The 569743-nt window shown below is 44.1% G+C and overlaps 22 protein-coding genes and 1 long non-coding RNA gene across 53 annotated transcripts; 12 read left to right on the plus strand and 11 right to left on the minus strand.

The window, feature by feature from the left end:
- Positions 1-10470: 10470 nt before the first annotated feature.
- TEAD4 (TEA domain transcription factor 4) lies at positions 10471-66824 on the minus strand. 16 transcript variants are annotated; one of them, XM_075110134.1, is made up of 16 exons: positions 66634-66749; positions 66263-66341; positions 58576-58671; positions 58048-58102; positions 57472-57679; positions 52318-52572; positions 33954-34018; positions 32972-33034; positions 29015-29149; positions 28141-28184; positions 27061-27116; positions 26179-26309; positions 25043-25216; positions 15059-15199; positions 13431-13583; positions 10471-10707 (listed from the first exon to the last, which is right to left on the minus strand). In XM_075110134.1, the coding sequence occupies exons 6-16, from the start codon at positions 52322-52324 to the stop codon at positions 10594-10596; spliced, it is 1083 nt and encodes a 360-aa protein (XP_074966235.1). In that variant the 5' UTR covers positions 52325-52572; positions 57472-57679; positions 58048-58102; positions 58576-58671; positions 66263-66341; positions 66634-66749; the 3' UTR covers positions 10471-10593. The 16 variants fall into 16 exon arrangements, with proteins under 16 accessions (XP_074966235.1, XP_074966198.1, XP_074966254.1 ...); XM_075110097.1 differs by lacking the exon at positions 57472-57679 and adding an exon at positions 12010-12180 and having other exon boundaries at positions 66634-66728; XM_075110153.1 differs by lacking the exon at positions 58576-58671 and having other exon boundaries at positions 66634-66731.
- A 3743-nt stretch (positions 66825-70567) lies between these two features.
- TULP3 (TUB like protein 3) lies at positions 70568-105270 on the minus strand. Of its 2 annotated transcripts, none has more exons than XM_075110208.1 (11): positions 104747-105270; positions 90875-90926; positions 85466-85628; positions 83322-83495; positions 81340-81470; positions 79238-79435; positions 78639-78751; positions 78124-78238; positions 76138-76236; positions 73794-73965; positions 70568-73212 (listed from the first exon to the last, which is right to left on the minus strand). In XM_075110208.1, exons 1-11 carry the CDS (start codon positions 105268-105270, stop codon positions 73079-73081), a joined length of 1875 nt encoding a protein of 624 aa, XP_074966309.1. In that variant the 3' UTR covers positions 70568-73078. The 2 variants fall into 2 exon arrangements, with proteins under 2 accessions (XP_074966309.1, XP_074966317.1); XM_075110216.1 differs by lacking the exon at positions 104747-105270 and adding an exon at positions 104388-104636.
- A 24-nt stretch (positions 105271-105294) lies between these two features.
- Positions 105295-108170, minus strand: RHNO1 (RAD9-HUS1-RAD1 interacting nuclear orphan 1). Its single transcript, XM_075110230.1, has 3 exons — positions 107901-108170; positions 106622-106890; positions 105295-105963 (listed from the first exon to the last, which is right to left on the minus strand). The coding sequence occupies exons 2-3, from the start codon at positions 106787-106789 to the stop codon at positions 105295-105297; spliced, it is 837 nt and encodes a 278-aa protein (XP_074966331.1). The 5' UTR covers positions 106790-106890; positions 107901-108170.
- A 111-nt stretch (positions 108171-108281) lies between these two features.
- Positions 108282-118287, plus strand: FOXM1 (forkhead box M1). Of its 2 annotated transcripts, none has more exons than XM_075110186.1 (9): positions 108282-108369; positions 109859-110455; positions 111562-111710; positions 111923-112144; positions 112565-112693; positions 113281-113325; positions 114274-114352; positions 114796-114977; positions 116066-118287. In XM_075110186.1, the coding sequence occupies exons 2-9, from the start codon at positions 109906-109908 to the stop codon at positions 117125-117127; spliced, it is 2418 nt and encodes an 805-aa protein (XP_074966287.1). In that variant the 5' UTR covers positions 108282-108369; positions 109859-109905; the 3' UTR covers positions 117128-118287. The 2 variants fall into 2 exon arrangements, with proteins under 2 accessions (XP_074966287.1, XP_074966296.1); XM_075110195.1 differs by lacking the exon at positions 108282-108369 and adding an exon at positions 108617-108697.
- A 10495-nt stretch (positions 118288-128782) lies between these two features.
- NRIP2 (nuclear receptor interacting protein 2) lies at positions 128783-146764 on the plus strand. The gene is made up of 6 exons (XM_075110325.1): positions 128783-129310; positions 134236-134406; positions 140215-140297; positions 140760-140887; positions 143758-143810; positions 144624-146764. The coding sequence occupies exons 1-6, from the start codon at positions 129080-129082 to the stop codon at positions 144714-144716; spliced, it is 759 nt and encodes a 252-aa protein (XP_074966426.1). The 5' UTR covers positions 128783-129079; the 3' UTR covers positions 144717-146764.
- A 3665-nt stretch (positions 146765-150429) lies between these two features.
- ITFG2 (integrin alpha FG-GAP repeat containing 2) lies at positions 150430-165830 on the minus strand. Of its 2 annotated transcripts, none has more exons than XR_012663215.1 (12): positions 165643-165830; positions 164097-164192; positions 163606-163647; positions 162574-162751; positions 162131-162270; positions 161554-161702; positions 160418-160512; positions 157861-157914; positions 156069-156160; positions 155235-155547; positions 154657-154830; positions 150430-154499 (listed from the first exon to the last, which is right to left on the minus strand). XR_012663215.1 is itself a non-coding variant. In XM_075110290.1 (12 exons), exons 1-12 carry the CDS (start codon positions 165736-165738, stop codon positions 154351-154353), a joined length of 1383 nt encoding a protein of 460 aa, XP_074966391.1. In that variant the 5' UTR covers positions 165739-165830; the 3' UTR covers positions 150430-154350. The 2 variants fall into 2 exon arrangements, 1 of the variants encoding a protein (XP_074966391.1); XM_075110290.1 differs by having other exon boundaries at positions 155430-155547.
- Positions 165831-168436: 2606 nt separating this feature from the next.
- Positions 168437-188490, minus strand: FKBP4 (FKBP prolyl isomerase 4). Of its 5 annotated transcripts, none has more exons than XM_075110252.1 (11): positions 188129-188380; positions 183055-183199; positions 181630-181772; positions 177061-177181; positions 176369-176525; positions 175046-175136; positions 174619-174702; positions 173701-173886; positions 172977-173216; positions 172099-172137; positions 168437-169103 (listed from the first exon to the last, which is right to left on the minus strand). In XM_075110252.1, exons 1-11 carry the CDS (start codon positions 188210-188212, stop codon positions 169005-169007), a joined length of 1389 nt encoding a protein of 462 aa, XP_074966353.1. In that variant the 5' UTR covers positions 188213-188380; the 3' UTR covers positions 168437-169004. The 5 variants fall into 5 exon arrangements, with proteins under 5 accessions (XP_074966353.1, XP_074966363.1, XP_074966371.1 ...); XM_075110270.1 differs by having other exon boundaries at positions 168956-169103; positions 172099-172132; XM_075110242.1 differs by lacking the exon at positions 168437-169103 and adding an exon at positions 171610-171735.
- Positions 188491-195894: 7404 nt separating this feature from the next.
- Positions 195895-210632, plus strand: LOC142054411 (TRPM8 channel-associated factor 2-like). Its single transcript, XM_075086990.1, is given in 9 exon segments — positions 195895-196135; positions 198985-199242; positions 199244-199420; positions 201370-201459; positions 201865-201874; positions 202960-203199; positions 208988-209235; positions 210281-210350; positions 210353-210632. Coding segments are annotated over 9 exon segments (1425 nt in total). The 5' UTR covers positions 195895-195979; the 3' UTR covers positions 210529-210632.
- A 501-nt stretch (positions 210633-211133) lies between these two features.
- On the plus strand, positions 211134-221106 carry LOC142064834 (C-type lectin domain family 4 member E-like). 2 transcript variants are annotated; one of them, XM_075110315.1, is made up of 6 exons: positions 211134-211904; positions 212431-212523; positions 218590-218682; positions 219302-219453; positions 219676-219797; positions 220503-221106. In XM_075110315.1, the coding sequence occupies exons 1-6, from the start codon at positions 211868-211870 to the stop codon at positions 220642-220644; spliced, it is 639 nt and encodes a 212-aa protein (XP_074966416.1). In that variant the 5' UTR covers positions 211134-211867; the 3' UTR covers positions 220645-221106. The 2 variants fall into 2 exon arrangements, with proteins under 2 accessions (XP_074966416.1, XP_074966405.1); XM_075110304.1 differs by lacking the exon at positions 211134-211904 and having other exon boundaries at positions 212226-212523.
- Positions 221107-226512: 5406 nt separating this feature from the next.
- On the plus strand, positions 226513-231659 carry LOC142052165 (C-type lectin domain family 4 member E-like). The gene is given in 7 exon segments (XM_075081968.1): positions 226513-226549; positions 227474-227569; positions 228588-228639; positions 228641-228678; positions 230708-230859; positions 231076-231206; positions 231500-231659. Coding segments are annotated over 7 exon segments (666 nt in total).
- Positions 231660-251939: 20280 nt separating this feature from the next.
- Positions 251940-270357, minus strand: LOC142064884 (C-type lectin domain family 4 member E-like). 2 transcript variants are annotated; one of them, XM_075110405.1, is made up of 6 exons: positions 269056-270357; positions 257227-257343; positions 254356-254448; positions 253585-253736; positions 253249-253370; positions 251940-252543 (listed from the first exon to the last, which is right to left on the minus strand). In XM_075110405.1, the coding sequence occupies exons 1-6, from the start codon at positions 269093-269095 to the stop codon at positions 252402-252404; spliced, it is 666 nt and encodes a 221-aa protein (XP_074966506.1). In that variant the 5' UTR covers positions 269096-270357; the 3' UTR covers positions 251940-252401. The 2 variants fall into 2 exon arrangements, with proteins under 2 accessions (XP_074966506.1, XP_074966497.1); XM_075110396.1 differs by lacking the exon at positions 269056-270357 and adding an exon at positions 260544-267216.
- A 242-nt stretch (positions 270358-270599) lies between these two features.
- NECAP1 (NECAP endocytosis associated 1) lies at positions 270600-277227 on the minus strand. Its single transcript, XM_075110385.1, has 8 exons — positions 277094-277227; positions 275746-275846; positions 275491-275595; positions 275033-275114; positions 274519-274627; positions 274253-274439; positions 273073-273166; positions 270600-272952 (listed from the first exon to the last, which is right to left on the minus strand). The coding sequence occupies exons 1-8, from the start codon at positions 277189-277191 to the stop codon at positions 272904-272906; spliced, it is 825 nt and encodes a 274-aa protein (XP_074966486.1). The 5' UTR covers positions 277192-277227; the 3' UTR covers positions 270600-272903.
- A 300-nt stretch (positions 277228-277527) lies between these two features.
- On the plus strand, positions 277528-287514 carry C3AR1 (complement C3a receptor 1). Of its 5 annotated transcripts, none has more exons than XM_075110357.1 (3): positions 277528-280247; positions 283944-284136; positions 286079-287514. In XM_075110357.1, the coding sequence occupies exons 2-3, from the start codon at positions 283965-283967 to the stop codon at positions 287083-287085; spliced, it is 1179 nt and encodes a 392-aa protein (XP_074966458.1). In that variant the 5' UTR covers positions 277528-280247; positions 283944-283964; the 3' UTR covers positions 287086-287514. The 5 variants fall into 5 exon arrangements, with proteins under 5 accessions (XP_074966458.1, XP_074966447.1, XP_074966467.1 ...); XM_075110346.1 differs by having other exon boundaries at positions 277528-278552; positions 279878-284136; XM_075110366.1 differs by having other exon boundaries at positions 277528-278552; positions 280201-284136.
- Positions 287515-288509: 995 nt separating this feature from the next.
- Positions 288510-315798, minus strand: FOXJ2 (forkhead box J2). Of its 2 annotated transcripts, none has more exons than XM_075110427.1 (11): positions 314754-315798; positions 299812-300164; positions 299232-299306; positions 297082-297150; positions 296578-296718; positions 295941-296136; positions 293702-294028; positions 293200-293301; positions 292546-292746; positions 291657-291755; positions 288510-291089 (listed from the first exon to the last, which is right to left on the minus strand). In XM_075110427.1, exons 2-11 carry the CDS (start codon positions 300142-300144, stop codon positions 291001-291003), a joined length of 1632 nt encoding a protein of 543 aa, XP_074966528.1. In that variant the 5' UTR covers positions 300145-300164; positions 314754-315798; the 3' UTR covers positions 288510-291000. The 2 variants fall into 2 exon arrangements, with proteins under 2 accessions (XP_074966528.1, XP_074966519.1); XM_075110418.1 differs by having other exon boundaries at positions 295941-296139.
- A 36310-nt stretch (positions 315799-352108) lies between these two features.
- Positions 352109-363402, plus strand: LOC142064906 (solute carrier family 2, facilitated glucose transporter member 3). The gene is made up of 10 exons (XM_075110438.1): positions 352109-352267; positions 355296-355391; positions 356766-356926; positions 357221-357461; positions 357630-357792; positions 358489-358676; positions 359050-359154; positions 359588-359689; positions 359943-360146; positions 360660-363402. The coding sequence occupies exons 1-10, from the start codon at positions 352253-352255 to the stop codon at positions 360867-360869; spliced, it is 1485 nt and encodes a 494-aa protein (XP_074966539.1). The 5' UTR covers positions 352109-352252; the 3' UTR covers positions 360870-363402.
- A 22213-nt stretch (positions 363403-385615) lies between these two features.
- LOC142052166 (homeobox protein NANOG-like) lies at positions 385616-391479 on the plus strand. The gene is made up of 4 exons (XM_075081969.1): positions 385616-385796; positions 388999-389273; positions 390623-390712; positions 391117-391479. The coding sequence occupies exons 1-4, from the start codon at positions 385616-385618 to the stop codon at positions 391477-391479; spliced, it is 909 nt and encodes a 302-aa protein (XP_074938070.1).
- A 7179-nt stretch (positions 391480-398658) lies between these two features.
- On the minus strand, positions 398659-401216 carry LOC142054469 (homeobox protein NANOG-like). Its single transcript, XM_075087112.1, has 4 exons — positions 401057-401216; positions 400419-400687; positions 399578-399667; positions 398659-399075 (listed from the first exon to the last, which is right to left on the minus strand). The coding sequence occupies exons 1-4, from the start codon at positions 401214-401216 to the stop codon at positions 398659-398661; spliced, it is 936 nt and encodes a 311-aa protein (XP_074943213.1).
- Positions 401217-417579: 16363 nt separating this feature from the next.
- Positions 417580-428071, plus strand: LOC142054518 (C->U-editing enzyme APOBEC-1-like). Its single transcript, XM_075087237.1, is given in 6 exon segments — positions 417580-417585; positions 420797-420943; positions 420945-421003; positions 424531-424931; positions 425465-425580; positions 426571-428071. Coding segments are annotated over 6 exon segments (744 nt in total). The 3' UTR covers positions 426586-428071.
- A 7486-nt stretch (positions 428072-435557) lies between these two features.
- On the plus strand, positions 435558-442677 carry LOC142064910 (C->U-editing enzyme APOBEC-1-like). The gene is made up of 5 exons (XM_075110453.1): positions 435558-435686; positions 436798-436825; positions 437253-437641; positions 438873-438991; positions 441400-442677. The coding sequence occupies exons 1-5, from the start codon at positions 435665-435667 to the stop codon at positions 441433-441435; spliced, it is 594 nt and encodes a 197-aa protein (XP_074966554.1). The 5' UTR covers positions 435558-435664; the 3' UTR covers positions 441436-442677.
- Positions 442678-447534: 4857 nt separating this feature from the next.
- Positions 447535-454931, minus strand: AICDA (activation induced cytidine deaminase). The gene is made up of 5 exons (XM_075110467.1): positions 454918-454931; positions 450641-450788; positions 449883-450153; positions 449582-449697; positions 447535-449276 (listed from the first exon to the last, which is right to left on the minus strand). The coding sequence occupies exons 1-5, from the start codon at positions 454929-454931 to the stop codon at positions 449223-449225; spliced, it is 603 nt and encodes a 200-aa protein (XP_074966568.1). The 3' UTR covers positions 447535-449222.
- A 10168-nt stretch (positions 454932-465099) lies between these two features.
- MFAP5 (microfibril associated protein 5) lies at positions 465100-476811 on the minus strand. The gene is made up of 9 exons (XM_075110481.1): positions 476528-476811; positions 476065-476127; positions 473405-473452; positions 472214-472249; positions 470532-470567; positions 469698-469733; positions 468884-468971; positions 468397-468470; positions 465100-467812 (listed from the first exon to the last, which is right to left on the minus strand). The coding sequence occupies exons 2-9, from the start codon at positions 476123-476125 to the stop codon at positions 467691-467693; spliced, it is 501 nt and encodes a 166-aa protein (XP_074966582.1). The 5' UTR covers positions 476126-476127; positions 476528-476811; the 3' UTR covers positions 465100-467690.
- A 9389-nt stretch (positions 476812-486200) lies between these two features.
- Positions 486201-539253, plus strand: RIMKLB (ribosomal modification protein rimK like family member B). Of its 2 annotated transcripts, none has more exons than XM_075110503.1 (7): positions 486201-486344; positions 493149-493654; positions 499897-500117; positions 531079-531309; positions 533234-533320; positions 536183-536386; positions 537783-539253. In XM_075110503.1, exons 3-7 carry the CDS (start codon positions 499943-499945, stop codon positions 538244-538246), a joined length of 1161 nt encoding a protein of 386 aa, XP_074966604.1. In that variant the 5' UTR covers positions 486201-486344; positions 493149-493654; positions 499897-499942; the 3' UTR covers positions 538247-539253. The 2 variants fall into 2 exon arrangements, with proteins under 2 accessions (XP_074966604.1, XP_074966595.1); XM_075110494.1 differs by lacking the exon at positions 486201-486344 and adding an exon at positions 491896-492062.
- A 5522-nt stretch (positions 539254-544775) lies between these two features.
- On the plus strand, positions 544776-550893 carry LOC142064931 (uncharacterized). Its single transcript, XR_012663241.1, has 3 exons — positions 544776-549780; positions 550347-550415; positions 550689-550893. It is a non-coding gene; the product is annotated as an uncharacterized LOC142064931 (long non-coding RNA).
- Positions 550894-569743: the final 18850 nt, after the last annotated feature.

Below are 569743 nucleotides of genomic sequence, written 5' to 3' on the forward strand. Positions count from 1 at the left end.
CCAGGGGCATCCTGCGCCTGCACCCTCCCGGGAGATGGGGTGCTGCGCCGAGCCTGGGGGCACCTACCGCCTCGCCCTCTCAGCTGCCTCCCCCGCTCCGAGGGGCCTGAGGTTGAACGTCTCCTCTGGGTTCATGTGGGCAGGGGCGGTAGCCACGCTAAGCTGTGAGCCAGCAGGCTGGGATGAATGTAACCCACCGGCGCCTAGACTGCTGCTGCAAATGGCAAACCCATGGCTAAGCTGCTCATTGGTCCCAAGCCCACGACTGACAATATATTGCTGTGGCTTCTAGCACAGAGGGTAATCTTGTCTGAGTGCTCATCTGAGCTCTCTGCTCTGGTAGCAGGAGACTGCAGTCCGCATGGCACGTTACCTGTGATGCTATGTGAGAGAAGGCCATGAGGGACATCCTATGAGATCCTGCAAAAAGTCCCCACCTGCCTTCCCCTGGGTGTCAGTGGAAGTGCCACAAAAGGTTGATGGAGCCAACTTCAAACACTCTCCAATGGAGAATTTTAACACAGCTGGGGAAGGTTCTGGTACAGACCACTAAGTGAAGTGTTGTGTGAGGGGGAAGTGGCCTAGAATTGGGGCAGAGATACCTACAGAAATAGACCTGTGCAGTTATGGACAGGGGCCCGCTGAGGGGAACTGTATTTTACAGTGTGTGAAGAGCAACTCAAGGCGCTTCTGTAAATACTTGTGCAGAAGGAAGGTCTTTTTCACATTCCTAGCTCCCCTGTGTAGTCTAACTTCTTTCTCTGGTGCTGCTGTTGCCACACTTCTCAGTTGGAGGGCACATTCACAACAAATATATTCTCTCACACCTTCCATTCTGTCCTATGTGGATTTTTATATACTGCTCAGTTCAACAGACTCTTAAGCATTCTGGTGGCAGTGCTGCTAACAACACAGCTGTCACCTGCCGCATGTTTGTTCCTCTCCCCCAGAAGAAAAGCATATGCAGCAGCATTCTGTTCTTCATTTATTTATGTACAAAGGTTCACAGATGTTGCTGTGTGTTTACCTTAAAGCAAGTAATGAAGGAAATCTGTCTTGCAATGCAGCAGAAGATAAAGAGATCTGTGGAGAGAATTTCATTTTAGTTCTTTGGTTCTAGGCTCTGGAAAAGGTCTGTCTCCTGGATGCTGTAGCTCTAATGCAGTATCTCCCATTGTACCTGAGGACTAAAGGATCTTCATTCCAGAATTTTTGTCAAACTTTACATAACTCAGGCTCAAACTTTGGAGATAACCTCTACCCTAAAGATGAGCAGTGCAGGAAGCCAGTAGACAATGAGGACAAGTTTGACAGTTTTGGTGGTGATGTTATTGTTGCTTGTTTGTTTGTTTTAACAGAGAGAGCTTAATGTTGTGTTCTTTACCTGTTGGCGTAAGCACAAGCAGCTTTATACCCAGGTATATGGGATTTCTGTAGTTCAAGTCAAAGCGAAAGATGAGTAGGTAAAACCAACTCATTGTTTGAAGTCTACCTTGGAAAGAAGGTAAAAAAAATGCTTGGAAAGAAGATTAAAAATATATGGGATCTTTGTATGGACTTGACGATCACTTAGGGAAGAACTTGAGGATCACTCTGAAACCAGGGTCTGGAGTGGCTGATACTTTCTACCAAGAAGACTTCACTAGGCTGCAGATCTCTTCTCAATACGCTAGTAAGCTTAGGAAATTAATCTGATCAGACTTTTGTTTCAGCTTCAACTAACCATCTTCTGCATGTGACCAAGTCTAACATGGGGGCCCTCTGATGTTGTCCATACAATGAGGAACAGAAGGAGTTGCTCCTCATCAGCAGTATAGTTGCATCTACGGCACTTGACAGCAAACCTAAAGGCTACATGCAGCTTTTAAAAACAGCTTTGAGTAGCTGTGTTTGAGGCATCTGGAAATGGATACACAGCTTTCCATAGTATGATTCACTGTGTATAGCCCCTCTGCTGTAGCAGACAGAATGCTTTGAGTCCCAGCCACCAATTTCAGATGAAGTAACAGCATGGCAACAGTACTGAGTACTGTGAGTAAATTAGGGAGGTTGAAAATGAGAGTCGGTACTTCTGTTTTCAGCAGAAAGAGATCATCCATCTAGACTCTATAGCTTTGCTATAGCCAGATTCTTCCCACCAGTATTGCTACATTGCCCATTTGAAGGAGGTGACAGGGATGATTTTCTTTTTGATGCACTGCTTGTTTTCCTCGGAATGAGCACCAGTACTTTGTGGCTCATTTAAGAGGCCAAAAATGGTGTAGATCACAGACCTGGTGTGACTAGTTGCTGAATCAGCATGTTAAATTACCCAAATGCAGGGAAAATATGACTACCAGTGCAGTGCAGTAGATATGGATCTGGCATCCAAGAGGAGGATTGTCAAAAAAAGTAGACCTTTGCAAGGTTTGGGACACACCATGATGAGAGGGGAAGCTGGTCTTGGGGCTTTGAATACACTAGTACACCTTAGGTGCCCTGACTAGATTTACCTGGGGTTTCCATCTGAGCACCCACTGCTCATTAGCCCAAGAGCTCAGGTCTGGGCACTCCAGTCATTGTCTGAAATATGTTGTAGGTCTCTCTGTGTCTAGTCCTGGACTGACTCCAGACCTGACTAACACATGGCCTTTGTCTGACGCTGACTGGACTGTCAGTGGAACCTTTTGCAATACTTGCTCTGCTCACCTGCTTAGATGCTATGGGACTATACTCCAGTCTGTGAGGTTACTGACAGAGCTGTGGTCAACCTAAGCTTCTGGCTAGCCTTCCCTTGTAGAGTGGTCCTGCGCTTGCTGTTCCACTACAAGCATGCCAGTAGTCTGCTGCCCTTGGTACTTTGTTTTGATGTAGGCTGTGCTTATAGGATTGATGAAGCAGCATGACTCCCTGGCAGCTTCTTGGAGGCTCAGCATGTGTTCTCTCTGCTTCTGCTACCCTTTAGAGCAAGTCTGAGGGTGTTCTTACCTGTCTGAATCAGTTCATATTCTTTGCTGTCACCACTCAAGTTCAACTCCTTCATCTGGTCCAAGATGCCAAAGACCCAAAGAAAAATGAGCTGGATAATGGGGAAAAAAGTCACTGGGAAACCATTGCACCAAAGGCTAAAGCTCATATGTAATACTCAAGGAAATAATAATCCTTGGGCCATTATAATGGGTCTAGATATTGAAACAGAAAGAGATTTAAATTCAGTCCCTACGTCTGCCTCTAGGCCTACCTACATGTTTTCTTTGTTGGCACGTCAGCTTAAGAAGTTCCCACCCCCCCATCAGAGATAAATAAATGAATTCAAATGAACTTGTCTTACCTGAAGTGTTTCTTTTGTCTTTGAAGTGAAGATGAAGGGAGGGCTCCCATCTTATCTAGTTCTGTGTTGCTCAGACCTGTCTCTGTTGTGTCTTATCTCAGAAGACTATCTTTAAGTGGAGTCATTTCAGTAATTGTCTTTGACATGATTCCACAAGCAGCTGTAGCTGCACAGTTGAGGGCTGATAAACTGAAGCACGTGGGTTAGAAAAGAAAGGAGCCACAGTGGAATGGAAACTTTTGAGCTGTTTTCTTCTAAATAAAGCATGGATATTTAGATCCCTGTTTTGTCACTTTATCTTCTAATGCCTCTGTTTTGTCTGTAACATGATCAGGGGAATCAGCTTTTGATTTTACAGCAAGTTCTAATAGGCTACGGTTAATATTTATAGTATTTCCACCCCAACAGAAATTACACAGTAAGACACTGATATCCTCATTTATTGTTGGTTGTTTAGAGTTCAATTTAGCCTTTCCTTTTGAAACTAGGCTAGGTCTTTTTTTTAAATGTATGCTGCTTTTTGTGTTTGATTTCCTTTATTTTCAAGAAAATTGCAGCTGGCTTTTAGTTCTGATGTACTGTCTGGTTTCTTCTGGTGAAATTCCAGGAAAGGAAGCCTGAGGACAGAGATCTACAGTCCTTTCAGTCTTTGAAGGATTTTTGCATGGATCTCACCAAGTCTGCAAGGGTCCAGATCAAAATTTCCAGTACTGCTTTTGACTAACAGCTTTATTAAATCTTCCTCATTTGATAGCTTCCACAAAAGTGAACTCTCCCAGACACATGAATTTTCTGTTGGTTTCTCCACTGACTTTGAAAGGCAAGTAGATGTCTTTTGCTGACCCTGGTTATTGACACCAAGGAGCTGTGAACTCCAAAAGCAAAAGTGCCAGGGAAGAGGCTTTCATTGCTACTAAGTGAAAAAGACACGAGTGTCCCTAAATCAACTGCCCTAAGATTTCATCTTTTCTTCAGCCTGTTGGCTTTATTCATTGCTTTGATAACATCTTAAAACTGTGCTGATGTGGTTTTATTCATGATCAGCTGATGGACTAAGTAGACTTCTAGGGCTTGTCTGCTTTAGGGACTACTCCATGGGGTCTGCCGTACCAGTGTCAGCCTGCAGTGGATGCATGCAAGGCACCAGGCTCATGTTTGCAGAACTGTACTAATATAAATCACAAGCAATTTTCCACCACTGGGGACTAAATGCTGCTCTTTCTCTGTACAGGCTTCCGTTTCAAAACGTATTTGTTGTCTGTTGGCCAAAGAGACTTTTCCCAGGAGTTAGTCTTTTTCTTATTAGGGAGGCTTTATTTGAGCTGTTGTCTGCGCCATACATGGTTCAGAGATCAGGAAGGAAATTGCATAGGGCTGAAATAGGCAGGTGCATGCATTAGTACTGTTCATACCTACGTATCTGACTGTGGGGGCTGGCTGGTTTGCAGAGTAGTTAATTCACTCCTGGGTGGTTTGATCACGTTGCTGTAGCTAGCAATGACACCCGATGGGCATGAGCAGGACTGCACTTGCATGAATTTTTCATGTGTAGCACAGACCAGCAGGCATTTTGAGATGTTCTGTTTTCTAGGAGTTTAAAGTACTTGGCTTGTCTTTCTCCAAGCTCAACTGATTCTTGTTACCAGCCATACACATCTTATGGAAAGCTGTTGGCATCTGTGTTCTGTGCTGCTGTTTGGAAGTTAGTTCTTGAAGGCTTTTTTTGTTTTTGTTTTTGTTTTTTGTGTCTTTTTTTTTTGTCTTGGAGAGAATAACCACAGCAGGAACTTTGTGCGCAGGAAGAAGGTGTAAATTTTCCTTCGTAGGTGCAAAAAGTGCTTCCATCCTTTACTAGCCACTTCTGGATCCTGCACAGAGAAGGTTAACAGCACTAGCCCTGCACAGTCCTTAAAAGCAGCCTCTGAGAGTAGAGGGTCTGCAAGATTGCGGAGGGGGAATACTTCATTATATATAAAAAATAAATGGACCCCTTTTCCCATAACAAGACCCAACCATCTTTTCCAGCTGTGACTTAATGGCATCATTTTTGCTATCCTCCTTACCCACATTCTTTCCATCCCATGTTTCAAAGCACAGGTTATGACCTAGATGCAGGCCATAAGCAGTAAATGCAGTATGCATGGCAGAGGCAGTGTCATGTCAGCTGCTCCACAGTACTGTCTGGTGAAGACTCATCCCCCTGAGGGACCTCCTACGTGCAAATAGAAACCTGCACTTGCACAGTTACAACAGATTGACTGGCATGCAATAGCTTAATGAGAAAGTAAGTCAATTAGTCCCCCATCCACATCAAATCAATTGTCCAGACCCGCTGGGACTGCAGCACTGCAGGGCTATGTGTTGTAAGGTTAGTCCTGGTGCAGCATGTGTTTACCTGAGCACAAAAATTGGAGGGCCCCACTGACCGGAAGCTAGCCAGCATTATTCCACTCTACAAGAAGGGCGTGAGGGAAGACTCAGAAAACTACAGACCTGTTAGCCTAACCTCAGAACCTGAACCAATTATGGATAAGATCATACTGGGTACTACTGAAAGGAATTTAAATAACAATGCAATCATCAGGCACAGTCAACATGGTTTTGTAAGGGAAAGGCCTTTCTAAATAATTTGATATCTTTCTGTGGAAAGGTCACCCGCCCAGTGGCTGAAGGGAAGGTGGTGGATGTAGTTTTTCTCGACTGTAGTAAGGCTTTTGGTACTGTGAGATGAGCAGGTTCGTGGTACGCTGGGTGAAAAACTGGCTGAAGGGCAGAGCTCAAAGGGTTGTATTGAAGGGGGCTACATCTGGCTGGCAACCTGTCACCAGCAGTGCTCCTCAGGGCTCAGTTCTAGGGACAGTTCTGTTCACTATATTTATCAACAATCTGGATGCAGGAGTTGAATGCATCGTCAGCAAGTTTGCTGTCAATACTAAACTGGGAGGTGCTGTTGACTCTCTGGAGGGTCAAGAGGCCTTGCGGAGGGATCTGGAGAGACTGAAGCACTGGGCAATCATCAATGCCATGAAATTTAACAAGAACAAATGCCAGGTTCTGCACCGGGGATGGAGTAACATGAGACACAAATATAGACTGGGAGAGGAGTGGCTGGAGAGCAGCCCTCCAGAAAGGGACATGGGGGTGCTGGCCGACAGCAGGCTCAACATGAGTCAGCAGCGTGCCCTGGCAGCCAACAGGGCAAACTGCATCCTGGGGTGCATCAAACACAGCATAACCAGCCAGTCACAAGAGGTGATCATCCCAGTGTATTTAGTGTTGGTGCGGCCTCACCTTGAGTACTGGTACTGTGTGCAGTTCTGGGCCCCGCAATTTAAGAAGGGCATTAAGGTACTTGAATGCATCCAGAGCAGGGCAGCAAAGCTGGTGGGAAGGGCTGGAAGGCATGTCCTATGAGGAGAGGCCAAAGACTCTGGGCTTGTCTAGTTTGGAGTAAAGGAGGCTGAGGGGCAACCTCATTGCTCTCCACAGCTTCCTGAGGCGATGGAGGTGGAGAGGGGAGGGGCTGATCTCTTCTCCATGGTATCCAGTGATAGCATGCGTGGGAACAGCTCAAAGCTGCACCAGGGGAGGTTCAGACCTGATGTTAGGAAGCATGTCTTTACCAAGAGGGTGGTCAGACACTGGAACAGGCTTCCTAGAGAGGTGGTCAATGCCCCGTGACTGTCAGTGTTTAAGAAGCATTTTGACAATGCCCTTAACAACCTGCTTTAACTTCTGGTGATCCCTGAAGTGGTCAGGAAGTTGGACTAGATGATTGTTGTAGGTCCCTTCCAACTGGAACTATTCTATTCTATTCTACTCTATTCTGTTATATTATATTATTTTCTGTTATATTCTATTCTTTTCTGTTCTAAAATGTACCTGTATACAAAGTACATTCAGTAGGGCTTTGCAAGTAGCCTATATTCTGGTTTTCTGTTTGAAATCTGTTGAAATGGAAAGCCTCAGGACTTCTCACATGCTGGGTGAAATAAAATACCCTTTGTAGGGCCTGGCATCACCTCTTCCACGTAGAGTAAAAACTTCATCCTCCAGTGTATGTCTCCATTTCATTACTGGGTAGAACCATGAGACTTTCATCTGACTCTCATATCCACCTCTGTCACTGAAGTTTTATATTTATGCATCTGTCCTTTGACAACTAGTTCCAATGTTCTGTCCATTTTGGATCATATTCTATGTACCTCTCAGGCACTTATTATCTTTCTGATAATTTACTTTCATTTCTTATTTTTGTCTTACTCTTTTAAGGACATTACAAATTATATTTTGAATCTTAGTCTTTATTCTCCCAGTTCAAGCCTAATGTTTCAGTGGTGTTCAAGTCAATTGAGTTCTCTATACATACTCAGTTTGCAAAAATCTCCTTTAGTGCTATCTGCGGATTAATTTACCCTGCTGCTTTCTCCTACCTCCAGACCACTAATGATGTTAAAAGGGAATGGTTCTATACTAATCTTTTTCAGTACACTCCTTCCCCTCTGTTAACACAGTAATCTGTCATCTTTGATAACATTCTTTTTAGTCATTTGCTTTGCATTCAGCTGCTGACAGCCAGACCAATGTGAACTCATGCTTCAGACAAAAAATTTTAGCGTGTCCCATATCAAAATTTTACCATGCTAAACTTGTCTAAATCACTTGATTTATAAGTTAAGATTTAATAGTTCATTCTTTACTGTTTCTGGAATATTAATTCCTTGAAAGGAATCAATTCTCCCAGTGGCAACACAGAATCAGAAAAGATTGTATTGAATCTGAAGGTCATAAACTAAGTATTACAAACCTAGAGGCAGCATTGTAGGCTTAAATAAGTTTTACACAGGCTTTGGAAAACAATTCAGAGAAAGAAACTCCATACTATCAGCCAGCAATGAGCCAGAGGAATACTAAAGATTTAAGTCATTAAGGAAAACACTGCATTTTCTCTACAGTTATGAGTTAGCAAAGGACAATTGCTTTCAATACCAGCTTCAAAATAAAACCATGATTCCAAGGCATCAGCAGATTCTTCCTCAGAACTACTGCATAGAGTGGTTGAAGCTACCATTGTCTAGCTAACTACAGTGTTTACCAGAACTTGTTTAAAGCTGGAAAAGAGAAAGCAGATAGTGAAACACACAAGGAAGCTTGTGCACACAATCAAGAAGATGAGCTAGTTAAAACTTAGATTGTTGAAACAAGCATCTAAAGCAGGAGATTGCCTAAAGGATCTTGTGGGGAAAAGCTCAGGAGCCTGAGAACCCCATGGAAGTGAAAGAGCTGAGAGTTGATGTGAGAGATGCTGGTTCTTTCTCTGAGCATAATGAAGAGTTTGGAGGAGCCAATTGAGTACAACAGCAGATTATGTTTTTAAAAGAATGTGTTCCAGTAAGGGAATCTTCCCTCCTTTCCTCCCTCCCCGGCACCCACCCCTCCACCCCCAATCTAATATACTAAGTAGAATTGATGCTGATGGTGCACTGGAAGGTGGCCGGCTGAGCATTTTTCATGAATTTCAGTGAAAGGATGGGGAGTATTCAATGACACTTGTGAAAAAAAACAGTGAAGACTTAGACCTTCAGGTACTTGGAGGATTAAGCTGAGTCCATAAAACATGGGAAGAACATTCTCTAGGAGGAGAAGATATAAACTTTGAAGGGAGTTGAGATTTAAATGTGCAAGAAACAAAATCATCAATCTGTGACTAGACTCCTGGAGTACCTTGTAAATGAGTACAACTTACAACTTCAAATACAGAAACAAAACACTTTAAAGGACAAGAAGATGGTTCGGAAGCTGGAGGAGCTATGTAAGTCTGCAGGCCTCTACATGTGCTGTGGGAAGAATTGTACAGTATCTTCATGGAATCCACAGAGCCCCTTAACCAGCAGACTGAAAGCTGTAGAAGTACCAACTAGCTCATGAGTTCTCGAAAGAAGTACAATTTCATCTGTGTGTGGCTGAAGCCCTTACCTTCTTGCATTCTAATAAACCCTTGAGCTCTGACAGTATCTCAGATCCCTCAAATACCCATAAGTACTTTTCTCTATGCCAAAAATACAAGGACAGAAATATCTGAAATAAGTGTGAGAGTTGATTCCTAAGGTGTTGTGATGCATTGTGGAAAGAGGATATGTAACACCATATATCCAAATCTGTGCCACAGGACTGTGCCTGGCCACCCAATAAATTGCCTGCTCAGTGGCTGCTGAGAGCATCATGCAACCCACCTCTCCCCTCAGAGCAGCATGAATGGCTGGATCTTCCCCCATATCCACAGCATTGTGGGGACCAAGATTGTTGCCTCTCAGTGACTCTTGAGTAAGCAACCTCAGTTTACAAGTAAAGCAGAGACACTGTTTGATTGCTTTAGAAACATGGAAAGCTAACCTCTTTTCACTATTCTCTCTCATCCTTTTCCTGCCATTTGCTGGCCAAATGCCATTTTTTGCAATACTTGTGTGCCTCACTGTCTGCAACTAACATGTGGAACAATTTGATCTTGCGAACAGTATTCTGCTGGCATGCAAGAAAAGAGCAGAGTCTAGCTCCCTGAGCAGTGCTAACTGCTGACATCCAATTTTCTAAGCATAACTTCATTTAAAAGGCAAAAGAAAGTTTGGTCTTTCGCTATCATGCACAGAAGAGAGGGAAACAGTATCTAGCCTCCAACAGGAGGAGGGTTGAAGGAGCCTGTGACTGCACACCTGCTAAGGTGGACATCTAGACAGACAGATATGTAGGTTATATGTGCAATCCCCATACACGTGTATGTGCCCACACATGTCTACCTTACATCTATATAATTGTATGGTAAGCATATCTGTGCATGTGTTGGCCTACAAATGAATGCATGAGTGCACTCACTCAGACCAGATGTAGCATGAATATTTTCAAGCTGTTCCTAAGTGGTCAAACTTACGGCAGCTGCTGCCATTGCCCTACCTGTATGCCCAAGTGCATACCACTCCTTTTAAGTGTATGTTCACACCCTGTGTGTGCTCTGTGGGAAATACATTCCACAGGGTGCTGTTTGTGGTAAAACCCTTAAGCAGTTATTTGCCTGTTTCCTTGACTCCAACTGTTTTCCTCAGTTGTGCAAACCTGGAGATACAAACTTGTTTGACCCTGTCAATCACAAAACAGCTCAGAGGTGCTTTTCTGAAAATACACAATATCTGCAGTTTATTTTTCAGTTTGGTATGAGGGAGCAGGGGTTGTTCAAACACGGGCTTTTTTCTTAGACATGCATCCCATGGACGACTCAGGGCAGAGAGTCTCTAGTCCTTCACCAGCCGGTAGATGTGATGCTGGGCGCCATGGTCACTAGTTGACACCTCAAAAACATATGCTATGCACAGCAAGGTCTCCTGTGTGTCCCTGTTTGTCACAACCTAGACAGAAAAGGAGAAGAAGCTGAGATGGCAACTGCTGTTTCTCTGCTTACATATTCCAACACATTTAACATAAAGCAAAAATTTAGTAATAGGCAAAGAACAGAGAAGAACAGCAATGATACACAGCTCGGCCACCACAACCCCCAATCTTTGTGCCCACACACCCAAGCAAAGGACTTTTGCAGCATCAGGACTACAGTGCAGTGAAGAGACAGGGAGGTGACCAGAGTTCACTGTGGAGAACAGAAAGCTGTGACCAGGCAGTGACCACATAAGTGGAAGCAGGTCCACTAGGTCCTCCAGTCCCCACCCCCTGGTGTTGCAGATTTCAGCAGAGAGCGAGCGTTTCACAGAAAAATCTCTTCTTCCTCTGTTGGGTAGAGAGAGGCCACCTCCTGTGGCACATCCATTCCTGCTCATGTATGTGTTGATATATCACAGCCATGAACAGTTCTTTCCCTCCATCTACTCCTGCTTGTCAGTGGTAGATACAGACCACGAGGATTATAGAGTATAACTCATTTCACAAGAGACTTATAGGTTTGACTCCATTACTCCTCCCATTCCATACACTGGAGGTGTCAGGAGAAGGATGGCTGCTACACTAAAGCATTCTTTCAGAAGCTCCTTTTTTCCATTTATTTTTCTATGGTCCCTCAGGAACCTTAGCTTCTCTGCCATGCGACTCATTGTCAGCAGCATGGTGATGGAACAGCGTTGTCCTAGTTTCAAAAGCACGCACTGCCTACACTACATGGCAGGGGCAAGCAAAATGTTGTACCCAGAGCTCCTAGATCAGCTTCCCTTTCTCTGACACTACACAGCTTTGCACATTATTGTCATCTGAGTTTGTGCCATAGCTAAAGCTTCAGGCAGTTCTCTCCAGCTGGAGGAGGTACATATTTATCAGCAGTAGCACCAACTCAACTGCAGAAATAAAACATACCAGCTGGAGGCTTGACCTGTACCAAAGCCCAACCATTCTTGTGAAAATAGAAAGAAAATAGCTGTTTTCAGAAATGCTTATTAACTTTACCAGCCCGATTTTGGTCTACTCTGTTTTCTTTTCTTACTTTACAATTAGGTCTGCAGCTGAACTAACCCTTCTCTTTCCTTCTGCAGGCTGTGGTGAGTTATAGACATCCAGGTGTTGTAAAGCACCAGTCTTGTCTGAAAAATGAGCTCTGAAATGTTGGAGGGCTAGATCCAGACTAAAGTGCAAAGCAAGATAAATCATGCCTGTGAGATTAGAGGTATCTAAGCTCATGAAAGGGTCTAGAAAAATATAATTAGACTTGCCTCAGAATTTGGTAGGACTGAGGACTGGCAGCATGTTTTGCATTAAGCATGACCATTTTTCAGCTCCACAGTGGGGAGTGGGGGGTAGAAAATGTTCAGCCTGCTGCTCAGGGAGCAAGACTGCAATGCAATGCATAAAAGGCTGTGCCAGCACCCATATGACATGTCTCTCTGTGACAGGAGGTAAGAGAAGGACATGAGATTACTCAAAACATAAAGCCCCAGAGGAACTGTAACTATATGATAACTTTGTTCATAAAACTTATAGCAAGAGCTGGCCTGACTGAGGAATGAAACCTGCAGAAAGCAGTTACAGCTTACAGTAAAGATTACAGCACAGCACACAGGCCTTCCATCTCTCTGTCCCTGCCCCCTTCATTGTTTTCCTCATCTACAAAAACTCTTAACATTTATACTCTTCTTCCAGATGCTAAAGATCTTAGTACAAACATGAAAGAGTAAAGCCTTCTAAAGCCCTGTGAAGTATGATATTAACTTTGTGTAAGGTTAACGTAGTGTGAGGACATTAAAGCCTTGTTTTATAGCTGAGGTACCTGAGCCACAGCAGTGAAACGAGTTGCCTGGAGTCCCACAAGATCTCCAGAGGATGAAATGAAGACCACTTTATATCCATTCTTTCATATAGCCTCTAGCATCTCTTCTACTTACCCAACCTCAGGTTCTCTGCGTGAAGATCTGTGATGCATCTTGTAGAGGCGAGCACAGAACTCAGTCCATTAGGGAAATCCACCTTTTAGGCTGTCTTTGCCCTCTTGCCCAATTTAGGCTGCATCTGAGCCTGGAAAGGCTTCTGGTATAACATAGACACTAATGCAAATCTAGTTGCTGTAGCCTTGTAGTACTGCCCTACCTACAGGTTGCAGTGATTCATGAAGATGTCACAGAGCTTCCCCCAACATGCCCCTTCCTTTACATGCCTCCATATTCTTTCCAGGTTCAGGATGGTCCTGAAAAAAAAACTTTTTTTTTCCCTACCAGGTCAGTGAAGAATTCTTCCCATGCCAGAGTTATAGAGTCACTTAACAGTGCTCTTGGGATTTTTTTACCTTGCAAAAAGGGCCAGGGCACAGAAAGGACCTCAATGTTCATCCAATAGTGGAATGAGCATTTCCTTCACTGACTTTTGTGTCCTTTTCCTTCCCTTATCTCTCTGCCTCATAAGTACTCCCTTTATCCTTCCTTTTTTTCCTCTCTTACTGAAGCCTCTCAAATTCTTCTGCTGCTTCTCTGCATAAGTTACTATCTCTAGAGCTCCATAAATGGTCTTGAGGTACAATACATGTGAGAGATACTAAGTTCAATTAGCTGCTGAGCTGTAAAAGGAAATCTGCTTTGACTCACAACAGTGAATTCCTGCATGGGGCTTTCCAAGTTCCAACAAAAACAGTTGAAAGTCCCACCTGTAAGATAGTAAAGTTCTCCAGCACACTGTTCATCATATACTTCTCAGGAAGGTGCTTGAGTTTATGAATGAAGTTTATCATGTATTCGCAGAGAGGGGAACGGTGAATGCGATAGGAATAGTGTCCATTTTCATAGCGTGCATACTCTGTCTGCAATGTAAAACACAAAAAGGGCATATGGAGCTAATGTTGTAATGTTAGTAGCATTAATCACATAAAGGAACTCAGGACAGAAAAATTACAATGGCATTTTCAAGTAATTTTACGAACAGTAATGAGCTAATTAATCACTCCTCTACAGTACTTCGCTCCAAAGTCAGTCTCCTTGAGCCCTCTAATTTCTTCGGATTGATTTCTTTTTCATTAGAACAGTGGGTTCCTATTTACGAGCAGCAGACTGCCAAGGAGCTGTGAATGGTAACTAAGAGGAGCAGACCAGTTGTCAGTTATGCTATGGTCTGCATCTCTACTGGAAAAATATTAGGTGTGGATAAACTGAAAAATTTAAAAACTGCTGCTTTAGCAAGACCAGGAAGCTCCTAGTAATGATGGTAATCATACACTCAGGATGCTTCACAGCTGGAAAGGACTAAAGCCTTCTGGTACCTGTGAGAGACAACGTAGTATCTCTGCTCCCCCTTAGGAGAGGGTGCGGCCAATGTTACACAGAGGGGGGCTTTTTTGTTCACATTTTGGCTCCTGTATATTTCATCTTCCTTTGAACAGAAGCTGAGGTTGGATTCTATCATGTCACAGCAGACTCTTAAATGCCCATTACTTCTTTTCACTCCAAGAGCTTGGTCTCCTTTTCTATGCACCATGATACCTTTCTTTGGCCTATCTATCCCATTATGCAAATACATAACCAGACTTCAGGCACATCTATCATATGGCTGGAGACAGGTCTTGGGGAAGCATGTAGCTTGAACTGACTGCTGGCACAAGAACACCTGGTATTCTGCACACAGCCACTCCTACTGCATCTAAAGGCTCCCCGAGGAAAAGCAGCAGGAAGCACGTCAGAGCAGCAACCTTAGCAGCTAAATGTGGCATCAGAAAGAATTTTTTTCGTGCCAGATATATGCATAATTATGCAGCTCCACTGTTGCTCAAGGTGTAAGTGTACAAACACTAAGATAAGCCTCATAAAATCAAAAGATTATAGTATGTAAATTATTACAGTCAATTAGTGGCTATAGTCTATATCTATAAATGATCTGTTTAAAAACATGGATGAGAGTGAGGTGTTGCCTATTTGCTTTCACCTTTCTGAACTACAAACCAAGGGTCCAGGTTTCCTAGCTTTTCTTTGCTCCCCCAAGAAACCCAGAGAATCATCAGAGCTGAGAGTCTTACATATTTGCATGTCTTCAGAAACTGAGGTTTAAGGAAAAAAAAAATAGCAGACGGTACACCAGACCTTCAATGAAGTCCTGAGGCAAGGCCATGTTGCAGGCTGCAGCAATCTTATACCTGTATGTCTCAGAAATCATAATCTATGGCATTCATCTCCCTGACAACAAGCATGGGATATATTGTGCCTTGAGACATTCGCAGGATGCAAATACTTGAAATTAGAAAACAGCAGCCAGGGATAACCTTGCACCTGGGTGTCTGGTCCTTACCTCCACTTTCTCAACCACCTGCTTTCCAAAGGAACACACTTTGGTGGAACAGGTAATGACCATGTTTTCTGGGCTCTCATACTGGCTGGAAACACCATAGAAAGATCTGGATTCATCTTCAATATTGGTGTTCAAATCAGCCTGCCAAAAAACAAAGCAAAACAAACACATGGTTATCAATAGATGGTTGTAGTGTTTTTTCACCATTACCTAAAGGGATTTTGTGTAGCCAAGATTGTAAGGTCCAAAGCTCCATAAGCAGATCAATGTGCATCAAGCAAGCAGGGGAAATCTGAGGAGCGTGCACTAAAATCCAGTTCCTGCTTCAGAAAATGGTGGTGGGAATTTGCACACATTGGGGAAATCTGGTGGAATATCCTCTTAACATTAAAAATACATGACACAGCCCCTTGCCTTAGCTGATAGATATTTACCACAACTGAACTGTGCCAGGACAGCATGGAGGTACTCACAGAGCATGTGGAAAGCAGACAGGAGGGCACTGTGGAGACAGAGCAATGCAACAGACAGGCTAGACTGGGCTGCCTCATAAGAAGGAAAAATAAGGGATACAGCAACTGTAATAAAGCTTTTCCACCCTGGATGTGCAGGTAAGGGGAAGAGACAGAGCAGAAAGGAGGAGTGTGAGTACACACACACTCGCGGCTCAGGTGCTACGATATGAAGAACGTAAGTAGACAGAATGCAACATAAGGAATGTAGGTTGCAGACGAATCCAGCCCAGTTCCACCCGAACATAAACCCATCTTCATTAGCAGCCAGTTTTCAAATGTGGGTGCCTAAGGTTGGCCAGCTGAAGCCTCATGTTGGGACCTAACTCCTAAGAATCCTGGCTGTGTGAAGCTTCCACCAGGGGTCATTCAAACCACACTTATGAAAAAAAAGAGGTGGTCCCCTTAAGGTCTAAAAAGAGAAAGGGTGTGTGGGAAAGCCCAGCTCTACTTCCTCCCTTTCAAAACTGAAAGGGTAGAGCTTCTCTGTACTCCACAAGCCCAGGTGCTAGCTTACAGCAGCAGAAAAGCAATGACCAGTTCCCATAGGCTACTTCAGACTATTCTATTCTTCCTGCTGATCTGAGGGAAACAAGAAACTGAAGAAAGTGTATTCCTGCTACAGAGGATACAGTGTGAATAGGACTGCATTAGATGCCATTCTAGCACTGCTTTTTTAGCCAATGTCAGTGAAGATTTATTTGAGATCTAGAGTAGGGCTTAGGACAAGCAATGCTAGCCTTGGAATCGGACTGCCTCAATGATGAATGCCCCTTTTCTTTGCCATACAAAATACCCATCTCTTCTCTGCCACGAGATAATACTTATTTCTTATTTACTTATTTCTCTTAAGTAGCAATTTCATAAGAGGTTTAAGTCAATCTAGAAAGTGTCAGTTCAGCCTTCTCCCCATCTGTAGCCACACAAGCTTGCTGCTGCCTTTGTGCCACCATTAGCAATTGTACAACTCTATGGTTAGCCAGCTGAGAGAGCTGATCCCAGCCAAAACAAATTTTGTTGTGGTTTTGGTGGGTTACTTTTCAGTCAGACAATAAAGCTCACTTGGATCCCCACAGAGCTGAAAGAGGTAAGAAGACACACAAAGTTGAGGGCACAAAGACTTTTTCCTGGTTTGATAGCAACACATTACCAGGTTGGCTTGAGCCTCTTGGGAAACTGCACCTCAGAGTTGTAGTTTGATAATACCAGGCTGGTCCTAATGCCGAGAGAGAGCAGTCTCATTGTCCCAAAGCAGTTTGTGACTCCCCATTCTTCCTGTACTGACACAAATGCTTCTGTAGCCCTATTACAAGGCTCACTGAGAATTGCTCAGCTGGTTCTCAGTGGGATCAGTTCCCTGACCTGATTCAGAAACACTTTTATGTGTTCAGACAAAGAACATGTTGTGAGGATGGGCAGCCATAGGGAAAGCAGAAGGCAGGGCTGCTTGTTCTAGTGAATGCTGGGTTTGAGTAACTACAGCAGTAACTAGCAACCTGCTAGAAGCCATGCTTTGTTTTCATTCCTTTTGAGTTAAATGTTTTGCCCCTAGACAGTTGGGCCAGGCCATCTTTGTACCACAACACTCACCAGCAGCTCCCATCACACAGAGTTACTGTCACAGAAAAATTCATCATTTTGCCAGTAGTGATGCCAAAAGCACTAGCAGGAAAAGCAGCCATGTAATAATGTGCAGTATTTCCATTCAATCCAATTCCCATGGCTGTTAACTTGCCAATTCAGGTGTGCGAAGGAGGAGGTGGTAAAGGAAATAAAAACAAAATCTCCCCATTTGTTTCAGAAAATCCAGTTCCATTTTCCACTTAGCACAACACTGGGGCACTGCTGCCACTGTTGCCATTGAGCACACATATTTCTACCTAGAGGAAAACTACCATCTGCGTTAGATAAATAATGCCACAGAAGATCCAAGCAAACAAACCAATACAATCCAATTACTATGATTTTTTTTTTTTTTTAAGTACAAACTCAGAAGCTAGTGAAAGACAAATTTAAGGTAGATTTTTCATGAAGTACAGTGGGCAATACATCTCATGGGGTATCTCCTAGGCTAGCAGTTGTAGCGTTCAGATAATTCTAGTGGGACAAAGATTCGGTCCAGGCAAGATGACACAATGCCTCAATGTTAGCATCAACACTAGCAGCATTAGGGATGGACATACAGCTTTTACTCTGCTCACTCTGCTCTTAATGGAGAGCATAACAGCACAGTATTTAAATACATGATCACAAATCACTCATCAAAATGACTGTGTTGTTTCCCACAGATTCTACAAAAACCTTTAACAGTTGTACCATCTTCACCATCGATTTTGGATGAAAGAAGGTCCATTTGTCAGAATGGCTTGCCACCTTCTCTCTGACTTCCCCTTTTAAGGAGAATCCCTCCTTCTAAAGTAGTGACAGATTTTCAACCCTCATGAATACGCTTGGCCCTACATGCATAATACATTCATACCAGTTTACACTAGCTGTGCACTTACCCCTTTATGTTTTCCTAAATTTGTGATCTCCTGCATACTATATATTCAAGAGCATCCTCTGATTTATCAGGAGATAATTGTACAAAGCTGGCAATTATTTTATTCTCATGTTTGCTTCTCCTGAGAAAGTAGCTTCACAAACCTATTTATCCCAGCTCAATAGGTTCCTGACTTCTCTTAACAACTTATTGTTTTTTGTCCCCATAGTTTTCTGCCTGGTCACTGAGCTGATAAAAGATTTGGGCACATGTGTTAAAATATATCAGTAAAACAGTTTGACTTTAAAGTTTTTTAAAAATCATCTTACATCATCCACATTTGCACCACTGAGGTAGTGAAAACTTTTGCACAAAACTTGGAAACAACAGCTAGAAGAAGATTGGAAGTGTTTACATTGTCATTACCGCCTAAATTACTGTAATTGCAGTGTTATGCTCCCATGGTTTGTCTACACTGAAGTAGTGTATGTGGGCAAATCCAGGCTAGCTTTAACCTGGTAGCACACATATTAATAGGGATAAGGACCACACTTAATCATAATTCAGGTTGCCAAGTGAATTATTATGGTCATGCTGAAGTCCTTGCTATTAATTTTTCCCCACTACAGTTGGTTTTTTTTGCACCACAGATGTACATGTATTGGAGAGTAGCAATGCTACTTTATCCTGGTTTAGGTTTTTACTAAGTTACTGTAATACTCATTTACATGTCAATGCAAGTAACTGTATTGTTTATTTGTCCCATACTCTATCTGTCTGAATAAAAATGAATTCCTTCCCTTCTCCAAAGAGGAGCTAGGCTAGGAGTCCTTCACAATAATGTTCAGCTATTTCCCTTGGGGCTGATAAACAATGTAAGGACCCAATTCCGCTTTTCCAAAGAAATTGTCCCACTGAATCAAGAACAAAGGGTCAAGACCACAGAAGTTTAGTCGGACCACTACTAGATAAACAGAGAGGAGGCCCTCACTGCAGACCTAGAGAAACACTTTCAGGGTCTCATTAGTAAAGTTAAGGATACATTCCCCTTAACTCTTCATGGCAAATTAAAAAATAAGTGCAGTCAATATCAGGCAAAGCAGAAAGGTACTAGTAGTTCCACTTCATGAGAAAAGCTTCATTAGCCCTAAGAAGCCACTCTAGGTGCCTCCACAATTTGGCAAGTCTCCCATCAAAAGACCAGACCGCAGAATTTCAGAACTAGTTAATGATGATGAATTAGATGTTAAACTATTTGGCAGTGGGCAAAATTATGGTAATACTGTTGGAATTAAGCAGTCATTGCCATTCACTAACATTATGCACACTCAGGTTACTCAAAGCCCTCTTGCAGTGAAGCAAGGGGGTCATGTTGGAACTCCCTGATGTTTACACTGCACCTTTTATTCTAAAGCAGATCCCATATTATGGGCTAGCACTGTCAGAGATGTCTTAGGGTCGTCAGTCAACAAGGGCTGTGTGCCCACCTCCTTTTGTCACCATAAACATGGAATTTCAGCAACTCCAGGGAATGACAGCAGCAGCTAGCTGAGGGCTCCAGTTCACATTTGCAGAATAGAGCCGCAGCACCTCAGACAGATACTCTGTACTTAGTAAGTACTACTCACTCACTTACAGCTGCTGGTTCCCACTCTTTTGTGGAAGTTACTGCCCCCATACCAGAGATTATTTAGCACATACATATCTGCCTTTGAATTATTTGCAACTTGGTTTATTCATGTAAACTGAAAATGGCAATGATGTACATGAATACGAGACCAAAGAACCACTCAGGAGTGGCACTCCAACCTGTTAGCTTTCCCTTCTATGGAGATGATTACCTCCTGAAGAGAGATAAGGCAGAAAATTGAGGAAAAACACTGTTATCTGCCATAGCCAAATTAACTTCTAAACATCAACTGAACACTGAGGTAAGTCACTAACGGATGCAGTTAAAATTCCTAGGATTGCACCAGGACTAAATCATACTGCACATCATGGGATCTCTAATGGCCAAGAGAGCTACTGCTTTTAACTTAACATATAAAAATGCTATGGCTGCCATGCCTAGATTCCTGTGAGTTCCTATGAGAAGGATTTTCTTCAGGGAAGGGCATAATAACCCTTAACAAGCTAGTATTACTTTTGCTTTTTTAAATCATATTAGTGGTCCAAGTCTCTTAACAGATCTGCTGAAAACAGCCATGATGAGCTTAAGTGTTTCATTAAACTTCTGCAGCCCCAAGGAAGAAACACTTTCAGTAAAGTTGGCATTGTACACTGTCCTAATGATATATTAAGCCAAGATTTTTGTCTTATCTTTGGTGGGAGTGAGTTTCACAACTGATTACCAAGAAAGGCCTCATTCCCACTAGGGTAAGGCTGTGAATCAAAATTTCTCTGAAACTCTTTACAGAGGGAAAGGTGACCTTTAAGAATCAGTCTTCACTTTATCTGAGACTTTGAAAAGCAATGATTGGACAAGAATCCAAATGGCATTACATGGCACGAGAAACCATAGCTTGCTGATATCTTGCACACAGGTCCATGTGGTCAGTGGAAAGGCATATGCTGAACAATTCTTTAAGAACAGTCCAAAATTCGTGCCACTGCAGCTTCAGCCTCCAAGAAGGGGGAAAGAGGAGAGTTTCTGAGCTAGCCAAAGATAGAAGGCATTGCCAACAGTATGGGTAGCTGTGTATGGGTAGCTAGCCATCCGGGATTGTGTTATTTTGACACCCAGCAGACAGATTCCCTCAGCAATTCAGTCTTTCAATCTGCTTTTTGCTGCCAACAATCTCTATACTGTTGAACACTGTGGGAAATAACTTTGGTGAAAGAAGTGTGATTGACAGAGTCCCCTTACATAAGATAACAACTGCTAGGAGGTGGTGCTGGTGACTGCAGGTGAAATTAATGGGCTGTCAGATCCATTCTCAGAAAAAACTATGCAAAGATCAAAAATCTCTGTTGCTACTGCTGTATTGTTTGCTGCCTCAGAAGTGCCAAGGACAGAATGGACATGGAGACTAAATAACCATCTCCTTGCTCTCCAGGCAGTTTCTGCTAGGTCAGGGTTGAAGGCATACAGTGGGCAGGGCAGGGTGCCGAGGGGAATTTGCACTGCTGCTGTTTTGACTGGATTTGCTTAGTACAGAAGAGAAGCCAAGTGCAGGACAGCAGTCTCCAGCCCACCCCTTCAGCCCCTTCCACAAAAGTATAATTCATTTACTGGAAGGAAAACAGTGATTTGACCAGTACAGCTTGCCTGTCACTGAGGGGAAGAAATTACTACATATATTCGTCATTGGCAGGAAAGGTCTCCTAAGCAATTCCCCCGATCCACCCCTCTGCAGATGGCTGCTCTGGGCAAAGTACTGCCTGTCCTGAATTCCTGGTTTGTCATTTTCTTTCTATCTTCCACCCAGAGTCTCACAACTTCTGAAAGCCTTAAGATGCAAGTGCACCATTCTACTAATGTGCAAAGCCCTGAAGAAGCCTCTTCCCGAAACTATTAATAACGATGCATATAGGAGGAGTTCATGGGGAGAACCAAGTAACAGGTGGTAGAGATAATATTACACTGGAAAAGAGCAGAGCTGCCACTGACCATGTGTTGGGAGGCTAACATCTCACATTCATTGTCGTGTGTTAGAATGCACTTGGAGCACAGAGAAATGTCACACAGATGTCATACACAGCTTGCCAATCCAAATCCAAGAGTTAGTTCATTGTATCAAAATCCCAATGCCAAAATCAAGGAAGAATTGTGAACACTGCTTATGTTACAAACTCATCAACTTTTAACTCTTTGTGACTGTATCAATAATTTAAAGCACCACTGAACAAACACGAACATATCTTTCTCAGTCCCACTAGATCCTAAGTGATACTGACAGCTATCAGTGATGTCAAGAAACCCCAACCTTGGTGTTTAGAGTTAGGCTTCTGGTGCAAAACAGATCATCTGGTATGTTCAATGCTTAGTGCAGTAGTGGCAGGTTCCTGCCTCAGGTTCTTCAAGCCTAAAACTACATATATACAAAACCAACCAATTCAATGCCTTGATTTTGTAAGTCTTTGTCACCTGCAACCACCACTTCAATTCAGAACCTTTGACAAACCAAATCATATCTCCACATCTCAAAGCACCCCTTCAAGTATTTAACTTTACTCACCAAGTTTAGGGCTATTGGTAATTTGCTTTTGGATAATACTTTTATCCTAAAATGATGCTATAAATTCAACAGTGTAGTAATTGCTTTATCCAACACATCTTTGGACGTCAACAGTATATTTGTATAGCTGGACAATAGTATATTTGTCCAGGGTGATCAGGCAGCAAAATGAAAAAGCACCCTAGCACATACTGTTACCAAGGTATACAAATGCAGAGGGGTATAAAAATCTCAGCTGAAATCTAGTTTTCATCTGTTAAACTGTTTTTTTTAAATCACATTGCCTTATCTGTGAAAAGTGTTTATAGGTGGGGGGATTGCACTAAACACATCTATTGCAATACACCAAACTCAGGAAGTCCCATGACATGTACAGCACAGTGCATTACAGGCATGGCTCACATGCTTTCTTTAAGTGTCAGACTGCATTACCGCAATATTGCAGGTATGTTGAATATAAAGTTTTGCAACAAAAAGGTTTGGAGTTTTCTTTAAAGAAGTCCAAGTTTTCTGGAGAAAAAAAAAAGTTTTTTTTAAACTACTTTAGTTGTATTGCCTTAGAGACCCTAGCTGAAATCTTACAACAGGATTAATGTAAGTATCCCTGTGAAACACAGACCAAATCATAAGTGCCCCAATCATTTCTCATCCAGAATATGGCACCAGGACTTGTGTTTTCACCCCCTACTACTGTCCACACTGAGCAACAAATACAAGACTGAATGATTTACTTCTCAAAAGCCTTAGCAGCTTCCATTCAATCAACGACTTTACAAGTAAACTTAGCTTATTTGTAAGTGACAGCCTGTAGTGCTTCCACCAGTAAAACCTGATGTTAACTCCAAATGGGATTCAACAATGCAAGGGTACCCAAAAAAGAATTAGAAAGTCAACATATTAAATCAAGCTCAGAAATATCACTGTCATTGTAAGCATACAGATGCAGAGCCCCAGGGCATTATGTACACATTGGACTAAAGGTGTTTCAAATCCAATGTTGCATCTGTACGCAAGCCAAATTTCAGTGAGTTTATACCATCTGAACACCAGACACCTCACTTGGGCCCAGAAAAAGTCCAACTTAATGACACACCACCATGTAGATCCTTCAAAAGCCTAACTCAGGTTGGTCTGATGTGATGCACAGGCCACATTTATCCTTCTGATATTAAAAACCAGGCAAACACAATCCCCAACCAAACCCCACAAGCACAAAGGCACACTAACGGTTTTGATAAATAAAATCATAGTTGCACTATATCACAATTTCATTATGATTTCTCTCCTCTTAACTCAAGGAATTCAAAGTGTTTATTCTCTCTACATAATGTCTCCCTTCTAAGCTCTTCCTTTTGGTTACTGAAACTTCCAAAATACCACACAGGAGCCAGTGCTCTTCAGCTTGACATGAAGACTTTCCTGGGATCCCTATCCCGCAGCAGGAGGCAGCTGTTGCAGCTCCTGCTTTTCCAAAAAAACATTTCTTAGAAGCTATCTCCTCTTATTCTTTTCCCTTTCTTTTGTCACATCAGACTTGTTTCCTTTTCCAGACAGTTCTTAGTGGGCCAATCACTACCCAAATTTTGCCAAAGGATACCTTTCTCAGCAAGGTGCTGCTGTCTCTCCCAAGTATTTATCTTTCACCCAGAATAACACTAGTCTTTTACTTTTGGTTTCAACCTTCCCAAACAGGCTTTGTTGTACTCTGACAGAGGCTAATTCCATGAGGGACCCAGCTCAGTAGCACAGTCTGCAGGTAGTAAAGTAATTATGTGTCTCCAAGAATGACCAATAACTAACGCTCTAAGCACCAGACACTTGAACAGCAGACTCCCAGCCAACATTCTCCAGCTTAGTTATGGAAAGGCTAGGCTTGGGACAGCTGGGAAGTTGCATTTCAAGGCATGTAAGTTAACTGTTTCTTCTGAAAGCACCAGTTAAGAGGCTTTCTAGTGCCAGTTTTTATGAAGAGTATGAGAAATGAAAGCTCATTTCTCACCATCTCACTCCTGACCTGGGGTTGAATTCTAAGTGGTAAACTCAAGGTGAAAGGCTCCAAATCCCATTACACATTCCCTCAGCCATCTAGTGTGCAACTGCCCCAAGCTGCTTTTATTTTTAATCTTGTAATACCTATGATAATATTGATCAGCAAAACTATTTTGTTTGTACCCTGAAGAACAATGGCACCGTTTGTGCAAATTTCAGCTAACTCACAAAAATCCAAATTGAGTGAGTAGGCTTTTGCCAGGCTGATTTCTGCCAACTTACCAGAAGTCATTTCAGTTACATATTATCAGTATAAGCCAATTTCATTATATGTCTCTCTTATCTTTTGTCTGTCCGTGTGCCTGCAGTAAATATGCATCTGTAAATTATTAGTACTTGGATAACATAAAATACAAGCTAATGAGATAGGAGAAGAGATGGGAAAATATTGCCTCTGACTGAGAAGTTACTCAACACAGAAGTGAACACATAAGACTACGCAGAGAATAATTTCCTCTGAATTCTTCTCTTATACCTAAATAAGTTTTAAAGGGCCCAAGTCACCATTAGCAAATAAAATCTCCAGTCACTAGTCAAGAACAGCTCTCCAGATGACATTATGAAAGGTACATCTTGCTCCAGGCCTGAATGAGGGCCTTGTGCAGTCAAGGAAAGATCTCCAGTGACAGTTGTGACTGTATTAAGTTGCCTGCACAAGGAAAATTTGTCAGGAAGCAGCAGTCTTCTAACAGCTAGCGAAGCATCGCTTTTAAAGTGAGAACTTCATAGCAAATGGGTACCCTACAAAGGGTCCTTCCCTTACCCAGAATTTGACAAGGAAGAAGGCATTAGCTGGACCCCTTTCAAAGAGTTCCTTCAGGCCCCCTTTTTTCTCAGGGAACTTGTCATAGATCTGCCGGATATCCACTGCCTCGAGGTAGGGGTCATTGTAGCTGGGGCTTGACTGCCCAATGTGCACAAACAGGTGTTTGTTATACTGCAAGAAGAGGAAAAACATGGAATTAGGAAATTGTCCAGTATATACTGAACATTCATGATTCTTCACAGAGGACTGCTGGAAGTCCCTGAAGATTTGATAGCACTTTTTAAAAGAGGAAAACTATTAGCAGAAATATCTCTGCTAATAGCAGCTCATGCTGTTATTTATCTCCTACCAATACATCCATGCTCTTGCTTCTCCTGAAACATTATTGTTGGTTTTTTAACTGCATTCACTCCTCCACCATTGCTTCATGTTGCTGCAATATAGACTGAAATAACCTGAGATACAGAGTTTTACCTGTCACAGGTCACTCAAACATCAGTGTTCCTGTCCTGTGAAGAGCTGCATGAAATCCCACAGCAAAGTACTAGCCAAATACTGTCATCTTTCTGAATTTTCCTATCTCAGAGGAAATGCTACTGGCTTATCACCAATGTATGTCTCAAGATGCAGTATCACAAGGTTTAGTGAGACAAGCAAATCTTATTACTTCTGTTTTATAGATGACACCATGGAAATACATTGATGTAAATTCACCCCAGTTGCCTCCAAATTTAAGTTCCCAGCACACTAGAGAGATATGTGGCTTCATATGATCTTACTATCACCTGATTCTGGGTCTATCCTCCGAGGCTGAACAGGACAGCTAGAATAGCTCAGCAGGGGCTGTACCACTGTCTTATGACCTCAGTGGCTTGAGCCCTGATAAGTGAACATCTATGACCCTAGAAAGGGGGGCCAGAAGCACATGGCACAGAGCTGGCTATATCGCTATAGGCAATTCTGTCCTCTAAGAGAAGGATATCTTGTGCTTCCCAGAGATGGCTTTCTATTCTCAGTAGAGCAATAAAGCAAATATTTCCATACACACAGAGTAGTGTAAGATATCCATGATGAACGGGAGCTACCTGAAGATTGAAAGTTAATGAGGGGTGGAAGTCAGGTGTGTATCTTACTGTGTCTTGGTCTTGTTGTTGTTCCAAGAACGCAGAGAATTCTAACATCCAAAGTTTGGAGCTAGCAACCCTTCGTCCTTGCCAAGCTGGTGCTGATGGGGAAGATGAGAGGCCAGTAGGAGACTCAAACCCTATGCACACAGGATTTATATAACAAAATTTAGAAAGAGAAAAGTTGGTAATAGCTTTCCAGTAAAGTACCTGTTGTCAAAGCTGACTAATTACTTTTTCTTATGACTTCAGTAATCATGCAAAAACACCATTCACAAGGTCTTCACTCTACCTGTGCTCTAAATGGCTTGTCAGTTACGCTCTGCTAAGACAGCACTGTCAGGGTTGGTAATGATGCAAAAGACAATCTACCTGTTTTTAACACCAGAGAAAACATGTTCAGCAACTTTAAGAGGACCTAGATTGAGCCCTAAATGAGCAGTGAAATGAAATGCTTTAGTGTCAGAATGAAGCATCACCATTAACATGACCATTAACCTCTCAAAATGGGGAAACGGAGACGGAAAATACATTTGTTCTTCCACTTAATGAGAAATTGGAAAGACAATCATGTTATGATGGAAAACAGTGTTCCAGTACATGCAGCATGGTAGAAGACCAATAGAGATACATAAACTTTTATTTTCTACTGAGCCAGAAGGAAAAGAAACCCCAAAACAACCAACCTAAAACAGGAAAAAATGTGGGTTTTTTAAATAAAACAAAATTTAAAAGCTTCAAATCTCTCAGTAAAAGGATGGGAACTCTGGATAAGAGGAAATTATATAAAAATTAATTTAAAAATATTTCAATAAGTACTTTTTTTAAGTGTTGGCTATTTTTGAAGTTGGAATATAATTTCAAAACAAGGAACTACATTTCCTTACCTACCTGCTAATGGCAGCGGAGGCTGTACAGCGTAAGGTTGTTGAGAAAAAGGTTTCACGCTATGGAAGTACACAGAGATGGTTAACAAAAAAAACAAACCAAAACAAACCGAAAAGACTCTTGACCAACTCTTTGTGCAGGTTAGAACAAGTATTTCTCCTGAGGGAGAAAGTGGCATAAGTGTCTTTAGGAAATTGTCTTTCCTTGTGGGCAAGAGAGGGTCATGGAGAAAGACTCAAAAAACACTAAGGGGCCAGGACTGGACCGAATACAATTTCCCTGCAGGTGTTCAGCAGGATCCACCTAACACTTGTTATTCAAAGATCCTTATCAGCTTGTTAATACACTGGTGCCTAGAAACAAACACAGATAGATTTAAATTTATGCAAGTGGATATACATCTATATATTTAGGCCCAGGTTCACAGATGTTCAACATCAACTGAACCTTTCGAGACTGCTCAGCTCCATTTTAACAACACTGTAAGAAAAATTGGGATCTGGAAACATCATCTGACATTGGGGTGGCAGATGTTTCAAACTTCTAAAAGAACTTCTCACATTTATGCTTCCTTGTTCACTTTCAAGCTTAAAGGTATAAAATCTACTGAGTGTTGTCTGTCTGTGCTGTTCTGTGTGGGCAGCCATATGTATATGTGTGTATGTAGAAGCATATTTGTGCGTGCACCTACCAGGAATACATGCTCAGCCTCACTACTGGTTGAACTTGGGAGCATGGAGCTGCAGCAGCCTTCCCTCTATCGGGCTGCTATGTTTAGCAGCTCCCTAAAATAACCCATATTAAGCTGCTTGAGTCATGGGACACATTAAAGGGGTGTAATTCCATGTTGAAGGTACCATATGAAAACGTAGGGTTTTATCTATTTAAGATTCTCTCATGACTCTCAGTTTGTCTTCAGCCAAGGGACATAAGTCTCAGATCCATTATCAGATCTGTCCGAGTGCTAAGACTACATTACATTAGAGTTTTATAAATCTTGTAATAGCTAATGGTGTGCCTCAGGCAGCACAGAGGAAGCAGCAGAAGCACCTGCTTTGGATGCTCACATGAAGGAATACTCACTCTTTCGAAGATCCAGCTTGACCTTGCAAAGCTCCTTGCCAAAACTGCAAGAGAACAACATATAGGCAAAAGTCACCACTCTTAGGACAGAGATGAAAAGCAAGGCTTGCTCCTTTCTGAGGAAAGAAACTGCAAGCTTTCAGACTTTTGAAGTTGTGCCTGAGCTATCTCTCTTCTTTCTACCTTCCTGGTTTCATCCTTGTGGAGGTTCTGACTGGTCTTCATTTTCTTTCTACACACTACTACCAGTGACATGCAAGCACCTGCCCAGTAGAGGTTTTTAATGGTAAATACTATGTATGCATCCTGTGCCTCTGTCTCCAAAGCTTTAATGATACTTACTCTCTTGGAGGGACCATTTTCCCCAGGAGAGCTGCACAGGAGTATTTTGGCAGAAATCAATGCTCAGCAAAAGCTCACTAGGCCCAATTCAAAGGTTAGGGGATGCTGACAGGTTTCTTCTATTAAGGATTTTATATAAGGGCCAACAATTTGTGATCTAAGCACTCAGGATGAGCTTGGGGATAATAAGCTTGAGAAAGGGTCAGGATGGCACAAACGGTTTTCATCCAACAAGATTATGGACTAAGTTATACAGATACCTAAAACTATTTCAGGCAGCTAAAAACCCAAAGGATCTGATGTTCTCTCACTTGTGTCATTTTATAAAAAGCATATAGTGAAACTCTGCTCTGTTGTGAGCAAAGAATCAGACCCAAACTGTTGAAGTCATATGACAGATTTGCTCTACAAAGACAATGCCTTTTGGCCCATTCTTTCTGATGTTATCAGGATTTTCCCAAGCAGGTCCCAACACCCTTTCAAATACTCAAGTGTCTTCAGCCCAACTCCTTCAAGACACTGATTCACTCACCCCAGAAACTGCAGGGTAGGCTGGTCGTGGGAGACCAGGCAAGGCCATTTTACTATGGAAGGCAGTTGCAGAGATAATCTGGGCAGATGACATTGTAGCCATACTCTGCATGGCTTTATCTTTAGCTGCCTGGTCCTATGAGCAAAAGTGAAAAGAAGAAAAACAATTATTATAAGGATAAACACGTTGCCTGGTCTAAAGCTGCATAACCAGGATTCTCATCAGCTTCTTTGTAGGGAGCAAGTGTCTCTCAAAACACGGGCAGCAGACTCACCAATAACTGTCCTAAGAACTCTTCAAAGTGTATAAGTCTTTCACCTATTACTATAGCTTCAGTAGTGATTAATCATCCTTTCTGAAATATTGGGATCACTGGTTTAGACACTACTAAGCATTTATCCTTTCTGTCTGAAGGCTTTCAGCCATACAGCTGAAATGTTTTGTTATGGAAAGTACAATCCTAATTGACTCGTGTTTTAATCATTGGTAAGAATATTCAATAGGAAAGACTTTTTGCTTATCAAAAACACCCTCTAAAAACAAGCTCACAAAAGGAGTTTGTCATCATCGCTGCAAAAAGTCTACCTCAATTTGGGACTGCATTAGCCTCGGATAGAGGTGATCCTTTTATTCCCATCCTTGGGGAAACAGGAAATCTTAGTAACCTCCCAGGGCATATACACAAGGGCGTTCCTTTTCGTGTTTTAACAGGGCTGTGGAACAGCATGTATTTTTACATGCAATGGCAGTGCAACAACTAGGAGGTCTGATGTATGTTTAAAATAAATAGCATTCTTCACTTCTTCCAAGGAATAAACAGACAAAGAGAAGCACTTCCCCACATTCTGCCTTTCCTCCTACATGCCCTACAATTAATCTTCATCCTTCAAACACTCCACATTTAGCTGTGACATTACAAGGGCAATGCCACAGATGAATTCATGGCTTGGAGAGACTGCTGAAAGAGGCAAGCTCTTTCTGTCCTCTTCAGGCATTCTCACTTACCACTTTCATTCATTGAACAGCAGTAAGTTCTTACCCTTGGGTCTCCATTCTCTCTAACCCCTCCACTTTCTTTAAGGTTTTCTAAAGTTCAGACCCAAGGGATTCTGATGTATCTAACACAAAAACATTTGGAGGAGGCATAACAAAAGCTCAAGAATAAATGATAAGGTTTAAGTGAAATGATCAGTAGGAATGGACAATACTTACATATCTTCTTTTTTAGTGTCTGTGACTCCTGTTAGTACCATTCAAGTGAATGGAAGGGGAACATTTTAATGGCTGAGAAAGTTCCTAAGATTCTCCAAAGCTATGGGAAAGTTTTTCAGAATCCAGTTTAAATAATACATTTGAGAATACTTTAAGGAATACCTACAACTTTTTTCAAGGGCAAGGATTCTTTTCTGGTTTTTCATGACATACATAAGGACCATTTCCCAGTTTGCACTGCAGAAAACGATATTTTTTTTTCCTCCTGTTACTTTCTCACTTGAAAAATCATATTTGCCTACCTAAGCTTACATGAGTTTATGGGGAGGAAGCATTTACTTGTGGAAGTATCAATGTAAAGAAATAAAAAAAAAAAAAGAGAGAACAATTAAGAAGGGAAGATTTTATCTGTTAACCCCTGTTGTGTTTTTCTGTTTGATTTAAATGTCTGACAGACTGCTGAAAAAAGCAAGTTTTTGTAAAAGATACCTCCTTGCTCTTTCAGCTAGCAGTAGTCTATTCATTTCTATTGTGTTTCCAGTACAAAAATGCAGCAACAAAAACTTTTACCAAACATTCGCAATGTTTGTATTTTATTATTCTCAAAACACATAATACCACCACAATTTCTCTCTTTTTCCTTAGTACAGGTGATACCTATTAGCCACCCAGGACATGGAAAAGTACTGAGTTCTGGGAACGAATTTTTCTCTAAGCTTTTCCCTACTTTCCCACCTCTATCTGTTATAGGCACAGTGCACACTTAGAGAAAACACTCCAATTTGTGTGGAGATGGTAGTGTTATTGTAATTGCCCTGAGAAGTCAGCATGTAGCTGCTCTGATCTCCAGGATATAAATATGAAAACATGTACTTGCTATAGAAAATGAACAGTGATAAAAGAACACACAGCTATCAGCAGGAACTTGGAAGAAGGGCAGCAGCTTTTGTGATTTCACTTCCTTGCTCTATGAAAATGACTAGTAAAAGAAAAGAAGTAAATGAGTTGAATCAGTACTACAGACTTGCCTCTGCAGGCAGAAAGGAACAGTCTGGTACTGGGGAATGGTTCACTGCAGGCAGCAGGGCAGAGCTCACAGCATGGCCTGGGGTGGTGTAAAAGGAGAACAACCAATGGTTCCACGGAGCTCCCTGAGACACCTTCGTTCCCTGAGAAGGAAAACAGCCAGCTCCTGTGTGCTAAGTGGAAACAAGCTCGGCTGACTGGCTTTTCAATCATGCCAAATCCCAGAGCTGTGACATGCAAGGAACAGAATCAAGGTTATAGATATAAGCAGCAGTAAATCTTTTAACACCCCAGGCAGTTGTTGTTTCCGTCTGGCTCTAACTTGCTTCTCATGCAGGCCTCCACCTGAATTGACCACTTAACAGCACCACAGGTTTCAAGCTTAGGCAGCCCTACCTAGAAGTACTGAATTAGATACTTGTAATTTGTGGCTCCTTCTCTTTATCAGAGCAGCTGGAAACACAACAGGCTAATAACAGACACAACACTGATGTCTAAAATGGACCTGGGTATGGGATGTGGGGGGTGCAGTCATGACTTAGAGGTGATCACTGCTTGCAATAGAGATGCATGCACTTCAGCACTGGTCAAGACTTGAGTGCCAACAGTTCACTCAGACAGTCCACTCCTCCTGTTGCCCAGCAAGGACTTGCCCAGACAGCCAAGAGGAAGCACTAACAGCTGTCTACTCAACAGTCAGGCCTGGACTGGGCTGTCAAGATCCTCATCATCAACTGAGGTTGGAAGATCAGGGAAGGAAACACACTTCTCTCCACATCACTTATTGCCATACCAAATCATGAAGATCAGCATGCACCTTCTCTGGCTGTCTCAGTGACACATAACAAGGACTGGACCTCACATGCTGCTCAGCAAGCCCTTTCTGGATGGCTCACATTCTAACAGGGGACACCCTTGTGTGCAATTGTCAACCATAAACTTGACCTTCTTGACATTTCTGGCAATTCAGTCTGAGCACATAAACCATCTCCCTGCTTCAAATCTGAGCAGAAACAAATGTCAAGAGGTATCATCAGTTCATTAGCGTGATCTCAGAGCTCCTCCTATAGAAAGGAAAACACAGATTTGCTCAAGCAAGTAGTCAACCATTTTCTTTCTCATTAGCCCAGGCCTCTACAAATTAGGTCTGAATTAATCAAGGTGCAAAGTCTATCCAGCTGGCACCATTTTACCTGAGAAGATACCAGCTAGCTTTATTGCTTTTTCTCAGTGGTTATGTCAACCCAGAACACTTTCTCACAGACAACTCCACATCACTACCACTAATTGAGGTGGAACTAGCACTGCAGTAACTGTAAGGCTACCCCTTCCCAGTGCCACCACAACACCAGAGACTTATTACTTGTCAGCATTTGTAACCATAAACCCTCTTCTTCAGGTAAACATTCTTTGCATATTCCCAAGTCTAAGGGTCTTTCAGACTTGGATGAGAGCAGCATAAACCAAAGGTAAAAGTCAGTCACATAAAAACTGAAGTTATTGTTTCTTTATTCTTTAAATAGAATTGCTCCAGACGTCACAGAGCTACAACAATACAAGTGTTTGCACAACACTTCCTGGGAAGTACCTTTTCCTCCCCTGCTTACTACAGTTCAGTGGCTAATCTCACCCTTTTCTGAGGCTATTCAAAGAGGGAATGGATGAGGGAATGGCTGACTCAGGGGGCTTGCACAATATGTTCAAGGATACCCATCATACCTTGAGCTTAGCTTGGATCTCTCTAGCTTTCCGCCTTGCCAGGACCTGGATGTGACTAGATACCTGCATTGAAAGACAAAATCCATCATTCCAGAGGGGTACTTGGTAGCTACTTGCAGAAGTAAACATGCTTTAGATACCTTGTGTAATAAGGAATTGTTTAGGGTTAGGGAGAGGGAGGTTGATGTCGCGATGAGGTGCTTTTCTGAACATAACTTAAGTGTAATGAAATGAGGTGGGGGACCAAGAAAGATGGGCCATTTAAGGCCTTTTCCAATTCAAATAGCTTTATGAAGCTAGAGACCTCCTCTAAAACTGAAGAACCACCCTTAAATCTAGGGATCGAGAGTTCTGATCTCATTGCTCCCCATCTTGCTTGGCCTCCTTTTGGGAGAAGGGAAACCCATGTTCCATATCCCTGACCACTACATAATGACTCTCAGAACTTCCCTATCTCTAATGTGGGCTGAAACACATCATAGAATTATTTCGTTTGGAAGGAGCTTCTGGATGTCATCCAGCACCCCGCTACTCAAAGCATGTCTAGATGTCTCAGTGCTTTGTCCAGCACAGCCTTCACAGTCATTCCCAAATTACAAAAAATCCTTCTTCATCCTGTGTATTTTCAAAATCACAATTGCTGTCCATCTGCCTGGGCTGAACAAAGATTCTTCATATAGAGGACCACTGATGTTCACTGAAAAGTTAATTAGTAGGGCAAATAAATAAAATCACACAGTTTAATAGTAAAAAAAATTGTGTGTCACGATGTGTTTGGGAGGCATGAGCATTACAGTCCTACTGTAAAATGGCTGAGCTGACTTTTCCCACCATTCTTGTTAACCAGCTCAGCACAACCACCTTTTTCCAGCAAAGCCAGAAACTAATAGCATGTGAACAGCAAGGGATTTGTTCTCATAAGCCCTCATCATGTCTAGTGGTCCAAAAAAGCTAAAGTTTACAGGGAAAACTTTGCACTTACCTGTTTCCTTGTGCGTGTTTTCCCTGTTCTCAGCTTAATATAGCGGGCAATCAGCTCATTTCGGCCTGGAACAGAGAAATAATGCAAATACAAGTTTAGAAAGTTGTGACCCCAGGGAAAAGATGCACAATGGAATTATATATCTATAGAGATCAGCAGTATAGTGATACTCTGTCATGCTATTTTCACTTTTAGAAAGGTAAGTTCACTAATTCATTAGTTCACACGGTAGAGGCTGAGTTTTAGGAGCAGAACGTTGGGTGCAAATTCTGTTTCCCAGTTTGCATCTGTATAGCTTAGCTTAAAACTACCAACAAAAAGGAGAATCTCATGCTTTGCTTAATAATTACATCACCACAGTGTATAAAAATCTATGAACATGAATCAAGATCGCCAGTACAAACAAAGAAGAAAAAGGAAAGCCACTCGCCCTAAAACATTGAGAAAGGAAGATCCAGGGAACAGGCCAGTCAACCTCACCTGTCCCTAGAAGGTGATGGAGCATGTAATCCTGCAAACCATTTCCAGATATGTATTCAAAGGTGACTGGAAGTAGTCCATGTGGATTTACAAATGGGAAATCATACTTAACCAACCTGATAGTTTCTACTATCTTGGTAGATATGTACAGAGCTGTATATATTGTGACTCTGGTAAGGCTTTTGATGCTGCCTCCCATAATATCCTCACAGGCAACCTGAAAAATCATGGGTTAGATAAGCAGACAAGGAGGTGGATTGAAAACTGGCTGAATGGATGGGCCCAGAGCGCTTTAATCAGTGGCAAAAAGTCCATTTAGAGGCAAGTCTGTAGTGGTGAACTGGGGCAAATACTGTTCAACCTCTTCATTAATAACCTGGACGTAGCACAACCTCAGCAAGTTCACAGATGATACAAAACTGAAGAGGCTGATACATCAGGTGGCTATGCTGCCGTTCAGAAAGGCCTTGACTGGAGAAATGGGCCAACAGGAATCTTATGAAGTTCAACAAAGGAAAACGTGAAGTCCCGCACCTGGGGAAAAATAACCCAAAGCACCAGTATATGCAAGGGGCTAACCATCTGGGAAGCAGCTTTGCAGAAAAGGACTTGTGGATCCTAGTTGACAAGGAACTGACAATGAGCCAGCAATACACCCTCATGGCAAAAGGCGGCCAACAGCATCCCATGCTGCATTAGAAGGATTGTTGCCAACGGGTTAAGGGAGGTGATCTTTCATCTCTACTGTGCACTGCTGAGACATCATCTGGAGTATTGCATCTAGTTCTGGGCTCCTTGGCATGAGAATGATGTGGATATACTGGAGTGAGTCCAGCAAAAGGTCCACAAAAACGATTAAGGGACTGGAGAATCTCTTTCATATGGGGAGAGGCTAAGACAGCTGGGACTGTTCAGCCTGCAGAAGGCTTGGGGGGAGTTTTATAAATGCACTTAAGTACCTGATGGGAGGCAATGAAGAAGAAGGAGCCAGCCTCCTCTCAATAGTGCCCAATGAGAGGACAAGAAACAACGGGCACAAACTAAAACATATGAAAATCCATCTGAAAACAAGAAGGAAAAAGAAAAACAAAACAAATAAACAAAAACAAACAAGCAAACAAAAAATAACCTACAAAACTCTTTTACTGTAAGGCTGGTCAAACACTGGCACAGGCTGCACAGAGTCTCCATCCTTGGAGATACTCAAAACCTGACTGGACACAATCCTGGGCAACCTGCTGTAGCTGACCCTGCTTGAGCAGTAGGGCTGGACTAGAAAATCTGAAGAGATCCCTTCCAACCTAAACAAGCGTGTGATTCTGTGACTCCAAGTACAAGAAAGTAAACAACAGTGGGGAAGTACCTGGAAATAGTTACACAGAATTTATCAGTGTGACATGATACAATGAATTAAAAGTGCTTTCTGGCTCTTGCAGGGATCCCAGAAGAGGAACATTCTTCAGAGGAGATACAGAGGGGGAAGCTTAGCTTTGTGAGAGGTTTGGGGAGCTCCCATAAACAGGAAGGTGGGGCACTGGCTGGAAGAGGTGAAGCAATCCTTGTCCGATTATGGAAAAAGCATACCTTGCAGGCTGAAGACAGTTGGGTTTTACACCTTGATTTTAAGAGATGACACAGTGAGATTAGGCCCTTCAGGGCCAAGAGAAATGAAGACAAGTAGCTTTATGTTCAATGTGAGAGGAGAGGCCATTGCATAGACGCAAAGAAAAGATGCTCATGGTGACAAATGAGGAAGATGGTATTAACAGCAATATGAATGCAATAGTTAACGAAACATGAAGCTACAGGGTCACTGGTACAGGATTTGAAATTGCTTGGAATGAGAGGAGGAAACCACAGAAGTCTCAGGTCCAGGATTTAAAAGTCAGGAGGAGAAGCAGAAAAGGCTGAGCTACTGACAACTTCAGCAGTTAACAGGAGAAGCAAGCTTAGACCCGATTCACAGGTAGCACCACAGAACTGTTTGAGAGTGGATACCAAGACTGTGCCAAGAGGCAGACTATGCAGGTCCCATACATTGGCTCTTATGCACCAAGTCTAAGCAAACACACAGATTTTATTCTTTTCCTGGAGATGGAAGCATAAAGAGCAGAAACAGAAAAACAGCAACTATACGTCTGAACTCTAGACTGCTTCAAGGCAGAAAACATGAGAAAAAGAGCAGGCTCTGCAAAATAATATGTTTGCGGTGACCATACTAGTAGCGATACAGTACCTCAATAAAAAGTTAGGAGTGGGAAGTGCAAGGCTGTGAGACATCTTATAGGGCTGCAAGTGTTTGAGGAATGAAGCAGGAATAAACTGGGAAGCAAAGCCACAGCTCTTGTGAAGTTTACTTATAACAAAATTATAAAAACCCCCAGTATTTTCATGGAAAGTTTATGGGCTGAATGAAGAAATTGTACATTAAGAAAGTCATCACAGACATCAAAAAAGCAAGCAGTGCAAATAGATGCAATATTTATTCCAGTAGTTTAATATTCAATGAAAAAGTTGTCACTTGCTTTTATTTTAACCCCTTAACTCAACCCTGAAAAAAAATGCAAGGAAGGACTCTATACAAGAGAATGACCACCCAACCCTTTAGGGAAGGGCTGGAAAAGCTCCTAATTCCATCTGTTTCTGAAACAGATGAATGTAAATGTCCATGACTGCATTTAGGCCATGTTCATGAAACATAACCAAAGCACGCATAGGGATAGGAAACCATTTTACATTTACAGATCTTGATCTTTTCCTATTGGTGTCATTACAGAAGCTCTCCTTATTCCCCTGGGAGAAGAATCAGGTCTGTAGCTGAGAAAAAACAGCTCCAGCTCCTCTGTACACAAATTGGGAACTACTTCTGTGCCAGAAACACAACACCCAGCATGTAACCACTGACTTATTCAGTTCCCACAGTGACATGCCCGAGAGTTTGATGGGAGTAGATGTTGTTATGCTACTTTCCACCTGACTGCTTTTCCAACCAATGTAACCATTTTTACAAAGCCAAGGCCAATTACTACCAACACAAACCCACTCCACCATTTCCTAGTGTCAAGAATAGTACTTATGGCTTTTCAAAGTCTCCATCTGTTGGACATGGATCCAAGATGAAAGGTAGGAAACAGAAGTGATTCTTCTCACATAGATGCCAGCATACATGAAATTCCAGGACAGTTTGACACACATCAGAAGTGGGAAATGTGCAAAACAAAACAAGGTGCTCAAACCTCCTTATCTATAAAGAAACAAGAAGGAAAATCTATATTCACCAAGAGGAGCCTTTGAAGGGCAAGGGGAACGAGTTCATGGAACTAGCCTTGAGAAGAAGTGGATGTGGAGAATTTCAGGCAAAAGTTTTAAAGGGTAGATATTGGGCAATTTGAACACAAGGAAACTCTCTAGACACTGGCTCAAATATGGGCCATCCTTGCAAAACTAATTTCAATGCATTCTCAACCAGATATAATAAAAGTTATAGAGCAAATTTAGCTTTGTTGTGTTTCCATGAAAGTCAAGAAATTATACAGACTGAGCAGCCTGACAGCAGTAGAGGGCTGCAGGGATAATAAGTGAACAGCCCCATGCCAGTCACAGTTGATTCCAGCCATGTCCAAAATGGATGAAAACAACAATCCATCAAAACCTCAACCAGTCAGAGGAACACAAGTTACCTCTGCTCAAACATATTTTGGAAAGGGCAGTAGCCACTTTCCAAAGGGCAGGAGACACATGAGGAGACACAAAAAAGGTACCTCAAAAAGGAGACGTGAGAATGCAAAGAAAGAGAAATGCAAGGCATGTAAAAAGACACATTTGGAGAAAAGGAAGGAGACAAAGAGACACATGATAGGGGACATTGTTGGGGACATGGCTGGAAAAGTACTCTTGGAAAGAGGTGCTCCATGACAGAAGGAGTACACTTTGAGGCAACTGCAGCCCATGGAAAACCCATGCCACAGCAGGGACAACCCTGGAAGGGCTGCAGCCTATTGAGAACCCATGTAGGAGCAGAGGAGCAGCAAGAAGGAAGGAGCACCAGAGGAAAAAGCTAAAAAACAAGGCTGGCAGAAAGAAACCTTTATACAGTGACCCCAACCTCCTGCACCACCCAGCATCTCAAAGGAATTAGGAGTGATTGAGTGTTACAGACACTAAAACAAGGGAAGCTGAGACTAGGAAGCAGGGAGGAGAGACAATAAAGTGTAGTCAAGCCTGGGAAAGTGGGAGGTGTTTCCTTAAGTGTGTGTTTAACTTTGACAACACCAGAAAAAACTGCAAAGCTCCCTCAGGCCATGTACTTCACTGGAAAAAAAACTAGAGGGAGGGGAAACTGTTGTACAAATTGCACATATTAGAAGCTGATATAGGAATTTTCTAGAGAGAGCATTCAAGTGTGGATCCTCAAAATTTCCAGTTTTAGAATTCACTTCCCACTTGCCACCACCTCTCATACAGCCTTTCTCTTCCAGAAGTGTGCCCCCACAGAGCCAGGGAAAAAACACAAAGGTGGAAGGGTATGTTAAGCTAATAAAGGTACTGGTAGCAAAAACTCTACAAAGACATTAGCATCACCAGGATTACTAAACATAGAGCTATGCAAATTGCCCAGCCCAGTAAACTCTGCAGGAAGGAGGTCTTAAATTGCCATTAATCAAATCTGCAAGAGAAGCAAGTCCTAAATATCTTTTGTTTTTCTTATCAGAAGTTAGATGTAACCAGGTATTATGCTGCTGGAAGCATGTAGGTCCACAGCCTCTGGAAAGCACTTCCTTTGTTTCACAACCCTGGCTGCAGGGTCAGCAAAGACCAGTGCTCCTCACTTGGCTGGAACAGGCAGAGCTGTCATAAACTGTCAGATGGTTCATTTTTTAGAGCCATGTAAAGTGTCCATCAGTAATCTGATCACATGTTATGTTCTTAGAATAACTCCTGCTGAGGCCTGCCATGGTCACCAGAACCTGCCAACAGTTGTGCCTCCTCTGTCGAAACTGCGCATTAGGTTTCATGAAGCTCTAGCCAACATACCAACTGCAGCACAGCACCCAAAATCTCTTTATCCTCCCTGCGGCCTTCCCCTGGGAAGCACGGCATGAAAAAAAAGGAGTAAAGAGATACTCTCTTATGTTCTTTACCTCTCACTCCTAACAGAAAAGTTTCTGAGGGCATCAATTTAGTTCCCACTCTCTCTTACACTAAATTACAAAATTTTGCATTCAGTAGTTATCCAGGAAGGTGTTGCTAAGAGAACTGAATAAAGAGACTTTTTGATTCTCCATTCTACCCCTGTGATCCTTTCAATACATGAAGAAATAAGTGTCTGCCTCTAAGGAAGGGGGTGGGGGGGGCAGAGATCAAGGAAATTCCCACAGCCATAGAAAGCATTTCCCAGTCCTACTTCAAATCTTCATGCTGACTTTCTGCTAGCAATGGTATATTACTGCTTGTACAAGAGGCAGATAAAGCATCTCTTTAAGCCTTATACTTCCTTCTACACCTGTTGCCAAAGGAAGTAGAATAACCAAAAGCCTCTATTCTGTGATGAGTGAGAGCAAACAATAATTTCTGCAAAAATCCTTCCAATGGGAAACTGCATTAAAGTATCTGCTTCTTGGTATCAATATATTTTCTCTATCCAAAGCAAACCTATGCACCTACTTGTGAAGTGCGGCAAAGATAAGAACTGTAGAAGCAACTATCCAGCTGTATGCAGTGAAAGGTTAATCAAAGCAAAGTCAAGGAAGACATCTCAACTATCATTTCAATCTCTTTGTATCATTTAATGATAGCTTCTGGCTGTCTCCTGAACTTGCTAAGCTTTCAGTTAACTGTTGAATACAATCAACATAAACATCATGAACTGTGTGCATCAGACAGCATGACAAATAAATCTAGACACAAGAGGCAATTTAAGGACACCTCAGTCACCCACCAAGTGTCAATGTTTCTCTATGCATACAAAGCAAAACTAACTGCTGAGGAAGTCTTACCAGAATGACACTTAAGGCAAAAGCAGTGGGTGTTATGTTCACAGGTGCATGTAAAATACGGTACTAACTGCCACTGAGGTCTGCCCCAATCCACAGCCTCTTGCACAGCCTTACTTTCCATCTCTCATTCCACTGCTTCTTCCTCCTAGCTATACTGAATGCCTTCCTGGGGATCACCTTTTCCAGAACCAGGGCTGTATGTGTCAAAACCACATTTTTGTCTTTCTGATGGCTAATCCCATCTTCTCATCAAGATGCACAGAGACTTAACTCTTACTGACATAATCCTTAACATTAGTTTTAATGCTATCTTTATTAGACTTTCCCTTCATCACAAACCATCATTTCTTACCAAAGCCTTGGTGAGAAGATTCTGCTAGCTTCCCCGTTTCCCAGCCTAGCTTTTTCAAGGCAAGCAAAAATGCAGTACATGACATTCTCTGGCCTGGGTTTCCTTCACCCCTTCCTACCTTCCTGGAATTTTGGCAATCATTAATGCTGCATCTTTCTTATTACTTAGCATGCTTGCCTTCAACTTTAAAAGCTTTTTCAGGAAACTTGTTTATGAAGTTTTAGACTTTGGCCTCTATCTCTCATATAGGTCCTTCTCCCCCTCTTTCTCAGCTTTGTCTTGGTATACAACTTATATAATACAGTGATGGTGTTAAGCATCCAAACTTTATCAAAGGCTCAATCCTTCCCTCCATCTCTACTTCAGCTCCTACTTTTACTATTAATTCTACTACCAGAGCTAAGGCTATCCCCAAAGTCATTAAAAATTCCACAATAACCATCTCCCTATTCATCCCTATCTTTCCACCTCTCCTTGGGAACCTCCATCCCCACTCCCCCACCATTAATCTCTAAACTCTGTTGTTTGCTCCTCGCTGGTCTGCAGTCTTTGTTGGTACCTATAAACTAAACATACTGAGCAAGTAATGCAACATAGCATCTTGTTTGTCCCATTTATCTGGACTGCAACTGTGACAAATCCCTGGGGAAAGTAGCCCCAACAGCAGTAGACAGTCTCAAGTGCAGCATGTTTATTTTTAGTTAGGAGCAGTAGACAACTCTTTAAATGATATATTAATAATGACAAAGTTCAGTCTGTTCAACATCCTTTCAAGGCTTTTTTAACAACCTGTATTTTCATTCCTAACTTCTACACTGACTCCAGAGAGCTGTATTCAGGAGGCAATAAAAGAACTTAATACACCACTATGACCATCATACTGGGATCACTTCCCATGAAAGAGAACAGAGAAAACCATACTGTGTTTTACTGCCCTGGCCTATCCTATGAAGGCATCTCTCCCCCAGCCAGTGCAGAACTTCAGTGGTTAATAGCCAGGTTCAAGTTCCTATAGCAGAGTTACACATATCAGACAATTTCATATTCAGCTATGAGAAGAAAGTTTCCTCACTCTCATCATTTATTCCATGCTTCAATTTGCTCAGTATTAACCTTCCAGAAGATTCCCTGAGCTTATGCAGTCCCTACAATAAGGGGATTTTGAAATGAAGACTTAAAGAAAGCTGGGACAGTATTTCTGAAAAACATCAAAACAGTCAGATCCCTGAAAACATGATACTGAAGTGATTAGTACCACCACACTGTCAGCTCTTCCCCGACATACCTGTTTTAATCATTTGACTGTGCAAGTGCTGAGCTCCTTCCCCTTCTGAAATACAAAGAGGTTGAAGCTTTATTTGCTGGCCAGAATGTGCCAGTCAGGCATCTCACATGGGGAAATTGCAGTCAGGTGATCAATCTGTCCGAGGTCATAAAACTCAGTCATCTCATTTACTAACTGGTCTAAACACTGAAACCCTGTCTTGCATAAAAGGCCTTTTGCTGAGAAGGTTAGTGTTTACTGCTCTCCTTTTCCCCTGTATAACCTAAATTCACACCTAGAAGCACAAGAAACACTATCCCCGTCTAGAAACTGCTGTTTCTTGATGGCCAGTTTAAGATGCTTCATGCAAGGTACATGATTAAGGGATAATAATTACAGGTGCTGCAGGTTTGGGGAAGCTTCTTATTGGTTCCAAACAAGGAGTGGAGATAAATGAAAAGTCAGTCACCACGGGTGTAGTTACAGCAACCAATTCTTCAACAACAAAACAACCTGAAGAGGTTCTCCTCTCCTCCATTGGTCATTCCTCCTCCTCCAATATTCCATCAATTCCTGTGTGCAGCTGTACTTAATTAAATTGCTGGAAGAAGGGGACAGGGTGGGGTAGGGCAGAAGGACTGACCATGCACAACTCGACAGTGTACAGCAGCCTAGGCAAGGGATTGCTGCATGCAATCAGCCTAATGGGAAGCTCCAGGCTACGCAGCTCTTTGACACCCCTCAGCCTTTAATACACTTTTTCAGTGCATAAATTGAGTGTCCTCATGAGCTGTGTTTTCCCACATTATCGCCTCAGACCATAGAAATGTACAATAATCCATCCAGTTAAGTATTCCTCCATATATACTTTAAGGGCTGCAACAGGAACGGAGCTGGGGCTTGTTCTCGTGCTTCCCAGAGTAAGACTGATGAGAATCTCATAGAATTGTTTAGGTTCAGTTTGGCTGGGAAATCCCACAATCACACCAAAGCAGCTGCATGTAGTAATATGAGTCCTTCATATGCCAGAGAGCATATCAGGTAACACCCAAACCAGCCAATAACAATCCTACATGGAAAGGCATGCCAAAATAACAGCTTTCAGTCTCTTAGGACACCTGAGAATGACAACATTATAAAGGCACAAACTTTACTCAGTAAGGCCCAGGTTCAGAAAAACATAACCATTGAGGGTAGCACTGAAACTAATGTTTAACTATAACAACATCCTCCAGTTCCCATGAGTCCAAGTTCTGCATTACAGACACAGACATCTGCTAAATTCTTCCTTAGGTCAATAAACATCTTATCTGCTTGTTTCAATAACTTCCAATAGCTACAGGGTATCTGAAAGCAACTCTCAATAGCTCTTCACTGATATTGCCTCAAAGGACAGCAAAAACTTCAGCACCTCTCCCCCTCATTTTGCAGTCAGCTGCCTCTGCTGGCACCAACAGCACACCCATTCTTGCAGATTTCTGCCCAAGTGCTAGTCTTGTGCACATGCCCAGATGACAGGCTGACCAAGTACTCAAAGCTTCAGCTATCACAGAAATCAGAGCTAAAAGAAGTCTGAGATCCATGCAGCCACTTACTGTGTGACCGGCACAGAACCACGCAGTTCTCAAGGCATTTGGCCTGGTCTAGCTTAGTCCTGTGTGGATTTGTGACTGCTTTGCCTGACATGTAAGACTACACCAGGACACAGTCCCAGCCAACTGACTGAAAATTATGCAGCAGCTTCAAGGAGAGCAAAAGAACTCAGAGACTGTTCTTGCATTATATGAATAAATTAATACTGATTTTGTAAGTGGTATGGCTGCTACTTCAGCCATCTTCAGTTTTTGCCATCATAAGTTAGAGTGCAGCCGTTGTTCATGATTACTTTAAATCATCAAGTTACAGCTTCAGCTTAAATGAGTGACTGTCTAGTGCTGAAAAATTGTTTGCCTTTTCCCCCTAACTCCCTCTCACCAGATCATTCAATGGGTCAGTTCAACTCTCTAATCTGGCAGAAACCTGTCCAGCTCATTTTGCCAGAGTAGTTTGCTATCAGTTTAGCAAGCTAAAATGGATCAGCAAGCAGTCTGCTGGAAACTAAAGTTAGCCTGAAGAGTGAAAACATAAAACCGGAGAGCAAGGAAACGGGAGTGGCAATTACCTCTTTTTTTCTGCATTGAATTGTTAGGTCCTCTCACTGTTTCTGAAGGAAATATGCTCTTGGTCTCAACACAGAACAGTTTTACACCATCACAGCACTAGCAAAAATAGTTGTTAAAGGTGTCATATTCTGTAACAGGTGAAAAGAGAATGTGGACAGAAAAGCCTAGCAGAAACACAGGCTTTATGACTGGGTAGCTACTCAGGAACTGGTCTGGATAATAGCTGAATTCTGCCAAGCTCATAAAATTTCCTTACAGTGGCTTGTGATATTCTTCCCCCGCTTTCTGCTCCTAACACTGGAGCAATTCTGTTCTACATTCTTTAAACACCTGTTCCCTGACTGAGTTTACAGTGTAAGTCTGATAGATAGCTGGGCAACTACGATTCAGGCGGTGACAGGAAAACAGGAACAAGAGGATAGCAAAAAAAAAAAAATAGCTGCAGGGATACCTAAAAATGCGTATGGATCCAGAAGGAAATTTGCGACTACCTAGGTGCTTCAACTATCTACTAGATGAAAGCTGCTGTATCTAGAATTGTCAAATCACTTTTCTCCAATCTTAGCCATAAAGGATCAAACTAGACGTGAACAGCTTAAGTAGAACTGGCTTTGCCTCTAGGCACAGGAACAGATGAGATGACCTTTGAAGGTCCCTGCCAGCACCATTTTCTATGATTCTACAACTGAAAATGATGATGCAGTGTTCATATGCAGGAATGCTCCTAATCCCCAATCAAGGCTGAAGGCAACATTGTGCTAAATACCACACATGCACGTGTGTTTCCCTGTAATACTGTCACGCTTAGAAATAGGCCTATGTCTACAGCATTTCCAGTCAACAACTTGGGTCATTCCTATTGGGTTACCTCCTCAAGCACTGCTTACACTCCTAGCGCTCCAGTCCAGAGACTCCAATCTAAGCTCCTGAAAAGGGGTTTGCAATTACTGTACAAATCACACTCAAGAGGAAAGAAGAGTGATTGTAAAGACATTTTACATGAAAAAGTTTCAATGAAAACAGTGTAATTTCAAGACACTGCTTCAAAAAGCTAGAAACAGAGCAAGACCATGCCTGTATATGCACATGCAGTGAGCCTCAATCTGAAGGAGCACCCAGAAGATGGGTCACAAGTTCAAGGTGACAGCAATGAGGAACAGCTGCTGGCTGTGCACCCTTCAGCAGCAGGTGTACCCAGGCCCCAGAGGTTTAAGTCAGCTCTGCCAGTGACCAACACACTTACAAGACCATCTGTTTGGGCACAAACTGCACACAGCCTTCCCAGTTTTGCTGCCCAGATCTTCAGCATACACAGACAATACAGGGCTTGTTATGGATTAACTAATGAGCAACTGTTTAAACCAATAGACAGTCCTAGTTCTTATGTGCTCATTATCTGGATCCTACATGAATGAGAATACTGCCTCTTCTTTTAGCTGTAATATTGCCTTTTTGTGATCAAGCAGCTTTCCTTCACCCCTTAAGGCACTAGAACCCAGAAAGGTTATATTGTCTTGTACTGGTTTTGCTTAACAGATGTATAGGGATACTTTAATAAAGTTAAGTTATATTTCATCATGCCCTCCAGCAAGAAGGCATGCCTTTTAAAGATACTTTAAAAGGGAATTCATGTGACAGCTTTTGCTTACTTGCACTGTAGAAAAGAAAGCTCCTTTTTTCCTATGTCAGGTCTCCATGCAATCTCCATATCACTTATCAGCTCCCTCTATGTATGTGCAGCCCCTTGCTTGAGAAATGCTATCACCCTTCTCTACCCAATGTCTGACTAATCAACAGAATTAAGACAAATTCTAAGAAAGCACTCCTTGTATTTATCTTGAAGTTTGCTCTTCCTGTTTCAGACCTGAGAAAAGGTCTCTGTGTCCATCAGTCTAATAAACTTATTCATGTCATAAAAAACACATATAGTATAAATCATAATACTAACAATTTTGAAAAAACCTGCAGATATTCACAGTGTAAAGCAATATTCGGTCACCATCTAATACACACTGTTCTCCATTTCATGTGGAAAATCATAGTATGTCTAATCTAGAATCCACCTCTCATTCATAGACACGCACACACAGCATTCCTTGGGACTAGTTTTCAAATACATTCCTTATAGTTTTGTCTGATACAATTTTAAAAGTCCCCAACAGCATTTCCATTATAACTCCTAACAGAAGAGCGGTCTCTCAGCACTGAGGACCTTGCTGTCATGAAGCTTCTGCTGATATCCATCCTATATTCCTTCTTTCTCTCCCATTAATCCTAGTCATGCTCACATGTTCCATATAAAATTCCTCTCCCTCCTAAATGTTAACACCCTTCAAATATTTTTAGCCTGTTATTATGTGTCCCCCCACCCTCCACCTTTCAGTCATTGCTTAGCCAAGCTATGTATATTTAGCTACTTTAATCTTTCCTCCTAAATCAGTCCCTTCAACTCCTAGAACTCAATGTTAAGTCTGGTATGCTTATTGCTCTTCTCGGAAGTCACTCCATGTTTTTGAGATCTTTCTGGTAATGTGTTTGCAAAAACTTGTCCAGAAGACAGTTTTATGTGTGATTGTTTTAAGGAAAAAATAAACTCAAGCCAGTGGACATGGAAAATGAAAATTAACAATGTCTGATTTTTTTTTCCCAGGTTTTGAATTCAATCTGAATTTTTAAATGTAAATGAACATTTTGTATATTTAAGAGCAGATTAGCAATTAGAAATATTTGGATCCAATTGTGAAAGTATACGGTGTTTTTAAAAATGTAAAAAAACCTAAGGCTTTTTTATTAAACTTCAGAGAACAACTGGAAATGTATAAAAGTTATCCAGAAGCACAGCAGAAGCAAACCAATGACTTGCAACAAGAGAAAAGGCTGACAAATGAAATTGGAAGACTCTCAGGTACAAGGCAGATCAGTCAATATAGCTATAAAGCTTAAAGCTGGCTTAACTAAACTAGAAATCAAACTGGCTGTGTTACTTAAAATGCAAAAAAAAAAAAAATCAGAACAAGTGCTTTGCTAACAATATACCACTACAGATCAACTCTATACTGGAGAACTCGTACATATTTGAAATTTAGAAATTAAAAAGTCAGAGGAAGAGCCAAGAGGGTAATGTAATGAAGTTACTTGAACATGATGAAAGCTCTGTGGCTGCAGACATATACAGTGAGAAAAACATCCTACATAATACCCTTGGTTTTGAGACTGACAGATAAAAATGGGACTACAGAGCTGCTAAAAATCAAAAGGGGCCAGAAAAAGTATGTGCCCTTTGTTGAAACAACAGAATAAAACCCCGCAAAAACTAGTCACAATAATTTTGATAGCAGTTTTGTTGTGTATTACATGTTAACTTATTTTCTGTTCAATACTAAGTATGTTAAGAAAAGATGCCACAGCCAGTACTATTGACAGAAAGACCATTTCCTGGTTGGTTGGCATTTCAAAAGTGGTAAATTTCTCAATATTCAGGAAATGCTTGGAACTCATGGAAAAATATTTCTTTTTATGTTTGCACAGAGAAAACACCAGTTAAACTGACATACAGTTTAACATGAAGAACCCTAAACTCAGCTTACAAAGGAGATGGAAGGAAAAACTTGACAAACTCCAAAAGTTTAACCTGTTGCAAAGGTCTCCAGAAATCTGGCTTCATTTAGTCAACAACAAAGAACTAAAACTACACAGAAGCGAAGCTGACTCAGTGAAACAAAACTTTGTTATTGAGCAACTCCAAAAACATCACACCTACCACCAGGAAAAGAAGGAGCGAGAAGTCTGCATCCTGACCAACTGTCCACAAATCTAAGTTTTGTCTGTCTTCTGGTGTTTAAAATGGAAGATTCAATTTTGTTACCAAAACTGTGGGATAAAGGGCTGGTCTATGGTTCACTAGGTCACAATAATGGAAAGAACAGGAACTACAGAAGTACATCTCTGAGAAATATCACAGCTGAAATACAAATTTTGCAATTACCTGGGCCAGTCAGTTCAATGTCAACTGTGCACATTCTCAGCATGTTCCAATTGTTTTGGCTGAAACATCATCAGGTGAGATGCTAAACTAGATATAAAAGAAAGCATCTGAAGACTGTTAAGGAGAAGTAATATTTATGAACCAGGAACAGGTAGTGTATGTCTTGTGCTTCTTTGGGTTTATTCATTTGCTTTTCAATTTTACTTTTAGTGACTTTTTGAGGTCAGGGAAAACATTAACTGATAACATATCCCTTTGAGATGAAGCCAATATCCTGCAAATTTACCTAGTCACTTCAGAACAGGGGTGGGAGGGACCACCTGTGACATGGTAGTTTTCAGCATCAGACTGACCTTTTATGCCAGCTTAATTCACGCACAATCTCAAGTCTTTGCAGTTCATTGCCTGCTCCAGGTTTTAACTAGTCAACATGGTTAACTATCCTTCTATCATTCAGCCTCGGAGCTTTGGACATCTTCAAGTATTTCCTATCAGCCATACCAGGGCTTTGACTCACAAACAGATGGCACCAGCCTGAGAGATAGATGACTGCCCCCAGCTGTCTGCCCCCCCTTGCTCAGCACAGAAATGGCAGAGCTGTTTGTAAACCAGCTGCTAAACTACTGTCTCCTACAGAACAGTAATCTAACAGATGCCAATCCTAGCTCCTCTTCCAAAAAAGTGTTCCAAACCAGATGTTTGTGCAGTGGAAGGGAACATGGGACAGCTAAGGCAGTAGCTCAGTTCTTCCAAGCTCTTACTTCCTCACTTGTAAATCAAGGTCCCAGCAGTGTTTTGTCAAAATAAATATCACTTTGCTAGTTACTATAGTGTTGGGAGACCTGCTCTATTTAGCATCTCCATGCAAATCACACAAAGGTACTAAGCTTTTCCCCCTCCCTTTGTCTAGAAAGCGACTCTAACACAGAATACTGTAATTGCTTATTAAGTACAAATGCTACAGATATTATTTCTCCCATGGAAAAATGTAGTTGGAAAATGTAAGAGCCAGATTTGTAATACGGTGCCCCCATAGTATTCTAGCAGGCAACACTTAGAAAAATTATCCTGCAAGACCTTAGTGGTGCCAGAAGACAACAGATCAGTGAGTTAATGGCGCCTTGGACTTGCTGCTTCTAATCTCAACACAATGATTAGGAAAAAAGATAGCATCCCTTATCAGACAAGACAGCTTTTTGTGCCTTAAGCAGGTGGTAAGCAGAGGCTGCAGGAGGGCTTGTACCCAGAGCAGTGCTGTGGTATGAGCTTATTCAGGATGCTGCCTCCACTAATAGAATATGTCTAGGAGGGAAAAAGATAATGAAAGAAAAGAAGGCAGCAAAGACATCAAGACACAGATTGTCAATGTGCAGAGAAGTTTGGCTGACTTCCAGGTGAAGTAGGAATCATGTCCACTCAGCAATCAGTAGAGTGTCATCTAAAGAGCTGTAAGCAGCAAGCCAACTCGGAAAAGGCTAGGGAACATAAGCAGGAGGCCTGTGTATAGGCTGAAACATACCTGTCTGTGCAATTTTATATGTATTCAAACAAAACAGTGCAAGTTCTTCACATCGGCTTGGTGCACTTCGACTTGTTCAATATGTTTGCTGGTAAAAGCTACTAACTTAAACTGATAACAGGTTGCCTCACAACAGATGAGAAGTATGTAAATTGCACATAGAAGAGATCCTGGGACCTGGAACATTATGCCCAAAAGAGTAGTACCACGAGCCACCTCTCAGTGGGAAACAGTGAAATGGTTCCCCTTTTGTCAGGGGAAGGGACATATACAGTTCTCTGTAACACCTCAACCCTTAGTTCAATGAGTTCTGTGCAAGTCGGTCATGGGACAGCCAAACAACTGTCCCTTGGAGGCAGGGCAAGCTCCACATACAGCTTGTCCTGTTGCATGAGCTGGCTCATAAGTGGTGAAGATGAAATCAGGGACTATATTTATTCTCCCTGCCTGGTCATATCTTTCTGTAGATCCCAGGCTGGGCCCTGCTTCCTTGGCATGGATCCTGGAGACTAGTAAGCAAAAGAGGACATAAATCAGTGTCTCAGGTTCTGTCAGGAGCACATTGAACCAACCATCCATGCTGGGAACAGGTGCACCGAAGGCAAACAGGGACGCTTTGGAGTAGTGGGAGAAGCCTTGCAGAAAAGCTGTTCGTTCATTCCTTCTCCCAGAGCCTAGCCTAAACTTTTCACCCTGCAAGCAGGTTATTTCCCTTCTGCAGCTCACCAGTGTAGTTAACCAGAGACTTTTCACTAAACATCAAGTCCATGCTAGGTCATGCCCCAGCTAACTCTCAGTGGTTTCTGTAGTAATTTTTACTTCATTTTACTTTTGCTCTCACTTTACTGGTCCTTTTCATTCTCTACTCTGACACATCCACTCCAAAGCTGGAGTATTTTGGGGACTATGCAGAATGATTACTAAATTAAGACAATCTTAAAACATAAATGTAATTTTTCCACCAGTAATTTTAGAAGTCACCTGTCATGAGAACTAGTGCAGACTTACAACAGCAAGAAGCATGTCACTAATCCACGCTTAATAACCATGAGGTGGATTTTCAATTAAGATTTTAGTTTGAATAATATTTCAAGCAAGCATTGCTTCTGGAAGAAGCAGTCCTACCCTCACCTCAGCCATGGCTGCTCATTCCCACTCTCATCATCCCTACTGTAAGTACCAGCACCAGCAGATGTGCAGTGCAACAAATCAGGGGGCATATCCAAATTAAAGTTCACTTTTTTCCCCTTTCTGGCTGTGTTAGTTTTAAGCTGAATCTGTTCCCTGGTTGGTTCCATAGCACAAACACAAAAATGTTTGCGCCAGCATAGAGCAGGAATTGATGTCTACATCAGACTACTGACAACTGCTGAGCCTCAGGGTGATCAGCCTTACTCCACTTATATTGCTCTGTACAGATACAATGATGTATGAATCCAGTAAAACCATCCATTGTAGATATGGCTGGGTAAAGAAGACCCCACCCATGCCCCATAGTGAGAGCAATCCATTCCCTAGCTTAGGGAACAATGGCCCAATGGGTGGACAGAAACCTGCAGAATGACTTGTGAAGTGCTCCATATGAAGCTTCAGGGCATGGTGTTCCAATGATGGGGCCTGCAAAGACACACAGATTCCAATTACTTGATCCTCCACAGATTCAAATATTTTTCCTTTAGGAAAAAAAGCAAGCACTGACTGGGTAGGAAGAGGTCTGCCTTCCATAAGATCCTTCCTAGTGCTTTGAGAAACAGTTTTAATACCTTGGGACTTTTAACCAAATATTGTGCATTCTTGGGTTTTGCTTTGCTTTTTAGTCATGGAAGTACGAGGTGGCTTCTTCCAATGCTGAGCTACAGAAACCAGCCCAGACCAGCTTTTTTGTGGACAAAATCAAGAGATAAATCTTGACGGTGGAATAGCTAAAAAATCTAATTCAAAATCATGTCTGTCGCCTAAACGTTGACTTCTGCTGCAGCTGCAAGTCAACGCTTCTCTGCATTCAGGGCTGGGTATCTAGCTAGCTAGCTGAGAACCACCCACTGGTGAAAGACATGTAAGGGCTATAAGAAGGCAAACTACAATGAAAGGGAGCAGCCAGAGAGGTCTGTTTTCTGCCCTTCTTAAGAAGTCAAAAGTGTAGCTACTTAACAAACTGTAGGTGTTTGCACACCACCAGCAGAGCCATTTGGGGGTTCAGGGGCTGAACTTCTGCCCTTTAGCATGAGAGACACAAACCTTTACCTGTTAGGATAACAAGAATGTTGGAGACAGCAGCAAGAGATACCAAAACAGGTAGACTTAGTCACACCACAAAGCCAGTTATATGATATCTGTTCAAAGATTAGTTCAGTAGCATGCCCAGCTCTGGGATCTACCTTATTGATACTGCCCTGAAAAAGACATCTATAATTCTTTCTGATCTCTTTGCACGGAATGTTAAAATCTTGACTGATTTTCCTAAATACAACTTCAAGTGACCAACTGCATCAACTTGGGATTGCCTGAGAGCAGACTTCATTCAAAACATCATTTGGTACAAGGCAAGTGGCCTGCATGGGGCAGGCTGCCTGGAGTGTTGTGATGTGCCCTTTTTTCCTCCTTACCGTACATCTTGCCTTCGTCTGACAAGATAATCTTCCGCCGTCCACATGGTGGGTAGATGGCTAGCGCTTCCTGGAAGCTCTGCTCAATGTCCGGACTCCACACACCCTCAGCGTCATTGTCAATGGGTTTGTCCAAGGCCTCGCTGCCCCCTGAGTCGTTGCTCCCCTCAGGGGAGGTGGGAGAACTCCACTCGTTGGAGGTAATGGTGCCAGCTAGAAACTCCAAGGTGCCACACGGAGAAGCAGACTCAGAACCTGTGATGACAAACACATCCCATCTGTCAGTTAGAAATCCTTCTCTCTAGGAAAATGAGGAGATATTAAAGAAAAAAAAAAAGAATTTTAAAAACCTCAGTGAGAAGGTTTTTTACTTCAAGTTTACCTTAAATGTTAACTCAACCGCATGCTTGATTTCTATTAATGTTGAGATTAAAACCTTTTCTACAAATCCTTCTGATACAACAGCCTGCTCCCGTATCTCATTAACTCTCTAACACTTTCCAATTCCTCCTCAGACACTATGTCTTCTTGCCTGTGTCTTTGTCGCCTAATTTCCTTCTCCCTCTGCTGTCATTATCTGTGTAACTGTTATTTAACTTTCTGAAGCACACATACAGGGACTTAGTCTGTGGGAAAGACTACAAAATAAAGCAGTGATGAATTATCTAGTCATCACTGAGCACTGGCGTTGAAATTTTCTTAGATACTGTTTCACTGGATCGGAGTTAGTAGTCGGTGTCATTTTTAATACTGACATTTCTTCTTCTGAAGTATCAGCTGCACTTCTAAAAAGCAATTCCCAGAGCCAGACAGTTTAATTCAATGTCTCCCAAATCTCAGGACTATATTCTGGCAGGAGCAGAAGGCACCATGAGTAAAAGGGTAAAGGCACTATGTTGCAGGTCAAGGATACTAGGTGCTTAGCCCGTTTCTACTGCTCATATTCAAACTGACCTTGGGCAAATTCCTTCAGTTCTCTGTGTCTCTGCCGCCTCATCCTTTACTAGTCTTAGGCTATTAGATTTGTCACTCGACAGGAACAGAAACTGGTTTCTCACTGACCCTAAGGCGGCAGCGGCTAGCTCTTGAAAACTACAATAAATTATAGTCTACTTATAAATGCCTACAGTGGAGGCTGAAGTCATTGAGCAGAGCTGCTAAAACACTCATTCAGAAAGAAAATTCAGACCATACAGCCACTTCCAATCAACCATATATAAGACAAATGGCTTCTAGAGACACAGATCATACCCCTGCCTTAATCCCGAAACTGTTCATTTACCTTTTTAATAGTTGTTATGTGAGCTACAAAGAATGTTTACACACCACCATTTGAGAACCCAGTCAAAATGAGAGTTCAAAACTTCCGTACGTATCACCACATTGAGCTGGGTAGCAAGAAAGTCAGAACCTGTACTGAACAAGAGAGTAAGGAGAGACCTCTGACATGCCAAGTCAGACCAGCTCAGAAATATCACAGTGGTAACAAAGGAGAACAGAGGAGAAATTTGAGCACGGTCTATGTCAAAAACTAGCTAGAACAAAATTTGTACAGTTATGCCATGCCCTAGTTGGTAAAGCAGGTCCATTCACTCAACTTCAGAAGTTCAAAAATTCAGGGCTCATGGCTCCAGAAACTTGGAGTTTCTAAAGTTTCTGAAGTTCTAAAAAGAGTTGACAACAGTGGCTCTCAGAAGGTTTCGCTGCTCCTTAATGGCTTTAGACAGCAGTAGATATGTATCTTACATCTCTATAACCCACCAAAAACTCAGGAAACAAAGGACATAATACTGGGTATTTAAATAATTTCTAGGCAAAGTATACTTCTTAAATGACAGTGCAGCATTTTAACAAGTGGTTCACATGGACATTTAGGAAACCCAGTATACAACTTATTTCCTCTGAGAATGTTTGGAACACTTGAACCACTGGAATGGCCTGCCACTGTCCATCCATCCATTTCAGCAATTTCCTACATTAGATTATTTGAATTCTCTTGACCCATACTATATGCTTTCAGAGCACTAATGAACATGGTAAAGGGGACAGAAAGGGGAACTCACACTTGGCCTTTACCACTGCAACATACATCCCAAACACATTGAATGGCACCAAAGCAGGCAATGTGACTTTAAGAAATCCTGAAATGAACAGTAACAGTTGCTTCCCTCACCAAGTATCTAACACCAATACATGCCTTTCACTGGCAGATGCTCAATAAAAAAATTACATGGGTATTCAAGAGATTGTCCTGCTGGGATATCAGTGTAGAGGAGTAAGCTTTCCACAGGGGGACTCTGACAAAGAAACAGAAACTGTCTGTTCCAGCTGTTCTTCTTTGGATATTTCCCCAACCACCCCTAGCCCCTGCAGGCTGTCAAGACCCTCCATACTTAATGCACAATAAAATCTCCACAACCACAAAGCACAGACTGGTTTTAACTTAGGCTGACAGACTGAGAAGCAGAGGGGTTCTAAAAGAAGCCTAAGGTGTGACAACAAGTGTATTCATAGTACCACCTCCATTTAGAGCTGCAAGTCTCATAACAGTCAGCAGGCTCCACACTGAGTGAAATCAAACTCTAACTGCTCAACTCTGTGACTCCCAAAACCACGGTCACTGGAAGTAACACCTTTGCTCTAAAGCCCAATCCCTTAGCAATGCATACAAGTAGACAAAGTCATCTCCTAGAGAATATATGGCCATCATAACCATTAAAAGCACCTACTTTGCATCCAGTTTTCATCTCCCTAATATTCATGCAGACATGGATGAATAACTAGCAGATGATTTCAGCATGGCACACTCATGTTGGAAACTAAGCAACTATATTTGAAGCTTAACTTCCCCCTTCCCCCACCCCCATCCAAACCCTAGGAGTTGTTGCCTGATCGTTTCATGTTTTACAAGGCTTCATATCTGTGCCAAGTGCCTTTGGTGACAAAGGAAACTCTGGGTCTTTTCAGATCCAAGCCTCAGAATAAGTGGAGGAGAAAACATGCTGTATTAGCTCAGTGTCAACTCCCAAGACTCTCTTCTCCAAACACGAAAGAAAAGTTGCACCAGCTTCTGCAGATGTCACTTGCGTATTCAGTAAAGCCCATAAAGCAAGCGACAGAATGTGAGCGTTATCTCACATGGGTATAAATCAAGGGAAATGTGGAACATAAGAGCAATGAGAGAATAAATTATACAAATCTTGAAATGACTAGACACCTTTTTTTTTTTTAATGCTTCTTACTTTTTGTGCCTTGACCAGCAATGTTAGTCCTATCCCAAGCTACAGCTAGGTCAGCAGGCACTGAAATGTGCTGTCATGGCTAATCCCAACTTTTTTACACCTTGGGGCCTGATTATGCTTTCCCCTTCTTCACATTAAAGCTATTCCCGATGGATGGTGAGAAAAGTGGAATTGTACTGACTATAAAATCAAGGTCATTTAGCTGCCTCCAGCTGAAACCTCAATAAGCACCCAGTCACTAACACAAATTGGCCTTCTTTTTGAAAACTTCCAAAGAAATTCCATAGACTGAAATGGCTATGAAAATCCTTATAAGTCTATGTCTCTAGCTTAAAGGGCCTGCAAAGTTTTCTTAAATAATGTTGCTTAAATAGTAAGCTACATGTGCAATCCCAGGCAATACTCTGTGCTCAGAGGCAACACCAATACAGGGGGGAGTCCTGGTCAGGTGCTATCTGTCTGTGGGTCTCTTTGGCCGAACACTTCAGGCCTTCCATTTCGGGCACTGTTAATCTAAACTCTGAACTCACGGATTGCCAAAGTTGCCATTTTTTAAACCAAGCAAAACAAACTGTAGAGAAGCTGGGGGCTAAACTCTATGGTAAATGGCTTTATTAGTATGGCAAGTTGAAAAACGGCCAGTGGAATCACTTCCCATTGAAAGAGCAATCTGGTCAAAAATAGAGCATTTTTCAGAAGCATGCTAATGTTGAGTGTGTTATTTATAAGAAAGGTTTGAATAATATTAATTAGTAACTACTTTAACAAAATACAAATGTTCCAGCATCTAGCTTTCAGTTTGCTTCTGTTTTCCTGTATTTAATCAATAGTAACTACATACATAAAGCTTGGTAACTTTAATGGAAATTTGTATTACTGAGTGTTTTAGTGTCACTAAATATTTTAGTACTTGCAAACTATCTTTTTTTAAAAAAAAAGTTCAAAGCTGTCTTCTGATGTGTAGGGAATTTGATTCTGAAATCACTAAACAGACATCCCAGTTCCCAGACATGCTCAGACAATCCTCCCACCCCAGTCTGAATCCCCTCACCAATCACAGTTCTTAGGATCAGTAATTGGAGGACATAGTCCCATTCTTGCAACAATTAGTTTTGCCAGAGGTCCTAGGCTTGGTTGTTCTCTTCAGATTCTCTCAGTCTGAGCTTACACTCCTCTTCTTGGCCCTCATATTTCTGGTATTGTACCTTACAGTTGTTCCTATTCTGATCCCACTCTTATTTTACTGAGAGACAATTAACTACTTTTCTTTGTGGGGTCTTCTAATGGATTCTCTCCCAGGACCAAAGCCACAAGCCCATCACAGCACCTCCACCTCTTCACCACAGTATCTCTACTTCCTTATGTTTCCCTCTGTCCAAACATTGTTTCTTATTCACTCTTGGTCCCTGTTCTTCTTTCTGCCATGGCCCATCTCTTAATGAGTCACTCACAAAGGCAGGCTTTTGGGTCAGAGGAAAGCAAAACCATGGAGAAAGCACAAAAATCTTTCAGCTCCAGCAGCTTTGGTTTAATTGTTCTGGTGCTGGTAATTTCAACACTAACTCTCTTTCCTTTCACACATGGTGTCTCACTGAGATTCAGAGATCCTGCAGGGCTAGACAGCTGCCAAGAGCCCTTCAGTGAGGTCTCATTGACAGAGAGCACATCTTTAACAGACTCTGTAGTCTGACACATCTGCTTTCTAATATCAGTCCCACAGTCATTACTGTTGGTAACAGCTCCCTCTTAAGTGTTTGTGGCAGCTGCTCAACACAAAATCATACTTTCCTGAGGATCTGAAAAATTGCTGCCAGCTGTCTCCAGTTGTTCAGTTTTCTTAGAGCTGCTCTGTCCAAAAGACTCGCCCCACTCCATGACCACCCCCAATCGGTATCAATCACAACACACTAACCAGAGATGTCCCTATTCACTCACTCCTTCCGGGCAGGAACACTTGCCAGCACAGCTGTGCAGAGTCTGACAGTGCAGTTTCACTCCTGCTTCTGAGCAAGTCACTTCATTTTACCAAGGACGTCCCTTCATCCTTGGTCTCATTTAATGGAACTGCAAGCTGTGGGGGCAGGGACTGCTTCCCATTACAGGTATTCCTTGATGTCATTCTAATGCAAATAAAAACAAAAAATTCTGGTATTCACTGCCTTGCTAACATGAGCCAAATACTGCTACTATAGAAGATCTGAAACACAACATTTTCATATCTGATCAGCAGTCAGAGAATTTCAAAAAAGAATTAGTTCAGCCAGAACAGAAGATGTTCTGCTGCTCAAACAATAACTTTGGAGTAGATTGTAACAGTAAGAAAACCTGGAAACAGCAACAACCAGTCAGTTACTTCCATCCAGAACACACTGACAAATGAGCTTACAAAATGCAGTCATAGAAGGAGATTGGGTTTAGGAAAGCAACAGTTTGGTATACTACAACATCTATTGTGCAAGGTACTATGGAAGATAGCATTCAAACTTACCAGAGGAAGAAGGCTAGGAAATTCTACGGGAGACTACAATAATAGTTCAGTCCCTCTGAAAGAGAAGAATGAGTGCAATCAGTAGATGAGTAGCTCCAAGGGGGTGCAACTCAGGGACTGCAGGAAAAAAAACATGTACTAGAGCACAAAAAGGTGGGAAAGCAGCTATCCAACAGTAACTAAGGTCTATTAAACCTTGCAGGCAAAATAGGACAGAAACCATGAATAAGTTTACAGGGTCTCTACAGTGTAAAATAAAGATGCAACTGTAGCAAGACCAACTAGCACTGAACTATATCTAGGAAGGTAACAGCACCTTTGCAGCACCAGCTAGCTAACAGTGGCTCAGGCTCCTCTGGAGCTGCACTCCAGTCATTAAATCAGCCTGGAGCCAGGGCCACTCAGTTTCAGCGGAAGATCCAGCAACAGTGCAGATGGATGGGTATGGGTCACTGAGCCTTTTGAGGGGGCTCTGCTCAAGCACTCCATTAACAGTTTAGCCAAGTGATGAGACTGGCTAAATCTCACCTTTTGCCCTGGGCATCCTGCATTCCCTGAGAAATGATGGCTATTCCATGTGAACGTCCGTATCCACCCAGGACACCAGAGTAACGCTACCTAATCCTGTGAATAAAATCAGTTAAGGTAAGTGTTACTTGCTGCAGGTGAAGCAGAAGCTCTTAGCAGGCAGCAGTGCCAGTCAAGGAAGAAAAGAGAACTGAGATTTCCCTCTATGTACTGTGCAAGGTAATATAATTATTACATCTATAGGCTGCATTGTGGGATTTTTGTCTTTGCCTCACCACTCAGTAAGACTGATTTACAAAGGAACAAGCACTACGAGCCTCAGATCATATCCAACATAAGCTTGGGCTCTGCTGAATGCTTATCACACTGCTTAGCACAAAATCAACCTTGGTTTGCTTGCTACACTGAAACTGCCTGCAGCAGTTGCTTGTCAAAGGGCACCTGACTTCCTGAGCAAAGAAAAACAACACTCAAATTATTGCAGTAGCTGAGCTCTGGCTGAAACAGAGGATGTAGTGTCCAGCACAGTGATATAAATCAAAACAAGGAGAGAGAAGAGCTTCTACCAGTGCAGACCTGGATAATGTAGTCAAACAGGATGTGATGAGATAAGGCTGTGTGTGGCCTTGCACACCATCCAATCAGTTACACCAGTGATAAAGGAAATAGAACAGAGAGCCTTGCTGCCCTAAGGAGGGGAGGAAAAAAAAATACACAACCCAACAACAGCAAAACCAGTGGAAGCTCATGCTGCTTTCACTAGTCTACGGGTGGCCAGCTTGGGGATTGATCCTGAGCCACAGGCACAGCTCCCACGTACAGGCTACATCACAAGGCCACCAGCCTTGGACTGACAAAATGACTACTGCATGACTTACACCTCAGCTGGGAGAGAAAAATGAGCCAGCAAGGGCAGAAGAGATTGACACTGCCAGGTTGCCCTGGGATTAAGCCACACACTGGGCTGGCCCCAGCCCTCAAAAGAACAGTGCAATTCCTGGGAAGTCACCGTTATCGCCCATGCGGGAACTGTTCCAGAGCTCCCATTCTCCCTGACTTTCCAAGACATGGGGCATGTGTTTCACAGCTTTCCAAACAGAGGAATGTTGTGGCAGGGTGAGAATGGTTGGCCACCCTCGTGCTAGCAGCAGTGGTCACCAACAGTCATTCTCCCGACAAGCATGGAGCTGATTAGAAAGCAATGAACCAGGAGGAAGTCCAACAATCATGTCCCTTTTCTATTAAAGAATCACCAGTAGTGCTAACACGTTTAAATCACAACTGTCCCTTCAAATATAGACGAGTGTAGACATTCACCAATAAAAATTGCTTAGCTTTTACCAAACCAAGCTAGAGACAGAAATAAATCATGCTAACATTTTCCCAAAGAGTATTATTTACTTAATTATTAAACGATAAGGAACCTTATAGCAGCCTAAAAAAGCTTTGCTCCTAAACCCACTCAAAGTCTGTTGTCCTGAAAATCTCACCATCAGACTCAAAAGCCCCCATTTTACCTATGGAAAAACTATAGCACAAAGACCTAACTGAACCACCCAATGACAAAATCAGACTGGGGGCAAAATCCAGACAAGAATTTCAAGACAAGAAAAGGAGAAATTTAAAAGTGATTTGCAATTGCAAGTGGTATAACTTCACAGGGGCTCATGTGTAACACTGGAATGGGGCACCTTTTGAGTCATTCCTGACAAGTCACATGAAATTGAGACACTCATAATGCCCACTTTATAATACCCAAACGGAATTCTTATTTCCTAATCTTGCCTCCCATTCATGACATCTCTCAACCTCTTGTCTACAACTTAAGGGTAGATGTCCCCAAAAAACCCTCACAACTGTGACGTACTTAGCTTCCCATGACACTAATGGCAGGATTTCACGTGAACTTAGACAGGAGACAGATGTTTGCAAATTTCAGCCAAAGCAGAGAAAACATTTACCTCCAAAACTACAGCCAGTCTCCAAGAAGGGAAATAGCTGAACCTAGGCTAAGAGACTTAGAACAGAATAGACAGGCACACTGACCACACAACCCATGAACACAGATTTCCACATCTTCAGTGCTTGCAGGTGGTCTGTGTTGTGGGAATGGCCTGTCTGGCCAGGGCTAAGCCCTTTACTGAAGCCTCAAGACAAAAGCAAACCACAAAACAGCAGAACAGGTATATAAAATGGGACCTCAATTCAGTCAACCAACTAAGCATGTGCCTTGATTTTAGTAGTAGACAGGAGCTTAAAGGTGTTTGATACTTTTGATAAATTAATGCCTAAGTAAAGAACAACCATGAAACATCTGCATCATATGAATGAACCCTACTCATGGATACCAACCAAGCTGCACTCTCTTGGGGTATTCAGAAATGACCCCAACTGAGTTTTGGAGTACATGATCCACCTGGAACATGCAGCAGGAACTACTTACAGCTAAGATGATCACTTCTTGAGGGCTGACACTGGGGAAAGTCCAGAAGATTTGTTTTTCCATAAAAGAGTGTGAAATTTCCTAGCAGACAAACAGCCACTAGCCATTTTAGCTGGATTCCAGTTCTTCTACCAGTTTGATACAAGAGACAGTAGAGCTGTCTTCAACTCAGCATAGTGTAATTTTGAGCTCAGAACTCTCCCCTCTCAATTGTGGCATAAACACATTGCCATTTCCAAACTGCTGAACATATAGCGATTTCACAGAAAGCAAATGAAAATCATGAGAACCTGTAAGTACAACCCCAACCCTCAAACGGGAATCATTAAGAAAAAATAAAATTAAAAATAAGAAGAGAAAAAAGAAATGACAAAAACTGAAAAAACACAGGTTAAACATGCTCCCAGATATCACAGGAAAGCACGAACCTTCTGATTTATCTCTTTGCCCTTCCAGACCCTTCTCGCCAGGAAGGTCAACAGGTTATATACCTTCTGCTGGATTAATCTACAGGAGAACAAGGGCAGCTAGCCAAGCAAAACTAGATTCTTAAAGGGACACAGACAACCGCAGACTTTACTCCAGTTTTTCAAACATGTTCTTACAAATAAAACCTGTGACAAAAAACAGTGGAAAAAGATGGTCCTTCTCTATTTTTCAGTTAGCTTACTGGGTGGAGAGAAGCAGCAATTTACATAGTTTCTCCTGCACAGTTACTTTCTTACATTCACATAGATCCTTCACAAACAAACAGAGGCAGGGAAATAAACAACATTTTATTTATTTATTTTTAGAAAGATACATCAAAGAGCAGTGAGCATCCTTGGAGAAAATATCCTTATGCAAACTTCTTGTACACCTCTCTCTTTTTTTTCCCTAAGCTGACAAGATTTTCAAACCAAGAGAACCTCTCTAAATCTTGCTAGTCTGGTATCAGTGCGCTTTATTTCAAGGATGTGCTATGGAGAAGTATGATCAGGTAAGATGAACTTAAGACATGTCAGCAAATCCTCCCTTTCCATTTCAGTATAAGCGCTACGCTCAGTGCTCTCTTGACTTTTCCTCCTTCAGTTAAAGCAGACATGGTTACAAGAGATTAGACTTTGCCTGGACATCTGTCATTAATGGTTACCATACTGTTTGAAGGGAGGCGCTTTGAGGACTATACGAATTTATTTTCTCTTTAGCAACAGCAAAGCAGATGCTTCAAAGGCTTGTATGCAGGCTCTGAAAGTCACTGGCACTCAAGTCTCAGAAGTACAAAGTAAAACACCTAGCCTTTGGCAATCATATTCTAACAAAGGTAAGAACAAGGTAATTATAAACCTACAACGGAACAGAAAAACAGAGCCAGTGACTCAGCCAGTGGCACCGGGAACTGGAAAACCTGCCCCTCCCTAGCAGGAAAACTTTTAATTCATATGGTGTTAAAAACAAAGGGGGGTGACTGCATCATCTCCAGAACAAGGAGGACCCAAGGGGCAGGCACAACAACAACAACAAAAAAACAACAACAAAACCCACCCAAACAACCCAAAGGAAAAAAAAAAAAGACATCAAAACACCACCTCCAAACCCCAAAGAACTCCTTCTAATCATTTAGTCTCAGATCTTGTAATGAGCTCCATGCATGCAAATTCCTGACTTTTTACAAGGCCCTACAGAGGAACTTGTTGGGCATTTATTTAGCATGGTGGTGGGCATAATGCAGAAGTTGGAGAGAGAGAGGAGCATTCGCTACTGTAAATGTTGATAGATGTGATTGCTCTTTGAAGGAGGATAGAATTGCCATGAAGTTTGGGAATGATAAGAATGCAGTCCATGATGTAATAGCATCATGCCTTAGAATAGCATTTGTTACTCTCCAAGGAAATCATAGCTGAAAAACTACTTCAAATTGGCTTTGGATAGTAGTGCTCATCTTAGAACATTAACTAATGGCTTCAAAACTAAGTGTAAGCACATATACCCATGGAACCAGGAGGTAAAGGGGCCATCTACTGGGTTGCTGCAGGGATCTTTGCCAGTCCAGATTTCTTTGACATTTGGCAGTTAGAGATCTAAGGAGATCTGCAGGCGATACAGAATGAAGATTACAAACACCAGTGGATAGAAGCAACTCAAAAGGATTCAGAGACAGCTCAAAAACAAATAAGAGAAGCAAGGTGGGCAAATAAGACTACCTGGAAAAAGTAATGCAATGAAACTGAAGAAACAACAGGGAAAAACAACAGAGATAAATGAAGGAAGAAGCCCTGCCAGAAGCAGGAGCTAAAGACATAGAAGAGTGAGAATGCTGAACAAAGAGTTGCCTGCAAAGCAAATGCTTCTATAAAATGACCAATGTAACTTTTGTATGTCTGTGCTCAGATATCACTTCAGGCATCCGAGAGAGATAAATCACCTCCAACACGTGGAATATCATATCACATTCTGCAAAAGGAACACAGGTAAATTGAAGAACGCGAAGAGCACAGTATAAACAACAATCATTAGGCCTAGAATAGTAGACATTGAAAACTATTAAAAGTTTTGTCTCAGTAGCTTGTAAGAACTTAGAAGGTGCAAACGCGGGGGCTGGGGGGGCGTGGGGGTGTGCGGGCGGGGGCGAATAAGCAATCATTTCACAGAAATACACACCATGGCAAAAACTGTTGCAGTAGAATAAGAAAACTTTTCTGATGATAAAATGCATTGGGCAATGGAAAAGTTGCCCAAGAAAATTACGGGAAGATCCATTCCATAGCATTTATGGGGAAGGAAGAAAAAAACCAAAACAAACCAAAAAACCCACCAAACCATCAAATGAACAAAGGACAAATCTGAGCTATAGGGAACATATATATCTCTTTAAAAAAAGGTACCACCAAATTTTTACTTTCTTAATATACTTGTGGCCAGATAAGACAGAAGATCATTTCACTATCACAAGAGTCACTGTAGATATGGCCCAATGAACTAAAGGTGGGAAAGATGGCAATGTTGCTGAGAAAATATCCCCATTCTTCCCCCACTGCCCACGCTCTAATCATTTAAGCCCCTTCTCCAGGCACACCAGCGTTTATGTGATCACACAATTAACTCAACTGGAGATGTGGCTGAAAACTAACTTTCTAAGAGAGTGTTACTTTTCATCTGGATCAGCCCCCTGACCCAGGTAAATAAACAGCAGTGCCAATACCCACGCCAGCTACAAAGGAAAGATGTGTGACAAGTGCAGAAACGGACAGTTTGAGGCTGTGCAGACAGGTTCTGTCTACAGCAGTGCCAGCCTCAAGTCTTTGTGGGCCCACCCCTTGAGTTACCTTGTGATGGAACCAAGAGCTGAAAGATAAAACCAGAAAAAGACACATAATGCTAAGGAGAGCTGTGAATTAGTATAACGTTGCTCCAGAGATGCAAGCAGCATCCATTAAAAATTGTACTTTTCAGCAACCTTCTCAAAACTCTACTTACTGTATTTGAGTTCTGCGAAGCATATAACTCAGTAAGAAAATGAACATCAGCTGTGATTTTATTTTAAACTGCAAGCAAGATTAAGTGCCATGGAGCCCTTTTTCTCTTCAGAGCTTGGCAGTACTATTTTCCCACCATTTTCCCACAGATGTTCCATAATACACTAACATTGAAACACTTATCACAATAATAGAATACTTCAAAGCCATTGGTAAAATTAATTTTAAAAATCCAAAATATGTAGAAGGAACCAAGACAGTGGAGAAATTCCTAACACTCATTCTCATGCACACTAGGTGCTCCCAAGATCACCTCCAAGAGGATGCAAACAATGAGCTGATACACCAGTTCAGAGATGATAGACTTCGTAGCGTGTTCGAGTTTGAGGGAGCCACCCAGACCTGGTTTTCGGTAAACCCCATGATTACACCCACAGTCTGCCTGCCCTTCGCTCTGCCAACCCAAGTTCCAGAGAAAACCAGAATCCCAGCATCAAACAGCCCTAATAAAGAATCCCCTCTGTATTTGTTACAGCACAATCCAGGCTCTCCTCTGTTGTAAGAAAAAGCTATCAAGACCAAAAGGCTGCACAGGTTAATAGCGCAGCAGCTTCAATGCAGCCCTAGCACTTCTTACATACCCAGGCTGCTTTCCCCCTTGTTCTGTTCCTCTCTCTACTCCCCGTTACTCTATCCCCTGTCCTACTGCCCATTTACTTCTGTAGAAGAACAATAAAGCCTCTTACATCTACACAGACAGACACACAGGTGAACAAATGCTCTGCTCACTTTGCACACAGACAGTGCAATCAGGTCTAGGGGAAGCCGATCTGTTCTGAGTAACAGGAAACAAGAAAAAAAAACCCAACCCCCCAGTCTTCTTCCCTCCCACCAGGCCCCCTACATTTGAAAAATACTTTATGTTGTTTATTTGTAGAGGATTCACAGAACTCAACTCTTAAGGTCAGTAAGTAACACAAGTGTAACTTCAGGTTCAGCAACAACAAACAAAAAATTAGTAGATTAGTTGTGGTTGGGTTTGGTTTTTTTTTTTACTTATATATGACCATTCACCATAAAGTACTTCACAGAAGTCCTTAAAATACGTTGAGTTACCCTCCTTCCCTCTTCTACAGAAAAAGGCCCACCTTTAGCATCCCATGCAAGGAATTGTTTAAACGGACATATCTACATAAGATAAAAGGTTACTTGGGGAAGCTTTTTGTTTGGGGTTTTTTGTGTGTGTGTGTTTCTTTCTTTCTTTTAATTTAAATCCCTTCCAGAGGCATGCCACTAAACGTCACCTCTAACTTCAGAATAACTGATCTGGGAAAACTGTATTCCCTCATCTTTTGCTAAATGCCCTGTTTTTAGGGCAAAACAACCTACATGCCTTCCCACGGACGGGTCTGCTTATGATTTTTTGTTTTGTTTTCCCCCAAAACATCTTCCATAATTTACATTAAAATTTATTACAGAAAGTACTGCTCCTCCCCTCCACCCTCCCCAAGAACATCTCTACGAACGGTACCGAAACCTATTTTTTCCACTAGAAGTGCCAGCAGTTTTCAGGCGACCGAGGTCTGGAAGTCCCAGCGCTGGCAGCCCCTTCCCGACGGGGGAAGCCGCCGGAGCCTCCATGGAGGATGTTCCCATCGCTTCCTTTGTACGCCTGTGCCTCCTCTGTCGCACATGACCGGCCCCAAACCCTCCCTTTCGCCCCCACTCCTGCAGGCACCCGCGCCCCTTAACCCCGCGGGGAAGCGATCATGAAATAGCGTGTCCCGACCTGAGCAAGGCAAGAGCGGCTGTTGCTCCGTAGAGACAGCACGGGCCGGCTTCAAATCCTCCTTCTGCTCCAGGACTTTCTGCCAAAAGACCAGATGAGGGCTGTTACTGCGCGCCGGCCCCTCACCCCCGCCCGATCCCCACCCCCGAGCCCGCAGGCGTGGGAGCAGGCTTTGGACGGGCGGAGCGGGAGGCTCGGCTCCTCGCCCCGCACCGCCGCCGTCACGGCGGAGAGAAAGAGAAAAGTTGCCGGGGAGCCACGGCTGCCCTCGGGGCTCCCCCTTCACGGGTCCCGCCGCGGCGGGGCCGGCGCGAACAAAGCCGGGCTGGGGCCGCGAGCGGAGCGGGGAGCGGCACAAAGCCGAGACTCACCTGAGGAGCGCCGAGCGGCCGGCGGGACGCCGAGCCCGGGCGGCGGCGGGTAGGGGAGGGAGGGGAGGGGGTGGCGGCGGCGGCCGCGGCCGGGCAGGAGTTTGGGAGGAAAAGGGAGGGTTTTTATTTCCCCTGGAGTTTGAAAGGAGGAAGTGAGGAATGCGAGGAATGAGAGTTGGTATGAAATGAACGCGGTCGAGGGAGGGGACTGCCGGCTAACGCAGGGACTGGGAGGGGACTGGCCGGGGGAGCGTGGGGGGGCTGGAGAAGGACCGGGGCGGAGTTGGGAACAAAACCCAGCGGGGCCGGCGCTGCCCGGCTGGGGCCGTGTGTGGCCAGGGCGGAGGGAGCGCGGGCAATGGCCGGAAGAGGGGGCTGGCGGGGCGGGGGAAGGCCGCCCGCACCGGGGGGAGCGGAGGAAGGAAACTCCTCGCCGGGAGGGGGGAGCGGGCGGCAGCGGGAGCGCGAGGAATCGGCGGCAAGGGGGAAGTTGGAGCCCGCGGCCGGGACGGGCTGGCCGCAGCCGGGGGAAGAGCCGCCGCTCGCCGGGTGCTCTCCCGGGACGGGACTCCGGTGCTGCCGGGGTTCGGCAGCGGCCCCGCAGGCGCCGGGCGAGGGGGCGCCGCGCCCGGGAATTCCGTCCCGGGAAGCCGCCCCCGGCGCAGCTCCTCGGGGCAGCACCTCTCCGGAGGCACCTCGGGATGTGAACTCCACCCCGCACAGCTGAGCCGCTGCGAAACAAACCCACCCCGGCACCGCAGAAGTGGCTGTAACAGTTTAATTGTCCCGGGAGCACCCTATAAACCGCTCGCCTAACAATGAAGCGATGAACTCCGTGGCTTTTCTCAGTCTCGCCGCTATTCTCCTACCCGTTCATACAGGAATGCCAACGCGCTGCGCTAGAAAATGCTGATACAAGGCTGAGAGCTGCGCTAGCGCTGGAAAGCCACATCTCCAAAACAAAAGCAGTAGTAAAACAGCGAGTTTAGTAAGTGTAACTACATCCTATTAGCAGCTCTGGGCAGTGTAGATACCTCTGCAAAGTAAACTTCCATGTCTCCAGCAGGCGACTTTATCACAGGTGTCTGGTGTGCATGTAACTACCTGTGGCAGAGTTAATACACAGCTCTGTTTAAAACTTCAGTATATTGAAGAAATGGATTAAGAAAAAAAAAATCTCAAGTTTTGGTAAGAACCCAACGCTTAAAAAGTTCGCAACTCTTTCAAGTTGCAGATAAGAGACTGAAAACAGGACCTAAATATGCCCTGAGGCCTCAGAAACCAGATGGCAAACCCCATCAACTTCATAAACTTAGTCTTGTAATTTGGTATGCCAACTCCACTTTTTTTAAATTTTTTTTTTTTTAGTTTGGCAGTGCCGAAGAGAACCAATGTTAGTAATCTTTTTTATAGACTTAATTACTTTTCTGTAAGTAATTCTGTAAGGCAATGCAGCAATAATTTTATTTTATGAATACTTCAGAAAAAAGTTTTCTGATACAACTGTAGGAATCAAGAGCACATACAAGATAAATAAGATGAAGTTACAAAACTCAATGCAATTATTTAGTGGTTTTTGTTTGTTGTATAAAGCCCTGTGAAGATCTCATTTAGCCACTGTTTCTCCTAAGCCATATTTAAAAACATGTTAGCTAATGAAAACAAATATATGTTAAAGGCAGCTCGCTTCTCATCACATCTGTTCACTGTGAATTCTAGGCCAGGTCTCATGATTATGTGACTAACGTATTGTTTTGCTCCCATTTCCCTGCAGAATAACATAGCTCAAAGAGAAGGAATTGAAACCTATTCCTTCCTGTGAATCATCACACAAATTGTTTGCAGGACTCCAGTCAATTACAGATGGAAACCCACTCAAGAGAACTGAGGGGTTTTGGTGGTGGTTTTGTCTTTTTTTTTTTTTTCCTTTACTAGTAGTAGTATGGAAGCAAAGTATTCTGCTTAGAAAAGAAAGCAGAGGGAGTTGGGCAAGCTGATTAGACTTAATTCCCCAACCCTATCCATACTCTATTGAATGACTTTGATATACCGCTTTATTTTAAAAGTATTTTTTCACAGAAAAATAGTATTACTTTCCCTTTAATAAAGGGCTCAATTCAATTAAGCATTCAAAAACAATCCTTTATTTTCTTCACAATTTTAAGCTGTTCTGTTGTAGACAGTACAATGGTTCGCCTTGTTTGGAAATGTTAATTTAAGCAAAGTAAATGGTCACAAATTCCATCCTCTAGAATACATTCACCTATTTATGTATTTGCTAAATTAAATGTTAAATGACCAGAGCAGGTTACAGCTATAATGTGTTACCTTAATGTGTTTTGTCAAGGTTAGTTTGCTTCTGGATTTTTCTCTCATTTTGGGGCCAAAGAAGTAACCTCCAGCTTCCAGCAGGTAAAGAACAATTCCATGTAGAACATGTTAAGGGACGGAATGAGAAGACAAAAACTCTATAGACTACATTTCAAGAGACACAAGAGTGGGTACAGGGTCTCTGCCTTCCTTCACGGCAGGGCTTTCACAGCTGTAGCAGGCTGTTTTCCCTGTTAGTAAGGAAGCCAATACACCAGCGTTGCTTTTCTACTATCCTTCATAACCATATGCTGGGCCAAATCTCTTGGCCCCAGGATACTCTAAGCATCTTTCTTCGTTCTGGGTTTCAGCAGCAGTAGTTCCAAACTGCAGTCATTTACAACAGTTTGACACTGTGGCAGAGAAGATGAGATTCCTGACCATCAAAGAAGGAATCTGTCCATATCTCAGTTTCACAAGACTTCGCACGAACTCTTAGCTCTTGACCTGTAAATCACAGGCAAGGCTTTGCTTGTCTTCTGTACCAGGAACAGGAAACCTAATTCAGTGTCAGCTGAGAGATTTACAGAGCTGTTAATACCAGCAAGTAGAGGAGCACACCAAGTAAAGTATAATTATTTTGCCAATAGTAACAAAAACCCCTGTCCTACTGCTACCAAATCCAGCAGCAAAACTTCAATGAGAGTGGGACTGACCCCTAAAAGAGCAAGAAATTATTCACTGTCTTTTATATTTGTGAGCTAAGGAACTTATAGCAGCCTAGGAGCTGTTTTAGTCTGCTAGGCCTGCCTTTAGGATTCATATTTAATGGTTTAATATGCTTCCTTTGTTTTAAGATCTCTTTGGGATTTCAAGAATGTTACATTTACATGTACACAACCAATATTGCTGTACTAAAGAACAAATGCCCAGTAGTATTTCCTGCTCAGTTTCCTCTCCTAGTTAAACCTAATTTGGCTCAGATGGACATGGGGGGGGGGGGGAAGGGAACAAAAGGTACCTGAAAGGTACCTGAAGAACAGGGCCTACATATTGAGAGCTGCATCAGTTTCTGATTATCAGAACCACTGTATCTCCTCTTACTGAGGTTCATATATCTCCCAATGGAAACAGAAAAAGATAACCACTTCAACTTGGTGTTCCTCCTAGCCTTGTTTTATTTCAGTTCTTGATTCAGAAATGTATGGTATTGTACTTCAGCAGTAGAAGGGGTTCGGAAGGAGGGTAGGAAAATGCATCAAGAACCACCTCAAAAGCCCTAACTGGGTGCTGGGAGAAACATTACAAACACAGAGCAGAAAAGTGACTTAAAGAGAATCAAATGGAAACCAAGAATTATATAGGAAGACCTGCTGATGGAGGGGTGGGTGAGGAATAAGTATTAGAGAGACTAACCTTACATTTATTCCCAGACTTCTAAAAGTGTATGAAAAAAACACTGCAAAGGAAGAGAACTGGGAATTAAAAAGGAAAGGGGGGAGTAAGAAGAGAGATGAGATACAAGGAGACAGGAAGATACTGACGTAGTACATAGTGCAGGAGGAACAAAGAAAACCCACAAGTGACAGCAAAATCCTACAAAAAACTCATTTAGAATTAAGGATTTTTTCAATATATAAATTAGTTTATTTTCATTTAGATATAAAAAGTTATAAATACAATTAATGTAAAACAGTATCTGATAAAAAAAGCACTGAATCAGTTCATTTGTCTGCACATTTTGACTGAGACCCAGAGGCCCTGACCCTGCTAGGATCATTTGATGTCAACAAATAGCTTGAAGAGGCATTGCTGACAAGCCACCTAACTGAGAGGGTGAGTAAGGGTGTGCTACTGTGGCCTTCTGAGCACAGAGAAAATAATCTTGAATTGGAAATTAGCATTCTACCTTCAGGTCACCCCAGACTAACACACAGCAGTTTCTTTCACACAGTCCTAGTCTGAAAAATAATCAGAGAGGTAACAAGCTGACTTAGTTTTTCTGGATGGGTAGAGGGAATGCAGGAGCCATTAGCCAAGAACTCAGAAGAGCCCAACTGGAACACACTGCCAGGTCTTGTCCCCACCCTGATGAGCAGGAAGCACACAAAGGCAGAAAAGAGATCCATGGTTCAAGTTCTCTTTGCCAAAATCATCTCAAGACAACAGCTCATCATCTAATGCAAAATGGGTATTGAGAGATATGCAAACTGGAGTTCTTACCATCAATTCATAATTTACAGTTAAATACAGAGTTTACACATGATTACCATAATTTCTTTTCCTGGCAATATCAGAAAATGTCTTCCAAAAGTTTCATTATTTTGAAAGAGCAAGAGATATATACAACTGCAAAGATTCCAGAGACCAAAAGCAATAAATCTGGCTTTTTGGAGCTTGAAACAGTTAGTCTGCTGACAATGACAATATCCAAAACTGGAAAACACCTATTCTTGTCTCAATAGAGGGGTAGAGTTTTTCAGGATCGTCACGAATATGCATAACGACCATGAAACAGGCAAGATAGTAACTGTTCTATGCTTTAGTACACAGTGGCTACGAGGCTTACACGTCACGGTGTGCAGCGATTCACTCTGATGAATAAAGGCCATAGGAACCAAGCAGCATTCTGTGCTGTGACCTACAGTCTCCATATTGTACATCCAGCATTAAAAATGGAACACTGGAATGACACATTGCAAAGCCCCGTGATACATTTATTAATGTTATTAAACTTACTGATGCCTTTGAAAACACCTGTAATCTCCTTTTGAGGTAACTCCTTCTTATAGTCAGGTTAAAATTATTTATATAAAATGTACTTTAATATGTCATGACTTGAGATAGTGTCATGTTAAGAAAAATTAAATTGGTCACTAACTTATTCCTAAAAATATAGCACATTTTACAAACAATGGAGAAATTTAAAAATATTTCTGATTGTAGGGGAATAGACAGGGATCGGCGACCGGAAGATCACGGGCTGTGATGGAAAGATAGACTCCTCCCCATAGGAGTGGCAGGAACAGGAAGCACAAGAGCTATATAAGCGTGTGATGCAGTTAAATAAACGGACATTTTGTATCCATCATATTGATGTCTGTGCATCACTGTCCCCAGGGTGGGTAGAGCCCTGTGTCCCGGAGATATGCGGCCCAAGATAAGTTCTCCCATAGAAGCGTACAGCAACATCTGATCAGCTTACAGTCTAGATTCAATCAATTAGAACACTGCTTTTCAGGAATAGTACTGTATATTGTTACAATACTACCTTCTGCCAAATTCAGTCATATTTATCATCTATTCAGTGTCATTTTTCACATGGTTAAGAATAACAGAAACAGCAACTCATATATCATCACCAACTAAAAAGGGAGCTTTTGAGATTCGATTGTTCTTTATTTGGTAAAAAGACTGTCAAGGGATATGGAGCAATTAGAATAAGGAAAGGGAACTGGACTACCAGCCTTAACAGAGAATCATCCCACAGAGTAAAATTGTTTTATTAGAGCCAATGTCTCATTCCAGCTATGTATTTGTTGAACATTACCTATGGTTGCATAGAGCCATAACTGGAATCCTTCTGTGTCTGTTGTAACAGACAGCAAAATGCTACACAGGGCAAAAGAGAACTTTCCTCCTTTTTTTCTGAATTCATCTGATCAGGAACTCAAGAGCTCATGATCAGATCAGTAGCATCATCTCCAGGGGCGCTGTGGAAGTTCCAAGGCATATGAACACTAAACCATTATTCTTCTAATCCCAGGTGCAAGGGGTTCCAATTAGTGGACTAAATTCCTTAGCCCACTCTCATGCAGCATCCATTACAAGGATTCTGAAAGCAGAATCAACACTGATGACATCACCCATCCCATATTTCTTGTTCCCATCACCCATATTTCTTGTTCTTCCACAGTGCATACAGAGACTGCTCAGTCTTGGGATGGTCTCCTAAGATGGTCTACTGTCAACTGTCATAATGCTCTGAGGCCTGGTATTTGCTTTCTAATAAGCCTGCAGAAGTCTGTCCTCCAGTTCCCTTCCATCCCCAATATGCTTTTCATTACTCGACCTGGAACTCTTAAAACAAGATGCAGGGATGGGAGCGAGTTCCATGTTTCAAGCCTGTTGTCTCTCATTCACAGGCCAATTTACTATCAAAGCTGGAGAGTCCAATAGCAAAGGCCTGAAGAGCACAGAGAGGATAATTATAGTCCAAAGTGAACACATCTTCTGCTACACGACCAAACTGCATTACAATGTAGTCAGCTGGGGAGAAAAAGAAAGATTCAGAGACAAACAATGAAAAAAAAACCCAACCAAACAACAAAACACCCAAAAACCAAAACAAACAAAACAACACACCACCAAACAAAAAAAACCCCAAACAAAATAAAAAAAAAATCCACAAACAAAAAAACACATGTCTGGCAGTCCCAAATATATGTGGTTAGTGTATCCATTCTGTCTCACCAGAGTTGTTTTGAAATCTGTTCTCTAGAGTAACTGTGTTATTCTAGAGATTACCTTTCTTCTCAGAACCAAATCTCAAACCACTCTTTTGCTGGGCTGAAGGTGCCATGTTAATCCTTTTTTTTCCTTTCAGGAAGCTTGCTTTTGCCCCTTCTTTTGCTGCAGCTATATACAGCAGTCTCTGCACCCACCCCAGAAAAAGGGAGGCCTTATATAATTGTGTCTTGACAGCTCAGAAGTCCCCAGTAATCCTGAGCTGAGTTCACCCACCCAGTCTCCCTTCTCCAGGAAGGGTGTCCTATGCTTCCCAAACCTCATTAAATAAATTGGGTTCTCCCTGTTTGAATAAGCCCACACAGTCTCCATCAGATTCTTACGGTCATTGTCATGGACAATCTGGAAGTTCTTCACTGAGGCCTGAGTGACTCTCCCATGGAAGTTCAAAACATAGGATTGAGTATCATCATTCCAGACTGGAGCCTTGTTGTGCAACTCAATGAGGTTCTCTAAATTTTTGTTTTGCCATTTTGACAGCAGGCTCTCATGTTCCTGTTCAGAAGAAAGAAATATATTTATCAGATTTGGAATTGCTCTGCTTTTGAGTACTGCCTCTCTTGTGTGTGCACTCTGTCACTTGAAGGTCATTCCCTGTTTAATGAAACACAATGACAGCACTTAAACTCAGTTCTACTGAAAATCCTGCAAGTACCAGGAAGATACTTTCATGGATTCACAGTCCAAGCATTCCTTTCCGCTAAATAAGCTATCACCATATTCCTACCCAAACAAGAAAGAATGAGAGAGAAGAAAGTGTGTGTACAGAAAAGGAAGCAATTCACAGGCCACAGATGAGTGCCATCCTGCTGGCCCGAATACTCTCCAAGTCTCACAAGCTTTCTTGGATCCTGTTGGATCTAGCTTCCATTTCTAAAAGTCTAAGCTTTGAAATAAACAAACAAATCTACAATTAACTGCAGAGTGCCAGGCCCTGGAGCGCTTCAGTAGAAAGTCCAAAGGCTGCCGCAGGCTGTATGTGTGCCTTAAGTAGGTTAAATGTCATCTTATTGGGTCCAGTAAGTGATGGACAATATGAAAAAGATAAATAAAACCAAAAAGATACAAAATGAGGTAAACCCAGCACATTAAATTTAACAAACAGAATTAGTTACAAGGAGCTGCAAATAGTAGTGAGTGAAACACAGCTTATGATTTAATTTTAGAAGTTCTGCAACAAATAAAATCCAAACCAAAATAGTGTATGCTAAAGAAAAATAATCCAAAGAAAACTAATCCAAACTGAAGTTATTTAATGGGAAAAAATGATCAGAAAGCACCTTGTTGTGGAGGTCTGACTGATACAGCTATAGTAACAGTTTTAGTATTGTATACAGATACAATAGTGGATTTTTGAGGATAACCTAAATAAAATTTACTGTTCAATTTAAAGTAGTTACTTTCTATCTTTATTTTTATCTTTATCTACTTTATATAGATGCAGAAAGAACGTCGAGAATTGGCACCAACAAAGAGCATTTAGATGCAATGTTTCCTCCTTTAAAGTTGGAGCAGTATTGCTAAATCAGAGGCATTGCACTACAGAGAAAGAAGACAAAAACCCTACACTGAAAGCTTTGCCAACTTTTCAGAACAGCTTTGTGTTTCAGTCTTGTCCACTGTCAGTACGCTTGCCTGCTAGCAAAACAGTTGAGAAAATAGGGGAGAAAAATAAAGGCAAGGCCATGGAATCATCACTGTGCTGACGGGGAGATGGCAACACCAATTGAATGATGATAGACAAATGACCACCTCCAGATATAATTGTCCTGTCCATTCACAAAATTAAACCTCTTTTCCAGGCTCTTGTGACTCTGAATTTCCATTCTTGAAGATCTTTTTTCTCTGACCTCAACAAATACGCTCTTGTCCTACTCTTATCTACTCACAACATGGCTGCAAATACCATTTTCTACCTTAAAACAGACAATGTCTTTTAGATGGCATCTGTCCTTTCTGTCTTTTGATCTTCTATCACACTGAACAATAAAACCCACATTAAGGCAACCAAATGATTTTCATCATACACCTTAACATACCTTCAGATACAGTTCTGTAAGCTTTTAGCTATAACATCCCCCATATGTATAAGAAATCCTTGCTAAAAACCACCACAAAACTCCATCCTTCTCCTCATGCCACTTCCTTCTTAAAGAATCCTCCTTTTCTGTGATTCCTACAAAAAGACTGACAGCATTCTGATCAAAAGTAGTTACTCTCTTGCTGCTACACCAGAATACCACCTCATCTGTTTATCATCTATCTGTTGTAATTCCTACACTGGCTAAGAATGTAAGGTCCTGAAAGAAGCAAGTTTGTTCTGTGTTCATCCAGCTCTCAGCGTAGCAGGGTCCCACCCATGAGGAGGGGTTATAGGTGCAACAGCAACAATATACACAAGCCATTGCAATAGCCAAGTAAATAATATTTAGGCTGACCAAAGGACAAGTAAGGATACAAACACTATTCAGAAGGCTAAAAATTAGGTAAAAGGCAAGAACAAATCAATCAACACCTTTAGGCTAAACTCTATTTACTCTCCACCAGACTTGCAAAAGCCCTGGGTATTAACAACCTTGCTCTAAAACCCCTGATTGCCAGTAACATCCAGACCTCTACATGAAAGTTTTAACCTCTTCCTCCAATCTGAAACATGACCAAACTCACGTTTCGTGGACGGATTGGAATTCGCTTATGATTCATATTCATTCCTGGAATGATCACGGACATTTTTCTGGGACCCTTGAATCCTAACACATTGGTTTCCTGAAAGACAAAGAAAGACATTATTTTCAGTAAATGAGATTCTCCATCTTGAAGAAGGAACAACAGCAAAACTTAATTTGAATCCACATTTATATTGTTTTTTGGAGATTTGTTAGCTACAACTGTAGTAGCAGTTATCTATTTACAACTGTGTTTAATCACTGAGAACAGTGTTCACTCACATTTTGAGAACTGTGTTAAGAGACATACAGAGTATTACCTAATTTAGAACGCATCTGTTATTCTAATGAACATTTATAATGAAATCAGACAAGTGCAATTTGTGCAATTTCCAAGCATAAGTTTTTACATCTGATGCAAAAACGCGTTAAAATCTTGCTAGTGAACAAGCCTTAAGCATGATAAAAGCAAACATCTTTGACCTGAGTCTATGTTATCACCATTTAGGCTAAAATGTTTCTGAAGAATGAATAACATTCTTTTTTAGCAGCTGTTATTTATGTTTAAGAGCATACCTACAATTTTCTCTTAAATCATGCTCTTTTATAAATGATTAAGAACAGACCCAGAAGACAAAGTATTCAGCATCTATCCAAGCTTCAATCTTAAGACACACAGATTCTTCCAGAGTACTGCATGAGACTGCTCCAAGTGGACTGAGTATAAAAAGCAAAGGAATAAAGTCTTGGCATTCTAAACTATCCATTTAATAATATCAGCCAAAATCCAAGGGTCCATTTAAAGTGTTCTGTAACAATGTCAGTGATAACCTTTACAATTCCCAAAGACCAATTAAAAAGCCAGAATCTTTTAGAAGTACTGAACTGATTGATAGAAGTGATACAGCTTCTCCAAACATGCTAGTACATTTTGCAGACACAGAAAAAAAGGTCTTTGGGTTTGCAACCTCTATTATTTCACTTCAGAAATCTAGGGCACATATGAGAATGAGGGCACTGATTTTATTAATATATGAACTTTATTAACTTCTTGCAGATAAAAGTTCAGAAGTCTGAAAAGCTGACTTTGTATTATCTGCTGTACTCATTTTAACACCTTGCTGTGTACAGTTAGGTGGGGAACTGAAGAATACTGTATACAAAGAAAATATCCAGTGATAATTCTGTAAACTGGCTAGTACTGGAATTATCGCATCAATTTTTTTCCCCAAGTGCCATTAAGATCAACAGCAAAAAATCAAGATCATGCTCCAGTAGGCTAATGCGCCTTTAAATTTCTGCTGCTATACCTACGATAAAAGTAAAAATCCTTCCACTTAACTGGCCATCATTTTGTCAAGAACCTCAAATTTTACTCAAACTTTAGGACTGGAATATGAAACAATGCGATGTGAGAATGCTTACATAGTTCTAGAGTGTCCACAAGGACCTCCTCACTCTGAAGCCTAACCAAGGTGATTCACAAGACCAAAGAAAACATCCCTAGGACAGACCTAGTGAATCACGATTTCCCCTGGAACCATATCCTTACCAACAACAAGCTGCTACTGAAATAATACCACCTCCTTCCTATCCACCAAAATGCCTTTGGTTCTGCAAAATATAACTCTGCTTCACAGGGTACTCCCAGCTCCTTCTTTGTGTTTACCAGACACCAGGCTGGGCAAGAGGCAGTTCATGCTGTGGCTGGCTCCATGTAAAGGATACGCTGACTGGCCAGGTAAGGTGGTCATTAGGATGTTAGTTTGAGTCTCTCTCCCTCCCCTAGCATTAATTTTTTTTTTCATTAAACTTTTAAGAATTTATCTTTGAGGCCTCTGCCCTTTGTTGTATCTGGTTGAAATTGGTCAGTTGGTTCCAAAGTTAAGCGGGGGAGGCTGCCAGGCAGCATGATTTTGTAGGCCCTGTTTCCCTGGCAACCAGGCGACAAAAAAGAAAGGGGCAAAAGGAGAGAGGCGCTACTTACATAACAAATAGCTGCAAGCTCCTGTCTCATATGAGCCTTTTCCACTAGACCTTGTGCCTTGACTGGGCTAACTCCATGGTCATAGACTGTAAATTTTGTTCCCATGAGGTTTGACCTAATACCAGATTATGGAAAGACAGAGAAAGAGACACACATCAGTGGAAAGTTTTGTCATCTTCTGAAGGTATCTGTACAGCACAGTGCAAACACACATCTCTTGCCATCTGAATCTTCCTATTGCCAGCTCGGTAAGGAGCTTCTGTGAAGTGCCCGTAGTGAACTGAGCCTGTAATCTATCCTGGAAAAGCATCAAGCCAGATTTCCTTCTCTGAATTGCCACAAGGAATATTAATGGTGAGAAAAGGTTGCCAACCCAGGTGAATACAGATTACATTAAGCAGGACAATGTGAGTTCATTCTCTCTGAACTGATACCAGATTGTTATTCATAACCCCAACTCAGCTAAAATGAAAATCCAATCTCTCCTGTCTGCAGTTTTCATCTGTGGTTCTCACCTGAGTTTTCCAATGAAACTTTCCCCTTCCCGGGATAAATCAGTTGGGTCAACTGATATGAGGTAATTGGATGTCTTGCTCTTTTTTCGTTTTCTCCCTGCAAGAAGGAATGTCTGGAAATACAAAATCTTGATCAAGACGAGCTTTGTAAGAATGCAGAGACATTGCTATACAAACTGTTATCTCCCCATTTCCCACATCCATTCGCCTTTTTTTCTGTGTGATTATTACTGTTTCCACAATTTTGATCTCTTCCAGAAGTGCACCCCCTGAAATCCTATTCCTCCGTTCAGCTCACTCAGCAGCTGATTAATGTAACTGTCCTTTCTAGTCTTCCCTCCTTTTCTTCTGGAGCAGCTCAGTCTCCCTGGTCCTCTTTTTCCTTGACATTTTTACAGTTTTTTAATTTCTTCTTTCATGGTATTATGGCTTTGAAATCTGCCAATTCCCTCCATAGTACCTTGGTCAAGTATAAGCTGTCCTCATCTGCATGCTGGCTCTCCTCAGCTTCTGGTTTCTTACCAGAAGCTCTCCCTTACACCAAAAATATTCTGTGGTAGGAGTACACTAGCCAAGATACTTTGTGCTGTTTCCAATACCTTTCTGTTGTCATCCCTTTCCAGATGCATGTAGTAAGTAGGGAAGAGGCCCCGGTCCATTCCCTTCTTATCTCTAGTGATTCGACACTTGACTGTAATACCACGGGGTGCAGGGCGTAATGCAAAATCCTCCAAGTTCTCTACTTCTCCCAGCTGTGATTCTGCCTGAGGGGATGGACTACAGGAAGCACCTGTTTCCTGTGGGAAGAAACATCATATTAGCAAATTAATATCAGATCAGAGGCTCTGGTATTACCCCAAGAAAAGAAAGGTCTGTTGAAACAGGAGATCTTGTGTCTCAAGAATATATGTAGGAAGGGGAAATTAAATGAGAGACCACCTGTGTTCCTCTGAAGAAAGTGGCTGAAGACCTTTACTCTGAGGAAAGACTAGCCCTCCAATGGGAGGGGAGAAAAAGTACACATTACCCAGAGATAAGTGAATTGCTAGGAAGGGGAAAATAGGATGAGACACTAAATATTCTAAGCAAAGAGCCTCTCTGCTTTTAGAACTTCAAACATTCTGTGGGAAATCAGGCACCATGATAAGCTGAACTGATGGATGCTGCAGTAAGACAGGCTGGGACTTTTGTGACTGAAATGAGGACTGAGATTATGTTGGTTCAGAACAGTAGCAGAAACAGAGTAAGCTGATGGTAGAACCATGTCAACTAAATGCTGGAAGAACATTAGAACAATGTTTTTCAGTCAGGATGCAAGCTATGGTCACCAAAGGAACTGGAATTCTAATGAATATCTGGTATAGGTCATTAAAGTAATTTTTTCTTAGAGGTAGCTGAATCCTTGTGGATTGCAGAATCCTTGTGGATTGCAGAATCCTTGTGGATTGCAGAATCCTTGTGGATTGCAGAATCCTTGTGGATTGCAGAATCCAGGAGTTTCCTCCCTTACTGCCCTTGGAGATGATGTTGCTGGTTTATCCCTATTCCCAGGTACAGCAGCACAAAGTCTGAGTGAATACACACAAAGACACACATACACAGACTTGAAATTCACTAGTGGCCCCCCCCTCCTGCACCCCCCACCCTGTATCTCCAGCAGATGGCACCCCTAGCCCAGTCTCCCAAGTAGCTAACACCCAGACCTCTTGTACTACTCACTCACTAGTGTAGCACAAGATCCACACAGTCACCTCACAAGTATACTCAATATGGGTTTTTGAATTACTATTCATGGTAATAGAATAGCATAGACTTTTAAGGCTGTCCAGCATCCGCACCCAAACGTTATGCTCTTTATCTGGTCACTAGCTCAGATCCTGGGTCTTCCTGATGCTGGTGTCTTCCAACTCACTGGCCAGTCCAGCATATAGCTTGTTAGCATATGTATGTGTGTGTGTGTATGTATGTATGTGTGTATCACACACACAAACACACGAGAACACATTCACATAGGAAATAGTTAGAAATGGAGTTTTAGGAGATGGTAGGACATGCTGCAGTAATCAGGCACAAGGCTTGGCCAGACAAACATATCATTTTGCAGCTGTTTACATGCATCTGGTGCCTTGTACCCCCTTTAGTCCCCTATTTTCCCATGCTTATTACTCCCTGATCCACCTTGACCCTTTTCTTTTCCCTCTTGAGTCCCTTCACCTAAACACCCCACAAAAAGTTTTGTCCGATCCCAGAATTCTCTGTTCCATTCCAAAATTCTGTTCCCCCTTGCATCCCACAATAAATGGTATAAACCTTCAGGCAGTGATCCCTCTTAAGTTTGCATGGCATTTCAGAGATTCTCTGAGTCATCTTGGTGGATTTTACACCAGAGACAATGGTCTAATCTGTCTCCTTTCAGGATCATAGGAGTAGCTGATTCACTGTGTTTCCATCTTCACTGATTAGACTACTTGGGTTCCTCCGCCCACCATTGTTCCTTTGATCTTTACCAGGTCTTTGTGTTTAACTCAATGGCCCTTCTGTCAGATAACTTGACAATAATGACCTTCCTCTACCTTCAGGGATTAACATGCTAGCTAACTGTAGCTGCAACTACTGTATTTTTAACCCAGTGCTCAACGGGTTAATACTAAAATCAAGCATGTGCCCAGCCTGTATCAGAAATGGATTTCAAGACACTTACTGCAAAAGATTTCTCGCTGGTTGCAGAACTAGGCCTCTCAGATTCAGGATATGGTGAGTGAGATGCTGGTCTCTTACTAGCTTCTTCCTCTTCTGTGTCCTCCTCATCAAAATTCAAACTGCCTGAAATTCCTGTCAGAATAGAGGATCAAGCAGGTAACCTCTGAAAGGTGTCATGAGTCATGGCATCACTAATTCACATGACTCTTGCATAGCTGTTCTGCTCTTGCTTTTTTAATTAATTTCTGTTGTTTCAGATTCTGTTGCTGATTTTCTTCATGCACTATATTGCTTCCTGAGCCTTGTAATTCAAATCCCTAGTGATATTTTGCAGCTGTCACTGTGCAGATGATTAAGCAGCTGTCAGGCTTTTATTAATACATATTTTTTGTGATATTACATGATGTAACATATTACTTAGCTTATGCTGCCATTGAATTAATTTTGCCTATTTTCACGCAAAAAAGCCCTCCATATCTTAAGAGCCAAAAAAGGAAATCCAGATCAATATGTTGACACCTATCCTGTAACCTGGACTCTGTATAGTTACATCCTTTACCATTTCCCCTTACACTGAAATCGGATATGATAATTTTTCAGTAGGATCCCCTCCCATTCTTACATCAGTAGCAGTAACTCAGGTCTCAAATACTACTAATGATTTGATTTTTTTTAAAACGGAAGCATAGACAGAGTAGTTCCAGGACTTATTTATTTAATCTTAACCTAAGCATAGTATGTACAGATGACTGTGGGTATATAATTAAAATAACTCTGGATAAAGACATTTATAAAGAGCTTCTGTACACATCACTGTGTGGTGTTTCCTTCCACTTGGAACTGCATCATTTTGTTCTGTGAGTCAGTTCTTTAATTTGGCTGTAGAATGGAAAAGCTCATAAACCACTGTAGACAATGAACACACAGCCTACTAAACTGATTTATTTTTTGAGAGCCAATATTATAACTGTGCTCCAACATGGCACTGAATAGAAGGGATTTTTTGGACTTCTGGAAGTTCTTTGTCTCAGATGAAACAGAAAAATGTAGTCTTAACAACCTGTCAGTAAACTTGCCAAAGCACATTTGGAAAGAGGAAAGGCGTTAACCCTAGTACTCCAGCCAATTTCAAAATTCACTGTTTATATTCTACCTCCACTAATTTCCCTTGAAGTTTCTGGATATTCTCCCCTGTTTCCTTTCCTAACTCTTGTGTAATGTTGCTATCCATAGGTAAGCAGCTGTTGCATCTGACTGGAAATCTGAATAGAAATATTTCTACAAATGCTAGTACCTTAATACACAAAGTATACTGGAAACATTCTGCAAGACAGGCTTGGCAAAATAAAAACAATCTGTGTACCATATTAAACACTAGCCATTATTTTGCTGCAAAATGCTTAGGCTGCATGCAACAAAAAGGTTTCCTGTGGTACTGGCAGCAACATAAGATACTTGGCAGACAGATGGACACTCCACTGGGAACCTATTCAATGGTGTATAACTACTGAATATAAAACTCAAACTGATGATGGTGACAGCCTCCAACTTTGTAAGATCACCTTTCCCGTTAGCCTCCTAAACAGTTAAAGTACAGCATCTACTGGCTATAGAGGGTTCTGCTGTTGTGAAAATATTCCAGGCATCATACCCAGATATAATATATCTGGAATAAAAATACCCTGAACTTTAGCAAAATGTATAGCATTTTGTCACCAACTTCCTTGTAAAGGCCAGAAATTATACTGCACATTGATAAACCTTTAAAACACAACTGGTATGTTCCAATTAACATTAGAAGAAGGAACTGCAGTTCTGCATTTCTACCTGCTGTAGAATCTACTAGCTCTGCATTTAAAAGTGATATCCTACAGACATTTCTTTCATGATTCCTCATATTCTTCAGTTTTTTTAATGCTACTGAAAAAAATTATAAGAACTAGAAGAGCCCAAAAAAGACCTTTGCCCATTATCAACTCTTACCTCGTTTCTGTAAGATTTCTTGCAGACCTGGTTTGCCTGCTATGTCTGTCAAAGCCTCTCCATTTTCCTGATCTGCATTGTCTTCTGTTTTGGAAGATCCAGCAGAGAGAGTTTGGAGCTTGGTCCCCAAATCTTGCACTTCTGATTTCAGGAAAGCAGCTGGTCCATCAATGCCTGCAGGCCAAAACGAAACAGAATGCTAAAATTGACTTTTTACCACTAAAGATGCATCCCAGGATGGTGGTCCTTTTCATCTTCCCTTGCTCAAGCATCCCTTTAAGGTAGTGACCAATACTTTTTCAACTTTTGTCAGAAGACTTGGGAGGAGTCAGGCCTGACTCTGGCAGAGACCGCCTATTACTTTAAACTTTACTATTATATTATATCACTTTAAATTCCTTTAAATCAGGTATCAGTTTCTGCATTTATATATAGTGGCTGTATCTACTTCTTTTGTAAGGGCTTAAGCAATTAATTAAAAAAAAAAATAGTCATGTGCACTGATATCCTTCAATGTATTTATGGGCAACTACTCTATTTTCTTTTCCTTTAGGTTTCTTGTTTGTGCCTGTTCCAGTAAGTGAGCACTCTACAGTGAACATCACAAATCAATTTGATAAAAATATCTACAGCCACAGGCAGAAAAACCTGTAAATGGATGCCCTCTATCTTTTTGGCAGAAATGAAATTTCCATGTTTAAACATGCAATGCAGCTGTGCACTGTGCTTCATAATTGGTGGAGATGTCTCGATGTCAGGGTCTGGCATAATACTTAATACACATTTTTGTAGCACACAATATGTAAGTGTAGTTCCAGCTTTGGATTTCTTGCTTTCCCACTGTTTTCCTTCTTAAAACTTCACTGCTTTATCTAGTCATCAGATCTCTGAACATGTTTACTGCTGTGATCACTTTTTAACAGGATTTGTTTGTACTGAGGAAGCTTCAGAACTAAGGAAGCTAGTGAGGGAGCAGTTAGTTTTAACTTTTCTTTCTTGTAGTTTCAGTACTACTAAAGCTTCCTAACTTAGAAGTTATATCAATCTTTTCTTTCACTCTCTTTTTGACTTCAAAGTGTCTTTTAACAGATGCTTTCTCCCACCTAATTTTAAACACATAAATGCTACCATCCACATCACCACTCTCCTCCCCATCCTATGATTCTGAAAGACATCTGGACAACAAGAAAAACATTCAAAAGATAGGGGATAACATAGCTCCAAATGTGATCTTCAAACCAGGTAACACTGGTGTGTTTGGGTGTTTTAAATTCTACTCTACACATTAATTCCCTATTAATATAATGGTGGTGGTATAACATCCTGCAATAGCCTCAGGAAGTTTCGTGTTACTTTCTTGATAGGCTGATGGGATCTTGGCTCTCAAACTACTTCTTGACACTTCCACTGGAATGTAGGGGTTTCATAGCTCCTCTTTTTTCTTCCCTGTGACATGGAAGTCTTAAGGCTCTCACTATTGTATTTCTTTTTACTCTTAACAGAATGGTAACTATTTTACTGTAATGTTTTGAGTTATTGCCTTTGGCTCTGATATCACTTTGTGCTTGTGACTCTCTGGACCACTATAGCTTGTTTGTCATATTTCATTTGTCTCGAAGTTCACAGAAAATGAACAAATGAGGTAAAAACCAGCAAGAACCTAATTCACTATTCATAGGACTTTTGTTTTGCTCTTGTCTACTTTATCATTCAGTCACGCACAACCTGGAGATGGAGTATACCATACCACGAAGAAAAGTACAGGCAGTCACTACTGGCTTCTTTCCTATTCTTCACCCTACAGCTTCAGAAGAACCTATTTCTTTGGATTTGTTTCTCCCTACCATTATATAAGTTCCTAACCCATTTCTAGAGTTCTTAGCCTAACACAAGGGAGAGATTCCTCAAAGGCACATGAAGATTCTCAGCTGTCACAAAATTCAAGGTAAGATTTTTGTTTATTTTTACAGTTCAGTATTGCTCAACCATACTGTACTACAATGCTAGTTCTGTACATAGGAAGGTATCTAATCAATCTTGTTTATCACTTGACCACTGTCACAGCAATGTAGGTGTCCATCTGTGACAAAATGCATGCACGGGCATTTTGGGGAACATTTGTTGCAATCAGGTTGATTACTTACCATGTAACATAACATCACTGTGGAAAGGGGCAGGAGTTCCTACTAAAGGAGTCTGCTCCTCACACACTTTGGGCTTTGACCTACGCAGCTTTGCCTCAGGATTTGGTTGTACCATCAAGGGATCAAGACGTTTTTTCCTCTGCTTCTTCTCTAGAAGAGCTCTCTGAAATAAAGAAAAAGCATGAAATAAAGATGAGTAACCACATCCAGGGAGGCAGAAACCAAGCCTCAGCCATTGGCAATGACATGTCACTGACCAGGATCTCCAATGAACCTGAAATACTCTTGTAATCTCTTACAAAAATCCTAGACACAGATATCACTGTGTTTTTGGAGTGAGACATGGCCTTTGATTCTCCATCAGTGGTTGATGGGTGATGTGAACACCTGCTTATTTTCTGATCTATCCTGACACCATCAGCAGATAATTTTAACTCTGTTCATCCAGTCCAAATTGCAACAATCCTTAATATAAATAGACAAATTCAGCAGTTGTTTATAATCCAATATGAAACATTTCACAAAGTAAATGTTATAATATACAGCATGTTCATGCAATTTTATTACTCCATGCATCCTACGTACTTAAGCTGATAGAGTAGACAAAACAGCTCACAAGGACCCTCCGCTCCTTCCACTGCATTCTGTCGTTTAGGAGAACAACTCCCTGCACATGCAGGGAATGTCTATTTTTTTCCTCCCTGTTTTGTACAATTCAGCTAACTTTGTATTAAGAGAACTACCTCCAAGACTATCTGAAAATGCCAGAGTAAAGATGAGAGCCCTTGCCTTATGCATTATATGGCAACTAAGTCTTTTACTGTATTAGCATAACATTTCTAAAAATCCTTAGTCAGGGCCCCCTCTGCCACTGCAGTTATAAATGCTATCACAGTGCAGCAAAACCAAATAAGGACTTGCAAAGGAAAAGGCTTTTGTCTCAAAAGCTATCATCTTATAGGGAGAATTGAAAACAAATAGTTCCCAGAAACCAACGTTGAGAGATAAGACTTAAATGGGGGCGAGCGGGGGGGGGGGGGGGGGGGCGGGGAAGGGGAAGGGGAAGAAAGGGAAATTACAGTCATTAAGATAGGACTGATCCAGTGAAAGGAAAATTCTTCTACCTTGCAAGCTTTTTCCATGTAATTCAGGATTGCAAGAAGAGAACGGTAAATTCAAATGTTAAAAAATAAAACATTACTTTTCCAAGATGCATACATATTTGACGTTTATGATTTCCTACTACGTGAGAACAGAACTTCTAAGCTTAAATCAAGGCAAATAGGGACGTTACACCATTTTAAAGACAGTCACACTTAATCCTTAGAAGTTAAGGTGATGTATTAAGAAGAAATAATCATATTCTAATATTTTGTAACACACCACTATGCAAACAATGTGCCAGCCCCTTGCTGTAAATGCAGTTTATCCATGCCTGCTTCTTAGGTACCTGAACAACCCCTGAAAGCTGTTCTTGATGACAGAAACTCTTTCTCCATCAAACCCTTTTCAGTCTCCAAGGATCCATCAGATGAACAGTACCAACAATTCAATCAACTTGAGACATAGATGCTTTTGGAACCCTTTCCCCTCCTGCTATGCTTTTTCTCTCTCTTGTTGGTTCTTTCCTCTCCTATTAGGCTTTTTATCTTAAGTGAGGTTAGTTTCTGAAGCAACCTCGCCCTGAAGAATTCCAACACAACTCAGCCCTTGGTCCTTTATTATTCCTGCTTTTCAAACACTTCTCTAAAAGAAAAATCAACAAACAACAACAAAAGCCACCCACAAACCACAAAAAGAATAGAAAAAAACACCAAACCACAACCAACACACACCAAAAAAACCCCCAAAGCAAAACAAAAAAAAAACACCAAAAAAACCAAACCAAAATAACCTCCGTTATTTAAACTCATAATTACACTTTGAAGACTGGACTGCAATACAGGTAGTGTTTGTTACTGCAGAATTATTTGCAAGGATTGTCCTGCAGGGCAAAAATTACAGAAAACTCCAAAGAGATTATCACATTGGTCTACAGGAAGAAAACAAAAATAAGCAGTAGAAGTAAAGTTCTTAGAAAATGCTAATTACAGATAACATTTATTTCCTGGAAAGGTAAGTCAGACCTTCCAGAATAATTGACATTGATTTGTGTTGTTTGTTTTTTAAATTAATGCTGAGGAAAAAGAAAAAAAATTCATAATAGTTTATAAGTCTCTAATAATTTAAATAAAAGGAGAGAGGGAAAACAAGAATCAAAAGATTATACTCAGGATAAGGATTTGATAAAAATTGTTGCCCAGGCTTCTCTACCTGATAAATATACAGACAAGAAAAAAATAAAACAGACACAACCTAAAGGCAGTAAGAAAGTACATAGCTACTGCTAGAATGGGAAATTGAATTTGGGAACAACATAGGATATAACAACTTTCACAGCTACTTAACTGATTATGCTATTAGATGAGCTTTTTTAAACATTTCACTGCTCACCCTCTACAAATTTGTTTTTTCTCACTATAATACATTTGGTTTCATCAAAGAGTTTCTAGGACTCACCAGTCCAACCGCATCTTATTGGCTTATATTGAAACATATACTTTCCTGCTGGTAGACCTTCTTCTAGCAAGAACTTCAGGATAATCAAAGTTACAACACTTGATAGAAATTTGTTTTAAAAAGGCTTCTCTCTCTACTACTTTGCTTATTGAGAGAAAAAAAAAAAATCTACAAGCCTACTACAGGACAGATAGTAGCAGTTCATTTTCTCTACATAAGGTGGCAGAGCAGTCTTACCTTCAGTACTATTATTCTCAGACTTATTCCACTAAGTAGATAAAAGGAAATTATATTTTGTTTCACTTTGTTTACTAACTAGCCTTTTCTTCCAGCTCTGTGTTACAGTAAAAATTCACATAATATTACAACAAAAAATTTACATAGTTCATGAACAGGACACCAGAACACATAACCCCTTAAATAAATAACAGGTACAGATTATCACAATGTGTTCAGTATTTTGTGAACTCCATGTATTTAATACTTTCAGAAGCATTTTCTTTGCACCACAGAAAAGCATAACATCAGAACACAGGATGATTAAGATCAAACCACCAACTCTGGTTCTAATGAGTTTCCAACAAGGTTAAAAGTCAGATGTGTCAGATTAATATATCATAGCAGACTAATGAGAGAACTAGTTTAGTATCCTTTCTACAACTGTGATGAACTGGAAGATGGTGTACAGGAGGGTTCCAACCACTCCACCCCTGAAGGTACAGTACCATACCACTTATTGTTTGGCATGGTCCTACCTTAGTAGGCTTTGAAACATCTTCTCCACTCTTCTATCTCCTAAGTTCATGCTGAGGCAGCAGTGACAATGCTAATGATGATGGCATTAATGAAACTTCACGTCAAGAGTCAGTACCATACCAGATGCATTCGGAAATATGCCTTCAGCTTCATGTTCTCCACCCACAGGGAGATGGCAGCATTGCACTTTTAGCTGCAGGTGCCTCAAAAGACAAAGAAACACCTACTGCTGGGGAAGTAAGCACTGCCTGAGCAGCCACACCCTCTCTCCTCAAGGAAATAGCAGTAATCTAGGTAAAAGTCTTCTGGCATGCAAAGCTGGCCCACAGACGGTACTTGATGTCATGCACTAGTAAAAATAATACTTTACTGCAATGACAGGGCTTCCAAACCCACCATAAAGATTGGATGACAGGCATATGGCTTTGTTGCGGCAAATGCTTATTCCACATTCTCTGTATGGCCAAAGGTGCTAAACATTTGCATTTTTTATCCCAATTCCTAGAAATGTTTAGGACAAATTAATCAAATGGGGCATCAGCTACAACCAGCAATGAGTCCATCATGTCTGACAGTGATCTCTTATTAATCTCTACTTCTTCAGAAGGCATGGTACTATTCATGTAAAAGTTAAAAGTAGACTTTAAAAGTTAATACTAAAAAACTTAAGTATACAATCCTAAATTAGAGACTGTTAGCATTTGTCAACAAACCTTATTTGCAAGGAGGGGTGGTGGTGTTAAATCATATTTCAGTGACATTTCCTAGCTGTTGATTTTGCAGATGATTGCAATCTCAACCAAATCCAAGAAAGCCTGAAACAAAACTGCAGAACAGTATGAATTCTTTAAACTCACCTCTTCATGATTCAACTGACAGCTGCTTTGAGGGAATTCCACCCAGCCCAGCAGCTTGGATTTGGTGGAATCGCAATGCATCCCCACGATAAGGTCTGCAACTAGGCATATGTTAACCACAGTGCCTAGCACTACAAGCCAGTGATTACTACCAACTTATGACCCAAGACAACATTCCTAAAACAGACACTAAGGTTCATTACCAAGCAGTCAGACCATCCTTAGTTTTGGAACTTCTTACTCAGTGACATTTGACACTAAATGCTCTTCTACTGATTACTTGAACTAATGCTTTAATGTTTTTTGTTTTGGTTTTGTTTTGATTTTAAAAGCAAGTGTTACTGGATACCCTACAGGTAAAAGGATTATCCCAGCTTCCATAAATATGACCAAAGATAAATTTTATTCCTTGACTCTAAAGTGTTTTAGATAAGCGCCTATATACACACAGATAAAGTTTGTAATAAATCCACTGAAGTCAAAGCTAAGCAAACTCAGACTAGAAATAATGAACAAGTTCTGGTAAATAGGGTTATTATCCACTGCAACAGTTCCCTCAGCTGAAAGAAAGAGCTTTTCTAAAAAACATTCCTTAATTTGAACACAGATGCAAGACAGTGATTTGTGGTCCATGTGAAAAGGCCAGCTAGAGAATCATAACAATCTCACATCCTCTCATCTATTGATATGCATTTAAAATTTCACAGAGGAATAATATTAAGGATGGATACTTTATTGCTTTTAAGAATATGCTGATGTAAGCATCCAGCAAACAGCACTTTAAAAACTGAGACCCATAACCTAATATTTGACAAATATTTGGCTGTAAATGTTTACTTTGTAGGAAGCAAAAAAAAGTCAAGAGATGCTGGAAATCTTTCTCAATTAAAGCGTTAAGGACATCTTTCTATAGCTTGGGGAAACTTTTCCTTTGATACTTAAAATGCAGTCTTCCTCTCTTTTGATTCATTCCTGCATTGTGGTGACTCAATCCCAACAAAATGAGAAGACATATGAAAAATATATATATAGAAGACATCAAGCCTACAAGCCATAGCAAGGTTGACTTAAACTAACAAAAGCCATGAAAATATTTAAAGAAAAAATGTTAGCAATGAGTTGTTCTTTGTATTCTTTACACCAAGCATTTTTAGCACTTCACCCCCATTTCTCCAGTCTCTAGATGGCTGTTTGTTTTTCTATACTTATTTTTACTAGATTCGGCAATACCATTTACCTGATTCTCTAGTTTCAGCTGTCGTAGTTTCATGCTTTCATCCTCAAAGATGCTGGGAAAGGGAAAGAAAAATTAATTATTGCTAGTAAATAGTTTGCATTATAAGAGCACAGGATATTCACAGACTACAACTTCACTGTCAAGACTTTAAAGCTACTATAAGACATAACTTCTATCCCATGAGAAGACCAAGTTACAAGGCATTAAGGAATAAATCATACTTCATATTCTGTCATAAATAGGACCAAACTGTAGTTAATCACCTTAATAAACTGTTCTGAAAGCATTTTGTAAGCAAAAAATGTTTCATTACTGATGGATGGATTATGAGCCACTATGGGCTATGGGGTATGATACAATTTATGTCTGAAGGCTTAACACCGTTCAAACCAATTGAACAAAGTCCCTGCTCCTTCATAAAATACCCAATTCCAAATTAACTCCGAATTTTAGGTTTTGTCTTGGAGTCAAACCTACACCATTTTATCCACCTGCCAGACTTCCCAGAACTACTGTTAATACCTGAGAGAATCTGTATTTGCAATACCTGGTATTAATTCCTAGAGATGAAAAAATAATTATTTCACTATTTAAGTTCTTTATAGGTAACTTTCATAAGAACTCTAGTTTTTCACTCTAAGTTGTGTTCCATACAGACTTCTCATTTTCTTGTGTACAATAATGAATTATTACATAAAGTGCAATTTAGAGCAGTTAACTCTACAAAGGGGAAAGGTTAATTGACAAGTCAGCACATATTCTGCCTACCACAGTTGTGCACTTTCTTCCCACACAGCTTTGACAAAGACCTCTCTGGAAGTAAGAGAGCATCAGGAAGAAGATACTTAATAGGGAGAATGGACAAACATTATATTTTTTATTGGTGGCATGCAGAAAAAGCAGGGCTAGCCAAAATTTCAATTTGAACAGGAAGTTCTTCGTCTGGTCTAGGTATGCAGAAATGTCCGATGATGTGAAGTCAAGCTGGCAGACAGTGTTGAATACAACCCTAACAAGGAAAACTGGAAAGATGGAGAGAGACAGGGACAGAGGTGGGGTGAGGCTTCCGCAAAACACATGCCATGGAAATTGGATCACAGCACATAGAGCTAATAAGGGGAGAAAGGGCTCAGTCAAATCCACATCTGACTCTACTTCCAGGCAAGCAGACAACAGATCAGAGGTCCTTACAGACTATCCTATCCAACACAGGCCCTGTTCTGGAAGACTGAAAAATGCAGAAAAAAAGTTTTGTATACACATGTCATATGTAACAGTTTATATACTCTAAAATTGATGTTTACTGCCCAACTAATGGGATTTTAAAGCAAGTTGCCCCTGCCATTGGGTTTTACTTGGCAGTTTTCCTTATTTCTATAAATTTTTTCTAATGTTTTTCAAGTGTTGTCACATAACACAAGGTCTAGGACCTCGAAAACACCTTGCTTCTAAAAACTGATGTTACCCCTCACATAAACCAGTAACACATAGCACCTTGGATTCAAAGGGAATGGAGGACCTGGAAAAATTAATGTCTGTCTTGAAGAGGGATGGAGAGCTGTTTTGTGTCCCCACAGCAACAGTTACAGTAATACGCTTGTCTCCACCTGAAAACACCCACAATTTCAGAAAGAAACATGCAGAGTCATATCTACTGAGCGCAGCTAGACAAGTTAGTTGCCACATGAAACTTCAACAATAAAGTTAAAATGTCACACGCCTTTTATTTACAGTATAGGTGATGGAAAAGGTCATCTTTGGCAAAGTCCAAAAAAGTTAAAATATTCATGAACAAAAAAAAAAAGGGGGGTGAGGGGGAGAGAGTTCCTTTTCTTTTCATACGCCTTCTGACTTAAGAAATACATAACATTTGTAACTGCAGTCAAGAGTTAGTTATGAAGCAATCTATGTAGCTCTGATAAATATTAGATTTACGGACACATTCTTATATAAATAAAAAGAAATACAAAGGTGTCCTGTGTAGATACAAGCTACTGTCTATGGTTTTATTGCTTTTCCTAATAGAAAAATGCACCCCCAACAATAAGAGTCTCTTCTTCAGAAAATAAAGAAAAATGGTACCACTTTTGGAAATAAGTTTCCAGGTTTTCATTTTTACCTGGAAGATGGCAAAATGCTGAAACATCAGGACATGTGTGTCTTACGGAAATCCTCAATGAAAATTATTTACTTTGATTTTTAAACTGTTTTCAACCCACAATGGAATAAACTTGTGTAACATCAAAGACAGGTCTGGAGACTGTTGGAACAGGACCATAACACAGGCTAAACGAGACCTCAACTCCAACCACTTAATGGAGACTCAAACATTGTTGAAACATGTAAGGATTCTAACAGGACACAGAGCTTGATAAAGCAAAAGAAAACAAGAGTGTTCTCTTTTACAATTTACTGTTAAACACAGACAAAGATCACCTTGTAGCAGCCACAAAATGAAAGCAGCCATCAATCCTTCCCGTTATAAAGTGCAAGGATTCATCAAGGAGCAAAATAAAAAGCCAATTAAAGCCAAGAGCACTGCGGTTCTAAAAAAAAAAAAACCAACCCGCTATTATTTACTCCACTTGCAACCTTCCTTCCAGCATTTGGTCATCATGAATGTGTAACATAATAAGCAGACAAAAAAGAGCTTCCCACACATACACACACTTCAGACTTTTTTCTACCCACCACAGTGGGTTGGTGTTGTTACAGAGCTTAAGGAAAAGGCTATGCCAGAGTCACTCCTACAGCTCACCACTAAGGAATGCAAGAAGCATGCTGGTACAGCTACGGGCTTCAAACATGAATCTTCCTTCAGATGGACTGACTACACAGAGCAGTATATCTAAGTGCTCTTCGGACATGCCCACGCAAAATCACTATGCTCTTCGTTATGCTTTGCTGTTTGAAGGGTTTACATGCAATAAGAAGAATTAAATACCCATTAGGAACAGGAAAAATAAGCGGCATTTCCATAGCTATAACAACACAGTTCAAAACAGGAATAAAAAAAAAACAACCATCAAACCAGTCACCCATTTACTTCTGACAAATAAGAACTGAAAATATTCAAGTAGCCTGACATGATCTTCCTCTGCCCAACTGCTGCAGAAGAGCAGACTACACAAGACCCTGCCTCACCAACTCCTCTGCTACATTTACCAGAATCTGCTAGCTCTTCTACTAAAGCTGCATGATGGGTAACAGACACATCCCACAGAGAAAGGATAAATGACCCATAATGTAACATAGAAGTGAAGACTAATGATTATCCAGGGTACAGAATAAAAATGAGTGTAGGAAATTAACTATTTAATGAAAACACTCAACTGAGAAGATACAAAAGCATGTCTGAATGTGGGAGAAGACAGCAAGATGTAAAGGGGTTTACAGATCCATTCCTCCTCACAGATCCCTTTCCAGATTCAACATAGTCCAACATGAAGCAAAATATTTTATTTTTAATTGATACCACATCAAATTCCTGCTGAAATCAGAACTAGCTTTGTTTTCACATCATAAGCAGAAATTAAAGTGTTGCAATAGGAATATGAATGACAAATTTGTTAGAGATGTGTTTATTTGGTCTTTTCCTAAGCATTTTCAGAATATTAAACTAACCACAATGAAGAGATAACTCACAAGTTATTTAACAGACGTTCATATATGCAATTAGGGCTTCATTTTTATATAGTTTATTTTCATTTCTGTAAAAAAGGCACACTACATCTATGGACAGTTCTTTCAGAATGGATGTATTATTTTTCAATAACACACTGCAATTTTGGAATTACAAACTATGTTGTAAAGCATTACATACGGCTAGACAGTTAACACTTGTTTTCACTGCAACTTTTCTGTGTTGCTGAATACATCATACTTTAAAAAACCAAAATAATTATGTTCTAAGCACTTGGCAATAATTACCATCAAATCAGCCAAATGCAAACCCACAGTATAATGCAACTCTGAGAATAATTAAATACCTGATATTAAAGTATGAGAACATACAAAATAGGGCAAGAAAGCAATCCAGCAGTCTGAAAATGGTCTTCCCATTCTGTCCAAGGTTCACACAAGAGAAAGGACTCTCAAGAGCTGAAGAGGGTTCAGCAGAAAGCTGAACAAATTGAGCAAGGACTGGAAAATGTAGCTCTTAGGAAGATTTGAATGCATCCTACAGTTCATGTAAGAGAAAATTAATCAGTACATTCCACTGTGTTCCATACATTTGAGACCACAAATGACTACTGATGAGAGAGGAGAAGACAACAAAAGCCAGTCATACATAACTGAAGCTAAACAGATTCGGACTGCAAATAAAACTTTTATTTAACACTGTGACTAATTAACCACTGGGATACATCATGGAGCTGTGGATTTTCAACAGAAAACAACAGGTTTTAATCAAAGTTTAATATCATTATGCTTAAAACTGCTGTCATGGAGTAAGGCTACAGCCTACCTCAGATTTCATGTGTGGTTATCCCAGATGGGAGAGCTAAGCATTCTTCTTTCAAGTTATATCAAGGGACCAATTAAGTCCCCTTTACATACTGACTGTCGAAGCTGTAAAGAGGCAGATAAAAGGTTGACTTTATTACAGACTAGTTTTGCAAGGAATTGACTGGTTGCAGCTGTGAGTGAAAGGCAACAAGCAGAGGAAGCAAGAAAAGCCACAGCAAGAGCAGCCTGTAGAGAGAAAATGTTCTACATGATCCAGAATTCACTAGAAAGACACATATGAAATACGTTAAACAAAGGAAAAAAAGCTCATGACATTTTTTCCTGCATTCAACAAAATACGTATATTCCTCATACGTCCACTAAAGAAATATTCAGTTTTTCCTCCTAGCAAACAATGTAGCAAGGCCTTCCAGATTTAGAAGTTTCCCAGATAGCTAAAGCTATTCTGCAATTCAAGCAGTTATAGGTTTGATAAAATAATGAGTAAGGTTCTCTGGCCTGTTTTAAGCAGAAGGTCAGACTAGCAGACAGCAACAGACTCCACGCCAACCTTAAAAGAAAATCTGACCCAAAAGAAGGAAAGATAGCTTGTTTTGCTTTTTAACTGTTCTAAGCTTCTTTAGGGCATATATTAGCACTCTATATGCACTGAATTCTTGGTGAGAGAAATTCAGAAAGTATCAACTGTTTGTGCACAGCTCTAGGGGAGATACTAAAAATTGAGATACTCTGTAGTTTGGCAGAGAGATTCAGGGAGACTGTCCAGCAAAAACTTTTAGCTCATTTTAAAGTAGACTAGATTTTGAGTTTCCTGCATCTTGTTACTAACAAGCTTGATATTTTATATCGGTCTGACATATAAAGCCTTCTTTTAACAAACACAATCTTTCATTATTGATGGGAATATGAACCTATATTTTAAGGATCTTGTTTGTTAATTTTTTAACTGTTTCCATGGCTTTATTTCCTTTAAAGGAACTCCAAGGCACAATAAACGAACACCATTCTCCTCCACAAATGTCCCAAACTTCCCAATATCTTATGTTCCATTTCTCACTCTACAGAGGGCTGCTTCCAATCAGGAGCATAACAAAGATCACGTAACTCCTTTTTCCTTTGCAGGACAGTTTATTAATGCTGTAGCAGCAATTATGGCTCTGAGCAATACTCCCAGAATTTAAGAATCGGGGAATGAGAAGAATGCAGCTTGTGGCACATATCTTTGTCCACTAGATCTAATTTTTGCCTGTAGAAGTGCAAGTAAACACAACTTCAGTAAGAAATGCAAGGTCAGCTGGTATGAAAGGGTTTTCACTCTTAACTCTCCAAAGAACTTCCCTGGGAATTATTCTCCTCATCTGAACCACAGCTGTGAAGGAAAACAGAAGCTGTAGAAAAGAGATCATTTGAAGAAGGATTCTTATCTTTTAAAAGATATATTCCAAACAAAAATTGCAATACTGCCTCTGGAAACTCATTGAGGTACAAAACTTATCTGTAATGCACCTTCCAATCCACAAAAGGGAGGAGTCCCATCTGCTTTCCTTGCAACTGACACAACTGTAATTGTTCATTTCTGGGAAAATGTGTAACATAGCAACCAAAGGAGTGAGGATTATGAAATTTTTCTGCCTTCCCCAAGGCAGAAGAGTGGGTTTTTTGCCAAATGGGATATTCTTTCCTTCATAATCAAATTAACTACCAGTAAGTCTTCCAAGGTAAACTGGATCTGCTGCAAAACAGCTGTAAAATGCCACACCCATTTCTAAGAGACACAATTCTTAGGTTGAATCAACATTTCAGTTTTAAGTTATTTTCAAGCAGTTGATATTTCAACAGGAGCAAGTTTCAGCCTCTGGCTTTTTTCCAAAAGAATCCTTTCTCCAGTGAAATCAGTTTTAACTTTGATTTCCTCCCGCCCACAAAGAAACACACACAGATTTCTAATGCCAATAGCCGTATTGTTTTGAGAAAGATTTAACAAAGTTTGCTTGGTAAGCTTTTCACCTACAGAACATATTATGGGAACAATGACATGGCAACAGCGAACATTAATTTTGGAAGCAATTCTGAATGAGTAGATATATTATTGTGAATAAAGACTGTCTTGTATACGTTTTAATACACAAATTAAGTCTGTATCATGTGGGACATATCTCAGAATATTTGAAAAGAAGTAGAAAATTAACTAATAAGACTAATAATGGCAACTGCCAGACCAGGGTGTTGTGGGGGAACAGGAAGACAAGCATCTAGATCTGTATGTCCTACCCCACTTGAATCCTCCAGGCGCTGCATGTTCCTGCCAATAACTTGCAGCAACTACCTGAACAATTTACAACTTATTAAAGAAGATCTGAAGATCTTAGAGAAACCCAAAGGCAAGTTAGTCCTTTACAACTTTTGCTTCTACCTACCTCTGAGTATAAAAATGGAACTTCACTGTGGAATTATCAGGTACTTTTCTTTAAAGTCACATGGACTGGAAGAGTGCCAAAACCACCTAAACTGAAACACACACACCCCCCAAAAAAAAATCCCGAAAAGGCTGGCACCCTGAAGAAAAAAAAAAAGAAAAAAAAAAAAGGATATGTTTTGCCTTTATGGTGGCAAAACAGCTGCCCCAACAACTCCAAGCAATAGGAATACCGTGCTGAAGAAAGGGATTCAAGAAAAAACAATCTGAGATGCACAAGTACTGCAGAAAAATCTTTTGTTATAGAACACAAACAGGTTAATAATTATTTTTGTTGGCTAAAAGCAAGAAGGCAGGGAGTTTAATCCAAACCTATCCTTGCAGCACCATGTTCTCCATACTTGCATAACGCAATAATGCCATTAAATGCACAATGCCCTAATAGTAAGTGAAGTGTACCTGAAAGTAACAGGCTGTTCAGGTTGAAACAGCTCAGCCAGAACACACTACACTCGGCCTAAAGGAGTTCCTTTGAAAATGCATCATTCTGGGGCGACTGTTCACACACCAAATGTAACTCAGTAAATAATGGTGCATTCTAGTACTGACTGACTGCAGCTAAGTTAATGCAGAAAAGTTTATTTAACAGTGCAGGAGACACAAACTTGTCTTTTCTTTACAGTACTTGTTCCAGTGATTTTGTAAGGTAAAATGAAACAGTGTAGGCAAGGTGAAACAACCACTCAGAAGAATCACCCGTATCTTCAGTTTCAAAATGGTATTAATGGAAGCACAAAACCCTAGTATGAAATTAGTACCTCACAAATGCAATGGGATATGCTCTGCACTATTACATACCTACATAAACACACCTTGAAATAGGAAGAACTAACGTGGCAGGAGATTGTCAGGCAAAATAGATAGGAGCCTGCTAGTAAGGTACCAGAACTTTGAGAAATGAAGGGCCTATGGGAGAAAAGTTGAGTTATGGTGAAACAAAGAATAAAGCACATGCTGTCTGATGAGATTCCTTTTCCAGAAATGGATTGTTAATGTCTTGGTGGACAAGCTGACCATGAGGTAGCAATGCACCCTCAAGGCCAACAGTGGTTGACAGAATCTTGGGCTGCATTAGGAAAAGCACTGGCAGCAGGTCGAGAGAAGTGACCCTACCTCTCTGCTCAGCACTGGTGAAGCCACACATGAAGTGCCGTGTCCAATTCTGGGCTCCTCAGCACAAGAAAGATATGGACATACTGAAGCAAGTCCATCAAAGAGCCATAAAGATGATTAAGGGACTGGAGTATCTTTCACATGAGGTGAGGCTGAGACAACTGTGATGGTTCAGCCTGGAGAAGAGAAGGCTCAGAGGGCATCTTATCAATGTGTATAAATACCTGATGGGAGGGTGTAAAGGAGATGAAGTCAGCAGTGCCTCCTTACAGGGCAAGAGGCAGCGGGCACAAACTAAACTACATTAAATTCTATACAAATGCAAGAAAAAACTTTTCTTGAGAGAGTGGTCAAACACTGGAACAGGTAGCCCAGGGAGTTTGTGGAGTCTCCGTCTTTGGAGATATTAAAAACCTGTCTGGACATCATCCTGTGCAACCTATTCCAGCTGACCCTGCTTGAGCAGTAGGGTTGGACCAGATGATCTCAAGAAGCCTCTTCCAACCTCCATGATTCTATGATTCTGTCTGTTTGGGTTCTGGAGATCACAAGACAAATGGAGATAGTTTAGACCTGAGTCTGAGAGGACAAACCAGATGACAATAAAGAATACAGGCTGTTACAAGAAAATGCAACAGGAACACAAGCATCATGAAAAGGTTAAATTATGAGCTCAGAACTATTCTGACTACCCTACTGCTTCGTGTTTCATAGGCCATTCAAAAACTGACTCACCAAGTACCAAAGATTACCTCCTCCTACTTGGAATAAGAGAACAGAGCAATGAAAATAAAGCAGCACTCTCTGGACAGAAGTTCTAGTTCTAGCTAGTTCCAGGTAGCTTCTATCGGGACTATAAAGAGTGCAAACAGAAGCCTGTGTCATTCTCTGCTATACTATACTGGGAGAACAGAAAGTAGATTCTTTTTTTCCTTAGCCAGAAAAGTCTCAAGTAATTAATTACAGCACACCTAAACTGAAAGGAGTATCTTTTTCCTGGAAGGAAGGCCAAGAGAAGCCAGAAATCCACACAGGCCATTAACCATTAAAGTCATCATGGATGCATGGTGACACAGAAGATGACAACCATAAGAATATGCACATAAACTTATCATTAAGTGTGTAGCCAAACAGGGTTTTTTAAACTGGGTTTTTGTTACAATATTTGTAAGAGAAGGGAGGCAAGGAATCTGCTGTCAGGCACTTTGAGAGTTCACAGCTGGTGACTCCCAGGGATCCTGACATGAACAGGGAAGATAAACTGACAACATAGCTTGAGTAAGGAGTCGTCAGCTCTTAACCACCAACACAACTGCAGAATGCATGCTATGCTTCCAAAATCATGTTTATTCTGGTGAATTTAATGAAACTTGGGTTTCTGCTAAGGAAAAGGAAGACACATTTATTCCTTAAGTAGAACGCCAGCTTTCTATTTAACGTCCTCTCAACTACATCCTCCAAATCTCCAGCCATTTCATTTCTAGAAATTGCTCTACCCAAGGAAGGATCAAAGCAAGATGTACAGGGGCTTAGAATTCTGACTTCTATGATCCTCTGTTTGCAAATTAAACCTTGCCCAACGCTTTTGTTCATGTCTACCACGTTACAACATGAAACCAGTGAAATGTAAAGCAGTTACTATTCTCTCGTAGAAACACAGTCAGCAGTTAAATAGCACACAGTATGCTTAACCCAGACAACATAACAAAACCCTAAAGTTCCTTCAAAATAAGTCACAAATTGCACTTGTTTTACAGTCTTTCAAACTAAAAATGGGGAAGGAACATAAAGGAAGTTTTCTGAACTGACACCCTAGAACTGACTGTGGACTTTTAGTCCCAGGCCAGTTTTCTATTTCTAAAAGATTGAAAGGGGAAACCATTAAGGAGATAGAAACAGCAAAATTTAATTTCCATCCCAAGCTAAGTGACTCAGCAAGATACTGTTGCTAAATTTAGATTCTTGTTCTTTTTTTGTTGCCTCAGATCTCACATACAAATGCTAAATGGGAAAGGAGCACAGAAGTGACCACAGAATTCTGTAACAATAACACAGGCAGTTAGGAGTTCTAACATCCCACTGAATATGTTTTAAACAACGCTAGGAATAAGGGTAAATGTTCTTGCAGTAGTCTAAGGCAACAGCTCTAGGCATATCAGCAAACCCACTTAGAATTCACCCCACGACCCAATTACAACACAATCAACAGTTTTATTTTGGAGACCACCACAAAACAAAGAGTCTGGAGCTATCCTAGTGCAAGTTTGGTTGCAGAAAAGTTTCCACACATACAAAGTCATAATTACGTTGAAATCAGGGCACTTGTCCCTCGTACAGGTGCCACACCAACAGTGGTTAAAAAAGGAAAACAAAGTAAAAACCAAACAGAAGAGAAAAATAATGGTTGTCTCTATGAAGATGGGTCATCAGTAACCTAAATTCTAAATTTTAAGAGATGGGGGGAGAACTTACTAGAAACTGAAGAGACAATTCAAACAAGGTTCAGCTTTAAGACAACTGCAACTGTTAGAACAACGAAAGAGTTACCAAGCGCATTTCAAGTCGTATTTAGAAATTTGAGTGACAAGTGTAACACTTGCTACTTTTTCTCTCTTACCACTGCTGTCTACATCATAGGAAGTGAAGTGATTCCTTCTTCACTCACACCAATGGCAGCAGCATCAAACTGCAGTTGCAAAAGGTTTTCTTTTTTTTCAAAACTGCACTCCTAGGAGTACATCTCAACCACATTTAAAAAATATTTACAGATTTATCTTATTTCAGACACGTTTCTTGGTTATATTCAGACTTGAAACAGATGAAGCAAGCAAGATATTGAGCCAATTCTCTTTTATCTAAGGATAAGATTTGCACAATTATAAACCCTGGAATTTACAAAACAGTGCTTGTTAATTTCAAGGTCACATGTGGCCAAATAAAAATTCCCAAGGACTAACAGAGATGCTGATAGGCTTTTAAAAGGAAGCATGGCTAAAAACATTAGCAAAGTATTTTGCCTTTTTTCCCCCCAAATTATAATTAAGGTGCATCTATACAAAACAGTCGAGCCCAGCAGCCACCAAGATTCCTGACCACCTCAACTACACCAAGGTTTTTCAAGTATGGAAATGGCTTTTGGCTGGAAATTACTTTTAAACCTTTTTCAGTCCATGGGCTCATAATCTTTTGAAAATTGAGCTTATTGACAATAGGCCCTTATTCTTCATTAACTTTTAAAGACACTGAGGAAGTATGCCAGCATTCCTGAGCTCACAAACTGAAAACTACTAACTCATGCATGTCTAGTCACCCAAGAAGCATTAAAATTATGGGAGGGACTGCTAAAGTTGATACTCCTTTTTGTAGTCTCTGTAAACTCATTCAAGATTTTTGCACCTTGGACATGATGTTTTTTATACACGGCATCTGCAGGTCAGAAACTGAAGCAAATTTGGAAGGCAGCACGTGCAAAGCTTTAAGTATTCCTGTATACTGTATAATTATTCTTCAAAAAGGTGAAGTTCATTGGTCCACAAGATTCTAAAATACATACTACCATAAGAACCAAATTCCCTTCTCAATAATTTAAACACTTAAAATGATTTAGAATTACTTTTATCCAAATGTTTCTACTGTGTTCAACATTATTAATTACATGTCAAGCCTCAAAATGGGACTTTCCCCAATGGAGAGAGAAGGTATAGCACTTATCAAAACCATTAAATACACTATCAACCTTATCATTTTCTAAAGCATTAAGACAGTTGTGCCCCATCAACCTGAAAGTCAACCAGACTTTAAATGAACTTGAGCAAATTAAGTTGCAGCCACCTCAAATGGAAGTGCTGGTGGACAAGAGATAGATTAACACAATACCATAGTTTCAAGGGACAGCCTGTTTCAGAGATAGACTAAAGAAAAAGTCTCAGCTTCCTATCCATCATCAAATATCCCACAGCACATTTACAAAACTATATGCATTTATTTTTGACCTGTTTCCTTCACCTCTGTCCACCAGAAATAAAATACTTTTTATATCTTAATGTGTGCCTTACATATTGCACAATAGTAACGGTATTCCACCTCAAGGGGAAAAAAAAATAAAAGTTACCAACTGGTTCTCAGGCACAGCTTTTTTTTAACTTTACAGAGCCTTTCTTCTACAAGATGGTAGGTAGTACCTTCACTGCTATGAACCGCCAATTATTATGTATCACATTTACTTTTTCTATACAAAGCAGTGTTTGGACAACTGACAATTATTTTACCAAACAAGAGTTCTAATCATTAAAATAGTGATTTATGAATAATTTTACTACTATTTTCTCAGGAAAAGAAGATCCTTCTTAAGAACACACTCTTTTGTTTTCCTGCAATTTATTATAGTGCTGCTGAACATTCTAAGTTCAGAGCCAGACCCCTAAAAATAAGAGGCCTTAAGGGTCTATTTAAAAACTACATACTTTCATTCAGGTCCATGTATGCTAGTTTTCTTACGTGAATCACAAAGACTAGGAAAGTTAAGGAAATGGATTGTTTGTTTAATAAACTAGGGGCAGGAGGGAAGCAGCCATTACACGAACTGCCATTATTCTTAGACTAATTTTGTGAGGCACCTATGAAAGCATGTGAAACAAGTTTTTAGCAGAGAGAAATTATACTAGTACAATTGTTATCAGAAAAGCTGCGTCATTTCCCGCATCTTAAACTCTGTCAAACTTAAATGTGTAATATCTATGCAAGGAAATTTATGTGCATCTGGTCATCAGTTTTTCAAAAATTGTTTCCAGAATTGGTATACAAACCTCAGCCTTTAAAGTCTACATAAAGAAGTCATCTTCTAATGTTTCACAGCATATGCGGTAAACCCAAGCAATTATAGGAGCCCTTCTAACCCTGTTGCCTCTTTTCACCCTTAACTAAAATTACCAAGTTTATGTCATAAATAAACAGTTTCTCTTCTACACTGTGTTCATTATAATTCAACTACTAGAAGTTTAGGTTTCCCTCTTTATTTGCTTTTCATTTCCCCATCCAAACATCAGAGCCATAGAAGATTTTTTTTCCTGGGCTTTTACAAGTATACTAATTCTGTCTAAACCCATTTTCACTGCCGGCCTGTATCCTCACATTTAATTTCAACCAATTTTGGTTTTGAGCTATTAATGTGCCAAAGGCATAATCTCTTTCCAAAATCTCGTTTCCGAAGTTTGCAGTTATTTTTCCTATCACGTCAGTTAAGTGCCTTTCAGTTATCCCTCTTTCCCTTGCGACGGCATATGGAGTATATTACCACATACCCCAGGAGCTTCACTAGCAACAGAGGAGTAACGCTGCAGAAATGCTTCACAGCAGCACCTAGAAACGATCAGAGAGGACCGAGACCCCCCAAAACCAGTTTAATCTACAAACGTTTAGATGACACGTAACACATAACACTGAAGAGTTACGCACGTGAGGTACAGCCGGACTTAACACAGCAGTTGCAAGCGGCTGTACCCGGGGAGCGACCCAGCGCCCTGCCGACCAGCGCGGCGTGGCATGGCGCCCTGCGTGCGCGGCCGGCGGCAGCTCCAGCGACGGCGTATGGCCGCGCGCGGCTCTGCCCACCCCGGCCCCGGGTGTCCCTTCTGAGGCGATGCGAGGAATAGCTGCGCGCCGCGCCGCCCCGGGTCGTTTTACTCCCGGAGACACGGCCTCCCCGAAACCGCACCCACCCGCCCGCCAGGAGGGGGAACCGGACCGGGAGAACCCGACCGGGAGACGCTGCCCCGGGCTGCCCTCACCGAGGTGCAGGCCCGGGCCCCTCTCACCTGCCGCCGGCGGGGCCGCCCCGGCCTCGGCCCCGCGCACTCTCCATCCCCGCCGTTGCTATGGGGCTCCGGCCGCCGCGTCCGGCCCCCGCCCCGCTGCTACCCTTGGCAACGGAACTCGGTACTGAAGTGAGGCGCCATTGGCCGAAGGCGCAGCATGCGGCCCGCCCATTGGCCACGGCGTCCCTCAGCGGGGAGGGATGGGCGCTGCGCATGCGCAGGACGAGGACCGTTCCCGCCGGGTCAGAGCCCCGTCCCAGCCCCAACCCGGGCGCGGCGCTCGGCCTCCCGTGGGCGGCGGGGGCCGGGCCCTGCTGCTCCTGCCCGCGGCCTCCTCTCGGGTTACAGCAACAGACCCGGCAAGGAGCCATGTGGATTAGAAAGCTCTTCTTAAAGCCACCCACCCCCGGCCCCACACGAACATCCCCTGCTCCCTGGCGGCCTTTCCCGGGAGGGTCAGCCAGCCGCGGCCCCGCTGGCTGGTCCTTGGAAGTAATATCGTATGTTTGGATGTGTCTGCACATGACAGAATAACTGCTCCTGCCAAGTTAGACGTTGGCCCGTCTCCTTGAGAGCTCGGGGTGTACCTTCACCAGTACATCAGCAGCACTCAGCTTCCCTTGCTCCCGCAGGTATTTCATTAGATGAGGCCGCCGCCTCCAAGTCACCTTCACACCATACTCATGCTCGGGAGTATCTGTAACCAGCACTGCTGCTGACTCCCCTGTCCCACAGGGATCATTACCGAATGCCAGCTCTTTTTCTGGGTACCAGGCATGGCTACTTGCTTGTGGCAGAGTGCTGCTGCATCTCTGGTTCCTTACGGAAGGCACCTGTGGAGTCTCTATATCTGGTGGATTAAAGAATTCTGGCTCTACAGGCTGGGGATCAGGAAACAAAGGTATTTCTCTACAGTCCTCTCGACTGTTCACCTGGATCTCAGCTTCTGCTGCTGTCCCTTTCTTGGGCTGGCTGTGAGAGTGCTGTGTGTTCTTCCCTGAGCGAGTCAGACAATCTGAGGGCTGGACGGGATGATATCCTTCTGGATTCTCAAAAGTTAAAGGAGGAAATTTGCAGGCTATAGCTCTTTGACAAGATCCTCCTGCATGAAGCAAACTTTGGGTGGTATCCTGATTCTTGGGTTTGTGAGGATCACGATGCTTCTTCTGGCACACTTTCAACACCGCTGACTTAGTTGTTTCAAATTGTGGGCACACCTGAAGGGAAAGTCATAATAAGAAAAAACAACAATTTTCTCCAGACAAAGGAATGCCAATCTGATTCTACTCCCCATCTACCCCATCTTTTTTCACTGTGTTTGTTAACCGGGTAATTTGGTCTGCAGCAAAACATATCTGTCACTAACCAAGCTGCAAAACAGGAGATGCTTCTGAACTTCAATATTATGCGCTGCCACTCTTTGATCTCTGAAATCTTTGATCCTGAAATGAAAGCCTATGTCCTCTGAATTTAGCAGTCTCAGATTTAAACAAAACAGCTAGTACTTCAACATGTAACATTTAGAGTTCAACAGTTATTTCAAGCAGCAAGCCAAAAAAAAAAGTTCCCCTAATGTTTATTATGTGCAGGGTTTTCAGTTGCCATAGAAAACAGTTTTCCTCGTGAGAATTAGTTTTTCAAAGGTAAACTATCAGTACACACTGCACACAGTTTTATGCCTTCAAATAACCAAGACCTTAGCAGTTGTAGTTAGAATGTGAAGCAACTCAAAAGCACTTATTTATGCTGTAGGCAGGTACAATGAATTCAGGCCTGAGGTACTAATTTTCAGTATCCAGGGCAGCTTTCTGTTAAGACATACAGGAGAAGCTTGAAAACGGTTGGGATGCAGGGGGAAGGATAATCTATACCAACCCAGGCAACAGAGGTGGTGTGATCTAGAGGTTTTGTGGGAACACGTCTTGGATTCTCAGCCGAAGGTAGCAGAGTTTCACGGCAATGGACGGGTCCCTCTCGCGGCCTCTCAAGGAATACCAGCTCTGCCTTCCTGGCCTTGTGGGAACGTTTCTTCTTCGGAGGCATCAAAAGATATGGTAAAACGACTTAGGAACCTCATGATGCTTGCTAGAGCCAGCTGGAGAAAGAGGAAAGCACCCCAAGGAGATGCTAAAGTGCTCTCAAATCTGTAGAAGGCAAATGAATAGACTTGAAGACAAACTTGTTTGGAAACCTCAGACCTAGTTTTTAACAAAAGTAAAACATTCATGCAACAGTACAGTGTACACATGTCTTTGCAGATGTTTTCCCACCAGTAGTTTTTGAAGCTTCACTTGAATTTCAGGTAGATTTAAAAATGCACAGCAGAACAGATAAACACTCCAAAGCTTCACAAAAGCCGATAGCCAAAAAAATTGGGGAGACAGACACAAACAAAATGAGTGTCCCAGCTGCAAAAGGAGTTCTGAGCCAGCCTTTAGGCAAGGCTCAACATTACTGGAAAATCAGTTTCTTATGAAAGTATGTATTTTAAATACACAAGACAGGCAAACTCATATAGGCATTTTTCTTCATAAAAATATTTTAGAAGTAATTTGAAGACATCCATCTATGATAAGGCCTGACTAAAATACTGAAACATAGAACAAACAATATTTAGAATAGGCTTGGTCAGTGAAATTTTAAGGAAATTCAAATTGCTGGGAGGGAAGAAAAAAAAAATTGGAATGGGAGTAGTTAACCTACTGAAACAGCTATATCAAGTCAGTTATTAAAAAAAGTAAAGAAATAATGTATTCACATGAGCTCAATATCTAGTCTAGTCACAGGTAAGGAATGGTTTGGGAATTTTAAGTCAGAAAAATTTTTCTTTTTTCAACTTAATCCATAAAACTGGTTTGTAATGCTGAAATATGTCATAGGGCCGAGATAACCAGAAGTCTTTCCACTTCTAGTTGCTAACTACCTATACTTTAATTTCAGGAATTTTTATGTTTTTAAATACAGAACACCCTTGACACTTCCCTCCCATAGATACCTTGCGTGATTTTGGTTTTTTACCTAATGAGTAATTTTTAATCGGAATGACGTTTAATTTAATTTTCCATTCAAAACCAGACAAGCATAGACAAGGAATTTTGAAGAGAACGCATTCTCTTTACCAAACGCGTGAGTTTGCGACAGCCGGACCGCTTACCAAACGCGCCGCCTCCTCGGAGAGTCCTGCGAGGCCCCCTAGCGAAGTGCAGCCGCAACAACCGCTAAACGGTGCAACTCTGTGGCTCTTCACGAGTGAGCACCCGAGGCCAGCGCCCGGCACCCACCCAGCGGCTGGTGCCAGGGCGCACGTCAGGGCTCCAGCCCAGGTGGCGCGGCTGGGGAAGACCCCTAGGGCTGAGCAAACACCCCGAAGGGACGGGGACCGGAACCAGGCAACCCCAGCCCTCCACGGCCTCCCGGCGCATCCGTATCCCCCGCCGCTGCAGCCGATTGGCTCGATCCGATCCGCCCCGCCCCTGCCGCATCTCATTGGCCCAGGCCGGCACGTGATGCCAACGAGTCGCCAGGCGCCAAATTCAAACCGGGAAACGATCTCTGCCGTGAGTGGTGGCGTAGTGCGGAAGCGTCCGTACCACAGTCTCTCTCCGTGCCCGGCCGGGGAGCTGGTGAGTCGCACCCGCCCTCCCCCCCGTGGTAGTCTCCCGTTCCCCGGTGTCTCTCGGCAGGGGCCGGCAACCCCGCCAGAGCTGAGCGTAGGGTGGCTGTGGGGGTGAAAAGTCTAGGCCCGGGCTGGGGCGGAGGGGCCCTGGGCTGGCCGGCGAGCGCGGCGGGGCTGCGGTTGGAGCGGGTGAGGAAGGAGCCCTTGGGTGCTTCCCACATTGCTACCCCGGGGGCCGTGCGTGTACAGGGTTGTTCTTGGGCCCGTATTGAAGACAGAAGCTTGAGGCCTTCTGAGGAAGTGGCGCTCTCTTGTAGGAACGCAGCCTTCTGGAGGTCTGCTTTTTTTTTTTTTTTTTTGTCGTTGCCTTACGAGGAGCTCCCTTTAAGGGAGCGCAGCAGGTCGTGAAGGGCCACGCATGTGCCTGGGTGCTGCAACCCGCGTGTAATGCTGAACGTTTCTATTGGTGGCATCTACTGGGGCCCTGCATGTAGGGCATCAACCCAGTTTTTTATCTGCTGGGCTCTTTCTGGTTTGTATCTATGCAGGTGATTCTCGCTGAGGTTTTTCTTATTCACTAGCCGGCCTGGTCAAATCTACCAATGCAAAAGGCCTTTTTTTAAATTATTTGTTTCTATTCTGCCTGCCATCCCTAATGATAAACAATGTGTACAACTTATGTGTTCTTGTTCTGGTAGTTTACTGCAAGAAACAGACTCCACCTAGTTCTTGAACGGCATGGTGTTTATAAGAGGTGTTCTTAGAAGGGGCACACTACATCTTACCCTGAAAGCAGTATATCTGCATTTTATCTTCTCTGCTTAATAATCTAAATTGTCTGTTGTTCAAGATTTTGACATTTAAATTGTGTGCTGCCCAATGATGAATTTATCTGGTTCTTGACAAGTCTACAGAAGTAATGACTAAAGCATTTATGTTAAATTTATTTTAAAATACCTAACTTCTGCTGCATTTATTTTGTGCCTTTGTAGTGTTCAGGACAATCTCTGCTTCCCAGATCTTAAACCATCTATAAAACTCTCTTTTCTCTCAGGCCATGTGATCTGCTGTGATACAGCAATGAGATGTAAGAATCAGGACCGCTATTTCTATGTTTTAACTTCCCTCCCTTCCAGCTTGCTGGTCAAGTCACTTTACAGCTAAGTCTTAGTCTCCCTTTCTGTAAAGCACATGTACATACTTTCCTTATTATTATGTACTGCGTGGCTCCCAACTTGAGATGAAAGTGATCTACTCTGCAAGTATCTCTCCTGTCCTGCTTATACAAGGTGTGGATAAAGGAAGTACAGTACTGTTTTCCAATAGCCTCATCAACCTTATTAAATGCTTTCAATTTTTTTATTTTCCTTCCTTGTTTCTAGCTTTGTAGCAATTGCTGAGAATATGTGCTCTGTAGGAGGGCTGTGGTAATATGCTGCACCTTTCCTAGCTGTTCCTGCCCTGAACACTGTCATGTTGTATCTTCTGTTTTGCAGGATTTGTTCTTGTCCCTTTCAATGGAGAGTGACTGTACAGATCAATAATGAGGACCAGCCCTCACAGGCCCTTAATTCTCAAAAGACGGAAACTCACCCTCTCTCAGAAGGATGCAACCAGTACTTCAGCAAGAGATGAGAACAGTGGTCAGGATGAAAAGGCTCCTAAGCAGGAGCACAGCCAGGAGGACCATCACAACAGCCAACCCAGAGACAAAATGGACTGTGGCCTGCAGAAATTCCCAGCAGGAATAAAGATAATTGACCATCCCACCATGCCCAACACACAAGTGGTGGCCATCCCTACAAATGCTGATATCCAGAGCATCATAGAGGCATTGACAGCAAAAGGAAAAGAATGTGGCAACAACGGGCCCAACAAGTTCATTCTCATTAGCAGTGGGGGCACATCCCGTTCATCAGTTCCAGCACCATTGCAGCATCTCCCATCAGAGAAGAAACCCAGTGCAACAACAAAGGCTGCAGACGATCAAGAAAGAGACAAGAATGTTACACAGACACCTAGTCCTGCAGGAGTGACAATGGTCTGGCATTCAGGAACTGATTCTGTGGTTGGGCAGGAACAGGAGAGCCATGGTATGTAATCATTACCTTTTTTTTTGTCCTGACAGATAGATAAAGATATGTGAAGTGGGCCAATGAGCGTAGTGCTTGGATCTCAGTATGCAGTATTGAAAACTATTTGGTTAATTACAAAATAGCTATAGATTTGGTTCTAATAACTTACAAAGCTATGCATATGTAATGAAATCTGAAGGATCTTAGTGGATGTATTTTTGGTGGAAAAGATAGCACATAAAGGTGTATAGCAAAGCAGAATTTTAGTACTGGGGAGAAAAGGGCTGGCTTGAGTAAATCAAGTCTAGAAGAACAAAAGGCTAAGGTTCATTTTGCAAACGGGTTTTGGCTGAATTCAAGATTAACATAGAGTACCCTAGTCAATGACAAAACATACAGGCTTAGAGCTTTGGAAAAGATGGTTCCTGTCTTTTAATAACTAAGTGGCAAGGCTGTTTTCCTCCTTGGCTGTCTCTTGAAGCTGCTGAATAAATGTTAGAAGTGAGATGGATTTTACTTTGACACACTGCTCACATCAAATTAGTATCTGCAACTTAAAATAGCTATGTAGCTTCTAGGCTGCAGTGAATCTTATCCTACAGTATAGTACTGTCTGACAGGATCAGACAGTTGCAGTAGCTGCATGGCTACAACAAACCTCACCAGAAATAACAAAACTATGTTCGTTTTCATTGTTGCAGTTAAAAACCTGGAGATGTCTGAGCTTCTGACTTTGGTCTTGTGCTAGGTCTTTCAGCTGAAGTTTGTCACCACCTTCCTTGGTGTCTGTTTACTAGTTTCATCCTTTAGCTAAAAATACTTGAATTCTTGAATTACTGGATCAACACTGTCCTGTTTTGGTTGAGAGCAATAGTCAGGTTTGAATGTCTGTTTTTAAGACTGCAGCTTTTTTAAGAAATTGGGCGGATTCACATGAAATCAGGAATTCAAGGTTGAATTCCTTCTGCAATAAATGTTAGTGTTGCAATACCATCTTGACCCTATCCTGAGACAGGGATACCTCTTTTAGAAGTGTGACTAGTGCTTTCCTTTTGGCAATTGAGAAGAAGGGGGAAGAGGGTTACTTGTGAGTAAGCAGAGCTATGGGCTTGTTATCCCAACAGGCAGCGGCGAGACAATGAGCTCTGTGTTGGACAGTAGTCTCACTAACATCCAGTGGCTGGGGAAGATGAGATCTGATGGGCTAAGTCCCTGCTCTGTGAAGCAAGACACGGAGAAAGAGAACCAGATGCCTCTGCGGGAAAGAATCAAGGTAAGTAGGAGAAGACAACAGAGCATGCACTAAAACTTTTAATAGGGAAGTAATCCATGTGGATCAGAAGATTTGCAAGAAGTAGGCATCACCATCTCCAAAAGTCTCGCTTTTACTGATTTGAATAGCAGAACCTGGAAGACCATGGGGTGTTCCATGGCCCTTCTTGTCAACTTTGTGACCATTCATGTATCATTCCTTCTGTCTCTCAGACTGAAGAAGACTCTGCTGCTGCTGCTATTCCTGCCACCGTTGCTGCCACGTCCTCCTCATGGCAGGATTCTGTATCAGAACGACCTCCTTACTCCTACATGGCCATGATCCAGTTTGCCATCAACAGCACTGAGAAGAAGCGTATGACTCTGAAGGACATCTATACCTGGATTGAGGATCACTTCCCATATTTCAAACACGTGGCTAAGCCAGGTTGGAAGGTAACAAGCAGGCCCTCGAGTTGCTGTAGGCCACAGGGTGATATTATCATAAGCCTTCTGGATGAAAATGAAAAGTTGCTCCCCAGCCTGCAGAGCAAGATGGAAATTAATTTAAACACCCTACCACAAATACTCCCTTATTCCAGATGTTCCCTGTTCTATTTCTTGTTTCCCATTTCTCATTCCGCTTTGGCAATATGATGGGATGTTTGATCACTGGGAGTAAGAATAGGGATCTCAAGACTAAACAGGATAAGAGATTGATGATAGGGTTGGCTGGGTGTGCAGTGAATATGAAAGTCCATGTTGTCTACGCTTTGGAATGTAATGCCTCTGCGGCAGTCATGTCTCAGGTAGGCTCTGCTGTGCTGATAACAAAACTATTGCTTTTCAACCTCCCCCTCACACCTTTTTTCCCAGAACTCTATCCGGCACAACCTGTCCCTTCATGATATGTTTGTCCGTGAGACATCTGCTAATGGTAAAATCTCGTTCTGGACTATACACCCTGATGCAAACCGTTGCCTAACATTGGACCAGGTATTCAAGGTGAGTGCATCATGCAAAGAAAATAGGACAGGATATCCAGTTTCTAAACGCCACACTAGCCAGTTGCACCTCCTTTTAACAGTGAAGTTAAGCACTTTGACATCAGCCTTTCTATAGAAGCTTTATTTGGTCACTTCTCCTGACAGACAAGCTCTGTATTTGAAAGAAAATGTGCTGCGGCTGTGCATATGAACTGGAGCTTCTGTGGAATATGTTTATTCTTCAGGTGGTGTGCCAACCAAATGTAATCGAGAGCTTGTTCAACCTCTTTCCATGGGCCTGATTCAAATTCCTAGAGAAGTTTTCCACTGAGGTGAACCAGGAGTTCCTATAGTGTTTGATTAGACAGTCATAGGATGGAATTGCCCTATCCCGGCTAGGTATTTTAAGAAGTACCATGTTGTGAGAGAAGCAGAGCTTGTGAGTCTGGTATAGGTATGTTTAGACTCTTCTGTGTTTTCTGCAGTGGGTGGGCAGATGGACTGTTGTTTGCTTGTATTATACAAGATTCAAATGTCCCATTTGTTCCCCCTTTGGTTGATAACTTCATATTATCTTTTTCCCTCTCAATGCCTTGCTGCAACCAGCCGCTGGACTTGGGGTCACCAACATCGCCTGAGCACTCTGAATCAGTAAGACTTACCCTCTGGCTTGGGGCTTGGGCTACTGTTCTCCTCTTGCCAGTCACTGAAGGAAAGGACAAGAGGCTCAGGGAGGGGGACTGGGTTACTGCTGCACCTAGTCATACAGCTCCATCCACACCCTGTTTGGGGAAAGGAGTCGAGCCAAAGATTAGTTGCCTTCAGATGATGTGCTCTCTTTACAGCTGGTAGAGCTGTACAGCTTTGAGCAACTAGAAGCCTACTTCTGAAGCAGGCTGCAACAGGCTTCAGAGAACAAGCCCAGACAGAGATTTCTGGTAAAATCTTCATCTCCATGGCAGCACTACCAATCTGTTCTGGTGCTCAGATCCAGAGAGAATAGGCTCTCTCTATGCTCTTTTTTCATTTTGGAGCCCAGCTGCATTGTGACTCTCAAGTATGAACCTGTTTGCTGTCTCTCTTGTATTCAGTCGTTTTAACAATGACAGATTTGCAAGCAGCCAGTCAAACATGCTTTTGTCACAGTTACAGCCCTGGTCGTCTTTCCATCTGTTTAGACTTCTGATTCCTCTGTTGTATCTGCTATTCCACTTAAGCATCTATCTGGTCCATGGTTTGTATAGAGATCCAATAGACAATAAAGCTATCCTATTCACCTTTCCTCAGGCACTGAGGACACTGAAACCAGGTCACTTCTGCAGTGTAGTCCACAGCTGGAGGAGCTTTGTCATGCCATCTCTTTTTCTATACAGCTTTTGATTGGTAGCTGGCTTTGAGATGGCATGGCTGCAAAACAGCAAGTGGCACAGAGACAGAGCCGGCATGAGTGCTGGGTGCTAACAGCAGCTCTCTGTATTAGTGCAGCACAGGCTTCTGGATTCGCAGTTCTGAATGAGGCAGCAGAATACAGACAGATTCTTCTCTTTAAATCTCTTTCTTTTCTCTTTCTCCTTTTTTTTAATTTCACAATGACTGCAGCAGCAAAAGCGACATCTTCCTGACCCCCAGAAGAACATGGGAAGCAACAGCAGCAGCAAAACTGAACCCCAGAATGCACGTGAGTGTCTGCTTCAGCCTAGGCCAAAGAGAATCAGTCCCATAAATCTGCAGCACTCCCCCAAATTCCCTTAGGAATAAAAGCGGAAATTGTTATCCAGGTTTGCCAGCTTTTATCCTTCCTACTCTCAGGTTTGCAGCTGAAGGCAGTATTGCTGTGTCTAAGAGAGGATGTGATGAGGGGTTTGGGTACTCAAATGGAGTGAGAGCAGAACTTGCTCCAACTTGAGGGCTAGGATCTGTACGAAGGACTATTTTCTTGTTCATCAGGCTGTCTGGCTTGGGATTTGTATCCTCAAAATTAGAGGAGAAGGCAGGTAAACCTCTCTCTAGTCAGATGTTTATTTTGGGGTATTTAGAGGACTTCTTGTTAGATGCCTGTGTTTCAAGAGGTAGTAGAAGGGAGGGCAAGAGGCTAGCAAGTCCATTCTTTTTCCCTTCCAGGCCGAAAGATGAAGCCTTTGCTTCCTCGCATCAACTCCTACCTGGTTCCGATCCAGTTTCCTTTGAGTCAGCCTCTTGTCTTGCAACCTTCTATGAAGGTTCCTTTATCTATGGCACAGGGAGCATCTCTCAACAGCTCAGAGACTTTCCGGGGCAATAAGCGTGTGCGCATTGCTCCAAAGGTTGGTTTCTTTTTTCTTGTTTTCTGAGGGTGGTTTTTTTTTTTTTGTCTGGCTCTTTTGGGAGGGGGGGTGGTGGTGTTTTGTGTGTGATGTGGGAGTTGTTTGTTTTTGTCTTTTTTCTTTTCTATAGTTCTTGCCTCCTGTGGGCCCTGTTCTTCATATGGTTCCTTTCTGCATCTTTACTAGGTGCTCTGAAACTCTAAGCTCATATTAAGGAACTGGCCAATGACAGTCCTTGCTGTCCTTTTCTGTCTCTAGGGTGACTTACCTGCTAGTTGACTTGCTATAAGCTTGTTACTGTAATTCACTAGTGGAGGGGACTCTACGGATTGGTCGAGACAATTGTTCTCTACTGCTTGGTTGTGAAGAAATAAGAATGGGAGAAATGGCTTTGTTCTGCCCCTCAAACATTCAGATTTTTAATATCTCTGAAGAGACATGTAACATAGGGAACTTCTTCTGAAAGAGCATTTATTTGCCTGTAGTCTCTTCCCAGATGTTTTCAGTACCTGCTGTTTGCAAATTCTGTGGAGTTCCCAGTTATTCTGGGATCAAGAAAAACAGCTCTTAAACAGATCTTACTCTTGGCATCTCACTGTGCTCCTGGATGCTTACACATTGCGAAGCTTTAACTTCTTCCACCCTGTCTAACCATAATCCTATTTTCCTTCATGTGCCTGCTGCTTTATGTTCTCTTCTGCTATGATTTATCTTTCTCTGTGCTCATTTTGTTATTTCACATGTAGGTAGTATAAGGAGGGATTAAAGGGTTGTACTTTTCCAGCAATACTCAGCACTGTTTCTGCCTGTACTCCTAGAAGTTCCTCTCAGCAGAAGCGCTCTGAAGGGCATGACTTCCAGTCACTTAGCTAAAATCCTTCCCATGTGATCTGTAGGCTTCTTTGATCACTGTATGAAGTAGATACAATCTCTATGCTGTTATAGTTACTGCTTTCTGAAGATCCTCCTTTTAACTGTTTTGCTCTCCTTAAGTGCCATTCTTTCTTTTCTTCCTTCCACTATCATTTAGATTTTGGGTGGGTTAGATCCTTGCTTACGGATGGTGTATCACTTGTGTTTCTTTGTAGATGTCACCTTCTACAGAAGAGTCATCCTCTTTACCCATGGCTGTTGTCAAGGAGGAGAGTCAATGTGATGAAGGTTTATTTTCCCCAATCCATTCCCTAAAGGACAGCAGCTCCCAGCCTGGTGAGGAATCCGCTTCTTTCCCTGAGAGTGTCTGTATAAAGGAGGAAGAAGGGTCTCAGCTGGATGACTGGCTGTCCCCATTTGCCTCAACCCTAATGGTAAAGGAAGAGCCAGGCTTGTTCCTCCCAGTCTCATCCACAAAGGAGAAGAAACAATTCACCATGCTGAAGTCACCGTCTAAGGGTGTTTCTGACACTTTAGTCATAAAGAGGCGGGAAAGGCGGGAAGTGGGCAGATCCAGAAGGAAACAACGCCTAGCATTGCCTTGCTCAGAAGAGCCTGTCCTTGTTTTGCCAGAAAGCAATGGCTTTGATCCTTTCCGGTTAGGGGCAGACACCCCCTTCCTACAGGAAAGCCAGCCTCTTGAGAATGTATCGCAGCTCAGCTGCTTGCAGGGGGAAGAGGGGCCCTTCAAAACACCAGTCAAGGAGATGTTCAGCAAATTGCCAGTTTCTTCCACTCCCAGCAAAGTCCCAGCAACTACTACCCCCCCACTAGGGGGCCTTGACCCCTGGAAGTCTGCATCCTTAGCCAAGGAAAGTCACGAGCTGGACTTCAGTCCAGTGAGAACCCCTCAGTTGCCATTCACACCCCTCCAGGACAACCAGGACTTGCTGGGTTTTAACAGCACACCCCTTAAAAATCCCCTCTTTGAGTCCCCTCGGGAACTGCTAAATACAGAATCCAGTGACATGGTGCATGTCCCCCTCACAAGCTCTCCAACTTTTATTCATGAGTCTACTAAGCAATCATCTGTTGAACTGCCAGCCTCTGGCTTTACTGAAAACCGGTCACTCATGGAGGGCCTGATCCTGGACACCATGAATGACAGTCTGAGCAAAATTCTTCTAGATATCAGCTTTCCTGGTCTTGAGGATGAAAACTTAGGAGCAGACATTAGTTGGTCTCAGCTTGAGACTAACAGACCTGAACTGAAGTAAACAGGCCTGAATTTGGCGTGTTCTGATATTATAGAAAGCACTCTACTCTTCTGAGATCTGTCCACGTAGTCCAGGAAGACTATCTACTTTTGACTAGTTCCCATGTCCATGGGAACAGAGGGCATTATTGACTCCTGCTAAGCTGGGAGACAGGCCCATTGGCTGCTATGAGCTCCCTTTATAAGCTGCAATAGACTATTTATATGGAACAAGATAGAACCTCTCTAACCTTGTGCTAGAGGTAGAGTCCCTGGAGAGAGGTTACAAAGAGAACATCTAGGTAGGCCCTGAATGGCATTTGCTACTCAAGGTATCAGAGGAAATGTACATAACTGAGGAGTGCATCCAATAGGAAGGAGATGGAACCTCCTCCTAGTTCTGTCCTTACTTCCCTTTACTTTGTTCTCTTATTACTTAGTATCTTCTGTGTAGTTTTAATGGCTGTAAATACTGTACATTCCTTAAACTAGACCTTAATTATAATATTAATTTTATTCTTGTAGGGTTATGGGAATATTTGGGCTGGTAAAGGGTTTGACTTAGAGTGTTGTCCATATGTTCCACATTGTCTGTATTCTACTCTAGATGAGCGCCCAAAATACTCCCACCACCACCCCCTTCCCCACCTTATTTGACTTCAGAAAAATTGGTCTAGGCTGTTCTGAAGGTTGCTGGGGAAAAGATCTGAAAAATCACCTATATGTGACTCAAATCAAACTGAAACAGGTTGTTATCTGGATTGCAGCATAAAAATCTTGGTTTGGCTTCCTTTTCCCAGGCTGTAATAGAGAAGAGCTTGGATTAAGCTGTATATGCTCTACAGGTTCTAGAGTCCTATTACTATGTATGTAAAGGACTAGGTAGAGTCACTGTTGCGGTAAGATGGACTTCTGTTGAATGGTTAAAGCTGCCCTCATTACAAGCATCAGCTGAAAATGTAAAAAGGAACCTATAAAGCAAATGCTGGTATTTCCACTGAAAAGTCACCTCTGGAAACACAAGGTATGTTTTGCTTGGTGCAATAGGACAACTCATCCCAATTCTTTAGAACGCATGTCAAAAGAAGATATTGCCATGGAAAAGACCTGATCCTTCTGCTTACAGACAAATGATGACTTGTGTATCTACACATTCAATAAAGCTTCTGTGGGTACACGGCAGATTGTCTTTACTCTTTTCACTCTTAGCAGCATGCTCAGGCTGGGCCACAGCACGAAAAAAATTATTCTTTTTTTTTTTTCACTTGTCTAATGTGTGTGCTTTCTGTGATCATTAGGACATTTTCAGTATTCCTTAGGCCATGTTGACTGTACAACATTGGATTTGGTTGCTCAACCCCTTGCTTCATATAATATACTTTTTTTTCTGCTGCTTATCAGTAAATCCTGACTTTGCAAGTCAGAAACATACTAACAGACTAAAATATCAGAACACCACCAGCAGACTAGTTTCTGTATTGTAAAACCAAAACAAGTCTCACTCAAAAAAAATTATCTGTATTTCTGTCTTCCCCTATAAATACAAAATGAGATTTAGATGTGTGTGGTTTTCAGAATTGCAGTTCTCTTGTGTGCTTGTTAGAGCTTTTTGCCCTCAGAAGATGTTTTGAGCCCTTTGTGTTGATGATTATTTCAGTTTTTCTGGGAAAGAATATTGGACTCCCTGATCTGCATTTCTGTCTGCCTAGCACATATAACTGCGCAGCTTGAGGCCACGAGTGAAAAATGTTTTATTGTGAATTTGAGACTAGTAGATTTTTGTCAGTGCTTAGAAGTTGAAGTTCCATCACTTCTGATTGAGTCTCAGGGTTTGCTTGCCTCTAAACAGGAAATGAGAAGACTTCAGAAAGCTGTTGGGTGCCAGTAGCCTTTCAAGTGTATTTTGTTTAGGATTGATTTGCCAATATTGCCTGTGAAGGCAGGAAGTCTTGATTCTTCTCCTGCAAATGTTTCTAGTAATGAGTTCATGTCCTCCAGCCTAGGTTGAAATTGTCATTCTCTGCTCAGGAAATCAGAATGGACTGCTGTGAAAACTGATCAAAGCTGCACAGCACATCTGGCTTCAGGGAGGAGAGGTGAGGGGAAAGCCTTAACCCTAGATCTAGGCCTAGGGGTAAGAAGAGATGCAGACAGAAGGTAAAACTGTGGTCATGAGGCTGCAGAGGAGGCCCACTTTGTGGCTTGTGGCACTTTCTGCTAGTATATGTTACACAGCTGTCAACGCTCTACTTGGGTTTGTCAAGACATCCTACCTCCCTTTCACCTCACTTCTTGCTCCTGCGAGGATGTGTACACACACAACTGACATCCAAGAGCCAACTAACTAAGGATCATGCCTCAAGTAAATTATTAAATGCTCTTGTCCTTGGGATGGTGAGATGGCATCAATTCCAGGTGGGTGACCCCTTGTCCCTGTCAGCCGAGGTGCTTTGATGGCCGCCTCACATATTTTGAACATAGTAATGCCAAAAACTAGTTTCCCCACCTGCTAAGTATTCCAATGGGAACCCCACTAGAGGGCAGTTATCTAAAAAAAGTGGGGGAATAACAGATAAAAATCCCATTAAGCAGTCCCATCTACTATTCCCACAGCAGATTTCCCGGTGTTTTACCCAACCTAATTCAAAGCCCCACTCAGTGAGGACTTCATCAGAACCCTCAGGAAGATTACTTTATTTCCCTCCATCTGTAAGTGTTTGCCTGATATTTTGCCTGTATCCTTTCCCTAATTTCATCCTGTTACATTCACCACTGTAGAGTTGTACAAAAAGCTATAAAGCCATCGCACCAGTGTCTGAGTGACTGCAGCCAGCTTGTTGAAAGTTATAAGTCTTGGCTGCTTCTGTTATTTCCCAGCAGGTATTTACATGTCATGATTTATGGGAATGAGTTGTTGCAGCATGTAAACTACTATGAAGAGAAGTTGTTCTAGTGTGGAAGCACGGATATTTGCATCTTTAGCAGTAAGAAGTTTCACATCTCTTGTCACAAAGTGAAAAGGACGCTTGCTCTTAATATCCCAGGCCTAGCCCACAGCAGATCTGCAAGATTAAATGATCAAGTGTTAGAAGGCAGATAAGTGTGGCATGAGGCAGAGAAGGGGGAAGCTGCCCTTCTAATCACTCAGGAAAGCAGCTGTTTGGAGGATGTCAGGTTAAATTGGCAGAGTTTGCTGGAGGTCATTGCTTAGGTATCCTATATTTTAGCAGGTGAACTGTTGAAGGGTGCCATTGCTCAGGAGTGAAGTGACAGACAAGATACCTGGAACTCAAGCACTTTGTACTTCCGGGCAAGTGTTAGAGGCACCTGCAGTGAGGTCATGGTGGGACCTGTGGAAGTGGGGCTGCAGTGTAGGAGTATTATGTTTCAAAAACACTTGTCATGAACCAACACCGTGATGGAGCTGCTGGGCAGAAGTAAAACTTTGTGTGAGAAACAAAACCGAAGGCATTATTTTGGACTATGGGGAGCCAATTATTGAACTTGAGGTACATGGACACAGCAAGGAGTTGATTGAGCAGGACAGAAATTCTTCTGCAGTCAGGTGGATGTATAGTAGAGAACTTCTTGAGCACAAGCCCATCATCTTTTCCATTATGCAAAAGCATACACTCAGTGATCAGAGCTGAGCACCGATATGGCTGTCAGCCTTTGTTCTGCAGAAATTAGTTGAGTCAAATAAAGACACAGAAGTACACCTGTCTGAGAACAGAACACTCTGAACTTTGGACAGATACAGCCTCCAAGGAACAAGAACCAGCCTGCAATCACCCTGTGTTCAGCTTAGCCCAGTGGAACCTGCACTGAAGGACTGCTGGGCCTGGTCTTGCCCCAGTCCTCATCCCCATTATCAGGAGACTTACTTTGAGGAATAACAGTTGCCTTCTGTCAGGAGATGGTAAAAAAATACTAGGAGGCCATATCAGACACAGACCAGGAGACAATAGGGCACTGCAGTAAGGCACAGCAACAACACCCTGTATAGGAGTAGATCATACACTGAAGTTTAGGGAGTTTGGGACACTGTATACAGGAGACTCAGACAGGTGGAAGCATATAGGTAATTGCATCATGGGATAGAAAGTATCATCCCATCCCCCCCCAGCTCTTGGCACAGACAGAACAGGTAACACTGTAGCATCATCCAAGAATCAGAGTATTGATAACCTCTTCCAGAAAAGACATCCTCCTGTTATGCCTCTGCTTTAAAACAGCACAGCTCTTGGGCACCACTACAACAGCAGCAGCATTTATATAAGAAAAAGCAGTGCTTTTTGCCAGGTTCTCCCTCTGCAACTCTTTTCACTGAGTAACTACATTTTGAAATGAGAGGTTCTCTGGAAATTGTACAGGACCCACTTCCAGCTCTACCACATACCTCCATCCTTACTGCTAATCTGGTGTGATCACTTGAAGCTGTAGTCTGGCTTGGGAATAAGAGGGGATATATCAAGTCATACCTGCTCAGCAAGTGACAGCAATGAAGCAGTTTGACAGTGTTGTCAAAAAGAGTGTCTCTCAAAAGAGATCTATAGTTGTAACCAAGTGAAATGCTTGGCTTCCACACAACAGTATTAGCAGGAGGGGAAAAGAAGTATTTTTGTAAGGAAGAATGGGGAACATGGTTAAGGTTTTGTGAATAAAATTGTACTTCAGGCTTTTGGGACAGGGCAGTGTCAAGTCACAGGAAACAGGAGGTCTGTGTAGCATAGGGAGTTGTAACTGGGCAAAGAATTGAAGAAGTATTATGTTTGAGAGCAGAGCAATGAAGTAGGCTCAGATCAGAGGTGTATACAGAGGGAGAAGAGAGGTCAGAAGGCAGGTATCACCTGTCCCTCTGCAGGCTCAGTATTTGGATTATAGTGTAGAGATGTGATCTTGTAAGATGGTGGATGTCTCTGCTCATCCTCCTTTGATAAGAGCAGAACTATACTTCTTGTCTTCTCATGAACTTGTTGTAGCTCAAGAGCAGGTAGGCACAGTTCTTCACACATTTTGTGTAGCACTCCCCAGGTCTTCTCTGAATAATGTGCAAGAGCATCCCAAGACTGTCCTTGAGTTCTGGTAACAGAGCAGGCTGTTTAACATTTTCTAGCTAATGAAGGAAAACATTAAGATATAATTTTCAAAGGATCTGGGACACACAAATCTACAGGGAGCCAGTGCGTGCTGCAGATGTTCTGCTCTGAAAATTCTGCTCTATGCCTGTCAAGAAGTGCAACAGATGCAAGGGGGAAGGTAATTTCTCTTCACCGGTTCTCCATTTTGTCATCTAAAAAGGACTGGATGTCCCTTGACATGAGGTGAGTAAAGATGATTGCCACCTTTTTGTTATTACAACTTGGCTGTTGGAGAAGAACTTGAGCCCTTCCCCATATGGAAGAAAGAGACCCTGTTTTACAACCCAGCAGTCTTCTTGTGAGGGTCACAGGTCTTCATTTCTACCAGAGGCCAGTCTAGATCTAAACAAAGGTGAAAATTTCTTTTTTTAGTAAAATACCTGACTTCCTCTTCAAAATGCGTTATGGATTCAGAGAGCATAATGACAAGCTTGAAAAATGTGAGCTTGTTCCTGAACAGAAATAGCCTCCCTCCCCCCTCCTTTTTTCAGCAGCAGTGAGCTACAACTGGATAAAAAAGATATTCAGGGTATAACAAAGCATTAGCTGCCTGAGATTATGAAGAAAGTGTCCCGCTTCACTAGTCAGACTGGTTTCTTGCTTTGATACAAGCAGAGTTTCAGAACTTATTTCTGTTGGAAATAGTTTTCCAGGAGAGGAGAGGAGGTGTCTCTACATTTCCCTCCACAACCCCAAGTGTTTGCATGCAGACCAGGATGATTCCCAGCTTCCAAACCCCTACCCCACCTGCTAGACGATTTTGGTGAACATAAGCTTGCCCTTTGTAGACCTTCATCCACTCCCTCTCAGCCCCTCCCCCCCCGCCCCATTTTCTACACATCTTAATCACTCTCTGTTTCTGCTTCAAAGGCCGCTTGGGACCCTAGTAATTTCTTTATGAATTCAAATCACAGGGTAGCCTTAAAATTTTGGAGAATTAACAGTGTTTGACATATTTAGCATCCAATGATAAGAGGGGGAGAAAGGTCAGGAATGCAGCAGAACTGACACCATAAAGCGCATGGCTTACAACTTGTGGGTTCCCTGAAGATGCTTTCAGGATCAGTATGCCTTTCCAAGTATTTGCAAATAATGATATCAATGCCACAGATGGTCTGGTCTCAGGAGCTCCATCCTGTAGCTAATAGTGCTTGACAGGCTGCACTCTGCTGTGCATACCCATGGGACTTCCATACTACAATGATAAGAGCCATTTTGCCATTTCCCATAGACGATTCTCAGTTTCACTTAGTTTGCTGTTTTTATTAAACTCTTGATTGCTGGAGTCAGGAGATCATGAGATAATCTCAGTTTCATTCAAATCATGCCAAGACCTAGCCATCAAGAATGCAAAGAACAGCTGGGTGATACAATGTATGAATGCATCCTAGAGGCTAAGAAACCAAAGGAACCCAGTACGTCTCATCTCCTCAGACTCTATCAGTCTCAGATAGAGTTATTCTTGTTCTCCTGGGGAGGGAAGGGGCAGGGAACACAGGAAATTCAGTTGAGTTCAGTTACTTCTATAAATGACAGCACAAGAATTTTGCTTAGGTTAAAAAAACTATTTTATAGCAAACCTTCTGCTGAAAAGACCTAGGGCCTCCCTGCTGTGGAGGGAGTTTGTCTGGGTGTCCTTCCTGGCTTTGAGGTATCCCTTTTTACGAGCTGAACCAAAATTTTCCAATTTTCGGCTGTTATATACATTCTTTAAAAAAAATCTATTTCACAGCCTTAGCAGAGACATAGTTGGCAACTAAAACCTGAGAGAAGATTTGTTCAGTACATACAGAGTGTGGTCTAGCACAGACTTGCTGGAGTATATGGAGATTTCTTTGTGAACTTGTTCTTCACAACTGCCAGCAGCTGAGCATGGGAACATGAGCTCTCTTGTATCCTAGGGACTTCTACTGGGCTTCAGGGAGCGAATGACAGGAAGGAGGACCTTGATGAGAAGAAGGTGACTCGAAGAGCCACATGGAGACAGGGTTCAGAAGGCATAGAATCACAGAATCATAGAATCATTTAGGTTGGAAAAGACCTTTAAGATAATTTGGGTCCAACTGTAAAACTAATACTGCCAATTCCACCACTAAACCATGTCCCTAAGCACCATGTCTACAGGTCTTTTAAATACCTCTAGGGCTGGTGACTCAACCACTTCCCTGGGCAGCCTGCTCCAATGCTTGATAACCCTTTCAGTGATGAATTTTTTCCTAATATCTAATTTAAAGCTCCCCTCATGAAACTTGAGGCCATTTAAGAGAATAAAGAACAGGATAAGGTTGGGTAAGGACCATCATAGTCACAGATTCAACAGTCCTCAGGTTTAAGCCTGGGCCAAAATGATCAGGTACCATAGAAAAGCATGACAGATGTGAAACACTGTTTTCAGGGCCTGAGCTTATTTTACAAGGGCTGAGCCCAGTACCTTACAAGAGGACAAAGTAATAGTTTCCAAATCATTGAAAGAGAAAAAACAAAAGCTGAAGAGAATTCTCTAAGATGGGAACAAGTATTAGAAGTTGCAAAAGTAGTAGAATATACTAAAGAGGAATGATTATGTTAGGTAAAGCTTCCCAGAAGTGAGATACAAGGAAAATCTGTGGTGGAAAAACCTTAGCTTGTGAATTTAAAGTCAAAAAAGTAAAAGCCTTCAACAGAGCAGCTCCTCAAACAGCTGGGATGCTCCCTAATGCTCCTGGCAGAGAGAGGTAAAATCTCTATTTTGTCTCATGTTCTTTAATCTGGGAGTTACTTCTTTCAGCAAAGGAGTCTACTCTTCCCCTTCACTAATTCAGGCACTGTTCATTAATTTATTCAACAAAGGACTAGCTGGCTGGAATATTGACCCTCTCCTGTTTCTTGGCTGGGCAAACTGGCTACTGGAAAATGCTGCTTTTCAGTGCTTTTCACTTCTCAGAAGTATGGGCACTAGTTCTGAATTCTTTGGCATTTCTCAGACACAGAGGGGGTCTACACCAGGGACCAGCAGCCACCAACACAAATCCAATGCTGTGGCTTTCTGATTAGAAGTTGGAATATTTTGCCCCAGAGCTCTCACTGGTTTGTAACTGCTTGAGCTAGAGGGTCAAGCTGCTAGCAGAAGCAGGGAGAAGGACTTTTTATCTTTTGTGGGGGTGGAGTAGTTCGTCCATTATCTGAACAGCACTGTTACACATCCTGTAAGAATTTCTATATGAAGGGTGGAGAATAGTGAGGTATAATGGGTTATGAATATTGTACGTGACTGGAGCAAAGAAGTAAAATAATTTTTCAGTGTGTATGGGATTGTGTGTGAACATTTTTATCTAAATCATTTTTATTTTTCTAACACAGGTTGTGGTGAGTCATACACTATTTTCTGGGACCTACCAAAGATGACTGGGAAAGTCATAGCTACTGGGAATAAACTTAAACTTGCTGCACTGTGGTCTGGCTCTCCATTAGAAAACCTTTAAGAGCGTCCACTCTGCAAAAATCTGAAAGCACCTAACATACTTTATAAATTGACTCTGTTTAAGAAGAACAGGATATAAAACATAATAGCTGAATAGAAAAAAAACAGTGACCTAGAACCCAGTGTGCCTCTGAAGGGGGAAGATAATATCTTAGCTGACTCCACCTCCATCAAAATGCCAGGGTTTTTTGACAGATCTGGAAACTAACACATCACAGGATATAAAGATTTAAGTGACCTGCTCTTTGGAGTGGAAGGGATGAAGGAGGGGAGAAAGCTTTAAATAAGATTTGAAGAATTCTCCCCTTTGAGGCAGTAGAATAGAAATATTTTGTGAGTTAGAGGCCAGGATTAACTGGTCAGACCCTAAAGCAGGACTACTCAAGCAATCGCTCCAGCACAACTGCAAGGCAAACCAATTTTGATTGGGCTTTGCCAAAGTGCGGAGCAAGAGCAACTGATTAAGGGTGGCTAGCTGCAATGAGAAACTGGGACTGGGAACTATGAGCACTCTCTCCTTTTCATGCCCATACGCACATCCTATGTGGGAGATGACCTCATCAGAAACTGTGTAACTCTGCCCATAGCTTTCAAGGCAGGGACTGTAGGGAATCTGGTCCCAAGATGTTCTGTTCTACTTTGTGGTTTTAAGGTCTGTTCTGAGGCTTTAAGAAAATTGGCCCTGCCATTGCTGCCAGCAGAAACAGAGCTGCCTGGTTAAGACTAGCCTGCTGATGTAATCACAGTCTGCAGGAGGGGAAACGGCCTGGTGTGAGAGTACAGGTGCATGATTCAGTACTGGTTTATGGGGCTGGTTAAAGGACTTGATAACAAGACTCAGAGGATGCTCAGTGAAGCCACAAAAGGTCAAAAGTGAGTGTAAATCAGGAATCATGGCAACATAGAGGCAAGAAAACAAGACCATGGGAACACAGCTTCCCTGGGAATATCCATTATTTAAATGACCTTCTTAATTCAGCTTGCAGAGAGACAAGGACAGTTGAAAACAGCTCTGCTGGGCTCTTGATGGGGCTCTGCCTGCATTATGATGTTGGAGTTTGGCATCTACTCCCATTCCTGCCAAACTGGTTCTGCAAGTTGGCACCGTGGGAAGCATGATACTTTCTGTAAAGCAGTTAGCATACTGGGAACAAAAAGGTTAACCTCTTCAAATTTTAGAATGACTCTAAAAATGACCAGCCTCCTTTCTAATATTTAATGACCAAAGATCCCAAGAGAAACGCTAATACTATGATGATTAGCTGGGAGTAAAAGGTAAACAATGTGGATTTCTTTGCAGAGACCATTTTTTTTGTAGTTTCTGTGACCACACTAAGGTCTTACAGTGGCTGACTGGACTCATCTTTGTACATGTGTCACCAAAATCAGGAATAAACCTTGTAACACCAATGTAGTGTTAAAAGGCAGGCATTCTTTATTCACAGCATTGGCTGCACGGGGGATCGCTCCACCTAACGTGCATACTGCAGATTACATCAACAAAAATTTATATCATCTGGTTACATACCTATGCATCAAATTTCCAGGAATTAATTATCATATTTACATAGTCATTATGCATGCATCCTTAAAAGCTGAGGGGCATCTCTAGTGGTCCCTGGTGGTCTCTGGTGGTCATATCAAGTGTCCTTTGATTGACCCCTTCTTACGTGCATGTGCACTGCTAATGTACCTTGTTTCTTTCTCCATAGCACCTAAGTAGAATGTAAAGTATGTAAGGTAGGACACCCTTCACCAAGGTTTCTAAAACACACCACCAACCTGTTGCTTTGATTACATTAATACACTCCTCAACCTATTATTAAAATAGATAGGATACATAGGTAGTAGCTTAGCAATTATGTTAGCATTTTAACTGTCCCATCACCTTGGTTTCAAAGACTAAGATACAGATCAAAGAATGCATAACAAAACCACTACTATCTTGGTTACACATGAACCACGGGATTTACTTCCTAACATTGCAAACTCAGTGTTGTATTTTTATATACAATCTAGAACATAGAAGTAATCAGTATCAGTAATGTTGGAATGTTACAGTCTAATAAGCTGGAAGAAAAGAAAGGGAGCAACAGAAAGCCTCCTTTTGCTGTAACTTTCATAGTCTGATGCTGCTATTCCTTCTGTGTTGTACATGAAAGCTGTTTCACCCCCAGCTGACATTCATGGAAAGGTAATGTTGTCCTCAGCTGAGTAAAACTCAGTTTCCTGCTTTGTACATGATGTCAGAACTGGTGCTTACTGGGGCAGTGCATTCACCAGTGACAAGGGATCAAAATAAAGCAGCTTCAGTTCAAGTAGAAAATTAGTTTTGAGCAGGACAATTTGGAAGCAGAAAGTTGAAAAAGTGAGCTCTGCCACATCCTTTCTCCCCTGAGAGGAGGGATGTCTGCCCTCATCCAGACATCCCACACTACAGCAATGTCAGCATATTTATAGTGTAAACAGGGAGTCAAGTATACTAGTATTGACCAGCCAGTGATTTTAGGCTTCTGCAACTTTGGCTCTAGATGGAGAGGGGGGAAAATGAGGGCAGAGTCAGGCCCAATGCATTTGCTCTGGCCGGAAGCAGAAACCAGACCTTCAGCATTTTGTTCAAGCTACACAGTAAAATCTTTCAGTGCAGCCTATTCCAAATGCATGACACTCTGCAGAAATGAGACTGGGCATGCCTGCCAGGAGCCTTGAGGCAGATGCTGTCTCCCATATACCAAGGCACTGCATCATCTCCTAGACTGAACCGTGTTGTTGCCAGTATTTACAGATTCACTGAGATGCGTCAAAGCCCCCCCAGCACAGACACGGAGCTGCACAGCCTGCCACTGAGATATTTACTGTCTCTTCAGCATATCAGGAGGATCAGGCAGTGTACACACACACAGTCACATACACATGCGCGTGCGCGCACAGCCTGAGGGAGTCCAGCCCCCAACAGCGGGGCCATCCTTCTGCTACTGGATTTTTCCAGCCAGAGCATCTTGCCGGCTCTGCTGTAATTTATGGAAATTGTTTTCTGACGTGGGGCTTTTTCTGTCACTACAGGGACCCACCAACTGGAGGAGGCAGAGCTGCAGTCAGGGCAGGAGAAGGGAGGGAGAGGAAGAGGTGGGGAGCAGAGGAACACTGGGGGAGTAGAGATGACAGAAGGAGAAAAAGGCACAGTGACACTTCAGACATGGGTGAGTTATAACTAAGACAGCAGGAAGAAAGGCAGAGAAAGGGAGAGAAGGAGAGCTGAGGGGAAGGGAAAGGAGCTCAGAGACTGTCACCCTCAAGAGGGCAAACACCAGGAGACAAGTGCAGGGAACAGCCCAGCATACCAAGAAGGACTTGTTCTGTCTGAATCTTCACCATGAGCACGAGAAAGAGCTGCCCCCTGCCCCTGGGGCAAGGAGACCAGGAGGAAAAGCGGAGTGAGGGTACTCCTGACCTGGAGCCACAGGAGCGTGAGGTGGAGCTGAGGAACAAAGCTATTATGCAACAGAAGAGGCGCCTTAAACAAGCAACCCAGTTTGTGCACAAGGACTCTGCTGACCTGCTGCCTCTGGATGGCTTGACAAGGCTTGGCACCTCCAAGGATCTGGTGAGTCTGGTGGGACCCTATCTGGGAGGAGTCCTCCTAATAGCCTTCATATCAGTTGGGAACTTCTGCCAGGCTTTGTGAAAGGGTCATGGGTTCAGCAAAGACAAAACTTTCCTTCAGCATCATCTACAAGCAGGTCAGGGTGTGGGGAAAGAATGAGTTGCCCATTTTTTGCATCCATCTTCCCATGCATCCCCATAGGGACCAAATTCCTCGCAGAGGCAGGCAGACATGGGCTGGAAGAACTCCCCAGGATCCAACTTTCCAATCACTCGGTACGTAAATATGTTCATCTGACATGTATATTTCCATGTGGGATGTCTCTGAAAGCCCCCATGTATCCCTGCATCATCCAGCTCAAAAGCAGACTTATTCCTCGATTCAGCAGGGTGGGACGCAAGCACAGTTCATGAAATTCCAAGAGGCTTACATTTGACCTTGCCACCTTTTTGCATTATTCTCTTTCCCCCCACTGTTTGGATTTCCGGAGGGGCAAGCACAGGGCAGGACCGCTAGCCATGCACGCAGGCAGCTGCAGTGGCCAGCACCTGTGGATAAACACCTTTTGTGAGGAGGCATGGGAGTGAGGCCTGTGGGCGTCTCTTTGTGGAGATGGAGCAGGAAGCATCAGGGAGGGCATCTGCTCCAGGAGCCTGGGCAGCCTGTGGTCTGGAGGGACTTCGCCAAGGCAGGGAGCAGTTTCCCATGGGATTTCTTGCTGGTTTAACTGCATGCATCTTCCCCTTGCTCTGGCACTTCTGCTGCCTAACTTTTCCTCTTTGCTGTGGAGTTTAACTGCTAAAGGATGTGGAGGTATAAACCATTTTTCCAAAAGAAGGGCTGGGTCTGGCCAGTGATATGGACACAACCATTTATTCCAGCTGTGCCAGTGGGTGTCATAAAAGATCATGCCCCTCCCTGCAGTCTGTGCTTCCCTCTGTATCCTCAGACCATCACAGCACCACCACAGATTCCTGTGCATGTATATCTCCTCCAGTTGTTTCCTGGCTCCCTTGGCGGGCCCGATAGCTGCTGGCAGTGAGGTGCTGCTGCATACAGGGGCACACATGTGTGGGACAAGCAGGGTCCCAGGCACAGAGTCTGAACAGAAGCTATTCCCCTTGCAGAAACCTTTGGGTGCAGCCACGTTCCTGAGCTGGCAGACCCTCCCTGCAGCTGCTGAGAGTCCCTGTCTCAGCAGAGTCAAGGGTAGCTCCTCAGAGTCACCCTGAGCTGTCACCTCATGCTCTGCCACCCCTTTGCAGCCACACTCAGAGCTTTCACTTGAGCATCTCTCTGGTTCTGAACAGTTGCTGTCTAAGTACAAGAAGGGAGTCACATAAGCGTTGTGTAGTGAGGAACAGGGCCTCTCCTCCCCACAGGGAAGGAGGTCTGGCCACATCGGAGCCTAGAGGGCCTCATCCAGGCTGTCAGCACTGGCTCTTCATGCCCTGCAGTGCTGCAGCTGAAACATCTCAGGAAGGGATAGCGAGATATACCCCTGGGCTCTTCCTTGTACAGCTTTTGGCAGGGAATAGGAAGGAACCACCTTTAAGTCTTTTAGTGCATGTTTGCTGAGCTCATCCATGAAGGCAGAGAGCAACACGTCTATCTTCTTTGCTTTGGAATTGACTCCTGTCACCCCGTGCCCCCAAAACGACAACTGTGGTGCCAGCCAGAAGCCTCTGTGAGAACCCTGCAGAGTACGGGTGTCAGTCTTGGCCTCCAGAGGCTGGCATCCTGAAGCCCCAAATACTTGCTCTAATGAGACAGGCTTTGTCTGAATCACTTGCCACAAGGAGCTCCCCTGGTCAAATTATCTATTCCAGACAGACTTCCTCGCATGCAGAGGGCACTCATTCATGTTTGGTCCATTAGAAAATGACTGAAACATTTTTACCATGGAGCTAGGGAGCAGTGAATAAAGCATAACATCTCATCTGCCATGGAAATTTTGCTCTGGTATTAGAAGGCACAAAATAAAATGCAGCACCTGTGCCAAGTTCACACACATAGTGCCATACCTGGGGTCAATGCAGTAGCTGTGGAACCTGCGTTTCTGGTTTACCTTGGAGTAAGAAAAGAACGAGGCCTTATATTTCCAAGAGCAATTCGGCAGTCTCTGGAACTTGATGGGCCACTGTGATATCACTGTGATGTTTTGGGGGCTGTAAATTTGAGTCCAAAATATGCTTTCAGGCACTCCTGCAGCCCCACGCAAAACTCCATTTATGTTTCACAAATTGATCTGGCTTCCTCCTGGAGGGCAGGAATGCAGGGCTGAAAACAAAGCAGCAGCAGGAAATGCTAGAGAGGTTGATCTTGGAGAGAATGCAAAACACCCCAGTGTAAGTGCTATTGGACTCTGGGAAGAAAGTTTTATTAATTCTCCAAAACATGTCTCTACTGACAGTGCCAGAGACTTCAGCTGTGGCAGCTGCACATGTCCTAAAATTAGAGCAAGGCCCCATGTAGTTTAAAAAAACCTACATCCTTTCTTATACGGTCAAAGTCGGGCTGTTTTTGCCACCCTTTTCTGTGTAATCTGGGTGTGCATTCAGCTTATGCAATACATCCAGCAATGTCTGGGATTTGATGCCCCCATCATGTCTCCAACAATAAGTAATTATACATTTCAGTTGAGGCCTCACATTTCCAGCTTTATAACACCTATGAGCGTGAGACTTTTTTTTTTAATGGCAAAAAAAGGTAGCTGTATGAGCTAAAATATTCTAAAAGTACCGAGAAGGTCTGAAGATCTGGCTTCTCCCCTCCCCAAAATCAAGATCCTCTGTTCATACCAGTCCACTAATCATGTCAAGGCCTTGAGATCTCCTATTGGAGAGCCTGAACCTTACAAATTGTACTAGGAACCCTCTCTGACTCTTCTAAGAGTCCTGAGAGGGCCTCCCTTCCTGCTGCTGGCCACAGCTACCTTAGGTCCTCCCTCACCATTCCCTTCATCTCATTGTGTCTTAGCGACCCAAGAGAGACAAGAGTCTCCACTTCTCCATTTCTCTGGTGAGACAGAAGACAGGGAGGGCCCCAGGAGTCTGCTCTTGAATCAGATGCCTCCACGGTCCCAAAGCTCAGCTAATCCCCATCAGTGCTTGGCCCCTTCCCAGCCTGAATGACAGGAAGAACACAGAGATGGCCACTGCAAAGGGCCTGTCCGTTCTGTGGGAAAGGTTGCAGGAAGAGGAAAAGGTCCTTTGCATGCCAGATTGTGAGAGGAGACAGGAGAGAGGATGGGAATTTGGAGACCTGCTGTTGCTGTTGGTTTTCTGCCCTTTTCCCATGCCCCAGATATTAACTGGCAGCCAAACTGGCACTGTGCTCAGAGTATTTAGGGAGTGAGGTACAACGGCCAGCTGTGCTGTGGGTCTGCACAGTAGGCTGGGAAAAGACCAGGAACAGAGGGATATTTTTACCTCATTTTTTCAACTACTGCAATGTCTCTCATACAGCATATGAATGATCTGCCGCTTGAGTGACGGGGAAACAGAGGCATGAGGGACTTAGCACCTCGCAAAGAGCAATGCTGAGTGCAACAAAAGAGCCCGTAACAGCTCTCCTACTCCAACCATTGGGCAAAACTGACAAGTCAGTGTGCTTTGAGTTGCAATTTACACACTTCCCTGGCCTCAGCACTCTGACCAAGCATAAAGCTAGTCTGAAGCACACACACACTCATTGGCAGGTCTGGTCTAATTCAGATGTTTGGCCTGCACATTGGTAAGATCCTACATCAAACTGCTGCACCATCTGAAAGCTGATTTTAAAAAATTTTTCTTTAGACATGTAAAAGCAACAGTTTATGCTGTAGTACATTAGCCCCTTTAGATTCATTGCCTTTACTCACTTAGGCAGTTACTGAGAATGGTATTGTCAGCTCTGAGCAGCTGCTTTCCTGGAGAAGGGCCATGGGGCCAAGTACATGGAGAAAGGACAAAGCTACCTCTGACAGGCCTACTTCACTGCACTGATGCTGCTTGTTGTTGATTCCATAGCTGTGCAGGGACTGGAGGCACTAGATCAACGCTGGGCAAAAACTAGAGCATCAAGGTGATGACAAAGGGAACTTTCTTTCAAAAGCAACACCTTCCTGTGTATGAGTGCAATATTGGGACAAGAAGGTTTTCAGTATTTTTCTTCCCTTTTGGTGCACCTCTCCTTCCACCCAGAAGAAAGGAGATAGGAATGAGGTAGGAATATGAGATACAAGAGATTGAGTAAGATACGTGAGAGAGGAATAAAGTTTCTTCAGCTGTTGATATGGCTGATGGCACTCCCTTCTAGCTGTGAATAACGTAGGGCTTCTTAGATGCTCCCCAGACTAGGAAGGGCGCCAAAATTGCATCACTTCTGATGGAAGGGAACAGAGACAGACTCCAAAGAACTTTAGAAGCTAGTTTTAGTTTCCTATGCAGGGGAAGCTTCTTGCTTCACTACAAATAATTGCCTAAAATTTCTGAGTCCTACCTTCTTACCCATATGTATATCACACATATGCAGCATCTCCTGTCCCCTCCCACATTAGAAGATGTGGGTGTGCCTGGTTGTATGTCAGCACACACTCACCAGGTAGCATACTGCAGTACCTGAACAGGTATGAGACTGCCAACTGCATGTTTAGCTGAAAGAACAGAAAGATATGTTTGGGGAGACCATGCATTGGGCATGTTCTTCTCCAACAATTGCATCCCAGAGACCTACCTGTCACAGACAGCCCAACACTTTAACACCACCTTAGGGGCTACAGAAAAAATCTGGGGATTTAAAGAAAGCTTTTTGGGATAAACTTATCTTTCATCAAGATGATCAGTTGGGTCAAGCATTTGCAATCTGCTTCCCTGGGCTAGCAAATGTCCTTGTCCTTACCTCCATACTTAGCTGGGATTTCTCTTTCTTTGTGATGGAGACAGCAGCCACATAGTGTGGTCCAGCGGCGCCTCTTGGAAGGCAATCTGAACAAGCTGCGGGGCGAGACCAGGGTTCAGTCTGCATGGGTTCAATCTCCGCTGGCAAAAGACCAGGATGAAAATATGGAAGAGTACAGGAGAAAAGAGACTTCACCCCTGCTAATACAGTGCCAGGTAAGGCAACAACACAGTGCTGCTGATTTCACAGCAATGGCAAATACTCAATGAGTTCCAGCTGCCCCACTCCCAGGGGCCATGCTAAGTTATTAATTGCAAAGCCAGCTGCAGCTAGAGAGAGCAGATTTGCCACATGGCCTCTCCTAGAGTTTGGATTCAGTTCTTCCAACAGACAGAGGAAAGCCTTTCTGCCAGATGCATTCCAGTTGTCCATATTTGAATATAAATTACCTTAATCACATCTCCTTCCTTTGGAGGCTAGTTTTCCCCTAATATGAGTTATTTCATAACTGCATACAGAAGCAAGAAGTGTCTCCTTATCACTTCAAGAGAGGTGCCCCTAGCTAATTTACACTTACTGGATCCAGTCTGGTCTGATTCTCTCAGGTGTCAAAAGACATCCTAAGAAAGTGGCTAACTGCTCTGAATTAGCACTGTTGCATTTCTTGATGCAAGCAGTATTTTTAGCTCCCTTTTCTTCTTATATCCTCCTATACAGCAGAACACACTCCTCCCTGGCACCTGTAGGTGAGAAAGCACATCCAAAAGCTGTGCCCCATGAAAGAGGGCTGCATGGTTAGAGCTGTTCAGAAACAGGCAGATATGAGACTCACCAAGATATAGACCTGGTATACAAAATCCATTTCTAAAGCTGTGTTTATTTCAGTTATCTGTCCTAAAGAACATCTCACATGTTAGAGTGTAAAGTCTATGCTTCCAGGAAAAACACAAACATCTCTGAAAATTCATTTGGCACAACTAATTATCATATGAACAGAGCCTGGTAGCAAGTTTCTGAAATATTCAGGTTGGGTGGCTCAGGACCGTGCAAAGCCACTGCCTGGTTTGTTTTCCAGCCTTTACTGTTGCAGTTAAGCATAGCTTACCCTGGGTTTTAGGCTCTGATGCAGCTAAGTTAACATAAGCATACTTGGGAAAACAGACTAGTAGGATGAATGGCTTTCAGTGTAATTTCTCCAAAAAGTTGGAGTCTTTTTTTTAGCAAATGAAGGTGTTTCTTTTTCTTTAATCACCACTCTGTATTGTTCTGTAAGAGGAAACTCAATGATAAAGGCTGTTTTTTTGCCAGGCATGTGCATCAGACAAGGACAGGCATAGGTAGGTAGGTATATCACAGGGGCAGTAGCTAACTCAGCACCAGAGTCCACTACTCATTCCCCTTTTGTGTTTCTAATGGACTGTACCCCAGCTGTCACACACATTACATTTTCCTTCATGGAGGAAGGTTAATGAACACCACAGTCAAGGAAATAGATCTAATGTTGCACTTAACTCTACCTGAACTCAGCATCTTCTGCACAGGCATTGCTCCCTTTTTCTGCCCTTCTTAAGACCAAGTCACTATTTGTCACAATTAATCTTCTTTCATTGATGAAAGGAAAGCTCTCCTCTCCTTCATTTTAGTCTTGCTGCTTTTCATGTTCACATCCGTGAACTTCAAAAAGCCTCACCTGTAAGTAACAGATCTATGGCAGGAGCTAGCACTCAGGCTGCCAGTTCATTTTAAACAGAGAGGTGAGCTGGTACCTTTTGGAGAAACTCTTGACTATGGTGTAGTTTTTATTAGAAATGGAACATGACCCCAGTGAATTCTCTTCTCTCTGACAGCAGCTCCTGAGAAAAGATCATCTACTAGCATAAAGCTTCCATTTACACTCAGGCGAGTGTGCTGAAAATTTCAAAGTGGTAAAAAATGCATCACCTGACTAGTAACTGAACTTGACTAGGAAATAAAGCTGAATAGATGTAGACCCCAGTGACACAGAAATTCAGGCAATAAGTGTTTTCACCGAAACAGGTTATAGTTGCCCTGTGCCTAAGGCCTTTTTAAGATTCAGAGATCATAGACCGTAATAGTTGTACTGCAGAGCCACTCACCCTCCTGTTTACTCTAGATAAAGACTAATGATGACTGGTAATAACAGACTGAAAATTCTGAGGCAGAGATGAGAGTGGGTAATGTGATGAAAAGTCCTATTAGTCCAAGAAGGATTGCAGTGCTGATCAGCTGCCTGTGTACTTTTTACCTAACCTACATTTTATTTGTGGTATGCTGGACAAACAGTGGTATAACTGGAAGGTGGGTAGCTATTATGAGGCTGCTGGAGATGGTAACTGTGCAGGGCTGTTTTACCACTGAATGAGATGAAATGTTGTTTTCTACAGATAATCACTGTCCTACTACCCTAGCAAATTTCTAACTTGCAACTTTCCCAGCCTGCTCTGAAACAAAACTCAAGAATCTGCCTAGCCATACAGCTTAGGTTTATTATCACAACAATGTTAACAGCTCATGCATCTCAGGTCTGCCTGCTCCCAAGGTGATTCCTTAACAATTGCTATCCATACTCCATGTCTTCTGTTTCTGAAGAGCTGATACGACTCCTTTTCTGTAGCTGGGCAATGAACAGTTGGCCTCTGTGTAACCAACCACAGGGATGGTTAGCTCTCTCCCAGTAGAATCCATGTCTATTAATGAGGAAGAGCTGATTCAGCTGGACAGTTGTAGGCAGGTTGTAGTCTGGGCAGATGATGGGTAACATACCTGACCTGACACTTATGGCTAATATACCCGCTTAGGTAGTGAGGAGGCACAGGAAAGCCTTTTCTATGAAGCATAGTACAGAGGATGAGGAAGGAGATGCTTAGCATGTGTCTGCACTTTGTGTTTTATCTTGCCTCTTGCTTTGTGGCCTTGCTTAGTCTGGCCACAGTCCCTCCAGGCAGGGCTGATGTGTCAATGAGGATCAGACAGCACAGATATTACAGAGCTCTAAAAGCAGAAGGGGAGGCATTTTGTCATAGAATGATTGGGTTGGAACTGATCTTAACAATCATCTAGTTCCAATCCCCCTGCCATGGGCAGGGACAAGGGACTGTCCTCTGGGTCCTGTGAATTTCCAGGCTGTTTTTTCTCTGGACTTTGTAATACCAACTTTTGCCACAATGAGCTGTTGTCATGAGGTAAGGTAGGATGCTTCCAGGCAGGCACTACTCCTAGTCCTAAATGTTTATACTTGACACGCCAGGCAGCCCGGAGCCATGACAGCAATATTTATTCTTTTATTCTAAAAGTAAATTCTAAATTTACTTCTGCTTGAAGAAGCACAAGTATTGCCAAAGTCAGGAACTTGTAGAGTGCTTTGCACCTCTTCCCCTTCTGGGAGGTTCTAGCACACTCCCCTACTTGCTTAAAGCAGATTTGTGCCAAGAGGCAGGAGGCATGCATGAATGAAGGGCAAGAGAACGGGTGTGCATTCTGGGAACAGGCAGAAGCTCAGGTGGATCTCCTACCAGCTCTGTCATGTGTGATCTGTATTACCATAGGACGGCAGTTCAAGCTGCTCCACAGTGAAATGGAACTGCTTATTTGTGAAGGAGCTGGGGGAACATTCCTGTACGAATGTGCAAAGAACTGCAGAGGGAGCTTCTGGCAGCTGGTTTCTCTGTGTTCTGACTCTGTTTCATTTATCATCCAGCTGGTAACAGGTTGGTTAAGTTTTGTGTTCTCCTAACCCGTGACTTTGTACTTCTGTGGCAATTTCCATACCATGTGCCAAAGACCAGCCTTGGATTGAATGTAGATGCCAGTGTGGCTGAGACTGTAAGAAGCACATGATATAATAGGAAAGGCACAGTGCTGGCAGCCAGAAGTTTGTGAAAGCTGTCTTGGCTTTGGCTTTCCTAAAGTATTTAGCATTATATGCCTCACTTGGCTGTTGTAAGAGGCCACAAGTGTTTGCAGTCACATGGGACTGTTGATTAACTGGACATAATTCTTTATGAATAAGACATGCTTTTTTACATTATAGAAAAAAAAGTATAATAACCAAATCAGGAGCTGTTGAAAAGATGCATCTGTGCATATTTTCTGTGTAGCTACTGCTTGAGCACTGCTCTCCTTGTTCCTAAATAAGGCCACACGTGGTAAATGCTCATCCTTCTAAAACTACCAATGTTATTTAAATGTACATCATATATACATATATGTCTTACATAATTCTTGGTGAACTCTGTAAAACAAAATAAGTTGAGATCTCAAGCTCCAGTGGTCTTGCACTTCTTGAGAATTTCTCGACTAAATGGCCATTCTGGGAATATGGTGTATCTAAATGTTCAGAATGATGAAATTCTCTACATTGATGTACTGCAGGTGCAGTTTAGACCAGAGGAAGAGCTTCAAAGCAAAACAGACTTGACGTTTCCAGCATGTACTCTCTGAGGTTGCCTTGAGTGCAATTAGTACTCAAGATACTCTTGGTGTTGTGTGTGTTTGCAGCATTCCAGTATTTCTCACTGGAGGTTTTTTATCCTTTCTCTTCATAATAACTCACAAATAGCACATTTTTTAAAACAATATATTGGAAATACTGGATGTAGCTCTCTGCGATGATTAACCCATGTAATAATCATAAACAGATTTAGTTAAGAAATCAGGAAATTGAGATACTTTCCTTGACCCTTCTGGTGCTGCCCTGGTAGTCATGCTGATCTGCTTAAGGTGTTCAAAGCATTTAAGCTCATCAGGAATGAGCATAAGGGTAGAGGAGCTGTGGGAGGTCTGTTGCTGCTTCTGAGTGTCTCATGGCGCTGAGTGCCATAATGGATGGAAGAGAAAGAATCACAGGAAAAATACAAATGATAACAGGAGGAAAATGAGCCTTCAAAGAGGGAGACTTTGTGGTTGGTTTTTTTTGGGGTGTTGCTGCAAGCCAGAGCCTTGAAGAACTAGACCATCAAGAATGGGTATGGTTAGGCACTATAGGTAGGTGCAAGCCATATTTTGCAGATGGCAGTTACTCCATCTTTTCCAGTTCCTTTACTGTCCTGCTCCTCCTTTCTTTTTTGTCTGCACATAAACTCTTATTGATGTCCTGGACAACCCTACTTTTTGAAGCCTCTACCATATATGTTCGGCACCTCTGGCCTGCCATTAAGGACCTCTGTGCAGAAGGGACAGAAAACAGATGGCAACTACATCTCCTGTTCCCTTTCAAGTGCAGAGGGAGGAAGAAATGAAGTGGGCAAGGCACTGGGGATTGTTCCAGTAAGATCATACAGAGGTGACTCTGGTGCAGGGCACCCAGTCTCTCCCTTTGCTAGGTGACACCAGCTGTGACTATTGTATTTGTAGTATTCATGTCATATTTCTTTAAAGAGCTGTCTAGGAACTTAATGTAAGCCCCACACAAAACAGACACCTCTTGATTAGGTTGTTTCTTGGATTCAAGAGTCACTTGGATGTGTCTGTTATCTTGGGAACTGTCTTAAATTCAAGCTCTTCTCAGGGACGCTTGTCCTGGGTGCCTCCTGCTTCTTCCACAGACACCTCCCTCTCAGAGCTGTTCAACTGAGAACAGACGTCTACCTCTGGAACACTGTTCCCTGTGGCACCAGAAGAAATGGAGAGAGGAAACCTACAAAAGCTGTAGCACATGCTTATATTCCTTTAGAAGCTTTTGTCATGTCAATTATTGCTCTGCTAATAAAGTCCATGTGTCTTTTGACTGCAATGCTGCTAAGTTAAAGTAGCTAATAACAGATAAGTGTCTGGGCAATCAAATACAAATTAAAGAAGACAAATTCAAAAAGTTTTTGGCAGAGGTTTGCAGAGCACTGGGGACACCATCATTGTCTTGGATGAGTCTCCTGCCTTCTGACTACTGCCTAAAAGCACATCTTTGGCTGTGTTGCTAAGGGAGGTCTAAGGGATTGTCACACTGTTGGAGGAGTGGGTGTGCCAACTGTGAGCCCACAGTAATTATCTGTTGTTGTTTTTTCTAGTGCCAAGGTCAGGTATTGAAAGCAACCGTTAACACTGGGTGTCTACAAAATCTCATCTCCAAGAGCTGTTTAAACCAGCTGGGGTAAGTCTTTGCACAGTAGAAAAGGAGGGGTGGCTAAAAGAAAACCTATGACAAGAATGTAGGCACTTTTTATTCCCAGTCCCAGTGATAATTACTAGCAGCTTTGCATGTGCACATGGCTGTTTAGGAGAAGATGCAGAGGGTGGGCTACAGGGCAAGGCATAAGGAGAGCTGGCAAAGTTGTGTGCAGACCCCAGACTAGGAGGCAGAGCTATGTCATTCTCTCTGTGTGTACTGCAGGGCAAAGCCTCAGCTTTGGTTAGCCTTAGTGGTGAGGAGCCCAAATGGACAGTGTTTTACAGTTTTGCTTGTGGAATCTGCCTCCAAGCATGCCATATGAAAGAGATTCCTTCTCTTGTGGGCCTGTTCCCAATGAGACCAAGAAGTACTGCCGTCAGTGAAAAGTCCTGTTTTTCCTCCTCTTCCTCCACTCGAGGCAATAACACCTCTTGTGTCCCACAGGCTGGAAGAAGTGTCTGCCATGGACTGTGGAGATCTCTCTCTTCCCATCCCCAGCGTTGTTGGCCGAGTAGAACATATGGAGTTGCAATTTGGCCAGGAGACAGTGCTGTGTTCAGCGCTGGTTGTAGGTGAGAGTGCTGGCCCCTCCTCCCCCCCAGTTTTCCTGTGTCCCTCTTTCCCTGCCAAGGGCATTTAAAAGGATCTCTGGGAAAAACATAATGCGGTGGGAGGTTGGTGACATGGTCACCTCCATTGCTGGCCAAGATCATTATGTGCAGTGAATACCCTTAATGTAACCAAAGGCAAAGGGCATAGGAAGACTACAGAAAAGACAGAAGATACTGAAAGTGGGGAGAAGTGAGGTGCTTTTTGGTCTTAACACAGGATGTGGAAAATTCTAATTTCCTTCTAAAATGGACCTTTCTTAAAATTATCCAGACTGCTTGGTTAGTCCTCTAGTGCCCTATATTCTTCTATTGAATGGGCACTTGTGTCTTTGGCTGGATGAAAGTAATCAGAGAAACTGACAGAGGGTACAGCTCATTCCCCAGAGTGTTTCTCTGTGTACTCATCTGCCTCTGCTGCAGGGAGCACCCTGGAAGGATCTGGTAGCCCCAGAGTAATGAGTCTCCCTTGGTGTCCTGAGGCAGGACCCTTTAAAGAAAGGAGCCATAGGAGACAAGGCCAAGTCAGCAGGCACTGGAGTACACCCAGAAAACAGCAGAAAGGCTGCATGTTCTGCATTCACATCAAACTATGCATATGCTGAAAACAAATTAGTTGTATTTTTTCCCCTGTTCTTTCTCTCTATTAGTCTTCCAGCTTTACCCTCTTGCCTTTATCTGTCTCCTCATCTTTGATGATTACTATTCATCTTCCAAGGCCTCTCCTGCTCCCTCTTTTCATGTCCATTTCCCCACTTTCCTAGTCATCTAGAAAGAGCTTCCTCCTCTTCCACAGCCCAGTTCAATCTTCTTCCCTGGTTTCCCCTCTACTTGTTCTTGCCCTGCATGGGGAGACTGTATTAGTACCAGCACAGGAGAATTTAGCCCAGTTGCACCTATCTGTTTTGCTGGGATATAGAAATGGCTGCCTGGAAGGAGCAGAACTGCTACATCTGTGCCTTACATCTCCCTGTGCGCACAGTGCTTTTGCTTATGTGGTTATAGATAAATTATAAAATACAGCCACTGGTTATAGGGTAAGCAGGCATCCAGGAGACTTGGGAAGTGTTAATGATGTTACTGGTGGCTGCTGAACCCTGCAGGGTCCAGGACCTGGGTATTCCTCCTTCCCTGCCACTGCAGTTGAAATGGATGACTCTAAGACCCAGAAGGTCGCTCTTGCCCATTCCATTGCATGTTCTTAATGGCAGGTTCAGACAGTAGCAAGGCTGAACATATATTCCAGAGGCACACAAAGAGAGGACACAGACAAGCCAGCCACACAGATTACCACACAGAACAGTGCCTTTACCAGCAGTCACATAAACACCAGCACAGATAGCCCAGTCCTGGTCCTCATCTCTGGCTGGCCAGGACTGAAGTTCATTAGCAGGAGATTACACATCCTCAGTCTCTAGATTCACAAGCACATTCATATTCACAGAGTCTTCAGACAACAGCACAGCTTCTAGGTCTGCCTTATATCCATGCCTGGACTCTGGGCCCCTTACCCAGCCACTGACCCAGACCTCAAGTCTTTCCAGATGCAGGCTTTCTTCTACTAACTGGCTAGACCAGATTGAAGTTGGCTAGCTATGTATACAAAACCACAAGCATACAGGATTAAATTCACTGGGGAAATATAAACATACCTAAATCTTTCTAGTTAGTGGTATATAGACCTCTTACAACATATGCCCTGTACTCTTCAGTTACTGACTGATAAACCTAAGGCCCCTGCTGACCCTGGTCAGAGCTGGCACCCAGAGCTCTCTTGCATGCTGATGTCGCCAGTTGCTGGCACCTAAACCTACAAGCTCTGTGACCCATAGTCATTCTCCAGTTACCGGAACTTAGACCTTGCAGTCCCTCCAGTTTTTGGCACCCAGCTGTGTGAGCCCAATGGCCTGTGCTCCCTTCCCCAGTTACAGGCAACCAGACTCCTCTTGCACACTGGTCTCTCTACTTGCTGGCACCTGTGAGCTATGTCCCCTTCTCCAGTTGCTCACACAGACCTATGAGCCCTATGGCCTGTGGTCCTTTCAGTTACTGGCACCTCTCTTGCATGCCAGTCCCTCTGGTTGCTGACATCTAGAGCTATTTGCCCTGTAACCCATGGCATCTTCTACACTTGCTGAGAATTAAGGCTTGCAGCAGTCACATGTAGGATAAAGAGGTTACACAAAAAAAAAATTATTTAACAAAATTATTTAATAAGAAGATCGGGTAGATTGTGGCCATCAGGTGCAGGGTTCAGTCAGACAAGTGAACTGACCAACAGCCTGCTTACATGTGACTGGCCCCCTTATCCCCCCCTCCACTCCGTTATTCCATGCTTGTTCTTCCTTGATCCACCCTGCTCCTTGCCTTCTCCTGCCTTTGGCCCTTCCCCTACACAGCCCATAGTAAATTTTACATGATTCAACAAAGCCCTTCTGATATCTCATAGTAAGCTTCAAACAATCCCACAAACCCCCTCAAATGTCTCATAATAGTCCTGAAAATCATGGTGTCCTTCTCTTATCAGCTACAAAGTTCATTTTGACCTTCTTCAGGGCTGTGCCTAAATAGCTCCTTCAGTGGCTCATTAGCCAGTGGCAGAAGGGTGCTGGTCTTTGTTATTGACACTGTTACTATCTGCTTGTTAATGCTTGTGTGTTTAATTCATCACTTTCCTTGTTATTTGTTATTTACTTTATACTGAATAGACCATAACCATATAACTTTATGAACCAGATGCTCTCATATTCCACATCCTCTTACAGGAGACGCACTTTCTTTAGAAGGTCAGTATATATAGTCTTGAGCCTGATCGGTCTCTTCTCTCTTCTCAGATGATGAAATGCTGGATTTTTGCATTGGTCTTCAGACTCTGTTGTCTCTCAAGGTAAGGAAAAACTTCTTGCTTACTGTAGGGCTCCCCTCAACAAGATCTCCAAGATTTGGTTGCTGGAAGCATCAGAAATACTTACAGCCATGTCTTCCAGGGTGCCGCTTGTAATGCTTGTTGCACAGCTGCCTGGCTGTATGCAGTATGCTCTGAGTCACTGATTCCTCTCAAGTCCTTCTTAAAGGTTTTAAGAAAGGAATCACCTAATAGGATACTATCACGTCTCCCATTCTTTGTATTCTTGCCCATACAAGTTGCAAAGAGGAAAAGGAAACTGAAAAGGAGACTACAAAAGGCAAGGCACATGGTTATATCTGTTGCCTTTTGAAGGCAGCTGTGAACAAGATGTGCCCTTGCTTTGAGTCAAATGAAGCTGTGTGACATTCAGTGCCCAACACTAGCCAGACATGGGTGGAACAATTCCTCTCCTTTTGTCAGCTCAGCTCAGGGTTAGTGCTGTGCTGAGCCTGGCTCCTAGGTGGCTCAGAATATGGCTGCAGCAAGCTTGCTCTTGCCTGTCAAATATTTGTGGCTCAAAAAGCATTGGGCTGAATGGCCGACTGATGTGCGGACATGACTTGGAGTCACACGAAGAAGGGAGGAGAATGGCCCTATGAAGGGTTTGGGGAGGAATCCATTGAAGGGAATAGGAGCAAGGAGGCAGCATGGGGAGACAGGGAGGGGAACTGTAAGGTCTTTACAAACCCAAAGTGGGGTTGTTTGATTGTTATATGTGTCTTCCCCAGCCATAGACATAATGAGATTTGCTATCTAAAATGTTCACCAAGTAACTGGCTCTCCCTTTTTTAGTGTTGCATCGACTTGGAGGAAGGAGTCTTGAGATTTAAAGCACTGAGTCAAGAGCTGCCTTTTCTACATGCCTCTGAAGAGCCTGGCCAGTGACTGGCTGCATTCCCCAACTCTGGGGCTGAGGAGACTTGTTGCCATGAGAGAGAGATGAGGGTGAGGCTCACATGCCCCTAACCTTGCTGAGTTCTAGGCTGAGGCATTCACTGGGGAGTGAGATAAAGGCAAATGGGTGCTGGAAGCTGTTGTTGCTGGGAGTGCCTCACCTTGAGAGCTATCCCTCCTTTCAGTGGACCCTCTTGCTTGTCCCCCTGTGCCGAATGGGCATTTTGTTCTTGTTTTTCTGTCTGAGTCACTCCAATTTCTGCTTCTGTACTAAATTCACTCTATCCTTTTAATGACTTATTTTTACGATACTCTCTGTTCATGAGACAAGACAGTCTCTCTGACAATCTCCAGTTGTTCTGTGGACAGGAAGACAGCACTTTCTCCAAAAGCCTCCAAAGATTGCCATGAATGTTTCCCTTCTCTGCCTCAATGTAAACTGACTCCACTCCCTTTCCTTTGTGGGACAGGCTCTGTGGTGAGTCACTTCACCTATACTCTGGGAAGTTGGATTTTGTCACTTTTTGATGGCTCAGAGAAGAAAAGTATTTTCTTGGAAAAACCTTGCAGCAAGAACACTTCTAGACTTCTTAATTCTAATAAACATTTGCAGAAATGCTGAGCGTAGATGCTTAGAGTATAGCGGACACTCACAGGGGCTTGGGCTTTGCCACTGCATCCTTGTCCACTAAACTATATTATATGAATGGCAATGCTTATCATCTCTTGGCATTATACGCAGTAACCAGACTTGCACACCCTGTTCTTCTGACCAGGCCTCTCCTCTCTGCACTCCAGCTGCTAGAGCTACCTTCCTATCACCTCTGCTGCATCATGAGAGATCCTGCCACTCAGTTTAAATGCTGTAATGAATTACAGCACCCAGAGTCTTCTGCTCTGCCAGCTGCTTTCTTTCAACTTGAAATCTAGTGATTGGACACAGATACATCATCAGCCTCAAATCCCAGCATCTCACAGCCCAACTTTGCTACTCTGCATGAAACAAGAACTAGACTTCCTTCCAGTATCAGCTCAGGTCAGAGAACTGTGAAGTCATCTGGGATGTCCAGGGTGATGATTAAGGCACTTAATTGTTGGGGGTTTAAATTTTTTTTTTTTTATTATTATTTTTTAACAGAGCATAGCTGTATGATAAATACATAGTCTATTCTTTACTAGCTCTGGGAAAGATGCACCAGATCAGGGCTTGTTCCATGCCTCATGACTATTGATTCACTATCCAAACTCTGCACAAAGTCCCTTTGTCCACCCTTGGAATGTCATGACATACCCATTTTGCCTATCTTCCTGGATTAAACACCACTGGTTCTCTTCCTTTTTTTATCAAACCACTCATTGTTTCTGTTGTTCTTCTCAAAGAACTTGTGTATGCATTTTTTGCTTTTTTCTGTCAGTTCTTTCCTAAACCAGAGGCTGTATTCTGTGGTTTAACACATGCTAAGGACAGCAGAGTGTACAACCTGGCTGATGCGATTTGTGATGCACTTACCAGTGTTAGTTGGTGTGACTGCCATTTGCTCCTCCTATAGTCTCACCAGGCTAGAGACTTTTATTGTTAGTCATATCCAGCAGTTTCTGATCTGTTCCTTGGCTTCTTTGCCGTTCTTCTTCTTGTGCATCTGATTATTTCTGGCTACATGAACTGCTTTCCATGAATCTCCTGAATGCCACCAACAGTCCTCTCATTTAAGTCAGGACCCATGTCTACTTGATGACCCTGTCTTCCAAAGTACCAGTAATTCCTCCTGGATTTGTATCACTTGCATATCTGACTGGGTTCTCAAACCCAGGGGTCTTTAATGACAGTTCAGATTTATACTAAAGCTGGGTGCACTCTGCTGAAAAAACCTTGTTTGCAACAGATGAAACACCTGTTCCTATGTGCAGCAACTTGTTTAGCTTCCAAATGTCGTTGCCCTCTAAAAATGGCATGTGGAACATCAGCAAATAATATGCTAAACCTGACAGATACCATGGCTATTACCTCTCTTATTATTCATCCACTTTTATAACCTATTAAAAAAACAAACAAAACCCTAAACTCAAACCTTCAACATTAAAGCTAACTCTAGCCATAAGCCAAACCCTAAACCCTAACCCTAGATGTGACCATAAAACTAACTCCTTAAAGTAACCCTAACCCAAAATCCTAAACTTAACCCAAAAAAATCCCTAACCCTAGCCCCCAACCCTAAGCTCTAACCCCTAACACAAACTCTATCCTTAAACCTAACCCTGACCCTAACCCCTAGTCCTAACCCCTAGCCCCTAACCCTGAAAGTTAACATAATCACCTAATTTTAACCCCCTAACCCCCAAACTCTAACCTTGTAGGCATAACCCTAAGCTCAAATACTAAACCTAAGGATAACTCTAAATCCTAACCCTAAACCCAAGCACTAACCTTAACCATAACCCTAACCCCATACCTAAAATAAACATCTAACCCTGCCCCTAAGCCTAACCTGTAAACACTAACCCTAACACCTAGCCCTAAACGCTAACCCTAAACACTGACCCTGATGCTAAATTTTAACCCCTAACCATAACCGTTAGGCCTAACACTAACCCCCTTAATCTTAACCTTAAACCTACTCCCCTAGCCCTAACCCCAAACCCCCTAATCATAACCCTATCTCAAACCCTTAAACCTAAACCTATCCCCTAACCCCTAATCATATCCCTCACCCCTAACCCTTGATGTAACCCCTAAACATAAGCCCTAACCCCAACCCTAAACCCAAACATAAAAACTAACAAACCTACCGTAACACTAAACATTAATGTTAATCCTACACCCTAGCACTGGCCATAACCACAAATCCTAACCCCTGGCCTAACCGAACTCCATAAATCTAACCACCTAACTCTAAGCCACTTATTCTAACCCACTAAACCTAATTCCAAAAGTGAACCCTAATCCTAAACCTAATGCTAAATCTAATTCCTAATACTAAACCCTAACATTAACCCCTAAACTGAACATTAACCCTACCCCTAACTATAACCCTATCCCCTAAGCCAAAAGCCTAACCCTAAACCTAAGCTGCTAAATCTAAGACCCTAACCCTAACCACAAAAGTAACCCTAGTCCTAAAACTAATTCCTAACCCTGACATTATCCCTAACCCCTAATCCTAACCCTATCTCTAAATCCTTACCCCAACAGCCCTAACCCTAAACCTTACGCTATCCCATACCCAACCCTCTCTCTTACCCCTAACCCTAACATTCCAGAGCCTGTGTCGGCCTTTTTAGGTGCCACAAGGGGCCCCAGGGCTTTTGCTGGCCTTTGCTGCCTTCCAGAGAGTCCGACAGCTTTTGCCAGGCTTTGCTGGTGCCTACAAGTGGCTCCCAAGGGAAAGTGAGGGCTACTAACAGCTTTCAGTCCTGGCCATTTCTGTGTGGGACCCCTAGGTGGTGGGTGTGCATTTTGGAGCTGAGCTCTGGTGAGGGTGTAGGTGAGGGTTACATGGTAGAGCAAGCGCAGAGCCCCAGCATTGGTGGGGCTGTAAAGAGTCTGCCAAGGGAGGAGGAGGACCACCAACAGCTTTCAGTCCTGGCCACTTCTGTGTGACAGCCATGCCTGGAGGATGTCCATTTTAGAGCTGGACTCTGGCTACGGTGAGGGTGTAGGTGAGTAGGCAGTCTTCCCAAACTCAGACTGAAGCCAACAGGATTCTTTCCAATGATTTAAAGGGTGCTGGATGGGATCCTACAGAAAATTGGCACAACTTTGAACTGACATTTCTATTTTGACTAGTGCCTGCCATTTACAGCCCTGCAGATAATTGTGCACTAGCTGCTGTTAGAACGCACCAGGTGCTGTTCTTACATGTCAGTCTTAGAATAACTCTGCTTTTGCCCAACTTCAGAACATCCTCCAGTCCTGAAGCCTTTCTGTGATTCACATGCCTCATTTCTCAAATCACCAATAGTTCAGGTTCCTGTGCAAATTAATATGCTACAGAAGGTGAAAATCACAGCTCAATCTGTCCTTCTCTGCATAATGAATCTTTCTTTGCATGCTCCTTACATTCCCCCAAGCAAATAATTCATTCTTCCACACTGGTAAGTGACAAATTGGCTTCTTCCAAAAGGAATTCTTGCCTTCTTAGATAATCCTTTTAACACTCCCCTGTACCCTGGCTGCTAATACTCTCACATTGTGCCACTATCTTGACAGCCTTTCCTCTTTGTTCATGTAGACTGTGCCGCTTGTCAGCCACAGAGAGGATGTTTCCAGGCAAGCGCTAAATTACTGTGTGAGAGCTCTTCTTTTCAGCTGTGAAATTAGCTCCAGAGCAGAAGACACAATTTTCACCTTCCTCCTGTCCATGTCAGTTGAACATGTAGGTCCACACAGCAAAGGTCTCTTCCACCCAGACACCAAGAAAGCTGTTGCCAGCAGTTATCCTGGAATGTCCCCATCAAGCTTTGCTGCAGGCAGAGCTTATAGGAGAAAACATTTGCAGACTAAATGAGAACTGCAGGTCATAACACCATGGTTGACAACTCACTTCAACTCATTCCCTAAATCACAGTCATACATACAGTGTTAGTACCTGGTTTCCCCTTCATCAAACCCAACTCCCGGTGGACTTCCATCTCCCAAAGTTCCCTGGCATTAAATGACATGCTGTTACTGACCCTAACACATGTATTCTGAATTCTTGCCCAAACTGGTGTTTTCTCCAAAAACCAGCACTTTTGTGTCATTACATGGGAATCCCAGCTTTCATTGTGAAAGACAGAAATATTAGCTTTAAAAGATGTGATTACAAAACAGGACTTGCAACATCTCAAAGAAGCAAACTTAACCCTATCTACTAACACGGTAATTTTCAAGTCTTCCTATGTTAGGGACCCCAGTAAGTAATTTTTAAAAGGGTTGGCAAAGCTGAAGACTGTCTCAATTGTAGTTTCTTTTGGAAAAGCCTATTACACAGATATGCTTCCCTACCTGCAATTCCAGTCTTGTCTATTGCTTTTGGGGGACACTAGAAAGGAAGGAGTTATCGAAAGGTCTTTTCCAATGGATATCAAAAAATGCTAATGCTTTCACATGGAAAGTAGAAATTTGGTGAAAACTTCCACATCAGAGCATGGCAAAGGCACATCCTGTATGTGTCCAACACTCGTGATGAGGCCCATCCCTTCAATACAGACAACGGAATGTCGTTATTTTAGGGATAATATCTCTGAACTGCATTGGTAGTAGCTCCTACTAGGGCTACTTTCCAGTAGAGCAGACATAGCAGTTGTGAAACAGTCTGCAGGGAAGTGTCTATCACAGCAAGTCCCTGGAAGAGAGAAGCAAGTGCTACATGGTAGGTGTAAGATACATATGGCTGAACCTGCCCGCTGATGGGGAGATGGACTTCTGAGGCCCCTTCTAAGGCCTGCGTGCAAGAGGTAAACCTGAGAACATGCACTCTGCCAAAGCCATAACCAGGAGCTTGGAGTCACTTGGTTTTGAATGCAATAGGAGTTCCGGCCATCCATATTCCCAGAGGCCTGCTCCTTCTTTCACTACTAGCTGGTGAGTTATGGAACTGAAGACTGCTGAGCCACCTACATGTTTTCAGTCAGTCCTCTTTTCAAGAGACTCCACTGGCAAATGCCAGGATATACCTGAAGAGTTATACAAAAATAAGTGCAATCAGCAAAGAGATCATAAAAATGAGAGCAAGGACAGCCAGCGGGTTTATTATGTCTCAGGAAAATAGAATAACCCCTTCCCTTTATTTTCTTGCTAGTAAATTGTCACAACCAAAGCCATGAATCATTTACCTGCAAATGCCCTCAGTGTCTGTAAATGCTGTTAGACTCCTCACGTTCTATGCGCTGGCACTGGGACATACAACTGTCTTACAAATCCCGCCCCATCAAAAAACTTCCTGGCACCAGTGGATATGCCAATCTGCTACTGAGTAGGATGCAGCAAACAACATTTTCTGCTGTGTGGGAAGAAACAACTTCTAATTCCAACTCTGTGACTTGTGTTGGCTGGCAAGGACAAACAGGCAATGAGTTACAATGAAAGTACAACTCCTCTATCAGTCCAGAGACAGCCTACATGGCTCCTTCTCTAAGCAGATGTATACTTCACAAAAAATTGCCAGTGGCAGTAGCCTGAAGCATTTACTGTAGCCAGTCTACTAACTGTCACTTTGGAGTTTAGGGCATGAAAAAAAGTCATCCTTTGACCAAGGAACAGCATAGAAGTTCCAATTAATTCTTCTGCAGACATTTTCCTTTATGCACCAGGGGTACAGGAGCAAAATGCATCTGCAAGTTATTATATGCTGAAAGCAACATAAAACTGTCAGGGAAAACCTCAAACATTAATATTTTTCCTCTCAAATGGTTTTAAGAGCTGAAGAGTTTTGGGGAACAGATGATCTGTAGCAGTTGTATCTTCTCACTTCTGCTTTCCACAATGCAGCATGCCTGGGCTTACACAGCAATGTTATCCTCAGGCTAATAAGAGAAGAGAGCTAGGTTGCACAGGTTGACCTGTCTAACGTTTGCATGGGTTTTGCCCCATTTTCTTTTAATGATGGTTCTTATGAAAATGTCATATCTCCCCCATTAACCCTTTCCTGTTTCTTCTCAACAATTAGCAGGCCAACAGTGGATCAGTTTGACCTTTCTTCCTTGGCAATTATTTGACCTGTACAGCAAAGGTGGTTGCCATAAAAGTTTCAGTCATACAACCATTTGTATCCCTCTTGCGCTTGTGTTGCTAATAAAGGTTTATATTTGGCATGGACAGACAGCATTGAGTTGTTTACACTCCTAACAGAGAACAATCCTGTTTTCCTGTTACACCTTAAGAAGGAAATACACTATAACAACACTGCAATAGCCTGTAAGACCCAGCTACCAGATTAGGTCAGCCTGGCCCAACTCTCAGGCAAATAAAATGCTTCAGGCAATTGCAGCAGGAGCCTCTGTAGTTCCAGCAGTGGATTGAGAGAGTATTTCTGTGGAGAACACCTGCCCCAAAGCCAAACAACGTTGCGTAGGGCCATAAGTCATGGTAGGGCTCCATTTGTTTTTGTCGAAGTACACACAGAAGAGCAAGCACATCATTCGTGCAGCAGTATGCATGCAAGGTTGTGCGAGCCATGACTGAAAATTCAGGTATTACTATTTTCTGTTGCTCATAACCATCCTGTTTCTGTCCCCCAGTGGGGTAGAGAGAATCCACAGAATTGGGAGGGGGCAAGGGGGAGCAGGACAAGAAGTAGAGGAAGAACAACATATGCCAAGACACAGGCCTGTTCAGGGACATTCGTACAATGTCATTTCTGTTGTATGCTTCTGGAAACTGCTCTGTAGAGTCCCGCTCCACTGTGGTCCCTCTTTGTGTCAGTTCCACTCACTTTGAAGTGGAAAATTAAAATCAGGTAGCAACAGGGCTAGGCAGAAAGTACCCCAGAATACACTGAAACCACACTGTTCACCCCACCTGTAGGGACATTTGCTTCTCCCTAACTCAGCTGGGGCCCAAGATGAAGAGGTTAGAGTAGCAACTGCTACTACTTCACCTGAAGAGAGAAAAGGGAGAATCCTTACTTGTTCTGGTGATCAGAAAGAGCAACTTCAGGTTTTGGGAAACAGAAACCTTTAAGGAGCAAGAACCAATATACTGTGATCTAGTTAAGAGCCCCAACAAGATTAATCCTCATTAGGAAAGGACTATGAGACTGATTCCTTGGGCTGTCATCACACTGACTACTCTGCCAGCAGTGGTGACTGCCCACTGGGATGTGTGGCTGTACATCTCAGTACCATGAGAGCTGACAATTTCTTGAGGTTACAGGCCAGAGCTGACAAGCTTCAAGACAACTCTTTGCTTTAGCCCATCAGTAGATGGTCCCTACACTATCAGCTCTCCATAGCTGGCAAACTCAAGCCCTGCTGGTCTGAACACCACTGTTACTAAAGCACTATTATGACGTGAGAGCTCCTGCCTGAAGGGTCCAGTTGTACACAAGCACTTAGTATGACAGGGGAACATTTTAAAATGCTTCTCAGTGAGGTCATTAAAATGGAGAGAAACTTCCACTGTAGTTACAGAGTCAAGAAGACACAGCAGTCTGAGAAGCAAGCTAGCTAGTACAGAGCAGGTCATATACTTTCACTGCTCCATGCTTCAACTTTCACAGCTATCAAACAGAGGAAAGAACCTGTCCTCTATAAAGCTTATATAAATCTACAGATAGAAATTACAAAGAAACTAGGGCTTATTATGTAAGAGATCCTGCTCTTCTGCCACATAGCGCTACTTCAATAACAGTCCCTTCGACCCAAGGGCAAGACACTCCTTTCCTCTACACAAAGTTCCTTTTCCCAGTCAGGGCTGCCCTTAGATGTTCTGGAGAGTATAGAACAGCATGTTTTCAACAGCCTGCAGGATCTTTAAATGTCACCACTTGCTAAAGACAGATCACTGAATTATATTTGCTCTGACTCAGGCTGCCAGAAGGGTGAAGGGACAGCTCCATCCATTATGCACGTCCAATAAAACACCACAAGTGAAGGATCATAGATGCAAAACAGCAGGTGAGCCTGCTGCCCCTATCCTAATAAGCCGAGTTAGGCAAGGGGCAAGCTGAGACAGGGAAAAGCAGAACACTGCAGCATGTGGAAAGGCTCCTGCCTCAGCCTTCGCATATGAGCAGTCTGGGTGAGCAATGGCCTTTTCCAGACTCCGCATACCAGCAAATGGAACATCACCTCCAGTCCACCTTTTTCAGTTTTGCAGGACTCAAAATAGCATGACACTCTCCATAACAAGAGGGAAGCATGGCATTTCCACTGCTTATTATGGAATGGCCAAGCTCTCACAGCACCACAGATCCATGGTTAAGACAGATTCCTCTTATTGCCCCATTCACAGCTGCTTTGCTAAGCCGCAGCCATCTCTGGGATCACCCTGCCCAAGGAGACAAACAGTGCATCTTGCTGGAGCCGTTACCTCTCAACACCTTATCAGTTTAAGTTGTGGTTCTTCTCACACATGTCTCCAGCTCGTCAGAACAGAAGGTGGTTTGTGAGAAACTGCTTGGTAGAGGAGCAACAGCAGAGCAAAAGCAAATAATGCTTGGGTATACTTTAAAAAACACAGCTAAATGGGAAAGAAGGCCCTTGACTGCTCCCTAACTCAGTTCCTCCATCTGCAGCTCCTGCACTGTGATCCTGGTAAGTAATCATTAGAGCAGTTGTAAGAATAGGCCAAAACAGAGACTGAGTTCAGCTGTTCTCTTCATCTATGTCCTCAGTGCTCCTTCAAGTCACTTATGAAGCACTTTAGCTAGCAGAGAACATGGAAACTGGCAATAGAAGGTCAATGAGCAGGACCCTAGACTCTTGCTGTTCTGGTAGCTTCCTCAGCTAAAAGCAAATCAATCCACCACCTTCAACTCAAGCCTACAGCCAAGCACATCCCTCCACAGAACACAGCCTGTACCCAGCCCTTCTTTCCCTTTTCTGTCTGGAAACTTTGACAGAGATGGAAGAACAGTCTCATCTTCATTCGATGCCTGATTCCAGTCAGAGAAGAGATTAAAGATATCAGCCTCCATTTGACTTGTTAACAGGGATCCTGGATGACACTGTAGTGGGCAGAGTTGTCTGTTCCAGCAGGGTCCTGACACTGCGAGGGGCTACTCTGCTGCTGTTTCTCAGGAAAATAAAGTGTTTTGTGAATCAGATCTTTGACAGCAGAAACGTCACCTCGTTCTACAGAAAAGAGAGACAGACAGTTGTTAGGGATTCTCAACAGACAGTATAAAAGCCCCTCTTCCTCAAGAAGTACCTGGAACTCTAGTTCCCAGCACACAACGTGCCAGCAGCCCTTACTCTCTTTTCCTGTACATCCTTCACCCTTTGCACTCACCCACACCCAGCTGCTGCAGGAGACTTCCAAACTCTGGGTCACAATCCAGGATTTTCAATAGGTTGGTGGACTCCATTCTCTCCAGTTGAACATCCCAGTAGACGTAGATCTTCTGATTGAAGCTGACATAAACCAGGCAGGGACTGTTCCTTCCTCCTTTGCATGCATAGAGGCCTGCAGAAAGCAAAAAAGTGTGGAGATCTGAATACTTCCAAAAGGACAGAGAAAGCAAATAGGTATCTTCTCATGATGAGATACCAAAGATGTTAGCAGAAAGCAGTGAGCACCTGGGGTGAAAGGCACAGGTACTTGGGTATGTGAAGTCCCTTTGAGACAATCCCAGAAAGTGTCTCTAAACTGTTATTAATGCATGGAGCTTGGGGATTTGCAAGCTGCTTCTTGCAGGTCAGAGAGGGGACTGAGCAAAGCCAGGGCTCAGGCTGGTTCTGTGAGGCTCATTATTTCCAATTGAGAACAGCTTAGAAGTCTGCAAATTAAAAAAGCAGTGGGGAAGACAAGAGACCACTGTAGCAGCTCCCAAAAAGAACAGGAAAAAAAACCCAAAATTACAGACAAACCTCAGCAGCACCTCTTCTAACCCCTACTTTTCCCAGATGCCACCAGAGGAAAGACTAGCTGGGCCTTCTGCAGTATTCACATGGAGAAACAATTCCCCAGTGAAGATGGACACAGGATTCCAGGTATCCTAGATGGGAGTAGTAGCTTTGAGGGAGAAATGCTGTGAGGGTTGTCTTTGCAGTCAGGCTTCCCACCTGCACAGAATGCACTGACGTTTTCATCTGCTTGAAATCTGGCAACAGTCCGGTTGTGGTCAATGATGTAAGTCTGACCATCCCATGCACAGGCAATCACCTCCTCGCGCCCATTGCCCTGCAGGAACCGTAAGATCATATATTAGCATGGATATCAACTATTCCCAAAGGCAGTCAAGAATCTTTCCTGCCTGTTCAGAGACAGAACACTAACATCTGAATAAGATGTCACTTTTGGATATCCTGTCCAGACATTTTGCATTTTTCCAGTCTTTTTGCACTTGGAGACCACTTCTCTATCATAATCCTTACATATCACAAGAGCTTGTAGACAATCAGGGTAATAGCAGTGTGCAACACAATTCAACTTTGCAATAACACAAAAGAGCAGCTGGGAGATGAAAAAGTTCATAGCAGGATGCTGGGCTTACTAGGGTAAACAGCTCAACCTCTTGCAAGTGAACAGACTGACATGAGTGCAGAATGCGCTGGTACAGTCAGCATTCTGTGTGCCATCCTGTGATAATCCAAGCCTTTTCCAGCTGAGTCATACTCCCTCCGCCCTTCCTAAATTCATATACATAAAGCCATGTTGAGTTTTTGTCTTCATCCCTCCCAGCCCTATTCACAGACACTCACAGTAACATCCAGCTTTTCCAGAGCAAAGAGCTGGTGATCAACCTGCACAGACCAGAGCAGTTTGTCTGCTCCCTCCATGAGTTTCAATGTCCCTGAAGGGGAAAAAAAAAAAAAAAAAAAGAAAAAGAAAAAGAAAAAGAAAAGAGATTGTCTTGAAAATTCTTGAAAATTTTAAAAGGGCACAAGATGTTTGCCAACACTGGGCCCTGCACACTCCTACACTTAGGGTCTGCAGGCAGAGGGCTGGGCCGATGGTGCAGGCTGTGGTTGATAACATAACAGTCTCAGTTCTGGGAAGGACAGTAGTCCATTATCTAGCAATTAGTGACTGGAAACAGAGAAGAAAAATGGCAGCAGCCCTGCTAATTGTGTTGTGCTCTAAGACAAGAGGAAAACTGCCCAAAACAGGCTCCCAAAGTACAGTACATCGACAGATCTCACATGAGACAGTGAATAAACTAGAAGCTGCTCACCATGTCCCACAGATCATGTGATCTCAAGACAGCATGTTGACAGGTATCAGCTGAGAGCTGGCTGGCTAATAGCATGGACATGGCCTCTTGACTGCTAAAACCATACTGGACACTTACCTCACACACCATTTTTCTATCATCCAGAGATACTGTGATAGTACTGCGGGGAGGGGATGGCTGTGAGAGAGTAGAACATAAACATGAATCTATCCTCACAGTGCCCTCCAGCCTCTGTAAGGCTCATGAGTGAACCATAGTGAGGCAGAAAGTCTTGCCAGATGCTTCAGAGTTCAGGCCCAAAGAATAATCAGAAATTCCCTAACAGGACATCATTGGGCAGGCGGACATCTGGCCCAAAAAGGCCAGGCTGCCTCTCTGGTAAGAGAGATCATCTCCACACTATTGGTTTTTGGACAGAAACCTGGAATTCAGCTTATTACATTGTCCTGTTGAAGCCTGTCCTATCACTTCTCAGCCAGGGGCACAGCAGGAGAAGACGGCTGGAGGCCTGTGTGAGGTCAGCTCTTCTCTACCAATATTCAAGTTCCAGCACCCATTTCCTTTACTGCTTTTGGAAACAATCCAAGTCCCTCCAAGTACAAGGACACATCTCTGTTGTGATTTAGACGTTCCTGCCTACATGAATGGCACTGTTGAACTGGCATCTCAAACAGCTCTTTGACCACTGGGTAAACAGGCAACTTAGGAGTCAGCAGATGAAAAGGTCTAGTCTCACTCTCCATCTCAAGCTTTCAATGTGCCTTTGGGCCAATGACCTAGCATCCTCATTTTCCCAGCTGCTCGCTGCAGCATGGCTTTAATACTTTTACCTCCATAGGCCATAGGACCATTTAAGTAATTAACGTTTGTAAAATGATTTGTAATCCACAGATGGATAGACTGTACCGGGGGTAGAGAAAGGCAGATATTAGTAACAGATAGAAAACACAACAGGTTTCCTGGGAGAGCAAGCCTGGGCAATACCAGACCCAATTCAGTAAGGAACAGAAAGACAGGCTCAGCTTTAATGTTTCATCACATCCTCAGATACAGGCATGTTATCAAACACCTGGTTTATGGGGGATTTGCTCACAGTGACAACTCTTACCTTGGCTCCTATCTTAGCTTTCATGCCTTCATATTTTATGCATCAGCAGAAGGTGTCTTTGAGTCAAATTCTCTTGCCTGATCCAGGAAGCATTTCTGAAGCCCAGCTCCCCCCTTCTTGCAAAACCAAAAACACAGAGCCCCTGGTTCCCTGCTTTGACAGAACTCGGCCATCCCACAGGCCTTTCTTCCAGGACAGCAGTAGGACTTACCATCCAGAGTACAGAGGGCAAAGAGACCTGAGCCACTATTCTCACTGGAACAGCCTGTAAACGCAGAATAGAATTACAGGAGTTGACGCCATTTTATGAGCATTGTCCCCTCCCTCTCCTAAAACAAAAAGATCCCAAATAAGCTGATCCATCATGCCTCCTTTTTTTGCCCAGCAGATTATCGGCAGATTCTTGTAACCAAATGTACATACTTCATGCTGGCTTTTATTTGTAGGGTACTGGCATCTCATAACCCAAGAACTTTGGTTTGCACTGACATAGGCATGTCTGGCTCTGCTGGCTGCACCTACAAGTCTGTCTGTACCACATACGCACTTGCAGGCCCATGGCAGTTCCAATTTTAGTGGACTACATCACATCCTCTCCAGGCTCCAGAAATGGCAGGACCATCACAAGGGACAAAGTGAAGAATAGCTGAAGCCAAAGAAGAGTATAACAACTGTACCCTCACTGTTTCTTTCAAGGACAGGTATATGGCCTTCAGCTGTTCTGAGAAGGTGGAGGGTAAAAAAAAAAATAGACATCCCACCAGAACAACAAAGCCTCAGTCACATCAGCACCTCCATGGCAGCTCCTGAATGAGTCTGTGGATATTGTGCTGCCAACTCTATTGTTTTCGCTACAGCAAAACTGCACAGAAGCAGTGATCCTCTCCCAGCAAAACACTGGTCAGATGCTAGAAAGCCCTTGCTTTATTAGCAGATTAGACATATGCCTTCATGCTCATCTACACACTCAGCCCTGGCTTTCTTGGGCTATGTTCACAGAGCTGTGAACTTCCTGCAAGCAGCATCCTCTCCAAAGCATGTATATCACAGTTGTGTGCAGGACAGCACTGACAAATGTGACTAGTTAAATCTGAAGAGGAGAATCCCCTGACCACTGGGCTGCTTCAGCCCTTCAGTACACTCTCTACCTAGCTACCAGTCAGAAGACATATGCAAGGTCAAGTTTTGGAAGTGATATCACACTTGGCAGGGGAAGACTGGAGCTGTATTCAACTATAGCTGCATTTAGTCCTTTCAACAACAACATAGGAGACCTGTAGTCTCCTGTGGTCTGCAGGAATCCAGGAAACCTCATAGTCAGGGACAAGCCAGCAGAGCCAAAAGCAAACAGGAGTTTTCCCCAGAATAACTTAATGCTGCAAACTTACCTCCACTGCCCATAGACAGCTCCAAGCTACAACATCCTGCACGCTCCCAGGACACTGACTACCCTATTTCCACAGATCATCTTAAAGCAAACAGTCAGCTGTTTGAGTGCTCTGTTGTCCCTAGCTGACGTTTATCCAGACAGGCTGTGATCCAAAAGATCTGATGTGTCTCTCTTACAAACTGGTCAGCATAGTACTCTTCAGCTGTTTCAATTTTGATGGTCCAGCATCAGTGGGCTTTTCACAACCATCTCTTCATCCCTTATTCTGCGTGCCTTCATTTTTCACAGGCACCTCTCATTAGATGCAAGGCTTTGTATGCAGTGAAACAATTGATTTCATGCTCTGTTGGCCATGTACCATCTCAGATGCTACTATGAGTAGCACCCGAGATGCTGAAAACATGACAAGCTTAGGAACTGGGGAGGAAGGGTACTCTGGGGAAGAGGTGGGGTTTCAGCAGATTTCTCATCCAGCTCTAATTACACTGGACAGCCTAAATCACTCTCAGACAGCAATGCAGGGGGTAATACTGGGACAGAGTAAATGCAGCTGGATTCCAGCCAGCTGCAGACAGAATGATTTGCATTGAGAATTTTCTGCCTTCTTGTATTATGCCCACATGCTCCAAGACGGAGTGAAAGCTGCTTATTCTCCATAGGTACCAAAACAGGGTTCAGCAGCTGCACCAGGCACGGGTCAGAGCACAAAGCAGTTGCACAAGGGAAGCAGCGGCAGTGTGTTAGACAAGTCTGGACACAACAGCAGTGTGTCACGGCTGAGAGGAGCCAGCAGCTGTGGACAGTTTAGATACAACAGCTGAACAGAATACACTGGAAGGAGGCAGAGGACAATGATATAAATGAAATATGGAAGCAGCTCTGGAGGGCTTGGGACTACATAGGTGAAGAAAGAGCAGGATATGCTCAGCTGCCAGGTACTGGGAATCAGATGCTGAAAGCACAAAAGCAAGAATAAAGATGAGGCTGTGAAAAGTTAGAGATGCATCTAGGGACTAAGAAGAGGGCATAAGCCGCAGCCATGCAAAAGCAAAGATCAAGGACATCAGCAGGAGCATGGCATGGCAGCAATTCAGGATGAGTAAATGCAGGCCAGTGGAAGCTGCAGAGAAACTGATGTGCTAGGTGAAGAGTAAGAGCTAAACAGGGAAGGACAAATGCGATAAAAAGTTCAAATGCAAACAACAGCTGTCTTTCTTTGGAAGCTGGCTAACAGAAGCAGAGTTCCCTCTGTTCTTGAAGCTGCCTCCCACTGTTATTTTTCAACCACAGAAAATCTGATTTCATGCTGGACTGATGTATTGAAAAAAAACTTGGGGTCAACTGTTGGGCCAGAGACCCCAAGGTCCTAATCTCTCACCTCGGCCAATGCTACCAATAAGATGAGTGGAAACATTCTTGTTGTGAATCCGTCCAGATGTCTGGTGTAGAACAACATCTCGAACAGGCGCCTCGCTAGGAAAAAAGAGAGACAGACATCAGGGAAAGGTTAGGGAACCGTGTCTGGGACTGTGCCAGAACAATCTCAAGAGTGGTGTACACCAAAGCTCTACAAATCCAGAGACTGATAGAGTTTGTGCATAGGTTAGTCTTTAATGGTAAAGATCAAGGAAAAGAATGCATGCCACCCCAGGTATGGAACTCACTAATGTTTGAAAAACAAACCCATAATGATCTGATGCATCAGAAAACTGGAGATTGACAAAAAAAAAAAAATAATCAGTAAAACATGTATTCCAATCACAGAAAGAATTTTTATCATTACTGTCACATAAGCCTGGTTGCTTATCACTGAGGACGTGTCTGCCCGGTGTTGAACAGGTTGTTCTGGGCCTGGCTTCTGGCTAGCATGGTACCATTCCACTAAGGTCTCCAAGATATGATGGAGACTTCCCTAGCTCCCCTCCTGCTGCAGTTTTCTAGGTCTCCCTTAAAGTCTTACAGATCACAGAAGCACCTGAATTCCCCACATGGGTCTCTCCAGCACCAAGGACAATAACCTCATCCCAATTTCTCTGGTTGTGATTTACAGCACTGGCTATCAGGGGTCTCATTAGGAAAACCTCCATTTACCTCACCTGGAAGAAATGAGTGAACAAACCCAAAGTGTGACCCTGGGCTTCAGACCAACTGGGCTTGGCCCAGCCTTTCAGTTGCTACCCTTCCCACCATTAGACAGGTCACCAGATTGCCTGCCATTCTTTCTCTGGAGATCCAGGTCACTCATTTCCCTGCCTTAGCCCCCAGTACTGCCCCCCCCCAGTGAGCTGGTTTTGCCACTCTCCCTGCCCAATCTGAGGAGAAGAGAGTGGGATACAAGGAAAGCAGTAGTATTCATCTTTGTGATGGGCTTAAGTCATGAGCTCCCAGCAGCACAGCAAGTCACTGAAGTAAAGACTAATGACAGCACCCCCACCTCAGACACGTGGAATGGTGGTACCCCCTTGTGACAGGCATCTACAGCAGAATCTCATCTATCCCATGCATTAGGTTCACCTGCTTGGGACAGAACTGTCTCTTCCCTCTGTTGCGGCCTGCTGTTCAGAGTCCCAGGTGCACAGCAGAATGGCATAACCGCAGCCTGGCTGAGACACCATCATTTCCGGTGAGCCATCAGGGCCTGGGTTCACAGAGAGGCTGTCCACCTATACTGGCAGAGGAAAAGTATAGTTGAACTGAGTTTTAAATGCCTTAGAAGGGTTCACTGTGCTCCTTGCACCTAAACTTGAATGTGGCAGGTCTTCTGATAGAGCTGAGTAGGAGCTGAACAAATTCAGCTAGAAGCAAAATGTCCAAGTTATACTAAAAGGTTGCTTCCCTACCAAAAGCCACTTAAGAACATACTAGTATTTTCCATTAACGCTCTCTAGTTGGGTGTGAGCAACTGACTGTTTCCCTGACCAACCCACCAGCTGCTCTGCATGTATAGGACAACCACTGGGCAAATCTCCTTTCAAGCCATCAACAAGACAATTGCTTTGTTCATATGACTGATTTTGTGCTTATTCCCTTGGGAGAGCCACCTCTTGAAGACTGTATGACAAGTTCTGGCCTGAACATCACATTTCCTTACCTGACCTTCTAGAAGCCATTTCTTCAATAGGAGCAGCTGCCCAGAGACATGGTCTGAATTGTCCGACAAGTCCTCCCAGCGGAAGGCACGTACCACCCTGTCAGTGTAACCCACCACCAACTCACACTTCCCATCTCCATCTGCAGGGAATACAAGGAGGTAGATCGGCTATCTCAGGCTTTCATAGCCTTAGGAGCCCCAGCATTCAGAAACCACTGTGCTGGTTTCTGTCAGGTAACATCCCTGAGGATCCCAATCCTGTAATGAGAACTTGCACTTCAGGAAAATTCCTGAAGTTCTTGCTTCTCTCCTCTGTGACTTGGTTGTGGTTTGTTAGAGCATCTGTTTCAGTAAGATCGTAATTTCCTTCTGAGTCCCACACACTTCTCTCTCCCCCGCCCCACCCCATACCCACAAACTCCCTCACCAGCTTCCCAGCTCACCAATGTCACTGATCAGCATGACCTTGGTGTTGGCAGGAATGTGCTGCTTGAACACCGGCTTCTGCTCTTCTGCTGCTGCCAACTCATGGTGGCCTGAAGCATCTGGGTGTTTGGAAGTTGGAGAAGTCAGATCAAAAAGATGAAACCAGCCTTCTGCACTCACCGCCACCACAAGATTCTAAGAGGGAAAAGAAAAACCTTTTTATTTTTCCTCTTTTAGAGACTGGAGAAGCTGTCCCACAGCAGGGCAAGGGAAGATACAAGGGTAGATCCATCAAGATCAGTGACTGCTACAGAGAGAAGGGTTTTGGCCAGCATACAAACTACTCAGGTACAGCAAGGTCCAAGCTTCTTGTTCATCCTCATCAGACTAGGATATCATGCTGATGTGTGCATGAAATCCCCAATGTGCGACTTTCTCAATGTTCACTTTAGCTCTGCTCCCCACTTAAGCTATGGAGCACACATAGCTATGGTATTTTGGGCAGGGCGCCTAAACTGTGACTTTTAGACTCAGTGGTCCTGGTCTAACCACCAGAAATAGCAACCTAGCAAAAGGAGTCATATTAGAACCAGTGGAATTTGCTTGGGAGACTAGACTATTTTGTGGTTCAGTCTTGTTTAGATGACCTTACATGCACACAGCCAAGTGGCAGAAGTGCCGTGGCCCACAGCAGAGACCAGCACAGAGCAGGGCAAAAGCCTCTGAAGAAAAGGAGCAACCCTCAAACCACCAAAGCCTTGTGGTGCTCACACAGGTAGACATGCAAATCAGTAGTGCTTTCTGAAGACAGGATGGATTGCCTTGCTCACTAAAACCTGCATATGGCTCAGACAGATACAGGTTATATGTAAAGAGAAGAACAGTTTTAAAACAGGAGTGCTAAAACTCTGTGAGCAAGGGCAGATCCTAGAGAGGAAGCACCTGCAACCTGTCCTCCTCCCACAGTGAGGATATGACATGACCCTAATCTCCTAAGCACCTTCCACATACCCTACAGACACAGCTGGGAACCATTTGGCTGCTCTCACCTTTCCTTTATTGCACACATCTCCCACACCAACACATGTGAGCTGCAAGAGAAAAGAAGGCCACACATGAGTGAAGGCAACCCAGAACAGCACTTTGGGATAAGCCTCTGCCCTACCCCCTCCTCTCTCATAAACCGTCCCTTGAACTCTAAACAGCCTTTTCAAGGACAAAAAGAGGAGAGTCAGGGACAGAAACATATCCACCACACAACTGCCCAGAGACCTGGGCAAAATCCACAGTGCACAGGACCAGGGTCAAGGTGGGACAGAAGCCCAGTTCCTGTGTTTGTTCAGTTCTTTGCTCATCACTTCTCATCCACAGGACTAACTGTGGGCAAAAGCTGGGTCTTGCATAACTACATGAAAGGCATCAGAACCAATTCTGGATGCCACTCCCCTCCCACCTACTTTTTCCTAGGTAGTGGTCAAGGACAGCTGGCTGCACATACACCAAAAGGCCCAAGCACTTAAAAATTTTGTCAAGAACTGACCATTCCTTGGCAAGATCGCACAACCCAGGGTTTGCTATCATCATTCTTGTAAACATAGAGTTTCCCGTTGGTGTCTCCCACCACTAGCTCGTTCAGCTGTACAAGAGAATTTGGTTAGTAAGAAGAAATTCACAATTACAGTAGCAGCATTCCCACCCAGCAATAATTACAGAAAACATATCTAAAAATCACTCTGTTGGAAGAAGCAGCAAAGCAAAACAAGAATCAGAGACAGACCTGAATAAACAGAAGGTCTTGGGGGAAAAAAACCACCCTAATTCTACTCTCATGGATAGAAGAGCTGGAGAGCGGCTCCTTAGATCAACATCTTTGCTTTTCTAGCCATTGTTTCAGAGTTGCATCACTGACTGTTTTAACATTCTGTCTGCTAATCATCATCATCACCCCACCTTCCACCCTTCAATCTCGATTGACTTGATCTTTCTTGAACCAGCTGAAGATGATGATAGCAACAAGGAAAATGTAGTCATCCAGAAGGAGGCTGCAAGAATGCTTACAACAGTTTTACACTGGATGTTCAATCTCACTGAGGAAAGGGTAAAGGTCTTTCAGAAAGGTCTTTAAAGAACACTGGTAAAAATCACCAACCACCAGAGCTGACGAGCCTACTGCTATCCCATCTTCTGCATCATGCCTCTGTGTATTTAAATTGTGTGCATTTTGTAACTCCCTGCACACTTTACCCCACATAACACAAGTCCTTATGGGAAAATTTGTTTCATCATCTACTGCATTGCTGTAATAAAATTTGGCTGTTAAGAAGAAAGGACAGTTTACATATATCTGGTTGAGCTAACCTTTTCCTAGTTACAGACAAATCATTCCCATCAGAAATAACCATTTGTGGGGCTGACTGCAACATTCCTGATGTACATCCATCCATCATACAGGTCTAGACAACTTGGCTCTACTCTGTCTGTGATCCACTGTGCCCCAGCAAAGCATTTCCCCACATCTCTACAAAGCCACCACCACGCCAGGAGAGCATCTGCCTTTGGGACCAACAGATAACCTCTCTGCTAGCTATACATCATCCAGGGCCCGTGCCAAGGGTGCCCAGCCATGTCTAACTGTGGTGGAATCACTAAAAACCTTCAGTTTGCAAGGGACCGTCCTCTGGGGATTATCTGACCCAACTCCCGTGTCCCTAACATTGCTCAGGCACCCGTCAAGCTCCGAGTCCCCCCAGGGACAGCAGGCCCACCAGCTCCTCCAGGCACCTGCTCTGGTGCCACACCAACCCATCGGTGCTTCCCGCCGCCCCGGGTTAGCTTCCTCCGCTACAGCCTGCGACTGTGGCCCCGACCCGCCGCTGCAAGGGGGCGGTGGCTGCGGGCAGCGCCAGGCGCTCCCCAGGCCGGTCAAGCCCAGCTCCCTCACCCCGTCCCGGCTCGCCACCCAAACCGGACCCAGTACCCTGCCTGCCCCGGTCCCGCCTCAGCCCCGCGGCGGGGCCGGGCCTGTCCCAGGGCCGCTACTGCCACACCGCCCCGCCCGCCCACAGCGGCCACCCCCGCCTGCGGACCGCGTCGTTGTCGGCGTCCCCGAGGCAGATGGCGTGCGGGAAGAGGCTGCCGCCGAAGTCGAGCGCCACGCACTGCACGTAGCTGACGGACCGCATCCCGCCGCCACCACCAGGCGCAGAGGCGGAGCTCCCGCCACCGGCCACCGAGCCAGCCGCCAGGCTGAAGCGGCTGGGGGCAACGGCGGCTCCGCGGGTACAAACGGAGGCGGGGCGCGCAGGCGCCCAGCGAGGGACTGGGCCACGTGACGGCGGGGCGGGGATCCCGACAGGCAGCTCGGCAGCGCTGCACTCCCGCTGGGACCCATCAGCGCGGCCGTTCCTCGCCGCCCCGCCTCGCCGCGGCCCCGGTTTCCCCCAGCGGAGGCGGGCAGCTGCGAAGGCCAGGGCGAGGGGCCGGGCCGGCTCCACCCCACGCCCCGCAGCGCGCCTTTTGCCTTGGCGCCCCGGGCAGCCGGGCCTGCGGCCGCTGTGCCGCCTGCCCGGCGGAGCGAGAGCCCGCCCGCTCGCCCCGTTACCCGGTCCAGGCGCCCTGTCCGCCGCTCGCCAGGCGGGCACAGCCGTGGCCTGCCAGGCCTAGGGCCCTGCGGCCGCCAGCCTCGCTGCCGTTTCACATGATCCAACTCGTCCCAACAGCAAAACCACTTCCCTACCGCGCTGTGTGGTTTCTGGCCAGACCCGAGGGTACGGTCCTGCACCGAACAGCACCAAGCAGTTCCCTCATGCTTCCAGGGCATGTTGGGCAAGGATCGGTTGTTCCCACTTTCACAGATGAGAGCAAACTGTGAGGCACCTGTTACTCCAGGAATACTGTGCTATCACAAGAATACTGCACAGGATGAAGGATTTGTAGATTGAGACCCACAGATGTGTGTGGCTTACAAAGTCAGTATTGTAATTGTTTATTTTAAGCATTTATTTTTTTGTAAAAACATAACAATTAGTTCATATTTGAAGTTTACATGCATGACCTCACTTATAAACGCTAGCATGCCATCTTCTGCTGGCAGCTAGACCCATTCTTAAAGACAGCACAGAACCTGATTTCAGGTGCCCAAATAGAGCATGTTTACTGTCCTTAGTTGATTTACAGTCTTAAACATTTCAGTCTGTTATGTACTAACAAGGGCAAAATAGTACTCAAGATTGCTCACGCTTAACCTATCCACTGTTGACTCTAGGAATTTTTTTAGATGCTCTATCATCTCAATTTTTGCTTTCAAAAACATGCTCAAGAACTGCCATCCCTGTGGAAGATCCTTGAAAACTCTCATTCAAGAATTAATCATTAGGACTTGGCCCTATGCTTACTTTCACAGCAACAACAGTTTCAGCCACAGGGGCTCAGATTTCCAGTTAACTGCCAACAAAACAAGGTATTCCCTTGCTAGAGAAAAAGACTTGCTTGACATTCCTGCTCCCCTTAATGTTCTTCTGTGCTTGGAAATCCCCTCTTGTAGCTTCAGTTGACATTGTTCACACCTTGTAAGCTCTGTAACATGCCCCTTAGAGTTAGCAGTGCCTTGGTACAAGGTGAAAGTTTTCACGTATGCAGGGACGATATTAAGAGTTAGAACTCGAGAAAAGCACCTGCATTCCCTAGCAACGCTAAGATTTTTGCAAATCAAATCAGCATTTCCTTAAGTGTGAGGACCTACCTACTTTATCCTGCCTCTTCTACTATCCCACCCCCACCTCACTGAAGTTTAGAGCATCGCTACACCACGCAGACAGCAAGCAGTGCATTTCACAGCTCGCCTAGGCGAGCTCTAACCCCACAGCAGGTGGTGAACAACAACTCTTGGGCCTGGAGGCTGGACAGCATGCCACTGGTGACCATTCAGTTACATGGCTGCCAGGCCTAAGGTGGTGCTGCTGCAGGGGCTGGTACTGGCAACCTCCCAGTCCCCAAGAACCCCATGAATAAATGCTTATACAGTACTTTTACCTTAGCAAGGGAAACCAGGAATTCAACCTAAGATGTCAGACGTCATTCATGTTAAAACAGGGATACTCTCTGCAATATACTAACAATTTCATCCCATGCCATGGAAAGACAAAACATTTTTCTCACTGCAGAAAATCAATTTTTGTATTTAAAAGGAACATATCTATCTTCCTCCTGCAGAGCAGGCAAAAATAGTGTCCCTGCTGCTAGAGGGTCTCAGAACAGGACAGAGTAGATGCTGAGTTTAACACTATATTAACAGGATAAACTACCTGCACACAAAAGAACCACCCCAACAAAAAGCCCACACAAAATCCAAAAGCACACCTGCCCCCAAACAAGACACAAAACATACTGCAGAAAGAAGCAGAGTATCAAGCAATAGCTTTCTTGTGAGATGGGGATAAGCAGGCATTAGAATCACTCAGAATTTTGCAGTTCATTAGGAATCAGAAGTATTTTGATGTGTTAAACCATCAAAACTTATTTTCTCTTCAAAGCTGGTCACTTTCAGGTATAAATAAATGGTTCTTTTTTCTGGTCCGGTTTTAAAACATGGAGGGTGGAGGGGAAGGTAGCAATACAAACCGAAAATAAGCTCTATGCATAGGTTACAGGCTTGCTTTGTACAGTTTTCAGCAACGTATTTTTTCATTTTGCAAATAAATGGGTAAATACTGTATCAATTATCGTGGGAATTTTCTATGGCAATGAACAAACAACACAAAAATAATCAGACACTGTAGCTGCTGTACAGCTATGTGGATGAGAAAATGCTGAATGACCAAAGGACAGTAAAATTCTCTTAATTCTGTGCAAATTCCAATAAAAAACCACAAAAAGTTCTGGTTTTTTGAGTTTAATTGGAGCTTTATTATTTAAGCTGTGACTTCACAGTCTTCACCTTCAGCAATTTGCAAAGAGGAGGCATACAAGAAAGGTTACAACACTTAATGGAAGGGACTCCCTGCTGAACGGGGGGGAAGGGTGCAATGCCAAGGCAGAAGAACTGGGAGCGCCAATTTGTTCTCAAGTCTCATGTGAGGACTCACGGAAAAGGCTGATTACTTGAAAGAAATCAAGGAAGTAAGTTAAGGAAGCAGACCCTGGCATTAAAGTGAGCTGGAACCAGAAAGAGACAAACACCAATGGCAAAATGCAAATAAACCAAGCAGAGTAAATCCAGACAGAACCCAAACAGTAACAGAGGCAGAATGAATAAATAAAGTCCCTAGGATTAAACCAGATTTATCCTGCCACTCAGCTTCTTCAACAGACATATAAAGCTGTAATTGACTGTGGCATGGTGGCTTCAGCCTCTGCTCCCCTGAAGCCACTGTCCAACCAGGTAGAAAAATAAAGGTCTAATTCACTGGAAATTCTTTCATTTACAAAACTAATGGAATAGGGTTTGTTTTTATGCTTCTGTGTCAACTTCCGATTTATCTTCAACTCCATTCTGCTCATCTTTCATTTCTTCATCTTCAGTGTGGCTGGTTTGAAAAGCAGCAGCTGACTAAGTAGAGAAACAAAAAATATATTCCTTTGTTACACAACACTGCTAGCATTTGCAAGCAATACCACAAACCCACAAATGTTTGATTCTTATCACTGGGATACCTGTCTCCCTGCAAGACTGAATTAATATATTAGGACCTTCAGCCAAGAGAAATAAAAAAATTTCTTTGCATTTCTTACAAATCTAAGAAACCAGGAGCAGTTTAGAGGAGGCTGAGAAATAATACTGGTGTTAGATGGTTATGATTCATAATGTGATGAGTGCACACTTGCCACATAACACTTTAAGAGTTCTCCCACAAACTGAAAGTAATGTAGGATGCTTCTGCACAGAACTGCTTTCATCCTGCTTCAGTTTCCATGTGATTCAATTTCAGCAATTCCCATATCATGCCCCCACTTCCAACTTGTACGAGGCACACTTGGACTCAAGATACAAAGAGATATCTTTGTTGGACAAGTTTCATACAGAATGGCTTCAACTCAACAAGAGTCACTCGGATGTCCTCTGTAAGAGCTTAGCCAGAAGAAAATCTGACAAGGTGGCTGCTCTAAAAGCCCCCTTCCTTGCTGTACCCTCCAGTCCACCTAAAAAGGCGTGGAAGGCAGAGCGCCATGTGGTAAAGATCAGAGGTCAGTTTTTACAACAGGACATAACCAGCACATCCTGACCTTGCAACCATTTTCAAACACAGTAATGGGAGGTAGAAATGTATCGTCCTGCTCATCTCGAAAGATAGTGCAATGAAATTGCTATTCCACCTCTCAGCCTAGCACCCTGAACCATCCATTTTATTGTGAGGTTAGATGAGAGCCAGACAAGAACAAGCAAAACCGTATGTATGCACTGCTGGGGGAGGGGAAAGAGGGGCAGAATCCTTAAACTGAAATGGTACATCAACTTAGCTGCAACAAGAAACTACAGCCAAAGAACATCCAGGCATCAAAGGCCAACCTTTCATCCTTAGGAGCGTTCTGTGAAGTACACCAGAGAAAAGGCTCCTCTCCAGAGAAAATCTGTTAGCTAGGAATCCTGGGCTTCAGATAAGGTGATAAGCATTCTGACCTTTAAAAATTCACACTTTACACATGTGAACTGTTCAAATTCATTAAAAGAACTACTGATGCAGGAGATAGGCAGATGTCAGGAATTTCAGAACTATAGTCCAAGCTCCCTTCTCAGCAATCAGAAGACATTTGGTAAACAAAATCTCTTCTCCAGACTCCTGAACAACTTCTACCACCACTAACAGAGACACTGTTGGAGTTAGAGTAAAGCAACATGTTATATCAGTTAACAGGAAAACATCTCTTCTTGCAAGAAAAAATCCCAAAAACTCACATGGGGAGTAAGCATCTTTTGTTTACAGTTCCATGTTCCATCAATCCCTTTTCATACAAATCCATTTTGAAGTAGGCCAGATGGCTCCGAGAAAAAAAACGAGTGTAAACACATGCACATTCCCAAGATCATCGAACTATGGAGAAGAATGAACCAGGCCAACAACATCCTGGCTTGTATAAGAAATAGCGTGGCCAGCAGGACTAGGGGAGCGATCGCCCCTTTGTATTTGGCACTGGTCAGACCACACCTCAAATACTATGTTTAGTTTAAGGCCCCTTGCTACAAGAAAGACATTGAGGTGCTGGAGCCTGTCCAAAGAGCAACAAAGCTGGTGATGGGTCTAGAGGACAAGTCCTGTGAAGAACAGCTGCAAGAGATAGGATGAGAGGAAACAGCCTTAAGTTGCACCAGGGGAGGTTTAGATGGGATATCAGAAAAAATTTCTTCACCAAAAGGGTTGTCAAGCATGGGAACAGGCTGCCCAGGGAAGCGGGTGAATCACCACCCCTGCAGGTATTTAAAAGACATGGAGACATGGCACTTAGGGACCATGGTTAGTGGTGGACTTGGCAGTGTTAGGTTAATGGTTGGACTCGATGATCTTAAGGGTCTTTTCCAACCTAAATGATTCTATGACTCTATAAACTGATTCTGTCTGAAGTAGATGGAAAAACTGAAACTAAGCTGTCTTTGTAGTATCCCGAACAGTCTGCAAAGACTGTGAGTCTGTCTTTTGCCAAGAATACAACTCTACCATCTGTCTTAGGGCTGAGGTATACATTCTGAAAAGCACAAAGGCAGCCCTTTCATACTTTTAGTGATATAGCTTGTTTCAGCAATCCACTCTTCCTCTCTGAACAGCAGATCTTGCTGTATCTCACGCCTAAGAGAGGAAGCCAGATCCCCAGCAGCTGTGCTAGCTGAAAGGAACCTGCACACCAGTGCCTGACAGGTGGCAATTAAAACCTGCCCTTTCAAAAATGAAGATGCTCAACAGTGAAGTAAGTCTAGTTTAGATGCTGTATCTTTATCTTCCTCAGATTTTTTCATTAAAGCCTACCGAAACTTAAGGTTTCATGGCTATACATGACAACATCTAAAAGGACAGAATACTTTCTTACAGGTTCCAATAAGCAAGGACTGTTGAATCAGGCCACTTTATCCAGATACATAACTACATGGATAATGACACTTTCCTTGCAGAATCAGTGGGGGACGTCTGCATTTGTGTTTGTTTTCTATCCTCCATGAAAAGCAGGACCAAATCCACAGAACTACTGCTACTCTTTGAAGAGGAAAAAAAAAACATATCAAAAAACCACCCCACAACAAAAAAAAACCACAAACTCAACAGCTTGCCCACCCAACCATCCAGTTAGGTGTTACTGTATCGTCACTGTATGACTAATTTAGCAGAGTAAGAGGTGAAGAACAGGATACATCTCCTATTGCCTCTGGGAGATAAACTCATTTCAGGTATATCTCATTTTGGAAGATTGAGGGAGGGGAAGACAGGTTTGTGAAGTGTTTCATGTAGGAAATTGTCAGCTGACAGCCTGAGATGCCTGAATTGTCAGGATACACTCATCTGAGGACAACAGGCCCCTGGACAGATTCACTGACAGTTAACTGTAGGAAACTGACATACCAATCTGACAAATTTTTGCTTCAGTTCTCCACACCTATTCTGGGAAGGTGACACAAAGATTTGTGAAAGTAATCTCACAAGATGTAAGCTTCTGCACTGAGAAAATTTGAGTCTGACAGAAATCCCAGATTTGTCTTGGAGGTTCATCTAGTCCTTCTGGACCATCAGATTTAAGGAAAACAAACACAATATTTTCTTAGGATATGTGATTCTCACCAGTAACTTTGAATCTATTTTGCTAGCTGATACAACCTTGTAATAACCTGTATTCAAATATTGCCATTGCTAACTGAAGTAGCATTTACTAAAATTCTAGTGAAAGCTTAGTAGGAAAGCCATCCATAGAGTAGAATAATCTTCTGACAGTCTGAATTCTGACACTTCATTATCAATCTGTGACGTTTGAGATGAAGAACATCAACATCTTAATGTCTCCATGAGAACAAAGATGGTGCTCAGCATCATCTGTATGACAGACATAAGGACTTGGTAGACTGGCCACCCTGGCACCAGAACAGACTGTTCTTTAGAAGATCAGTTCAAGGATAAGAGGCACTTTTTTTTCAGTTCTTGAATGTTACCATGTTTGCATCTCATCACTTCATTTGCTTTCTGATTAACCCTGGTCAGTTGCAAAATCAGATGAAATAAGTAAAAGCATTGTGTGCAATGCTTGGCACTGCTAGTTTTCTTGTTCAAACAAGATGGCCTAATCATTTTGGCTGTTGGCTATTTCCAGTCTTTGCCCCCAGAGGAAGCTACTTGAGTGTTCTCTCACTATATTTCTCCATACTAAGAAGTAAGCTGAATATGTAAAACACTATTCCTTGTCTAACCCATGACACCACCTCTGAGTCTTCTGGAATAGTGTTACTTACCTTTAAGTCTCTGTCTGCAAGCCTTTGGAACATGTTGGCGTACATCTTCTTCTCTTTCTCATGCTGCTCCCGTATTTTTTGCTGACAAGTTACCAGTTGCACTTTGGCGGCTTTGTTACTTGGATAAAGTTGTATCACTTTCTGGAAATCTCCCCGGGCCAATTCAAAGTCATTGACTGCCAAGTGCGCTTCTCCACGCCTGAAGAGGCCTTTTTCATTGTTGCTGTCCAATTCGAGTGCCTGCATTAAAAATCCAAAGCAAAAATCACATTACTTTTTTTTTTTAAATAATATGCAGTTGGAACGCCAGAGACTGTGAGAAACTGTACCTTCCAATGTAATTTATGAGTCTTGTCAGGGCTTACTAATAAGTTGAGTTGAATACAGTAGAAGTAAGTACAAAGAGGACCGAATATAGTAGGCTATTTTACAGAGAACAGGCCAGTCTAAGATTTAGTTCTGGCTCTCCCTTCAAGCTCTCTGAAGGACCTTTGCCAACATGACTACTTTCTCAGAGTTTCTCATTTCTAAATACTTAAATATTCTCAATGTAGCAGGAAGTTAGTAAATGATATTCAAAGGACAATTATTACAAAAATAACCTGCTCTGCTAGCTGATAAGAAAGGCCAAACACCACATGGCCTGGTATCCCTCAAACTCTTAAAGCAAGAGAAAAACTGTCAGACTGCTTGTGCAGCTTAAGAATAAACAAACCTTTACTACCTTGTTGCAGTTCTCCAAAGCCTGGGAGTATTCCTTCAGCTTGAGATGGCACATAGCTAGATTTAGGTGGGCAGCAAGCCTCAAGCTTTTGGCTTTTGTATCCTCCTCATCAGAGAGTCCTGGTTCATGCTCCAGCCATGACACAATCTTTTTATACTGTAATGCTGCCTGTTTGTATTTCCCCTCCTGTAAACAAAGCAGTTCAATTATCACACAGCTCATCACACAGTAACTTTTATATCTCTCTCTCCCCTTCATCTTACCATGAGCAGATGATCTGAAAAGTAGTTCAGACAAATCAGAAAGTAACTTCTACCATCAAAAATATACTGCTTCTGCAAGCTACTCCTGCATAGGAACAGAAAATCTTCAGGAATACCTACTAGCTCCCCCACTAATGCTAGGGGTATAGGCCAGCATTGATACCTCACTCTCAACTCCCACCTTATCTTCAACTTCTGATACAAAAGAAGGAAGATGGAGCATTTTTTCAAAACAGCACAACTATTGCTGTGTCATGAAAATAGTGGGAAAGTCTGCCTTTAGGTAGCCAAATTGTTTGAAACAGTTTCTCCATACATCTCTACCAAAATGAATGTTGTTCATTCACAGCGTTATCCCACAGTAGGAACTTAAGATACTGTAGTCTTGCTACTATTCAATGTATGCCCCAAAGTTATCTGTAGGTACAAGCAAACTGCTTTGACACAGAAAACTAACTCCCTAAGGAGTTAGTTCTTTGGAATTCCAACTCTGAGGCTCTCTCTTTTTTAAGATACTGTCCCCTCCCATCTTCCCTGTAAAAAGTCACAGAGAATACCATGAACACTGCTCTGAAATGACAGAATCTGTAATCATCATTATCAGTTTATGACACGGACTAAGAAATGCTACTATTACTTGGGGACTGTAATTTACCTTGAAGTATTGAGTGCCTCTCTCCTTCACAATGTAGCTTTGCTCCAGCTTCTCATCTATGTTCATTTCCCAAGACTCTCTAGCCTACCCAAATAGAAACAGTTCAAGTCAATTACACAGCTTCTGGGAAAACCAAGTAGCTATGCTGCTTCCCACTAACAATATGGTAGAAATAGGTTTGCCAAAGCAGAGTTTTGCACTGCTACTGGAAATCGGGCTAGAGCAGGGGGGACACTGACAGCAACAGACAGGGATACAGTAAGAACAAGGACAATTTCAGCCAAGAGCTCCCAGTGTGCCACCACTGACAACAGTGGCTCCCCTATTTCAGATCAACATTCCAGGATTCCATCATCCTTGTTTAAGCTGCACTCACACTTCTTCCCCCACCTCCCAATCTCTTTGGGACTTCACCTCTTGTTCCTACCTTTTCAAAGCTTTTAAGTTTCACTTCATACTGCAGCTCTGCATCTGGAGGGATCTGAAATTTCTCCTTCCCAGCACTTCCAAAACCATAGCTGTAAGATGGGGGTGAGGAGCGGATGGAGACAAAAAAAAAAAAAAAAAAACCAAAAGAGTTCAAAAACCACCCAGACAGCCATATTCTCTACATAGGAAGCTGGAGGCAACACACTCATGCAAATCTAGGATCCTTATACAGCATTATTACAAAACAAAGGCTTTAGGAGTTCTGGATACTATTCTAAGGTTAGCAAGCACAAGGTAGAAGAAAGCTGGAGAAACCTGGGGTTAATTTCATTGATCTCTAGGTTACAGATTCTTTTTTTTTTCAGCTTATGTGAAAGAAAATCAATTTATCTCTCCATCAAGGGAAAAAATACTTTCAAGTTATACATATCTTGCTTTATATTCACAGTCTGAAACTGGATATTTCCTTCAGAGCACCTGTATTTTAGTACTATTCTTAGAAAAGCAAAGACAACAATAAATACAGAGATTAAGTGAACAGCTGTACACTTCATATACTGCCAATCAGCTGATTAACAGTACATGAAAGGCTCTGTGCTACAACTCCAGGAAGAAGCTGAACATTAGCAGGAAACCCCTCAAGATCAGATTGCCTTGCTTCTCTTCTCCCCCATCAGGTTCAGTTACAGTTTAAAAAATTTAAAATAACAACTGAAATTAAAGTTTGATGGAAACAATTGATGCAAACTCCACTTGTTTCAGGTGTGCTCTCACTGCAGAGAGAAAATCCCGCTTATATCCAAGACTGTTTAAGGTTACAATGTTGGTCAGTCACATGCCTCAGGTTAGCTGTTCTCATCCCAGAGAATTCCCATAATGCTCCAAGGTTTGGATATAACTCTGCCTTGTATCTCAGAGGAATCCTGAAGGCCTTTTTCCAAAAGGTTTTCAGAATACCAGTGAATGTCTTCTGCTGACAAAGGATTTCTGATACTCTTTAGTAATTACGTCACCTAAGGACTAGCTATCTGATCACAGTGGGCTCCTCAGAAGGCTCATCAGCTCCTTCCCTGTTCTGAGGCTGTTCTTCAGGGTATCTTCATATGCACAGTCAGTACTGTTTCCTTTGGAGTGCTACTACTTCACAACCTAGTGGCAAAGCAGTCTTAGCTTCATACTTCTCATACATCTATCTTTTGGGGCTGATCAAGTTTTTACTACAGCACTGAAAAAAGCTGAAAGGCATTATAACAAAACACTTAGTTCTTGCCAGATGCTTAGTGTAAGCCCTTCAAGTATCAAAAGATCAGAAACAGCATACTTGGGTTTGAGATAGAACACAGATTCCTCCAATTTCTCCATTCTTTGAATTCCTTTCTCCAGACCGTGAGGAAGATCATAGCTGTCACCTTCTCCGATCTCGAACTGCAGCTCCCGCCTGTCAAAAACACGATCTCCATATCGGCCTTCAAACTGGACTGGTAACAAAAAACAGAACAATCCGGAGAAAAATCAGAAGATATCCATGTATAGTAAGGGGCAGGTAGTACAGGTAATATAGGGACTGCCAAAGCCGCCTTCTAAACAGTCTTTTCTCTTTTAACAGCTACCTATGCTTGATGGCTGCTGGCAGCAAATACAACTTCTGCTGCTAAACTTAATAAACCCTTTTTTTCATTCATTTATGTGGGTTTTTTTTTCACTCCAACAAGTGCCAGAACTACTTCCCCTCTTGTTCCTCAGCAAATGGAAATACTTCTTATTAGACTCATCTACCTTTTGTGATGAGATAAGCACTTACCAGATTCACTATCTCCAGAGAACACAGCTGCTGGAAAATGTAAACCTCACTGGACATAAGAGAATGAAAGCTTGTTCTAGGTTGTTAAGTTACTTAGTAAAGGGAAGAGAAGCCACATATTCCTCTCTCTCACTGCAAGGTGTTGTAGACTGGGAAAAAGGTTCTGTGCTCTCACGTGGCAAACGCATTTACTATTTGTATAACATACTTACTCTCTACAAGTGCACCCTCATTGGGCTTGGAGTAGCCTTCCCCTTTTTTACGGATTCTTCGGATGATGCCACCATCTTCATCATCAGTGAGATCCTCTCCCTTGAACTCAAAAAGTTCTATCTGTGGAGGGAAAAATGCCTTGCATTTATTCTCATCCCATTAATTTCATAACTCACAAGATTTATTCTCCAGAGACCTTTGGAACTATAGCTGTTCAGGAAGCCACTGTCTTAGTTAATGTCCTGTAAGGTAATAGATAGCCAAAGCTATGAAGATGTTGTATTCAGTAGACACTGGATGGAAACCTACTGAAGAGTTTCAGATTATATTCAGGCCTTTATGTCTTTTTTCTCCAACAATCTTGGTCTCCCAATACTACAAATTAGATCCTTTAATTGAAGGGACTGTGAACCTAGCTTCTGGATAAAGCTTCCATGAGCCACAATTCTTAGGGACTACTAATACAAAAAACATTCTATGGGTTTCTTTAATAGTATTTTTGCTAATGACTGCAGGCAGAAGTATGGATAGTACTTTTTGGGCTTGAGCGGGGTTTTTTTGTTTTATTTTTAATATGAGGGAAAATACACATAAAGCCAGGAAGAATTTGCTCTTAGCTGCCACTTCACAGTGCTACCACACTGAGCAGCAGCTGTCACACCCTCTTCCTCTACAGTCAAGTGGAATCACCAGTAGGGTCACTGCATCCAAGGGCTGGGGAGGTTTCCAAGTAATGCAAGGACAAAAGAAGCAGGAAAATGACAGATGCAATCCTCATCCTTAAGACCTGATTATACCCTTAATACCACTTATGGTCAAATTCAGATCAACTTGAAAGTGCTTGGAATGGAGCCCAAACTGATTCCAAATACCTGTACTGCAATATTAAAACAAATTCAAGAATGTCTTTTCAGACTTCAGTTGCTACCCGCATGTTTGTTCATCCTCCTACCCTTGTGCCACAGGACAACGGTTTCAAAACCTCTGTGTCGTTCTCCCTTGCATGCCTGAACAGAGACAGTCCTCTCTTTACTCATGTTTTCCCCTCTAGTCTTGCCTTATCACTGTGTATTGTGGGATCATTTCAGGGAAAAAAGTATTTCCAGAAGAATGATAAAACAACAACACCTTTAATCTAAACTTCTTGCTGCAACAAATTGTTTAGAATTTTTAAGAGCTGGTGTTAATGTAGGAGATAACTATTCAGCTTGATTCTTCATATAACCTCCCAAGTCTAATGCAAATCATAGTCTGAAGTGGGAGTACAATGACAAGATGGGAAAACAGTCTAGTCACAAGCGAAATTTGTTGCTGCTGCTATAAAATTAAGAAAAAAAAAATCTTTTGCTATACTATTGTTTTACTCAAACATAGGAAAAACAGCAAGCCATTATAATCAGCATTGTTTAGACTAAGTAACTCATTAAAAAAAAGTTCAGTGCTAATGCTGTGGACGTTCATAACACTGGACTTAAGATACTCGGAACGCAAAAGGAATTGAATGTTCACCAGCACAAAGAGTACTTCCACTTTCTATTTTGATGGATACCTAATAACAAGTAATATTCTGGTCCTTCTCTTCAGTCTGTCTCAAACAAGCTAAGTCACTCCAGAACATACCACTGATGACCATACAGGTTTCCCCTCCTCTTTTTGTTTTTACCTGAACAACAGTATTCGATGGAAGAATCTTTTTATATTTCTCAGCAAAAGCAATCATGAGGAAGAAAAGAAAAACAAACAAAACCCCCAAAACACCCCAGACCAAACCATAAGACATCTATTATTTCAGGTCATAACCAAACGCTGACATGGTGATGACACAGCTACAAAAATCTTTTAATGTAAATTTTAGAGGGTCCTTTTTAAGGCAACTCATACAAAATTTTGGTATGGTGATGGCACTTGCAAAGGAACCATGCTGACATTGTTTTAAATAATAAAAAGGAAAGACGGGTGCAAGACTAAAGAAAGCGGAAAGAGTTTTTCAGTGCCTGAGAGTCGTACTAGTCAGAAATCACTCCTACTTAACTAAAATTTAGGAGAACTTTCTGAATCCAAGTTTTATGCCGCCCCCCCGAATTCAGGACATACCTGGCACTGCTTATTTGTTGTGGCCAGTCATCCGCAGACCATTTTGTTAGGGGAGCACAAAACCATCATGGGCAGCTTCAGTGCTTTTCTGTCTTTCTCCCTTTTCTCCTCTAACATTACTGCTCAGGCATGCATTAGGGGATATAAAGGGTCATGAATGAAACACTACTTCTACCTAAACAGTACCTAGAAGATGGAGAGGTCAGACTGGCATCATTTAGAAAAACCTAGTGGGAAGTGAAGCATCTGGATAACTGTATCAGACAGACTCAGCAGTACTCTGATGAAACAAACCCCATCTTGCAGTTAGTGTTTTCATTTATCAAAAGGTTAGGTATTATCCCTTGTTGCAGGACAACGAGGTAGCATCCTGCGTACTAGTGCTAACCCCTTAGGAATCCTTTATTATGCTGCTAAGGTAGGTCTTGAGCTTTGAGACACTGCACGTGGAGAGTAAAAAGCAGAGAAGCTGAGCATCTTCAATAATTGCTACACTGAAGTTCTGTTTGTTTTTCCTTTCTCTCAATCAAAATGAAGTGAGCAGAAAAAGGTGGAGGGGTGGTGGTGGGGACCCAACCAAAAAAAAAAAAAACCCAAAACACTAGAGTTTGCATTTGAGTCGTCAGGTCAGAACATAGTAAATACATGTTAGTGTTTTTACCTCCCCCTTCAATCCTACCCTATATTACACATAGCCAACACTTGTGGTTGTGCAAAGCACACAGCATTTCAGCATGTGTAGTTTGATCCAATATAGGTAAGTCATAAATATCTTCAGATTTATACATTAAAAATGTTGTTTAAGAACAGCTTTGCAAGATATTCTTTTTGAACAGTCAACTGCAGAAATAATGGCATTACTTTTTATGTACTGGAAAGGAGTAAGTTCTCATCCTTTAGTGGCCTGGGATACAACCTGCTGGCAGCATCTTTTGAATCCTTTCACGCAAGATACATCTTTAAGGCTATTTACTCACAATTTCATGGAAAAAAGAAACGCAAATACACTATTCAAATGTAATACAAATACAATATCCAAGTACGTCTAATTTATCTTTCTTAACAGATGTTCATTGTTTCCATTAAAATCTAAATAGGTTTTCATCCCTACTCCATGAACTGTTTCTACCTTTCTCAGATATTAGATAAAACATTCAATCTTAGAGCAATCATCAGAGCTTAAAAACTTTCCTTATGCCCCCAACACAGGGAGTCCATTCCATTGACTAAGTATTTTAGAACAAAGTAATTTTTAAAATCACACTTATAAAGAGTCCATCTGCCTTTTCTCTGGTGCAAATAATTTTTAAAAATCTTTCTTGGAAAATTAAAATGTTTCAACAGTAAAAATAGATCCTCCTAAAACGCTGTTTAGACTGTTTGACAGAGCATGCTCCAGGAACATTTTAGTATCATCCTCTATGGAAAAATCAAACACGAGTGTCTGCATTCTGAGCAACCACTCCCACTACTGAAATAAATCAGAAAAGACAGCTGCTATTTCCGCCCCCTTTTGGGAAGGGTGTTTGGGAGGGGCACAGAAGATGCCTTAAAGATCACTAGGAAGCAAATTCTGTCCTCTGCTGGTGAGGTTAAGAAATGTCCATGCTAACTGGCTCCATGCTCACCAAGACATGCAGTTCACCTCCATGTCCATGTGAATTGTAAAACTAGCGTTACCCAGACACCAAACTCAAGACTGCTGAATCTGTGACAGGGACTAAGTGCATACAAATTACTTTGTGATGGTAAGATTTACCAGTGTAGCCTGGATCCACAGACAGACGTTGGTAATCAAAAACCTGAATCCAAACTGGTTTTATGGTGCTTCAAGGCTTGTTAAAATGCTTGGCACTACAGAAAACCGAGGTCATAGTTGCAGGGCTGTTCCAAAACACTTTATAGTCTAGCAGTTTATATGGGGTAATTATTTCTTTTCTCCCCTGAATAGCTCATAAAAGATTGTGTTAGCATTGCACAGACAACAGTAAAAAAGTATGAAAAATATATTACTGAGGACATTAATTGCTCCTTCTGTTGCTGAAAACTTCAAAACATTTAACCTAAGTATCATTACTTGGAGTCTTATGAAGCAGAAAGGGGATTAAAGATTTCATTTTTGCACCTACTTCAGAGTCCACCACTGAGATAGTCCTCCCTCCCCTGCAGTGCCCCCTGCAACCTGCACTTTCCTACAGTGAATCATTCCATATCTGTAAAATTAAAACTATTAACACTGGAAAAAATCTAAATATTTTTAAAACTCCAAAATACGGGAACCTGAGCCACCGCAGATCAGTGGCAGCCAGACTAGAACTATATGCTTTGCCCACACCACCCTAATTGACCAGATTTTAATCTTTAGAAAACCTAACATTCCTGTTTTGACAGGGTATTACGTCACATATTTTCTACAGTGAAATATGTTTGTTTCCTTTTCAAACGTACAGTTTTAGTGACCATCTCTCACTTACCTCAAAAATCAGTGTAGTGTTTGGAGGTATCTTCGGGGGGCTCCCAGCTGAGCCATAGGCATATTCTGGTTTACATGTAATCCGACAGATTTCACCAACCTTCATAGTTGCCACAGCAATGTCCCATGCTTTAATCACCTCACCTATGCAAGTCAAATTTCAGTCACAATTTCTAGGCATACATGAAAGACATGATCAGCCGTGAAACTGAGCATCACCACTTTTAATATACAAAACCTAAGATGTAGCAGAAAATACTTAAAGACTTGTGCTTGCTCCAGTTTAAGTACATCAGTTTTAACGCTAATCAAATTATAAAGTTATCTGGAGACCAAAATTTGGCTAAATGTCTTCATTCTAGGTGTAGTGATTCTTTTCCTCCCCTTACTTCCTTGCCTACACGAATACAAGTAATCCGAACACAGACACAGGCTGAAGTGCTTGGCACAATCTCAAATGCGAGGAAATAACAATAAGCTCTTCAAAGAGGAAGGTCTTGGGGTGAGAGATTGCCTGCTCAGTTTTTGAAAACAATCCAAAACAACAGCCTTTTCTCTCTGCACTCCAAAGTTGGCAAAGAGCAGCATGAGTGGTAACTAAAAGTTACATGCACTTGTAACAGAAAGGGGGAGGAAAGCAGGAGAAGTGGTATTCCTTTTAAAGCCCAAAGTAAACAGAAGCTGGAACCTCAAGTAACAAAATCCTATTTCTTACTCAAGCTCTCCTACTTGCTGCTCCTTTCAACTCAATCAGGCAGCCTTTCTATTAGTCTTGTATTAATAGGTACACTTCATATCATCTCAAATTTCAGTACACTGTAGAATTCATCTCCCAAATAAAGTGACAGGTAAGGAACTGCAAAGGAGAAACTCAGACTGAGTAATAAGATTTGCTGGAACAAGGATATTAGAATTTTTGCATTCAAGAAACGTAGGCTTTTGACAAAGCAGTGCACCTCTGCACTAAGATTCACATTTGGGTTAATTTGGGAACTTAGGGAAAAAGGGAGTACGTTTCATCATGCTGCAGCTGACAGCTGCCCCTGTGCACCCTGTCCCAGTATCTGGCCACAATTAAGTACTCCTGATTCTGAGCCTTCTGCCAAAAAAACCCCAAAAAATCAACAAAATGTACATTCTGCCTATTTACCTACTCTTTATCATTATGCACCAGGGCAAATTTGCTCCCCTGGAGTGCTTTGTCTGAGGCCCAAGAATTCTTCAGCAGGCCTCATCAAGGGGCTTCACAGTCTTCTCATTCAGAAAAATCTCAAAGCTATACTGATTAGAATATTCTAAGAGAATAAACCTTAAGATCTGAAAACAAGTTTAAATAGCAACTTTAACCTGCAAAGGAGCCACACATGCAAGGAAATCCCATCTCAGTTATCACCAAAACTGATCAATACCAGACACAAGGTATTACCTTTCCCCAAGTCAAATGAAAACTTGTCTCTCCTGTCCAGACTGGAGTCAAATTTTGTGCCATCAAGAAGCCATCCTGTGTAATGGACGGTCACTTTATCACCTAGCATCGGAGACTCTGTCCCACTGCCTTCTCTCTTGACAACCTGAGAAAAACAGTTAACAACATCAAAACAATGAAAACAAAGTCTGCCTATTGGACATTAATTCCATTTACTTAAATGCATGCGTTATCATCTTCAGTAACTAAAAGATTTGCAGGTTTACTACCATTACCTGGAAATGGATTGACTATTCTGCCTACAGATTAGCAGTGTTGCAAATGCAGGAACCTCAAGATGGCTCTGCCACGATATGAGAACTTAATTGGCAACAGTTGGCACCAGCTTACAGATCTCGGCATCTACAGTTAAATGTCACTTACCTTTCCTCGAAGATTTTAAATGTTCTTGAAATCTAGTCAGGTAAAGCATCAAGCAAGGTTTTGGGGTGGGGTTTTTTGTTTGTTTGTTTTGCTTTATACAAATACTTCCCTCACCACCACTCTATCATTACCTGAGTCTGGTGTTCTAGGCAAAGCATTTTAACAAGAAAATGAGCTGGTTCTTTCCACACAACATCTATTCTAACATGTAATCTAAAATTAGTTGAGTTAAACCAGACAGTTCAACAAAGGTTAACAGAATCAATGCAGGTTAGTTCTAGCAGCCAATGCAGTAACACTTAGAAATTATTTTACAGGATTAACTTTGTCGCCCCGCAACTCTGACACAGATTGCCAACGCCCCAATTTCACATACAGCTGCAAGTATTTGATTTTCTTTTCAAGAGGTCCCCAGCCTAGATAGCAAAACCAGTATCAACTAAATCTACACTGTACAAACAGCAAAATCAGCCAATTTCTTTGGTGTTCATTTGAAATGTATATAAAAATAGGGAATAATACTGACATATCTCATAGGGTTAAGGATATGAAGCCTTGCCTGCAACAGGATTCCTAAAGTTAAAATTTGAGTTTTTCCCAATACTGATTGAAGCCATCTAGCTCTGAGCCAAAGCTCTGCATTACTTTAGCTGCGTAAAAGGTAACCAGTGGAGGACCCTATTCGCTTGCTTCTGCGGAGCCGTGGAAAAGATATTGCTCATACAATACAAACATTTGTTCCAGGGCAGTTATAAAGAAGTATGGATTGGTGTTGCCCCTTTAAAGAAAAGCTATAAAAATGTCATGCTTCAATACCAATCATGTTTTTCACCAAAGGAAGCAGACCGTTGGAAGCTTCCTTTCCAAATTCCAACTTCTTGCAAAAAAAACAGTCAATCTCCTACTTTGCCTCCCAACATCCCTGCAACCGACTACAAAACTGAAATGCCAGCACCCTCCACCCAAACCTGAGCTAATGTGGACAGCTTCTGTCAGACTCTTCACAAGCTGAAAGCAGCTCAATAGAGAGAGGGAAAGGCAGGCAGAGAGAGAGAGAGAGAGAGCGAGAGGGAAAGGCAGGCAGAGAGAGAGAGAGAGAGAGCGAGAGGGAAAGGCAGGCAGAGAGAGAGAGAGAGAGAGAGGGAAAGGCAGGCAGAGAGAGAGAGAGAGAGAGAGAGGGAAAGGCAGGCAGAGAGAGAGAGAGAGAGAGAGAGAGGGAAAGGCAGGCAGAGAGAGAGAGAGAGAGAGAGAGGGAAAGGCAGGCAGAGAGAGAGAGAGAGAGAGAGAGAGGGAAAGGCAGGCAGAGAGAGAGAGAGAGAGAGAGAGAGGGAAAGGCAGGCAGAGAGAGAGAGAGAGAGAGGGAAAGGCAGGCAGAGAGAGAGAGAGAGAGAGAGAGGGAAAGGCAGGCAGAGAGAGAGAGAGAGAGAGAGGGAAAGGCAGGCAGAGAGAGAGAGAGAGAGAGAGAGAGGGAAAGGCAGGCAGAGAGAGAGAGACAGAGAGAGAGAGGGAAAGGCAGGCAGAGAGAGAGAGAGAGAGAGAGGGAAAGGCAGGCAGAGAGAGAGAGAGAGAGAGGGAAAGGCAGGCAGAGAGAGAGAGAGAGAGAGAGAGGGGGAAAGGCAGGCAGAGAGAGAGAGAGAGAGAGGGGGAAAGGCAGGCAGAGAGAGAGAGAGAAGAGAGAGGGAAAGGCAGGCAGAGAGAGAGAGAGAGAGAGAGAGGGAAAGGCAGGCAGAGAGAGAGAGAGAGAGAGAGAGGGAAAGGCAGGCAGAGAGAGAGAGAGAGAGAGGGAAAGGCAGGCAGAGAGAGAGAGAGAGAGAGAGAGGGAAAGGCAGGCAGAGAGAGAGAGAGAGAGAGGGAAAGGCAGGCAGAGAGAGAGAGAGAGAGAGAGAGGGAAAGGCAGGCAGAGAGAGAGAGAGAGAGAGAGAGAGGGAAAGGCAGGCAGAGAGAGAGAGAGAGAGAGAGAGAGGGAAAGGCAGGCAGAGAGAGAGAGAGAGAGAGAGAGGGAAAGGCAGGCAGAGAGAGAGAGAGAGAGAGAGAGGGAAAGGCAGGCAGAGAGAGAGAGAGAGAGAGAGAGGGAAAGGCAGGCAGAGAGAGAGAGAGAGAGAGAGAGGGAAAGGCAGGCAGAGAGAGAGAGAGAGAGAGAGAGGGAAAGGCAGGCAGAGAGAGAGAGAGAGAGAGGGAAAGGCAGGCAGAGAGAGAGAGAGAGAGAGAGAGAGAGAGGGAGAGAGAGGGAAAGGCAGGCAGAGAGAGAGAGAGAGGGAGAGGGAAAGGCAGGCAGAGAGAGAAAATACTACCTGTTCAGTTTCCTAGGGAGAGAATGCTCAGTTGAAAAGCAATGCCTGACCTCTCATGGCACACCATCCCCTTATCATGCACCACCTCAGTGGTACAGCAATTATTAGCCTCACAGAATTAATCTATTGATCCCCAAGGGAGGCAAGAATTCAAGCAACCACCCTCAAGAGAAAAGGGAAGAGACATGTGAAAATCCTGTGTATCTTGTAACCAACCTAAGCTACATTGTGCTTAGAGATAACATTTTTTATGTATGTATACACACACACATATATATCTTAAAGTGGATCCAGACTAGGAATTTTAAAGCAGCCAATCTGCAGTCACTTTGAAATAATAGCTGCATTTAGTAGAAATTTTTAAGATTTTCGAAATGCCACAGTCTTGTAGTATCACACCAAGTTATCCAACAAGAAAATAATTTCTCATTTTCAGTATCTATACAATATTATTCCTTTGCATTTATTTAATTTTCAAAAGACTCACATTTCACTTTTTTCATATACTCAATACGGCAACCCTATTTCCCACAAGATTTACATTTCCCTTTCAGATGAAGAAACCCAATTTTTCTGTTCATTCTGTGATTGCAAATATTTTTATTTCTAAACCTAAATATTCAGACTAGAAATAGCACAAGAACATTCAGCTATACCAGGTGAAAACCTCTAGATAATATTCTGATACAAAGCTAATAAACAGATCAAAGAAACCTCTCCTACAACCAGTGCAATGATACTAGTACAAAATTGGTGTAGATTTGTTAAGAGTTAGACCCTTGATTTCAACGGGTGTATTCTGCACTCTGGCAATTGTTAGAAAAATAAAATCCATGCAGGCAGTACTTCATGACCTCTACAATCTTTTGCCTTATCAATTCACAATCACACCTGTTTTGAGGTTTTACAACCTCAGTTCTTTTGCCAGTTTTTTCTCCTCCCTTCCTTTAAAAAAAAAAAAATAATCTGCTCCTTCCCCATCATCAAAAGGGGGGTACTGCATGGACTAGGCAGACACCCACTGCCTTTTACCATGCTCAGGGATCTGCGATGTAGAAGACCCACAGGCAGCTTCCTGGGCAGCCATGCAGCTGAGAATTCTAACTTGGTACTGTGCTATGTGCAAAAAATACAAACTCTCACCAAAGCATGTTAGCCGGAAACATGCGGAAGTGGTGTATAGAAGCCAACCACACATCTTCTACCTAGTCCCTGATACCCTTCCTGAACTGGAGACAGCGCCTCTATAACAAACACAAGAATTAAAGCCAGAATTTTGTCTCTGCTGTGGTGCTGCTGTTCTTCTGAAACCTGGAGTTCTGAAATTTCACTGCGATTAAAAAAAGCTTCCAGCGATTGTTCAAATTTTTAAGAGACTAAAGAAGTTTCTAGAGATATGGAAATAGGAAATTTCTGACAGAGGAAGTTAGTGCAACTCCCTCTCACGATATCAATTCTGCTACCCTTGTCAACTGACTTCCCAGTACAAAGGAAAGGAGCCAACTTACCAGTTTTCTCCACACAGGGCACAAACTGAGACCGCAGCCAGCCCTACCAGCAACCTCACCTATAGCTTGTTAATAGCTAGTTTAGCTACTGAAGACGAACCAACGGGCAGCTTTTCCGGCTCCCGCCGCCGGGGAGCATTTACATCAGGCCCACGTGTACTGTGCACCATCTCGGGTTTAGAGACTGCTTGCAAGGAAACGAGACGGAGCACCTCATTTTCAGCCTTAAACAGAAGCAGACAGCGCAGCACTGCTCTACACCAGATATGAACGTATACGAAACGCACGTGATCTGCCCAGGCACCATCTTTAATTCCAAGCCCCGAAACACGTGCTGGGGGCGGGGGCGGACCCGGACCCCCCCCAAAACGAGCGGTGCAGGCAGAGCCGCACCCTGCGAGCCGGGCTGAGAGCGCGGCCCAGCCCTGCGAGCCCCGGGGGGAAGCTCGACCGCAGCGCGATGCGCCGCTCCCCTTCGCAGCTCCCCGTGGCCCCAGCCGGGGTGTGGGAGCAGGGAGCTGCTGTTCGACCCGCGCTGCCGCCGCCGCGTGGGAGGCCCCGCGGGCAGGCAGCGCGTGCGCGGCAGAGACGGCCTCAAGCCCTCCCCGCGCGCCACCACTAACGTTTACTCGGGAAGGGAGCGCGAGACTGCCGGGCGGCGGACAGCCCGGTAACGGCCCCATCCCCTCCCCCGCAGGGCAGGCGGGCGGGGACAGGGCGCTGAGGGAGCGCCCGCCAGCGAGCGAACGAGAGGGACCGGGGCCCCCAGCGCTGGCGCGCGGAGCCCTCCCCACCGGCATCCGAGTCAACGCGAGGGGGTGGGATGGGGATCGCTCGCCCGCCGCCGGGTACCTTAAGAACGCCCTCATCCCGCTTGGGGGTGATGTCCACCCCCTCCGAGGGAGCCCCGTCCCCTTTCATCTCCTCCGCCGTCATCCTGCCTGCCGCTGCCACCGCTGTGCAGGAAAGGGCCACCTCGCGGGGCCGGGGCCGGCCTCCCGCCGGGCTGGCAGTAGTGCCTCGCTGCGCCTCCGGCTCCGAGCAGTGGAGGCGGGCGCCGCGCGCCTCCTTCTCCACTGCCTTCGCCGCAGTGCCGGCCCCCGGCCGTCTGGGAGGAGGGAGGGGAGGGAGGGGAGAGGGAGGGACCGAGAAGTTTCTAGAGAGGCAGCCGGTCTGCCGCAAAGCGCCCGGCCGTGCCAGGGACCAGGGTGAAAGTGCGCGTCGGCCCTGGGAGTGGAGAGGCTGTTGCCAGCAGGGGCGGGAGGCAGCCGCCTGGCGGCGTTACGTGAGCGGGGGGGCGAGGAGGAGGACGAAGAGGAAGGAGCAGAGTTTAGTCTCGAAAGGAGGGAGGGCGGGCGCGGTTTTGCAGCGCGGGGCCCACGTCGCGCAGGTGGTGCAGGCGCACCCGACCTGGTGGCGAAGAGGGGCCGCTGCCCCCTGCCCTGGTATTCCGGGGAGAAGGGTAAAAGTAACCCTCCTGTTATCTCAGTATTGGCAGTCTTGGAGGCACGTGGGCTTGTTTTCTTCTTATCACCCACTGTGCGGTTGTGGACGACTACAGGAGTGGTTGTAGGAAGCGAGCACGGAAGCATCGTAGCGCACAGTGTGACAAGCTCGAGCATCCCTTTGCTTGCTGGGTTCAGGATCCCGTTAGAAACCATGTGCTTGGTTCGTTATCCTGGACTGGGAGAGGTGAAGACATGCTTAGGGTACAGTGCAAGCTCTGTAGCTTGCCTGTCTGACTTACTCTAATGAGAGTAAGTGGCACTGTTTTGTGCCTTGACATGCTGCAGGAATATTTGAGTATGCATCAGTAAAATGAGATGCCCCCTCTGAATATGAAGTGTAGATTTAGGAGACCAGGTTCTGGGCTTACTCAGTGTATGTACAAGCCTCATGGGCTGTATGCTACTTTTGGCCGAATCAATTGCAATTTCCCACGATGTAAAATCAGGACTTTATCAATCACTTCGGGTATAAATAACTAAAGCAAAGGCTTTAAACGCCTTCAACCTTCCACCGCAAGCCACTAACGGGCTCCCCGCCTCGGTCCGCGCAGCTTTATGCAGCTTCCTCCCGGCCCTTCTTGAACTTTCCTCTCCCCGCTCTCCTCCCGCTTTCCCGACGGGCCCTGGGCACTGGGTGGGCGGGCTGCTGTTGCCGCGGCCCTGCCTTCCTGCCTGCCGCAATTGCTCCTCCGCCCCGTGGGCTCCAAAAAAAGAGCTGGGGCCGCGCAGCCGCGGTCAGGCGGTGTATGGCCTCTGAGCGGGGGCGGGGAGGGTAGTGGGGGTGTGCGTTGTACGCCGGCTGCTTCTGCGTCTTCAGCCTCATGTTTAGTTCTTCGGTAACAAAACTAGTCACTGAAGGTAAAAGGAAAAAGGCTCATAGGCTGCTGTTCAGTGTTTGCAGAGTTGCTTTTCCAAACCGCGTTGCCATTCCAGGGCTTGGGCCCGTGCAGTGCTGAGTTCTTCAGTTCAGAAGGGGTCCCTGGGAAGGCTGCAGGAGGTTTGGCAGCAGTGTGTCAGATTGCTCTGTGAGCATGGATGTTGCATCTGTCCTGACTGCGTGCAACCTGGAGTTGTTCTGTGCCAGGATAAAGTTGCAGCTGTGCACAGTGACTGCAGCAGCCTTAGGATGGCTCCACCAATGTCAAAGGAAAGCAAAAGAGCCTAGATAAAGAACGTGTAGTTACTTCAGCAGGTGGGTGTAAACTGCAAAATCTACAGGTTTCTTCTGAAAAAAGCATGCATTTCAACCCCAAGCAATCATACGCTTTAATGCACTTTCAAACTGAATAAGTGGGGGCAGGCAGAGAGAGAAAGAAGCAATTGTAGTTTCTGGGTGCATTTTGTCTAGAAGCTTCTAGCTGCTCTCAATCTGCAATTTAACATGGATGAGTAATTTGGTTGCAGATTAAATCTGTAGGAGGTACAAAGCTGGTTCTGTGCATACATGTGGACCCTGATGCACTGAGGAACACGGAAGCATCTAAGCTGGTTCTGGTCTAGCAGATCTTGTTAGGAAAGGCACAGAAAACACACGGGAGATACTTCATCATCTGTGCCCTGGCTAATGAGTCTGTATGGTAATGAATTTTTATTCTCCAGTCAGCACTAAGAAGTTCTCTTCGCTCCCAATTCATTGGGTCTGACCTCTCATTTTACCTAGATTTTCTAGCAATAAACCAACTATATGTTGGTTTAAAATAAGTTTTTGCTCGTCATCTGCCTTACGTTTGGCAGTGAAGTTTTTGTTTGGGGCTGGTACTTTTTCAGCTGTATGCTGTATACCTCATAATCCAGCATTTTAAAATTGCAGTATGTAGAAATAGTGCCAAATTAGCCACAACTGCCAAACATTGCTAGAATGAAGTTTAGAAAAGTGATAAATATTAAAAAGGAAAGGGGATCGTTTAGTGGGGATCTCTTATAGGTATTATGTATCATGTTTCCAGACGTTCCCCTGTTTTCAGCATAGCAGTGCAAACTCTTACATAAGTAATTTAAACCCAGTACTGCAAGCTGTGTTCCTTAGTAACTTTTCAAAGACTGCTTAGATATTAAGGGCTTCTTGTAGGGTGCAACAGACAGAACTTGAAAGCGGGCTGTATGTGGAGGGCATTATGGAAAAGGGAGCAGAGATAATAGAAAAAAGGCAGTATTTTAGGTGATGTTGATGCTATAGTGCTTTCACTAGGGTATGCATGTGTGGAAGACAGGTCAGAAGAAATCTCCTGTGTTTTTAAGCCTCTTTTAAGGCATGTTTATAGTCCTGAATTATTGGAAAGGAGCCTTAAAATCATGTCAGGCTGGTTTTCAGAAGATACACAGTAGAGACAATTTTGAAACTAACAACAGTAACTAAATATGGTGGGGAGAATACAAAGGAAAGATTTCAGAACTTGATGGGTACACTTAGGTGAGGTGAAAATGAAAATTTTGCCAATAGCTTTCAGGCAGAGTGAAAGGCAAGTGAGATGATTGCCTAAAATAGCAGAGAATAGCCTGGGCAGTAAAATGTCCTGAAAAACAACTAATTGCAGCAAGAGTCTGGAACAGCCTCCCACGACATGAAGTCTGTCTAAAACTGGTCTGCAACATGCTAGATTTATGAATTGGTTTATATAAAGGCTTGCTAGAGATAACTAGGTTTGGACATAAACGTTAAAGATGATGTAGGGCAACACCGCTCAGCTGTAGCTTTATTGACAGGTTGTGCACAGGGAAGGGACTCAGGGAGGCTTAGCCCATTAACAAGGAAGGACCTTTGGGGTGCTGTCAAAGGGTCAACTTCCCAGGTATGTGATGGCTCAAGTCACTGCACTGTGTAAGTTGACCCAAGCCCCACCATGACAGGCTGTTGCCTGGAGGTTCACTTCCCGAGTTGTGTGGATCAAGCTGGCACTGCAGATTTGCATAAATGGGGATAAAAGTGAGGAATGCAGGTCTGTACAAGCTCAAAGATGACAATATGAGATAACAGCAAATAGAAAAACCAGAAAGGGAACAACCCTGGATATTCATTTGTGATTTGAACACAAACTTAGTCTAAGCTCATCATGAGCAGTGGATTCACGCTTGATTGGCTTGAAAGGGCCAAGCATGGGGCATAAGAAAGAAGTAAAGACAGAAGCCACACACTCTGACTCAGCACCAGTTGGCAGGTGGACTGATAGCCCAGCCATCAGCAGGGTCGCCCCCGATGCTGACTGCCAGGGAAGACACGATTTGACCCAGTGCAGATCAAGTGCGGTGAGGACGTTCCTGGGGAAACTAATACCAGAGGGATAGCTCATAGGACATGGGTGATAGTGATAATTCATGTACCCATGTTATTTGAAATTAGGCTTTAAAACATCGATTGATTGTAAATATCTGTCTAGGTGCAGTAATGAAGAACTAAGTAAACGTGTTACTTTTTTTTACTTGGCATACTTTTCTTCTGCGTGATTGCTTGGTTAGTCTCAGAATCCAAAAGAAATCCCAGATGCTCCTCTGTTGGTTTGTCACACTTACACTGAGTTGGAATAGAACATGATTTAAGAGATCAGGGATAGCTTGTAATACTTCCGCTTGTTGCATTTTAAAATATAATGGTGCATGATAAGGAGGATGCAATGTTCAGTTTATGTGAATTGCACTTTTTTTTGTTGCAATAAGTGGTGCTACCCTTGAAGTCCACAGTAGGGCACAAACCTTCATTGGTCTGACCCTACACTGTGTAACGTGTCGTTGATAGGCCATTAAGGATGCCTCACACCAAAGTTACACCCTGCCTGTTCTTCATTTGCAGCTTCAGTGAGCTGTCCCAGTGTCCCTGCTTTCCCTTGCTTCCTGGCAGTATATAGCAAAACAAGTCCTGTGCTGTCCTTTCAGTTTAGAAGAGATAAAGTTGTTGGTTTTCCTATCCTTTACCACATCACTGCAGACTATATATAGTAGATTGGCATGGCCCACATGCAAAGAGCGTTAGACCTCTTCTGTCCTCCCTTTCAAATGAAAACGGTAGTGTGCTACGCTCACGGTGTTGTTTAAAACCTAGCAACACTTAAAGGTAAATGATCTGAGCGGTTTTAGAGCAGGCATGCAAGTGAGACTCAACCCCTCCAACACGGGATTGGAAAAGGGCTGTCTGCAGATCCCAGTGATTTCTGAGCTGCTCTGCTCCTTGTCCACCAACAGGTGTCACTTTTCTAAAACTAGAAGCCATAGGACTTGCGTTTAGGCAAGTTCTCTTTATTTTTTCCTCTTTATTTTTTTATTTTAAAATTATGGTTATGATTTCTTCTGTGCTTCTGCACATGACTTTTTATTATTTGGTAATTTATTTTCTGTGATATGTGCTGTCCTTTTTAGGTCACAGATGCAGATTTTTAAGAAGACTAAACAGCACTTGTTAGTATAGGCATCCCTTCTGATTCAGTGTATCGCTGTTTTTACTGATCATAGCCCATCAGCCTGCTTTCAGTTCATAGGAAGTTAGTAAAATTCATTTTAATTAAGATATTAATTAGCTTTCCAAAAGCAAAGTTATTTTAAAATACCCAGACAGATGTCATCAGCTGCTTTCATTTTGTTCTTCCCTTGCTTTACCTTTAAAAGCAATTAAGATTGCTGGACAGATGTATGTTTAGACATTCAGGTTTTCTATTTCCTTGCATCTTGTTATCCAGTGAGCATCTCTAATGCATGCATGCTAACACCACCAGAAAGGATGGGCAATTCTTGGTTTTTTTTCCTTAAAACACAGCAGCATTTTACTACACTTGGAAATTGTAGTGTTTTGTAATCTGTTATAATAACTGCTGTAAAGTGCCGTATAAAAATAACACCAATAACAGTAATTACAGATGGCAATTGCCAGGTTGATTCTGCTGTACTTTTACTAAAATTTTTTTTTCTTAGTTTTTATTGGTGTTCAGTCTGTTTTCTAATAATTCTTAATACTGTAATGTGGAAGGACCAGGAGGGAAGACAAGGAATTGAGAGGCTTTGACTCGTTTGAGACACTGTCACGGAGAATTTGCACTACCATGTTAATAAGGGAGGCACTAGGAGTCAAGATCTTCCCATTCTCTGTGTGACCGTATCCAGTAGTTGCTTCCTCCTAATTGACAGGACAGACATACAGCTCAGTCTCCTGCGGCTTCCTGCAATTCTTGTTAGACATGGGCATTCTCTATCCCTGCTGTGTCTTCTCTTCTCTCTCTAGAAAGATGAGTTTCCCTGTAGTTGTGTTTGCTTCGAGTCTAATGAGTACACTTCCTTCTCTCCACACTGAAATGGTTAATGCAATGGAAATGGAGAAATTGTGACTACATAGAAATTGAGAATTCTGTTATATGGTGATAATTGCATTCAGTTAAGAGAGAGTTAAAATCCTTCCCAAGACAGCCACACCTTGTTCTGGTCAAGAGCCGGGGAGCACCTGTCCTTTCACAGGTCTGGGGTCTAGGATGTTAGCTTTCGAATCCTGTGATAAGAAGAAGGGTGGGGCCTGAAATAAGGGTTGTTTTTTACTGAATTTACTTAAAACCTAGTCCTGTAGGGAGGTCCTCAGGTAGAATATGGGTTGCTGAAACTATCCACCTGATTTTCTTCTCCCCTACACCATGGTCAGTGTATCAGTGTAGGTACATTAGTATCAAATGCACAGAGCCACAAAAAAAAACTTAAGTATTTTCCCAAGCTGTGTTACTACTTTGTTGCGTGATTCCTGGTACGTAGACCTCATATTTGCCTTTAAATATAGGACTTGTTCAAACCCAGGGAAATAAAGCCAGAATTCAGACTAAAGCAGCAAACGAGCACTAAATTACTGGGCAATGTAGTTTTCATCCTATGTTAATCAGCAACTTTGACTTGTAAATAATATGTAAAACAACAGTGGAGTCTCACTCGAGTTTGGGTGAAAAACAGGAGCTTCTGGGCATGTCCAGAGGAAAAGCAATGTCATTCTTGATCAGGTTGCTGTTTCTGAGCACTCTGGGACTTGTGACAAAGCCAAATCAAGAATGCTGCTTCTCCAGGATTTCTTCATTTTCCTGTATTTGCATGCCAAGGATTTGCTTTCAGGGTAGCCAAATATGAAATGCATGTGAAGACTAGAGAATGCTGCTCCAATGTTGGCACAGGATGCTGCCAGGGAAAAGGCCAGGCCTGCCCTGGAGCAGCTCCTTCCATAGGTGTTGTGCTCCAAATCAGCCTTGTGAATCCTGAATGTCAGGAACTGGGTGGGACTGGGTCATACACTCTACCTCAAAACCTTCCTATTTGCACAGTCACAGCAGCCCCAGCTCAGCAGAAGAGAATTTTGCTGAAGAGCTAAGCCAAACTTTCAAACTGAGGGAGCCTAAATAGAGCATGCATCACCTGTAGACCACAAAGGGCTTGGCAGTCAAGGTCAGTACTACTCTCTGTACTTCATAGGTGGGAAAACAGGTGAAACAAAGCTACAGAAATGGGAAATTATTTTCCTGAGATCACACAGCAGTGTGGATCAGGGAAGTAGGGCATGAATCTCCTGGGCTCAGATCTGCTCTCATAGGTACTGTGTGACTTAAACTGACAGTTATTCCAGGGGAGCTGGTTGTCTCCCATCACTTCTGCTGTTTGTCCCCCTACCACACCTTTTAATACTAAGCAAGGGCTTATAGATCCTAAACAGAGGTAGAAAAGTACAATTTTGGAATACCATCTTGCAGCAGTTGTGTGTAGGCCTGTACATATCCAATTAGGAACTAAAACATGAACCACATGTTTGAATTGTGATGTGTGTTGTGTTGATAAGGTCTTTTCATTTTCTGGCTATTTCCATGTAAACCACCTCTACCAGGCAAGTTCCTAGTAGACTTTCTGGACCCTCTGGCACTCTCCCTCTCCAAATAAATTGTTAATGGGAAAGTGAATACCTTTATTTCCCTGTTTTCCTCCACGATGCCTAGCAGAATTTGTTGAAACAGTCACTTTCTTTTCTGCCATCATCTTGATCTACTTGTCACTTCTGTTTAAATGGTAAATAGTGTGATAACAAGGCCAAGCAAGCAAATAAAAAAGAAAAATCCCAAATCCCTGAAAAAGTTGTGTCCACAAAACTGCTTCCAGTAAATTATTCCTGTTTGTTTGGAGTTCCAACTAGACCACAAAGAAATGACCCCACAGGGTTGTTACAGCTGTTTTGTATTGCTAAGCCATGATGTAATGAATGTTGGTCTTCTCTCCACCAGATAGGAGTGACCTGAAGATGAAACCTGCTGCCGCCTGTGAGCTGTTAGTGGACCGTGTTGGATCATGGGACTTCACTGGCAGTTTTGTTCCTTGTGAGCTCCTACTTTTTGGAGATGATGTCTGCCCTGTGCTTGTGAGTTCTAAGAAGCAGGTTCTGATTTCCATTTCACAACATGGGAAGGGCCAGATAGTGGTTGTTTCCCATGAAGGAATCTTGTAGGACTCCAAGTTTTCCTGGTTCCTCAGAAATGCTGTGGAGTGACTTAAGCCTTCCCCTGAGGCCCTGGTTGGGGTCTGTCCTCATTTGGATTCCTTCTCCCAGCTGCTGCTCAGGGCTGACACCAAAGTACTCTAGGGATGCCTATGACAGCATGCAGGCCCAAGACCTGGTTAGCTTTATAAAGCGGGGTGGAGGGCTGCTCACTGGTGACTGCCTGGCACTGGGCTAGTTGACATCGCAAGGAGAAGGTCCTGTCTGAAATCCCTGGGAACCAGGTGACCAGCATGGCTGGCATGACCTTCACAGGAAATGCTGTGGAGACATGCATCCTTAAAGTTGCCAGGAAAATTCCCAAGATCCTGTTAATGGTCCTGTGAGTATCTGAATTGCTCTCTATTTAAACAGCTGATCAGGTTATGCAGGTGAGTTGTTTATAGAAGATCCTTGAGGTGAGAGATACGAGGGTGATGGCGAATGCTGGTTCTTTAATAGCCAGGGTGGGATGCAACTGTTGTCTTCCAGTTTAAGGGGGACCTTTGTGCTCTTTGCAGTTGGAAAGAACAGTGTCTTTGTTTCCAGGGCAGCTGACCCAGGCCTGGGGAATTCATTCATGGGGAAGGACATGAGGGGAGCCATCTTTTAGAGCAGTCTGTCTGACCAAGTGTGCCTGAGTGCACACACAGTGGCATGGGGACAGGAGGAAGAACTCCTCTCCCCACGTGTGTACATTCAGCACAACTTTTCCACAGTTCAAAACCAGGTTGGAGGTGGAGCACCAGGCCAGCTCTTTTGATCAGGTTCTGGCTGGCAGCTGCTAAACCTGTTTAGCCTGTTACTTGCAGAAATTCACCTTCTGCAAGTGAAACCCTGGGGCTGGTGCAGAGCTCTGAGAGGTGGGCTGGATGCCACCTTTCTTCTCAGCTTCTGACACAGGCTGCAGGCAGGAAATCTCCTTGCTCTCAATTTGTTTGGGATTCCAGCCTGGCCCCTTTGGTCCTGGAGCAGCAGGTGTAAAACTCAGGGCTCTTGTGACTCGCATCACACAGCCGACTAGGCAGTGGAGCCCTGGCCATTGATCTGCCATCTTTCTCCACCTCCAATGGGGGAGCCAGGCTGTGCCTCCCCCCCTTTCTGCCGAGTTACACAAGGCACAGCGGGTTCTCTGAGGAGCATGAGCGCTGCTGTGCTTTCTCTGTGTGGCATCTTCATTTCACTGCAGTGGAAGCTGCAACAATTACAATAAAATTCCCTGCAAGTCTTTCCTTCACAGCTTTTTCCTTGTGGATATATAATACTAAATTTCTAATATATTCAAACAAATAATTGGATCTGATACTTTCTGGATGCTCAATTTGTTTCTCAGTAAAGGTAGTAGAAAGCTCTGCTGTTGAATTTGGCAACGTGCTTAGGACACAGCTAATAAATGAAGTTACTTGAAGTTTGCTGATTGATTCTTGTTCCCACCTGCAGTGCAGGGGCATGCTGCCACTGCCTCATGCATAGTGCAGGGAAGAGGTAGAGGGGTGGAGAATTCAGCAGAGAAAAATTACATAGCAATTAACAAGACTGTAAATGGTAACTAAGGGTGAATTACACCTTGTTTAGGGTGCTTATGTGGTGGTTTTCACGGGATCCAGAGCCACAGAGAAATTTAGATACCTAATTTCTGTGCAACACAGCAGCTTTATGCATCTGGGCCTTCCTGCTGGCCTTTGCTTAACCCATAGAAAATCAGACTGCAGTCTAAGGCAGGTGCTGTGCCATATGCCTGGGCACATACACTTTGTGACAAAGGGTCTTGGTAACGTCATAACCAAAGGAGAGCTGCAGACTGAATTCGTCTCCTATGGGCGTGCAGAAAGGCAGCATCATTTATTCTTATTGACTTGGCTGCAATAGCCACATAACAACAGATTCTTTCCAGGTATTGTGGGAAAACCTGTTTGGCAGAACCAGGAGAAAGTGTAAACAAAGCGAATGAGGGTAATTCAACATGTCTTTCTCCACAGTGACATATAGGAGTTATATGGAAATAGCAGAGATAAGAGGGCCTTGCACAGTATAATGTCTTTATATTGTGGGCACCAGCTAGTGACAATGTGAGGACTATGTGTTAGGGCCCTGATTCAACTTCTAGTCACTCATTATTTGTCTAGCTGTGTGTCTGCCTGTCCATCTAGCCCATCTGGCATAGCTATCCTTTCTTCAGTTCTCGGCAGTGGCAGAGGCTGGGAGAAGGCACACAAATCTTTTCAGCTTGCCTAGTTGATAATGACTAGGGTGGGGTAAATGGAGAAAGTTTCTGTTATAGGAGATGTGCCAATTCCCACATCATTAGCGGTTTAAAGCTGCAGTTTAAAGAATATGAAAAGTCTTCTGATTTTTGAGTTTCTGCAATGTATTCAGATTTTCAAGCTGCTCTGTAAGCCAGAGGTCTAGAAACTTCCTTTTGACCTCTTTCTCTCCTGTTTTTAGATGACTCCTGAGATCCCTCTAGATTTGCTTGGCTGCAAAAACTGAGGCTGTAAAAGGAGAAAATTGAGGTATTGATGGTTTTATTTTTTTTTAAACTAAAGAGCTAGCGTTATGATATACTAGGATGAGGGAGGAAGAGGCAGGGATGGACAAGGTGGCCTTTTGTGCAAAGCATTCTGGGACAGGGGCTAACCTGGGCCTCTCTTGGTTTTGCAGGCACCAGGCCAACCTTGACCTTGATGCTGAGTTTCTCCAGTATGGTATGTCAGAGCTGGATTTGGTGACAGGGGGCATACTCTCCATCTTGCTGGTGCACAGTGTACCCTTCCCACTATGCCTGGAAGCACTACTACTTCCACAAGGCAGTCCTTCTTTTCAACAGGCATGTAGATAAGCATGAGGAGCTCAAGGCCCCCTTGAAGGACTGGCTGCAAAGGCTAGCACAAAATGGCGTTGCCTTTCTGCACATCCCAGCCCATGACTGCCCTGCATATGCCTTGCTCCACTGCATTGTGACCAAAGTGCTTCAGAGAAGTGGGATCCCACATGTCAGTCAGCAGGCACTGCCCTGTCAAGAGCAACTGCAAAGAGGCAGTCCTTCTCTGCATGGTGACTGAGCTGTCCCTTACCATGACAGACAGTGCAGCCCTAGCACAGAAATCTGCTGCTGGGGTCTGTGCCCTCTGTGTCACTGTGGAAATCGATGGTACAAACCCAGATGAGGTGTGTATCTCCCTTCTTCTTGAGGCATCCTGATGCTCGGATCAGTGGGGTGCCTGTCCTCAGTGTGCATGTGTCTGTGTATGTCTGAACATGGACACAGATGTGCAATTTCATGGTGGGCTTGTGAGGAGGCTGACCTCAGTGTAGTGGCAGATAGGCTCCTTTTGTGGCCAGCCCTGCTTGCAGCGCTCTGAAACACCCCATGAAAGTCCTGCTTCTTTGCTGTTGGTGCACAGGTACTTGGAGGAGAAGAGCCACCAAACAGAGGCACATCAGGGTACTTGCACAGCACATTGGTTTTGGCAGGAAAGCTTTGTTGAGAAACCCTGGGCTCTACACTGCAGGTTGTTGCCATGGTTGTGCTGATACAGCTGTCTATGGGGCCATCCTATGAAGAGGTAGGAGTTAGAAACAAAATTTTTTATCTAGATAATTTCACCCTGAGGTATAACAGTCTCACAACTTTTTGTGTCGGCCCAGTTGATGGAGTGAAGGTCTTGTTTTGGGGGTGAAAATAAGAGGCTGGAAGCATGGTAGGAACTTCTTGAGCTGACGTCGCCACTGAAGCCAAGGTATTTGGTAATTATACCCTGAATAACTTGTCTAAGGTTAGGCCTTGTATCTGTACAACCTTGCTGAGATTCCTGCTCACAGCTGATATGTTTAAACTCTAGGTTAAATTCCACTGGAAAGGTATTATCCCCTGATAATAAACAGATTAATCTTGACTTTTTTGCATTGGAATATGATTGAGAGGAGTTGTTTCCAAACTATTGTAATGAGATGAAGGAGGCTGTTCTGGAGTGGTGATGTCTGCAGAGGATACGTGGAGAGAAAAGTTGTGGAATAACTGCTTACTGGTTTTAACACTAATGAGTCAGGGCAAAAGGGGAAAATTGTTAGGGTTGGCTGAACTGAACATGTTGGATTGAACATAGTATTTTGTTTGACCAGAAATATTCAGAATTTGTGTCACTTCACATAAACAAAAAAGAAAGAAATGCTAGCAAACCCTGAACACCATTTCAAAACTGCCTTTGGTGCACATTCAGCAAAACAGATGAATTGGCAAAACATTGTGATATGGTCTAATTTGCATTCTTCCTTGGATTAGGTTTTGTTTGACAAAACTGGTCCTGCTTTCTTGGAGGACAGGAAAGGTAAGTTGGGTGCTTGACGACAGTTCAGCTCTTCTTAGGACTTTTGCTGTTTGTGTTGAAATATGCTTGAGTAAACTTTGTCAGAACTATGGAGTGATCAGTTTTGCTGGATCAGTACAGTAGAGACAGATCAGTTTTGCACTGTGTACAGAGATCTAGACAGAGGACCGTTGCATTTCCATGGGAAGACTGTCTAGAAACATGCTGAATTATAGTGGTACGGTGGGGTACCCATCTTACAGTTACACCTAGCATAGGACAGTCCTTTTAGGCTTTCTCGTAGCTTCAATCAGATAGAAATTGTAATTCTTGTAGGCCCCTGCTTGTGCTGGACCAGTCAGTAAGAAAAAAATGAGATGTTTCTGTCAGTCTGTTATTTAGAAAATGTTTTATGACCATTACAACTTCAACCGTGTTTAATACCGCCACAGTATGCACCTCCTATGAGGGCTCTAGGGTAAGAGGATCTGAGTGGAGGAGGTGTTGGCATTTTGGTTTTTGAATTTTTTCTTTTTTTTTTAAAGATACTGGTAAACACTTCTAAGCTTGGCATTTCCAGAAGTTCAAATTTGGGTGGGCTTGCTTCTAATGGTGCAATGATTGCTACCTTATTGCTTTAAAACTATATTTCTGACAAGTTGGTTAAAACATGAAACAGTTCTGTGAATGTAGAGCAGGGGAAAAGAAAAGGATGGAAGAGTCTTCTATTGCAGCTTGAAATCTCCAGAATCCATAATGTCAGGCTGAAAAAGTGCTTGACTGTTCTGTGTTCTCTTACCTTTAGGTAAGGCAGCCTGGAGGCATATGGGACTCTACCTTCCTGAAGGGCACACAGCAGTTATAACATTCCCTTGCCTGATAGTCGGTGCTGGTCTGAAGGTAAGCTGTCTCTAGTTTGGCTTCTGTTTACACAGATATATTTGCCAGGTGAACGCTCAAAAATAGCACGGAGAAGGGTTTTCTTCTTACTGGTTTTGCTGCCTTTTTAGTCCTTTCCTACTGCTGCCACCCTGTGGCACTTTCAATGGATTATCATAATTTTTCACCTTGTTTCCCACGCTCTTCTGTTGCATTCCTCTTATTTCTGTGTGCTGGAGGGATAACTGAGTATGGCTGCCGCTTGAAGGCAGCTGTATCTGCTTTGCTATTGTGCAAAGAGAACTGATCAAGGTGATTTTCAGGCCCAAGGTAAGTATTTGGGCCCTTCTAAGTGCCAAACTTAGTTCTGTCTCTCAAGATCTCTCATAAGGTACTTTCAGAGTGCTGTCACTCTTACTCATGTAGATGTATCCAGGTGAGATATTAACTAGTTATTCGGGATCCTGTTCTCTGCAAAGTATGAAACAGATAAATGTTTACCTGGTTGGATATTTTTTTCAGTGAGCTCCCTGCAGCTGAAATGCAAAGTAATTTAGCTGTTTCTGTCTGATCCTGCAGCCACATGCTGTCTCTTTCACTGTATGAGGACCAAGGCAGAGGCACAATAAAAGAAGCCAGCAGTGATCACATCTTGCCATATATGTTATGGGATGTGACTTTGATGCTGGTAAAGGGTGAAGTCACTGCAGTACCCTGAACTGGTAGTGAAGGATGTAGTTGACCCAGTAGTAATGTTCCTACCCTTCTGTTTGCCAGGTGCAGATTGGGTGTCACATGGATGACCTCTTGCATGCTACAGAGCTCCTCTAGGATTCTGGGTAAGTCAGTCGCTCTGTGCCTGCTACATGGCAGTAGATAGGTGAGGGAGCTGCGACAAAATGGGCAGGATTTGTCCAAACCGACATTTCTTGGAGGCTGGAGTTGTCATTTCCAATGGAAACCACTGTGTTGGAAGGAGACAGGCTGACTCCTGCCACGACAAAGCTTGCCTTGCACTTTGCCTGCTTTGTTGTGCCCCCGTATGGCCATCTCCAGTCCCTACAGTAAATCTTTCTGCTGAATGTCGGGTGTTTCTGTCAATTTCTCTTCCTGTATGCAATTTCTTCTTGCTTTTCTGTAAAAGTAAACAAAACCAGGGTTGTTATATGAAACAGCAAATCTCTGCTGGAGAAGAAGAATTGAGATCATCAAGAGACACTGGAGAAACCTGGTGGTGCTTGTTCTCAGATGGAATACAAGGATCTGTTCTTGCTATGGTACTACTCTGGTATATGCCAGTCCTCTTCTGTTTGTCTCCCATCCATAAAAGAGCCTGAGGAGACCTCCCAAGTACAGGATGAGGATTAACTAGTTAACAGCCACCATCCCCAGTCATGCAAGTACCACATACTGTTTTCCAAGAGAATTTCCTGACTGTGGTCTCTTTCTCCAGCTTGACCTCTGGGAGCATGTTCAAAAGTCAGAGCTGTGCTTAACCGTTTTTCTGTGTTGTTGATGTAGGGGAGACCTGTGAAAGCCAGTGGAATACCTGTATCCAGCACTATCCTGCTCCCTGGGCAGAACTGGCTGTTGAGAATCGCATCTAGATGGTGCCATCTGACAGCATCCGCTACATGGAGAACCCACAACCGCTGCTGACCCTGTGCAATGAGATCATGGTGGCCATAAGCAAATTGGCAGCCATACCAATAAAATTCCCAAGGTTGGAGAGGATTGTAACAAATGTCCAGATCTCATTTGGTAGGTACATTGCCATATGGCCTTCTCAAGGGCTAAGAGACAAGTGGCCTCTAGCAACAATGTCAGTTCCTTCAAGGTTATTTTGCTAAAACCAGACTGGGAACTTATGTAAGGTGTTAAATGACTGTGACCCTTGCATAATTGTGAGTGACTGTCACAATGGAAACATAGCAGGGCAGGGCTTAAAAAACCACACTGACCCTTTCAGATGCCTCCCTGCTCTCCAAACTGGTGGTGTCTCACTCAGCTCTTCTGCTGCTTGGGTTTGTTAAGAGGCAGAGCTTCTGACTGCAGTGGCTTTGACTCACATGTAGTTATTCATTCTCCCTCCTGAATGCACTGTAGAGTCAGTACAGCTGGGATACAGTGACCTGATTTCTATTTTTTTCCCTGCCTCAGCTACAGGACTAGTCTCACTCATTCAGTGACAATTGTTAAACCTGTGTGTGCCTACCTGCTGGAAATGGGCTCCACAAAGGCAAAACTTAGCTTGAAAAGGTGTGTCCCTGAGATGATGGCAATGGAGAAGTGGAACCAGTTAAGCCCAGGAAGAAGGGAGGGGTGAGGGAAGGTGTTTTTCAAATTTGGTTTTATTCCTCATTATTCTACTCTGATTGATTGGTAATAAATTAAATTAACTTCCCGAACTGTAGACTGTTCTGCCCATGGTGGTAATTGGTGAGTGATATCTCTCTGTCCTTATCTTGACCTACTCCTTACATTTTCTCTCACCGGTCCAGCTGAGGAGGGGAGTGATAGAGCGGCTTTGGTGGGCACCTGGTGTCCAGCGAGGGTGAATCCACCACAGCTATCTGTTTATAGCAGCACAGCTGTGGTTGCTGAGATGGGAGGTAAGGGTGCTAAAAGTGGGGCAAACCAACTTTCAATTTTCTTCAAAACCAGTGAAATCCCTCCTATCAAACAGAGCTGTAGAAAGATAATTCTAGTTTTCTTTGGCAACTGATCCAGCATTTCCATTTTCTTCTTCATGGGGCTTAAGTCTGCCCTTTAATTCTTTCATGCTGCTTTCACCTGATTGATGTCTGTGCTGAGGTGAAGAACAATGTTCCATATGGTAGCATACCATTGCCTTTTCCTGCTGAGACAAGAGTGTCTTGTTGACTATGGTAGTTACAGAACACACAGAGTTTGGAGAGGAGCTACCTGAGCCTGTCCAAGTTGCACTGCCCTTTGGTAACTTGTTCCCTGCCAGGTGCAGATTGGCTGTCACAATGATGACCTCAGCTGTGCTGCAGAGCTGCAGAGGCCTCCCTTGGTAAAGAAGTTCAAAGTTGAATGAACCACCATGGAAGTCTCTAGTCTGTGGGGTGGCCTTATGTATATGCCAAAGGAGAGTACACTAGGCCAAATATCAGTCACAATTAAAGAGGCTGTGCAGGCCCCATTTTTCAGGTTTGGTAAGTGGTTCCAAAAACCTAACTATAGGCAGGTGAGTAAAGCAGTATTTCTTTATTGCTGGCTTGCTTATGTTTTCCTGGGGTTTTGTGGTCATGTATGGAGGAGACCTCAGAGTAAGTAATGACCCAGGAAAGGGTTTGCATAAGGCTTTGCATTTCTCAGTGCAGGAAGTATATTGATAGGACTTTAATTTAGGAATTAACCTCTGCCCGTGTTCCCAGTATGAGCACGCCTGGGCCACCTTTAAAGTGGCTTGGTATTGAAAAGTGAATATTGTCAACCCCTTGCAGTTACAGTGGACCTGGAGTCACCAAAGATGACTAGACCCCTCGCCAGACTCTCAGGATCTGTCCACTGGTTCAGTAAAACCCAATTATATCTAGATTAACTTAATGTTTCTGAGGCTATGCAGAGGGTTTTAGCTATGATGATTCTCCTCTCTTTTCACACTTAAAACTTCTTTTTAAATTGGCTACCTTTATTCACCTGAATGCTGAATTAGGGGAAACTGACATCTGTGCCTTGCAGTCAACAATCCATCAGTACCCAGCCCTCTGGGCTGAGCTGACCACAGAGAACATCATTGTGAGGGTACCAGCTGCTGATGTATGCCCCATAGACAACGCAGAGTCTGCTTTCCATCTGGAACAAGATGATGAATGCAATAGCCAGACTGGCAGCCATCCCAGCAACTTTTCCAAGGCCAGAGAGGATGGTGGCAGATGTCCAGATACCTCCTGGCAAGTATCATAACTTGAACATTTTGTCTTTATCTGTGATGGATATTTCTAAGGGAAATGCACAAGGCAATAACATTAACACAAGGTTGTGCAGATTCTCAAATCAGGAGGTTAATCCCGCCAGATTCAAGGAGACTCCCTGTGAGAATAAGAATCTTCTGTGACTGTCAAGAGCTGGTACACAAAGTAATGCATTCTGCTGCTAAATCTGAGGCTATCCCAGAGTAAAACATTGCGGAGGGAGAAAGGCTGGCCACAAAATTATGTGTATACTGTGTCATGTTACTGTTAGTACTGTGGGAGTGAGTTTATGCTAGTTGTGACAGAAAGAAGAGACAAAGCTAGGTGATTTAGGCAGGACAGCTGAGATCTTGAAACTTAAATTAAGGCATGTAACAGGCAGGCAACCTACTATGTAATATGACCCTGATGTTAGCCAGCATAGGATCACTTGTATCAGTGGGGAAGTGAGAGTAGTGGTAGGGGGAAAAGTTTGTTGTAAGCAGCATTTTGCTATCTGTCATTTAACAAACGTGCTGCTTAAAGACAACTCACTAGGCCAGTGGAATCAAACAGGCTGGAGCAGGCTGATTTGTTATTACGGGTGGTAAGGAGGCTTCTAAAGGCAAGTTTGCCAAGTCTCACCATTAGTTGCAATTAATCATTGTTCAAGTATTGCACTTTTCTCAACAGGATTGGCAGGTTCTTTCAGCTCTACCTGATTGCAACACTAAAGGTGTTTTCTACCACTTGAATAGATAAGTTATCAGCTGCCCAGGCCACCATGCTGTCAATAATCCACAGCTCTAGCAGCTTGACTCACGTGGTGTAGCTGCTGTCAGTCATGTAGGACTAATTTGAGAGAGGCTGGCTTGAGCGTAAACAACTTGCATCTCGGTTATTAATAAACAAATTAATTATAATCACTAGTGAAATAGAACCAGAATAAATAAGTGCTATGTTTCCATGCTGCATGTGCTCATCCAAGCATATCCTCACTTAAGAAAGATTTTATCAGAGTAATCATTACATCTGTCCACATGTGGCTGTGAATTTAACAATGAAGTTGTAATCTGTCAGTGATCCTGCAACAATTGTGTTTAGATTACATACCAGTTGCTACATAGCAGTTTTGTAACGCTAATCCTCAAGCTCAACAAGGAGCATGGGAGTATAATATTTTTCTCATTTGTTCTTACCATTAGTGACAGCCATATTTGAAAATTCAGACTTGGGACACAAAGGTAACATAATTGTCCTAAATAGTTTTGTACAGGTGTAAAGGATGAGCAAGCAGCTCATTTGGCAGTGCATGTCAGAGGGCAGAGTTCATCCCTTTCCCTGCTCTGTTTTAGCTGTATTGACTCTGTAAGCCTAGTAAGCAAACCATAGCATGTGTATGATCCAGGGCAATCAATAGGTTTTTTGTTAACAAAAGTGGCTGTTCAGCAGTAATTTTTACTGATACACAGGAAGAACTGATTTCCAAATGCCAGGGTTTACAATGCTTGTATGTCTACAGATACAGGTGAACTTTAAGCCACTTGCTCTCCCTTCTCTTAAGCTGTAGAGAAACAGAAGTGTTAAAAAACAATATGACCCTTAACACATGCAGACTTGATTCACAGCTGCTATGAATCAGGTCTTTCAAATGAGTTTGCACTGACTGAGGAGCTGCCTCGAGAATCACTTTAGATAGCTGCCATTCTCTGAGTGAAGCTGCACTCAGAAACAAAGGCTTCTGGATTTCTGATTTATGTGGCTCCTTCTCTTAATGTGTTCCAGCCCTTTGCAGAGATACTCACCATGTGATAGACACTATATCCACCAGAGGCCACACTGGTAGAACCCAACATACAAAAGTCTTCCAGGTTCTATCACGCTTGCTGAAGTAAGTGGAGAGTAGCACCATGTCAGAGACGTGAATGGCTCTGTGTCCTCCCTGCACTATTCTGGAGCTGTAAGAAACCAGTGAAGGATCCATTGAGCCAATTGAATTGATATGGAAGGAAAAGAACTAAAGAGGGTAAATTCCTATGAAAAGCTACAGAAATGTGATTTTTAAATTTTTTTTTTAAAGCTGATTTTGGTAGTCAGCAATACTGAGAAAACTTATGGGAGATATTAAGCAGTATGTTAAGTCTGTTTGTCTTTTCTGAAAAAAGGTTTTTACAAACAGCATGAGAAACAGCAAAACTGGAACCAAAGTGATGACGATTATAGTGAAGTAGTAACTGTGGCCATCAGCAGCAAGTTCTATCCAAAGCTGAAGTGAACTATGGAATATTTTTCAATACTAAAAAGCTGCCTTACTAAAAACACTGACAAGAATCTGCCTTCACGAAAAAGAAAAATATCCCAGTTCACATTTTGCTTTCTGGTGCATTAGACATTGTCAGGGTACAGTGGAGGCCAGCTACTCCCCGAGGGACAGGGAGTCAAGAGCCAACTGCAGTAACAGAGCCAGCAGGACAGGTGCCTCTGCCAGCTGGGGACCATCGCACAACACCTGAGTGAGGCAAGCAGGGCAGACCTGGCACAACAGACAGGGTCAGCTGAGAGTCCAGTTTGCTAGACAAGTCCTCAGGGATGAGGCAGGTCTGAGATGAAGTAAGGAAATCAACCCACAGGTCAGGGTCAGGTCCAGTGATGGCAACCAGGGTCAGACATAGTCCAGGGATTACCAGGCAGGCCCATTGTGATGAGGCACATCTGAGGGTCTGGGTCAGCAGGGTCGTTGGCCAGACACAAGCATGGCTGTGACAGAGTTGAAGACAAGTACACCTACAATATAGCTCAGGCAGGGACTCATGGCCCAGGTATGAGCTGAAATGCAGCCCCTGGGGCCACCAACAGGAGGTGTGGGTAGAATCCTCAGGTGGGGCTGCTCAGGGCCATTGAAGCCTTTTGGTGCACTCAGAGTCCTGACACAAAATTTTGCAATGAAACATTTTAGTCCCCTGCCTTCAAGATGAAAATCTGCTTCTTCTTTGGGAGCACTTCAGGAAAAATAATCCACTTTTCTACTTTATTTGTGTCTGCTATTTATCATGAGGTTTTTCCCCCATGTATTTCCCCCAGAGCCAGAACTTACATTGCAGAGTTTCCGGGAAGAGCTGGGGAGGGTGCTCATCAACACTTTCATCAACATAAACCATACAGTTATTTGGCTATACAGGGATACAAACTGTCCTGGCAATAGCATCTTCCTTGCCAGATCTGAAAATAAGACAAGACCAGTGTCAACAGAAAATTTTTCTATAGACAGAATTAGATTTCTACACCTCCTCTCCACTCCTGTAGCTGGGAGTACAGTCATCTACAATGTCTGTAGCTCTGGCAAAAGTCATTTTGCCTTTTTTGCTCTTACCATTAGATAGTGCTAAGGAGTGGAAATGGAGCAGAAGAGCATACAATATGCACATTAAGCTTTTGCTGGTGGTTGATACATTTGATAGTCCAGCACAGGGGTGGAAGCACGTCATGAGCAACACCTTCTCATGACAAAGAACTCAAAAGAATGAGTTAATGTAAAGAGAATTAATTGTATTTTCCTCACTGTGGTGTCCTATTCCACGAGCTTTCCCAGACAGATTGCCAACATTGTTTGTGATTTATCTTCCCTGCAGGTTGGATGCATGCTGGCTACACAGTCAATCATCATTTGGGCTCAGTGACAGAAACAGTAGATGTGCAATCCCTCCAAGCCAGTGAGCCTTGGGGTGCCACTCATGACCTTGGCCACAATCAGCAGCAATCTGAATGGGAGTTTCCCCCTCTCACCACTGAAGCCACCTGCAGTCGCTGGTCTGATTATGTGAGTGAGACTGTGTTGGGCATCCCAAGAGATGAGGCCCACAATTCCACTTGTACTAGAATTTAGAAGAGGATTTGAGATTACATTGAAAATGGATCACAGCTGAAGGACTAGGAAGTATTTACTGCCCTGGAGACATGACTGCAGTAATCTGCAGGCCAGTTAAGCTTGCAACAGATTTAGAAGCTGGTCATTTTAATCCAGGGCTGCTTCTTTCCTTTTCCTCGCTTTCTACAACCACTTGATTCTCACCCTGGATTGTCTCTCTCTGACTATTAGTCTCCAACAGTGTCTTTGTTCATAGGATTTCACAAACCAACATGAGTCAGTCTTGATCTGACTCTGAGTAGCACACTTCAGCAGGAGATCCAGGGCTGCAGGGAAAAGTTTTTGAAGCAGTCCTCAAAAAATGTACTTGTTTTGAAGTCATTTGTCATCTCAGCACAGTGTAAAGGTCATTGGTCTGTGGAATGTTCCAGTTTGGGATGTGATGGTAAACCACAGCCTTTGGGCATTACCAAAGATTACTTCTGATCATTGATAATTGTTTCTTTTTTTTTTTAATTTAAGCCAGCCTTTCAGTTTTGTTGGTACAACATTTCACTCAGTAGTACCCAGGATTAGTTGATGGTCCAAACACAAAGTACAGAGTCACCAAGGGAGCGTGTATTTTGTGCCAAGAGATGCAGATGTATTGTAAGTATGCATACTTATAAACATGCAGAGGTAGATTGACACTTGTATCAGTCTTGTTTTGAGCAATTGTAACAACTGTGGAAAAAAAAAACCAGTAGCAATCAAGCCTTTAAGTGCAGCCATGCCCTTCAGGATGAAAAGAACTTATATAAATACTTGATTTTTGGTTTTGTGTGAATATTAGAAATATAGGCATTTTGAATAGTCTAACGGTGTTAAAGGGCTATGCTGATTCTTCAGTAGGCATTTAGAATTTGTCAGGTAGCTACACTTTTAAAAAAGAAAGAAAAATACCCTGTGAAGAGATCAGTAACTGAATTTAGTAAAACATTTTTAAAGAATGCAGGAAGACTAATTCTAAACTTCCATACATAAATTTTGTACTCTTGCCTTTTCTTACGATTGATAGCTGCAAGAGGCCTTTGGAAAGGAAGCCTTAATTGAAATCTTTTCTGAATTCCAAAATATGTCTGAGCTCCCTATGATAATTACTCAAAATTGAATCTGTAGGCAGAAACCTCTTCTCATGTGACGAAGAAGAATTTGACTCCTTTCTTTAAGGCCTGGGCATGGCCAATCAAGGAGATCCTTTCCCAGCAGCTAGCTGTTTCTTTCTCTGGTTGGTTAGATGATCCAGTGAAGCAATATATCTCCTAAGCAGGTTTTTTCTCATGGAAATGAAAATGTGGTTGTGATAAAGCCAGTGCTCTGCAATAGTTTTAAATGGTGTCTGAATGGTATGGTATTATAATGAATCTGAGAAGCAGCTCTACATTGTAGATGTGATAGAAGAGTTCATTCTTGGCTCCCTCCCAAGTCTGCCTTTAGTGTGTTAGGGTCCCTAATGACCAGAGACCCCACTTCACAGGAGCTCCTCTCCTCCTTGCTGTGAGGAGTCACCAGTCACTCTCTGCAGATGTCCAGTGGTAACTCTTTCCCTGCCAAGGTTGGATGGAGAATTCTTTCCTGCTAGGCAGGTAGAGGAGTACTACCCCTTTTTTCCACAGCCTAGGTGAAGTTTCCTCTTGAAAAGTTTTCCTTTTGGAAATTAAAATTAGTTCCAATGTATTGTTATCTCCAGGCACAATAAGACTGCTGGGCAAAGCTGAAATCTAGTTTCAGAACCACGCAAGAAATGGTGTAATATCTGCCCCTCTTTCCTGCTAGGGGACTGAAGATGGAAGACAGCCACTCCCTCCAAAATCAAGGGGCAGAAAAGCTAGACACAGTAATTGGCACAGCAGCTTTGCACTGAGCAACTCTGCTCAGTGGTGTCTGAAGACATTTTATTATATTACTGAGAAAAAATGGATTATATTTTTGAACAAGTGGATGAGTGGCAGGAAAATTCCAGTTCTGTAATATGTCAGCCAGATACCTTTCTGTTTCTTTCTGTTTTTCTTTTCAGGCCTTCCTGGTGGGAAGAGGTGGGCAGAGGTGATACTGCTGCACAGCTGGCTCTCACCACTAGCTCTTGTATTAATGAAAAAAGTGCCTGTGGCCCAGAAATCACTGGTTTGCACAAATGGTTACTGGAGCTCCAAAAGTCAAGAATGGGGCTGTTCCTTTATTAGCCATTCCTTTTCCAGGAAGCAAACCAACAGAGGCAAGGTTAAGACTGCAGATGGTAAAACTAGCTGGATGTGCACAAGCAGTGTATGACAGGGCTGATGCAGAGTTCTGCTGTCCAAGCTCTCTCTTTCTGTGAGAATGCTGCTGCATGAAGTTCAGGGCTTTCAGTGCTTGCTTTACAATGACCATCTCCTGAGAAATGGCACAAAATGTGAAGTGATTATGTGTGTCCCTACACTAGAGGGTGCTTGTTCTTTTTGTTATCTAAGCCTCTGTCACCACATAGCATCAGAAGTCATTGAACTTCCATACTAAGGGACAACCAGCTCTGTGTAGTTGTCTCTGAAATATGAGAGCTGTGTACTGGCAACACCCTGTGTTCCTGGGACTCTGCAGAGAGAAAAGCAACTGTTGATCAAAGACGATGACTCCTGGAGGGAGCCCCAGTCAAGGGACTGCAGGTGATGGTGGGGATTGCCTCTATTGTGTCTAGGCAGGGTGGCAACAAGGATGGATGAGGCTCTGTGAACTGGTGGTGGGAGACTGGACAGGTGCCCACTCTCTTCAGCTTCTAAGCAATGGGAAGGTGAGCAGTGTCTAAGCCCCACATACCACCTAATTGGAACCAGTGCCGGTGCTTATCATGAGTGCAAGGGACCCTCCCTCTGCAACCAGTGTGGACTGTGACTGTCATGGGAAAGAAAAGCATGGGAGAGGGGAGCAATAGCTAGAGAGGGGAGAGAAGGGAGCTGGGGTTGAGGGTTGGGCAAGTGCTCAGGGGAAAGGGAGAAGGAGAGGAGCTCCAGCAAAGCAAAGACACTATGGCTTGCTGTCCCCTTCAGTGCCCGCATATTACAAAAGGGTCTGTTCTCTCTGGACACTGCATTGCAGGAGGCGAGCTTCCAGTGAGGGCTGCTGAGTTTCCTGGTCAATCCTGTCCTTGTCTTGGGGCAGTGTGTGACTCCTGCTCTTGCCTTTATTTTTCAGCCCCAGCAGAGAAGAGGTGTCCACTGCTTAGCTCTTGGGTCCTGCTCACTTTTGCCGTTGTCCTCAAAGCAAGCCTCATATCCATCTGCCTTGGTGGGTTCTTGATTTTATTTATTTTGCCTGGAGGTGGAAGGGACTGGGGGGAGAGGGGAGAAGTAGGAGAAGGAAATGTGATTAGAGAAGCTTCAGTTGCCCTTTTGGAAACTGTCTTGACCATGTAACAGTTGATTCGACTATTTCTTGCTTAAACAGTTCACAGCTGTACAGACACTCCTGGTTAGTGTGGTGGCCAGTGTGCCTCTCAGCTGCAGAGATCCTCACAGTCTGATGATGTTTCTGTGTGATAGTTGCTGGGCTGAGGAACTTAAGGAGCAGTAATACACCCTTGTGCATGAGGGTGTAAGCTGGTCCTTATTAGGATGGGAAGAATTCCTACCCCACATCATCCCTTGTGTGAGATGGGAAGAAGCCTTCTTAACCTAATGTGAGCTATGGCCTTCCAGGGGGCCCCTGACCCTAGTCTCTAGGTGAGGAAGAATCTTTGCTGCACAACTGCTCCATTACTCCTTTGTGTGGCCTGAGGAGTTGGAGTGCCTACTGACTCTGTCTCATGCCAGCTGACTTGGCACTGGTCATGGGAACAGCATGGTCCCTGGAGCTCCCTGGACTGTCCTTCCCAGGACTGGTCCAAGCCACCCTTGCCCTGACTTGCATAAGCTGTTAAGAGCCACATTGTTGCCTTTTCACATGTAGGTAGTTATGCTTGGGATGTGAGCTGACTGGCTGCTTGCAGTCTTTCCACGAGACTCCTGCTTGGGATTTTTCTCAGTGACTGACACTTGTAAGCAGAAAGCTAAGCTGTCATTTATGAAAGAATATGTTTCCTGTCCTCATCATGGGAGAAAGACTGAGAATAAAACTCCAAATCAAAATGGTCCCCTAATCATTAGTGCAAACCTGTGATTTCTGGGCTACACAGACTTTGCAATTTTGCTTTACTCCATTTTCAATGCAGAGCATTCCTTCCAGTAAAAATATCACTGATGCTTTACTGGTTGCTGAATGCACAAGACATCCCAGATGTGAGTCCTATCCTGAGCTGCTACATGGCAATATTTTAAAGTTGCATCCTACCAGCAGGCCCCAGAGCATTAGTTAGTACCATTCACCCTGGCTTCGTTTCGTAGTGCCTCATTACTCCCCCTTGCTGTACTGTGCTGCTTAATCTCCACATGCTCAAAATCCTGTGCATTGACATCATGGATAACCCTAGAACAGCCATAACCTGTCAGGACTTAACTAGCAGGCAGAAAGGAGCAGTTACAATGCAGGCAACTTGCAATTTAGGTGTCTGATTCCCCCTGCTTCCACAGTCCTTGCCCTTACTTGTGGTCTGTGACCTTTCTCCACCCAGCTGGCGAGCAGCTTGGCAGAAAAGAACCTGGGATCCTAGTGGCCAGCAAATTGAACATGAGCCAACAATGTGCCCTTGCTGCAAAGGTGGCTAATGGTATCCAGGGCTGCATTAGAGGAGTGTTTCCAGCAGGTCAAGAGAACTGATTCTTCCCCTCTGATCAGCACTGGTGAAGCCGCACCTGGAGTGCTGGTCCAGTGGTGGGCTCCTCAGTATAAGGGTGACATGGACATAGAATTGTAGAACGTCCTGAGTTGAAAAGGACCTGCAAGGATCATCAAGTCCAACTCCTGTCCCTGCATAGAACAACCTCAAAATTCACACCATGTGTCTGAGGGTGTTGTCCCAATGCTTCTTGAATGTGGTCAGGCTTGGTGCATGACTACCTCCCTGGGGAGCCTGTTCCCATGCTCCACCACCCTCTGGGTGAAGAATCTTTTCCTAATATCCAACCTAAACCTCCCCTGGCACATCTTCCTGCCATTCCCTCAGGTCCTATCATAGAGACAGTCTGATAAAGGGCCATGAACATGATGAAGGCACTGGAACATCTCTTCTATGAGGAGAGGCTGAGAGAGCTGGGACTGTTTAGCCTAGAGAAGGCTCAGGGGGATCTTATCAATGTGTGTAAATAACTGAAGGGACAGTGCAAAGAAGATGGAGCTAGGTTCCTCTCAGAGGTGCCCAGTGACCAGGACCAGAGGCAATGGGCACAAACTGAAACACAAGAGGGTCCCCCTGAACATCAGGAAACACCTTTTTACTGTGAGGGTGACTGAGCTCTTGTACAGGTTGCCCAGAGAGGTGGTCCCATCTCTATCCTTGGAAATGCTCAAAAGCCATCTGGACGTGATCCTGGGAAACTGGCCGTAGGTAGCCCTGCTTGAGCAAGGGGTTGGACAAGATGACCTCCAGAGATCCCTTCCAACCTAAACCACCATTTCTTGGGTTTCAGTAAGGCTTTTGATACTGTCTCTCACAGTATCCTCCTGGACAAAATGTCCAGCACACAGCTGGATAAACACATAATGCAGTGGGTGAGCAATTGGCTGATGGGTCAGGCTCAAAGGGTTATAGTAAATCAGGTTACATTGGGCTGGCGGCCAGTCACTAGTGGGGTTCCACAGGGATCCATCCTGGAGCCAGTACTCTTTAATCTTTTTGTAAGTGACTTGGATGCAGGACTGGAAGGAATACTAATTAAGTTTGCTGATGATACTAAATTGGGAGGAGCTGTTGACACTTTCGAGGCCAGAGAGGCCCTGCAGAGAGATCTGGAGAGCTGGGCAATCACCCACTGTATGAAGTTTAACAAGGGCAAGTGCTGGATTTTGCACCTGGGGCACGGCAACCCTGGTTGTACATACAGACTGGGAAACGAGAGGCTGGAGAGCAGCTCTGCAGAGAGGGACCTGGGGGTTCTGGTCAATGGCAAGTTGAACATGAGCCAACAGTGTGCCCTGGCAGCCAAGAGGACCGACCATGTCCTGGGGTGCATCAAGCACTGCATTGCAGCCGGTTGAGGGAGGTGATTGTCCTGCTTTACTCTGCACTGGTGCGGTCTCACGTTGAGTGCTGGGTGCAGTTTTGGGTGCCACAGTATGCTAAGGATATAAAGCTACTAGAGAGTGTCCAGAGGAGGGCCACGAAGTTGGTGAAGGGTTTAGAGGAGAAACTGTGCGAGGAGCAGCTAAAGTCACTTGTTTTGTTCAGCCTAGAGAAGAGGAGACTGAGGGGAGACTTCATCGCAGTCTACAGCTTCTTCACAAGGGGAGGAGGAGGGACAGGTGCTGATCTCTTCTCTCTGGTGACCAATTATAGGACCTGAGGGAGTGGTAGGAAGAGCATAGAATCATTAAAGTTGGAAAAGACCTCTAGGATCATCAAGTCCAACCATAAGCCCAAGACTTCCTCTTCCTTTCAGTATTGTTCTTCACTGCCACTGAAGGGATTGAGGAAAACACTACCTGTGCTCCCTATCCTTCAACCAGTTGCCCCAGTGCCCTGAAGTCCCTTTTAATTGCTCTTGGGCTTCTCTTCACGACCTCATCACTGCCCACCTGCACAACTAGTAGTGGGAAGTAATCAGAGGGCCATACCAGACCAGGGAGTTTCCTAGTAACATCTCTGACTGGAGCCCCAGGGAGGCAGCAGACTTTCCTGTGGAATGGGTCTGGTCGATATTGGGCCCTCTGTCCTCCTCAGAAGGGAATCACCTACAACAACTCCCCTCCTTTTCTTCTGATGCACCAGGGGAGGTTTAGGTTGGATATTAGGAAAAGATTTTCACCCAGAGGGTGGTGGAGCACTGGAACAGACTCCCCAGGGAGGCAGTCACGGTGCCAAGCCTGACGATATTCAAGAAGCACTGGGACAACACTCTCAGAGATATGATGTGAATTTGGGGTTGTCCTGTACATGGACATGAGTTAGACTTGATGATCCTTGTGGGTCCCTTCAAACTCAGGACATTCTATGATTCTATGATCTCTCTAATGCTTCCTCTCCCTTTGCAGCTGTCCCCCTCCATCACAGCTCCGAGCGTCTGCCTGGGAGATGGGAATGAGCAAAAATGCGAGTCTGGTGTTGGGAGAAAGGGCCCTTCAAGGTCTGGTTAAAGGTCAAGCAGATGGACAGGGCTGGGTGGGACTCCTGAGGAGAGGAGAGGAAGACTGGAACCTTTATGCAGTGACTAAGAAGACAGAGGTGGAGTCATGGACTCCTGTCAGGGTGGCGTAGGTATGAACATCTTGGGAAGAGGAGCACAGGGTGTTAGCAATAAGGTATGAAAGAAGAGTTTTTCAGGTTGCTGGTGAGGAAACAGTCCTCATGGCTGGGGCCAAATGGACTACCACAGGCTTGTTCTGGGTGAACGGTTGAGACTACTTCAGGAGAACAATTTAGGGTTTGTTTAATGATGGACATCAAGATGATGACTAGAACAGGTCACCATCCCCTGAAAGAGTGCATGGGAGTTACTGAGCATGATCTCCAGTAACATCTAACTTTTCTGTCTTTGCTGGGTCAGAAGCCAAACTGTATGGGATCACTGCCCTGCACAGTAAACTGGGAAGAACAGTTCAGCATTGTTGCCAGAGAACAGGGATCCTTGCAGTCACTATATCTCTCATTATTAGCGTTCATCTCTGTAGTCTCTCCCTGCACAGAGCGAGGCAGATGTGCTGCATGAAGGGTTGGAGATTCTTTCAAAAAAGCTGCTATTGTCTGTTGGACAATGAGGTGTCCTGGGCTGAGGGTAGCAATGCACAGTTGAATCACAATACAAATGTGATTCTCGTTGCCAGTCTCTGCAACATGGTCAACATCAAGACACTGGGTGTCCCCATTCACCAAGAAGGACTATATGGGCTAAAGCCAGCTCATTGTTTTCTTCAGACATGGTCTTGTTGGTCATTCAGTTTTCTATATGCTTTTGAACTGAGGCACGAATACCCTTGCCCCATGCTGGTCTGGCTATCTTAGGAAGACACTGCCTTCTTTTTGCTCTTTAGAGGGATGAACGGTTACACAGCTGGTGAATTCACTCACCTGATAGCACTGGTTGGTTCACTCGCCTGAACTAGAACAAAGGCCACCATCTGGTCCCCTTTGTGTTGAGACGAGGCCACCTTTCTTTGCACAGGTGTGGTCAGCCACGCATCGCCCTTGTCCATCTCCTCTGAGCCTGCTCCTGTTATAGGAATTCATTCATCAGTCACAGAGGCCGCTATGATTACTGCGCCCTCCTCACTAGTAACAGTATTTCCGTGTGAAACGGTTGATAAAAATAGACATCTGTAGCACACCCTGATCAGCTTGCAATCAAGATCCCCAGAGTCTTTGAGTTAGTGATAACTCTGCAGTCCTTCAGGTTGTGGATGTGGCCTGCTGACACCTGTCACCAACACTGTATTGTTCCCCATAAACTGGTTAGGAGTTTACCTTGCAGCCTGGTTTCAGCAGCTCTAGCTGTATGTGATTACCTTCACCTGGAGTGTCTTGGCTGCTGCCGAGGTAGACCCTTCTTATGTGTTACTCATCCAAGTTACTGTTGATGTCTATCTTAGGAAGAGAGGAACCGTGTCACCAAAGTGCTCCTTTTTATTCACTGATTGTAAAGAGATTTAGACGGGCAGCTTGGCTGTAGGTATCTACATAGTAAATGCCTGTGGCTGGGTGGAATCCATCCCACCCTGCCCGGCATGTCCTCGGTGTGAGGTCCTTCCAGTGGTACTTCTGCTCTCTGACATGGAAGATTGTCTCTTCCTGCCTGGGAAGGCAGCCATGGCACTTGTTTGGGCCAGTTTTCTCAGGGCCTTGGACCAGGGATCCACCAACCCCACACCTTCAGCTGCACAGCCCCCAAGGGGGCCTGATGTCAGCTGCTAGGTGCTGGGACAGGGTCTGTTGGCAAACCACAGGCCAGAAATGGCCACCAGGCACTGCTTGGGTGGGTCTTGGGCTTCTCTAGGTTTGTTGGCCAGGTCACCCTGGCTAGATCTTGTCAGTCATTGGGCAAAGGAGTCCTTGCGGGCAGCTGTGAGATGGTGGGAGCAGAAATGCCTGTTCCCTTTGCTGAGAGGGTGGCAGTTGCCACTTGTGAAATGGAAAGAGACGGCCTGAGGAGAGGTGATGCTGAGACAGTGCTTGGTGGGGAAATGGGGAAAAGAGAGAGAAGCCCAGAGATGGTGTGTGAGGAGCTGGGAGGAAGGGGTAATCCTGCTGCCTCTCCTCTCCCTTTCCAGTCGCATCCTTCTCCCATAGCAGCGACCAGCCCACAGCCCTGCAGCAGAAATTCATGGAGTGGTGGTGCGTCTCTGCAGTGCCACAAGGGAAAGGTCAGTAGTGCTGGCAGGGGTGCAGGAGGTCTTTGGGATGGGGACAATGAATGCTGGGGTCTGCTATGACAGCAAGCAGGAGCGGGAGCAGACTCCGGAGAGGCAGACTGCAGGGGAGAGAGGTGGGGATGAAAAGGGTTTCCTGCTAACAGCTATGGGGGAGGAGAGGGCCATGCCAGTGATGTCCTGAAGGGCAGGGTGGCTGTGAACACTGACAAAACAAAAAGGACAGCAATAGAGCTGCACAGGGAAGGTTAACAATGGAGCAACAATAAAAGTGCCGCTCTAGTCAAGGGAAAGAAGCCAGATTCCTTGTTCCCTGGGGCTAAAGCCCTGAAGGAGACTGTACAAGGAGAAGTCAAACCAGATCAGCAAAATAACTTTGTCAAGACCTGAGATCATGTTACAAGGATTACCCTGGGTTTGTGTGCACAAAGCTCACTGGTCAGACCCCAAAGCAATTGGAGGAACTATCTGTAGTATCCTTATTTTTTCAAGCCCTTTCTGTCAGGAAAAGTGACCTCAGGAGAACACGAGCATTGTTCCTGGAGAACTGGGACCCTTGCAGTCACCATCTCTCTTGTTATTAGCATTCACCCCTGTGATCTCTCCTGCACAGGGCAAGGCTGGACGTGCTGCCCGAAGGGCTGGAAACAATTTCAAGAAATGTGTTACTACCTTGCGGATGATGAGATGTCTTGTGCTGAGAGTGTGCAGAACTGCACTGGGATGGGCTCCCACCTGGTGGTGATCAACAGCGAAGCAGAGCAGGTGTGTGCAGGGCTGAGAGGGGACACAGCAGCTAGAGACACAGTGCCAGGCCCCGGAGGGGACTCAGCGCTCCCTTGCTCCTGCAGGGGAGGTGGGATGTCGTTTCTGCATCCCTTCAGCACTGGCTCCCCTCTGCCACCAGCCCCACCCCACAGGGACTCCTGCCGCCTGCCTCTGCTCAGTCCGGCACCTCATGGACATTGTACTCTCCCTGATTTCCAGGTTTTCCTCACTAACGAGCTACGACAATATCCACTAGCACGGAATTACTACATCGGTCTGAATGCACAGGTGGTAGGCCAGTGGCAGTGGGTGGACCAGACTCCATATAATGCGGCGGCAGCGTGAGTACCCCTGGATGGAGAGTGTTCGGTGCAGCTCCTGGTAGTGCGAGAGAGTAGGAGAGATGTGAGGGTGTCTGTTGGTGCATGAGAGGGAGGTGGGACACGTCCCTGTGAGAGGACAATGATGGAGCAGGAGAGGGCTGTGTAGGACACCAGGTTCACACAGCCCCATCCATGCTGGTTAGTGGTTGTTAGTTAACTACCTGTGATGTGGCCATCAATGCTGCAGGCACAGAAGAAGCTGCATCTGGCCAGCAGGAAGAACCCTGGCTGGGTAGGATGACCAGCCTTGCCTGACCTCCATACTGCCCCCACCATGCACATGTGCACGTATATGCATGGGCATGGCCAGTGCTGTGATGCTGTGGGAGAGACAGGGCACCAGGGCTGTCCTTGCTGCGTCTGCTTCTGGAGGACAAACTTGCACTGGAGGCAGGCACATGCCTCTGCTGGGTGTGAAATGCATGGGGTGAGTGGTGGTGAGCAACTGCCCCCACCAGGACTGACTGGCTGGAGGAAGAAGGTAGGTTTCCCCATGAGACTGGTGCCAGTGGGATAGCAGAGCGGGAGGTAGGGTACTGCTTCTGTCCGTGAATCAACACCTGGAAGTTTTCTCTCTCCTTGCCAAGCATTGCATCGTCCTGTGGCCTTTTCCAGCTTTGGTCTATGGGGTACGCTGGGAGTAACAGTCTGTCTCTATCTCAGGTTCTGGCGGAGTGGGGAACCAAGTAATGTGGCTGCTGAGAAGTGCGCTGCAATCCATACGAGTTCAGTAACGCGTAACTGGAACGATGTCCGATGTGAGGAGCATTATCGCATTTGTGAAGCTGCAGCAGTAACTGTGTGACAGAGCAACCTTCATCCTGAGTAAAACTGGGGGATGAGCTGGGAACAGCTCAGGACTGTGTTGGGAGGGATGGTGGGCCCTGGATCCTGGACCTTTACTCTGCTTGGTGGGACAATGTGAGTGGAAGTGGTATTACCCTGTGTAGAGCACTCCCAGTGCACATTATCAGCTCATGGAACACATGAAGACACAGCATCATGAAAGCAGGTCTTGGGCTCTTGTGTCCTCTTCCCTCTGAGTGGGTCTGGCAGCCGGTGGCTGAAAAGAGGTTGAGTTCTCCAGAAAGAAGACACAGGAATGGAAGACAGATGTTCAGAGCTGCTATTTCCTTTCTCTGCTTGAGCAGAGGCTTCTGCTTTTTCTTGGGGCACTCAGAGAATATCTTATTCTTGCATTGGTTTTGCTGAACAGATACTGATTGCCTGTATAAGAAAAAATACGGTATTAGACCAATGAAAAAGGCTCTGTGCTCTATGTGTGTGTGTTTCTCTCCCTCTCTAAGCTGCAGGTGTTTTGTATAAGCAGGATCAAAACATGTTGCTGTGCCAGGATAGCAGCTTACGCAGCTACTGCAGCAGAAGTTGCATCCACCCAGCGAGAGTAAACCCCTCAGAGACAACCTGGCTACGCAGTCCATTGCACAGAGCTAAAGCTCTGAAGGGGACTGGGCACAAGAAAGCAGCTCTAGGGATATTACAAGTATTTGTTTCCGTTGCTGAAAGTCTTGCCCAGAAGAGTAACAGGAACTTGTGTCAGGAGTCTGACCTGCACACGGCTGACAAAGTATGTTGAGAATTTTTTCTCTCCCTCCCAAAGAGAGGAGAGAATTTGTACTGTAGACAAGGTGACCAGGAGATTTGGCTTCCTCAGCCAATTAATGGGATTAGTTGTTTAAATGGCAGTGTGTGGTGGCAGGAGCTGTTGAATCCAGCCCAGCAGAGCCAAGGCTTCTGCAGCTCCATATCCCCGACTCCAGCCGGTAGTGAGACTGAACGTGTATGTACAATATGTACACCTGCAAATACATATAGGAGGAAAAGAATATGTACATAATAGCAGCCACACAGGTCACCATAGACAGAAAGCACTGATGCAAATACAAATACGCATTTCAGTCCAGTGGAAGGCAGAAGTACACCAGTGCTGGCACAATCTTCTACATGAATGAGAGCCATTGTCTTCAAATTTCTGAAGCTGCAGCATCAACTGTCTGATGGAGGTAACATCCTGAGTAAAACTGAGAGACCAGCTGAGTGACCTGGCAAGAAGACAGAGTATTTTTTTGAATAGGTGTGAATGCTGGAGCCTGCATCTTCCCTCTGCAGGGTGGGAATATGTGAGTGGAAGTGATATGGCCAGGCAGTTGGTGAGCACCAATGTTCTCTTATCCAGGCTAAGCAGTTCTAATTCTCTTAGCCTCTCATATGAAGGATCCTCCAAAAGATGCTCCATTTGCCTTTTCACAGCATAGGAAACTTTCCTCAATTACTGCAGGCTGGCAGAGATACTGGCTTTGCCATGAGATTGGCCGCCTCCTGTAGCTTATTTGGACACATGGTTAGTGGCATGGTCAGCTGCCTGGGTAACAACCTACAGAGAACAATACAGCATTGTCCTCATTACTTTGGTGACTCTCCAGACAACAGACCATAATCCCTCTCTGTCCTCTTGGTAGCTTTCACTCTGTAGCCTGCTATCATTACTAAGTGCAAGGTTGGATGCACCGCATGATAGGCTGGAGATGCTTTAAAAAAATGCTGCTACTACATGTTGATTGAGCAGATGTCCTGGAATGAAAGCAAGGACACCAGCATAGGGTTGGGGTCCCACAGTGACCAATACAGAAGGAAGTGAGGTAACTGGGAGTCTTTGCATCAGAGTCTTCCAAACAGATCCTCAAATCAGCCAGTGTCTGCCCTCCTGAAGTTTTTGGTTGTGATCCCAGGTTTTGCTCTGCTCCCTCCTCACAGGTTCCTGAACACCAACATCTCATAGTCACCACAGCCAAGCCTGCCCCCAACCTTTACATCCCAAAGCAGTTCTTCCTCATTTGTAAGTGTGAGATCCAGCAAAGCATATCTCCTCATCAGGCCCTCCATAACCTGTGTCGGGAAGTTATCATCAAGGCATTCCAGAAACCTCCTGGATTGCTTGTACTTTGCTGCTGGAAACAAAGCTTGTAAACTGCTACACAAACTGCTAAGCCTGCTCGCTGCCTCTGTAGGTTGCACTCTCATACATACTGCTGAGGCTCAGGACTGTGGAGCTGATCTTCAGTCCTTGAAAGTGCAAAGCAGACAGGCACATTGGAAAGAACTTCCTGTGGGATTAAGTCTCTTTTCCTGTATTGTCCCAGGTAGCACTTCCTCTGTATTTTCTGCCTTTCACTGTCAGTTATCCCTTCTAGACTTCTTGCCTTTATTTGACTGTTGCATATAAGTCTTTCCTTTCAAATCATTCTGAATTGAAGAAAACTGGAAACCTGGACTCCCCAGGGGATTCAAGTTGATGGAGAAACTGCCATTAACCTCTGAGAATAAGTTAACTAGATTCAGCAAGTTAATTTCTGAATGTGAGCACACTTGCTGTCCTTTGTTGGTGTTTGGAACTCTCTCTTCTATTCTCCATCCTGCTGCAGGTAGCTAGTTGCTTCTAAATCCAGGCACCTTCAGTACTCCCAATGTGTGGTTCCCTGTGTTTCCACCTCTTAAACAGAAGCTGCAACTGATTTATTGTATGGTATAATTTTGCAGAAAAGCTGATGAAGTTTTATATTCCAGCTCCTGGCTTTCAGCTTCTCAGATCCTGAGTATCTCTGAGGGAAGTTGCATTCTATGTCTTCTCCTGCAACGTTGAGTCCTGCAAGACACCCTGTAACTGCAATATTTTCCTTAGTTCATGTCCCATTTATCTTTTCTGTATCCGTGCCGTGCTTGTTGACTCTTGTCTGTACTGCAACGGTCTGTGAAAATAGATTCAATGTTCTCCAGTGCCTGCTCTAGGAGTGCACTTGTTATAACCATGTACCACTGTCTTTAGCGGTTCAGGGGAGGAGTCCCTGGCAAGTCTGCATTGCCAGGTGCCACCCTGTTGTCTCAGCACACTGATCTGACACATATTTGTGTCACGTGTACATTTGTGAAATGAAATAACCAAGGGTCACTTATGAAGCTCTTAATGACTGGAACAGGTAGAAAACAGCTGAAAATCTTTACTTACAGAACTGTGGAAAGACATACAGGGAGACTGAGGTCACTGATACATGATCTTCCTAAGCATGATGCTAGTGTTTATGGAGCAGGAAAAAAAAAGTTCCTGCCATTTTGGAAATATAAGATATTTGCAATTTTTCCAGAGCCTTCCACTCAGGAGGTAACATCTCCCATCAATGGTCCCAGCTGCCTGGCACCAGGACTACTAGGGAGTTTCTGTGCAGGTCAGTGCAGAGTTTGGTTACCATTACCACTTTGAGACTCTTTATCCAGGAATGGGACAGAGCTGTTAGTCACCTGAGTGTTGTGAGGTCAGCTGTTGATTTGCTGGGAACAGTGTCCTGGTTTGTGATGCTGAAAAGTCGTTTGCTGTCTCTCTGCTTTGGACCATGTTCAGACACCAAAGTGCTTTCCTATGAAGGTGCTTGCACAGACCTTCATCTTCGTCAAATGACCTGGACAGCAACAAATCATAAAACAGGAACACAAACAAACAGCTGTGTGAATTGAATACCTGAAACTATCTGAGAGGGCATTTCCCCCAAACCTTCTATTGTTAAAGCACATCACCAGCAACTGACTTAACAGTACCAGGGAATTAATGAAAGGCTTTCGAGACAGAGAAGAATCAGTCTGAAAAAAAAGTTTAGATAAGCAAGAACATTTTTAACAGAGAGAAGAGAGAGAAGTGGGAAGGAAGTGGCAGTTGAAATTTGGTTTGACAGTTGCCCTGCAACTTTGCAACCTCTGTTGGTAACAGAGCATCCTCCCTGTTGGATGCCATGGGTAGCCTCCATTCCTGGCAGAAAGGAGTGCAACATGTACAGACCCACAACTTCAGTGTCCATATGTGACCACGTGCTTTCTCACTGGTTTGTGGGTTAACAGACTGTAAGAAGTGTCATGGATACTCATGACCCCTACATCTTCAGCAGGAAGTGTGTGACAATAAGGGAACACCCGCTCCAAGAAAAGGGGATGTGTTCTTGCAGCCTGCACTTCCTGTGGCAGGGAGTGGGAGGTTGCACAAGTAATCATGTGAACATGTGTGTATGTAGGGGTTAGAGCTTTTGGGAATTAGTTACGTAAGGAGGTTTAGAAATTTTTAAGTGTTTATTAGTATTTTGTGTCTGGTATTGTGTTTTATCTGTTGGACTGATGATACGGAGCCTGAATATACAGGTCATGGTTTGTCAGTTAGTTACATGTCATGAATAAATTTGTAACTGCTTAGATCCATCCTGATTAGATTTAAACCCTATGAACTGAGTATATTTTCCTTCTGACAGGTTTGCACCCTCTGCATTCTCCATACTGATCAGCTGAAGTCAGCTTCCCACCTATATGTGCAAAAGCAAGTATACTTTAAAGCAATAACAAATACAATGCATTCTCATTTTTGGGCATCTGTGGTTCAGTTCAGTTCTGTTCTCCTGCATGATGGAACCTTTTAAAATGTCACTTGAGAATCTCTCACTGCACTGTCAGTCTGGTAGCTAGTGCCTCCTAGTAGCTCATACCTTCTACCACAATACCAGCAAGCATATGTATGGACCATCTTTCCAATGCAACAGAGCTGTTGGATGATTCGACCCTGCCTGCAGCCTGTTGTGCACAAAAAAACATACTTAGAGGATATTTTCTACACACAATTTAGGCTTGTCCTCATCTGTAACCAGTTTTGTGCCCTGGTCTTTTGAGACTTCAGCCAATAAGCTTGTGCTGTTGCATTTAGTTATCCTATTCTTTCTTCAGTGCATCCATGCATGTCTCTTCACAGGTAGAAACTAGCTGATACACAGCAAAGGCTGTGTACACACTCCAGTCCATTCAAAATACAATGAGATCCAGTAGGGATTCTTTATGCTTAGGGATATCCTTAGGGACACTTTATCCTGCAGGGTTTTGAATCAAGTTGCCTTGTGCAGTACTAGAACAACCACGTATGGCTGTACCTTTCATAGTTGTGACCAAGTAAAACTTCACGATCTGTAATGCACAGGGATTCTGGCACTGTCTAGTGATCCCTTCTGAGCTCCAGCTCCAGGTCATATGCAATCCCTCCACTCATAAGCAATTAGTTAAAAACTGTTGGCAAGTTCTTTGTTGTGCTCTGGGTTACTGGGCTCTGTCTTCACATGGGGACTTGCCCAGACTGACTCACAATTATGATTTCCTGCCATTTTTTGACTTTGTTTTGCAGGACATTTTGAGTGGGTTTAGCCCTTTGCTAACAAATACCAACAGCCTAGGCATTTTCACACACATACTCACTCACCAGGGAAGAACAAACACCAAAGAGGTAAGGCCAGTAGTATGTCCTGTGAAACTGCTTGAATATGTGCAAAAGGAGGTTGCCTGAGCTGGGATGATACTACTTTTCATCTGTTTTCATTTGTCTCTGTGAGTTTCTGTGTTGCAACAAGCATCTTGTGAAATGTCCTGGCAGAGAAATTATGAAAATTCCCCCATCTCCATGTGCTGTGGGGAATACCCAGGATATGGCTTTTTCTGCACACTGAATTAGAGACTGTGAAGGCTCCTCACTGGTGTGGGAGCTGCCCCAGTGCAGTCTTCTGTGCAGGAGGAAGTCTATATTCGTGGCCAGTATTGGTAATGTGGACTCTTGGTGAAGAGTGATACTGGGATAAAGATAATGAATCACCGAGGAAGAGTCAGTGCTGGAACTGCAGGTAACTACAAAGCCTTCCTTTCTGTCCTCCTGTAGAAGAAGGAAAAGGTCAGGGAAAACACAGGGCTGGAATAGATAGTGGGCATGGTATAGTGACTTGCTTCATAATAGGAGAAGGGGCTTAGGACAAGAGCAAAGAAACAGCTGAGGGAACTGGGGAGTGCCTGGGCTGGGAGAATGACCTTTTTCCCAGAGACAAGGGGAATGAAAGTCCAGGCAGACTATGGTCTGCCATCCCCTTCCGTGTTTTTTCTGTAAATTATGGGACCGAAGAGTGCTATCCTACTATTGTTATCCAGGTAAAACTATCTGCATCAAGCTAAGTACAAGTTACTTCTCCCATCTCTGGTGTCTCTAAGGAGAGCCAAGAGAGGGCTCTCCCAAGAGCTTCAAAGTGCCCGTTCCCCCTGTGGAAACAATCTGTTCTTTTTGTCTGCCTCTGCAAACACTGAGCTGGACAGTCACTCCTTTGAGTGACTATACACTACTGCATAAAAGGTCTTGAGGGATAGAGCCAAAATAAAGGTAGCTGAAAGAAAGAAGGTGAAAGAGAGGTGAGGAGGAGGGACATATGGAAAGAGCATTCAGTGAAAGACAGGAGTAATGGAGGGCCACAAGGATGATGTGTTGAGGAGAAAGGAGGTGTCACAGGACAAAGAAAGGAGGAGTGTAGTTTGGGAAAAGTACAGGCAGGGCTTGTGATTAAAAGTGAAATAAAAGAGCAGCTTCAGGGCAGGCCCCATGTTGCCCTACTCTGTGGGTCTGAGCCACTGCTAATGACAGCAGGACCTGGTTACAGCACATGTGGGGCTCCCCAGTCCTTGGAACAAGGGTACCAGCATGTTGTTGTGGTACAGAGCCACCTGCGTTATGCTGCCACTGACTCTGGGCTGGGGGATTCCCACTCTTGCCTTTTGTTTTTCAGCCCCAGCAGACAAGAGAAGCTGCTCCTGGCTGAACCCCTGGTTCTTCCTTGTTTCTGTCCTTGCTGTCAAAATTGCCTTTGTAACTGTCTGCCTTGGTGGGTTCCAGAATCTCGTAATTCCCCTGGGACAAAGGGAGCAGTTGACTGCCTTTTTCAGCTGGAAAAAAAATACCCTAGTCTCTGTGCCAGCTGACAAATGCCCTTTGCCAGAACAGCCTGTTCTGCTGCCCCTCTCCCTCCTCTGCCCTCTTAGGGAGTAGGGTCCCTTCCACAGCTAAGGTTCATTCCCTGGCAGGGCCTTCGTACTGCTCTTCTCACTTTCCCACCTGCCTGAATAAAGCCAGTCCTGGATGAAGCTAGTCAGTTTCTCCCCTCCCGCCAAGAGCTGAGAAGTCTCTTTAGTGTCAGAGGGCATCTGAGTAGGTTCCCCGAAGGCTGACTCTTGGATATTGGTTCCCCTGACCTGGCCTCTCAAAACTCCCTGTGACAATTTTGCAGCCAAGGAGCCAGTGTGATCTCTTTGGAAATACTGGTACCAGGCTGCCCATACTTTAGCAGGGTGGGGGTGGATCCACCAAAATGCTCCAGCCGCATACCACACACACTACCTGGGCCAACCAAAAGGGAAATCCTTTGCTTGTACTGTCCTGGAATATCATATTGCTCTGGGATGACTCTTCTGTGCCTCTTCTTAACAACCTTGGGTGAGGCCTTGACACTCAACAGTCCTACCCGTTCTTGATAAGGGTTAAATTGGTGCTCTAAAGCTGCAACACCCAGTAAGATTAAGAGGGAATGTATATTAATATCCCACCTTTATTAAGCTTATCCCATGACTTCTTTGACCCTTTCCTGACCCCATCCTTGAAGGATGTCTAAGCTGGGAAAATGAGTCTCTCAGCCAGCAGAGGTAAGAGAAGCTCATCTGATTAATGCCTGTTCAAAGGAGGGAGTGACCGGTAGTGGGAGAAACAGCCTGCTGTTTCTCATCTGCTTGTTTGATACAGATTTTGGAGCTTGTTAACGTAACAGAGTCTCTGTGGGGGCTCTAAGCTAGATGGAGGAGGAGGAAAGGATGACAGTGGTGCTTTCTTTCTCTTTTCTCTCTTCCCAGTTGTTTTCCTTCAAGGAAGCTATGGCCAGTACAAGACACTGCTCCAGAATGCTAGAGTGGCGCTGCATCCCCACCATAGCTGCAGGCAAAAGTGAGTGATGCTAAGAGCCTCAGAAGCAACACCAAGAACCTCACCAAAATTTACTCTGGTGGCAGTCAGCCCTTGAGATCAGGAATGTGGTTGTCATCCAGAGCTGGATTCTTTTAAGGAAGGAAGCTGGAAAGTAGAGGAGAGAGAATGTTGTATTGCACAATTTTACTTAGGATGCTATGAAAACATGTTCTGGGCCAGTGGAAGAGGGTGGGTTGTTCCCGACCTACCTTTGACTACCCTTCCTACTTTTCCCCTCTCACTAGCCCTCACACACCCCTTGACTGCTAGTCCAGTTCACTAATCTAGCTGAAAGTGCTTCATGCTTTTGTAAAGGGCTGGTTCAGTCCAGCTCTACTCCCTGTGCTGGCTCACTGCCTGTCCACACAAGCATCACGGTCAATGCAAGGGACAGGGTAGGAGGATGTTGTTATGCAGTTTAGAGTAGCTGGAGAGCTGGGCTGCAATCACACATTAAGTGATGCCAATGGCAAGTGCTAGAATTCCTGCAGTGCAAATTCCCAAACTCAGTTCAGAAATCTGTTCTCTCTTTTGCACTGCATTCAGAAACAGATTGCAGTTTGCACAGAGGCTAACACATACACCTGAGCTAGCTGTTCAGACTCCCTTTACAGTCCACGTTAAAAAGGTGTTGGCAGGTATAAAATAGGCATGGTCCACCTATTCTTATGGTGAACCCATAAAGCCAGACAAGCTGTGTTCTACACATGCTCAATTTGCTGTTCCCTGTAAAAAACCCCTGCCTTGCTCCACAAGGCACAAGCACGTTCACTCAACAGCAGACAGACCCTCCCAACGAACACTCTTAAGAATTCAGAAGAAATTGTCCAGCACTGCTTATTCATGTGGAAAAACTTTAGCTTTCATTGTGGAATTAGGAATAGATGGAAAAGTTTTGCAGAGTACATGATGGCTACAGGCCATCCTCCAGCAGTTCAGTGAAAGGTCAGGGTGGGCAACACAGAGACAGAGATCTTCAAGTTCCTTAGAGTGCTTGAACTTGATTTTGCATATTTTCTGATGCTCTCTGGTGCCATGGTCTCTCTTTCTACAAAGGTACATAATGGTACACCTTGAGTGGGTCTCAATATATAAGAGCAGAGGTAGGTTAATAAAAGTTTTGCTAGCTGTTCCACTCACTGGACTCTACTCCATCCATTTGGTGCCAAGAATGGGATGTGAGATTCTGGGCTGTGCAGACAGCTCTTGAAGGGCACAGGGTTATCTGTGCTTCCTTGCTGTGGGTGAGCTGGAGCATTGGCTTGACCAGGGCATTGTCACCGCATGCAACCTGCTGAATAGCTCCTGACTGGGAAATGCAAGAATAGAGTCCATGTGAGGTCTGAGATCCAGAGCAAGCACCTAAGGTAGCACATACAAAGGTGTATTTGTTTGTTGACTTTATTGGATGAACTTTTTGGCCTGATATATTCTATACAGAGATATATTCAGAGTAAAATATATACAGCTCATAGATATAGATATATAGCCTCAAAGCATGTAGTCTCATGTTTTAAGATAATATATCTGTGGTCTTTTAATCTGTCATGTGATTTCTGGCTATAAAACAGATCTCTAGGAAAACATGGCTAGCATAAGGAACTGCCTGTGGTGGCAGCAAGGCTGTCAGAGCAGTTTACTGTACATGTCTGTCAGTCCGCATGAGCTGAGAGCTAAACACTTGGACAACACCTCTCTGATGGAATTGTTCCCAGGGGAGCATAAGCCAACTAATTCCCATCTCACTTTCTCAGGAAGGGTAAGGCAGAAGCTGTATCTCTCACTAAAGAGGTGACAGAGTGACAGATAGAACAGATAGAGAAATGGAAAGGCACTTTAGGCAGGGGTCTTTTGGCAGGAACCTGTCACAACCTGGAAGAGAGCGTTTACCTCTGTGCAGGTTAAAAGTGTGGTTCAAATACCTCCCCTAACACTGGGACCCAACACTGAGCTCACTAAGATGAAGGACAGCACATCTTGTTCAAAAGCAGGATTTTTTACCCCACAGAGGAGAGCGGGACGTGCTGCCCAAAGGACTGGAAACAATTTCAAGAAAAGTGCTATTACCTGTCAGATGATAAAATATCCTGGGCTGAGAGTGTGCAGAACTGCACTGGGATGGGCTCCCACCTGGTGGTGATCAACAGCGAAGCAGAGCAGGTGTGTGCAGGGCTGAGAGGGGACACAGCAGCTAGAGACACAGTGCCAGGCCCCGGAGGGGACTCAGCGCTCCCTTGCTCCTGCAGGGGAGGTGGGATGTCGTTTCTGCATCCCTTCAGCACTGGCTCCCCTCTGCCACCAGCCCCACCCCACAGGGGCTCCTGCCGCCTCCCTCTGCTCAGTCCAGCCACCTCATGGACATTGTGCTTTTTCCAGGAATTCCTATTCAACTTGGCAAAAGGCGTATTTACTAATGCCTATGAAACAAAATACTACATAGGCTTAACTGCTTACGAAAATGGGCAATGGCAGTGGGTGGATTGGACTCCATATAGGAAGGCAGACACGTGAGTATCCCAGGGGAGTGAGGAAGATCCTGCAGTTCACATCCCTCAGCCCAAGTGACACTGTGTAAGGCAGGTGTGATTAGGGACGAGGGGTCTTTGTCCCTAACTGCACTATAAGTCAGAAAACTTGACTCGTTTTCTAGTAAAAAGGTGTTACTAGTCTTTGCTTTGCCAGAGCTCCTGATCTCCATTACAGTAATCTTCCCCTTTCTCTTCCACAACTGTTTGAGGTGACTTCACTCCTGCTGTCATGCATCCCTGTGCATTCCCAATAGAGGAACTTTCTTTTACAGGTTCTGGAAACCTGGGGAACCCCATTTACTCTTTGCAGAAAAATGTGCTGCAATTCACATCAAGGGAAACACAGATTCCAGCACTTATAGTAACTGGAATAATATCATTTGCTTCACAAGTTGCTATCGAATTTGTGAACTGGCAGTCAGATTTGTCTGAGGAAGGAAACTCCACTTTGGATGAAGGACCTGAAGGAGTATCCTTGAGAAACAGCAGCTCATGAAAGAGCTGATGAAAAGCTCGTCTGAATCCACACAAATGTTTTATCTTTCAGTGTAGGATGAGGAAGCCTGCCACAGAATTGCAGCTCTAAAGGACCTCAATTCCCAGCCTGTGCCCCTGCATCTCTTTCCAAGCTAAAGATCAATGCTGGATGAAGTCGCTCAGGCTGATATCAAGGACCTACTGTGCCCCTTTTCAGTATCCTACTTCATAGATGGGTGCCCTGATCCTCCAGTACTTTCCTTGACTCCAGGACCAGTTGATATCTTAATGATGAGGAAAAGGCCCTCTGTCTGTTTCATGAAAGGATACTGGTCCAACAAATCACTGGAGCAGAATTTGAAAGAGCATTCAGTGGAGTGTGCTTGGCCCACCTCTGAAGGGAACAATTATTTATGGATTATCTTCAATGTTAGTTTCTTCCTTCAGCATATTTTGTGTTGATAAGATAAAAAAAATATCAATACATTAATTCTGCTTTTTGCATGAGGCTGTCTTCTGAGCAACAAGTCCCAGGCCCTTGCCAACCCAGCCTCTCTGCGGTGGATTTAACTTTTCAGTGTTTTTAGCACCTAGGGTGAGAATATTACTGTGAGTGTGCTGGACTAGCCAGAAACAGGAACAACCAAACATATGAGAAAGGCTGTGAACCCTTTTGGAGAATCATGTGTGAGGGAAGCAACAGAGCAGACTGTGTAGTGGTCAATGCCACAACTCTTTGCCCAGGATGCAGCAGAAAGGAGATGGATTTTGGAGATTCTGCTGAGACACGTGGCAGGATTAAGCGTGGCAATGAAGGGAAAAGCAAGCCATCAAATACCACATGAAGGATAAAAGCCAGAGTCTCCCCAGGAGGGATTTCTAATGTGAGAAGAGGGTAGAAGATCCCTACCAGAGGCATCACTGCAAATCAGACACATAATCTTGAGCAAGTGCTCTGCTTCCCCCAGGTTCCCCAAACCTCTGTGTGTATATTCCTCCCTTTTCATCAATGAAATCCATACACCCTGAAGAGCTGGGAGTTTCTGGTTTAGGGCTAAAAATACACCCTGAAAAATCAGTTCTGGGTGGGTTTTTTTTATTCATCAAAAAATATGAGCACAATTTTGTGTCATTTCCACTTGAAGCAATGTATTTCCCAGGTTACTATTTTAGCCATTGGACCAAAACCTTGACTGTTGCAAGGTCTTGGTCTCCTGTTTTTTACAGTTGCTGGGATCTTTTTACAGCAGAGAAAACTTTGTCATCCTGTCCAATAAGATAACAAACAAAAACAGTGCAATGGATGACTTCTTTTGATTTCCTAGAACTCAGTTCTGGAAACCACAGCAGCAGGGTTTTGAGGAAGAAAATGGGGCAGATAAGACACAGAGAGTGATCAATGTTTTACAGGTTTTAGAGGCAGCTGCAGTTCTGGCTGCTGAGAGGAGGTATGGGACAGAGCAAAACTCTCACCAGAAGACTGGTTTGCAAGAAAATGTAACTTGCTAGAAACAGTGTCCATGCCCCAAATTCAGAACACAAAGTTTTTCTTGAGGTGTCTTGACGAAAGAGGGATCTTGAGAGATGATACTGGGTTTGCCTGCAGAAGGCTGAAGGGAAGTTCCTGATCCCGGCTCCCTGCAAGCATGCACACACATATACATGCATCCCCAAGTACAAACTCATTCTTTTACATTAGTTTTACAATACAGTAAATGAAGGTAGACAGAAGAATTGGTCCCTGTCCCTGCTTTGTGCAGCCATTGTTGAAGTGCAAGTGGTAAAACTCTGAGCAAGAGTTTCAGTCATGTCTGAGTGAAGCCAATGCCCTTGACTAGTCCCCCCCAATAGCAGCACTCATGGTTTAGGTGGCAATGGACTCCATATACAGTAGGTGTTTGCACAGGTGTAGAATAATACAAAAGCCTTCCTCTTAATGTATTCCTCTTTAATACAGATTTATCTGAAAGAGGTACTTTTCTCCAACATATGAGAAACAGGCATTATGACTCAAGTCTGTCTTGGTTCAGGAGGCAACAGATGTCATAGCAAGAGGCAGACTTAAAGATATACAGTCAGGTATAGCACTTTTAAAAAGCTTCAGAAAGACAATCCCTGCATGTTGAACTAGGAAGTTGGGCAGAAAGGACAAAAATTTTATCAGATTAGCATACTTCATGATGCATCTGTAGTCCTTGTTTTCAGGTGGGCATCCTGGCCACATCACACCTGCCTGTCAGAAAAAGACCTGGATGCTCACCACTCCTTGGCACATTACCTTTGGAAAGGAGCTCAGGTCTGAGGGTAGGGAAGGAGCCACTGTGACATTTCATGTCTAAGAATATATACACTGAAGACATGGTCTGACTGCAGCAAAAAAATTATGTTCTGGTTCAAACCTGAGCTAGCTTCTGGTTTTCCTCAAGAAACCATGTGATACCCAGCCTTTGAGATGCTGTCATCAGCTGGAAAGAATATCAGAAGAGCTGTATTGGAAGGACTGCCTGGGAATACACTTCATTCTCTCGCATATTGTATCTTTCTGCAGAGGAGAGCACAGTCAGTTCTTCCCACTCCTTCAATCCTACTCTGCAAGTCACTTTGAAATTTCCCAGTGGCAACCTTGTTGTCAGGCAGGTGGTGGTCTGCCCTGCTGGTTTTGTCCCACAGTTCAGATAGCAGCCTAGGTAGAAAGGGTTGTTTTTTTCCCTTCTGCTGCAGGCAAGCACTATGTCCATCAGCAAGAGATGGAAAGAAAATGCCACGCATCACTGAGGAGAGAGAGAGGGGGAAGCAAGACATTTTCAGAAAACGTGATAAAAATGTGTATCCTGTATGAGCTGGTGCAGAAGAAGACATTGATTGTGCCCATGGACAGCTTTAGGCAGGAGAAGGCAAGACCAGTGCAGGTACTGTCATCTGGCTTGTAGGATCACGTGGAAGAAGAGTGGTGGTGCAGGGTCTCTTGCACTAACAGTGTATTAACCCACTTTAAAAATTCCCTGTTGCCTTGGAGAGCACTTGCATATGCTGGCTTACCTTTCTTCTCCCTGTTCTGTCAGCTGATTCTTCTTTATAGGATACACCTGACTGTCTTTAATAAATTATGATCCTTCCCAAGCCAAGTGAAGAAATAAAGTGCAATGTATGTGTTTTTCATGACAGCCACTGTTTTTTTTTTTGAGGACTTTTCTACAAATTTTTCTTCCATGGGCCTCTGATATTTTTTATACAAAGCAGGGATTTTCCTCCCTACTCTTTCTCCTCTTTCTCACTTTTTCTCTCTTTTATCTTACCCCATTTTTTCCATGCTCCCTTACAACATTTATTCCTCTACTTTTTTATGTTTCTTTGTACTCCTGCTGTCTCTCATACTGTTTCCCCTTTTATTTCTTTTTTTTCTTTTAATTTGGTTTCCTTTTACCTTTTCTTGCTAGACCATGGATGAGGATCATACAATGTTGTTTTGAGAACTAAAAGAGAAAAATGTCATTTAAAGGAGTTCTGACAGAGGAAACACATCTGTTCTGGCTTTTAAAAGTTTATAAGAAAAGAGGAAAGCGGAGATTATTGAATATGTGGAAATTACTATTCCTAGATAAACTGATAATGAAAAGTAACACTCAACCAAAAACTTTATTCTACAGTGATTTGCTTTAATGGTACATAGGATTTAACCATTTTTCCCTTGCTCCAAACTACTCCTATAGCTCTCAGAGGCCTGGGTAGGCGCCCACAGAATCATTTAATAGATATACCCTTAGCAGATGTCAGAAGACAGTTCCTGCTGCAAAGACCTTGTGGTCTAAATGCAAAAAAAAGAAAGTAAAGGAGATGAAAAATAATGGACAACTGAACTGAAACTGCTATTTCTGAGCTGTAAATTAGTGAGTGTCATAAGGGAACCACTCTCTTGCGAAAGGGCTTGTGTTAGGTAAGATGAGCTTCTTACTCAACTGGAGTTCAGTACACCAGGAATAATGATTTGTACCATGTTGCAGTATGCTACAGAAAGTAATCACCACTCTGATAACTCACCCTCCTGAGCCACTGACACCTTCTGAGCAAGTCACAGATCAGGGAATAGGATGTCCCCACAATGGTGGGCAGCAGTGCCCAGCAGAGGGTCTGTCTGTTTTGACCCCCTTTGCGTTAGTCTGTTTTTCCTGTGCAAAAGAGGTCTTACGGTGCATCCCTGAACAGAGCACCCCTGCTGTGTCCCTTTCTTGGTAGCTTGAATTGAGTAGTGAGTTGATTTGGAACCTCCTGTTGGCTGTAAAAATCCTCCTTGTACAATAGGTGTGTGAGCTCACTTGTGGCAGGCTGGCCACATTTGCTGTGTAACTTCTTAATGCCAAATTGTTGTCCGGCTAAAGTCAGGATTGGATGAGCTAATATGGATATTATCATGGCAGCGGCCTGGCCACACTACTTCAGAATTGCTGGGGATTTCTGCTGCATGGTATGTCTGCATACATCTTGAAAGGTCCATTATCTGGTACAAAGTAGAAGGACTAGGCTAGTAATAGCTTTAAGTCCCAATGTTTGCATTGCAACCAAACACGACAGCAGAGGAGAGAAACAATGAGCATACTGCTAATGCACTTGCACCTTCTTGCAGGGGCATTGTTGTAACTCTGTTGTGATATTGGTTTAGGAATTTTCCATTTCCACCCTGGCATCTCATTCCCACCTTTGTTCTGCAGTTAGCTGCCCATTCCTTATACTGATACAAGTGTCTACTGTGCTGTATTGTGTTTTGGATTAAAACCCAAAAAATCTGGGTCTAAGACCACTGCTCTTTCCTCTTTCTTTCTTTTTTTTTTTTATGGAGAAGAAAAATAATTCTCATTCTTCTCACAAATCACTTTCATGAAACACTGAAATCAGTACCACCACCACACAATGAACCGTGCTGAGAGAGGAAGCAATCAGCTGGTGAGAATGGTGGGAAGACATTTCCTCTCTTAAGCGCTCTCTGCACAGGCAGGAAATTATCCTGTAGCGTTGCCACTGATTTGCTGAAAGGAGCACAGACAGGGCTAAAAATGCCTGGCCCAGGTTTTACAGAATAAAAGAAACTGGAAGAAAGGCACTGGTGAGATGCTGAGCCCAACATAAACAGGTCAATCAACAGGTGAAGGGTTAACACTTTCATAGCTGCAAACATGTTTGTTTCCAGTTTCTGCCACTTCAAATGAAGTGTGGCCAGCTGGTCGAGGGAGGTGATTCTGCCCTTCTACTCCGCTCTGGTGGGTTCCAACCTTAAGTACTGAGTCCAGCTCTAGAGCCCCCAACATGGAAAGGACAAGGAACTGTTGGAGCGGGTCCAGAGGAGGGACACAAAAATGATCCGAGGGCTGGAGCACTTCTCCTACAAGGACAGGCTGAGAGAGTTGGGGTTGTTCAGCCTGGAGAAGAGAAGGCTGAGGGGAGACCTTATTGTGGCCTTTCAGTACTTAAAGGGGGACTACAGGAAGGATGGAGACAACCTCTTTAGCAAGGCCTGTTGTGACAGGACAAGGGGTAATGGCTTTAAACTAAAGTAGGGTAGATTTAGACTGGATATAAGGAAAAAAATTTTTACAATGAGGGTGGTGAAACACTGGCACAGGTTGCCTAGAGAGTTTGTGGAGGCCCAATCCCTAGAGACATTCAAGGTCAGGTTGGAGGGGGCTCTGAGCAACCTGACTGAGTTTAAGATGTCCCTGCTCACTGCAGGGGGGTTGGACTAGTTGACCTCAAAATGTCCCTTCCAGCCAAAAGCATTCTATGATTCTGTGATTTGACCTTCCTCTTTAGATTGCAAGCTTGAGACATATTTGGTCCGAGAGAGTATATTCAAGAGACTATTGATTAACCAACACACTACTAAGAAATGAATAAATCAATTAAATGACCAATAAAGTAATTAACTCCTTTCATCAATTTACAGGTCTATGATTTCTCACAGCTACTTCCAATTATGCAGCTACAGTTTATCCCTCAAACACAAGCAGTACTGGGTTGCACTTCTGCTGCCCTTTCCTCTATCATCCCACATCACTTAGTTTTAGGATGGAGTCCTATCCCACCTTACTCCACCCTCCCACATCTAGTCTTTCAGATACAGACCTGATGGAGCGGTCAGTGGGTTGTCAAAGGGGGATCCCTCCAATGTTCTCCTGGATTTGGGTCCCAGGATCAGGTTCACTCAGGTGTGAAGGATCTAGAGAGGAAAAGAGACAGGAATAAGTTAAGATCTGCCCTAGAGGTTAAGGAAAAAATGTTTCAAGCTCTTGGTTTTGCAAACCAAGTTGGATTCTGAGCTCAGCTGCCAAAGGCCATTGTGTGGTATCCAGCAAGGACCAGCCAAAAACCAGTACCAGACACAGCAGCAGTATCAGACTACTGTGGAAGGAGTATGTGAATTAAGCACTCTTTCATCTAGAAGAGGATCTCTTGGTCATGCAGCCAAGTGATATGCAGTCATATATCTCAAAGCAGCCATGAAGGTCTGATCTGAGTGGACTTTGGCCAAGGAATCCTGAGGATTGGCAAGTTTAAGTGCCAAAGCAATGCAGTTGCTTTGGAAGACAGTTGCTGTGTATGGTGCTTTCTTATCTATAGTTTCTGTAGTGTAAGAGTGCAGTATGAAACTGACCTGCCATTTAGTACCTTTGATGAATCATAGAGTACTTTAGGTAGGATTGCACACCTGAAGGTTGTTAGTCCTACCTACTGCTAGCAGCAGGGCTATCTTCAAGGCTACATAAAGTTGCTTACATCCTTTTCATGTTGAGTTTGGACAGTCTCAAGGATGGAGATCCCACATGTTCCTCTGGCCACATGTTCCAGTGCCACACCACTCTCAGGGAAGAATTTGGGTTTCTTACCTGATCCAGCTTTGTCTTGCACCAATACATGAAACTGCTGCTCTTCACCATACTGATGTGGTGGAATGCAAGGGAAGTGTGGGTTAGTAAGCTTATGAAGAAATACTATGCACAGCCTGTACCTTCTCAGCTCACTTTAGATTGAGCCATCAATACATATTTCCAGAGTGTCCCAATCTGCTTACCATTTTATAAAAAAGGAAATTAAAAAAAAATCTCTTCCTCTCTCCTCCCCAAGCAGATGTAGAAGAAATCCTCTGCAGATGACCAATTACAGTTCAAGGGTTATTTTCATCCACCTCAGAAAATCAGTTATTTCAGCCTTTTGCAGTGCCAGTTGCTCAGTGGCTCCAAACTGGAACCACTAGACAAAGCCATTTCCAGCTGTGGGCAATTATAAGGCCCAATGACCTGAGATAAAACTAAATTTAATTTCCAGCCTAAAATGAAATGGTAGGATCCTTCCAGCTCTTCCAACAAGGTCTGGGAGCCTCTGGTGGAAGAGAGATATATTTCTTGGCTGGAAGAGAAAAAGGAGTGGGGGCACTGTCACAGCTATGTGAGGGGCCCAGAGCTAGAACAGCAGGTAGTCTGGAAGGCAGAGGTTTCTTGGATCACAACAAGCAGGAAGGCAGCTGTTTGCAAGGTCCTTTGGCCAAAGGGCTGGCCTGCCTTCCTCCTAAGCAGGAGTCTGCTGCCTCAGAGCCCTGCCTGGAGCATGGCAGCCAGGGCTGCCCTCTCAAAGCTGCAGGATGCCTGTGATTTTGTGCAGCTTGCTGAGAGATGGGGAGGAGATGACAGGGCCTGAGTGGGATATACCTGACAGGTGCCATGCAGGGGGCTGCCAGGAGACAGGAAGAATATGAAGGTTGCTGGGAGAGGGCTTGTATGATCAGCAGCTATGGTTGGGGAGAGATGGGGAAGGGAGGCAGGGGTGGAAGCAGCTGACCAGGATGTGCAGGGTGGAAAGGACCCCCTTTGTGAAGGAAACACATCCTCCTCCTGCCAAGAGGAGAGGGACAAGGACTTCTTTTTGTTCCCTTCACCCCTGCTCAGCTATCAGGGAAAGTACCAATCAGCCCTGGGCCATAAGCCTGTCCCACGGGACAGTGGCCAGTCATGGCAGGCTGCTGGTGCAGCTCAGGTGGTCTCTGGGACTGCTGGACATTTGTGCTGCACAGGGAACAGCTGCAAGCTTGTGTCACAGAAGCTGTAATGCAGAGAGCTTCACCCACAGCCCTGAGGAGACAGCTTTTCAAAGCTGCAGCAGCAAAATGCTGATTACCCCAAAGAAGTCTCACCTGCTCAGCAGAAACTTTGTTCTCCTGCTCAGAAAGTTGCACCTATGCCACACAGAAATATGCACAGCAATCACGAGTTTTCATGGTCAGGTCCTACATGACTACACCTGTAGCAGACACATTTTCCTTGGAGGCTTTCTACCCCAGTGGGTGCAGTACCCGTGGATCAGCTGCTCACTGGGCTAGGCTGGCTGAGAGACACTGTGAGGCCTTTGCATCTGACAAACCGAGACAGAATTGAGCTGGCTTAGAGGAAGGCAGGCTGGACAAAATTCCTGAGTAGAGCCTATGAGGCAGGCTTTTGCTTCCTTGTTGACCTTTTTCAGATTCATTATAAGATAGTAGAAACTACTGCTGTCCCCAGCTGGAAACATGTACATTGCCACTGGGGCCAAAGCAATTAACAGAAGTTTCACCCTTCTTTGCCTAAAAGCTGAATCTTTGCTTTCACAGAGGTTTGCAGACAAGAGGAGCTACTCCCTTATTCCTATTTCAAGAAACCTGTTGGATTCACAGCATTTACACAGAAGATGCAAAGTTTAGCAGTATGGGTCTCATTTGCCCTGGATTATCTCTCAAGAAAAATCTGTGTCCAAGCAATTTCCAGAACATGTTTCAATACTCATAAGAAGTCTCTACACAGTAGGTTGGCCACCATCCACTGCCACATCTTAAATGTTTGAAATTTGCTTAAAGAATAATGCTTGTTTCTTGACTTCAAGGTACTGAACCAAGCCACCTCAGCCTCTCTTCTTTTGGCATAATAAGAGCCAGGATTCAGGGTTTCCCTAGGTCCTCTCTCATCAGATTCCCTCAATAGAGCCAGGGTGATTCCTCTTGCTGTAGCCCCACACCCAGGAGATGAAACAAAGCCTTCACAGATGTTTTTCCAGAGTGTCACAAATGTGACAGGCTCTCAAGGAAAAGCAGGCAATTCCTGTTTCCATTCTGGTATATTATTCCTTTCACAAACACAAGAAATCTTTCCTGTCTGTGTGATTAAGTACCTCTAGGTACCAGCCTCTGCAAGAGGGAAATGTCCTTATGTCAGAAGGGAACTATTAAACTTCTCTTTCCCCTACCTACCAGTCATGTCATTGCCAATTTCCAAGCCATTGGGTAGCTCCAGCCCATACAGCATAGGAATCAGTATAGATTGTCTTAGCTCTAGCTTCAAAAGGTCTTGTAACAGCTAGTAACTCAGGTCATTGTGTGGAACCTTTTATTTCCTTGGTTAACTCTGCTTTCCTGATTGCTGAAATGGCTGCAGCTTTACTAAACCAAACATGCTCTTAGTCACATGGTTTAATTTAGGTAGTCCTGTGAGAAGCAGGGAGTTGGGACTCAATGATACTTAAGGGTCCCTTCCAACTTGAGATACTCTATGATATTGCAAGACTGTAGCTGTAGCTGGAGGGGTGGGAAGAGTCTCAGAATCACACAGGAAAGTTTGTCCTGAGAGGAGTGGATACTTTCTCCCAACACAGTCTTTGCTGTGGCAGTAGAAAGACTTCATTCCAAGTAAAGATCATGATCTCTTTCACACATGCATCAGCATCCAGCTGCACACATGCCCAACATCATCTTCAGCCCTGCTTTTCTCTGGTGTGCTTTGACAAATGGTTTCCATCGTAGAGCATACACACATTGCAATGTGGCATGCCCAGTGGCTTTAGTCTTCTGCCTTCTCCACACCCAGACCAATGCAGAAGTTTATTTCTTTGCTGCCTGTGGCAAGTACTTAGAGCCAAACAGAAAAGGAAATCTTGCTGAAACATAAAATTAATTCTTCAGTAGAGGCAGGGCTTGAGCAGACAAGAGTCTCTGTGGGTTTACCGTGGAACTGAGGGCGGAAGCAGCCCAGAGAGGGTCCAACTCAGGAGCAAGGTGGGAGGTGCAGGATCCCCCCAGAACTGCTGAGCTCTGTAGTTACCTTCTCAGCACCTGTACAGATCTGGTTGGAGCCCATCCCATCGCAGTTCTTGTTCCCATTGCTGGGACATTATATCAGACAATATGTAGGAGCAGCTGACTTGAAGACCTCTCCAGCCTATTAGACAGCAGATCCTGCCTCACCCTGTGTGTGGAGGACAAGCAGAGAGCAAACACTAATGATTTCCATGGGATAACCCATAGTCCCTGGGAACCACACAGGATCATTTCCTCCCTATGTCTAAGGACTTGCTATCCTGTGTTTAGGCCTTTGCCAAGACTGCTACAAAATACGGGTTATGAGAAGGTGTCCCTAACAGAGCTTCTAAACGAAGCTCTAGCTACATTAACAAGCTGATTATAGTGGATCTAACCACTCTTGCAGAAATCTGTCCCTGGAAAAAAACAGTAGTATCTCAGCATAATCAGACTTACACCTGTCACTATTTCTCCACTCCCTGACTTGAAATGCAGTCTGTTGCTTTTCTTTGTCCCTATGTCCTACCTCATAGTCGACTGTCCCACTGTTTTTAAGAACAAAAATTTTGAGTGGGGACGTGTGGGAGCAAGTTAGCTGCCTGACTAACATAGGAGGTGTTAAGAAGAGGCAATCTACATTGCTCCTGGTGAGAAACTTTTGCCACAGTCCTCCATTCTGAAGTACTGCAGCAAAGCCTTCTGCTCTTTGCAGGTTTGGTGTCCACCCAGAAGATATGGAAGAGAACAATGAAAGGAAAAACAAAAGGAAAGAAAACCCTTTTTTATTAACTTCTGTAGTTAATCCAATGTCCTCTGGCTATGTTACTTGCAAAAGTGCCATGCATCACTTCCCTCAGGAGGACCCTTGCATGGTTCATCTTCCCTTCTTTTCGTGCTGGCTGTTGGGAAGCCATTCTACTACATGACACTGTTCACCCTGTCAAAGAGGGATGGAAAACTGAGGGTAGTATGGGGCAGGTTGAGATGAGTATGCTGTGGGACAGATTAATGTTATCCTTTCCCCCTGCCTGAAGAATGGCTGATGTGGAGACCATATAGTGTGGCTGCACCCACAGCCAAAACATTATGAGTCATTTCTGAAATTGTGATACTGTTTTGCAGATCTGAAAAGCAAGAAGTTTCCAAAGCACTGTGGGTTTTAGTCCTGGAGTGTTGAGGTTTCCAGCCATCTCTCCACAGCTACTGAGTCCACCAAAGAGTTACTAAAGCAAATGAAAGCACTGGATGAAAAACTGTCCAAGTAACAAACGCTATCACACTGTTAATGGGAGCGTATCTCCCCTGCTCTGGGGAGTTCCAGACAATGGAGTTATTGATTACTTGGTTCCACAAGAGAACAAGCATCTGTGCTTCCTGCACAAACATTCAAGTACCATGCAACTAAACAAACATAACTCCATGAGGGAGGCTCTGCCTATGCAAAACAGTGCCTGTACTACAGTTGCAACCCATTTTGTCTGAATGCCTACTCATGTCTGTGAACTAGACTAGCAGTTCTGGCAGGAGGAAGGCAGAGGAAGACCTTATATATTGCTTCAACAAGGCAGCCTGTGCGGTTCTAGCTCTCCTGCAGCTGATACTTAGCAAGGCAACCGCAGAGCTGCCATTACCATTTATTTTTCTTCTGGCACAGCCATATGGGCAGGAGACTATCCCATATTTCTGCTAGGCATGTGCATTGAGTGGTGGTACAACACTGCTGGCTCCATGCAGGTGCAACAGTGCTGGTGTCTTGTAGGGCACAGGGGAGCTAGAACTTTATGCATCCTGGTGATGTCCCAGGACAGCTGCATTATTAGTGCCCATCTACCAAAGTAATACAGAGCTGAGGTGCTAAACTGCTGCTGTGGTTCCCTTTTGGATCTCCTCGACAAACTCAAGGTAAGTGAGAAGTTTTCTTGAAAGTGGTCTTTGGATCAGAAGGGATTGGATCATCTCTCCATTGGGGCCACCTCTGCCTCAGTGGACAATTCTCTGCTCAGGGAACAGAGGCCCTCCCTCACCTGCCAACCTGATACATCATCTAGGCAGGTTTGTAGGTTTGTTGTTTGCCAGGGGCTTGCATTTGTGACGTTGTGGAAAAACATGACGCTTGTCCAGACCTCAGACTATTAGTCCCTCCTGTTCTTCCGTGTGGGCAACCATTGATACTGCGGCGGAGACCTGGAGCATATCTAGCAGGACTACATGGCTTGGGGAGCAAGGGTCAAGGGCATAAGAAGCCAAGCGAAGTTGTCCTTGATCCTGCCAGTGACAGGGAAGGACCTGAGGAGGAGTGGATGGATTCTGTAGGCCAACAACTGCTTGTGCAGCTGGTGTTAGTGTTTTTCACCAAGAACCGCTGTTTTATTATGATCCCAGAAAGAAAGGCACTCAGACTCTGTAAAGTACCAGTTAAAATGCTATTTACCAGAGATATCACTGTAAAGAAAGACTGGATAGTACAGATAATCTTATGGCCCTTGAGATGCTGGGAACCCTGCATTGTGCAGCACTGAATGGGCCTCCAGTCAGGTCACAGGATGCCAAGTAGATCCCATCTTTGCAAGGGTTACCCTGTTTTGTTGCTCTGAGCTCTTACAGTATTTTATTACAGGGAAAACAATTCTATTCATCATTTCTTCTGTCCAACAGAGGCTGTTCACATGGGTATTTCTTGCAGCAGCCTTAGATAAAGGCAAGTACACGCAGTTGGTGTAATTGCTTGTACCGAGTGGGAGCTGCCTGCAGGCTCATGTTACAATCATCAGCTGAGTTTATCCTGTGGGCAAGAGATATGGGAAGCACAACACAGCCTGAAGGCCACACTGTACACACATCACAGAGAAGCACAGCATAGACCTGCACCTACTCAGGTTAACTGTTACATGGATCACTAACTCTAGCCTAGTCAGGATCACTACAGTCGGCAACAGGGTTTAGGTTCCTATGACCATGGGACACTCTTCGAGGATCAACAGCTGCTTGGAAGAGATACTTGGAAGAGATGGCACCCACCTAAGTGGAGCAAAAACATCTTTGCCAACAGGCTAACCAAGCTGATGGGAAGAGAATGGTGATCACTGGGCCAAGAGGGTGATGATCAGTGACGCAAAGTCTAGTTGGAGGCCAGTTAACTAGCAATGAACGCCAGGGTTGTAAACTAGATCCAAACCTGTTTAACAACTTCCTTAATGACCTGGATGTTGGGGCAGAGTGTACCCTCAGCAAATTTGCTGATGACAAAAAATTGGGAAGAGTGACTCCTCCCTCCTCCAGAGGAACATGCTGCCATCCAGAGGGAACTTGATAGGCTGGAGAAATGGGCTGCCAGGAACCTCATGAAGTTCAACAAGGGGAAACGCAAAGCCCTGTGCCTGGGGAGGAATAACTACATGCAATAGTACATGCTGGGGGCCACCCAGATGGCTTGGTAGAAAAGGACATTGGGTCCTAGTGGACACCAAACTGAACATAAGCCAACAATGTGTTCTTGCAGTAAAGGTGGCTAATGACATCCTGGGCTGCATTAGGAGAAATGTTGCCAGCAGGTCAGGGGAGGTGATCCTTCCCCTCTGCTCAGCACTGGTGAGGCCACACCTTGAGTTTTGTGTCCAGTGATGGACTCCCGAGTACAAGAGAGACATGGACATAGTGGAGAGTGTCCAACAAAGGGCCACAAAGACGATGAAGGGACTGGAGCATCTCTGCTGTGAGGATAGTCTGAGACAGCTGGGACTGTTCATCCTGGAGAAGAGAAGGCTTGAGGGGGATTTTATCAATGTATATAAATACCTGAAGGGAGGGTGCAAGAAAGACAGAGTAAAGCTCCTTTAAATGGCACTCAGTGACAAGACTAGAGGCAATAGGCACAAAAAGAAACACAGCGAGTTCCTTCTGAACACCAGGAAACACCTTTTTATTGTGAGGGTGACCAAGCAGTGGCACAGGTTGTCCAGAGAGTTTGTGCCGTCTCCATCCTTAGAGAAATATAAAAATGAACTGGACATGATCTGGGAAACTGGCTGTAGGTGGCCCTGCTTGAACAGGGGGTCAGACCAGCTGACCTTCAGAGATTCCTTCCAACCTCAACCATTCTGTGATTCTGTGATTCTGTGATTCTGTGATCCTGTGAAGAGCTATAAAACAGGAATTACAGAGGAAGGAGAGGATGACCAGCAATCATGTTAAATCAGGAAGTGGTTCTTCCAGGAAAGGTTCCGGTTTGATATGAACAGAAATAATGAACATATTCATAGTCAACCAAACAAGGCTGAAGTGGCATCCCCACAAGGACATGCACATAAATACAGAAGTGCCCATAAGACACATTAATGGAGAAAACTTTCATACCCTTTCTGGGGAATCAGCATGCTGGGGTGCCTCTCTGATGTGTCAGTACGCCAAGGCATGCAGCACAGGGAACAAACAGGAGAAATTAGAAGTCTGTGTGCAGTTACAAGGTTACAGTCTCGTTGGGGTCACAGAGACATGGAGGGATAGCTCACACAACTGAAATACTGAAATGGGCAGCTACTGGCTCTTTGGGAAGGACAAGCTGGGAAAGCAAGGAGACCAAAGAACACCTTTATGGGAAGAACATCAGAGATGCATGGAGCTCTGCTTGGCAAGAGCAGATGAGCCAGCTGAGAGCTTACAGGTCAGAATCTGGGGGCAGACCACCATGAATGATTGTGTAGTGGGTGTCTGCTAGACTGCCTGATCAGGAAGAAGTAGATGAGACCTTCTACAGGCAACTGGCAGAAGCATCATGTTTGCAGGCCCTGGTCCTTGTGGGAGAGTTGAACCACAATATTTGCAGAAGGGACAGCATGGCAGGTACAAGCAATCCAGGAGATTTCTGGAGTGCCTTGATGATAACTTCCTGATACAGGTCATTGAGGAGTCGACAAAGAAAGGTGCTCTGCTGGACCTCTAAAGCAAAACTGGTCAGGATGTGATGGCTGGGCTCAGGATCCTGTGAGGAGGGAGCATGGTGAAAAGCAGGATCACAAGAAGAGACTTCAGGAGAACAGACTTTTTGTTGTTCAGGGATCTGCTTGGAAGGATCCTGGATGCTTGGAAGAATCCAAAGAGTTTGGGTACGGCCATGGAGAGAACAGGGGTCCAAGGAAGCTCATTGATATCCAGGGATCATCTCCTCCAAGTTCAAGAGCAGTCCATCCCAATGAACAAGAAAAGGTTATCAAGCAAAGGGAGTAGGAGGTCTGCATGGATGAAACAGAGCTCAAGTATGAAAAGGGAGCATACAAGAGGTGGAAGCAGGGCAGGGGACCCAGGAAGAATATAGAGACACAGTCCAGGTGTGAAGGGGTGGGGTTAGGAAAGCCAAAGCCTACCATCTGGAGTTGAATATGGCAAGGAATGTGAAGGGCAACAAGAGAGGTATGTGTTTATCAGCAGCAAAAGGAAAACTAGGGGAAATGTGGGCCTGCTGCTGACTGGGGTAGGGGACTTGGTAACAAGGGATACAGAAAAAGCAGAGGTCCTTAATCTTTTCTTCACTGCAGTCTTTACTGTTAAGATCAGCCTTCAGGAATTGCAGGCCCCTCATATAAGAGGGAAAATCTGGAGCAATACAGATTTAGGCTTCATGGGGTAGGATTGGTTTAGAGAACATATAAACAAACTGGTCTATGGAGCTTTGCAGGATGCACCCACAAGTGCTGAGGGACCAGACAGATGTCATTGTGAAGCCACCTTCAATTATCTTTGAGATGTCTTGGCCATCAGGAGACATTCCTGAAGCCTGGAAGAAAGAAAATTATGTTCCTGTCTTCAAGAAGGGCAAAAAAGAATATCTGGAGAGCAACACGCCAGTCAGGCTCATCTCAACCCCTGGAAAGGTGGTGGAGCAACTAACCCTTGAAACCATTTCCAGACACATGAAGGACAAGAAGGTGATTAGGTGTAGTCTGCATGGATTTACAAGAGGAGATCATGTCTGACCAACCTGATAGCCTTATACAATGAGATTACTTGTTCTGTGGACGAGGAGAGCAGTGCATGTTGTTTATCTTGACTTTAGCAAGGCTTTTAACAGTCTCCCATAATATCCTCAAAGACCAGCAGATGAAGCGTGGGCATGAAGTGGAGAGTGAGGTGGATTGAAAGTGGCTGAATTGCTGGGCTGAAAGGATTGTGATTAGTGGCACAAAGTCCAGCGGGAGGCCAGTCACTAGTGGTGTCACCCAGGGGGTGGACACTGCATCCAGTACTGTTTAACATTTCCATTAATGACCTGGATGATGGGTCAGAGTGTATCCTTAGCAAGTCTGCAGATGATACAGAACTGGGAGAAGTGACTGACACACCAGGTGGTCGTGCTGCCATTCAGATGGTGCTTGACAGACTGGAGAAATGAGCAGAGAGGAATCTCATGAAGTTCCACAAAGGGAAATGCAAAGTCCTACACTTTGTGAGGAATAACCCCATGTACCAGTACACACTGGGGTCTAACTGGCTGGAAAACAGATTTGGGGCAAAGGACTTGGAGTTCCTGGTTGACAACCAGGTGTCCCCACAAGGAAGGCCAACAGCATCCTGGACTACATTAGGAAAAGTGTTGCCAGTAGGTCAAGGGGAAGAATCTTCCTCTATTCAGTACTGGTGAGGCCACATCTGGAATGCTGGGTCCAAGTCTGGGTTCCCCAGTACAAGACATGGACTTACTGGAGCAAGTCCAGTGAAAGGCCATGAAGATGCTCAAGGTACTGCAGCATTTCAAATATGAGCACAGCCTGAGAGAGTTGGCAGTGTTTAGCATGGAAAAGGAAAGGCTCAGGTGGATTTTACCAATGCGTATAAACATATGATTGGGGGATGTAAAGAAGATGAAGCCAACCTCTTTCCACTGGTGCCCAGTGACCCAGAAAGAGGCAATGGGCACAATTCCATAAACTTCTTCCACCAAGTTAGGAATGCAGAGAAAGAGCAGACAATTTTCTTTCCCTTCTTTCCCTTCATCTCCCTTCTGCCGCCTGTAGAATTCATTTTATTAATGAAATGCAACTACAAACATCTGGTCAATGAGGTGAGAGAACATAACAATTTAGATGCGATGTGTATTGTGGCAGATGTAGTTTCTGGCCAACCAGTACTAGACCTCGCCTTTCAGGTGAGTTTCAATGTCAGAGAATGAATTAGTGAGGCAGCATGTGGGCCTTCTCTTCTGCACCTTGCTTATGTACTCCAGTATATCATTGCATACAATCCCTTCCATAAGGATTCATGAAACAGTCACCACCACTGTTTTCTAGGTACCTACTCAGATTCAATCATTGGCTTTACCTAGAAAGAATCAGTATGACCAAGGTGACCCCAGTAAGTCTGCTGCAGAAATAGCAGCAATGCAGAATATATCCCATAAGCAAGGGAACATAGAAAACTCAGGAGGTTAATGTTTGTGCCTGTACTGTGAGGCTAAAGAGATATCTAGCTGTATAAATACCATGGCTACTTCTCACATAAATTTTGGTGGAGGTAGCGGGGTGCACAGGAGAGAGTTAACACTGTCTTTGTAATATGCCATGGGACAGACAGAGGACAAGCACTCAAAAATGTAAACTCTACCTCCAAGTCTTTTGAGCATAAAAGATTTGTAAAAAAATTAATTTTTTCAGCAATGTGTATTTAATCTCTAGCAGCTAGCTAGTAATCTAAAAGAAGAGCAAAATCCCACTGAAGAACACAGGTTACTTGGAGTTACTGGACATCTTCCTCTGAACCTCCACAGGAGAACTGCAGAGCATTTGGAATGTTTGAAGAGAATAGAAGTAGTCGTGCTCTGTATTAGGGACCCCATTTCCTGTTCTATAGTTATGAATCACACCAGCCAGGAGGCAGACCCTAACTTTGCAGAGATCCATGCTGAAAGGAGGTTGTAACAAGGTTGGAATCAATCTCCTCTCCTACATTTCAAGCAATAGGGCAAGAGGAAATGGCCTCAAGTTGCACCAGGGGAGGTTTAGATTGGATATTAGGAAAAAAATCTTCACTGAAAGGGTTATCAAGCACTAGAACAGGCTGCCCAGGGAAGTGGGTGAGTCACCACCCCTGGAGGTATTTAAAAGATGTGGAGACATGGCACTTAGGGACATGGTTTAGTGGTGGACTTGGCAGTGTTAGATTAATGGTTGGACTTGATGATCTTAAAGGTCTTTTCCAACCTAAAGAATTCTATGATTCTATGAGTTCGAGGCAAAGGAAGAAAAATGGTGAAAAGAAGTCTGTTAAGTAGGACCTGTGAAAAAAGATGAGGCTTGGCACTGGGAAAAAGCAGTTGGAAAAGGGGAGGAGAGAAGCATCTTAGCCACAAAGAGGCTGTGAAGAACACAGTGGTCATGTTCCCACCAAAGGACACTGGAGGACATTAACTGAAGTGGCAGCAGAGAAGGATTTTCTTCTACATGAGATACACCATTGTCCTGGAAAGCTGGAGAGGACCAGATCGCCAGGAATGGAGGCAATTTCCAGCACTGCAATTCTCCAGTTCCCTGATACCACCACAAGTCTCTGCTGACCACGACTTTCTGACAGCTGTCTGTGACACTGCTTCATGTTGTCTTGTGTTACAGTATCCTCTGGAATTAAGTCAAATCTCTACAAGTGTCAATACTACACTGGTGGAAATACCCCTATCAACCAGTGTGGGTGGCTAGTTTCCAGAAAAGGACTCCTGAATCTTCCCATCTGTCAGATTACATGTTGAAGAGCATCAGGCAGTTATGAACACCAGGAACCTCACTACTGAAAAAGGATCAGAGACTCCAGGTGTCCAAGCTCCCAGACAGACATAGGGGTCTGGGAGGCAGCTACTGGAAAGACCAGAAGTCTTGATTAGCTACCAGAGACACCTTTTTCTCTTTGTGTCTGGCATGAAACAGAGTATAGGGAAGACTGGGGGATTTAGGGGCCAGCTATGTATAGACTGAATGAGTAAGCCTCGCTACTGGAGGGGTCCATATTGCATATGTGTAAACATATATTTTTTCTGCTACCAGGCCTTCATCCTGCTAGCAGCCAGAGAGGGGAACAGGATCAGGGTGCTCGTATTGTTTTGTCTTTGCATCAGTGCTTTCTGCCTGTGGTGACCTGTGTGGCTACTTATATGTACCTATTCTTTTTCTTCTATATGTACCTACATATGTACATATTGTACATATAAGCTCAGTCTCACTACTGGCTGGAGTTGGGGATATGGAGCTGCAGCAGCCTTGCTTCTGATGGGCTATGGGATTCAGCAGTTCCTGCCACCACACACTGCCGTTCCACTACTCCCATTAATTGGCTTAGGAAGCCAAATATTCTGGTCACCTTGTCTCCAGTACAAATTGTCCCTTCTGTGTGGGACACAGAGAGAGGATTTGCTTTCATAGGTAGCACAGAGCTGTGCAGCCAGGAGATGTGCACCAGTGCTGTGTGGGGAGCTGGCACTGTTTGGTCAGAAAGGCTTAAAGCAGATGATGTTTCCTGATGCAAACAAAAGTGGGAGCACAGGGACAGGAAGTGGGAATGGGTGGAGAAAAGCTGGGATCCATTGTGGCATATGGTCTGCAGCAGTACACAAAGGCACATTAGGCAATGCACTTCTGGATGGGACCTCATGTGCAGCAGCAGCCCTGCCTATTCTGCAGCATCATCTGGCATGGGTAGGTATGCCCTTAAAGGGACCGCTTAGGTTTCCACCTCCCAGAAAGGCTGCTGTGTCAGGTGAGCCTAAAATCATCTCTGAGTTGGGAAGAGTTCTTCCTAGAGGTGACACGGAAGACCCCAGTCATTTTGCCAGTGGGGACAGCTCCTCATACTTCATCAGCCGTGTGCAGGTCAGACTCCTGACACAAGTTCCTGTTACTCTTCTGGGCAAGACTTTCAGCAACGGAAACAAATACTTGTAATATCCCTAGAGCTGCTTTCTTGTGCCCAGTCCCCTTCAGAGCTTTAGCTCTGTGCAATGGACTGCGTAGCCAGGTTGTCTCTGAGGGGTTTACTCTCGCTGGGTGGATGCAACTTCTGCTGCAGTAGCTGCGTAAGCTGCTATCCTGGCACAGCAACATGTTTTGATCCTGCTTATACAAAACACCTGCAGCTTAGAGAGGGAGAGAAACACACACACATAGAGCACAGAGCCTTTTTCATTGGTCTAATACCGTATTTTTTCTTATACAGGCAATCAGTATCTGTTCAGCAAAACCAATGCAAGAATAAGATATTCTCTGAGTGCCCCAAGAAAAAGCAGAAGCCTCTGCTCAAGCAGAGAAAGGAAATAGCAGCTCTGAACATCTGTCTTCCATTCCTGTGTCTTCTTTCTGGAGAACTCAACCTCTTTTCAGCCACCGGCTGCCAGACCCACTCAGAGGGAAGAGGACACAAGAGCCCAAGACCTGCTTTCATGATGCTGTGTCTTCATGTGTTCCATGAGCTGATAATGTGCACTGGGAGTGCTCTACACAGGGTAATACCACTTCCACTCACATTGTCCCACCAAGCAGAGTAAAGGTCCAGGATCCAGGGCCCACCATCCCTCCCAACACAGTCCTGAGCTGTTCCCAGCTCATCCCCCAGTTTTACTCAGGATGAAGGTTGCTCTGTCACACAGTTACTGCTGCAGCTTCACAAATGCGATAATGCTCCTCACATCGGACATCGTTCCAGTTACGCGTTACTGAACTCGTATGGATTGCAGCGCACTTCTCAGCAGCCACATTACTTGGTTCCCCACTCCGCCAGAACCTGAGATAGAGACAGACTGTTACTCCCAGCGTACCCCATAGACCAAAGCTGGAAAAGGCCACAGGACGATGCAATGCTTGGCAAGGAGAGAGAAAACTTCCAGGTGTTGATTCACGGACAGAAGCAGTACCCTACCTCCCGCTCTGCTATCCCACTGGCACCAGTCTCATGGGGAAACCTACCTTCTTCCTCCAGCCAGTCAGTCCTGGTGGGGGCAGTTGCTCACCACCACTCACCCCATGCATTTCACACCCAGCAGAGGCATGTGCCTGCCTCCAGTGCAAGTTTGTCCTCCAGAAGCAGACGCAGCAAGGACAGCCCTGGTGCCCTGTCTCTCCCACAGCATCACAGCACTGGCCATGCCCATGCATATACGTGCACATGTGCATGGTGGGGGCAGTATGGAGGTCAGGCAAGGCTGGTCATCCTACCCAGCCAGGGTTCTTCCTGCTGGCCAGATGCAGCTTCTTCTGTGCCTGCAGCATTGATGGCCACATCACAGGTAGTTAACTAACAACCACTAACCAGCATGGATGGGGCTGTGTGAACCTGGTGTCCTACACAGCCCTCTCCTGCTCCATCATTGTCCTCTCACAGGGACGTGTCCCACCTCCCTCTCATGCACCAACAGACACCCTCACATCTCTCCTACTCTCTCGCACTACCAGGAGCTGCACCGAACACTCTCCATCCAGGGGTACTCACGCTGCCGCCGCATTATATGGAGTCTGGTCCACCCACTGCCACTGGCCTACCACCTGTGCATTCAGACCGATGTAGTAATTCCGTGCTAGTGGATATTGTCGTAGCTCGTTAGTGAGGAAAACCTGGAAATCAGGGAGAGTACAATGTCCATGAGGTGCCGGACTGAGCAGAGGCAGGCGGCAGGAGTCCCTGTGGGGTGGGGCTGGTGGCAGAGGGGAGCCAGTGCTGAAGGGATGCAGAAACGACATCCCACCTCCCCTGCAGGAGCAAGGGAGCGCTGAGTCCCCTCCGGGGCCTGGCACTGTCTGCTGTGTCCCCTCTCAGCCCTGCACACACCTGCTCTGCTTCGCTGTTGATCACCACCAGGTGGGAGCCCATCCCAGTGCAGTTCTGCACACTCTCAGCACAAGACATCTCATCATCCGCAAGGTAGTAACACATTTCTTGAAATTGTTTCCAGCCCTTCGGGCAGCACGTCCAGCCTTGCCCTGTGCAGGAGAGATCACAGGGGTGAATGCTAATAACAAGAGAGATGGTGACTGCAAGGGTCCCAGTTCTCCAGGAACAATGCTCGTGTTCTCCTGAGGTCACTTTTCCTGACAGAAAGGGCTTGAAAAAATAAGGATACTACAGATAGTTCCTCCAATTGCTTTGGGGTCTGACCAGTGAGCTTTGTGCACACAAACCCAGGGTAATCCTTGTAACATGATCTCAGGTCTTGACAAAGTTATTTTGCTGATCTGGTTTGACTTCTCCTTGTACAGTCTCCTTCAGGGCTTTAGCCCCAGGGAACAAGGAATCTGGCTTCTTTCCCTTGACTAGAGCGGCACTTTTATTGTTGCTCCATTGTTAACCTTCCCTGTGCAGCTCTATTGCTGTCCCTTTTGTTTTGTCAGTGTTCACAGCCACCCTGCCCTTCAGGACATCACTGGCATGGCCCTCTCCTCCCCCATAGCTGTTAGCAGGAAACCCTTTTCATCCCCACCTCTCTCCCCTGCAGTCTGCCTCTCCGGAGTCTGCTCCCGCTCCTGCTTGCTGTCATAGCAGACCCCAGCATTCATTGTCCCCATCCCAAAGACCTCCTGCACCCCTGCCAGCACTACTGACCTTTCCCTTGTGGCACTGCAGAGACGCACCACCACTCCATGAATTTCTGCTGCAGGGCTGTGGGCTGGTCGCTGCTATGGGAGAAGGATGCGACTGGAAAGGGAGAGGAGAGGCAGCAGGATTACCCCTTCCTCCCAGCTCCTCACACACCATCTCTGGGCTTCTCTCTCTTTTCCCCATTTCCCCACCAAGCACTGTCTCAGCATCACCTCTCCTCAGGCCGTCTCTTTCCATTTCACAAGTGGCAACTGCCACCCTCTCAGCAAAGGGAACAGGCATTTCTGCTCCCACCATCTCACAGCTGCCCGCAAGGACTCCTTTGCCCAATGACTGACAAGATCTAGCCAGGGTGACCTGGCCAACAAACCTAGAGAAGCCCAAGACCCACCCAAGCAGTGCCTGGTGGCCATTTCTGGCCTGTGGTTTGCCAACAGACCCTGTCCCAGCACCTAGCAGCTGACATCAGGCCCCCTTGGGGGCTGTGCAGCTGAAGGTGTGGGATTGGTGGATCCCTGGTCCAAGGCCCTGAGAAAACTGGCCCAAACAAGTGCCATGGCTGCCTTCCCAGGCAGGAAGAGACAATCTTCCATGTCAGAGAGCAGAAGTACCACTGGAAGGACCTCACACCGAGGACATGCTGGGCAGGGTGGGATGGATTCCACCCAGCCACAGGCATTTACTATGTAGATACCTACAGCCAAGCTGCCCGTCTAAATCTCTTTACAATCAGTGAATAAAAAGGAGCACTTTGGTGACACGGTTCCTCTCTTCCTAAGATAGACATCAACAGTAACTTGGATGAGTAACACATAAGAAGGGTCTACCTCGGCAGCAGCCAAGACACTCCAGGTGAAGGTAATCACATACAGCTAGAGCTGCTGAAACCAGGCTGCAAGGTAAACTCCTAACCAGTTTATGGGGAACAATACAGTGTTGGTGACAGGTGTCAGCAGGCCACATCCACAACCTGAAGGACTGCAGAGTTATCACTAACTCAAAGACTCTGGGGATCTTGATTGCAAGCTGATCAGGGTGTGCTACAGATGTCTATTTTTATCAACCGTTTCACACGGAAATACTGTTACTAGTGAGGAGGGCGCAGTAATCATAGCGGCCTCTGTGACTGATGAATGAATTCCTATAACAGGAGCAGGCTCAGAGGAGATGGGCAAGGGCGATGCGTGGCTGACCACACCTGTGCAAAGAAAGGTGGCCTCGTCTCAACACAAAGGGGACCAGATGGTGGCCTTTGTTCTAGTTCAGGCGAGTGAACTAACCAGTGCTATCAGGTGAGTGAATTCACCAGCTGTGTAACCGTTCATCCCTCTAAAGAGCAAAAAGAAGGCAGTGTCTTCCTAAGATAGCCAGACCAGCATGGGGCAAGGGTATTCGTGCCTCAGTTCAAAAGCATATAAAAAACTGAATGACCAACAAGACCATGTCTGAAGAAAGCAATGAGCTGGCTTTAGCCCACATAGTCCTTCTTGGTGAATGGGGACACCCAGTGTCTTGATGTTGACCATGTTGCAGAGACTGGCAATGAGAATCACATTTTTATTGTGATTCAACTGTGCATTGCAATCACTACCCTCTGCTAAGTGCAATTTGTACATGGGTTTCTGTTTAAATGCATTGCTGTGTCACTCTGCTAAATCAAAATCCTATGTAACATCAGTTAATTTGGATAAGTAAATTTGACATTAAAGATTAGTCCTTCCTTGTGTGGAATATCTAAAAGAACCTGGCCAGACAGTATTAGACTCTAACAGCCTACCCTAAACCTCCCCAACCATTTAACAGAGTATTGTGAAACAATACATTTGGAAACAAAGCAACACAGGCTTCTGGGACTTCATCAATTTAGCCTGACTGCATGCTTTCTTCCAGAATCCATCACCTTTATTGACAATTTGTGCAAACATGCCATGAATGAGAATGCAGAAAATGAGAACGCAACATTTATCACCATCTCTGCAAACTGTGTGTGCAAGAATCACTTTTAATGAATTATGCTAGTAGAATGTAGTTAACACTAAAAAGGTATGAGGGTCTGCACTGCGCAGTTAATCCTGGAGATACCAGGACTAACTGTGAAAAGCTGTGTTTTCTATTAGGACACGGAGTGTGTCAATGCACCTAGAGAGCTCAAGTGCAGGTCCAGCTGCCTGTATAGACACTTATGCTGTCATCTCCAGGCTTTTTTCCCTCTGCTAAATGTAATTAAGTTCTTCTTGTGTGGTAGAGAACTGTTCCACGGTTCCAAAGAGAATGAGCAAGATGGGGATGTACAATCTGGGAACACTGAAAAGGCCTCAGGGTAAACAGTGGAAGATTTGGGGGATGTATGCAGACATGTACAAAGTCAGGGCAGAAAAGAGACCTTACAGAAAGCCCAAGCAACCCTGAAATTCGAAGATGGCCATGCTTCACGTGGGGCATTAGACTAGAGACCTCCAGAATTCCCTTCCTATCTAACTCTTCCCATCATAAGAAAGAGGATATGTACAACAGAACCATCTTGCATAATTCTGTGGTAGTCCCTAGTTCCTGCACACCAGTTGGCCAAAACATCTGGTTTGGCTGGCCTGCAACAGAGAAGTTTGTGTCATGTTGCAACTGTATCTAACATTAAATCCCCACCGTTTAAATAATCAGGAAAGATTTTGCTTCTAAACATACCTTTCAGATACTCAACACTGAGGTTTTCTGAGACTAAATGTTGACACTTGCATCCTTTCTCAGGACAGAAATGGTTCCTGAGTAAAAGCTCCCTCCTGGCTGGAGATGTTCCCCTTTGGGCTTCGTTTTCTCTGCTTTTCTCCCAGCATTTCCCCCAGACCTCTCTCCCGTAACTAGTCTGCAGATACTCACCAAGGAGGAAAATGATAAGGGCAATGCACACCAAGAGGAGCAGCAGTGAGATCAGCCACGGGAGCCAAGAAGGGTATTTCTGGGAGTGGTGCTCATGCTTCTTCATTTCAGGAGGTACTAAAAGTACCAAACACAACAACACAATCAACTATGCTTCAGTCAGCCTGCATACCAAGGATGTACAACTCAAGGGACATCTGCTCAAAAAAAAGTGCAGTTTCATTTCTGATGTGGAAGTTACACAGTCTGGGAGAGGGGCAGATTGGGACAGAGCAGGGCATCTCTGTGTTTTCTGGAGAAGGTCAGGTTCAGCGATACTGTTCATAGCTCCAGCCCCACTGGTGAGCTAGCATTGCTAATTGCTGGTGTTTGGGGGTGAGGCCTTCACATGCCTCAAAATCTGGAGTGAAACCATGTCTTTCTAGATTGTGCCCAGAGCTGCCAAATAAAATATTGTTCTGTGTGATACCTGAGGCATTCACATGAACAGTTTTTGTTGACTTCTCCCCAGAAAACTTTTTACGCCTGCTTCAGTTTCTTCTCAGTTTTTTGGACTTTCTGTGTAGAAGGTTGGTGTAAACTGAATGAGGGCAGGAGACAAAAAATGTGTAAAGCAATGATGGCACAGAATCACTGGAAGAGAAAAAGAAATTATTTTCCCTTCCATCTCTGCTTTCCAACCCAGGGTTCAGAGATTTGCTGTAGCAGAATTAGGCTGTGCTGGGCTGGGTGCCTGGGGAGACCAGAGGGCTGTGTCCAGCAGCCTGAGTAAAGTATCCTGCTCAGATTCACACTTGCCAGGGCCTGATTTTTGTCTAGAGGAATACTGCCAGTGCTGAGGAGGTCACATGAAGGAGAAGCAAACACTTGTTAGGAGACTATTCTAGGTTGTGGCACATATACAAGCCAGAGGAAACAGGAGGGTAAAGAGACAACAGCACTCGCTGCAGGACAGGAGCAAAGAAGTTTTGAGAGAGACTGATATTAATGATAAGCTTTACAGAGACCTCATTCATTGTTCAGCATGAAACTCCCCAGTCTGCCAGCAACCACATGTGCCTGCCATGCCTAGTGAACAAGACTTTCAGAAACCTGCTGTTTGGGGAAGGCCTCTGACTACTTCCGAAGAGCTTGGGGAAGGCTGTTAGAGCAGGGCAAAAAGCATCATCTTTCATTATCACAAGAGTAAACATTTATAGACAGACAAGATCCAGATTTCCCTGGCCAAATCATGTTTTTCTAGCCAGAGCTTTTGTCTGTAGTGAAAACAAGGACCTGGATCATGATCTGGAGTCCAGCCACCTATTTCAGACAACAGATCCAACCAGTCCAAACGATTTTTTCTGATGTGCTGCATGTCCACAGATTAAATGTTTAACCTGTGCATCTCACATTCACACCCATGTGGCACAGAGAGCACTGGCGGTATGCACTCACCTCACCAACACAACTGAAGTGCAGTAGATTTTGTGCATACTCAGTGGGTTAATCTCCCTGCAGAACACTTCCTAGAGTTAGTCTGCATGCTTGCATCATGTCCAGCATGATCACAACACAACAGACCTGATCCTGATGAGCATGTGCTTGTTATTTAGCATGTAAACTCAACATCTCCTAGGCAAATGTAACAAGTGCTGTGCAGCACAGATGCCTACATTTCTGCCTGGGAAATCCTGGTTGGAAATGCAGGAATCCTAACTGCACTGTGGTATGAAACCCACCCCGCTAGTCTCTGCCATCTCCTGCCACAGATTATACATTGATTAGCTGCTGCCTTCTCCTCTCTATCTTCCAATGATTGCAAATTTTGTTATCTCTACAGCCCAACTAGAAGAGGCTACAGAAGGGAAAACCCAGGTGAGCTTGGCCATTATCAGCATGGAGCCTGCATGGCCAGAGTAACCACTCAGAAAGACAACAGAGCGGCAAGACTCCCTCAATATTTCAACAATTTTCAATTGTAACTCTTATCTTACAAGCATACTATGAGGTTGTGAGAGGCATTAGCACTGTGTGCAATGGTACTACTGGACACTTCTCTGAATTCAACATATAAGCACTTGGACAGGTGCACTAAAAGACAGACCCTAAGGACACAGCCAAACCTATAGCATGAGCCTGGCATCAGCAGCATAGGCAAACATGGCAGGATAAGGTGTCTTTGGAACAGGTCACTGGGAACATAGCAGAGAAATTCCACCACCCCCACCTCACCATGATGGAAATACTAGCTGTAACCAGAACCAGCTAATCTTGGTGCATTGAAAACAGTGAGCTTTCAAGGCAGTCAGGAGTATGCACATTCTTTATTTCCATGACTCATACCTTAGAGCAGGCCAGGAATAAACCTGGAGCTGATGCCTGCTCTGTTTGGGATTGTAAAACTGAGGTGAAGCAGTATATAGGCAAGATAATATCCTTAGCAGCAATAATTATATATTTATTCATTTATGCACACCTACTTTTACCCCTCTGGAACCTGCTGTTGTGTAGGGTCCTGCATCTAAGGGTAGAAGAAATGAGCCATACATGGAACAACTCTATGTGTTCCTACTTGTGGCATAATAACTACAGAATACATACTGACCAGAACATGTCTTAAATTTGTACAAAGCCTAGTAAAGGCACCATTTTACAACCGTGATTTTTAAAAGCAATGAAAAACTTGTTTGGTGTGTTAATTATTTTTCAGGAGTGGTGGCAGAGTGAAATTTTCTGCTCTTCTGTAAGGAGGCATATTTGTTCCCTACTCCTGCTGTCTCCATAAGCAGGAATCTGTAGCCTCACTCTCTCAGAGGGAGGAGCAGTAGCAGCCAGGGCTTGGGTTCATTTGCTGCCATTTGCTGCCCTGGGAGCCCCTCCACCTTTGTGACAGATCAGATTGATTGTAATAAACCGTACTCTCTATTGTTGGTACTCAGTATTTGTCCAAAAATTACTCTCTCATCCAAGACTAGATAACATATAGAGAGGCAGCTACTGCCTGCATGGTACCAGGGATAAGGACTAAGGGGGCCCAAGTATGTTCCTTGCTGAATGCTCACTTGAAACCTACTCTTTGTGCTCCCAGTAGTCATCTTTGTTCATGTTGCAGCTCCAACCACCTAAAGATTCCCACCTCTCCTCTTGTAGACATTCCTTGACCCTCTTATTTCAAAACTCCTCCAGTCTGCACATGTAATGGTAGACAACTCCTTTTCCCCACCAATTTGTCAAGGCCAGGTAGGAACCAGTCACAGAAAGAAGTTTCCATTCCCTGTTCTTCAGCCCTGCTCCTTCCAGGTCCCCTTCCCTTGAACGACCCATCCATTCCTTACCTTTGACCACTGCAGCTGGTGATGCATTGTTGAACTTCACCTCAGCGTAGGTGATTTCTGATGCCATTTAATCACAGTATGACCACTGATCCCTGTCCTTAGTTCTGCTATGTAAAAGGTGGGCCTTTTTGGTCCCTGATTCCAGAGGGAGACACCAGTAAGTTACTGAGCCTTTCCCATCTGCTTGTTCACCCACTGTGTGTCAAAGAAGGCTGTGCTGAACACTGGAAGAACTGGCGATAGCCTGAGAATTCCTGAAAGCTCAGAAATGGTCTGAACAGATCTTCAGTTTCTTAGCCCAGGAAATCAGTGCCAGCACTACAGAAACTTCTGAGAGAGAAAAAATTAGAACCTAACAACTGAAAAGGAAGTTGTACTCCTTCCTCATACCAGATTCTCAGCTGATAGGTTTCCTTTTTAAGATCTGAAGATTTTTTTTTCTTTTTCTTCTTTTACTCTCTCTCCTTCCTTTATCTTCATGCCTTTCTTTGTCTGATAGTAATGCTGCCATTTCTCTTAGGTTTGCAGTTGTCATAGGACTTATCCCAGTTTAACCTGCAGCACAGCCTAATACAAAATGCATTCTGCCCTCACTTGTCTCTTGTGGTTAAGCTGCATTTCCTACATCAAGTATTGCATGCTATGTCTCATCCTGGGAAGTCAGCCCCAGTTGGCAGCTAGCACTAGAAAAAATGTCAAACAAGGAGCTGTTCCTGTAGAAGTGAGACTGGGGAGTTACAGTCTTCGGCAGAGGAATAGAAATAATCAGAACTTTTTTATATCCAAAGAGAAACAGAGAAGGATGAGGCCAGGGAGAAAAAACGAAGTGGAATTAAAAAAAATGGTGTTGATGGTTTGAGAGATTATTGGGAAGAACACACACAGAGACCTCTCTACCACAAACTGACTTATAGCCTGGGGAAGTTCAGAGCAGTGCTTGCCTCAGGGAGTCAGGCTCCATTTCTGAGGCTGAAAGGGCTGGTTTATATTTTTTTGCTCCAACACTGGCATTTATTTCTCTTTTCTGCTTTCTGGTAAAGGCCTCTGATATTACGCTGGGGAAAACGTCAGACTACTGTTTAGTCTGATTTCAAGCTGAGGCAGATGTTGAAAGGAGACATTTAAGGGAAATGGCTGCTGAGATACACGCTGAATCAGAAAGACTTCCAAGAAGAAATGCCAATGAGTCAGAATACCCTGGAGAAAAAGGGTGAGAAGATTTTAGTCAGCAGATAGGACTCAGGAATCACAGAACGGTTTGGGTTGGAAGGGACCTTCAAAGATCACCAAGTCCAAACCCCCTGCCTTGGGCATGGACATCTTTCACTAGATCAGGTTGCTCAGATCCCTGTCCAGTCTGACCTTGCCCATTTTGGGGCACCCACAGCTTCTCTGGGCAACAAGCTCCAGTGTCTCACTACCCTCATCATAAAGAATTTCTTCCTTATATCCAATGTAAATCTACAGTCTTTCAGTTTAAAACCTTTGCCCCTTGTTCTGTCACTACAGGCCCTGGTAAAAAGTCTCTCTCCATCTTTCTTATAAGCCCCCACTAAATATTGAAAAGCTACAATGAGGTCTCCAAAACAACCAGAAAGAAGAAGGAGGAAGTTTTGCTTGGTTAGTTCAGCTAGCTAGAACTTCCTCAAGGCAGACCAGAATGACACACTAGCAGGACATCCAGGGAGCTAGCACAGAGGGTACACAGGGCAGAATTGGAGGTGAGATATGACAGTGCAAGGAAGAACACACATCAGACAACAGAGAACAATGTGGCAGAAGGTAAAGGGCAAGGGAGGGATGTGGTGGACATGTGAACACAGATTATGGAGAAATGCTCCTAAAGAGAATGGGGCATATGTAGCTGGATTTCTTTACCAAGGAGCCTCCTCATGTCTTGTGTGCACTGACCTGGCTTCACGTCTTTTTGTACCATGTACAAAGAGGGTGACTTTTATACAAGAAGAAGAGCAGCAGAAGGTTGGTCCTTTGAGAAGATGCATGCTGCCTGCTCTTCTTTCCAACATCCTTGAGCACTTTCCTATGTCTTCAGGCTTGGCCCTCTCACTGGACCTAAGTGTTTGCTGAAACCTAGTTATGCCCTCAAATTTCATGCTGAGATTTCAGTCAGAGTAATTCTCTGTGTGCTTATCCCCTACCCCCGGCTAACCAAGCCACAAAAGACTCACAGTCTCATGGGGAAAAGGCTTACTTTGAAGCAAAGCCCTGCCAGGGCAGGGTTTTAAACTTTCCACCATGAAGAAATGGGAAATAAAATCAGCAGACAGAGGAGGAAGTCACAGTGCACCTTCATGAGCGTTTTGCCGTTGAAATGCATCTCCAAACACAGCTGAGCCACTCTGATCGCAAATTCAGGATCTAGCTGCTGATTTTGTTAAAATACACTAGACTGCATTCAAATATCAGGGTACATCTCAATTTTTCCTTCTCGGCCATCAGAGTTGTTACTTGCTGTCAAAATTCAACTCTGAAGAGTACTTCCATAGGATACAATGCTGGGCTCTTGTGCAACAGTGAGGTGATATTCCTGAGAGTAAAATTTGTGCTTTGAATTTCATATGAACTGATGGCATGTAAATGGGTGAAAGATGGGAGAAATGAGCCCAGCAGTTAGTTATGGGGCTAAAAATATAAAAAAGAAAACCTTGCTTAAAAAAAACAAAACCCAAAATTCCCACTTTGTGCAGTTCTCCACGTCACTCAGATAAAGACAGCCCAAACCCAATCCTGGCTTTTTGTCCCTGCACCTGGGTGAGGAGAGCATCAGAAGTGAATTCACGCTTCCCTCTCCATATCATCTTGCTGTTCTCCTAGGGATTAAGGCAGAATTGGCCATGGAAATAAAGGCAGAGCAGAGCCCTTGCAGCCAAGGGAAGAGCATAAAAAGGCATTGAAGCACGGGGAGTGGGGCCCCAAGGCGTGGCACTGAGTGGTTAGTAAGGGATGGCAGGCATCTAATCGAAGGGATTCAGGCAGCCAGAGGTCCTTGAGAGCCCTGGAGGGATTTGGCTGGTTAGAGGGGATCTAGTGATAAGTGATTCCACTGTGTACCCTCCTGTAAGGAGCTGGCTAGGGAAGGGAGGGGCAGGATGCTGCAGTTCTCACTGCAGGAGCTGAGGTCCCCCAGCTCTAGACGACAGTGTGACAGCACTGCAGCCTGCTGGGACCTGAGAGAAAAGCATCCTATGCCCATATTATGCATGGCTGACAACACTGGCCAGAGCTGCAGGGAAAAGAAACCTCTTCTGGAAGGCAGTCACCCCTGCTGATAACAGAAGGTGAACCAGGCTGCCATACAGATGCATTAGGAGACCTAGGAAGAAATGGATTAGATAGAGCTGTGAAAGCTCAGGGAAAAGGGCATTTGAGCATCCAGGGGTGAAGGGGAAACAGAGAAGAACTGAATGGAGAGTAAGAAAGACAAGAGCAGAGTGGGAGGGATAAAACAGGAGGTAGCACTGCAAAGCCACACTGATTTCTGGCAGGTGGCAGCATATCACCGCAGGTAGGCCTGAGTCAGCAGCACCACTGTGTCCTGAACAAAACCACGTAAAGTGGCACTCTAGCATTTTGACAGAGCCCAGCATCTCCCCAAAATGCTGTGTTTACAGTACCATGCAGAATAAGGTGGAATGAAAGAAAAGTAGGAGAGATGAGAAAGAGATGTTCCTCGCCAAAAGTGTTTGTGCGTTCCTCCTCCACCCACATCGCTGCCAAGTTTTAGGAAGAGCTGAAGGTTTCACATAGAACGCACTACGTCCCAAAGCTATATGAGCTGAGGGAGCTCAAACTCAGTTAGCTTTGGAATGAGAAAGTCGTGTGCTCTCCTGTGATGACAGGGTCCCGAAATGCCTCAGGTGTAAGAGAAGGAATAGGAGAAAGAAGAACAGTATCCAGGGAACCTTCAAACTGACAAGAAGCCCCAACCTGCCTCTTTACATATCCCACTAACCTGGGATTGTTTCTTCAGAAGAGAATTAAATTATTCAACCAAACCCAGCAGAGGACACAGCTTTGTTTTATGCCATTCTTAGGAATGTTTACCCCCTTCCTCTTCTGGGTCTGAGCCACAAGTCTCAAGGCCAGAAATCAATGGAGATCAGATCTAAATACTGCAGTTGCTTGCCACAGCTGCACATCTGACTCCAAACCTGGGCCAGATCCAAGTTCTGGTCAGACCCAGGGCTGTGAAGTTTAGCTTCTTAAGAGTGGGCACGTGGGATTTGCATGAACAAGCTGTGGCCACATAACACCTCCCCACAGAAGCAATCCTTCATGCTTCATTGTCAGTTCTGTCCAAGGATCACACAGAACTTAACAGCGTTGAATTCAGTTTGGCTATACCTCTGCCCAGTGAGGTGCATGTACTAGATCTCCCTCTTTTGAAGGGGGAGCGGGAAGATTGGAAAGAAAAGCACAAAAATGGAAAACAACCACAGCCACCAAACAAGCATGGGGGCTATTGGGGAAGGTCACCCCCACCCATGCTGTAACCTTAGGGCCACACTTATTTTACCTCAAGCTATTTCCCTCCACATCCATGCACATGCAGTAAAGACCGCTGAGAGAGGTTTTGGGCAGAGCTGCACTGGTTAGGCTGTCCCACCAGATGGCACTGGAACAGCAGCACAAACCTTCCAGGCCCTGCAGCACTTGCCTCAGCGCTGGCATCGTTTGGCTCCCTCGTGCTGCTTCTGTCCTCAAGGGTGATTTATCAGGACGTTTGTAAATGGCCTGCACTGACCCTTACCCTACACCCTATAGCAAATAAAGCCCTGCACACCATTTAGAGCCTCTGCACTCATTGCATGCTATATTCTTACCGGCTGGCAGTGGGGCGAAGGACACCACCTGCCTCCAGAACAGCGCAGCCATCCTACATGTCCAGCCAGGATGGGACAAGGCAAAAGCCATCTGGAAACAACTATAGGTAGCTGAATTAAACCCAGGGAGGGCAGTCACCTCAGCTGGACACTCCCTTGTACCTTGTCACTGAAATACACTGGGGAAGTTTTAATGCCAGGCAGTGAGCGTTCTAGCTTTTGGGTTCAACTGCACACAGAAGCCTCCCCATGTCATAGATGTCAACGCGGTCAGATCGGGAAGGACACTTTTTTCCCTCCCCAGGTGCCTATGTCAGCCACTTTTACCATGTAGGGCACTGAAGTCAATGTTAGCAGAGTAAAGTGAAGGGTGAGCAAATGCGCTCCTGGGTGCCAGCCTCCAGCACAGAGCCGGCATTGAGTCAGAGGGTGAAGGGTCCCTGCTGCTGACTCCCTGCAGCTGCCATCTGGGACTGACACAGAGGGCAAAGTGCTTCTTGCTGACTCACACTGGCCTGCAGCACCGTGGCCTGTGTCTCAGACTCTGCCTCTAGTTCACACTTATTTGCATATTTAGCATTTTAAGACTGGGCAGGCACAGCACACCACACTGGTCCTTGTGCAGCCTCTGCCCTTCCTGAGATGAAGGCTCAGCATCAGACTGCAGCATTCCTCATCATCTAGCAAACCCTGTGTCAGATGTCTCACCAGACACTGCTGGCCCACCGCAGGACCCACCTAACCACAGCTGAGCACAAAAGTTATGATACAAAATAGTTCAGGCTGGAAGTATCTTGCTCAACACTTGCTCAAAGCAGGGCTACTTCTGAAGCTAGACCAGACTACTCAGGTCAGGTTCTCTGCTTACAGAAATGCTATTTCCATATGGAATGTATTGCTTAAGGACTTTTCCTGTTCTTCTACCTAAAAAGTATCCAGCAGTCATTTCCAAGCATGCTTTGTACATGTACCTACAGTATTGACTTCAGCTTCAGGTACTGATGACAGCAGCCCCTAATTCTGGGCCAGACACGTAGCCTATGCCACCATATCTATAGCTCCTTAGCACATAGTCTCCAAAGAAAATTATCTCCTACCCCTTTCCTCTTGGTGCTGCTGCTCACTGGAATCCAGTTCCTTGTCCCTGCCAGCTAACCAAAACAACAGCTTGTGTAGCACTACTGATGTAGCATCTCCACACCTCTTTGAAGAGTTTGCTTAACACCCTAAGCTCATGGACAAGTGCTTAGACTTCACTTAGAAAAAGACCAGGAGGAGTTCAGTTCCTATAGGACCCAACTAAAAAACAACACAAGACACACATGTGTATGCAATGGAAGACCACAAGACTGGGACATCTCGATTCCAAGCCCTACACTACACTGCGCATGAGGGCATTAGAATAGCAGAACATGTCTGCATTTGGAAGCACCAATTCCATTACTGCCAAACTGTCAAGAAGGAAGAAGAGGGGAAAAAAAAAAAATCTTTAAACTGTGCTTCTGTGAACTTGACCAGGGTTGGTTTTAAATCATTCAGGAAAGCATTTGAATGACAAGTTATGATACTGGTGGACATGAGGTCAAAGCTGCTATTGGACTGAGGGAAGTGTTCAATAAAAGTCAATAGAAACTCTGCTGTCACCCAAAGCTGTTCTGGTCTGTTTTAAACCAGATCCACCGAAGTCCTTGCCCTGTTATCTTTTGGTTGCCTACCTCTTTCTCCTTTGTGCCTCCTGTGTGCCAAAGTCAAGGCACCCTTTCCTTTCTCCTCCATCTCAGATGTTCCTGGGAACACCTCCAGATGCTGCAGTTCTGCTTTGTGGCTTGTTCCTTACCCAGGTCCAGCCCTTGCCCACATCCCACCCACAAGCACTCCCTGGGGAGTCTCCCCTGTCCAGGGGAAGGTCACTGCAGGCAGCCAACCCAGGAGTCAGCATGCTCTTGCTGACAGATGCCAGCTGCAATTTCTTTTCAGACACACTTCACCAGATATAGCCAGGTCCCAGGTGATGTCTGCCTGCATTCCTCGCTTCCCAACTGCAGGGGCCCAGCCAGTCACTGGAGATGGCAGCTAAGCCCAGTGATTGCCAGAAGCCCCACAACAAGGGGATTCAGCAGCAGGTAGCAGCACATGGTCATCGGTGAGACTGAACTTGCAAGCCCTGGTCACAGGTGTCACCAACACAGCCAGGCTTGCAGACCAGGCTAGGAGGGCATGGCAGTATCACATTTCTTTACATCCCTACAGCACAAGACTCAACATAAAGGCTGCAAGTTACAGGCAGCTCCCTCAGGGAGGACATTCCCCTTCAGGGAATGTGTCTTCAGACTGCTTCAAGGATTAAAAAGCTGGTCTCCTGAGCAAGCCAGCTGCCTCTGCCCCAGCATGCAGGAGTTGCCCTCCTACAATGCCCGGGAAAAAAAAGGGGGAAGCAGGCCATTGCAAGTTACCTGGCTGGCCTGCCCCAAACACAAGTGATAAAAGAAGTCCACCACATACTCTCAGCAGTGACAGCTGGCAAAACATGGCTTTAGTTTAGAGCCACTACAGGCACCAAGTGCTGCTGACTTATCTTCCCATGCTCAGAGGCAGCTTCAAGGTAAGTCTGTCAGAGTCCCAACTCCGGATGAAGACACAGCTATAGCAGCTGGCAAAATTAAGCTATCAGACTAGAAGGGCACTATATCCTGCAATATGCTTTTCTTGACTGTTAGCATGGACAAAGCTATTAACATGGTAGGAAGAGACCTAAAACAGTCTCCAGAGTGAGAATCCATTGTGCACATAATGTAATGAGTACTCAGTAGATTGCTTAGACCTTCAGGCATTACAATGTGTGTAACTATATAGGCCCCTGTGCTCTGTTTTTATGCATTGACAGCCCAGTTGTGCTCCCTCCTACAGTCGTGTAGGTTTATGCTGATTTAACAGGATGAATTCAGTTTCAGATCCTGTTCCCTCATCACCAAAGCTCAGGAAGACTTTGGGGTTTTTGGTTTCTCATTTGGTTTTTATTTTGTTTCATTTCCTCCAATAGACATCTGCTCTTCTCCATTTCTTCAGGAGTCTACACACAACACCAAAGCTTTGTTAAAGCTAGCAAGTCAGTGCCTGCAATCCAGGCACCAGTTACTACACGGCTGTCAGGCAGGAGTTTTGAGTCACAGAACACAGAACAAAATTAATGGGATAAGGGAGGGAAAAACTCACATCCCACCTCAACTATACCTCTCACAAAAGAAACAACCAATAATGACCAAAATTGGGATCTTCCCTTTGAAGCTTGTTTCTTGGCTCTTTCTATATGTGCTACAGTCTCTCCCCCATTTGGCATGAACTTTTTTCCCCCTTTGACCACTGTCCCTCTCAGACTGAGGGCAGATCTTCCCAGCTGCCTAAGGAAACCAGTTGATCTATTATGTGGAACATAATAAGTTTTCAGGAGGTATCGCTCATTTGATCTGCTGATCCATATTAAAGGCCTGGCCTTAATCCTTTACCTAGAGAAGGATATTGTCTGCAACATCTGAGACTGTAGGTCTCAAGGAGCCTGCATACAGGCTACTGCTACATCAGAAGAAACCACTGGCAACAGAAGGTGCAGGAAGAGATTGGAGGATTCAGCCAGTCCAGTCAAAGGCCAAGTCATTTCACCACTAACTTACCGTCACAGCCAACATCTCCCACTGGGGACAGAAAAATCATTCCTGATGGTCACCAAGGTGAAGGGGGAGAAGATTTACACAAGACACATCAAGCTGTTGCATTCTAGCAGGCCCTACTGTGAGGAAAGACACAGGGACCAGTAAGATCTCCAGAGAGGACTAAGCTCCCCTTCATTAACTGTTTCCCAATTCTCTATGCTTTTCTATGCACAAGCATGAGTATATCCCAGCACCTCCCTTAGGTACGCCCTCACCTGAAAATCCTCCTGCTCTGGAGAAATACCCTCAGGCTATTCAATGCTTTTTGCTGGAAGTACCTACTGAAAAATCAGAGAAGCTGATGGCATATGGACAAGACCCTTCACCTTCTGTCTGGCCAGGACCTACGCAACATATCCACCCTACTCACCAGAACAGGGTAACAGCTTTTCTCCTAGATCTGAAGAAATGTAGAGTTTGGGGTTTTTTTGGCTCCCATGGATGCTAGAATAATTTACAATGACACTAGCATTTACTGGTGTCATTCAAATAGCTGACTTAAAAGGTTAAGACTTCCCATCTTTACCCTGGCCACAGGGTTTCTGCTGTACTTTCAGTACAATCCCATGTAGAGCTGTCTGGCAGAGGAACACCAAGCAAGTGTGGCTGTGCAAGAAGATATGGTTGTGAGTAGGCTTGATAGAATGTCTGGGCCCTTAGCATATTCTCCATCTTCTGGGTGATTGGCTACCTAGACTCAGGTCCCACTTAAATAATATAGGTGTCTGGCTTTGAGAAACCTCAGGAAGGTTTGCTTGCGAGCTTATTTCAGCTAAGGTTCTCACCCTTGATCCCTGCCTAGGCTAGTGCAGCCATGCCTGTGCCTGGCCATCTACCTTGCTGATCTAAATCCTCATCCTGACCTGCTCTGATCTTCCTGATTAGTTACTCTGGGACTGTTCCTTTGTTGGTGAGGCCACTGCCCCTACCTGCTCTGCTGCAACTCAGCTTGCTCTCCCTTTCAGAGAAGCCTACTCTTGCTCCTCCCTGAAAAAGGGCCCACTCAGCTCACCCTGCTCATCTCTGCAGTCAGGAGAGAGACTGCTTCCCATTTACAAGTGTGGTGAGAATCAATTCTGAAAACATCTGCAGGGTATAGAAGCCTCTAATGTCTGCAATGCTAAATGGCAGGGCAACTAAGTCTTCTCACTTGCTAGTTTTATGCACATTCTTACCAAGCACCACACAAACACCTACAGCCAGGTCTGTTTCCAAGTTGTTGTGGGTTTTTTGTTTGGGTTTTAGTTTTTATTGTTGATGTTGGTTTGGGGTTTTGTTTGGTTATTTTTTTACTGAATTTGGAAAAGCCATAGATACTTTTTGTGTCCTTCCATGCCTAGAGAGAGCCTGAACCCATTCATTCCTAAAGTTGTTCTTGTCCAGCCTGCAGGCCATAATGCACTTGGCAGAAGGATAAGTAGGCTACTAGGATCTTGCTGGAGACATAAAGACCTTCAATCTGCAGGCCTTCCAAAGCAACAAGTTGACCACTTAGACTCATGACATCCTTTTCCCAATATTACTAGTTTAATTACCATTTGCACCAGTACATCTTATGCTTTATATACATATATCTTTAATTTTTGCTTCTTCAGCTTTTCAAATACATAATATATTATCTCCAAAACACTAAATAAGACAATACAGAAGAGGCTCCTAGTTAGTTATTAATTGGTGCCATGAACTTCCTTGATTTGGGTAACTGATACATAGTTGAAATGACAGGACCTCACAGTGATTTGAGAAAAAAAAAAAAAACACCACAAAAAGCCAACCAGCAGAGTCCATGACTTTGCTAAGAGATTATAGCTACCCACAAATTCAGAGAAGGCAGGGAGTTTAAATACAATGAGACTGCAGGAGTGACTACAAAGGCAGGGGAAGGGCAGCAGGGAGAACACTATGAGAGCCAGGGGATCAGGATTAAATGACTACTTAAAATACATCCAAGAGCAGTCTGGTCCCCACTTCCACAAGTGGAACTGTAGCAGCTTTAGAGCTATTTTCAAGAATTTTGCTTCCCAGAGGGATGGTTTAAGTGGAAACTTTGTCTCCAAAATGTCCTCAGCATAGAAAGAAGACAAAAAGGACAAGACCTTTTCAAGTACAAGGTGCATACAGCTAACTACTCTCTTTTAAAAATCTCACCAGGAAATCTTTGCCCAAAGGGAAAACTTTACTTGCACAGGTATGCTAGGAGAGCATATTCCAGTTACAAGTGTTGCTGCTGGCTGAGTGTTCATAACAAGAAGCCTTCCAGTGAAGTACCAAAACCCTAGTGTTCTAGTAACTCGGTACAGCTGTAGAAGAGTCACTAAGACCACCTTCCCAGCTAGTGTTTTCACTTAGCAGCTAGCACAGAGGGTAGCTAGCATTGTGAAATTTCCAGCCTGCCCATGGGCTTTGCCCAGAGTAATCAGCAGACCTACATCCCAGATCACATTCATAGCTGCTGAAGATGGAATAGTGTCCAGATCAAAGGGACATAGGCACTCTCCCAAAGAAAACAGCAGAGAGTAAGGGCCTTCTACCTCTTTCTAACCTCCTAAACTACACAGGACATAGAGGGGGTTTGGGGTACATTAAAAAAAAAAAGTCCAAGTTACAAAAACCAGTTACATCCCTCAAAAGTTAGCCTCAGGAGAAAATCCACAAGGAGGAACAGAGGTGTGAGAATTTCACTGCCACAGTTCTCAAGATTGGGCCTACAACACATTTCTTGCCCAAATGATAGGTATGAGCTGAAAAGAAGAAGGAGATTGTCCCTTCACCGGAGAATAATCCACTGTCCCACCATAGTTCTTACTGTGACACAGATATGCAATACTTATAACACAGTGCCAAGTCACAACACAAGGCCAGGGCTCAGGACAGTGATGCAGGAACATGAAGTGCTGAGTGATGGGATTACCTGGTTACTATCTAGTGCAAGTAACTACTGAATTATAAAAAACAGGCTTTTTTTTTAAAAAAAAAAAGCTATTTCCAGTTAAACCAGCTCAATAACAATGAGGCCTTTGCATGGGGCAGGAGGGAGAAAGTTTTCTCATTTTCACTCCTTCCTCCAGTGAACCTGCAAGCCAAACAAAGAGCCTCAGGATGGGGAGCCCACCTGAAGCTACAACACAACAGCAGTGGGGCTACTCAAGGAGTTGCATGACTCCTCCCACAAGGGCACAGGAATATCCAACACTACCAAGAATTGCACCAAAGAGAGGAAGAGTAGTGCATGCATGGGGAGTTTTACCCCTTACCACAGATGTAATTAATCAAAGAGGGTTTTGTGCTGAGACAAGACCTATCTCCTTACAGCTTCCATCTACAAGCTGCAGCCAAATGCAGCTGCCCTTAGCACTACAGGCCAAACTGCAGAGACTTGAGCCACTATTCAAAGCAGCCACAAAAAGCAACAGTCTAACCAGAGAAAATTTAAAGGACAAGGAACCCAGAGGCACCTACCCAACCTCCTCCTGTACCCACCTTCTTCAGGATTCTTGCTTTCCCTGTATGGAAAGACAGGCAAAAAGAGCTAAGATGTACCATGTAACGGCCAACTGGGTGGAAGAGATGAAGTTACCTTTCTCCTCCTTGCCCACCTTGTGAAGAGTCATTATGTTCTCTTTAGATTCAGTGGTTTCACTGTGGGGTCAAGAATAGCAAGTTTTGACTGAAGCGAAGATACAGTTTAAAAAGGAAGGATTGTCCCAATTTGGATTGAAGACTAGAGAGGTTTGTGTCCCCTCCAATTCCATTTGGTGCCTCTAGAGCCTCTTGGTCATCAGTTTGTCCCATTCCACTGCGTTGACCATTCAGAACTGGACCCAGTTGGACTGCTGAGGAGCCTGATTGGGAACAGCACTGAAATAAAGAAAGGACAATCAAAGGAGCAGATCCAATAAGACTTCTTAACTTATGGCTCTTTCAGTGCCCATCAGGACACGACATTTCTTGTGCGCATTTCCCTTCACCACAGTTTACCTGGATGCAGTGCTGAAGTCTCCCCAGAGGTCTGTGGTAGCTGATGCTGGTGCCTTAGATGCAGATGCAGGAGCATCTAAGTCTAATAGAATATCTAAGGCAGAGGGGAAAAAAAAGGAGGGGGGGAGGGGGGGTGGAAAAAATCAAGCTAATCAAGAAAAAAACCCACAGGCATTTAAACTATCACCTTACATAAACTGCTGGATGCAGGGGCAGAGAATCTTTGAAGTGACTCCAGCTCTCCCTCCAGAAGCACTTAGACTTTTTAAGGATTTTGTTATAACAACATACCAGCAGATCCTCTTGCTGAATGTGCACTAAGCCTCCAGCTCCTACTACAGGGGTACATCATCTTCAAGAACTATTCAGACTCCACCTAGCATACCAACTGGCAGATTTGTGACATATTACCTCTTCCAGTAGAAATATGGCTCAGACACAGCCCAAACTCAGCAATCATTAACAGCTGCCAAGCAAGCATCACCTTAAAAGTACAAACCCCAGTCTGTACTGATACTGGTGATTGGCCCACCGCAGATGCAAGGACCTTGAACTGGGCCTTACTGAACTTCACACATATATACACACATGTGTGTGCATATATATGCATGTATGAAGTTCAACATTTATATTCTTAGATATTTTATTATTTTATATATTATATAGAATTATACTTATTTTTAAAATAACCCACTATACCCACAATCCCACTATACTTCACACTTCTTCCTTTCTCCCTATTCAAAGCCACTCAAGAAGTGCTTTTCCTGCATCTTTCAACAATAACCACAAGTTTATCTATATTTTTCTGCAGAAAGCAAGTGACTGTGCAGTGCTTTCCTGGATACCTTACACAGCTCTGCCAGTGCCCCTAAAACACATATAAATTCAAAAAAAACCCAACTATTTAAATTTCGTACACTCCCCTCCAGATCATTTTGGTTTTGCCTTTTGCAAGGACAGGATCTCCAACGCTGCCCTCCTTGCAAGGAGAACAAGCAGGTATTATTAAGCAAGCATGGAGATCCTCAGGTCAAAGAGAGCAAAGCCCTCAGGACACATCATGTCTCACAGGGCACTGTTGGCACTAGATTGAACACTAGTTCCCTGAAGCAGGCCTCAGTCCTCTCTATGCACCTACTAGTGTCTGACAGACTGTTTGCTCTCTGTTAATATTTACCTGCACCGCTCCCGTTACTGGATTTCAGCAAGGGTGGTGGTGTGACATGGTTGGCAATGGCTGTGGAAGAAGGGGGGGGTATAGGAGGGACTGCAATTTTGCCTCCTGGTGGGGGTGGCAGCAGGCTTAGGCCCCCTGATCCAGACACACGGGGCTTGGCTGCTCCTCCTTTCTTTGTCATCATGTTCTGTGTAAAGAGAAAGGACAAGTGAGGAATAGTCTCCATTGGCATATCCAGAGAAATAAGTAGGGTGAACTGGGCTTACCCCGATGTTCAGTTTGATGGTCTGCCCTTCCTTAAACCCTAAGTCTAATTTGGGACGTGTGTCAGCTTCCTGGGACTCCTTGGAGATCTCAGTCTCCTGCTTCACCCACCTAAAAAGAAGAGAGGAAGACATAAGACCTTGTGGCAACGGGGAACAAGGCTTCAAAAAAAGTGCATGGTTCCTCTCCCCACCCAGCCAAATAACTACCTTGCCTTGACTAACCAGCTACCTCCTACTCCCAGTGTAATACAGCAAAAAGCTGAGACCACCACAAACCCAAGAGACTAACACTGCACCTATAGCATCACAGGGCCTAAGCTTAAGACTTACAGATCTGACCCTGCATGACTCTCAGCTTGCGTGGCATTTGGCAGCACATTCAGACATCCCTGATGGAGCCAGAGCAGGGCTTCATTACCATCCCAAGGAAGCCTGCAGTAAATGAACATGCACCACCACCCACCATGTTCTACAGACCAGAGGAAAAACAGCATTCCAGAAAAACATAACTCACTTGAAGTGATCCTGCAAAGAGACGTTGAAGTCAAAGGCATCACCACGATCCGTGAAGCCAATGCCTATAAAAGCACTTCGTCCTAGCAAGGAGACAGGAGGAGTCATTGGAGGTGCCCCGCAAATGGGCCCTTCTGTTCATTCACTCCAAAATCCTTCTGCTTCTCCTAAACCATTCTGTGCTACCTCCCTGCGACACACCTGCAGCTGGACACCAGCAGCTCACAGCAGTCCATTGCTCCCAGACTTCAGGACACGTCCTTCTTCCCATGTGGCGCACTCAGAAACAATGTAGGAAACCCTCCTCTGTTAACCTTGCCCTCCCACCCCTCCAGGCACATTATCCAGCCTTTTTAGCACTCCCAACACCATTTCAATCCACTTGGCATACACCCAGCTCCATGAGGCTAAGATTCTCCCACTCCTAGCACTTGGCACATCAATGACCCCTCAACTCACCAGTCCCATCCTGAATTCGAATGACAAAATAGCGGCTGGAATCTGTCACAGTTTCTACTGCAATGCCAGGGTATTGATCTATAGGAGCCTGAGCGAAGAGTTCTCCTGCAAACAAAGAATCAGCTGTTAAAGAGAGCAACCTCTTGCTAAAGAGTGGCCAGGGTTGCCACTCACTACTCCGAGCAAGTTTAGAAGCACAGGCTCAGAAGCAACAATCATAGTCACAATCTTGCCAAGTCACAGCCTTTCCCTTACCGGAAACCTTATCCTCCAGTTTTATGTATGCAGTTTTGCCTTTGGAGGTGACACGAAGCCGCCCTGTCCAGTCCGGATGGTCCAGTTTCCAGTCAGATGCCCTGAAAAGAAAAGCAACTGTTCACAGATGATACATCAACCCCTCCACTTCTGCCCAACCACCTCAGCAGAAGTCTCTGCTCCCAAGCCTTTGACACCTGCAGTCGCCTTATTCCAATTCTCTCCCCAAACAATATATGACATCTCAGATCCTGTCCCTTGCTGCCAGTTGACAGACATGGCTCTGACTGGGTAAAGAGAAATAGATACAGCCCAGAAAACATCAACTCTGTCTTTACCTTTATCACCTAGCAAAAGAAGGGAGACTGAAACCCAGAAATTCACTTAGAACAGTAAACCAAACGGCGACTAATAAGTGCCTTGTGAGCATCAGGAAAAATTAATTTAAAATTAATTAATAGCATGCTGAAAAGCCACTCCATTATTCTACCCTGTTGATGTAAAGTAATATCAAGTACCTCTGAACCTAGAGCAAGCTAGCTTACGCTATGTCATCATACACCCAGCCATCTTGACTAGTTAATCAAACTCTTTGCTACAGACTGTTGTGAAGGAAAAAAAGAAAAGGGGGCAGAGGGGGAAGAGAGAGAGAAAGCAAACCCCAACCTACAGGATTCTACAACTGGAAACAAACACCTGCAACCAGATGTGGCACTCATGATGGCAACAGTTTGCCAAGTTCAGCAAGTACCACTGATACCCATCAGTGCTTCAGAGCACAAGCCTATTTCTCCTGAAAGTCTGTGGGCACAGCTTACAAAGTCACACTCCACCGGTTTTGGCTAAGGAAAGAGAGAAGGCATCTCTAACTCCTGGTCCTGCAGTCTCTTCTTAAGAATCATGCTGAACTCCCGGCTTCCTTTCTGCTACTGCGAGAGCCAACAGACCAAATTCTGCACCCCGCTATACCACATCAGAGCCCCATCCCAGGGAACGGGGCGCACTTGGGGAGAGGGGGAGGTGTCAGCTCTGCCTGCAAGAGCAAGTTACTGACGTGCCCCCACGCGATTACAGAGGAGCCCCCGCTCCTCCACATCACGGACCGAAAGCTCCCGCTTTTCGGCGCGGACCACCTACTAGAGGCGACTCACGCCGCTACGTCCCCCAGATCTGCTGCTGGCGCGGACTAAACCCTAGGCCTGGCCTGCCCGCGGCCTCCCAAGGCCGCGCTGGGGGCGAGGACGCCCCCTTCCCAGGCCCAGCCCCCGGCCGCCCTGCCCGCCGCCGGCTGCTGGTCTGGGCCGGCCCGCACCAAGCCAGGGCGATCCAGGGCGCCGCGCACTCTCACCTGTACCCGCGGTTAGAGGTGCGCGGCGGGATGCGGTAGACGTTGACATCGGGCTTCACGCAGAGGACGGACTCGTACTCCAGCTCAGCTGCCGCCATCTCAGCCGCGAACCCCAACAAGCCGGCGAAGAGCAAGGGGTGGGAGCCTAATAACTGGGGGCGCTTCCGACCGCCATCTTTGATGAGGGCAGACACCGCCTACGGCCGCTGGAGCTGTCGGGTGGAAAGCAAGCAACGTTGAAGGCATAGAGGAAGGCATCTTGGATCCTGGCAGCAAAGCGCGGCGGTGGAGAAGTAGCCATCTTGGAGCCGGTTCTGACACAGCAGAGGGAGCCGGCGCCATCTTGAACCCTGGCAGCTCCCCCACAGAGCCTGGCGCGGCCATGTTTGGTTAGGGCAGAGGGAGTGGTGCCGGGCGCCATGCTGGAAGCGGGCAGAGCCGCGCAGGGCGGGCTGAAGTGCCCCTGGGGAAGCTGACCGGGTTCCCCTCCGCGAGCTGGGGTCAGCTCCGCACCGCGGTGGCAACGAGCAAAAGGCGCCGGTGTCACGCCGAGAGCTGGGAAACCGGAGCTGGGCCGTGCCGAAGGGTGGTGGCGAGTTTTGTGCCGCCACGCAAATACCTGGGGGCGCTCGTGGGTTCCTGTGTGCCCCCGGCGGTGGGCTGGGGCGTCTCGCTGCTCCCCTGCGTGTTTTTCTTTCCTGGAGCCTTGGGTCAAAGCTTGGGTTTTAAGTGAAAATGTATTTTTGCGTGGCCTGTCGTGCTGGAATCAGGAGGCCTTTGGTAAAAGAGCAAACCAAAGAGAAAACACGGTGCAAACCATCACAAGTTTTGCAGCTAGAAGTGATGAAAACGCCTGCTATGTAAAGGTTAATTTCAGGAGGGTGACTTCCCAGAAACGTGGCCAAAATAAGCGTATAGATAGTAGTTTATTTGTCCAATATGGTAAGATAAAGACTAGTAGCATTTAAACGTTTAAACCAGTGAAGAATAGTGTTGGAGTGTACTGCTATGCAGTGGCCTGTGACTGAGTCTCTAAAAGTAGTAAATATTTACTCTGAAAACTGGAAGAAGCAGCATAAGAAAAGTAACAATTACATATCCACAGACCCAGAGGTAGGCATAGCATGAGCTAATTGAGCTAGGAAGTAATTTAAGCTACCCATGGAAGACTGAGGGAGCACAGCTTATTGTTGAGGGTAAAGCAAAAAGTGAATGAACCAGCACTAAGTTACAGAAATTATTTTTTTTCTGGTATGGAATAGAGTTACTTAATGCTGTCAGAGCTGAAACGGTACCTGGGGATTTGTTTCTTGCTGTTTCCAGAGCTAAGTGGAACAGGATGGTAATGAACCTCAATCATAGCAGTCAAACAAGCTGTCCTGTCAGGTCAAACATCCTCTGACAGTTTCCAGTCCAGAAACAAAGAAAGGGAGTCTGTGCTGCTGATTCCATAGATCTGGTAAGTGAAGCTATTTTGAAGTCAAGGACAGGAGTAGCCTTGGGTTATTAAGCCTAGCGAAGGAGGATACTTGTAATTTAACTAACATGTAACTAACATTTAACTAAATGTAACTGGCCTAGTTTTCCCCAGAAATTATGTTGACAGCTGTATGAGTAGATACAGATGAAAGACGCATGACTGGTGTGAGCTAAGTACCTGAACAGATATGGAGTGATGCAAATGTGCAGCTTCCTTTTCCCCTTCCCCTGCAGCAGGAGGGAGGGGCTGGCATGCTCTGCGCTTGATGTCCCAGGGAGCAGGGGCCCACACTCTGCTGTGTGGGTGCCCTGCCAGGCTGCACGCTGGAGCAGACAGATACCTGCCTGGGAAGAGAGATTTGAACCCTTTTGTGCAGCCTGCACAGAACTAGTAAGAATACACAGCATTGATACTTAATGCAGCTATGTGCCACAGGGTAAAAGACTCTGCACCCCTGCCTACAACATGCCAGTGTTACATTGCTTGCCAGACTGCCAGAGTTAAGGCAAAGAGGCTAATGAGAGGCAAACCTTGGAGAAGAACAGAGCTGCCTAAAGAAAGACTATGAAAGAGTACAGAATTACACTTTCATAGTACACTAGCCTAGCCATCTGTAGTGTAAGGGCTTTGTGAGCCAGCAGTTTGATGCACATTTATTAGCAATATTTCATAGACTTCACTTCTATAGATTAATTTAACTGATTTTTTTTAAAAGTTTTTTTGTACTTTTGGTTACTCCTATCAACCCTGGAGCCACAAATCTAATTGCGCAGTATGAAAAAGCGTATTTTTTTTGTTTTCAAACTTCTGCCTCATCATTTCATTTGATACCTCCTAGTTCTTGTGCTATAAGAATTAATGTGTCACCTTGTCCATGTGTCTCTCATACTGCCACTTAGATGTCTCTTTCCCAAGGTGAAGCATTCAAGCCTATTTAGCTTGTCCACCAAAAGAAGCCATTCTGAGCCATGGCTGTCTAGCCATCACTTACTGTATTATTTCTGATTCTGTAATTGTTTTTAAGATCAAGGACCACCACAGCATGCAGTATTCAGGAAGCAACTAAATACTTCCCGCCATATTTACCTTTTGAATAGCATTGTGTGTTGACGTGAGTTTTCATAGAACTTCCTGCAGTGACTGCTGAGTTTTTTCTTTGAATAGTACTAACTTACCTAGAGTACATCACTCTGTATATGTAGTTATGGTTGCTTTCCCAAATTCCATAATTCACAACTAGCAATATTAAATTTTGCCTGCCTCTATATTGTGCTGTCATTCAGTGTGCCACAATCCTCCTACAGTTCTAGAAGGAGAGCATCTAAGACAAGAGAGTGGCAAAGGGCCAACTTTTATGAGGCATATGAGGAAAGATGCACAAGTGGCACCAGGACACCAGGAATACATCTCCCATTCAGCTCCATTGAGACTTAACCAGCAGACAACGTAACATTCTTTTTCAAACAAGCATCTCTGGATGAAGAAAATACAAAGCACTGCCAATAATAGCTAACATTTTTAGGGTGTTTTTTTTAAAGGATTAGGCAATGAGGTTGAAATATTGAAGGAGAACATATTTAAAATCAGACTATGAAAGCAATGGAGGATCCATATTCTTCCCACACAGAAATCTACAATGAATGAACAGAACGCCATAATGTTCAATCATATGAGGTGTGCAAATGAAAAGGGCTACACAGGTAGAGTAAAATACACAGTTTATGCCAATCCTGATAATAAACAATGCAGAAGAATCATTTGGGGTTTTGCTTTGCTTTTTGCTTTGCTTATTTAAGGAAAAAAAAGGGGCATTGTTCAGAAATGTACTTAATGGATAGAGCAATGTTTGGAATTTTCCTTCTCTGTGCAGAAGGTACAGGGGAAACCAGTCTCACAAAATTACTCATTAGATAACTTAAAGGATAATCCCAAGACAAACATTTTTACAAAACAATCCAAATACTATTTCAAATGGTGTTTCCTTCACTGAACATGCCCTGACAAAATATCTGACCTGAACACTCACCCAGTACTGAAAACCTGTTATTGCGAAGAGCTACTTTTTAATTATGTATGATCTATGTATCTACCAGTTGTGCCATGCTTTGTTCCCTGCTTGGTGTCCAAAGGCAGTGCTTACTTGAGCTTATTCAGCAATGTACAAAAATGTCTTGGGGACATTCAGTGGATTTTTTAAAGAGGAGAGTTTGAGGAATACTAGTGCAGGGCAACCCTGCAGATGATTAGTGTCATTGGAGAGTCCCTGTGAAACTAAACACGCAGTTGTGATGATGAAAACAAGGGCACAGCAAAGACTGGCCACCAGACCACTGCAGTATGCTTCCTGGAGGAACAGTTGTGGTGGTTATGGATAAGCTTTATAGAGAGGCTTTTGGACAAGTTTTTTAGGAAGATGGGTTTGCCATATACACAAGGAACATTCAGGGTCTGTGAACGATCATAGCTGTCTAGTCACTCCACCTGCAGAGAAACAAATGGGAGATCTGAGAGAGCCTGCAAAGCTTTGTAGAACTACAGAAGAAGTAGTAGAAATAAGCCATACAAGTGGAATTCTTAGTTCTTACCAAAGTGTTTTGGAGACAACCTGCATAGTCTCGCAGGAGGGAGGCTTTTGTAAATGTACTGATCACATTTTCAGAATTGTATATGTGTGTAACTATTTAGTAACTGATAGACTGGCATAGTTTTGTAATAACAAACCTGAAATGGCAATACAAATGGTAACTTGCATTAAGGTATTAGCCACTTTGTTGTGGTGGCCAGCTGAGTCTATACATCAAGATAAACTTCAATATGAACATCCTCATAGACAAGCTGATGGAGTATGGGCTAGATAAGTGGACAGTGAGGTGGATTGACTAGTGGCTGACCTGCTGGGCTCAGAGGGTGGTGATCAGAAGAAGGAGGTCCAGCTGGAGACCAGTCACTAGTGGTGTCCAGCTGTGGCTGACACTGGTTCCGGTACTGTTTAACACTTCATTAATGACCTAGATGATGAAGCAATGTGTACCCTCAGCAAATTTGCAGATGATACAAAACTGGAAGGATTGGCTGATGCACCAGGTGTCTGTGCTACCACTCAGAGGAACTTGGACATGCTGGAAAATTTGTCAGACACGAACCTCATGGAGGTCAACAAGAAGTGCAAGGTCTTGCACCTGGGGAGGAACAACCCCATGCACTAATACATGCTGGGGGTTAACCACCTGGAAAGCAGCTTTGCAGAGAATGATGATGTTGTGGTCCTAGTGTACAACAAGCTGACCATAAGCCAGCAATGTGCCTGCACAGCAAAGGCTGCCAATAGCTCTCAGGGCTAGATTAGGAGGATGTTGCCAGCAGGTCAAGGGAGGTGATCTTTCCCCTCTACTCAGCACTGGTGAGGCCACATCTAGAGTGCTTGGTCCAGTTCTTGGCTCCCCAGTACTAAAGAGATATGGACATAGTGGAGTGGAACTTGTGGAGAGCCACTGAGGTAATTAAGGGACTGGTACACCTGTCATGCAAGGATAGGCTGAGAGAGCTGGGGCTGTTCAGCGTGGAGAAGAGAAGGCTCAGGGGATCTTATCATCTAGCTGATGGGAGTGTTTAATGGCAATGGAGCCAGACTCTTCTCGGTGGTGCCTGGTGACAGGACAAGAGGCAATGGGCACACACTGAAACAAAGGAAGTTCCGTTTGAGCACAATAAAACAGGTTTTTACTGTGAGGGTAGTTGAACACCGGAACTGGTTGCCTGGAGAGTTTGTGGAGTTTCCTTCTGTGGAGATACTCAAACCTGACTGGACACAGTCCTGTGTAATCTTCTCTAGCTAACCCTGTTCTGAGCAGTGCTGTTGGGCTAGACAGTGTCCAGACAGTCTTCCAACTTCAACTATCCAGTGACTCAGTGAATTAGAGCCTTTCTAAGCTGTTAATCTCAGTCTGTTTTCATGAGGGGAAGGGAGAGATCCAGAAAAGAAGAAAAGAATGTAGTGTGGTGATTTGGGATTACCATCAAAGCTGCAAGCTGAAGTGCTGGTCTGCTCTATGTAACCATTTTATGAAAGTTACAAAATGTCTTTTTCCTCCTTGCACCATCCCCTTTGAGTGTCTACGTCATTAGGCCCTTTATGCTAAGGTGCAAAACACTTCACTAGTCAAACTACTTAAAAGGTTCATTGATCTGGAAACCTATACAGAGAGGCACCACATCATCTCATCACTGTCCAGGGTGAGGTGGCTGGACTAAAGATAAAGTGCTTGCTGTGTCAAGGTTGGCTGCATGGGAGAGGTTTTAACTGGGAGGATCAGAGCTGGCCAACTGGTGGAGAAGGACCTTCTTGCAAAGCGGAGTTAGCCTAGAGCTAGTGAGTCATATGTTGGTGAAAAGGCTGCGCTTCCCTTGGCCAACTGGAGCCAATTGGAGTACCCTCCTATCAACGCTTTCTGTCTGGGTCCCCCAGGAAAGATGGCAGCTGAGAAAATGATGCAGCTAGAGGACTTTTCCTGTCAGGCTGCTGACAGCCTGTCCATCTCTGGGGGTACAGCCCAGCCCTGGCCTGCCTTCCTGTTTCTGGTTTCATGGGGTTTGTGTTAGAAGCTGCATTTGTGTGTTTCACAGAGACATACTCAAGAGCAGAACTCTGCTCCATCCTAGTTCATTTTCCAGGCCACAACCAAAATCTGAGGCTGATTCTTGTATGACTGGGCTTTGTAATTTCTGCTAGCAGTCTTGATTTCCCAAACTGGGAGGGGTGAGCAGGAACCCTGTTGTTGCACATTTGAAGTTACTTGCCCTAGATGTCTTTTCTTTTTATAGCCTTGCCATGTTTTATGCTACCAGCATTTCAGTTAACCACTTCCACCTTTTCATCAGTCAAGTTCCTTCTTTAAAAAAGTAGAAACCCAACAACAAGACTTTAGATACCCTGAAAAGTAAAAAAGCAGATTAAAATCCCTTTGCCATGACCAATTATGGTTTGTTGAATACAATGTTCTGTATTTGGTTAACTAAGCTGTCTCAAGCTGGGACAGAAGCTGATCTGGATTTATAAGAATCCCAGAAATGGGATTAGCTAGGTGAATGTGCTGATCTGATAAAAGCAGCCACCTGGAAGTGGCTACAATACAACAGATCAGACACCTGATGATGACATGGCAGGGTTTGGAATTATGAATTACATCAAGAAAAGGTTGGCATTATGCCAACAGGCAGGATGTCTGATTCAGCTGTCTTATGGAAACTAAAGTAAAATATACGCTTGTGCTTATCATTCCTTTACTTTCTATTATTCTTTGACTCAGGGCACTATTTTATTTTGATGGTGTTCAGCTTCTTCTGGTTTGACTGTATCTATTTTACCCGCAGATCATATCTAAAACTTCAAATATGAATCGTTTTAAGCCTTTCTGCCAGGGTGAAAGAACATACGTAGCACACAGATGCATGTACAGGAAAAAGCAGTTCCTAAAATGTCATGTGAGTTTCCTTTTTCAGTCAAGCCAGAGGCAGGACTCATGGTACTTGCTCACTGACACACTGAAATATCTGCTTCACTCGGGTAGGTATAATAAGCTGCAGAATTCTGTTTTCCTCTTCAACTTGCAATTTCTTATTCTTCACTCCTGAAAACCTCTCTCTCCCAGCTCCCCCTTCCATCTTCATAACCGCATAGCAGCCCTTCTAGCACTCTTAAAAAAATAGCGTGGGCAGTATCTTTATTGATTCATCCCTCAGTTTGCTTTGGTGTAGGATTTGTATTACTGTCTCTACAGCAGTATTCCTTGATTTCCTGTCCTCTTCATACTGTCTTCTGTAGCTATATGGGGAGGCAGCAAGATTCAGCTCTTGCAGCACTGTTCTCCAGTTGCCCCTGTAAAAGTTGCTTCTGCATATATCAGCAGAACCATGGGAAATGGAACAAACTTGTTAGAATTTTAAGTCCCCAGCTGCCTTTCAGTGACATCTTTCATGGCTTTCCTTGCAGGTCACCTTCGCCTAAAAGCCTCTTAGCAATTGTTACCAAAAAGTGGTAAATTATAATGTTTGTTACAACTGTTTATCTCAGTTTCTTTGTGGTGAAGTGGTTCTAACACTTATGCATTGCTCCACATTTAGACTGTATGTTATGCAAGGAAGAGATTAATGATTTGGAATTTTTAAAATAAAATTGATATTTAGTCCTGCAGATAACAGTCCCTGATGGACATTTAAGTACTGGCATAACAGAGGTTAAAATAGAATCAGTCTGGATTGCCTCATTCATGTCTCCTCAGTTGCTTCTGCAGGCTGTATTCAGCTCTTACCTATGCAGTTGCCTTGCAACTGGTAATGCTTTTAGGGACCCTTCAGCAACACAACTGCCTTCATTGATTCAGCAAGAGTTTAGCGAACAGGGATTTTATAAACAGTTCTATTAATGCCTAAAGGATGACAGTCAGGCTCTTCTTCTGAGTTCTGTCTTGACTTTGCTAGATTTCCTTTACTTTCCTTTTTAAATTTACTAATAACTAAATCCAAGAATAATTGAGCAATTAAAATTTTCCCACTACTATTCTCACAGTTTGAAAATGTCACTTAAGGTTTCTGTGGCTCAGCTTCATTGTCTTGCAATAAGACACCTTTTTATATCTAAAATGGCTCAAGAACATTGCTGCTATTATGCTGTATTTTAATTTTTCTTTCTACAACTAACGCTCTGTCTGTTCTTAAACCATTTATTTCTTGCCTTTCTCCTCATCAAGACTAGCTTTCTAAGGAACCAGCAGAGAGCTCGGAACAAAAGCAGGGAAAAGGAAATGCTTAGTCAGACTTCCCTAAAACTACCTCTTAGCAAACAGACTTGCTGTTGTGTCTCTTCTATTTATAATGCCCAGAAAGTGGAACAGGGTTATTTCATTAAGACAAGCATTGTTTTCTCAAGCTAAACCTATTTCACTGCTTATGCCAGAAGAAATAACTTGTTTTAAAGGGAAAAGGAACTAAAATGCTGACTTACCTTTCTGAAGAAAGGAAATGTATACAAAGCTGGAAGTCAATCAGGAAAGACACCTGGTGACAGTGTGGGCATATAAGTAGAGAGCTCCACTTTAGAGTGGAGACTAAAAAGAACCAGACTAAAATCAAAGGGAATGGCAGTTAGGAGAACATAAGTGTATGCAAACCCCCCCTGTTTGGACAGTGGGGCTTATGTAGCTTAGCCACCATGAGAATGAGGAAGGTGTATAATGGTCAGATTAGTAAGCTTTTAGCACAAACTTGTATAGACTGATGCCTCTGTACCCTGACAGCTCTGTGCTGTCACCTGATTCAGAGATGCTTCAGTAGAGATAGAGAAGAATTTGGGGAGGAGGGTGTGAATTGCCTAATAACATGCTTTCTGTTTTATAGATACAGAATGCCTGGACTTCTGGGTAATAGCAGTTCACATGAACAGGCTGCTGTATATTATGCATCAGAATCCATTGTCTCCATTGCTATCTTTATCATCGTTTTCATCATAGGTATCCTAGGCAATGGACTGGTGATCTGGGTAGCTGGTCTGAAAATGAAAAGGTCTGTGAACACTGTCTGGTTCCTAAACCTTGCTGTGGCTGACTTCATGTGCTGCTTGTCCTTGCCATTTTCTGTTGTTCACCTGGCCCTCCATGAACACTGGCCATATGGTTGGTTCCTCTGCAAAGTCATTCCATCAGTCATAATCTTCACCATGTTTGCTAGTGTCTTCCTACTCGTGGCCATCAGCGTTGACCGGTGCCTCCTTGTGATGAAACCTGTCTGGTGTCAAAATCATCGAACAGTGAAATTCATATCACTAATATGCAGTGGTATTTGGATCCTGGCCTTCATTTTCTGCTGTCCTGTCTTTCACTACCGTGACACTAGCACTCATGACGGCAATATTGAGTGTGGGTACAATTTTGGAGATGACGAAGATTATATGGATGATTCTGTAAATGAGTTACTGGAAGAATACTCACCTTTAGCCTACAGTGGTAATGACTCATGGGGAAATTTCCATGAAACTGATTATCCTGTATCCCTTGCCTCAATGGTAATAAACATTACTAGGTCTGTCTTTGGCTTTGTACTCCCCTTTGGCATAATGGCAGTTTGCTATGCCCTTATTGCTTTCAGAACACATGCGAATCAGTTTCACAAGCCACACAACAGGATGCTGCGAACAATTGTGCTTGTGGTAGCTGCGTTCTTCATCTGCTGGGCTCCATACCACGTAATTGGGATTCTGTCCCTTGCACCTACTCTTGGGACAGGACTAAGGGAGTCATTGATCCTCTGGGATCACCTCTCTACAGCACTTGCATATGCCAACAGCTGCATCAACCCCCTGCTCTATGTTTTTGTGGGACGGGACTTCAGGGCAAAGGCACGGCAATCAGTGCAAGGAATTTTGGAAGGTGTCTTTACTGAGGAACTAACGCGTCTGATCCCTTACTCCCTTGACAGAAGCAAGGCTTCAACAGACAAGGACGTCAGCAGCGCAGTGTAGTTCAGGACTTCAATCACCACTGTAAAAAGGGCGAGCTATGGCCCCACACATCAATCACTGTCCACTTAACAGCTTTTTTTGCTCCAACACATTTGATTAATCTGCAGATCCACACACAGGTCACTGAGGTGATTCAGATCAGAACAGCTAACCCCCTTTATATCCTGCTCCAGAGAGGTGGGACTTCAGAAGTACCAAGAGTAATAATCTGAGGGAGGGCTCTGGTGAAGCAGAAGACACAGAGTACTTTTAACCTTTAAAGAAGAAAGCAGGCTTGCAGAATGATTTGTGGTAGGATGATGTAGTTTAACCGCTGAATTGCTAGATGAGAATGTCATTAGAGTTATTTGCATGTCTATGTTCTACGTCTCCGATAAACTGCAGATGAAGCTAACTTTGATGTCTCTCCTTGGAATCTGTCATCCCATCTTTCCTCTCCTTTGACTACACATGGGGGCTGAGGGGTTTTTTTTCCCCTGAAGATTTCTCTAGAGGGTAGCGCTACGTTTTCTTACAACAGTACATTAGAACAGCACTTGCCCCAGTCAGCTGCATTGAACTGACTTTCATGCCCTGGTAGATGCCCAAGATCTTTCTTTGTTCTGGCAAATACATCACTGTACAGTAGTACTGGTCTAATCCACGTGCTGTAGCTATGTTCATTAGCATGCACTCACTCACCCTGTCCCCAACACTCCCTCCAGCACCAGAGTCCCAAATCTTCCTTTTAGGAAGTAGACCAAGATTATTCAAATATATCTATTGTATTTTAAGATGGCACACGAGCAGAATTTGAGCAACTGCAGTCATTGATGAACCAGATTTGGTGGCTGATAGTCCAGCAGCCATTTGGTAAAACCTTGGCATTGAGAAATAACCCCTAGTTTGACCCCTAGAAGATGGGAATTAGCCTGTTGCAGCACAGTCATGTCCTGCTCTTTAAGAGAAATGTGCTTCTCATGTCCTCCAGGTGGATAAAAGATAAAAATTTCATCCAGTCAGGCCACTTGGGGGTTTCTCCAGCTTGAATGTTCCCTGCTCTTGAAAAGTATTTGTGTGTTTACAAGGTACTCTAAGGAAGTCGTTTAAAAATCTGCTTTTTGTGTTAGTCCTTCCTTGAAGGAGTAAGGTCAACAAATGGTATGACAAACAGCCACTAAGCATTGGTAGTTTCCACTTCGCCTTTCTGGCAAGCACAAGTTGAAAGACTCACTGATCTCAGTGCCCTGAGAACAGCCAGCTGTGAGAACTTCCCAGTCTTTCTCCTGACATCCTAAAAAGTCTCAGTCATAAAGTACATATAGGTGTGGGCGGTTAGTTTAGCAACATCCACATCCAAATTCTGTTTCTACGGTAAGTAGGTGGGAACTGAGCCCACCTGACAGGCGCTGATGGAAAAAAATTCAATACTGGCACCAAAAGAGTTAAACCATAAACATTCACTTTTTCTTTTTATTAAGAAAGCATGCACAAAAATAAACTCGTGAGACCACGCCCCTCTCTCCCTGACCACTGACACAAAGCATGGGTGGGCCACACCACACTAGGGGGGGCCTGCGAGAACTCCTCTCTTCAACAGGCTGGCATCCCTCCCCTCCCTGTAGGCCAGTACCCACACACACTGCAGAGGTCCACGCCGCCCACCCGATGCCTTCCCACGCACTAACAATGCACATTTATTTCAGGGGCAGAGGAACGAGGCTAATTTGCACACTGACCGGCATGTATTTACATATGCAAATGAGGCGCAACTTAATACGCAAATGAGGCAAATATGCAAATGAGGAGCACTTGGATATGCAGAAGGAGCCATCTTGGTTTTTCTTCCGATGGTGTTTTCAGACTTCCACAGGGCCGGCTTTCAGTAACATCCTCTGCAAAGCACTAGCTGGCACCTACCAAAGGTTGGCTCTCATGGTTGTCTCTGGTGCCACTTTCCACAGAAGCCCATCACACATGCTTCCAAACTGTATCATTCCCATCTTGAGGCAGCAGAGATAACAACTGACTCCACGTTGAAGTTGGCTCTGGGATACCTCATTTCTCTTGGAAACGCTCAATGATGAACTGCCCCCCCAAACACACACTTAAAGAAAAAAAAAAACCAAAACCAGAAATGTCATACCCCCCCCCCCAATACAAAGAGACTCTGTCCACTTCCTTGACAATGATCCAATTGGTTTATCCCTACAGCAAATTCAAAAAGCAATGCTAGTTCCCCACCTTCCTGCAGTCAGAGTAGAGGTTATTACTCCCCTGCCCCAGGTCTGTCAAGCAGCCACAATGTTTTATTTCCATCTTGGTTCCCTTCACTGGTAAACAGGAGATAAGGGCTAGGGGGAGGCTTTACAAAATATTAAGAGGAAACAAGAAGTTTGGCAGAACAGAGCCATACTAGAAAAAAGGGGAACACAGGACACAGCACTGGGGAAGAGGCATCTCAACACTCACTCCTGCTCCTGTACCTTTTCCACCTTCCTGATTTGCAAGTGCTGACAAAACTCATCCTTTGGGATTTATGCTAGATTCCATCATCTCCCCAGCTGAACTGCAAGGGGTCTTACCCACCCTCCTCCCTTCTATACTACACTCTTTGACTGTTTGGTTTAAAAATCTGTGCCACTTCATCCTCTCTCTTCTAATGCACCTCTTACAAAAAACCACTTGGTGAGGGCCTCCCAGTTACTTGACCAGAGGATCCAGCCCCTTGACCAGAAGTTCCCTAATGCACCTCCATCTGAGCCAAAGCTTCCTCTTCCCACCATTCACTCATTCACAGAGTAGGAACCACTGACTGAGAATTTGCACCTATGCAACAAGGCTCCTGTCGTTGGCACTCTCAAACCACAGGCAAGGACAGTCTCCAAATAAATGAGGGGCAGAGGGCCAAATAGTAACTGAAAATATACTGATGGGAGAAGTCTTCCAAATTTGCATATACAAGTAAGAGCCTCACTACATATTTTGAAGAAGGGCTTGAAGGGGTGGGGTGTGAAGTTGCCAGGAAATAGAATTTGCCAAATCACATGTGACACCCCGACTGCTTCTTTTACCTGATGGGTATTGTAGGCTTCACCTGGAGACTGCAAAAGGCAATGTAGGAAATAGGTCAGGATTCCCTCAAAATATCTCTCAGTCCTCACAGATGGCACTGCATTCTGAAACCCAACTTCTCTGCTGAAGTACCATCTCTGCTACATTCTTCCTTTCTTCAAACTCAGGTCTACCCTCCCAGCTCAGCTCAGCTCTCCCTACCTCAGAGATTATCCTCTCTTTGTACTCGGGAACTCTACTTATTTTCTTGCTTTTCCTGCTGGTGCGAGAAAGTTCACAGAGCTAAGATCACCCCTCCAGTGTCCCTTTAGCCCCCTGACCTTTACAACATTTACGAAACAACATGACTACAGGCTCCCAGGGTCCAATAGGCTCTCTCACTCCAGTAGCCAATATGACAGATTCACCGGCCACCTTGAAGGGAAAGAGGGATTGTTAAACGCAAAATGATGGAGGCAGAGAAAGATGCACTCAAGGATTCAGCCTTCCGAGGTCTTTTCATGGCACCAAGGACCCATCTTTCCGCCCTCCATGGGGCACCACGCAACACGAAAGAGCCGATCTGATGCATCCGAGGCCACCAGAGAAGGGGGAGGGCTGTGCTCAATTATTGGTAATAATAATAATAATAACAACAATAATAATAATAAACAAAAGAAGAAAAAGAAGATAAAACAGGACGCAAGGAAGGGTTATCTTCGGCAGCATCTTGCGGTGGCTTCTCTGGCAGAGATAGAGAATATATATCTATATACAGGCAAGGCAGGGAGGCTGGGGAGGGTGGTGCTGGCACCATTCACCCCATGTCCCCCTACCCTCCCACGTCCTTCACAAAGGACGGGCTATCAAGTCTGTAACTCGCTAGGTGATCAAGTCCCAGTCAAAATCATCAGGGATTTCCTCATTGGCGCCTGCAGGTGGCCCTGGAGGCCGAGGGACCAGATGGTGAGCTGAGCCAAAAACAAAAAAAAAAGGAAGGAAAGAGAACAATTAGAATAAAAAAATGTAATGCTTTTTCACATGGGCCCTTGGGCAAAAGAAAACATAAGGGATTCGGGACTTCCAACAGTCTAACAAGCACGAACATTACTGGCATTAATTTCTCCCTGTCAGACAGCACCTACCAAAGTCTGTAGGTGGACTGCTGTGAAATTCTCCACAGCAGCTTCTACAGAGGTTAAGTTTCAGCCTCTAACTTCCTTACAGCTGACTGCTGATAGAACACAGAGGACTTCAACAGAAGATTTTCATGTAAAGTTCCCTTCAAGCAACCAGCTGAGGGTGAGGCTGAGCTAGATGACTATTAATGTGAAGTGAAAGAGATCAGGCTGCTGAAATCCTAAATCTTGCCAGAGCTATGGCAGAGCCCTAAATGGGGAGTCCCTTGCAGCCCAGGCTCCCTCTCTACACTCAGTGCTCCATTTGATTAGTAAGTGCTTCAGGAGACATTCACAAAGGGCTTGGGAACAGGTTCTTTAATGTTCATTGGTATAATATGCCTTAATGTCACCCCTTACCTGGGCGATTATATCCTGGAGAGTCCTGGGTGGAAATCTGGTACATAGGAGATGGCCCGGAGAAGAGATGGGGAGGCTGGGGCTGACCATAGGAGTTCACTGTGAAAAGAAAGGAATAAAAAAAAAAACAAAAAACAAAAAACAAAACCCAAAACCAAACTGTTAACATTCTGGTCAGCTGTCTTGGCCCTGACTGGGTGGCAGCTCAGCCACAGAGCAACTCACTCAGACCCACGGGATACTGAGGAGATGTTCAGCTGTTGGGTTCTAACTGCAAGCTATAGCTTGGTCAGGGATCTTGTTCTTGGAACCAGCAGGAGTTTCTCTATTGTTGTAAAAGAAGAAAATTTTCATCCAGAAGCACCACAAGCTGGCTCAATATCATCCATTTAGTTCAGCACTAGATGATACACACCGTCACAGTGGTATCAAGACCATGACAACCTCTGTGCTCTCCTCAGAGTGCAACTTCTTATTCCTTGTCCAGTCAGTATTTCTCCGACATGGGTGCAAGAGCTTTCTTCTTTACAGCTCCTACAGCTTCTGTCACCTGGAACAGCAATCTCTCTACCTTGCCATTCCTTTCTGTTGGTCAGCTACAAAAGACACCACCCCGTTCTCCTTTTATGTGTTTACTTTTTAAATGTATTTCTGCCTGGAGAGGTTGCCTGTCAATGGTACGCATCACAGTGACAGTCTGTCTAGGCCACAGACATAAGACATCCTAATTCTTTAAAAGCCAGAGAAAGCAGAGTTCCTACAAACAGCTCTGACAGCCCTGCCTTGCATTGCTTGGTGCTACGTTGCCTGACAAGGCAGAAAGTAGTTTAGGATATTCACAGAATTGGGTCTTCATTTTACATGTCACTTTAGTCTCCTTCCTAATTACCTTGGTTCATGGATTGCTCCTGTTTGCCACTGTTCAGGGCACAAGAATCAGAGATTCGGGGGGGTTGCTGTGGGCCAACCAGATGAGGGAGCTGACCAGTCTGGGTAAGGAAGTGATTAAGGGAGTCACAGAGGTTAGCAATATGGTGTTGATCCAGCGTCCAGTTCTTCCGCTCAGCCTGGCGCAGACTCTCCATCAGCTCTGCAGGGGACAAAGGACAATGTCAAGGACAGCACTCAGCTGTGGTCTTCCCTGCAAAGAGTTTCTATCTCCTACCCCTAAATCCTACCTTCTCCCCAAAAACCCAATTTCATTGCTTCGAATCTGTCACCAAACTCCTGGAGAGCTCCATATCTAGGATACTGTCTCACTGACTCAGGTAGGGGAGGGAAGAGTAGGAGGGAAAAATCTCAGTTAGCTTTCTGACATACTTTTATGAATTAATTCCCCTTTCCCCAAATTCTTACAGTGTTCAAATGCTTCAGGGTCTTTAACAGATCCTACGAAGGAGGACACCTCATTTTATAAATACAAGAGTTGAGTCACTGAGAAACCCATGGACTTGACACAGTTACACTGAAAAAAGATCTGGGCACAACACTCACATATTCTAGACTACAGCCCTAGTCACTGAGTCGCTAAACCAACACTGACCTGAGAATTGGGAGTGCTCAATGCTAGACCAGTTCAGCCGGTTCACCATCTTGAAGCTTTCCTTCAGGGAATCGATGTTGGAGCACCAATCAGGGGGAAATGCTGGAATTAAATGGGGACAAGATTATTCCAACAGAGACCACCCTTTCCCTCCACCCCTTAATATGAAATGATTAGCGCCTCTTCACCAAAGAGCCTGATGGTACAGTAGCTAGAAATCCTTTCTCCCTTCGAAGACCGGGGATGGCGTCTCCTTTTTCATTTAGCTCCTGACTTCATCCTGCATCCCTATACAGAATTCCAAACCCAGTGTGGATGCATCCTCCTTTCCTTCAGTAAGAAAGCAATTTCCCTCTCAGACTTCAATCATAACTGGCTTCCACCCTTTTTTCCACACACAACATAGGTGCTACTTAGGGAAAGCTCACTTGTAGAATTTCTGTCTGGGGGCTCCTCTCTGCTCTCTCTTCCTCAGCTGTTCCTTCCATCACCCCTGACTCACCAAAGCCAGCATTGTTGATTGAAGCCTGTGACTGCTGCTGCTGCTGGTGCTGATGTGGCTGCTGCTGTGGGTGGGAGTGTGGGTGATGTTGTTGATGCTGGTGGTAGCCTCCATGCTGCATTGGGGGTGGATGCATGGACATCACTGGTGGAGGGCCATAACCTTCACCACCCTGCTGCTTTCCCCCTTGGGATGGGCAACCCTCTGGGGTTGGAGTGTGGAGTGGGGGAGCAGCGCCCACTGATGAGGGGCCTTGCTGCTGCTGCTGCTGGTACATGTAGTAGTTGTGGTTGGAGGGCTGCATGTCACCAAGGAGAGAAGAGAAACCTGCCAAGTAAAAGAAAGAGGAGGGAGCTTTAAGAGCTGCCTGGTTCAGACCTCTGCTTAACTTATCCATCTTTAATTTCACACTGCTCATTCTGCTATTTATGAAGCTTTTGGAGTGCCCTCTGCAGGCTGCCAACAACTATCACCTACACAGTTATGCCCTCACCGTGCTCCAGATTCTGTCCAAAACAAAAGGCTCTACATCAGAGCCCCAGCAGGACTTAAACTTCTAGTACAGAGTTCTTAAAGCACTTAAATTCCTCCCTGGATTTTTCCTGTATTTACCAAAGTAACCCATGCTGTCCTGAAATTTTATACATGTGTTGTTTTCCTAGAAATGACCATTAAGCAAACTTAAACAAGACATTTAGAAAACAGATAACTTGATAAATCTGACTTGCTGTTTCCAAAAGCTCCCTTCAAGTTCCTATCTTACAAGCAGCTTAGTAGGGAACCTTCACAATTTTTCTCACACAGATCATTGGAGGTCACACATTCTACTGCTTTTGTACAAAGACCACACTGCATGCATCAGGGCTCCTTTATTACTTCCATTTCTTCTGACTCATTGGGAGTGTCATTTCTATCCTCTTGTATTTCAGCCATCCCCTACGTGCAAGAGCATCAGGTGTTCTCCATTCCTCCCCCACATCAGGAGCTCAGCATATCTCTTATGTCTGCTTCCTTGGTTCATTCTCCCCTTACGTTGTGGAACTTCCAGGAAAAAAAAAAAAAAAAAATCACACTGAAGGGCATTGGATGCCACTACCTGAGCTACCCATTTCTTGACCATCTGCAGGGAAGCCTCAGTTTTTCACTAGATCCAAAGTCAACCCTTAGAGCATCCTACACTGTGATAGGGCAAAAGGATGAATACTGCCATCCTGACTCAAAAGTTGCCCACAAAGTTTCCTCAAAAACTGCAAGTTTTCCTTGACTACCTTATAGCTGAAGACTTGGGAGAGGAAAAAAAGAACCCAACCCAAAAAACCACAAACCCAAAACAGACCACTGTTAATCTTTTACAAACAGAGGCACACACTGAGTCAAGGTTCTTCTCCACATTTTTGTAGCTTGCTCATTCTACAACATGTCACAAAACAGGCTCCTACTAGGAATCTCAAGTGCCAGCATGATGAAAGCTGTAAAAGTAATAAATTATTTCACTGCAAGTTCATGAGGCTCCTCCTAGAGCAGCAAATTTTGCCTGCACTGTATGATGATAGACAGTGTAGGTGAGAGGCTTATCTAATCACATATTCCTTTTTACAGCAGACTAGTACTTAGAAGAGTGTTTAAAGGCAAGAACAACAATGGAAGGTTTTTCTGAAGTGTTTTCCTCGGACATCTCATCTCATTCCTACAGCGATTCTGCCCTCTGGTGGCTGCTTCCTCAAGCCCAGAAATGCAAGTTATGAACGGAGTTGCAGGCTCTCTCTTCTGCGCTCTCAATCCACAAAGCTCAATTCTCCAAGGCCTTGTACAAACCTAGTTTTAACAGATCTGAGGAACGATGACTCTCCGCTCTCGTTTTGGAGAAACTCCACATGCACCAACCCCCCTCTTATGGTTTCTAGCCTGACAGATTGTGAATACTTCTCTGACATGCTTTTCTTCAGGACTTCATTTCTCTAAGCTTCTGCCATTTTAGTATTTGCTTCTGCATCAATGCAAGGTATTTTTAAATCATTATCCTCTTTATTCTGAGAGAAGTAGGGGAAGCAACAGATAAAGGACGTGCAGATTTCTTATCTGCTCCTGGCAGAACTAATTACAGCATGCCAAAAAAGGGAAGTCTGTTTGCACAGGCTCCTAAACAAGGAAAGATCTGAGAGATACCAAGGATAGATCAGTGGACAAGACTGTGTGGGCAGATACCTGCCCACCCCACATGACGCATATAGTTACTCACCGTGCTGAGAGGAAGATGATTTCTCCAGCATGGATTTGTAGAGATTTCGGAAGGACCAGCTAAGATCCTGGAAGTTGATCTCAGAGTAGGAGAACTTGAAGTCATGGTTGGTACTGTACAGTGGGGGTGGCACATCAGCCCCTTCACGGCCCTGCCCCCCTGCTACAGTAGAGGCAACATCCACAGGCCCTGCACCCTGCTAAGGAAGGCAGAAGTAAGGCCATTAGCTTGTGCTATGTTTTGTAATTTAAGACAGGGATCCAGAGACTAGATACAGGTAGAACATGCACTGATATCGCATATCACTCAGCTCATCTCCCAGCAAATCTTCCCAAATGCCATTTTCCTTGAGGAAGATCAACTACCACCTTCCCTCTGCAGCACACTGGCTCCAGCCTTTTCTTCAGCTATCTAGTACCATTATGCCTTTACCCTTATCCCCATCCAGCTCTTGGTTAAAATTCACTTCCTCCTTATTTTCTGTCTCTGCACTTTCAGCTTCTTCCCCTTCTTTTATTTTTGCCTCTAGATCACCATTTTCACAATTCACTCTCTTCTCACCACTTTGCTTGTCCGTTCATGCACTCCTCTCCTTTTACCCCACTATAAGGCTTCCGTCCTTTTCCGTGCTGCTCACCTGACTGTAGCTGGCAATAGGGGTGGTGCTCTGGAGCGACAGCTGAGGGGTGGCCTCAGGTGGCAAAGAAGCTTCTGTGCTGACTGGAACAGCCCCTCGGGGGCTTTTACTCGCCTCTTGCTCTGGGGAGTCTTGTGGTATCTGTGGATGGGGAAGAAAGAGAAAAGGAAAGGAGCAGAAATCAAAAACAGATGAAGAAGTGAAACTGCAGATGGGAAGCCACCTCCCTTGATGTAGAAGTTCATAGAAAAGAGGAGGACTGGGCCTTAGTCACTGAAGAGTCAGGATAAAGGACTCTAGACAAGATTAACTTTGCTACTGAACTGCAGCAACAAGAGCCAATCAGCAGGACGTCACACTAGTTCATTCAGTCCTAAACTTTTTCTCCCCATCCGTACACCCTGCCCCCAGAACAATACTATGGCCTGGTGCTGGAAGGACTTCTTGGAACAAGAAAGGAATTCCCACTCCTGCTCCATGCTGGCTGGAAAGAACACCACTCACGTCATCATCTGGAGGATGCCGCCTCTTGCGAGATATATCTGGACACGTATCTATTGTCCAATAAGAGCCCTGGAAAGAAAACCCATTGGTGAATGCATGATTAAATCAAAGAGCTTCCCAAAGCAGGGGGTTACTGACTGAAAGAATGCAGCACCAACTAAACATTAGGACCACAAGGACCACCCTCCAGAACATCAGACAACTGAGACTTGGGTGTTAGAAAGAGATTACTCTCTTGCATTTGGTTGTATTGAACAATGAGGTATGATGCTACTGGGGAAGGCAGAACGCTCTACATTTCCATCGCTCCAGGACAGCACACCAAGAGCAGCAAAGGATGTTTTGATCCAAGCTAGGCCAACTCTTTTGGGCCTGCGCACTCCCTTCAGTAACTTCCTCACAACCTGAATTTGTTATTGACTGAGGAGAACCAACTCAATGTTCAGGTCAGGCAGAGACAGCTAGAAGGATCACTCTTTTTCCATGCTTGTGAGACTCCACTTTTAGTACTGTGCCCATTTGGGGAGTTCCCAGTACAAGACAGACACCAATGTGCTAGCATGCATCCAAAGAGAGGCCACCATGATGGTTAAGAACTAAAACACACAGACTTATAGAAACATTAAGGTTGAAAAAGACCTCTGAGATCATCAATTCCAACAGTCAACCCAACATGATATACAAGCTTTTAACGCAGAGAGATCTGTTTAGCCTGGACAAGAAAAGGCTAAGGGGATCTAACCACTGTCTTCAACTGTGTAAAGAGATTATAGAGAAGACAGAATCGAACTCCTCTCAGAAATGCACAGCACAAGAATAAGAGGCAATAAACACAAGTTCTAGCAAGTTCTAGCAATTACAATTAGATATAAAGAAAAATTTCTTTACAATAATGGTGGTGCAGCACTGGAACAAGTGCCCAGATGTGGTATCTCCATCCCTGGAGATATTAAAAACTCAATGAAGACCTCAACAACCCAATCTAATTGTCCCTGTCTGGGAGGGGAGTGGGGGTGCATGTTTACTTCCAGAGGTCCCTTTCAACATAAAATAGTCTATAATTATGTCTTTTGTTTTCCAAATATAAAGAGAACTCTAGAGTGTGATTTAGCTCATTTTAACCTCCAATTGAAATGTGAATAATCAGTGACAAGCACAGGACAGGTTTTCATTATAAACCCAGCCCAACATGCCAATGAACACCTGCAAACATATACACTGAAGTCAGTTAGGATTTCCTGGAATAAGCCATATAATCAATAGTATTTTTGAGCAGTGATCTTCAAAGTTATACTACTTCCATTTATAGATGCCAACTGAGCACCACTTAGTCCTTTAAATATAACCTGAAATAAAAGGCCTGAACAAGTGGCCCTTTCTGGTAACTTTAGGATGGGGGGGGAGGAAACAATCTTTCTGTCTAAATACATAGCTTCTTGTCCCCACCATCTCTTCCTGCTTGTTCTTTTGGTTTTTTTTAACAGTAATAATATCTGCATGCCAAGATGCCAAGTCTTGGTTTTGCTAGCAATTCCCCTTTACAATCTGTATACACTAACAGAGCATTATTAGTCCTTACTTAGCCAACAAATTCCTAAATTCTTGAGTTTTACTTGCAAATGATTTCTACAGATTTGAACTATCTGATGGTGACATTCTTTTCCAACACCAAATATTTTGCAGTCTAAATAGGTAGTAGATCTGCTCTTACTTCCATGGATCTTGCCTCCATGAAACCATGGATGTGACCTCCGTGTCACATCATAGTCTTGCCATTCACCAGTAACCACTATGGTCTTTCATAATAGAACAGGTTGGACTAGACCCACATTTTACACATAAAGATCAAGACAAAAAAGAAGCAAAACTAATAAAGTACATTCAACCCAATTTTTTTCCTTCTTCCAGTATCTTTTAAGTCAGCCGAAGACCACAGATAAGAAAAATTATTGCTACAACCATTAAGGCACCTTTACAGGTTCCCTTTAAGTGTATGCTTCTGTAGCCAAAGCACTGCAGTAAATCTTACTACTGCTTCCATTTTTGCCTACACTTTAGGTTTCAAATTCCAACCATAAGTTAGAAAGGGCAACCCCGGCTTATTCCCTGCAGTTTTAAATTGCTTACCCAGGAGCATGCAGATTTCTTACCTTCCCAGGATCATCTCTCGGACGAGGCACCTTCCGAAAACATTTATTCAGAGAGAGGTTATGACGAATAGAGTTCTGGTGAGAGAGTAAGAGATACAGGTAAGTGCTACAACAAAAACATCCAGCCTTCTGGGTATGCCCAGGAGCAGGCAGAGAAAATAGAAGGATGGTGCATAGTCAAAAGCCAAAGCTTACTACCTGTACCTGGAATGGAGCAGAACAGAAGCTGCGTAAAGAAGAGGGATGGATTAGGATTAATATTATGGGGCTGAACCACCTACACATCTACGGAAGGTACAATGAAAATACTATCAGGTGATGCAGAGGTTGGTAGTGATGTGGGGTTAGGGGTTGGGGAGTGGTGTTTGTTTTGTTTTTCTTGGTGGGTTTTTTGCAGGCTCCTTCTTAAGGACCTACCACATACATACAACAGAATTCCCAGAGAAAATGGGACTTCCAGCTCTGCATTTTCTCCAGTCAGTCAACTTAGTTTCACATCTGTCTTTCTGTTTTGCTCAGTATTAAGAAAATAACTCTTGTTATTAGACAAAAAGGGTACTTTCGCGATGCAAGTCCTCACCTTCCAACCAATACCAGCATTTTTGTAGTAGGGAAAGTTGTCACAGATCCAACGGTAGATCTCACTAAGTGTCATCTTCTTGGCAGGTGATGAGTTGATGGCATATGTGATCAAAGTGGCATAGCTGTAACGTGGCTTCCCATCTTGGTGAACTGCAGCCTCATCCTTACTCAGGGTGGCATTGGGATCTGTCGGTGAGCCTGGAGGACACTTTCGGGCAGCCCCTGGAGGTCCTGCTTGTGAGGAACCCCCTAATTTTTCAATAGTAGCCCTTAAAGTAAGCTGTGGGAGCCAATCTATGGAAGTGAGGCTGCTTTCCAGGTCAGAGGCCATGATGCTGGAAGCAGGAGTATCTGTGAGGAGAAAGGAGCAGAAAGGGAACTCCTGAGATACAAACAAGGTGAACCCTAAGAACAGAAACATCCATTTGCATTGCTTTTCTGCTCCTCCTATCACAAATACCTGTGTGAAGATCATCCTACTTCATATACCTTATTCACAGCCAGACAGATTCACCCTAAAAGGCCTATGACTGTGTCTGTGGGAGGACCATCCTTACTGACAGTAGCTGGGACAGTGCTGATGGCAACACTGCTAGAACAGCCTTAGCCAGAGCATCCCCACTGTTCCCAGGTAAAAAACTAAGATCTATTCAAAGGAAATGGAGCCTTTTCAGCAGCTGTATCACATTCACTCCTTTACTATGTAAACAATATAGTGTTGGGACCCTTCACCAAGATTACCTGTAATCCAGTAGATTTACTGTGTTAGGAAAGAGGAAAATCATAGCTAAAAGGGAATACTCCATGCCATATACAAACCAAAATTCATTAGATCATCTGGAAAAGTCATGTCTGTGACTATCTTAATTTGGGGGAAAATTAACTTCTCTCTAAGGCCTAGCCTCTCTTTTTGCATCAGGTGACATTATAATGAATCTATTCCTTAGAGCTAGGATTACATATCTCATTTTAAAACACCAAGATCATGCATAATCCTATATATAGATAATTACATCTACCATGCGAGGTGGAACAGACTATATTAAGCTCATAATAGTTAAAGCTTTGCCTACCATAACCCATTTTTCCTAAATATACATGTCATGTTATTCAATTAAATCTTGCTAATTCAAAACATTAACAGGCAAGTATTTTCCCCAAATCTGAGACACAAGAAAACTTACTTGTCCAAAATTACACAAGAAGTTTGCCATAGGGTGGAAACAGATTCGGGATCTTTCCTCTCATAAATATTGTATATTTCCCCTCATAAAACACACCTGTCCAACATGGCTAGCATTTGTATCCAGGGTTTTCTACTTAACAAATATTTTACATGAAGAAAATATTTAGCAGCATGAACCTGTATGAACTTGTGCACTTAGCACACAAACTTGTATCCTATCTTTTGTAGTAGTCAAGGCAGCATAAAGACCATAATTCTTACTCATAATTGGATGCATCACTACACTAGGAGCAACCCCTTGAAGTCTGGACTGAGGTAGCTAAGCTTCCATGGCCACAACCTGCACTGCTCTGCACTTATTCTTTGCATAAAAAGAAGAATCATGTCTTGAAGGGCTTTAAGTTCTGCATCTTTCATTTTTGAAATTATTCTTTTTATAGGATTAGATTATACAATCTTTGACCATGCAAGTGCATACAAAAGGTAAAGGCACAAACACATGTGCACATACTTATGTACACACTCGTGTAACAAATTAAACACATGCATACATGTAAAAGGGAACAGACCGACATGAACACACTCTGCTTAGGAAAGATTCATCAGCAGACACCTCCCACCAAGCGCATCACTCAGATGAGTGGATCAGATGAGACAGGGAGACACCCATCTGCATGAATATCAATTAGATACTCATTCTAAAAATAGGTATTTGACAATAACACAGTGTGGATGCACAGATCCAGAGACAGATGCACCCTGCATTTTGACAGAAAAGCTCCCGATTCTTCCCCAACAACTGTATGCATTATGCCTTACAATTCTGCACCAAAGTGCTCTCAGCACAAAAGCACTTAAGAGTCTATGCTCCAACTTTTCCTTTTCATGCATGTGCTCACCACACCTCTTAGGGCTCAAACATCTGCACAATACCCCAACAAAATCCATCCCTCTACTACCACAGCAGTGGCTCCGAAGCCCTGGGCTCAGAAGACACCTCCTAATTACACAGCTAACATTATTACTCACACTCATATGCACGCACAGACTGAAAGGTAAAATTGCAGCACTACAGTATCTGTAGTAAGTGGAAACATTTTTCTGTCTGTGGAGGAAAGGAAAAGCCCAACTGCTGCTAACTTATCTATCTACTCATCTGCCACACTATCACATATGATAACGATGACTACTTGCTACCCAGCTAACTAGACGATAGGAGCTGCAAAAGGCTTTCCATTATCCACCCTCTGCAAGCTGTTGTTTATTGAATATAGCTCTTTTTGGCTGAATTGATTTAATCTCAAACACTTTCAATTAAAAAAAAAAAAAAAAAGCAGCACTATTCCTTCCCGAATTATACAAAAGGTAAAGCAACAACGTTTTTTCACCCAGTGGACGATGGACAGACCACCAAGGTATCCACGTAACTGAAACACAGTTACATTTGTATGGTAACTTTACAGGTACAGCCCTCACTAAAACTTGGCAGAAAACAAACATGAACTAAGTATCAGCTGAACGCTTAATTTTTTAAGTACTCCTCATATAAATCTTAATTTCCACAGTGCAATCAAAGAACAAATTACTGCTGCTTATCATACGGATGTTAAACCATTATGAAATATCAGTTGTGCTAACAATACAAATCCAAAGTAAAATAAACACAAATTTCCCAGCCACCCCCCCCTTTTGTTTTTTTAAGACAAGCACAGAAATCAAGAAAATTAGGTTATAAAAGCCTATGGCAGGTTAAGATACCAATCTGAAACACCAGAAATTCAAGAAGCAGCAGCAAACACTGGAGTTTTCAGACCTTCAGATTTGCCCATATTATGTCAGTAGAGCATTTGGGATGATTGGCTATGCAGTGAAATATAAGGTTGATATGCCACACACCAACTGTCAGATACATAAACTTTTGTGCATTTGTGTAAAATACACTTGTCAGGGAGACAAGCAAGGTTAGAATTGGGTCACATTACGCCCACACTAAGAATCTGAAAATTTTCATTCCCTGGTTTATAAAAATCTTTGACAAGTAAAGAAAATCCCAAAATCTTAAATTAAAAAAAATCTGATTATACATATGCACCAATCACCCAGTACTGAAACGACTACTTTTCAGTAAAATACAGCAGCTTTTTAAGAACACATACACTATACAGTAATTTAGGACAGAAAGTAAAGACTCAGTCCCAGTACAAATCACACGGGAAATTTCAAAGCAGTGAAGTAAGATTCACATGCACACACACACCCCCCAAGTTTAAACTTCATCATGTTACTGGATTTATAAGTCTGTGTCCTGGCAATATGGGATCTGTAATAATCAGGCATAGTCAAAATTCAGGTGAGGTGACAATTCCAGAACACTGTCAGTGCAAAAATAATTTGGTGTAATTGGCTACTAAACTATTTGAAAGAATACTTACTATAACAGTAATAGCTGCTATAATTTGTGCTGCATATATCATTCACCTGATCCAAGCAGTACACCAGCTTGGCACTACTTCATGGTATGATAAAACAAGACTGCAGCCAAACCAGAGCAGCTGATGATTCTTCCAACTTTCCCTTCCCAGTTTATTGCCTGGCAAACCTTCCTTCAAACTCTTCTCTTACGATCCCACTCAAACAAAGAAAAAAAAACACTAGTGACTAACAAACACATTGATCTGAAATCAAGGGTGTTTAAAGAAATCCTACCACATTAGCAAGCCAGAATTAACTTTAAAAAAATAAAAAGAAAGTTGAAGACCAGAATTTATAACCTCCTACTTTACATGGTAAATTGTATCTGTTTATGTATTTGGCTGACTTTAAAAACCAAGGGTAAGGTAGCCAAGATATAACCACAATCAACAGCTGGAAATTGACTGCAGAGTCTTCATTTCTCAAGCACTAACTACTTCCAGTACAACCCCAGGTCAAGACAGGTCAGAGAGATGCAAAAGTGACAGCCAAGCACTGATCCAAAAGAACAATTAAACAGACGAGAATCTGTCTAATTCATAAGGAAAACTTTTAATCGTTAAAGAAAATCCTAGCACTGAATACCTTTTAATACCTCTAATTCACTTGAGATTAGTAATACTTCACTACAGCTTTCCAGGAAAGCTACTTCCTTACTTTGAATATTTGCAACTAGCAAATCAAACCTCAGGCTGAAAATGCAAGGAAGCCTTCTGTCTATCAGATTGTACTATCCCTGCCGCTGGACTGAAGAAATCTGTACTTTGCCTGCCCTGCTATTTTGCAAACGCTTGCTCCAAGCCAGTCAGATCTTATCCAAGATCACTGCTGCTTATATATGAGGAATGAAAAATGTATGAAATGTGGGGAACAGCACTCTAAGGGTCATACTGAATGCAGTTAATAAACATGTATAGCCTGAAACATTCTCTAAGGCTGAACTCAAAGGCTAGCCAGTCAGAATCAGTTACGACTGAAGCAGAGTCATACAATGAATGAAACTATGGTGTGCACGGCCTACAGAAGATGCATATTCTAGAATAAATATTTACATTTACTTTCCTATATTTACTTTCACTGTTGCTTTATTTGCTGATATTCCAATCCAGTGAAACACTTCTGGGAAAACAGTCAAAGGAGACTCAACTTAGGTTTCTCAACATAAACTCGGAGAAGTAAGAAACACACAACAAACTACCAAGCAGAGAGAGACATTGCTGTAGAACACATCTAAAAATAAGGCCACTTTTATTTAGGTGCCTGAAACACAGATCCAGTGATCTAACAAACAATATCTACCTAATATACTCAGAGATGCACCTAGCTTCTGAGGTATTTAACAAATAAAAAACCCTCAAACCCGACAAACTGGCAAAAAAGAACCACTTGACTGCGACCTTTCTGAAACACAAAGGTGTGCAGGATGTTGCTTTGAAAAGTAAGGAAGAGAAGTAACACACAAGACCACCACATGCATGGAGAAATGAACAGCTTCTACTTTAATGGAAAAAGGCAATTTTGACATACTTGTGTAAATTACACATGCAAGAAACCTGTACTCTTATGCCAATACAGAAAGGGGAAAAAAATCAATTTTGCTAACTCTGGCAGGAAGAGAAATTTGCCATTATAAGATATGTGCTTTCTTTCAAAAATAACAAGGTGTGAACTAAGAGGGCAGGACCAAAACACTTAAAAATCTTATCTCCTCTAAGCAAACATCGTCACTGAGAGATATTTGTTTCATGTAAGAAATCAGAAAAAAGGGATACTGATTACCTGAATAGTCTGTAATTGTATCCATCATTTTGGTAACTACTTGTGAGAAACCTTCAGGAAATGTTTACATTTCTGGAATCAAATCCAGAAGGAAGAGAGAGGCTGCTGGGTATTGTTCATAAAATGAAACTTAACCTGGAAGGAGTGGTAGGTGTCATGTTAGTATATCAGCAAACCAAAAGAAAAGCACTGCAGTTTGAAAGTACACGTCTGTCTGCAGTGCCATGAAAGGCGGAAAACCAGTCCCTGAGGTAAAGAGGTAAGAGAAATTGTCATACCCTAGAACCATGTGTCCTCTCTTTGGGAGCAGTAGAACAAGCCAAAAAACATTTTCCCAATACACTATAGGCTTGCAGATATGGTAATAAGGGGCGCACAGTTCTCACTCGTCATGAACCACAAAGGAAAAAAGAATTAAACCAAAGGAAGTTACTGTCACTAAGAGCATACAGCATAGTATCACCCATATTAACATGAACTGCCACAACCTGCACCTGTCCATGTCAGTGGTCTGACTCTATACCACTACTCAAAACTACTTCATGTGCAAGACAGAACGGCTTTGAATGTTCAATGCTATTTTGTGTAAAAGAACACAGGTGGTACAGTAATTATGACACTCTGAACTGGAAACTTGCTAAAAGTTACAACACAGCACACTAAGATGGTACTGAAAAATCAGGCTAACAGGAAGACAAAAACTTCTAGACCATGTATAGCCTAATATAAATCTTTGAACTAATTGTTTTGTTATCATTGTTAAACATATATGGTTTTCTTTTAACAAACAAATCTCAACAACATAAGGTTCATATTAAGTCTCAGGGTAAAATAAAAAGAACACAAATTTGTTTTCATAATAGTTACTAATTACATAAATACTATAACAGCACATTTTAACACAGGATCTTTCAATTCCCTCCATTTTGTGAAAGGTGCAGGAGCAGGGAATAATTTTGTATTTTGAATTTAGTGAATGAATGGCACTGACAGTGCATGCATTCTTGTACTAATGAAGCACAAAGTCTTGTGGGGACTATAAAGTCACCAAAACCCTGATGTTGGAAGTGCATCAGGATCCAATTCCAAAAGCAATTATGTACTAGTCTTGTATGAAACTGACAAAATGGTATAGTTTACAAAACCTGACCTGCTTATTTAAACTTATCAACAGATGGCATTACAGCCAAAGTCTAAAATATTTTTGTGTCAAGGGAAACAGTATCTTTACAGGCATAAAAGGCTGGGATCAAGCATAGCTAGTGCCTTGCCAGATTTTAGTAAGACCAACTAATCAAATATTTTTGTCTGCTATATAAACATGCAGTAAAAATGCAGAGAGAAATAGTACTCAAACATTGCAGAGACCCCTCAGACAATCTGGAAATATGTGTTCAAAGTTAAGATTAGTTTGCTTATTTATGGTGCTGCGTAAGTGAAAATGGGGAATATGTAACACCTGTCAAAAGAAACAGCAAATGATATCGAGAACACTGGTATGACTAAAATACTTCTGAGCCGAAAATTATTTTCTTTGTAATAAGACTACTATAAAAGATTTATTCTATTAATAAGCCGAATGTCCCATGACAACCCTCCCAATAACAGATTTGAAGTAAAAAGTAAGCCAAGCACTTTGAAGAAGCACAATGAAAATACATCATCACAACAGAAATGTCTCTACAGCATCCCTCCACGCGCAGTACCACTACTCAGTATTTTACCATTGGAAGCAAGAGCTGTAATTCTAAACATATGCCAAAGAAGGCAAGAGAAGTCTTTGGCATTTGCTTTAAGAATATTAACAGAACAATTATTCTTATACTGAGAAAGGTATTGGGTATTGGTTTTTGAATAATTCTAATTTATGAGCACATATCTGCAATGAAATTTTCCCTTGGAAAGCAGAAAGTCTGTGGTAGAGAAACTGTATCTAAGATAAGGTATTTCCCACAGCCTTGTGGGAGCACCCAGGTTGAAGAGAAGGATTTCAGTTTTAAATGCCTATCAGAATCACATCCAGTATCAAACCTTCAGTACAAGATATGCTAACACTGATATGATACCTAGATTTTCTCTGAAATTAGAGACAACATCAGAATTAGATCAGCATGCAGAGTATCTTGCTCAGATCATCTTCACATTGTTGCAAAATAGGTACAGAAACACAGGTAAAAAGATTGCAACATGCACTTATAAATGAAAACTGTGTTCTTATTCCCATTAAAAAAATGAGTCTATCAATGAAAAATTACTGTTAACCTTGCAGTTTAATAACAGTAATATTACAAAGCTTCTAACATAAGAGAGCTCCCAGGGCTAAATGAATGCTAGCCAGGCATAGTGAAAATGAAAATCTGACTGCAAGTGGTCAGAACCTGTTCACCAAAGGCTGAACCACTGAAAATACATTAGTCAATATAAACTCTGTAATAGTTGCTGAAACAAGCCACAACCCATTCTGTCCCACTTGTGGAAATGGTTATCAAGCACTAGGAAGAACTAGGTACTGAATTCATAGAAAATAAGGAAATTGGTATCAAGTGCAGATTAGTCCGATACCATGTGGCCAAGATGTACATACAGCAGATGCTCCCAGAGTTAAGATTACCAAAGCACTACAGAAAAGCCTGTTAAAGAGGAGCCTGGAAGCAAAGTGCAGCTGAAACTGAAGTTGGAGAATGATCAGAAGAATCAAGTAATACGGTGTCAAGCTCATAAATTAGGTCTCAACCACTGTTTTAACATAATTCCTTTTCACTATTCTGTCAGCTGTTAATTCAAAATTAAACTGACTGAACTGTCTTCCAGGAGACAAAACACCTGACAATCCCTAGCCAGTCTCACAACTTGTAAAGGTTTGTACAAAGCTTGAAGGTCAAGAGTATTCAGAACCACACTGGCAAGTAACACACACCCATTAACAGTTTCTTCTGGCTTAAAACGCTAGTATTGCTACTTGGCTGTCTGCATCCTACTCATAAAATGCTCCATTTTGTGTATTATCCTCAAACTAAATCTCCTGTTCATTTCCTTACAGGTACTGAAAGAAGTCCCTTTCTTCCACACACATACTTGCCACAGTTGCCACCTTTTAACTGCAAGTAAATATTATTCTGCTCTAACCCTGACCTTCCCAGTCTTTGAGATGTGTCCCTGCTTACCACAATCTTTATTTACTTTTGTAATCATCCTTCTTAACAAAAGAAGCCAGGGAGAAGAGGGTACATGTAATAAGACAACTACAGCTGAGTATCAGTTGGACCTCTTGAATAATTTTCAAATATGCAAATAAGTAGTTTCCAGTATGTCTGGCCCCTATTGGCTGGCAATTTTCCTATATGTATCAAGGTATGAGTCAGCTGAGGAAGAATGTGAAGAGATGCTCATGCAAGAAACGGAAAAGCATAATGTCACACCTGTGTTGCTGGCAGAGCAAAGGACAGCAAGAGACAGTGACAGATAGGGGAGAAACATAAATGGGAAGGCCCCTTACAGTGAGTACAAGAAGCTGGAACCTTATGTAGTGGGTAATAGCCAACAAACAGACTTTTAACAAGACAAGAAGGTAACACCATTGTCAGATGCCAGCAAGAAGAGCTAGCAGTAACTGAGACAGTAAACGAAGGACAAAGCATACGGGTTACCCAAAGAGACTGAGGAAGAAGCAGCAGGAGATTCAGGCCATGAAATTGGAAGATGAGCCCCTATCCTGTATGTGCAGGGCAAGAAGAGCACAAGAAGCCCCTATAGGCCCAACTGAGGAGGCTCACAACAGAGGAAAGCAGGAAACAAAGGGAAATCTCAAAGGAGCTTTCTGGAGTTCCATCTTGGCCTCAGCGATCTTAAACTTGCAGAAAATTGTTCAAAAAAAAAAGATGTTAAAGTAGTATGCCAAGTTGCATAATTTAACTTCACTGGCATGAAGGAGGTACAGAAAAGCAAAGAGAGAATACCAGAGCTTGGTCTTTGTGTCTAACTTACAAAAAAAAAAAATATGGAGGAAGGTAAATAGCTTAGTGCAGAAGCTACTGAATGAATGACTAGAACAGTAGGAGGGAAACCAGGAAAACAGTGCCACAGAAGTCAAAGGAGGACAAGATTTCAAGACTGGGCATGATCAAGTGTCAAAAACAGCAGAGGAGCCAAGAAGGATGAAGATGGAATAGAGATCTTAGGAGAAGCTTCAAGGGAGTCAGAACATCTATACTTAAGTCAACTCAAAAAGCAGTTTTAGGCTGCAGACATGGTACAGGATCTCTCAGTTTTGGAGTCACGGTGCCTCCATGAAACAAAAGTTAATTGGGTCATCATGCTTTCACTGTTTCTTAATGGCACAAAAAGTGGCATATAAAGGTTTGGAATTCAACATCACATTGTAATTAAGGTAACCATCAGCAAGAAGAACCAGCCTTTATGAAGTGTTTTTCATCCTTATACTTTGGAAGCCTTATAAAGAGTCCATAACCTATTCCAGGACAAATGGGAAGCTGGGCATGGAGAAGCACGCAGCCTAAGGTCAGCCAGCAAAGGAGTGGCAGAACCATGCAGAGAACACGGGTCTCCCAAATCCCAGGCCAGTTCTCTACATGCAAAGTTTGTCTGCTTTGTTCAGGTAGAAATAAAGGGAATTTCAGAGATAACTATTTTAGCAGCTTGTTTCTTTTTCTCTGCAAGTTCCTGATGGGGAGGCAGAATTGTTTGGGTTTTACTTAACAATAGTTTTTTTGGGGAAACTGAGAATTCAGAAACTTTGCTCCTTTAATTTGTGACCACAAAAAGTTCAGATTCCTTCCCAATTATTCAGATGTGAACTTTAAACAGTAATTACATATTTCTGCTATAATCAGCCACAGTCTTTATACAGCAAAGAGCATAAACAAAATTTGAATTGCTAATTTAAAAAAAAAAAAAAACACAAAAAAGCAAATATTTTTTTCCTCGAGGTATAAAAGCTCTCACTCATCCTCTCCCCCTCCCTCATTCCTCAGTCTCTCTTATACATTAAAAAAAGGGCCAAAACAGAACACACGGTCCCTTATTTCTTGACTTCACAGCAAGTAAACTGGCCAGCTTAGAAAGATAAGGAATGAGATACTGGACTGTGCACAAATTGTTCGCCCCTATTCTCAAAACCAAGATCCTGAAGCACTGGAAGGTACCAAGGAACATTACGCAAGTGCTCTTCATTCTAACCAACTAAAATCCAACTATTCCTGAGGAAGGGAAGGGGGCAGGGGAGAAGGGAGGGTGGGAGAATGAATGAGTCGGATTATGGAGACAAAGTGCCATTCCCCAGCCTAGCAGAACTGGATACTTTCAGATGAACAAAATTCTATTTATTATATAGTGGTAAAAAAAGAACAGGTTATGGCAAGAAACATCAAGACAACAACCATATATCCAATGAAAGCCAAACCAAGAACAGGTCAAAATACAGGTGTGGAAGTAAGACCAGGGCCTCTGAGAAAGGATTCCTGGCAATGAAGAATCCTAGAGAGGAGATGAGGGATGCTTGCTTGAAGAGAGAAGCAGCATTTTAGGCATACAGGACCAAAGGACAGAATACCAAAGGGACAGCATGGAAAAATTAGATGCAAAGAGCAGTACAGAGAGAACTGGGAGGAGGAGTGGGGTGTAGAAGGAAATGAGAGTAAAGAAGCAGGCGGGGTGGAAACACGCTGGGCCTTAAAGGTGCATGAGGGGAACCTGACCATGACTAGATGCTAGGAAGCCTGAGATGGGATCAGGAAAGGGTTCACAAAGGTCAGGAACAAGCAAAATCTGTTCCTTGTCTACCTTAAGACACCAACTCCAAGGTTCATAATAGGATGGGATAGAGGATGGGGCAGGTCAAAGACAGAAGGATAAAACAACAGTCTAGTCCACATCTTGGCAAAGTACCACAGGACACGACGTTAAATGGGTCCTAAACTCTGTTGTGAGGTCTCCACGTTTTGAAACATTCCCAGTATTTTGCATTTTCATTTCAAACTTAAAATTAAAATTTGCAATTAATTGTGAAAACATACTGCAGCACGCTTGCTCTCACTCTGTAATACACATACACAGACTGCCTTTAAAAGTGAAAACATGAGTACAGGGCAGAAATATGTTATAGATTTTTAAGTTCATCACACGTCCCTTAGAAGGAAGAAGGAAACAACAACAGCAAAACAGCAAGCAGCAATATTGGCTCCTACCAAGATGATAAGCATTTGGAGGTTGAATGCATCAACTGGATATTCTTGCTAAAATAACATGATGTGCAATGTCCAGCAATACAGAGATTTAAATGCTTTTCTTTAGCCTTCAGAGTTAACACAACTGCAGAGTTCAAACATTTTGGAGATGCCATTTTAGTCTGTCCATTAATCTGGGCACTACTTATATCTTCAAAGTTGTATTCCAGACCAAAAATGCTAGAAACAATATTTTTTAAAGTTTCAATTCTGAAACATCACTCATCAACAGATTCTGCAAATGGAACACTACAAAACACAGAAGATTCTGTGTGAAAGTTACTGGTTACAATTCTACCCAAGGTAGGGAGAAGCAAACAGAAAAATGAGTCCAAAAGCATTGCATCTTTTGGTTGCTAATGACCAAGATGTAACTCCTGTCTGACAGCTGTGTAAAATGAGGTAACCATCTCAGTCCTGCTTTTGAGGGACAGCTGTCCATACCACAGTTGCCATTAACCATACCTCCTTTCTGACACTTGGCTCTTTACTTCCAAGGATCCAGACTGTGATACAGGCTCAGTCTCCCACTATATGAAGTTTAGGGGGGGAGGTAGTAAGAAGAGATACCTGTACCTCTGGGGCAAGAAAAAACTTCTCCATAGACACTGGCATTCTGCTGTATTTTTTTTTTCCTCTCTCTAAAAAAAGTACTACACTAGTCACAACCCCATCTTGGACTGGGAAATTATATCCAAACTCCTCAAACTGTTTATTGTATTTCATTCCAACATTTCTGACTCCTTATTCTATCCTAGAAACTTGCCTACAGAACCAGATTTCAAGGTAAAACCCAAGACCTTACAGAACACATACTTAAACATTAATATAACCTCATGATCTTTCAGTAATGTAATCCTTTTCCCAAAACTCTCTAGACCTTCTCATTTCATTTTACTTAAGGACTTGACCTGAGAAATGCCACATGCTCAGTTCTCAGATGGGAGCGGAGCACACACAGGACAAGATCAGACTGCTTCAACTTTAAAAGTCAACTTTTGGAAGAAGCATGAATGCCCAAATTTAAATTTACAAACCCATACACACATAACTTAGTGTCTCTTAGTCAGATGTTGAAGACTTCATTGCTTCTGTTAAAGTCAACTCTATGTTCCTGGGCACTTACAATAATTAGGCTATTTACTTAGGTACCTAAATGTGGTTTTTAAAGTCTAATTTTAGGTGTTCAGGCTTAACATTCTTAATGCAAACTCTTAAAGACATAGCACTTTTGTTTACATGTGTCTATAAAGTACATTGTACTTTTATAAAGACAAATAATACTCTTTTTTATTTTATGGATACTTTTGTATTAAACAAATGGTACAAAACAGCTGCACTATTCCACCTCAGAGGAAGCTGCATTTTTGCCTGTGATGAACATTTGATGTAAATACCATCATCACAGTGAAGAGCAATGCCCTCTAAAAATTATTCACTTCCTTAAATTTATCAGTATGTCATAGCTTTTGTATAGCTGTGTTTTAGACTATGAGATCTTCAGAGCAGAGTTTGTCTTAATTCTGTGTTTCCAAGTCAGCACCAAATGCCCTGTCAGCAATTAACAAATAAATAACAATTACTCTACAGCATAAGACTTTCAGCCTTGTATGTCTGCAATAAATATTTAAGGCTCAGGCAGCAAATACAAAATCTTAATCTTTATCATTAATAATGAAGAAAAAAAACATTTCATATACAGAAAGATAATTGTGAGAGAGCAGAATTTTGTAAGGCTGGCATATATATTCTGTGAAATGCCCTGGCATCCATCAGAGCCAAAAGCACTTGAAAAATGTCAAGTCATTACTGTGAGGAAGGGGGCAGTGCAAGGTAAATTAACCTCAAGAGCATGAAAAGTCAGTTACCCCCTTGAATGTACAAAGGCCAAAATGCCTCAGTTATCTCTTCCCTTGTGCTACATAACACAGCTGTACCCAAAATAGGCTGATTGCATAACTAAAAGGCAACAGGTAAGGAGGGCATCTAACAGTACCCCCAGAACGTATGTATGCTTCATGGTTCAGCCTTCCCTTGGAAACAGGCACTTTCTGAAGCTACAGATAACTGCCAAAATGGGGAATCACTATGGAAGGACCTGGCATCTTTTGTCTGATCTTGCTAGCAAATTACACTAAGGAGTTCCTCTTCAGGGACTCCCTGTTAACCACTCTGCTCCCAAATGGATTGCAGAGGGTTCCTGTCCTGGCCAAGGACCCTTTGATCTTGGATTTCCTCACTGCAGAACAGAAACGGGAATATCTCAGGTGAGAGAGCCTCGGGCACGATTCTTCTGCTACGGGAACCTGCTTTGGCTTCATTTGAGATTAAGTCTCCTTCGGACTTGATTTCTCAGGAAATCACCACGTTAGTGTCAGAATACTCATTTGCGACTGGAAATTAACTGCCTCATTTACAAAAAGCAGCCAGCTTGGCTCACTATGGCACTAGCGTTAGGATTCATATTCCTAGCCCCTGAACACAGAATAAAACACAGATGAAGGCTGGTGGCAACAGAATGGCTTCTTTTGGCTTTCAGAGCAGGTTCCGCTAGCTCTGAAATCCACTGTCAGAATTTTCATTTTCAGACCCCTGAGCACCACAGAACCCACTCTCAAGGGCACTCTTTCCAGAATTCATCCCACAGCCCCTAGGTACATTAGCACACACATCTTGGAGTACTAGCACTGGGATCTGTATGTTCAGCTCCCGAGCACAGCAAGGTCTGCATCGCACAATGATTTTATTCCCACAGTTACAAGCATAGTAAGACCCACATGGAGAACAACTGACACTCCAACCCCACGGGTGCATTCTTGGACATTAGCCCTACAAATCACTGCTCCTGTCTCCTCAACACTTTTTTTTTGGCCAGTATTATCCTTTTCAATGACCCCTAAATGACAGAAATTAATTTCACACCAGTGATGACAAAGGCTGAGTCCAGAATGAATACACCAGTGAAAGAAAGTAGAAGGGAAAGGGCAGAGAGGTTTCTTACAATTAAATAGGGCTAAGGTCTGCAATAAGCTATATAGTGAGGGGAAGAATCAGGTCAATTCCATATAGTATATAAGGGAGTTAAATGAGAAAGATGGAGAAAGACATGCAGAAAAAGAAGGCTGGGCAGAGGTTCAGAAAGAGAGAGGAAATATTAAAAGGAAAGCACATACAGTGAGAGAAGAGACATGGAAAACAAGGACAGAAGGCAAAAGAGAAGGACAGCTAGGAACAGAGAGGTGATATAATGTGGTCACTCACTCTGTCTGGAAGATTTTCTGGAGGGAGGTGGGTTATCTTCAGAGCTGATTTCTGGGGTGCTGCCCTTCACACCCCTTCTCTGAGACTCATCCTCAGAGTGTTGCTGTCAGCTACTCCAAGAGCTTCTTCAAGAAATATTTTGAGGGCGAAGGGATTGTGGATGAAATCAGGATCTTGAGTATTAAAACAATCTGCTTGGGATTGTCAGTCCCATAAAACTGCTGGTTTTATCCCAGGATGGATATCCTCTCTCCCTTTTGGCAGCTAACTGCTAAAGGGGTGTTCCCCTAGGAGACAGCCTTTTCACCAATTGTCAGATTATTTCAGGGATCAATTCCCCCAACCTCCCCCTACCTGTCAACCTCTCTTTCCTCTAGGTGCAGCTTGTCCTTAAGGGTGGGCAAATCTCCTTCTCTGAAAAAATTCTTACTATCTCTGCGGATAATTAACAGCAAAATCTGCTATTTCCTTTCCCTGTAAGTGGGAGATGTGTCTTCTCTTCTTGCACAGGATATTTGAAGAAAATGCTCTTGAGATTAGGGGCTGAGGGATCTTCCCTGGGATGAAGGAGGATGAGGTCAGTGTTGGAAATTACCTTTATCTCCAGTGGTTAAGAGCAACTGCAAAAGGAAAGAATATCTAAATCTGCCTCTCCTTTCTCTGCCTTGCTTTGCTTTCTCTGCTGCCTGCTGAGCAGATGTAAATAATTAAAATTACTAGGTAAGTATCTTGAGCTCCTGCCTATTTCTGTCTTGGGGACTGCCTCTTTTTGGCATACGCGGTTTCTTCTGTGAAGACTCCCCTGTTACTACCTGGTCTGGGGAAGAGCTGTCTCCTCTGCTAGGGGAAGGAATTTCCTCAGTAGCAGGGGGAGCAGGCAGTAAGGGTTATTCTCGCAACCCTCAGAAACTGGGGTCTGAGAACACCTCTCCCATAAAGGGGTACTGAGGGAGCTCCAGGAGGCTCTATTCCACAGCAAGAAAGAGCAGACCTATTTCTAGTTACCACGGCAAAGTGCGGGGGGCCTCTGCCCACCCTTGGGCTCGTTAGTGGGGAAGGGGGCAAATGTTAAGGTCCCCCACCGGGTGCGGAGAAGGGGGCTGGCAGGCGGGTGCGCCCCGGCCTGCCAGCGGGGCGGGGGCGGCGAGGGGCCGCCGGGGCGTCCCCCCCGCCGGGAGCGAGGCTGCCTAACGGGGCGTCCCTTCACGGCTGTGGGTGGGGCGGGGGGCGGCGGGTAGGGTCTCTCCCCCACCCCGACAGGCTACGGGGGTGTCCCCCCACCCCGGCTGCCCGGAGGCCGTCCCTGGCTTCCCCCCAGGCCCCAGCTCCTCTTGCCCGGGCCCGGCTACCACGGGAGGCCGCGGCGGCTCACGGGCCTGCGCGGGGCTGAGCGGCCGCCTTCGCCGCCTTCCGCCGGGCCTCGGCTTCGTCCCCGGGAGGCTCCCCGGGCTCCGGTGCGGGGGGGGGGGGGGCCGGCCAGGCGGCGCTGAGTCTCTCCAGGCCCCGCCGCTCCTGCGGCTGCTGCTCCGGCTGCTCCGGGCTGCGGCTCCACTGCAGGCCCCAGCTCCGCCCCGGCCTGCGCTCCGCCTCCCCCGGCTCCCCCCAGCCGCGGCCGCCCCCGCCTCCCGGGGTTAAGGAGGCGCGGGGCTGGGGGAGCTGTGGCTGTCTTGCGGGGACTGCGGCTGCTCTCTCCGGAGGAGGGAGACCCCAGCAGCACCGGGGAGCCTTGGCGCCCCGTCGGGACCGACCGGGGCCGGGGCGTCCCCCGGCACCCCTATCCCAACCTGGCCCAGGGGCTCGATTCACCCCGGAGGTGGCCACCGGCCGGGGGCCCTCGCCCCTCAGGTCGCTGCCAGCAGCAGGTTCTCGCCACTCCCCCCGTCGTCGTCGGCAGCTGTTGTGCCACCCCTGCAACAGTCGCTAACCCGCCCGGCGGTTGCCTTCTCCGGCCGCAGGGCGATCCCCGGGGTCGCCACCCCCAAATGGCCGCCTGCGCCTGGGCCCGGGCCTGGCAGCCCCTGCCACGGGGCAGGCTTGCTGCCCTGGGTGACCTGTTCTGCCTCTGCCAGCCGTGCAATGGTTGTCCCATTTCAGCCCAGGATGCTCAGAGTCGTCTACCACCCCACAAAATTAAAATCTCCATCTCTCTTCCCTCACGCCTTGTATTTGGCAATAACCTATCACAGTTACCTCTCCAAACCTTAAAGACACGTTTCTGCCACAACCCCATTTAACAGTCTCATCATTATCTGTTCAACGTATTGCCAAAACCATATAGAAAACCATGAATTATATAGCGTTGTCCTGCTTTCAGCCAGTTGGCTGAAAACTGGGAGTCTCATGTTGGCCTGTCATAAGGCTAGTCTTAGGATGCAGACCAAGGCATCCATTATTTTACAACATTAAAGAGGACTGAGCAGTGAAGAAAACTATACAGATCAAAAACTCCAGAATGTGTGTGTGAGAAAGAACAGGAACTGCTTGGGATCCCCCTACATCTGAGGCCAATGTCATAGACAGGCCGCTTCTGCATGGAAATCCAAAATGCACAGTCATGAAACAGCCTCCGTTAGGGTCCCTACCCCAGTTATCTGAAAGACTCCTTGTGTTTAATAATCTCTTCTTTCTGTGGGTAGTTTCACATTTGCATCCCTCCAAATGCTAACACTACTGCAAGGGTTGGTCTAGAGGATAGGACTCATGCTGGGAGAAAATGGCATTTTCTGAGTAAAATAATTTCTTTTTTTTTTTTTTTAATTGTTCTGATAGTAGAGGGGGTGTTGCAAGCCTTGCTTCTTTCGCAGGACTTAGCTTGCCGATGTACCTGCACTGACTCCTTGCATTCCTTCAACAGCTCAAAAGCTATGCCAAAGTCCCATGCTTTTATTTCAATAAGTCACAAGAACAAATACTCAACCTCTATGCTTTCAGGATGATTTGTGTCCTTTTCTCCCACACCAAGCCTTTCCTCTGCTCCTATACCAACAGGTCTGGCCGTAGCTCTTCTCCCTGTGCTACTACCTATCAAGAAGCATTTCATGCCCCTTTTCCCATATTATTAATATTATCTCATTACCGATCCCATTACAGTGTTCCTAATCATTACCAAGGGCCAACATTCATCTCTTTCTCTCCCACCTCCGCAGGCCACGGCAGAGCTCTGTCCTATTTTGTCCTTTCCCCCAGCCTTGCTCCAGTCCTGGGTATACAGCTTAGCTCCAGTTCCCTTGGCCTTCTGCCACTCCTTGGACTTCTCTTTGGGCTAGGTGGTCTTTGGGTCTCCCTGCTATTCCCACACCAAGTTCTCTGGTTCTCCTCTAGATAGGATTTTTGTCCATACTGTGCACAGGCTCCTCTTGATTCTACTGAGAGAGAAGGCAGAAGCATCATTGTGCTGGGAGGCACTTGGTGGTATCTGTGAGTTTTTTGATCTATAGCCAGCTGCAGAGGTGTTAGAAAACTGCGGTCGGACTCGACACATGCCAGGCACCTGATGTGCGATCCCCATTTATTTTTCCTTTGGGTTTTCAGGATCCTCTCCACCAAATGAATGTCTGAGATAGTCTCTGCTTTTTATAGACACAACAACAACAACAACAACAAAGATGTATCTAACTTACTCTGCTACTTGAAAGAACAGAAATACAAAAATGCCATCCAACACAAAAAAAAGCCCTTGGGAGGCAGGCCAAAGAATCAGCATTGCAGAAATGCACAGAAGTGAATGGATTGTGATCCCATTATCATATTTAGCATTCAGAGAACAAAAAGACCTATTCCAAAGCCTTTGCAAGCTAAGTAGAAGATAGGGGCCAGCAGATGGAGGCATGGAAAAAAAAGTAAACCAGTCACCATGTAACTTATTTTTACATTACATTCAACATATTTTATCCTTTTCCCACTTTTTCAAGATGCCACTGGCTTTGTGCATGACTGAATAGTTAATATTTGTCTAGGAGGGAAAGCTATGAATTTTGACAGATGGATAGCGGGCAGTTGGGGCTTCTGGTATCCAGGAAGGTGTAGGAGGTGGCTTTGTTTTTTGGCAGTTAGGACACTGAAACTTACAATACTCGGGAAGGAATTATCTTCCACATCCTGGCTGAAAGGCTGTTCCTTCCATTTTGTAACTGGTAATAAACAGGCACCTCAGCGATCCAGTGTAACACACAGGTATCCTGATTATTTTCCTCCCTGAGCAAGGTTTGGTGGTTGGTTTGTGGAGTTTCTTCAAAACCTCTTACCCAGGAAAATATTCCTTTTTATGTATTTGTGTGTAAATACGTATGTAAAATTTACTTTAGTTGCTCACGTTACATCCCCTGTATCACTCCTTAGAAGTACTATATGAAAATTATGTATCTGCCCCCCTTTCAGGGTAGCCACATGTAACGATGTGTCTTAGATGATCAAGAGGCTAAACCCGGTGCTTTAAACATGTGTTATGGGCCTTGCCTACAGGAAAGGCTACGTGCCCCACGCCTCTGCCAGCGACGGCCGGACCTGCTGGGGGTTCCAGAAGCCGGCCCAGCCTCGGACACTTGCCCAGGCACAGGCTTCGCCTCCCGCCGCCGTCCCCTCGGTGGAATGGCTCCTCGCCGCGAAGCCTCATGCGCGGGGCTCCTACCTCCCCGCGCATACAGCCTGGGGCGGCCTCCCCCTCCGCCCGGAACCCCGGACTGAGGGCAGCGCGGGTCAGCACCCCCGAGGGGAGCCCCGCCTGGCAGCAGAGACGCCGGGCAGCCCCGCACGCCGCCCTCATACCGCGCAGCTCCCGCCTGGCGCCATGCCGGCCACCGTTACAGCCCGGGCAGAGGCCGCACGTCCCGTTCCCGCCGGCGGCGACGGACGCCCTCGGGAAAGGCGGGGCGGGGCGGGGCAAGGCGGGCCGGGCCGGGCCACCTTAAGAGCGCGAGGAGCCTCCGCAAGCTGCGGCCGGGCGGCCCCGCCCCGCCCCGTGTCGGATCCAGCCTGGGAACGTGTGGCGGGGGAGCGCGCCTGCCCGCTGCGGGGCCGCCCTGTCCCGGGGCCGCCGTGAGACCCCCGCGGGGGGCGGGGGCGCTCGTGGGCGGCCAGCCGCAGGGGCAGCTCTCCCTGGGTGGGGGCGCGGGCGCCTGGCACGACCCTTTCCCCCCCCGCCCCGTCCCACTAACGCCTTCAGTCCGTAGCGCCCATTGGCGGGAGGCGGGGGCAGCCGTAGCCCGCAGTCCACTGTCTGGTTGGCTCCTGCCTCCATCCATCAAAAGGCGACGGCACAGAGGAGCGTTTGCCTTTCTGATTGGCCGTGGCTCGAGAGAAGATGTGCCAGACGGGAAGGGAGGAGTAGCTCCCATTGGTCACTCCCAGCGTGTCAGTCAAATGAGTCACAAAGGGCCGCGGGGCGCAGGCAGGGGGCCCCGGCGGCAGGGCTGTTTGTCGAAGTGCGCAGAGGTCACTTCCTGTCCGTGGCCGGCGATTTCCGGCTAACTCCGCGGCCTGAGGCGGGCGTCGTTGTCCTCTGGCCGGCGCATGCGCAGCGGGTGTGGCGGTGCTTGGCCACACTTCTGCCGCCGCACTTCGCGCGTTGAGTCACGTCACGTCGCAGACGGTGGCCGGGCGGGCGGCGCGGGACCGCCTCCCGCACGGGGCTGCCCGCGCGGCAGGTGCGGTGGCCGTGGGCGGGCCTCGAGGGTCGGCGCCGCGCCCCGCCCCGCCCGGCCCGGCCCCGGCGCTCCCGCGGGAGGCTGCGGCGCTGCCGCCAGACGGGGTCAGCCGGGCTGCGGTGGCGCCGTGCGGGGGAGACCCTTTCTCCCGGTCCCGCCGCCTGCAAAATGGCAGGAAGGGGCTCCATGTTGTCTGTTGCAGCAGCGCCCACGGGGGAACTGCGACGTTTGCGAGCGGAGCGGGGCTGTGACTGGCTGCGGGGCTTTCAGGCGCCCGCGCTGGGATCCTCGTGCGTCTGTTCAAACGTAGCGTGCAGCGCTTGGGTGGGTAGCGGTGACCATACATGGGGGAGCGCAGCATCCGTCTTGCTCTCGTAGTTGAGCTCATGCGACTGTAGATGGGAGTAAAAGAAGCCGTTGAATTTAATTTAGTCACTTGCCCAGCAGGTATGACTGAATTCACAGGGTGAAATGCATCCTTTTCCCACTTAAACTCTGCTTGTGTTCTCAAAAATGGAGCATGTTTTATCTGTTACAGCCATGCCTGCTAAAGGGGTGTGCTGGTGTAACCCTGCCAGGTTACATTACAAAATCGAATCGGCTCTGCTCCAGGGGTTTTAGTCACTGGGAAAAATAATGTAATATTTTGGGTGGACAGAAACCCTTCTGTCTCTCACCGCCCACAGAAGTACAGTTTCCACGTGGTCTATCCTGTCTCTGCCATGGTCCCATCCCTCCTTTCAAATAGGACCCGCAACTATACAAACCCTTCCCTGAAACCCTCAGAAGTCTAAAATGGGGACGTTGGCCATGCTTTCAATACAGATTGTTTTTTTTCAAAAGAAGGGAAGTCCCAGCCTTCACTTCTTAGTGACTGATAGTTTGCTCTTTGTTTCCTCCAAGCCTGACTCTGTGCAGGCTCCAAGCCATTGCATGTAGTTTTGATAGTAATTTTTCAGGTTACGGTAGCGCTTCAGTGTGCTCTGAGGCAGGTAGTTCTGTGAATTGCAGAACTAACAAAGCCTGGTTCCTTATCCGTTTTGGTCTCATAATTGGATTCTTTGACGACTGATAAGGCACAAGTTCTTACTGAAGCTTTTCCCCTAATGGTGCATTTGTAATGACTTTTTTCATTCTGGTTCTCTGATGCCTTTTAAATCTTTGGTTTGTACCATGACCTTTCCCTCTGCAAGGACAAAAATAGTCTTTCTCCTGTATTTGGTCTCTTATTTTCATGAACCCTACACAAGTTCTTGGCTTTTTAGATCTCTGCAAGGGACTTTTATTCTTCTCATAGCTTTATAGCAAAGTTTTAAACCTGGGTCACTTGCTTTTCCCTTGATCTTTCAGACAGTGGCTAGTGGCTGTAGGTAGGTGTCAGAACAGAGCAGGGCTTATTCCCAAGGATCGTGAGCAGAAGGAGACTGCTCCTGTGCCTGCCCAAGGTCAAATGCCCTATTTGAAAGCGAGACATGCCATCATATCTTAGGTAAATGCTTTCATTACCCAGCTTTGAATAATCGGAGGCGGTAGCTTTTTTAAGGTTTATTTTCTTGAAGCTCTTCCTCTTTGTGTGATTAAATATTCACAGAGACAAAACCAGATGGATTATAAACCCCTGTCTTCAGGATGTTGAATCAGTATATGGGAGATACCAGGGAGATACAAAATTGACAAATACTGCAAAATACTTAATTGCGTGTTCAGGCTGTGACATCTCTGACAGAAAGCAATGTGGGGAGGCAGGAGTTGGGATCCAGATCTCCCACAAGCTGGGGAAAATGTTTTAACCATGATGGGCTTGGTCTGCCCCAGCCCTTTCTATGGGTTCCCTGTGGCTGAGATGTGCACTGAGTGGGCCTCCAGGAGCTATGCCTTCTAGACAGATTGGTGGGGGAAAATCATACGTAGGAGTCTTGTTCTGGAGCTTCTGTTCAAGCTGAAAAGCTTGGAGGGTGAAGTCAGAGCTGACAGAGTCAGCAAGCACTTACATGAGAATAAGGAATACTTAAATGCAGACTCCTCTGTGATTTCGGTGCTTGTAAGGCTAGGGAGCAGAGGACCCCTGGGGCTGAGATTCCTGGCCGTCATGGTCTGGCAGACAACGGTGCCAAGGCCTTCTGAAACATTTTCAGTGGCCTAGGGTCTTCTGTGCTCTATTCTAGCAGGCTTGGATGATGCAAAGGAGCTTTCTTGGGAAGAGAAGTGGGGTGTCAGTGTATGAAGTGAATTTGTTCTACATACGTTTTCAATTCATGCTGTTTTTCCTTAGTGTAAAACATCTAAAAAGTTTTGCACGAGAAAATTATTTGCTGATAATTGCACTTTCCTGACTCAGAAGGTTTACGTAGTATTACTACGTTAAGGATTATATCTCACAAGTGAGATGTTTCAGTAGTTAGACAGGCAAACTGGTAATGAATATCAGATTCTAGGGTCCAAAAGCTCACAGAGGTACTCTTATGCATGTTACATTACTATAGGCTCAATGAGTACAAAGCAAAATGCAGCAAAGTTATAGAGTGATTCTCTGCTAAAAGGCTGTATGTGAAAACATACCTTCTTGCTTGGCAGTTAAGATGCTTGGGTGCATTCTGACTAATCTTCTGACTTGATGGGCTGAAATAATTTTTACTGTTTTTCTTGCTTGTCAGATCTGCAGAATTAAAATAACTGAGAGAGGAAGCTGGATACTGCTCCTTCCTGAACTGAATTGACAAAATTGTATTCTAAGTTTCAAGTAGTTATAGTGAATAAACAACAAAAAAACTTACTAGCTGTCCTTAAAGGAAAAACCTGTTTTGTGCATTCAAGTGTGGGTCTTTGTATTAGGCAACAGTGCCAGGGAAGGAAAGCTGTGGTCACATCCCAGGACTGGCAGCTAGGAAGGCTCTGTCTGCCTGTAAGTGCAGACAGAAGTTGCTGTGAAACAGTAAATGCAGAACCACCTCAAGTCACTTTTTAAAGAGCCCCTACACTTCACAGACATTGAAGCACAGTAAGTCTGATTAACAGTCTGTGTGTCTACCACTTCAAAAGCAGATGGTGTGAAAATGTAGACAGGATATAAAGTTTGATCGCAGTAGCTCATGAGCAGTTCATGCCATTGCATTCTGACTGAGAAGCAGACATCAGAGCTAATAGTAAGATTAAAATCCTTAGAAGTGCTGTGGATACCTATGATATCAGCAATAATGATAGTCTCGGATGACAGGCATTCCTGTGGATCAAAAGGAATACCTGTGTGACTTAAGTTATAATTTCTGAGAAATGGGGAATCATGCAATAGGTTCTTCAAAATTTACAGTAGGGAGTAGCTTGAATTTGCAGCATGTAATAATTAGAAGGGAAGCTAGAACACGGTGTGAGAACATGGAAGCCTGTGAAAGAATTAGTGGATGTGTTGGATCAAGGGAGATTAAAGAGGACAATCAAGAAAAAAAGTTTGCTTTTTCATATCCACCTTCAGTTTTGAGGATGTGGGAGGCTTTTATATTCTTGTCCTGCGTCCATTCTGTTTTTTATAATGAAGTAGCTTTTGGAGATTGAGATGTCATAAGGAGAAATGTTGGACCAAACTAATAATTTTAAAACATAATATGGCATACGTCCAAGAATTCCAGAGAACTTAAAGTGAGAAGTAGTTTGGCACCTTGGCTTCTTGGGTTAGGAAAATAGGTGGTCTCTCATAGTAGGTCTCTCATGGTCTCTGCATTGGTACCAGAGCATCAGGGGAGACAATACAGGCTATAACCACAATTTAAAAAAAGGTGCTAGGGATGAAGCAGGGAGTAATAGTGAAACTTTTATCTCTTTCTTGAAAGCTGGTTGGAATGATAATTTAAAATATGTCAAAGCACATGGAAGACTGTGATAACCAAGATGAATTCTTTAAGCAAAGAGTATATCATAAATCCCTCTCTGTTTTCTGGATGTGTCAATAAAGAAGTTAATAAAAGAGAAACATTTAATTGGATATATTTAGATTTTTTAAAGGCATCTTAGACTGCTCCACAAAGACAGAATCTTGATAGGGAGAAGGGATTACTAATGTAGGTCACTTTGGGGCCTTATCTTGTTTCATATTTGAATTCATGGCCTTGGCAAAAATAAAAAAAGAGCATTTGGATGAAATTTGCTGATGGCACAAGGACAGAATGATCAGGATGTTATAAACAAATACTGAAAGACCTCAGACGTTTGGATGAAATGAAATCTTGGATGAGATTCAGGTATGCAAAATTCCTGAGAACTCACCAATTGGAAATAAGAGAGAAGGAGGAAAAGGATCTTTGAGTATTAGCTGGTCATGCACCATGAACTGCTAAAAGGTAAATGGGATCCAGGAAAGTATCAAGAGAATTTTCTATTCAAAACATCTCCTATAGGATATTGTGAATAATTCTGATCATTCATTCTCAATAAAAATTCATTCAAATTGAAACAGGTGTAAGAATGGCTTCTAGGATTTTCTGGAGAATGAAGATCCTATCACCAGAACCTTGCCTAGTAAAATGGAGACTGGAAGAGATCTGATGGTTGGTCACGAACACACCTGTCAGTAAGCAACAGGTAGGGAAAGGAGCTTTTAAGTGGAAGGATGATGCTAGTTTAAGAACAAATAGGTATAGAGTGGCCAAAGTTAGGCTGAACAGTAGAAAAAAAAAATTCCAGAATTATATCAAGACTTTCCAAAATGTCTTTATCCAAATTGTGCAAACAAAAAATTTTTTACAATTTTTAGCATTACAGTGTAAGACAAGAAGAACTGTCTCTGAACAAGAACTGTCCTTAAACAGCAAGCAAGGGTGGAATTGAGCAATTTTCATCATGGCAAAAGGTTAAAAGCAAAATGCCTTAACAATTTATCCTGTGCCCTTTGTTGTGTTTCTTTACTGTTCATTTGGAAAGAGGAGGTAAAAACAAACAGTGAAGCAACAACCTCTGCAGAAGACAAAGTAATTCAGAGTAGCCATATTAGAGGGGTCTCTGGAAGACTTCAGTCAGACCTAAGCAGGGAAGGTGACTGGGCAGTACATCAGTAATTGAAATTCAATGTCACAGTGCAATGGCAAGGGCTGATGTTACCCCTTCTGGGGTTTAAATTAACTCTATAATAATCATAGGCATGAGATTTCAGTGCCGGTGTGGACAATCTTATCTGAATGCTCTGGGGAGGACACACAAGGCTGCCCTTAAAGAGGAGACTTCAGGAAATGGTGACATGAGCAATTAAGGCCTGTAAAAACTCTGGGAGAGAGATTAGGAAAATTGAGGTTGCTATTTTGGGAAGGAGAGATAAAAAAGTGGACAGTTTATGAAATAATCGCTAGAGTAGGAAAAGTAGACTTGAGAGGTTCTGTTCTTCCTGTACCATAATATGAGATCAAAGGGACCGTTCAATGAAACTGGGGAGTGAAAATGGGGAGACACTTTTCCATATCATGAGATTACACTGGTGAATTTCTTGCCCAAGGAAGTCGTTGAGCCAAATACTGCACTAGCTTTCAGAAAGAACCAGACATTTATGTAGCTCTCATGAGTGTCTAGCACAGTCATCAATGACAATACACTTGGAACAGGGGTATTTGTTAGGGTTATGTCCCCACAAGCTGTTGAGAGGTTGTGAGGGGGAACATCCTGGCTGGGGATGCATGGTAAGTGACTGATGCTCAGGAGAGACTGTAGCGAAGGATGTCCCAAAGGTGTGTGAGTCACACTGAAACATAAATGAATTTAAAATGAAGATACAGAGCTCAAGAAGGGGGCTGACTAACACTTCCTTTCATGGACAGGCATCTGCCGTCCTACTCTTCCACCCAGCCCAAGGTGGTAGAGTGGAAACAGGAAAAGGAAACAGCCATTTAACTTGAACTTAATTCAGTTTCTTCTCTGAACTGTTAAAGCTTTCTCATCAGACCACATTTGAAAGCACAACATATTCCTTCAAGTGGTGCTATCATTGGCCAGACACAGCCCTAATTACTTGCAGGATTTTTTGACAAAATTCAAAACTGAAGTTGTCGGTTTATAGGAATAGTGAGCATCAGATGCCTTTCTTTTCCAATAAAGGAGGAACTGGGATAACTGTGTTCCTGTGCATAATCAGAAGACTTTTGTCTCAAACATTTGAGGAGACACAGGATGAATAGAAGGGGAAAAAAAAAAAACTATTTACAAAGGCATGTGTAAGGTTTTCAAAGGCTTTTTGAATGGCTCCTGTCCTGAAAATACTGCCCTCTCCTTAAGGAGTCTGTCCCAGGGAGAGAGATTACTTGGTAACAAACCGATGATAAACATTTGCAGAGTCCCTAAACGCCAGTAGGCTTGGTTCAGTCTGTGAGCTTTGAAATCTTTATGTGAATCATCCTTAGCCCTTCTTAAGAATTTGTATAAGCCAGCAGTTCTGCTCTGGGTTGCTTAAAATAGCATTGCTGCAGTTACAACATGCAGGTGATGATGCAAAATATTCAGAGCCAAGTTAGCCTGCAGCCTCTGGAAGAATTACTGTTGGCAAGATGAGTAACCATATATTCAAAATGACCACTTCTGGCCTGGAAGACTTATTTACCATTTGTTTCCTATCGGATTTAGAACTTCCGTGCTTCCCCAACTCTAGCTTTTTAGTGATTTCTGCCACATGCAGGCCAGTAGCTCAGGGATGCAATGTATTTGCCAGTACTCCTCTTCAGTTCTTGATAGGCTGTACAAGATTTGAAGAAGCTCTCCTCCCCAGCTCAGAAGGAACATGGAGATCTGTAGATGAAGCTCTGGGAACACATGAACCCTATTTTAAGGCTTTGTTTCAAAACAGCATTGGCTTTGGCTCTAATAGGGAGTCTTCATGTCTGGGATCAAATTAATGGGAGTTGTGTGGTAAAGCATGACTGTGGTAAAGCAATGCACTTGACCTATTAACCAGTGTTTTCAGTAACCTGGATCCTGAAAGCCATCAACAAGCTCTAATTTTCTAAAGGTAAAGCAACTTCAAAAAAAACCCCAATAAACTCTGCTCTGTCATCAGAGTGAATCAAGCATTACATGTAGAGATACACTAGTGAAAGATGACTTTGGACTTAAACTGCATTAGTCCCTTGCCCCAAATTATTTTAGTACAAAGCAGAGAGCCTAAAGTAATTAGGAACTACGAAAAGTGAACAAAGTGTATATAAATTGGTGCAGAGTCCACTCAAAGAGAAAGACTGACTCTCTGGTAGTGGATTAAACAAGACTTCTCTGGCTCTGAGGCTAATAGGTATGGAGTGGCCATACTGTTAAACTCTCTTACCGTCCATAACAGGCTGGCTGCATGCAGACATCCTTCTGGACCATTCCTTGCTGACTCCTAAACCATGAACAGAACTGTTTGGGAGATTGCTAGTTGGTTGCTAACAAAACTTTAAACATCAAATTCCAGTGCTGGGGGACAGCCCCAGCCACCATTTCTTTAGCTAGAAGGGTTGTGTAAACAAATAATCTCTGTCACAAAATGGTTTGGAATTAATAAAGATCTGCTCCTGGCCTAAGTTGTAAAAAAAAATGCTCTTAATAAAATCCCATGTCTGTGAAGTTTCTAGAGATTCCTGTGTCTTTCAGACCCATGTGACCTGTCGCCATCATACTTTGGTGGGATGAAATTACCTCGTTTTGGAGCAGAGCAGTGGGCTGACAGGTTGGTGGGGTGTCTTGGACCGCCTAGTTTTGTGATGTCTGTGGAACCAGGTGTTTAACTCAAAATGGCTGAGGACCACCATCTGTCCTCCACCACCTTCCAGCGACGTGGTGGCAAACAACTCCCTAGTGCCAGTCTCTGCTCTGTGGCCTGAGGTGGCAGTTGTGAATGCACTGGACAGAACGTGAAGCTAAAACATGAAGCTGTAGAGAGCTGGGTGAGAGAATCACTGGCAATTACAAGTCCCTGAAACGCTCAGGCTTCCTGTCTTGCCAGTGGACATCAGTACTGATGTAGAGAATAAAAAATAAATTACCTAAAGCAAAGCATGTTTACAGCTGCACCAGGACCTTTCCAATTGGCCCCTGTTGGAAGTGGGAGTGCTGCATTGTAGGGTTCCTTCCTGGGACCACGCTGAGGGTCACAGTAGTGCCAAACATCCCCACACAGTCCCTCTGCCTTTGCTTTAATGTTGTGAGTGCAGCATCCGCTGACTACCCTCTCCTGGGGTCTACATGAACCATTAAAAGAAGTGCCTTACCACCTTCTGCAGTGGAGGGCTTTTTTGGGCCCTCATGACACCACCAACAGCACACGCAGGAGACTGGGTCAAAAACAACCTGTGGTATAGGTGAACAGAACCAAAACAACATTGGTGGTCTTCATTAGTTTTGTGTGGCAAGGGAATGTTCAGCTCTGAGATGGGGTTAGTGAAGGAGCTGCTGCACTTCCACAAGTAGTTTCACATGGGGCGGAAGCTGGTGCTGGAGCGCCAACATCTGCATAGAGCTGGAGTGTAGCTGGCTGGTCCTGGGATTTCATCAGCTGAGTTACTGGGAGTGACAAGATATCATGAGTCATCCCTGCCTCTGGGAACACTGGAATGGGAAATTCACAGGGGGCTCTGTGCCTGACTGGTAAAGTCAGTTTGTTGGAGTTCAGGCAAGACGGTCACGAACAAGGTTGGGTGGTTCCAGCAGGCAGATGTGGCTGGGCTGGAGCAGGGAACAGGGGCAAGAGCAAGGCTGGCACGGGGTGAGGCACAAAGGCAGGGCTCCAACAAGGAGATAAGCATGGGTGGGAGCAAAAGCCAAAGGAGGACTACAATCAAATGCCATCAGGATGCTCTGCTTCTGAATTATCCATGATGTCTTTGGGTTTGGTGCCTTCCTTAAATGGCTAGACAGAGAGGGAGTCTGAGGCTGGCTGGTGGTTCGTATGTTCCTTGGTAAGCAGGGGTGCAGTCCTATAAGGAGATTTCTGCAAAAGGCAGATGTGGTTGGTAATTTTACATTCATTAACTGACCCACTGTGGATGACTCATTTAGCAACTCTTGGGGCTAGGCTGAAGATTTCTAATTTAGGGTGTGCTAAACCACAAGCTTCAGAGGTTAGGAGAGGGTCTTGACTACAGCATGTGGAGTAGTCAAGAAAACAGCCAGTGTTGAACTGAAAACTGTGGAGAAGGCTTGCAATGACAGGTGTAACCTGGAATCTAGATTAGATTAAATAATAAATACATAAATACTCCAATAGCATTACTCCAATAACATTCTTCCCCACTCCATTCTAAAGCGAGGAAATTGTGACGTGGCCAGAGTAAAGGCCTGTGGAATAAATTGAGGGGAACAAGCCCCGCTCAGAGAATGGTGGGCACGGTGGATCTTGGTATTTATTCTACAGTTCCAGGTGCTTTTCAGTTGCCACCAGATGGCAACCAAAATCCGTTTCAGCACAGCAGGATTCTGCAGACTGCTCAATTCCAGCTGCTTTCCTGGCTGAAAGGTTTGCAGAAAAAGGAAACAAGCCAACGTGATTTTATCGTCACTAGGCATGTATACGTTGGCTTTTTATGAAGTTGGGTACTTGAGGACAGTGAAGGAGTGGTGACTGGCAAGCCGAGTCTTCCCTGACAGTCAGTTGTGAGTTGGTGCAGTCAGCTACGGAGCCTACCGTGGGCAGCCCTTGCTCATGATTAAGAGGAGTGTGGATGTGCCAGCCCGCACTGCAATCAACATCTGCTGGCTATGCAGATGTGTTCTCAGTGACCCAGAAACAAAAATAGCAAGGGGTGAATTCAGGAGAGGCACTGAGATAGATGATCAGGCTTTGGGAGAGCCCTGAGGAGCACTGTAGCAGGGAGCAATGCAGTCCAGTTTGGGGGGGGTGGGGGGGGTGAGGGAGGTGCAGGGCCCCTCAGGCACCCAGAGCTGGCAGACTGAGTCACGCAGTCACTGCTGTGGGATTTATCCCCGCATCAAAATTCGTTTCTGGCAACCATTGTTTTGACCTCAGATGACTTTAGCATGGTTGCCATAGGAACCAGTTTGCTCTTCCCTCCATGCCATCCATTTACTGTCTCTGGCAAGCAACTAGCTGTCAGTCAAACATTACAATAAATCAGCCATCCCCTCTGTGGCCCCTGCCGCTTAGCGGCAGGTGGTCCTGCCTGTCCCTGCCCTCCTATTTTGCAACAGATCACTCCTAAGAGAAGTGCTGCCAGATCTTTTCCCTGCTCCCCGCTACCCGCCAAGCACAAGGACATTGCTTAGCAACCCCTGCCTGAGATGAGCTGGAGAGCCGGTTTCCAGGGGCAACGGCCACGTTTTTACATCATAAATAACTGTTGGGGTACTTCACCGCACAACTGACAGCCTGCCCTGGCTAGTCGATCAGTGCAGAAGCAAACGGTGTCCGACAGCTAAATGACTGCAGGAAACTGAATACCTAAAAATGGCTCTGCCTTGTCCAGGATTGGTAGAGGTGAGCTTGCGAAAGAGGATTTCCCTGTAGCGCACACAGCTAATGAAACTCACATAGCTAATTTGGAGGCGGGGCGGCTCATCTGCCAAGTCCTGGCAGAGTTACAGTCATTCAGAGAACATGAAAAGGAAGAGAGAGGGAGGAAGGAAGGAGCAGGAAGGAGGGGAGACTGGTGAGGGGAACAGGGAAAGAAAAAGAGGGAGTGGGTGGGATAGCTGGGGTGAGGAGAGGCAGCAGGGTGGAGTGGCTGGGAGGGCAGCCGGGAAGCCACGTGATGGGTGCCAGATAGGAGAATGGGATGCAGCCACAGGTGGGAGGTTTTGGGAATGAGCATGTGTTGAAATGAATGCTTACCAAGATTTATGTACCCCAGAAAACTCATTTGAAACCTGTAGCTAAAAGCAAGATAAAGAAAATTTTAAGTTGCAAAAAGATCTAGAGCTGGGAACCTTAGGAAAAATGGGACTTGGCTGTAAGTCTGCAGTCCTACAGCACAGGAAGGAAGTTGGAAACTCTTCAATACACATGCAACAGACATGACGTACATTGCAGATCCCTTGCAACAAAACAGCAGAGCTCTGCTGTAGCCAAATAATAGTGCCTTCTGTATTGCACTGCCAACAGACAAGCTGTAGAAAATGTTACAGATTTGTGCACATCTGGGGAGCAGGCCAAGAAGCTCTTTATGCTGGTTAAATCAAGATCATGCATCAGTGTTTCTTTAAGTACAAAAGGGTACAGCAAAACAAATAACTCCTTTTCATGCTATTTAACATTATCCACAATGCATTATGGATATGTGTGCCTACGTGCTGTTTTGTAAATGATCTGACCCTTTAAGGCTTCCTGTTTATAATTTTCTTGTAGCTTCTGCCCTCTTTTAACAGCGGCAAGGAAAGAAAACCCAGGCCACTGGACAAAACGGTTAGGTGCCATAAGGAGACAGGAGTGTTTCAGTATATTGGTGTCCATTTAAAGACATAAAAGACCTACTAATTGACCTTAAAGTTGGATGACTAATACAAAATAGCTGGAATTTTGCTAGCGTTCCCCCAATAACACTGTGGTTCAGCTAAGAGAGGAGGTTCTGGTCCTCATGGGGGCCTGTTGTCTCACAGGGCAAAGGGGAGCTATGTGGAGCACCCCAACACCATCAGACCTCGCCTTGTCCAGCATCCCTGGGCACTGGCCAGCAGAGGGGAGTGCTGGAGTGGCTTAGCTCCTGTTATGCAATTCAGGTTTTGCTACCACCTGCCCTCTCCTGGGTACCAGAGGCACCGCTGGCAAAGTGGAATCAGGCCTCCTTGTCGTTCTTGATGTTAGCTGTTACTCAGTCCTATCTGTAACGTTTTATCTTCATGCTGTCACTCCAGCCTTACTCTCTAGTCTCTCTTTTGTTCCCTCTCTGCCTCCCTGTATGATTAGTGACAGTCCTACCAGATCCGGGCCTCACCTTACGGGTATGGTCATGGTTTAGCCCTGGTCAGCAACTGAGCACCACGCAGCTGCTCGCTCACTCCCCCCCCATGGTGGGACAGGGGAGAGAATCAAAAGGGTAAAAGTGAGAAAACTCGTGGTTTGAGATAAAAACAGTTTAATAGGTAAAGAAAAAGCTGCACACACAAGCAAAGCAAACCAAGGAACTAATTCACTGCTTCCCACCGGCAGGCAGGTGTTCAGCCATCCCCAGGAAAGCAGGGCTCCATCACGTGTAATGGTTATTTGGGAAGACAAATGCCATCACTCCAAACACCCCCACCTTCCTTCTTCTTCCCCGACCTGTGTATACTGGGCATGACATCATACGGTGTCGAATATCCCTTTGGCCAGTTTAGATCAGCTGTCTTGGCTGTGCCCCCTCCCCTCCTGGCTTCTTGTGCACCTGGCAGAGCATGGGAAGCTAGAAAAATCTTTGGCTAGTATAAGCACTACTTAGTGACACTTAGCACCTACTTAACAACAACTAAAACATCAGTGTGCCATCAGCACTATTTTCATACCAAATCCAAAACACACTACACCTGCTACAGTGAAGAAAATTAACTATCCCAGCCAAAACCAGGACACATATCTAGGATAGAAAAGAAGTTCTTTGTTCTTCTAAAAAAACCCCACTGTCTTTGACTTTGAGGCAGGATCAATAAACTTGGAATGAGAAGCAAGTACATACATATTAACATAAATACATACAAAGGGGAAGTATCTAAATGAGAAAAACCATGTGATCCACCTGAGAGTAAATCAGGGTAAGATTCACTTATGAATTAGATTACCCTGAAAAAGAGGGTAAAAAAACACCTTGTGAGTAGCTGAGTCTGAAGGGGAAAAACAATACTTATGTCCTGTATAGGGTGATGAAGAAGTTGTGTAAAGGAGCCTCTTTGGGGCAGAAAGGGAGGAAAAATAGGCAGGCTCCAAAAGACAATGACCAGAACAAAAATGAGAAGAGAGTCTTGGAAAGAGTCAGAAACTGATAAAAACTGAGGGATAGGCAAAGAAACTGATTTCTTGCCTCAATTAGGATTTAAAGTGCATCTTTTAGATTCTAACTTGATCCATTTAACATGACTTAAAGCCAGTCTGCTGTGTCCATATTAAACTGGTTAAATGACTGGATTATCATTTGTGGCTACCATTGCACATTAAACTCAGCCTAGATTAAGCCTGAGAAAGACAGGAGGAGGTGGATGTTGGAAAAAATGAGGCTGGAGAGGAGAAAGATGATTGTGAAGAGATGATGGAGACGATAACTGTTGCAAAGGCAAGGGGAAGTGTAATGTGCAAGAGAGGCAATGTAGGAGATGGGCAGTGATGGGTGCACAAAGAGTTTGGGCGTGAAAAGGGACCTGTCCTAGAGAGCAAGAATGGGGCAGATGCAAGTGTGGTGAGAGGGGAGGCTGGGGTATCCAGTTGCACATTGCCATCATGTTACCTTTCTTGGAGCTTTGGCTGCAGAGATGCAAAGGTGGAAGAGAACAGAAGGGCCAGAAATTCCAGTTGCCATGGAGGTGGGGAACAGGGGATAATGGGATTGTGAAATTAGAAGGCTTGAAGTCTATTTCCAGTTCTGGCATGCCTGACCTGTGTCATATGGCATGGGCGTTAAATAACTCTGACCTTTTAAACTATTGGGAATATTAGTTGCCACTGTTATGGTAGTTTCTCTGTGCAGACCTTAACATGGTGTTCTGAGTAAAGGACTTAATGGGAAATCAAGGCTGACTTCATCTGGAGAGATATTAATATGCCCAACAAGATCCCCTTGTTCTAAGTCCTTACTGGCTACAATGGCTCATGTCATACTTATTTATGAGGGGAAATAAACTGGTGTTCCTCTTGGTGGGGTATCTATTCTGTTATGGCTACACCTATATCTGTTTTTATAGAAAATAAAAATTACCTCAATCAGTAATAAGTATCCTGCTTCCAAAGCCATTTTTAGTCTGGAAAAAGTGTAGACCTTTGAAACAACATGCACATCAGAAACAGATCATATTAGTATCAAAATTCATCGTGAAACAGGCTAATAAGAGAATTTTAAAACAGATCCAGGACAAGATGACTCACAGGAAAAGCTACAAGAGGAATTCGTTTACAGTTCTCAAAAGCTGCCCATTTGTAACCTAAACTTTAACAAATGCAGATAAAAAGCCTAAAATGATCCAATGCACAACAGAAAAATCACAAATATTTTGTGTGCTTATGTGACCTGTGATTTGGTCGAAGGAGCCATTGGTGGGAGAACTTGGAATGTTTTAACACAGTCATAGATACCAACACTCCTCCTCTGAAAGAAGGAAAACAGTTAGCTTTTTACAAAATTCATGAGCCAGAATAACTCTGAAGTAGTCATAATTGTATACCTAAAGGCAGAGTCCTTGTCCCATGTGGAGCAAGTGAGGACACCTGATTGCTTCAGCTATGAATACAATTGGCAAGTTTTAACGGGGAGGAAGTGCCTTACAGTGCTTCCAGGTTTTTGTAGAAACAGATGAACTGCTGAGGTAAGAGAGATTGCACTGTGCCCTGTAGCAAGCCCAGAGGCACCAGGAAACTGCTGCAGCTGGCTCAGATGTCAAAAGCTTTGTCCCTCCAGCCCCTCTGGAAGCAGGGAAGGGAAAGCAAAGCCAAAGGATCTTGCAGATTCCATGTCCGTCCATCAAGGATCACTGGTCTTGGGTCAGTGCTGGCATGCTGGGTCTGTGGCTGTGACAGTGAGATCCCCTTAGCAACACCTCTGCCCCAGCCTTTTGGAGGTAAGGGGGGAGAAGGAGAGTGTAGGCAAGGGGAAAGGAAGTAAGGAACAACTGAAAGGGCAAAGGAGGGAAGGTCCTGAAGGTCTGATCTTGAATTGGATCTGAGACCCAGCAGTGCTAGAGTCTGGTTACTATCTCCAGTGCAGCCACGTCCTGGTTCTCTTGGCCTTCAATTCACCAGGACAAGCAGTACTGTTTGGTCAGTGCTTGTGGCTGGGCAACAAACAGTGTCTTTCTTAGGGGACAAGTGGAAAGAGATCAGCCTTTCTGCTCTTCAGAATGGGAGAAGATCTCTTGGAAGCAGAGGGTTGCAAAGTCCTGCAGACAGCACAGCTTACATGATGACCCAGATGTAGCTCCTCCTTTTGCTGGCTGCCTTTCACCTTCCTGTTTTCCTTGGTGAAGGCAGGTGAGGCTGGAGATCCAGCCAGGTCAGCTGAGGCTGGGGCAGGGGGCGGGGTGGGGGAGGGAGGCACCAGTATCGCAGTCTCCAGAGCAGGAGGTGTTGCACTGGGGAAAGTGCTTGGAAAGTGGCAGGGTGATAGCATGTCAGGGAATCATGAAGGCAGCTGAAGAAAATGTCACAGGGCAGGCAGTGAGGGCAAAGATTTCAAATGGTAACAGAGCTCCTTCATGAGGATTACCTGGGTGTGTAACAGAGGGATGCTTCAGGCAGAGGGGGCCCCACGGAAAGAGGCTTGTGGGAGAGCTGTAGGAATGACAGAGGTGGTATCTGGGGTGAGTAGACACAGGCTTGTCTGTGTTGGATTGCTGTGTTTAGTCTCCATCCAGTTTTTCAGATTGTAATAACTGTGTTCGCGTGATTTGTCCAATGGGTGAGACACATGATGTGCATTCTCCTGTTCTCTTTGAAAGTGAGTTAAATTAGTTGTCACTTAAACTGCCATGGGTCCATCTTATTTTCACATTGGTAGAGGTTGACAGATTCCCAGTGGTGGATCACAAAGTGGGGCAGCTCTGGTGGGTCTCCAAAGCTGCAGGGAAGGTGGGGATACAGGGAACACAGGGTAGAGGGAACATGATACTTGAATGTCATTGATTGCTGTCAGATGTTGCAGCATCTTTCCAGCTGGGGAGGAGCCAGAGTGAAGTTAGGGCAATTGTAAGATCCTCCCTGCCATGGATAAAAACGATATCTGCTCCATGTGTCCTACTCCCACTGCTTAACGTGTATGCACTTGTTTCTATTCTGACCATGCCTCCCTGCTTAAAGGGTGGCAGAAAGGGTACAAAGGCAACAGAAGAGAAGGGTAAGTTATTTCATTATGGAAGCTTGCAGTGGAGTATAGGGAATAGCTTATCTGCCTTACAAGTCAGCCTGAAATGGAAATTTGGAAGAGAAAATGCCCCCACATCAGGGATTCTGCTGTAGAGTTACCCCACCAAGGTATCTCACTTTTGTTGCTTTTGTGGGAGTTGAAACATGACTGCCTACCAGCTGAGCATGTGACAGAGGAGGGAAAGCAGAGTGGAACTGGAAAGGCTGGTGTCTGCCAGGGAACATGGGCATGGTTTATTGCCTGAGAGCTGTGTGTGCTTATCAACCACATCTCCTTCTGGATCTCTGTAGCCTTTTTTGTACTAGAAAACAGAGGACCCAAACTGACCTCCCTGCTGTCTTCTGGGCACCTTAAAAACTGATCGTTGGAAGGGACTGGGTAGGTTCAATGCCCACACCTGCTGCCTGGCAGGAGGAGGTAGCTGATCTCCATAGAGCATACTGAACTAATGTAAACTGCTGTGCTGAAGCAGGTTTACATAAGGTCCAGAAATTAGGCAATTAGGGAACCAAAAATAGAGACAGAAAAAGATGTAAGGTATTTGGGCATGTCATGTCAATTCTCTGACTGGGGTCAAGCCAGGTCTTCACTGCACTGCAAGCCACCAAGGTTTTGTTTAGCCTTTTGAAGGTCCCTGTGGGGAGAACAGGCCATAGGGCTGCAAGAATATTTTTAGTATGTATTCTTCAGTGTTAGTTTGGTCCTCTCTTTGACCAGGTTGTCTCCTGTCAACAACAGTTTGGGAACAATGTCACAGTACTGAGCAGTTCTTATGCCTCTCAGTAAAAAGTAAGAATATGCTTGGGCTCACATAGGCAGTCACAACAATACTTTCATGTTCTGTGCAGCAATATCCCAAGGGCTGTACCCCAGCTTCTTTTGGTGCATACACCACCCAGTGAGGAGCTTTGGTTTTCCTCCCAGTTTAGGGTGAGTGTCCTACTGGAACATCAGTTTCCCAGTCACCTAAGCATGAAAATTTGGAGTGCAACTCTAAAGGATATTTTCTTGTTTCTGGTCTGGGCTAGATGGCCAGACTCTGACATGTGTATGTTCCCCTGATAGCATCAGCTGTGCACATTCCCAGCAGGCAAGTGAGGGTTTATAACCCATAACTACACTTTCTTGCTTTCCAGCAAATTATTCTTTTGTACTAGAGGCTTCAAGTAAGTAAGGGGGCATGAAATCTAGGATGAACGTGAACCACATTGAAAACACAGCATTTGTAGTGGCTCTGTTTAGCAGACCTAGCAGCCACCTGTGTCATGGTGTCTGCTTTTAGTCCAGAGGAAGATCATGGATTGCCTAGCTGACGAAGCACTGATCTGGGTCTCTGGATATTGGGGTTGGTTTATGGCTGCATCACAGATTTTCTCTTGGGTCAAACCATGCAATCACTACATGCCTAGTTCCCGTATTGGTAAAACAGAGTTAATGCTAGTTCTTTTCCCTTATGTATGTATGTAGGTGTTGACATAGATCTTCAGGACATGGCTATCTCTAAATTTTTTTATATACAGTGCTTTCTACAGTGTCATCCTGATTTAAGTTGGACCCTTGGGGAGGACTAATTAGTCCTATTACTAATCTATCCCTAGCTTCAGGCTCTGAAGATTGTGTCATCAGTAATTTCATTTGTTGGTTTCTGCAATATTCTGAGCTCTGTGGGGTAAATGCTGGAAGAATTGGAGGAGTGGCTGCCATGGGGAAGTAATTCCAGATCTTACACTGAGCCTGGCACAAAATGGGATGGGATTCAGGGAGGCCTGGGTCTGCTGTATGAACATCTGTGTCTCAGATAATGCCAACAGTAGTCAAACATGTATTTTACTGCTACATTTCACCCCACAGTTTAAGGTGTTCCCAGAAATCTTGCATCAAAAGTTGATTAGGAATCTGTTGCAGATAAATATGTTATTTATGGAGTTTTGAGCTTCACTGCATTTTTAGGTCAATTCAGGATTTAGGGTCTCATGTGACTAGCACATTGTCCTCTCTGTCTCTGATCCAGTGATTCTTCTGAAAGGCTGAAGAATGTGTTATCTGATAAATCTTTGGACCTATTAAAGGTGGTTTGGCTCAGCGTCCCAAATTCCCAGGGAAACCTGAACTCTTGGCATAGGTTAGGCTGAATGGTTGTGGTGCCCTGTGCCTTTGTGACACAAAGATCTGTAGAGAGCCTGCACCTTATATCAGGGATAGTGCAGGAGATATTTCTTGACCAAGATAAACTTTGAAGATCTGAAAATTACTGAGTCCTGAAGTAGTGGGTTTTCAACCAAAAAGAAAATCCTTCTGCAGGCAGTGGAGGAATCCTGTGCATATTCTGTCCCCATTGCACAAAGCTGCACTAATTGCTTCACTTCACACAAAAATGCTGCAAGAACATCCTTCCCTTGCACTGTCATGCAACTTGTACCTAGTTACTTTCTGAAAATCGGAAGAATATTGCCTACTAGAAAGAGACATGTTTCTATATCAGCTGTCTCTGTTTCTATTTCTCCTTTGCTTCATTTTTATTATACCCTTTCTTTCACAACTATATTTCTTTTGCACAGCTATTCCTTTCTTTTATTCTTAACCTGCACATTGTTTTTCTCTCACTTTTTTCCTGTCCTTCCTTCATTTTCTGTAAGACAGATATTTCCTTCCCTTATTTTTTGCTTCAGTTCTTTATCCCTTTTTCCATTTCTCTGTCTGTCACTGTGCTGCCACAAGAAGATTGAGAAAAACAGATGAGGGTTAAAGTTGGAGAAAATGAGTGCTACAGTAGCTGTAGCGCCAGGACACTGGCTGGAGTTAAGAAGTAGGTCTAAACAGGCTGTGTACTTTGCCACCACATATGCACACAACATCCTCCCTTGAGAGAGGTTCCAGACCGACATCAAAGTCCGTCGTAGTTCACCCACCCTTTCTTTGTTCAGCTGTTTTATAGACTCATAGACTAGTTTGTATCGGAAGGGACCTTTTGAGGTCATAAACAGGAAATGTACTGCTTGTTATTTAAAAACACACTCAGTAGCTGTCATATACTGGAGGCAAATTTCTGGCATTGATTTATTTCTGAAAATACTGTTTGCACCCCTACTAGATCAGACATGACATGAAATGCAGTGGTTATTAGTGTGTTTTTACCAAAAGGCCTCCTTGGGAAGCCTTTCTCCCCACTGGATGCAACTGAAGTGGTGGAGGCCCTAAGAAGTTAGTGATTGCAAATTCTGGGTCAGGACACAACCCCATACAAAGAATAGTTAAGGATTCACTGGGTATGAGGTGCGAGGCAGCCTGATTCCTACCTTACCTGGCATAGGTACAGGGAGCAGGTGATGTTGGCTTCTAATCTTTGCTCCAGTCTTTTTTTTTTTTTTCACCATAAGCATGTTTGAATTTATTAGGCAGAACATATACATATTTTAAGGACTACCACAGGTAGTTATGAGACCTAATCAGGCATTCAGAGCAGCATGGTGAGTAGGTTTGTGTTCCAATAGCAACTTGTGGATCCATGAACACCATGCCTAGGAACATAGAAAAAAGAGTTCCATAATGGATAAGCTGAACAGAGGTCTCATGTTCTGGAGTATTGCACTAACCATAGAGCTACTCTGTCAATGGAGAGAAAGAGCAGGTTCTTTAGTAGCTGCTTTTTTAGAAGTAAAGAGAGGTGAGTGCAGGTTCAGATAGGGACAGGTTGCAGGTCGCCTCTGAGGGGAGACACCTCCCAGCAGTGCTGAGTACAGCAACATAGCCTGGAGAGTGCTGGACTTTACCGTTTTCCTCTGTGCCATTTTGCATTACAGCTCCCCTGGGTGCTGGCTTTTTGGATCAATAGTAGCAATATTCATCTCCCCTTCCAGGCTTTTGGTTTCCATTTAAAGGACTGAGAAAGTACTTATGCTGCAGTGCTCAGCATTGTGGCATTTCAGTCTGGGATCTACTTTTAGTCTCTCTTTGTTTCAGTCCTGCATCTGAAAAAGACTCTTTCCTCCTTTCAGTGGGGTGCTGCGAAAAATCAAGGCTGTGAGGTGTCCAGATCCTACAGTGCTGCAAGAGTGGTGTATATGCATACATGCCTCACGGATGGCAGGGGGGCATGCAAATAGTGACATATTTTGAAGCATTTGACATATTGTTCTGTGATCACCTGAAGGCTGAGGATCTGGCAAGATGCTGCTCTGTGCCTGGTTCCAACTGGCTGTACCAGAAGCAGGAATAACCCAGCAGCCCTTCAGCTAGGGACATTTGGCTCAAAGGCACAGTCCCTGACATCATATCTAAATTCCTGTGCTCAGTCTCACTCAGACAAGTCCTCTTTGGTTTTGGCATTTCTTTTATTTCTACCCCCTAAATTCTTCTACTGTGTTTCTGAGTGGAGGGTGTGTGGATGCCTTGATGGGAGATATCTGCTCCTTGCTCTTAGCTCTGAAAAATCTCATTCTGTTATGTCTGTCCCTTCACTCTCTCCATTGCCAAGGAGATTCAGTTTCCCAGGGGGTATGTCTGTCAGACTGACTGCTGTGAGGTATTAACTTCTTTAGAAATTCAACTGCTTGGGGGCTGCAGGGCTGGCATATGCACATATGCACGTGTGAGTATTCCTGTGTGCATACCTAGGTGGGTGAGAAGTGAGGATTACTGAGGAACTCCATGGTATACTGTGGGAAGGCAAAGACAAGGAGCTTCACTGCAGCCTAGAGGAACACATGAGCAGTGTGCAGGACTGAGGGGACCTCTGCAGAGTGGCTGAGCACAAGGGCAATGACACTGAATATGTTCCAGCTGTCTAAAAAAGCAGCAGTCATTCACCATATCAATCCCCTTCGATCCTCATGTTTCCGAGGCTTCCACATGTGGTACTGGCTGTGTCTGCCAAAAAGTCTGCTTTACCTGGCCTCCCTCCCTCCCTTCCTCCTGCCTGGCACTGGCACAGCTGATAGCAGGGCTGCTGCACTCACCCTGTGTGCTGAGGGCATGAGAGACCACATGAGGATGCAGCCCAGCTCCCTCCAGCCACCTCCTGTCTCCCAAAAGGCTGATGGCGCTAATCAAGGACAGAGAAGGGCAGCTTCCCACCCCCACTCATGCTTTTAACCCTGTGGTGATTCTAACATCCTTTCCCAAGGGACTTTGGGACAGAAGTGAGTGAAGTACAGCTGCAGAGGCTGGGAGAGCAATGGGGAGTCACAGACAGTGAAATATGATCAGGGAAGGAATGATGAGAGGAAGCACAGCCGGGGAATGGAGGAGCCACTGATGAGTAGCGGGGTGAAGAGGCAATACATGTCAAGGGGGGAGTGTGCAGAAAATTGTACATTACTCAGAAGCAGAAATAGGGAAAAGGACAGATGGAGAAACCACAAAGGGATGGAAGGACACTTGACGAAAGAAGAAGGGAAAAACAAGAGAGATGGCCTGACAGGGAGAAGTCACAAATACAGGAGGTACAAAGAGCTGGCTAGAGGAGGGTTATGTGACATGCCAAAACCAAGGCACCCAGCCAGTGGGCACAAACATGGCATCTGACCCTGCCTAGGGCAGAGTTTTGTAGAAGGGGAACTACTGATGTTTAAAAATGCTGCTTAGACTGCTGGCTGAAAAGACCGGGTTTAAAGACTGGATGGATCCCTTGGCCTTTCCCTGTGTGTGGTTTCTCTTCTGTATGTCTCCTCATTAGCAGTCTTGTAGCCAGTGTTAAGGGACTGGCCATCATGTAGTCCCTGCACTATGGCTCCTTGTGATCCTGGACCTGCCATCTCATTTCTTTAGTTTAATTTCTGAGCTTAGCCAGCTCTACTTATCTGTGTCATCAACTGAGGAATCTACACTCTTCCTCATGCATCCAGTCTCTGCTTTCCCAGGTCCATTTCCCCATACTCACATTGTTTGCAGAGCAATAACAGACTTGGCAGGAGAGCTAATTCGGGAGTATAATCTCTTTCAAACAAAGTGCACCCTGTTCCCACCTGGTCAATTAAACTGGAACAAATCTGTGCAGAAGCACTGACCTGAGGCCAAGCACTTTCCCTCCTGGAAAGATGTGTGATGGCTTCCCCTGTGAACACCACCTCAGACCTACCTGGAGCTGTGGCATGAACAGCTCATCCCCACTGTCCACTCCCTGTCTGCTCAGGCAGATAACAGCAGGGTCAGAGCCAACAGTGTTGGTGTTTTCTGTGCACTACATACATGTAAATCCACCCCAGTCCCTTGAAGGAATGTCTCCAGGAGTGAAGCCCCTGTTGGAACAACGCTTTATGAAGCTGCTATCATAGACCAAAAGCCACAGAGCAGTCTTCAGCCTGTTTCTTCCCAGTGGTCCCACAATGTGTGTTACCTCTGGGTGACTCAAATCTGAAGCTTCTCAGTACAGAAGATATTTAAACCATCTCTGCCTCTAAGCCTATTCTTGAAGGAGTCCCTGACCTTTCAGCAGCTGGCCTGTTCCTTACTGAGAAACAGAGCCACAGTGAGAGCTGTTTGGGGGCAAACAAAATAGTTTGGGGGAGGACTTTCACTGGAGTATTGTGGATTGGAAGGAGGGAGCTGTGCAGCCAGGACTGTGACCAGAAGACTGACCTCTCTAATTTCCAAAGCTTTCTTTGGGAGAGGCCTCGGACACAGCAGCCACAGCGCCTGTGCAATTCCCACAGCAGCCTCTGCTGGGAGTTGCCACTGGGGAGTACCAAGGACCTCTCCTTGCACTTAAGTGTAAAGTAAAACATAGCTGTGCAGAAGAGCAGTTGTGGCCTACCCTGTTGCAAATGGTGATGTAAAATATTAAAAGTATTGCCCTTCACATCTTGTTGGAAAAGTACAGATTTCTTTTGAGGATCTGCTCAGTAGTGTTAGTGTTAAGTTTCTTAATGCTTTCAACAAAACTCTTATCTCTACTGTTCAAGTTCTCTTTTCTTCCAGGTTTTGAGGCCTTATCACTGCAAAGAGTGATATTTTTTGCACAACAAAATACTAAGAAAAAGCCCTCTTTCATTACCTACAGGAGTTTCTGTGTAGGATTTTATTTTGCTAGTATTTTAGTTAAGGTGAATGCTAATGTGAATGTGAAAGTTAATGTTTGGTTTTGGACTAACTGTGCCCAGTAGAAATAAACAATAAAAATATAGGCTTTCAAATGGGGAATACTGTTACACAGAAATGCTTTCATGTAAACAAATATTGTAGTCACACTAATGCAAGCAAGCACAAATGAAAATACAGCTATATATTGTGTATCATTCATATGAACATGTGCGTATGTACATACCTTTGTATGTACGAAGCAGCATGTGTGCAAAAATCTTTAGATATTTAAGTGTATGCTCAGAGATAAAAGCATGTGCATATATATATGACAAAGTAATACATATGTACACATTTTAATATTATGAATTCCTGCACTGATAATCTCAGACATGCTAGTATTTGTACAGGCATGCAATAGCACACATAGCATATCTGTTTATGTATCAGCACATGAAGTTACTCAGATATGAACGTTTTATACAGACATGCAAGTGTAATATGGCCCTGGAGAATCCGTCACCTGTCCACAGAAGCACACCTGAGTAGCTGCGTACACAGCATCCTTGCACAGCTAGGCTAGGTGAATGTAACCACTCTAGTTTTCAAAAAGATGAGGGCCACGGGCGGGCAAGCAGATACATGTGTGTGTAGGAGTAGAAGTGAGCCATGAAAGGATGCAGAAATGATCTTGGGGGAGGATGAAGGGTGTGTGGAGCACCCAGAGGGAGCAATGCAAGAGCCAGATGGGTTAGTATGAGCAGGGCGGCATAAGTGGAGGGTGAGGAACGAGGCTGAGGAAGAGACACAAAAAGAAATCATGAATCAGATAATGTGTGGTATTCCCCTGAAAAGAGTCTGTATAAAATAAGGAGGTGGTTTAGGGGAGATGCCCACCCTGGCTTGCTGGCACTCGGTTTCCAAAGTGGGGCGGGGCAGAACTGCCAGGATGAGATGATGACAATGTATGCCAGGATCCCTCCTGCTCCTTCTGGCAGCTGACCCTGCTGGCAATACAGAGTGGGACTGGCTGCATAAGGCACCTCTTCCTAAAGATGGGATTATTCTCATCTTTCCACATCTGCTCCTCCTGGATCTCAGCACAGGAGCAGAGTGCAGTGTTTTGGAGCACTCTTCACATTGCCATCTTTCTTGTCCTGTGTCAGCTGGTCCTTGTGCTCCTTGCTACTGAGGAGCAAGTGTGGGGTGCTGTATGTGGAGGGGGAGAGGGAAGCACTGCCACAGGGCAGCTCAGAGCATCTCCTGCTGGGAGAGGAGTGATAAACCCCTGTGTGTTAGGCTGGCTTAGCCATTGTTGGCCCAGGAGGTGAAACAAGCCTCCATACGGAGAGGCTCAAATCCTGCTGCCTGAGTGTTTCCAGCTCAACAGCAGCTAATTTTAGATTACAACAGTGAAGGGAGTGGAGATGAGCCAGCCAGGGGCTTTGCTTCTTTCCTGTGAATCCCAGTGCTGTAATCACATGTGATTTCAGTGAGCCATTTTCACTGTCTCTGCTCCCATTCCCACCGCAGGCCATTGCTAGAAAATATAGCGTGATTCAGGCGGGTACCTGGGAGCAGAATATGGCATGAGAAATTCCTCCAGAAGCAGAGTTTGTGAATCTGCAGCTCTGCTTGTGCCCAGTTATGTTAGTGTGTTTCTGTGTCTGACCTTTTGTGTCAATATATATATGTCCAATGTGTGTATTTGCTGGGGAGTGTGTATGTATAGTGGGTGGGTTCGACCCTGTATGCTGTATGTTTATGTGCTGGCTGTGCCATGTAGTTTTCTCTTACTAATGTTGGGATATGAGAAGTATGCCTAAATAGGGACGTGAGATAAGGTAGCTTACACTGGTGAAATGCCTCCACCCCATGCCATGGTGTGCAGGCCCAGACTGGCTTCATGTGCCAGCAGGCAGCATGCCCCAGCACCTATTGCATGGCTGCTGGATTGACCAGGCTAGGCGTAAAATGTTGCTGTGAGGAAGCCTATGCTTTCTGATTGGTATCTGTGTGCTTGAAACACTGCAGCTGGTTAAGCAGCTAGAGAACATTGTCTAGCTGAATTCGTCAAACTTCCCATCATCCTTTGTCGGGCTGGCACGGTGCCCTGCACATACCAAAGAGGAATTCTTTTTATGTCTTCCAGAGAAAAATTGTTTCCCCACCTTAAGAAATAATATTTTTTCCATCTGACAATAATATTTTCTTGAGAACTATGAAGTAAAAGTTAGTTTTGTGAACACTCATCAAAAACAACCCATTTTTTATGCATGTGCTGTTCAGCCCTCGGGAAGAAGAGGGGAGAGTCATCTGAGGTCTCAGCTGAATGGCAACCCTGATTTCCTGTATCCCATACCTACTGTGCCTCTCCAGGCCTCTTCTTGAACTGACCCCCAGCCCAACCACTGTCCTGAACTGGGTGTATTTTCCTGTTGCTAATGCTGGCGCTCAGGACTTTGCTAGGAAATTCTCTTTGTAATTTTACTCCTTGGTACAATATTTTTTTTCTCTACTTATGCTGATGGTTTTTAATTGAACTTCGTTAGCCAGGTTGTCTTCTTACATACCCCTTCACATGCAGTTTCTTGCTCAGGGTGGAGAAAACCATGGCAAGATGCAGTGGCTGATATATAAAGAAAACCTCACCACATATATTTTGGCCAAAGCCTCTCACTCCTGCCCTGCAGTGTCCTGCTAGCTCACCCCTGAGCTTCCAACACAGCTCTGCTGGTGCCTCCACCTCCCCAGCTGCTGCAGCATCCCAGTCAGGACTGGGACATGGGCTTAGGGGCAGTTTCAGATATAGTTCACCTGTTGCCTGTACATTCCAGAAGGCAGAAACTGAGAGAGATCATAAGAAGGGCAGTTGCTTATGGAAACAATATATTTACAGCATTGTCTATGAATCACATAAATGTACCTCATTATTGCTATTCTTAGATGTGAACCAATATTAGAATAAAACAAGATAAATAGATAGCACAAGAAAAAGGCAAATGCATAGATACATAGCTCCTCTCTTCACTAGAAAGCCTGTTATGCAGGCAACATCAATCAGGAAAAAGTAGGCTTGTGGCCTAGATGTTGGGCAGGAGTCTTTTTTCCAATCAGAGCAAAAGAAGAGAAGTGTTATAGGAACCTTAGATAACTTTCTGGGTTTGTCACGTCTCTCGCGTAGCACCGAGATACATACAGGAAACAGAATTTTCAATATGATGCTACTGCTTGTGGTTTACTCTCCAGAGTGCTGGTTTCTGTAGAATCTACAAAGGTTACTTCCCCTTTGCAAATGATTTTTAAAATATTAAAAAACTTTTTGCTTCAGTGATTTGATTAATTTACTAGGTTAATTAGTAAAGTTTTCAGATCTCCAACCTACATTTCACCATGGTAGAGGGCAAAGGTTAAAGGCGACTTTGGTTTAATGCCATGATCTCTACAGTGCTGTGTCTGTGCTCTCCCAGTTGGGTAATTCTGCAGTTTCCTCCTGTACCTCTCTCTGTTTCTGTTCATCTTTTCTATCTGCTCACCTTTTCCTCTGGTACTTTGCTGCTGCCTTTTCCTTCCTTTTCTCTTTTATTCCTCTGCCTCGCCCTTCTAATTTGTTTTAGTGCTTTCTTTCTTTGCCTCATTATGCCTCTTGTTTGCTTTTTGTTTTTGCCTTCTGTTTCTCCATTGGTTCTCCTCTCTCTCTCTCAACCTCCTGTTGTCTATGGGCCAACCTACTCTCCACCCATCATCTCTGTTTTTTTTCCTTTATCTTTCCAGCCTTTTTCCCACTCCTCTCAGCACCTCTCAACAATGGAAGTTACTCATGGCTTGTGGGGGAAGCATCTGGCCCATGCTGGCTCTCATTCTCTCTCCTTTGTTCTGAATGCTCTTTTGTTATAAACACAACAAACAGAAAAGCACAAAACCATCTCTCAAGGCAAACACTGCATAATAATCCGCCTTATCCCTGCTCCTCTTATCTCTGAAGAATTTGCTCTCCAGGCAAAATAATAAGAAACACGAGAAAGGATTCACTAAACTTGTGAAAGAGAGAGACTGGGAAGAGCTTCATGGTATGGGGCAGCACCACTGAACTGAAAGTTGGGCAGATATGACAAAACACCTAGTGTAAGGTGAAATACAGCTTGCCAGGAACTTGGATAGCAGAATGATGACCCTGTGGTTGATCAGTCTCTGTTGATCAGTCTCTGTTCCCATTAGGCTGCGGAGGAATGGACAAGATAATTTTTTTTCTTTACCATCCAATTTATTGTGCCTTCTCCCAGTTTGTCCCCTGAGCCAAGGCCTTGTATATATGACATGTGTTTGCCAGAGAAATATACCTGTTGGAGCTCCATTGATGTTTTCAAAAAGCTACAGTAAGGTGGGGTCACTTGCCAGCTCCAGCCTCTAGGATAAATTAAGGCAAGAACAGGCTTGCCTGTTGTTGGGGCTCTTTCTTAATGCTTAATAGGCATTCTCTGATTAAAACAACTTTCCTCTGAAAATGTAAGTTCCCTGGAAATTAAATGTTAGTTGGCATGCACTAGTTTAGACATGCAAGTGTTCTCAAAGCTAAAAAGAAAAAATTTGTTAAGCAAAAGATAGGCCTTTCCCAGTCCCCATAGCTCTGTGTCTAGGATACTGGTGTTTAATGTGGGGCAACCAGCATCAAGTTCTACGTGGGGCTGGTTCTGCCTGGCCCTTCCTTTAGAAACCTTAAGTCTGGCTGGCCACAGGCAACCTGCAGTGGGCTTCCATCCTAGTGCAGTTAATGCACTTTGAATAATACACAAGTATTATATTCACAAAATGACTAGGTAGTTTTAGTTGGTGCAGTATCAGATAAATCTGCTAAGGAGGTATTATGGTAAGTCCCCCAACAGATGATCTTCAGAAGAATTATCTGTGATGTGGAAGGTATGTGTGTGTCCCAGGACAGAAACAAAACTGATACTTGGGAGGAATAGGGTCTGATGCAAAACTTCAAATTTAAATATTTGAGCACTGGCAGATGAATTCAGACTGGGACAAAGCTAACTGAAATGGAAGGGTGGGGTATTTTCCCCACATTCCTTAGGGAAATTTGGTTTTCAGTGATGCATTTTGAACTTGTGTCTCTTCCTCACTACTGTTTACTCTACCAGCTCAGTAAAGATAAGGCAGTGCCACCCACTGTGTTCTGCATCATGTGCTAGAGATCTGATTTTTCAGCTAAACTCTTATTGCTTCTACATTGGACTGGAAGCTACCTATATATTTAATTTAATCTTGAAGTTTGGATTGCTCAGCACTTAAAACAGAGTCATGTGAGTCAAGAATAAGCTAGGAATGAGGCCATTTCAGAAGAATGCTTTTCACAGTCTGGAGATTGCCTCTGAAATTTGGATATGCTTAGAGCCTCCTCAAATATGGCAACTTCCCATGCTCACCAGTAAATGAATATTTCCAGAGCTAATGCCAGGGTTTGAGACAGCTGGGTGATCAGATTCAAGGTTGAGTTTGGTACGCTTGTAAAGAAAAGGAAAATAAGCTAGGAAACAGGAAAACAAATGTGAGCCAAGATTACTCAAACAAAGAATGTTAGGGAATTAGGGTTGGGTCTGGCAGCCTGATAGAGGCAAGGCTGCCACAGCTCCTTGCTTCCAGGTGCAACTAGTAGCAAGGCTGAGTATGTATCTTGTTATCCTGACTTTGGGATATTCTCAGTAGGCACATGCACACAAACACACATATACACCACATATACACACGGCCACCACACAGACCTACACAGAGACACAGAGCATTTACACAAACACAAACAGTACCAATGGCCTCATCCTGTTCCCCTCCCAGAGTGAGCAGGATGGCAGTCCAGTAATGGGAAATATATATTTATGTACATATGGGTATATACACACGCATAGGGTGGATCCTTCCAGGAGCTGGGCTCAGACACTCAGCTGTCCCCAAATCCCAGTCTCCCCAGTTGCTGGCACCTGGGTATATGAGACCCCAAGGCTGCAGCCCCACTCCTGTTGCTGGTACAGACTCCATCACTCACACACATACAAGCACATGCACGTGCACAGCTGGCCAGGACTCCCCTGGTCCCTCCAGTAGCCAACCTGCCATGGCCTCATCCTTAGAGACACAGACACCAGTGTGTCCTCTCAGATCTCACAGTCTCTCCGGCAGCTGACTGGGACTGTCCTGGTCCCTCTGATAGGCAGTCCTTCCCTTACAGCCACCCCCCCCCCCACCCCCCCCCCCCCCACTACCAGGACACTTCACCTGCTTGCTGGCTGGTCCAGCTGGATTTTTACTAGTACTCACAGCTTCACCTGCATGCCTGCACTTACTGCCCCAATGGGCACACAGGCCTCTGTGGCCTGGCACTGAGACCTCCATACACACCACATCACCCCACCCCCACATAGAAGAGTACCTCACCCAGGAACAGAAGTAGAAATACAATTTAATAACAGAATCACAGAATGGCAGGGGTTGGAAGGGACCTCTGGAGATCATCTTGTCCAACCCCCCTGCTTGAGCAGGGACACCTAGAGCAGGGGGCACAGGAACGCATCCAGGCGGGTTCTGAATGTGTCCAGGGAAGTGGACTCCACATCCTCTCTGGGCAGCCTGTGCCACTGCTGTCACCCTCACAGTAAAGAAGTTTTTCCTCATGTTTAAGTGGAACTTCCTGTGTTCCAACTTGTGCCCATTGCCCCTTGTCCTGTCATTGGGCACCACTGAAAAGAGCCCAGACCCATCCTCTTGACACCGGCCTTTCAGGTATTTATAAGTATTGATAAGATCCCCACTCAGTCTTCTCTTCTCCAGGCTGAACAGACTCAGGTGTCTCAGCCTTTCCTCATAAGAGAGATGCTCCAGTCCCCTGATCATCTTGGTAGCTTTCTGCTGGACTTTCTCAAGTCCTTGCCCTGTCCTTCTTAAACTGGCGGTGCCAAAACTGGACACAGTACTGACAGACTGTGCTGATCAAGTGTAGGGCAAGGCTGGACACGTGTGCTGGCCAGCCAACAGTTTATATGCAACTGGCCCCTTTTTTCTCCTTATGCCCCCCCTTTCCCCTCTTTGATTCCTCCCCTTAATATCCCAGAGTAAGTCCTCTGCAATCCCAAAATGCTCTTCCCCTGCATCCTGTAATGCCTCCGGTGCTCCTGTACGCAGGAGCCCCCCTCTCCCCCGCCTGAAAGATGCTGCAGCCCTAGACTCTTCATGATGGGTTTCACACCGGGACAATGGGGCTGATGGCTCTCCTGGGACAGCCCTGGGAGGGGCAGGCCCAGGCAGGGTGTCACTTCCTCTCAGTCCGTAATTTCGGTCACCACCTGGCATTGTGCCCCTCTGCTCCTCTGGGCATGTGAAAATGGGGCCTTTGATGTGTTGATGGATCTTGTGATGGGCCTGGGAGTAGCTGGGGGAGGATGTTATTTGTGGTCCTTTTCCTGCCATTGTCTCTCTGTGCTCCTTTGTGGGTGTGCAAATGAGCTTTTATCACATAGCCTAAGAAAGAGGACTGTGCAGGCTTCCCTTGCCCTTTTATACAACTGTTGCTCTGTTAACACCACCACAGAAATACCTACTGAAGGGCGCAAGTCAAGTGGCCAAGTGCTACCCCATTTGACCCGCAAATTTCCAGTTGTGTGTGGTCAGGCGACCATGCCAAATAAACAGAAGTTAAATTAAAATGTAATCGTTCCAGTTCCTCAGAATCTGGTGACGAAAGCGATAGCTGGTCCCAAGATAATTTTCCTAGCAACGAAAATCTGGCATAAAACAACTTTCTCCCTCTGTCCCTGTGCCCAGCCCCAGCTCTGAGCTGTTGCCGTTTTCTGTAGTCAAAATGCTTGGCAGATTCTTAATTCAGTGAAGCCTTTTGTTGTTTGACAGTGGTTTTGCCTGAAGTTCAAAGCACAACTCTTTACTACTCTCCTGGAAGAGTTTGGCAATTGTTTTGACCTGAAGGATGGGCAACATATAAATATGAAGCACAGTAGCGCAGTTTGGTTGAAAGGGAACAAATCTGGAAGTACGTGCAGCTGTAGAATCACAACTCAAGCTTTGCCCCCATAGATTCTAGCTTTGTAGGAAAAATATATTAAAAACAACAAAAACAAACCCAAAAGAACAACCAAGCAAAAAAAAAAACCAACCAAAACACAAAACCAAAAAACACCCAAAGCCAGTTATCTAGAGCCGTGCCTCATCCACAGCTCTGGGCGGTGGGAAAGGCAACCAGGGAGGATGGCGTTTGACTTGAGGCTTCTGCCCGTGCTATGTGTGCGCCTGCCTCCCCGCCCGTCCCTGCCTGCCTCGCTGCTCATAAACTCCGGGTCGAAAGCAGCTTTATGCCGTGCAGCTCCCTTCACGCCCATCAGCCGTGTATTCTACCATTAGCTGACATTTGCCTGGCTTCAAACGTGTGTAAACACTTCCCCTCCACGCTGTCACCTCTCCCCGGCGCTGGGCGGTGGAGCCGCGGCGCACCCCCCCGCCCGCCGCCCACCATGGCGGCCCGGCTGCGCCGCACGCACGCCGGCGGAAGGCCGCTGATGTCAGTTGCAGTCAGAAAGCTCACACGCTCCGTTTTAGGTTTTTTTCCTTGTAATTACGGGACGCCGGGGAGCTCCTCCCCCGCCCCTCCCACCAGCCCCCCACCCGAAACAGAGGCCATAAATCCCCGGGCCTCTGCGGGGCGAAAGCGTGAGCTCGCGCAGGGCTTGGGGCAGCCGCGTGGCGTGGGTGTGAGCGGGGAGCGGAGGCGCCGCCTCGCGCGTTCCGTTAGCTGGGGCAGCCGTTCGGCAGCCGGTCCCCGGGAGCTCGTCGTTCGTCGCCGGCGATGGATGCCAAAAAGGTAGAGAGGGAGCGCGGATTTCTTCCCCGCCCCCCTCCGGAAGCTTTGCGGCCGGTGTGAGGGGACGCCCGGGGGACTCGGAGGGGTGTGTGTGTGTGTGTGTGTGTGTGTGCGGTCGCGACCGGTGGCTGGTCGGGATTCATCGCCGCCTTGCCGTCCGGTGCCACCGGGTGTTCGCTGGTGGCGGTGAAGCTGGGTGCGGCGGAGGTGCCGGCAGGCCGCAGCCGCGGTTCGCGGCGGCGGGGGGCATGGGCTGCTCGGGAGGGGTTGTTGCAGGTCGTGAGATTGATTCGTTTTCGTTGCCAGTGGCCCGATGGTCCACATGATGCTCTCCGTGTTTTAGTGTATTGATCACGAGGTTCATTTTGCTGGCAGAGCAGTACTAGTTTGGCTCGGGATTCATGATGCTAAAAGGGTGATTACTCTTTAAGGCGTTTTTGGGGTGGTATAGCTTATAATAAAGGTGTTTTAAAATTTCAAGAAGAAAACAAAGCATATCCCTTCCCCTATCCCCTTTGGAGAGCAGGGGACAGAGCCTTTGTCGGTACCATGGTTCATCTGCAGCTCCGAGTAAGCCGTGCAGCAGCTGAGTGAGCTAATGACTGCGTGTGTCTGGATGTGTCAAGGGGAAAAAGCGGGCGAGCATGAGGAGAGAATGAGAAGAGACAGCGAATATTCAGCTGGGCCTGGTGCAGAATGCCAGGGGATTACAGTTACCCAGGAACAGCAGAATCGGGGGAGCCCGCGGACCTCACCGCCATATTGATGGGAGATGCGGGTAGCGTGAGAAGCTGTGGCAGAGGGAAGGAGAGCATTTGGTCAAGGTCGCTCAGAGCAGGGCTGGGTTCAACAAGTTGTACTTCTCTGAGGTTCCAGTCGGTGAAGGAGGTGAGGGGGGTGGGGGTGGACTGGTGAGAAGCATCTCCTGGATAATGAACGCTGCTGATGCTTGTGGTCAGAGGGAGAGGTGGTGGTTTGAGTTCCTTGCTGGTGTACAGACTTCAGCCTTGAGCCTTTGAATGGTGTCTGTGTGTGTGTGTTGGTGGTGTAGCTGTACTATTTCTGAACGCCCTGTTTGCCTTTTGGGAAGTGAGGCACTTCCAGCAGTAACAAATGATCCATACATTAGATCACAGTCTGGCTCACTGGAGGGGATGTGTCAAGCCGTGTGATGTCTAGGGTGGTATGAGACTGGGTAGGAGATAAATAGTAAGCAACAGCTAGAGAAGGGAGTATGAAAGAAGGTAGAAGAACTAACCTCCTTATAGTTTATATACCTACCCTGTAGGTAAGGGGTACCACAAAGCAGGTACCCTGAGTCCCTGCTGCACCCAGAAGAAAAAGGCCAGCTGTGACCACTGCAGGCCATGACAAAGCAGAGCCCTGGGTAGAAAGATGATCTTGTGTTGAGTCACTGTGGAAATGTGGAGAGCGCAGGGTTTTGTCCTCAGTTTTGCTATCCCTGCTGGCTAGGGACAACCTGGCCTGGAGTCCTAAAAGTGCTTAGATGTCTTAATGCCCTTTTACAGGCATTCAGGTACTTTGAAAGAGCTGTGTTCTTGTGGTTCTGTGCCAAATTTCCTTGCGACAAAAATGAGGGAGCAGTCACAGGTAGCATGGAGAAGGCCTAGACTGCCTCGGGTGTAAGGTGTGTTCAGGTGTGAATGCTGCTTTGAGAATCATCTGCTCCCTGCAAGAGAAGGACCATGTCCCCTTTGTCTCCGTTACTAACCTTGTCAGGAAGAGAGCTCATTCTGAGACACTTATGTGCTGTAGGTGGGGGAAGCCATGCCTGAGAGTAATTTCCCCAGTTTCTGTTTACTGGGGTGTAACTTGTAGTTGTGTGAGGATTGTGCAGGCCAGAAGCACCTACATGCTTGGCTTGAAAGATTGGTAAAGGTGGTCTGAGCACTGGCAGAAGCTTATTGGCAAAAATTTTTGGCAGCCTTGGGAGCCCTTGTTCCTGGAGCAGAGCCAGAAGATGAGACTGGAAGACCTGTGACAGCAGGCCCCATGGAGTACTTCTCTCCACTGCCAGCCTTAGGACAGTAACTGGAAAGCCTTGGAAAAGGGACTGTTATATTTTTTGAAAAGCTTACAATCCCTCCTGAGACAGAAATATGGTCTTTCCAAATTATGCCAACTCAAGCACTGGTCATCTAAGTGCCAACTCCCAAGTTACCTGCTTCCCGCACCTCCCTGACACAGAGCTGGCTTAAATGCCGCAAGCTTAAAAATGTAGAAAATGTCAGATGCTTTTCACTGACACTTAGATTTCTATCTGTGGGACTTCTGAGGGTGGACCTTCAAGCTTCCTCTATGGCTCTGAGGGCTCAGCAGTTTCTTATTTTATTTTAATAAATATGCACATACTCAAAAGTCCAGGGTCTGTGCTTCGTTTAAAATACAAAGTATTACCACATCATCAAGAAAAATAAATGGGAAGGTTGGCAACACTGCCACTGCCTTTGTGAGGCAGGCTGCCATGCCAGGTGCCCTGGGGCAGGGTTGGGAAGCTCTAGCCTGGGAAAAGCAGGCCTGTTGCTGAAGAGTGCATGTTTTAACTGTTAGGAGTGACTGCCAGTATAGCTCTTGGGCAGATCTGAGACTCAATTTATGGGAACTTGTCAGCTGGCATGGGGAAGAGTCAGACCCTTGTTTCATGACATGCCAGAGATCAGCAAAAGCTTTTCTGTAAAGCAGATCAACCCAAAATAACAGCCACTAATGCAGCCAGTGTATTCATTACCAATGAGCTGAGAATAGTTGATGAAGGTCAGAAGATGATAAAGGGGAGGTTCTAACAGGCCCTCCTACTTCTCGTCATAGTGTACAGTTGCATCTTCTTTTCCAGGGTCTCTGTTACTGGTACCCACCCTTGCTGGATGAAAGCCCATTCCCTGCCCTTGGCACACTTGCATGTGGCACCTATGAGCTGCAGCTGCTGTTTATGCTGAAGAGAAACTCAAGGTGTGTGGAAATCATGAATAACCAAATTAACTAAAATGTTTTCTCTCTCTTTCCTCAGAAAATCACAGCACCCCTTATCTATGCTGTTTCCATTGCTGCCATTGGATCTCTCCAGTTTGGGTACAACACTGGTGTCATCAATGCTCCTGAGAAGGTGAGGGGGAGAATGAGTTGGGGAGATGGTATGAATTGAGGGGCTGATGAGAAAACAAAGGTGCAGAAAGGAGAGGAGCAGTCTCCCAAGCAGCTAACAATTTTGTTCTGTTTTAAGTCAAGGAAAGAAGACATTGAAAACCCCCTCTCCACTACAACAATGGACAGGAAGGGCAAAGTTTTGGGGTGGAGAGAGAGCAAGCAGAGAGGCCAGCTCTCTTAATTAGGAGTGAAGAGGGTTGGCTAGGGCAGGAGGTGTCCAACTGCCATTTCCTGGTAGGTCTGTATTTGGTGCATGGAGGAATGTGAGCCACTTAAGTTTTGAGGCAGAACAAATCAGCCATGGCAGAAGAAATGTAAAGAGCAGCATGCAGAAAACAGTTGAGGTTTGGTAAGGATTACAGTTGCTCTAGCTTAGTTTATCTCAGGGACCATCTGGGGCTTCTTTATTTGTTTATTCATTCCTTGTATTAAGTATAGATTCAGTGCTTGTAAAAGGGTTGTGACTGGGGCACTCTGACCAAATAATCTCATGACTGTAGCCTAAGAAGGAAAAGAAGAGATGAAAAAAAAAAAACTCAAGAAATGTGGTTTTCTTGTTAACTATAAGATGGTTCCTCTCTCTCAGGAACTGAGTCACCAATACCACATCCACCCTGTCTCCGGGAATAGATGTCATATCACATGTTGGGGGGTGGGGTGGGAGGCAGGGGGTTCTCCCTAGCTAATGTCCTGCTGCCATCTGCTGGGGGCAGACACTCTGAGGCCATGCCCCACTTGGCTGTTGTAGAACATCCCTCACTGTCAAAGAGGATGCCTTGGAAATTAGCAACACAGCCCTGTCACATCCCCATGGGACAGTGAAGGATTGTTTTGCATAATGCTGCAGTCCTTCAGGCTTACCTCAGTGAAACTTTGTCTCTCTTAAAGTATTTCCATCCTGGAAAGCCTGTCCCTGCTCCCAGAGTTCTGGTATTACCAGAAGTATTCTCTTTCATTCTCTGTGATCATGTTTTCTTGTTCCCTCTCACTTCCAGCTGTCTTGCACCCACCCCGCAAGCACCACCAGTGCTCATGTAATCCAGAAACATTCAGAAGATAAGCCTGTTTTCCTTAATCATCATTGGCCCACCACCCCATGTTCAGTGAAGCAATTTCTTCTTCATCATACTGCTACCACCTACTGAACTTCTCAATGAAAGTTCCTCTTTCTGCACCCTCCTCTTCCCCTTGTTTAACTTGTTGCTAACTACTGAATTTTTAAGGTCTATCCTTGCTGCTTGCCTCCATGAAAACTGAAGTAATCTCCCGTCTCCCCAGTGCAAAATGTCTCCCACTAGATTGTAACTCTGTCCCCACCTGGTTTCTCTTGCAGATCATCCAGAGGTTCTTCAACAGAACCTTGTCAGAACGGAATGGGGAAGTTGTCTCCCCAGAGCTCCTCACCTCTCTGTGGTCCCTTTCTGTGGCTATCTTCTCGGTAGGAGGTATGATTGGCTCCTTCTCAGTCAGCCTGTTTGTCAACAGATTTGGCAGGTAAGTTGGAAAGAGGGATCCAAACCACTGGGGAATTTTTCCCTTCCACAGTGGAGTGTGGGGAGGTGAGAGGAAGGGAGGAGGAGGAGGAGGAGGAGGAGGCTGGGGAGGAAGCAAGAATGTCTGGGCTGCAAAAAGAGAGGGTTGGAGGCCAAGGTAGGAGCTGAATGGGAATTACCCATTTCTTCTCCCAGCCCTGAGACTGGGAGGTCATGTGTGGGTTTACCCTTCTCCCAATGATTTTCCAAATGTATTGCCAGTTTGAGCTCAGTCTTGACATCTTTACCCTGGCAGGAGGAACTCCATGCTACTGGTGAATGTCTTGGCCTTTGCTGGTGGTGCTCTCATGGCCTTCTCCAAGATGGCAAAGTCAGTAGAGATGCTGATCATTGGCCGCTTCATTATTGGCCTCTTCTGTGGTCTCTGCACTGGCTTTGTGCCCATGTACATCAGTGAGGTCTCACCTACCAGCCTTCGTGGAGCCTTTGGCACCCTCAACCAGCTGGGCATTGTTGTGGGCATCCTGGTGGCCCAGGTAGGCTTGATACAACCTGATCCTGCACTCAGGGGAAAGGGGGGCTGGGGGTGGGTGATGTGGGCAGCACTTGCCATCAGGTGTGATATGTGGTCCGGTCATACTCACTGGTGTGGGGTGTGGAATCTGAGTATTTAAATCACTATTACTCCCCAATTCTTGCTGTAGATCTTTGGTCTGGAAGGAATCATGGGGACTGAAGCACTTTGGCCACTGCTTTTGGGGTTCACAGTTCTCCCAGCAATCCTGCAGTGTGTGGCTCTTCTTTTCTGCCCGGAGAGCCCTCGTTTTCTGTTGATCAACAAGATGGAAGAAGAGAAAGCACAAGCAGGTAAGAACTCATCTCTGAAGTGGCACAGCTGTATTCTGGCTCCCAGCCTGCACTGAACTTGAGTGGGAGACCAGGACTGACTCTGGAGCCTGTGGTGGATCAGGGTGTGACTCCCAGAGGGCACCATGCCTACCCTCCCATCCTTCAGGTTGCACCAGTGCCAGGAAGTTTGAGAAACCTGGCATCCCAACAGACACTCCAGGTGGGATTAAGACATGAGGAGTGGCTCCTGGCCTGGTGGGATGTAGCAGGCCCAGCTGCTGCAGCTCTTGTCAGCCTTTCCTGAAAGGCAGGAAATAGGCTGACATTGAACAGGGTGCTTGGAGGGTGTTTCCCTCTCCTACTGCAGAGGGTTGGAGTCAGCTCTGGCAAGCACGGGAACAGAATTAGAGATCAAATGTAAATTTGGGGATCAAGCAACATGGGTAGGGCCTGGGCCTGGTTTCTGTGCTGATCTCAGCACCAACCTCTGCGTTGAAAAAAGATGAGCAAGGCTGCATGTACGGGCTCAGTCTTTCCCAGGCAGCAGGCCCAAATGCTGACTGACTGGTGGTCCAGTCTTCCCAGGGTGCCCTGCCTGAAATAGCAGGGCAGGGTCGGGGGAACCTACTGGCTGTGTGTGTATTATATATTTATAATACATTTTATATATATATATATAATAAAAATGATATATATATTTATTCTTCCTTCCAGTTCTCCAGAAGCTCCGTGGTACACAAGATGTGTCTCAAGACATCCTGGAGATGAAAGAAGAGAGTGCTAAGATGTCCCAGGAAAAGAAAGCTACTGTGCTAGAGCTCTTCCGTTCTCCAAACTACCGCCAAGCCATTATCATTGCCATCATGCTGCAGCTTTCCCAACAGCTCTCGGGCATCAATGCTGTGAGTTATCTTACTGTCCCATCTGTTAGGCCTCCCTTATCTCTGGCTACACTTGCACTTGCCGCTAATGTTGAGAGAACCGTGTTTCCAAACACCCCTTTTTGCACCTTGGCTGGTGGTTGCTGTTCTGTGATAACTGCAGAGATTGCTAAAATGGAGATTATATTGGCTTTCACTTTTCCTGTACACACTCCAGCAAGACATTGCAGTCTTGCATCAAGTGAATGAACCTTGACTGGAAGCATACTGTTTTCTACTGTTGAGTGCTTCCTAGAAACTCCTTGTTGGGCCTGCAAGCTCTCAGGCAGGGAACAAGAGGCATGCTTTCAAACACTGGAAATGTGACATGTCCAACTTCTGCTTCTCTTCCCAGGTATTCTATTATTCTACAGGGATTTTTGAAAGAGCTGGTATCACACAGCCTGTGTATGCCACCATTGGAGCTGGCGTGGTAAACACTGTCTTCACTGTTTTGTCGGTAAGTGGAACAGAGCCTTATGGTGAGAGGTAACCTGTCTGCCTGAGCTTTCTTGGGAGATGTGGCTAAGGACAAGTAGCCAGGCTGTGGCAAAGCATTGGGCTAGGCAGTGGCCTGTAAGAGCAAAGAAAAGAATGCATTAAAAGCACTGTGGAGGAGAGGAGGGGAGAAAAAGAGCTATTGTTACCATTTTAGAAGAAGGGGAGGGTGAAAAGTTGTGCACAGGGGAAAAGAATGATGAGAGAAGGCAGGAGCAAGAACCAGAGAAGAAAAACTCATGCCAAGGATGGAGCAGCCTGGTGATCTGCACTGAGATCATCACTGGCACTGAGGTCTACAGGCAGATAAGAGGTGCAGGGCACACTGAGCAAGGGAGCTTTTTCTGCTCTTGCTGCCAAAATCACAGTTTTTTTTCCTCCTGCCATGTTTCTAGCTGTTCCTGGTGGAACGTGCAGGACGCAGGACCCTCCATTTAGTTGGCTTGGGTGGAATGGCTGTGTGTGCTATTCTTATGACCATCGCTTTAGCTCTGAAGGTGAGTAATTAAGTGTTGTCCAGGCTGACCCCAGCAAGGGACCTATAAAACTGCACACCTGCCTTGCCCTGCAATTCTGCCCTGTAGGCAGGTACAGCTGGGGCTAGACCTGAGTGTGCAGTGGAGATCACAACTTCCTAACTGTGAATCTGTCTCATAGTGTTCACAGAGGAAGTTGTGGCACTGGAGATGGTGTTGTGTTGTGCCCGGTTTGCCTCAAAACTGCAGCTGATCACATTTTGTTCCCTCACAGGATGTTGTGGAGTGGATCAGATACATCAGCATTGTTGCCACTTTTGGCTTTGTGGCTCTTTTTGAAATTGGCCCTGGCCCTATCCCCTGGTTCATCGTGGCAGAACTCTTCAGCCAGGGCCCACGGCCTGCAGCCATGGCAGTGGCTGGTTGTTCCAACTGGACCTCTAATTTCTTGGTGGGAATGCTCTTCCCTTATGCAGAGGTAAGGACCCAGCTTGCAAAGCACTGTGAGAGTGCTGCAGCATTGGAATAGGTGTGCAGAGTGGTTGTAGAATCTCTGTCCCTGGAGACTACAAAACATGACTGTATGACCCTTAACAACCTGATCTTTCCTTGAAGTTCTCTGTACTTCAAGCAGAGGGCTGGTCAGTCTTCCAGAGGTCCCTGATTTATGCTTTTGATTGTTACTGAAGGTTGAGTGTTGTGGCTCACTTTGTATTCTGCTGTCTTAACTGCCTGTGGCTTACAAATAGTTGGAAGAGCCATCTTAATTAGCCCATCAAATCTCAATTTTGGTGACCCCATGAACATAAAAGCATTTCAGAAGCCCACAGGAACCTGATTTCATTTTAAGAAAAAAAAGCTGTGTTGAAAAAGTCAGTAAGGCCATTGTTGAAAGGTGTTTGCTGTTAACAGGTCAAAATTCTAAATGACCTTACACTTAGGTTTGTGAGCTTTTTCAAACAAAAACTTCCTGCTTTTGTTCTCCCTGCAGAAACTATGTGGCTCCTATGTTTTCCTCATCTTCCTTGTTTTCCTGGTCATCTTCTTTGTCTTCACATTCTTCAAAGTGCCGGAGACCAAGGGCAGGACTTTTGAAGACATCTCCAGGGGCTTTGAAGGACGAGCCAGCCCCACATCACCTGTAGAGAAGAACCCCATGGTGGAGCTGAACAGCATACAGCCTGACAAAGAAGTTGCCTAAGATTCATGACACACCCCTTCTTCGACTCTTACATGCTTAAGGAGTCATTAAAGGAATGAGCAAAGAAAACCATGAGAACTGGGACATTTTTTCCCCCCCCCTCAATTGCTGCTATTTTCTTCTTTGCACCCACATCCTCACCCATTTTGCCAGGCTTACCAGCATTAAGCAAATCTGATATGGGTGATCCCATTTTCAAGTACTGGAAGGCACATGGCACTTGGCAAAAATAATCCCATCTTCCCTGTCACAAACATCAGGAGAACAGAGAAGAGCTGTTCAGAACAACAAAAAAAAAAAATGTTCTTTTGCTTTTCTCACCTGTAATTGCTTTTTGGGGTTAACATACTAAATGCACGTGGTGACCATATGTTTTTGAATCTAACTTACTATTTTTGTAGTGAGTTGAAGTGACCCACTAAACAAGTCCCTGGCCCTTTGAGTCCACTCTGTGTGCGTGTGTGCAGTGTTACACTGGAACTTAACAAGCCTACCAAAAAGCCATCTCCTTGCTTTTTTCTCTCCAGTGTGCACTTTATTTTAGCCTCAGGAAAAAGGGGACCAAGTTACGTCGATATTTTTCCTGCTCTTTTATTTTTTTGTATAGACAGACTGAAAGCATACTTTTACTTGAGTTTATTTATTTGTATGTCACTTTCTAGATATTTATTTTTTTAATGGTGTACAAAAATGTACAGATGAAATTGAAGATGTTTAAGAGAAATAGCTATTCTAACAAAAGATGCTGTAGACCGGAAGTGCAAGAAGACTGTAAAGGAGAAATGTGGTACTAAACAGGAGATCGGGCATTTTGGATGGTATGTACAACAGAGCCAATTATGCACATCACCTTTAAGTTATTTGTGCCCTCTGGAAAGAAATTCAGAGAATTGCATACAAGTGAGAAGTATGGTTGGTTGTCCAACAAAATCTCTTATTTGGGATTTTTTTTTGGTGGCAGTTTTAACTATTGTTCCCAAGTGTTGCATGGAAAGTGTGGTATTGCAGCAAATGGGTGTTAGCTTATATTTTCAGTTATGGTTAAGCATTGTATGGGATGATTGAGGGTGGTGATTGCAAACCAGAAAGTAACTTTTCCTTCCTTCTCTTTATTTTTTTTGGGGGCTTCTCTGCTGTGTTCTAATAGGTCAGAAGGTCTGAAATTTGCAGATTGTTACTTCAAGGTGTGAGGATAAAGATTATTTTCCAAAGCTGTGTTTTCTTAGCAATTGTTTTTATAAATATTAGAGGCATGTAACAATGACCCTTCTGGACTCCGGCATGGTCAGTTATGGCATGTGTTAAGTTCCTAAAGGTAAAGATGCAGGACTAGAGACCAGAGCTACTGGAACTTGGTAGCATAGCAGTGTGAAATGTCTGTAGTGCTCAGTCCACTGATTGGTTGCAGGCCAGATGTTTTGCCCCATGTGTCCTCTCTGGAAGGTCTGCATGATGTTGATGTTCACCAGTGTGCTGTGTACAGCTCTGTGATAGTGCCCCTCTTGAAAGGGATATGGCAGACAGTAATTGTACATCAGTAAATGATCTCTCAGCTTGTCATACTGCTAGGTGATCCAGGGTATGTATATATACACCTACCCTTGCTGCTAAGCTAGCACCCTTCAGTTTAGGAAGGCAAAAAGTACCATGTATACTTGCAGTCAAGGGGTGGGAGCTTTGCTTCACTGACTACCACACTCTGGCAAGAGAGACTCTAGGCCTGTGTCTCCAGACCTGCACAAGCTATCTAAATGTAGCACAGAGGTAGGTCAAATTTAAACTTCTGCTCTTAAGATCTCTGTTTTGGGCTTGATAAAACTCAGGTCTACCTGCAAACTCATGATGGAGATCATTGATGGATATCCTAGAAGAGATGCAGGCCCACAAATTCCAAGGTGGGTAAAAGGCAGAAAGGCAGGAATGGCAGCAAAAATGTTCTTGCATGGACAGCTCAAGCTTTCTTGATAACATGCTGCTTCAGAGCAGGTCAGAGATGTTCCTATTGATGTATGTTCTGGGGGCATGTATCTGGCATTTTCAGTAACTAGTTATGACACTTCTACCTTCCCTAATGAGAAACAGTTGCAAAGATCAGTAAAACTGCTGCTGGGAAATACTTCCTGTGACTTCATTTGAAATACTCCAGCTTTGTGCAATGTGGTCCTATTACATCCAGTTTCCCCTAGCTTCCATCATAATCGGGCTTCCGTGTCAGATATTTAATCTCAGATGTATTATATATGACTTCCATATTTTGGCTCACTTATAAAGATTCTTGTACCCTTCCTCTGACCCTCCAGCACTTCCAGACAAGACATTTCTGTATGGGCATCTGTATGTTAGAATTTCCCCTACAGCTGTGCATAAGAGCTTTGCATCAGAGATGTGTGTTGGCTTGGACTGAAATGTGTAGGTAATTTCTCACATGGTATCTCTTTTTTTCTGTAACAGCATTGTGAATATTTTGGATGGGTTTTATAGGCTTATTAATGTGGTTGTTTCCTGTTTTTAAAATAAAAACTATAGAACTAAAGTATCTGGTTTGGATTTTACATTTACCCTGTAAGTCTCCTGTTTCTTACTCCTTTATCACAGCCTGGGTCTGTATCTTGGAATGTCCCCAGCTTCTGCCCTGCAACCTTTTTGGCTAGCCCAGCATCCTGGATTTGCCATTTCATTTTAGGGGAAATGACCATTTCTTTCAGCCTCCATGCATATATTTAATTCCCTTACCACTATGACATAGAAGCTAAAAAGATGTACTTCTCTGGCACTTGTTTCCCCAAATCCTTTTGCTTGCATAACACAGAGCCAGTACAGGCTTTCTGAAACCTGACATTACTGACTGCTGCATGTTCCTAGCTCAGACAAGTGTTTTGCAAAATTTGCTATGCAACCAACCTCAGAGTTGGGGAGTGCTCCAGGCTAAGCTGTGTATGATTGTTTTTCAACTCTGTGGCTGAGCTGAAAAAAAACCAACTTGGCCATCTAAACTCATAAGCATATCTAGGTCAGACTTAACTCTAACACTTCTGTTCTTTTGTCAAAATGGGAACAAATGAGAGCAAAATCATTCAGGGCCAAAACACGTGATTCACTGAGCCCTAAATTAACATTTTGTATAGTTTTTGTGATAAACTTGGGGAATGAGTATTTGTTTTAGATATGGTTATTTCTGAAAACTGTAAGGAAGCTTCAAAAGGAAAAGCTGCTTGCAATTAAATAGTTTGAATGGTTGAAGATGTGTTGTTTTCAGCTGAAACTGCTCATCACAATTCAAGCAAGCATGCAGGCAGTTCTTAAACTGCTGCTGTGAATCCCACACAAGTGTCATTCAACTCAAGAGGGATGGGAGAGCTAGCTTGGACAGGTATGTATTTGAGACTACCCACAGAACTGTGCCCTGGCTTGTGGTGTGCAAGGCACTTACAGAGATCTTCAAAGCATTGCACAGGCCTCTGAAAAACAAGCTAGCCCCTAGAGTCGTGTGTGAGATTAAAGTTTAACTGCAGTGGGCTTTCTGCTAATATCCCACATTGCCTCTTGAGTATACTCAGAGCTGGTAAAGCATCGCCTCTGGTGGGAAACAGAACTCCCCAAGCCTGTATCCCTAACTGGATCTGAAATAGAAGGGAGAAAGGGAGTACAAAAGGAGAATGTGATAATGGAGGAAGTGAAAATTTAATCAGAGAATAAGTCTTGGAGGAACTCCCCTCCATTTGCCACTTCCTCTCTGCCCAACAGCCTACATTACAAAACTTGTGAGTTTCTTAGCACCTTCTCAGATGTCACGCTATTGTCCAGACCTGGCATGAACTCCATCTCTGCTCACTCGGGATGCCATCTCTATTCCAGTGCATTCACATCTGAGCAGCAGTTGGCAGAGGTGTTACCACCAGAAAAATCCCAAATGGCATGGAATGTCTTGATGTGTCCTTGGAACTGGAAGGCCCTGGGTTGTGTGTGAGTAGATCTCTGGAGAACCCTTCTAGGAGAGAAACCACTGCTGAGTGGGCAAGATAAGATCCCTAAGAATTGCAGGTGACATCAACCACATCAAAGGTTTCAGTGCCATTTAAAGGCTGGAGCATAATAGAGTGTCACAATATCACTGTACCATTTGTCACTCTTTGCATGTGTTATTTCTGATAACATATTTGTGTACCAAACAAGAAAAGCAGTTAATATCCATGAGAAGAAATGTGAAAAAACATTTATTGGAGGTAAATTTTACCGCTGCATGCCCTGTGCACAAACCTTTATATCTGCTTTTGTGTCCTCTTTAAGTTCCAGATATCTCAGCAGCTGGGGATATCATGGGGATGCTTCTCCTTTGGGAACGTACCTGGGTGAGAGCCCAAGTAGTGGTGCAGTCTTACCTCCAAGCAAAGCTGCTAAGTAGCCCTCAAAGAAGGGACATTTGCTAGCTTGCTGGGGGGCTGCACCATCATTTCTTTCGTTTGAGGGGAAGGAAGGTGTGGACACTCTGCTTATGCCATTGTTGTGGGGCCATGATGGAGCAGTGGGAGGAGGTGTCTCACTACAACCTTTTCTCCTGCTGTACATGTAATGAGAAAGGTCCTGCCATCAGGTGGGTCAAACACACATGGAGTTGCACAGAAAATTTACACCTCCCTGACTGGTGTGTTTTTTGTTTGTGGGTTGTTTTCTTTTCTCCCCAGGCTTTCTGCAGACCAGACCAACAACATGGTTCCAAGGTTTTCTTCACCTTGAGAAGGACTTTTTGAAGACATGTGAGATGCTTACTGGAAAACCTGGGGTATGTGGCTCTGGTCTGTCATGCTTACGCTTTAGCCTGGCCCTGTCTTTACAATGTGAGATACCAGACAAGAGACAGTTGTCCTCATAATATGCTGCTGGGAGGAGAGAGCACTTGAGGAAATTAGGCTTGCTTAGACTGGGAGAGAAGAGTACCTTGTTTCCTAAAATATATTGTTAACACAGTTTAATTGGTGCTACTTAAAACTATGCCATGCCTGGTGGAAGAAGCTGTGTAAATTTTTAAACAATTCACTTGTTGTGGTAAACCTTGTTTCTATGCACTGAAATACACTGAAATACTGAAATACACAGTGTTTACAAGAATTGGCTTTTCCTTCTTGATGAGACACAGCTTCAGCATGTCTGAAAGACACATGACTGACCTGCTAGGTCTGTTTTCTGTTTGTGTTGCACAACCATTTTTTTGTTTAGCAAATGGTCACATGAATTTGTGTAAGGCAGTCACATTGGTGCCCTAGTCACTGTAGCATAAAGTGTGGGACCATTGCAGATCATGTAGTGAACAAATAATCAGTCATCCATGCAGTGATCAACCTGATCAAACATCACTCAGTCTTTCATCTCTGCTCTGGTCTCTGTTTCATCCTGTTTTCTTCTCTTCTCCATCATGAACAAATTTGCTTTCAAATACTCAGATGTTTATTGCTTCCTTTATATTCCTGTCACCAACTGCTATTGTCACCCAGACTGTATATTAACTTGTTTTTAACTTGTATTCATACATTAAATACTTTAGGGTCTGGACTATCTCTATTCCCCTCTGCTTTGTTAATTTCTTTCAAAGTGTTCTCTCTGATATTGATCAAAGCTTTCAGTGACATGTCTTAACCTCATAGCTCTGCTTTGAGTCTAGACTATGATGTAAGTCTATGACTTAAAGAGCCACAAGGTTTAAGACAGAGTCATCAGAATGATTTTCCACTGAGTAAAGCATAGGGATGCAAAGCCAGGAGAGGATGAAGGTGTGAAGGGGTATGTATGCAGCAGTGTGGCTGGAGAAGTTTGCAATGTATGGAAGAGCCTGTAGAAGGCTGAATACAGAAGGGAAACAGTGAAGATTATGAGGATGTGCTGAAGCAACCAGGAAACAGAGAATGGTAGGTTGCTGACCTCCAGGAAAAGGAGGAATGAGATGCAAGCTAAAAAAAAACCCAGGATCTAGAAGGTGAGGAATTCAGAAGTGTGAGAAGGTAGAACAGGGTCTGAGACAGAGGAGTATGAACTTTGACAGAAGCAGTGAGAGAGTGAGAAAGACTGAAGAGAATGTGTGGTAGAAAGGTGACAGCCACAGCACCAAAGTACAGGCCCTTGAGCTCATGCAAAATAACATGAAGCCTCATAGGAGTCTGGTAGCTTATGACTCACAGGCAGGAGGTCGTTGGTTCTTGACAGAAAGTGAAATACGGGTGTCCTCTCCACTGTGAATGCCCATAAGAACCTTTTACAGCTGAAACAAATAGCTATTTCAGAACCACAGTCTTCCTAGCAGTGGAACCTCACCTCTTGGTCCAAACATTTGGGGTTCTTCTTGCTTGAAGGAGGGCATTAAAAATGCAGCCAGGAAGAAACGACGGGCAGGAATATACAGCTGCTTCAGCTAGACTAAAGTTAGCAGAGCAGCATATCAGAAGCAGACTTTCCATAGACAAATAGTCAAGGTATATTCCTAGCTGCATTAAGTAATGCAAGACAAGGTCCTGACAAACAGCACTGGCCAAGACAAATGTCAGCAAAGCCCCGTTTGGGCAGATCCCACTACTGCATTGAAATCTGCAGGGGCTTATTCACCTCAGAAAAGCTGTTAGTGCAGAAGCATTGAGAGAAATGCTTTCCAGCTTCCTTATTTCATGCCACAGACAAAACTTTCTGGGAGCGATGGGATGGTATAACACCACCTTTACTGCTTGACTTTTTTCTCATTCTGACACAAGAGTAATATGCATGCTGATCATACATAGCTCATAGGTAACTGTGTGTGTTACCAACTCCTGACTGGCTGTGTCAAAGCAGGACAGAGCAGTCAAAGCAAAGACGCAAGGGCTGGCTAGAAATCAAGCTTTAGCAAAGATTCAGTGCACGGTGGGTTTTTTCCTTTGCTGGGACTTAACCTTTTGTTCACTAAACTGAGCAGAGAGAGCACATTTTCTCCTGCTGAAGGAAGGGTCAAGCCAAATTAGTAACACTTTAAAAGCAGACACTGAGAAAATCCGAAGCTCATGGGAAGCCTTAAAGGAGTGATGTGCACCAGATGTGCAGACACCAGGTGTATTTGCTTGTGCAGTGCCCTGACACCAAGGAGACTGTGGAGGTATAGCAGGCTTGTGGTTCATCATCCCCTGATGTTGCCTGCCATGGAAGTGCAAGGTGGTGCCAGAGGGGCAGAAAGGCAGGCAGTTGTACTGTCACTGGTGCCCATGCAAAGGGCTGCAGGAGTTGCTGGTTGACTGGGAAGGTCTGGGAGCCAAAGGTGACGTGTCCCCTGCTCCCAGGCTCTCAGAACTGGGTGCTCCCAGGAAGGTTTTGAAGCATAGCCATGATAACTTTGTTTGAAGTGGCTTCCCACCAACACTTCAAAATCCGGTTTAGGCTCATATTAGAGGTCAAGCCTTTCTTCTTAGCTAGAAAAATATCTGATGTGTGGTTTGTGGGTGTGAACACTTTGTTCGCACACATGCAATGTGCTTAATTACTTGCTCAAGGTAGGGCATTATATGTGCAGTCCAAGGTAGTTGGGATAGAAGATGTTTCTGGTTTTAAACCAGACTTTCTATCTCTCCCATTTTTTTGAAATAACATAATCTGAAATTATGTCCCCCTGTCTGCCCCCTAGATATACAATGAAATCTTGATGGACAGGTATGAAACTCTCAGGACTGTTTGTACCTCTTTTTTTCCAGAACTCTGGAGACTGAAGGGTGCCAATGTCCTCTTGGAGGAGGTAAATGAGACAACAGAGGAATAAATCACACTGAAAGACATGAAGACCAGCTGTATGTGGCCCATTACCATCCCTTCCAGCCCTAGGCCAACACCGCACTGTTAGTGTTCAATGCTGTGGTGTAAGCAATAGTCTCATGGGCAGAGAAGGAGCAGTGTCTCGGGGTAAGGAGGGACTGGACATGAGTTCTTAGCAGCTAGATCTTTGCTGATCATAAAGAAGAAAATGGCGTTTCTGGAAGGGAAGTTTAAGAGGGACAGGTGGTGGGGTTTTATGAGTGAATTGTGGGGAGGTCTCAACACTGGAGGAGGCTTTGTCATCACTCTGCTCTGTCCTTCTTCCTATTTGCCTTTAAAATCAAATGTTCATCTAAAATATTCCTGCTACCTGGGGTTTTCCAGTCTACCTTGATCATCCTAGAACTGGGAGCCATAAGCTTTCTCCTCTCCATATTTCTTGTCTGTGCCTTTAATGCCAGGTCCTCATTCTTAGTGGACTGGGACAGAAATCTGAATACAGGGTTTCTTTGCTGTAAGCAAACAACAGTGCCTTATTCTCTGAAGCACCCTGACATGTGAGTCAGAAAATGGACCAGTAGGGTCCCATTTCCAGCCATTCCAGGCCCATGCTAACCTGCAGATACTGGCAGGCTGCTTTTTTGCCCTTCTACCTCACAGCATCTGACCCACCTCTTCCAGTATTGCTCTAGCCTTTCCAAACCCCACTACACAGCAAAATGCTAGTTAGCCTGTGTGACCTGCTTAGTTCCTGCCTTCTGAACTGAAGCATCCTGCTTGCTGTCCCATGAGAACAGGCTAGTGGGCCCAGCAGTTTGTGCCTAGATAGCTGCACTACTGGATTTTTCTTAAGGAATAGCCCATGACCATTATGTATGAGCTGAAGCTAGAGCGAAGCCTTTCTTCCTCGCTCTGTCTCCCTGGTTATGAATTCTCCATTCACGTATCCTCTAGCCTCATGGGGCTGCCAAATGTTTTATGGACAAATGTATCCTACATGTTCAAGAAAAACAAAATTTAGTAGATGTACATCAGCAGAACATCAGAAGTATGTGGTGGCAATAGATGTGGGATACTTCTTCCATTTCTAGACATTGCTCATGAAAAGATTGGGGGAAATCTGCTAATATTTGGTCAGTTGGTTATGGCTTTGTATAGTTTATCTAGCTTTTCCTCTGCCTTCCATTCAACCTTCAGGGCTACAAAATATTTTAATAGACACTCAGCTGGCGTAGGTGCTATGCTTATTCTTTCTGCTGTGTTCTACCCTGTGTCAGGGTGCTGAAGAGTGTGATGGGTTGCCCAGGGCACTCTTGGGCAATGTCATGTTGTCAGAACACCCACATGGAATTTGGAAGAGCTAGTCTACCGGTGGTGTAATTCTTATTCAATGGGATATTTTACATCTTCCCATTTCCCAGTATGCTGAGCAGTAGTTTGCTGCCATACCTCCCCCTCACTTCCAAAGAAGTATGCCGTGGGAGACAGTACCTACAACGTAACTCAAGTCAACATGTATTACATCAACCACTCTCCCCTAAACCATACAGCCACTCCTTTCATTTTGCAAGGCAGTCAGCTTTCCCTTGGTAAACCAGTATCAACCTGTCCTGATTACATTTTTGTCCTTCACATGTTTGGCACTGGGAGGACATACTGCTACTAAGGATGGCTGGTCTGGAGTTCCCAGAGTCATCCTGCTTGCTTTCCCTACAGTTGGGCACAATGTTGCCCTTTTTCCAGCTGTCAGGGATGACAGATGGAAGACTGCAACCTCATAAATACATCAGGCAATTCTTTCAGCAGCATCAGGTGTATCCCAGCTTTGAGGTGTAGCCTATCCAGTTCCCCACATTATGCTATATCCAGGTTCTCTAAGCAGTACTAAGCCTGTTGCTGCTCCACTCCTGGCTGTCCCTCAACTTTCTAAACCATTATGATATGTTTGGAGATCTGGGAGAAGGCTTTGCTTCTACAGAATGTTGCAAGGAAGGCTTTGAGTACCTCAGCTTCTAAGGCTAAGGCATCCGTTACTAGTTTGTCCCCCATTCCTCAGCAGACCTGTATTTTCCCTGGACTGGCTACTAGGATAATTACAGACTCCATCTTGTCATCCATCCTATCCCATGCTAGTTTTTGTTCCATTTGGGCTCTAAGAGACCTTTCTGATTTTGTTCTTCAGTATCCAAGCAGTGCTTCTGTCCTCCTTCTCCATAGCCTATCCTTTTTTTCCACCTCTTGCATATACGCTTTTTGCATTTGAATTCATTGCAAAACTCTTTCCATAGCCAGGATAGCTTTTGTCCAAAATTCCCAGACCCTCTCCATCAAAATGGGTTGAAGATGTTGTCTTTCATTCCTCATGTCCCTGTCCCCACCAAGATGTTAGGCCAGGACAAACAGTTGCTTCTGCGTCACTGTCTTTACAACTCTCTGATGCTGCAAATCAGTGGAAGAGTGACTGATGCCACAACCGGAACTACCGATTTCTGGGACACAAAGAGTTGCTTATCTTCCTTCCCTGCTGTTACGTGAATGGACAAAAGGGAGGCTGTCCATGCCGAAGGACAATTCATTCCCAAAGCCCGGCGAGCACTTTCCACCATCTCAGAGCAATCGAAAGAATACATCAGGCTTGAAGAGGCAACGCGGAGCTGGTGGAACAGGGGTAAGGTTGAACTGAAATTGAAGATGAGGTTTAGGGAACAGAACAAGAGGAAGCCAAGGAAGGATGGTATGGTGTGAAGCACTGAGAGATGATGCAGCAGAAGGCCTGGCAGAGACAGTGAGTGACTTCAGAAGGGAGTCCTAGAGCAGGCAGGAGATGGCCACTGTAGTGAACTAGCTAGGAGGATTATCACATTCCCAGATCATGTTACTTGCTGGCTGTGTGTCCAGCAGTTAAAGCAGGAGGCAGGAGGAAGCTGTGCGTGATAAGAAGAGGGAAGAAATATGCAGTGTCGAGTGGTCAGGTCTCTGAAGGCAAAAGTGATTGAAAAGACCTCATGTAGGAGAATCCTTGTAAGTGGTGTGGCTGTGAGGGAAGCTGAATGAAGTGAGGTGGAGCAGCTACCAGGCAGTGTTAGCCTGCTACTAGGTGTCTAAGTAGGAAACCCCACTTTTTAGTCATGGGATCATGACTACAAGGTGGATTGGGAGCAGGCAACTGTGAGGCAGAGAAGGTAAATAAACTCTAGCCTATAACCTCCAAGAATGTGCAGCTCAGCACGTGCTGTTGCCCAGCAGCCTTTGTCTTTTTGTCATCGTGCTCTGTCCAAAAGAGTTCTTTCATGCCCATCCAACAGTGCTCTGTGGGTACAAAGAGATGGCTGCCAAGCATACTAAGGTGGTGGGAATGAACAAAAAAATTCACACAGCGTGGCAGTAAGGGATATACTGAAGGCTAATCTTGTTTCAGGAGCTAGAAACAGGACTCAATGTGCTCTTGGCCTCTTTACCCTGTGGCTAAAGCAGAGCTTGACAGCAGTCAATGAGAAGTGTGGGGAAACACCAGTGTGCTTGCAAATACATTGGATATACAAATGCAGCACTGAGCTTGCTGGTTAAAAGCAGACAGCAATACCTAATGACACAGCACTTGTTGGGAGCATCTATGCACTTCTGACAGGTCTGAGATGAGAGGCAGGGGAAAACAGGGACAGGCAAGGGGCTGATGTTGACAGGAAGAGAAGTGGTGGCTGGGTATTTTGGCTGCAGCAAAATATTGTGCCAGTGTGTGTTTTCTTCTCTGGGCTTTTGACCTGGACAACCTCATAGGAAGAAGGGACAACTAGGGTGGAAGTTTAGCAAACAGAACCAGGTAGATTACCCAGGTCTTATCACGGGGTGGTGCTTGGCATGCAGGGATCGAACTGGAACTGCTGGCCGTGCTGCGTGGCCCCGCAAAAATCTTTCCAGCCTAACGCGGAAAGGCTGGTAGTGCCATCTCCTGGTCAGAGCAGGGGCTTTGAGTCGAGAAGCTTGCATTTCATTCTGCTGCTGACCAGCTGACTGATCTTGAGCAAACCACTTCCCCTCCTTGCACCTGGGTCTTTTCATGAAAAAAAATTATGACCCTAAGGAAGTCTGTAAAGCAAAGTTCATGCCCATCTAAATTAAATCTCGACATCTTCAAATAAAAGTGCAGAGCTCAACCACAACTCAGCTTGGCAGTCGCTGGTGGAGGGAGAAGGCCAAATATTGTCTGGTGTCTGAGTTTCTCCATGTCTTTCTCACTGAGTTTCTGCACACAGGTGTGACGTATTTCTTGGCTGTGGTTCTTTTTAACCGGGGGCTTCCTAAAAGACCTGTCCTGGTCCTATCTCCAGCTACATCACAGCAGAGTTCTTCAGCCATGTAGCTGAATCATGTTCCCACAGAAATTGTACTTCATTTGATAAATTCGGCACTGTCAACCATCACTGATAAGGGTGTAGTGGGAGATGATGTTTGGCCTTTGAAAATTTACATGAAGCACACCACACCTATATTTTCACTGGGTTATGAAAGCAACACCTTCAAGACTGCATCTTACCCTCCATGTAGTCTAGATTATAACTGTCCACAGGATATGAACAATGAACCTATGCAGAAAGTACTCATGTCCTACAGACTAGAAACTAGAATGCCCGACCGTCTGCAGAATTAGATTATTTCACATGAACCCAGAGAAACATGATAAACACTTTTCACACAGCATCAGCTGCTGGAATTTATTGTCAGCTGTTATTCAGAGCCAGATGCATAAAGGGCTCGGGGCAAACCGGTAAATGCTCAAGACCTGTTAAATGCCACAGCCAGGAAGAAACGACGGGCAGGAATATACAGCTGCTTCAGCTAGACTAAAGTTAGCAGAGCAGCATATCAGAAGCAGACTTTCCATAGACAAATAGTCAAGGTATATTCCTAGCTGCATTAAGTAATGCAAGACAAGGTCCTGACAAACAGCACTGGCCAAGACAAATGTCAGCAAAGCCCCGTTTGGGCAGATCCCACCACTGCATTGAAATCTGCAGGGGCTTATTCACCTCAGAAAAGCTGTTAGTGCAGAAGCATTGAGAGAAATGCTTTCCAGCTTCCTTATTTCATGCCACAGACAAAACTTTCTGGGAGCGATGGGATGGTATAACACCACCTTTACTGCTTGACTTTTTTCTCATTCTGACACAAGAGTAATATGCATGCTGATCATACATAGCTCATAGGTAACTGTGTGTGTTACCAACTCCTGACTGGCTGTGTCAAAGCAGGACAGAGCAGTCAAAGCAAAGACGCAAGGGCTGGCTAGAAATCAAGCTTTAGCAAAGATTCAGTGCACGGTGGGTTTTTTCCTTTGCTGGGACTTAACCTTTTGTTCACTAAACTGAGCAGAGAGAGCACATTTTCTCCTGCTGAAGGAAGGGTCAAGCCAAATTAGTAACACTTTAAAAGCAGACACTGAGAAAATCCGAAGCTCATGGGAAGCCTTAAAGGAGTGATGTGCACCAGATGTGCAGACACCAGGTGTATTTGCTTGTGCAGTGCCCTGACACCAAGGAGACTGTGGAGGTATAGCAGGCTTGTGGTTCATCATCCCCTGATGTTGCCTGCCATGGAAGTGCAAGGTGGTGCCAGAGGGGCAGAAAGGCAGGCAGTTGTACTGTCACTGGTGCCCATGCAAAGGGCTGCAGGAGTTGCTGGTTGACTGGGAAGGTCTGGGAGCCAAAGGTGACGTGTCCCCTGCTCCCAGGCTCTCAGAACTGGGTGCTCCCAGGAAGGTTTTGAAGCATAGCCATGATGACTATATATCTGGTGTGTGCTCTGTAGGTGTGAACACTTTTTTGCATCCATACAGTATGTTTGATTCTCCCAAGTAACATAATGAAAAGGTGCAAAGTGTCCATAGACTCATCCAGCTCTGGGGAGGCCTTGTGAGAGATCTTGCAGATCTGTATCTTCCTTTCCCCAGCTGCGGAAAGTAAGGCAAAACCTGAATCACCATAATCATACAGCCATACACCATGCCTGTCTTTGCAGCAGCAAGAAACAAGGTCTTCACCCAGCTTTGGTGATGACCTAGCACCCACGCCACACCCTGGGGTGTCCTTCTGGTAAACGGGCTACAAAGTTGCTGCTGAGCCTGTGGTTCACTTCTGAGGTATGTGGCGACTTGCAGGAGGAGTCCAACGCAGTGCCAAACTCTTGCAGCAGAAGCCAGAGACCTGAGGCTTCCATGTGCCTTTCCATGTGGAAGCCTCTATTACCAGAATTGAAAAGACTGCATGCTCCTTGCTAACACTGTCTTTGATTATTTGTCTCAATCAGGTGCCCAGCTACCACAAAAAAAGGGGTGAAACAGTGCAGTGAGGGTGGTGGAGGCTCTCTTTCCATTCAGTGGAGCAGGGTCTTTTCTAGAACCCCAGAAGCACTACCAGAGTCACTATAAACTGAATATGTTGCACACTCCTTGGCACCAACAGGGTCCTTTCTCTCCTTTCTGTGACCTCCCAGGGCCTTGGAAGTAGCTAGGACCTTGCTAACCTCTTCTCCTTCTAGCTCATAGTGGCATTTTTTGCTCTTCAGAGGATCTCTGATATATCTGTCTCTGAACCTTCTTGTGGATGTCCAGAACTAGGGACCAATACAACATTGGGGTGATCACTGCCCACTTTACCTAGGCTGACATCTCTCAGCCTTAGGAAGGGTAGACTGAAAGCATGGATGGAGATGGGCTTGCATTGCCTGGCCAGCTCTGGGCTCACTTTCATACCTCAAAGCCTTTCTTGTGCCCCTGAACCTCACCTGGTCCTTCCTTCTACCACATGGCATTTTCCCACTGCTTTATGATGGCTCAGTTTCTCCTGTAGCTCCTTCTGCCTCATGCTGCGTGTTGCAGAGTCTGACTTTATATAGAGCTGAGGGTGACCTGGTGTTACAGTCCTTCATGCTTTGGGGATGCTCTGTATTTTCCCTGATGTTTCAGCCCATTCCTCCTGCTCTTCCCCACTTTTCTGCTTCCCCTTTACTCTTCCCCATCTCCCCTTAAAGAGCCATTCTTTAAGCCCTGCTTCATGCTACTGTCCTTCCCCTGCCGCAGGTTTCTTCGAGATGTCCCCTGTGGACAGTGCTCTGGGGGACGGTATGGAGGTTTGAGGCACATTATCCTCGGCAGTGACTAAACTTGAATTAATCCCATCCCGAACTCTGCATGACACAGGGGACCTGCTGAGCTTACATACAAACCAAAGCCTTGTCTCACAGGGACCATGCCCCTGTGGACGCTCCTGCTGCCATCCTTGCATATTTCTAGTCTTGCCCTAGTACAAGGTCACCTTATGATGGCTTCTGCTGTGCTGGAGACAGAAATGCCTGGCAGGGATGCCAGCAGGGCTGTTGCTGGAGGCAGAGGGTGCACGGCCTGCAGCTTGTTGTGTGGCCATGCCACCCAGGTAGCTCTGCAGCCTACAGCTCCTCGGGCACCACTCCAGTAAAGCCCTTGAGCCTGGGGCTGGGAGAAACCTGAGGGCTCTGCTTTCTGTAATAAAACCAGGCAACTTTTGCCACACGTCTCTTCCACTGTGACCAAAAGCTATTTCTTCACCTGGGTTCCAAAAGAACATCACAGCTTTTTAAAAATGCTCTCCTGCTTTTTTTCATGCTGAGATTTCCACAGGCCACTGGCTTCCCACTCTCTCCGTTGTCTTCCCAATGAGTTAACATTACCAATCCAAAGCTGATTACTGTGGGCCATGAATTGTTTCCTTGCTCCTGAGGTCTCATTCCTGCTAGAGCACAGTGCCCAGAGGGAGACACAAGCTGCCAAGTGCAGCCTCACTGGAGGGTGCTGACTCTGTGTTACCCTGTCTGTAGCATGGAAACATGCCTGGTTAGGTGGCAATACACTAGCTGCATGTATATTTCCCAGGTGACTCACCCTTAGCAAATAATCCATACAGATGGTTACCATCCATCCCCACTCCTCAATTTTCCTTGCAAAGCTTAGATTCATCTGCAATGTAATTACTAATAACAATTTTTTACAGCTCAAAGAGGTAAATCTTGATGTGCCAAAACACCGGGCTACTCTGAAACATAAATGACATGCTACCACCCCCCACCCCACAAAACATGTGACCCCCAAACTCCAAACCACAACCCAAACCAGATTATGGCAGACTATGGCTCAGCAGCACTTCTGTGGATGCTGGCGTGTACCTGAGCCAGAGCTACAGGACTCAGAGATCAACTGATTTTTCTAGAGTTGACAGTCTTGCTCCTATTCGCCCTGCAGAGCTAACACAGCTCACAGCAGGGGAGCAAACCCATTAACAACATTGCTTATTAAGATCCAGCAATGATGTGACTGATGCCCTGGTAAAGACTGCTGGAAGATCATCCAACATAACTGTTGTTAACTGTAATGAGACAGAGGACCAGACCTAGCTTGGCCCTCTGGCTTGTCTTTGTTACGGAGTGGGCTGATACACAGGTGAGATGATTGTGAAGAACTGGCAGACCTGAAGAGACACACAACCTTATTTACTTCCATCACAGCCTTGTCTCTGGCATTGTGTCTGCCAGTTCAGCCCTTTCCACCTGTCCTCACCTGCTTTGTGGGAAGGGCAACCTGAGTGGAGCTGGGAGCAGGAATGCCTTCAGACAGATTTGCCCCTATGTGTACACAGAGATTAGATCCACAGGGTGCTGAGAACCAGAGAGGATGAGATGGTGCAGTTCTGGTTTGATACTCCCTTGACAGATAGAAGCTGTGTTTTGTAACACTCCTGTCCTGGGGCCTCCCTCTCCTCCTCAACCCCCTCGTTTTGCAGGCCACACAAACAAGAATGTAACCTTCTTCATGTCATCTCCCCATAACGGTGCATAATACCACCCTTTAGCTCTAAGACAAAAGTTTTCTGCATTGTCAACCTGGTGTTTCTGCCCAGCCAAGGTGTGGCCAGTGCTGCACAATAACAGGCCCTTTACAGAACCCATGTGGTGCCTCAGTTTCCCCACCCATGAAAAATGAGATTATATGGATATTTGTCAAGTCCTTGCATGCCTGCAAAATAGTATTACTGTTCCTTGCATTTGGTATACCTCAGTTGGCAAACATGCATCTCTTTTGCCTCTCTTTGTTTTTTTTTATAACCAGGCTGTGCTTTCTAGACATCTCCCTTTGATTACTTACCTTTGATATTCTTTCTCCCCAGGTGCATGACTAGCCTCCATCTTTCCTTCTTCCTCCCTGCCCAAGCAAGGTAGGTTCCTTTTGCATTACTTCTTTGTTCTCTGTGGTATTTGCAACACCCTCCCAGCCTTGTATCACCTGTGAATTCCATTCCTCCTGGTTGTGTTTTCCCTGTCTTTGCAGCACCTAGAATGATGAAGCCTTTTGTGCTGCTGTTGCTGCAATTGAACCTGATACTTGAAAGGAGGAGAAAAGGTTGGAATAAACTGCTCTGATGATTCATCCCCGGGGCTGAGAGATTTGCTCCTTTGATATCAGTCCCTTGATCAGAGCTCTGCTATGTTATCTCTGTTTGTCTGGGGAGACTTAATTCCTGGCACATTTGGGCTCGTGGAATCCCAAATACCAGAGCTGGTGACTGGAAAAGGAGCACACTGCATTCTTCTCCCACTCCTAGATATGTCAAAGAGTCTGCAAGGTTAGATGCTCCAGGGCCTATAAGCCCCTTAAGACAGATTTGGTCTGCATTTAATGCAACTGAGAAACCTCTAACTTTCTTCCACCTGCCAAAATCCATCAGTTGCTTTTTCTGTATCTTATAACCCTGCAGAGGTGCCCCACCAGATACCTATTCCTCCTGCCTTGTTCTGTGGACAGATTTCCCTGCCAGCTCATCCTCTACTTGTGTGCCACATGCTCACAAGATATTGAAGACCCTTTCACCATTCCTATATGACTGTGCACTGATCCGCTGGTCACGAAGCAGGATGAGTGAAAACCATGGAAGCAGCATGGAAATCCTAGCTTGAGCCTAGCCTACCTCAAATATCTTGGTCATAAGCCTAGTATCAAAGGACTGGATGAGTGGGATGGGTTACCAGGTATTGACAGCTGAGCTGGAAGAGGGGACATGGAGACCCACAGTTCTGCAAACTGGGCTTAAGTGGGAATTCTTTGGAAGATTTGCCTAGGAACAAGTAGGGGGGTCACACAAGGGCCACATCTCTGTAGGACCAAGTGGGGTTTCCAGTGGTAGGAGAGTGTTTTCTCTATGTATACCTTTTGATTAAAATGCTCTGCATTACACTCAGGGCTCTGAAATGGTTACATGAGATTTGAGATTTCAAGACCTCAGACAGCTTGGTGTCATGGCACCATTGAAAATCTTCATAGCTTTTGTTAAAGCAAAGGGGAAACAGTTCAAGTACTAAAAAAAATAAGTATTAGAAAAATCCCTCATCCCCTTTCTTTTTAGGGAGAAAATATACCACAGAAAACATTAACAACAGTTCAGATCCATTATTCTAGGGAAGTTAGTCATGATGGACCTTGCTGTTAATTTATATACAAACTTCTTTCTTCAAAGACAAAACACACATTGGGTAGGGAAAGGAACACCAACGAAAGAGGAAAGTGCACCTTCCATTTCTGATGCTGGACTCTCTCACCACTTTCTGCTGGTGGCACACACATTGTATGGATAGACGCTCTGGGAAGTGGGAAACACACAGTAACATCACGCTGGCCAAGAATTTGCTGTACTTGCGTAGTGCCTGCAAGCTTGTGGCCATACAGCAAGAGACATTGCTTTGGCCGGTTACCACAGATGCCTTTTAAACATGTAGTCAAGAGACAGAAGGTAGACAGAAAAAGCTTTGTGAATGATTGTTGAGAACAGAGGAGTCATCCACTACATATAAAAAGATGTTGGAATGAGGCTGTTGGAAGTGGTAGATGTGGTGACACTGTCCAGGGCCTTCTTTTCACCCTACCCTCATCACAATTTTTTTAGCAGATCAGGGAAGTAAAATCCTAAACATGAGGCCCAGGAGACTGTGGGAGCGCTGGCAACACTGGCAGAGTTCTTTTCTTCCAGTTTCACCTTCCTCTTGGCATCAGGGTCAAGTTACACTTCTCTCGGAGGGCCTCACTTTGTGAAGGACTTCAGGAAGGATATACAAGCAGAAAAATAAATCTCATGATAGTGATCAACAGCTTGTCCTAAACTGCTTTGTTGGAAACTAAGCTCATGCTTTTCTCGGCCCTTACATTTTTTTCCACTGGGCAGATTTTAAGAGACAGAGGGGGGGAGGCTTTAAATATATGTGTGTGTGTCTGTCGCTGGATGTCACTTTTACCTTTTGTTGATTTTACTGAAAAATTTTGCACAGCAAAATAAGCTGGGCTTCTGTTACTCTGACTAATTTACGAGAAGAGGCCTCTGCAGACTGCACCATTCCTTCATGAACCAAAACCACTTAACATGGGAAGTTGACTCCTAAATTACATTTACAGAAGGGAAAATGGAAGGCAGCTAGGAAATACCGATGAATGTTATTTAAGGTTTGCAGACTTTCTAGTCCCTCCCTCAGTCTTTTTTAGGTAGGTGTTGCCATAGCTCCCCTTATATCTTCCATCCCTGAGAAGTCTTAACTTACTTTTTTGTGGTTCTGGATGGCCGCTATGTACAGCAAAGTACCAGCTCTGACTCTGTTTATCTCTAGGCCCAGAATAGCCTAAGAAGAGAAAGGGAATCCTTTTCCTTTTTCTTTTTTATTACCCAGCTGAAATTTGGTTATATTCTTTCACTAGGAATTTATTTTACCCCTTTCAGAAATTTTTCAGTCCAACATGACACACATTAAAAAAAAACAACCAACAACAAAAAACCAGCAGCATGTTTATGATTTTTCCTTTCCAGTGGCTGTCCTCAGTACAACAAAACAGTGTATGTTAGGGGGAAAACCCCCTCCTTTTCTGGTACAGACTCATTAAGAATATTTGCAAGGAGGACAAGGCAGTTGTGAGAACAGGCAGACACATGGATCTGACTAGATTACAGCAAAGTCTCACACAAAGCAAAGAAAAAAATGTAGAAAATGATCAATCACCAAAAAAGAAAAGTCTTTGGAGAAAAATATGGTGCTTTAAGAGAAGTAAATTCAAGTTCAAGATACAATTAAAGAATTAACACACTGAACTACGTGGTTAAAAGGGGGACAGAGTGGGAATGTTGTAATGTGTGAATGTTTTAGCTATGTTGCTTCCTGTCATTCAAACTGTATTTCTTTTCCGCTTTTTTGCTTTTAAAATTGTCTTTAGATTAAGCCATTACTATCAATGTCAATCACAAAACCCCTGCAAATCTTCAATCAAAGCAGGGCGTTTTCTTAAGGCTTCAGAGAAAGGAGAAATGCTATAAAACAAGACCGTCAAAGTCTTTTTCTTAAAACAGCTACATTAATCATCTTTGAATGCTTAACCAGAACCACATTCAACAAGTTCAAGGACTGAAAAACGTAATTTTTTAAAAAAGTCAACTTGGACACAAAAAAAGCGCTTGTTTGCCAATATTACTAGTAGCAGAAAGCAACTGCATTGCCCAGAAAGCCTCAGGAGGGTTGCCGGCTGCTCGCCTGCTGCTAGCAGCAAGTCTGCAGTGAAGGTCCCTCTTGGGAGAGGTACACCTCCACCTCCTAACTGGGGTGTGGTCAGACCGAGCCTCCAAGAAACTTGGTATTTTCCTGGTATAGTGGTAGCAATAAGGACTTCTAAACTGTTGCAGCCCGAAGTGCCGCTAGCTCTGCCAGCTAAATGTGAATGCAGATGTAGCAATACTCCTGTTTGGTGGCATCAGCTGTAACTTCACTGAAGAAGCTGTTGGGCAGAGCTACAACAAGAAGAGATGAACCACAAGGGCTAAGTTGTGATTGAACATGTGAACCTAGTCAGGGTGTTGTGAGGTTTAACTTTCAGTTCTTGCTCTGTTATGTCCATGCTGTACACATCAAGCCTTGTTTGCATGTTAGCTGTCACGGGACACTTTGCTAGAACACAGACATCTCAGAGTCAGGTCTGACCAGTGTCTTTTTCCAGATTTGAGCTTTCCCATTTGACCCTGTCTTATTCCTCTTTTAGGAGAAAAGAGCAGCAACTGACAAATGAAGAGGTCTGAAAGGTAATTACCTAAAACCCCAGTGAAAAGCAGAAGCAAAAAAAAGAAAAAACCCAAACAGAAGCTGCTGCCTGGAAGGATGATTTTACTGAGTTTACTTACAAGAGGTGTAGAAGAAATTGGGGCAGTGGCAAAACACAGCTAGGAAGGGATTGTTATAAGAAAATCAGGTTGTTGCAACCATATGGACAGTGCCAGTGAAAGGAGCTAGTTACAGAAACCATTTCAGTGAGCGTGTTGAACATCTTCTGCTCTGTCTGTGCATCTCCTGAATGGTGTCCACAATCCCAGCCTAGTTGCCAAGGTTGTTTTTGCAGCCTCTCCTGCCTTCCATGTCACTGGAGTTACCCTGACAATAGCACCTGCGTTCACTAGCTTGTGGCTATCTTGGACAACTCAGCATGAGCTACAACCACATCGTGGAAGGCATGGGAACATAAAGTTAGGACTTTTCCTCTTCTCTCCTGGTTTTTTTACCTCCCTACCTTTATGGAGGAAACCTGGTCATTTACAAGCTACTGTTTAATTTGTTGTGACTGTTGCACAGTTCAGTGCCATCTCAGAGAAAGGCTGTTGATGAAAGATCATGTTACTAACATGCTTGTGAAGAATTTACCCTCTTTTTATTGGAGCGTGCTTTCAGCTTCATGGTACAGAAGAGCAAATAAAGATTAAGATACTAGAAAGCCCTCTGAGCCAAGAGCATGAGCCTGGGAAGGCTCTCATGGAGATCATTGTGGGATAATAGTGAGTAGCCAGGCCCAGCCTGGAAATATACAGTACCAAAACAACCAGGGTCTGGCTCAGTTTGATGCCCCACCACATCTGTCAGCTGGCTGCAGTGCTGGTTTTAGGGAGCTGCTCCCTGCGCCACAGGCTGTGTCACGTGCTGCACCAGGGAGATAAGCCACCTGGTGAGAGGTGGTGCTGCTCTGAAACCACAGGGTGTGTGTGGGGTGTGTGAGGCCCTGAGGTTCCTCCCGCTCCTCTGCCTCTCAGTCCCCCTCCCGCTTCCCGGGAGGTGACTCCCTCTATGCTGTCCCACTCACTGGTCCAGTTGGGCTGGTGGCTCTGCTCCCAGGGGCAGCACCACCCTCCTCCCCGGACTTTGTAGTGCAGGTGACTATACTAGTTTATTGTGGCCTCCGGGCACTTTGCAAGTAAGATCCCAGACACCTCCAGAAGTAGCTGAAATCAAGGAGATCAAGTGCAAAGTGCTCAGCCAGTCAGACTCCCAAGTACGGTTAAGCCACAGATACCCACTGTCACTAATGCCAGCACAAGATCTTTGCCATGTTTTCTGCCAGGTCTTCAGATTAAACAGTGTGTTAACAGTGTAAATATGTTGATATCCTCCAGGTCTACTCCCTTGTTTTCATTTTCTAACTGCATCTAAAGCCATGAGAATTTGAACACCAACATATTGTCAGGCATGAATAGGAAGGAGCACGTGTCATTATCCTTGACTGGAGCTGCCTAGTGGTGTTCCAAGCTCTGTACAGCTCATGTCATTGGTGTCTCTCCCTTTGCTTAATTAGCTAGGGACTGAGGGCAGGTATGAGGGGCTGTGATCTGACTTCTTGTGGCACTGCAGCTCTGAAACATGGCATGATTCAGAAGTGAGGCATGAGCCAAAACCACCATGTAGAGGCTGTTGCAGGGTAATTGCAACAGGATGCTCTTGGGATTCTATCAGGGCAGATGCTCTCAAAAGTCCTTTTTTGCTTTAAGTTTTTCAAGTTAATTTTGTATTTAAAACGTCATTTCTTGTGCAGAAGGATGTCAGTGCCTGCAGTTTGTAGGCATAGAAAAGTGTTTCATGCAAATGGAAAACATAATACTGAATGCATGTTAAAGATACCCCATCCAGGCCATTGGTTCCCTCCAGTCTGCATCTTATGGGAAAGCAGGTGGTCCCAAGGCAGCAGAATCATGCTGTGATGTGGCAAGTGTGTTGAATAGTCTGCCCGTGGTGGCTCAAGAGCAGCTGCATTGATTTTCAGATTCACTCACAGGCCAGTCCTGAAGTTCCTTTCGGCTTCCCATGCAGGGTTATCAGAATGCTCCCAAGTTGCCTCTGGTCTACAGACAGGGAAGCTGCCATGGGACACAGAGCGGTGCCAGAAGTGCCGGAGGAAGTGGTGCTCTACATCCTTTTATACTGATCCAAATCCTATTTCCTATGGGCTTGCTCACCCCCACTTGTCTGTTTCTTCTCCCTGATGATACCTGAACGCTCACAGCAACAGGTTCCCCTCTCTGGCCTGTTGGCCAGGTACTGGGTGTTAGCACATGCTTGGGAAGACGGCAGCAACAAGCACCTGTAGAGCAATGAGGCACAGAGGGATGCAGGGACAGTCAGATTAAATAATTTTATACTTTTGTGGATTTGCACCCTCAGCTCTGAGCTTCTTACATGAGACATGCACATGTCCTGGTGCCAAGGCAGGGCTAGTTCTACCAAAAAATATTTGAATTAACTCTGGGACTTCAGTCTGTGCATTGAGAAATACGGACATTAGCAGGTGACTAGCAATGGCTCTCAAGATAAAACTATTCAAATCATCTTAAACACAGGCAGAGCAAAACCTCCTGAGGGGAAGGAACTGATCCCCATAGAGCAGATCAAACTGCAGGCCCATAGCTGAATTCTGTGCCTCACTCACTCACCTCTAGTTATTTAATAAACAGCTCTGCAGGCCCCTGTCCCCCTTGGGTGGGGGCCATATGACAGCAAACATCAGCTAACCCTACCTTAAAGGAAACACTTACTCTTACCTTAAAGGAAACCCTTCACCTTCTTTATTCCAGACAGTTTGGGACAGCCTGGAAAAGGCCATAGCCAAGACTATGCAAATGAAATGTGTCTTTGAAAGGCCATGGGGGAGCAAATCTATTACCTGTGGACCTTATCTGCACTAAATCTTTTCCTACCTTCAGAGTGAAAAAGTCTCTGCTGATTGTCCCTCTGTAGACTGGTCAGCTGAGATTTCTGAATCTGCTCTGTAAAATGAGATCTGGTGTTGCATGTGACTTGTCCAGTGTTTCTGAGCTTGCTCTGGCACAGACATATGGAAGATGGGCCAGACACATTTTCAGCTGGCTCCCTCAAATGCCTGTGTGAAGTAAATTCCTTCTCAGTTTCAAAAAAATGTAGTTTCTAGACTCCAGGTCCCCCTTGCCCTGTCTCTGACATCTGTGAGTGTGGGAAGTGCTGCCAGGTCAGGAGGGTGTGTGGATGTGTGTGTGGGTCTTGTAGGGGTGTCAGTGTGACACAAGCCATGAAGCAGAGGTCTCAGAACCCTCCCCATAACCTGGAGCCAGGGCTTGGGTTTGCTTGGCATGGTACTATGCAGGTCAGCACCAGATCTACATCCTGTCCACTGTCATGTGGTGGAGATTGGTTGGGTTTTTTTCTCCCAGTGCAGTGAACAGCTCTTGTCTACAGGACACCTGTGCTCATAGGATTATTTTGTGACGGGATGATTTGAGCTGACCCCAAAGAAGGAAGCAGGAGGAGGTTTCCTGGGGCTCTGGATCAGAACCCTGCTCAGGTGTGACTGAGAAACCTGCAGAATGGGAAGAATTCAGAGGGGACATATTTTAGCTCTGATGCCATGTGTGGCTTTCTCCCCACACCCCACCCCCACCCCCCCACCCCCGCTCTGTCCCCACCCCACCAATCAGCCTCTTTAACATGACAAAGAGCCTCAAGCTGCAGACAATGGTGGATATTGCAGTCCCAGGCAGGATATACCCAGCTATAAAGGTAACAACCTGTCTACAATTTAGGGCTACTTCAGCTTGCTGGTGAGACCTGCCCCACAGGCGGAGGTAGGGGAGCCACTCTTTCACCTGCTCCCCATGTGTGCACACTTGGCTCTGCCCCCTTACCAGGCTTACCCCAGCGGGACTGGCATGGGGTACCTGGAGTTTTACTGGAACTCAGCAGGGGAGGCAGGACATGCCCCCACTTTGGCTGGGCCAGCAGGAGCCACCAGTGCCAGTCAGTCTCCGGACACAGGAGGGAAGAGGCAGATGGCAGGTAAGGCATTTCAGCTAAGTCCTAGAGCTGATCCCCAGAATACCTGTGGTCCCAGGTCAGCCACTCACTCAATGACCTTGAGCAAATTTTTCTCTCTTCCTGCCTTGGTTTCCTAATGTGTGAGCTGGGCAAAGTGCAGTGTGGTAGGCAAGGAGGATGGGTGACCTTGGGCAGTCACACCACCTTTCCTTTGGTGACTGTGAACCATTTTCTTAAACCTCAACAGAGCCTGTGAGAGTCCAGGCACTGGCAGGTCTGTGCTCCAGGCTGAAGGGCAGTGTGGCCACATGGTCTCATGGAATTTTGTGGTTCTCAGGGCAAGAATGTCTTGGGCTCCTTTTAGTCAAATGCTGTCATGTGTGCTATGGAGAGAAACAAATCCTGAAAGTAATTATTCTCGTGGCATCCCTTATCCCCTTACAAATCTTTGCGCCCTTCATGTGCTCATGAAACTTGAGCCAAGGCATGCTCTGAATTACTGACAGGAAATCTGCTCCCTTTAAATGCAGCATTATTACTTTAGTTTTAATTTGCCATTTTTTGCCATTTTTCTCTATCACCTTCTCCTTTCCATCCGCTTGTTGTCTTGCCTTTTCCCCTTTGCAAAACAGTCCCAGGGCCCACCGTGGTGGCATTTATGGTTCCTGCCATTCCTCTCCCACTCCAGTGAGTGGCTGATGAAAGCAGCTTTTCACCCACCCCACTGTATGGTCAGCAGGGTAATGCTTTTGTAAGGTGAATGGATGGGAGGAGAGTGAGCTTTTGGAGCGCCGGTTTCAAGCTGTCAGATGCTATAGAGAGCTACAGGCTCCGGCAGAGTGGCTAGCAGCTACTTCATATGTGGTTACTTGCCATGCAGTTTGGAGAAAGGCTTAGGTTCTCTGCATGCTTCCTGCTCCACAAAGGCAGCAGGCAGTCAAGACTCATTCATGCCCCCAAAGGACCTGGTATATAGACTTAAAACCTGTCTTCAAACACTCTCCTCTGGTGTTTCTTTCTACAGAGACCCATCACGGAAGCAAAGGCCTACAGACTTCAAGGGCCTGTGGGAGTGGGTCTGTCAGATATTTGTGTTTATGTCTGTTGCACTGCTGTTTGTGTTTCTTGCTTCCTCTTTCCTTCACTCTTTTCTCATGGGAGAGGGCGCGCCTTTGTCCCGAGCTTGAGCTGCAGGTGGTAAATTACCTGGGGGTTTGGGATGACAGGCTGAGTGGGAACGTGTGGGAGCTTTAGCTCTATGGTGTCTTGCTGTGGTTCCTTCTAGCAGAATACTTGCCTGTTTTCCAAGCCCACATTCTCAGCATACTAATTTCCTACCTATAAGGTTTTTACTGCACAGCCTGCAGGAGCCAAGCATCCTGTGGTCTCACACAAAATTTTATCTTCCCGTGCATCCAGGTCACAGATGTTCAGCTTTCTCTCAGGCTCTGCAGACTAGCCCTATGCACATAACACCTCAGACCCTTGCACCTCTTCTATTGAAAGCCCCTTTCTGCCTTGTAGGCAGAATCCCTTTGTAATCCTCATTGCCCTGCTCCCCAGCAACAGAAATGTGCTCCACTATACACCTGCCTCTTCACATATCCTGTGCTCTGGATGGTTATAATCTCCTAAGGATAGGAACTAGCTAAGAGTAGGCCTACAAAAGCAGGCAATCCTCGCGTGGCAGGCACCACAAAGACAGGTGTGCCTCTGTCAGGAGGGTAACAAGGGAAAAGATACCACAGACATGGCCACTTTTCTGAGGCCCAGCAGCACTGCAAGGCTGTTGAGTGATTGCTTAGTAGCCTCTCAGCTTAGGATAGAAGAAGGAAGGCTTTGGTAGGGTGGACAGGGAGCCCATTCCTCGGGGGGTCTCTGTACTTTGCATTGGACATGCATTCGGGGGGGTTGAAGAAGAGGTCTCAGTGGGCTTCAGTCACAGCTCTCAGGGTCACTAGGAAGGAGATTAGGAGCTACTGGTTTGGCTCAGTAGTGAGAAGCTGTGTACTGAAAATGGCACTGCAGCATTCGCTGCACCCCCTCTCTCCTGAAATGTCAGTAGGAGGAGAGGGGATGGACCATGCAGAAAGGTTTGCAGAGGAGTGGCTGGAGGAAGGAGGGATGGACAAATTTATTACTGCAGTTATGGGGAAGGGGAGGAGACTTACATTGTAGCCCTTCAGTCAGGGCTGGCCTGAGAAGGTCTCAGCCTCTCACAGACCCCAGCAACCAGGCACCTCACAGAAAGGTGCTGGGGTAATCTCTCTTGTTAGCATTTTCCTATTCAGGATGCCTGAATGACTGTGCATCTTGGCACCTTTTGTCTGGACTAGTAGCCCAGACTGTTTAGGAAGTTTTTCCTTTAGATCTTTATCTCAACTTTGCCCTCAACAGAGATCCCTTATCCCTTAAGACATGTACCAGAACAAATGAAAAGGAGCTTGGACACCTTCCTGTGCACTCTTGAATTTTGTCCCCTACGACCCTGGTACAAGATTACTGGCTCTTCTCACCTCTCCCACACATCCATCTTTCCTCTCTTCCTCCACACTTCCATGTCAAATTTCTCTCCTTCATTCTCTTTCACCAGAAGCCCCCCTCAGCCGAATATGTCCCTCCATCTATACATATGTTTCCAGCAGTGGGGTGCTCTGTGGTGGGAGCCACAGGTAAACAGGATTAAGCCAATATCCAAGGCCTGACTGATGCTCTTTACCTGCCGCTCCATCATTGTGAGCACCGGCTTCTCTGCCCCACCATACACCCTGGTTGGAGGCTGCTTTGCCACTGTCTGTCAAGTGCGCTGAGATTGCTGGGAGACAGTTTCAGTGAGCCCAGACACCAACCCAAAGCTATGTTTGCAGTCATGACCAGGCCTCTTTACACCACACTAAGACCAAAATATTGCTGGGGACTTTTGGAGGAGGATAGTAACACTGTAAGCTAATGTGCACCATTCTCTACCCCCTGCCCTGAGTTTTCTGCCTGGCAAAAGAGAACCACAGGTACCTCAGAGAGCTGAGCTGGGAAGCTGCTTGCTGTCAGTGGGCTTGTCTGTGCTCACGGATCCATGAAGGAAGGAGGGTGACACAAGCCTTTGCTTCAACAAAGCTGCTGTCTGGTAGGCAAGGAACTCTACAGCTGGCAGAGATCATGCTTATACACATACAGCTGTGCATTGTGTCTTGTATACATTTTCCCATTGTCTTTTTATTTCTAGAAGTATCCCCAGCTTCGTCCAGTTCTGGGAATTTCAGCCAATTCACACCAGATTCAGCCACCAGTCCACATTCAGCATCCTCGTCCCCACCACCTACAGCTAAGTCTCAGAAGGGCAGAGAAGATGGCATGGAGGGGGTGAGGAAGGCCAAGAGCCGCACGGCTTTCTCCAAGGAGCAGCTGCAAACCCTGCACCAGCGGTTCCAGAGCCAGAAGTACCTCAGCCCCCAGCAGATCCGGGAGCTGGCTGCTGCCCTGGGGCTCACCTACAAGCAGGTGAACAGAGACTTTTACCCATGGTATATCTGTCACATAGTGGCTCAATGGTCACATAAGGCAGTGACAGGATGGAAAAATAAGTCCCTAGCAGAGAGTAGAGGCAAAGGTACCAGCTAACAGTTGCTCCCCTGCCTATTCATGCCCAGAGATCAGGAGGACTTCTGGGGAACAGCAGTCAGTAGCACCTCACTGGGGCCTCCCCAGTGAGGAGTCAGTTGAGGGTGCTGTTGCCAACACTCGTAGTATAATTGCAAACATAGTGATGAATATGTTGTTTGCCTCCACCCTGGGCTTGACAGTACTTCAGTACTTGTCAGTACTTCACATAGTTTTTCCATGCACTGGTGAACTTCACAGAACTTCACAGAACTTCACAGAAACCCTGGCATGCGTCAGGTCTCTGGAACCCAGGGCTGCAATATGCTAAAAGCTATGGCTAATGTTACCCAGGGCTGATCTTGTCCAACATCCAATAATGTCCCACACTCAGCACTGCCTGGCTGCTTTACATCCACTACCCTCTCCATGTGGGTACTGCTAGGTTCATACATTGCAGACCTTCAGGGTCTCTGCTGATGTCCAGGTAGTTTGTGTGTAGTAAACTGGTACTGGCTCAAATGATGCCTTCCTAAAGCAGAGCAGGCTGGGCAATGGGGCACAAGTACTTAACAGTTATAAATCCAAAATCTGCCTGGAATTTGGATCTCAGAGCTGGGCATGATCATCTGGATGCCCCTGGGATACCCTGGGACTTAAAAAGTTATATATATACATACACATGCACATATAGAACTGGTTCTGTGAGGAACATGACCAGTGGTACAATCTGCTCTTTCCTTCAATCCACATCCCGGCAAAGGCTGCTTGCAGAGAGCAGACACAGCCCTGGGGGGAAATGGCTCTGGAATTCACCCCAGCAAGAAGCTTTGAATTTGGGAACTGCTGGGTACCAGGAGCAAGCCTCTCACTTCTCCACTCACAAGCATGCAGAAACAGTCTTAGAAGTTTGCCTGTACTGCAGGGGGCTTGTAGAGACCTAGATGGGTCTAATTTTCACCATGCATTCATCTCCATGATTGAAATGAATCAATTTGTCACAGCTATGGCTGTCCCGTGGACATAATGCTGCTCCCTCCCCCCACCATGCAGATGCACTAGCCACCTGCTGAGGCTGCTAGACAGACATCTCTCCTTGGCAACAACTCCAGGGAGCTCTCAAAGGACTTTATCTGCTGCTGCCCATATATCTATGCCATCTGGTCACTCTTTGCTGCTTGTGAATCTGATAACATTTGCTCTTCCCTCTCCTTTGCTTATGTTTTCTCTGCTCTCCCTTCCCCACCCAGGTGAAGACTTGGTTCCAGAACCGGAGGATGAAGCTGAAAAGGTGCCAGAAGCATAGCCTGTGGACTGAACGGGCTCAGTGCCTCACACAAGTAAGAACATAGCAAATGGCTCAGCATGGCCCTTCTATCTGGGCAGATAAGTCCTGTGATATATTTCCTCCACAGGGGCAAGTTAAGGGTAGAAGTATCAGTGTGCCCTGCCTTCTGGTTTGTTCAGTGCAGAGGCATGACTCTCTGTGTTCTGTAGGTAGCCTAGCAATGGGCTGACTACGTCACTGAAATGTTTCCAGACAAAAGCTGTTTTCCTCTTATATATTTGACTGTGTATCCACCCTTGAGCTATGGGGATGGATATGGTTCGTCTTGCCCTCCCATGCCATTGCTGTTGATCAAGAGACAACATGAAATGTGAAGGGACAGAGCCTCAGTATGAGTTAGGCTGCAGACACCAGTTGAGAAACTATTTGTTCTGACTCACTGTCTTTCCCTTTCAGAGTGGCTTCCAGCCAAGTACTTACCTGGATGTGCACCCCAAATTCCACCAGGGCTACCCGATCACTGCAGCCAGTAACATACAAACCATGCCTCCCCCCCATCAGCATTATGGAGCAGGGCAGAATGCTTACACAATCATGACCGGAGAGGATGGAGGAGTCTTTGGAAAAGGTGGGGGCACCTGCAGCGTCCAGCAGACAGTAGGCTTCATTGCCCAGCACAAAGTAGACTTTTACCACAGCTGTCCTGGCAGTGTGGAATACCCAGGCGCAAAGACAGGTGACAGCTGTAACTTTCACCACTCGGCTACCATGGGGGCTCCTTTCCCAGCCACTGCTGGCCACCATCTCTATCATTCCTAAGCACTGTGGATGTGGGGTACTTGGGCACCTGGGAATCAAATCTCATTCTTATCTCTCCCTTTGTTGTTCATGTGCTCTTTAAATCAGGGGCATTGGCATCATGTAGCGGAACCTGTTTTGGCAACCAAATATGTGCCTGCAAGCATGCACAGACACACAAACATGCCTGTTTGCCCATATACATCCATACAGCCCTCCATTTGTATGCCCTTACACATGCACACACGCACCCCCTTCTTTACTCACATAGACAACTCTGTTTCCTTATAGCAAGACCCAAGACCTGGCTACCTAGATTATCCGCTGAATCTTCTAAATTATTGTAACTTTTCTCAGAGGAGGCACAGATTCCTTTGGGGATCTCATTTATACGTATCACTGTACAGTTGTCTATAACTAACCCTGAAGCCATGGGCTGTATGGAGAGGTGCTGGTAACATACCTTTCACTGAAGTTGAAGGAGTTATTGTCACAGGCCAGGCATCCATCTGATGGCTAGATCACCAGTTCTGTAGGTCAGCCACAAGGTACAGAATTGATGAAGTGTCTAGTGAAGCGACACGTGACTTGTAGCTTGCAGAAAGGCTGGTAAGATGATCTTATAAGCATCAAAGTGATAAATTTTGTTTATTTGTTCTGGTCTGTATCTTCCTGTGCCTCCCCTGAAGAAAACCAAACAGTGCATTCAATTTGGCAAATAATAAAATATTTTTTAAGGTGGATTACATATTTTTATGGGTTTTTTTTCTTCCACTGTAATAGAGCATTGCAAAATGAAATCCAGATGGAACACAAATAGCCATAGCAACCATATGCCATTGTTATTACTGATTTGACTCTGAAACTATAAACAGAGATTTTTCTGTGTTATTAGTGGATCGGCTTCATGACTTTTGGCAATGCCAGATACTTAGAGTCAAAGATGAGGTGAGTAACTACTACCTACCTTAAGAATTTCCCCTACCCAGCAATATGTAATACTGGGACTGACTAAAACATAGACAAACCCTCATTTCTAAACTTATATAGTATTAAGTGCCTAGGTACCTAAAAACAGATGTGTGTATCAAAGTATATTTAATAACAGAGCCCCAGTTCCCTGAGTCACAGACTTTCTATCACTCTTTGACAATCACAATGACTTTATCATAATGCAAATAAATATCTGTCATGGTTAAAAAAATAAGCATAAAATGAAGGCAATTGGTGGGTGCAACTGCTGTAATAAGAGGCGTGGTCTTCTATTGATAAAGATGGTTTATATCCCTGTGCCTTGCAGCTGTTTATTCCCACCCCAACTCCCACATGCAGCCACTCTTTGTCCCTTTTGTTGTTCAGCTTCCCTGTTTTTAGAACTGCACTTAACTGTATGACCAGCATGATATGGGGAAAAATAGGGCCTTTTGGAGGGCAAATTTCCAAGTCATACCATTTTGGAGATCCATTTTAAAGCGTAGCTCAAATGTGCATGTCTCCTACACCCAGCAAGTGCCTAAGCTTGGGAAAGATATGTTCTTGCAACCACTGAACAATGAGAGGGGTGGGGATCAATCAAGTTAGCTTAACTGAAAGGTGCTGGGTGGACATCTGAAGGTGGACTATAATAGCAACAATTATCAGGGCTCTCACATGAGTGAGAGGAGTTTTTTCAGCTCCTTTGGAGCCAACAGTGCTGCTGCTACTAACCTGAATATCATCTGGATCCTTTCTATGCCACCCCATCAAAGGCTGCTGTAGGTGCAAATGTTGAACTTGTGACTGCTCCTCACTAATAGTTCTCTAGAGAGGCTTTAGGACAGACAGGATCTTGGTGTGAAGTCTCTGGGACTGGCTTGCAGAAGGATGCTGACTATAAGAGCAGCAGTTCTGATCTCCCTATTATTGACCTTCAGCAAAGCTGTGTTACCAAACACTACCATATCTTTCAGTTTCCTCAGAAGACCCATAAAATTTTTCAAAGGCCATTATTCAAAGACAGAGCTTATTGCCACAGGTGGTTCTGGAGACAAAAAGCCTGCAGCAATTCAAATAGGCAACTTCCAGGAAGGGAGTTCATTGACGTCTGCTGTATCAGGAGCTGCATTCCCAATGCTCTGTGTAATAACAGCAGGAATGCAGCTCCTGATGCAGGCAGTCCCTTGGCCACTGTCAGCCACAGAGGGACAGCAGGGACTTGCTTTCCTCTTCTGCTCTTTTCCTACTATCTAGGAATGACTTGGATGGATCCTGGGGCTCAGCCAAGGCAGCAGTCCCAGTGTTGTAATTTGTAAAAGATTTCATGATCCAGACATAGCCCAGCTGCTAGGGACACACCCTGTCTGTGAGCAGATGGACTTTCATTACATATCAGAAATTAATTCTAGCCTGGTTATGAGAGACATTCACAGATATGACCTGAGGGTGCTCTTCAAAACTTTGGACAGCCCTCACAGGAAAGAAAAAATTTTTTTGTTGTTGTTATCTAAGACCAGTGCCATGATTTTTGGCTCCTTCATGCCTCTTAACTGTTCAGTATCAGCCAAGATGCTGCTGGCCACTAATGATGAGCCAAGCAAGCGATGTGTGGAAATGCTTTACTGAAAATTTCTGAAACCCTGTTAGCTCAGCATTTGAGTCATACAGTGTAGTTAAGACAACTAAATATAATGGTTACATATGCCTGTAGGCAAAAGCCTATTAAAGCAAAGATCATGCCTTTTACCTGCAACAGAAACACAACTGGGTCTGTAAGCCCTTGCTTGTGGGCCACTCAGAAGAAATGTGTAGCTTGTAAAATATTGCTGCAGGCCACATTGACACAGAGAGCAAGGAATGAGGTTGCTTGCACCATTTTACTTGCTTGGTATTTTGCCTATAGGACAGTAAAGGCTGGAACCCAGTAAACTAGAGAATGAACCCTAGCCTATGTAGTCTGTACTAGACATAATTTCTTCTGTTCAGGTGGGATTCTCTGCACCACTGGAGCTACACTGCTCTCCAGCATTGGCAAGCTGGAGGGCTGACACTGCAGAGACACTGTGAAAGTGCAGTGTATTCTCACAAGCTATAATACACATAAAAACCTCCATATAAGCTTACAGCTTGATTCAAAAAAGATTTACTGGCAAGGCACACCATGTTTGCAGTATGGAGAAATCACTGTTACACAGCACCATCACAAGAAGCAGCAGTCCTAACAGATGTGATGTATGCCAACAGAAAGGGCTTTTGCTGACATCCACTCACTTCCTCTGAGGAACCGATATAAACTCCTTTGGAAGTGTGAGTCTGGAAGGATTAGTTGCAGCTCTGTTGTTTTGGTAGTAGCACTGCAATTACCTGGGCAGGTGTTCACATAATGAGGTGACTCAGGCTTGTCAGGGTAACAGGGGAGATGTCCAGTACTGTGGAAAGGCAGAGTTGTACTTCATTCCATAGCTTCTAGAAACCCTTCCTGACCTACTAGCAGTCCTCTCCAGTGAATGTGCCAAAATTCCAACAGCCACTCTGTATGTTCCATCCAGCTCTGCAGATATGTGTGCCTGCCAAACCTGTGTGCAACTCAGTCTGAGCAACCAGGGGAATAACAACACCCATGAAGGAACACTCCATTTCTGCAGAATGATCCCATGGTAAATGCAGTAATGCAAACCACAGCATGCAGAGCAAGTCATCTCAGTGCCAGGGCTATTTTAGCAACAATATCTGTTTCTGCAGGAAGACGTCTGCCAGCAGAGCTCTGGCTACCTACTTACCCTTCTGGCAGAAACATGAAAGGGAAACACGCCCAAGCAACACAGGTAATCTGTAGCAAACATCCTCCACAATCATTCTGTAAAGACCTGTACACCTTGTCACCTTGTGTATATTTAGCCTGCATCAAAAAAAAAAACCACCACCAAAAATCAAACACCACCCCACCACCCCAAAAAAACCCATACCAAAGCCTACTAACAAACAAACCCCAAAATCCAAAAACCTGGAAGCTGATAATTTTAAAGCTGAAAAGCAAGGCTTCGGTATCTATGCATTTTATAGGTATATGGTTCAGCTTTGTTTATTCAAGGGAATTGTTGAAATCAACACTACTAACTACAGCATTACCCAGAATTCATCCAAACTCTTGCTGGGACATGAGACTCAAGTCAGGATGAGAAATTATCTCTATTTTGTAATATAGGAAACTGTGTGAACCTAGCATTTCCCCTCTTACAGGCCAGACTTATGTTTTTCTACTAAAAGTTGGCAACCCACACATGGACGACAACTCCTCTACAGGCTCAAACCTCCACTCCCTCTCCTTCCTGCACATATTCCACCTCACCCTAAGAAGCAGAGCATTACAGTATTGCAAAAGGAAAGCAGACCTGTAGCAGTTTGAGCCTGAGCAGTCAGCTGCCAGTTTAGGAGTACCTGTTGAACTATCCCTTTCACACAGATGAAGAGCTTTTGTGGTATACTGTAGTTTAAGGAACATGGGATTAAACCCAAACAGGTAATAGCCATAGTTTAAACTAGCAAAAAATTAAGAGGAGCTTGGTTCTGCTGACCCAGCAGTAGCATCAGCCTTTGAATACAGAGAGCTGCTTTGTTCCATGACAGCTGCTGTCCTTCAGCACATGCAGCCCTTGGCTGCATGCAGGTTGCACAGGTGTTCAAACTAAGAGTTATATATGGAAAGCAAGGCTTTGATGAACCAAAGCTTACTGAGCAGAAAGAGGTTCATTGAGTCTCTGAATTGGTGACTGCTGATGCATTGCTTCAGCCCCAATGTTCGTCTCGCATACTTCAGTACCTTTTAAATGTTTCTCCCAGCTGCATTTACCAGAGGAGGTAAATGCAGTCTTGGGGCAAAGGAATGAAAGAAATAAGTTTTTGAATATTGCCTCCAGCACTGAGACAGTAACTTACACACAAACTTCTGCTACCATTTGAGGTTAACACAAGAACCAAGAGAGCTGCAAGCCTCAATGAGGCAGGACTTCCAGACCTTTAACTGTGACATTCTGGAGCAGCAGCAGGTGGCCACACAATCTCAAAAGACACTTTCTTTTGCTCCTACCCTCATACATAGTTATTTTGAATCATTGCAGCTTAAGGACTAATACAAGCATGTTATGGGGCTGCACATTACTGCAAGCCAGCAGCTAGCAGTACAGTTGCCTACCCCTGGAGCCCACCTTGCACTAGGCAATACACCCGCATGTTTAAAACAAGGCTGTTCCTTTTAAACAGATGCTTGATCCTACTTCTGGGAGAAACACAGTAGGATGACTTTTTTTTTTGCGTTTCCTCAGTACTGCTGGCCTAATCTGTGCAGAATAACCATGCTCATGGCACAGAATGGTTCCAATGCAAGCTAGCAACACTGTTTCAACATTAAAATAGAGTAATTTATTTTCAATTCAAACAAGTTTGTAAGAACATTAAGCAGAAACAAAGTAATAAAAGACAACATGCACATAACCTGAAACATGCTTGAGATCACTGCAAGAAAATACACGTTAAGAAAAGTTATCTGGAACAATAACAAATATTTGCCTCCTTTGCAGTGAAAGTTTAACTACAACATACAACCCGCGTGCAGCCATTTGAAGACAGGGTTGTAGTAAAAATTGTGCACCAACCACAAAAAAAACCCCAACTCTACCACAGAAATAGGTATGCTTTTAGAATCTCATTTACTCTTGCGAGCTCATGCCATTTTGTATTCTTGGGCAGTGGCAGACTGGAGTCTGCAATTCCACATCCTGTAAAAAAATTCAGTTTCACATAGGTTGGAGCTGATTTCCAGTTTCTCCATACTGGACAGGATGATTCAGTTATTTTAAAAAAAGAAACTGAAAATGTTAATTGGTATTTTCCTCATTTTGTCTAACTAGGTTTCTCTAAACCTCTTGCCTCCCCCAGAGCTTGGATACTTATGTCAGATGAGGCAGCCAGTGCCCTTTTCAGCAGAATAATACAGAAAAGATCCAACTAAGCCCTGAGGAAGTGACATAAACCCTACCAGCTTACACTCTTAAAACTGGGACTAGACAAGAGTGGGGAACCATCCTGCTCTAGCCCCCTGGATGACAACTCCACTGGGACCCAACAGGATTCCTTGCTCCCAACATCCACATTCCAGGATAAGTGACATTAAACTTGACCTTTAAAACAACAAAATCCTTTACCAAGCTGCTCACCTCTACCCCAGAGAAAGCTGCACTGTAGCAGTGCTGTGTTTGTGAAGTGCTAGGGGACCATCACATACAGGTAAGCACTGTTCTCACCATTCCAAAGATGATTATGCACAGCACTCCTCACACTTCCAACAATGGCACTTTGGGCTACCCTCTGCTACAATTCACAAGCTTGGGACAAGTCAACAGCCTCTCAGCAGAGAGATGTAGAAAGGCAAGATCTAAACTGGGTGGGGAGAGTCCCACAGACACCATCCTGAATGAGCTGACAGGCAAAAGTAATTTAGAAACATCAGTTTCCAAAGCTGCTATGTGAGATATGGCTAATACTCTACCCCACTTTCTCTCCTCTGCTTATCCCTTCCTCTCCACTGCCCTGTGTACACAGGAGAGCAGCAGGCAAGGGGTGGGGAGGTGCTAACCTCTCCAGAAGGAGTTGCTGAGAGTAACTGGATCAAGTAATCTGAAATCAGATGATCTAATGTAGCTTTTTAGTGGGGGAGTAGACAATGCAGATGATGAACCTATTAGCAGTTAGCTGACTGAGGTAGCAACAGAGATAGGCAAGACAGCAGGAAAGATTCTGGGCTACAACAGGGTATTTCCAGTAGAAATATGCTGAAGTACAGGGCTTTCTTTTCCAGCAAAGCTCTGCTGCAAGACACACAGGGCAAGGATCAGAGATCACCTACTAAAGAGGCAGCAAAGGTGAGACTTGGACAAACACAGACCATTACCAATTCTGCTGCTCCTGGCTGTGGCATTGCATATTCCCCTCCATGAATGAAGTTTCATCTATCCACATACAAAACACCCTTGCCAAGGGTTAGCTATGAACAAACAGGTGCCTTTACATAGAAAGCTAGCCCGAGGCAGCAGGGTGCTGAGCCCCACCAATGGTTAAAACAGGAGTAAGTGAGGAGGGGCAAGAGAAAGGAATAGCTGGTGGATCCCGAGTCTAGATCCTAGAAACCCCATGACAGAAAACAGGAGAAGGGAGAAAAAATACTTAGACCTAAGGCTCATAACCACTCTGGGTCCCCAGGGGAAGCCAAGGGGCCTGGTACTGATGCCGTACAGGAGAGCTTGAGAATGGTGTGACACTGTCAGAGGTGGTCTGGAAGCTGTTGGTGTCTTCTGGCTCCAGGCTGACGTATTCCATATTGGCAGGGTAGTTGTGATAGAAGTTCATCTGCTGGCTTAAGAAACCCATGGCTTGCTGAGTATTGCAGCTTGTCCCACCTTTTCCAAAGAGGCCCTCATCCTCCACAACCATGAATGAGTACAGGTTCTGCCCATTCCCGTAAGTCTGGCCACTGCTGTAAGGCTGGTGCACTTTGGTCATGGACTGAAGGTTTATGTTGGCACTGACAGGGAAGCCCTGGTGAAATGTAGGCGTTATATCCAGGTACGTAGCCTGATGAAACCCATTCTAGGAAAGACAGAGAAGGCTGTTCAGTAATGCAGGGCACGACACATTCTGACTGTACCCATTCTTTTGGACAGGTCCTCCTTTCTCCCCTGCCCCTCCTACAAGCCAAACAACAGTGTCTTTTTCATACTTGTGGTCCTCACTATAGACTAATCCTAACTTTAATAGATATGACAAGATATTAAGTCTCCAACTCAACAGGTCTGGAAACACCATGCTGGAGAGAAAACCAGCATGAGTAGCCTTGCTGGTCCTCTTTGGCTGTTTTGTTTTCTGTCTAGTCTCAGCTGGGAGATTAGTGAACTGGAAACAAAGCTCTTTCAGTGCCAGGGGCAGCTGAAAATAGATGTCACTGTAAGTCCAATTACAAGAAATACAACTGGCTTGGTAATATGGAGTCCTGTGCATCGTTCTGGTTAGTAGTCTGGACATAATGGACTTCTCCCCACAGACTGGAGGGACAGTAACTGGTGGTGATGGGGGGAAGGGAGAATTCTCTCACCTGTGGTAGATACACCCCTTTTTCCACCCACTGGCTCTCCTTTTGGCAACGTTTAAATTTCATCCGTTGATTCTGAAACCATGTTTTCACCTAGAAGTGATGGGGAAAGGACATAACGCATTAGAAATTCATTCTCAAAGCTTACTACACATCCTAAAGATGTTTTGCTTTCTACTACAATCCAGTTTCTGCTTGGTTTCTAATACTGTACATAATTTCAGCAGCTAACAATATGCAGCAGACCTAGGTAGGTGTAGAATCATAGAGCTGAGACTTGAAAACAAACTCTCTTACTTCTCAGATCACCATGTGGTCTTTCATGACACCAAAAAACCCCACCTGAAACACAGGCCAAGACAACTGCAGCAACGCAGTTTGTACAAGCAGGAGCTGTGCCAAGATCAGTGCTGACTGAGGAGTCATTCCTTCAGTCAGACAGAGCAGCTGGTGGGGCAAGGATACCCTCTCTCTAGGGAGAGACCCAGGTGCCACTCAGACTAAGAAGGGCAACTTGCATAGCAGTACAAGTATCTGACTTCATGTTTGGAGACAACACATGCCTGCACAGAACAGTAACCTGACTCTGCATAGCCCTGCTCTGTATGCACTTTCAAACACCTGCACAGAGTGGGTGGATAGTGCTTGAACCAAACATAAGAGGAAAACTGAGTCATAAGTTTTCACACCCTCTGCTCTCTCATATAGGCAATGGAATAAACAAGACTATGAAAGAAACTCATCTCTGGGGTCTAAGAAAAAAAGAAAAACCACCAAAACCCCCTGTTCACAAAATCACTTCACACCAGGGATGCAACTCAGCTGCTCAGAGCAAGATGTTCACCTGCTTGTAGGTGAGCCCCAGGGCAGCAGCCAGCTCCCGGATCTGCTGTGGGCTGAGGTACTTCTGGCTCTGGAACCGCTGGTGTAGGGTTTGCAGCTGCTGCTGGGAGAAGGCTGTGCGGCTCTTGGCCTTCTTCACCACACCCTCACCTTCCTCCTTGACCTTCTGGAAAGAGGGATGGGGAGATGGGCGCTCTGCGGTGGGGCTAGTGGCAGAGTCAGGGACGTACTGGATGAGTATCCCAGAGCTGGAGGAAGCCGGAGAGACATCTGAGGAGAAAAAAGAACTGGGATGAGCAGGGTCAGGGGGAGAAGACTCAAAGACTTCGAAGCTCATCTTCTCGGGAGAATTTAAGATTGCGGGTGCCCTGGGGACTTTGCAGGGGCTCCGCAGCCGCAGGCAACGCGGTGCGGAGAAGCCGGCACAGGCACCCTCGGCTCGAGGGAGCGGAACCGAGGCCCCTCTCTGCTCGCACCCCCACCCCGCCCGGGCACCAGGGCCGCTGCTTTACTGCGGGGCAGCCGGCGGAGCTCGATCTTCCTCGCCGGGACGGCACCGGCATCGCTCCCCCCCCCGGGACAGGAGGGACGCGAGTGACACGACCAGCCCCCCGGGGTCGGCCGGGCCGGGGCGCGTACCTGGGTGGCTGGGCGTCTTGGCCGCCGCGGAGAAGGGGAGTGAGTCCGCCGCCGGAGCCTCCTCGGCAGGCACGCTGTCCATACTCCCTGGGGAGAGCCAGCAATAGTCCCCACACCTGACCGCGCCGCTGTAGGGCAGGTAGGCCAGGTGGGCACTCATGGCCAGGCCGGGACCCCCAGCCCCAAGCGGGAGGCGAGCTGGCAGTGGAGAGTGCAGGCAGCCCGCGGGCAGGTACCCCATTAGGTGGAGGTGGGGGATGCTTTATGTCCTCCCCAGCCTGGCCTTGGCTAGAAGGGATTGTCATGGCCATTGTCATGTTAAAAGTCAGTTGATTGGAGGGGAGGGGCTTTGGGGGTATTCGGGGAGTGGGGGAGGGCAGGGACACCAGGCCCCGCTTCCCGACTTGGCTCCCTGTGCGGCGGTGGGGGACAGGCTGCCAGCACACCCCTCCCTGCTGGGGGGTGGGAGGAAAAGCCTTGCTTCCCCCTCAGGGCCAGAAGGCCTGAGCAGGGCCGCCTGGTGAGTTGGACGGGGCTTAGCAGACACCCCCCACCCCCACTTTTAGCACTCCTTCTCCCCACCTCCGCCTCCTCACCGGTCCACACCCAAACGCAAAGAATAGGAGGGGAACCCAGAGCCTGCCCGGGGGCATACGGAGCCTCTGCGTGTCTGCATTGCAGATCGCAACCGTCATTGCAAGCAGATAAGCCCTCCACATCCACGCAAGCGAATACAGACTTGGGGCACGGTGCTACGGAGCGGTGTCTGTATTGCAGGGAAGAGGGCTCAGAGAAAAGCAAGCTGCTTCTCCAGCGGCCAGCCCAAGACCGAGAAAGGCAGGTCTGTTTTGCAGGGGCACAGAGAAATGGCACTTCACTCTTTTTCAAGATTCCCTTTGCCGTCTGACACTTTTTTTAAAAAAAAAGTAGGAGCTAAAAAAAAAAAATTATCTTTTCCACGCACCAGGGAGAGGTGGGAATCACCCCGTCAGATCCCAAAGGAAACAAGAGCAGCACAGCTGTAAAAAAGCCTTGTAGATATTAGAGATTTGAAGCCAGGGTCTACAGTCTGCTTGGGGAAGATAAACACCCACCCCAACTATTACTCCTTCCTTTAAGGAAATGAAAACCTTATCGGAAGGATCTCACAGCCCGGGGATTACAAAATCTGGAAAACCACCTGGAAGAAGCACAGATGAGAACATGTGACACATCAAGCAAATTCCCCACCTTCCCACACTGCAAGGAAACAGGACGCAGGCACCTACGGGGTGCCTGCACAAAGGCAGGGGCGTAGCCACTAACCTGTTGGGCTGTTAAAAATCTTTTGGAGGTGACAGAGAGGGGCCTCCCTCGACTTCCATATATCTCCTCCTCTCCTCTTGAGTCATGAGGAGAAATGAGCTCCAGCTGGTGCCCTGAGCTACTGCCGCACGGTAACGCTGCGGCGCTGCTCGCCAGGAGAGGTCCTGCTGGGGCCCACCCCTGATCACCTCCTAATTAACGCTCATTTCGTTTCCCAGTTAGAATCCGGACGGGACACAGACGGAGTGACCATTAGGAACGCGGGGGAAAGTGACTATAATAGGGGGAGAGGGATGAAATCCAGAGCTGGAGGCAGAGTCCGCTGCTCGCCTCGAAGCAAGCGGTGCCGGCCGCGGGGCTGCCCGCCGCCCCGGGACGCTCCCCCGCCTTGGTAGACCCGGCCCGGGCTTTCGGGGAGGTCGCTTGCTCGGCGCCGTCAGCCCCGCCGATGCACACACAGAAAGGGGTTCCTTCCCCCTCGGACGCGAAGTCATCGCGCTGCCCGCTGTGGGGGCGAGGGCCGCCGGCCCCCACGACCCCCTGCTGCCGAGGCTGTCCCGGGACACGGGTGCTCCCCGCGAGTTCACCAAACCCAGCCCGCTGCGAAGTCGGAGAAAACCGCCGGGTTGAAGGGGCTGGGGGGTGTCGGGCGGGCTGTGTCTACAAAACAAACCCCTTGTGTTTGGTTGTCTCTCGGCAATGACAGCTTCAGGGGACCCCCGGGCCTGCCTCCGCAGCGCGCACCAGGCGAAATAATTTTCTGTGCTGATGCCGTACTATCAGCAAGGGCACCCGGCTGGGGCTGGGGCCATCCTCCCGGGGGCTCCGGAGGCGCTGCCGGCCGGCTCACAGGCTGCAGGGACCACTGAGTCATCGGAGAGGACACGGCTTGCGAGGGACACCCGCGGCAAAGGGATTAGCATTTTACAGCCGGAGAAAACACCTCCTCCGCCAGCAAATGCTCCCTCCGGGAGTTGCGTGTGTGTGTTCGAAAACGCAGCGGAACTGCTCAGAGTTTGTAATTTTTGTATATAGATCAGTTTTCGGGTATAGATCAGATTCGCTCCCAGAGATAGACCTGCTTTGCAGGATGCGGGGAACTGATTTAATTTTCCCTCTCCTTTTCCTCCTTTTTTTTTTTTCTTCCTGTCTTTGTTCATCTTTTGATTTTCTCATCCTACTTTTCTTCCATTTCCTTTACTTCTATGCTTTACCCACCAAAATTTTCATCTTCCATATATCCCCTTCCAGTAAGCATAATTTGCTCCCTCTCCCCAACCATGCCTCTAATCGGGTGGCCAAACATCTTTTTTAATGTCTTTGTGAGAGAAACAAGACTTGTGTCAGTGTGTAAAACCATACCATCTAAAGTCAGAATTTTTTAGGAAAAGAAGTCCAGTTATTTCCCCCCCAAATAAATTATATATATAAAAACAACTTGGGAAGGTAAACCCAGAAGTCATACAGGCACAGAGGATGCTATGGGAAGCAAGATGTGGACATTTGAGAGGCTCCCGAGGATGCTAGGTCTGGGACATCTGCCCTGCAGCACCATCAGCCTGCAAACTGGATATGCTGCCCATGAACATCTAGAGCACTTTAAAAAAATACCTGTATCCACTCATGTTCCTTCTGGAGCTATTTTCAGCTGGAACAGCAACACAGTTCAGATCTAGTCTAGCCCTGTTCTTCCCAACAGGGCCAAATAGCAGCAACAATTTGGTTTTTGGCCCAAGGTTGTGTACCCCTCTCCCTTCATGATGTGGTCACCCACTTCTTGCAGTTCTCAATTCATTACGTGCCCAATGCAGTGGAGCATTAGTCGGGGTAAGTAAGCAAAAGCTGGCCCATTAAACATATGGAAATGAATGTAGCCACCCACTGGGCTGAAGCATGCTGTAAGGAGCCTTTTCCACAGTCCTTCAGCAGCAGAGAGATGCTCAGGTCTAAAAGCAGTCTTAGCCTCTTGGCCTAAGCATAGGCGAGACAGGACCGTGTTTTCATTCAGAAAAGTCCCCCTACAAGGGTTACTACCTTCAGAGGGCTGGAGCTCAACCTTGTGCTGAAGGACGCAAACACAGTTTACATAGACTGGAGCTGGGGAAGCAGCAGCTGGTTGAAAATATAAATCCAGCTCTGGAGCTCATATCACTGGGTCAGAAATGCTACGGGTTCCTACTTCAGAGCATTGCTAAACTAATTTTCATTAGCAGGCTAATATAGCAAAATAGGCTGTCTCAAATTTTATATAAATTAGGTGCTCTTCTGTCCTCCTGTAGCTAGCTCAAACGCAGGTCATCTGTGTTTTGGTGAATACTGTGAAATGTCACTGAGTGTCGCTGTGTCATTCTGCTCCTGTTCATGGGGCTCAGCGAGGCGGCAGGGTGCAGGCTTGGTATTAGTGAATAGGGAACCATGGCTTGAGCCCCATTGCCCCTCGGAGCTTTCCCTGGGAGCCATCATCCTCTGTCAGGGATGTGCGTGGTTGGGGAAGGCAGATAGAAATCCCTCCCTTGTATTCTGTTGAGCTTGCCTGGCTTTTCTCCCAGGCAGGCACTTTTTTTTTCTTTTCTTAAATTGAACACTTCTCAAATTAGGTCTGTGAAAACACTCCTGCCCTGCAGCCCTCAGCACTCGCCCAGCACTTGGCTCCGGACAGCCTGCCCCCTGTAGCGTGGTCACAGCTCACAGTCTGGACCCAAGATGTCAGGTTTGTGGAAGGAAGGCGGTCAAGAAAGAATAACAAAAATTAGACCCTCATTCATATTAAAATACAGTTTTCCTTTCTCTTGACTCTTTAGGGGAGCAGGTCGAGAAAAGGACAAAGCTCGTCTCTCCCACTAACAACCCAGTCTCTCAATCACCTGAGAATTACTGGATGATGTGCCCCTTTGTTAGCAGTGGAGAGGCAGACTGGGAGAGGAGCCATGGCACAAAACCAAGCGACTCCCTGAAAAGGCAGGAAAGCTGAGTGTCAAAAAGCAGATGGGAAGAAGACTAGCGAGCCAACCCAAACTTCTAGAGTTTGATGGGTCTGTTCTTTCTTTATCAATGCTTCATCCATGCCTGCCACGCACATGATGCTGGAGTGCTATGGTTGTAAGCACTCATCTCAAGAAGCATTACCTACCAGTGCCCATCACTGGAATATGTTATAGTCTCCCCAAGGGAAGACCTGCAAGCAGCACAGTTTGGAGCCAGGGTTGTGCAAAGTCCTGGGGAACATAGAGAGATTGTGCATATTGGGCAAAAACCTTCCAAGCATCCTCTCTCCTTGAATTCTCCCCTCTTCCCTTTAGCCATAGCATGGGTATTCCTACAGGTTCAGGTACATGTCCTCTTACTAAATGCAAACAGCCTAGACATAGCTGTGTTCAAATGCTTTCTGCCGTTTCCACCACCAGAGGGGAATAGCAAGTCCTGTGTTGCTCAGTGTAGGAAGGCCCTAGGTAGCCTCAGAACACGAATGACCTCCCACACTCCCCTCCGAAAGGGTGCTTTGTATCGGGCAGTTTGCCTTTTGTTCCCCAAACACACACTGCTTATGAACTTTGACATGAAACAGAAACTCTTTTTTCCTGAGGCTTCTTTGCTCGTCTTCCCCATCCTGATGGGGACAGTTTCCTACAACTCACCCAGTGGGAAAAGTCTCTACAAAATCCATAGCTGCCAGAGCTTTGGTTCGAGCTAGGCACTGAAGTGATAGCTACATTCCATGCGTGTTGAAGGCTTTCTCGAGTTCACTGTGCATTGTGGCACCTGCTTTCTTCCACTCTCTCATGTGAGGCTGATCCCATGTATTTGAACATTGTTAATGCATATCAGAACAGAACTAATGAGGATTATGTGCCAAGTAGATGACTCTAATTACACTTGTGCAGGTCGTAAGTGGGCACACAGCCTGTAAGGGCTGCTAATACATCCCTCTAACCAAGGTCTTCCAAGTTAGTGCATACTCTTCAGGCAGGTCACTGTGCCCATTCTGTGTCATCTGGATTTTTTAAGCCTCAGAAAATCCCCATAAGAGCAGATCACCTGTGAGGCAAGTGTCTAATTACAGGAAAGGCCGGGATTAGGGAAAAGGATGCTCATTTTTCAAATCTGTCAGTGGTTGAGACAGGGATCCCCACATTGCCTGGCCCTTACCCCCACTTGTCCACCCTCTCCTTTTCTTCAAGACTGGCTCTTGCACATGCATTCATGAGTAATTAGCAAGTGTTAGAGCGTGAGGCTCCCTGGCTGGCACCTGCTCTACATCTGAATGGTAGAGCCGTGAAGCCCAGGGCTGTGGAATGGGATCTGCAAGTGGATGTTGTCTGGGACTGACGGAAGAAAAAGATTTACCTGCTTTTGTCTAACAATTTTTGGATGGCCGACTTGGATAAGATGGAAAGAAAAAGAGACAAACAAGAGATGAACAGTGAGAGGCTGTAGCTTTTTTAACCGGATGTCATTTGTCTAGGAATTGAATTCAGTGAAGGGTGGAGGCTGACAGGGGAATATAGGATTGACATCAGCTAGTGGACTAAAGATAAAAATTATCTGTACTTCATTTTCTTCAGATTATCGATGGAGAACCAGCTCATATTAGGCTGTGAAAGCACATCTTTTGGGGCAGCAAGGGCAGACTGCATCTCCTCCCAGGCTGCAAGGTCAGAAAAAGCCACATAATCCCACCATGAAAGAACTCCAGACCCTCAGACTCTGATGTGACAAAATAAAAATTCTTCCCCAGCACAACTTAGTCATGAAGGAGGAGGAGCAGCCATGACTGCCTGTGTTGGGAACAACATCTTGCTAAAAATTGCTGTTCTAACCTCAGTTATGTCCTCCATGCAAACTCTGGGGCTAAGGCAGGCCTGAGAACACCTTCTCTTAACCCCACTCATGACTATGTTGCTGTACTATAGTTGTAAACAGCCTAATAATAGTGTCAAAGGGCTTGCAGATGCAAAGTAATCTTGTGGAGTGTTGCATGGCTTTGGTACAAAGATGCAGGTGTTGACTTGTGATCCAGCAGGGCCCTCTGACATGGTAACATCTCAGCTGTCTCTCTTCACTTACTGCACCCACCAGACTTCCCCACCTCTTCAGCAGAAATGGTCAAACCGGATATAATTAATCTCTCCACAGCCACTGCAGTTCACAGACAGCACATTGACACAAACCACTAAAGATTTCAGTTTCTATCAGTACCCATCTGCTCTGCAAGTCCAAGTGCTGGCCCCAGCTGGAGGTCTGATCTCTGATCTGTCCACCACCTGCACCCAGTATGGGGGACAAGGCAGCAACATTGCCCTGCAGCCAGAGCAGGCTATTGAACAGCATGTTCCCCAGCACAGCTCAGTGATGAAGGCCAAGCCCCTGTTGCACTCCTGTGATTTGATCCACAGGGATTAAGTGTATGCCAGTCACGGTATTCAACGCCTGTCCCCTGTATGTGTTGTTCATGTACTGACATTCCAGTGACTTGAGAGAGTGCTCGGAGCACCTGAACCTGTCCCTTACAGCGCTGAATGATGCAGTCATGAAAATGCCAAGGGCTGCTGGCAGCCTGCTTAACAGCAATCTGCTATAGCACCAGGAAACAGGAGGAAAAGAGCATGCTCATAATCAGGCTGTTCTATGTAACATCCTCTTCGTAGCTGTAAAAACTTTCCTATGGTGAAACACACAAACATCTGGTTACAACCTCCTGAAATTAAGGCCAAAGAGAGGGAATTAGCTGAGCAGGCCAGGTGCTGATTTCTGTTCCCTCTGTGTAACTGGGAGAATTCCTCAGCAGGGATGGATTCTGGTCCCATCACAGTGAAAGACAGTTTCACATTGGCTTGGGCAGTACTGAGGTTTGACAATTTTCTGTGCTCATAACAGCATACCTGAGTGCATAATCTGACCCTTTATTTAAATGTGGCAATACATGCATGCCTGGACAAAGAAATTAAGTTAAACACAGTGAGAAAAAGGTAAGCCACATTAAGTAGAAGGGAGGAAAGAGAAAAAGAGAACAGAAAACCAGTCTATTCCACCTAGGTTCCTAGATTGCCTTCACTGTTACGGTGTCTGAGCATTTTCCGGTGGAGTATTCGGTGCCCTGACTCAGATCTGCCACATGTGGCTCTTTGTCTCTTTCTCATCCCCTCCTCAGGGAGAGAACTGCCTGTGTTGTTGAGTTTGTGACTTTGGGTTAGCTGGCTTGGTGTAGGGCTTGTTCATAATGTGCTAACAGCTATTTGTATTTGAGGTGTGTGCTGGAGAAGCGCACCTTCTACTTGGAAAGCAAAGTGATGAGATCGGGGTATATCGTAACACAGCCTTACTATGACCCCAGAGACAACTCTGCCTCCTGCTTAGACTAGATTTTCACAGGGTTAGAGAGCTCTCCTGGACCAGTAAAGTGGAACTGCTGACACCAGTAGATGTCATCTGTTGATTTCAGAGCTCTAAAGGACTACGGTGGTGTGAGGCTGCTGTGTACATCGAGGAGACTGTGAAGTAGGGGGCAGCCTCAGTCAGAAAACATGGGTTATATAGAAAGAAAAGCAGGTCGTCGGGGGTGGGGGAAACACTCCCCAGCCCTGTCCTTGTGCTGTAGTCAGTTGACTTTGGAGGCTGCCAACATAGTTTGCCAGCTGATGTTGGGAGGGGAGGAGAATTTCTCTTTGAGTGAATTGTCAGAAGAAGGATAAATGGCCAGCTGGTCTGATCCAGTATTTTAGGAAGTGGTGTACTCAGAATACAGTAAATGTCCAGGCTAACTGGGGGATCTTCACCATCCCACTGTGCTGGGTCCATCACAAATACATGTTCATCAGCAGGTTCAGTTCCAGACAATTTTTCATATCAGGGAAAGGCTTTAACTTAGCACAGGGACTGCTGCTCTAGGGTACACCTTTAGAGCACTTAGCACTTAACCTGCACTTAACTCTGTGGCTTGGTTGTAGATAATGGTGGAGTTTTGACAGTTTGAAGGTAAGAAGATGCAAAACTAAGCTAAGATGCTGGTTAGATACTCTGGCAGTGACCTTAAGGAGTAGTGTCCAAACTGCAATCAAATACAATGCAATTACATTGGGTAGTTCTGTGTCAAAATTATCTACCCATGGCCTGGCTTGGTGTGACCTAAATTATCAGGTTAGGGGAAGGATTGAAAGTAACACTTCATCATCTCCTAGGTATAGCTGAGAAAAGGAAGATACCGTCCTGATTAATCACTTCCCACGAACAGGTCACTGCCCACCTCCCCACCCCACCCTGCCCTCAGCAGTGCACATAGCAGTGCGTAACTGCTATTGCTAGGGTTTTTTTGGTTTCCCCACATGCCAGGAAACTGAGGCACAGAGCCCATTGGTCCTGCCAGGCCTGGAGCAAACATCAGATGATTCATGTGTCTTTGACACCTTGCGTTCTTAGGCTGAGAGGAGGTGAAGATCTGGTCTGAGAATCACAGGGTGGCAATGCCTCCTGCCCAGACTGCTATTTGTACTTAGGGAAAGAGTGTACAGGTTGTGATGCTGCTGCTTTCTGTGCTCCAGCCATAGGCACTGCACAGAGCAGGGCAGGAGACTGGGTTTGCTGCATACAAGATGGCTTCTCCCACAGGCCTTTGCTGGGCTGCCGGGGCAGATGCCCCCAGCCAGGAGGGCAGTGTGGAAGCTGGCTACTCCCTATCCCGAAAGACAGCTGCAGGGAGCTGGGGCATCTCCCTGGTGTGCTCCCACCTTGTGCTGCTGCCCAGAGAGAAGGGCGTCCTGGCCTTATGTAGGCTGAGGCACTGCAGCGCTTGAATCCCTTCAAACCCCTCAGGGAGCGCCCTTTCAGGCAGAGAGTGAGTCAATTCACATTAGTCCAGATAACTGCCTTGACCCAAGTAAGCAGCTCCTAAGGCTTTATGCAGTAAGCTCCATGTCACACCTGATACGAAAAAGGCATAACCCTGTCTGCAGACCAGCCCTATGACTTGGAATCCACCCAGACTCAGTGACTGTGGCCCTGATGTGAGGGAGAGCTGTACCGGGGACACAGGGATGGGGCGGGGGTGGAGAAGGTCCCCGAGGCCAGCGTTTTGCACGCAGGTCGCTTATGGGAAGCCAGAGCACCCTGCGGCCCGGGGATGGCAGGTTTCTGGGACAGATGGCTGAACTCGGGGGGCCGGGGCAGGGCGTGCCCCTGGCTCTCCCCTGCTTCACCCTCAGGTGGCCACCGAGGGGCAGCAGACAGCCGCGGCGGGGGAGGCTCCGGTCCCCGTCCCCTTCTCCTGCCCCTCCCGCTGAGCCGCGGGGCTGTGGGGGGCGTCCGCCCGCCGGGCTGCCCAGCGCCCCCCGAGCCTCAGAGGTGGCGAGGGCGTTTCTAGCGCCGCCGCCAGCTTCGTCGTCGCTGAGGACATGGCAAGTGCGGTGGGCAGGGGCTGGAGCAAAGCCGGTGAGGGGACTGGGAGCTGGCTGTCTCTCGTGGGGGGAGAGGGACTGGAGAAGGCAGTGTCAGTGGGCTGAGAAGCGGTAGGTTACTCTGCTAACTCCTGCCTCTCCAAGTGAGAGTGGATGCAGAGAGCTCCGTGTGAGGGTGGGCTCGCCCTGGATGCCCAAGTGCATTTTGAGACACAGGGCTGAGGTACGCGTTTGTCCTTCTTCCCTTCTTCTCACCTCTCAGTGACCGTCTCCAAGAGATGTCAAGCTGGCAGCTACACGAAAGAAAACTACTCCCTGCCTCAGCAACCGAGAAATTCCTCTTGGTCACTGGCTTGCTGTGAACACCACAGCAAGGCACCACAGACACGGATCTCCGTAACGGCTGCTCTGGACTTAGGGTGAGATAGGCTTGAACTGCAGAGGTCTTTTACAGACTTGAGCCTCTCTTCCCACATGCAAACAAATCTTTCCAGGCCTCAAAACAAGAACTGAGCTGTAGCTGAGGGACAGGATGAATGGGGAAACATCGTCCAGATGAAGTCCCTCTCCTCAGAATTAGGAATGATGTACATTTTCTCTCACAGCATTGTCCACTGCTTTCACATGAGTAAAATCTTGGGGAATTTAGTGGCATGAGCTTTCTTCCTTTATTCTCATCTTGTTTTTCCTATTCATTCATAACAGGATTGTCTCCTGAAGGCTGTTCCTGAGAGGACAATTTCAGGTACGTTCACAAGACATCCAGAGAGTGTTGTGAACCTGAAGAAGAAATGCAGTGATATCAGCTGTGACAACACATAAATCCTGGAAATTCTATTTGCTTATTTTATACCCAAAATAAAAGCTTGAAAACATAACTTCCCCCCACTCCCTGTACAACCATTCTTGTGCCTTTCTGCTCTTCAGCTTGATTTCTCTTCTTCAGGCTCACAGCACTTAACTGCACCTATGGTTTGGACATGATTTCTGTTGCTGGCAGCAAGTCCCAAACAAAACAGCTATAAACTGGTATTTATTTGCATTGGCATCAGCTTACCTGGCTGGAAGCTGGGCCTGGCTTAATCGATGCAAAGTGCACATCTTTGCTTACTTGCACGGGAAGGGACTAGCATCCTTTCTAGGGTGACATGCCAGACTGTAACTATCTTTTTGCAAAGGAAGGACTGAAGGTGTTGTTAGAAATCTTGCAGAGGTGTTGACTCAGCTCTTCTGTTCTCAGTGGCAGTTGAGACTCCGTACTCGTGTTTCTTTCAGCATGACACAGTTACCAGCTCCTGGCTTTGCTGCAGGCCATTCAAATTCTCTGTGGGTGCTGTTTTTGCTACTTGTGCTGCAGGTAAATGACTCATGCACTAGAGTTTCCACTAGACAGATACCTGTACAATAGAGGCCGCAACTGGGGGAAATTTCCTGTGAAAATAAGCCCTTCAGCTAAAATGGGTTCTGGAGATCTTAATCTGTAGGGTGTAAATGCAAGGGTGCCTGGCCTGAGCTTTTGGAAGGCTCATTAGCAGGGCTGTTTGTTGGGCAGGGCTGGGGCATGCCAGAAGCCAGGCTGGCAAAGATTCAAGGCTTCAGCTGAGCTAGGAGAAGGATTTCCTTCCTCTCTGCCACCTGTCATGCTTCTCTGTGCATGGGATGAGTAAGACTTGTAGCATGAGGTATCCACCATTTTCTTCCTCTCGCATGGACAGCATGGAAGCGTGGCATTCCAGGGGATTCTTCTGTGCCTGGCCCATATCTGATCTCCCCTCAGGTTCTTCTGCTTCTTCTTGTTCTCTCTCTTATTTGCTTTTATTTCTCTCATGCATTTTTTCCTGTTCATTTTGTTCTCCAGATGGCCTGCCATTTTAAATTCTAATTCCCCTGTATTCTTTTTCTTCATGACTCTGTACCTCCTTGCTCTGTTTCCGTGCTTATGTGTGATATGTGCCAGTCTCTGTCCAGTAACCAAAGCAAACTTCATTTGAAGACAAACATAGCTGCTGATAGAGTTGATTTTGATACACCTGTTGCTTGCACCAATATGACTGCAACAGTAACTGCCATCAGCTGCAAGAGTGCAGGCACCAAACCAGTGTAGACCAGACCTCTGCTTTGCCCCTTTCTGCTCTGTTTTCTTTTTATTAATGCTTTTCTTTTTTTTCTTTTTTTTTTTTTTAATGGAAAGGGAGAATTATCTTGTTCTGTTTTATGATCCTCCTTCACTATTGTCCATTTATATTGTGGGGATAGGTAGGTGCTCTCAACATGCGTTGTATTGGCACCGCTGAGGGCGCTGTCAAGATCATCAGTGCTGAGAACTTTCCACCAACCATGTTGATGTGACAGTCTCTCTGGCATGGTGGCAATCTCTCCAAGGAAACCAGGGGATTGTACCAACCTGGCAGCTTCATCTGGTTTCCAATTCTGCCTCCTAAATCACAGTCAGATTGCATCAGGCTTCTTTGCTTGCTCACAGGAGCCAAAGTAACTATAGATTTTAATCTCCAACTTTCAGGTGTGTCAATATTTGCATATATGCAGATGTTTTTTGTGTCAAAATATGTTGTGTCTTAGAAGAAAGCCCTAAGCACCTATCTAGTGTGCTGTCACACAGCCTCACAGGTACTCCTTTTCTGCCTGATGGTAAGGATGACACAATCTCAGACTGGAGGAGATAGGAGTATCCATTAGCATGAACAAAGCAAAGGTTCTGTAGCTGAGCACAGTGAGGTGTAGGAGTTCATGGCCATTCACTGCTGAGAGTGGGATGACTTTCCCACATTATCATGCTGAATATCCATACTATTATCAGTGTGCCATGGACACTAACCAGCTCAGCAGCCCCTTTGGCTTTGTCAGTGCTCACCCCTTACTTAAAACTCAGGGACTCACCTCAGGGAACTGTGCCCTCCTGCCCTAGTAGCAGCAGCAGACTGTAGGAGTCGGGGATAGCAGGAAAAGAAAAGGTAGGAGCTGTTCTGGCTACAGCAGCAGAGTCCTATACTATGTTTAAGAAAAGCCTCAGCCTTTTGAAGACGAAGCTGTCAAGTTGTAAAACCTACCCGTCTGTGCTTATTCCTAGTTTTTGTTCTCCTCAATTAAGGACAATCTATTTCTGCAGCCCTTTGAGTTGGTTTCTAACTTGGAGACACAGCAGTGTGTGCAGGAATGAGAGCAGAGCTGGCCAGTATTGTTTGGCTTTTGTAGAGAAAGGTTGCTTGAACCGAACAAAAAGGTTTCTGTGAAAAGTTTTGGGTTTCAATTTTTCTTTTTCTTTTGGGAAGGGTTCTCCAGGCTGGAAAGGAGGAGATCAACTGGGTAGCCACTCCTGGATGAGACTCAGGTTCATATCCCTTTTTAAACCTGCCTCAGTGGCATCCCAGCTGCATGCCACAGGCTATCAGCTGTTTCAGAGGACAACACAGTATGTGGGTGAGAAGCCAATGAGACTGGAAGGGAAGGGAAGGAGGGCCCCTGTTTGTGCTCTGAGTCAGAATGAAAGCAGCTCATCAGGGTGATGCTTTTCAGGAAACAGAATTGCTGATTTCCAGCCAGCTGTCTTCAAGCTTGGCTGAAGTCAGTCAGAAAAGGTATTTCTGGGAAAATGGAATTTCCCAAGTTTGTGATGCCTTGTTTGATATCTCATTGCAACTTTCCATTTAGGTTTGCTTGCGGGCCTGGATATTTTTGGTTTAAATCCATCTGTTCCTTTGCAGAGCTGCTCTCTGAGCTCTTTTACTACCTCTTGCAGAACTGACTGAATGAGAATGAAACATTAAAAAAAATATATGGAGGAGACTGTTCATCATGTCCTTCCCAATAACAGAGCTGCAAGGGTGGTAACTGGCAGCAGAACAACAGTAACAACCAGGTGTAGTCCTGCTGCAGCCCTGTGAAAAATTTGTGCTTTAGGAAGTGGAGCTATCCTGCTTCAAACCATCTGCAAAGATATGATGCAAGCCCAATAAAGCCACTTTGACTGTTGTTCTGTGTTTTGGACTTGAGCCCATTTCACAACTCACCCTGTTCCTTCTCCTTTACGCATCACTACAAAATCCCAGTATAGACACAGTCTGTTGCTTAAAGTCAAGATAGACCTGTCCTGGCTCATGTTGAATCTTTCTGAGGCTGAAGGCCCAAGATAATCTGGGGCCAGAGAAAAGAAAATTATCTTTTCCTCATTCACTGCCTCACAGTAGATTTTACCTGAACTGGGATTTTTTCCCTTACCATGGGTTTTTGCCAAAACCCTTGGCTCTACCGCCTCCTGCAGAGCTACCATGCCCTTAGAGAACCTCCGTATCCTCACCTCTCCTTTCACTCATCTACTACCCACTACTGAATCTTAAATTTTCCTTCTGGAGATACACAGATTCAAGAGAGGAGATGGACACAGGGCTGACCTGGGGACAGAGACCAGAGAAAAACTCTACTGCGTAGCTACATTGCCTCTGCGATGCTCATGTATTTGTCTCTGAAAAGAAGACTGCAGACATTAGAGGTGAACCACGGGACAGGCAGGGTGTTCCCAGAGTTATTAGTGCTGGTGCAGCAAAGGGCTGTCCATGGGCTGGAATGAGATGGGCATTTTCAGGCTGGGGATAGGAGCAGCGATGGCCCCAGCACACAGAGGCAGATCCCCCACCAGCTGTGCCTGGTGCAGGCTGTCCCACAGGCAATAGCAGGGGCCAATCCTGCCTGAGTCTCCTCAGCTCTGCCAGTCCGTCTCTCATACTGCCATGCCACAGATGTGGAGGCAGCTGCCTGCTGTCTTTGGGGTGGCATGGAGGCACCTGAGTAGTGCTGAGGGGCAGACTGGCTTCTGTTACCATAAATCTCCAAGAAATTCCTCTGGTAATGGAAAGGCCTTGTAAATGGACACCTAAAGCTGCACAGAGATGTGCTGTATCCCAGCCTGTCTTTCTTTGTCTCTGTCTGATTCATGTTCCCTCTTTATGGGAAGAGTTTCCTTGACCAGTTGAGGAGGAGTAACTGATGGGCAGTGTCACCATTTAGGCCGGTCTCTTGGCAGTGAGAAGTGTCTGGATGGCACATGATGATGCAGAAAAGAGAGATCTCCTTTAAAGAGTGAGGGAAATCCTTCATGCTATTGCACTGCTCAGGCAGTCTTTTCCCATTCCCTTTTTTTTTTCTTCAAACACCAGCTTTTGAAACAGAAGCTATTTTGCTGTCTGCCCCCATTATCATCCAATTCAAGCTCTTTGAAAATCATTAGGGCAGCATGTGCTTTATAAAACAAGGAAACAAGCTTAATAAAACAAGGATCAGTAATTTTCCGGGGGTATTTATTTGCCTCTTGACTTTTGAGCTCTGAACTGTCCCTCCTGTTCTTTGTCCCAGGGGTCTGGACAAATATATAATGTCAGATGAGTGGCTGTGATGCATGTCTGAGGCTAGAGGGGCTGAGATATAAGGAAAGACTTCAGAACCTGACAGCAAAGGTCAACAACATCCAAGAGGGTACAGAGAGATGTGCTAGGGAGTGCTGTAGTTTTGTGATACACTAGTTGTGGTGTCAATTGTTCCCTATAAAGCTCCTGGCTTGTACAGATTCTCCTATACTATTCAACTCTGAGAGGTGATAAAGGCTCCTTTAACAAGATCCCAAACAGATGTGGGGACATAAGGGCCCAGCTGTTGGGGGACCAACATTGAATATGTGCATAGGAAATATTTCCTGATACTCTGCAAGCTTTTAAAAGAGGAAAATGAATAACAGAAAATCAGTTATGTTATGGTTTCTATTTCATTAAGTGATAAAGAGCAGCATACTGAATGAGACAAATTGAACTAAAACATTATGACTCATATGTCCCATGACTGAGCTGTCAGAACAAGATGTTTTGTATTCCTGGTTGAGTTACTTACCTGCTAATGATCTCACTTCATGTTTTTCATTGTGGTATCCAGTCTTTCACGAAAATAACAAATATGAGCGGAGTGCTCAGAAAGCAACAAAGTAATAGTTTTTCTTCTTTTCTTCATTGGGTGTTTACCAATCTAGTTACTTAACCTGCTTCCTCTATAACCCCATCAGACCCCTGTAATTAATAATACTTATTAATTATCTGGCAGACCCCTGGCCATTAATGCCAGACCCAGGCAGTGCTGTTGGTCATCAGTAGGTGCCACAGATCTGTTCTAGCTCAGGCTAGCCAACAGCCACATTGTGACAGGGCCCTGGCAACTCCCCCCAGCTGTGGTTTTGTGCCAGCATATGCCCTGCATGTGTGAAGCTGGTGCTCCAGGTAGTACCAAACATGGCTTGTGCTGTGCATTACAAGGATGCACTCCTGTTGCAAAGAGCTGATGTTTGGGCAGCTTCCCAGGAAGAGTCTGGCTGTTTCTGAGAGCAACCACCATCCCAGGATGTGGCCTTAAGCAAAGACTTCTCACTCTCCTGTGGGAGCGCTGACATGTTATCTCAGCAGTGCAGCATGTCATTTTCATCAGTCCTAGGACACTGCAGCAGCAGGAGGAGGCAGTTCAAGCCCTGGGTGTTTGGAAACTGGAAGCCCTCATCATCCAACCTTTTATTGCCAGCTAGAGGAGGTTAACCCGTGGCTTGACAACATGATGTGAAATTGCCACAGCACAGCAAAAGCATCTCTTTCCCCAGGCTGTGGGAAATCCAGATCAGCATGCTGTGTTGCTATTGCAGTACACAGGAGATGAAGAAGCCTGGAGCAGGAAAAGCAGTCTCTGGAAGACTGAAGGAGAACCTGACCTAGGAAATGCTATGTTTTTTACCTCAAGCTGTGTTAGTTTTATACCCCTGTGTCATTCACTAATGTTGGTTGCATGATGGAGGTATGTGACCGAGAATCACAGGTTAAAGAAATTATAGCTGTGCGATGAGTCTGTGTCCACTCACTAGGGCCTTTCAGGGGTCACAGATACAAGCAATATGGTTTGTGGAGCTAGAGGTGAAGTAATATGTAGAATGGGGAATGGCTTCTGGAGAAAAGATACAGGCATTGCTTACAGTCAGCCCGTCACATACATACTGCATACATCTTTGAGGAAGGTCTTGACAGGCACATTCTAGTGAATGGATCTGCTGCAGTTTAGGAAAGTCCCATCCCATCTTTTGACTTCATCTCAGGTGATGTTTATTGCTGTCAGAGCAGGGTTGCTGGAATGGATGATGTAAACAAATGCATACTGCACATTATCCTGCAGAAAACTTTCCCATCAAATCTCCACTCAGTCCACTACAGGCTGTCACCATCTTATCTTAAAAGTGTTCTACATCTCAATCTGAAACCTCCAGAGAGGACTATTCCTTAGTAATGTAAGTTTTCAGTCAGAGGTAGGTAAGTTTATCACAGCCTTGAGCTTCATGAATTTCCACCATGAACTTTCAGTTGTGCTTTTTATGACAGAAGCAGCATATCTAATACCTCACATGTATGCGTTCCTAGCAGACCTTTTCTTGTAGTGTCTATGACCCTCTTCAGTTTTCAGACAGTTGCACTGTTGCCACAGATACTTACAATGCATGCTCAAACAACCATGTCAAAATGAACACACTGGTCACGCACATCTTTACATCCTCTTCCAAGCCACACACAACATTTGCTCATCAGGTTAGGGTGGTGTACATTGGTTAGCTGACAGCCCACAGTGCTCACTTTGTCCCTCATGGCAAGAGGTGGTTTCTGAGGCACCAGTGCTCAAGCCAAAGGAGTTTGACGAGCTGGTGTCAGCATCTGGCACTAGCTCCAGCATCAGGTCCCAAATCACTGAAGCTCCTTGTCTCTCAGAAGAGACAGGGCTCAGCAATTTTCTTCAGGTACTCCATACAAAGATACTCCATACAAAGAGAAATGGAAACCAAAATCCTTATACTGCAATTTCATGGAGTTTGGGGATATCCCAGGTAATGGGAAAAAACCCAAGGCTAGTTCCTGGAGGGCCAAATAGCTCTGTCACTGTACTAGGCCAAAGCTGGCTCTGTGCATCCAACAGTGTTGAGCCTGAGGTAACCAACCCTCCTGGACCAGAGTGTGGCATATCTCACTTTGAGGCAGGGCTGGTCCTTTCATGGGTCTATGAGGAGTCACTCTGGTGTCATTGCCCCCTGCTCCCCTGGGCTCTTCATCTCAGGAACATGTCTGCAGAGTCTCTGCAGCACTCTTTCTAGACACATCTGGTCCTTGTTAGCTTAGACTTGGTGTCCTGTGAAAGTATATGTAATGTTTCCAGACCTGAGCAGGCAGTGCTGTGCCACAGCTAATGAACACGGCCAGGCTTTGCATGGAGCCAGCTAAACTCTCTGCATCCACAGTGTAGTTATCCTGCAAGCAGAGTAGGAGCTCCTGAGTGACTGGTAATGAAGCTGCTCTTCAGTGTCATCCTGGGATTGTGACTCTTGCTAGTTTTGCCCTGGCTGTGTTTTCAGAAGGGGGCTGGCAAATTTGCTGAGCTGCACTATGTTCCAGTGTAGGATTTAGGTGAACAATAGTAACTCTGTTGGACTTGGGAGCTACTATCTTTCCTAAATGCCTCCATAGGGAATTAGTATAACAAAACTCAAGGGATCTTCAGGAAGTAGATTGTAATTTTATTTTACAAATCTCAAAATAAATGGATTTTGCCCCCTTGCACTGTCATATCCATATACTGACCAACACCAAGATGTGTGCCTGGCCAGGATCACTTACATGCAAGAAAGATAGTGCAGGGTACTTACTGGATCTCAATAAGAAAGACCTGAGAACAAACAGCTGTTTTAATAAGACAGAATAAGAAGAGGAATAGAGACAGCAAGTAAATCTCACATCCCTTCAGGTGCTGGGCACCCCATGTCTGTGCAGTGTTGGACAGACCCTGGATGTATTTCACCACCTGTCCATGAAAGTAAACTCCCCCTTTTTGCTAATCTGAACTATTACATATTTTCTTACAGGAACACAATTCTATTCCTAAAGGATGTTTGAACTTCCCGTCGCTGGTGGTGCAATCACCAGCGCCAGGTGGGAGCTGCCTGCAGGCTCCTCTGTTACAATCCACCAGCTAAGTTTTGGCCAAGGGGTTTGTGCAGCATGGCAAGGCCTGAAGTCTTTCATCAGAGGTATTTGTGAGCACTTCGTCCTTTACAAAGCCCTGACAGCATGAAAAACACCTCGCAATGCATAAGGCAAACCGCTGTGCTTTCCACAGAGCTGAGCTTTGAGTGCGGAAAGGCCTGCACACCACACAGAACAGCTGCACCACTGGGAGGAGTTTCCTGCATAGAAGAATAAGTATCACTTTTCTGCCAACAAAGCATTATCATCCCTTTCAAACTTACAAGCAGGCTTCAAAGAGATTGTCCAATTACTACTTTTTTTAACTGGAAACATGTATCAGCCCTCACCCCCCAGCTAAGGGGTGAGGAAAGAGTGCTAAGGGCAGGCTTGTAAAGGCATGTCATTATGTGGTAGTGTCACCGAAATCGGGAATAAACCTTGTAACACCAATGTAGTGTTAAAAGGCAGGCATTCTTTATTCACGGCGCCGGATACACGGGGGATCACTCCTCCTAACGTGCATAACTTACACACCTTTCCCTTGTGATTTATATAGACCAAAAATATACATATTCGATATTATTCTCTTTGGTGATTGGAACAAACTTGCTCGCTTCACATGTAAATTACTGCGCAGGCTCAGTTGTCCTTTCCCATTGTTCTCTTCTGAGTAGGTGGTATTACTTGGGTTGGTGGTCTGTGAGTCAGTGGTCGCGATTTCCCCCCGCCGGAATTACCTTTTACCTACTTGGTTCTTAATCTTGGCAGTCCTGGCCAGTTGTCTCAGTCCACTACATGAAACCACATTTTATCATCCTTTTCTGACAGAAGCACATTGTCTATTGTTTCGTTCACATTAATGATTACCTAGGGACTAAAATACAGATCAAAGAATACACTGATTGGTATACTCCATGTCCCCAGGCTTAACGTCCAATTGGATAGGGCTGTACAAGGAGTATAGCAACAGCCATGGTTGATTAATTCCATCACTCTGGTTACAGTAGCAACTGCGGTCAAGCTATATTTTTTTCCCTTTCCTTTTACATCACCCCTCACCAGCAGAGCCTGCCACTGTGCTCCGTCATTGGCTGCAGGCGGAGCCTCTGTCTGCAGGAAAAGAAGGAGAAAGGAAGACAGCACCAAAGAAAAAGAAGCAGTGGCGGAGGGCCCATGAGGAGAGGAGAAGCCATGCACAAGAAAAAGCTGAGAGGGTAAAAAAAAATTGCTGACCAAAAAACCCCCACCCAGCTTCAGCTCTGTGTTGTCATTGCTCCAACCCAAGGGGACCCCTTGCTTTGTTGCCTCAGGGGTGTGCTTTCTGTCTGTGCAAAGTCTCTGCCTTGCTTGCGGAAGGGTGAGGGAGATACCGGTGCCAGTGTACCCGAGTCAGAGCCGTGGTCCCTGGTGTAACTGCCAGGGGCCACGCGAGAGTCTGAGCCTGTTGGGGAAGTTCCCACCAGCATAAAACTGTGATGGGAGCCATAAAACGGCAGGGAACAAAAGGCACAGATAAAAACGAGCAAAAGATGGGGGTGAGTTGGGGAAGGGCTAAGGCAGGAGCTGGCTCACTGCAATGCTGGGCAGCAAGAGAATCCGAAAGTGCCTTTTCCCTAGTTCACTGTTTCGAGGTCTTGAAACGACTGTTGTGCAGCAAGATAAACAGGAAGTGTAAGACCAGACATTTTCTGTCCAACAGAGGGGAAAAAAAGTTTTAATGCAAAGTTTAATAAAGAAGTGCATTGGCTGTTCAAAGCGTTAGCAACAGAGGAAAAATCCAGATTAAAGAGTTTTTGACATCCCTATGCTTGTAGTTTTTTAAGATATTATTATTATTACTATTATTTTCTTGTAATGAGCAGAATTTTAAATAGTTTCTAATAAAAAGTGTTAGAGGAAGGAAGGAAAACTATTAAATATCTATAATGGTGCAGTTTATTACTTCAAGTTTTAATAAGAGAGATAGTTTTAGTGGTTGTTTTCATAAAATTAGTGCATTTTAAAATAAACCCATTGCATTCCTGTTCAAGTTATGGATGATGGGACAATAGAAAAGGTATAAATAAATCTTTTGAAAAGGTATTTGCAATAAGTCCATACATTTTCAAGGTTTAATGCACATTTATGTAGCAACTGCATATTATTGGAAAAGAAGGTAAAACCTAGAAGGCATGTTGGCTGACATCCTTCTGACATTTTCTCCCCTAACTCCTCTAAATATTTTTGGGTGCAATTCACCTTTCAAATAGTCAGTCTTTGCAGTTGGTGTATTTCTCTCCAGCTCTTAAGTTCTGGAAGGGAAACAAGTTTACCTTCATGAGACCAATGAACCAAATTTAGAAAGAAAATGAAAAAGCTTTAGGACTTTTTTTTTTTATTTACTAACTCTTAATTTTGTCTCATATTTGTACCAAGGAACAAGCTATGAAGTGCTTGACTTTTTTGAGTTAGGCTCCATGTGTGTATGTGTACCGTACATAACAATGCTGAACAGCAAGGACTGGTTGTGATAGCTATAAAAATTAAAAAAAAAGGATTGCATGGCTTTGGGCAATTTATCTATAAACTCACAACTTATTTTAAGCATTTTCTTGTCTGGTTTGGGGAGAAAAGGGAATAGGTGCTGGGATTTTGTGTAGATTCTACAGTGCGGAAACGTTTTATGATGTTTTTTAAATTTATAGTCTGTTCTGTTAGAGATGTTTAACTTTACATTAATCCATTATTTAAAAATTAGCAACTTATATCTGTAGCAGATATTTATAAAAATGCAGACTTTTGTTTCTATCGCATGAAGCTAATTACACAATAAATTTCACTTGGTTTAACACATCTTTAAGGTGGCTATATCTTGAAGCTTAATGTATTGCAAGATTGTTCTAAAGAGATGTCTTTATGTCCCTTAAAATGTGCACAGGACACCCACTGCAATAACTTATCCAAAGTGCAATATTTTATGGTCAAGACACAGGCAAGAGGGTGCTTAAGACCAGTTTAAGTAAGACCTGGAGATTTTAACTTGTCTGTGTGTTATACTCAGTTGGCAACAACTGCAGATACCTTTGAACAAATCAGGTCTCTGTAATCTATAGTAATACCGCTTTCCAAAACTTTCTGTAAGAATTAGAAGAACTAACTTGGCTTGAGTATTTGGACTTCAGCGTATTTTCTTTGGAGAACTTAAACCACTGTCACTGTATGTATATGCGCGTGCATGCACACACATTATATATATTATGTACATATTATGTATTTTATATATGTATTCCCTAATCACCAACAAGTTTTAAAGAAATTTAAGCTAATAGGCACTGAATTCCAAATATCATAATAGAAATAGAAAAAATACGTCTCTCTTAACACCTCAAATGAGAAAAAATAAAAACTGAGCCTGTGCTTCACTTCTGCCTCTCTGTTGTTTTTTTTTTTTATGACATACTGAAGGAATGAAGTATAATAAAGTTATTCCTGTACCAGAATTAAACATTTGGTGACATTTACATTTGCTACATTTACATAAATTCAATAGAAATTATTGTAAACAAATCTGCATGCATAGTTTCAGTGGTTTGAATACACAGAGTTTACATGGAGAAAATAAACAGAGGTACACTCTGTGATGTATAAACTGGTTTATGTACAAATGGATTTTTTGTGTAGGAGGCTGACATGAGGAAGGAGACAGGGCAAGAAGACAAAGCCTTCTGACTGACCTAGATAAAAGATGCTTTTTTACATAGGTGATGAGTCCTGCAGCTAGAGAATATGTGACAGTTCCTTGATCTGCAAGATTTCATTTGTCCTTAGTACAGGTAGTGTTTTGGTTTTTTTTATTGGTGGGTGCTAATCTATAAAACAATACATAGGCTTATTGCTTCTCTGTTAAGAGTTTGTCCAGTTGTCTACTAGATTTAGTCTGAATTACGCTAATGTGGAAAAATACATATCTGAAGTGCATTCTCATATAAATCTCTATATAAAGCAACTTTACAAAGGCTATGAAGTGCTAATGGTGACTTCATATATTATTTATGTGTCATGGTTAATTACTAATATGAAGGATGCATTCATGACCAACACTGGCAGTCTTTGTGTAGTTACTTAATTGACAATAAAGGGAGGTCTGTTCTGAACTGACTAGATTTGGATGTAAGAGATGGACTATCTCTCAGAAAATGTCATTCTTGGGAGCTGCATCTTTTTGTACAGAGCGCTTCCTTTTCCTTCTCTCATGTAGGATTGTGCTACCTGTGTTAATCCTTATGAAATGAAAATATGAAAATACAAACAGCAAGAGAATCCAATAAGAAGAAATACTCAGCTTCATAATTTGTCAGTGGTTTTATTTTCTTTCTTTTATTTTTTTAGTTTTTACAAAATTCACAACAGCTCCCTACATCAAAAAGGTCTACATAGGAGCCCTGGAAAAATGTCTGACACATAAAAAGATACAGAAAGCTTTTAGAAGTACTCTGATGAGGAAGGGGACAGCCTTGGGGAGGAGTAAGGAAGTGAAAGTTCTGCATGCAATTGCAAACAAAGGGAGGATTAAATGATTCAGGGTTTGGTTCCTTTACCCTGCTGCGGTGCCTACCTCTCTATTTCCCTTGCATTGCTCTCTCATGTTTTGCCCTTCTCAGTTCTCCTCTTATTTCCTCCACCCTCCCCCTTTTTTGTGCTGGAGAACTACTGAAAACAAATTTATAAACAGTGATTCCTTGAAGTTTCTTTTCTGTTTCAGCATGTATATATCTAAGAAGGCATTAAAGCATCATTTTGACCCCCGTGAGGCTCCACGGGACACATACCTACTATGCAAACTGCGGTGGGGTGAGACCGGCACGCTTTGGATACACTGGGTCAAAAATGACCGTTACCATGCTGAAGTCTACTTCTTGGAGAAGATCTTTAAAATGAGAAGAACCAATAATTATGTTAACTGTTCCATCACCTGGTACTTGTCCTGGAGCCCTTGTGAGGAGTGCTGCTTTAAAATACTGAATTTCTTAAAGAAGCACTCAAATGTGAGCATATGTATATATGTAGCACGGCTTTATCACATAGAAGATGAAAAAATCCGCCAAGGTCTGAAGAACCTTGTGAACTTCACGAAAGTAACTATTGCTGTCATGGGAATTGAAGGCAAGGTTTCCTGTGCTTTATGGGACTGGGAAGGGGTGAACTGGTGAACTTTGTGCATGGGTAGATCTGGTATGGGCTTGCTTCATGTGCCCAGTGCTATGCCCATCCATCACCCTTCAGTGACTGAGTGTCATTTCCCAAAAAAATGATGTTCTGGTATTGCAGGAGAAGGGGACAGGACTCTTAGCAAACAGATCTGTATGAAAATCCTCTCTTGTTTAAAGATACCATCTATTGATCACTCCTGAGGGAGTGGGGGATAGGGTGCTTCTCCCTTGTCCTAGGGCACTAAATGCAGCTGCTGGGATAAAGCTGGCTGAAGGGGCCTTTCTGATAAGAGAGGGGAAAAAAAAGTGCCCAGAGAGAATGGCATTGTTTCCAAATACAGAGTGGACAGCATCCCTCAGCTGGCGTGCCCATGGCCAAGCTGTCTCTGTGTCATAGGCACAAGGAAGAGGTTAAAAATCTTGTTCCCTGAGCTTGTCTTGTACCTGAATAAACTCAGGTTAGTCATCTTGCTTCAATTTCTCCAGACTATACTTACTGTCAGAAAACCTTTCTCCAAGGAGCTGCTGGTGATGATTCCTGGACTGAGGATTTTCAATCAGAGATAACTAGGAATTGTTTGAAGCTCAAGGACATCTTTAAGGTTAGTAGAGTCTGAGGGATATGGGGGAACACATGAAATGATTTGCAGTCTGAGGTCATTGAGCTGTAAAGAGCAGGAGAGAAGCTGTTCATATCTAATTGGAATTTGAAGAGTGCTGCAGCATGCTTTTGGAAAAGGTAATATAGTAAAATCATAGGAACTATCCTGTCCCATTGGGAGATAAGCATTGTGGACTTTCTTCCATCATATTACAAAGCAAAGGTAAGAGTGCAGCTTTTCTCCTTCAGGCTCCAGAGTGGGAAATCCCTTGATCATCAGCTGAAACACCAGTCTCATCCCAGAAACCCTCCACCAGACTCCTTTCTAATCTGGATCTGAGCATAGCTTTCTGTTCACCAGATGATGCTACTAAGCTTCTTTCTGTCAATATCTGCAGTGGTCTGACACCCCCTCCCAGTCACTGGGCCCCTACATACTTCATTAAAGTCCCTTCCAGATTTATTTCAGCAACTTCCTTGACTGGTCCAAAGGGTACAGTTTCTGCGAGATGAGAAAAGCTGTTCAAAAGAAAATGTCTGTCCCCTGGGAAAATCCAACTTTTGTTTTTGTTTTGTGTCAGACCTTCTGAAAGAGAGGAGTGAGAAGAAAGAGTGTGTTCACCAACAGTGCTGAACGTTTGTGCCCCTGGAGACAAGACACCCTGCTTGAATAAACAGGTTCACATCCTTGGCCTGGAAGGACTGCATGCAAAAAAATCTAGCAAAACTTATATAAGTTCTGCAGCATTTTGATTTCAATGTATTGGTGTTTTCTGACAAATGCTATTTTTAGTGAAACAAAGTGAAAAAAATACAGCTAAGTAGGTCATCGAACATCTGAGAAACCCATTTCATATGGCATCTGTGGAAAAGAAATATTCTGGTCTATTACAAGTAATAGACTGCTTGTGCTATGTCAATTTCAAATCACAGCAAGTCCAAAGTGCAATTATTAAGGGATCTAAATGTCATATTTTTATTTTCATTTCAGGATCTTCCATCATAGAATCAAAGAATCATAGAGTATCTCAAGTTGGAAGGGACCCATAAGGATCATTGAGTCCAACTACCTGCTCCCCACAGGACTACTTAAAACTAAACCATATGACTAAGAGCATTGTCCAGATGTTCCTTGGATTCTGACAGGCTTGGTGCCATGAGTACTTCCCTGGGGAACCTGTGCCAGTGATCGACTACCCTCTCAGTGAAGAATCTTTTCTTAATGTCCAAGCTGAACTTCGCCTGATGGAGCTTCATTCTGTTTCCTCCTGTCCAGTCGATGGTCACCAGAGAGAGGAGATCAGCACCAAGATTACCCTGTCCCAGGTGGAGAATCTGGCACTAGCTCTTGTTAAATTTCATACAGCTGGTGATTTCCCTGCTCTCAAGTCTATCCAGAGTTCTCTGCAAGGCCTCTCTGCCCCCAGGGAGCCCAGAGCTCCTCCTACTTTAGTATCACTGGCAAACTTACTTAATGTACATTTGATTCCTGGGTCCAAATAATTTATAAAAACATTAAAGAGCACTGGCCCTAAAATTGAGCCCTGGGAAACCCCACTGGTGACTGGCCACCAGCCTGATGTAACCCCATGTACTGTAACCCTTTGAACCTGACCTGTCAGCCAATTGGTCACCCAACATATCTACCCAACTTATCTAGCTGTGTGTTGGACATTTTATCCAGAAGGAAACTGTGAGAGACAATATCAAAAGCTTTGCTAAAAACCAAAACCACCACATCTACTGGCTTCCCTTGGTCAACTAGATGGGCGACCTTGTCATAAAAGGAAATTAAGCTGGTTAAGCAGGACTTTCCCCTGTGCACCTGTGCTGGTTATGACCAAAGACTGCATTGTCTCTCAAGTGTTTTTCAGTAACTGTCAGAGTAACCTTCTCCATAATTTTACCAGGCACTGAAGTGAGACTGACAGGCCTGTAATTAACAGGCCCTTCTTGAAAACTGAGCAACATTTGCCAGCTTTCAGTCAACCAAGACCTCTCTAGACTGCCAAGGCCATTGGAAAATAATGGACAGAGGTCCCGTGATAACATTGTCCAGCTGTTTCAGTACCCTGGGATGAATCCCATCTGGCTCTATAGATTTATGTGCATCCAGCTGGAGCAGCAAGTCTCAAACAAGTTCAGGGTTGGCTAGGAGCTTATCATCCCCCAATCATGGTCTTCCAACAGGTCTCCAGGGATCCCAGGGCCCATCATCGGTGTTAAAGACAGAGGTGAAGAAGGTATTAAACATCTTTGCTTTGTCTACATCCCTATTTGTGAGGTGACCGACCTCATCAAGTAACGGACCAATGTTATCTCCAATCCTCTACTAAGAAAATTCACACACAGAAGATAGCTAGCTGCCTTACTGCTTCTATGTAGAAGGTAACAATCAGAAAATGTTGTTAGCATTTCCCAGTCTCTAAAAGCCACCAATATCCTGGACAGACAGCTTATCACTGGGAGTCTTGAGTATACTAGACAGTGCTAAATATCCCTGATGAGAAACTTCTGGATGTGGAAATGGAGGCAGGTGGCAGCCAGAATGGGGAACAATGTTCCAGGTCCAATACTCTGCTAACATTATTCTTCCTCTGATGTGGCTCACTGGTGCATAGGGTGATGGGAAAAGGGTACTTAAAGAGGACTGCTAAATTAGCATCCAAACAGTTTATTAATTCACTGTAACTTTCTTCAACGGAGGCATTTTTTGATGAAAACAGGCTATTTCCTTGATTCTTGAAAAATGAATCTCTGGCAAGAGAAGGTAAGGATGCCAAAAGGAATATCTCTGGAGTCTTGTGGTCCCCTCAGCTAGCCTTGTCTCCTACCTCATGTTGCAAGAGGATCAAAAGTGAACCTAAAAAACAGAAAATGCGCCATCGGGGCAGAGAGTGTAGTCCAGACATGGTCTAGTAGTGGCAGGAGGAGATGCTTTTCAGGGAGAGCAGACAAGCCTAGCCACTATCTGTGGTTCATTATGATCCAGTCACACTACCTCTATACCCGCAATGACTCTGGTTGGGAACTCTGCATCTTCCCCTTAGTGTCTGTTTATGGATTTGTTACCATGAATTTTTTGGATCTCTTTTGACCCTGTCCTGCCATCTGTGTCCACACTTTACTGGGGCAGCAGATTCCAGAAGTTCATAGTTTGCCATATAAATAAGTACTTGTCTCTGTTTTAAACTGATCACAGTAAGTGCCAGTCCTTGCTATACTAATGTCTCATCATTAATCACTGCAACACTTTTCTGCATTTGAAGGACTGTGCTAGTCTAGAGAATTTTCCACTGGTTCAGTGGGAGCTATAGCATGCTCTGTATGTGCCACCCCACCTGTGCATGTGGATGGCACTTGGTGGCATCCCAGAGCTCTGAACAGACCCAGGGAGCAGCCAGAGTTTTATCTCCCCAGAGTGGCTTTGGGAGCCTGGCTCAGCTCTGCTTTCTGGTCCACAGCCTCAGAGATGTGATGCAGAGCCACAGTGCTTTGCACTGGCATTGCCTTGTTTGTGCTACATCCACTGCTACTATGGGTCTGGTTAAACCAAAAGCAGTTTTCCTGCAAATGAAGTGTCTGTTCATCCTTGAACCTTAGCCTTGGTGGTAGGAGGCAGAGTGTCTCAGTTTAAGTGTCTCTGGTGGGTTGTGGACTGGGCAGTAGGCTGTGACAAAGCATATGTGTCCCATCCTGTCTTACAAGACAAGCAGTAACTGTGTTTGCCTACAAATCTGCAATCTGCATTAACTGTAGTAGTGAGATCTGGCAGGGCTTGCTTGTCAGATTCATGCATGAATTCTCTAAGATAGGAAAATTATGACAGGGCAGATTGCTGAGACATGGTCTCATAATTCCCTTTACTTCCAGCTACCATCTGCATTATTGGTTTATGCCATAGTGAGGTCTTTCCATAGCAGCATCCTGATCAGTGAACGTCTAATCCATAGCACCAGGCCCAAGACTATTTGGGTAGTTGGAGATGATTTTCAGGCCACTTTCATAGCTGGGTCTGATGAGCATTTACTCTTGACCCTATTGGCTCATCTGAGAGAACCATGATAGCTCAGCTGGATTTTTGGATGTAAGGTCTGCCCTTCTACCCTCATAGTTTCCTGCTATATCTTGATTTGTTTTCTACTTCTGCCATCTGCTGCTTACAAACACTGCATAGGCCCATATCCACCTTTTAATCCCTCACTTCTCTTAAGATCTACTCAGATGCAATGAATGCAATCCGTAACGATCACTGCAGCAGGTGTGGCTCCTCCTTGTACTTCTGACTGGCCTAAGAAACACAGCCTCAACCTGGGAAAAGGTAACTGGGACCCACCGCTTCAGCTGCATTCCCTAAATCTCGTCCCTTGAAGGGTTATCTCACAGCACACCAGGTGTCCCCTGGGCCTGCACCACATACCATGACTGTTCAAATTCAAAGCTATCAAGACTACTGATAGATTGTCCCCTGAAGATTGTCCTGCCTCTGCTATGAGGAATATCATAAAGCACTTATTGATGTTTAAACACACAGGTTCCTATCTCACAGTCCCACTCCCTCCAATGACAGCAGAAGGAGTGTTAGCTGTGATGGAGAGACTATCTAGATAGTAACATATTGTGTAAATCATGAAAAGCCTGGCAGAACAACCCTGTATCTCTGGAGTCTTCTGAAGACTTCTTATAAGACCTCTTTAGAATCTTACCTGTGGATACCCAGGTAGAGTGGATTTCTAGCCTACCTGTGAACATGAGATGGTGAGGTGGGTTAACCCTGGCAGGCAGCTAAGCACCACACAGCTGGTTGCTCTCCCCTCTCCCTGCCCCATGGGATGGGAGAGAGAATCCGAAGGGCAAAAGCAAGGAAACTCATGCATCGAGATTAAAACAGTTTAATAAGTGAAAGGGAAAAAGGAAAAGATATCCCAAATGATGCAGAGGCAATCATTCATCGCCAGCGGACTGAGATCAACCAGTCCCCAAGCAACAGCAACTTCAGAAGAAAAATCCCCCCAATTTTTATTGTTGAGCATACTGTTAGGTGATACGAAAGTTCCCTGTCATCACTTTGGGTCATGTCACAGCTGTGTTCCCACCCAGAATCTTGCCCACCCCCAGCCTACTCACTTGAGGGCAAAGTCAGAGACAGAGAAGCCCTTGATGCTGTGCAAGCGTTGTTCAGCAATAGCTAAAATGTTGGTGTGTTATCAACACTGTTTTGGTCACTGGGCTAAACCACAGCACTATACAGGCTGCTATGAAGAAAATTACTTCCATCCTTGATGTTGCCCAATGATTGCAATATCTGGTTCTGGTAAAGGTTTTCTGCTTCTGATGGAGGTTTTACCTCCCATGGGAGCTAGAGCTTACAGGTGAATTTTGGGGAGACTTTAACCATATGGTCGTCATTGAGCAATCCTTGAGTGCCTGGAAAAGAAAAGCTCAGTGCTGAAAGTTCCTAGAGCTGCTCTGAACACTCCCTGGTATGACTGATAGGAAAGGAACAGATGAATCATTGCTTTCTCTCAAGTGAAGTCCAGCTGGTTTTGTTGTCCCCCTCTCTATTTAAAACTCTGCCAGTTGTGTGATGACTGTGTGTAGACAGCCTCTCAAACAGAGTATGGACACTCTGATGTCCACCAGGTTTGGGGTACTTATCGTTCTGCCAAGTGCTTTGACACAGCATGTGCATTGAAACAAAGAGGTAGAAACGAGACAAAATCAGAAAGATAAATACTTCTATAAATACTTCAGAAAGATAAGAACTTCTGTGTCGCAAAGCAGTGTGAGATGACTGTAGAAGGACTGCTTAGAGTAGAAAATCATAGTCCAAAATACAGATATGTTCACTTGCAGTTTTTATTTCTTCACACTGACTCCTCATGAAAAATATTTGATCCACTTCTCTGATTTCTATAGCCTCACTGGTTAATGTGAAGGAATTACAGTACAAGGATATTGGGATGTTTTGTTTAGCTAAGAAAAATTTATACTGAAGCAAGCACACAGGTAAGTCCTTCCCACTAACCACCTGTTCTCCGCCTTGCCTGGGTCAGGGCTTTGCCCACACACCCTTGTGGCTGGCTGACATTACACTTCATTTTTCCGAATCAGACTCATAAAATTCACCCTGTAGTAGCAGTGTGTCATCAGTTTTCTTAATCTCTTACGTTTCACTTTCCAAGTATGGAAACTGAACAAGGGTCTCAGTAAAGTATGATGATGCTGTGTAACCTGCAGAGGAAACGAAGGCAAAGGTGCTGGGAGAGACAAAAAGGCCATGGTGGGTGTGCTTATCAGTCAGAGCTGTAAACTCTATGCTGATAGGATGTGTATTTGTATATCTGCAAACTTGTTTTTATATGCATTGTTGCATTATTACGCATACATATATAAGTAAATATCTATGTGTGTACTCATACATATATATTCATACACACACAAAGACATACTTTAACCCTTTTTAAAATTTGAAGTTCACACAGTAAATCTCAAAAGGCTCTGTGTGTTTTTTATTTCAATAAAAATGTTGATATCTACTGAGAAAACTCCATTAAATCCAAACAAACATACAGTGGATTTCCTTTTACTGTCAAATGTGCCAAAAGCAGAACACTTGAACTAACACAAAATTTGCCATTACAAATTAAGTCCAGGAGGCAGCTTGTAAGTGGAAATTGAGACCTAAGCCCCTGTGATATGAGGCCCAAGCTTTTAGTCACATTTAAGTTTTGCCTTTCCCCTTGCTTCCAGACTGCCACTGGGTGATTTTCACCTCTTTCCAATAGACCATCCAGCCAGGGAATAGAAAGCTCAGTACCTGTAAAATCATCAGAGATTTGCAAATTAGAATCTTGGCCAATTCAGGCCTTGTCCCTTGCTGTGTCCTTGCCTGATCTAACTTTCCTTCTTCTGTACTCCTCTTTCTTCTCTCTAACCTGCCTGTCTTTCCTAATTTCTTTCATAAGTTTCCATTTCTATGACTTCTACCTCACTCCAGATTTGTGTTTTATGCTGAATAAAATCGTTCAATGTAATGCTGGAGTTGGTGTTATCAGACATATATCTTGGGTTTCAAGTGTCAGATAAGCCAAAAGACATTTGAGAAAAATTGCAAACTATGTAAACAGCTGGTTTAGTAAGACAAATTAGGGGAGTGGTACATCCATTAGACACTAGTATTGTAATACCATCATGCTTCAGGACTGTTATGCTGAAATCTGTTTCCTGGGAGACATCTGTAGGGGCCTAGCTCCCTGTTGCTCTGTCCACCTCTCTGTCACCTAGTGTATATCCTGGAGTCCCTCTGCAAAGTGTTCTGAAGAAACTGTGAAGTTTCTAGATGATTAACCCTGCTGAATCTGGTCTTATGTATACAGCATGGCTCTACTACCACCAAAGGGAATATTATCATGAAGGTCTAAGGAAGCTGGTGGCTAAAGAAGACATGAGTGAGTGTATGTCCACCATTCTGTGTGCCCTTTGCTGTGTATGTTCCTCCAAAAATTCATTTATGTTAAGGAGGCATGCATATGAAGGTGGGGATTATTTAAAAAAAAATCTATTTGCTGGAGTGGGTGAGGTATATTCACATGCTACCAATCAGTCAGCATTAAAAACCACCTTCACATTTATCTCTAACATTATCTTGAGCGACTTCTGTAAAGGGAGATAAATTACAGTATGAGAAATAGAAAAAATATTTGTCACAGCTTTTTGAGTAATATGAGGTCCCAGCCATATATACAACCCTTGCTACAGACATGTAGCAACTTAAAGGCATACTGGATTACTGCTGTTTGCTCATAAAGGCCAAGAAAGAGTTTTGCCCCCCAGATATATGATGCTTCTGGAGGTTATCGTCATCCTCTGAAGCACCGAAGTTTGGTCCCTGTAGGCAGGAAGAGCAAGTTCTTCAAGAAGCATGAAAATTCACTTGTGTGGTAACCTTGTCTTTCTGATTTTGTTAGTGTTAAACCAACTGCCAGATTTGGAAGGGATTCCTCTCCTCACATTAGACTAGCAGGAACAACAGAATGACATTTCCTTTTTTTTTATATATTTTTTTTCACCATCTCTTAAAGCACATTCAGCTTCCTGGAGACCCCTAGAAATTTTGCATTGCAAATTCCCTGCTTCTGCTTGGGCTTATTTTTTCTCTCTCTGCTTTCTGTGGCATATCACTAGTATTATACTGGGAGATACTGCTACTGAGCACTGTTGCTAACCAAGCCATTTCTTGCAGATTAGACTAAGCATCTCAAAGTCTAATTTACAACTGCATATGTATAAATATCTACTGCAGAAAGAAGGAAATTAAGAGAATATTATATTATCAATGCATTTCTGGCCTTACTGAGCATCATGTCCACAAACTCAAAAACACATTAGTCAGACACTTTTTTATTTGTTTCAAGAAGCCTCTGAGTGACTTGATCCCATTCACTCTTCCTAAGGTATGAACTAATGCAACCACTAAGGAACAGTTCTGTGCTGTGAAATGAGTGGTGACCTTGCAGCAGAAGAGGACCTGAAAGCAGATGCTGTGCTGGCGCTGTGTTGGCACTGTGCTGCCCAGTAACCTGCCATGACCACCCTTCTCCTTCACAAAGGGTCCTGCCAGTGCCTGAATCCCTCCTACCTCTGTACTCCACTATCTTGTTCACTTCTGTTTGTTCTACCCTTGGAGGAAACTGAATGTTTTTTGACAATAGAATATTGAGGGCTGGCCACAGAGAATACAAATAAATTGCTCCCCTAGCTTTACAATTCTCAGTAAGACTTGGCATTGAGAAAGGCAATGGCTTTGTCCTCAGGGGGTGCATGTTACTGGTGTTGGCTCACCAGGGATGCAGCTTGCATCAGGCCACAAAATAGTTGTGTCACAAAACCAGAGGAAACTGTAAGTGGTAGAGGCGGACTCAGCACTGTCATCTCTAGCTAAGCCATATGAAGAATTCTTTTGTAATCCCTTTGCTCTGCAAACCAGTTTTGGGTGTGTCAATCAGAGAAAAGCTTCTCACTAGCAACTAGCATTGTTTCACTCATTTTTCAGATTAAATGGGAAATATTTCTTTGCTGCATCTTGTGTGAGTTACAGAACAGCTCATAGGAAGGTGATGCCCAGTTCATATGCTGAACAGATTTCTCAGGGCACTGAAAAAAACCCATTAATTTTACATCAGTGAACTGATCTGTCAGGACAAATAGCTTCTGCAGATACTCACCAGCTGGCTCAGGTCATGCTCTCAGGATGCCCACATAAGTACAGAGCTCTCCTCTGTTGTGACATCTAATAAATATTTGGGTGTTCCCCCACAATATGCTGTCCACTGCCATAGCTGTCCTGGATGCTGGGCAGCTTTCTTAGAGTTAGCCTGAGAATGTCTGCCCAGTTGCTGACCACAGCTGTAGATGTGTCCTCACACACATTAAGAGCCTTCCTTGCTTACATTGAGGACCCAGGTTCAAGTGTGTATGAGTGGTCCTTGGAATTCCACAGAATGGTCCCATGAAAGGAAATGGGAGTAACCATCACCACCTGCTGGAGATCCATAAAATCACAAGTTTTGCAGATGACATCTGTTTCCCTCACCGGGTTCTGCTCAACTTTCTGATGACATCTGGATGCCAGAAAAGTTAGCTGCCATGCCACAGCTATGTGACTTGATGCCATTTGTGTGGATGCTTTTTCTCTCTTGGTGCATTGGGGTGACTAGAGAAGGGTTGCTTTTCTATTCTGGGGCTAGTGGTAATAAAGAGATATAATTTCTCTTCTGCACTGCAAAAAAATGGCTCACCTGTTAATTCCAGCTTCTGGCAGGCAACTTTGTCTACAACTTTCGATCCAATTCCAAATGGGACCCACCTTCTTTTGCAGTCTTTTGCTGCCAGGAGCTTACTTTCAGTTTCATCCAGTGGGGTAGTCTATTTGCATAAGAGCATGTCACCATCAGGAAATATTCAGATGAGTAACATCACTAACATCCAAAGTTCAGTCTTTGGGAATTGAAACTGAAACAAATATAAGGCTAATAAAGGGGTAGCCATCACCCAAGAGGCCACAGATAAATCCAGAAATATCCATGGCTGCTGTCACTGATAGAGGTAAGTACGTGTATATGAAAAACAGGTCTATTTCTCCATATTCAGTGTAGATATTTGCTGTAGTTTTATCTAAGGAACTGGTGAGTACGGACAAATGTGTGTGTTGGCACGTGAAGATACACAGAAGACACCTGTGGATTTGTGTGTGTTCTCTCTTTGAATGAACTACTGTATCTTGAGTCTTAGGTCCAGCTTCAAAATACTAATATAATTTTGTTAACCCTGAATTCAATGTTGAAATGTAATTTCACTGTGTATATTTCATAATTTGTCATCTTAAAGAGCCCAGAGCTATGGAAAAGTGCCTTTAGTATCTTAATTCTAAGTAAATGAATTCTTTTATTCTATAAAATGAGGGTTCTTAGATCCTTAAGTTTGCTATGGATGGACTTTCACAAAAGAAGTAACTAGGCTTGATCACCTGCAATTGTTTTCATCTAGACACTCAGCTGGAAAGGGATGAATGAGTCATAGGGTCAAACTTCTTTGCTACCACAAGATGTAAAACATATATAATCAGGCAGGACTGTGGTGCCACCCCATAGGTGTTTGTTAGTCAGAAATCACCTCCGTTCTGCACTCATATGTTTCCCTTGGCACTGATAATTTTTTTTCAGCTTTTGAAACAGTTTCATACTAAGAAAAGAAAGAACCGTTGGCCGTGGAAATGTTTTTGTCTAGATTGATATTGTAAGTACAAACAGGAAAATAGCTCAAGTTTTGCCCAGTAGAATTGGTTTGGAAGATACAAAGGGAGAAGATATTTGATTCTGCTCTTTGATTAGTCAGGGAAAAGCAGCTTCAGTACTGCTGAAATCAGTGAAGTTAAACTTAAGTGAGATCACAGTCAACCCTAATGTGTTAAAGTGAGCAAGGGTTCATGTACAGCATAGTTTAAACAACATTCAATTTTAGCTCACAGGTAGAAATCCACCACTTCTGCATCCCAGAGTGGCTATCCTTTTGTGCAGAGATTACTTACTGAGCTCTTTTACATAAAAGAGATTTGTCAGGGAGTGTATAGACTGAAAGGGGCCAGGACAGGAGGTGTAGAGGAAGTTTTGTTTTCTGACTTACTATCCCCAATGATTCACAAATCTTTTCTATATAGATCCCGCACCCAGAGAGAACAACCAAAGGTAAGACATATAATTCTATCACTATGCGCTGCCTGGGTTCCATGCCAGTTTTCAGAGACAGGCAAAGCTAAGAAGTCTTGTGCCTTGTTTTCCTCTTACCATCCCTTTCCCTGATCTTCCTTTCCAGTTGTCTCACTGCTTTGAGCAGTGCTGATATCAGAGTGATGATGGGCGCTCTTATCCTCCCAACACTTCTCAAGGAGGTGCTGCAAGAGTTTCACCAGGGCCACTCTAGGGGAATAATTCTGGAGCTTTCATCAAATTCCTGATTTAGATTGTTGGACTGCAACATTCTTCAAGCTGCTCATTTGTGATGGGAAAGGCTAAGAATGGGAGGCTTGGCTGATGTTGAGAGCAGGCAATGCACAATGGGACAAAACATCATTGAAGTGTTGGTACTATAGTACTGCTGGTACTTTTGTTGCAGGTGGAAGATACAGCCAAGTGACTTTAAAAGAAATTATTCACCTTGCCAACATCCAAAGGTGGTGTACCTGCTGTATGAAATCAGGTGGAGAAGAGGTGCCATCTGGCGGAGCTGGTGCTCAAACAATTCTACCCAACATGCTGAAGTCAACTTCTTGGAAAATTGTTTCAGGGCCATGCCATCAGTTTCTTGTTCCATCACTTGGGTCCTATCTACTAGCCCCTGTGGGAAATGCTCCAGAAGAATTCTGGAGTTCCTGAGGGTACATCCCAATGTGACCTTGGAAATATATGCAGCCAGGCTGTTCAAGCACCTGGATACACGTAACCGGCAAGGTCTCAGGAACCTGGCAATGGAGGGAGTCGTCATACGTATCATGAATCTTGCAGGTAACCCAAATACTCTTTGGCTTTGTCTAGGTGTGGATTGAAAGTTCTGGGCTTATGTGCACTCTCAGCAGTTGTGCTTTGTAAGAGTGGTGATGGCTGGCACTGGGGAGGACTAGTGACTGCAAAAGTTCCACTCGCTTCTACCTTATTTCCTCCCCAATCCCATACAGCAAAAGGACCAGCATGGTAATTTCCTCCTGCCAAATCTGAACAAGGAGAGTTATGTCTTTCTTTAGTCATCCATGCCTCCTTTATATACAGTGAAAAATCCTGAGGGTAAAATTCAACTGTCCCTCCTAGCATATATATGCAGATCAGCTTGCCAGCTGCAGCAAGTAATTGGTTTCCCTTGATAGCTGGAGAAGACGACATATCTAAAGGAGAGTTTCAGATGGTACATCACAGAGGACAATTGTGTCTAGAATGTGTGTGTTTTTGTATGTTTATCTTGCTTGCCTGTTGATGGTTGGCTGTAAAAATAGTCCAGACAAGTAGTTCACAGAGAGGAATGTATGTTTGAAGAGGTGAATCTCACATACCTGTTTGGATACTTACTACTGGAGTGTACAGCTACAAAACTTACCAGGTCCAATCTAAACTTAAAGGACATTGCTTATCTTGGGGAACCTGTCTCTAGGGTTACACCACCGGAGCACTGACAGAAGCTCTGGCCATCCTATCAACGCTAAGATCAATATGAAACTTAAATGTTAGGGTGTTCACACTAGGTTTCCCCTGATCATCAGGATAAGTCAGACAGATTCATGACTGAAGCAACAAGTTTATTGTCTTACCCAAAGCTGCTGTGATCAAGCACAAGGCTGCTAAAAGGTATGCCTGACTGCATGTGCCACTTCCCTTTACAGTCCCTCCTAAGGAAGCAGCCTGCCACTCACTGATTCCTTCTCCCTTGGCCAACATGCTCTGGCTTTATGCCCTGATGTGCTATCTGTGATAGGGGTTGCCCAAGCCACCGTAGTGATCTCTCTCTCTCTGGCAATTCCCCTTTTTAGACATATTGCTATTTGTAGAGTTTTGGTTCCCCTTTCCACTAACTTATTTGTGTATTTGCAAGTCATTGTTGGTCCCTTGCATGAATACCTTCAGATGAATATCTTTCTCCTGCCTTTTACCATTGTCGTACTGAGAAAGACATGACTCACTGACACATTTATGAAGAAAGAACTGGACATGCCTTTCATCAAGAGTGACTGGATATCTCTCTTCTCAGATTACAGTTACTGGTGGAAAAGATTTGTTACATACCAACATGGAGAAGATGATTATTTTCCCTGGAGCTTCACTTCATACATCTTTCTGAATTCGATAGAGCTCTGTCATATCCTTTTGGTTAGTAGACACTTGAAGAAAATGCTGAGAGAGAAAAGTAATGCAGAATCCTAGGATGGGGAGGTTTGGAGGATCCCAGCAATGGTGTTAGCAGAAATGATAGTAGGAAAAATAAGCATGGGCTTGATGCTGCATAAACAGAGGGCCAAGCAGGCGAGAGATTGCCAAAGACTATGCTGCTACATTGTTCCTTTGTGGCCAGGAGTAGAGGATAGATTAATCAATATTCATTTTTTTTACTAGGGAAAGGGTAAATTATTTCAACCCTTTACACAGATCAGCTACAAGTTCATTAGCTTGCAGCTTACCAGAGCTATGTGATCCCAAAAGCTCATTCAGCTGTGTAAACATGATTCAAGTACACTCTTTCTACCTCTTTTGGCCACTGATTTTAATTAAGTTCTGAGAAAGTTTAAAAGCCCAGATGGTGGATTCACTTTCAGGATAAGAGCTTATATGTAAGAGTATCATATAACTGAGATCTGCATTCCCTATTTCTTGCAATCCATATAACTGCCGAAGTTAATTGTATGGCCTGATATCCTATTATAAAAGAAAGAGAAGGTGGTCCACTGAACCAGGAGAGAAGACCAGGAGTGGAGTTAACTTCCTAACTCAGCCACCCTTTATGGGGCAAGCCGGTTCTTGCTTGAAGGGGTCTCTATATGTAGAATGGGGGCTAGCAGAATGGATGGCAGGAGACAGAGGAAGGGATGCACTGAACTACATAGCTCAGACAGGAGCTTAAAGTCTAGAAGGAGAAAAACTAACCTGTTTGTAGAATGCTATAAATACCTTGTTTTATTTCTGACTGAGGAAAAGGTACACATTAGACTTAATTTCAGTTCTACCCACCCCAAACTTTACATAGATCTTTTAATACCTCAAGACCTAACCTTTTAGTTGTCTGAATAAGACATTGAGGGGACAGGTTACACAGTCAGAGGCATTATCCAGTCAGTTAGTTGGTCTAACAAAGTGGTTAATGCAATGTAACTGTTTAGGAGATATTTTTCCCTTGACTTTCAGCCTTCCTGAGTCTTCTAATGTCTGAGATGATTAAATAATTTAGTGGCTTATGCACAATCAAATGCATTATGAGATGCTTACGAGGCAGCTCAACAGGTCTGTCTGCTGAATGCTGTGAGTACCAACAAACTACAGCCTACTCAGCACAGTTCCCTAAGCAGCAGTACAATGCAAGTATGTCCTTCAGGTCTTGGTCTTAAACAGTCAGCTAAAAAATGGCTTGTCCCTCCCTGTGACCCTGGCAACCTTGTTGATCACTGCATAGTCCTGGTGGCTAGGAAGTTTGCACTGAGACACTCATGCTGAAAGTCAGGCAGTTGCTTTGTTGTCTCAGACAAACTCAAGCCACTCCTAAAATGAAGGTGAACAGGGCCCATATCAGTATTCTGACTAACCACCAGCCCTTCACAGAAAGAATGGGAAGGTCTATGTGCTCAGTCCTTGTGAACACCCAGACCCATTGTACTAACTGTGCATGTTCAGATAAGTCTCATTGACCATTGCCAGCTGACACAATTCTTGGGGCATACCAAGACCCCCTGTGTTCAGAGGTATAATGAAGAAAGTTTGTTCCAGGCATATACTTCAGAGAAATACAGACCGTTGTGTCAAGTCCTGGCCTCCCTGGCACAAGAAAGACATTGAAAGCCAGAGAGTGTTTGGTGGAGTACCACTGCAGTGGTCAGGGTGCTGGAGCACTTGCCCCAAAAGGAGAGGCTGAGGGAAGTGGCTTTGACAGACCTAAAGAAAAGAAGGCTAAGTGGGATCTAAATGCAATTTTCCACTACATAAAGGCAGTGAAGACAGAGCCAGACTCTCCTCAAAGCTGCACAGAGGGAACATGAGGCAAAAAGCGCAAGCTGCAACAAGGGAAATTCCAACTGGACAGAAGGAAAAAGTCTCCTCTGACAGTGGTGCTGTACTGGAACAGGCACCCAGAGGGGCTGTCAGACCTCCACCCTTGAAGACACTGAGAACTTTCCTCTGAGCTGCCTGATATAGCTTTGTAGTTAGCCATGCTGCAAATACATTTTTGGACTAGAGACCCCTAGAGGGCCTTTCTAACCCCAAAAATTCTTTCCACAGGACCTAGCTTCACTTCCCCTGGATTCAGCTATGCAGTCTGCCACCTTTTAAATGCTTCTGTTTCTGAGTGATTTGTCTTTTTAGTAGGGGTTTATATAGCACAGTAAATTCCAAGGTGCTACTCTGTTGCCTGGAAAGCTGTGTCCCGAGGGAGGTTGTCTGACATGCCGAAGGTGGATCGGAGTGATCTCTTGAATGAGATGGTGTATTTTCAAACTCTGGGTCATGTTGAAGAGACAACTTCTGCTTTTGGCATCTAATTTTTGATGTTCATATTTTTTTCTTCCTGCTAGGGGCTTCCTCCATTTCTGGCAAACTTTGAACACTAACAAACATCAGCAGCATGATTTCAAGCTCACTTTGTGCATCCTAACATTATTTACAAGACTGGAAAAGCCAGTCCATGGCAGTCTTCCTCCCTACAGCCTTGAACTATGAGTTTCAATACTGTCACCAAAGAAGACTCTTATCACTGGCTGGACATTGCTAAGTATTGGGCACAGCAGAAGGAGCACATGAGAAAACATCGGGAAGTTTGGATGATGCAGCCAGGCAGCCAGGACACAGTGAACTCAGTATTCAGAAGGCTTCCTGAGAGTCCAGTGGGGATGGGGACTAGGCCCCAGGATCAGGCCTTTCATGTCTGCTGATTCTACAATCAGATTCTGTGAGTACCCTCTTGAGAGGCCAGGGAGTAACATTTTTCCTGCTCTGATCTATTCCAAAAAAGTAATCAGAGCACTGCATTCTGATTTTGAGAATTTCTTATGAAGATCATTTTTATGGCTATGTGTGTATGTTTCAGAAATTACTTCATGCTACTAGTATTTATGTAATATTATTATATTACTGCTTTTATTACAATATAATACAATTATATCACTAAGGATTATATTGTTTCATTTTAAGGTTTTATTCTCCCTGTTTTCATGACTGTAGGAACAACAGAAGAAAAGGGAAAATGTCAACTCTGTGGAAAATTTTCTTTGCTTGTTCAGTTTCTGGGTGCACTCCACGCTCTGGAGTCCCAGCTGTTCAGTGTAAACTAGGGGAACACAGTAAAAAAATACCTGTTTTTCCAGCTGGAAGCACTGAGTGGAATGGTGAGGTAGGAGATATTGAAAGCTCTGAGCCCTCTCTACAGGCAGAAGTCAAAAAGAAGGGCCTTGCAGCAGTTTTCAGTTTGGACTGCAAATAATGCAAAACATCTGAATAAATCATGTTGGGACCTCCATGTTTCATGTTTCCCAACCTCTCCAAGCAGGAGATCCATTGTGTGATCCTACTAGGGAATGTGCTGCCCCTGGGATCTACAACATTCAGGCTCAAATGACTATTTGAAGAATAAGGCAGGGGCTGGTGGGAACCATGCCTATCTGTTCTAGCTGATTAATGCTTATAGTATCATTTGGCCATGCCAAAGTCTCCAGATGTTTAGCAGACAAGACAGGAAGAAAAGTTGTAGGCTGAGGAAGCAGCTCCAGCTCCTGCTAAGAGAGTATCTAAAGCTGAGCACAGATGGCTGGGGAGTGTCTCCTACATTAACCAAATAAAATTACTCCAAGCGATGTATAACATGGCTAAAGTTTTCTTCCTCCTGTCCAGGTCCTCAGGCTGGATGTCACATGCCTTCTTTCTGGCCATTCTAGCTCTTTGTTTCCTTAGGGAGAAATCAAACCTCTTGATCAACATGTAGTTGAGTACACTGGGGTCCATAACCATTCAGCAACATAACTAGTAAGTTACTGGTCTGCTGCAGAATGTGGCAACTGGATTTGAGTCTGATTGATGTATATATCTTCAAACATCTTCATTTGTGTCTTTCCTTGAAACTTCATTATGCTACAGAAGTTACCTGTGTCCCATCTGAGAACCTAAAAAGTACAACAACACAAAGCTTTACAACAATGTGTAGCATCCATGGCCAGCACAAAATGGAAACCCTAAGTGTTAAGGAAATCTTCAAGATCTGAAGACCCATCCATATCTCTTGCCATAAATACTTAAGCATCATAGAATCTTGCTCACAGCTTAGCATCGCACAGAGAAGGCTTTACCCATAGCAGTGTGGAAATTACTGATGCGTGCTAGTTCATATGAAATAATCTAAAAATACTGGCAGGTGTCACTATGTTTCTGTACCTTAGAATAAATATGCAGTCAGACTTTGACCTTGGAAAGGTTGGAAATCAGTGTACCTAAAACTCCAGCTCTCTGGAGGAAGATGGCAGGTTAGATGGCCCAGGTCTTTGGAATAGGATGCTGACATTGCCTGGAGATTAAACAAGATGTGAATTTGAATTAGGAGGGGAAGGTGGGTTGATGGGAGAGAATTCATTTGAGAAGACCCAAGAAAAAGAACAGAAGCCTTCTGTAAATAGCACTAGGTGAAGGGGAGATTAGATGGTTCAGAAGCTAGTGCTGCGCCAACCACATTGTTCTACATGAGAAAGGATGTGTAGTCCAGTAAGGAATAATATATACCAGCCCAAAGTTGACCATAATCCTGTAACAGCAATATGGTGACCTGCTCCAAATAAATTTATTTTTCCTGCAGTATTATCTGAGGGGGAGTACAGACCCTGCTGTGAATCTGCCAACTTTGTTCCTGACAGTCCAGGGCCCATCTCAGTGATCTGTTGCCATGAAATAGTTTTTCCTGCAGGCAAGGTAGAGGACAGTGCCTTTACTGCAGGACAGAGGGGTTATTCCTGGAACGCCAAGAGGTACCCTGTTCTTGATTTGAACTTCAGCTAATATTCATCTCTTTAGCCCCAGACGAGACAGCCTTGGATGAGAGTGGGGTGGTGGCCAAGGGAGAAAAGCAAGGATATACAACAGAACAACAGAGGACAAAATTATAGATGAAGGAGGAGGAAGATGAGATCCTGTAGCCCTGCCCCAGTACAAGGAGGCCTGGGTCAGAGGAGTGAACCAGAGATGTGTCCATTTGCTCAAAAACATCCTAGTCAAAACCTTGGCAAAATTTTGCAGTGCTGATGGTCCTGTAACATGTAGGACTGTCACTAAGGGAGCAAGAGGACACATGATAAAACAGAAATGATAAACAGGGAAGCATGAGTGATGATGCCATGCTCCTAGTGGAGCCTGGACCCTGAAGTGAACTGTGTCACTCCCCAGTCATATCTGGGTGGGGATAGTCTCTTTCTACAGCTGAGCAGTGGGGCATAAAGAGGCAGAGATCTCTGACACCCACATTCCTGTCATGGGTCACAGTTCTGCTACTGCTAGTGTCAGCTCTGGGCATTACAAAGTTGTTGAGCTGCACAGAAGTGCCTGGATTAACTGAAGTGCACGGACTCATTTTTCTGAACTAGCCAGAGTGTATGGTATGGTTCTTCATGAAAGGTCCAGCCCTTTCTCACTGAAGGCAGGAGGACAAGCTTTCTCTGGTCTATTTGGAAGCTTGACAGTTCAAAGTCAGGCCAGTGAAGCTTTTTTACACCAGTTTTAGCTGCCAGAATGAACTTGCAATCTACTGTATACCTGCTGTGCTGCTACTGGCATATAAGGGCCTAGAGGTGCATCTACCACACTGCTAGCCTATAGAGGTAACCACAGAAGACAGCTGGTCTACTCTAATCTTCTGTCCATCTGGGGTGGTAAAAACATTTTTCCAGCCTGTAGAGTAGGCTAGTTCTTAACTTTATTAATAACAAGATTATAGGATGGAGACATCAATGTCCTGCCTGCCCTGCAACTTGGGTGCCACCTGCACTCAGCATGTGAGGAAACAGGCCCCTTGTAGGCAGGAAGATTACCTCTCTCAGTATTAGCCCTGCACCTTCAAAAGTCACATTAGTCCTTCAACAGGTATGCTTAACAATAATAATGACAACAACAGCAGCAACGATGGTGTTATAGGTATATCTTATGTGGGTTTGGAAGCCTGAAGGGAAACCTGCCTATCACAAAAATGTATGACAGGTTTAAAAGCCAAAGGCACCCTTCAAAATACTTGCCATACTTCGGCACCTACCCTTCTGCTCTGACATCTGCTCTTGCAGCAACTTGCTTTCTCCTTCCCCCTCAGAGGCTCTGCTTAGCCCTGGCATTGTCAGAACAGATGGTCTATTCTGTGCCAAACCCCTCCACATTTCTTCTGCGAAATAATTCTGATTTCCATCGCTGTGAGTATTTAATACGTATGTGATTAAATAATTAAATTTCTGCTCATAGAAGCACCAAAGAGTCAGCGCCAGGGAGGGAAGAAAAAAACTACTTAAGCTAGAGGACAATGTTGGGTGCAGATACATATAGGCTAAAATCCCCCCAAATGGTCAAGTAGCTGGGGACTGGACTCCATGATCCTGAAGCCCCTTTCTGTCCTGATTTCCAAGTACCAGTATGCGGGAGAGGGAGAGAGAGCATGCAGGGGGGAAGACATGCTTTGAAAATCCCCCTTGTGTTTGTAAAGGCCTGGAGCATATCTTTGCATTGTTAAATAGTAATCTGTTTCTTATTATTGCAATGTGATGTCCAAGGACGCTGTGTACTGACCTGGAGTAATGCTGTGTGCAGCTGTGGGAATGATGTCAGTGTCCTGCTCTTCAATGGGCATGTTTTGGATGTTGAGAGCTGGACTCCAGGAGCTGTTTGCAGGGAGGAACAACATCCCTCCAGCCAGCACCCTTGTAAAGGGTTCCAAACACCCCATGCACCAGGAGATGGCAGCCATGCCCGGTTTTCCATACTGTACCAATAAACCTATCCCCTGTTTATCTTGTTTCCTCCATTATCAAAGACCGATCCTGTAGTTCACTCTGCTGCAGTGTTGGAGTTTTCACTGAGCAGGTGGTATCTGTACCCCAGCCCCTGGGATGGTAAAGCACATTGCAGTGATCATAAGACTGGATGAGTCCCAAGGGTCCAATTGCCAAAAGGTCATGAAGAGGGGCTGCATGCAGAGACATGCAGGATGACGTTCAGTGAGGATGAAGGAGCTACCCCAGCCCATGGGCAGGACAGTTTTCAGCAGCCCCCTGGGCCTCGTGATGATGTGCTTGCAGTAAAAGTGTATAAGGCTTGAGTAAGCAAAAAGCACCCAAATCATTACATACCCAGTCATGGGGGCAGGCCTGAGGAGAGCTCACGCTTGTGCCAGATTTGCTGGGAATCTGTTGTATCTTGTCATTAATTGTGGCTGTAGTCCTCAGTGTGCAAGTAACAAGCGAATGGGGAGGTGGGCACACTTATGGAAAGCACAGCTCAGGGCAGCAGCTGTACAGCTATTCAGATGCACCTGTGCCTTGTTCATCGCTGCAAGCCATGGGATGTTGGACCAAGTGAGACTGGGGTTTTCAGCTAGCACCATGGGCCCTCCATAAGGGATAGGCTGTAAACATAAGTGGTACTCAAGAGTACATACTCAGTAGTGAAATGTTTCCTATATACACAGTCTACAAAGCAAGTAAAAAGATTTTAGGTTGAAAAAGTAATGCTACTACATAACAGCCATCCTCCAGGGATTTATTATTGGCAGAGACACCTAATGCATTTGAGGTTGAATTAATTAATAATGCCAAGTCAAAGAATACCAAGTAACAAATAATAAGAATTGGTATTTGGGAACAGAAAAAGTGCAGTTAAAAAGGACCTCTATAGCAGCAGAGCTAAATTCCTATAGCTAAATAACATTCCCATAGCTAAACAGTCCACTCTGAATTTAATCTGCTTTAAATTCAGAAGAAGCAACCTAGGATGCATTCTGAATCCAGTGCATGTTTCTATGCATTTACTCATTGCATTTATTCTCCTATTATATAATGTCACCAACTGCCATGTTTCAACAAGTATCAAGTTTATGTTTGACAGCATTTAACAAAAGCCAGTGTCTCAACTGCTTTTTAAGAAAATGCTACTGTTTCTAGTAGCTGTCCAACAATTTCATTCAGAAGGACAAACAGCATTGTACAGGCCAATACCAAAAGTTGGAAGGCAGAGATTCTTTTTCCATCTCTGCTTCTCTTGTTTTGTGAAGTATGTTGGGTCAACACTTCTGTGTCCCCATTGGTCAGTTATGAGTCAACAACTTCAAAGTTACAAAGGAAAAGGATAAAGACAGTTTAATAGGATAGTACCAGGTTGTCTCTCCAGAAATCAGAAAGAATAGGTGAGACGTCAACTTCTGTTTCCCTCACCCATGTGGTACCAAAATAATGACAAAACCAGATGTTCATTTGTAAGACCTTTATTTATATAAATAATATGCACTGTATCAAACAAATATACAACACCATGCTTGCAAATTAATGCTTTGCAAAGAATTCTCATTGCTATTCCTGGATGAAATTCCTCGAGCTGAGAGTGCCTCAGGAGCCTAAAGTTGTAGGAAGCTTCTGACCTCTCCTAGCAGAAGGAGGCACTGTGGGAGCAGGTGCCCTCCTGCAGCTAGTCTATCACCAGAGGAGGTGTTTTGAGGAGCAACACAGGAGCCTCCAGCCTCACTCAGAAAGAGGAACAGGATGGAGAAGAGAACTCATAGCCATCATGAAGAAAATGACAGAGCACCCCCAGAATGTGGGACACACTCAGCCTTGGCAAAGCCTCAGGTGGTTAGACTGCAGAGGACAATCCATCTGTAACTTAGGTATTGGGAAGTTAGTGGTGAGTAGACGTGTATATGAACCCATGTCTTCAACTTGGTAGACTGTGTCCACAAGACCAGGTGCAGATGGGGTCCCCTAGTGGAAACACAGTGATTGCCAGGCAGGAGGATGCTTTGATTTTGCCCTTTACAAAAGATATCTATCTTCAGGCTGCATAGATTTGCTCATGCTGGGTGTTTTTTCTGGTCAGCTCTCAGTCCAGTCCCTAACTAGACATATCTAGCCATATTATGGACAGTAAAAGGCCTGAAAAACAGAAGTCTGTGGGACTGTTAAGGTGCCTGCAGCAGAGGACAGGTGGCTAGGGAGGGAACATATTGCAGGACTGATCTAGGAGGAAATGCTCAGTGGATGAAAAGTACTCCAGTAGTGAGAGCTGTGGTGCTCCTCCCTGAGGTGTGTCAAGAAACACAACCTCAACCTACGTGAATGAGAAATTAAGTCTGAGGGACAATACAATGTGAAAATGAAGTGTATTTTCCAGTAGATGTATGCTGGAAAAACATTGCAGAGGTGAAGTGCCTTGGTGGCTCCTTTCCTGGCTGGGTGGGAGGTCACACACTGATCAGTACTGACCTTGAGCTGCCATGGCTTTCAACATAGTTAATAACAGTTGAGTGGCCTTCCTATTTCTTAATGGAAAATGTCTTGCTGGGCACACTGAATTGCAGTTTTCACTTGACAATGTTGGCCAGTGACTCTTCTGCTTTCATTTTAGACTTTTATTGTCCAGTTTCAGCCTCTCCTAGGGCACAAAACCACAGCTACTGAAACTCCCTCCTTTCTGGGCAGGAGGTACTACAGGGTCTGGGCCTGCACACAATCCACTTAGAAGACTTGCTGGCTTCAAGTGAGGTTTTCAAGCTGGGCTGTCCAGGACTCACTTCAATATTCTCAGCTGAGCTTTCCAATTTTGGGAAGCAAAATTTTGCTGTTAAGACATAGGCTATACCACTTAAATAGTAATGGTTTTAAACTTCCTACCCACATCCAGAAGGACAAATACACTGTTTCACAGGGGACGACACAAAGCAGCTCAGTGTAGTGCAGCTCTAAGAGCCAGGAGATGTGGTCCCCGAAGCCCTCATGAAGTGTGCAGATCAGTGCGGTGCCAGTGAGAACACAATCACACAAACAGCCTTGCAGGTTGTCTGCTCCCACCTGGGCAAGGGTAAACCCAGGACTCCATTTAGTGGACCACCTGAATAAGCTCTGCAGGGACTGAAAGAGGGCAGATTGCTCTCTGGCAATGTCACTGCAGTCCTGGCTATTCCCAGCTAGCAATGGATGAGGTATGGGGATGTGTCTTCAGATCAGCCTAATTCTCCTTTGAAATGAAAGACTAAGGATAGTCTTATCTCTAGACACAGGGCTGGAAGGAAGAGAGATGTAAAGAGGGAAGAAGTGAAAGATGTGTTGTAAGGGAGAGAGTTGGAAATGAAGGAATAAGTGTTTGTGAAGTCTTCGGATTGCTGATGACTTTCATGTCAAAGTCCCAGAGTTTTAAAGGCATCTCGTAAATCATCTACTTCATACAGTGGCTGCAGGACAAAATACAAATGGTAGGTCAGTTGTCAAGTGAGCAGGAACCTATGAAGATGGAGAAGGAGGAAGGAATGGCAGGAGATAGGATGAGAGGTGGAAGAAGGGGAAGAAAATGAGGAGAGGAGATATGAAGGAAGCTGGGGGAGAGAGGCACAAGGAATGTGGAAGGTGAAGACACAAGAATGAATGAAATGGCAGATGGCAGAGATGGGCAGCAAGAGCAGAGAGAAACTATAGCAAGGAAGAGAGGAAGAAGCTGAGGGGAAGATGCAACAGACGGAGAAGGAGAATTGGCCCTCACCAGAAGGATCCGTCGAAGTTTCCTGGACAGATGGACAGAGTTTTCATGCAGCCCTTCCCAGGCTTTGAATGTCTTTTCCCTGTTTTCCACAAACGTGTTCCAGCAGTAGAAGTAATCTGTGCAAGGCACGGGACAGTTACAGAGTGCTCAGGACTGCCCCAGAGAGTTGTCCTAGGATCACTAAATCATCACATCCTGCCATCATCTTCTCTGGCTCCCTGTCCTAGCTTCTTCCACTCTCCTGGGTCTCCCTAGCCCCCCCATAACTTTCCATCATCTCTTTCTCACCTGCACAACTCACCTTTGAAGGTCATGATGGCAATCTGGGCTCCTGCCCTATGCAGACGCCTCAGTCCTTCAGGCTCTGCCTTGCGGTCCTCACAGAAGTAGAGGCGTGCTGTGAAGATCCGGAGGGTCAGGTTGGGGTAGGCACGCAGGAAGTCAGCCACGTGTCGGGCGCAGTCATAACAGGGGCTCCAGGAGGTGAACCAGGTGATACGGTAGCAGCGGCCCGGGTCCAGATCCCAGGCTGAGATGTAGCGCAGGAAGAGCACCTCCACATGACAGCCCATCTTCATGAAAGAGGGAGAGGGACAAGGAATGAGGTGGAGCAGGGCGTAAGAGGGGGAAAGAGGGAGGTGTGAGCTGGATGGGGTGTGAGGGGAGGAGAAACAAGGTGAGGTGTAGGTCCTAGGGTCAGCACACAGAAGGAGAAGGCACAGTGGTATGTAAGTGGAAGAGCACTGGGGACTTACAGGTGTGTAGGGATGTACAAGAGGAGTGGGTGGATGCTAAATGGAAAAGTAGGTAGACTGATAAAGCAGCAGGGAGTATGGATGTCTTGCTGATAACACATTTGAGAGTAGCATAAAGTACAGGTTTATCTGGAGGCTGCATACCCCAAATAGTATGTACCAGTGCAGTGTCCATGCTCAGGGACACGTGTGCCAGTGCCTGTGTTGCTGTCGCATCCCTCCTTTCCCTGCTGCTCCAGCCAAACTGGAACTGGGTGCACCTCAGCACAAACATAAAAACAGGATGCCAAGGTGTTCCCTGTACCTTATTGCGCAGGTATCCAAAGTCCAGGGAGCATGATGTGGCACTGTCACGGCGCTTCACAACATAGCAGAGGTAGGTTTCACGCCGGCCCTTGGCCCAGCGCAGATTCTTGAAGTTGTAGAGGAAGAGTTTCCTCTTCATCAGGAGGCTGCAGGAGAAGATATAAGAGAATTTACATTAGCCGCACCCTGGAGCCAGCAGTTGACCATGTCTTTGTTGAGGGCTCAGCACCAAAAATATCCTACTCATGTCCAAGCCTCTCAGTACGAGAAGAGCATCAGTAATTTGCATGCAATGTGTTAGGGAAAGTGTGCATACGTGACTGTGGGGATGAAGCAGGTGACCGTGTGAGTGGAAACAGTAAATGAATTAATAGTGGTTAGTCAAACAGCAACTACGGCTGGGAAGAGTACGAAAATATCTACAAATATCTAAAAGATGGACACCAGTGAGGGAGAAAGATGAAGCTGTCTAAGAAGACGGGAAGATGAGAGGGCCTGGAGTTCAGCCATCAAGAAATATTATTTCTGCTGTATGAAACCCTGAAAAGCCACTGGGGCAAGGGATGGATAAAATTAGAGCATCTTTAGAGAAGGCTGGACAGAGTTTCTTCCCAACATTGCCCAAAAGAAGAGCTGGGTTGAAAATGTGCAGGGCTAGGAACTCATGTAAGATGCCATATTCTAGCTGACAGAACATGTAATGGGGTAGACAGGCTGACACCTCTCCAGACAAAAGTGCTGTTCCCATATTAGACAAACATTTTGATTGGCAGGGTTCTGCTCTCATGCCCAGGGATCCTGCTGGGTAGAGGGTGCAGGAGCACAAGGAGGGTAAGGTGGTCATGAGCCATATCTAACAGCCTCACTGCCAAGTGGAGGTACATAGGCAGCTGAGACAGCTGTGTTCATTGAGGTGAGATGCTCACCTCCCCCACAGCAATGCAAAACAGAAGTGAATGGGTTAAAAATAATCATGTCCTTTGTCATCTTTTCCCTCTGACAGGCTGATGTTCAGCAGGGAGATGGGGTCAGTTTAAGTGGGTTTTCTGTGGGGGTCTCCAGTGAGGTGTAGGAAAGAGGAATTTGGGCTTCTTAGGAATTTATATCTGACTTAAATCTGAGAGTCTAAGCAAGGAAAATTTTCTTATACAAACACCCTTCATCTGTTTGCCAACACCACGATAAAGACTGAGCACTGCAGAGCACTTAGTCTCCAGCTAACAGTGGCATCCTCTCTGCTCCTCCAGGAACTTCTCTCCATTGTGCACCTTCACACATGGCCGCTGCACCACAGGCCCTCATTCATATAGCCATGCACATCCTCTTGCTTTTGTTAACCTAGCTCATGTGCTCTGCTCTCCTGTAGCACTCCATATTGCACCTTACACTGCATAGCCAGAGAGGCACATTCTTCCCTCAAGCACCCTTTCTACCCTGATTGTCCCACAGATAGGCAAGCCACCCGCACACATCCTCTTTCCTGCCATGTCATCCTCAGCCTGCAGTGCAAAAATACCTGTCCTGCTCACACGGAAAGAGCAAGCGCACACATACTCAGTTATGCCACTCTTTATATAGACATGCTTCTAGAGAAGTAGATCACATGGAAGTTGTGGCATGTCTCCTGTGAGGAGAAAGTCCATAGAGAAGACAAGGCTCTGCAGAGTCCTGCACACTGTCAGAGAGCAAAGCATGCCTACTAAGCATTTTATTCAGCCCAACAACAGCCTCAGGCAGTTTTTGGAGGTCTGTCCTGTAAGCACTGCCGCACTCCTGCTCTGCTGGGATTGCAGGTTGTGTCAGGGGTAGAGCACAAACTGATCCCATTGTATTTCATCACCCTTTTCTCTGGCAGGTCACGTTGAGTGTGGGTTTCCCATACCCACTTTTCTCTCTTGCACTGTATGTTCTTTATCATCAGTTTTGATTTATTTCTCACATTTAGGGCTGCCCCACTTCCTACCACTTTGGATTCACCCTGTTTCCCTGCCTTTGTACAAACATGTATGAACGTATGTGTAAATTCCCTAACACACACACACATGTTGGTCCCCTCACAAAACTGTCAACCAGTGGTTCACCTCAGGCTGCTCCCTCTTAGATGTGTCTTATTGCAGGGATGTGGCAAAGACTCTTCTCTGTAACAGAGGTGCTGGAGAGGGGACAACCCTTCTATGTTTGACAGATGCTCAGGTTATCCAGAGAGGATAGCCTGGACAATTGCATGGAAATTGAGCAGGTATGATAGTTTGAAAAGCTCTTACCTGGAGCATGCCACAACACCATAAAACAGACCAGAGCAATTGTGAAAAATGCAATCAGTTGTTGAAGAACCATATAAGCCAGGTGAAAAACAATGGCTATTATGTTGATGTTTCATCAAAGCCCACATGGAAAAGTGCTTTTCAACACATCAAAAAGTTTAGGGAAAACAGGCTTTCCTTTTTCTCTTTTTCGTGAAGCTTTGGGTAAAAATATTTGCTTTCAAAAGGTTTCTGATTCTTCTATCTTTTCCCTTTCTCACTTCTTCCCGTTTTTCCCTATTCAATGGTTTTACCCTGCAGAGCAGCATGTGGATGCAAATAAGGGTGAAGAACAAGAAAATTACCCCCAAACCCAGAAAAAAGAATTATGATCACTTGAGCTATTTTTCAGTGCCAGAACAAAGTGAAGACAATTTTGAATCACAGAAGCTCTTTGTTCAACTAGAAATGTTCATTAACATCAGTTCCTGTTTTCCCTTCTCTCTGGAGTTCAATGTCCCAGGGTTTTTTTGCTAGGGAAGACTTCAGAATGTGATAGGTAAAAGAATAATAATAATAATGAATGGACAGATGTTGTTGGGAGCAACTGAGCAAATTTGCAGTTAGGTTCAAAGTGCTGCATACATGTGCAACTCCTATAGGTATAGGATAGCTCAAGGGAAAGCAGCATGGACACAGAAGCTGTGATTATGCCTGGGCACTGAAGAAGTAGACTTCCTCAAATAAAGATTCATGAAGCCAATCCTCAAATCAGAGTGAAGGTCCCTGAGAGTGTGAATGACATGCAGTTGTGGAGAGTGTTTAGTGATAATTAGCTCACAGAGTAATTGCATTGAAAGTAGAGGAATCCAATGCTGGAGCAGTCTTTGCTTATGAGCACAAGGCTGTGAGCAGCAGAAACCAAGTAAGACAGAAATCTGGTACAAGAGAAAGAATAGGTGGATAAAGAGAGAAGAGTGGGCAGGGATTGAGGTACTTAAGCAGCAGATAGCATCTGAATGTTCATCATTCTGTTGTCTTTTTTTTGTTTCTAGAAAAGAAAAAGAATAAAAAGGAACAGAGAATAGTCACGAGAAATAGAAATGACAAAAAGAGAAAAGAGTACAGTGTGGCAGACAGTCAAAAAGAAAGAATGACAGAGATACAGAGATGCAAGGTGCAAGAGTAGGACAGGGTGGGGAGTTAGATCACTGACTCAGACAGGGAAAAGGAAAGGGATGGTGAGCACCAAATGGAGAGCAGGTTAATTCTAAGAGAAAGACCCTAATTTCTTATGTAAGCAAGGAATTGGAGACATGCATTTTACCTGTCCATGACTGCCAGGGTCTTTCTCAGGTGATGGGATTGCAGGGAGGTTGTCTCGCAGGCTCTGTCTGTGCAGCCCTCTGGCTTGATATACAGAAATGTGGACTGCCCTGTGTGTCCCCTCCCCATTCACCCCTATCTACCCCTTGCTGGGTTTCATCGGGGTGTGGTTGAGGGAGGAGTTAGAAAGGTCTCTGGAGCTGTAGGAGCTGAAGAGCAAAGAGTTGAGATGCTAAGGGACATCAGTTCTGAAAGATGCTCATCACCCATTGGTTGCCTCCCCCCCTGCACAACCCATTGGGCCCTCCCTGCCTGCAAAATTATTCTGAATTAATATCAATAACATAACGAGGCAGGAAGCATTGTCTAGTGGTTAGAGGGGGGCCTGGGAGCTTGTGTACCACTAACGTGAATGTGGGCAAAACCACACTATCCCTCCGGGCCTTGGGTCACACAGCTGTGCAGTGAAGATGGCGACCCTGCTCTGCACCACCATGGAGGGAGCTCTGCACAGTGCTGCTACCCAGCTGGAGAATGCTCAGGGAACACCAAATTGTTGGCAGGTTTCCCCTCCTCCTCCACGTCTCCCTGGAAGGCCTGGCAGCTGCTTGGCAGCATGGGGCAACGCCAAAGAGGAGAGTGAGGGGGACCCAGCTCCGGAGAGAGCCCGGGGTTTGACTGGGAATGCCTGGCCCCCCTTCAGCACCTGAACATGGTCATAGGTGCCTGAGCTGTGTCAACACACTGGGAGCTGTGGCAAACCTGCAGTGCAAAGCTGTATGCAAAGCACCAGTGGGAAATGACTATGGGCCTGATCCTGCTATTCCAGGTGGCACTAGTGCTGCGATCTGCTGGTGGCAGGGTGGCTGCGGGGACCCTCTGTCCAATGGTTGTGCCCAGCAGGCGTGTGGTTGTATGCTGTCACACCTGGGCTCGTGCTCAGGATGTACACGCTTCGCTCTGCCAACACTGCTCTCTGCCACTCGGGCTCTGCTCTACCACGGCCCCACAGCATCTGCCTGGGCACCCATCCCCTCTGCAGGACTGAAGGACAGCCAAAGGATGGGGAGCAACTTCAGCTGGGCAGGGTGCTGAGGAGGCAGCTAGGGGATATTCTGCTCCATTTCTGCCTCAAGTGGGGCACGATCAGTGCTACGGCTGAGAAACAGGGCTTTTGTTTACCTCACGCTAGGGTAGTTCTTCATTTTTTCTCTGCTTCATTTACTTTGCTTATTAATTTTACTGGCTTTCAGCATGCTAGGACTGTGTGAAACCAGTATATGCAAAAACACGAAAAGGAGAGATGAGTTGCCAGAACAGAGCAGATGACTCTAGCCCAGCACTTTGACACTACCTGCCTTTGAGAGTGGCTGGCATGGCACACTTCAGGAAAAAGAAGAGCACTCCTGGAAGGTCCAGGGCTGAGCTGTCCTACTCCTTGGGGAAATGCCTGGGTAGTGCACATGCTCAGTGCATCCACATTTTGGCAGCTGCATTGATCTTAAGAGTTGTGCCAATTATGTTCTTTGAGGACCTGGCTCCTGGTGTTTGACCAAATCTAGAAAAGCCTGCAATCCTTGTGAATCCCTGTCCTACTTAACAGAGTCAAAGGATGTTCCTGCTAATGAAACAGTTGTTCCCTTTCAGCCTTTGCCCTTGCAGCACCCTGTGATTTATCTCCTAGGTCAAACCAAGAGTCATTTTGTCCCTCTTTCAAACTAGTTTTTTCTTTTAATAACGCAAGGAGGATGTTTTTTTACACAGCACATTAAAAAAGGAAAAGAGAAAAAGAAAGCAACACACCCTGGGAAATCTGCTTCTTAGAGATCACAACTGTTTGTGTTTTATCTGATAAATTAAGGTAGCTTCAGCTTTATTCTTGTTCTGGCTCCTAATTTCCATAGCCAAAAGCTTGCAGAAAGTTTTAAATAACATTTTCTGCTCTGAAAGGAGTAAAGAAATATCTTCATGGCTAGCCTGGTCTTCCCCATAAATTAAATTTGTGCATATTGATTTTCTCAAAGGTTTAACACGTCAAGTCTCATAAAATGTTTAACTAGGTCCTTCCTCTGGTCCTGCCTGTAAGTGGAATTCATTCTTCCATGTTTAAAACATCAGCTCTTTTCCTTGAATATTGAGAGCCTCTTTGCTCTCTATAGAGATAAAAGAGAAAGAACGAACAAATGGACAGATGGACTATATTTATGCTACTCTTTTGCAAGGCTTTCAAGTCTAAATACTGATGTAGGCTTTCTAATGCCCTTTGTTTAGACTGGTGACTTTCCTCACACTGGAGGTGTGAGTGCACAAAGTCAGTGGCAGCGATTCTCTGCCTCTAGCTCTAATCCCCAGAGCAGAAACATGTTGAAGTGGATGTGTCTAAGGTGGCATTTCAAGAGGGACTCTTAACTCCTATGCAATTCTGCCTAATGCAGGAGCTGCAGTCTCTTGCCAAGGCAAGATCTTGCTTACTAGCAGATGTCATCTCTGCCCTGGTTAAAAAAAATAGCTTGGAAAACCATGGAAAGGTTGCTGATCCCTGATATAGCAGCTAGTCCAATTTCCTCCCTGGCTATAAATTGCCAAATACTTAACATACGGTGGGACCATTTTGGCTTGGAGCTAAGACACGAGGAGAGATGCTGACCACTCCAGTTTTCGTTCCCTTCTACTCAGTGCAGACTTATTTGGAGAGGGAACCAATGGTGGGAGAGAAGAACAATCTTACTGAAGATTACTCCATCTCTGTTTGTGATCAAAGCCCAGGTTGGTTAAAGGCTAGTGGGGAAGGCTAGAAAGGGTCCCTGTGCTGGTGTGTTTGGAGTGTTATTTAGCAAGACACTGCTCCAGCTAATCAGGATCACAGAAGGATGTCCTTGCATCCCTCCAGGTTTATTGTGCTCGGGGGTCTATTCTCTGTCTTGAAGTGAGAACAATGGAGAAATAACAGCAGGTTGAGGAGCAGTGATCAGGTGTAAGCGGGGAGGAAGAATATCACCATTACTGTTACTAAAGATTCAGAAAGCAAACTGCTAAGAAATCAGAGAGCAAAAATGTGGTGAATAATTAAAAGTAATTACCTAGCCCCAAAGCAGAGGAGAGGTTGCTTGTTTAGTCAACAGGAAGTCGTGTGTTGGTGTGTACTGATATAAATACATATTTATTTTTTCCATTCACCCTTTGCTCAGAAATTGCATTTTGAAACAAGCGCCAACATCACCAGTTGGTTGGTTCTTACACTGCACACAAGAAACGCAGACACCTGCTTCCCCTCGCCTCAAGCGAAAACCTCAAGCAGAAAAACTTTCTCTGCTCAACAAGTGCTGGTGCACCATGGACACTAACTTGCAGAGACCTCGAGCAGGGGAGCAGTAGAGTTCCTTGCAGCTAGACACAGGCAAATAAGCTGATATGCTAATTTATTATAAGCACATACAATGTAATATGCTTATTTAATATAAACATATATTATGCACAAGCATATATCAAAGTGTTTATTTACTACATGCACATTACGTTATATTCTGTGTTCATTCCACAAAGACTCCTCACCCTATTTTGAACAACAGACCCAGAAGAAAAGTAACATGCTTGCTCAGGCACCTCTGCCAGGCAGACCACTCCCATTACTCCAGCCCTGCACATAAAAAAAACCGCACTAGATGTAGAGGCAGCTTGCTGTCTAGGACATGGGGCAAAGGGCCTTGTCCCTAGAGCTGCCAACTCATCTTGTGATGCAGCTGTGGATGCCATGCCTGGGGAGAAGGTTTCAGCAGTTGCATGACAAAGCATTGCCCTTTGTGGTGCAGAATATATAGTACTATGGAGATACATGAAACCGGAGGATGTGTATGAGGTCTGCCTGGGGTGGACATCACCAGGAGGGGTGTGTGTGGTGGTGGGGTTGCAAATACAAATCTAAAGCACTGTGGGGCAAGAGGCTGCACCTATATTAGACTAGAGCAGGGATCCCAGGTCATGAGAGGGAAGTGGTAAGGAGAGAAGGTAGGAGTTCAGGATGTGTGGAAGTGCCACTGGAAGGGTGGGTTTATGAAACCTAGACCCCTATGCTGTGCACTGCTGTGTGCTGCAGGACTGTAGATGATACCACTGATGCAGAATCGAGGGCATCTGGTTACTGGGCGTGCACTAAGGTTATACATTATTATGTTTTACTAGCAATTTGGCTTTCCAGGCTTGCGCTGAGAAACCTATACCTGGAGACCTGACACCAGTTTATTTTTGTTCTACTGTTGAGCTTGTTTTGGTGCTGGGGGATGAGGCAAATCAGGGCGAAACTATTGAATTGAGTACACATTTTTCAACCACAGTCCTGTGAGTGCCTCTCATTCCTGCCCTGCAGCTCTCTGCTAACCCAGTCTGGGACTCCTTACAGGAACTAACGACCCTTAATCCTGCCTATGTGACCCCACAATTTTTTCTCTCCCTGTCTGTATTAATTCTCCCCACCATGTCTCTAGGCAGCAGCAGTTCCATCCCTTGCTACCAGTGACTGACATGTGCTGGAATCAGCAGCAGCAAGGGAGGAAAGGTGCTGGTTTGGGTTGAGGAGTTTGAGACCTAGTGAATGGGTTCGACATGATGAGTGCAGGTAAGAAGTGTGACCAAAGTCCAAGTACTTGCACTAAATGTCCTCAAGTGTCTTCTCCAGCTTGAGGCTGTGACATGGTTGGCAGCTTATCTCATTTCTACTAAGAAAAACAGAGTCTGCGATCAAAGCAGAATGTGCCTTTCCCCATGCTGAGAACTGGGGGTGGGGAAGTACCCACCAGAGCTGCTTGCACCTTGCTGCTTCCCATAGCAGTGCACGCAGCTCCAGTCTCCAGCACACCCTGCCAATCTGACTTGGCTTCTGACTCTGTGCTGTGCAGATCCAGAGAACATGCTCTTTTTGCACGGGGAGCTGCAGGCAAACAGAGAACTGCATTCCAGTGTTACCCCATTCTCCTATGGCTCAGCCCTCTGGTCTGGGCACCGCAGACCCTGCTCCCAATCACATCTTCCCCCTCCTTAATGGAAGTCATTGGCTCCATATCTCTACAATCATCTGCTAGTCACGGGGAGAAACTCCGTTTTATACCACAGTTTTTCACAATGAGACTCACCTTCTAGCTGTGGTTATGGTTTCACAGACCAAAGTTGCCTGTTATTAGCTCTTGTTTGTGCAGTTGCTGCAGCTCATGCTACTCCGTGCAAAAAGAGCTTGCACCTGGGGCCTGGGTGGTAAATCCTGATTTTAATTTTCCTGTTGTTTTTGGAGAAGTCCTTTGCTGGAGAGGCTGGGACAGAAGTGCTTGGGAGCTCACTAAGGAGCAGCATGTTGTATATTCCTTGGCTTGCAGTCATGTGTTGAGTTCCCTGTAGTTGTACAAGATTTCCTTGGCTGGAGGTCCTCATAAGCAGTGTTCTTGCATCAGGCAAAGTTTTTTTATCAACAAAGCAAGCATTTTCAGAAGATTCAAGATAGCCTTACTACTTCTTGTCTTCCTCCCCACAGAGTTCAGAGCTGCTCCTATGCTCTCCTCACTGGCTACATCCAAAAGGTTTGCGGGATGCCACCACTAACCTCTTCTCCCTAATGCCAAATTATCAGAATTAGTGTCTGCCCCCAACATACTGATCCTCTTCCAGAGGGCCCAGTGCTCTTGGTAACGGGGGTGGAATGGGAGACCCTTACTGAGGCCAAGGAAGAGAGGGAGGAGAGGGTGAAAATTTATTCTCATTGCATGATAAGGATCTCTTCCTTTGCTGTGATATCTCTGCTCTCTTCCCTCCTTGCCAGTGTGCTGTCATGCCTGGTGGTGCTGACTGTTAGTATCAGTTATTTCTTTAGCCATGACTACATGGGAGGCTTCCAAGTTTCTGCTGTAAGCAGTGAGGTCAGAGTTGTGACACACTTGAGCTAGCTGCCCAGGCAGGGAAGAGTATCCAAGAGTCTGAGAACTTCCCAGATAATTTTATAGAGTTTGAAAATACCCTTTCATGTTCCAGCCAAAAGCATGGGTTCTACTTGGACGAAAAGGCTGGTAGAAGCCCCTAAAAAGCAGAGGAGAGAAAGAAGAGGAAGAATCTGAAGGGGAAACAAAGACCCTGGGAAACTACTGATTATGAATTATTATCAGAAATTTTAATTCACTGGTGCCCATTTATTTTAGGCATTGTTTCTGCTTCCCACTCAGCTACGGCCTCAAAACAATGTCTCACCAAAATGTACAGCCCTTGCATTCATATACACAACCAGTTAATTTCCCCTTGTGCAGTCTGTTCTCAACAAGGGGACATCATGTCTACTCATCTCTTCTATCATTTTGGTGCAGGTACAGGTAAAGTACGGCAGAGGCGCATTTACTTTAAGGTGGCTAGCTTGGGCACAACCAGCTTTGGAAAGCTGGTGACAAGACCAAAAAATCTCACAGATTGGAGAGGCAAAAATCTACCCTGAAGCAGTGCCCCATGCGACTCTCAGTGAACAGAAATGGCAAAGAGGCTTGCAGAGACTATGAAGAGTTCAGATGCCTTTCCTGAACTAAACCAAAGGGAAACTACAACGATACCAGCTGATGGACAACAGAGCCAAGAGAAATAGTGTAATATTGGTGCTGGGCTAAAGCAGAGCTGATGAGAAAATTACTTTTGACCATGGTGTGGAGAGGCTCAGGAATGACTACACTCACACCGCATCAGGCAGAAAAAAAAAGTCTTTTGAACCCTTCCTTCACAGCAAGGCTGGAGGCTAAGTCTAGGCTGTGGAAGAAAACAGGTTTTATTTGTTAATCCATAATAATGGCCAGCACAGATGGCTCCAGCTGCTCTGTGCTATTTGGGTACCAGACAAGAGACAGAGTGAGGTGTAAGCAATTTCTAGTGGGTGCGTTTTCTAATACTGTCTGACTTTGGTTCTACAAGGGAACAGTCAGAGCAGTAAGCCCCACAGGAAGGCCTCAGCATGGAAAGGCTTTGTAGGTTCAAGGCACCCAATACAAGAGGTGGCATACTGACAAGTGCATCAGTGCAAAACCAAAACCTTGGTCAAGACATCATGTTGGTAGGCTGTGCTGGCTATCACGTTTGAAGTGACTGCTGCTGCTACATGTGCCACTGCTGCTCCAGCCTCTAAGGCATTGGCTAAGAAGTGAGAGAAGGTGGCAGGAGGATCCCCATCCTGCAAGTCCCCAGTCTCCAGTGGGGCTGATATAAAGGAGATGACTGTCTCCAAGAAGCACAGAACTTTCTCTCACCACTCTGAAAGGGAACAGAAGTCTACACAGTATAGAAGGACAACAGCTGCACCAGACTGGGGCTCAGGAGCCTGGACAAGGGCAGCACAAGAGGACTCAGTACTTCTAGCAACTTTAAACTCAACAATAAGCCAAGAGGAAGGTGCCAAAAAGACAGCAAAGGCCAAGAACCAACTAACCCTTGATTGGCGCTGCCAAGAAGCCCAGATTAGCTGTGGCTGTGGAGGAAATCCCAAGAAAAGCCAAGAAACTGGCAGCCACCATGGCCAAGAAAGCAATCAAGAGCTTAAAGAATATGAAAGCTGACAAACCAAAAAAGGCAAAGATTTAGCTAAGGGCAAAACTGTGAAACCCAAGGCAGAGAAATTGAAAGTGGCCTCAGGCTGAGAAGGTAGTACACAAAAAATAGATGTTATATGAGCACAGACAAAGTGTCCTGCTTCAGGGACACAGAGTGTAAATCCTTTAACTGAACCATTGATTTGCATCATGTTTTGCATTTTTAACACAGTTTTCCAAAGGAAGATAATCGTAATAATTAAAATTCCTTGTTTCACAATAAAACTCAGGCTTTGTATGAATTAAATGTTTCTTGCTATTTCTTCAATTGTCTGCAGCAGTATGATAGGGGAGATGGAGGCAGAGTTTGCTCAGAGGTGCACAGCAGAAAGAATAGAGGCAACAGACGAAAGCTGCGACAAGGGAATATCTTATCTGACATCAGGAAAATATGCTCCATTCTTGCCGACTTTTTCAAAATTCAGCTGGACAAGGCTCTGAGCAACCTGATAAGCTTTGAAGTTAGCCCTTAGGTTGCTAACTTTCAACGCAATTTTATCTATGATCTTAACTGGGAAGATATACTATCTAAATAAGGACATTTATTTTAAAAAATGCACAGCTTCATGTACATTCATTCTTATATTTAAGCAGGTGAGTTCTCACATTACTTACTACTTAGACACATTGAATTACATATGTTTACTTATAACACCTTTTTGTTAATGTCTAATTTGTGACAAGCTGTATTTATATCGAAATCGCAATCTCAGTGAAATGCCCAAAACAGCATTCTGAAAGAGAATTCATTCATTAAATGAAGATCTGCTCTGCCAATGGTTTTCACCAATTTGATTTTTTATATACTTCAACATAGTAGCAGCAAGTACATGCAGCTTGCATTTTAATGGTGTAATTTATAGTACTGAAAACATTTTTATTTATAAAAATCATTTACATTAATAGCAAAAGCAGACGATCAAATTCATTCATGATGTTTCACATGAGTTTTTCTATAGATTTTTTAAAAAATGGACTAAAATCCAGCTATCTGTTTTGTGGGAGTTTATTCCAACTTGCTACATTACAAGGGTTAAGGATGGCAGGGAACAGAGAGAAACAAAGCAATACGCTGAAGATCTGAGAGCAGGAGGTGAAGAGGAGGTCCAGAAATGGAATTCAGGTGTGCAGTGCTCCAGTCAAGGTGCTGTTCACAAATGGATAAATGTACACTGTCAAACAAAGTCAGACCATGTGGTTCCAGGAGTGAATGTTATGGGATCATGCACCTTTAAAATATCTTTTAAAAAAAAACAAACCAAAACTTTTTAAATTATTATTTTAAACAAAAGCCCTTTTGGTTTCAACCCAGCTATTTATGTAAGAGAGGTGTTCTTTTTGGATGGGTTGCAAGCACTGCTTCCCTCTGTGAAGGGCAAGCCCACATGCCAGCCAGCAGTATGCTCTTGAGGGATCCCTTCAAGATGAGAGGCCTGATGACACATTATGTTCATGCTGCAGGTTCTTGTGGACAGGATCCAGGCAACACGGAGCTTCCAGGTGAGATGGCAGCTGCTTTCAACTGCCTCCCTGTACTTTCCCACAGCAGTCCCCTTCCTCCTTGCCTTGTTTCTGCAGCCAGAGGCCGCCACCACAAGATATGCAATTTCTCTTCCCACAGTGCACAAGTTGACCTAAGGTGACATTCCCCCTTCCCTGTTCTGACTGGCATATCCTTCCCTTCAGAAAATCCCAAGCTTGGCAGCTGAGGGAGCCACAGCACGTGAGAACCTGAGGGCAAGAGAAGAGGACAGCTGGCATGGGCCAAGCACTGCCTCCAGCCCCACTTGGTAATGCTGCGTGTCACCTCATCAAGCACCCTTCCTGCCACACCACTTCAGCCCCACTGTCCTCCTCACCATGTTTCTTGCTCTGAGATGAACAGGTGCACAGAGAAGAAAGAGAAGAGAAAAATAGAGGCAGAGAACAAAAAGAGAGATGGGAAGGTGGAACAACCCTTCCTTTCCAGGTGCAGCAGAAAGCCCTTGGTGTGGCCAGCTTCCCTTGCAGGGACCTCCAGATCCATATGCCCAGCAAAGTGAGGTGCTGCTTCAAACTGGGGACCAGGCGTCAGAGCACTGGCCTTGAAACAGCAGCCTTCAAACTGGCAACACTGGTCGGTTGTCAGGAGCCCTGACAGCAGAATGAGCAAGAACAACCATTGTGTGGGAAGTGACTGCAGGCCATTTAACTCCCGCTTTGGGTCAGAAGGGTTTATGAAAATCAGCCACAAATTCTAGATCTTGCTTCTAAAATGGGCACCTTTCTAACAGCTTTCTTTGTGGCTAGTCCAACTTCACGAGAAACAGACCTAGCTGGAGCTAGATTTAAAACCATTTCCCCAGCTTACAAGAGAAGGCAATGTCCAGAGACCAGCAACATAGCACCATGACACTTCAGGTTGGAATGGCAGGGGAGATAAATCTGTGTATGGGATAAGTGATGAAGATGGGGAAACCTGTCTGTGTACTCCAGTACTGTAAGGAAAGGGAAGAATAAACTAAATTACAGAAAGTCGATGGCATATGTTGTACTCTGCTCACACAGATGGTGGAATGTGCTGACAGAGGGACACTGCAAAGGCCATGAGCTCATGAGTCAAGCAGGGTCAGGCCTGTGTAGATGGCAGAAGCATCTACAGTCACTCGGACTGAGGTTGTTTTCATTATAACAGTCCAAAACAGGGACACCTCAGTGCTAACCAGGAAGGAGCATTGGTTCTAGGAGATAGTGCTGTGCAATAACCTGCATTGTGTGGTTTAGTCCTGAAGAACTATGGGAAACTGTCAGAGGCAGTTTAATGGGTAATTTGAGCCAACCACTTTTGTTCTAGAAATACCATCTAAATGCAGACTCGACTGCTTGCACATGAAGACACTGCTTAGAGTCCCCCATGCTGTGAATGTTCCATCCTTTCGAACAAAATATGATGTAGTGTCTGATGACTCTAGGCAAAAGTCAGAAATTCAATGAAAGAGAAAGTTTCCTAATCCTTTTGACCTAGATGTGTAATTTTTAATGCAGTCTTTCAGTTATTCCCATTACTGAGTTAAATGGCTCTAGTGAACAAATTCTCCTTTGCTTATGAGATGATTTATCACAGCTCTTTTCATATTTCAGCCATCTTACCATTTTACTTGGAGATGGTAATTCTCCACCAGCAAGTGGTGGCACATGTGCAGTGAAAATCTCATGGGCTGGGAGGAGTTATCCCTGTGCTCAGCAGCTATCAACTGTCAGGAAAATCTAGCACAGCTATCCATAGAAAAAAAAATTATGAAGATAATTTTCCGTCTCTAGAAAAAATAATGACCTCCCAGGGAGACTTGTGATTCACAAGTGAAGGGAGGGTGGCAGCAGAAGACTGGGCTAACAGGGAGTAAAGAGGTCTGAATGACAGATTTGGGCTGGAGTCAAGTCTGCCCACAAACCTGGAGAAAATACAGCTAGAGACAAATAAATGCAAGCACATGAGAGTTGCCAAGAACAACAGGAAATAGATTTTCTTTTAATATATTTCTGTGCATTATATGGACTCTAGCATTAAAACAGTGTTCTCCTGGAAAGGAGCACCTCTTCCTGTCCCTGCTGAAAGCAAGCAACAGAAAGGCTTCTAACCATTCCCCAAACTGTATGAATGTTAAATTTCTATATACTGTACAGTAGCTATGTTATACAGTTATATATCTATATCAGCTTACATTCAACTCTAAATATAGAGTGGAGACTTGGCCTAGTCCAATTTCCAAGAGCTCCCTTTAACATCTCATCTCCATCCTACCTTCCTCCACACAGGCAAATTCCACCAGTATCCCAGCATAGAATGCAGTTGCTGCCAGTGGCTTGAATGTCTTTAAGATCAAGCTCTCAGTGCCCTCCTCTCTACAGAAACATGCATACTCTCAGTACAGAGAAATTCTTACTCCATCCATAGTCTCAAGTATGCAAGAGGAGCATCATCCCCTGTGTAGGTGTGCAATGCCCCTCTGTATAGGATGAAATTCCAGTCACTGCAAAACACAGAATTCTTTCTCATGTATACTTCATTAATACAGAGGGATTTAGACCATCTATGGCCAATTTTGACCTTATATGGTACAAATCTATGTCTGCACAGGGTGTCTTCCCCTACACAGAGGATGTAATCAGCTTTTTGCTGCGTACAGCAGAAATCTGAGTCCTGGGAAGAGGCTCTTGCCTTAATTGTTTGGCTTTATTTTTTCAGAGACACCTGCCTCTGTGCAGCAAACTGTCCCCTATATTGTGTGATCCTGGCTCTGTGTGGCAGACCAGTGATCCTGCAAGACTGAATGCTGCTCAGTTCAGCAGCAGAGTATATTATGTGACAGGGGTGAATGCCTATTCTAGCAAACTGGCTTTCTGTTAGTTGAGAACAATGCTTAAAGATCCTGGAGACAGGGTCTTGCTAATATTCTGCTGCAGTAAGCTAAGCTGCTCGGCTCTGGTGCCCCACAGAATCATGCCACTAGGAGCCACATAGAGTGATTAACACACTTCAGACAGCTCTTAGCCACTTACCCTACCCAGCCTCATATAAAAAACTGCCTATATACCTGGAAATCTTCTCAATATATATCTGAAAAACTAAGTTCTTGAGTAGACCACAGACATCCAGTGCTGCCAGAGTGAGTTCTTTTCCCCAGGTTGGCTTGCCTCTGTAAGTGCAGACACATTTAGCTCCCCACCAGCACCTGGCTCTGTGCAGGTCAGCACAGCCAGAGAACCTGCAGAAAAACCCAGGGATCCCAGGTGACAATTCTCCTCCCACAACCCATTCCAATTTGTGACTTTTCTGCTTTGTGCAGGAGCTCCCCGGTCAGGAGGTAGGAACTCAAGTGGAGATATTGAAAGCAGGCTCAGCATCTGGAGAGTGTGGAGGTAGCCAGACCAAGACAAGTCCCTAGGACAAGCTAATTCACTGAAAGTGCCCAGTACTGTGAGGACACACAGGTTCTTCATGGGCTCTCTTGGGCTTACGAGTGGAGGCAGCCATACTTACTGCTCCCTGGAACTTGTCTGGAATGGGCATCAAGAGATTTCTTCAATGGGAAAGGAGGGACAGAACAGAGGAGGGGAGAGGAGAGGAGGGAGAGAAAGAGGCAGCATTCTGTTCCAACATAGTCTTTTTGAGAAATATATATAATGCCATACTAAATCCAGAATTCTTCCTTTTGGTAGCAGTTTTGTGTGAGGGAGGCAGTAAGCTTGAGACAAAGAACTTCCCAGAGGTAGTTATAAATGATCTGCTCCCGTACAGGGACAATAAGGTTTGCCTTGGGTTGAGGACAGCTCATCTCCCAGTTCTGTCACTTCTCTGAGGCCAGCAGACAAAGGAGGAAGCTGTGCTATCACACAGCTGGAGGACCGGAGAGGCTCAGGCTAACCATATCTGAACTCATACTGATGCCATGCAAGAAACCTAGGCCAGGAGTCCTAGGGCATAAAGATTTGCACTCCTCCCCATGAGACGCAGCTTAGGGCATCTGTACCATCGGAGAGGACTACATCCTGTCCCCATGTATGTGTCTCTGCAGGGGTGAAGCAAGGGAAGACACAGCACATTTGTAAGAACCTCTGGGAAGCGAACAGTTCATGGCCTGCCAAACAGAGTTTGAGATAAAAGAGGGGAGGCATCTTGCATCCTCAGCAACAGATTTAGAAGATGACAAGAGCCACCATGACAGACTAGCAGAGAGGAGACCCTGTGTACTGCAGCACCTGAAGAAGAGGATGTGGAGGAAGGCAGAGAAGCAAGGAAATGGTGGGGAAATCACAAACTAGGAGGACTTGTCTTGGGTTGTAGATGGTGGATGATGATTTCTCTTCTCTCCCTTCCTTTTTCTCTCCTACTGTTGGCAGCTCACAGAGCATCAGGCCTTCTGCGCTGCTGCTCCAGAAGTTGTTTGCAAGGGACATGCAGGGGTTGCCCAGACCGGCGGAGACGTCGAGAAGGAAGGCCAGCCAGCTGGCGACAGATTTCATCTGGAGACATAGAAGACACACACAGGTTGACAGATAACCAAAGCTTCCTTCAAATTCTTCACCACCAGAATTGTTACAGGTATATCCTTCACTGCATCTACAGAAACTGTTGGAACTGCTGAATCCTCATATACATGAGGCAAGTGAACAAGTCCTTAGGATTTTATTAATTTCCTTCTGGCTTTATTCATATGCAATACATATTAAAATCACTCGTACCTCACTGCAACAAAGACTGCATAGGAAATGTACACTGGATCCTGTTTCTATTCATGAGTAGAAATACTGAGAGTTACTCTTTAACCTCAAAGGAATGCAACTTTGAGTAAGGGTGTCTGGGGCTAGTAGAGCGTGATCAAGGCTGAGGAAGGCAGAGCTCTCATACTTCTTGGTAGTACAGTATCTCCTTCCCAGTGTTTTTCATGGCATGCGTACTGGCTGCAAAGCTGTGTTGCATTATTGCTCCCCCAAACCAAGTCCAGGGAAACTACTACATATGGATTGGGGCTGGGTAATTAGTTAGCTTGGAGACTCTATTAGATGGCTGCAGCTATTCTTCTAGGCCATCTTGTGCTATCACTCACCTTGCATGACCTCATTCTCCTTGCAGACAATGCGAGAGCACACCTCCTTGTTTATTATGTACATGCGACGCACACTGAGGGATCACCAGGAACACACCAAGGACGGTAGCAAAAGGTACAGGGACCCAAAGAAACAAAAAAGGGATACAGGAAATAAACATTTACTGAATCCTAAATTTTTAGGATTAGTTACTCTAGAATAAGCCTGTTGTCAATAGGAAAGTAATCTTTGTCAAGACTTCATGAAATGTCCAAATACCTTAAACATGGATTACAATGTAGGGCATATTACAGCTCCGTGCTGCACAGATAATAGTTATTGTGCTGTTTAATTAATCACCCTAAAAGGACACTCTGGGGATAGGATTAATCTCACCAACTGGTTCCCTGAAGGAATCTCTAGTCTTCAAAGGAACCAGTTGCTTAACTGGACATGCTGTTTCTGGAGAGTTTTTAGGGTTTTTCTTAGGGACTGCTGGTTTCTTACCTTGTAACACAGAGGTAGCTGATACACTGCTTTACTGGTTTATGAACAGAGTACAGGCGTGTGCAAGGGAACTTTTCTTCACGACAATCTGTGAACACACACAAACACATAGACAGAGGTGCAATCAGCATCACTGGCAGTGCACTCATTCTGGCACACTTACAACTTTATCACTAGGTATTGTCCTCCAGGCTTCTAGGAAAGCCCCTAGTCTCTATTTTCCACTCTCTTGTGAGAGATGGGGGTGGTTTAGAGAAGAGGAAAATAAGGCAGACATTTCTGATCCCCTTTCCTCATAAGACAAAAGTATGGGAAAGTTCAGTGAAATGCAAAACAAGCCCACTAGGAATCCTCAATACAGAAGGCACATGCTGTAAAGCGGATAGACACACATAAACAAAATGAAAATTGTAGTTGTATGTTTAAGACATGTTTCTAATAGATCTGCAATCTCACACTTCAGGACACAAATCTAGTTCCTTTCTCTTCTGGACAATCAACCCCATAGCTAACTATGATGGGTTTTCTTGCATTTCCTTCTGAAATGCCCGGTCTTGGCCACTGGCAATGACAGAATATTGACCCAGTGTATCTGGTCTGGTGATCTGCCAGTTCCTAACCTCCTAGGCATACCACCCAGGGGAAGACTTCAGCTTCCACTACTGTCATTCTCCAGTACTTCTAACTCAAGGAACCGGGCGAAGGGAATTTTCTAGGAGACAAAGCTGAGCGCTTAGCTGGGACCTGCTGGAGAAGTAACAGGGTGGGTGAAAGTGTGTCTGGGAGGGGGTACGGGCGTTAAACTTAAACATACCTGATGCAGCCGTCGTAGTTTCACTGTCAGACTGAACTGGAAGACATAGGGTAGCAAAGTTAGTGTGATCTTCCATGATTTCTTCCTAGACACTAGCTTACTCAAACCAAATAACTGGAAAACTCTTTCAAGAGCCCTCCATTGCAACTTCTAATATGGAAAGAGATTTCATTGTTACTGACCTGAAAATGTCAGAGGAAGTACAAATCCGACATGAATCTAGTGCCAGCTACTCATCCAACAATGCTAAAAATCTGTCCAAGCTTTACCATAAAGCATTACCACTCCTGTTCAAAATTATACTGTAAGGGCATCTTGACTTACAATTCAAAAGGTCGGGTAAATGTATTTAGTTGCTGTAATTGTTGTCCACCTAGGCAAGAAGTGAAGGAGCCTGTGACTGCCTCTTACTAACGGGCAGTGACTCATTTAGGAAACTGCATCCCCAGAATTCTGGTTCTTCAATGTCCATGACAAGGGGTCAAAAAGAGGTTGATTTGTTGTTCTCTCCGATAAAGCAACCCACCTGTACCACAGTAAACTAGTACATTTTATTATTTACCCCGCAACAAATTAGAAAGGAACTCAAGAGGACTGACTGCCAGGCGCAAGTTTCCACCAACAGTTATAGGGGACTTCTACTCTGTTCATGTGCCATAGTGTCAGCCAGAAGCATAGACAAAACAGATGGGCATAGAGAGGAGGAGTCTTTTGGGCATCCAGGCTGCAGGTAGGGGCAGTCAGGGAAGGCAGGATTCTGGGTGTGCAAGGAACTAGGCAATGAGAGAGAAGGGGGGTCCACAACATCTGTCTTTGAATTGAGAACAAACTCACCAGGATTAAGAAGAACAGGTGGTGTCACAGCTGCAGCTGGAAAAAAAGAAGATGTTCTGAAAGTTCTTAATTTGAGCTTTCAGCCTCTCTCCCCTCCCACAGTTCTGCCGATGGCTCATCACTCCTGACCAGTAGCTATCCCACATCTGGTTCACAGACAACACTGATCGTGATGTTGTTATCTGACTTGTTGGAATAGCTGCAGGCTTTCCCTGAGAATATGCTAGGTGTCCTAGAGCTGATGGGATGCTGTAGAGAACAGGATGAGTCCCGTGGCATGTCCTTTGTGAAGAGTTTCTTCTTGATCCCTCAACAATAAGCATTTTGAGCCAAAGTCTGCTGTAAGGGTTTTACATTTAGTCTTTTCAGGTTTAGATGTAGGTTAGCCACTGCCAGTTTGGTCTGGACATGAAGTCTTATCTACCTTCCTACAGACTGTGAGGGTCTCACACACTGAACACGAGACTGACAAGGTTGCTTTTACCTCCCATCCCCACCAGGAAGATCATGCACCTTGTGTATACAATATCGTGCTTCCACTCCCTCTTCCAGTGTTGTCCCATGACAGCTGGTTGGCTTGACCCACAATATTCTAGCCAGCTGATGAGCAGAGTCACAGGGCAGAAGAGAGACCATGGAACTGCTGTCCTGGAGAACGGGACACCACTCTCAGATGAGCTCTCCTACACACACAGCACACTTCCCAGCAACATCCAAGCGCTGCTGCTGTCCTTTTGTCTTTTGAACTATATCATCAATCAGATGTGTTCTGCCTCTCCGTGCCCTTCCTGGTACACCCTACCTTAGAGGGTTGTGTCTGAGAGACTGCCCCAGCAGAGAGAGAAACCATCATAGAGGCCTGTGGTGCTGGACTTGAAACTCAAGATTCAAATGGAAAAAGGGGGGAGGTTCCCTCTTGAGCCTCTAGTCCTCTCCTCCATTCCCCATTGTGAGTCCAGCAAGATTAGCCTATCTTGTAAATGCTTACACCCCCATCAGCTTTGTGTCCTTCCCCGGGGTCTATCTCTGCAGCAAGGCTTGGCTCTCTAAGGAGACACATTGCATGCTCATCTTCAACTGTTCTCTGCCTACCCTATCTTTCACATACATTTTGCTGCCCCCCACTGACATAGCTGCAGGTACAGCAGGCAAGGCAGTACTAGAACAGTATTTCCACCTCCCCATCCCACCACCGCTCAGTTTGCTTTAGTCTTTTGGGTTTTTTGCCACCTCTGTCTCCTGAGCACTCAAGCATGGCTGCTAGCTGTCACCAGACACAGACACAACCTGCATCCCTGTGCTGACTAACTAACTGGTGAACCTGAGCAATTTCTCTCCCTTGTCATTTAGTCTCTTCCTTTCTGCACCTCTTCTAGAAGCCCAGGCTGCATGAGCTTTGGATTTCATGGCTTCCTGCAGTGCAGACAGCTTCAGAGAACCCTGGTACTGGGTGAGATTGGCATTTCCTAGGAGAACAAACTATTAAGCCATCCCAAATTCATCTCACTGCACATAGCACAGAAAGGACTTTCATATAGCCATTAACACTGGAGAAGCAGTGCTAGATGTCAAAAGTAGGGAAGAGAAGTTTCTGAGCATAATGGGTAATTTCTGGGGCTATGTTGGCAGGAGTAAAGGTGAAAAGAGAAGAAACCTGAATTTGCCAAGAGATAGGAGCTTACCCAAGGTGCTGACAAGAGAGTCGGTGCTAAGTTCACCTGGAAAAGAGAGAATGTCCTTGAGAAACCTTGTCTTTACTTTGTGGCCCCTTACATAGCTAGCCACAGCTACTTTGAATTACCTTGGCCACCGTGGTAAGCTCATGAGACAGTGGGATACAATCCAGTAAATACATAAACAAACACAGTACCCCCATCCCACCCGTAACCATCCCCCTTTTCAGTGACTGGCCTGGGACTGGATTTCTTAGTGCACATGTTGCATCAACCCCTACTGAATTCTGGATTCATATTCTGACTTCTCAGATATGGCCACTGTGAGCAACTCAATGGGAAAGAAAGATGTCTGAAACAAAGGTGCTGATGGCTCCCACAACAGTAAGACAGACAGGTGAGGCACCCACTGCAGAGAAGGAGGGAGGCAACTCCAGAACCTTGACTGCAGAAATTCATCAGCAGATTAGTTGTTTTGAGAGGCAACTGATGGCAAAGCTGGGGTAGGTGTGATGGAGGGATAAAGTGTGAAGGAAAGAGAAGCTTGGTGGACACATTTTGGACTGCCTTTTGAATAGTTTTCTGGGAAGCCCCAGGTATTGCACATGACAGGATCTTAGCTGGGACATGTCTGATGCCTTAGCCAGGAGCTTCAGTTTGAAGAAAAGGCAGGCCCTTGTCATTGTTCTGGGTGCTGAAGCATGACACAAACATACATTCATTTTATCTTATCATGTTACAGAAATGGAAGAAGATCCAGAGGGATAAAGCGATTCATCCCCAACAACACAGCCAGTATGAAGACCAGTCAATATCCCTTCTCAGTGGCCTCACTGCTAAAGCACCATGCCACTTGTGCATCTTTTTTTCTTGGGATTTTCCTGAGCAGCATTAGAGTTCCCCAAGCACCTCATGGCTGAAGAGTTATCAGCTTTTGTGGATCTCCCACAACCCTTGACTATGAACATAACTTCATGCACTTCAGCTAAGTGTTCAGGACCCCAACACTAGTGAATTATTTGTAAAGAACACACAACACTTAGCAGGTTGTCTTGGAGGGCTTGTTTAATCTTCATTGCAAGGTAAGCTCACAATGTCAGAGCCAAGGAAACAAAGAACAGCATTTGCAATTAAACAGGACAACTGGGTCATGTCTGACCAGCAGCAGTCCTTAACACATAACATGCCTGTAATACTTACCAGTTGCACTTTCCAGTTCTTGCCCATTGACCACCCATGGAAACCAGTCTGCAAGAGAGGAAGAGAGGGGAGTGAAGAAAGGATAGAGAGATGGATTTCCATAGTCTGAAGGCTTTGTGAAGCTTTTCTTGAGATGCTTATCTGTCCAGGAGACACCACTGCCCTCTGCTGAAGGGACAAATTATCTCCTCTCTGCTTCTGCCTCCACTGCTGGTGGGGTTTGTTCTTCAAAGATGTGTGGATACAGAGGATCCTGATCCTATCTCTGCTGCTTCCACCATGGTCAAAGGCTAGGCAGAGGGACAAGATAGTAAATACCTCCATATCTGCTATTAGACTTTGCATTTCTGAAACCCCATTTGATGCATTTTGAAAACAAATTGCACATTGCCTCCCTGCTCTGGAGGTTGGTCAAACCCCCTATCTCAATGTTATAAACCTTGTCATGGAAATGACTTGCTTGGGGTTACAGATTGAGTCATTGGCACATTAAGAAACAGATTGCAGGTCTTGCAGCTCCTTAGGCAAATAATTATCTGGTCCATCATCCTGCCTCGGTATGGAGCACAGAGCAGAAGATCTTTCCCCTCTCAGACCCTGGATGCACTGGATGATGAAGGCTTGGCTATGCATGCTGTTTGGAAGAGGAGAAATTGAAGCAGAGCTAGACTGTTTGTCCAAATATAAAGGGTGAAAGAGCTGCTTCCTACAGCAGCCAGGAATAGGAAAATACTTCCTGCTAGCCACAGAGGAGGAAAATGTCTGCATAACTGGGGTGGGATGAAGGATGGAGTTGGCAGGAAAAACCCAATGATCTGGGGCACTGCAGGGATGTGTGCAGGAGCAGCCCAAGAAACGGTACCCTCTGCTACATCTTATGAACTCAGCTTTTAGCTTTCTGTTCTTAATGGGAGCACTGCATGCGTAAAAACTATCAGGTCTAGTGCTTTAGTCTTAGTTCTTCCTCATTTCAAGAGCAGATACTTGCAGGCTGCAAAGGGACTCTTGGGACCCCTATATAATCCCCCTCTGCAGCATTACAGGAGTCACTGGACCCTGCTGTTCCCTTCCCCAGCCAGCTGCAAGCAAGGGCTCAGCTGCTGGTGACTGACCCAGGGAAAGCCAGACATGTATAACAACTTAAGTCCACAACGTAGTGCAGCCCAAAACTTTCCCTGTTCTAGTTATTCTCTTAACGGTAACAAGTAGAGAAGAAAAATTATATTGAACTCTTCCTAGTTTGTTTCTGGTACAAAAGGAAGAACACAAATTCTGAAACCATTGCAGGGGCCAGCAGTGCCAGATTTGAAAGAGGAGTCATACGGAAAAAGGAGGGAGGGTCCCCTCCTTTTTTTTGACATTGAAAAGTCAGCTTTTACTAGCTTTTTTTTCCCCCTCCCTAGGCGATAACTAGAAAACTGGTCCAGTTCTAAAACAACAGGACACCAGTGAAGTGAAATCTCTGTGTATGAGGAGAGGAGAGGAGACAAAAGAGGTGACTTTCTTACCAGATTTTCAATTGCCTCAATTTATATTTGCTACAGTACCCAATTTGCTTTATAAATGATTGGACTTTATTGTCCAAGTTGCAATAAATCCTTGAGGTCTGAGAAAACTGCAACACTAATTCACCCAACCTGCAGTTCACCCAAAGCAGAAGAGACAATGAGACCAGCTAGTGATTCCTGTTGTTTTCCAAGTTAAAACAAAAAACCCAGAAATGCTAAAACAAAATACACAAAAGAAAGAAACCTTCCTTTCAGACCTCCTTCATGTATCAAAAAAAACACAGACTTTTTTTTCCTGCCTCTAACTTTGTAGGCCACCTACAAGCTTATCTCTTGGACACCTCTCCTCCCTGCTTCAGTGACAAACATGACATCCTTTCCTGTGCACCTTTACAGGAAGAAGTACTATTGGGAACAACCTGATTTGAATATGATAGGTGCAGTCACCTGTCTTCTACAGTCTTTCCTGGGCAAAGCTTCCTCCATTCACTGGAATTAGTCTTCTTTTGCTGTCTGCCCTGAGTCTTCCTACTATAATGTCTGATACTGCCCTCTTGGTTTTTGGTTGTTTTTTGTTTTATAAATTTGATCCTACCTGAATTTTTGCCAAAGTAACTCCAAGCAAAGAAGTAGAGCAACAAAACAGAACAACAACAACAACAACAACAACAAAAGCAGCAAGCGGTTTGAACTATGGAGGTTAGGTTTCTTGAAACAGCTATACAAAAAACTACAAAACCTCCTGGCAGCCTGACAGCAAGTGTTTCCCAACTGTGACAGAACAAGTTTTGTGGAGCACTGGGAAATGCTCTGCAGATGATGCAAACACAGGTGGTACAGCAGTCTACAGTAAGCACAAAGCACAGCTAACCCTCTTTCTCAACTCAGTCTGGCTCTTTTGCTTACCCAAACATCCCTGCGGACCTGCCTCTTGCGACTCCCAGTACTTAGTGGAGAGTCAACACATATGGGAACCAGTCCCCAGTTCTTAAATTTTTCCTATATCCACCATGCCTTTCCTGCTCAGTCCTTCTCCCTTCACTGTCCATCTACATGTCTGTCTTTCTCCTTAGGTCATTGCACAATAGCCTGTGTAGGAAACTCGCGGAGCCAGGGTGAAGAAGAAATCCTCCCCCTGGTGTAAAGACTCACCAGCTGGGGACAAGGAGAGTGCTAAGAGACACAACAGTATACAGGCTCCAAAGGTCTTCATCCCTGTGGAGTGGAGGAGAGAGGAGTCAGAGGAAAGCTAAGGCAGGAACAGGGATACCCTCCCCTACAGCACAGAAACTTTTCGCTTGCTGCCTCAGTTTCCCTCTCAAGACCATTTGGTCTTCTCAGCCTCCCTCCCACTTGTCTCCCTCCTGTTCTGGCCAGTTTTCCAGATGTTTCTGAGACATTTTGGACTGAACATGTAACTCCATCTACTTTCTTTCTCCTTCCACCTCCTTTCTCCAGTCTCCAACTCTTTCCTCCTCCAGGCAGCTAAGCCCCTTTCCACACACACCCCCAGCATGCAAAGAAAAGTTTTCCTTTGTTATCTCCCTCCACTCTCTTCTATTTTTAAAATATCTTGAGGAGCACTGAGAGAATAGATAGGGTCCCCATCACTTACTGCAGCCCTTGGTCTCCGCTCCCTTCAGCAGCAGTCTCTCTGTCTTTCCCCTTCAGCGGTCCCCCCCACTTTGGCTATTGGGTAAATCACATGCAGCCACACCCAGAACACGTTCTACTTATGGTTGTCTTCAAAATACGATTTTTTGGGGGGAGAAAAAAAAAAAGAAAGAAAAAGGAGAAGCCAGTGCGATGGTGGGACGTGGTGTCCTCATGCATCTGGAATGAGGGGGGGAGCGAGGAGCAGCAGCCCACACCCTCATTCCAGAGTTTATTATCCCCTCCGAAGGGAGCCCGCTCCTCCCATTCCCACAGGATGGCCCGGCACCAGGGACGGATTCTTGCGTCTACATTACACATTCGTGTCCCGTTTTGTTTTGCCCTCCTACGCAGTCCCTCTTCTCCTTCTTGCACCGCTACATCCAGCCTTGTTTCCCCACTCAGCCACGGCCTCTTTCCACCCCAGCCCTCTGGTCTTCTTCCCGTTTTCCTGCCTGTCTCTCGCACACGGGCGCAACTGAGCCCCTATCCCCGTTTGCCTAAAGGACCCTCTCAGCTTGCCAGAGTGCCGGGACGGACCCTGACCTGGCCCCGGTCCCACCGTGGGCTGCCACGCTCCGGACACACCGACAGACACACGGTCCACCCGGCACGCCCTGAGAGCGATGCTCCTCCAGCCGCCACGACCGCGGGGTCTCTCCGCGCCGGGCGTGGCGCTGGGTCAGGGCGGGGGTGCGGGCGGCCCGGCGGGGACGGGCGGCCCGGCGGGGACGGGCGGCGGGGACGGGCAGGACCGGAGGCGCGGGGGGGGCAGGGGAGGGGGACGGGCCAGGGGGGCACGGCGGGCACCGGCGCCCCGCCGGCCGCGGGCAGATGGCGGGCTGGCAGGCAGCCAATCGGCTGGCAGCAACGGTGATGACATCACCCCGCTGCCCCGCGCCGGGGCGGGAGAGGATGGGGGGTCGGCGCCTCACGGCAGATTCGGGATCTGGCTTCCCCCAGGACCGGGCTCGTGTGCGGGAACGGCCGGGCAGTCTGAGAAAGGTGGGGAATAAGGAAGACATGTGCAACACCCCCCCCCGAAAAACAAACAAACAAAAACCCCCAAAACCCCAGAAAGATAAAAGTCAGAGGAGAGACATATACTGAGAAAGGAAGAACGAGAGCTGCCCCTCACTGTGCCATCCTTCAGACTCCCTTGTGCTGCGTTGCCTCCAAGCATGCTGTGTTGCTGTGTTATGAATCAGCCCCGCTGGAATAACTGACCCTCCTAACCCTTCCTCTATCAGCCCCCGGGATCCCCTGTCTCCTGTTATTTTCTCAGAGATTTCTTTTCCCTTTGCTGCTCCTGGAATTACTCCTCTGGGTCTGAGGAGGCACTGGCTGGATGGTGCCCCTTGTATGAGCACCAAGGCACAATCTCAGTCCTGAAGCCAAGGATGTTGAAGGAGAAAGCTAGGAACTGACCCAATCTCCCTCCCTCATACAGCAATGAAAGACAGAAACCTTGTAGTGGAAAGCTGTTTCCATGAAGGCTGATCCTGGTAGCTAGGTAACCCTTGTTTGTTCTCAACAAATTTCAGACCAGGAATAAAACCCTATAATATCTTGTACACAGTTAGTAAGGAAATCTTCACTATGTCCTCACTGCTACATGAGATCCAGGAGGGTGTTGCCCACATGTGACATACCTGAAATCACAATTTCCTACCTAATAGTGGCTGAGCAGCGGCAGCTCTTGTGGCAGAGTTGATGGTTGGGGCAGTGTTCAAGAGAAAAGACATAACAACTTCTTATTTCTGGTCCTCCCAAGACTCGTGGGGGAAGCACCGGTGGTGGGAGTACCAGAAGTGGGATAGAGGGGATGGGGAAAGCTAGGCATTTCCCTGCTCACCAGGGCAGCCTTCTGGACCAAAGCACCATCACTCCATTTCACTGGAGCGAGACATCACCATTCGCACTTTCAGAGGCTAGCTCAAAATGTGATTAAACAACCAAAAGAAAGTGATGGAAGTTATAACAGCACCCCAGGCTGAGGAATCCTCTTAGATACTTGGCTTTTTCTGGAAGTCCACATAGCAGTGTGTTTGGGCTACACCTTTCCACACAGCCTGGTTTGGTTTTTGTTTTTATCTGTGCCTCTGTGGTGTCATTCAAGCCTCTGCTACTTAAGAAGCAGGATAACTAAAATATCTTGAAGACCTTGTGAGTTCTGAACACATTTCTTTGGAAGCTGTCATTGATGCTATATGTTTTGGTCTAGCAATGCGTTGGTGTATCACCATCTCCCATGGAGTGCAGGATTCACCTCTAGTCCTGGACAAGGCTTCTTCTGATTGCTTTTGACCTTTAAATCTTTTTTTTTCAAACTGGAAGGCTGTGTCCTGTCCCCAGCTGTTCAGTGCGGGTAGGCTTGTGCTAGCAGCACCCCTCCATCTGGAGAGCTTGGTGCGGATGCTCCCGGTGATGGAATCCCTGGCCGGGAAGCAGTTCAGTATTTTAGATATCAGGCAAACCGCAGTGAAGTAACTGGAGGTATCCTGCTGCTCTTGCTCGCTGCGGACACCGGAGGGAGCTGCAGCACACCGGCATGCGAAGCCCCATTTTTTCCCCTTGCAGTCCAAGCACATTCTTCCAAGAGATGTGGCTCAGTGTCTGCAGGCCCAGATCTGGAATGAAAGCTCTCCTCTTAGCTATTCTATTTGTCGGTTACTGGATCCACAACTGTTTAACCGTTTTGCTTTTTGGGATGGAAAAGAATCTTGTTATTTTTTCCCACATCCTTGCCCCATGACATTGACAAAGATAGTTGGACACCCCTCACTTCTGGGAGATAAGAATAATTAGCATCCTCCTGCACCTTCTCTTCTCATTCATGTTGCTGTCTTCTGCTTCGCATGCAGACATCCTTCTCCAGCAGCGAGTAACTTAGGGACGGACATCTACAGCAGATAACTCAAGGTGAAGCACTCTTCCCTTTAAAAAGTGAGGTATTGGTGCCACAGCACGGTGTGAGGGAAAACTGTGCCGCAGTGAGCAGTGTAGGTGACTCATAAAGGAAACACTTCCATACATCTATTCCCTTAAGCTGCGCTGACCCCAGTGCCTGTAGGTGCTTACCTAAGATCAGAAGCAGTGACAGTGATTCAGCAAAAAGTTCTCTTCCAAGTTGGTACTGATCCCATTAAGTTACCAAGGATGCTATAGCGATGATAGCATGCTATTTTGGATGAGTCACAAAATCAGCCTTTCTAGAAACCTGGTGCATTTCACCCCAGAGATTACTGCATCTCAGCAGACAGGTAAGTGATCCTGAGGTGTACTATTTATGAAGGTCTTGGAGAAGTGTTTAAATGCCAGCTGGTTTCTTTGCCTGTCTCTCTTTGTCTCCCTGGTTTTTACATATCCTCATAGTAACTGTGCATTAAGATACCCTGGAGCAATGAGAAATTAATGAACTGCTCTAAGATCTTTGAATGTATCAGGTCAATAATGCAGCACTACTGGCCATGTGAATTGGGGCTGAAATGAATTTTCTTGGGACCCACGCTGATGACTTCTCAGTGCTGCTGGGCTCCATTAATAGCTGAGGTCTGACACTATCCTGTGGTTGTTCCGCTGGTGTTGCAGAGGTTGTCAGTGGGAAGGGACAAGAGATCAAGGCCTGCCCCATCTGTCCCCAGTTTTGGGAGGTTCATGTCTGACTTTGTAGAAGTGGGAACACTGCAAAGTACAGGAGCCTGGACATAATCCACCTCTTTTTCACTGACAGTCATGCTTTCTGTTGTCCCATCTATAAGAATAAGGAATTCTTCATGCCTTTATTTCCAAATCAACAAGCCACTGCTTAGAGCGCAGACAGTCTTGCAGTCACAAAATACCCTAAGGGAGTCCATGAAACTCTAATTAATACATGCTCAACTCCTTCAAATCAGTTCAATATTTGTGAAGAATTGAGCATAAGAGGCAGTCAGTGAGCTCTTTGCTGTTTGGTTGGTGATTTGGCCACATGCTTCAGGCTTCTCATGGCCAAGAAGCCTACAGTGAGAAGTTGTCAGGACCTTCCTTCTTCCTTCGTTGTGCTTTGGGCTTCCCTTCTCTGCTCTTTCTGTAATTCCCTCGATAACAGACATCCTTCCTTTCTGGTCCCTTGCACTATCTCAGGGCCAATTCTTCCTGGCTGTTTCACATGTTCTTTGGCACTCCCCTTTCTCCAAGCAGCTGAACTCAAATACAGCTTCTCTCAGGGCACTTTTTCCACAACTGCTCTCTCAGGGAGACAGGTAGCACTTTAAGCTTAACAAATATATAAATCCCTCCTGTAAGGCCAGCAATGTGTGTCCATATAGACTCTGGACCACATAGGAACACCATCTTTAATTAAACTGGCACAAGTTTTCCATTCAGACGAGTCTGTGGCCACGAGTTAAATGCCAGAAAAGACATTACAGATTCTTCCTCCCCTTCTCTCATCTCTTCTGGACATAATAAGCCCTGGAGCAAAGTCAGCAGGATTAATCCTTCTGTTGCAGAATGGCATTTGTGCTCTGGAGCAGTAACCAGGGCTCACTAAAGGAGTCACTGCTAGGAAGCAGAGGGATGTCTTACTCCTACACAGAGAGGTTCACCAGAGCTGGTGTGCCAGAGATCACAGCTGAGCTTTCCCATCACTACAGTATCTGTCTCACTTGAGGTATAGCCTTTTGTACCATTTTATTGTCTTTTAATAGTCCTCCAAGATGGAAGAGATTTTGGTCATTTTGCCTGCCCTAACAGTCCAAAACCACGAGTGGTACCACCCCAGCCCTACCCCCTGCGCAGATCAGCTTCAAAAATCACACCCTGAAGGGGCTATTCCAATGTTCAAATGTTGCAGTGCTGAGGTGTACATTGCTCTGAGATCCTCACACAACCTCCTGAATCCAGTAGTGGGGCTATGGAGAGTACTGGATATTACAAGATAAGATGAAATTGGGACAGCTCGCAGTGCCTGAATTGGACATGCCCTTTCAGTTAAAAATGGCAACAGAGAGAACCAAGTGTATAGGTGCACGCACAGAGAGGATGTTTCATGTGAATATAGAGAGACTGGAGGCAGAAATAGCAATTAAAAATAAAATTATTATATTATATTATTATAAAATAGGATACCTTAAAAGCTTTTAAACATAATCAGGGAAGGGGACAAAAGTGACAATTTTAAAAGTGATTTGCTTTAAATTCTGTAACATTTAAAAAAAGATTTATTGTCAAGGCCTTTTTTTAAACTGGCCATATCCAAAATATGCGAACTGTTGACGGCCTTCTCAGTGTCAGCACTGACAGCACTTACCCCGTTTCTGAAAGGCTGTAAGAAAGGAGAACAGCAATTGCACTGAGTACAAGAAATGCAAATGATAGACCTGTTAGCAGACAAATTGGTAAGAGTTTATACTGTGGGGAAAATTAGGAAGCACCACCTTTCAGGTTTTTATCCCTCCGTTTCCTATACCGTCACAGGGACTATAAAGGCTGACTTATCTTTTAAATACTTATTAATGTTTTATTCTCTAATGTTGACATTACAAGAATTTGAACAAAAAAAGATTTTGGGCATTACTGCAACTGCGTTGATATAACTCACTCTCTCTCCACTAAGTACAGTTGACTTCAACCAGATCACTTGGCTTTTCTTCAGACCTTCCCCATGTATGGTCGCTATTCTGACTTGACAGCAGGCTGAAACCAAGGAAAGTGTGTTAATGAAAATCTGTCCTAATGTGATATGTGTACATGTAAAGGGCCTGCACTGATTTAGCTCACCTCTTATAGAGATGAAAACAGCACCAAATGTAGACCATTCTGCATCAACATAAACAACACCTTTACAAGATGCCTGTAAAAGGCCAACAACACTTGTAGCTGAAAACCCCAACTTGATATTATTCTAACCATTTCTTGCTTCTGTCCATCAATGCAGCTGCCCTGGTATGTACCTTTTTATGAAAAAAGTCTTCAACTATTCACCCATTATTTCCTCATTTGTAATTGTTCTTAGAATAAAAAAACACTGGAATTTCATTTGCATGCAGCTGTATAGAATATTTGCATTCAAATTAAAGCATGCTGGGTTTGCTTGTTAAAATACCTAAATGTTACTTCATTGTATCAACTCAGCCTCTTCAAGCAAGTCTTCTTTGGCTATTTACTCTATCCTCCATGAGTTCTCTTGCCATGCCTGCCATCTCGGGTTTCTCTCCAATTTAATTCTTGGGTTTTGTCCTACATTTTATTTTCCCTGTATTTAATGTTTTTTCTCCCCCTCTTTATTTCTGTGTTTCTTCCTCTGTTTCTTTCCTTTTCTGTATATGCCTTTTCTTCTCCTTGCTCTCTCCCACTCCTTTCTTTTTACCCCAGTGCTCTTTCTCCTGGTTCCTCTCTGCACAAGCTTTTCTGACTCGGGCTTTCTCTCTGTCTCCTTGGTTTCCTTTCGGTCACCTTCACTGGAATGTTGGCAGGAACACTTTTTTCTTTGAAAACAAAGAGACTAAATAAGTAAATGAATAAATAAAATAGCTGGAAGCAGACGGGAGGTTTCAATTCCAGAAGGGGCTGTAATCTGCGAGCTTTTCTCACTTCTTAGCAAAGAAGGATATAGTTGCATTCCCAGCCCACCCACCCCCCCCTCCCCAGACTCACAGGGAGCCAGGCTTCTCCCCCCCCTCGCGGCGTAAGGACCTTGGCCGGGAGTGATGGATTGCACTGCAGTGAGGGCTGGGAGCACTGCGGGGAGAGGGGGGAGGGATGGGGAAAGGAGGGGTGGGGAAAGGAGGGAGGGAGGAGACACGCTGCCAGCGTCAGGACAGGAAGGATGTAGTGGGGCTGAGAAAAGAGGAGCGGGGAGTGGAAGACGGGGAAGGGGAGGGCATGGCCGGGAGGGCTTGCGTTTCTGCAAGCTGCACCGTTCCGAGGAGACTGGGGAGCCCAGGTCTGAGGGAGACTGAGCTGGGGACCGGCACAAGGCGGTGTGGGCAAGGCTGGCACTGGGCAGTGTGGGAGGCAGGCAGTGAAAATGGAAAAGCAATAGAGAAAAGGAGGAGGGAGAGTCAAAGAGAACGACAGAAAGTAAGACTTAGGTTGTACAGCAATAACAGAAGAGCACAATTCTTGCAACCTGCATTTCTTCGGGGGTGTAACAGGGGAGGCAATGTCGGAGATGACTCAAAAGGTCAAACAAGTCATACTGCAAACCGCATTGAAATGTGCTTTCACTGCAGTCCGAAGGGTGATAACAGTATGACCTTTGGACAGTAGCAAGGTACACCTGTACCGTGGTAGCTACCGGTGATGATACACGTGTTGGCAGCGTCTGGCTGCAGCAGCTTTATACTTTGTGGATTTTGGCAAGGGGGATGTGTCCTTTTGCCTGGCACTGCGAGGAAGGCAGATGACCTCCTCCCCACTGCACCAATTACAAGTGCTGAAACATGACTTGTAATTGTTTGTTGCCTTTCATGCTTCTCTTCTTCCTTTTTTGAATATATGTTTCCATCTGTTCCTTATTCATTGTCCAGATTTTTCTCCATTTCCATCCACCCTCCTTTCTCCGCTATTAACATCCTTCTCTCAGTGCACCTTCCAGCATTATCTTCCATCCTCCCTTCCTTTCCCTCTCCCTTTTTGCGGACCTCCTCCTGCGCACCCCCAGGCTTACTTCCCCGCTGGCTGAGAGCGGTGCCAGCCTGGTGCTCCGCAAGCCCGGGGTCCAGGGCAGGAGCAGCGGGGTATGCTGGCAGCCATGCCATCAGCCTGCAGGAGGCTGTCCCACCCCTGCAACTTCTGCGAGAGACTGCTTCGTCCTCTATGCAGCATGGCTCCTCTCACCCACCCCTCCCCGGCCATCGCTGCCTCTCCATCCCGCCCCTCCTCCCCGCATCGCACTGCACCAGCTGCAGTTTCCAGCTACACTGACCTAGTTCTGGCCTCCCTGCAAAGCACCTCCATCCCCCTCTTCCCTTAGCACCTGGCCACAGGAGGAGGGAAGGGAAGGCTCCCCTCGCATCGCAGGGAGCCTCCTGAGCACTGCTCCCACCACGGCACCGGACCCGGTCATGGGAGACCCAAATTTGAGGTACACACACTCGCCCCTTAATCTCCTCCATCGGTTTAAGGCAGGCAAGGGGCGCTGAGTGTATAACCACACTCACTGGTGGCAAGAGGGGGCATCAGAATGAGGTGAAGAAACCATTGCCCATAAATGAGAGAAGCCTTAAAAACAGATTCCTTGCAATACCCTCTCATCAGCTCTGGGCGCAGAATTGCTGGACACAGGAGGAAAACACCAAAACTGTGAGAAACTCAGAGACATTTAGCCTGCTGCCAGAAGCTCTGTAGCTCTCAGGGCAGATGTTTATCAATCTTAATGCAGCAAAGTGCCTGCAAGGTATAGCCACCCTGCGGTTGCATCAGAAGCTTCCCAACAGGCACTGAAATCCTAAGTCATCACTGCAACAGCATTCATCAAAAGACAATGGAGAAAGAGACAGAAAAGGGCAGGGCAGGAGTAAAAAAGAGGGAAAGGAACAGGAAACAAAAGCAGGCAGACAGAAAAGAGAAAGGAACTTTCTCAAGATGGTAAAGGAAAAATACAGTGAGAAAAACAGCTGGAGAAGAGAAGGGGCCAGGCAAACGAAAAGGAGAGGCAGAAGGGAGATACACAGAGAAGGCAGCATTTTCCTTCCGACCTATTGTTTCCATCAAAAGCACATTTTTTCCTTTTGCCATGTTCCTTAGGACTGTTCCGTTTCCCTCTGTTGCAGCATAGCTGCAACTTAGCCAGGAGAAATGCACTCGTCTTCCGATCTGGGAGCTCCTGGTTATATACCAGCCTTTGAAGCCTACCAGCTGCTATTCATCCATCCCTTTGTTTCTGTTCGTAACTCTGCCTGCCTGAGCTTCTTTGTACCTCTCAGTTCTCAAACCGTGCCCAGAATAAGGATAGCAGAAGCCTCTGACCTTCTCCAAAGTTACCTATTCAATGAGATGTGTGCGTTCCTCCCTTATGTCTCCGAACGGTTGCAGCCTGGCAGGAGGAGTCCTGCAGTGGCCATGCAAGACCCTTCCTTCTGGCAGGATTGTGCCCTGAGCCTTCGCAGTCCTCGTTTCCAATGTTGGGAATCCGGCGGTTCCCACTCCGGGAATTCCACCACCTGCACAGACCTCTCATTTTATTTTGTCCCAGTTTTTACACCAGAAGAATTATCTTCCGCCCTGGCAACCTGCTCGCTCCCTTCGCACCGCCCGGCGTAGGCAATGGGCGGCCGTGCCCTCCCTCCGCAGCAGCACGGCTCTCCGCCCCGGGGGATGCAAACCCCCTGAAACCGCCCTCCCGCTCCTCCCCCCCATACCGGGGGCACTGCCCGAGCCCGGCCGGCGCTGCAGGGACACCGCGGCCACCGCCGTTACGGCCCCGCCAGGCCGCGCACGGCGTCCGCAGCGCCGCCGCCCTCCCCCTCGCCTGCCTTCCTGCCTGCGGCCGCGCGCCACTGCGCGCCTCTCCGAGCTCGCGCGCAGGCCAGGCTGCGCATGCGCGCCGCCAGCCGGGTGGGGGGCTGCCCGTGCCGCGCGTGGGTGTGAACTGGGCGGTGGTATGAGGGCGGGGCCGCTGCCCTGAGCCCTCTCCTCTGCGTCCGTCTGTCCGTGCCGGCAGCAGCGGGTCGTCCCTGCGGCCGGCCCGATCACGCCAGCGAGCGGCTGGTCTGCACGGAAACGCGCGTGGGAGCGCTGGGGGCAGCGGAGCAGGTCGCCAGTTGGTGCCACGCGCAGCAGGGCGTGGAGCTGTACGTGGGGCGCGGCGTAGTCCCACGCATGGGAAGCCCGTGTGCGGGGGGCAGCGGGCGGGGTTTCTTCGGAGGCAGCGGCGGGCTCAGTGCGGTGGGTGGGTTGCGCGTGTGGCGGCCCCGCGTGTGTTCTGGAGAGGGGACACGCGGTGGCCGGACTGTGGCCGTCTCCGAGGGGTGAGCCCGGAGCAGCTGGCCGATGAGATTGGAGGCGTGCATGGTGCTCGGCTGAAATACTTTTGGGGTTGAGTCAGCGAAACCTGGAGCTTAATTGCAGACCCCCCGAGCTGGGAGTCCTTTGTGTTGGCAGCAATTTCTCTATTTTCTGCTACCTTATGGTAGTTTACTCGGAACAGCAATTAGTATAGCAGTCGGAACCAATAAGAAACTGAGGCTGCATGAAATTAAAGGTGATTTTGCACCATTTTGCATAGTCCTCGTTTTACATGGTGTGAAACAAGAATGATACGGCCATTTTTCCATTGAAACACAATCCAGAAACTGTTTCCGTCCGCAGGACCATCTGCGTTCATCTGTGAACCCAAGCATTCATGTGTGAACAAGGGCATTTACCTTGCCTTATATTTTTATATTTGTTATTCAGTCATCCAAGTAGGAAGCAGAAACATCGCTATGAAACTTAGCTGACCAAATGAGTAGCTACTGCAGACACAGGCGGGGCGCAGGCTTAAGCAAATTGATATAAACAATTAAGCTTAGCAACATTTGCAGACTGGGATTTCCACCATTTTTCCTTCACAAGCTCATACACCCAACCGGAGACAAGTATATGAAACTTTCTGATGTGAATGATAGAATGATGTCCTGCAGGCGTTGGCTTCAGCACTAAACAGCTGGTTTGCATTTTTAGTGAACTCGGTGACAAAAGATGTTTCACAGAATCAGCCGTGAAATCAGATTTTGCATACATTAAGGCTTTGGACCAGTCCTTACATTATGCATTTCAGAGTGCATGGGAAAAATCTCAAATGAAAGCTGCCAGGATTGTTTAGTGTTCAGAGGTGTCCTTTCTTTGCTAATACTACAATTATATTTCTTTCCTAAATGGTGAAACTTATTAGTCTGGACCATTGATGCTTAGGGCATAAGCCAGTATTCTCCTTGCACTATCAAACAGTGAGAATTTTGTCCTGAGAACAGATGTATAGGTGACAGGAGAGACCCCACCTTCACTGGCAAAAAAAAAAAATAATTTAAAAAATAGTCTTGCCTAATCCTGGGGAGGTAGAACATCTACATCTAACTCAGCTGCAGTGACAACTCTTTAAAAAGAAGTCAAACACTTCTGCAGCAGTGAGCATGTCCGAGCAATAAATACATGGTTTCTCCTGCTCCGCCTTTCTAAGAAACAGTAGAAGACTTTCAGGACTCTTCAAACTGACTTGAGCTTCTAGATGGTGGGAGATTGTACTAGAGAATTGTATCTAGAGATACAGGTTATCCAACCTGTTCTTTCAGCTCACTCCCATCATTGCTCTCCCTTCAATACTCAAAAACTTGTTTGTGCCCGGGTTGAACACACTGCAACTCCAGCAGCTCAACAAACAGTAATAAAAGGGATACAAGGCTACAGTTTGCATGCGAGAGAGCTAGGAAGGCAAATGGTGGAATAAATTGTTACTGATAATCATACGACCCAGCTGAAATACCCCAAAGGGTTTGTTTGAGTACAGATCAAATGTCTTACCGTCACCATGCTGAGTGCCTTTCCTGTACTTGTAGAATGACTTTCTCTCAGATGTCGTGTGAAATATTTGTATGGACAAAAATCTACATTACAGAATTTCCCAGCTGTGCAGTTCTCTTCTTTCCACAAACTGCTAACCATGTTTGGGATGCAGAGGCACCTGCCTTCCAGCATGGCTGCTTATAGAAATGTAAAAGAAAAAAGTCTGCTATTATTATATCACTGAAGTTACAGCTATGTAAATCATATTGTGGACATTTTCTTTCCTCTTTGCTTTGTACTGTCTTAAAAACAGCATACCTGAATCCAGAAGAATTCGCGCTCTGAAGTACGTGTGTGCGCTAGATGATGTGCAGTGGTTGCACACACCTTCAGCCCAGTAGTGTTATGGCAGTAGTTTTCTGTTAGTTAAGTTCCCTGTGTAAACAAACCCATGCACCTCACAACCTGAAATGACAACTTTCAGAAGTGTGAACTTGATGCACATGGGAACTGTATTCCAGAAGTTGTAGAATGTAGTAATTCTGTCAGAGAAGGTATTATTCTGTTACTGTCAAAGTAACAAAAATACTGTCCAGCGATTTGGTGTTATTTACTCATTTATTTACCCTGCCAGGACTTGCCCACGATTGCCTTCTGCTCCCAAGTTGTACTTCCAGTTGGCATTTAAGCGAGTGACGGTGTATTTTTCCCTGTACTGTTGTACAGAGTTGGGTGGGTGGGAGCCTGGAATCCAGAAGTGGTCTCTGGCTTGCAGCCATGGACTAGGGAGAAGCCAGAAGTCTTGGCGAGCAACCTAAGCAGACAGGAGAGCATCAGGTGATGTCTGCGTAAACGGGGATTTTGGCCACTGACATATCTGTGAGGTAGCCTTTTCTATAGCATACTCATAAAGTGAATAGTTTTTGGAAGAGCTGTCTGAATCACACCTGAGGTTTGGGGAGTAGGACCCAGATTTTGCAGAACCAAATGAACAAACATGCACACCCTTTGGTAAAGTCAGCCTTAGAAATGCTCAATGACGTTTGCATTGTGTGTATTTCAACTATCAGCTATAATTTTGCAGAAGGTATAACAAAGGTGCAGCATATGATACTATGGTACATCATTCTGCAGTATGAATGAATAAACATTGTAGCAGAATTTAGGGCATTCTGTCTTGTAATATACGGGTTACTAGCTGTGGAAATCAGTCCCATCGTATCAGTTAATTATCGGGGGTATGGCATGAAAAGTTTGGATGGCACATCTTTATCCTGCAACCACAGGTTTTAGAGCCTGTCTGAAATGGTTCTGGATGTGTCATGTGTAGATGAACTACACTGGGGAGGCAAGGTGTGTGTGAAGCGCCTGTCATTCAGGTGTAAGAATTAAGATGGTTAGCATGGAACCACCACATGCATAAGAGGCAGAAGAAAGCAGGTTGAACTGATTGTGTTCATGATAGGATGGGCGTTAGGGAGTATCGGACATATCCGAGTGGGTATATCTTTGCAAAGTTGGGAGCGTAACACAGATTGTTGAGAAACCTATGCGCTGTGCCCTCAGGGCTGTGTGCGCCGGATCTAGAGGTTACGGAGGTTGGTGAAGGAGAAATTCACACTAGACAGAATCAGGGCAGTAAGTTGAATATGTTTGGTGTGCGTGGTGAAGCCAGTGAGATCACACCAGCTCTGGGCTCCCCAGTATGAGAGAGGCATGGACATACTGGATAAGTCCAGCAAAGGGCCACGAAGGTGATTAGGGACTTGGAGCATCTTCTCATATGAGGAAAGGCTGAGAGAGCTGGGTTTGTTCAGTGTGGGGAAGAGAAGGCTCAGGGGGATCTTACCACGTATAAATACCTGTCACGGGGAGTGAAGGAGGTAGAGGCAGACTTTGCTTGATCATGCCCAGTGAATGGTCTTGTCTATTCAATGGGCACAAACTGAAATACAAAGGAATTCCATTTAAACAAGAGAAAACTCCTTTTTTTTTCCCCTGTGAGGGTGGTCAAACACTGTCCAGAGAGATGGTGGAGGCACTCAGAATCTGGCTGGACATAAGACTGAGCACCCTGCTTTATGTGACCCTGCTTTGAGCAGTGGGGCTGGACTGGACAGTCTCCAGAGATGCCTCCCTACCTCAACGGCCCTGTGATCCTGTGGCGATGGATGGAACAGAGCTCAGCGTGCCACATACGTGAACGATGGCTCATATATGCGCAGTTCGTATATGTGCCCCTTGGTGTCTGCGGGGCCATAGTGTGGGTTTGCTCTGCAGATGTCAGACCCATCAAAACCAGTGTATGGCCGGAAATTCTTGGGAATGGCCATCATGTTGGACTTGGCAGTGGGTTGTCCCGGGACTGACAGACAGATGCGTGACAGTTTCGTACAGGCAGCGTTTTGTTTATACCACTCAGGTGAAGCAAATAAGGCAATTACCAGATGTCAGGTAGAAGCTAGGGGATTTTCAACACGTGCTGCTTATCGAGGTGTTGTATGTCGCAAGTGCCAGTTCAACCATTCATGGAAGTACAGGAGATGGCAAAAAGAGGAAGGACCACTGATGCGTTGGGTGTTTCGTGTCCAAAGCGTGCCCGGTGTGTCTTTTGAGGGCAAGGTACTGTTAACATGGAATATAATACACCTAATACGATACAGTGAATAAAAAGGGCGTGGCTCGGAGGAAACTGAGCAGGTGTGCCACAGAAACTGAGAAGCAACGCATGTTTGTCAATACGTGGATGTGTCTCAGTCATTTGTTGCCAGCAGTTATTATTTTAGAGAATTAATAGCAGCGAGGGATGATGCACACAGGGCATATCAGACACGTGACAATGTATGGCGGGTAGCGCGTGGGACGTCACGTGTTTGTGTGTCGTACGAAGGACCAAGGTTTTGGCTTTGCATGCCATGTACCAAAACCAGCAGAGGAGTGTGACAGGCGCCACATTTTGCCATACCACCTGACAGCACAGCAGCTGGCTCCCTGTGCTATGCTATAGCGGGTCACCCGTGGCAGTGGGATCAGGGGGCTGCACGGCCCACCGCGGGGTGGGGTGGGTGACCGAACACCTGGCTGGGGCAGGTGCGGGGGGCAGGAACGGGCGGGAGGACTCGGCCGTTACACAGGGACGGCCTCAGCGCGCCTGCGGTGCCACTGCCCTTGCCTCGCCGGGCCCCGGGGTTGGGCGGCGGCTCGGCTCAGCTTTGTTCTCCTCGGTTAGGCTCCGTTCGGCCCGACCGCCTCCCCCGCGCCGCCTTCTCGCCCCCGGGTAGCGCGGGGGGCGTCAGGCAGGAGCGCGCCGGCGCTGCCGCTCTCGCGCTTTCCCCCGCGCCTAACCCACCCCGGAGCCGGGCACCCCGCCTCGCGCCCCCTCCCCCGGCGGGCAGCAGGCCCGCTGAGCCGTTAGCGCCGCCGCCGCTGCTTCAGTCAGGCGGCGGGAGCGAGCGCGGGAGTCGACGGCGACGCCGCCCGCGCTGTGGCTGGAGCGGCGGCCGCGGGGGGCGGGGGTCTCGGTGCAGGGAACAGCCGGCCTCCTCACCCCAGCCGCGGGGAGGCGGGACACGGGCGGGGGGGGCGAGCGTCGCCCGTTCCCCTTTAGGACCGCGCCGCCGAGCGACCGCTGCCGGCGAGGAGGAAGGGGCGAGTTTCCCCGGAGCCCTCTTCGCCCCGCGGCTTCCCTCCCGGGGCCCGGTGCCGGAGGGGGTGTGGGGCGGGCGCAGGCGGACCCCCGCGGGTCCTCTCGGGCTCAGCAGCGCCCGGGGCGCGTGAGATGTCGGTCTGAGTGGGTGCGAGCCCGGGGGTGGGGTCCGCCGTGCCCGGCGGGGGGGGGAGTGGGGGGCGGAGGAGGGGGGGGTGGGGACCGTTCCCTCAGCCGTCCCGCCCCGCCGCCGCGCTGCGCTCATGGTGATTGTGAATCCCTGCGCGCGGAGTGGGGCAGCAGTAGCAGCACGAGCCGCCGCGCCGCGAGCTGCTGGCGCCTTCCCGCCGCGCCCGCGCGGGCCGGCCGTCGGGGCGCCCAGGTGGGTGGCGTCCGGGGCCGCCGCGCGGCGGGCGGCCGGGGAAGCGGCGACCGCTCGCTGGGAGCGCTGCTGGGGCGGATGGGGCGGGGAGGGCGCCGCCGCCTCGCCCCGCGCCTTCCGCGGGTGGGTCGCGCCGGGGTGCAGGGCTGCTCGTGCCGCGTGGGGCGAGGCCGCCTCTTCGCCTCCCGCTTTTCACCCACCCGGGCTTGCGCGCCGCCTGCGTGCTCGCACGCCTTCGTGGGTGCGAGCGGCCGCTGAAACGGGGAGAAAAGCCGCTCCCGTGCGCGTGAATGTGCGAATGTGAGCTTGTCGGGGGCAGTTTTTCACGTGATGTAGGGGTGTGTGTGGCTGGCGTTGGGTCTTACAACGAAATCTTTACAACTGGATTTCTTCTCCCCTTTTGTTTTCTGATGTTTTTAAAGAGCTAATTGCACATGGGTGGCTTAACTACTTAGGATCTGCCGGGGGCTCCGTTTTCGAAGTGTGTGACTGTTAATCTTTAATTAACTCCATCTTTTAAGAGAGCATCCTCTAGACATGTTATTTTGGGTGGGTTTTAGTTTGGGTTTTTTTTGTCAGTGTTTATAAATGACACTATTTTCTGTGGGAGAGTGGGGTCTAATGCGTAGGAATATATGCTTCTGACCTGAAACGTACTTTTCTCCAGTCTCCTCATCTGAATTCTAAATGTTATTCTGGGGGAGGGGTTTAAAGACTCACACAAATAAATAGGAATAGTATTCGTAGGTTTTAAAGCTTGATTTTTTTTTTCATACGTTCACGTGTAGTAGATACAGCTGTATCTTCCATTTGAACGCACACTCTTCAGTAAAGGGGCAAACTGCTTAACCTCTTTTTTTTTTTTTTTTTCTTTCCCTTAAAGCGGGTTTCTGTGGTAGTATATTTCTGTAAATTACTTGAAGTTGCACATTCCCCCTAATTGTGTTTGTCCCACGTTTTTCTTCTGGCTTTGCTTACTGTCTTTGCGGTACGTTTTTGTCTGTTGGGCTTTAGTTTATCTTTATTAGATACCTTTATATGTTTGTTTATGTCTAATAGGGATGTTTCTCCTTTTTGCCTCCCTAGGTGTTGGTGGCTTCAGAGTCATTTAGGGGTTTAGTTCTGAGGAAGTAGAGACACAAGATTGAGTCCATTTCACATAGAAAGCTACAGCTCTTCACCAGTACCTTCCCGTCCCTCCTCTTCCCCCGTAGGGGAGGACAATTTGGGAATTATTTTAACAGTCACTTACTCCCCCTTTGCCCCCTCAGAAATCCATCCTGGTCCCTGAGGCATCCACTAGACATTGCCCGTTACAGGACCAGGAGAACGTTACCATCACCACCATCCCTTGCTGGCTTTGGGAGCCTCGGTAGTACCCTTCCCTCCTTCGGAGCGCAGTGCAGAGAGGCATCCAGAAGACTTCCTTGCCACCCTTTCTGGTTAGTAGAGGATCCAGGAAAAGGGGTACCGAGCAAGACACGTGACCTCGTTAAGGGAGCCAGGACTGAAGCAGCACTTGGCACACTGAAGGAAGCACCCATCTTTAGTATCTTTCCTCCGTCTTCCTCTCCCTCCTCACCAAATTTCTGGTAAGTCTCTTCAGCCCATTCATTCATACAGTGCATGTTTCCCTTCCCCCACTCCGACCGCTGGGAGAAGCACGCACAGAGACAGAGTGGGGTGGGGGAAGGGAGGAGGGAAAACTGGCTGTGTACACACGGATCGAGGAGGAGAGGGGGGTATTGTACCACATTGCGGGGGAACCTGGGCAGAGGTGGAAGAACCTTCAGAAAAGCAGCTGATGTGGGAGGAAATGGACGTTTTGTTTGACGGGCGTGCGTGCGTGCACACAGGCAGAGTGGAGGGGGGTGAAAAAGCTGAGAGCCTGTTGTAGGAAGAAAACCACTAAGACCGAAGTAGAAGGATAGCTGATGCTGACCAATGTCAGGCTGGTGTTGCAGAGGGGGAAGAGAATAGATTATTCACTGGAGATCAGGAACTGGGGTGTGTGAATGAGGGATGTTATCACGTACTTGCAAGCATGAACGTAGAGGAGGAAAGACGGGGAGGGGGGTGTGGATGTCTGCCTTTTAGAGGCAATTGTGCCTGGAAGGATTGCTGCAAGCCTCTTTAACATTGCTCAGTGCAAAGGTGGGGACAAGCAGATGAAAGCCATCGTGGAGAGTACAGTTGCCTGTCTGCGGGGGTGGGGGGTTGTACTGGGAATGAATGGGAATGATTAATATATTCCCATATCCTTTGAATGTTGTAGTCTACAAATCTCACAGGGAAAAAGAGGTGAATACCGTGATACGCTTTCAAAGAGGTGTGCTTGGGGTTCACCTGCCTGCAGTGACTTTAAATTCTGTGATGCATGTGTAGAGGGCGGATGATAATGCAGCAGCACTGGACAGATTGCGCTACAGCTGCTCAATGTATTATATAAAATGCATCTAAATAAATAATTTTTCAGATTCCTAAATTTTTTAAAAATATTTTCTTTCCAAAGATTCACACACAGTTATGTGACAGGCTTAGGAAAAATAGTCTCTGGTAGGAGAGTTCTTCTTGAGGTTGTCCTTAAGCATCACCATGAAGCAGCAGTGTCAGGAATGAGTTGATTTATCTAGGATTTATTTATCTAAAGTAATTTTAACAAGTGGTTCAAGATGTTAATTTTTATCTCTGTATGTATTCATTACATTAATCATCCATGCATATTTCCTTCAGATTTTCTTTAGATGATCATCATCCTGGTATCTTTGTGTGGTAAAAAATTAATTGTGCTTTATACTTGAAACAGCTGTGAACTGTTTTCAGACCTGCTCTCCCTATGACGTAGAAAGTCATATTTCTGGGATGTTTCAAATACTGCTCTCTTCCCATTAAGATGAGACAGAGACTTCTATGACAGCATATGATGGATCATATGCTAGGTCATATACCAGACGACCCTTCGTTAGCTGTTTAACCGGTCTGCTACCTAAGATAGACTTTATAATTCAAATCTGCCTTGAGGTATCTCCTAAAGGAGATAACTTATGAGCATCTGTCAGCTGTGCTTAGGGCTTCAGCATCTTGAGGTGTGGCCTTCAAAACAGCATTCTAGAAACTGCTGTAATGGTAGAGACAATTGGTTTATTGGAAATGTGTACTCAGTTCCAAGCCTTAGCTGATTTGTGATAAAAAGGAAAGCAAAACACCTTTTCCAGCTTGAATAACACTGTTCTGCAAACGAGTATTAAGGGATATGCATTAATGATAAATATGAAGGCGCGGTGTTACTCGTAGTAAGGCAAGTGCTTAAAAAAAGCTATATTTTCCCTAGGTCTCCATTTCCCATGGCAATCATGGCTGTCAGTCTCTTTGCTCTTTCTTCCTCACTTCCATGAGATTTGTATTATCATTTTCTGAGCTGTAGGGATTAAACATGCCTAGAGGTACGCTAAAACTAAGATTAGGTTTTACCTCTCTATTAACTGCTTGAAATCCATGGAGTTGTGTTAGCTGCATAGTGCTGTAAGAGAGGCCGAGTCTGAGCCAAGGACTAAAAGAGAGGTGATTCTGGGAGGGGCTGATGGTAGTAATTATTCTGCTAACTTGTTTCCCAGATTGCACTAGAGGCAATGGGAGTGTGCTACAACATCAGATCATAGGTTGAGCAGTTGAGATAGCTAGATCACATTGATTCCTAATGCTACAAAACATTTGGGATTCCATTATTCATTCCCATAGGGAAGAAACAGCCTAGTCTTTTTAATTTACAAAGCATTGAGTAGCTGCATTCTGAATAGAAAGGATACGGAATGATCTTTTTGCATACTAGATATAGTTTGTTACATGTTTATCAATAATACATAAATGAATTGGTATTTCCTATTAACTGGTTTCTTGTTCCAGGTTAGGGGAAAATATATCATGATGAAAAAGAGACTAGTCCATTTTTCTCCTGCTTTTGAGTTTTGAGGACAGGACAAGGAGTAAATGAACAGCAGTGACCAATCTCCTTTTCCTGGAGGCAGGTCTCTAAGGCTCTCTGTGAAGAGAAGACCCCTTCAAGGGAAAAAAGAGTGGTATTGAGAGAAGGTTTCCAGATCTCTCTGGGCAGCTGGTCTGATTGGCTGATTTCTCTGTTATGTCAATAAAACATATTCACATATGATGTAAAGTAGAAGAGTAGCACAGTGAATGCTTTTGTTAGAACAGCTGCTAAAGGTGTATTACAGATTCAAGGAATGCAGGAGGAAATACGTTTGCATGAGATGGGGAGGGGAGGAAGCTGCTGTGTGGATGCCAGAATAAAGCCTAGCTTAAGCAATACAGGGATGCCACAGCTCAAAATTGAGGTGAGTGTTCCGTTGCCGCTATAAATTGCTAAGAATCTGTTCCACACAGCATCTTACTGCTGTATCTGCTTCAGGATCTGCTTGGCTGGCATGACACACAATTAGTTTGAATTCTATCATAGACCTTTTACTTCGATGCCACCCTCTTACCTCTCCCAGTCTGTTTTATGCAGTTAAATTTATGATTTTTTTTTTTATTTTCACTTCATAAATCTATTAAATAGTTACTGAGAGATTGTACTTATATTGACCACAGTAGCTTTGAGCAAAAACTGCATTTCAGCTGGTCAGCTTGAAGACATTTAAACGTCTGCTTTTCCACTTACATATACTTATTTTGCAATAGATGCTGTCATGGATTAGGAAGTATACCATGCACACCCAGCACTGTCTGAGACTGTGTCTATTAGTTTGAAATGGGTGCAGTTGGTTTTCAGGGATAAATTCTGGAAATCATATCCAACTTGAGAGCTTAATGCTCTTGTGCATCTGACTACAAGGCAAGCTTTCCTCCTACAGACCATTTTCTTGAGAATGTAGGAGGGATTGTTAAGATGTTTGGGTTAATAGGGTAAATTGCGGGTTTTGTGTTCTGGGAGGCTTCTTACAAAATCAAAATAGAGGTTATAAGGGGAGGCTGAAACTGCTAAGTGGATTCTGTTTTCAGGAGCAGAATGTTAGTATCAAAAGGATATTTCTTCAGGTGTAAAAAAAATTGTGTTGGAGGTCAAGGAACTGATAGTTAGGATTACTGGTTTCTGCCTCTGCTGCTGGTCTGTAGCTTGATCTAAAGTGAGTTTCTTTATCTCCAGATTTGAGGTTGTTACCTGCCTGCCTTGTGATGAGACATAATATTAGGAGGGAGATGAATACTGATACCCAAGGCATTTTTACATGCCTGCTGGTTTAATGTGATAATTGAGATATCTGGATGGCTCTTCTTGATGATGCTGTAGCTCCTTTCAAAAACAGAAGAAAGATGGAGGAAAGAAAAGGATATACCTTTTTTTTTTCTCTCTTCTTCAGCCTTTGCTGATTTTTAAGAAAGAAAGTGCTGAAATGGCAATCAGGGAGAGATGATGGCACAGTCTACAGATTTAAGGGGGTGGAGGTGGGGCCACGTAGAAAAGAGATTTGAGAAAAATGGGAGCAGATCCCTGTTGGCAAAGAAATCAAGGGTTAGAAGCAAGCAAAAATGGGGAGAAGGCTGCCAGAGAGAAAACACGTGTTTCTTTGTACCAGTGGTAGAACCAGTAGTGAGAGGGGGGAAAAAACCCAAACAAACAAAACCAAACCAGAAAACCCAAAAAGGCTGAAAATCTGTAATGACTTCTGATTTTTTTTGTTGTTTTAATTATGACAAAGTCTGTCTTGTGTGTGTATATATATATTTTATGTACTCAATGTTCTATAGCTGTTTTTTAAAATGAGATAGGCTAGCCTGGTAGGTAGAGTCGCTTTTCAAAAGAGAGGCTGTAGGTGGGGCTGTTCGGTCTCCTCAGTCATTCATGCAAATGGCAGAAATAAAGGTAAATTGACAAGAAGCCTTCTGAACTCTGCAGTAGCCATGCCATTTCTGAAAAATATAGCTTGCCCCCATTCTTAGCTGAGGATGTTGTCCCAGGAAGTTTTCTGTACACTACCTTGTAGAGAAATCCATTGTTGAGAGAGCCAAAAGTGGGGCAGGATCTGACAGATGTCAGCCATTGCAAGCCCAAGCCTCATCTTGCCCTTTCACTTCCAGCTGCTTTGAAGAAAAAAAGGGATCCTTTGAGGTATCAAAAGATACTCTTTAAAACCTCCCGTACCTGTTTTCCTGCAGGGAGCAAACACTCCTTTTTCTGCTTTACCATGAGCATCTTGACTGCTGTCGAGGGCTGGTCTGCATCTATGATTGCCTTTCCCTAGCTTCTGCTTTCTTTCAGTCTGTTAATATGAAGAACTTTACCGCTTGACTTTATTGCTGCTCCTCGTTTACCAGAGCAGTGGAAAAAAAGTCAGTCTTTGCTTGTTGTCATTATGGTTCTCAGGACCAGGAATAAAACTTAAAATTTTATCTTCTTGTTAAAAAAAAAAAAAAGCTGTACTGGTAGAAAAAACTTGTTTTTTAATTACAAAAAAAATCAGCTTGTTCTTATGGTTGTAGCAAAATAATCCTTTTGTCTCAAGACCTGCTGCAGAAACTAAAATTCTTTGTAAAATTAAATAAAAGCAGTTGTATATCTATCGTCTTTCTGCATTTACGTTTTCTGCTGACACCAGGGCCTCTCATTAGGACTACCAGGCAAAACTCTTCCTGTCCAAGTGTTCAATTCTGTTTGAAACTCATGTAAACGATATTGGTGAAAACAATGATTTCTAAGTATTTATTTTAAGACGAAACTTTAAAATGCGTTACAGAAAGCAGCTCTGTTTTTTTCCAGAATTCTTCTTCCCTCACCGTGCTGCTTGTCATTTTTCTTGAGTGTAAATGAATGGTCCATTAACGTACCTGTAATTGTTTTACAGCTTTTAAAATATTTTAGTGTATAGTCATAAATAGTCCAAGTCCTCTGTATTCAAAGCAAAAGGAGCAGTACCTTGCTGTTACCACTTCTAACGGCATTGAAATTCTTCAGTTAGAACTGTTTTTCTGGGTTTGGTGCTGCATTCATTAGTGATGTTTATGTATAAAGGTGATGTTTAAAAAAAAAATTGGAGCAAGAAGAGGTCAGCACTGAGGTCAAACCATGATTTTGCTTTAGGTTATATGTATTAATGTTTGGTATTCTTAACATTTTGTTGATGCATATTCTTAACATTTTGTTGATGCTCCTCATTCCATTGGTTTTTCCATTACTATATTCTGGATAATACTAAATATATTTCACAGTGGATTTGAAGTATTTGTGAGAGCAAATCAGTCTTGAAATGCTTATGTGGAAAATTCTGGTTTAATGGATTTCTTCCTTTCTCCTGGACTGCTTTTTTAACATAAAGAATTTGGCACATTCTGTTGTCTTCCATATATGGTGGAAAGGGATACATCAAGTCTGTCACTAGTGTTTTAGCAGTACCTAGGAGAGGGACTGAGTTATTCCCAATTGTAAGGATTTACTCTAATGGTGAAGTTGAAATTCTGGCCTTCAGACATGGCCATTTGAAATGTTTTCAGTGTTTGGCATGCCTCTTAGTACTGTCAAGAAAGGGGATTGCTACTACCAGTAGTTATGTGAAGTGTGTACTTCTTGTGGATGACACTAGGATGAAGACCGAGTCCTCTGATTTTTAGCATTTACATTCCATTTAATATAAGTGGATTTGTTTCTGTTGTTGTTACTTCTGTTGCAGATTAGGCATAGACATTTTTTTCTACTTGGAGGTTGGAAGTTGCACTCCATTGAAAAGGACTTGCTTGTGCAGGGGGAGTAGGACTTGGTACAGTGAGGAACATGAAGATAGGAGCCTATGCACTCTAACAGAGTCTCATCTTCTCTACCATCTAGAAGTTCCATTGAAAGGAAACTTTGAAGGCTGCAAGACAAGTCCAAGATGTGCAGTTCAGTTGCTCCCAGGCTGTGGTTCTTAACAGACCGTCGCATCAGAGAAGATTACCCTCAGCAGGAGATCTTGAGAGCACTGAAGGCCAAGTGCTGTGAAGAGGAGCTAGATTTCCGGGCCTTGGTGATGGATGAAGTGGTGCTGACCATTGAGGATGGAAATCTTGGTGAGCGTGAGCTAAGGCTGGGAATGTGCTGAAAGGGTACTTGGGAAAAGACTGTAAAATGGAGCATCTGTACTCTTTAATAATGAATTCCATGTGTGCCAGACTACCATACATCATCTAAATCACGTAGATGTACATGATACCATGTTCTTTAGCATATAGTGTGGTAATCAAATTTAATTGTTAACTTTGCTAATTTGCATTAGAACTACTTTGGCCTTTCTTCTGTAGAACAGAGAGGACGGTTCCTTTAGTTTATTGATTCCAGGATAAGGCCTATAGGACCTCTGAATTAAGAAGAAAATACAAAGTTTGATTTTTGCATAGGTACTTGAAGTTTATGGGTCACATTTAAAGAGTTTCAGGGGACTTGTTTCTTCTGTTTGTGTTCTGACTCCAAGACAGCAAACACATTTGAAATAAACTAAAAGGAATTTTCAATGGATAGTACAAATTATTATGGAGCTAGAGGTAGTAATGTGACATAACTAAAGCATGCTGCTGTATGCATGTGTAGTTACATATATGCCAAAAAAGAACAGGGCTGAAAAACAAAGTATGCGCATCAGAATAATTTGAACTATTACTACAACTTACACTGTTTTAAACTAAACTCTAAGATTTCTGTTCTGTTTTCCTATTGGCTTTTTTTTTTCCTTAGAAATGTTAAGTAAAATGATTCTGTAGATAGTAAGCTTATGTTGTAGGAAGAAGATTAATACCACCAATGTCAAGCTATATAACACTATTACATTTTTTTAACTTTTTAATTTGGATTTCCTAAAGGAAGGAGACTGCAGTGTTGTTTTGTACCTTTATCTCTTCCATTTCTCCTCCCCATGTATCAGTTAAAAAAAATCACTGGAGATCCAGGGAAGAATTGCATTTCTGAAAGTTGTATTAGAATAATTATGTGTGGGAAGAAAATATAAAAGTACCCTAAGCCCTAAGGAAGAGGCTGCCATGGGATCTTACACCTTGTTCCTTATTGGGGAATCTCTGTAGGAGGGATATCTTAAAACTGGCTCTGAGGAAGAACTTTGGTTGGAATTTGTACCTTACTCTACCATGTATCAATCAAGCATAAAACAAATGCATGGGGAAAAACAGGCTTTTTGATTCTGGAATTAGTAAACTTTTATTTGCTTACTTTGTCTTTTATTCCGAGGTGTCTATGATTTTTATCAGAGACTTGAAAATCTGTAGGATGTCTTCAAATGAAGGCACTTATTGTCAGGAAGCCTGAACATCTTATTGCTCTGAGCATGCTGTCCTTTGGACAACGTGTTCTGTAAAGGCAGCCATTCTGGACTGTAGCTGTAGTCTCTAAGATGCATAACTGGTCCTTCAGCATTTCAGTATTGTTTTTGTGTCTTGGTGATGTTTTCTTCTTTCCTGTCTTCTGCCTGTCTTTGGGGAGTTAAATATGGCAAATCATGAATTGTGGGCCTTTCTGCTCTCTTCCATTTAATGTCTCCTAATGCTTCCTCTATTGCAAGAAAAAAAGATAAAGTATGCAAGTTGGAAAACTAATACTGAGGAATGTGTAGTACAAGAAAGACTAAAATTAAGGCAATGAATAGAAAGAAAATGCAAAAACCAGATATCATTTTCATACAAAGTGTTCATTCAAACTTATGTGAATAAGTGACCTTTGGAAAGGAGTGAGATAGAAATTTCCTTATAAATCATCTGGACTGGCTAATTGTGGCAAGGTGTGTGTTTTTGGGAGGGTATGTGTGGGAATTGTCTTCTATCAAACAATTATTTCTGTTGGAGAGAGATGAAAAATATCTCTTAACTTTCCAGTTTTCTTTTTTCTAGTGCTAGCCCACATATTTTAATACAAATTGCTGGTGGAGGACAGAAGCAAAAGTTTTGTGTTTCATTTTCCTTGTTAAAGTTCTCATTTGGCCTAGGAGAAGGTGTCCTGGAACAAAATCCAGGAGGTAATGCATTCTGTACCTTTTTGTTATCTACTGGTGTGCGAGGGGTCCAGGTTGAGTAAAATTTTGTACAACATAGAAGAGTTGATGAAGAGAACGTGTCTTCGGTGGATAATAACCTGCTTTTGCTTCCACTTCTACCATTATTTGTGTTGAAAGCTTAGCAATACAGGGCTCAAACTCTGACTGTAGTACATGGTGTTGGAGGAAGTAGTAGTTAGGTTTTCACATACTCAATACAGATTGTGATTAGAGCTTGTTAACTTTACAAAGTCAAGTTGAAAAGGATGGGATGTTATTTAAAACTTTAAAAGTGTGGTATTTCTGTAGATGATATAATCAGGGATAGTACTATGTGGACTTCCTGACTGTCAGGAACGTGGCTGAAGACTTCAGAGGTCAAAAATTCAGCATAGGACATTAAAAAGCTTGAAATGATTTACCTCACAGAGGTAGAGTGGAAAAGACACTTCTAAACTTAAGAAAATTGAGCAGAACAGTGAGATACGTACCAAAATTGAAAATGGACACTTCTACCAATTACATAGTGTATACCTTGACAGTAGAGCACATGATCACTGAAGCCCAGAGCCAAAGACAGATGTGGAAAACTTCTGTGATGCTGAGACTCTGACAAAATCTATGTATGTCAGAGGGTGATAAGATTTGCCCTGTACCTGATGGGGCCACAGGGAGGGGAGAGGTAGGGCTGTTTCAGTCAGCGGACACAACAGTAGCGACTCCTTGGAGCATTACTCTGCTGTACTACGGGGCTGGAGTTCCCCGCAAACCAACAGTGTAGCCCCAGCTGCTGGTTCCTTTTCTTCTGCAGCTGAAACTTGGGATGACCCAGCATCCCAAGCACCCCCCCACAGCCCTTGTATTACTGGCCACATGATGAACATGCATGCAGCTCAAGATCAATGTTATGTGCCTCAACGTAGCATGAGTCCAAAAAATGATTGTAAATGCAAGTCAAGAGACATAGAACTAAAGATTTTCCTTTAAGTTTAGAAGGAAACTCTTAAACTAATCTGTGTTTAAACTGTTTTGGAAATAGTTTAAGTTCAACAAATAGTTTTTGAAAATAACTATGGTTTATGCCTTATTTAAGTAAGTGCCTGCTTACCTGAGCCATGCATTCCTGTTTCCTTTGCATGCTGGCAGTAGTACTTTGTAGATCTCCAAGGCAGAAACTGAGTTAAAATAAGTGGAAAAGTCTATCTGCATAAAACAGTGAATATTTTTCTACTTCTTTGGTGGGCTGAACCTGTTGAAATGGTTACTGAATCAGACGTGCACAACACTGGTGCACAGAAACGGACAGGAATGTATGTATGGAAAAAAATGGAGGGTGATAGCGCAGCTGTTCTGATTTAAACTGGCTCAAACTATGGTGTGACTGTAGCCTAAGTTTCTTAAGAGTTAAATTCTTGAAGCTAAATCAGTCTAGTGCAGATATGCTGTAGAATGGAGCAGCTGTGTTCCTCTTGTCCCTTTCCCCCTTCTGCTGTGGCTGCTTGCCTTGAATGAGGACTTCATGTCTTTCATGGCTTGCTTTCCGTGTTGTAGTTAAGCTAATCTAATTCAAAAAAAGGTGACCAAAGTCTCTGCTCGTTTGCAGGATATGCTGCTTGTGTGAGTTGGGCTGGCTAATCCAAAGGAACACTAACTCTGCCCAAATAATTAAGAGTTTTCTGTTGGAATAGTTTGCTGCATCAACCCATTTTGTGGTCACACAATTGCTAGCTCTAGTACACCAGGGCAGGAGAGAATGGGATTGCTTTTTTAGGGAATGGCTTGTATTTATGTTGATTTAGTTGTAGCTTCAAGGCATACTTTAAAACAGAGGAATTTTCTAATGGTTGGGGTTCTTGATAGTGTCAGCTTTAGGGGTTTTTTTTGTGTGTGTGTTTCTTTGAAGCATCTGGTATTTACTGCTGCAAGGAAAGCACTGGATTACAAAACTAAATGGCTAGTTGCCTAATCTAGTTTGGCAATTCCTATATTCATTTGAAATATAGAGCATGTAATTTAACAGAACTCTGCATGACTTTTTCAGACACACATCTGAAGTCTTAACAGTGAGTCCTGTTAAAAATATGTAATTATAAACTATTTGTCCAAGTTTGCTACTGCAGCGATATAACTGACTTGGGGAGTTTGAAACTAGACAAATAAAGCTTGTGAGCAGGAGTGTGCGGGGTGGGATGGGGGTGGAGGTGGGGGAAGCCTGTAGGGAATAAGCATGCTATAAGTCTTAGTGGACAAGAGACAAAAGATAATTAATTGGTTGTCTCTTCTTTCTGGATAGAGCACTCTTTTTCTTCTTACTCGTGTCTAGGATTTAGCAGTAACCTTCCCCACAGACTACACGTTTTACCTGTAAGGAAACACAGTTCAAGAACTGTTCATTGGTGAAGAATGTGCTAGGGAAGTGTGGATATTTACTTCATTAAAATTGTATACAAGAATATCGTCATTAAAATTCTTTGCTACCAGAATAGCAGAAGTTGGAGAGAACTCAGCCAGCACTTGGCAATTCTTTTATTATAGGTTTTTGGAATCTCCATGTCTTTAGATACTGTCCTGTGAAGGAAAATAGTTTTAAGGAAAGTTGTTTTTGTATACTTTTGATTCTGAAAGATGCTGGAGTGAGTGGAATTGGAGTGTCCTAAAGCATAAAACAAAGTGTGAGCTTTTCCTTTGGGAATGTAAAAGCAAGCGATTAGCCTAGGTGAGGAATAAAAAGGTCATAATAGTCATCTGTTGTTAAACAGTAATACTTTGTGCATTGTCAGCTGGCTTTTCTTACATCAGATGGATGACATCTGGGAGCCGACCTGCTGTCTTAATCTCTTCTGCAGAGGAAGTATTTAGAAGATAGATTCTTTTAACTTGGTAAAGGTTGCTGGTGTGCTGATGTAGGCATCTGGGTTTCCTGTGTGGGCCTGAAATTTGTAGTATTCATCACTATTTTGTTTAAGTCTTTAACCTTGCAAAATCTGATTTTGTTTTATATGATCTGTCCTTCATTTCTAATTTGGTCTGATCTAATAACAAATAGTCATGATCTTTGATTACCACCCCCACCCTGGGTTAGATAGCATTGGAAACAAACATGGAGGAATCAGGATAGTTGGAAGATTTCTGTGAAGTATAGAAAGCTGGGGAAAAAAGTGTGAGGTTGGATAACAAATTCCTGTGTTTTCAGTGTAATGGTAAGAAAAGCACTCTATCACCTAGGTCCATGATAAGGGAAGGCTTTCACGTCTATGAAACAGTTGCCATATCAAAACTCAATATTTTTGAATCATCTTTAAGTCACCTAAAGACTGTCACACAATAGGGAACATAATTGCTGCCTCTTCCTGCTGACTGTTTCAGCAGTCCCCTGGCACTTGTTAAGTCCAGCAGTGCACCTTACTGTAAGAGCTTTTCCTGTGGTGTGCAGCAATGGCTCTGGGAGTGATGAAGCAGAGGCAAGTAGCCTTGGCAAGGTGCCTTGTTGAGCACTGCAGAGTTGGCCTGATTCCTGCTACTAACAACAGCCAGAGCAGCCATTGCTTCCTCTGCAGAGTTGGGAAATTGGTTTGTAACTCAATAGTGAGAGCTGGAGAAGAAACTGCATTGTGTACAAAGGACTTGGAAGGTGGTTAGACATTACTAGTAGGCAGTTCTGGACTACGTAGAGGGGATTCTGGAATGGTAGCTATGTTTAGAGGTGGGTGACTATGTGACCACCCTAGCATTAGATACCCAAGATAAACACATCTCTAGTAGTAAAACCAGCATTTTTTTAATAACAGCTTATTTCAATAGCTGGCACATATTTTAGGGGAGAACTGTTTTCTTTCAGAACTGTGACACCAAACACAACTTTCTTATGATGCATGTAGGAAGAAAGGATTTATACTCTGTGACCCTGAGTGTCCATGCAGTTTTATTCCTTACTGTCCAGGATTTCTGTTCTTCCGTGAATGATTGCCTATTATCTCAAGCTGATGCTAAATAACAAAGGCTAACAATGAAGTTGATAATCTCAAAATCGTTCTGTTTCTTCAGTAAATGTCAGTATGTCATCAGTGGTAGATATGGGCTCAGTCCAAGCTACCTTTGCAATGTAGAAAGGTAGGAATGTTTCTGCTGAAGTTTTTCATTTGCAAGTGTTCTGGAACAGTGAGCTAGGAAAATCAGACTTGTAGAGCACATCATCTTGAACATACATGTGTGTCATCATATCTGAACATGCCAGAAAGCATTGCCAAATTTTTAATTGTAAGAATACTTAAGAATGGCCGTCTGGAGGAAAAACAATGTAAAAAAGACAGAAGTAAGATGAAAGAGGTATTTCCATACATTACAGTCAAGAAATGAAAATTAGCCTAACATTTCACAAGACAGTCTTTACCTGGCTGGGGGTTTCTGTGTCACTTTCCTGACAATCCCTGCTCCAGTGCTCTGTCACCTAAGCAAGTTATGCTGGCACAATTGTCTGAGCAGTTCTGTTGTGAACCAGGTCTACATCCTGGTGTAGTCTTAAACCAAATCAGCTTCTCCTTGGTGGAGGGTGTTTCTTAATGCTGCATCAGTTCTCCAAGGCAGGTAAGAGCATGACTGCACAAACAGTAGTATGCTCCAGCACTTAAATCAGGAGGGCAAAGTGTGTGTATGTTGGGGTGTGAGAGATCAGGAGATACCACAAGTATTGATGTGAAAAATTTACCATATGAAACTGACAGCTATGCTTGCTTTACCAGATTTATGATCAGAGAAGTACTCTATTACCTGTTCTTTAAGCAATGACAGTAGCTTCAGTTTTCTCCACCTTTTCTCCAAGTATAGTTGATACTATTTGTGAATGATGGCCAGTTCATTGATCCTCAGTGACTGTGAATATGAGAGGCTGGTACTACTGAACTTTTTTCAGTGTTGAGATGGATCTTCCAGTGTGCAGACCTGTGTTTTAACTGATACAGCCTTCTAGGTATGCCAGTGGCCGTGGACAAGGCCCTTTATTTTCTTTTCTTGTAAATTCTGTCTATAAAATGTGGCGAAATACTGGTTTCAAGAATTACACTTTCCTTTTATATCTGCCCTTTGCTGCATGAAGAGACTGGAATGAAAGAGAGAACCAAAAAAAAAAAGAGGTGTCACTAATGAAACTATAACTCATTTTTTATTTCCTTGTATTGTGAATAATTAACATTTCCAGTGTCACAAAAATCTGTGGTGGTGTCCTTTTAATGATTGTTCTTCAAATAGAAGAATTTATATGATTTCAGTATCTGTTTAAACGTCTAATCCATTTTAGGATTAAAAGTGTGATGGAGTTGTAAAATGCTTTTGTAATTGTCAAAAGTTTAAGGAAGCTTTGGTAAGCAGAATGTGTTATATGTGCTCTGACATCATGAGCAGAATACCTGAGAACAAAGGTGTTCTGCTCATGTCAGAGAAACCCTGCTAGAATTACACTTAACTGCTTAACTGCTTTAACTAATACAAGGCTTTTACTATCATACAGAAAGGTTTTCTTGGTCTGTACTTCCATATAGTGCAACTATTGAACTGGGGACTATCTTGCTTTGCTGTGCTTGTTACTCAACACAGCTGTGAGTAAAATGTGGATTTTTTTTTTTTTCTTTTCCTGAGAGGACACGCTTCTGTGGTTTGTTCTACCCCCCCACCCCCCCTTTTTTTTTTTTCCCTCCTTTCAGTGAAATTGTACCAGTGAAGAATGTGGCTTCCAGACCCTGGGAATATATATTCATGAAAGAGAGGGGAGAGGAATGTGCTCCTTTCTAAGCTAAAGTGAAAAAGTAATCCAATGGCATACTTGCACTGTGTGCTTAACATGAAGAAAGTTCTGTTTCATACACATGATGTTGCATGATACAGATGGAAGTACTGGAGAACTGAACATGCCCAGTACTAGCATAGTGGAAGAACAGATATCGGAAGAGGCAGGCTAATGATTTGATCCATTTTGACAAGGAGTGAGGTAAAAAGACACCAGTGTTCGCTCCTGGATGTTTTAGCTGAGAAAGCGGGGTGGGATGCACTGACACAGTAAATAGGGCAGATGATTTTGTTTACACTAATAGTTGTAATACAATAACACTGAAATAATATGCTCAAAATCCATGTTATCAAATCCTGTTTCTTGACAGTTTCTGTCTAAAGAAGAATTAGATCTGGTAGGGAAACAGCAGTCAGAAGATCAATAAATACCTCCCCTGAGTTCTAAGAACTTGATTTGAAAGTGTCCTCTTGGTATCTAGTCTGTAGTCTTGTAGCATTGGTACAATGCTGTGGAACTTCTGGTGGGGGGATTTTCTTTCAGTTTTAAGTTTTTGCAAGGGCAGAAGAGGAAGTTGTTTGTAAAAAGTTGTGTAAGTGTTCCCCTTAGTTGTTCGGAATATAAAACTATTGTTTGAGAAGTAGTTCAGGAATAGAAATAAGTAAGTAGCATAGACAGCTGCTGGATCACAGTACAAATGTGGTTCTCATTACAGGTCTGTCTGATACGCTCACCATCACAACACTGGGCATCCCCGGTCACTGGGAAGGCGTAAGGGAGTTTAAGCCAGCGCAAACCTATTGCTCTCTTAAAAGCTCTTTGGGTAGTCATTCAGTTTTTATACTCTAGGTTGGGCTGAGCCGTATATACGCTCCCCTGTGCTGATCTAGGTATCTCTGGAAGACGTTCATGCTCTTGCTGCTCTCCTGGACAGACTTTACAACAACCAGTCAACAACACGACTGAGTCAGCCAATCCCATTAACTGTTGTAACTCTTTCATCTAAAAAGCTGCCCTGTGGTCCCCTTTGTAATAGTATAAGGTCAGCTTGCTTTGCTGCAGGTGTGGTCACTTTCCACATTCTTCCCAGAGCTTCACAAGCACATTACACTTGCCAGTATCCACTGAGCCTTCTCAGGAGTTTATTGATCAATCACATGGAGAGAAGAGCTGGCAGCATATAGAATCTGGAGCTAGGAGCATTTGCCAGGGTGTAAGAGCCTTCTCTTACAACTTCTCTCTTAGGTGGTGAAAGTAATGCAATATGAGTGTATATCTTCCCAGGTTTATGCCCTGACCTTAGAGAAGTAGCATTTTAATCTTCTAACCTGGTAGATATTCGCTTTATGTAACACAAAACAGGTGATATGAACAGAGGGAGACCAGCTTAGCAAGACTGTATAGCCTAATGACTGTGTCAATATTTGGATTCCACATCCAAGTAACTGTCCTTGAATGACAAGGTAAAATAATATCTCCACCACCAACAAATACTTACTGTGAAAAGTGCCTAAATCCCTTTGTGAAACTAGTGTGACAAGTCAAGCTGCTTCTTCCAAGTTTCTTTTTATGCTCCAAATAGTACTGTGAAGGTCTTGAATTAATGAATTGATGCTCCTGCTTTCCCCCACCCCAATAAAAATTACTGACTTTGTTTTTCCATTAGCTTTTGAAGCTGCTTAGACCACCCAATTGAGAATCATCTGAGGATGTAATTTTTGGTCAAAACATTACTTAAATAAATTAGAATGAATTGAATTTGTCACTCAAGGGAATCATGGCCTTTAGTGTTTTTGTTAGTCTGTTTTTACTATATTGGGCCTATTTGTTCAAACAGTATTTTATGAAGTGACAGTACCATATATCATGAATGAACATAAATGTATATGTTGTTTCAGTACAGACAAGTCTGACCTATCAGTAGTAGACAGTTTTTGGAGATTGAGATCACAGATTTTTTTTCTTCCAGTTATTTAACTTTTTTACTCAGTAGTGCCAAAGTATTAATCTGAAAATTTTAGTACTTCTTAAAAACACAGATTAAATCCTTTGTAATATACTTGTAGTATGAGTGCAATGGTTTGCTGTGTTTACCAAGGCAGAAAAAATATATAGGAAAGTTAAGGGACTTGTCTAAGGCACCACAGTATGTAGATGACTTGATTTATGGCTATGACTAGATTGCTAGCAACTTGCTAAATTGCTAGCTAACTTGTACTAAGACCAGTATTTCAACTTAATTTGCTCATTTTATGCTTTGACATCTGAATGGGTGACCTAACTGCTGAAATTGCTAATGTACTGACATTATGTTTACTTCCTGTGAAAGCCAGGATTTATTTAAAAGTATAATTTCAGACACTCAAGATGGTAAATGGATGAGATGTCCTAATCAGTAATGCTTTCTTCCCTGCTTTCCAGTAAAAAGAGCATATTGCTTGCTTTCTTTCTCATGTCTGAAACAACAAAAACATGGTTTCATCTGTTGGCCATGCAGGTGAGACTGGTACAGAACTGGTACTTTGCTTAGTTTGGGCAAGGAAGTCTTGGTTTTAGTATCGATTCTGTTCTTAAGTGACATACTGTATCTGATGAAACATTGTATGGGGTGTTTTTTGAAATTGTGGATGGGTCTCATATCACCCATCTTAACATTGTAATGGGCCAAGACTTTGCATTATAAAACAGATTTTTTTTTTTATTGCTTCTAATTTGCCCTTCCTTATAAATATACACCCCCAGTCATTAAGTCTTAAATGTCTTTTTGAGGGAATTTTGGAAATTTTCTGCAAAGTGATTCAGTGGAAGGAGGACACAGGGTAAAAAAAGAGTATTTTTTGTATTTTTCTCTAAAATTTTAAGGATGTTTTTGGAAGAACTAGCTTGGAACAGGAACTCAATTTGGCTGAAGTGGCTTTTGCTTGTTATTCCTGTGGAAGTAGACATATATTTGTCCCAAATTATTACCCTTTCAAAAAATAGTCTGTTAAGCATCTTAGAGGCTTAAGCTTCACAGGTAAAACAATTGAAACATACCCTGTATTATGCAAGAGAAGAACTTCTGGTGGTGTGGCCTTGTCTGCTCTGGGATGGGCTACAGTTTGGTCTGAGCACATAATTTAAAATGGAGATTTTCTTTTGTGTTGGTTATACCTCCTCTCACTGACACAAAGGCCTGAATGGAGTAAATCACTCCATTCAGATGTAGTGGGGGCAAGAAGAGTGAAATTGGTTTGGGACTGGGGACTGTGGTGTCAGTGGGGAAAAATTTGGTGTGAAGGCAGTGTACTTTGCAAGTGTGCTGAAACAAGAAATGGTAATAGGAGGTGATTGCAGTGAAACTCTTGCTACATAAGAAATTGCCTCCCTCAAGAAGGAATTTGGAGCTGGAAACCAGTGGGAACATGGGCTGTGTGTTGAAACATCCTTGGGAAGAGATGCAAACTGAGCAAGGAGCCTCAAATGGAAAACAAGTTTGGAGACGGAAGGAAACTGGATGTTTAGAGTGCTATCGAAAATCACAGGTGAAGCAGATACTTGGCAGTAGGAAAGAGCTGTGGTTTGGCAATTAACAGGAAAAATAAGGACAATGGAATGAAGGTGGGACAGAAAGGAACTGGAAGCACAAGCGTTACATCTAAGGGGATGAATCCTATGCGGGGGTGAGTGGGGAATGAGAAACTGGGGCAAAGCAAGTTGTATGCAATAGTTGCTGACCTCCAGTGCCTGGAGTGGAACCAGACCTTCCAGAGCTTTTCTTCTGCAGAGAAACATTCCTCTGCCAGTTGGTTACACAAATATTTACTAAAAATGGAGCCCATTCACTTTAAGTGCTAGTCCACATAGAGGCTGCTGACCCAGTGCTGCTGATACTTAGCTGTCAGTTCAAGTGTCAGAGGTCTGTATAGTAGAGAAACTGGTCTAACCCTGGTGTGCTATTCCACCAGTGTTGTGCCTGTGTTACTTAAATGCCAAATGATGAAGTTTGCTTTTTATTATCTGCAAATATAAAGATAAAAAAAAATACAAGTAGCAACAGCAAATACCCAGAAGTCAGAAAACAAAACCAAATTTGCATTTTTTGAGTCCTTTATTGTGTATTGGTTTTCAAATGCTACGTTTTAAATTACTGGATCGCATGCTACTTTTTCATCAGCCTCCTTAAAGTACATGGTGTTCTGCTCTGGAAACGTAACGTATAGCACAGCAAGGAGAGGACAGTTTTAGGATGCCTTCTTTGTGGCTACAGGAATTTGTGACAATTGCATCAGAACATTGCTGGAAGAAAAGTGATAGTCTAGTGATTTAAATGGGACTGTTCAGAAATTGCTTTTAATTGTATGTTTTTACACTTTCTGGGTGCCCAAACTTTGGATACTAGGATCGGCTTTGTGAAAGTGCTGAATACTTGCATCCACCAATAAAATGAATCAGAGCAGCATCAGCAACTGAGAAATCAAGGTCTCCCAAATGTAGCATCTAGAATTCCTTCTTTAACACTTAATTTCTGGCTTTCCCTTCCCAGTATGGGAAATCAGTAGAATACTTACTGGCTTCTTGTGATGTTGACAAAATAAATTACAATTGTGAAGCACTTAGGTGTTACTGTGATGCACAATAAATAAAATTTGAGAAGAAATTACTAGTGATGCATTTCAAGTAAGGATTTTGGTACACCAATCCATGGACTATACACCGAACAATATAAAAGAAATTACAGTGCTGAGTAGCTGCTCATTAAGTGAGTGCTGTACCTCTTGTGCATGTTAGATAAATGCTGTAGGGAAAAATAATGTTTGTTCGTGTAATTGAAGACAGTATGTGGGTAGAGTAGCAGATCAATGCTACAGACGTATCCTTAGTTGTGGCTTTTTCTAACCTTTATGTGCTTCACTTCATGGCTTCAATAGTTTTCTCTTAATGTAGCTTTTTAATGTAATGTTGTATACACGCATTCTTTGTAAATAATGTATGTGCAGTCACACTGGGACTATGTTGGATGCATCAATGCTGTTTACTAGCCAGGCTTTGGAAAATGCAGATGTAGGCAAACACAGGAGTGGTGCAATGGTAAGCAGTTACTTGGGTAACCCAATAGTCTGTCTTTGAATAGTAGTCCATGGATATATTTACATACAAGATACGTATGTATCTTGTCAGTGAGACTGAGGAATTATTTTGCCTGTCTAAATACCTGTACCTGGAGAGGTTGTGCTTGTGCCTTGTTCTCCCTCATACTTGTTTCATGAATATGTAAGTAGTTGAGTCCCCATTGTTATTGTACTTCTCAACTGCATTGGAAAGCGGCTAATTCCATCCCTGGAATTCTTTTTGTTTGGGTTCTTCTGACAGCACTGCTTCCAGACTTCGTATTTCATATTTTATGAGGTGCCTTGCAGGCTGTTTTTCATGGTTAAGAACTTCTTCATATATATGTAAAAAATTAATATATTACTTTTAGATATCGACATGAAGTATTGGACCTTCTGTTCCTGGAGGAGGAGCAGTCCCACAGGGCGAGCTACATTTTTTCTTAGTTCTGTGGCCAGGCAGGATGCCATGCTTTGAGTTGAGTTTTTGCTTAATATGAAGCAGGAAGTGAGCACTAGTGAACCTGACTGAGCCTGCCATGGTAGAGGCAGTCAGTTGTTATCATCTTGAAATTATTTTTTAGGAGTTCCAGGATCTCCTGTACCAACCAGTTGTATCTTTTAGCTAACTGTTTTAGAAGGCAGAGCCATCTAATCTAACCTATTCATGTTGTTGAGGGGTGGCTTTCAGTCTTTTATCATGCCTTTGCCTCCTTAGTGAAGGTTTTTGTTAATAACAAAAGAGCCCATATCGAGTTCTCCTGCTAGTGTTACTATGTGTCCCTGTTTCCTTGACTCAGATGATATTTGTGAATATCCTGTAGACTAAGGTTAAAGGTTTGGTTCTCCTTTGCCTGGTTGCAGTCCATCTCTGTTCATTCCCAGTGAGACAGAGTTTTGTTAGGTGTACCTTAAAAATTATTTAAAGGTTTGGAGTAGCTCTTGTTCCACAAAACTAGATTCAAACTCAACTCAGGACCTAAAGGGGAGTACCCTTTGTGCATCTGACAGCTTTCTGTATCTGCATCTTTCAGTGAAGGACTATATTGCTCGCTGACTGTATCTGCCAGGAGGATGGAATGGTGGCGAGGAAGACCTGTTTTCAGTTGTTTGTTTATAGCTTAACAATAAAAGCTTCATAACTTTTTTCCCCTCTCTTCATTACTTTGCTTTCCAGACAGTGTTTGCCTTGACCATATACTGAACTTCTTCTTAAATCCCTTTCCTAGTTTCACTGTGGTCAGAGAATCAGGCAGTGGTTCCTCCCCAACTGCCAAATCTATAGAGGCACTTTCAACTTTCAGTGTGAAGAAATTTATTTTTTTAAATGACTAAAAATGTCTGATTATCTTGATTGTGGAAAGGAAAGGAAGGACATTTCCCAGTGAACCCACAAATATAGTTTGAGCTGTGAAAGAGTGCACTGTGGAGCGTGCATCCTACTGTTGCAGTCACATAACAGGTCAGGAATGATGGAGGAGAATGCCACAGAGGATCATAGAATAATTAGAGATTGGAAGGGACCTTTAAAAGTCATCTGGACCTTCTGCTCAAAGTAGCCAACTTGAAAGCTAGAGTCAGCTCTGAAGTTAGATCAGATTGTGTGGGGCATATCCCGTTGGGTTTTGAGTATCTCTAAGGATGAAGCCTCCACAGCCTTTAAAGGCAATCTGTAACAAAGTTTGACCGCCCTCGTGGAGGGGAAGAAAAATCCAAATACATGGTCACAACTGTGTTTGTAAGTTGTATTTGTTGCTAGTCTCTTGACTATCTCTGTGCACTCCAAAGCAAAGCTGCCTGTATGTGATCTATTCCTTTGTGCGAAGCACAAACCTGTTTCCACTTTCACAGTGTGTCTTTCTGAAAGAGCCTTTATCCATTCACCACAGTACGCCAGCATGCATACTGTCTAGCTGCCGGTGAGGAGAGATAACGGGTTGGAGTCATGGTATAAGTGTAGGCAGAAAAGTAGAAGTTACTTAATGATGACTGGAAGTTTTTGAGATGTGCATGTTCATATCCTGCTTCCTTTTGTTTTTCTGTCAATCTTCCCAGGATCATTCTGGCCTAAGACTGAAATGGTTCTTTGTGCACTCCTCCTTACATGCTTGGGACTAAAGGTGAGGCAGGATTCTGAAAGTGCATGCCCTTTGTGGATGCTTTGAGGCGAATAAGGTCTGTGGCTGCAGGCAAAAAGGGATGCTGTATGTGTAAACTGCATGTCTTAATGCTTGTAATTGTTTGCCATGCTCGAACAAGGCTGGCAGCTGTGCCTTTATAGCAGTTTTGCTGCAAATTTTTCTTAACCTGGCAGTGTGGGAGCCACTGGAGAATGTATTATCTGCATAGGACAGGAGAGCAAGAGTTGGAAGAAGAGAAATCTGTCTGACAGGCTTGTTTTTACAAAGTTGGAAGCTGCGCTAGCATAGTGACCATAGACTTGTAAATGCAGAAAGAAAAAAAAAATCTCACTATAGACAATTCCACAGTCTCAAAATGGCACTATCTTGTCAATTTAAGCTGGTCAGATCATTACTGTCATTGCTATGATCCAGCCTCCTCTATTGCAGTTGAAATCCAGATTGATCAGATCCTACAATGAGCTGGTTCAGCTTGCAATACCTGCAGAAGTCAAATTCCACAAAAGAACATAATAGTTTCCTGCTGGTGTAGGAAGCTTACCTGCTCAGCAGTAGGTCTGATGAGCACTGGTATGAGATATAGGGAGTGGGTGGTACTACATGCCACCGTAGGGTTGCAAGGGGCTGGAGAGTAAAACTATTGCAGTAAGAGTGTAACTTACATTGTCTTAGAACCACAACTGTATGTAAGTGTTTTGACCAACACAGGGACAGGAGGTACATATTTCTTCCCCTTTCTTCCTTGGGTCTTCCAAGGTACATAGCATGCCATTAAACCTTTTCCTCTAAGAATTTTTAATCTTTTAAAATTGTTATGGACAGAGTCTAGGAGTGAATGTAAATTACAAGTCTGTTACTGAGAATGGATCCAAAGTGGCATTTGGTAATGAGATTTCCATGATTGTATTGCTGTAAAGTGGAATAACTTGAATAAAAATGTAATCTGCAAATATTTAAAGGAGATTCTTAGAGGAATCTGTGGAGGAGTAAGATAAATGAACTAAGGAGACTTGTCATACCTGATGCTGGTAAAAAAAGCTTCTGTTTCCTGTCTCTGCCATTGATTTGTTTTTGATGAGATTAGTAGCCCCTCAGTGCTTTTTGTTTCTTTGTAAATTGGGTAGATGCTTATTTCAGAAAAGACAGGCAGCTTTAGAGCTTGTAGTGCAGAGTAAATGCTTATAAAGATACTTACCGATTTGTAGGGATTGGTAAACTCAGGACTACATTTATAATCTAGAGATTAGTGGTAAAATAGCTAATCTCTTAAATGTATTGCCTTCAAAGCTCAAAACAAACTGACAGTGGGGGATGTCCCTACTGCTTGCTTTAGTCTGCTATCTGTGAGTACAATACTACCACTGCATGATTTTTTTTTTTTGTATTATTTGACTGGTCTGGTTGGAAGGACTGTATACCCACATAATTCTGAGGAGCATTTTCTTCTAAGAAGATAGTTACAGATTGTGTAGGTTGTCTTAATTAGGGAACATACTAAGCAAATGTCTTAATTAGTTAACATCTTTTTGGCACTCGGCGGAAGCTTCTGCATCCAGAACAGGTGAGAAATAATACTGTGGTGTTATACTTGTATTTGCATTACAGTATGGGCAAGGAGCACGTGTGCAGCTACTGCAGTGTAGTTTTAACCCTGGGAAGAGGAAACAAGCCCAGTGAGTGAGCTTATAGAGATGTGGGAAAAATTGAATTCTTCCTTCTCTAGCTTTGCTTTCTGTATGGTTTTATGTCAAAATGAAGAAATTTTGGGTTATATCTTTTGGTCTAGAATGATTTTGTTTTTCTTTTTTTTTGCATGTAGCAAAATGCTGTACTCATGAAGAGACCAAAACCTGTTGTGTAGTGTATATCTGAGTAAATCATGTTTTTTTTCTAACACACACAAAAAAAAAACAAAACCAAAAAAAACCCCAACAAAACAGAATCTCCCTGGAGATAGTTCATGTTATCTCTGCAAGCTTTAGAGCAGTTTTAACCCAAAATTTTCCTGAAATATCACGGTTAAATTCCTTTTAAGAAGGACACATTTGTCTCCAAAGTAAGTGCCTCCAATTCATAAACTTAAAGCAATTTTGACTAGAATGTCCTTAGACTGGAATGACAGGTCAAAACAGTAAGCTGAGGGGATCTTTCCGTTCCCCAGAATTCAGGCTCAGTTAAACATATCTAGGAACACTTGGAAAGGACAAGTAGTTGGATATTATTTATTAAAAGTTTCTGACAATGTAGAAGTGCTTCTATATGCCTTTTCTGTTATTGGAGGCAGATATGAAGGATAAATGTCTTTGTTACAAGCTGAAAACTCACATGGGATGCTTCTCCATTCAGCAGTTTGCTTAAGTAATAAAAGGGCAAAATACTCAGATGAAAGAAGGTATTATTCGGTAGCAGAGAGATATGAGGTGCATGAGTTATGCATTTTAAAGGTAATTAGTAGATTTTTGGCATTGCAGGGAAGATTGTAGATTAATCTCAGATGGGAGGAGAAGCCTCTGCTATTCTGGGATGCTTGAATTCTTCCTCTGGATTTCCTTCTGCTTTTGGAAAGACCTTTCCAATTATCCATTTTTTTCAGGTGTGTTTTCTTCACCTGCTATTTAAAAAGATCAGAAATTGGACCTTTAAAACATGGGAGAGACTGACTGTTAAAGAGTGGAGTGAGTCTGCAGTAAGGTTAATTTACATATATTTAGTCTCTATTCTATATCTTTTAAGATCGGCAACTTAAATTGGATTGTTTAATGCTTATGATTTTTTGCATTTGGGGACGGGGGATTCCAGAACTTGTTATTTCTAAGGCTCTCAGTGTTGGTGGGCTCTGGATAGATGATATAAAAGGACACATATCTGCCACAAGTGGGTGTTCAGCCCATTTAGGATGCTTTAGACTTTAAAACACTGTAAAGCAGGAATGATCTGAGATCTCCTTGTGGGGACCATTGTAGAAAAGTCCTAATGAGATACAAGAGGCCTCACCTACATCCATGCTGGGTTATAAACTGATGTTGGTTTTTGCTTTTGAAGTGTGGTCTGTGCTGAGCAGTGGGTTTAGATAAAGGTTTCATCGTAAGGCTTTGCTAAATTTACAGCTCCTGGCTTCCAAAATGGGGAGGCCTTGTTTCCAGTTATGCCATCATTTCTTCTTTGTGCAGGTGCTTCCATCCATCATCTACTCAAAAGCTAATTAAGTTTGCTAAAAACCCCCACCCATTTCCACCTGTCAATTTTCTGACCTTCAGGTTTGTTCAGGTGGCCTGTGGTGCAAGCATGTGGGTGCCAAAGCTGTCTCTAAGTGCAGGCAGTAGGAAGATGGATATAGGAGTATCTTCTTTTTGATGACAGAGCATGTTCCTCTTGTTTTATTTCCGTGTATTCACTTTTATTTTAGCTCTGGTGACTGCTGAGTCTCTGCAACTCATGGGTGTTTGCTGGGTTAGGACCCTGCTGCTTTTATCAACTAAAGCAGGTCAGATACGCAGGGGAGAGGTAAATAGGGGGGAAGAGGTCAGCTTTTAATTTCTATCTCAAGTAACTGTTCTCTAAGTTTCAGTTCTTCACTACTTACTGAGCTTTGCATGGGCTATTCCAGTCACATCTCTGCATTCTAGGTAGATAACTTTCCCTTTCTTTCTCATCCTACTTTTTCCTTAGACCTGGTTCATATGCTGCCTTTGACACATTAATAAGATACTGGCTTTTCATTTGGGAGTGCTAATCTGTGTTTTCAGAGTATTCAGAGATTGTTAAAATACTGATGTTCTAAGACCATTACAATTGTGTGCAAAGTATATATCATAAATATTAACTTTGAAATAGTTTTGGTACCATTTTGAAATGGTGTGGTTTTCAGTGTGTGTTTAGGGTTTTTTCCTACTTGTCAGTACTAGACATGAAAGGCACATCAGCACATCTTTGGTTCACACAATGTTCAGTTGTCATTAATTTGACATTCACTGCAGATGATCTGGATTTCTTTCTAAATAGGTTGTCTTATTTAAAAACCATAATGCAAAAGCTAAAACATAATCTAAAGGAAGTAGTACAGAGTCCTCTGTAAATAAATAAATAAAATCCTTAAACATAGGGCTATGTTCCTGACCGTTCTCACTGCTTTCTGTTACTGATTCTCAGTGGATATAGGCAGGTGTCTGCTCAGTTGTCACCCTGGTTCCATACTGGGCTCAAACTTTTTTTCATGGCTATGTGACAAGCCAAACTTAGAAATTCTTCTGGGGTAAAAAACCAACCAGCCAAACAAACAAAAGTGTTGTTGGTTTGGTATTAATTCAGAGTAATTGCCTCATCTGATTCACTTAACAGCCACATGAACGTTGCTGCTAGCACAAAAGAAGGAGCAGTGTGAGACTGAGTGTGAGTTCTAAGAGAGAATAGGACCACGTTTTTTGAATGCCAGTGCAGACTCAGGTCTTACGACTCTGCAGCTACAGTATTAAGTGAAAAACGTGATAAAATGTTTCCTAACTTAAGTGCAGGCCATTGCTGAAAGAACTGGTCCTGCTGTCCCCTTACATATGAAGTGTTCCTATTGCTTCCCTTGCAGTCTAGTGATTTCAAGACTACTTGCTGAGATGACTTAGCTAGTTCTCAAATGCAAAAATAACCATTGGTTTTCCTTTTCTCTCTTTTATTTCCTTTTTTTTCCTCTCAGAGTAACAAGCTGGTCTGATTTCCTATACGGTTGTATGATCATTAGGTCTGATGCAAGGTGAGACTTTTGAGTATGGGGGTACAGGAAATGAGATGACCTCTTTTTTTTTTTTTGCTGCAGCACACAGTTGAACCAAGTTAAATACAGCACGCATCAAGCACAGCATAGCTATCTGGTCAAGGGAAATGATTGTCCCACTCTGCACCGCACTGGTGCAGCCCCACCTCAAGTACTGGGTGCAGTTTTGGGTGCCTCAGTATAAGAAAGACATCAAGCTATTAGAGTGTGTCCAGAGGAGGGTGACCAAGAGGGTGAAAGGCCTCAAGAGCAAGACTTGGGGAGGAGTGTTTGAGGTCACTTGGCTAGTTCAGCTTAGAGAAGAGAAGGCTGAGGGGTGACCTCAGCTGCTTCAAGGCGGGCAACAGAGGGGGAAGTGCTGATCTCCTCTCTCTCGTGGCCAGTGATAGGACAGGAGGAAATGGAATGAAGCTGCATCAGGGGAAGTTCAGTTTGCACACTAGGAAAAGGTTCTTCACTAAGAGGATGGTCAGTCACTGGCACAGGGGAATGCTCAGGGCACCAAACATGTTAAGAGTCCAAGAAACGTCCGGATGATGCTGTTACTCATATGGTTTAGTTTTAAGTAGTCCTGCGAGGAGCAGGGAGTTGGACTTGACAATCCTTAATGGGTCCATTCCAACTTGAGATATTATATGATTCTTTGATTTTATTTGAACAGTTCTCTTTTCTGGAGTCTTATCCATGTTTTAGGAGGTGTGCCTACTTAGAAAGGTTTCCATGTTATCTTTAGGGAAGACAACACTTTAGAGCACATTCTAGACATTTCTGGAGAGACTGCATTAGCCCACCACAAATTCATCAGCATTCCTTTGTACTGTTTTTGAGCAGGTGAGGTTACTGAAACCGTGGTGCAGCTTTTCTACTCCCATGGTCTACAGACTTTGAGTCAGTATGTTAGCACTGAAAGCCTCGCTACTACTGATGTGCAAGCTTTTCCTGGTTGTGGATACTACTGTTAACAATCTGTTGCTGTCAAACTTGGGAGTTGTAATCATGCATCAGAAAGGCATTCCTTGTTTTAATAAATGTATAGTTTTAAAGGGGGGACCCAAACCCTTTCTCCCAGCAAACTTCTGAGCTTAAAATTTGGAATTACTTTGCAACCTTTAACACCGTTGAGGAAGAACACAAGAAGTTGATAAAGCAAATAGGAGAACTGCTGTGTTAGAAACCCTTTTAAATACCTTTTGAGAGCTTCCTTTCATGTAGGGTTTCTTAAATGTTGCTTTTCCCCTGTTACCATTTTGCATTTGTAATTCTCTTCTGGCCAAGAATTTTTCCTTCCTTTTAGAGAAGAATCTAATAGCTAAAAGAAAATAAATGCTTTTGGTTGGTGTTTGTGTTTATTTTTTTTTTTTTACTTCTTACTAGGGTTAGACTGTCTTTTCTGGTTTTGACTGAGATTCCTTCAAGAAAGCTGAAGTTACTTTAAGCATGCTGCAACAAGTTTGGTAGTAGCAGCATCTGATGAAGCTGTTGTTGCTAATCCAAGTGATAATCTCTAAAATTCTGCTTTAGTTCAGGAGTCATCTGAAAGATTTTAAGATGTAGAAAATTTTAAGATGACACTGAAAGAAGTAGAGGAAAGCCTTCCCTATTATTCTTACCTTTGTGTTTTTGCTTCTTTCCTGTGGATTCAGGTCATCATGTAGGTGTGTAAGTAACCTTGCACAAAAGTAAGCTTTTGCAGGTAAAGTGGAGAGTCATTGTGGGATTTGAAAGTAGCAGCCGCAATAGCAAAAGAGCAGAGCTGTTTTTCGGTGGCAGTGCTGACTTGCGCTGATTTATAGTGTTTGTGTCTGAGTGTGGTGGTTTGTCAGATGTTAAGGACTGGTTGGACTTCCATTGCCCAAAAGGCAGTCTGTTTTACTCCTCACCTCTCTGCATACCCACCCACCCTTTGCTCTTGCAGTATGGGATCTGATTAACAGGTCTTGCCTTAAAAATGTGTCTGATAAGTAACTGAGCGCAAAAAAAAAAAACCCGGAATGGTGCTCTGCAAATGTAGCTATCTGACCTCACTCACTGAGATGATGAGAAAAGTGCCAGCAAAGGAAGAGTGGAACTGTATGGTCAGAACAGGGCAGTGAGACTGTCTCCTTCAGTTTCGGTGGCGAGTTTGTTCTGTCACCTACCTTGTGAAATCTCACCACAAAGTTTGTTTCACTTTTTTTTTTGGCTTATGCTGATGTAATACCTTTTTATTACTCAAAGTAGCAGTTGCGTTATCCCTCTCATCATTCCTTATTTGTTTTTTCATGATGATGATACTAAACAACCACAAAGCTATGGTAAGCTGAAGACTTAATACTACCCCCTCTCCCCCAGTTGACTTCCTCTTGGTCACTAACCTGTGGACAAAGGAGAGATGATAAGAGCACATTGCTGGTAGTGGGGTAAAAGACAAGATTGCCCCCATTTATGTCAGCTCAGGCTTAGATCAGATCAGTTTAAACTGATCATGAAACCCAAGGTTGTTTTGGTTTTTACTTCTAAAAACAAAAAGAAAGTGTTTGTAGTGCAGTTGCTAGAAATATATTTTGAAGGCACATAGTGAGGGCAGGATACATAAATACTGTTTGAGTGCCTGAGTTTTCTCTTAGTATGAAGCATTGTTATATTCATTGAGAGCTTTGATGGGAAATCTAATAGACAGAAGACAATCTAATCACCGCTTACAAAGTGGCTGTGCAGTATATGTGCATGTGTATACTTGTATAAGAACTGTGGGGCCTTTTTGCAACATTCAAGTCAAAACCATCTCCCTTGCATTCAGTTGTTAACTTGAGCTGTGAGAGACTTTGCTTTCTTGTAATTCAAATAAGTTAAAACTTTGATCAACAGCTACACTTAATTTTTAATTTCAGTAAATGTAAATGGATCTCATTCTGAGTTTTTTTTCTTTTGAGTTTATGCTTTGGAAAATATTTAAAATTCTTCTGACTTTGCCCAGGAGCGAATTAGAAAAGCAGATGTGTGATGAGAACTTTTAAATAAACTCAGTAGGAAAAGCAAAATTATCTTTTCAAGGTGTTTGAAATCACATAGTTTCCAGCAGTGTGTTGTTTAATGAATCTTTTGATTTGCCTTTTGTGGTATTTTTCTTTACAGTTTTTTTTTTAACACTCCATTTAAAATGCATCTTAACAGTTATATCACAAAAGCATCCATGTTTGGCCATAGGGCTAAAATACTGGATATTTCTTTCTATACTTGTTTGAATGTCTTTCAAGTAGTCTCTGGAAATGTATTTTTTTGTTAGGGATGCAAATTTTCTCAATTATGTGAGTGTTTATACACATATAATAATGGTAGCTAAGTCTTTAATATGATTTCAGTATAGTTTCCATGTTTATATACCTACCATAAAATCAATTCTCAGAGCAAGATGATGGTCTAGAATTAATTCAGGTTTGTAATATACCTTTTATATATGGTTTTATATTTGGGTCCATTCATTTCACATTTATGCATGACTCTGAAGAAGTGCTTGTGTTTTGGGATTGTAAGCAAACAATGTATTATGACTAGAAATGTAGCTCAGAAACACTGATCTAGCCAATAATCACTCTGCTTAGTATTGATTTAGTGAGGTACACATACAGGCATCTGGTCTGTTTCCCTCTTGTGCCCGAAAAGAACTTCTAATCCAGAATGGCCATCATAACTTTGAGCATCGCTGTGCTTCCCAAGTTTTTCACCATTTTCAATAGCCCATGCATTTGTAAGAATCATTCCATGTTCTTCCTGGGGAAGGGAAGAGGCCCTCTGAGTCCAGAAAGGGACATGAATTAGAGCTGGTTTAGCTCAGGTACCTGCTTGCTTTCTGTTTGGAGCTGCAACAGTGGACTTCTGAGAAAGTTTTCACAATGCTTGCATTAGGAATTTAGGAATTGAAGTGGAAGCTGCTCCTCTATTTCTCTGTTCTCTTGTTTCAGGATAGAATGGCATAGTACTGTTCTAGAGAGATCAGTTTTGTCTGTGCTATGTGTGATTAAATTTGAACTGTTGAGCTATGGAAGTACATCTTGACCAGAAAGCATTTCTGGTTAAGTTTGTGTGGAGAAGGAGTTTGAGGTCATATTAAACCCACAGGGTTGAATATAAGTACGTGTTAATTTGGTTTGAAAAACTAGTAAGTAGGATAGGAAGGGAGAGAATATGAACTTAAAACAGCCAGCACAGAACTATTGTAGAAATCTGTTTCTGTGTACACTAGAGTAAAAAATAGCTTGGTAATACTAAATATCAAAGGGACTTTTGCATGGCAGTAAAATTTTGGAGGAATTGTGACAACTTAGTGTTCAAAGTAATAAACTGTGGCTGCCAGGTGCTAAGTGATACAGAGGAGAAAATGCCTGTGCAGCTCCGAAGGGATAGGTTTCGTTTGGTGTTAAATTGGTGGATACCTAAAAATTCCGTGCTTAGCTGCTCTTCGAAGTTCTAGTTTAAATAAAATTGCATTTAATGTGCTATACTTCACTACATATCACCCAATTTATGGGAATTTGTTGCTTACAGTTACTTTATAAGATAGATATGTAAAGTTTAATCAATGTATGCAGCAAGCTTTTGAGGTATAGAATAGTATTTTGTTAATGTTAATTCTACTTTTGTTAATTATTCCTAAATTCTGCCACTCTTGGCAGAATGTATGTTCAAAGTATGCTGAGTTTTAAAAGTTTTAAAGATCTGGTTATGTTTGAGTTTGAGGGAACGTATATTTTGTTATTGCTAGTAATCTGCTCTTAAAGTTTGGGGTATTTCCCTTTAGAGCTTTAAGCTTGCTTTTATATGACAATTACAATGAAACACATTTAATTCTCTGCAAGTAAACTGTAAGTAATTATTAAACACTTCAGAACTTTAACATAAATATTATGCAGTTTCTGGTGGCTGACAGATACTGGGAGGATGAATGAACCAGAAATAGTAATGCACTGTTTTGAGAACAGGAGTGAGTCTAGGTTTGTAGAAAAATTCAGTGATTTTTATTAGAGCAACTGATTAACTGGGAAGAATAGGTAGCAGAAAATGATGTGCTCAAAATACGAGAACAGGTTTGTGTGATGGAAGGCTAGCCTGTTTTTCCCAGCTGAATAAGTTGAATTCATTATAGCCTGCTTGCTGAGTTACTGTTCATCTGGGAAATGTTAGCAACTCCATGGATGGATGGATGGATGAATAAATTGGTAAAACGAAGTCGAGAGAGCTGGAGACTTTCAGGATAGCATACAGATCTCTGAGGAAAAATCTGGGTAATATTTTTAGAAGTTCTCAGTCCCTGTTAGCTCCTCTTGGGAGTGTGATGGGAGCTGGTGTATGTTTAGAGCTTTTGAAAATTTGATTCAAATTTTATTTTTTTGGAGTGCTGCATGCGTGATGACCATGCATTATTCCACTTGTATGCTATGCCTGTTAGAAATGTATTCCACATACTGGATGTCTGAATACTGAAACACTTTTCCTGCTTCATTTTACTTATATATTTCAGAGCAGTTGGCATTTATTAGGGGTTTCGCCAAAGAGAGAGGCAGTGACTGAAGTTAAATTCTTCTTCTGAGAAGTGGCTGCTTGTGGCAGCTGTGGCCACAGAGGTGAGGATTCCTTTTGTAGCTTATCCATGCTCTACAAGGAATAATTTAACTTTATTGTCACATTTGGGCATTCTTATAGTCATACCATTCTCAGATAAACGCTGTGGAATGTATACATTTGTAAGTCAGTTTGTAAGGCTTAATGACTAGAATGTTTTATGTTGCTGGATTCATGGCAGCACTGAATAGGGAACTTCTGCAAACCCACCTTTTGTGCATCATTCCTGCTCTTTTGATCCATTTGGTCAGAAATGTGGTATGAGAGATCAAGACCTATGCAGGGCAGTTATCAGTTGTTTTCGGGCACAGATCGAAAGGATTGGTGTTTTTAATCATGGAAACCTGTTTACTGATTTAGATTTTTCTAATGTACATATAGAAATAAACGTAAATGTAGTACTTCTCCCCGAGAAAGTTTCTTCTTGGTTACTGTTATGTCAATGACCCTTGGATTTCTTCCCCAGGCCATAACTTATGGTATTTCCAGCTACTGTAGTCCTTTCATCTGTCAGTCTATCAATTAATCAATTAATATTGGTAATTTAAAATTGTATAAAAATAGAAGCTTGAGATCAGTAATTTGATTTATGTGCAAGCCTACCCAGATCTCCTTGTGCTTGTGTATTAAATACTTTAAGTGTTCAGCTTTGTATCATACCATTTGATTGAAGAAGTTGGCTGTGGTTCGTATGGTCACTTGAAGACCTGAATTTGAGTCTGAAGTACTTCATGGTCTTGGTGACTCAGTTTGCTTTTTTTAAAAACTGTTTTCCAATTTATATTTTGGAATGAAACTACTTTTGTAAATTTATTTGATATTAGTGAGATGTATTTTTTGTTAAAAATACCTGATGTTTGCTATAATGAAAGCTATAAAAGCTCTGCAATTGTTTATGTCCTTGCAGATCTTTGAGAGTTTTAGACCTATGTCCTGAAACTATGTTCCTTCTGTGAAAACATTTGCAAGGTTTCAGCTGAAAGTACAATTATTCATATCATGCAAACTGGACATGAGATATTGCTTTACAGTAGCTATTAATCTGCTGATTCTTGCAGAGACTGGAGAAGAATTGTGTAGAGTGCAGACTGCATAGAATGAGTTTCAAAAATGCCTAGCAATGTAAAGTGCTGCTTGGGTGTGAATTAAGGTCTTCGGAAGCCACACACAGTGTCTTGAAATCTTGATCCTTTTTAGCCATCTTAATGCCATCAATGCAGAAGTCCTTCTTAGAGTTTCTAAAGCACAGGAAGTAGGATAACTGGGTAGATAAAGCACCAATGCTTATGGATTGTAAAAGGTGTGAGGCTGCAGTTTAAGAATTTATGTACTCTGGCTGTGGTTGTGATTGACTTGCAGAAGTGTGTTTAGCTTGCAAGCTTTATGGGATATTTTTACGTTGCTTGTATTTGGGCACTTTGCTTGTCCCAGTTTTATAGTGAAATTCATTATTGTTGAATCCCTTCACTGAGGCTTAAGGTCAAGCATTTTGCCTTGTGTTTTGCTGTAGGGTGGAACAAACACATAGTTTAGGAGTTTTAGCTGATGGGCAGCAACTTCTTAAGTCAGGATAATTCTGGTATGTCTGTATTTTGAGGCATTTCATTTGGAATGTGTACCACCTAAATGATAAGTATCTTGAGTGAGGCTTTTTAATTGAGAAATAGTGATAGTGAGAAAAAATTTGTCACAGGGAAGAAGACAGAAGGTACTAAAAACACCCCGCATGCATGAATGAGGGATGGCTGGGAAGCTGCAGAATTTTGTGTTTTTTCCAAAGTATGTGCATCCACCCTAAAATTGTACTAAATCAGGTTGTCAAGAAGCAACGGTTTTCCTGAGTAGCTTTCTATGCAAACAGGCTGTACCATGTTAGATGTTACTGTCTCAAACTTTCTTAGGGTATAGATACATGTCTTCTGATCTCACTGGTAATAGCAGTAGAAGTTTCTGCCTCTTTCTTCTGGCCTCACTAAAGTTTAATGCGGCATCTCTTTTCTGTAGACTTCAGAGAAGAGCTACTTTGCACTTCAAGCTCACCTGCTGTTCTTTGGGAATGAAAAGCAGCAGGAGTGCTTGGGCAACTGAAGAAGAGTCATGCATTTACCCACTTGCTTTGAGCTGACTTTGAAACTTGAGGCTTCTTGGCTTCATTTGAGGGATGTTGTGTAACTGGTCAAGTTCATTCCCAGGTGATTACAGCTTGCATTGCAAAATTCCTTTTGCACTTTCATCTGAATACTGTGATGTTTGGTGTATAGTGTTAAAGGTCTGCCATATTCCATTTGGAGAGTTTCACATTGCAGAGAAAGAACAAAGAAAGCTGGTACTGAGTGAAAGAACAGGTCTTTTTCAAGTGCAGGATTTACATCTGTTTTTGTAGTGTGGTATTCTAACTCAGGAGCCTTTATGTCATAGGGCCAAAGAATATCCAAATATTTTATGATAACCTAAGAAATTGTTCCCCAGGCACTGGTAAAATGGTTGTAATATGTTGGTAAAGTTCATGGTATTAGATAAGCATGAAATCTCCCTTTCATGGCTCTCAGTGTTGGTACTTCAAAGAACTGTATAGCTGTCTGTCTGCCATATCTGCAGTGTCATGAGCATCCACTGAGAAAACCAACAAATGGACCAACTTGTTATTTGTCAAGGTACATATGCCTTCTGCATGTTTGTGAGGTCAGTTTGTTGTCCACAGGCAACTGTGAATGTAACTCGCTCCTACTGTTCTGGGACCAGGATGGTAATATTACAAGCAATTGGACAAGAGGAAATGGCCTCAAGTTGCACCAGGGGAGGTTTAAATTGGATATTGGGAAAAATTTTTTCACTGAAAGGGTTGTTGAGTATTAGAACAGGCTGCCCAGGGAAGTGGCTGAGTCACCTGGAGGTATTTAAAAGGAATTGAGATGTGGTTCTTGGGGACATGGTTTAGTGGTGGATTTGGCAGTGTTAGGTTAGTGGTTGGATTTGATGACCTGAGAGGTCTTTTCCAACCTAAACGATTCTGTGATTCTATTACTGAAAAGGAAAGAGAGTTCAATTCCATTTTCAAAAAAAATTTGAGTACCTCTTAACCACTTTTTAAGTAACATCTCTGTAACATATCTTTGTTTTTTCCTTTCTCCCTCTTTGCATTAATGATTGGTTCTTTGGAAAATAAATTAATTGTATGCATGAATATCTTCTCTGTTATTGCTTTCAGCACATCATACTGAATAAGTACTATTTTATCAGCCCACTCGGCAATAATGACCATTAACCTGATTATTAACTGCTGGGTCTCAGATGGAATGCTGAATGCAAGCTTGTTCCAAAATGGCAGAATCTGGCTCTCCTTTTTACTGTAATAAAGCTGCTTCTGTTTGCAGCACTGTGTTGCTGGGAGACTGCAGCTAATTTTTATGGCGCATGTCAGTAGTAGTGATTCAAATTATACATTTCATTGAGTAGCTCTTCTCTTTGTTTGTAAACTGTCTTCTATGAGGAGAGAAAAATTTTTTTTTGTTCTGGGGAGAACAGTATCCAGACCAGAGGAAATGACTGAATCTGGAACAAAAGCTCAGATTGTTCGTTGGTAACACCACTGTACTTCTGAAGTCACTCCAGGGGGGATGGTGGCCTGGCTGAATTTACACCACTCTGATAGTCAAGTCTAATGCAAGTATTCAGGAGAATTCCAGGTGAGGCATATACATCTCCTCAAACTGCTGTTTTTCTTTTTCAGACTCCATGGTGCAAAACTTCCAGCATGCAATGTGACTTCAAAGCAAAACAACAAAATAGACTCTGAGAGATTGTGAATTAGAAAACTACGTAGTTTTGGTTCACAGCAATACAGAGGCAATTTTGGAGCTCTATAGAAAATGCAGTCTCTTTTAAAAATGGTTGTTACACAGCTTGCACATAGATGAGGATATGCATGCAGTTACAGTGGCAAAAAGTGGGTGTAATGGGGTGTGCACCTAAGTGAAAAAATACATGTGTAAGGTGGAATCAGACTAATAAGTTAAAAATCTCTTCCTTGCTGAATCTGTACTCCTTTTCTGGCTAAAGGAGGTGGTAGTCCATTTCCTGATGTTCACATTCTGCGTAGGTTTTTAGCAGTGTCTTGTTTTTAATCTTGCTTGAGATGCCTTTATAAAATGGTGTGTGTCTGTGTCTGAAGCCTGCTTGCTTAAACACGCAAGTCATGTCAGCTGCAATGCGGCAGTGCTTGGTGCTAATGAGGTGAGCAGCCAGAGCACCCGTCTGCTTATGTTTTCTCATCTCTGTGCAATTATGGCAATGGAGATTGGAAAAAGGGAATTATATTGGATATGGCTCTGTTTTGGCCTTTCCAGAGTGTGGTTCTGAGTCCTCCTGAGGCATATTTATACTTCCATTTTGGGAGATAGGTGGTTGCTTCACTACATTTAAGGCAAGCTCTAAAATACATCCTGGCTGGGAGAAGAAAACAAAGCTCAAGTACAGAGAGGGGGATGCCCTCTTCCCTCCCCCCCCCAATTAATTTGGATGCACCTTGAAATGAAATATATTGCCTGGCAATATGTGTCTTCAGGTTGAATAGATGCAAGTCAGTATTTAAAAAGTAACATCTTTGGAATAGAGCTAATCAGGTAATAAATTTGGCCTAGATCTAAATAGTTACAGCTGGCCTTTCAAATGCACAGAAATGTGGATGCACTGAGTTCTCAGCTCACCTTCTCTCTCTTTTTAACCCCTGAAGGTGCTGATGGCAGTGTGAGCTGGGTATTTTACACTGAAGTCAGAAAGTTTTACTTTGAATATAAGGCAAATAAAGTTAACATCAAATCATATTTGTCTTTTCCGATCCCTAGATGTCAAGACTGTCTTCATCAAGCTTGATGCCTTCCAGTCCAGTTCTATCATATTCCCATTCCTGCAGCCTGTCTTTCAGTGTTTCTTTTACAGAGACATAGTCTGTAAAACTACAGGTCATGATTAAGTGATACATTGGTCTTGGTGACAAAGCTGGCTTTCCTTCCAGTTCCTGCCTTAATGTCAGGGTGTGCTGCTCTGGTAACTGATAAAGTTATTTCTGAGAACTTATTTGGTATAAATAAGATTGTTGAAATTATCTGTGTTAAAAATACTGCTTTTTTTTTTTTTAAGGGTCATATCTAATCTCTGTTACTTTGGCAATATGTTGTGTGATACCACAGAGGGATCAGTACAACTGGGACTGGGAAAGGTATGAACTGTATCATGTAGGCAAGAGCTAGCAGTGGGAGGCAGGAACCTCCTGACCTAGTGATACTGCTGACGTGAATGTAGTGTGCAGCTAACACCCATAGAAAGGATGATGTGTCAACCTGTAAAAAAAAAAATCCTTCACCCTGGGAAGGAGCCCAAGATTGTGTGCTCTAATACAGCCTGTTCTTTGCCTAGTCCTAGTTGTAAGTGCATTAGGAGTGACTTGTATGAAACAGCACAACTGACAAGGTGCGTTTTAGAGAGAGTTGCGCTATTTTAACGCTTGCTGTGGAAGTCTGGTACCTCTGTTGTGATCACATCTGGTGCAGTATTTCTTTGCCTGTTTACCTTCTCCTGAAGACCTTGTAGATGATTGGGATGTTCTTTTCTTCCTTCTTTAGGTCTCCGGGTGAATGGGGAGCTCATTACAGCTTACCCGCAAGTGGTGGTTGTGCGTGTACCAACACCTTGGGTCCAGAGTGACAGCGATATCACAGTCCTTCGCCACCTAGAGAAGATGGGCTGTCGATTGATGAATCGTCCCCAAGCCATCCTCAACTGTGTCAACAAGTTCTGGACGTTTCAAGAACTTGCTGGTCATGGTGTGCCTCTTCCAGACACTTTTTCATACGGTAAGGCTTTTGGATTGAAAGGATAGGATAGTTGGCCTATCATAATTTATGCTTTTGCAGTGCAAAAGATGTGAATCAAGTTTGGGAAATCCACAGAATTAAGTAGCATGAGGCTAGTTCCACAGATAAGTGTTCCGTAACCAGAAAAGGAAATTAAAATCACAATGCTCAGATTCTTTTTTTGGCTTTGTTCATTAGCTGTGATGCTTTGGGAAGAGTACTTTAACTGTACCTCAGCCTCCTGAGCAGCTAACTTTGGCTGTTACTCCTAAAACACTTTGACCTCCTTTCCAATTGCCCAAAACAACAGACAAGAACTTGGGGAACTAAATGTGATTGGATATTATAAATACCTAGACTTTGGCAAAACCTGAAAGTAGATTAAACTTCATATGAATAAAAATATCTGCAAATGCATTAGTTATTGCAAAAGGACAAAAAGAATACAGGCCCTTGTGTTCAGCTTTTAACTGTTGTTTGGGGTTTGTTTCCCACAGCACAGTTTAATGTTTGTTGTGCCTGCCTCTGGAGTCTGTGGTTCCTGACAGAGTGCTAGATTAGAGGAACCATTTGTCTGAGCTACCCTGATGCTATTTTTGCTTTTAATTACAATATATTAAGGAGTTGAAGATACCTCTCGGCCTTCCTTTCCTTCTTGGGAAATACCAGTGCTTTCTTCCCCTTTGTGTGGTTGCAGCAATAGGCTTTTGTAACAGGAAATTGACAAAAACACAAACAAACTTAACAAAACAAAAACATGGGTTTCCATCAATCACTATGAATTACTGTTTCCACCAGTTACTGTGAAAACACATTTGAGAAGTAACATACCCTTTCTTTATAGATGTGGTTGCTCTAGGTCTTTGAGAAATGAGTTTTTAAGGGGGGGGGGGGGAGAAGGGGAGACCACGAATGATGGGGTAGTTGCAGAACATGCAGACCATCTCTGTTCATAACTTGCTGCCGCTTCTTTTAATCCCTGCTTCTGGAATTTGACAGAAGCATGACTTTTTTTTTTTTCCTTCTTTAAAAAAAAAAAAGCCCAAACCAAACAAATATCAAGTTATCAGTGAGACCTGGCTTTGCCAAGAAAAACAGGATGTGCTGAATGACATGTTATTCCATGACACCCATTAAAATCCATGACAGGGTAGTGATGGCTGCTGCTGACTTTGTGCCCAGTGTCTTGGTTTGACTTCTGCGCTTTACTGCTCATGCTGTTAGGAGTCTTATCCCTTTGTCTGCTGACTTTCTCTTTTGTATTTTCTTATACTGTGGTCAGCCTTCTTTGAATTGAACTGAACTCAAATAACCTTGAAATATCAACCACAATCATGTGGATGGTCATTAAAAGCTATTCTCTAAGGTCCTTACAGATGCAACGAGATGAAAATGTCAAAGTACTACTTCAGGAAATAGGGAGAATGAGATGCAGGAGACTTAAGCCTTGGAAAGGGGGGAGGTGGAGTGACAAGATTTGGGTGGTTGTTGCTGTCTGGATTATGCCTTGTCTTTGTATTCCATGTTGCTTTCCTGGTTAGTAGTTTGGATGGAACTGTTACTGGTGTTATGTCTGTGCTATTTTCCTGCTAGACATTTGAAAAGGAGGGAGTTGATAAAGTAAAAGGGATAAACTGGAACAAGATGGTAGAATTGGGGCATTCAGGTTTAGAAGATCGGATTAGGAGTTTTGAGGTTGTGATCAAAACATGTTTGTCAACTTCTGTTTTCCATTTCAAAGGAAGTAGGAGTTAGTATCCCACAGATTACAAACAGCTTCAAAGTCTGATCATGTTCCTCTTAACTGACAGTTCTTTCTGCATTATCTAAGCTGTAAGGGTGGGAGGAGAGTGTGGCAATTACATCCCCAATTTGGCCACACCAGATTGGTGGCACATAATGTTGTTGGTTTTCTTTTTGCCAGGTGGTCATGAGAATTTTGCCAAAATGATTGATGAGGCGGAAGTGCTGGAGTTCCCTATGGTGGTGAAGAACACGCGGGGTCACCGAGGTGGGTGTGAGGTCAGGGGTGAGGGCAAGGAGTATTCTGAGCAGTATTCTTAAGATTTTGTCCTGTCAAGGAATGATAGTTAAGAAGGTCTTCTGTTAGGTGTTGGCCTTTGTGGTGCATCGAAATTCTACCGCCCTTCAACTTCTGAATGTTGAGTAGGCTGCAACAGCAAGGGGGATAGGTGTTCAAAATTATGGTTCATTGGTGACTTCTGTGAGGAAAGCTTTGAACTGGAATAATGGAAAGGTCTGGCCTTAGGGAAGCAGAGAGAAGCCTACATGGATTTTAGGGATGTTTCTAAATAGGTATAAGAAATGAAATGTTTGTTCATTCAGTCTTAATTTGACTTTTTCTACTTGATTTTGTCTATAATTAGGATTGTGATTTAAATAAAATCTCACGTATTGTTTGTCAAACTGGATCTCTGTTTTTCAGAATAATATACCTGAAAGTGCTGGTGATAATACAGCAGGTTCAGATTAAATTGTTCTGTTATCCATCTTTTAAGTATTGAATGTGAAACAATACATCAATTTTGTTTAATGTCAGATAGTTATCTACTAAAGAAAACCAGGTATAAAATCAATTTCAGAGGTTATTTCCACAGGAAGTTGCACTGTTTTTATTTACTTTAAAACCACTCTAATACATGCTAGACATGAAGAGACTGAACCTGAAGTTTAAGCACATAAACCAGCAGTTACCTTGAAGCGTAACAAAAAGACAGCACTTCGTTCTTTTTGTCCGTCAGTTTGTCTCCACTCTGGGCTGCTCTGGTTCATCTCTTGTGCTGGCATGAGTGTTTCTGTAGCCATGTAGTAAATGGATTCAGGAACTGATGTTGGTTGAATGTAGATGGGTTATTTTTACTTGGATTAATTCCTTACATGTATTGTCATTTACTCACACAAATGCTTGTGTTGATGGAATGGAAGAGTGAGTGCAAAAGCCTGGGGCAGAGGAAGATCAGACCTGCTTCTGTTGAATGTAATACCTGTTTATATGGTTTTAAAGTGCTTGTGGAGCTATGAAGCCAAGTTGGAGTATGACTTTGCAGCAAGCTGAATTTCACGGCTGTGGAATATCTGAGACAGTGGATTTGACTTGACACTGCCTCTTGTTAAGACCTACTAAATAATCACAGAGTTTGCAGCTATTGACTTTCTTCTCCCTTTTCAGCCAGAATTCATGCAAATCACTGCTTACAAGTTTTGCTTTAGAGCACTTTAAATTCCCGACATTTTAATGCAAATTTATACACTGTATGTATCCTTTCACTTTAAGAGAGTTGGGGAAACTTTCAAATTAATTGAAGAGCAGCCATTTGCAAATTGTATTTAAAAAACCCCAGACAAACATGGTCGTAGGTACTGGCTGATGGATAACAGTCATGTTCTTCTAGGTCCTTTTTCTGTGTAGTTTCCTGCAGCAGCAAATGTGCCAATCTTATTTTTGCCAAGGTGTCATGATGCTGCATAATTCCCAAGATCTAAGTAGTTCCCCTCCAAGGCATCATTCTTCCCATCCCATTTTAAGTATACAGTAGGATTATTAAGTGCTTGTAGGGAACGGGAGAAAGCACATGGAGGTTTTTGCTTGTCATGATTTTTAAGCCTGCATTCTGATATTCTGTTTGTGATGAGAAATTCCATGTTACTTGAGCAGTGTTCTGTGTTATGGAGACCTTAAATACTGATAAAGCATAGGCTGCTCCTTTTGGGCTTTGGAGTACTTGGTGGAATTCTTCACACGTTATTTCTCCTAGTTCTGCTACTGCTGTATTTCTGTTCCCTTAGTTAAGACAGGCAGTTTAGCAATTGATTTTTTTCATACTCTGTTAACATTGTAGCATAACTGAGCGACAATTCTGCAACAAAAAATAATTGTGCAGCCTTACTGAAAAACATAAATCTAATATGACACATGAAAGACTCCTTCAGAAAGAGGAAGTAGATTTGGGAAATGTAGCTAAAGATGGAAAGGGATGCCATCTTATGAGGCTAGAAATAAGATGGCAAGTGGCAGAGTCTTTCTGACTTTCATCAGTATTAGTAAAATTGGAAAAGAACAAAGAAGTCTTTGGTGTGCTCTAGAAAGGAAGGGGAATGAAATGACATTTTTTAGGTTAAACAAAACAAGTCCTTGAGGTGCTTGCTTGCAGAAAAGCTAGTGATTTCTAAAATGTTTTTTTCAAAATTTTATTACATTCCATTCATTTTATGTTTTGTGGAATCTTCTGCTAAATTATCTTGGATACTGTGGAGTCTAGTGTTTTCCTCTGAACATCATGTTCCACTGCAAAGCCTCATTCTGGAGATGTGACCTCTTGTAAGTATTGGCAAGAGCAGCTCTCAGCAACTTCCCAGCAGAGAAGTGGTAGGCTCTGCAGTGGCATACTAGCGACTTCAGAGTTCTTAGCTGCCTGGTGTTTAACAGTTTCATGTCACTGGTTCCTGTGTGTCAAAGCTGTAGGCTGCGGATCCAGTCCTCTTGGATGAACAAAACTGTGTTGTTAATTAAACACCTGCTGCTCTTCAAGTGTTTCTGCCTTTTTATTCTCCCATTAAGGACTTGTCCCAAAAGGAGTTGAAATTACAAGACCACCTTCTTTATTGAAAGCTGTTTTCCTTTTATTTTTTTTTTTTTTACTACTCCTCAAATGGGTCCTCAACTCTGTCAGTTCTTGAACACTTAGAAGCACTGAAGCAGTGGAACACTGTCCACAGAAGAATTTGTAAATGGGTCTAAGCTACAGTTGGGGCCTGTGAGAATGGGGAGCATACTGGTTGGAGGTTTTACTTTTATGTGTTGAATCATTGATGCAGCTTCTTCCAATCTTCTGATATTCTATTCTTCATACAGGTAAAGCTGTGTTCCTGGCACGAGACAAGCACCATTTGGCAGACCTAAGCCATTTGATCCGTCATGATGCCCCTTACTTATTTCAAAAATACGTTAAAGAGTCCCATGGCAAGGATGTACGTGTCATCGTAGTAGGAGGCCGTGTGGTGGGCACGATGCTCCGCTGCTCAACAGATGGGAGGATGCAGAGTAACTGCTCACTTGGTAGGAAAAGCATTGTTTATAGTTTTGATCAGAATTTTTCAATCCAACTGAAAAATCACAAACCCAACTGAAATAAGCTGCAGGTTTTATTTTGTATTCATTGTGCTTATTCTTGGGGTTTACAGAGGAAACACGGGGGAAGATTAAGCGAGATGCGTGTTCAGCAAACACAGAAGGAGAGACAATCTCTGCCCAAAGTATTAGATGGAGAGGATGGATGAAAGGAGGGGAAAGTTCTAGAAACACAAATGGAGCAACTGATGTGGTAGTGGCAGTGTTGTGCTAATGCCAAGTTATCATTCATTTCATCCTGTTAAGAGGAACAGAAAAAGAAGAAAGACAGAAGAAGAGACCAAGGGAGGTAGAGAAGACAGCCAGTTGGCGAGAGGGTAGAAGAGAGTTGTTAAGGGAGGGAACTGTTGAAGACAATAAACAGTTGGATTGCATTGAGCACATGCTGTGCTGATGATGTCTGTCCTCTCTGCAGCCTTTTACCCCAAAGGCCATGTCTGCAAGGAAGAGGAAGGTTACTGCATTGATTGTAGCATACTCAGAACTGTGTTTCTGAATAGCTTTGAGTACAGGACGGGGTTTTCTGAGGGTAGAAGGAGGATTGAGGTTGCCTGGCTGAAACTGTACTGAACCTGAGCAGGGATAGGACAAAACGCGTTCATGTGTAGTACAGTTTTGGCTAGTCAAAATGCCTGAGAGGTTTTAGTTACAGGGGTTTTTTTTAGTTAAAGATTTTTTGGCTTGTTATTGTTTGGTTTATTTTTTTTACACTTAACTGTTGTCATAGATGAAGTCTGAGTTGATTAATACTTAGATGATGGACTGTGAACTGGATCAGCTGAAGTTCAGACACAAATGTTCCCTAATTCTCGCTTTAGAGACAATAACCTATGATAGCAAGCTGGGAGGGACATGAGCAGATAATAATGTCTTAACTCCTGTCCCCCTCAATTATACCTGTTAGAGCTGTAGTCTTACCAGGAACACTTGGTTTAATTTTGTTGAAAGATTTCTTGTGTTAAGTTACAAATATGTATGGAAAGCTTCTACCTTACAAGGAACAAGGGTGGTTTGTGAGGTCATCTTTTCAATATCCCAGGATCATAAAAATGTATGATCTCTTTCTTAACTAAAAAGTCAGCACTTAACTGTTGTTTAAACAAGTCTTGACCCACCTTTGGCAGGTCAGAATCTCCTGAAATCCTGCTGTGGCTTCAAGTTCATTAGTAGTCTCTGTGGAAAGGACGTTGCTTTCTGAGTTGTCAGCAGTATGCTTGCAGGCTCGCTTTGGAGCTTCCCAACCAAAAAGCACCAACTAGTTGAGAAAGGATGTCAGTCACCTGTGACCAGACTACAGACAGCAAGGTTTTTTTGCTTTTTTCAGGTGGTGTAGGGATGATGTGCTCACTGAGCGAACAAGGCAAGCAGTTGGCAGTCCAAGTGTCAAACATCCTGGGGATGGACGTGTGCGGCATTGACCTGCTGATGAAGGACGACGGTTCATTCTACGTCTGTGAGGCCAATGCAAATGTAGGTTTCATTGCCTTTGACAAGGCTTGTAATCTAGATGTAGCTGGTATCATAGCGGACTATGCCGCTTCGCTCCTTACCCCCGGTCGCTTGACGCGGCGCATGTCCTTGCTCTCTGTGGTGTCCACGGCAAGCGAGACTAGCGAGCCAGAGCTGGGCCCTCCAGCTAGTGCCGCTGTCGACAATATGAGTGCTAGCTCCAGCTCTGTCGACAGCGACCCTGAGACCACGGAGAGAGAGTTGCTCACCAAGCTCCCGGGGGCTCTATTCAACATGAACCAGCTATTAGCTAATGAGATCAAGCTTCTTGTGGAGTGATGCCACATGTAAATAGATGACCAACAGAACTCTCTCTTGTAAATTTTTTTTTTTAAACCAACTTGCAATGCTGTTTATCAGACAAGCTCAGAGGAATGAGGGGGGGTGGGGGTGTGTGTGTCAATCAAGAGCAGAAGGCACGTGTGCTGTGATTGCTGCCCCTACTTTTTTGCAGAACATAAAATTGTGTTCATTCTTCAGCATCAGTTTTTCTAATGAAGATGCTTAGTTCACAATCTAAGTGGGAGTTTTATTTGGATGCTGCTTTGGTCCCCAGACGTACTGCAGTTCATGTATGTTCACAGGCAAGCATTGAAGCATGATTCACACTTGAAGATTTTCAGAAAGCTGTCTGGCAGCTCTCTAGAAACTTCTGTGAATTACTGCACCAGTTAAGTCTCTTCTACCTCTGTAAGGCTTGATCCTGTAAATTGCCAAGTGCCTGAAATTCTCAATGTGAGTTGAAGGTGTTAAATACCAGGTATTTCAAAGTTCCTGGAGACCTACTGTTTCTACTCTTGTAGATGGGAGCTGTAAGTTCAGGATCCTTCTCAAGTCATCGTTTTCTGACCTTGCAGGATATGGCCTTTCAAATGATGAGGCTGAGAGAAGTATCAGTTGACTTAACATGAGCTTTCTGTACAAATCTGTAATTGTCCCATCTTGGTATTAATTGGCAGCTTTGTGTCTGTATTTCTTTTTAAAGCTTTTGAAGGAGGATTTTAGTACTTTTCTCATTTCAAACCCTGATTTTGGAAGGTATGTAGGGGAATTGTCATATTCTATTTATGGCAGAAGTGGCACGTTTTAACTATTTTTTGCATGATTGGAGGAGATAAACAGCACTGTAATGTTTGGTATACAAAATAATGTTTAATCCAATGTGAAAAAGAATTACACTAGTTTAAAGCAAACGTGCATCGACTTGTATTTGTTAGTGTTTTAGTCTTTTTGAGAGAGATCTGCAATGTTAATGTTCCTTTTTCTTTAATACATCTCGTCCAACACTCCCTTCTCTATGCCTGCATCTTTAACAGTGGCCAAAGTGAAAACACTGCAGACTATTTGTTAAGAAAACACTGAGTTAAAGCCTGTACATTGGTGAGGTGGTGGTTTGGGGGTTTTTTTATTGCTTTTTGGGGCGGGGGGAAACGTGGTAAGGTGTGGAGGAGGGAAAAGTTGGTTAAAAGTGATTAGACATCTGGAGGTACTTTAGAATAAAGCTGCAGTTCATACAATACTTACCAGGCTTACTTTTTCCCCACTGAACATAAAAGCTGATGTTGGCAGAAATCCAAAGAGTATAACTGGGGAGAAATACTCAATTCTTAGCTTTCGGAAACATGCAGCAGATTTAAAAAAGAAATTTTTTTTTTTTTTTAAATAAAGGAGGAAAAAAGAGTGCTCAGCCAGAATTAAAAAAAAAAAACAAAACCAAACAAAATCAACCTAGGTCCATGAACAATTAACAAATTGATCTTGGACCCTTACGTGTGTGTGGTGTGAGTGCACACACTTGTGTGTGTTTGTGTGTGTGCATTTGCTTTGCTTTATTTCTTTGGGGGTTTTGGCTATTTAGCTCCTAATTTTTTTCCAGGCTGCCTGATTTTCCTTAGTCCTCTGGCTGTGGACTTTCTCATTAGCCTTGAGCTGTTTTGGAAAACAGATAACCAAAACAGATACTGAGTCCATTTTTCAGTCCCCATCTTCTTCCTCCTTTTCTTCCTCCTTCTCCTCCCCACCTTTTAATTCCTTTCTCATTCTCTGGGTTCATAAATCCCTGGAACTATAGATATATATATATATATATATAAAGATAAGCCTCCTTTTTTAAAAACAAAAAGTGAAACGTTTACAGTTGAAGAATAATCTTGTGAAAATAGGGTTTGTTTGGAGGGGGGTTCTGTGTGTGCAATGCTGCTGTTTTCTGGATACTTCAATGGAGCATGTCCCATGTACCCTTTGAGGCTCTGCACTGCCCACCTCTGTGGCCCTTCCTCACCTCTCTGCTGCTCTGCTGTTTTATCTTCACTTGGACCTTAAACACAACTCACGGACACTATGCAGAGAGTCTTCAAGAGGCAATAAACAGAACAGTATTAACCTGCTTTATGGAGGTTTGATCATGCTTCTTTGTACAGTTTGGTTTTTTTTATTTTAAAAGGAATGTAATAAAATGGCTTTTTTTTTGTAGAATTAAATATTATTATTAAAATCAAGTGAAAGGTTGACTGTTGGTGTTAAGCAGGAGAGCGGACCATCTGGTCCAGCAACGAAAGGAGCTTCAGCAGTAAAGGTATTTTCAAATCTTTATTCCTGACCCTTCAAGCACACAGGTTATACCTGAAGAATAGACAGGTCTTAAACTTCCATGAAGAGTTGCAGACCACAGAGTGTGAAAGAAACCTAATTTTCTAGTCACTGAGCTGTAAACTGTCGTTTCCAGAGGCTCTTCTCCCCCTGTTTATCTAAGGGGAATTTGGGTGCTGGTGTTTGGGGTTTTGGTTTTGGTTGGGTTCCCCCCACCCACCACCTTTTCCTTGTTACTGGTAGGTGCCTGCACTTCTTGAGAGGCTGATAGGGTCAATCCTTCCCTTTTCAGCTGTGGCACACATTGAGCACATGTGGAATAACAACAGGGAGTAAACATGTGCTAGTTGGTATAGTGGGACTCCTGTATTTCTACTGCAGGAAACATCTTTTAGAGGAAAGAGCTGGTAACTGAACATTCTGGACTGTTTTTTGAGTCTCCATAGTATCACCCTTTTAGAATGCCCAGCTTATGCCTCACAGTAGTAAAATTTGTGAAGCAAACATAAGATATTTGAAAGACAAACAGTGGATTGAGAGATTTACAGTTTGGCTTCCTTAGGATAAGATGCTCCTCTGTGGTTGGTACATCCATTGCTAGGTTGGAGATAAGTCTACGCATAGTGGTCAAGGAGGGAGGCAGGATTTGAAACATCATGTACATTTGTGTGGACATCGGGTATTCATGCTACGTGAAAACCTCGCTTGAGCATTTATTGGTACAAATGGGGACACTTTTCTTGTGTATTTACTCTCTACTTATCCATTGCTCCTGAAATAGTGAAATGTATAGAATGGGCTGGGGGTGTGAGGGGGTGTGTCTTGTGTTTATTTAAAGGGAAAAAAACATCAACAAATCTAGCCTGTGGTAATCAGGCAGTGTTTCCCATTGAAGGTGAACTTTACAGATGTCAGCTTTGTACACTGTATTTCCTTCAGTCCCCTATGCTGAAAAACACATGCTAAGCTTTCATACAATTGCACTAACACTACCTCCATATGTGTGGGTTTGGAAGCATGTGCTAAAAAAAGGTCAATGTAGTGCTGGGTTACAACAGTGCCAATACAGCTGATGTTGATAGAACTATTTTTGTTATTTCTATGTTTGAAAGAGCCAGTTAGAACTCTTGTTTGCAAGAATAAGATTCTTAAACTACATCTGATGAAATTTTGTTCTTTGTAACACTGGAGTTTTTATTCTGTTTAGTTCACCATGTTTATAATTGATGTCCTACTATGTCAATATACGGATTGTATCTTAAGCCTTGTATTTAATGCTTTAATGTGTTTTATAAAATCTTTTATTGGAATGTTACAACACCTCATCCGTAACACAATGTCAATGCTTGATGCATATGTGGACTGTTAACATTTTTGTTCTGAGCTGATGGTCACTCTTGGAGCATTTTCTCCCACCTCGTGTGCTATCTTTCATGTGCAGTACTTACTCAGGAAATAACCTCTGGAATATCTGTGTATGTCAGACGCAAAGGAGATACTTCTTCAGATGTTATACTGGACTTCAAAATCCAACAAATGAAACCAGTGATGTTTGCTAAATCTTTTCTCTTCCCCTTATTGTGAAATCTGTCAGTTAAATACATAAGGGACCTTGAGGGCTCAGAGAGACTTGGAAAACAAATTGCATGTACAGCATCTTTCTCATGGCTCACTCTTTTTGAGAAGGTTTATGGGCTTTATGGCTGGTGTGAGACACACGACCCACTCCTGTTCTCTCTATGGAATAGTAGGTGCTCAGACAGGTAACTTCTGTTGCTACTGCCTTTTTTAATTTTCAGTTTTTTTCACTGTTCTAGGAATTGTTTTAACTGGAACACTGCAGGATTTATAAACCAGATGTTTGCTGTCTTCTGCTTTGTTTTGTTTCTTTAAGTCTTAAGCTTTGAGGGTGACTTTTGGAGCATTCTGATGGTGGATCTTAGCCTGCTGTTGGAAGTTCCAAACCTTTCATATTATCAATTTCAGTTGAAAAGTTTTTGTTTTGTTTATTTTTTCAAACTGATGACACAAACTAGATGCACAGATTTTGGGCGGGATTTGTTGCTCTGTTTTGTGTGACTTACTCTCATTTTTTTTACAGAAATGTGTTCTAACAGTTGACACTTTGTTACTGTTCTTTGCAAAACTTTTCAGGAGCCAAAAAAGTCAAACAATCCAGAGAAAACCTTCCCTTCTCCCCTTTCCGATGGCAAGAGTGAGAACTTATGAAAAGTCCTTGAGAATGTTCCTTCCTAAACTTTTCCCCCCAGTAATGCAAGCGGGTAAAATGGTAAACGCAGCAGTTTGGTGACATCCAAAACAGACCTGTTGTCAGGTAAATTGACTCCTTCTGCTCTTACTGTAACCTTCATAAGTTTGCTAACTTGTTTGCCTTCCTTTCTTCCCATCAGTTCACTTCGGTGAAACTTCTTGAATGATTTCTTTAACTGTGATATTTAGAGAAAATCCTACTTTTCTTCTTATTTCCCATCCTTATACATGTTGACCCTTAAGAAAGCTGTCATTGTCCTTTGCTTTACTCAGGTGAGACAAAAGTGAGTCTCCTTATGTAAGTATATGAGGGATAGTTTTATAATACATTAATTCCACCTCCTCTTTAACACTTCAAAGTAGTTTGCCTTCAGGTATGCTATTTTAGCTTAGGTTTTTAAAAGATGCGATACTTTCCATTTGCCAAGTGAACATAAAATATAACTGCATCAATTAGGAGTTGATAGGTATGAAAAACTAGTACTAAAAATGTTAAATCTATTAAAATACAACAGAGCCAGGATCCTGCAAAGAGTACAGACGGAAGAATGTGTGCTAAAGAAAAAGACTGTGGGGCTGATTATTTCTGTATGTGGAGGATGGGGTGACATATTTTATGTTGCCCTTACTGCTATATCTAAGTACTTGTATACTTTATCCTTCTCTGGTACCTCCCTCCCTTAATCTCCAACTACTTAAAAGTGCTGGGAACTTAGTATTTTTTTACTTCATCTAAGGAGGAGAGTCTGTATTTTACTCACATAGGTAAATATCAGACAATAAGAATACCATTCAAAGTGGAAGAATATGAGCCTTCAGACAGGCTTTCAAGTTTTCTGATGCAGTATTTTATTTCCCATGACATCTGTAAAGAATTAGCACTTGGTTCAGACTTCTTTCTGTGTCGTTAATCTCTTCTATATTATAATAAAATAGTCTATTTTTCATATTCTCAATCTATATTTTCCTGAAACACAGCAAACTTATCAGCAGTACCATAAATTGCAGCTCAAGTTAAGGTGGGAGGGAATAATTTTAGAGCCAAATTTTGCTCTCAGTTACACTGAGATAAACCTGGAATTGCTCTGTGAAAGACAGTGGAGTGATACCCAATTTCACTGGTATAATTGAGTGTATAATTTGTGTCTTTAATTCTACTTGCAAGATAATTTCACAGACCTGTTATACTTATGTTTCCAATGCTTTTTCCTTTCAGACACACCCACTTCTTGCGTCTCAGCACTGGGCAGGCCTATTCCTTTATTTGTGTATATTTTTGTGCATCAGCTGCTATAGGACACGGGTGTTACACTTTCAGGCATGTGGTTGGGTGTCTTTTTGGGGGAGAGATTTGTGGGTTTGTAATAATGTCTAAAAAATAATTTTCTCAAATTTGTTGAACAAATTCATGTTGGCTCGGAGTTTTGATCTCTAACCTGGTTTTATACATATCACGTGAAGATTTTCTTGAAAGGCAGTACTATAACTTTGCAGAGTCTGCAAATGATCTTTCATGGGTAGAGTTGATCAAAATTTACTGCATTCTGCAGAAGTTAATGTCTTAATATTTAATGTTGCTTGAAAGGTGGTTTTACAGATCATGCTCCTTCCTCTTTATGGAATGGCTTTCAAAGCCTTGTATTGATCTTGGTTGTGCCCAGTGCTTTGTCTAATGTATGGGGGAAATGTTTTAGAACTTGCATAAGGCATGACATCTTAGACAAAGGATGATGATTATGTGCGTGCTGAACAAGAACTTCTTCTGTATGCCCTTCTGCTGCAACAGAGTAATAAAACTGGTAGGTGGCAGCAGCAGCAGAAGAAACTCATGTGACTGTGACCTGAGAAACCTCCAGTACTGGGAGAAATGGATTGCAAAATATTAACTGAAGTAAGGGGGATGGAGGAGAGAGGCAGAGTCCCTGAACTGTCCCTTTGAATGGTGAGTCTAATTTACAGAATTCTAACCATGAAAAGATTAGCTGTAGTAAACACATTGATCTATCCGATTTGGTGTTTGGTTACCTGATGTCCTAATTCTGATCTTTGATGCAGCATTCCAGTTCCCCCACTGCCTTTATAATGGCTCAGTATATGCCTTAAAAATTTAACTTTATCAAAATTCCCACATCTTAAAGAGTATTGAAAAATAACTCTGGAAGGAATGTATCTAGTATATCTATTTCTCTACCCCACTGGAAGATCAGTCATAGTTATGCTATTGATGAAGTTTGTTTTAACCTGGTTTAAAAACCAAGGAATAGAAGACAAAGATTCTGCAGATTTATGGCTTTACCTTTGAAATTTTATTTTATGAAAGTAAAAAGCATCCTTACTGTCAGCCAGTAGTCAAGTTCATGGGCTCAGAGCCCATCTGCTTTTTTTGCGACTTCCTTTTTTGCCAATCTGCTATGTAATGCTACTTTTGGGGTGATTCTCATATGTACTTATCATACATATAGGTCTCTGTTTTAAATATTCTTGAGTATTTTATCACAATGCTACTTGGTCATAACTGAAATTACATGTGTGTGCATATATATATGTTTAACATTTCACATCAAATGTTGGTTCCTTTCAATCTAAAGCCTGGTATTCCTTGGAGAGTGAAGAACTTGCAGAATTGTCAACTCGCATCCTTTTTGTGCAAGGAGCATAGTTGACAAATGTATATAGGAAGCAACAAGCTTCATGCTGTACTAACACTCCAGTAACTCAGAATTTTCATGTGATAAGTGACGGTTACTTGAGGATAAGGAACAGCAGCAGGGATTCACCTGTAACAAATAAATAGGTTTGGCATTAAGTCTAAATGGTATCCTCAAATCACTCTTAATTTTGTCTGGTAGGGTGCAATGGTGCATACTTACTCAAATGAATCTAGATTAATTTTTCAAAATTTTGGTATGAAGTTTCCTATATATAAAAAGCCTCTTTGAGACTTTCCCCTCTGTTTCTGAATCCTGGCCTTTTTTTCATTAGTTTAGTCATATTAGTAAATCTGCACTGGTAAGTATAGAAGATAAATTACTTCCTAGGTTCATACCAGTCATTAGCCCATTACAATATAATGAAAAGGATATAAGGACTTCTTTTAAATTGAGGTGCTCAAATGACTTTATGTAACACTTCAAAACTTGTTTCTACATGATGTTAAAAGATTTTTATAGAAGAGAGAGATGAGATATTAATGCAGGGTCAAAGTAAAAGTGCAAAACATTCTTAGGCACCCAAACGTGATCAGTCCCAAACTTGGAAATACTAAGTAAAAGCTATAAACCAGGAAAAGTCAAAAAACAGATCCATTATTCTCTCCTGTGAAGCCTATGTAGATACTAATTACTGTGTAATGGTATTTAGAGCAGCATATAGATTAAATCATAGTTGCCTTAGAATGCCATGCACTCTGCTTTGGAGAACACTGATCTAGATATCATCAAAGAATTATAGTTGCATACATCATTAGTATGTTTGATCGTAACAATACGTCCATTTTAAGTAAGTCTCCTACCAGAGATTAAAATGGTGACCTCTAGTAGGATGACTTTTCTTTCTGAAAAGAAAGTTAAAGAGGAGAGAACAGCAGGATATGGAAGTACTGACAAATGGTCTGGCATAGGGGATGTTTGAATCTGGATTGGTTGAAAATGCAGAGAAACTCATCCATGTGGATTGGGGAAAAAAGTTGTGGTCAGAATATGTATCAATATGCAGAAGACAGCAGTAGCTTTTGTACTTTCATAAATGCTTCTAGTTTCCTTACAGCTAACTATTAGTTGATAAATTCCAAATTCTGTTTTATGTTGTTATCTGGGGTATTCAGACTAAAATCAGGAACAATGCTTACATATGGGAACTAAGCTGGATCTGAGTTTTTTGTATTCAGGCACCTAAATAGTGTCTGGTGCACATCAGATGCCACTTAGGACTATGGACGACTGGTGTGCTTTTCTCAGCAGCTTCTCACTTTCCATACAGCCTTTAAAAGTGTTATGTAGACCACAGGTTGGAAATCCCAGAACTGAGTTACTGCAAAGTGAAAGGAGATCAAATTTGCCAAGTGAAAAATATTTTGGACGGAGATTTGAAAGGAGTGCTGTTAAATATAACAGTGAGCAAAGTCTGTGTGTGAGATGAAGCTCATTGAGAAAGTTTTTTCAATCCAGGCAGGCTGGAGATGAGAAAGAGAGAAAGTGAATTCTGGTAGTAGAGGCAAAGGAGTCTGAAGTATATGTCAGTCTGTCAGCAGAGAGGAAGATGAGGCAGTAAAACAGCTTTTGCTGATCTTGAGCATTCCCAGCATATTGTTGTAAGGAGGAATCTTAACAGATTTCCTGTATACAATATACGCTAGGCATGCTAGCCTTTGGGAACTGGATATCAAGGAGGAGAGCTGAAAGTTGATATAGAGCCGTTGATATGGAAACTAGCTGTAGTGCTTGCCTGCTAGAATGATGGTCATGTGGATTAAAAATGTTACTGCAGTGAGTTTAGATTACAGTAATACCTGGGAGGAATGGTGGTCATCTGGTCCCAAACATGGGCTTATGCATTGGATTTGCATGGCAGGGGGGCTACAGGGGTGGCTTCTGTGAGAAGCTGCTGGAAGCTTCTCCCCATGTCTGATAGAGCCAATGCCAGCTGGCTCCAAGATAGACCTGCTGGCCAAGGCTGAGCCAGTGGGCAACAGTAGTAGTGCCTATGGGCTAACATATTTAAGAAGGGGGAAAGAAAAAATCCATGTGCAACTGCATCTGGAGAGAGGAGTGAAGATATGAGAGAAACAACTCTGTAGACACCAAGGTTGGTGGAGAAGGAGGGGAAGAGGTGCTCCAGGCACCGGAGCTGAGATTCCCCTGCAGCTGCGGTGAAGACCATGGTGAGGCAGGCTGTCCCCCTGCAGCCCATGGACATTAACAGTGGAGCAATTACCTACCTGCAGCCCGTGGAGGACCCCGTGCCAGAGGAGGTGGATGCTCAAAAGAGGGTGTGACCCCATCACAGCACTGGGAAGCCCATGCTGGAGAAGGTTCCTGGCAGGACTTGTGACCCCATGGAGATAGGAGCCCAGGCTGGAGCAGGTTTTCTGGCAAGACTTGTGACCCTGTGGGGGACCCATGCTGTAGCAGTTCATAAAGAACAGTAGCCTGTGGGAAGGACTAGCGTTGGAGAAGTTCATGGAGAACTGTCTTCTGTGAGAGGGACCCCACGCTGGAACAGGGGAAGCATGTATTGACATGTATTGACATGTGGCTGTCAATACAAAAGGGTATTTTTTTTTTTCTTCTACTAGGTGTGACATAGCAAAGCATCCTGTTCTCTGCAACTTTGATGTGGTGGAGATTTGAAGAAGGCAGAATATTTTTTCATTCTTATAATAGATTTCCACAGGCAGGCAAGGCATGATATGTATGTGAAAGGAGAAATGGATAGGTTCCTCACGCTGACTGAAAAGCAGATTATGGATTGGGCTAGTACAAAAGTTAACATTTACATTGTACTTAGGGAAGGCATTTTCAAGGTATTTCTGTGTCCCTTTTTTGTTCCATTTAGAAAGAGTACAGTGCTACTCAAATACACAGAGTCTGCATAGTAGTATGTCAGAGTATTAATCTCTGCCAAGCATGTGGAGGGGAAGGGCTCATAAAATAATTATGTGAACTTCTGTGTGTCTGCTAAGTCTACGTTTTTTATTTGGAGGCAATTTACTATATGTAACTGCATATAGTACTCAGTGTAATAGATTTTTTTTGTTTTGTTTTTTAGAAGGAAGGAAGGAAGGAAATGTATTTGGGGAGTTAAATGTGTCGTTCTCTTGCCCATTCCTATAGGAAGCAGAATGGTAAAGGGAAGGCAGTCAAAAAATGCATAGGAACTACGCAAGTAATTATATCCAAAGCATAGTGTTGGTTGAGTACTCATTGATGTTGCTGAGGCGAAGGCTTTTTGGTCTATGTTTTAATAAGAAGAGACAAAGAAACATCTGAGAAAGGACTTTGAAAGTGTTGCATACATTGAAGTACATCTTCTGTTGCCATTTCTTTTTGCTTTCAGAACTCTTTGATGTGCTTCTGTACATGTACCTTGATAAAAAAATATTGGCTGCTGAAATGTCTGTGTAGGGCTGAGGTCAGCTGAACAGGGAGAATAGGTGTGGAATGCTCTCTAACAGAGAATGGTCAGCTGTGCTAATCTGGGCCTTGACCAGATGATGACAGAGTTAGTCTAACAGATTTTGCTGGTCTGCATATTTTTATTGTGATATATGCAGTAGTAGCAGAAGTTTTTTGTCAAATAGTATCCTCTCTAGCTTTCACTAGAAAGTGCTGTTGCTTTTGGTCAACAGCGAATTTTTAAATTTCCCATATCATGTAATGCTTTGCATTTTCCCAAGTATAGGTACTGTATTATGTTAACTGTGGTTTAATGTAATATGATACAGTTTTCCAAATTGGGACTGAATTTTTGTCTTAGCCAAATTGCAATATAGTTCAGGTATTTTAATACAGGAATGGAAAAGATATGGAGTTTTATTAAAGGTCATTGGATTTTTTTTTCAGTAAAGTATTGTAATCAAAAAACCCTAATTTATCACACTAATACATTTTCAGCAATATATGTTAATTTCCAGAATACATTGGGACAGGTTGTTTTGTACAAAATAGAATTGGTTGTTGGAGAGGGAGGAAAAATCCATATTATATTAGCCAGTAACCCAATTGTTGCTACCTCTTTGGCCAGTCATGCATTTTTTCTATGCAGATTTCCTGTTTATGGTGGAAGCAGTGATACTACTGAGCTTCCTTGATGCTTAGTTTATCTGTGTCGTAAAATACTTACATTTTGGGGAGAAAGGAGCTGGAGAGGTGACAACTGTACACAGTGTTACGTGGACTAAACAGGAAGGTGCCCTGAAGCAGAGAGCGAAGACTAAGCAGTAGCTGTATACACAGGTATCTTTTAAACTCTGTCTTACCAATATAATGGGCAGTCAGGAGGCAAGATGACTGTTTAGGTTCTACCATGATGAGGAATGGGAGTGTCACATTGACTGTTTGTGCAACTGGAAATATTTCATATCTGGTGTTTAAAAGAAGCGTGGGTGAACCCAAGGGGGTGCGTGTGGTTTCTGTTCCTCACTACTACTACGCAAAGGACTGTTTGCTAGTATTTATTATTCTCTGGATTCTGTCTGTTCAGTGGTATTGTGTATTAAGCCTGAAACTTGCATAGTACTGTATAAGTTTCAGGAGGAAATTTGATATGATTGTGTGTGTATTTTCCCATCCCTCTAACAAACACAAGGTCTACAGAAAGAACTTATGGTTACTCTCCCCACCCATCTTTACAGCAGTGTATGGGAGGAGCAGTGCAAATATCCCTGCCTGAATGGAAATGTTTGTTTACTGGATGGCAAATACTGAAGCTTTATCAGTGAGAGAACTAGACAGAAAGAGGCTGTAGTTTGACTGTGCTAAACTTTTATACAATTTTTCCTCCACATGAAATATTTTTACAGGAGTGTAATGCTTGTGAAAGATCCTGGATCAACAGTTGCAGAGATTGAACTCCTCTACCCACAGGAAAGGTAACAGGAACTAGATTTTACCTTTAGAACACAGCCTTCACTGCATCTCACTGCTTGACCTGGAAAGGCCTTTTCCAAGGTTAGAAAAGGAGTTTGGTACCCATGGCTCAGTCCTTGGTGCATCTCTAATGCAGCTGTCAAGGAAGCCAGATAGATGCCTTTTTACAGAGGTTGCAGAGCTTTTTTTTTTTTAAAAATGATGTCTGCTTGAATTTCTGGTATTAATATATTGGGGAGGAAAAGACTAACTTCTTCAATGGTTTGTTTCTCTAGGTTTTTCTACACCAGCAGGAGGTCTTCCCTTCCATCTTATGGGGACACTTACCTCTTGATGATGCCCCCTTCACAATGAAGGGAAGAAAGGATGGACGACCAGCAATGTGGAATGGGGTGATGTCCACACTTGGGTTTACAGTCATAATGAACACTGTCCTACTAACATGGAGAACTGAATAAAAGAGTTGTGAATTCTAAGTCATGAGACTGTGTGAGGTTCTTTTTGGTATCTTCTGCACCAGCTCCCCTTTCTTGAAAGAGCTGCCTAACTTCAGAAATCTGTTGATCTTGTAGCTTTGATACAACTAAGCCAGGAAAGTAAAGCCTATTGGATGTTCTTCCATCATATTAGCTTTTCTTTCCCCTCCAATAATGTAATTTCTAAGAGTTCTAAAATGCTTTATATTAACAGGAATAATTTTTCCAAATGCCATGGAAACCTCAGTATGAGGCCTCTGGTTTTCAGTCATGTTATGAGCTCACCTAAGTCACTGAGAATACAAGTCTCTTGAGTTTTGAAAGGAAATTCATACTACACTGATCATGTTATACTGATAGCTTTGGTGACTGCTGGGGAGTCACAGAACTGCAACTCTGTTAACCTGTGAAAGATTCTTTAAACTATTAGGTAATGTACCTTTGGATTTTGAGGCCACAGTGGCAGGGCTGGTTATAGACATGGTCATGTAAATTCTGACTATGTATTGTTTCTGAAGAGAGCTAATCTTTAAAACCATAGGTTATAGATCTTGCACATATCTCTCTTGTTGTTAGTGAAACACCATAAAGAGTTAGACATTTACTGATGCTATTTTTATAATGTGCCTACTTGAAATTTGTATTATAAAAGTGAAGCAAAAAAGGGAAGCCAGACACCGAATTAGTACATTATCAGTAAGCGCCTCTTAGTCTTGACAAGGTAGAATGTTCAGTTTCCTTGTAATCTTTTTCTTCTGTTCTTGAAATCGCAGCTAAATCTTTCAGAGGTAATAATGTATTATAAAGCTTGATGAAATTAAATTTTATACTAAAGAATTGGTGAAATTGAAGTGGAAAATGGAGCCAAATGTTAAAACTTTAGCTAATTGGTGACTGCAAGAAGGAGCATAAGGAAATAAATGGGTAGTATCCCCTTGGACTTTAAATCTTGAGCAAATTTTTAAGTTAGATTGTATCACACCAGGCTGAAAGCTAGCACAGTTTGGGTAAAATTAGTATAATACACTTTGTGCAGAAAGTGCCCTTAGATTAGAAGATGAATGAAGGAATTGGTTTCAAGGTGCTCTTTAGGCCAGAAGTTCAGCAATTGTTTTATTTTTATAAGCACTTAGATGACTGTCATCTATACAATACACTGGTGGTTCAGTCATCGTAGCAATAAGAAAGGCAAACAATTTAATGTTCAGATGTTTCTGGATAGGTATTCCAGTCAAAGAGGAGGAGAGAGATTCAATGCTATTGTGGAAGGTCAAGCTGAGACGTCACCTCTAATGCTGTAAACAATTCTGATGGCTCAGTTTTGAAATGGAATTCCTTGCACTGAGGTGTGTCTTGTAGGATAATAGGTTCTCCCTTCCCATTCATATTATGACAGTACAGGAACTTGTTTTCTGAAACCTGCCAAAGAGCGAGGGCTCCTGCTGAAGAAGTTTCCCTGTGGTAGTATGGGTACTTTAATTCCTGTTTTCTGTATGCTTGTTATAGATATTTACATGTCAGTGGAAACCAGGAGTGTGACTGGTACTCTGTCTGCAACTGCCTTTCCTCAAATAGCTGCAGTTTGTGCTTGGTTGTTTTGCAAGTCTGTATGTCAAACCATACCTCTGGGACCTCTGTAAGCAGGTAAAATGGTTGCCTCTGCAGGCTTCTGGACTTTTTATCTCTTATGGTGCAGTACTTAGGAGTATGCTGATGCATATAGTAATGCTTCCATAAGTGCTTTTCTATCATTTTCCTTAATATTTAATGTTATAAAAGTAGAACAGCTAAGAACATTCTAAATTCCTTCTTAGTTTCATATAACCTATCTTGCTAAGATAGTTCCAGGGTCCTCCTATCTGTATTTCAGTTCTCCTATTTTCTTTGTGGATATTCAGCAGTGTTCTCCCTTTTCTACTGCCTGAAGGTCACAGATTTGATCCTGCTGCCTTCGTAGTCCAGAATAACTTTTTTCTTTACTTCCCAATGCTCCTGCCTGCTTGTCATAGGAAAAGACCTGATGTTGTTTCTTCTCTTAACCACTGGCACTACTTGTTCTTCTCTTTGTCCCTGGCACACACAGAATAGCGTAAGAGTATTTCTTAATCAGTGTCTCTTATAGATAACCGTTCTTTGATGTTTGTGTGAATTACCCTAAAAGTATTCTTTCCTTTTTTTAGGGGGAGAAAGACAGGTGTTATTACTATGCATTTTCTTTTGGTATTTCACAGCCCAAAATGCATTAGAAGTTAAATAGAAATTAAGAGAAGTTAATAAAAATCAAAATGTCTAGTTTCACTATAATGCCTCAAGTGAGTGATAATCAGCAAATTGCAATACTGAAAAGATCAATAGGTTCTGGCTCTTGTACTTATTTAGCTATCTTTGATGAGAGGAACTGGTCTCCTTGCAATACATCTCTTCGTGTACTGCACTTAAAAGCACCAATTCAAGAGCTATGGCCAAGAATGTGTTAGTGATTTTAGTTAGTTTTATTTTTTCTTTAGTTTTATTTTATCTTTCTTTTGTTCCTTTGAATTTGTGCTTTGAATATGAATACTGGGTATCAATAATTAAATAGTAATTGGATATTCATAATATAATATTTTGAAATTATTGTTTGTACAGTACAGCGAAAACAGTAACTATAGGTCTGGTAGTGATAATACTGACCTGTGCTGTGATGGTTAGCGAAATCTGGTGTAAACAGTTCCTTTTGCGCTTCTGCATTTCCTCTTAATTGGAATTGTGCCTTTGTGCTGGCTACAGAAATGGAATCGTCGTAAAACTCTCTGGTTTGCTTAGTACAATGAGATCTTGGGGTGGAGCAGATTTGTATTAAGGCCAAACTAGGAGAGAGGTTGTAATTTTGTTTAGTATAAGATTTGGAAAACCTCTGTAACTTGGCTGGCCTGCATTCCCAGTTGTGCATGATAGAAGCAGACAGCTGTGATTTGACAACTGTCTTTTTTGGTTTTCTGGGTCACTTTCCTTACTTTTTGCCTTATCACCTTCGTTGCTTCTCCAGCCCACTCTTTCCCTGTACAAACAACTTGGTTTATCACTGTGCATTTATCTCTAGGCAGTCTGCAAAACCTAGGTGTCACATTGGAACTAGACATTGCATCATCTTCTCTGTGACTCTTTCATCCCATGCTGTCATCATTTCAAGGTTTTTCCAGGCATGCTACTTCAGAGGGCTTCCTCGCTGAGATGGTAATGTTGTTGAGAAAGGAGAGCATGCAATGCTATGATGAAGTTACCTCAAAAGCCTCAAGGGTGGAATCCATGGGAGAGAGGCTGCTGCTCTGTACTTCTTTCTCCCTCTGCCATAATTTAGCTGTTGGTGCGCAGGCTAGTAAGCACAAGCTAATAAGCTGAATCCTACACTGTTTATTGGCTTATACACTTTATCTTAGACATTGGCATGCTTTAGTGGTTGGGATAAACAACAGTTCTCCCTGCCAGTTGGTGAGATCAGTGGTTACTGTGTTAGTACTGCTGTGCTCTTTCTTGCTGTGCAGATGCCTGGTTCTGAGACTCGGATAAGTCCCTTGGTCTCATGCATGTTTGCCCTGATCTGCTGTGGATCTACCATCCCAGTTTATGGAAGGAAGATTTGTAATACTGGGCTCCAAAATAATGTGAAACACACTAGGAAGAGTTTCTGTCAGAGATGGAGTTACAACTGCTCCATATTTTTAATTAAAATCTTTTCCGATTTTTTTGTGACAGTGCTTCTGAAGATTACTAATGAAGGAAAAAGTCTACCTTCTAGATTCTGCCCTTTTTTTTTTTCTAGAGAGAGCATACAGCGGCTGTTGGAGCTGTCTAGGGTTACGTCCTGCTTCTTCCCTACAGCCCTTAATATCCAGGACAAAGAGATACAGAAGAATACAGTGGCGAGCTTCCAAGATAAAAAAGCTGGGATGTTGCTTTCTAGCATCCCTGATACCCGTCCATGTTCAGCTGCTTAGTGGTGACAGTGCTTGTCTCTGTAAGAATATGAAATTGAGAGAGGAGGACGCAGGGAAGGAAGGGGCAGAAATGCTTCCAGCTGCGATGTGACCACTGGTGCATTAGTGACCTATCTGTGCTGGGGGAGAGGCAGGGTGAAGAGCTTGGTCTTTCAGAGAACTAAAGGAGCAACCTCCATGGTTTTCTAGTCCCTTCTTTCCAGCCTTGTGGCCAACGCTGTGTTATAGGGAAGAATATCTCCTTAGTCTTCCCTGTTGTAACATCACACCACACAGCTTTCTGTGGTCCTGTTTGCAAGGTAAGAGTCTGAGGGAAGAACTCCACAAAATCATTCAAAGTGTTCTCTGCAGCCTGAATCCTTTCATGGCTTGGATTGGTGATCTTTCGTCTTAGCCTGTTCTTAGTAATAGCTCACATATTTTGAAAGCAGCTGAATTTGTGAACAGGGAATGGAAATGAAAAATTGCAGCCCAGTTATGATATTTCACTCTGGAACAAGCAAACCCTGAAATGGGAGAAGAGGCCCAGTAGAGGGGAGGGAAGTAAAGAAAGAGTATTTTCAGTATCTAAGTTTCCAGATTTTGTTAGAGGCGGTGTGTGTGTGTGTGTAACTTTGTTACAACACCTCTGGTTCTGATTTAATCAGCTGTCATGTTTAGTCAGTTTGCTTGGATAGGAGATGTTAAAGGAGTCTGGCTTTGGTTATGTGCAGCTGACTCTGCTTGGCCTAGTGATGACATAGTAGCAGAACAAGAGGGGTCCCTAAGGATGCTTTCTTCTCTAACCTGTCTTCCTTCCATTGCTCTACTGAGATACTGTTCTGCAGAGTGATTGGTAGGTGGCTTTTTTACTTTAATTTCAAAAGTCAATAGTTCTTAATTGTTGCAGGTTCTGTTTTTTGCAACTGTGAGCTAAGGTCTTGTGGCACTTCTTACAAGACTGGCCATTAATTTTAAAAATCTGTGTGTCTGTCACCTTGCCTAAAAGATTGTTGGGGGGAACGCTGAACTACATTTTCCTTCCCAGTTTTAATGGGTTGTGGTTAATGCCCCTTTGTGCAAGACTGTTTTGTGTCATCACTGGTATGGAGCTCCTACTGGTTTTTACACCAGCTGAGTTAGCTGTGTTTCCTTGGAAGTGTAATTGTTGAAGGTGGCATTGAATGTGTGTTATTCTAGAGTGTACCAAAAGATGAGTCTACTCTAAGGCATACGGTCAAAGGTGCTGGTGGCAATAGTGAGGATATAGACACAGGAATTTAAGGGCACTGCACAGACCCAGTTTTGATGACCAAAACTCAAAGTCACATCAAGTCTCTGGGTGCAGCAGCACCAAGCTCTTCCACATGGTGGGGGTAGGAGGACAGTAACAGTCAGGAGATGGCGTTTGTGATGCTCTATGGGAAATGATTCAAAGTCCTTAATTTCATCAGTGACTCCTGACTTCGGAGAAAAAAAGAAGGTGCTCAGAATTTCTAGGATGAGGCTGTAGCTGACTCTGAACATGGGGGAGGGAAAGAAAAGAATGTGTTCTTAATGCAGACAAATCTTGCAAAATTACTTATCATAGCCAATCAACTTTTAATTAAATTTCCATCTCTTTCCCTTAGCCCAAATGACTGGTGTTTAATATCATTGCATACAGTGTCCCTTGGAGCGGAGCACACTGTGGTGCATTGTTTTGTTTATATAGAGTTGGCAAGCAGGTCACTGTGTATGTGTTTGCTTTGGTTGCCTGGAGGACTTCAGCATCTTTTAATTACATGTTTTCATAAGTGTCCTTTAATAAATGTAACCCTTAGGGGCTAGAACAGTGAGTATGAGGAGCAGGCTGATTTGGAGGGATTTGGAAGCAGATGTTGTGAGCCTAGAGTGGTGAAGGGCTTTCAGAGAGGTAAAATTCACGCTCCTAGGCAGTCGTGCTCTTGGAAGCTTTTTCTGCAGTTCCGACTTTCCCCATTAGTTTTGGAAGCAGTCCCAGTGTTTTGGATACATGCTGTCTGAACACACCTCCTTAAGGTAGCGATGCTCCCCTATCATTCAACCTCTGATAAAACCTAGCCTAACAGTGCATGTCTCTCTTGCATGGAAAGGGTGTGGGTCGTCAGTGTTTCAGAGATGCACTGAACAGTGTAAGAAGTGCTCTTAGAGCTTGCTGGTCATGACTGCTCATTCTGTTTCTTTTTTCCAGAATTGGTTTTGTCACAAGCACCTACTGCTGCTGTGGCTAGTATTTGACTGACATCTTCCAAGGTGAAGAATGTGAATTTCAACATCCAGAAGTCACTTCTAACCGTGCTGGATTTGGGTCACATTTTGTCAAGAGCACTTTGGATCCATTAATTTTGTGGAGAGTAGAAACCAGTTACAACCTTGGAAAAAAATCGAGCCCAAGATGTCTGAGTCATATATTAACAGATACAACTCAAAGCAGAGATCACTTTTATTTATTTCTGTCAGCGTGTACATAGTAAATGTAAGATACAAGACAACATATCCTACCACATCTCAATGGGTCTAATATATTCCTGGGTAAATCAGTCAGTTTCAATGAATGTAATGGGTGAAAGTAAACATCTCCAAGAGGGTGATTTAGTTTTCTTGAGGCTGTGTTTCCCTCTGCTGGCATGTAGTTAATACTGCCGACTTTTTTCTCTAAACCAAGCTTCCGAAGCTACTGCTTGTAATCCCAAGAAATAGTTAAACTGTCTTCAGTGACCAAATATAGCATATTAATAAAAATAAAGAAACAGCAACAGTGCTAATGAGTGAAATAAACCTCTATTGTAAACAATATCTTTAAATACAAGGCATAAATACAAACTTGAAGTGCTAAGGAAAAACACACAGAGACACTCAATGCTTTGAGAAGAATAAAAATTTTTCCTTGAATTATTAAAAAAGAATCAGTAGAGTGGAACTATGAACAGAAGGTAGAGTTGATGTAGTTAATTGTGTTCTTCAAGTGTCAAGAAGTATTTCTAGATTATGTAAAAACGGTGTTTTAGGGTACAAGCAGTTATAGCCTAAAGCTTCAACTAGGGGGGAGGAAGGTTAGAGAGACAGGAGGAGTTAGACTGAAGAGGGGAAATGAAAATTTTCAAAGTCTATTCTTACTCACCTAGGGTAATTATTAGTTTGAGGATTACCAAAGCATTAATAATGTTTTTGAAAAGTCATGCTGGTGTATGACATGATTAGCTAATATAAGTTACGTGGAAACGCAAAGCACTCATCTGAACATTTGTTGCACTGCTTGTTAAGACTTAAACTATGAAATTACACATAAAACTTTTAAAATCCATTTTACTAGTTGCCATTTGTAAAACTGCTATAGATTAAAAAAAAAAAAGATTGAAATTAGGGCCTCGGGTCATTCAGCAACTGAGATGTGTAGCTTTGCAAGTGAGTAATAGTACTGATTTCCTGAAACTCTAATGCAGTTTGTGCATGTGTGCCTGTGTACATGAGTAGAAGCTAAAACTGTACTTCAGATTTTCCTTACAATTAGCAATAGTTAATAACCATGAACCCTCCCATATAAAATTTGTAGATTATATAGTCAGGATAGGCCACGTGAAAAAAAATTAAGTTGTTCATAAGGAGCTTTAAAATGTATTTTTCCATACCTTGTTTTTATTATTTAGATTTTCATGCCTATATTAGCAATATTTTTTAGAGCTGCTTTGCATATACAACTTTAAAAGCTGTTGCTTTTCTTCTCATGATTGTACTGTACTCAGAAAAGGAAATGTGTAACTGCAAAAATCTATACAAAGCTCTTTCAAAGCTTTTTGGACTATCATAGCAGTTTTAAGTACAGTCCAGGTTTAAGGCCTTACAGCCTCCATGCTAGAAGATATATTCAATGTGTGTGTATTACTTAGAGGAAATGGTAGAGTCTAGATCTAGCAGAGGCTCTGCAAGAGTCATACCTAACGTCTGAGATGTTCAGGAGGGAGAAATAAAAGGGATGAAAACTGATGCTTATCACTTGAAGCTCTGTTACAAACAGCAATGGCTGTGTTGAGCATCTTGGTATCTGTCTTAATAGGACTAGAGCATAAGATTTGCAGACAGTCCCTTGTGTGGCCCAGCAACACTAAACTCAGCACCAAATGTGGTAGCCATGGCCTCTCATTCCAAAATTGCCTGATGGTGGAGGAAGAAAAAATGGTGTTACTCCCTTCCAAGGTGCTGAGAACCTTTTATCTCTATTTCTTGCTCTTACAGTGTCTATACTGTGAAGGTATAGGCAAGTGGGTGGGGAAGACTTGTGAAAGTCTTCCTTTTGAATGTACAACTGCATAGAGAGAAGAAATGTAAGACCTGGAGCCAAAGGAGGAAATAGGAGGAGTTCTGATTCCATATGCTAGGATGAGGATACTTCATTGATGTGAGTGGTGAAGGCCTGAATTTTTCTGAAGTCTTCTTAGAATGTTGTCCTTAACAGGTTAGAGAGTCAAGCTCTCTTTGGTGTGACAAATCTTCTATTTGTTGCTGCATCCTTGCTAATTATCTCAATGGAGATCCGCTCTTTGGGTGATTGCTCATGGGAGATTCCTTTTGCCGTTTCCATCACAGGGCGTTCTCTGAGTCATCTATTGTTAGTTGAGATAACGGCAAAAGCAGCCATAGAAGGTTTCCCTGAATTAAGAACAAGGAGGCAGTATCAGAAATGGTAGATACCCCGTGGATGAACCGGCTCCTTGAATGAGCAATCTATATGACTTTTCTTGTCACTTGCACTCTAGGGAGAAGAGACTGTAGAGGCAGTCCTTTAAAAACGTTGGGGTTTTGTACTGCAGAATCATAAGGACTCTTCCTTCTCCCTCAGCCATCTAGAAGATTTCAGATAATAGGACTTGCAGGCTGATCCAGATTCATCAGAGATGAAAACCATCCTTTGGTATAGCTAGCAGCTTGCCTATTTGTGACAGTTTGGTCATACTTCAGACAGTTTTAGATGTCAGTCAAGTCAGAATATTAAGCGTAACAGTCTGCTGGTAAGAATCTGGAAGTCTTTCCTACCCTTTCTGTAGTGGAAAGAACAGAAAAATGTTTACCTACAAAGAGTACTAAAGCCTACTAAACCCCCAGTCACATCATTTTGTGATACACAGAGTATGATCAGAAGCAAATTTCAGACTTCACATAGGTGTTTGGGGACTAGAAGCTGTTATGGCTGTAGTGTGAATCTTTCACTGGATTTGGAAAAGAAACATTTTGTGTCAGAGCCTGGACTATTGTTGTGGTTTAGCGGCAGCTCAGCCCCACACAGCCGCTCGCTCACTCCCCCACCGGTAGATGGGGGAGAGAATCAGAAGGGTAACGCTCGTGGGTTGGGATAAGAACAGTTTAATAATTAAAATTAAAAGAAACAACAGTAGAAATGCAATGTAAAGGAGAACAACGAGAGGCGCAAAGCCCCGGGGGAGGGGGGAAGGGAGGGGAGGGGGGGAACGAACCGCCGAAACAAACCGCACGCGCCGCAGCCGCCCGCCGACCCGATGCCGCGCCGCCCCCGCGCTGCCACTGCCCCCCCTCAATATATTGGCCATGGTGTCACATGGTATGGAATGAACCTGCCATTGGCCAGTCGGGGTCAGCCGCCCCCACCATGGCCCTGCCCCTCCCAGCCCCCTCCCCCCGCCACGCGGCAGAGCGCGGGAAGCTGGAAAGGTAGCCGACCCCCACAGTGAGGAGAATTAACCCCTTCTCAGCCAAAACCAGCACAACTATTTAACAACCTTAAGCAAGCAAGGGGAATGAAACCATTTATGTTAGGAAGCTAATGTGTCTTGGGAACTGAATATCATGAGTTGAGTGAATTCGCTGGCTGTGTATTGCAGGGAGGGCAAGCAGCTAGCAGACCATCTGAGCAAGACAGCCTGTGTTTCCCACAAATGATCTCTTGCAGGTATATTTTGATCATCAGCTTAAGGTTACCTAAGACCCATCCCCCTGTTGAAAAGGTTAATTCTACTAATTTCACTAATTCTACTAATTTCAATAGTACAATAGTACAGCCTGTGATTAATTTAAGATGGTTTTCAAAGTGCATCCTAAAGCCACCTGTAGTACGTCAAGTATTCCATAGGTATTTACCCCTGAGGTGGACCTCCTTGTGACCAAAGACAACGCAAATTGTCTCTGTCCACACAATCACCAGAAGTCAGCACTGCTACCCGAAATGATGGTATGTTGCAGAATTTAGAATTACTGTTCAGTCAAGAGGAATATTCCTGAGTTCATGGTATGGAGCATATCTGAACAAAATCTATGGAAACAGATTGCTTTACTCATGCCTAGAGAATGCTACTGCAAAGTTTTTCTGTGCCAGAACTTATGCTGTTAAGTAGAAATATTTTTCAAAGCTGAAGAAAGCATCTCAGACAATCTTTACTTTCAGTTATTCTGGAGCGTTTGTCATTGTTAGAACCTATTTTACAGTAGGAGAGAGGTACATATGACAGCAATATCTGCTTGCTGCTTACCAGTGCAATGTCTAGCCAGAAAGATTTCATCGATGTAGGACTTCAGGTCTTTCAACACTTGACAAAACCATTGTTTTGAACTACTATTTTCTTCTTCTGTCTATTGTTTATCAGTGCAGGTGACTTTTTAGTGGCTATTATTTGAGCTTACAAAGAAGATACATGTCAATCTCTCCAGTCAAAGTACTCTATCCAGAGCCATGAAACATTATCCCACATTTATCTGAAAAAAAATGGTGCTGGACTTTTATGATGATCAAGACTTAGGAATGCCTTTACTTTTTAGGTGTTTGTGTGGTTTGTTTGTTGTTTCCTGCCCACCCCCCACACTCCCACCCCCGATGAGCCTAATCATCCTGATATGACACAAACCTGCCCCACTAATGTAAGTAGATATTCTAACCCCAAAGACTCAACCAGAATGAGATCCCTTAGTGGGTTCCTTGACTATACCTTCCTTTGACAGCACAGAAAATTTGGAACAAAATGGATTGTACATCCAATTGGAACAGCCCATGTTATAAACAAGCTGAATCTTCCACAGCAAAGCAGTTTAAAGAGCTGCTGCAAACTTTTACCAGCGAGTTGCAGGGAGGGTACTTTTCACATGAACTCTCAACTCAGTCCACTGGTAAGACCAGGCTGATAACTCATCACTGTAAGTGGGATCTACAGAAAAAAGGTTCTTGACTTCCACAACTCATTAATCTCGTTCTATTTTTCAGCAAATGAAAATCCCATGACCCATTCTTCTTGTCCTCATCCTGTTATTTTAGCATTAGGGTTCTAGAGAAAGAAGAAATTAAGTGAAGACAGAAGGGGTGGTTCCCTATTGCTTGGGAGTGCATCACAAGAGTGTGGTGGGTACATGTTACCCTTGATGCAGACAGCTGCAGAAACCTTTCTAAACTGTGTGTGGGACTCTTGTGCATCTGCAGGTGCTCAAAAAGTAGTAGCTGAACATTCAGGCAATTTGTCTTAGAGTGATGATTTTCCTATTCTGACTGGTTTCCAGGCTGAGAGCTCTTCTATACCCTACCATGTTACCCATCTCTGAAGAGTTTCACTTTCTTGGCTTCCCCCAAAATTTTTTTCTTTGCTTTTCCTTTAATTTCAGTCCCACTGGTTCTGGTTCTTACCCAGCTCTATGGCCTAGCCTGCCCATCCTCAGTCCCTGTTTGCTGGCTGTCCTCCAGTAATCCCCTTTGCCTCAGGGTGGTGCTTTTGACACTTTTGCAGTGATCTGACATTTGCCTTTTATGTATGATTTACGTGGTAATGTAGAGAAGTAAGTGAGCATTCAGAGCAGACAAGGCCAGCACCTTGCTCAGCACAAGCATTTGCTCCTTCCTGTTGAAGCTACATCTATCCGCCCTTTTAGAGCACCAAAAAGGAATTTGCTAAGTTGCTATATGGGGATGGTACACACAGAGGTTAGTTCGCACTAGCAGAGAGGCTTCAGCAAGCTGTGAAGCTCTAGCAAGTTCTGACTGAGCCTGTGCTTGTTTCCAAGCTGCAGTTCCAATGTGAATGAGTTATAAGGAAGGATCACCAGAAAATTTTTATGATTAAAATTCAACATTACAGTTCCTTATTTCATCCTTGGGAAAGCATGCACCTGTTGGCAAAAGCTTTCAGAAAATTTGGTGCAAGGAAGATGGTGCCCTGGAAGATGTCATCCAGGACTGCTAACTGCAACTGAAAACAGCTTATAGTGAGTGTTACAGTGAGAACTAGCTGTAATAAGATGTACTATAGTTTTGCTTAGAGTTACCTGGATTCACAGGTCAGTTCTGGCCTGCAGTATCCTATCTAAGGAACAGGTTTTGCATGGTCTGCATGTGTGCAAACACACTGCGATTATTACACATGCAGACTGCAGTCCCAAGTTTGCTCAGAAGCAGAAATTGCAGTCATGGTTATTAGATCTCACGAGGTAATCCCTTCTGAAAAAAAGAACAAACACTCAGTCCTTGTGTAAAAAGGGCATATTTGCCTGTAGGGCACAACTATATTAGTCACATTCCTTCACTCCAGAAAGCAGATGTTTCTTAGGGAGCAAATAGTCTAGTGGTTCCCAGTTATCCATATTTGAGAATTTGAGTGGAACCAGCTCTGGGCAGAAGTCCTGAGTGGCAGGTATTTTGCTTAGGCTGTAGACAAGGAGGAAGATGATTATAAAAGCTCTGTAAAGACTTATGTAGTAAAATGCTTCCTTACTTTTTATTATCTGATGTGGTTGCCTGACTTCATCTTTTGTTCTTATTAATTGATTCAGCACCTCAACCCATTTGCCTGCATGTCATCTCACTTTGCTTTGAGGCAGAGAAATGCTTTGCCTTCAGATTTGTCTGTCTTCTAAATCCGTTGTCTGCAATATATGAGTATGTCTTTGTAGTTACTAAGTTCTAACAAAAATGAAACTAAAATGATCAATAGTTAGTTTCAGGCTAAGTCTTGAATGAAAAGCAATGAACTTAAATTCTCTGAATTAAACTATTAAAAATTACCTGTCCTTAGGAATATTCAGCTTTTAGACATCGCAAAGGATAATAATTATGCCAGTTAGAAATATCATGATAGTAATGGTACTCTATGTCTTTTACATACAGCCAATGTCAGGTTTGTGTATACAAATGCTTTCTAAGAAGGGTCTGTGTGTTATTTTTCCTCCCCTTTTTGGGTGTTGTAGTTTGTGGGGACTAGGTGTTAAACACAAATAGCCAGTTTTTAGGTGTCAAACATTTTCCACTCTCTCCTATGGCCATTACAGTGGGTGTGAGCAGAGTTCCAGGGTAAAGGCCACCTGGAGATACTGGGGACTAGACATGCAAGACAAGAGGTCTGTCACTGGGCCACATATCCATGTACCTACTGGGAAAGCTCTAGAAAATTAGCATGAAGTTCCCAGAGTGTATTTGCAGTAGTTCTGGATATCTTGCTTTTAAAAATGAGGTTTGTTTTCTGGGGAGGTTCTTGGATTCCATATTTATCCAAAACTTTATTCCACCTTTTGCCTGTCATGTTCGTCTGCTCGCTTGGGCATGTTGATAATCAGTTGAAATCATGTCAAACAGCATGCTGTGTCTTGTATTTCTTTACAGCTTCCTATAAGCCAGAAGCTTGGAAGATAATAATCTTCAAGTCATCACCTTTAGTTTGGGAGGACTTGGCTTCTGAAGTCTGTAAACTGAAGCTAAGACTTCCCCAGCTGACCTGTTAACATGGGAATTAGGTTGCAGGCACAACCTGTCTGGTAATGTACAGCACTGTGAGGATGCAGCAGGGATGTGGGAGGAAGAAGACTACTACCTTAGGGCATTTATGAACCTTTCTGTGCATATCTCTAGAGTTAATTGTAATATTCCTCTAGGCTGTGTATGGAAAAATGCTTCCCTCTGGATGGTCTGGAAGATTAGGAACAGCTCAGGCTCTAACTCAGGCATCCTTTGGAGACAGTAAATTCTGCTTAATTAGAGTCATGCTCTATTGAAAGCCAGACTTACCCATTAGGAATATCCATTCACCTAATTAGACGTAACATCATCTGTGTGGATAACTTTGTCCAACTTAGTGCAGCTCTAGGGAGAGGCAAGAATATGTGCCATGTGGGGAAGGCAATGGTGATTGTGACCTGCTTGAAACCTCAATATTTATTTTTGGTGGCATAGCTCTAGTCTGTATATGTTTTTGTGTAGATCTTTGGCAAAAGTGTGGCAAACCAGGGCGTGTGGACTCTGAGGGGTTTGAAATTGGTCTTGTACTGTTCTGCCTGCATTCTGCTAAGGAGATCTGAAGTGGAGGCAGAAGAGAATGTAGGAAATACAGAGAAGGTTAACGGTAAAACAAATAAGAGAATGAGAATGAGGGATAAATTGGCGAAAAAGATATGCAAATAGCTTACACTAAGTCAAACATCCCTTTTAATTGCTCTAGGTATCTGGGCTTGAGGACCTCTGTCATGAAACAGGTGAAATTTTTTTGAGCAGAACATACTTTGTTTCCCCCCCATAAGTGTGTGAGAGATTAAATTGTCTCAAATGTCTTTAAAAAACTTCAGGCTAGGGTCTACTTCTCAAAGAATGAAGTGGGAGTTTCTTCATGTCTTATTCTCTACTGCAATTACCAGAATTGCTAAGAAGTCTTATTGTTAAATAGGTTTTTCTGGTATTCAGCCTGAATTTGCCACCATCCTTCAGCTTTACCTACTCTACCTGTCCAGCGTCACTCTAAACATTTTTCTGCTGCCTTGATCCTAACAACTTTCATATAGTTTCTAGGTAGTGATTGTGCTTCCCTTTCTTGAAATTCGCACTCTTTTTATGATGGTAAAATCATGTCAAGGCAAATAAAAGCCAAGCGTATTGTACACAGTCATAATCTTTATCTTTCCTGCCCTGGCCTTTATGGGTTCCTTTTTATCTGTGTTCCTCACTGTGCTGCCCCACCACAAATGGAAGCCCTCAAACAGATCTGCCAGAGCAGGTCCCATTGATAAAATAAATTACAGTGTGGAATGTGGCTTCATAGCAGCTCTAATGTCTGAGGAATCTGAATGCCACATCCGTGTACACAAGTTGAAACATTTAAGCTGGACAGAGATTCCAGGTGTTTTACAGCAGCGCCAAGGATATCGGGAGGCACACTGGGGCGAGTAGTATGGAGCAGTCTGCCAGTGAAGAGGGACTACCACCATTTTCAGAGCATCAGTTTGTGTTTGACTGAGAGGATCAGGTGGGAGTAGTTGATGAGTGAAGAAGAGATCTTGTAGAGCTGTTCACAAGGTTTGTGGTTTTTTTTTTTTTTGTTAAAAAGTTTTGCCTTCCTGCAGGGTTTCCAGTGAAAATGCAAAATTTTATATTGCAGAAGTATGCGTACAATAACACCTGTGTTTCAGTGTTTTAGTGACCTTTATTAATCCCTACAGCAGAGTGCATAGGGCCAGCAGGGAGAGGCTGAAATTCACTTGCCTTGAGCATGGAAAAGGGATTCTTCCATTTTGGGATGCTGGTTTACAAGTGAGGTTTCCAGGCTCCCTTGGGTACCAGATTGATGGCACATGACAGTAAATCCTGTGTACTGGATAATTAGATTAGACTTTGTGGCCATGTGGTACAGAAGGGAACACATACAAACATGTCATGCAGGGTTCTTTTTGATAGAGGAAACTTTCCTAGCAGGCTTCATGCCTGATCAGGCATCACCTGCAGCCCCACAGGTCAGGGAAACACTTAAGTATGTTCAATAGAATTGCAGCTGTGTGCTCCCACTTTATCTGGATCACATGCATAATTACAAGTGATCTGGCAGTGCCCCAAGGTGATGCTAATATCAATTGGACTATGGTTTTAGCTAAACTTTTCTCTATAGTGAAGCTAAGCATCCTCTTTATGCTGTCCTTTAGAAATGTGCTAAGACCAGCAATACTGTGCACATCATGAACTGCACCTACTTAATTCCTGAGTGTGTATCAGGGCCAGAAGCCAGGAGGCTGCATTGGGTTCATTTTATGTGTGCTATCGCTCTGTGCACTTTTAGTAACATCTGCAGCTTATATGGAGACATAATGTAGCAGGGCAACCACTTTTTCCATGGTTTTGGCAGCCCATGCAGGAAAATGGTCATTTATTGCCCAGAAGAGTAAGGTTGGCAGAGCTGACCTGTTGTGCTATAGAGCTCTTAAGTAGTGGGTGTTGCCTGTGGATTGCAGACAGGCAACTCTTGCTGCTTCACCTGGGATGGGATTTACAGTGTGGACAGCATGTTATGTCATAAATTTGTAAGTCAGCTCAGGCATTTTTCCATATAGGCTTGTCAAACAGAAAAAGGACAAACAGATGGTGGCAAGTCAGCCTGCGTTTTCAAACACACAGGGAGGGGAAATAATTATTTCAAAATGAGGGTATTGCCATGATCACGTGTTACTTCCTTCAAGTGAGTGTGCCCATACAATAGCTGGTAGGGACTTTGGAGCTTTCTTGAACTCTCATGATGCTTGGATACTTCCCAGAAATCACCCTCCCTATATGTAAGAGCAGGAAAAAGCAGAGCATGCTGGTGTGGGCTCATCAGAACAGAAATATAGCTGATTTCTGAAAATCATGTTTCTTGGTTCATTAGCTGTTGCAAGTGTGATGAAAGAGGAGCTTCCTGATTACTAACTCCAACAACATATAGATTTCCAAATGTTTGTGACTGGAAAATGGCAGAAGTGGCAGTTTATGGTTACAGCATTGTGGAAACATGCAAGAAGACTTTAAAAAAAAAATCAAAGGAAATTGAATGTACCCTTATGCCTACACCTACAGCGTGCAAAGCAAGAGACACAAACAACTTCAGTTGGAATCCTGGAGCTTCCAGGCTACTGTAACGCCTACAATCATGCAGCAGCATGGGAATTAACCTGCATTCATCAATAAAACAGTATTTGGCTTTTTCTGTCTTAATCTCAGCAAGCAACAGATCCTGCAAAATTTAAATCTGTAGATAATCTTCAGAAAAAATGTCACTCAGAGCAGGGGAGAGTTGTTTCCATTGTTCTCACTGCAAATTTTTTTGCAGTCTCCCCTTTGAACTGCCTCATTCCAGTAACTGCTTTCCTCTGGCTAAAAGAGGTTTTCACCCAGCTGCTGAACTAGATATTGCTTACTCTTTTCCTCCTCTACTATCTTACTGTTTTTGTTGAAGTGATTAGCATCTGAAAAGATTTGAGTCTGCCTCACACGTACCATGCAGGACATACCAGTTACTAACCAAAAAGCAGACTGTCCCCTAACTTCACCAGGAACAGACTGACATACTTGAAAAGTTGCAGCCGTAAGTTTAGATCAAATTGATTTCCCTGTGACAATCTGATTTCCCTCAAACCAAAGTATCTGGGAAACATCTCAGGGCTTTCTGTGGTCTGTGTCTTGTAACTGTGGGGCTATATTTCCTAGGTTAGGCATTCAGTGTCTTTGAGCTCACTGTTAAATCTTGCATAAATGAGCTAGAAAACATGATAGCTGTGATTCTCTCTGCTACAGCAGGCTCACTGGGAATAGCAGCGACAGCAGCTGTTTGACAGTTTGGGCTGGTGAGTTTTAGACAGAGCTTGGTCTGCTGCGAACACTTAGGTGGTAAATTTGGGAATTTTTCTTAGGCATAGGGAATACCATGTCAAAGGGGCAGGGAAGGAGGCTAGCAGCTTGGTTTGAGTGATCATGCGTTGTCCTTCAGTGAGGTTGGAGATGGGACAGGTGCCTGGTGGGTGGTTATAATGTGATAAGGGAACCAGAAAGACCAGTTGTGAGGTTTTTCCTGTGGATAGTGGAGCCAAAGGGGCTAAGGGAGGGTGAGGATGGACCTTTTTGCTACTTAGTATGACTTTTGGAGGGGGGGTAGCAGGGGTTTTGAAAAGCCAGTAGCAGTGTTGTGCTCTGAGAACCTTTTTATGAAAACGAGTAGCCACAATTTTCCCCTTCAATTTCACCCTTTCGTGTTCTTTATATGGTAGAAATAAAGGAGAGACAGTGAAAGCCCTCTTTCATTCCACTTGCCGCTGTTTTTTCCCTTCAAGGGATAGCTAGTCATTGTCATAGTGTCACAGAAGGCCAAGGACCATAGGGTGTGTAGACAGATGCCCTTTGGGGGTGCTTCTTACCCTCTTACCTGGTTCCCCAGTGCCTCTGTTTCTTTCCAGCCCTCACTGCTCAGGGGCACAGCAGTGATGAAGGATGGTGGCACAGGCAGAAAGATGACACAGACGTCGTACCTCTGTGGAGGCTTTGTTTCCAGAGCATTGTTACTGGATGACACAGGAACAACCCTGATGTGATGGGGAGTGGCTAAGGGCCTCTTCTGGTTTAAATTCAGGGGTAACAGCAGAGCCCTTTCTCTTTGAGAGTTGGGGTACTTCAAGTGCCTGCTCCTCTTACTGTATGCTGGGTGTACCTCTGCAGGGCAGGTCCCCAAGCACTTGTTGCCTCAGTCTATGCAGGCTCTTGGTCCACTTTCTCTGTGTTCCCAAACACTAGTGCTGGAGTCCACAAATGTAGCTGGGTCCCTTTGGCACCTGAGAAATGAGGCAGGTCCAAGGTTCAGGAGAGAAGCCCATGGGATTAGGTTAATAGGGCCCAGAGCCAGGCAAGGCATAGCTGTGGGAGCTGGAGCTGGGTCCTACTGTGGCATTTCTGGGGCAGGGGCTGATGGACATGGGGGCCTAACATGGAATCCTGGGCTGTGGGCAGGTGGGAGGAGCCCTGGGGGGCCTGGGCAAGGACCCACAGAGCTTTGGGTGTCCTCCAGGCCCTGAAAGGCTGCTGCAGTTACGTTTGTGCCCGGCCACTACTTAGTGAAGAACTCAGTTCACTTCTGAATTACCTACTCACTTTTTAAAGCA

This window comes from Phalacrocorax aristotelis, chromosome 1, assembly GCF_949628215.1.
Source record: "Phalacrocorax aristotelis chromosome 1, bGulAri2.1, whole genome shotgun sequence".
NCBI lineage: Eukaryota > Metazoa > Chordata > Aves > Suliformes > Phalacrocoracidae > Phalacrocorax > Phalacrocorax aristotelis.

What these genes read in the sequence shown, in the direction of transcription:
- TEAD4 (XM_075110045.1), bottom strand. An exon ending in AGATCCAAGCTAAGCTCAAG is followed by an intron (nt 31,396 to 32,971) that starts GTATGATGGGTA and finishes TTTCCTTCTCAG; the next exon opens with GGAACGAAGGTGTCTCAGGG. An exon ending in GTTCCTTTCTGCCTGCAGAG is followed by an intron (nt 29,150 to 31,254) that starts GCAAGTCTGTAG and finishes TTTTGCTCATAG; the next exon opens with GACCAGGCAGCTAAAGATAA.
- TULP3 (XM_075110208.1), bottom strand. Translation starts at nt 105,270, where the DNA reads ATGTGCAGACACATCCAAACATACGATATTACTTCCAAGGACCAGCCA. An exon ending in AGTTTCATTGGAAAACTCAG is followed by an intron (nt 78,239 to 78,638) that starts GTGAGAACCACA and finishes ATCTGGTATTAG; the next exon opens with GTCAAACCTCATGGGAACAA. An exon ending in TTCCAATCCGTCCACGAAAC is followed by an intron (nt 73,966 to 76,137) that starts GTGAGTTTGGTC and finishes TCTTCTGAACAG; the next exon opens with GAACATGAGAGCCTGCTGTC.
- RHNO1 (XM_075110230.1), bottom strand. Translation starts at nt 106,789, where the DNA reads ATGCCTCCGAAGAAGAAACGTTCCCACAAGGCCAGGAAGGCAGAGCTG. An exon ending in ACACCACCTCTGTTGCCTGG is followed by an intron (nt 105,964 to 106,621) that starts GTTGGTATAGAT and finishes CTTTCCCTTCAG; the next exon opens with GTGTGCCCACAATTTGAAAC.
- FOXM1 (XM_075110186.1), top strand. Translation starts at nt 109,906, where the DNA reads ATGAGGACCAGCCCTCACAGGCCCTTAATTCTCAAAAGACGGAAACTC. An exon ending in GCAGGAACAGGAGAGCCATG is followed by an intron (nt 110,456 to 111,561) that starts GTATGTAATCAT and finishes TTATCCCAACAG; the next exon opens with GCAGCGGCGAGACAATGAGC. An exon ending in CTCTGCGGGAAAGAATCAAG is followed by an intron (nt 111,711 to 111,922) that starts GTAAGTAGGAGA and finishes TCTGTCTCTCAG; the next exon opens with ACTGAAGAAGACTCTGCTGC.
- NRIP2 (XM_075110325.1), top strand. Translation starts at nt 129,080, where the DNA reads ATGAGCACGAGAAAGAGCTGCCCCCTGCCCCTGGGGCAAGGAGACCAG. An exon ending in CCCTGCTAATACAGTGCCAG is followed by an intron (nt 134,407 to 140,214) that starts GTAAGGCAACAA and finishes TGTTTTTTCTAG; the next exon opens with TGCCAAGGTCAGGTATTGAA. An exon ending in AGACTCTGTTGTCTCTCAAG is followed by an intron (nt 143,811 to 144,623) that starts GTAAGGAAAAAC and finishes TCCCTTTTTTAG; the next exon opens with TGTTGCATCGACTTGGAGGA.
- ITFG2 (XM_075110290.1), bottom strand. Translation starts at nt 165,738, where the DNA reads ATGCGGTCCGTCAGCTACGTGCAGTGCGTGGCGCTCGACTTCGGCGGC. An exon ending in AATGGCTTCTAGAAGGTCAG is followed by an intron (nt 161,703 to 162,130) that starts GTAAGGAAATGT and finishes CTGCCAGTATAG; the next exon opens with GTGGACAGCCTCTCTGTGAA. An exon ending in GACAGTTCTGTCCCAAGCAG is followed by an intron (nt 160,513 to 161,553) that starts GTGAACCTAATG and finishes CTTTTTTCCTAG; the next exon opens with CGAGGCGCCTGTTCGAGATG.
- FKBP4 (XM_075110242.1), bottom strand. Translation starts at nt 188,212, where the DNA reads ATGACGGCGGAGGAGATGAAAGGGGACGGGGCTCCCTCGGAGGGGGTG. An exon ending in GGGATGAGGGCGTTCTTAAG is followed by an intron (nt 183,200 to 188,128) that starts GTACCCGGCGGC and finishes TGTTTTTCTCAG; the next exon opens with GTTGTCAAGAGAGAAGGCAG. An exon ending in TTCATTTGACTTGGGGAAAG is followed by an intron (nt 181,773 to 183,054) that starts GTAATACCTTGT and finishes TGACTTGCATAG; the next exon opens with GTGAGGTGATTAAAGCATGG.
- LOC142064834 (XM_075110304.1), top strand. Translation starts at nt 212,265, where the DNA reads ATGGCTTGCTGTCCCCTTCAGTGCCCGCATATTACAAAAGGGTCTGTT. An exon ending in CCTCATATCCATCTGCCTTG is followed by an intron (nt 212,524 to 218,589) that starts GTGGGTTCTTGA and finishes CTCCCTTTCCAG; the next exon opens with TCGCATCCTTCTCCCATAGC. An exon ending in CCATATAATGCGGCGGCAGC is followed by an intron (nt 219,798 to 220,502) that starts GTGAGTACCCCT and finishes TCTCTATCTCAG; the next exon opens with GTTCTGGCGGAGTGGGGAAC.
- LOC142064884 (XM_075110396.1), bottom strand. Translation starts at nt 260,610, where the DNA reads ATGGCATCAGAAATCACCTACGCTGAGGTGAAGTTCAACAATGCATCA. An exon ending in ACCAGCTGCAGTGGTCAAAG is followed by an intron (nt 257,344 to 260,543) that starts GTAAGGAATGGA and finishes TGGTACTTTTAG; the next exon opens with TACCTCCTGAAATGAAGAAG. An exon ending in CCATATAATGCGGCGGCAGC is followed by an intron (nt 252,544 to 253,248) that starts GTGAGTACCCCT and finishes TCTCTATCTCAG; the next exon opens with GTTCTGGCGGAGTGGGGAAC.
- NECAP1 (XM_075110385.1), bottom strand. Translation starts at nt 277,191, where the DNA reads ATGGCGGCAGCTGAGCTGGAGTACGAGTCCGTCCTCTGCGTGAAGCCC. An exon ending in TCTTTGCAGGATCACTTCAA is followed by an intron (nt 274,628 to 275,032) that starts GTGAGTTATGTT and finishes TCTTCTTTTTAG; the next exon opens with GTGGGTGAAGCAGGAGACTG. An exon ending in CAGTAACGGGAGCGGTGCAG is followed by an intron (nt 273,167 to 274,252) that starts GTAAATATTAAC and finishes CCTCTGCCTTAG; the next exon opens with ATATTCTATTAGACTTAGAT.
- C3AR1 (XM_075110338.1), top strand. Translation starts at nt 283,965, where the DNA reads ATGAATCGTTTTAAGCCTTTCTGCCAGGGTGAAAGAACATACGTAGCA. An exon ending in GAAATATCTGCTTCACTCGG is followed by an intron (nt 284,137 to 286,078) that starts GTAGGTATAATA and finishes TTTTCATCATAG; the next exon opens with GTATCCTAGGCAATGGACTG.
- FOXJ2 (XM_075110418.1), bottom strand. Translation starts at nt 300,144, where the DNA reads ATGGCCTCTGACCTGGAAAGCAGCCTCACTTCCATAGATTGGCTCCCA. An exon ending in ATGCTGGTATTGGTTGGAAG is followed by an intron (nt 299,307 to 299,811) that starts GTGAGGACTTGC and finishes CTCTCTCACCAG; the next exon opens with AACTCTATTCGTCATAACCT. An exon ending in CGAGAGATGATCCTGGGAAG is followed by an intron (nt 297,151 to 299,231) that starts GTAAGAAATCTG and finishes TTTTCTTTCCAG; the next exon opens with GGCTCTTATTGGACAATAGA.
- LOC142064906 (XM_075110438.1), top strand. An exon ending in TTTGTCAACAGATTTGGCAG is followed by an intron (nt 356,927 to 357,220) that starts GTAAGTTGGAAA and finishes TTACCCTGGCAG; the next exon opens with GAGGAACTCCATGCTACTGG. An exon ending in CTGTCTTCACTGTTTTGTCG is followed by an intron (nt 359,155 to 359,587) that starts GTAAGTGGAACA and finishes CCATGTTTCTAG; the next exon opens with CTGTTCCTGGTGGAACGTGC.
- LOC142052166 (XM_075081969.1), top strand. Translation starts at nt 385,616, where the DNA reads ATGTGTGCACACTTGGCTCTGCCCCCTTACCAGGCTTACCCCAGCGGG. An exon ending in TGGGGCTCACCTACAAGCAG is followed by an intron (nt 389,274 to 390,622) that starts GTGAACAGAGAC and finishes TTCCCCACCCAG; the next exon opens with GTGAAGACTTGGTTCCAGAA. An exon ending in GGGCTCAGTGCCTCACACAA is followed by an intron (nt 390,713 to 391,116) that starts GTAAGAACATAG and finishes TTTCCCTTTCAG; the next exon opens with AGTGGCTTCCAGCCAAGTAC.
- LOC142054469 (XM_075087112.1), bottom strand. Translation starts at nt 401,216, where the DNA reads ATGAGTGCCCACCTGGCCTACCTGCCCTACAGCGGCGCGGTCAGGTGT. An exon ending in CAAGACGCCCAGCCACCCAG is followed by an intron (nt 400,688 to 401,056) that starts GTACGCGCCCCG and finishes TTTTCTCCTCAG; the next exon opens with ATGTCTCTCCGGCTTCCTCC. An exon ending in AAGGGGTGTATCTACCACAG is followed by an intron (nt 399,076 to 399,577) that starts GTGAGAGAATTC and finishes TGTCTTTCCTAG; the next exon opens with AATGGGTTTCATCAGGCTAC.
- LOC142064910 (XM_075110453.1), top strand. Translation starts at nt 435,665, where the DNA reads ATGGCTGCTGTCACTGATAGAG. An exon ending in GGCTGCTGTCACTGATAGAG is followed by an intron (nt 435,687 to 436,797) that starts GTAAGTACGTGT and finishes TTTTCTATATAG; the next exon opens with ATCCCGCACCCAGAGAGAAC. An exon ending in ACGTATCATGAATCTTGCAG is followed by an intron (nt 437,642 to 438,872) that starts GTAACCCAAATA and finishes CTCTCTTCTCAG; the next exon opens with ATTACAGTTACTGGTGGAAA.
- AICDA (XM_075110467.1), bottom strand. An exon ending in TGCCATCATGACCTTCAAAG is followed by an intron (nt 449,698 to 449,882) that starts GTGAGTTGTGCA and finishes TGCCTTGCACAG; the next exon opens with ATTACTTCTACTGCTGGAAC. An exon ending in AACTTCGACGGATCCTTCTG is followed by an intron (nt 449,277 to 449,581) that starts GTGAGGGCCAAT and finishes TTTGTCCTGCAG; the next exon opens with CCACTGTATGAAGTAGATGA.
- MFAP5 (XM_075110481.1), bottom strand. Translation starts at nt 476,125, where the DNA reads ATGAAGACCTTTGGAGCCTGTATACTGTTGTGTCTCTTAGCACTCTCC. An exon ending in AGAACTGGAAAGTGCAACTG is followed by an intron (nt 472,250 to 473,404) that starts GTAAGTATTACA and finishes TCTCTTTTCCAG; the next exon opens with GTGAACTTAGCACCGACTCT. An exon ending in GGAGAATGAGGTCATGCAAG is followed by an intron (nt 467,813 to 468,396) that starts GTGAGTGATAGC and finishes CTATGTCTCCAG; the next exon opens with ATGAAATCTGTCGCCAGCTG.
- RIMKLB (XM_075110503.1), top strand. Translation starts at nt 499,943, where the DNA reads ATGTGCAGTTCAGTTGCTCCCAGGCTGTGGTTCTTAACAGACCGTCGC. An exon ending in CATTGAGGATGGAAATCTTG is followed by an intron (nt 500,118 to 531,078) that starts GTGAGCGTGAGC and finishes TTCCTTCTTTAG; the next exon opens with GTCTCCGGGTGAATGGGGAG. An exon ending in GAACACGCGGGGTCACCGAG is followed by an intron (nt 533,321 to 536,182) that starts GTGGGTGTGAGG and finishes TTCTTCATACAG; the next exon opens with GTAAAGCTGTGTTCCTGGCA.